The sequence below is a fragment of the Odocoileus virginianus genome, chromosome 24, assembly GCF_023699985.2.
Source record: "Odocoileus virginianus isolate 20LAN1187 ecotype Illinois chromosome 24, Ovbor_1.2, whole genome shotgun sequence".
Classification (NCBI taxonomy): Eukaryota; Metazoa; Chordata; class Mammalia; order Artiodactyla; family Cervidae; genus Odocoileus; species Odocoileus virginianus.
Window position 1 is genome coordinate 43,912,141 of NC_069697.1, and position 488,892 is coordinate 44,401,032.

Below are 488,892 nucleotides of genomic sequence, written 5' to 3' on the forward strand. Positions count from 1 at the left end.
AAAAGCTGAGCTTGTTGCGTCTCACCTACAAAGCTTCAAGTTTCTTTGAAGGTTGGCTTTATTTTATTTGCAAAAAGTATGTAAAAACATGTTCCTTTCTATCAAAAAAGGCTTTTACAAAAATAGTTTTGATGAGGGTTAGCTGCAGTCTGAAATATTTCAAACATTGACAAAAATGAATGCTGCAAGTAACAAGTTCATTCCTTTTGAAGTCTGGAGGTAGGTCTTTGCAAGTCAATTAGTCCATTTCCTTAAACAATTCATGTGAGGTACAAACTTGGAAGGTAATATTTAAACATTACAGTCAAATTTTGTGTGATGTGTAGTGTGATGGAGGAAAATTATCCTTAAGAACCTAGGAGCGACTTGGTTAAAAACAAAAATTCAAGTTAATGTAGAAAATCTAGCAGAGAAGCTGAAACAAGTATTTGTAAAATTTTAATAAAAAAAAAATTCCATAGAAAAATACATAGCCATGCTGAAACACAGTAAGGAGACTGCTTCTTTAACTGTAAATAAGTGGACAAAAAAGAACTGTAGATGATTTGTATCACCTACCCATTGCGTTTTCTTTTCTTGCATTGCTTGTGTATAGCAGCATGTAATAAGTACTAAACTGTAAATTAATTGTAACATTCAGAGGTAGTATTGAGCAGTGGGTTTGTATTGCATCTCTGGCTAAAAGTGCAGTTTGAATGAAGAGGTGGTGAGCTGAGGTCAAGCACCTCATTCAACCATCCTATGTCAAAACGTATTACTTGACGTAACACATAAGCTTCATTTGAGGTAAGTGGTATTTAGGTCTTTCACGGAAACTGATAAACAATGAAGAGAGAGAAAGAGAGAGAGGAGAGAGAGAGAGCCTGCTTTTTTTTTTTGCCCTTTAAATTGTATTATAAACTATAGCAAAAGAAATTTGGATTTCGCTCCTCTCCCTCATAATCCAGGTTAAATTCCTCATGCATTATTCTGTTGTACCTTTTCATTAAATTACAAAGAGGATAATTTTACTTGTCTAGGTTCCTTAAAAATGGCTTTGAGGCTGACAAGTGTGATTTATTGCTAAATGGCATTTGGCTCTGTAGGAAGTAGATTCTACCCGGATGAGGGTTCCTGAAAATAAAAAAAACAAGGGCTGTGAGTAAATTTATTACTCCTGCAGATATGCGGTGGCATCCATAAATAAAGGAGTTGGCAATCAGAGTTTGCGTACTTCCCTTTTTGAAAAGTGAACATCACCTTTTCTGGTTTGTTAAGCTGGATGAAAGGATACATCAGCATTTCGTCTCATTTAGAAATAAAAGTAAAAATTAAAAAAAAAATCATCAAGTAAGTGTCTACAAGGTTATATGAAAAAGAGAAATAGTAGCTAGTCCTATCTTTGGTGTTCTACACAGAAGCTTCACTACTGAGCGGGCTGGGTGGCGACTGAGGCGGCCAGTGTTTCCCACTGCGCCTGGCCTGGAGGAATGCCCAGTGTCACGTGGGTGACACATTTCTGGTTTGGATGCAGTGCAGTGATTGACTAAACCCGATTCAGAGGTTTTTTTCTCATCCACCCACTCCTGCTTATCAGATCCACAAACTATTAGTAGGTTAAGGAAAAAGAAAACAGTAATTAAAAGTTGCATTGTTAAAACTGTGTCCCCTGTGTTTACAGCAGTTTTTCACTAAACCTGGGACTGTGAAGGGATTACAAAGAAGGTGATTAATATAGTCCTTTTTAAGGTTACGTGACTTCTCCCACCCCCACCCCCGCCCCGCCCCGCCCCGCCCCCCCCACCCCCAACCCCAGATGAAAGTGGAAAGACCGTGGCGACAGAGAGTAAGTGGTCACTGCAGTGTCTTCTCCCTTCAAAAGATTCAACTGCTGCTGAGGTAGAAATTGAATGTTGGCGCCCCCTAATCCTCTTCCGCAGACTCTTGTGAGGATGTCTCTTCAGTCTCCTCCTGGAACACACAAAAGTCACAACCATTACATTGTGTGGCCTGCTCTGACAAACGGTTCAGAGGTGACCTGTTACTGCAGCACATTATGCTGGCTTCAAAAGAGGATGCGGATGACTGGCAAGCTCCTCGTTCCCAGGGCTTCTTAAACCATAATTGAGGAATCAAGGTGTTGTTTTTTCCCAGAGCCGTCATTAGCCACTGTTGACTTAAGGCTTGACATCATGGCGGCTGCTCAGCAGATTCAATTGTCTGCCATCCAGAGAATGTCAGGCCCGTGTGAGCTTACTCACCAGCGAGAGGCGGAAAAAAGACACGGATAAATTTTTTCCCGATGGCTCACCAGTCATCAGTTTTAAAACTAGCAAATCAAGTGAAGGGGATCCATTCCTCAGACACAAAGGAAACGTGTCCTGCGGATATTGGTAATCATAACTGATGCTCTTAGGGTGCTTACTCAATGCTTTTAGGGGACTGGCTGGTATTATTCCCATTTTACAGGTGAGAAAATCAAGGCGCAAGAACTCATACCCAAAGCTGCAGGGCCAGGACAGCCAGGCTTTGGGCAGAGTCAGATGGGTGTTGGCACCCATGTGTGACCAAGATGCCGCCACCACAGTGACGGAGGCAGCATGAAGGCAAGCCTGAGAAAGGGCTGCAAGAGCTGAGGACTGACTTCCTTTCCAAATGGATTTCCTCCTTGTATTTATTAAAGCACATTGTAAGACAATGACCACAGTCTGCCATTAACAGCTCAGTCTCAATCCTAAATCCACACCAACCAAACATTTAATGGTGGGCTGACCAAACAGAGAAAATCTAATATATATGTTTTTGAAGGGCCTTCTCTTCATAAATCTAATCCCCCCTTCTCTTTCCCTTTTTTGATTCCTTATGGCTCTGGAATTTGTTGGAGTTTCTGCAAGCCGGCTTGAGCTGTAAAGTTCTCTTTCCTTTTGCTTATTTAACAAATGTGCAGTACCTTTCAGGACATGGGTGGTAAAGCGGAGACAATAAACATTTCTGATAAAAGCGTCCTTAGTGACAGGATGATTTTTATCAAATGCTGTACACTGTCTCCTAAGACGGCATGTGAAAAAGATCTGGGAGAAGAGGTAAACATTTACTCCTGCAGCAAACTTTAAGAATGGCCAGCTTAAAACAGCTTATAACAGTCTTCATACTTTAATAGATTTGATTTTCCACATGGCTTCATTTTGTCTGGGTGGCTAACTGACACAATTTATACCTCTCTTCCTTTCCCAGGTCACTACAGTACACCATTCAGTAACACATGCCTTAAAGCTTGTCTGCATTATGTGACCAAACTTCCATTCATTAGTGTTTGAAACACTTCAGCTGTGAAAGAACTCCTAAATGCCACCATGTGTGACGTTTCTGCGTAAAAGCAGCAAAAGGGAGGGGGAGAAAAAGCCCACACGAACGGGCACTCACAGGCTCACATGAATGCACACGCACGCACACACTGTATCCTGAGCCTTAATAGGCCACTGCTTATTGCAAACGCTTTACAAAAGGTTTCAAACATTCTTCCCCCCACCCAAGACTGAGGGAGCTGTAAATCCTGGGAATAAACACACATACAAATGAATGGATTACAGCTTAAAAAATATAACCACTGCAGCATCGAGTCATGAGATTTCACACCGGTTTTGTTTAGTCTGCTTTGGGTTATGTAGGAAACGTGGAACGTTTGCAGCCACCTCCCCTCTGCCCCCAACGCCCAAACTGGGCTTCACATATTTAAGCAGCAGGTTTATACCTCTTGATAGGCTACAGGCCAGGATCCTGAGATTCTCCATGTATGGAGTCCCAGACACAAAGGAGGATGGAAGGGGATCAAAGTCACGGACGGACGCAAGACAGATAGGCCAATGTTCAGCCGCCCTTTGACCTTGTCTTTACACTTAATATTTAAATTCCAGAAAGTCACTTAAGTTGTTCGGCAGATATACTCTTCAATCATCCCCGCAGGATTCACTTCTCATTAGGACAGGAGGTATGGACTTAGGTGACTACCCTGAAACAGACTACGGCGTACAAGCTGGCAGACAGATTTGATTGCTTCTTCTTCTGGTTAACAAATTAATAGAAGGCTGTCAAGTTGGAAGGCCCTGGGGCCACAGATCAAGCTGTAATTATTCCACTCCTAACTGCTCAATTTTTCTAGACTATTTGGAAAAAGGTCTTCCAAATCCAGAAGGAAATCGAATTTTCAGGCCATGAACTTACAAAGATCTTGCGGTAGATGGGATGTGATCAGCTTTTCAAAACATTCCCAGAAACTGCTTGATTTGAGCTCTTGTAGCTCCTGATATGGAAGTGGTTTACTTAAATCCCTTAGACACAATTCAGCTGAAAATGATGGTCCCTCATCCTTATAGTGTTTCCTTTACTTAATGGTTCTTAACACAACATGGAGAGTTATTTTTTTTCCATGGACACTGAAATGCTTCTGTTAGTACCGGGTTTCTAACCAGGATGCCAGAGGGTGGGAGCCTCACTCGGTCAAACTTCGGGAAGTCATGTAGCTCTCACATGCTGAGGATGAAGGTTCTCACAAATGTTTGGTTTGTGGAGAGTTCTCTCTTCTTGGCATAGCCCTGACTAGCCAAGCTCTAAAGGATGACATGGCTGCTAAGTGGAGGTGAAGGTGAGAGGTGGCAGCTCTCACCTCTGCAAACCCCAGTTCTCACCCTCCAGTAACTTGGCCTTTTGCTGTGGCAGAAAGTATGTGTGTAATTAAGAGAAGAAAAAATCTTCTTTTTTTTTTTTTTTGGTTCTACAGTTCATTGCCTGAATTGGGGCAGGTAATTCAATAGCAGATTGCAAAGTAAGCCTGGGAGAGAAGAGTTCTTGTTTTCTCTTCTCAGGAACCATCTGGGTCGCGGATGCATGAAGATGGAGTCAGAAGACTTCCCTGGTGGCACAGTGGATAAGAATCCGCCTGCTAATACAGGGTACACGGGTTCAATTCCTGGTCCAGGGAGATTCCACATGCTTCGGAGCAACTAAACCACTGCTGAGCCCAAGCTCTAGCGTCACAGCTCCTGAGCCTGTGTGCCACAGCTACTGAAGCCTGTGTGTCTACAGCCTGCGTGCTGCCACAAGACAAGCCAGCACAATGAGAAGCCCTCGCAATGCAACCAGAGGAGCCCATGCTTGGCACAACTAGAGAAAGCCTGAGCTAAGCAACGGACACCCAGGATAGCAAGAAGAAGAAAAGAAAAGGATGGAGTCAGAAAATCCACGTTCAGCTGCTGACCAGACTCCACACAGGGCCTGTCTGTGGTGCAAGGAGTGGACAGACAGGAACCAGTGATGAAAGGAAGACACATCTGGTCCTGACATGCCCCAGGAATCTTATTTTTATGGCAGAGGAGCTGGTAGGGACCCCTGGGATTCAATCCTCCTAAGTAACTTAAAAGACACTGCCATTTGCTGTAGACAATAGATTGGAACTTGAGGTGTTTATTTAAATTGCTTCATGTTCGCTGCATATGGCCAAAGGATCTTTGAGCTTGGCTAGCCCCCCAACGGCAGCTCTGAGGCAATACGGAGGTTGAAAGACTGTCGCCAGGCACTCTCCACATCTCATTAGGGGCTGGTTGGCGAGGTGGGAAAGCCAGGCAGCCGCAGTCTGGTCAAGGAGGCTTACTGTTGGAATGGCGCTTCAGGAATGTAGGATAAAAGGACTTTTCAAAGTGAAAGCGCACAGTGACATTTTTATGAGCACCAGCCACTAAGGCCTCTAAACACTGAACAGCCTCCAGCCATCCACTCAGTTACCTTACAAAAACCACTGAGGCTGCCCCACACGGGGGTGAAACACATGGATTTTTTTGGCAGAAAACTGAAGAGAGGGAAAAGAAAGTAGGCAGAGTTGGAGAACTATATTTTTATTATGACTGCTGGAAAAACTGCACTCATTTTGCCTAAAGTTTTTCTTTTGTTCCCCCCAAAAGGAATTTAATAAGTGTAACTCTTTCATTGCTTTCATTACGCTTGGGGGAAAAAACCCCACTAAAACCTAGAAAGACAGTTCTCACCTCTCCCCATTCTTTTGATTTTGTTCAGCATGATGCATATGGCATATACCCTTGGATACACTTTTGCTCACTGATTCAAAAGGAGGAAGAAGACATCCCAATATACATCCTGATTCCCTCATGCTGGATGGGATTTTTCAATGTCTTAGGCGTTTAACCATAGATCTTACCACCACAGGCAAGGGTGAGGTTATGTGCTGGAGGAAAGGTTTAAGGCAAGAGCTGAAGCTCTGGGTTTAATTTTCAGATGCAGACTAAACAGAAGATCTGCAGTGCAAAGGAGGCCAGCAAATTTTCAGTGGAACCGAGAAATGGAAATACCCTCCCTGAAAATTGCAGGGGTGCTGTCACTATCATGCCCCTCTGTGTGTGTAGTAAGGAGGGCTAGTCACAGAAGTCCATGTCGCCTTTAATAAACCCTTATTTTTTTCCCCCCTTGGTTGCAAAGAATTCTGCGACTCTTACTAGAAAGTGCTGCAGGCTACAAATACATCTGTAATTTAAGCTATCTTGCTAGTAAACCAAACACCACCTAGTCTTCTAGAAAGAGTAGTTAGGGTTTAGTGACATTCTTTTTGTCATCTTAGTATGCTCAGTTCCTTAAGGAGTTGGAGTGACCCACTCAAGAGTTTTGCATGTTCGTGAATATCTCAAGCCAGTCCCGCTAGAACAAAGATTATGGGTTCCCCTCCCTCTGCAGCAGAGACCAGAAACCAAGTTTTCAAGTTCCATCCGCAGCTAAGTGACCCACGAGACCACAAATTGGACATTTTCTAGTTCTTGGTCAGATATTTTAATTTAAAATGGATTGGGGCTGTTTAACTTCATGGAAAGTGATTATTTCCTTCAACTAGGAAAACCTTATATCACATTAAAAAAAAGAACATGTTCAGTGGAACCTATATAAACCCTATGATCTGGCAACTGCAAGGCATTCTGGTGGAAATGTTTTTTCAAAAGGAGGCTTTAGAAGTTGGGATATTCATGGTGCCTTATCGTTTTGTTAATTTTAGTCTTATGTGTGTAAAAATATACAAGCACCTTCCTTGCATGTGTTACCATCAACTTAATAAAAGTCAGTTTTAAGATCTTATTGTGTGTTCAGGTGCTCGGTCGTGTCTGACTTGAGACAACCCTATGGACTGTAGCCCACCAGGCTCCTCTGTCCACGGGATTTCCCAGGCAAGAATACTGGAGTGGGTTGTCATTTCCTCCTCCAGGGAACTGAGGGATTGACCCATCTGCACTGCAGTCGGATTCTTTACCACTGAGCCACCGGGGGTGGGGGGGGGGGTGTGTGTGTCTTTAAAGGTCTTATTGGGGGATGTTTACGGTAAAGAAGGCTGATCCTAGATATCAATGACCATGGGCACCAGCCCTAGCATTAATGTGTGTATAATTTGTGCCTTGTTCTCACTGTGTTACACAATAATGATAATACCCATCGGCAGGGTGTGAGAAAAAAATGTGACAACGAAATGGGAAAACTTTGAGAAAAGAGTAAAAATTCTGTAAGACTACAGTGCGGAACTATGATGATTAATGATAGCTCCTCATTTTCTGTTTATTTATTTATCTGTGGTTCAATGATAGATAGCTGTGAAAGAAAGGGAAAAAAACCTGTTACTAAAGAACGCCTCCCAAAGAAAACAAAATATGACATCTTAGATTTGTAATACTCTCCTGTTTGTCTCATGCATGCCTCTGATCAGAGTTCCATCACTGAAAATACTGCAAAGAGAGGTAACATTCATCTCTGGGATACTACAAATTCTTTTCTGGGATGGAAGACTATTTAAAAATATCTTCAGAAGGGAATCACGTTTTTCAGATAGACAATTCATTTTATATATAAACTAAATGGAAATTTTGGGGGCTTCCCTTGTGGCTCAGCTGGTAAAGAACCTACCTGCAAGCAGGAGACCTGGGTTCTATCCCTGGGTCGGGAAGATCCCCTGGAGAAGGGAAAGGCTACCCACTCCAGTATTCTGGCCTAGAGAATTCCATGGACTGTATAGTCCATGGAATTGCAAGAGTCGGACACAACTGAGCGACTTTCACACTCATTAACTGCAGATTTCTGGATCCTGTAAGTCATGATTTCTGAGGATCACAAGCTTCATCAATTTTCCATGCCTGCATCCCAAGTTGCTTCAGTTGTGCCCGGCTCTTTGCGCCCCAGTGGACTATAGCCCTCCAGGCTCCTGCGTCTGGCAGTTTCTAATTCATATTGAAGGAATGTCATATTTAAAAAATAGTTAAAGATGCAGCAAAAAGATTTTTATATGAAGGAACCACTCAGGAAAAGGAAATTCATTTCAACATTTCCAAAACTACTGAGGAATGTTCTTCTTTTTACAAAGTGGTTTTAAAATGGATAGATTAAAGGCTGCTTTATGGTTTTATTCTGGATGTGTTTATTGATGGCTCAGGTTAGCAGAAGCATTTTGTCTTTGTTTTCTATGTATACAAAATTGTTCACAATTTGTATTTGTGCCAGGAAACAGAACATTTCTAAGTTTTAATCATTATTGCACCAAACATTGTTTATTATCCTGAGACAAGACTTTTGAAGATGATTATGAAAATATCAATAATAACAGTAAGTTAAATAATTCTTCAATAGAAACATTTCCGTGTCCAGCAAACATTCCCTCAAAGTTAAAAAAGTTTCTTAGACAAACCAACATATTTCTATTCAAACATTAAGGATTTTCTTAGAAAGACAGTATTTTAAAGCCAGTTGCTATTTATTCATATTAATTTGGGTTTGGATAATAGAAGAAATCTTACGTATTGAATAAATAATAGCTTTTTATACAACTCCCATCAAAATGCATAGGAAAAGCACTCTGCAATATGCAAAGGAAAGCAGACAGACATGGCCGTTTTATTTTTAGCCTAATCCAAAGGCTTTACCACCCAGTTAAAGGCAATCATATTAAAAAAACAAAAAACTCTTATAGGAAATCTGTCAAGTTCAGAAACACTATATTTTGCCTTTTGGAGTTTTATGTCATGCCCCAAACTGAGTAATGTTCTTTCACTTCTGTTAGACATTTATGTCATCTCTGTAAGACATCCCATGCCAAGAAACAGCTGACATCATCTTGCCAATATTCCTTTATTAAAACTAAGCTAATGACTTCATATGTTTACAGTTGATGATCATTTTGATATGCTTCCTCTGCCTTACCCATGTGCTATATCTCCTTGAGCTACTTTATTATAAGAGTTAAATGCTGCCTTCTACTTGGATCTCTTCTTTTTCCTTGACCTTTGCAATGTCAGAGGTCAGAGGTTAAATAAAAAATGTATTTCCTATACACAAAACAGTCTCACTCAAGGTGGACTTTGATATAATTCTTTATGTTTTGCCAGTTGGTACCAAACATTTACTGGCCCACAAACTGTTTTACCAGCTTGAAAGAGCATAAGTTGGAAAACAAATAAATCAGTACTCTTTATGACTTAAGCAGCATAAATCACTATTCTCTCTGAGTGAGTCGAGAGTGACTCTTTTTTGCAAGTCTGATTTATGATGAACTATTTATTGCACTGGCCAAGATACCACGTAAAAGATGAGTGTTAGAGAACTCTCCCTTTTTCCTCCTTCCTCCTTTGTATGTCTAGACTAAAAGCCCCCAGTAAAAATGCCTTCTTTGAGAACAAGATGCTGACTGCAATTCATCAACCTGCTTGTCCCAAACTGAAATCTCTCATTTTGCTCCAAACAATGTTTAGGTTGTCTGAAATATAAACATCCTTAAAACTGCCCTTGAAGTCTCTGTAAAAGCATTCAACTTCTTCTTTTTTTTTTTTTTTAAGGGGGGAAAATCCCATGATAACCAAGGCTTAGATTTCTTTGCCCCAACACACACCACCCACAAATGATGTTACTCGCCGGTAAAAGCTCTATTTCAAAACAGAAAGCTTTGTTTCCAGTCTCTTAGAAACTGAAAACTTTCCAGTTCTCTCACTGGGAAGCTGAAAAGGAGCAGGTTTCTACCTGTCTTAATTGCTAGAGGTGTAGCTTGCCAGGGCTCTACAACAATGAGGAAACTGGGTTGAAAGGAAGGAGAACTTAGGATTTTTTAAAGCTGTTTTTACCTTCTGAGTAGGGCTCACGTGAGATAAAAAAATATCTGAATTATATATAAGGACTCACTTCTAATTTCAGTTTAAAATCTTAAAAGGTGGAAATCAAGAAACAATAAGATAGCTAATAAATCAACAAAATCTTTTTAGAACTCTGAGATATAGTGAGATTTTTTTTTTCTTATGAAAAGTAACACTTGAGAAACAAAGGCCCCTCTATCAATAATAACAACCCTATAAGTTATAAGGTTCCTTTTATATGGAGAACAACAGCAGCAACAAAACCTACCAATTTCCTACTCAACTGAGAATGTAATCCATGTGGCTGAGAAATCAACTGCGTTTTTTTAGCAATCAATGGCTAAAAAACTAGGAAATTAGCTAATTTCTTACTTTATCACTTTAAATGAAAATACAGAATTCTCCAGGAAGCTTAGTTTTCACTGGTTTTGGAACTTATAAATTTAGTGTTAAATATTAGAGACCGTCCCCTTTAGATTTTTAAGATTATTAACTTTCCCATCAGGGTTTCGTGACACACACTTGAGGTTTGCAGTTGATGGCACCTGGTGGACTTCCCAAGCACAAACCTGCAGAACGGTTTTCCTTAAATTTTTTCCCCCTCTTTTGATGTATGTACTTATATATACATATGCACATCTAAATTCGGAGATTTAGCCTAATTCTGAATTTGGCTCCTTAGAATGAATTATGACTTTCTTTAATCCATTTTCAAGAATTTGCATCCCCAAAGTTCTGAGGAAATTTAAGAAGAAGCAACAGTTAGAATCAGACACGAACAACGGACTGGTTCAAAATTGGGAAGGAGTACGACAAGGCTGTATATTGTCAGCCTGTTTATTTAACTTGAAACACAGAGGACATCACGTGAAATGCCGGGCTGGATGAGTAACAAGCTGGAATCAAGATTGCCGGGAGAAATATCAACAACCTCAGATAGGCAGATACTATTGCTCTAATGGTAGAAAGCGAAGAGGAACTAAAAAGAGCCTCTGATGACAGTGAAAGAGGACAGTGAAAAAGCTTAAAACTCAACATGAAAAAAACTAATATCATGGCATCTGGTCCCATCACTTCATGGCAAATAGATAGGGAAAAAGTAGAAACAGTGACATTTGTTTCTTGGGCTCCAAACTCACTGTGCACGGTAACTGCAGCCAGGAAATTAAAAGATGTTTGCTCTTTGGAAGAAAAGCTATGACAAAGCTAGTCAGCATATTAAAAAACAGAGACATCACTTTTCCGCCAAAGGTCTGTCTCGTCAAAGCCATGGCTTTCCCAGTAGTCACGCATGTATGTGAGCGCTAGACTATAAGGAAGGCTGAGCACCGAAGAATTGATGCTTTTGAGCTGTGGCTGGAGAAGACTCTTGAGAGTCCCTTATACTGAAAGGAGATCCAACCAGTCAATCCTAAAAGGATTCAACCCTGAATATTCACTGGAAGGACTGATGCTGAAGCTGAAGCTCCAGTACTTTGGCTACCTAATGTGAAGGGCTGACTCATTGTAAAAGACCCTGATGTTGGGAAAAAGCGAGGGCAGAAGGAGAAGTGGGTGACAGAGGATGAGATGGCTGGATGGCATCACCAACTCAGTGGACTTGAGTTTGAGCAGACTCCAGGAGATAGTGAAGGACAGGGAAGCCTGGTGTACTGCAGTCCATGGGGTCGCAAAGACTCAGACATGACAGTGACTGAACAATGACAACAAGCATTTGATGGCATTAGGATACTTTAGAAGAGAGTCTTTGTAACTCCATACACATGGAATTACATACAAGCCAAGTGCTTCAGTCCTAATGATAGTATGTAGAAATCACCATAAAATTTTCCCTTCATTAAAAAAATCCTTTATTTTAAAAAGATGCAGTGAAAACACTTGAGGTTAAAAAAAAAAGATAGTAGTTTTGAACTAATTAGACCTTGGATATTTTTGAGAATACAAATCTCTAGAAATGAAAAGCCGAGCATCCCAAAATAAGTCAGAATGTAATAATATTCCCTGGAATTTATACAACTCTTAAAATGTTCCTTGGAGTACATGAAGATGCACTTATTTTCCCAGTTCATAGATAGATAAATAGGGAATAGAAAGGTTAATTCATCTATTGACAGGGCCAGAAAGCAAAACCTAGGTCGCCTTATACACTGCTGAGTTCTTTTCTTGGATGTAAAATATTTAATTGTGCTAAAATTTTTGCCACCTCAAAACAGAATCTGAATGTAACCCCGCGAAGTAGTGTTGATAGAAAGGATACAAGCCTGAGTTAATCCAGACTGCCACATGGAAAAGCAATCCGGGAGGGTATTTTGACAGAAACAGATGGAAAAGAAAGAGATTCTTTTGAATGTGGTGTAAAATTTACATTATCTTCCACAAACTTCCGTGTAGTCCCCATGTTTATATAATTCATCACTGTGTCCTTAGGCAATATAGATTAGGAAGCCCAATGAGCTCATGTTCTTTTTTCTGAGTCTAAACTCTCTTTTCAAGGGCAAATCTGGAGCATGGTCTGTAAGACAGCAAGATTGATGAGTGAGGACCAACCCAATCCATCTGTGATTTCTTTGATATTCCTGATTCTCTTGGGACAAAAATGTCTGATGTCACTTACATCATTTCTTGGTGTATTATTGCCCAATTTGTAATCAGTTTCAGCCAACTGGATAACCTCCACCAGTGATTTTCCTGTCTCTGCCTCTTTACTTTTGAATATTCCATTCATCTCATCTAAAACATCTTCTATTCTTTCTCTAAAGAATAATCTATGTCTTCATTTTCCCTTCTGCAACTAAACAAGAACAAGATCAAAACTCTTCTGAGGATCATCCCCTTAGGCGACATAGGGCATCCCACTCATTCATCTGTATCACGCTGTGCCTCATATAGACTCACATTGTGCACTCATTTGCTCAACAAATGTTCAAATGTCTTCTCAAGTGTGTTCACTGCGTATCTTCATCCATGGCTCTACGTGACTCACTTGCTGCTGCTAAGTCGCTTCAGTTGTGTCAGACTCTGTGCAACCCCATAGACGGCAGCCCAAAGGCTCCTCCATCCCCGGAATTCTCCAGGCAAGAACACGGGAGTGGGCTGCCATTTCCTTCTCCGTGACTCACTTGAGGAGTTCATAAAATACTAATGCGTGGGCTTCCAGACCAAATAATCAGTATCCCTGAAGGGTGGGGCCAGTGGTAGGCAGGTAAAAGTTCAACAACTTGCTCTCCAGGAAAATAAAAGTCCTGACTTGTAGTGTATATCAATTTCCATGGTGTAACTACTCCCACCAAAATGGATTTCAAGTCACCTACTTGACATCACTAAATACAGAATCTGGAAGAGATATAATTGCCTCACAAGGGCTGGCTCTAGCATACACCACTGGCTAGGGTTCAGGATGGACACACATTTATAGTTGCCTGTCCTTCAGTATCTGAGGAGGGCTGATTCCAGGATTTGCCTTAGATACTCAAGTCCTATAGTTGGTCCTCACTCCATACCCGTGATTTTGCACGGGTAAAATTAAACCGATTAAACCAATTATGGATCCTGTGGTGCTGTAGTAGTTAGTGAAAAAAAATCCCCATTTAAGTTGACCATCACAGTTCAAACCCAAGTTGTTCAAGGGTCAACTGTGTATATTAATATATACAGCTGGATATACATAACTATATTAATGGTATCTGTAGGTGATTCCAACATGCAGCCAAGGCTAAGAACCTCTGAACTACATTACACATTTCTCATATGCAGTGACTGTGTTTTGTTTGCCTTATCTTCCCTACAATCCCAAGAATAGAGACTGAATTAAAGCTTTAACAGACCACCTAAGATTATTAACCTGTCATTCACAGCCCATGATGTAACAGTGAACACAGGAATATACTTTGACTCCAATGCACAGAATTATAAATTCATTTTCTCTTGATTTCCCTACTAGTGAAGAATGAGAGGATAATATATTTGGGATCTCCTACTTTAAAATGTCAAGTTTTTGTTTATATTTTGCTCTGTTTAATATTGCTTAGAAACATCGTGTACTTATTTTTAGTGTTCCATACCATTCTTGGCTTTTAGGAAAAGGGAACAGCTATGATTACGATTTTTTGTTCACGGAAACTCTGTTTTTATTTTAAAGCACGTGTGTAATTATTCAGACACATTTTTCCTGTATGCTTATATTTGTTTAGAAGCTTCCATTCTTTTTCAAGCTGCATTTGCAAAGAACTGTAGATACAAGAGATTGTCTTTTCCATGCAAACCAACACTGTCCCAAGAGAACAGGGTGAAAGGTACAGTTTTAGAGAATTCTAGGGAAAGGATCCTACAGATAAATTACATGAAAGATCAACAAGGAACTTGGTAACCTGTGACACTGCTTAATAACTTACTTTGGTAGGTTCTACATGATACACCTAGGTCTCCTGTGCATCTCTTTCAACCCCAAAAGGGAGAACAGCAAGACATTTTTATATTTTAATTTATTACTCAAGACATACTTTCTTAATAAACATGATTCTTATGCTTCTAAGTACAGATTATAATTGGGACAAGGAACTCCAGGCATATGGAACAAGAGAAGTAAAGATGGTTCCTAATTTTGATGTTGCCAAAGACTTCAGAGACTCATTCAGCTAAGATTGGAGAGTTCATCAATAGCAAAATTAGTATAACAATTTCTCAATTTCCAAGCCTCTTTGGGGGGAATAAGTCAATGAACAGATATGTTTCCAGTCATGGATCATGATATACTTTGCAGCTAATAAGTCCTGTATTGAGTCAATGGGATGTGGATCGTTAGATGGAAAGGACAAAATTTGATGTTTAAGTATGGGTGAAACACCTCAGAAGATTAAGTATTTGTTTTATATGAGGCACTAAAAGGGTTTATTTTTAAAAGTATTTTTATTTGCTTTGTATACTTTAGGTCTTGGAGTCTTTCAGAATTTTTGAAAACCTCAGACTATATATTCTTGACTATGTCTGAAGGATACAATCAGTTTTCAAGAACACTACAATGCTGACATAATCAAAAGTAGAGAAAAACTAAATAAAGATTATTTGGGGACATATATTTTTTTGTCATCCTTTTTACATTAATTGGGAGAAAAAAATCACAATGACTGTCTCTTACCTGAGCAGGCTTCTTCTGAACAACTTGTTGTGGCTAAGAAAGAAAAAAAAAAGAACTGTTATAATTTAAAAGGAAACACACACAATGAGAATAATTAAGTATACATGTTTTAAATATTGACACTTGTTTGCGAAGAGGAAAGTTTCTTCAAAGTTCAAATGGTTTCTTTCAGGTTAAAGGATGTTTAAAACAATTCCCAACTAAGGTCTGTAATACATAGCAGTTACATCAAAATAAACTTGCTATTCTATTCACTTTGTTTTAGCTAGCATTATCACAAAACTTAGGAAGTGAAAGGGCTTAATTTGTTACAATTTTGTTAAAAAAACTCAGCTTTATTGAGATATAATTTATATATCACAAAAGTCACCCATATGAAGTGTATACATCTAAGCTTTTTAGTATAGTCTGAAGGTAGTACAAGCATCACCACTATCCAATTTTAGAAGATTTCACCTCTTCGGAAAGAAACCCATCCATTATCACTCACTCCCATTCCCTCTTCCCCCTCTAGCCAACCTCCAGTCCCCAGTCAATTACTAATCTACTTTCTGTCTCTACATGTGTGTGTTCAGTCATGTCTGACTCTTTGCAACCCTACAGACTGTAGCCCATCAGGCTCTTCTGTCCATGGAATTTCCCAGGCAAGAATACTGGAGTAGGTTGCCATTTCCTTCTCCAAGGCATCTTCCTGACCCAGGGAAGGAACCTGCATCTCTGCATTGGCAGGCAGATGCATTATCATTAGTACCACCTGTAACTTTGCCTATTCTGGACATGTCACGTAAACATACAGTCTTCTGTATCTTTTATAATCATATAATATATGGTCTTCTTTCACTTAAAATGTTTCCTAGGATTATTCAGGCTATAGTATGTATCAGTAATTCATTCCTTTTTAATAATTTTATTTATTTACCTATCTTTTGGTGGTGTAGCATGTGGGATCTTAGTTCCCTGACCAGGGAGTGAACCTGTGCCCCCTGCATTGGAAACATGGAGTCTTAACCACTGGTCCACCAGGGAAGCTCCAGTAATTCAATTCTTTTTATTGACAAATAATATTCCCTTGTATGGATATATTTTGTTTACACATCCATCAGTTCATGCACATCTGGGTTGTTTCCAACTTTTGGCTATCATGAATGATGCTACTATGAACATCCATGTATGAGTTTTCGTGTGTACAAGTTTTTATTTCACTTAGGTATACAGCTAGGAGTGGCATTTCTGGGTCATAGAGCTTAACTGTTAAACTTTTTAAAGAGCTGTCAGATAGTTTTCCAAAGCAGCCTCATCATTTTATAGTCTCATCAGCAATGTAGGAGGATTCCAATTGCTCCCCATACATGCCCACACTTGCTATTGTCTTTTTACATCCTGCTGGTGTGGTGGCGAATGTCATTGTGGTTCTGATTTGAATATTCCTAATGGCTGATAATGTTGACCATCTTTTCATGTGCGTTTTGGTCATTTGTTTATCTTCTTTAGAGAAGTGTCTATTCAAATCTTTAAAAACTGTATTTGTCTATTCATTATTGAGTTATAAGAGTTCTTTATATGTTCTGGATACAAGTTTCTTATCAGAATCTGATGTGCAATTTTTTTTTTCCCATTCTGTGGGTTCATTCGCTTTCTTGACGGTACCATTTGCAGAATATTTTGTCATATCTGTGTCTGCAAATCTCTATCATCTCTATTTAATTCTGGATGTAGTGCAAAGTCCCCCTTTTCGAGTGAACTATCTGAGCAAACTGTTTTCTGTCCAGCCTGTTAGCTATCCAATAGTTAGCATATTAGAAAAACATTTAAGTTATTCTTTGTTGCTGTAAAAGGTGGTTCTGAAGCCCATTTTTCTTGGCGGTGCACCTTGGGCATGCAGGATCTTAGTTCTCCGACCAGGGATTGAACCTGTGCCCCCTGCATTGAGAACATGGAGTCTTAACTACTGGAGCACCAGGGAAGTCCCATGAAGCTGCAAATTTTTAATGAATTACTTCCAGTACTCACTCTCATGTTTGAATATAAGCCTTATTTATTTATTCTATCTAGGCTTCCCAGGTGGTGCTAGTGGTAAAGAACCTGCCTGCCATTGTAGAAGACATAAGAGATGTGGGTTCCATCCCTGGGTCGGGAAGATCCCCTGGAGGAGGGCATGGCAACCCACTCCAGTATTCTTGCTTGGAGAATCCCATGGACAGAGGAGCCTGGCAGGCTTCAGTCCACAGGGTCTCAAAGAGTAGGTCGCTTCACGACTGAATTGACCTAGCATGCACACACACACACATCACTGAGATTTGCAAAAACAACTGAACCACCACTCCGATGTGGGCAATGACATGCTTTTGTGGTACAAATGAAAGAAAGAAACTTGCTACAGTTCTCCCAGATAACAGAAGTTAAGGTAAGTTCACTCTTATTGTGAAGGGGTAGAACGTCTATTCATTTTCCTTCCTTTTAGTGATGGTGTCATGTCTTACTGCTGCTGTAGTAGACATGTTTTATAAAAAAAAAAAAAAAGAAAATCAGAGCTTTTTTTTTTTTTTTGTAGATGAACAAGATAAACACAAAAGAAAGGCAAAATACTTTTGTTTACTGGAAAAAAAAACCAAACCAAAAGTTCTTCCCTCTGACTTTAAATCACAGTAGAGATGACATCATAAAAGCCCAGGTTCTGAGATGATGTGTTCTCCAGGTGGAATCCAACCGAGAATGATTAGGACTTCTTTGCCTCTTAGGATTCAAGAATACTCTCTGAGCGCTCAGAGAGTATTCATTTCAAAAGAGTCATTTGTGAGAACAGACCACTTTTCTTCCTCCCCCTTTTTTTCCCTGCCGATTACACCTGTACACTGTTTACTCCCAGATCATTTCAAATCCCCACACATTCTTGCAGGCTGACTGGTTCCTCCTGCTCAGAAGTCCCCCTCCCTTTTTGGCTGAGGAGCCCGCATTCATGTGCCTCCTGCACACTGCGGGGCTCAATGAAATCCTCTGAAAGGGCTGCCAGCTCGCCCAATTTTCCATGAATTAGGTCCTGACACTTCAATGAGGGGAAAGACAATGTCTGAAACCCTGCCAGCCCTGGCTCCCGGCCTAGTCCGTGTCACAGAACTTCTTCCAGCTGCCCTTCCACACAGCACTTCATACTTTTCAGACCACCAAACAAACAGACCCTTGAGGCCTTTCAATGGTGGTTGGGGCTATGGCTGCCGGGATGTCTGCCCAGCCTCTGGCACCCAATGGTTCCAGACTGCGCCGCCGCCGTTTTCCGTTGTTGTTATTTTGTTTTGTTTTTTATTTTTATGAATGGCTTTGGGAGAAAATGCAGACGGAAGCACAATACTACAGCCATTCATAAAAAGTGAGAGGAAACAAACTGCTGTCTGAAAACCTTCGGGGACACCAAACTGCAAATCTCTTATCTTCCTTGGGGCACCTACTAGCTTAAATACCTAGAAACCAGGTGCCCCTTAGGGCTCTGGTCATTGAAACCACGGTCGACCACTATATTTTAACAAAAACTGACTAATATCAACTGTGCAGATGGACTTGGAATGTGGTTGGCAGTATACTTCCCTGCACCTTAAGAAGTGAGTCATATCTTGCACGTGCATTTCCTGTATAGAAGCTAAAATCCTGTTTTAAACATCAGCATCATTGTGGCTGGAAGGACCCAGGACTTGTTATTTTCATTCACTCAGAGGGAAACTAAGGCAGAGGGAATTTAATTAACTCCCCTGAGATCATCTTCTAAAACTACAACAACCGGGGTTTCCTAATTCTCTTAATCCCCTATATAATGCTCTGAGGAAACCTGTTCTCAACCTTTTCTTTAAAAAAGCAAAAGTCAAATCTGATTCAGCCCCGGAGGAGAAGCTATTATTTCATGACTTTGGTTCCCACCTCCAGATTCACTCTGCTCTTCGGGATCTCTCGGGATTCCACACGCCACCACAGCCGGGAAGGCCCCGGGTTTTGTCAGCAGGGCCAGCTCTGACTCTCCTAGGCTACCGATGGGGAGTGAACCTTGGGGGAGGACTCAGTCCCACAAGGTCACCTGCTCCCCCTCCCCACTTGGAGATTCTTCTATCATTACCTACTGTGGGGGGTCCGAGCACATCTCTCTTACAGGGGGGTGCTACTGAACAGATAGCAAAGCCCTCCAAGTTGCTGATTTAGACGGTTCTGATGGTTCCACTTTAGTTAAGTCTGTCCATGTGGGGATGTCTGCACAGTGGAGTGCTCTGCAGACCTGGCATGTCAACCGTGCCTTGCACTGAGATTCTGAGTTCCTTATAAGACGGTTACACCTTGCAAATAGCTCGTAATCAAAGTCTCTCATTCCACAGTGGCATTTTAACTTCTGAAATACAATTGGTGGAAGACAGCTTCCTCCCAGAACAAAAGAATATCAGCAACAAAGGACTTTGAAGAAATGCTTTGAATTAAGTTAATGTTAAATAAAACTGTGAAGACAATTAAAAAACCCATCGGTTGAATGAATCACAAAAAGATTAAGAAGGGCCCTCTCTAATCACGGGGACGTCAATATGCAGCTTTCTGCAGGTTAAACCTTACATCGGACTAGCGCAGCCAAATTGAAAGTACAACCTTTAAGCAAATAAATACTATTGTTAAAGTCTGTAAATAGCTTAAGAGACAGCATGCTAAACTAGATTGTGCAAAGAATGTGAAAAAGGAAAGAACTTATTTTTGGATTTCTGAGATCATACAGCAAACCAGTATTTCTCCAAATGAAAGGGGAAAAAAGACTGAATTCTTAATGTCCACAGAGTATTTTGGCTTTTAAGATTTTGTAAGAAGACACTGGTATAGGAAATTTATTTCAGCATAATTAAGGGGCTCCCCGGTCCTCCTGAGAATCCAGCCTATGGTTCCAGGGAGTCTAGGTATTTTAAAACTGATGCCTAGGCTGCTAAGCCACCCCTTCTAGTAGGTATTGAAAGAAAATCCTTCATAATAAAGAACCTGAACATTAGTAGTTTACTTCAATACTAACCTAAACATTAAATGAAAAGAAGCTTGAATTGGGCTTGACATCCTGATGTTTTAAAAAATGAGGTACAGTGTTTAGCAAAGTAAGGGTGACTATTATGCAAAGGGTTTTAAGTTGACCTTTGGAAGAAAACAGTCCTTTACTGGATCTCCAAGCAATGGGTCTTTTGGTTTTATGTAAGTAGCAAATTTTTAATCTGATTATATTCTTTGTTTTATTGCCAGCTAGCAATAGATGGTTTTGCCCACTGGCTTTTAAAATCATAAGACCATTGTTCAGTTAAGAGGTACCTCTGTTCCCTAGCACATACTCTTTTTTTTCATGTTGACCCTTCTTTCATTCTCATAGTAGTACAGGGCAAGACAGATCCATCCCCTAGCTGTTTACTAGGGGATTTTTAAATTTTAAAAGAATTTAAAAATCTTTTAAAAGAATTTTATAATCCTCATTTCTTTTGTGAGATGTGAATGGCCCCTAAAATATTAACTCTCATTTCTAAATGAAAGTTACATTTTAGGGGCCATTCACATCTCACAAAATAACAGCTCACAGGATAAGCTCAGTTATTTAAAATTTTTAATTAAATACGGTATCCTGCTAAAAAAGATATTTGTTTTTAAACTTCCCAAAGAGTCCTTTATGGCTTAATTGAAATAGAGGCGCCTATGATTATGTTTGTAACCACACAAGGGCAATCAGATTCGTCTTCTGCCTGAGATGACTTCTTCTTCTTGTTCCGTCACTAAGAAGTCTGATTCTTTTGAGACCCTAAGGACTGTAACCTCCACCCCAACACCCCACCCCCTGCCCAGCTCCTCTCTCCATGGGATTTCTCAGGCAAAAGTATTGGAGTGAGTTGCCATTTCCTTCTCCAGGGGGTCTTCATGACCCAAGGATCAAACCCGCGTCTTCTGCGTTGGCAGGTGTGTTCTTTACCTATGAGCTGCCAGGGAAGCCCATGGTGGCTTCTAATTCAATTTAAAAATGAATGGTCAGGACCTCCCTGGTTAAGACTCTGCATTTTCATTGTAGGGGGCATGGGCTCAATCTCTGGTCGGGGAACTAATATTCTGCATGGCACGGCCAAAAATAAAGTAAATAAAAACAAATTAAAAAATGAATAGTCAACTCTCAGTGACATCACTATAGGGAAGTTGAGTTCAGAGTATTCTCTAGCACCAAGTGGTCAAAAAGTTATTTGATTTACCTAAGGAATCACCCGGGGCTTCCCTGGTGGCTCAGGCCATAAAGGATCTGCCTGCAATGTAGGAGACCTGGGTTCGATCCCTGGGTTGGGAAGATCCCCTGGAGGAGGACATGGCAACCCATTCCTGTATTCTTGCCTGGAGAATCCCCATGGACAGAGGAGCCTGGTGAGCTACAGCCCATGGGCTCGCAAAGAGTCAGACAGAGCAGAGAGACTAAGCACTCGAGGAATTTTTCTGTTAATTAGATAGGACGATGTGTCTGAAGTTTGAAGAATTTCAGATCAAATGTTGGTTCAACAATGTGAGGATGAAACTTAGCTGCAGTTATACAAATCCCTTGCCTAATGAATGTGTTAGTCGCTCAGTTGTGTCCAACCCTTTGCGACCCAATGGAACCTACCAGGTTCCTCTGTTCATGGAATTCTCCAGGCAAGAATACTGGAGTGGGTTGCCATTCCCTTCTCCAGGGGATCTTTCCGACCCAGGCAGGGATTGAACCTTGGCCTACCTGCAATGCAGGTAGATTCTTTACCATCTGAACCACCAGGGAAGTCCTGCCTATTGCATATACCACTCTTATTGGGTTGAGAGTCTTTCTGTATTGACAGCTTCTTCAAGCTGAGAAGGATCCTGCCTCCTAGTGGTGGGAGGCCTTCATAAAGGAGAATATATCCAGCATAATTAAGTGGTTAATGTCAATTTTTGTTCAGCTCAGAAAAAGCCGAGGTTGGATCACAACTTCTGTGTCTTGTCCCTCCTGTGTGCAGTCAGAGATGACGGTGCAATGTGTATACACATGTAGCCCCGAATGGTTACAATTTGACAGTAACATCTGGCCCTTAGAACGTAAAGGAGATTTTGTAGTTCTCTGTACAAAGTCTCCTAACAAGTGATAAATCTATGTGGAGTTTTGGCAAAATCTCTGGAATTTTTGCTTGGTATCGGGGGGGAAGGGGAGGTGTTCTTTATTTTCCACTCTACTTGGCTTTACTCTTGAACTTAATGCAAAAGACAAAAGTAAGCATCATTTCAAAAGTATTTATTGGATTATTATAGCAAAGTGCCCTCACTGCAGCTGGCCTTGTTTAATCTGTTCAAGGATGAGAACAGTCACAATCTGCTCTAGTTCGTGTTTATTAACATCAGCCTGTGTGTGTATGGCAGTGAGGCACTGCAGTTCTCATGAAAACAGATTTGGGAGCTAATACTCTGGAGTTTTTGTACCTTTCTGACTTCTGGTACCTTTCTGGTACCTGCAGAATGGAGGAGAAAGATCAATGAGGAATTCTTTAAAAACTTCAGTGTCCTGATTAGTTGTAAAAGCCAACCTTTTACAACTTGACCTGATAAAGTTACTCACTGGCTTATCAAACTTGAATTGATATATGATAAAGTATACATCAGATGGGGACTGGGTATACAAAATGAATAAGAAATGTTTCCTAGTCTCAAGAATCCTAGTGTCTAACTGGGAGACAAATGAGGAAATAGATACTAAAGAGTATAAAGTGCATTTAGATTAATTTCCTCCTATGTTCAATGCAATCAAACATAGAGAAGCATGTTCATCAAATTACAAAAAAGGATACTTATAAGAAAGAAGAGCTATTTCCCTTCTAATGGGGAACATGAGAAAGCAGAGGTAAGTTCACTGAAGAAAAGAAAACACAAGAAATTTGAAAACTTGATGTAGAGGTAAAATATCATTCATCTCTATCACAAAAAATACAGATAGAAGTAAAGTGTTTTCTTTGGTTTCAGTTTGGAAAGTTAAAGATTAGAACTAAGTTTAAAAAAATCAGAAAACAAAGCAAAATGCAGCAATGGTGGGAATGTTGTTAAAATTATGACTAATTTTTAAATGATATTTTGGTATGCTCCTGGGTTGCAGCATTTAACAAGCATTGCTATCTTAGAGAAGATGGCTGCACTTTGGGGATATAAAGCATTCTGAAGTAGACAGTTACACACAGGTGGGGTAAAGGAATACATCATCTCGAGAGTCGACTTTTCATTTCAATTTTTATAATTCTCTAAGATTTGGGGGGAAGAATCCATCCTTATGCAAAAAGGAGCTGAGTAAAAACTGCAAGGTTAGTGTTGCTTCATGGAAAAAGAATTACTCTTGTTTCAGACCTATTTCCTCATCACACAATATTTTTAGACAGATACACTATGTATTTTTTGAAGATGCAAATTATTTATTCTCTTTACATACTTCTTTTTTTCTCTCTATAACCATTCACAAAGCTAGTTCACTTTGCAAATGCACACATGGCAAACAGCACCAAAGGAAAATGAGTAAATATGTGAAACATTACGCTGTTGGGTTTTGACAAATCAAACCCATGTGCACAGATACTATGGACTAAATTCAAGCTTTAGTTAATGTCAACTTTAGCCTGACAGTTCAAGACTAATGTTCAATAATGGATAACGCAGACATCTATGAGATAATGGAACTTAAATTGTGTGCTATAGGATTGTGTCGTGTGTTTGTGTTAGTTGCTCAGTCATGTCTGACTCTTTGTGAGGAGGTGATCAATAATCAATACTCCATATCTGTTGGAGACATACCTGAAAGTCTACTTAAGACACAACATCTTCTTAACATCTGACAGATTATTCAGAGTGATTATATGAAATTGGATTTGGACTTGCTGAACTAGAGACACAATTTTTTATATCCCATGTAATACCTTTTCCTGTGTGTTTGTCCATGTGCATAGGATAGAGATCATGTGACTTTTAAGTAGTTCTAATTGCTTTTATTTTAATGAGAGAGATTTAGAATCAATACTCAGAAACCTTCTTTGATACTGAGAAGATCTGTTGGGGTTGTAGGATAAAACATTTTAAAATGGTTTATTTACCACTATTATATATAGAATAGGTTACTCACAAGGACCTACTGTGTAGCACAGGGAACCCTTGTCAATATTCTGTAATGACCTATATGGGAAAAGAAACTAAAAACCATTGGATATATGTCTATGCATAACTGATTCACTTTGCTCTATAGCAGAAACTGACATCACACTGTAAATCAACCATACTCCAATAAAATTTAAAAAAAAAAGGGTTTTACAAAATGATTTGAGGAGCCAGCATTTCCCAGCAGCTATACTAGTTACACATGGAAACCGAATTTAAAAAGCTGAATCATGATTTTAGGCATTTCCTTTCCTTAAGGAAAGAGTCAGTAAATTTATTTGTAATCTCTTATGCTCTCAAGGACTACAAAGGGATAGTTTATGGGTTGAGAGCTCTACGATACTTAACTGAGTCATCTCTCTCCTAGAACCCTAATTTAGCAGTATTTTCTTGGCATTAGCCTAGGGCTGACTTTAGCAGTTGAGTTGTTTTCCTTGGAGGAAGTTTAATATTCAATCCGAGAAATGTTAACTATTCCCGAACATTAGCTTAAATCCTTTAACGTTTTAAGCAGTTATAGAAGTGAGCTCTCTTTCTTTCACATTCTCACACTTCCAGAGTGTACCCAGCACACCCGTCTTTCCAGAGAATACCTGCTTCCTGGATGCTCCCTGGAGGTTTTCTCTGGATTAATGTCCCTTTCTTCAGAATCCGTAAATTAAAATGTCTCCCTTCCTTCTTCAGAAAAACCTCACATTTCATTGGGCTTGTCTCCAAAGTCTCTATTTGAAACTTAAGGGAGTCTCAGGCAACCAACCCCCTAACCTACCTAACTCAGCTCAACTGCTCTACAACGGATGACCCTAGCATCGATATATTGTCATCCTAAAAACTATGTATTTGTTTTGACCATTGCGGAAATGTCTCTCCGAACTTTGTTTCATGATCATACCCATTGAATCAAACTTTCTTTCATTACAATTCAGGGTAAGGTGATATGACGCTGCACTTTCTATTTCGATTGATCATAGAGGAACAATAACAAAAATAATACATTTTACAAAGAGATCTAATGTGTACTGTCTGATTTACTCCACAACAGCCATCTGCGGAAAAGTACCGCTGTTCAGATTTATACATGAGGAAGTAGAACCCTAAAGACACTCAGTGACTTACAAGGGCCAGTACATAATGAAGCCACAACTGTGACGCAGTCCACGTGGTTCCAGATCTTTTGCTCCTTCTATCATCCCACGCTGCTGCAGCAATCTGCTTATTCTGTGCTTCTTTTCTTATTAAAAATCAGTGCTATAAGCAACCATCATCCATAAAAAGAGCATACGTTTAAAAAGATCATAAAGACCTAGCTTTCTGGGGCTATGACTTCACTGAGAAGAAAAATGATCAAATAAGAGGAAAAAGTGAATTTTAATGTAACAATATTAAAAGATCTTAGTTCAACTGAATGCTTCTAATGTTCTTAAAGGAGAAGTCAGTATCAGAAAATCACTTTCAGTAGTTCTGAAAAGTTTCGTCAAAAGTCTCAAGATGTTTTAGAAATATAAATAGCAGCTTGTTTCTCACTAGATTTCTATAAAAGTTGAAATCCTTCCCTGCTATTCATATATATATATATGTGTATATAACTATATATACCTACACACACACACACACACACACACATATATACACTTTCCTTTATCCTTTTATTTCCTTTATTCTCTTTGAAAAGTTCATGGAAAAAAAATTCAGGCAGAATTGTGAAAGCTAAGATTACTGTGATAAATGCTAATAAATTACTTTTGCTTTCTTCCCCCCTGTTTATCACATGCTCTATTATGTGACGGTATTAAAAACATTAGCTATAAATTCCATGGTGTCTATGATATAGGAAATAATAGACACAGTTCCTATCCCTATAGTGTTAACAATTTCATGTATTATTGTCTGTAAGCAAAATGTGAGGAAGAATAAAGATGCCTGCTTCTCATCCAGCTGCTCATCTACATCATCAGACAGCTCTCCTCATTCCTTGTGGCTTTCTTTCTCTTTTTAATATTTACATTTATTTATTTTTAATTGCAGTATAATTGCTTTCAATATTGTGTTTCTGCCATACAGCAACATGAATCAGCCATAGCTATATGTATGTCCCTTCTCTCTTGAACCTCCTTCCTATGGCTTTCTGCTCAAGAAATCTCCCTTTAATCCCCTGTATGTATGGTCTCTGCATTCACTGGCGGGTACTTTTGTGCATCTGTTCATTTCTTTGGAATGTGACCACCCATGACACGTATTTTTTACCCATGATATATGTAAATACACATCGCCATACAGAAGAAGTCATTTAAAACACTCCATTTAAAGCCACATATAGATGTATAATATTTATATATATTTACATTAAGGCACAATTACTAGTCAAAGCTATGATGACCCGCCATGCTCCAACCTCAGAGACGTGTATCCGCAAACGCTAAGCAGATCACGCCACCAATGGAAAATTCCCAGGGAAATTGCCCACCCACCTGACTCAGCTCCTAGCATACTTCTTGTCTTCTGTATGGAGTAAACCTTCAAAAAAGGTTTTTGACTGATTTCTATGCCTTCTCATTGCCTGGAGAAGGTCCTCCTCCTCTTCTAACTTCTCTTCCTCAGGTGGTGGTGATAACCTTTCATAGATCTCATAAAAGAATGCTAGAGAAATGCAGATTCCTGACTCCACTCCTAGTTTCAGGACGGATTTAATAACCTGTTTCATAAATAAGCAACACGGTCTTCTGGCTGGTACTCTGAGAAATATCATCATAGGAAAACAATGGTTAAACTACAATGCTTCCCTCCAACAAGGCTCCTACAAGGTAGTTGACATGAGAGAGGTTTATTTTTACGGATCCAAGAAAAAAGAGGAGAGGGACATGGATATGTTTTTAGAAACATGAAAAGACACATTAAATAGGAGTTTATACCCCTGTAGATCAGTGTATGTGGGGAAGGGTAACAAAAGCTTAAACAGTCTATAAAAATGCAGATAATGAATTCTGATGAACCTCAAGTATCCTGGCAAAGAAGATTCTTCTTGTATGCTTTTGAATACAATAAAGCTGCTGAATTACTCAACTGTCTTTTTAAGGATTAAAAAGAATTTTTTTTTGAGGAGCACCAGTTTTAAAGTCTTTATTAAACTTGTTGAAATATTTTTTCTGCTTTTACATTTTGCTATTTTGGCTCTGAGACCTGGGGGATCATAGCTCCTCCACTAGGGATTGAACCCGTGTCCCCTGCATTGGAAGGTGAAGTCTTAACCACTGGACACCAGGGAAGTCCCAAGGATGTTATGATGATGAACAGAAAGCCTGGAGATGATGCCTCTTCAGAACTGGTTAATTTAGCAGGCTAAATTCAGTTGGTAAAATCCTTGGGTCATCAGGTTCTTTCTAACCTTCTGCTCTGCCACCTTATATTTGTTCTCAGTGTATCTCCCCCAGAGTTACAAGACCAGTGTGACTGTTCCTGGTGGCACTTTCAGAAAAGTCGATGACTCCAGGAGGAGAGTGTCCTATGGTCCCAAGCAGACTGCTCTTCTTTCCTCCTGCCAGAGGAATGGAATCGCCCACCAGCTCTGACAAATCAGACTTACCCCTGAGCAAGGAAAAGGGTCACTGTGAACAAAGGAAAAGAGGGAATGGATCTACAATAGCAATCAGTTGGCTTTGAGTATTTCACTCTTCCCTGTGCCTTTCTCTCTGTCTTCGAGCGCTGGCAAGAAGTGCCCTCTTGACTCTGAAGTCAGCTGCACAAGATTTTTCTTTGCCCTGTTTGTCCTACTCGAGTGCATAAAAAGCTTTTGTCTTTGTCAAGCCTTTTCACAGGAGATAGAAGAAGAACAGGCCTCTTTGTAGACTGTACACATTGCAGTTTTACGATTATTATAGAGACGGTCGTAGGTGGTTTTTGCTTTCCCAGCCTGTTTGGAATTTGCGTTTGGTGAATCCAGATCTGAGTTCATTTCATCATGGACCAAAGGGTGTAAGCTGTTCCTGATGGCCAATTAATGAGTGTGCCGCGCTGCCTAAAAACCAGCTGCAACTCATTGGTCATGTCCAAAAGGGATTCCAGAGATGGGGAGGAAATAACTCACAGGAGCTTCTGCCCATATTCTGGAAGCTGACTAAATGTCGATTGACTTTTAACGAGAGTCAACCGGAGTACTGCCCGGCTGACCTGAAGGGAAGCAGAACCTGGGCTGGGGGTCCTGTGGGCGTGCTGGGGGCCTTCGGCTGCCTGCTTATAACTACGTCTTCTTGTCCGCTGCTCCTCCACCTCCCTGTCACCGCAGCAGGGGAGTGTATCTACTCGGTGAACGAGTTCTCTCTATAAATGGGATGCTTGTCTCTCTGTAGGACAGTGGGATTCAGGTCTTGGCTCTAGATAATACATGTTTTGATATGTCTGGGCTTATTGCCAGATCTGTGTGTGTATCTCTGATCTTAGGAGGGACTGTTGGTGGTAGTAGTTTTTTTTTTTTTTAAATAAAGGAAGTATATTTGTAAGGGGCTATCTTTGATTGTAGTTGCTGTTTTCAGGATGTGGAAGCTGCTTCGGGATACTCCAGAGGCAGCTCTTTGGCCTTGAGCAGTTCTCCCCCAAGGAACTCTATTTACTTTGTCAAGCTTTGGAGTCACGTGTTGGTACCCTACAGAGTAGTCCCCCCCCCCACACGCGCGCACACACACACACACACACACACACACACACACATGCAAAGGAAGTTTAAGGCGGGGGTGGAGAAGAAACTTTAGCACCAGAAAGGCCTTTGAAATCAGGTCTAGACCAGTCATGCACAAGCCCGGTGACTTGGTAGCAACTTAAACCTCAATTTCCTAATTTGCCTAATGTCGATACCTCCACTGGGTTGTTGTGGTGATTAAAACTGATTAACGTCTCTCAAATGCATGGCGCAACTGCTGGCTGTAAAAACGTCATACACATTATTTAACAGCACTGGGCGGGTGGGAGCGGTGTAGCGGTGATAGTAACAGCAAAGGCAGCGGCGGCGGCCCTCCTGGCTTGTGATCCGAATTGTTCAACATCAAAGAGCTGGGTTTCGCTCTGGTGAATGATTACCGGATTCTCTGCAATATAAATTTAAAACGCCTCATCTCTGATTTGCCAATGTGTCACTTCTGCGGCCTTCAAGATTCCGGTTTCGGCAGCACAGGAGTATGCATGGCAACCAGAATAGGATTTTTTATGTGCTTTGTTCACCTAACTTGCACAGGACAATGGCAATTTCCTTTGTATTGTGCGATGCAGAGTTCATTGGCATACATTTTACAAAGATGTTATCTAGCTCAATTTCCTTTGTTCAGCTCTCTCCTGGCTATTTAAAGCACTTGATTTGTGGATAGAGATGTCTTCCCCTGACATTCTTATAAGGCCAAAAAAAAAAAAAAAAGAATGGAACAAAAGATTTAAGAGAGGAGCAAAGAACACATGTAGTCACAATATTAACAAGTAACCATTACTTATTGGTAAAACAGCTTAATAATAGTGGCCTGCAAGTTGCATCTGACCCCTACATCCCATTTGTTGAATGGATCCAGCTATATGGACATTAAAGCTACACGTGTTGGGCATGTATGAGAATTCCCTGTAGCTTTTTTTCCATAATATTACTGTAATATGATGCTGCATCAAGAATGCAGTGCCTAAAGCACTTAACTGCACCCTTGCAAAATGTCACAGCTTAAAGTACTTTCCTTGTTCTCCTGTCTTCAAAACACCCTGGGCTGCTGGGAAAGACAGCTAGGCCTTAAAAGTACTATTGTCAGGGATTTCTTTTGAGAGGAACCTATATTTTATTAAATTTAATTAATGACTACCAATGAAGCAGGGCAAAGTCTTAACAGAGTTTTGCCAAGAGAACGCGCTGGTCATAGCAAACACCCTCTTCCAAGAACACAAGAGAAGACTCTACACATGGACATCACCAGATGGCCAGCACCGAAATCAGATTGATTATATTCTTTGCGGCCAAAGACAGACAAGCTATAAACAGTTAGCAAAAACAAGACCGGGAGCTGACTGCGGCTTGGATCATGAACTCCTTATTGCCAAATTCAGACTTGAAGAAAGTGGGGAAAAACCACTAGACCATTCAGGTATGACCGATATCAAATCCCTTATAATTATACAGTGAAAGTGAGAAATAGATTTAAGGGACTAGATCTGATAGACAGAGTGCCTGATGAACTATGGACAGAGGTTCGTGACACTGTACAGGAAACAGCGCGCAAGACCATCCCCAAGAAAAAGAAATGCAAAAAAGCAAACTGGCTGTCTGAGGAGGCCTTACAAATAGCTGTGAAAAGAAGAGAAGTGAAAAGCAAAAGAGAAAAGGAAAGATATACCCATTTGAATGCAGAGTTCCAAAGAATAGCCAGGAGAGATAAGAAAGCCTTCCTCAGTGATCAATGCAAAGAAATAGAGGGAAATAATAGCATGGGAAAGACTAGAGATCTCTTCAAGAAAATTACAGATTCCAAGGGAACATTTCATGCAAAGATGGGCTCAATAAAGGACAGAAATGGTAGGGACCTAACAGAAGCAGAAGATACTAAGAAGAGGTGGCAAGAATACACAGAAGAACTGTACAAAAAAGATCTTCATGACCCAGATAATCACTCACCTAGAGACAGACATCCTGGAATGTGAAGTCAAGTGGGCCTTAGGAAGCATCACTACGAACAAGGCTAGTGGAGGTGATGGAATTCCAGCTGAACTATTTCAAATCCTAAAAGATGATGCTATGAAATTGCTGCATTCAATATGCCAGCAAATTTGGAAAACTCAGCAGTGGTCACGGGACTAGAAAAGGTCAGTTTTCATTCCAATCCCAAAGAAAGGCAATGCCAAAGAATGCTCAAACTACCACACAATTGCACTCATCTCACATGCTAGTAAAGTAATGCTCAAAATTCTGCAAGCCAGGCTTCAGCAATACATGAACCGTGAACTTCCAGATGTTCAGCTGGTTTTAGAAAAGGCAGAGGAACCAGAGATCAAATTGCCAACATCTGTTGGATCATCAAAAAAGCAAGAGAATTCTAGAAAAACATCTATTTCTGCTTTATTGACTATGCCAAAGCCTTTGACTATGTGGATCACAATAAACTGTGGAAAATTCTGAAAGAGATGGGAATACCAGAACACCTGACCTGCCTCCTGAGAAAACTGTATGCACATCAGGAAGCAACAGTTAGAACTGGACATGGAACAACAGACTGGTTCCAAATAGGAAAAGGAGTATGTCAGGATTGTATATTGTCACCCTGCTTATTTAACTTATATGCAGAGTACATCATGAGAAACGCTGGGCTGGATGAAGCACAGCTGGAATCAACATTGCTGGGAGAAATATCAATAACCTCAGATATGCAGATGACACCACCCTTATGGCAGAAACTGACGAAGAACTAAAGAGCCTCTTCATGAAAGTGAAGGAAGAGAGTGAAAAAGTTGGCTTAAAGCTCAACATTCATAAAACTAAGATCATGGCATCTGGTCCCATCACTTCATGGGAAATAGATGGGGAAACAGTGGCTGACTTTATTTTTGGGGGCTCCAAAATCACTGCAGATGGTGACTGCAGCCATGAAGTTAAAAAACGCTTACTCCTTGGAAGGAAAGTTATGACCAACCTAGATAGCATATTAAAAAGCAGAGACATTACTTTGCCAACAAAGGTCCATCTAGTCAAGGCTATGGTTTTCTAGTCATTATGTATGGATGTGAGAGTTGGACTATAAAGAAAGCTGAGTGCCAAAAAATTGATGCTTTTGAACTGTGGTGTTGGAGAAGACTCTTGAGAGTCCCTTGGACAGCAAGGAGATCCAACCAGTCCATCCTAAAGCATATCAGTCCTGGGTGTTCATTGGAGGGACTGATGTGGAAGCTGAAACTCCAATACTTTGGCCACCTGATGGGAAGAGCTGACTCATTTGAAAAGACCCTGATGCTGGGAAAGATTGAGGGCAGGAGAAGAAGGGGACGACAGAGGATGAGATGGTTGGATGACATCTCCAACTCAATGGACATGAGTTTGGGTAGACTCCAGGAGTTGGTGATGGATAGGGAGGCCGGGTGTGCTACAGTCCATGGGGCCGCAAAGAGTCGGACATGACTGAGTGACTGAACTGAACCAATTAGGCTGCAGGATTGAAAAAAAAAAAGTGTTTTCTTCAAAAATTACCTCCCTCCAATAATAACTTTCAGCAAGTTATGAAATTAGAATTTCAATAAAACCAAACTTAATTCTCCTTTTTCAAAGTTACGTGTTGCTTGCAACCTGCCTCTAGAATGCTTAGGCCGTTAAAGTCAGGAGATGCACTTCTCTTTAAGATACAACAGCATTTATTCACATTATGTCTGCATGAGTGTTGCAGTCAGAAAAAACCCCAAATCAATCAGATGCCCTAAGGCTATAATGATCATGTATATCACATTGCCGTTATGCAGTTATTTCTATCAAAGAGATTTCATTTATTCAAGAAAATTTCAAGTAGCTTACTTTGGGCTAAGCTATTCCTGGGTCAGGAAGATACCCTGGAGAAGGGACAGGCTACCCACTCCAGTATTCTTGGGCTTCCCTTGTGGCTCCGCTGGTAAAGAATCTGCCTATAATGTGGGAGACCTGGGTTCGATCCCTGGGTTGGGAAGATCCCCTGGAGAAGGGAAAGGCTACCCACTTCAGTATTCTGGCCTGGAGAATTCCATGAACTGTATAGTACACGAGGACGCAAAGAGTCAGACACGACTGAGGGACTTTCACTTTCTATTTTGTGCTACCACGACTACCAGGCTATTCTCAAACAACTTGTTAAGCAAGCATCCAAAAGATGACATTTGACTACATGTTGACTCCTCAGCAATGCTTTTAATGGTTCTAATAATTGATAATATTCCCTGTATAAATAAAATCTTAAAATCAAGATAAGTTTCCAACCCATGGTTTGACATCAACAGAATGCAGAGCTGATGTGAAAGTGTGGTTATGTGCACAATCTAATTTTCCTAACATTTTTCGCCTCAAAGACTCAACTACAGTGTCCTCAGGATGCTAAGCTGTGCGCACTCTTGAGAGGTCCCTGCTACTAGCCAGCAGTCAAACCTCCGCTTCTAGCTGTGGGGACAGGGGTAAATGAAAGCAGAATTCTACACTACTACTTATGCTTAAAGGACAAACATTACGGAAAGTTTAAAAAAGATGTCTAGCCTGGTGCTGTGTCTGGTCAGGTGTGTATCATCTTCTGATAAAGGTGACAATAATAAAGGAACAAGCTTCTGTGGAGCTCTGCAAAGGTCTTTCCTATATATGACTCTGTTTATGAGGGCTGACCAGTGGACCTGGGGTCCCCAAGGTAACCTACGCAGCTAATAATGGATGAAACACTCTGAAATCTATGCTATTCTATTCCAAAAGGCACACGTCGCCTCCAGGTTACATAGTATAGACGTGTAAAGATGACAAAGTACAAATAGAATTCATTTCCCAAAATATCCTGGTCCCGATTCTCAAAGTGGTGAGGAATGTTCCTCTGTCACAGCCGGAGAAGAGACAGCCCACAGGGGACAGAAGCCCAGGGAATAAACCCGCACGTTGGTGTCTGCGATGTGTCCTGAGGATGCCAAAACCGCAGAGGTTTCGAAGGGCAGTGGCAAAGAAAAGTTCATTGCTGACTGTAGCTGTTACAACAGCTGTTTCTTAAGAAGTGAGGAAACCGTTGGAGGAGATGGCTGCTTTAGGATTCTACAGACAGTAGTCTTGTCACAGTGCCCAGAGTCTGGTAGATGCACAGATTTCTTCCGATTTCATGAGAAAGTGGTTGCTTTCATGTTCGGAGTACTTTGCAGACATGGAACAAGGCACCATCAGTCTGGTGGGAACACCACCACTCCTACACACCACTCTTAGGTACAATCATATAACTACCCCAGTCTCAGCTAGCACTGTGCTTGGTCCTACACCCCAAACGATGTTTGCTGAACTGAATCGACCCTTCTACCTACCTACTGAGCTTGTTTATTCATCCCTTCTTTTTGTTCCTTCAATACACCTTCACTGAGGGCCTTCTAGGACCAGGGTGGCACACAGTTTGTTTCATAGTCAAGAAATGAGAAAGGAAGAAAGGATGACAGAACATGATCTTTGCCACTTAACAAGTCTAGTGATGCTTATGACAATAACTTAATGTCATCAAGAAACACCTGGAATTTCATCCAGTGCATTTATACATGTAGCCAGAGACACACACACCATGTCCAATAGCCAGATTTTCACATACGACATTATCAAAATTTCAAGTTAAAAATTTAAAGGTGTTAATATTCAACTATCTGGACAATCAACACTTTCTGAGAGTCCAAAGATTAGCTGAACTTTTATAGTCCCTGGTTTTGACTGAAGCTCTCGCTTCTTTCTTCTGGGAAAGAGTCGGGCAGTAATAACGAATGTGAACCTTCAGTGACATCTAAGTAAGTCTCTTGCTTCACACTTCTCAGGAAGAAAACAGAGATTTCTTGCAGTCAAAAACCTGGACCATGAAGCCAAACTGTGCCACAAACTGAAGACAGAGATAACTATTTAAACCAGCTAAATTTATTAGTTTAAGCTATTCAAACAACTCCAATTCTTGGACTTGATAAATATCCCAGTCCTCCATTGGTTGCAGTGATTTGGCCTCTAGTCACCAACAGGTCCACCCACTCAGAATTTTTACGAGGAAAAGAATACAAATGCCTGATCAGCAATGTATATGCTGAAACTATTGTGCATATTTGGACACACAAAGCTTTATATATGTATCAGTTTGCCTACACACGTGTGTTCACATACATACATGTATCTATAAACTTTGTTAGCTCCTGGATTTCATTCTCGTTGTGCTTGATAAGCAAAGAAGTTATAACCATATAAAGGATATTTATAGGAGCGAGAACCTCTTAAGTCTTTCAACATTGGATCGCTTAACGTGGTTGTAAGATGATGGTTTCAGGAGGGAGTAAAGAAGGAAATTCCAAAATGTGAATGGTATTTAAACCTCTTAAATTTTTTTCTTCAAAGGCAAAGAAAAAAAATAAAATTAAGTTTTCCTTATTCGACAAGATGGTACACAGAAGGGTTGCTGGGCAGCAAAATGACTAAAAGGAATATAAAGATCTAGTGACTTGAATCCCTTTCATGAAATATGTAAGTTAAAAAAATCCAATAACCATAAAACAACTTTGTCTTTGATGCTGAACAAAACACAAGCTTGAAATTTAGTGCTGCTGAGCAAATGAATGAAAAATACAGATGTCTTTACCTTCAGTTCAACTCAGATTCGCCATCTGAACAGTTCCACGCCTAACTCTTTGTACAACTGACTAAATGTATCACAGCGTTAGTTAACAGCAAAGGTTTAAAGCAAAACTTAAAAGTACATATTTTCCCTCCTTAAAAAAAAAAAAAATCTCAGTGAGTAAGTAAATTCAGCTCTGCCATAGCCCTTCTCTTGTCCTCCATGAATTCAAACCTTAAAATAACTCATAAAAGTGAAACACGTTACTTCTTTTGCTGGTGAAGTATTCCAGTCTGATGTTTTCAAATTAACTCAGATACTGTTTTATTTAAAATGGAGGACTTCGATGCTATTTTAATTTTCCAAAGTCAGCACATAATACCAATTTCCCTGAAGGTCAAAAACAATATATTAAGGAAATACCACCTGCTACTTAGAGCTTCCATAGGAAATTTGCATTTCCACTTTGTCATGTATTATTTAGGGGAGGAAATGACAACGTACTTCATGGTCTCCCATGGGCTTCATGGTCTCCCAAAGCACAGTGTCCCATCCCTACAAAGCAGCAGACAAAAAGAAAGAAGTCCAGTGTCCCTTTTCCCACTGACTCTTTATGGAACTGGAAATTCAGTAGGCGAAAGCAAAAAGCATGTGTTGAAAGATGTCAGGCCCACCCAAATCCTCTCTCTTGTTTCTATTAAAGCCAGGCTTGCTTTGCCAGCCCACTTGAATGGGGCTAGTTCTGTAGAGGGGGAAGGGATGGGCCCTGGGCACATTTTTCAGTTTTCTGTAAACAGTTCTTAAAGGAATAAGGTGGTGGTCATGGTTGTGCCCTTTAAATGGCCTCTGAGAGTGAGAGGGAGAACATGGAGAAGGTCTTTTCAAAGTGCAACAGACCTTTTCTACAGTGTTATTTACAAGCCAAACAAGGTTGAAGATAGATTACTTCCTACTGTCCAGCTCAGAGAGAAAAAGCATTTTGCTGAGGTATATGATATGCATTACAGAAGAAAGACACTGCAGAAAGTATCTCCTCTTATTTTATTGGTCACACTGTGAGGCATATGTGATCCTAGTTCCCTGACCAGGGATCGAAACTTCGTCCCCTATACTGGAAGCACAGAGTCACAACCACTGGACCACCAAGTCTCAAAAGCATCTCCACTTATAAGCATTCAAATATATTGAGGTGTCCAATATTTTACTCTGAAAGTACTTCATAACTTTTCAGCTTTTCTTGAGGTTATCATTTCTTTCCTCTTCCCTCTCATTCTTTTCTATCTTTTATGGCTTCCCTCCCTGTATGGTTCTTATTATCATTTACAAAATCCTGCTATTCCCTGTTGTATACTCCATACTTATGTGTATGGTAGCTAAAGAAACATATATCTTGATGCATTAGACAAATTTGTTAAATGCATCATCAGTGATTGGATCTGGGCAAGGGCAAACAACTGGTTTGATCAATTGTTTTTCCCCGCTGAGTTTACTATCCTCTTTAAAGTACAGAGTTATTTTCAGTCGAATTTAGTTAAAATTGAGTAAAGGGGTATTCTTTGAAGTTACTGATGTATGGTACTTGAAGAACCGACGTAAGGTTTAGTGGGTTGTCTATCTGTGAAAATTAAGTACTTAAATATGTACATGTTCAGAAAAGATCACGTTGATAAGTTTTTTTAAACTTTTAAAATAAAGGTGAGCTTATAGAGGTCTTTAAAATTAGCAAGAGCGTCCTTTGATCTTCAGAAATGAAATTATTTAAATTGTGTGGTCACAAGGCATACAGCTCAAAAAATCACATGTGTTAAAGATACAACACTGCACTATAAGAATGTTTTACCTTTGAGAGAAATGGTTCAACACACTGGCTGAAAGGATACATAGTCTTTATCTAAAGAGTGGTTTTGAGAGCAGAGAAAGGCAGAATTCACTTACATGAACATAGATACAATATCCAAACACCTATACATACAAAACCTTGGTCAATTTCTTGAATATTTTAGTTCAGAATCTGAGACTCTGTTGTGCACAGACCATAGTAAAATGGTGAAAAGGTTATATATAAAATGGAACTCTCAAAGGAAATGAAAAAATGAAAACTGGATTGTTTAGTTTGAAGGGGATGAGGATTCTGTCTTGGGGATGTGTACATAGCATAGGGACAAATAAGTCTGTCTCTTCCATGAGCTCAAACCAGGAAATGTTGGCTTCTAACTCATTTCTAGCTTTTAACTGCTTATGAGATCTTGGATCAGTCTCTTGAACGTCCTAGATTTCCAGTCTCCATCTTAAATGTCAAATGTCACAATTCTATAAAACAAAGAACTGTTCATGTCTTTGCTTTCTTTGAAGCTGAAATAATGACCACGTTGGTCTATAACCCCAGCACTTAAAAGTGAAGGGATGTCTTTTCCAGTGTGATTAATACATCTGGCAGCAAAAAGGAACCCCCAATAGAGGTAGAATGAGAAGTCAGAAAGCAGAGGTTTCTGGTGAAGGAGCAATCCATCTTTTCAGAAAGTTGTGATTCCTTCCTAGAGCCTGGCGTGATCGTGGATTGCAGCTCAGAGAATTACATTTCAGAAAATGCTCTTGGTGTTCCTACTATGAAGGGAAAACATTCAGTTCCTACAAGTAAAGCAATTAATAGGCACCTGTGACCATCCTGCTTGGAGAAAGAAAGGGGCCATTTTGTGCAAACCATGCAGGGCTGAAACTCAGGCTAGTTTGAAAATGGTGTTGAGTTGTGCTTTTAAAATGACTGATAAAACTCCCAGGTGTTGAAAGAAGGCCACAAAACACTACAACTCTTCCCTTTACCAAAAAAGAAGAAGGAGAAGGAAAATCTAGGCCTTTGCCTAGAAGGATGCCATAGCACACTCTCCTCTCAGACACTTCAGCAGCAAGAAGAACCCTGGGTATCTCACAGTTAACCATGATGCACAGAGCCAGGAAGAAGTTTAAATACAAGAACACTCTTTTGTTTTTCTTTTGTTGAATGAACACAGGGATGCTTCTAGAATTGGAGGTTGCATTTTTCTTGCCACACAGCTCCCTGGGGGCCGTGTGTATGTTGGGAAACAGCTGAAGGGGAGCCTCTTGCTGAATGTTTCATGGGACAAGGGGGGCATTTCGGAGCTTACTGCCGCTGCTGGTGATCCTGCTAACCTTGCCTTCATGATCTCAGCAGTTAACGAGACTGTAAACCGGCTTCTGAACTGATTGAATGCAGGTTTAAAGGGCAAAAGAAAACGGTAGTTGTCTAATGATTGAAAAAAAAAAAAAGGTGAAAGAACAAAGGATTTTAAAAGAAAATTGCTGAACATTCAAGTTGTTTTATTTTCACGTTTACATCAACATACATGTTGATGCACCTGGCGTTCAGGCTGAAACAGAACTTCACTGCACTGCTGTGCTCAGGGGGAAAATACTACTTTAAAAACTCAACTTTGTAAACCGGCCTTGAAATCCTCTGCTTAACCCTCCTCCTCCCAGGAATTAATTCCACAAAGTTAAACACATAATTTGTAAAACTATTGAGAAGTACACTTCTGGTTCCTCAGTAACCGAGAGTAGTTGCCAGATACAGATAAATCTTCACTGGGAGTAGAAGCCCCACAGTGTTCAGAAAACAATTCCTTGATTTTCTTGCTGTTGAAACTGATCGAAGGCTCAAACCACCACGGGTACCACTGTGCTTGTTCTCACACATGGCTCTTAGGGCTGGAGGTCACACTTTTTCAAAAATCAGTGGCATCCCTAATAAATACAGTGATATAGTGGAGATTTTGATGGTCTTGGGTCTGTGTTCCTGAGAGCAGATGCTTTCGTTCATTTTGCTATAAGCAGGTGTGTAATGAGAAGAGAGGCAGTGTTGATAAGAGAACCCTGGGAGTTGGGAATATATTATCCTCTGTAATTTCTTCCCAAAATAGACTTAATGGAAAGAGGATGCATAATATACCCCCTTCTCAAAGGAAGCGTTCCCCAATACAACAGAAGCACTCATTCTAAAAACAGCTTTATGGCTCTTCAGTCAATAGCTCTATTTTCTCCCCTTTCACAACTTCCTTCCTTCTGCTATGTAAGGATGCATGTGTGGACATAACACATTCTCATCCCTGAACACGCCACCGAAAATGCCCCCAAGATCCGCATCCTCCCACTCACTGAAAATTTAAATCATTATTTGAGGTGATTTAACCTGAGAACTTGCAAATGCTTTTGATTTAATTTCACTTTTTTGCTGCAAATCTGATGGTGAAGAACCATTTATCAGCTTCGGGTGAAATTCAGTTCAAGGAGCAATTACTAAGTGCTCAACTATGAAGCCTTGTGTGGGACTCAAAGACAAATAAGGGCTCATGAAATAAGAGGAGCTACAAGCCGTGCACTTCCATAAAGATAACGATGGCCCGAGGAACAGAACAGAACAGAACTCTGGCATCCAGAGAGCTGATTATCCATCCTAATCACACCCCTAATTACAAGTCGGATTGCTTTCCAAGGTCTCGGAAATGAAATTTCCTTGCTCTACCTGTGATGTTTTCCTTAGTTATACTTCATAAGCTAGAGGACTATTTCTTCCTGCTCATTTGAGCCAATCAAATCCTCATTAGAATAGAAGCAATCCAACAGCTGAGTTGCATGTCAAATTTTTTCATATTTGGAAGATGTTTCCCCTTCAGTGAAAAAAGGTATTAAGTGGTGGTAAGACTCTTAGGCTATTACTCGGGCAACAGAAGTCTACAATCTAACGTGTAGCACATTTGTAATAGAAACGATAGAAAGAAAGACTTTTGAGCTATTCATAATTAATTGAAAGAGTTAAGCAAAAGTTCCTAAGAAAGAATTCTGAAATTCGTCTTGGAACCTGACATTCGAGGAATACCAGATTTTAATAAAAGACTGTGGATGGAAACTTTTGAGGAGGGTCTGCATGGGAGCTTCTAGGCATTTTCAAGGGTTGGAGATTAATGGCATTCTTTCTTTATTCTATTAAATTTTACCTCAAAACATATGGCTGCTCTCTCTCTTCTTTGATACATGGATGGCCTGGGCCACTCTAGCAATATGACAAAATGGTAGAAGAGACATGGAAGAAAGTGGGAAGGCATGCTCTGAAAGAACTTGGAAGGGGTGGAAGGGAGAAGAAAAGGCAAAGTAAACCGACTACTTGTGTGCATGAAAATATATGTATGAGGACATTATCTTGAGATGTGAAGAACCTCTGAACCACACATTATTCTAGGGCACAGCAAAGTACTCTTCAGGAGACCTCACAGATATTGTTACTTGGAGTGACCTTCAAGGGAGGGGTGTGTGTGTGTTTTGGGAGACAGAGGACAACTGGAATCTGTAACCACGAGCCATTTACAAAATCTGAGTACCTGCCTGACATTCAATCTACAGGCCAGAAATTAACATGCTGGAGAAGTTGGAGAATATCTTCAGAGACAACAAAGAGAACAATGAGATCAGAATCAGGTTAGATGAAGAAGTGTGAAAATAACTTTATTTGATTTGGAGTGAAGGATCTAAAGCCTCACTTCAGTAACACGCAGAAGAGTAGGAAGTAGAGAAAGCTTTCCACGCCCCAAACCAACCATGACAAAAGGAACAGGAGAAATTTTAAGCAACAGCAGGACAAATTTTAGTTACTACCAAGTAGTATGTTCCCAGGCAGGCTGAGGTTGCCACTGGGGAAAGATTTCTCAGGGGTGTGAAAGTGTGGCATCTTTGATCAGACAGCCTCCAGAGCTACCGTTTGATGCCATAAAACGGTGCTTCTACTGGTGTCGGAACAAACTTATTCTCAGTTCTCCCTGGCTCCGGGAACCTACGGAGCTTAAGATATTCACCAGGCAAGTCACACAGTCTTCAGTATCATAACACATCTTGTTGGTCTCGTTCGGGGCTAGGAGCTGGCACTGGGAGTCCACCATGGCACCAGCTTATTCCTTGAAAGCAAGGAACTGAGGGTGACCTGTCTAGTCCAGGGACGCCCACTGTGGGTGACAAGCTTCCCTTCATCAAAGAACCCTTCCTCCCACACACAGTCTTGGAACATCAATCTGTATAAATGATAAGGACAGAGGTGCTCTGGTTGGGGAGAAAGCACCCAGGATCTTGTCCTCTTATTCCCCGAGGAGCTTTCCTAAATATGGCTGCAGGGAATTTTTCCTTCTCTCTTACTGAACCATAGCTATGGTCAGACCTTTCCCAAGCCCACGTGGTTAGCAAGAGGAGAATTGGATCTAAAATACACATTTTGCAAAATCTTTTACATTTTGCTTGTTTTCCCCTTTTCTCTTATCATTTCCTATTATATTTTAGTAGACCCTTGATGTTTTTGAGGATTTGGCAAACCCCCAAATTCAGTCTCTAAATTTGGGAATCCAGGAAATATTGTGTTCAGGTTTGGAGATTGCTCCTAAATCTGGATTCCTATTGAGAGGCAAGCCTTTCCTGTGGGAGAGGTGAACTCCCTTTCTAACTTTTACCCAGGAGCTATCCCTCACGTGATGGTTATTTTTTCAAAGAAACTGAAACAATTGCTTAGTCTCCTAAAGAGAATGACTAGGCTTTCTTTGTGGCTCAGACGGTAATGAATATGCCTACAATGCAGGAGACTTGGGTTTGATCCCTGAGTAATGAAGATCCCTGGGAGAAGGGAATGGCAACCCACTCCAGTATTTCTGGAGAATTCCATGGACAGAGAAGCCTGGAGGGCTATAGTCCATAGAGTCACAAAGAGCCGAACGTGTCTGAACAACGAACACCTTCACTTTAAAAGAGATGGGCTATGTAAAGTCCAATTAGGGTATAACCAGGTTGCGTTGCCACGGAGCTGTTCGCAATGTGTTGGCTCCCTTCATCCACAGACTGAGTGGTTTTCTCCCAAACACCAGCTTCCAGGAGCCAGAATTTAACTCTGTGCCTAAGAAAAATGGCAAACCACTCAGTATCATGGATCTCACAGACCACCTCTGATCACAGAAAACTTGGGTTGTCTGAGGTCTATCGTGTTCCTTTGACAGCTGATTGAAGTAAAACAAGATCATGTTAAATAAGGCCATAAATAAACAGATCAGGTCTGAACACCACCCGGTGAAATTTTTTGGTCCTATTTTGTCATTTATATACCTATTCTACCACTTATTTGATTTTACGGCATGTCTTTCACTGGTGTTGATGAAGTTTCAGACATTTTAATTCTCATCAATTTAATGGAAAAAAATAAAACATGTCACACCTTTCCACATTGGTCTCTGTCTTTCCAGGGTTGGGAAAACAGCTGATTCACATAAATGTGGAAGAATTATTGCATTAGCTTTTGATACCATGTTTAGTTTCTGTTTTGTACATTTTATTTCACTTGCAAAGTTCTGCACTCAAGATGCCTGCCCTTATCAATGAAAGCACCTCCAAGGCTGTCAACTTCCTCTTGCTTCTAAAGTTGGGAATTAACTGCCTATAGGCACCTGTCTCCTGCAGTCCAGCTCAAAACTCCTCCACCGTCTTAAGAAAGTCTGACAAAAGTCGAAGTAGAAAAGTGGATCAGCACATATTTGGCTTTCCAATATGTGGACCACTACCATCTCCTTATCTGATACTTAGTCTAATTTACCTGAACTTCCTTTGGGGCCAGGAGTCCGTGGGCTACTACTGTACTTTCATTAGTCATACTGTCTTATGTGTCACTTAACAAGCATACCACAACTTCGAGCGTTTACATCTTTGTGATGAACGAAGACTGGCTATTGTTCTTCTCAGGGAGCCAGTCTATATTTTTATAGTGCTGCCTGTCTTCCATGTTTGGGATTTAGCAAGTCTGAGCTGCATACTGTTCCCACAGAGATGTGGGCTGTAAAATTCATGAGGTCTGATAAACGTTCTTATCTGATATTCATCCATTTTCTGTGGGAACGTTCTATCAGATGAACCAAGACTGTCTAGACCTCCTTTTTCTTTCTGATCCTGAGAGATTTACCAGAGCAGTACCCCTGCTCTCCTACAGACACATTTTTTTTTTAAGTGAAAAACTCTTTAAATTCTGAGGTATTCACAATTTTCAAAAGTTTCACAGATGATTTAATAAACCCCATTATAACCCTTTTCAAAAGCCCCTACCCCTGCCTTGCATCTCTCCTCTCCCCTGTCTTCACTGGTAACCACCAGTTTCCTCTCCATATCTTTGAGTTTGACTCTTTTTTGTTTTATTCACTAGCTTGTTGTATTTTTTAGATTCCACATATAAGTGATACCATATGTCTTTCTCTGTCTGATTTATTTCACTTAGTATAATACCCTCCATGTCCATCTATGTTGCTTCAAATGACAAATTTTCATTCTTTTTAATGGTTGAATAGTACTCCCCTGTGTGTGTGTGTGTGTGTGTGTGTGTGTGTGTCTACATATACACATCACATCTTTATCCATTCTGCTGTTGATGGATGCTTCGATTGCTTCCATATTTTGGCTATTCTAAGTACTCCTATGAACACTGGGGTGCATGCATCTTTTCAAAGCAGTGTTTTAATTTTTTCCAGATATATACTCAGAAGTGGAATTGCTGGGTCATACAGTGAAAAAGCACACTTTTTTACATATAGAGGCACTTTGTTACAATTGACGCACTGGTATTTCTTGCTCCATAGTATTACTGACATCACCCAAAAAGCACAAATGACTACCAGGAAATAGGTGCCAACAACCCTTACAGATTTAATAAGAAATGTAACATCAGAGCATTTTCAACAGTCTCTTCTTTGCCCTTATTGGCACACTGGTGATAGAGGACTCTCAAGTTACATACAGATGCCATTCCCAAGACTATTTCTAGACTCTCCAGCCTTCTGATATTTGTCAACACTTCCATCTTGATCTCCACCAAAAGGCAAATTTTATTTCTTTTTTTTTTAAAGTTTGAGAAAAATATATGCAGATATTTTTGAATGATAAGAAAACTACATTTTTGATGCTTTCAAAGCCACTTGCTCATTCAGATCCTTGCTGCACACAAATTGGTAGAAAATTTAAAAGCTGATGTTTTCCAGGTGTTGGGATTCTTTAAAGGAGATCTTGTGGACTAACTATGGAGGCATTTCCCAGGTTCAAAATTAATTAACGACCTCCACCAAATTTTCTCACCAGCCCCTGCTTATGTTTCCCACGTGTACACTTCACCTCAAAATGCCTGAGCTCTCTTTGCAAGTCTTCCTATCACAGACTTACGTGGGCACTTCATTTTCATCCAGAACACCACAGTCTTTAAAATTTATCTGCAAATTCTTACAGGTATTCTTATGGAAATAGAACAAAAACTGGAGTGAGGGAGGAGAGAGACGCATATTTCAAATCCTTTAGGCAGGCGTGTCCTCATTTTGCTAAGATTAAGAAGGAAGCTTGTGTGGTGGGCTCAGAAGGTCATTTCACAAGCAATGTACATTCTTTTAGAGGAAGAAGTTGGGGTAAATGGTTTAGAAAATCCAAGCTAAAAAGTCAGCTGTGAATGGAGACGGGGTGTTTTAGTTTGATTTATCAGAACTGGAGGTTTCATATGTAAAATAGATACCTACTGTATAGTACAGAGAACTAGACTCAATATTTTATCATAACCTACAAGGGAAAAGGGGCTTCCCAGGTGGCATTAGTGGTAAAGAACCTGCCCACCAATGCAAGAGATATAAAAGATGCGAGTTTGATCCCTGGGTCAGGAAGATCCTATGAAGGAGGCATGGCAACGCACTCCAGTATTCTTGCCTGGAGAACCCCATGGACAGAAGAGCCTGACCAGCTATGGTTTATAGGGTCGCAAAGAGTCAGACATGACTGAAGTGACTTAGCACAAAGGAAAAGAATGTGAAAAAGAGAAAAATAAATATTACCTATCTATCCATCATCTATATACACATATATAAAACTAAATCACTTTGTTGTACACCTGAAACTAACACAACATTATAAATCAACTATACTTAAAAAAAAAAAAGTTTCCCTTGATTAAATTTCTCAATAATTACACACTTGTAGGAATGACTGAAAAAGTGTCTCTCTTTCTTTCAATCTGTCATTAAGTGTGGAATGAATATTATACTGTATGAGGTACCAAAGAGATAGACAAAAGAAGTTTCTATCTCTGCCAAGAGGCTTAGGTTTCCATCCGAGGGACGAGATGAATGTTTGGGAAACAGCCAGAGACACAGACTAAAGGCCAAATCCCGACATTTAAGTTGTTGACCTCTGTAACTTCACACTCCAGAGTCCCCTGGTCATCTTTGCTCACCACCCCTGTCTTCTCCTCTCCTCGTCGGTGACACCTCTCTTTCCTCAACACCTCTCCTCCCTTCTGCCTGTCTATGTGTTAGGCCTGTCGGTGACTTTATAGGCACTGCTGAGTACTATGCTATTATCCTCTTTTATGGGAAAAAACCCACGATTACCTGTATCTGTTTCTTTGACTGATTCATTTGCTCACTCACTCCCTTATTCACTCAAGATGATCAGACCCAGATTCTGCCCCAAGTTTGCCTCTTTCCAGCAATCTGAGCTTTTGTTCATCCCATTTATGAGCCATCAAACACCGAGGCACTTGACTGAGCTTCTTACCAGTGTCTCAGATCTAGGGGTCCAGTCAACTAGCCAACTTCCAGAGTAGGCTTCCCAACCACCTCGTGGAGTCATCAGCATGGGATCCAGGCCGTGGGTCTCTCAAGTATCTCCGCTTGCTTCTCCTTTCTTCTCTGACTCCCTCCTCCTCCCTCCGCCCAGCATCACCTAGGGCCCGCAGAGCTCAGCCCCAGGGTTCCTGGGCCTTCTTTCTTCTCTGCTCACTCCCTTGAGCCCCCACATGGCTGCAATCAGGACCTATACTCAGAGGAGCCCCAGATCTCCATCTCTGGCCCTCACCTTTCACTTTCTCTTTAGTCCCTTATTTCTCAATGAATACAAAATACACAGACTAGAGAGTTCATGGCTATCTAAAGCCAACATGTAAAAACCAGACTGCACGATCTCTTTTCCCAAAGCCTGGCTGCTGGCCACCTTCCCATCAGCAAGAAAAGCACTAGTGTCCCCTGCTCCTCAGACCTATCTTCCACCAGCCTACTTTGCATTCATGGTCTCCTCTGCCCAGCTCTCTCCCCTCCAGTCTTCTACTGAGCCCGACTAGCTCTTTTTCTGTAGTATTTCCTCAGATCCCATCTCTCACCACTATTTTCCCCACCAAAGAACTATTCCAGATCTTAACTATCTCAAAGTAAAAATAGGTATGTATTAACACACTCGGAGAAGTAATAAACAGGCAAACTTCTCAGGGTACCCTGCATAGCCCAAGACAGACCAGGAATGGTTTCCATTCCATGTTTTCTGGTGGTTTACAGAGCAGGAAAGAAAGGCTTCCAGCTGAAGTTATATGAATATCTATTAGATTTTTCTATTTACTTAACTCAATGGTTGTTTTATTGTTATGTTCCCAGGCAAGCACAGGCCAAACAGGCATGTTAGAAATAAATGAAGAAAAATGAAGGCAAGGCAAATTTAATAATGGCATTCCCAAGCATATCCATCACAGGATTTATCTGCAGTACAGTATATCAAGCTGTCAGGAAAGTGTGTCTCTGGTTTCTCATTTCTTAATTTGATCCCCCCCCTTTTTGCACTAAAGATTTCTTCTACCTACTTGACATGAATTTAAGAAGAACCAACAGTTACTGGATACGAGAACACGCTGGCTGAGACGTATAGCTTCACCAGAACTGGTTTGAGCAAGCTTTGGAAAATTTAATTTGTTCACTGCTCCTCCTTACTCTTCTATGCAGCACTTACACATAGTTGTAAACTTGACAGAAAAGGATCTTCTTTCCTGCTAAGGGAGAGAACAGAGGACTCCTCTCAGAACCTCTGAACTCCCATTTCCTGTGAAAATTACCAGTGTGTGGGTTATGAAGTCTCTTGGTGAGCCCTCCTCTTTGCCTTCCCATTAATTTGGTTTAGGGCATTTTAGATGCTCATTAGAGTCCTCTCCAGAAGAGGAATGGAGAAGAGGCAGAAACAACACTGAAAGGAATGAACTATACTGATTTCACCAATTTGCTTTTAAAAAGAATCTATGAATAGAGTGTTGAAAATGTTAGGAGCATCTATTTGGCTTAATCCCAAACTGCCTATAATTTAAACACAAAGAATAACTTCACACGAAGTAAAGGCCAGGCAGGTATTCAAAAGTGCATGTAAAGCAGCAGCTAGAACCAGTAGAAGTAACTGGGGCAAATCTGAAGCAGGGAATGAAATGTTATTATACACTGTATAAGAATAATAGCTATAGGAAAAGGAGAAGGCCAATGAAATGAGAAAGGAAGGTTAATGTTGGATGACATCAAAGAAATAACGCTAGTATGTGGTGAGCATCTGCCTTCTGACATTAAGCCACACCACAGCCAGCACTCTGGTACTAGTGGGTCCAAAGTCCATCCGCCCTCCACCCCTCAGGCCATCCTTCCAGGCATGGCATTGTTGCACCAGCTGAGAATGGATGCCTTTTTATAATTTGCACAATGGTGCCATATGGAGCAGTAGTGAAACTGCATCCTGGGATTCACCCAGACCTCAGGTGGAAACCCAGAAATGAGTAACTCAATTCTGAAACGATCTGAAGGACATCTGACAGGTCCTGTGTTGGAGAGAGCTGCCAAGAAGCCACATAGAGCTAACCTGGGAAACTCTTCAAGGTGAAATGAAGTCAAGAGCTATCCTAGACTCCTCCAACAGATTAAAGGCAGGAGGAGAAGGGGACGACAGAGGACAGGAAGGTTGGATGGCATCACCGACGCAATGGAGATAAGTTTGAGCAAGCTCTGGGAGATGGCGAAGGACAGGGAAGCCTGGCATGCTGCAGTCCATGAGGTTGCAAATAGTCACACATAACCAAGCAACTGAACAACAAAAATGCCAATTCAGTCACTTTTGAGGGTATTGTTTAATTGGGATGTTCTCTTTTCAGAGCTGATTCTTGGACATAATTGTCCATGTGGACACAGTATCAAAGGGCATATGGAAATGGCATGAATACCTCGGAGGAAATCTAGTGATGAAACACTATAATGGGGGGGGGGTGGTGGTGGAAATGACTGTCGTGGGGGATGAGTAAGTAGAATTATTTCAAATTCTATTTAATCCCAGGCTCCAAACTAGTAGGACATAAGTGTCTTGATGTAGAGGAGAGTCACAGGCAAAGGGAACTCATATTTATCAGAGCACTGATTATACACTAGAGACATTATTTGCATCATCAATTCTGACAGGCATTGTGACATAGGCCCGTTAACCCTCCTGATAAATGAAAAGACTGCAGTTGAGACAAGGCAGGTGCTCCAAGTCACAGGGCCCAGATTCAAACCCAGGTCTAACTACAAAGCCAATGTTCCTTCTCTTCTTTTTAAACATTTATTTGGCTGCACTGGGTCTTAGTTGTGGCACGTGGGCTTAGTTGCTCTGTGGCATGTAGGATCTGAGGTCCCTGACCAGGGACCGAGCCCACATCTCCTGCATTGGAAGACAAGACTCTCAACCTCTGGACCAAGAGGCAAGTCCCAAAGCCTATATTCTTTCAATCACACCACAATATTTACTAAAAGGTTGAACAATATATCTGATGAGAAAAAGTGAAAGGAAGTTCTAGAACTCATGCTTGACAAAATACACTGAAAAGTGAGATCACTTCACTGAAGTAATGCCTAGGAAGGGTGGATCTAAAGGATGGTAGTCAGCTCCTTTGAAACTTACTCTGAAGAAATAAGAATAGGAAATGGGCTTCCACTGCAACACGAAGGAAAGTTTCCGTCTCAGACGGTTGCATGTAATGGAGTTTAGTGGCTAAGGAATATTGTGGAATCTTCTTCCTGTGCAGCAAGTCAAGATTACTGACTCCGGGGAGAAGATGAAAAGTGAGGTTTACTTTAAATAAAGAAAACCGTTGAAGGAACTCACCGGGGAGAAGGAAAAGAAGAAAAGCTGCCACTGAATAGCATGCTATAAACAGCAGAAAATGGTAAAAGGAATGGAGGAAGAAATGTTGGATGTGGAACAAACAGAAAACAAAACAATCATGCTGACGAATAGTGAAAACACTTTTGTTTCAATAAGGTCTTTGTGGAACCAAGTCCTATAGCCTCCCCTTCTCTGAAAGTGCTTCAAGCAATATAGGTTTTAATCTGAATGGAAGAATTTAAGTGTGGTCCTGCCTCAGAGCAGAAATACATAAGTGCTAAATGACCACATTAGGGGCTTTGGCAATCCTCAAAGCAGCTTATTCTTTTTTTTTTTTTTTTACCTTATATTTATATGGATCTATTGCCAGGAGATCCAAGCAGTCCATCCTAAAGGAGATCAGTCCTGGGTGTTCATTGGAAGGACTGATGCTGAAGCTGAAACTCCAATACTTTGGCCACCTCATGCGAAGAATTGACTCATTGGAAAAGACCCTGTTGCTGGGAGGGATTGGGGGCAGGAGGAGAAGGGGACGACAGAGGATGAGATCGCTGGATGGCATCACCAACTCGATGGACATGGGTTTGAGTAAACTCCAGGAGTTGGTGATGGACAGGGAGGCCTGGCGTGCTGTGGTTCATGGGGTTGCAAAGAGTTGGACATGACTGAGCAACTGAACTGAACTGAGCTGAATGGTGGTGCTAGTGGTAGAGAACACCCCTGCCAGTGTAAGAGACGTTAAAGACAAGGGTTCGATTCCAGGGTCAGGAAGAAATGGCAACCCACTCTAGTATTCTTGCCTGGAGAATTCCATGGACAGAAGAGCCTGGAGAGCTACGGTCCAGAGTTGCACAGAGTTGGACACAACTGAAATGACTTAGCACACACGCAACAGTGATCTCATTTTAGAAAATAGAATGCTCCATTTATTTTTCAAATTCAAGTACATTAGGCTTCATTATTCTATGTCAATTTTTATTTTTAGAGTTGTGAAAACTGTGGCCCAGAGAGTTAAGGGACTTATCTAGTTAATAACCGACAGGGCTAAGACTGGACTCTGAATGAACCCCCAATCCAGGATTCTTTGCAGAATCTTAACCTGCATTTTCAACCACATTCTGAGGGCTGGCTGTCAACTATACCACCTCAGGTTGTTCCCTTAACTTTGATGTGAATCACTTGTAAACTCTAGAGATTGCTTGCAAGAGTGGCAGGAGAATTGCTGAAAAACACTGATCATTCAGATTAAGAGAACAATAAAAAGGACTCATGTGTCTTGGATATCCACGTCCTTCTACAGATGTGTTGAGGAAACCAAATTCCTCATGGTTCTAGAGAATGGGAAGCATTAAGGTTTGGTTATTCTCTTTTTTCCCTTTGAAAAGGAGAAAGAAATCCTACCATATACCATGTGGTATGTGGGATCTTAGTTCCACAACCAAGGATCCAACCTGCTCCCCTACACTGGAAGCTCGGAGTCTTATCTACCGAACTGCCAGGGTGGCCCCTAAGCTTTTGTTCTCTATGCTGTTGGAAGTCCAGTCTGGAGCCTGAGCCCAGAGAACATTCTTTCCATTTGTTTATTCTCCCATTTATTCAAAATTGAAACAGAGGAGGTCATCGTTTTTCTTTTATCGCAGCTCTGAAAAATTTTAAAGTAGTATGTCCTCTGGAGAGGTAAATGACATAATATAAAAAATACATCAAGTTCATTTTAACATTTAGAAACGTTTTCATTGTTTAGTTTACCAAAATAATATGCAGAATTTTAAAGAAATTTAAAAATATTTATTATTTGCTTTAAGAATCATTTGGGGAAATGTGCTTATAAGAATTGCAATTATTGATTATTCTGAGATTATAAAGAGAACATAAACAGGAAAGCTAATAGGAAGAAAATACAGTTATAGATAATGAATTTGAAGAGAGCTATGGCTTCTAAGTCAGGAAGCATGGTCTAAAGCCCTGATTTATAGTAGATACTTCATATAATATAGTATCTATTACTGGAAATACACCCAGATCCAGAGAGAGCAGAATTTGGCATAGAGATGCTACCATAATATAGCCTCATTTCCATTGGGACATGCTTGTAAAACAATTTCAAGCATGAAATCACTGATAAATAAAGAGCTCAATGTGATCCCACATCTTGGATATTTAGCAAGACAGAGCCTTCACTATGTACGGTGTTATTTCTATAAAGATGCTCTGGGTTTTAAGGAAGGTGGAGACGCTACAGTACGTCCACATATTGCAAGTATGACAGACAGAAAGGGTCTCAAATGAAACTGTCTGATATCAAGAAAATTCAAATGACCCAGTGCTCATTAGGAGGTTCAGCAGTAGGCATAAGCTGTGCTGGTGGAACTGACCATGCTACAGAGAAAGAGACAACTGAGAGCCTCTCACCCAGCCCTGCTTCCTGCATCCTAATCTCACTGTCATCGCACAGCTTTCCCTGGAGCTCTGCCAAGCAGGGTGCCAACAGGGAAGCTGCTCTGCAGAGCAGACGATGTGGACGGTAACGACTCAGTCACCTGCTTCCGGGAAAGGCTGCAAGCATATTAAGGATTTTAGAAGCCTGATCCTCCCAACAACCAGCCCCATTATTAAGCTATCCTTTCATCCAAAACTGACTTTAGAGTCAAGTGACAGTGTGTCTGCGATTCCAACCTTTGAATATCTGGTTTTCCAACAACAAAACCAGCTCTTCCCGGACCCAACATTTGAGCACAGAGGCATTTTCTAAACTTGCTCGTGCGTTAAGCTTGTTAATATAACTTATCAGAGTATTCCAAGTGATCTGGAGTCTTCCAAGATCATAGAGTCTTATGTTGAAATAAAGAGCTGAGTTTCTATTAGATATACACCAGCTTTTAGGACTAGACAATGTCTGTCATTGGTGTCATTCCCTGGCGGCTCAGATGGTGAAGAATCTGCCTGCAATGTGGGAGACCTGGGTTTGATCCCTGGGTTGAGACGACCCCTGGAGGAGGGCATGGCAACCCACTCCAGTATTCTTGCCTGAAGAGTCCCATGCACAGAGGAGCCTGGCGGGCTACAGTCCATGGCGTGGCAAAGAGTCAGACACAACTGAGTGACTAAGCACACAGTATCTGTCATACTTCTGAAGTCTTGTTTCTTGATGCTATTATTTATAAGGTTATTATTCATAAGGATCCATGGTTGCAGAGTCTGGCGGGGGGATCGTAAAGAATAAACTTCAGTGGGGTTTGGTATCTACGAAGGATGGAAAATCAGATCTCTTAACCACTGACGTTCAGTGACTACTAATTGCTAGTTTTTAAGTCTACACAGTTCAAAACTTGAGTTGATTTTGCCCTCTGAATTCAGTCAATGCATGGGACAAAGGGCACTTAGGTTTTTTTGTTAAGGAAGGGGGAAGCATGTAAGAAAACCAAAAGAAATGGGGTGTGCATTTCAGTTTAAGTTGGAAAGTGTTCTGAGAACTCATAAGGAACTACTATAAAAAGGAAAAAAGGAGGGAACTGTTAAAAAGTGTCCCAGGATCCAGCACCCCAAGTTCCTATCTGAAGACATCCATGGAAAGCCAGTCTGCAGAAGGGGGGCAGAGAGAGATACATATAGCTGCAAAGGAAAAACAACGGGCTTTATGTAGAATGATCAATACAAGTGTTCATATATCCATGCCTATCTTACTGAGTAATCAATAAAGTTGCAATGACAGTATCTATTTTACAGGAGTAAAAACTGAGTAAGATATCAAGATTGTTAAGTAAGATATAAAAGATTTAACACAGTACTTAAGTAAGGGGTAACTATTGTTCATAACTGTAATATCTGACATCTAGGAAGAATACGTGGATTACCGGACAAAAAAGAAAAAGATTGGAAGAAAGTAGCTCTTCCTAGTAATGGAGATCTGTTTAATGTGAACGGTAAGACAATGACTAAATTAAAAGATTACACAGAGCCACCTCCTCCCCCTGGGGGCAGAAAAGGAGCATTTTTTTTCAGCTGTGGTATCCCAGGGATAAGTGCTCAAGGCCAGAATGTGAGCTGAGTATGACTGAATGTAGGAACAATCTGGGCGCAAAGAAGGGAGGGGCTAGGAGCCAATCTTTAGAGCTTTGCTCTTTGCTTCTAATCTTCCCTTCTTCCTTCCTTCTCTGTTTCTCTCTCCTTTCTGCCTCTCTACATCTTCTCAGTATATCCTCTTTTGTACTATTAACTTTAACCCATCTCTTCTTTTTTTGTTCTAGTGAAAGTGCTTCTTCTACACATTCCACATCCAAGACAATATGCATGCAGCAATCTCACAGCCTGGGCTTCCCAGGTGCCGCTAGTGGTAAAGAACCCACCTGCCCATGCAGGGGGCATAAGAGACATCGGTTCGATCCCTGGGTCGGGAAGATCCCCGAAGGAGGAAAATGGCAGTCCACTCCGGTATTCTTGCCTGAAAAATCCCGTGGACAGAGAAATCTGGTAAGCTACAGTCCATGTAGTCGCAAAGATTAGGACAGGACTGAAGTGACTTAGCATGCATGTACACAATCTCACATATTAGGACGAAATGGTCCTAAAGGGCTGACCACAGGACACCAGAGAGGCCAGTCAGGGGGCCACTGAAGATGTGAATGCAACAGGAAGGCCAGAGCTCTCTATTGGCATATATGGGTGGGTGCGTGCTCCCGCCACGTGGTGGAGTCTAACACCTTGGTCCTGTAAGCAGAGTGTAAAATTATACACAATGGATTTATGAATACAGGGTTTATGTTTCCATAACCCTGCCCATGGATGTTCTACTCCTAAATTCATGTCTATGTAGGCAAAATAGAGACGTGACATCAGGCTTGAAGCATGGTGATTTGGTTAAGTTAGGTCTAGGGCTCCTAATTTCGTCATTATTCATTTTTTTGGTACAGGAGGGGCTGTTTCTAAATTGACTGATTCAGATAATGGTATCTCTTCCCTATATCACCAACTCAGCTACAGTTTCAGTGCCACTGCCTTTAGATAGTTTTCATTTTCAAGTTAACCTGAGAAAATAAAAGGATTTTTGAACTTGTTTTCCACATGGATGCAAAATTCAAGATATGCTTATAAAAAGATTAAACAGAAATTAGGGATGCTAAGTATCCCATATTACAGGAACAAACAAAAGTTTTTTTTTTTTTAAGGCAATCCATAGTTTAAATTTCCTGCCTGCTGGGCATGTTACACCTTACATCCTCTTAAATTCCACAGGTAATATAATTTATATTAAATGGGACAGGTCCCAGCAGAAATTTGTACAGGCGCCAGGCAAAACAATTACTTTGATGTGCTCTTTTGAAAGTACTGCAGCTCTTAGGTACAGGGTTTACATGCAAACAAATACTAGAAGACTTAGATGTACTCTCTGCTATTAAAATTATTAAACTGCTAACATGTAATTATTGACTATAATACACAAACAAAGCTAATCTATTCACATTAAAAAAATTAATCAACAGTTAAAAGTAAGAAAAATTAAAGTCAGACAGTCTAATAGTTTGCTAAGCTACAGTTTCCTAGAAAAGAAAAGCAAAACAAATCCTCTGCCAGCGGATGTGTTCAGAACTAAACCTTTTTAAGATGATGGCAGGATATATGTTGTAAAGGCAATTACAATGGAATTCAGGTGGGGCCAAAGTACATCAAGATTACAGTTCTGTAACAAAAAGCCTTTTGCTGTAGTTCGACCACGATGCAGGAAGTCCTCAACCTACACAACAGTTGAGTTCCAAAAGTCTGTTTGTAAATCGAATATCTGGAAAGCAGAATAAACTTCCTTACTGAAATTATGATGGGTGAAAACAGGAGCATTTGTTAAATTCCCATAAGATGCCAAGGGAATTGCTAAAGATGAAAGTTTCTTCAAGGCAGAGACAGATGCATAATCAATCAAACAGCTGCAATGCAGTGAGCCTGAGCCGTAGGAAATGCTTGGATAAGCCAAGAGAGGACCATCTAATGCCACTTCCCAGAAACAATGGAGATCAGAGTCACCTCACAGTGAGAACGCAAAGAGGGAAAGAGTAAAGAGGACAATGGATAGGAAAGGAGAAGAGATGTGGAGCACGGAAATATGCAGAAGCCAAGACAATGAGACTTTAACAAGATGCAGAGAAGCACAGAACATACGAGCAAGAAGCTACACAGAACAGAACAGACTTAAGAACAATACTACAATGGTGTGTGAGATAAACCAAGTTGAGAGGATGAGTTCACGGCTCAGGCCAACAGTTTTCTGGGCCTGTTCTTGAGCGGGGAGAGGAAGGCCAGGTCATATGTAGCTGTCATTGGTATGCAACAACTGTTTCAAAGTCAGGCATGGGCAAGTCAGAGTGCCTTTTATACTGGACCATAATTCATCATAAAAATCAGGTAAGATCTCACAAACATATTTATACCAAGTCTTAGGCAAATTCTTGGTCCACTTGACTGTCTAACTGACCTTTCTCCTCCACAAGGAGAGAATGTAGTTTCTTCTAAATGCTTTATTTTAAGACTACATAGTTATTGCTATGGTCTGAATGTGTGCCCCCAAATACATATACTGAAATCCTAACCCTCCGAGAAGTGGTTTCAGGAGGGAGGCCTTTGTGAGGTGGCTAGGTCATGAGCAGAACCCTCAGGAATGAGTGCTTAGAGGCCCCAGGGACTTGCTTGTGGTCCAGTGGTTAAGAATCCACCTTGTAATGCAGGGGATGTGGGTTCAATCTCCGGTTGGGGAACGAAGATCCGATAGACTATGAAGCAACGAAGCCTGAGCATCACAACTAGAGAACCTGGGAGCTGCGACTAGAGAGCTGGTGCGCTGCAACGAAGATTCCGCATGCTGCAGCTGAGATGGGACACAGTCAAATAAATTTAAAAAACAAATCGATAAAAAATAAAAGAGGCCCCAGATTTGGCTTGCCTCTTCCACCACGGGAATACACAGAGGGCTCTCACCCAACCACACTGGCACCCGGTTCTGAGACTTCCAACCTCCGGATCTGTGAGAAAGAAACGTCTGATGTTTATGATCGACCCAGTCTGTGGTACTGTGTCATATCAGTACAAACGGGATTAAGACAGACACAGTGTCCATTTAATTTACAGGAGTAAAAAGTGAGAAATGCAGTGTCAAGAGGCAGTCAAGCCACATTTGTGAAGACTGAGAAGCCGCGGTAGAAGCTGAAAGGGAATGCCAGAATGGAACTTAGGTCACAGCGGTGGTCCCACCACTCAGGCGCAGTAGGAGGGCTGGAAATGATGTCGGAAACCCAATGACATCATGGCTCTCCAGTGCAGCTGCCTAATCCCATGTCTACCACGTCCCAGAACCACTCAGCCACAACAGGATTGTTACCTAGAAACATCCCTACTGGAAAAATTAAGCGCTTGTCCAATAATTTCCCGTTAATGACCAATTTCCCTAAATGTTGGCTTGCGTATTTCCCCAGGGGCCACTCTATCTTTCAGCTCCCTATTCCCAAACTCCTGTCATTAACCAAGAACTCCCCAAAGGACAGGCCTTCCAGGTGCTTCCAAAGAGGGGCACAGACTCCTCTTTGAATCTCTCCATCATTTCCCCTCCTGCTCATTAATCGTCGAGTGATCTAACATTACACAAATGCTGAGAGGCCCAGAACACTCAGCACAAGACTCTGGACCTCACGGACGTGAACAGTTCACATGTTTGGTTTCCGTCTTCTTCAGCCTCAGGGACTGCCCATTCACCACTGGAACAAGTTGCTTACGTGGCATGGGTGTGGCATGTTGTAGATGAGCAGTAATTGTGAATGAAAACCAGCTTAAAAAGGTACTGATCTTTACTGTTTGTAGCAATTATACCACTATATTTAATGATGAGCCTCTAGAATGACTAGGGCTTCCCGGTGGCTCTCAGTGATAAAGAATTCGCCAGCGATGCAGGAGACCCATGTTCCACCCTTGGGTCGGGAAGATCCCCTGGAGAAGGAAATGGCAACCCTCTCCAGTATTCTTGCCTGGAAAATCCCATGGACTGAGGAGTCTGGTGGGCTACAGTCCACGGGGGCAAAAAGAGTTGGAGACGATTTAGCACAAGCCTGACTAGAATGATTACTAAGACACTCACAGCAGCTTCTAAGCATATAAAACCTTATAGGCATGCTATTCTGCCTTCAAAGAACTTACAATCTAAACAAAGAATAATAAAAGAAAACTCAAAATCCTTCCCCCGTTGGACTTAGTGTTCAACATCATTTATTCTTAACCTCTTTCATTGTGATCCTGCTCTTTAATGGCCACCCCTCTGATAGTACCACCAATTCTGATCAGCGCAAAAACAAAGATATCCCCCCCGCCCCCCAACATTCTGCAACAGTTTGAATTCTAAATGTTGAGGGTGGGGAAGACTCCAGAATCTCCTTTTTGCTCCAGCAGGGGAAGCAAAAACCACATACCACTCTGAGGCTTCTGCTTAGCTTTTCCCTCCTAAAGCCACAGAACCCACAGAGAAACACAAAGATGTACATAAACACTTATTCATGAATATTGCTGGGCTACTGGACCTACTGCTGTAGAAATCACCCTTCAAGGGCTCTCGTGTAAAATGGCAACACATCTGTAGGCCTACAAGATGCCGTCGCACAGGCACTGACCGCCCCCTCCCAGGGACCCCTCCCAGCTTCCCTCACCTCTCTCACGAGACTTCCAGAGAACCTCCCCCTCGGGCCACTGTTCCAGGTGACCTCACGGCAACTTCCCGACATGAGTTTAGCTGCAGGCTGATGTCTAAAAGTTCAGGGACTATAAAAACTGGTTTATTGGATGCAAAAGAGAATTAGGACTTCAAAGACTCCTATTCTGTCAAATTAAATTAACATATGGAACAGCAACTAAGCTATGATTGGTATTCATAGCATCAGCTCTTTAGTAAGGCTCTGGCTGGCTTTTAATGCAGCCTGTTCACTTGTTTTAAGTGAACTACTGCTGATCCACTCTGGTTACTCGGAAGAGTATTTAATGATGTGGGAAATGCTCACAGTATACTGTGAAGTGTAAAAAGTCGAATACAAATTATAGGTAAAGTATTATCCAAATTTTCTACGACTGTCTCCATATTACATTTAGTTTTTTAAAACAATTCTTTCAAAAAAAAAACCAATTCTTTCCTTTGTCTCTGAAAGAATTATACCAAAATATTAATGCTGATTCCCTCTGAAGAGTTAAGATTAATGGTAATTTTTACTTGATTTTTGTACTTTTATGAATTATCCAAAAATTTCTAAAAAAAAAAAAAGCTACTTTAAACAGAAAAAAGAATATATATGTTCAAAATACATTTTTAAAGAAAAATATTCCTTATGTAAGAAGAAACATGCAAAAAATAGTGACGTGCACAGAGACAAGCATTTACGTGCACACTATTGATTTTGTGTGGCTATTTTCAGAGCAAGTATAGTCGAGGACTCATCTGACTATGATAACAGCAGGATCCAGGCGCAGGACAAGTTATGACACGAAGTATTTTATTTACTTTTTTGTTAATTTTTCTTCTATTCCTCAACCTAAAAAAAAGTAATGATGAACAAGCAAAGTGATAGATGAGTGGTAAGATTTTTCTTTTTCTTTTCTGCTGAGAAAGGAATTGGTTTCAAAAGCTAGTGAAAGGACATGGAAGAAGCTTGATAAAAAGCCTGATAAAGAATCAGTGGGCTGAAGCTGAAGAAACAGAAAATATCCAACCATTTTTCTTATAAAAAGACCAGTTTCATCTGGTTTAACTGAAAATATCAACATCACTAATTCTACATAATAATAAATACTCTTTTAGTATTTATCCTTATTCCCCAGTCATAAAAACACATGTATGTATTTAAGAGATAAAGTCAATGTTAGAACCTCCCCAAATAATCAGAAAGCCAAACCTCTAAGAAAAAAACGAGGACATGTACTGCAGAATCTGATATAAATGATTTTCTGTTTAACTGCAAATTTCAATTCTTGTAAAAAATGCTGTCTCACTCCTCAGTTTGCCTAATCAAAAACTCACTAGGCTATAGAATTATACATACACTACATGCTTAAGAGTTTTAAAGTAAGTAGTCAAACTAGCAGGCAATGTAATCCCCCAAATATCCAAACAATTGTTTGAATTGATTAATAAACAATATCATTCAGAATCATCAGACCAACCAAAGATTCTTGGGCATATAGGAATCATTCTCTGTGCACCTTGCTTTATTCATTTACAAAATAGCAAAACTTTACCCGGAAGACTGCAACAAAAAACGCAGTTAAGGAACTACTGCTGAGAAACTGAGGGTCAGGAGTGGCTTGCACTGTCATCTTAATTTGGGATGCTTTCTACTTTGGAAAAATAGGATATGCCACAATTATTTGAAAGAGATTACCTGATAATTGTACCATGCTTGATATCAGAAGCAGTTTTAAAATGAATTGCTCTGCAGCTTACAACTGTTAGATAAATTTGTAATCTAGAAGCAGATACAGTGATTGCAAAGCTTTGATCACTCAGCCAAAGGACAGTAATGGGTGGAAGCAGTAAATCCAGATTCTAGTCCCAGACAGTGACCTTGGAAAAAAAACCTCCCCAACCTCCCCAGCCCAGAGTTCCCTATAACATGAAACTAAGGATTTATCTGTTGGATTAAGCGGTGCTTTGCAAATTACCTGACATGTTCAAGACACATTATAATTACTACTCATGATAATTACAATGGGATATGTTTGGTTTTGTTATTTACTCTTCCTGGCAGATCTAACAACACCTCCCTCAAATGAAACATGTTCCCTTTTCTTCTACCAGGAAATCAAGCTGCTCCAGGCAGTTATTGCGAATGTCAATTTGTCAGTGTGCGTTTTGTCTCCAGCCATAGAAATGAACGTTATCTGTTTGCTGCTAATTACGCACAGAAGTCCGCATTGCACCGATCTAGCAGCCAGAGGACATGGCAGAACTTTGGGTTCAGACATTCTGTGATTTAGTCCATAGTCATTTTCAAGGTGAAGAAGCACTGTGCTCGGAACACAAACAGCCTCTCTAGGCCCACCGATGCAGTGTTTGACAGGGCTGTCAGAAACATTTTGCTAACATTTGACCTATATAAATATTCACTGTGACACTTTGAGCGTGTTCTATTGGTTCCTTTTTACAGGGACTGCTCCGACCCCCCCACCCCCCTGATCCCATGTCTCATTCTGCTTCTGAGACCACAGTCTTTCCAACTTTCACCACCCACACAGATCACTTTTCTGTGTTCTTTAGTATTTCTCCAAAGTTTCCTAATAGACTGATTTATATCGCTTCCAACTGATGACTTAAACCAATTAATAATCATAATTTAAAAGACCAACAATCCTACATTCCTCTTCATTTCCTAGGGTTCACTATTTCTACATTCAACAGTTTTCCAGGCATTTCTTTAGTGAAGTGTCCCAAGTTTCAGCCTTTCTCATCAGCAAAGCCACGGTTCCAAATTGTGTGTTTTGTGGAAAAGATGTAAATAAAAAAATCCAGATCAATATACAGGGAGATATAAAGAAACTAAAGGGAGACAGTATTCCCAGTGACATCGCATTCCTGATGTTTATTCCTTTAAAAAATATGTATGTACACATGTATATCTTAGATAGGTATTTATAAATAACATATTCTCTCTTCTTTATCACACCTCAGCGTGATTTATTTTCTAACTACACAACCTGGTTTATCTGATCATTTTACTTTAAACAATTGAGATATAAAATATTGGGTTAATGCTTGGTAAGCAGCACACTGATGGAGAGTGAGGGAGGAGAGATTGCATTAGACCACACTGTGAGCGGAACAACTGTATCCGGTGGCATCAGTGGGTCAAAGACTTGGTTGTTATCAGAGATAAACAGCAAGATCAAAATATGGTTCCCCACTTTCCTCTCCACCAAAAAGATATCTCAAGACTCTGTCTTCCATTGTTCTCATTCCCGGGCAGCTGTTTTCTCATGCTGTGCTATCTAAGGCAGAAAATGAATCTGGTCATCAAGAAGTCACTTGGTTTTATCCTCTCACTTGTTGAAAAGCATTTCCTCAGGCTCTGTGGGTGTTCAGTAATGATGTTAGAAAGAATACATTTTGTATTTGTTTTGTGTTATTTCTTAGGGCTTTGGGGTAAAAACCTTTTCAGAAAAGATGGAGAAGTTTTGGACCAGGAAGACCCGAACTCAAATCCCATCTCCAACAAATTTTGCGTAAAATGTCTCATTTTGGTGTAAAATGGAGATAGTAGAACCTAGATCACAGAATTTATTAAAATATTAGTTTGGAGGAATGTGCCCGCTACAGAACACTGCACAAAACCGATGGTCAATACTGTTGACTTAGTATTGCCAGTCTATCGGAAACAAATGCAGGTGAATAACGGCCTTCACAAATTCACATCAATTCTTCTTAAGACACTGAGACTGGTTTTTAAATTTTCCTGTGTACTTGGAACGGCAGAAATATCTTTCAAGTAGGCTGATCCATCTTGTGAACACACATTTGAGCTTGACCTAGAAAACAAGGACCAAGTCTCTGTGGACAAAGTCTGGCACCTAATTGGTTCTCAAAAAAGAAACTTATATTTAAAAAAAGTTTATATACATCATCAATTTTTTTACTATTCTTGAAACACTATTCTATGGGCCTAACATAAGAAACTAGTTTTCTGAAATAGTTAAGTGCATTTCAGATGTAAGTACTGATTAGATTTTCAAAGATTAAATAGGTTCATGGTGATAGCTTTATTCCCCAAGGTGCAAGTGTGTGTGCGTGTATGTGTGTGTGCGCGTGTGTGACTTTTCATTCTGTTTGAAAGTTCCATAGGCATCCTCGAAATGGTAAGGACCTAAAAATAGGACTCAAGAGAACTTTGTGGAGGATTTATGGATTCGGTTCATAAAGTTTCTATTGTCTTCCATTATCTAGTAAATGGTTAACACCAGGCCCTCCGGGTGAAAAAACTGTGCACATTTACACTGACACAAGTTGATTGTAAATTCTGTGATATGAAAAATGTACTGCAAACAATCTCAAATAATAATAATGAGACATACACAAAATCAGGCTACAAAGGCATGCTTGATTCCTATTCAATTTAGCAAAGAAAGAGCCATGCTGTTAACAAATGCAGTTACAACACAAATATAGTCTGATATTTTCACTTATATTAACAAGGAAGACCAAAGTGAAACAATGAAGTCAGAACTTCACTCAATCATCAATAATGTGAGTAATTTCTTTGCTGAATTAGATAATAGTTTCTGAAGAGTTGAAGAACATTTCATTTTTTTTTTCTCTATTCACAATGAAGGCTACAGACACAACATGCTTAAATTTAACCTCAACTGTTAAAATGTTGTCAATAATGGTATCTGAAATCTGGACAATCATCAAAACAGTATGTCAAGCTCTATTTGTAGCATTTTTTAGTTTCTGTAACATAAATGTTCCCATTATGGTCAGTTTCAAGCTACCACAGTGTGTCATCACTGAATATAGGGCTGGAAGATAAGCATCCATTACATACTATTTTCTCCTGAAGAGAATACAATAAACATAAATGACCCCAAGCACATAAATAATAATAAAGTCCAGTAAAAACTTGGAAATGATGATCTTTGTGTATTAACTTTCTTTTTAATATATTTCATTCTATGTGTACATACCTTAACTTTTTAATAACTGTTGTGTGTAACCACCAGCTCACAAAATTCCTGAAAATTTAATAATCTGCTTCAACTGAGCACACCACAAAACCTCCCTTAATTGCTCTGGCTAGCGTGTGGATTTATCCAGCTTTATCTGTGAGCAGGTGGAATTTAGTGAGTCTCCAGAAATGACTGGAGCTTCTGATACAAAGATGGGATGGATTTTGAAAGCCACAAAATTGTGACCATGTTCTCTGTGACCTGCGCTGGGCACTCATTACAGTTCACAGAGTTGGTCCATCTCCTTCGACACTGGTGGTCCTTGATTGGCAGCTGATGTGATGTCACTGTGGTAACGTTAATGCCATGCGTCTGGTTCCTACCTGAACCGTGCACAAGATTCTTGTCTGATAAGCTCTGATCTCCACTGCTTGGCTATGCTCTGAACAAGGAACAGATTCTATCTAGTTTGATAACACCCTGCGAAGGAATCTTGAGGAGAAGAACCGGAGCCTATTCTGGGCACAGAAATGAATCCCTGAAATTGTGGTGTGAGAAATGCTAAGCCATTTCACAACCGAAGACCTAGCATTTTCACAGCAAAATCTCACTATATAAAATGTGGAATACAGTAAAGCTCTACTAAAGAATGCAGAGACTGACATTTACCATTCTTTCTATCATATTCCGAGGTAGCAATGACTGAAATAACCCAAAGGGAATTCAATTCAAATCATTTTCATTGTCAACAGAGCAAGTATGACCTAATTTGCTACTAGGAATTAGTAAAATAATCTAAATTGCATGTATAACAAAACCTACAATGGTGAAATAATTATTTTGTAAGTTGGAGTTTTGGAAAACTCGAAATAGCCAGATGACTGAGACAAAGGTTTTCCCCTTTCCTTGGATCGTAATACTATTTATTTATCATTTTATTGAGGTCCCCACATAGCTGCCTCAATGTTTGACTTTGTGAGAAGCTGAAAAACCCAAGTGTCAGGAAATGAGCTACTTTGATGGCAAAAATGTTGAAGGGAGATGTGATCATTCATGATGGAACTAGAAACGCCAGCTTTCCTAAGATTCAGTGGGGTGTTTATAAATTACAATGAAAACTATCCAGAGATTAAAAAGTCTCCAATTCTCATCATAAAAATAACACGATCTGGGAAATAATCACTTTCCTCCCCAGAATTACAGAATCCTAAAGGCTACAGACCGTGGTAAAATGTCTAGAATGTAGAGAATTTGCTATAGATAGTGAATTAGGCTTTTCCGCAATAAGCATTCAAAACTTGGCCAGAAGGCTTCCATTTAATTCCCCAGACCAGAATTCTTCTCATCCAGAGATAAAAGTTGATTCAAGCCCTCACCCCCCTCTACTTAAACCTTTTGCAATTCAGAAAATATCTTGCGATTATCACATCATAAGGCAGATTTTCCCAAGTGTGCGTGTCTTGTGATGATAAGGAAGAAAGCCAATGAAGTAATGGGGTGAATTCTGAAGCAGGGGAAAGAAGGATATGAGCCATTAGCAGGGGGAGGGGAACAGTTAACTGTAGGTACTATAGAGAATAAATAAACATTGAAAAGGACTTGCTCCCCAACGCGTCATAAACTAAAATCTATGAAATACAGATATTTGGAAACATTTGGATATTTGACCAAATCGTTAGGTTTTCATCTGTGTGGAAGCATGAGTTATAAATGAATGGACAAGAGGGCAGATGGGGGAGAACACACCACTGCAGCTTGCCCGAGGTAGTTGGAATCTGGCTCCGTCACCCTCTAACACTGTTGCCACGCTGAGCCTCAGGTTCCTCACCTGTAAAGTGGGACTCAGAGGATTAAGGATAATGTGAATCAAGTGCTTGACACAGTTGGTGCTCAAAATATAGCCACTATGCTGGGACCCTAGTAGATAAAAATGAAATTTATGCCCTTAAAGTACATTGAATATATTCAATAACCATACATGTAAAACCACAGAATATTAAATAAGATAAAAACTTATGAAGCTTCCTTTAAAAAAAAAAAAAAAAAAAACTTTTTGGCTATACCATATGGCATGCTAGATCTTAGTTCCTTGACCAGGGACTGAACCTGTGCCCCGTGCAGTGGAAGTGTGGAGTCTTAACCACTGGACTGCGAAAGAAGCCTCTCATGGAGGCTTTCCTTGGAAAAAAAATAAAAATTCCTAGTTAGCCTTTTGGGAACTGGTGTGATGAGGCTCAGCAGGCCACACCAGCCATTGTAGGTTTCTGTTGAGACTTGGAAGCTCCACTTTGGAACAGTTGCAAAAGTCACTGAAAACAGATTTGAACACTGGTTTATGATTTCAATAGATTACATTGAACAAATGCATGCACGTTCAGTTGTGTCCGACTCTTTGCGACCCCATGGACTGCAGCCCAACAGGCTCCTCTGTCCATGGGATTTTTCAGGCAAGAATACTGGAGTGGGCTGCCATTTCCTCCTGCAGGGGATCTTCCCGACCCAGGGATCAAACCTGTGTCTCCTGGCCTGCATTGGCAGGCACATACTTTACCACTACGCCACTTGAGAAGCCCAAATAGCAGTGATTAAAAAACAAAATGTGAAAGAAAATGAATAAAACACTGATCTACCGCAGATAATGATTCTCTATCCTGTTGTGTGGGCTGGCAAACTTTCCCCACTTGAACAACAGCACATGTATATTAAAACATTTACTAAGGGAGGGATCTTTGGGGGCTATGAAACAGCATGACCATATTTTAGTTAGAAAGCAGCGTAATATGTTTGTTACCTAGTAGGAACTGAGGTTCATAATGGAACACCCACAGTTAAGCAGGACACATCAGAATTAAAGAATTGACATAAATGGCTTGTGGAAACATGCAACCACTGTGCTGTCCTTTTCTATGGGTGAATCATTTAACTTTCTTATTTTTTTAGGAGAAGTGGTAAGCATCGTTCCTTACCTACCAACCCTGGTTCTAACGTCCCTTCTTAATTTTATTTTTTAATTTATTTTTAATTTTTTTGGCCTTATCACATGGCATGGAGAATCTTAGTTCCCTGACCAGGGATTGAACCCAGGCTCCCTACAAGGGTAGTGCAGAGTCATAACTAGTGGACTACATCTCTCCTTCTGAATTTTAAAACACTGTTCAATGCACTTCCTCACTCTGTGCTCTCCCTGACCATTCTTTTTTTGTCCTTTTTCCTGGGCCCCAGTATGAAGCCAGAATATAAGACAATGTGTTGAAAATAAACAGGATATCTCTATTAGGATGCCTAAAATTCTACTTATTCCCGAGTTACATCACAAAGATTCCCATTCAAAGTAAGACTTTTTTTTTTCCCCCTGAAAGCTTATAAAATGATGTAGATAACATCACCTCACGTTCTCCAGCTCATGATGTCAGTCTCTTTTCATCAAAAACCACTGTCGTGTCACCTAAAACAAATCTGATCCGCACTTTTTACTTCGGTACCATTGCAAGGATCAGGTTTCGACGAACCAGTTCTACATTCCTCTCAGAAGCAAACAGGAAACTGCCCTAAAAAGCATGACCCTGACAACAGGTTAGAGGTGTAACGTGTATCAGGCAGAGCAGCCACACGGAGTCCGATTCTCACTGTAAGTGTTGGTTCCCACAGCCTCATTCATCACAAATCCCAGGACTTAAATGCCAGCGTGTAAGAAAGACCTCTAAACCATATTCTTCATGCAGTGTTCCCCCAATGTTTAATCAATTAGGAAAACACAGACCTCCCCACAGGCTGCGGGGCTACGGCAGATCAGTTTATAGAACCATCTTACATCCAACAAAGACCTGTAGCTGGCCATTGACTGGTGAGCCACAGCGAAGGTCAGAAGATCTGCTTCTGGAAATGGCCCTGCTGCACACAGACAGAAATGTACATTCATAAAAAGAAAGGAAAGGAAAAGACTAAGAGGAAGGAGGAAAAAAAATAGAAAGAGAAAGAGGGAGAAAGCTGTACACCTCCGACAAGAGCGGCTTTGTGACCCCTCTGGTAATGTTATCCAGTTTTGTTTATCATGAAAAGATCCCATTAATGCCTCAGCCCCATCAAACAGCAGATCAAGTCCATGAATGGCACCTATCAGAGCCCAGGGTAAATCCAATGATTAGAGGGAATTCGCCAAAGGGCCTTTGTAGCTGAGAAAAATGCCTACTCCAGAGAGGAATGCAGAAAATTCCTGGGAGTACAGGCCTTCCTTTGTTGGCAGTCTGGCGGTATTCTGGAGCAAATAAAGGGACAAAAATGGGACCTTAGATGCAATGAACATTTGAAGAAAATGTTTTTCAAAGACCTCCTTGAAACATTCCTTTAAAAAAATAAAATAAAAAACACCCTCAAACTATCACTCTGATAAAGATGAACTACAGAACTTCTTCCCAAACCACCATTTTATAGGATTGCATAACCTTGGAGATTCTCAACAGGAATAGTGTTTTCCTTAGATCTCCTTTGTCCTGCTGAGTTTCCTGGTTAAACAGTAAGTCCAAGTTAAAACTTGACAGATAAGAAAACACACACATTCCCTCACTCCCCCTCAAATTGACTGACAGAATCCACTGAGATTTAGCATAACATAAAAGCATCGGGCAAGGAAAGAGGAGAACACAGAATACTGAATCAAGGGTGTTAACCAAACTCAGACCGCAGCAAAACATACAGGATAATGCTGAGTTATCACAATTATCAAAACATGCGGACAGCCAGCCAGAAAGAACATCCACCAGGAAGCCTAAATAGGATGAAGAAGGGACGCTAAGGCACAAGCACGCAGACATCAGTAATTCTCCTTTATTCCGTACACAGCAGCAAAATTGTACTGAAAACCCCCTAACGAACTAAAGGATGCAGAAATTACAGCCTTCCCTTGTTGCTGCTCTTCAATAGCCTGGATCTACCAGAGCGGACAGAAGGAATGCAAAGCCAAGAACACTTCTTTGAGCAAATTTTCCTGGAGAAAACAGAATCTTAGGGTTATGTTTGGTGCAAAGAAGCTGGCCTAATAGGAAATGGACCTGAACCTTAGGTACACTAGGGATAGGCATCAGGTAGGCATTTGGTGCAGCTGAATTTCTCATTTTTCTAAGAAAGTTTTTTCCCCGCTTCTTCAGGCCCAAACAATTTTAATGACTTTTCTGCACAGGGTGCCCCTAAGTGTAATACCTTTCCTCATAAATCTTGTTATAGACTTATTTTATGCTTCATTTTAACATTTTCTGGGTTGAGGGAGGAGCAAAGTAATAATCATGTAATTCTACTTGAAGGTTTTCCTCCCCTTTCTCCTGGGCTGAGATCTAATAAAATATTATTTATTTGCGTCTTTAGATAGCCATTCACTAACAGTTTTCAAAACTGTAGTAAAGTGGTTGCAAAGGTGGTATCTTTATGGCTTTGCAAGTGTTATTCATTTTATTATCTGTTTTAAATGCCATTTTACTGGTACCAGTGGATTTGCATTGTAAAGCTTGTATCAGGATGCTATTTGGGGTAGACACAACAAATCCGAGCCTTTGGATTGTGTTTTTCCATCCTCACTTCTGTTTGTCTATGTAACCATATAAAACACTTTCTCCAGACTTCCCTTCCAAATAATTGAGCGTACATAATTGTAGGGTTATTGTATCACTGTTTATGACCAACTCTGCGCTTTCTAAGAGTTACTCCAAAAAGTCTCTACCTTAGGGTGTACTCCCATAAAGTTTATACATCTGTGCACTAAAGCGGAGATGCACTAAAGTGCATCATTAAATATATAGTTTTGCAAGCACTAATGAATACAATAATTTTTTAATGTACATGATGGCTTGAAAAACAACTGGCATACTCTCCTGATGCATTTTGCAAATTTCCTCCTATGTCTGGTCTGAAAAAACTCTTATTATTAGAGTTCTTATGAATAAAATGCTTCATCTTGCCAATAAAGAAAAAAAAAAGATCCATTTGAAGAAATATCCAGAGCAGAAATAAATTTAAGCACAGAACCAGATAAACTCTCTCAATGACCCTGATTCAGGATTCCCTATAAATGGAGTGTACCTCTTCACCACTGTAGAGTTCTCTGAAATCTTGCCAAATGCATAAATCCTGGAAACATCTTCTAAAAGATAAGAATGAGCTTGGAAAACAGATCATCAAAGAAGTATGCAGTGCCTATAAAATAAACCACACACATACACACACAATTTTCATTTACCAGATCCTCTTTCACAAATCTAGCAGATGGTGGAGTTTTAAAACTCAGTTTTTCAAAAGGCAATCTGACTTTCTATTTAAACCATAATCTCCAGTATGTTAAAAAAAAAAAATGCAGTGGATATAATACAAACACCAGGAGCACGTAACTATGCTCATGTTAAGTTGGCCAAACATAAAGAAGCAAAAGGAATAAGAATTGGAAGTGCAAAAAATCACAATTGTTGGCTCTGTAACTTTATACTCTTCTATATCATTACTTTATGGTATTACAATTTTTTTTAAGAAAGTGAATTAAAGGACTTCCCTGGTGGCTCAGAGGTATAGAATCTGCCTGCCAGTGCAGGAGACACCAGTTCGATCCCTGATCCAGGAAGATCCCACACGCCAGGAGCAACTAAGCCTATTGTGAACTACAACTAGTGAGCCACACGCCCTAGAGGCCACGTTCCACAACAAGAAAAGCCACTGCTGCGAGAAACCCGAGCTCCGCAACTAGAGCCACGAAGACCCAGAACAGAAAAAAATAAATAAAATTTTTAAAAAGTAAAATAAAAATATCTGTAGCAACTTTCAACTTCAGCTAGTGGTGTATTTGAGTACTCTGGGCAGAAAGCAGGATAACACAATGCTGAGGAAGGACACTCTAGACTCTAAACGGAGTCAGAAAGGCAGACATCAGTCGGTCTTGCTTTTTAGACTTCTTGCTTAGAAGACCCAGACAGTTCTAACATCTTTCCCTATTGATCCCGGCCCCCGCCCCCAACCGAAATCCAAGCAATTAAACTGTCTGCCACTTAGTTGGTTAACACTTGAAATCATAGCTCTGATTCAGTTGTCAGCAGGGACTGTCGTTCAGCTGTAAACCATGAAGGTGCAGATAGAACAGAAGCAGGTTCTAACAAGCCGTCGCTATGAGATCTACAATGTTCAAAGGATGCTGAATATTGTACGGACAAAGAGCTCAAAGAAGGACGTAGTTGCAAAAACAAATTCTGTTCTGTATCTGTTTGTAAATGCGAATATACAGAACCTAAGTGGACTCAATCCTTCTCTTTTTTCTTTCACACTTAACACGTGCTCTCTGGAAGAAAACGACGGCACGTCAGAGATATTAAAAAATGATAACAGAAGAGGTTATTGCTTCCTTGCAAAGGTACGTCTGGTCAGTCCTCAGACAATGTGAGGTTCTGAAGTGCCCTGTCCTGGCAGATCTCGTCGTGAGAGTAAATGCCTGGGCTCTCAGGCTCAACCACACAGGGTGGGAAGAGACGGTGGATGGGGCTGTGAAGAGAATGTGGCCCTTAAAGGTCCTCCCGTACTAACAGCAATTAGAGGGGGAAGCTGTAATTTCAGCCCTCCTTCCTTCACATTGGACCTTGTCTCCCCGTCTCCAGGAAATGGGGGCCAAGTTAGTGGGGCATGACTATAATAGGGATCTGTGACTACAGCAGGGTAGCCATCAGCATAAATCTGTCATAGACACACTCGCAGAGGAAGACGGACTTCCATACACTGCAGCCTTTACACTTTTTGATGCAGATACAGATTTATGGCACACGGGAAGCAGAAAGCCTTTGAGCCAAAGGGGCCCTGTGAATCAAGGCCATTTTGTAGGTTTCCGCCGCCCGAAAAAGCTACACATTTATAATTGTGCTTGGAGTCAGCCCCCTTCCAGCCCCAGGAGGCAGCAGCATTTGGTTGAAATAAAACGGAGGACTTTTCCCAACAGCTGGCCAGCTCCAGTTTTAAGTTTTAACAACAGGATGAATGAATTGAGGACGGCTGAAGGGATCAAAAAGCATTATGCCAGACCTTTTTTTTTTTTAAAAGACCCTTCCCCAGCACCACCCCCCCTGGCCCAACTACGCAGTTCCCATGTATCAGATTCATTCAGAGACGATGAACTCTACTTTGAAGAGTTCCCTCCCATTGTTCAGCCGACACAGATGATTCTTTCACCAACATACTCAGAAATGATCCAGCGGAGACCTTGAGGAAATGTCTTTAAAAAAAAAAAGTTTCCGGCAAGAAAAAGAGAGGGGAAAAAAAAAAAAGAGTCAGCTAGAAGTAAATTAAAAACCAGCCCGGAGTTGGTGTTAATTAATTAAAAACACAATTTCAAAGCATCCTTAATAGAAGACTTCCTCCCTGCAGCCAGTATCTGATTCAGGGAGTGACTCAAGTAATAAAATCACAGTTGGGACGACTCTCGTGGTGCTGGCAGGCCAAGTTCAATATTTTCCCTATGAGGCATGCCTGTACTATAAAAAGAATGCGATGTTTGAAAATGAGTGTCTCTGCTCTCTGTACGCTGGCATTAAAAGCCTCTCCTAGCCCTCTTGCCACACTTCGCGAGTACAGTATGAATCACAATCATGTGGCGAGCACCTCCTTGCCAAATTCTTTCCTGCTGCTACCACGGTGCGTTCCCTCTCAGGCTCCTGCCAGCAGCCCCTGTCTCCCAGCCAAGAGCATCAGGGCGAGAGCCGGTGGAGAGCCAGGGCACTCTACTCCACCACCGGGACACAAGGAGGCACATTCTTGTAGAACTCGGGATTGCTGAATGGAACGAGCAGGCAGGAGGGTACCAAAGTCAGCAGAGGGACACAAAGCAAAGAGGCTGGAGAGAACGGATGCCTCAGGGGTACAGCCTCTGTGCCAGGTGCGGGGCTGGGCACTTTCAATTCACGCTCTCAAGGAATACTCCTGAGATAGGATTGCCCATTATCAGGGGTGAGGAAGCCAAGAGACCCACCGGGATCAGACAAGTGGCTTCCAGGGTTTCATAGCCAAGGAAGGCTATGCTTAGGCTGGAGCCCAGCCTAGCCGTCCTGCCTCCTGATTCTGCAGCCCAAACGTGGAGGAGCCAGAATCTACTCTTCTGCCGTCTTGGGCTTTTTAATGTTTAAGCCACTCTCTTAACTATACAGTCCCTGCTTTCTAGAGTGTTAGTCGCTCAGTTGTGTCAGACTCTTGGTGACCCCACAGACTGCAGTCTACCACTGTCCCCTAAAGGGACACAGTGCCACTTTCAACCACATGTTTATTAAAGTATGCATCAGCCAGAATAATATCCACTGAACCAACCTTCACAGCTATGGCCACAGAACCACCACCCCTCAAGCCCCAATAGTCATCTCCAAATTTTGCTCTAGGGTCATAGAGGAAACTGGGAGAGAGCATGGAGAAAAACATTATTATAGTTCAACATCATGAATCACTACTGATGGAACCACCTAAAGTTTATCCCCTACTTACATCTGCATTTTTTTGTGTTCATTCATTGTTGTGGCTAACTACAGATTAACTGCCTTGCCAGTTTTCTGGCTAAATCTCCCATGAACCTAGCAAGGCTTGGTCTCTAAGAAGCAGAAACAGATTGTGAAACCATGAAACTGCCTGGTGTAACAGTGCTTCTAAATGGGCTGTTAGGTATCAGGGTGAGCAGCTCAGGGCTCTGTGCTGACCTAGATGGGTGGGATTGGGGGGTGTGGGGGTTGAGTGGAAGGTCCAGGAGGGACGCTATATATGTATATATGTAGCTGACTGACTTCACTGTACAGCAGAAACTGACAACATTGAAAACTAACTATCCTAAACAAAACAAAACAGGGTTGGAAGAAGTTTCTATGCTTTGCATTAAAGACAACTTGTCCCCAGCGGCTGGGAAGAGGAAGACATGGAGGAGGCAGCAGCAGAAGGAAAGAAAGGCCCAATTCACAAGAGACTATGGGAGAAGCAGAAAGCGGTCCTTTCAATCTCATCCTAATCCAAGGACGACAGCCCTCCCTAGAGTTATGGTCTCCCTGAAAGCACCGCGGGAGCAGGCAATGTGGACGTTCGTAGCCCAACTAGCTAGCCAGCTTGAGTAGGTACTACAATAAGGCTGTTAAAGAAAGGTTTTCATCTTAAGAAATATAATATTTAGAATAACGCCAGGTGACAGTCTTATTCTTTGTGGCATTGGCCAAATTCCAAGAATCTATTAATGAAAGATTAAGTAGGAATTTAAAAGGACTCCAAACCAAGACCTATTAATCAGCCCATTTCTTATTTACTAATAATTAATTATGTAGATATTATGTCTCAGGCATTGTGTTAAGGCCTGGACATACAAAGATAAAACAAACATGCTCTCTGCCCTACTGGAGTTGAACAGAGGGAGATAATACAATGTTTTAAGTGCTATGCTTCAACAGCGGCCTGTACTTAGTAACTCCTAACTTCACAGCAGAATAATTTCCAAGATTTGGCCAACTCTCACCTTGCTTAGGGTTTTTGCTGATAAAATTAACCTAGAGGAATTTGTATGATTTTGTGCTGCTTAATTACTCTGTGAGTTGGTGATGTTGTTGTTTTATGGATCCACCTTCGTAGTAACTGTGGAAGAAATAAAATGAGTAAGAATTGGGGGGAGAGAGCCTGGATTTTCTCCAGTGGAGAAGACAGAAGAATTTTTCAGAGTGATAGAAGAAAATAGGTAGTCAAATAGGATAGCTCTGAAGCCATCCTGTTTTGCCTGGCTCTATGACTTATTCATCAATATTCAACTGTTGAATTCTCCAGTAGGTTACTTTACCAATCTGTGCCTTGATTTCTTCGTCAGCAGAAAGGGGATGATAATAGTAGCATTTCATTGAATTGTACTATTATCTGAATGGATGGTGGTTCACAGGGTAAAGTATCTGCTTGCAATGCAGGAGACACAGGTTTGATCCTAGGTCGGGAAGATCCCTTGGAGAAGGGAGTGGCTACCCACTCCAGTAGAATCCCACGAACAAAGGAGTCTGGCAGGCTATAGTCCATGGGGTTGCAAAGTCAGACATAACTGAGCGACTAAGCACATACACACAATCACCTACCTATCTACCTATTTAAAGTCCTACTCTGATTCACTCACCATTCTGCAACGCTAAAATATTCTGTCCTACACTTTTTTGGCTTCGTGTACTGGGTTTTCAGGTAGCGTTCTTGGAATGGAAACTCTTTAAAGCACTCATCTCTTTCTATCTGTGTGTATTGATAGTTATTTAGTATTCATGTTTTGGGTTGGCAAAAAGTTATAGCTTATGAAAAAACCCGAACAAACTCTGGCTAACCCAACAGGTATAGATCAGGTTGTCTGAACAATTCTAGTGCATCTAAGATTATTTTGCTGGGAAAGAGAAGGAATAAATGCCAGTTAACAAGGCAGCCTGTAGTGCACTGAGGATTGTTTGATCTATTGAAAGAAAAGCTCTTTTTCTTTCTTGGAACTTGAAGGGGGAAAGAAAAAAACCCATGGTGATACTGTATTAATTACAACAATAAATCTTACCAAAATCCAAATTAAAGAAGCCTTAAATATCTAACTGAGATACTGGAGTTTATGTAACAAGAATAATAAAAAAAAGTTCAGGAGATTAAAATGGGCACATTTAATATTTCTTTTAAGAAATGTTTAATACTTTGGCTATTTTGGTGTAGACTGGAGTAGGGTGCTAGTAGAATTCAGTAGGATAATAAAACAAGATATCAGGTGTGTAGTCCTTGCTAGTATGCATGTGGAGGGCAGTTCACCACTGTAGTGTGAACACAGACTCTGAAGTCAGATGAGCTGAGCTGAGTGCATCTCTAAAGGGATGTTGGTGAATGGTTCCTTGAGTCATCTTTGCTAAAAATTGTGTGAGATAATTTGATCAAAATGTCTAGTGCTCTGAGCACTCTATATATACTGGTGAAGGAATCAGTGAGTGAAAGACGGAAACAACATGTTATTCAGTGTCTTCTTTTTATGAAAATAATCTGTGCCTCCCTTACTCACGCATGACATTTTATGCCCCTAAACCACTATGGAAAAGGTTATTAATAACCTCAGAAAAAACAACTACTATTTCTAGTAGTCTTTGTGAAGGGGTGTGTGTATGTGTCTGTGTAAGTGGGAGAGATCAAGAAGCAGCCATCCAAAAGTCAAAAAATGCCTTGTGGGGGTCAAATGCAAGGAAGGCACAATTAAAATAATAAATAAAAAAAAATTTTTTAAAGCTTATCTGTGTCAGCTTGTACTGTGTACAGATATCTTACTATAGAGGTCCTAGGGAGTAAACTCCAGGAAATCTTCACTATTCAATTATTTTAATTATAAAAGCTAAGATCTGACTATGGTTCTTTAAAACCTTTAGAACTGCACAGAGTCCAAGTATAAAATATCTTTCTTAATATTCTTCCATAGGGTGATTCACTGGAACGCCACCTTTAAAAAGAAAAGTTAAGATTTTCATTGCTTTCGTCGAGCTGGCCTTAGAAGACGTCATCAAGCTTCCGTCTTTGGAACTCCCCACTAAAATCACACTGATTGCACAGGGACCATTTGTGTAATGAGCTCTTTATAGAAAAGGCATCACTTCAATCGCCAAATAAATAGCGTGAGGTAATTGGCCTTCTATAATTCTGGGCCATGAGAAACAGGCATTACTTTCTAAATGAGCTCAAAGTCATTAAAAATCACAAGAATTGCAAACCTAACCTATTGGTCAAGAGAGTCTTTGCTTACTTATTAAGGGGTACAGAAGGAAGGCAGTGCATGAAACAGGAAATGAGGAATTCAATGGACTGTGCCTTCAAAAAGTGAGAATGTGTTCCAGATAAGGCAGAGAGTGAAAGTGACCACTGCCAGTTGGCGCTTGGTTGGCGAATTGAGGAGCTCTGTCTGGAAATTTCACTAGAATTCAATGGTATGCCCTGGTTGGACATCTGCCTCCTTCCCCAAATACCTCTACGTTGTCTTCTGGCCAATGTACTTCTCAGTAATGCCCTGCAAGAATGATGACTCAAAAGAAACCCCCCATCAGGAGGAGGAAACAGGGACTGAGGATGCCAGAGAATCTTTAACCTTCAGTGAACTGTCAGCTTGAAAACAGTCTGAATTCCTTGCAGCATTGTAACTCATAAAAAACAGCACTCATTCTAGTCAATGAATCATTCTTAAGAATGGTAACAACGGAGTAACAAAGATATTTACATAAGACAAGTTTAAGTTGTCTGATCTTTTAACCTAGTAATTCGGTTTTTTTAAAAGACATTTTCATAGTATAGATATTTGATATCATCAGGTCAAATTTTAAGATAATTTTGAAAATGTGGCTCTCAATTTATACTCAGTAGTTATAATAAAAATCTTTACATATCATTGTTGTGATTATTATTATCTGAAGCAGGAAATATGAAGAGGCGGTGGCCTTGACATAATTTTTTAATAAGGAAATTGGGTTATTTAAAGTATACTGTGTGTGTGTGTGTGTGTGCGCACGCGTTCATGTTCAGTCGTGTCTGACTCTTTGTGACTCCATGGACTGTAGCCCACCAGGCTCCTCTGTCCATAGGATCTTTCCAGGCAAGAATACTGGAGTGGGTTGCCATTTCCTCCTCCAGGGGACCTTCCCGACTCAGGGGTTGAACCTGCGTCTCCTTGGTTGGCAGGAGGATTCTTTGCCACCGAGGCACCTGGGAAGCCCAGAGGGTAGTGTAAGGTGCATGAATGCTTCTGCTGCCTCAAAGAAAACTTTGTTCCAACATGTTATTTATTCCCAGGGACTGTACACACTCCAGATGACATCACCAGGGCCGCTAGTGCACAAGAAAATAAGCAAATGAGACACACGTTGGCTCATGTGGCAAATCACTGGGTTTGCCAAATGGAAAAGAACAAAAACGGGGAGGGAAAACATTTTGTTTTCAATCTACAGGATATTAATAAAACTCAAACCCAGCATTCTGTGGCTACATTTCCCAGGAAGAGGAGTCTTTTCTGGCCAAGAGAACACAACAACAAACTTTTGTATCTGAGAAATATGTATCTCATGATGTCATTTAAAAACCCACTATTTACCGTGACTAGGACCAAAAACATGTTTCTTTGAAACTTGGACACCAAGAAAAAAAATTGAGGGCAAATGCTACCTAAAATAATCTACAGTTCAGAGTAAATCAATTCAATGAGTGTAATTTGATGCATTATATGTCACAGTTTAAAGCCAAAAGCTGCTCTAGATAAAATTCGAAGGATAAAATAAACAGTAAGTCACCACTTACTAAAGAGAGGATGAAGTAAAAGAAATATGAAAGTTTCTTAAGAGCCTTTCTAAGTAAATGCAATTTATAGACAGCAGTGAGAAATGAAAAAAGCAAACTTTATAATGCTGAATACCAATTAAAAATAGAATAACCTGAAGGTTCATTATGATTAAAAACTTACTGGATACAATTATTAGCAGATTTGTTTGGAAATCATCAGTGATTAAAAATATTAGTTAACACTGTATGTCAGGAACAATCTGGAGCACTTTACAAAATTAACTCATTTAATGCTCTTAACAATCCATTATAATAATATGATGATCCTATTACAACTCCCATTTTGTGGCTGAAGTAACTAAGGCTCAGAGAGCTTAAGAAAATTGTCCAAGGTCACACAGGTAGTGATTACTAGGACATAGTAATCTCGATGAGGCTAACTAACAAAATTTCAAAGATACCAATAAATATTGAGAACTTAGAGGCGTAATTCCACTAGAACATAAAAATTTTTGATAGAGAAATTTCCCTTAGTAAAGTAATAATGCTGAGATATCCAGGTGGCTTACCTTGGGGATATAATTATAAATGCATAAACACAGTCTTCTTGAAATAAAGACCAGCACAAATAAAGTTTACCACTTGCTTCTGACAACAAAAGGAGATACACTCGTGCATTGATACTTATCAGGATTAAACAATTAAACTTATCAGGATCAATTGGGCAGGCGTTATTTCGTAAAAATGTTCCTTTTTCCTTAGAGTCACTGGGCTTGCACCTATATCAAAATACCACGTGACAGTTTTTCCCAGTTTTTAATCCCTTCCTGAATTCTGTAACTTGAATGACACATACATACCAAAAAAGAGAGGAAAAAAAAAAAGAAAGGCAATGGGTCCTTTGATTTTAATAGGGTAGAATTTATTTGGAAAGTAAGATTCCTTATTATAAATTGTACCTCTTTCTGGAGACATTTAGAATTTTGAAAGAAGTAGTCTTGGCGAGAATGTAGTACAGTCCTAAATTTACAGGGGAAAGAAAATGGCAGGCCATCGAGATTCAGGTCAGAAGTGAGGTTACCACTGAGAGGAAAGCAGGGCACGGCATAGTGGCTACGCTAAGAGCACGGGGCGTTTGCTCGCTGCATGATCTTGGGTGAGTTATTTAACTTCTTCAAGCCTCACTTTTCTCATCGCAAAACAGGGAAATAGTTCATGGGGCTGCTGTGGAAATGAAGTGGGATTGCAAGTATAGCGTGCTTTCGCACAGTACCCGGCAGTGCGATGAGGGCTCAGTTCACGGTCACTGTTCTTGCATTGTGATCGCTAACTGATTCCCAACCAGCTGGTGTCAGGACTTGATGTAAAGCGCTTCGGGAATTAAGTGTTGTTAGAAGTGAAGGGAAGTGAAGCTGGTTCCTAACTCCGTCCTTACACCTGGGCCTAAGGGGGCAAAATCATCTCTATCATTAGTCTTTTCTGCAAAATGCAGTATTATTCACCACTTCCTCCCTTCTTTTACCCCTAGAGCAATTCCTCAGCTTTTAGGAAGCATTTTTCAGTCAGAATGTAACTCCGAGGCCGACTATTCTAAACTCTCAGTCAGGAAGGTTCAGAATTGGCTTTCACAAAGGGGATAAACCCTGCATTCAGGAAGTCTGACCGGCAACAATTCCAGGGCTCTCACATTACCCGCTTCCTCCTCGTTATTACAGTTGGGCTCTTCCTGGAAGGGGGAGTCTGTTGCTTGATTAAACATTCCAATCACATCAACACTGAGCAAAATCACAAAATCAGCCTGGTCTTAATCACATGTGCTTACCTCTCTTTGGGAAAGGCCTTCAAATTATGAAACATTTCACAGATCAGATATGTAGGAACAACTCCCAATCTCTCCTTCCCGCTTCAGTGGCATCTCAAGTCCCCGATCACAGGAGACCAGCCAACGTGTACCGAGCACTTCCTAAAGGCCAGGCACGCCAAGTGCTTTTGTTTACACTTCCTCGTTTAATTTGCAGAGCGACTCGTAGGAGGAGGGAGGGTCTAGTCTCATCCCCATTTTACAGATGAGATGACTGAGGTCAGGGAGACTAAGTAAGTTGTCCAGGGCTACACTGTCAACCCCAGCACTACTAAAATCCAACAGCAGTGTGGGTAGGTCCTCAAGCAGGCCTGGTTCAGCCACTGCCCAGACACTGCTACTTTCTCTCTGGCCTCAGTTTCCCCCCTTGGAGACGATGTGGCCACTCTGAAAGTTCCTCCTCTAGCCTGACATTCCGCAGCCTGCTGCTGCTGCTGCTGGCCGGCTTCTTTGTTTCCACGCTCAGCTGCTCTGGCCGGGGCCTCCCCCGCTCTGCCCCGTTTTGTTTTTGCTGCTGGACCTACTACAGACGCACTCCTGGCAGAGCAGCCCGGAGCACAGCCGAGGAGGCTTCCTCTTTTGCTCAGTTCCTGGCCGCTTTAGTATGAACAGAAAAGGTGGGCAGGGGCCAACTGGCAGAGGCCACAGAAATAGCAGCACATGATTCTCCTACGAGCAGCAGAAAGGTCGGCACGCAGGACCCCGCCATCTGCTGAGCTCTCTCATTGACTAAGGTTGCTCTTGGCAGGCGGAGCCACCTGGGGTTTCCACGCTCGTTTCCCTCCGGTCAGAGTAGACAGCTTTGCTGATAGACAGCTTGGAGGGGGATGCTTCATGGTCCTGAGCTAGCAACTGGCCAGCGACAGGAGATGGACAGCTTTAACTGCAAAGCCACGCAGGAACACCGCCCCCCCCGCCCCCCGCCACACGCACACACATCTGAATCTCTCATTCTGCAGCCTGCAACCTCCTGGAGAGGTCCTCCCTGGGTCCAGGCCACCTCTGAGCACATAGGAAAAGGTGTGCCGTTCAAGGATGTGTAAGCGGCGGTGACTCAGTCATCCCAGCCCGGGTGGGAAAGGCGGGTTCCCCGCATCAGCAGGCTCCCTCCACCCGCACCGCGTCCTCATTAGCAACTGCCTGCAGGGATGGCTTGCTGGGGCTGTCTGCAGCAGTTCCTCCTCTCCCTGTCATCCTCCCCCACTCTCTCTCCCTCTCTCTCTCTCTCTTTCTAAGCCTAGGACAATACTCAGGCCAGGACAGTTCCAGTCATAACTGGATCTTTCCATGACTTAGCAGCACACACGAGGATTTGCTGGAGTGGTGTTTTGTTTTGTTTTGTTTCACTACTATTAAGCAAGATTGCTTCATAATCCTCTAAGTGTTTTGTAGCCAAGTTTTATTTACATATCCTGGCCAGCAAGCACGTGATTAACCCAAGGATGTCACGGAGGGAAGGCAAATGCTACATCTGAACAAAATCGGATGCCGTTTCGGTGAGGAGACAGACACAGCTGAGCTGTCCAAAGGACAACCGTCTCTCGGGCCAACACCACACAAAACTCTCCGAGCCTGGAAACCCTGAGGGACCAGAAGGAGCTGCTGAGGTAGGGGCTCAGATGCACGTGATTCTGATTCCAATTCCTCTCTCTCTCTTTCACTCTCTCCACTCTGGGGCACAGTGTTAGGACAGCCGGATGCCCAAAGCATCTCATACGTGTGCACGGTGGTGAGCTGTCTGTCCGTTTATCACAAGGATACTCTCATGATGTGGGGTCTTCCTACAATGTACACTTCACTCAGAAAACAAGCTGCACCGGCGTCGACAGGAAGGAATTCTTTCAATCAATGTTTATGGAGTGGCTTGATGTGAAAGAATCATGCTAGGAACTATCAAAGAGCTTTTCATATCGTTCACCCCATGATAAAGATAATGAGAGCTCGTTATGACCATTCTCATTTCTCAAAAATATATCTGGTGATCAATCTACCAGGTTAAGTGGATGCTGACTTATCAGTGAAATTTTTTAAAAAGTAAAAGAAACTTAAACCCTGGGACCTAGGTTCCTTGGTTTCTTCACTAATGAGAAATCCTTAAACATTAAAACAAGCATTTCCCAGGAGGTATTAATGAGGTCTTGACTCTATAGTCTCTGTGTGCGAGCATGCTCAGTCGCATTAGATTCTTTGTGACCTCCATGGACTGAAGCCCACCAGGCTCCACTGACCATGGGGTTTTCCAGGGAAGAATCCTGGAGAGGGTTACCATTTCCTACTCCAGAGGATCTTTCTGACCCAGGGATCAAATCCACATCTCCTGCGTCTCTTGCATTGGCAGGAGGATTCTTCACCACTGAGCCATCTCAGAAACAGCACCCTCCTGTTTCTAACTCTCATCCCTCTACACTGCCTAGCTGAAGCAACTATAAAACAAGTAATTTGTCTTCTCTGATTAAACATTTTATTATCTTTAATACAAAGGGACTGTGTTAAGGATTTTTAATTCCTTATCTACCTTAAAAATCATGTATTTGTCTAATGAAAGACTATGAACACTGTCAATGGCAGTTTTTATTTTAACCTTTAAATACAACGACTGCATAGCACAAAAAAAGATCATGCTGCCATAACCTTCTGGAGAAATATTTTTACAAAAATTTCCTTGCTCTTCTTGGAAGGAAAAAATATCAAGCCATCAGGCTCTGCGAATAAGATGCCAGTGATACAGGATAGAAGATAGTGGTTTTATTTGTTGGCTCTGAACAGGCAAGGCTCTGAAAGCGCTAGGATCTTCCCCCTGGAAAATGTGTTTGCCTCTAATATTATCTCTCGTGATCGGGAGTCAGTGTCAAAGGTTTGTGAATGGATTTCAGAATGTGCAAGTGGCACCTCCCATCGCTAGCTGTCTACATTTTTTTATAACCACTTGCATACTTTTGGTCAACCACTGTAAAATAAACAGTCCTTCCCAAATGTTTTTGTTTTCTTTGACAGCACAGCAATAATTCACTTGGAATGCTGTAGAATAGAAGAGCACTTTAATGCTGTTCTAAGGCTGGCTTTTTATGATTTCTATTCATCAAGTTGTTTTTAAGTTAAAAGATGCTAGACTGAAAAGAGCCTAAAAGAGCATAGTCCACTCTGGAGATGTACTAGGCTTCTCTCTTCTCTCCCTATCCCTTCAAAACATACATATGTACAATATATGCGATAATCACACATGCGCACATGCATAAATTGATGTGTATACACATACTCAAAATGGATATGAAAAACAATATTCATCGAAAGCATTGGCTGTTTTTGCTTTTGCGCTTGTACTTTTGTTTCATGCTTGAGAAGTATAACATCTCAGTGAAGGTATGGATTTGTGTTCATGAAAATGAAGGTGGAAATTAATATTTATTCCTACCTAGAAAATGTTTTAGGAAAAAAATGTCCCTAACACACTCTTGGTTTATTTGATTAAATTCTTCAATCTCTTTTCTCCAGACATGCACATACTAAAGAAAGAGTTTAGAAGAAATAAATAGCTTGGCCAAGAGAGCTTTCTTTTCTTTTTTGAGGGGCTGGGGGATGATCATCTCAGCCATACATAGCAGAGTAAGGTATATATCTGTGTGACAAAACAGAAGGATGGGAGTTAACTTGAGACTGGTACACAGTTTCTGTGTACCACAACATGGATTAGCTTTATATGAGACAACTTTGGAGGCAACAAATTGGAGATTGGGCAGCGATCTATTTTCGTCTTACCCATCTTCTTCTCTGAGAAACCCGTTACTAGTCTGCACATCACGGCTCTTCAACTGTGATCTATGACAAGCATGGGTAAGTCTTGTGTTAAGGTGAATTTCAGAGGCGGGAAGTTTATCAGCTGAGCCAGCTTACCTGCATTCCTTGCAAATGATTTGAGCCCTGGAAGCCAGGCCTAGCTTTGGGCTTCTCCAGCAGAGAGCAGTGAAACACTGTCAATAAACTTAATTCTGGAAGCCAGAGTAGCTTCTGAGCTAAGAGAAAAGGCAGAAGCAGAACTGGCAGGCTCATCAAAATTGTAAGGAATGGGAGGATCTGGGCTTGTAGATTTTCAAAGCTGGATGTGTGTTAGAGGTTTGATGCCGATATGGACAGCACTGCATATATTTAGACATTTAAATAATAGTCAAAAAATAGCACTTCAAAGCAAGACAGATGACCCACACACAAAGTGTATGCCTTCCAAAACTAGTCTCTCACTTTGATCATGCAATCACTGTATTATCATACATTTATTAGGTCACTTTCATTTGCATTCAGTTTTATCACAATGTCTACTCTTCAATCCTATTCTCTGACCACCTCCCTTGGCAGTTCTAGCATTCCTTGTTCACAGCACAGTAACTGCTTGGCAAATCAAGTGCCAGGAGTTTGTACACATGCATTCTACAGGAAACGTGGTTGCAAGAGCCGTTTTAAGAAGTTGTGGCTCCAGTTCAACATGAGGTTCCTAGTGGGGATGTGTGAATGATGCTTCCAGGTGAAGGGATTTACGACAGGACACATGAACTTGTTAACAGTACAACACAAAAATGCTAAACTCCCTGGACACCAGCCCTTGGCTGGGGTGCGAATTGGTTCTTCTCCTTCCAATCAACGAAAGCTGATGACAGAGAATATTAGTGAATGGGCTGTGTTTGTGCTAAGCTGCTCTCAAAGAAAATCTCTGTTTTCACACAGGAAGTATGAGCACTGAGGATCCCATGAGGTGGTTTATATGATCTGGCCTGTTACTTTTCTTGGATAAAAAGAAGTTTAATCTGTTCTATGTTTTCTGAAGCAAAGTTATCAGAGAGATTATTCTGCAAAGATCTTAAAAAAAATAAAAACAAAAACAGCAGGCAGACCATGCATTTGCTCTGTGGAAACAGGAGGTAATATCCTATGTATACATCAGTGGCTCTATGAGTTGCTATTCTGAAACGTTCTACTCTCTTCAAGTGCTGGCCTCAGATGGCAGCCTGTGTAGGCTGCCAAAATACTAAGTGAGGCATGGGGCACTACACATCAAAGGGGAGAGGTCAGCATGGCAGAATGCCCGAAAAGCACGCTCTACAAAGGATGAACTTCGAAGAGACCGGCTCACATCAAAAGTCACCGCGTGTTTTACATTCCCCAGTGCCCAGGGTCATTTTACCTTCCACTGGCAGCTCTTAGCCAGTCTAGCTCTCATTTCTGGAAGGAAAACTCCCTCCTCTTCTTTCCTCCCCCTGAAGCCCCTCTCCCGTCCCATCCCAGCAAAAAAGAGACACCTCACACCCAGGGCTGCACACGTCAGGGTGAGGCTTCCTGGGGCAGGAGAAGGTGGCCAGGCCGCTCTGCTTGGGAAAGCGCAGCCTCGCTGCTCCAAGTCAACGCTCCACCCCCTCGGCCTTTCCCAAGGTCTCAGTGAGAAAATTCTTTTTTTTTTCTTTTTCTTTTTTTTGGTTCTTATCAGTTCAAACAAGAACAATGAATTCCTCAAGCCCACAAGAATGTGACAAGGTGTCAACAAAGCCGACCAGGAAGGTGATGTATGGCCCGTGAGCTGCAGCTCCCATAAATCACATCACAAACCAGAGCTACAAAGAGCAAGCCTTGCAAGTGGAGTGCAAAGGGCTAGCTCCCTGCACCCTCCAACAGGCACCCCCACACCCCACCTCTCCCAGAGGCCTCGCTGGAGCACACCTGTCACCCCCACACCAACAAACTGGCCTACTCAAGGGTTAAGTTCTTTTCCTTCTGTGGCCAACACGGCTGGTACATGGGGATCACTGTATAATTTAATGTGCTTCAGAGACATGGGTTGATATGGCTTTGTTGAGGGCTGTCTGGAAAGTTCGACGTGAACCTCCAACTTCAAAGGTTTATAAATGACAAAAGTATTTGCTCTTCAGTCGAAATCTGATTTAGAAAGTTTGGACTTTGGTGGTGAAATGATTTTACGGTTTTCAAAAATCAAATGCCAGGAATGGTTTTGCTTGCTTTGTAAATGATACAAAGAGAAATTGAGAATTACCCAGATAGCATCCTTTTCTGAGTTCCTAGGATGTGGCTTTCTTGAAAGAAAAACTAGATGTATAATTGTATACAGATCAAAATTAGGAGAGGAATGGGACTATTTGGCATTGCCTTCTGCAAAGTAACTTATTGGCAAATAAAGAATTATCAAAGAAGATATTTTCCATTACTTTAAAAACATATCTGATTTATATTTGACACCATGATTTGGAAATGAGTGTACTAATGGGATTCCTTGGTGGCTCAGACTGTAAAGAATCTGCCTGTAATGCAGTAGGAGACCTGGGTTCAATCCCTGGGTTGGGATGATCCCCTGGAGAAGGGCACGGCGATCCACTCCAGTATTCTTGCCTGGAGAATCCCCATGTACAAAGGAGGCAGGTGGGCTACAGTCCATGGGTCAAAAAGAATTGGACATGGCTGAGCAACTAAGCCCAGCACGGCACATCTCCTGAAAATATTTAAATATAATATTTGATGAATTTTGAGGAAATTACAATTCATTCTATGAAAAACATATAGAATGTCTGTTTTATAGGGGAAAAAAAAGTGTTTTAAATACATACTTAATCAACAGACCAGCTCAGCTAAGGTGATTTATTTATAAACATGTATTAAAATAATCTGTAGTTGCTATATTCTTATATAGCAAGTAGTTTAGGGAAAAAAGAAAGAATTTCTAAAGAAACAGTGTTATTGAAAAACATGAAGCAACAATAAAAGAATAAACGGAGGCCAGGAGCAGCCTAGTTGAATCAGAGTTCTATCGCTTCCATCTAACCATTTTTAAAAAATCAAAGCGTTTAAAAATAGCTGGAGTGGCGATGAGCTCTTTCTCTACTGACTAACCTTGCTCATTTCTTAAGACAGTGAAGATAGTTCAAACGAAAAGCAAATTTAAAAAAGGAAAGTCACTACCATCACATTGGTAGTTCCACCTCAGAGAGAATGGACTTATGACTGAAATAAGCCTTGGTATTAAAAAAAAAACAACAACGTACAGTGATTTAAATAAGGAGTTCTCTGCAAGCCAGTGTGATGGTTGGAATAATAAACTGAGGTTGTTATAAATGACACGGTCTTTGAGATTATGTCAATAGGTCAACTTGGAATGATACTATTTACTCATTTAAGAACATACAGCTACTCAATTAAATAAGGTCCACCTGGTATTACTGTCAATAAGACAACCAAAGAAAGCATGGACTGAGCCACTGTCAATGTGTCTCCCAAGATGAGAATGGAGAAGTGAAAATTCAGTTTCGAGCTACTTTGGAATAATTACCTGCTGCATGAACCCTATTAAGATATAAATGTTCCTTTTTATTTTTTACACACGTATAGTTTTGAAAAGTTAAACTCACTTTGGCAATAGCATCAAGCTCCATGGTACTTCTACAAGATTATTACTGGGGAAAATCCTCTTTCTGGTTGAATAAAGAGGGAAGAGAAGACAGGAATACATGCAGACCTGTGAGATTCCAATTTGCTTGCACTGGGGAAACTTGCAGAAAGAGCTTCAAAACGTGGCTATTTCCCTACGATGGAGCTCCAAACTGGAAAAGGCGAAGAAGAGGGCCTTGGGAATTACCATTTGAAATCTCTAATATTTAAGCACACTTGTGAAAATATTAGGGGCTTCCCAGATGGTGCTAGTAGTAAAGAACCTGCCTGCCAGTGCAGGAGATGTAAGAGACTGGGGTTCAATCCCTGGGTAGGGACGATCCCCTATAGGAGGAAATAGCAATCCACTCCAGTTATTCTTGCCTGGAGAATCCCATGGGCAGAGGAGCCTGGTGGACTACAGCCTACAGGGTTGCAAAGAGTCAGAAACGACTGAAGGGACTTAGCATGCATGCACATAAAAATATTAACATTTCTATATAGATGCAGAAAAATAGATGAATTACAACATGATCATCCATTCTTTTTCTCTTTAAAGATACTTTGCTAAGCCATAAGGAGGTTCCATAGGTAAATCTGGGCAGCCTGGTAGCTATCACGAATTGGCAAAGATCGAGTGTACACAGATTACCTGTATTCCACTCCAATGAGGCTGGTGAGGCACCTGGAATCACCCTAAACCTCCTCCTGAAAAAGACTAAAACAACTTCTAGAAGGAGCTACATCTTTAGTTGGTTTCCTTCCTATTGGAAACCTGCACTTTGTTGTCTGAAACAATTTGCTCCCATTGAAAAGACAATGGTTAAAACTGCCTGAATATTTGCCTCCTGTCATTAAAGACTTTACAGTTTCACCCAATGTGTCTCAGCAAGACTGACAAAGCCTTCCCTGACGCAGCAGACTTTACAGAGCTTTAAATTATATACATTTTAATATATGTGTTACTTATAAGCTTTATATATACACTTACTATTTACATTATATATTTATTAAGTTTGATTTCCAACTTGTAAAATAAAAATAAGCTTTATCTGAGCTCTATGAAAAGTATTAAGGATAAATTCTTACTCTTATGCACAAATAGCCAGTGTCAAAAACAGGCCAAGACCTGACTCCAGGTAAACGCAAAAAGTGAAGAAAGGACAATTGAGAAATTATTACAAATTTGCTCTGTCCCATTGTCACTTCATTCACTGAGCAAATACTTATTAAACACCCACTGTGTGCACAGAACTGTAGTAAGGCGTTATTGGTGTTTAGTCACTAAGTCGTGTGTGGCTCTTTCGAGACCCCATAGCCCACCAGGCTCCTCTGTCCATGGAATTTCCCAGGCAAGAATACTGGAGTGGGTTGCCATTTCCTTCTCCAGGACACAAAATGGAATCTTGTTTATTATTTGCCATTTATTGGCTTACTTTAAACTGCCTCATATTATTACTTACCTTTTGATGTCTATGATTTTTGAGTTCTATAAGGCAGGGACCATTTGTTTAACCCCACAGGTTAACCCCATGAAGTCCCTTGTCTTTTTTTTTGTTGTTCCCGTTTTTGGCTGTCCTGCTCAGCATGTGGGCTCTTAGTCCCCTGACCAGGGATTGAACCCATACCCCCTACACTGAGAGCTCAGAATCTTAACCACTGGACCACTAGGGAAGCCCTTAAAGTCCCCTGTGTTTATTATTGGGCTTACAATGGTAATTTCCTGAGGATGACTATAATAAAATATAACTCTGTAATGTTATAATGCTGACATTTAAATATATATGTACATATACATATATTTCATATTACACATATACACATACTTTATATGACTAATTAGACACTTTCTACCAAGTTCTCTCTGTATTAGTATGAGAAATTAAACTTAAATGTATGTAACTCACTAATAATTACATTAGAATTCTCTTCTCTTTCACCCTGGTCTGTTAAAATAAATACCAATCTTCTCACACCTGACTTCTAGAGTGACTATATAGAGCCACATACACTCAGCTTAGATTCAACACAAATTAAATATTAAGGGAAGGAAATAAACCTTTTCTGCTGATAACTGGCCTACTTGGTTTTCATAGCACCATTCATTTCTAACATACCTGGTAACATAACAGCATCCAGAGGACATGGTGTAGGTCCAGACATACAGGTTGGACACATTCATTTCTTGGATGCTTTTTAGATGGATTGTGTGCTATGAACTGAAAATACAGTGAGAAAGGAGACAGTCTTCTGCGTGAAAAAGTGTAAAAACAATCACAGTGCACTGTGAACTGTGTTCTCCTCAGGGAGTATGCAAACTCCTATGATGGCAAAGAGGAGGGGGTAGTCATTTCGGGAGGGGGAGAACCATATTTGAACTGGGGTTTGGGAGGTGTGTGAGATTTGTCCAGATGGAGACATAACCAAGAGAGGTTTTAGAAAGACTAGTCTTTCCGTACTAATGGAGCGGAGATTACAACCAGAAGATGATAAGAGGCAAGAGGAGAAACTAAGCCTAATGCCAGAAGCAACATAAGAAACTTCAACTTTTGCCCTCGGGTGAATGGAAGCCACTGGAGGCATCTGGTCTCGGAGACTGCGCTTGCGGGCGTATTGAGGGTGGTTGGAGACAGGACCAGAGTCAGCGGGGGAAACTAGCAGGAGACCAGGGCAAAGAGTTCAAGGGAGGGATGATGGGGGCCTGGACAAAGGCAGCAGCAGTGAGAATGGAGGAAAAGAAAACTCAAAACACATGGTGCAGTAAATAAATGACAGGACTCTGTGAGTGCTGAAAATGCAGAAAGAAGGGAGGTCAGGGTGATCGGAGAGTGATGGCCCACTCACGATAGCTACGGATACAGTCCTTGAAATGGAGGTAATAACCGAAACATAGACGTCAGGAGTCTACTCAGAGCAGACACAGTAAAACACCATGGGTTTCACTTGCCTCCCTGGAGACGAGAGATGTGGGAAGGGCGGGTGGGAAGAGAAGCGCCTAGCAGCTCCGAGGAGCTTTTGGAAAAAAAGAGAGCACATGTCAGGACTAGATTTTGTTCTGGGATCCAAGGAGAGAGTGAAACGGAAGAATGGTCAAAGTCCAGATCCTTCAAAAGAGCAGGATAAGGACCGAGATGCGCCCCTAGGATTTGGCAGCCAGGACGTTCCTGACGACCTGAAGTGCTTTCCGTGGGATGAAGGGGACGGAAGCCAGATCACATTTGCCTCAGGGGTGAATGACAGACCTGACGAGGTGGGCATATTTTTCCCTTTGGGTCCTGTTGCCTCCTTGCTATTTCAGAATGGCTTCAGCCTTAGGCCCTGGAAGCCCAGAAAGTGATGATGCTGAGAAGTACAAACAAAACCGCAAAGCACAGATGGCATTAACAAGCCAAACAGGAAGGTGAAACATATTGTTCATAATCCAAGGTTATTCCACTATCCCTGAGCCTTTTTGAGGAAAACTACCCAGCTGAGACCACTGGAATAGGTTTTCAAGAGACCCTAAAAGGGCTTCCCCAGTGGTTCAGGGGTAAAGAATTTGCCTGCCCACGCAGGAGACATGGGTTTGATCCCTGATCTGGGAAGATCCCACATTATGCGGAGCAACTGCGCCCGGGCGTTGCAACTATTGAGCCTGCGCTCTAGAGCCCGCAAGCCGCAACTACTCAGCCCACGTGCCGTAACTACTGAAGCCCGTGCGCCCTCCAGCCTGTGCTCCACAACGAAAGAGGCCACCGCCATGCGAAGCCAGCACCCCGTTACTAGAGAGTAGCCCCTGCTTGCTGCCACTAGAGAAAAGCTCCTGCAGCAACAAAGACCCTATAGAGCCAAAAAAATCAAAATTAAAAAGAAAGAGATCCTACGAAGCTCAATTTGACATTGTTCTGTGGAACTGACAGCCTGAGTGTGAACTAAAAATGGGACATGATTAGAAAAGGAATGCAGCTCTCTAACCTAAAGAGAAAACCATACTTTCAGGATCCCCATAGAAAAGGGATTACTAATGGATAAAACATATTCTACCTCATTATTCTTTAGCTTTGCAAATCTAGATATATATAGAACATTCAAGATTCTCAAGAGAAGGAGGGGGAAAAAATTCTGAAGGCAAAGCTAAAGGTTTCTTGCTTCTAATGAACTTAAACTCATTTTCCATTTGCACAGAAAAGGAAGAAAGCCATATAAATGGATTTAGACAGCCAGAAAGACACAGTCCAGCCAGGGTGAGCACATTTTTTCGTGAAGGGCCAGAGAATAAATATTTTAGATTCTGCAGGCCAGGTGGTCTCTCTGATAACTGCTGAACTCTGCCACTAGAGTGAGAAAGCAGTCAGAGACAGGACATGGGATGTGAACAAGTAAGAGTAACTGTGTCCCAGTAAAACTTGGTTTCTGTACAATGAAACTTGTTTCTCTATCTGACTTGGTTTTCACGTTTCAACATATTACTATTATTCCTTTTTGCAATTATTTAAAAATATATAAACCATTCTTTAAAAAAAGTTAGTTTGACTGCACCGGGTCTTAGGGCTTCCCAGGTGGCACCTGGGGCATAGAATGTGCCTGTCAGTGCAGAAGACGCAAGAGACATGGGTTTGATCTCTGGGTTGGGAAGCTCCCCTGGAGATGGAAATGACGACCTGCTCCAGTAGCAGTGCCTGGGAAATGCCATGGATAGAGAAGCCTGGTGGGCCACACTCCACGGGGTTGCAAAGAGTCAGACACGACTGAAAGACTGACAAAATGGGTCTAAGTTGCTGTGTGTGGGGTCTGGTTCCTAGATTAGGAACTGAACCTGGGCTCCCTGCACTAGGAGCTTGGAGTCTTAGCAACTGGACCACCAGGAGAGTCCTAAACCAGTCTTAGACTGCAGGTCATGGAAGAACAGGCAATGGGCTGGATTTGGACCGTGATTCACTGTTCACTCCTATGCTAGAAAACCCTCATCCGGGTCAATCTCTTCCATCAGCCTAGATTTAGTGAAGACAAATTTATGTGTGTGGAACCCACTGATCTGTAGATACCATGGAATTTATCTATTTGACAATTTACAAAAGCCTGGTTTTCAGAAGTCCCAAAGTCTTTCTCACAGTGGCCCTGGGTTAAGCATTCACCTTGATGCTGAGTGCAAATTGCAGTGAAGCTAGGGGCTCTCCATTCAATTCTTCATCCATCCACCAAGTATTCATGAAGTAATAATGGTTTCTGCAGAGCTTGGGAGATATTAAAGAAAGCAAAACCACAGTCCAAATCCTCCAAAGTCTAGACTCATGTATCGAAATAGTGATACAATAAATTCTATCAAGTTCACAAGAGGTAAAGGGAGAGACCAGATGGCTAGAAGTGGGTAAATCCTTTCAACTTAGTCAAAGCATGTGATTACCAGTTCCTGGCAACAGAAAACTATAAAAATCATCTTACAAAAAGCTGTGTGTGTGCTGAGTCATTCAGTCGTGTCTGACTCTTTGCGACCCCATGGACTGTAGCCTGCCAGGCTCCTCTGTCCATGGGGATTCTCCAGGCAAGAATACTGGAGCGGGTTGCCATGCCCTCCTCCAGGGGATCTTCCCAACTCAGGGATCAAACCCAGGTCTCCCGCATTGCAGGTGGATTCTTTACCGTCTGATCCACCCGGGGAAGCCCTTATAAAGTGTTAATTACCTGTATTTTAAATACCTCTTTTTAAAAATTATGTTTTAAAGGAAATTATTGTAGCAAATAATTCTAATGCACTGGTCATGAGACAATCTATGGTTATTGATATAGGCTTCTGACTGACTTTTTTTCTGAATCAAATCAGATGCATCAGTCATTCTCTTATGCCCAAGTCTTTAATAGCTTCTCATTTCCTATGATGCCCGATCTCCGTGGACATGCAGGGCATGGTCTTCATGACCTATATTATCACTTTCTTCCCACACTATGGCCCTAATTTATACTATCCCATACAAACTATCTGTTCTCACTTGAACATGCCCTACACTTCCCTGCACTCATTGATTTGTTTCTTCTTTACACATAGCACGGAAGTCTCTCTCCAGGAACTTCATCTTCCAGCCATCCTATTAAAATCCCATATACTCTTTAGGGCTCAGCTTGAAATGCCATTTATCTTCTTGATAAAACTTTCCTTATTTTACCTAGTTGGAATACAGGCCTCATTGATCTTTGTTTATGATTTACATCTTGGCAAAAATATTTATAAAATACCTACTTTATAAGGCTCTTAGAAAGATATAATAGTAAAGCAAGATAATATTTGTAATGTACCTAGCATAGTTCCTGGTTCATAACTGGAGTTCCAAGTAGAAGTTTCAAGTGTATGAATATCTACCCTTAGATTTTAAGTTCTTAACACTAAGAACCATATTTTATTTACTTACAAACCTATTAAGTGCCCAATAAATGCTTATTAAATCTAATTGGAATATTGAGCACCACATTTTTGCAAAGCATAACCAATACTTTTAATCTGAAAGCCAAGTCCAAGAAAGACTGAAAATTATAAGATTTTCATATTTTTTTAATTGGGTTGGCCACATAGTGTTGAAAAATCATGGGTTTGTGAGTATGATAGATCTGGACTCTAGACTTATTTTGTTACTCCCTAACTTTTGCCAACATCCACTGGATCACAGAAAAAAAACAAGAGAATTTCAGAAAAATATCTACTTCTGCTTTATTAACTACTCCAAAGCCTTTAACTATGTGGATCACAACAAACTGTGGAAAATTCTTAAAGGAATGGGAATACCAAACCACCTTACCTGCCTCCTGAGAAACCTGTATGCCGGTCAAGGAGCAACACTCAGAACAGGACATGGAACAATGGACTGATTCCAAATCCGGGAAGGAGTACATCGAGGCTGTATATAGTCACCCTGCTTACGTAATCTATATGCAGACTGTAGTGCTAGTCACTCAGTCGTGTCCAACTCTTTGCGACCCAATGGACTGTAGCCTACCAGGCCCCTCTGTCCATGGAATTCTCCAGGCAAGAATACTGGAGTGGGTTGCCATTTCCTTCTGCATTATATGCAGAGTACATCATGCAAAATGTCAGGCTGGATGAAGCACAAGCTGGAATCAAGCAAGATTGCCGGGAGAAATATCAATAACCTCAGATATGCAGATGCCACCACCCTTGTGGCAGAAAGTGAAGAGGAAACAGAGAGACTCTTGATGAACGTGAAAGAGGAGAGTGAAAAAGCTGGCTTAAAAACTCAACATTCAAAAAACGAAGATCATGGCATCTGGTATCATCACTTCATGGCAAACAGATGGGGAAACGATAGAAACAGTGGCAGACTTTATTTTTGTGGGCTCCAAAATCACTGCAGATGGTGACTGCAGACATGAAATTCAAAGACACTAGCTCCTTAGAAGAAAAGCTATGACCAACCTAAAAAGTAAAGTAAAGTGAAGTCACTCAGTCGTGTCCAACTCTTTGCAACCCCATGGACTGTAGCCTACCAGGCTTCTCCGTTCATGGGATTTTCCAGGCAAGAGTACCAGAGTGGGTTGCCATTTCCTTCTCCAACCAGTATATTAAAAAGCAGAGACATTACTTTGCCAACAAAGGTCTGTCTAGTCAAAGATATGGTTTTTCTAGTAGTTACGTATGGATGTGACAGTTGGACCTTAAAGAAAGCTGAGAGCCGAAGAACTGATGCTTTTGAACTGTGATGTTGGAGAAGACTCTTGAGAGTCCCTTGGATTGCCAGGAGATCCAATCAGTCCATCCTTAAGGAAATTAGTCTGAATGTTCATTGGAAGGACTGATGTTGAAGCTGAAACTCTAATTCTTTGGCCACCTGACGTGAAAAGCTGACTGCTTAGAAAAGACGCTGATGCTGGGAAAGATTGAAGGCAGGAGGAGAAGGGGACAACAGAGGATGAGATGGTTGGATGGCATCACTGACTCAATAGACATGAGTTTTAGTGAGCTCCAGGAGTTGGTGAAGGCCAGGGAAGCCTAGTGTGCTGTAGTCCGTGGGGTCGCAAAGATTTGGACACAACTGGAAGACAGAACTGAACTGTGTATTTGTGCAAATTACTTCAGTTTTCCGAAACTCAGTTTCATTTACAAAATTATGTCAATAGGTACCCTTTGAAGGTTTATTCTGAGGCTTCTAGAATATAACCTGATATTTGGGAGTCATTTAATAAGTATTGATTATGAATATTAAGTGGGACTATGTTTAGATGCCCCATTTACATTACTTACATTGAGAAAAGATGCTCAAATAGTATATACCAGAATGAAATGTGAACTGTATAGTTGATTTATGAAGTTGTTGGTTTCTGGTGGACAGCAGAATATATATATATATATATATAAAATATATGATATACATGCATATAAAAAATAATGAATATATTTCATATATATTCATATATATGAAACTTCATTTCCATATTCTTTTCCCATATGGTGTATTACAGGATATTGAACATAGTTCCCTGTGCTATACAGTAGGGCCTTGTTGTTTATCTGTTTTATATATAATAGCTTGTATCTGCTAATCCCAAACACCTAATTTATCCCACTCTGACCCCTTTCCCCTTTGGTAACCATAAGTATGTTGTTATGTCTATGAGTCTGTTCCTATTTTGTAAACAAGTTCATTTGTATCATATTTTAGATTCCGCATATAAGTGATATCATATGGTATTTGTCTTTCCTTCTCTGACTTAACTTCACTTCATATGATAATCTCTAGTGAAAGTTGCTCAGTCGTGTCTGACTCCTTGTGACCCCCATGGACTTATAGCCTGCCAGGCTCCCTTGTCCATAGGATTATCCAGGCAAGAATACTGGCGTGGGTAGCCTTTCCCTTCTCCAGGGAATCTTCCCAAACCAGGGATCAAACCCAGGTCTACCACATTGTGGGCAGACTCTACCGTCTGAGCCACCACGGAAACCCATGATAATCTCTAGGTCCATCCATATTACTACAAATGGCATCATTTCATTTTTTTTAAATGGCTGAATGGCTGAGTAACATCTCACTGTATATACACACCACATCTTCTTTACCCATTTGTCTGTAAATGAACATTTAGGTTGCTCCCATGTCTTGGTTATTGTAAGCAGGGCTGCTATGAACATTGGGGGTGCATGTATCCTTTTGAAATAAGAGTTTGATCATTCTTTCTTAAATACAAAAATGGAACAGGAATCGCTAACCCATTTTATAGGGGGGAATGGTGTAATGAAAGGTAGTTTACTATGATTGCTGAGGAGTTACCCCATTGACAGAAGGTAACTTCAACTTCTCCCCAATTATGTCAGCCAAGGGCAAGAGAGTATTATGGACTACAGTGTTACGTTAGACTTGAGGATCAATCAACCTAACAGATGAAACTTCAAGAAATATGGTAACTACCATCTGGTGGGTAGGGTCCCTGAAATACAACCACTGTCTCCTTTTCTAGTCGCTGCTGTCATCTTTTCAGTTGCTCTGTGAATTACTATGGTCCTCCCCTGGTCTTGCTCTGATTTACGTATAGATACACGATGAGAATAGCAGCAGTACCCTATTTCAATTGATAAGTACATATATACAGCCAAACTAAACTGGCCTAGGGAACTCTACACAAAAATCAATCAAAGTCTACTTGGTAGTGAGTTGAGTTCAGCAGGAGTGTTAGAAAACAGTTAACAGTTTTCTAGACTCATTTTAGTGAGCCATTTCATCAGCTGAATGTTTTGTAAAGGTTTTTGCCTCTTTGATTAAGGAAGATGTAGCAGCTTACTGGGCTTCCCTGGTGGTAAAGAAGGTGGTAAAGAAGCTGCCTGCCAGTGCAGGAGATGAGGGTTCGATCCATGGGTCGGGAAAACCCCTTGGAGAAGGAAATGGCAACCCACTCCAGTATTCTTGCCTGGGAAATCCCATGGACAGAGGAGACTGGAGGACTACAGTCCACAGGGTCACAAAGAGTCGGACACGACTTAGCAACTAAACAACACAACAATAAAGCTGCTTACTAATGTCAATCTCTTAAAATATATGGTACAGGAAATCAATGGTAATCTACTAGACTAACTTGTACACAATGTGTTGGCGGTTTGGGACAGCACTGGTTCTTTAATACGACAGTATCTGTAATTTGAGTTTTGGCACAAATTCTTGATCTAATTTTTAATTTCCAAATGCTGCGATTCCATAATTTTATCAAGAATAACCAAAAAAGGGGGACTTCCCTGGCGGTCCAGTGGTTAAGACTCTGTGCTTCCAATGCAGGAGTGGGGAACTAAGATCCCACATGCCTCACGGTGCAGTCAAATTAAAAAAAAAAAAAAGAATAACCAATAAAACCCACTAATCACCTAGCTGATAGCATTAAGACTAATATAGATTAATTAAAGCTGATCTATGGGAATGATGCTAACATTCCCATAGATTCTAATGAGGATTCAGGGAAAAGAGCTAGGTGAGAACATGCAAGACCAGTACTATCTGGGTTTTTTTCCTGACGTATCACCATTCTATAAACTATCATTTAAGATGTACTGAATTAGATAAGAGCCATGGAGAAAACAGCAAAAAAAAAAAAAAAAAAAAAAAAAATTCTTGCTTCGATTTTTCTCCATATTCAAGATAAAGGGTGCTTTGGGCCCAACTGATGCAACATTGCCTCAGTTCTCCCTTTCCTGTTTCACATTCTGAACAGCTAAGACTGGGACGTAATCTGACACCTCCCTGATGCTAGTGGACTGCTTCCAGGATGATAATTTAGTTTTCATTCTTCATGTGCTCTGTAAAACCACCTACTGCGAGAGAGGCTCTTTGACATGTTCTTCACTCTAAGAACAAATGAAAATGGCATTTTGGAAAAAGAAAAAAAAATGAAGCCAGAACAAAGAAGTCAGAAACATGATACTGAGAGGTCAGGCACTTATCTGCACTGCAAGTGACTCAAAGAACTTAGCAATTTAACCACTAGTTTTCTCCTGAGACTTGACTGTCACAAGAGATCCCTACATTTCCAATGGCATTCAACAGGATTCTCTCCCCTTTCAGTGAGGCCAGTGGCAGAAGGTTACTAGATATTTGTTCTTTCTCAGACTCAGAGATTCCTTTGTGAGCAATGTTGGACGGAGAAAGAGCTCGAAAGGGAGTGGACATAGGAAGACAAAAGGGACAGGACCACAGGTGCCTGTGACATTTGTTTCCATTTTGTGCTGCGGCCGGTGGCCGAGTAGAAGGCCAGTCTTTCATGGATTTAGCAATATGGCGCCCAAGTCCCTCATTCCAACTCTTGGTAAACACGGCTATAGAGTAACAAGGGACCTCAGGGAACATATAAGAGAGAGATACCACATTCTCAACCTCCAGGTGGCTCCAGTCTTCTTCAGGTGACAAGTTTTACATATGTTCACTCCAATCTTTTCCTCACTTCCTCCAAAACTCCACCCAGGTTTCTCCTGCAGGCAGCCTTACTGACCAATTGCTCATGCCACAACTCTGCGTTCCCTACCAGACTCATATCCTCCCCTTTTACACAACTGGAACTTGGCAGAAGTGTCCTTTACTCAGTTCCTGTGTGCTCAGGCCAACTGATTTGTCAGTATCACGAGGATAGGGTTTTGCTCTTCTCTTTCCTTTCTGTCTGCTCACAGTAATTAGCCCTGTAGCTTAAGCACAATAAACACTCACTGACCAGCCCATTCCAACACCTCCTGCTCAGATACCATTCCAAGTGTTCTGAGTCCTGGCCCTCCGCAGTAGAGATTAAGTTCCTAGAGGTTCCTCTTCCTGAGAAGATCTCAAGGTTTTCAGGCTACCTTTGTTTCCCAAAGCATAGATGTTCTCAACAGAGGAACATGTTCTCAACCTACAAAATACACAACCAACGATGAAGTCCATATCATCACAGAAGATTTCTGAAGAAGAAGTTGGAAAAGAATTCAGTGCCTTGGGGGCTAGACCTCTGCTCATCATCAAAACAGGAGAAGTCACTTCTTCATAGTTTATGCCATCCACTGCCTCAGGAGCACCAGTGAAGAACAGCAGCAGGTCCTAATTCACAGGGTCCACATTTTGTTGTCATTGTTGTTATATGAGCTAGTAATTCAACCCCCAACTAAGGAATCTGCCGCACCTCATTCCACCTCTTTCTTCACATGTTCTCTTTCCTCCCCTACTACGTGCTTCTGCAGTGTGTAGGAACCAGAAAACCAGAACAGAGTCCTCCTTTCCCACCCCTACACAGACACTTTCTGTCTCTCTCATTTCTACAAGAAAAACAACAGCAGAAAGAACAATCTGACTCAGATGGGTTTAAGGGGCACAAGGCCAAGCAGTGCTGATACATGCGGTCTACATCTCAACTAAGCGCCAGTGATTTTATTTTCTGAGTTAGCACTGCTAAGAAGAAGAATGACTATTTTTAATAATGACTGCTCTGATTGCTTTTGTAAACCTGTGCTGAAAAATAAAAGGTGGGCTAAGGTGGGAGAGGTAATCTTTATTATATTTTTTAAAGCTTACAAACAGTCACATAGGGATCATAAGAATAGAGAGGGTGAATCCGGTCACCTTTTTCCTGCCTCTTACAATACCTCCAACAAATCCTTGGGTATTCTGACTATTGCATGCTTCATAATTCAAGGGATAAGAAAAATAAAGCTGAATGCTCATCAAGCCCCTTCTAACCCCCCACCCTCATCCCCATCTGCTGTTAATGCCAGCCAGGCCAGCAGATCTACTAGCTGAGAGGCTGGCTTCATCTCACTCGGGGCTCTACACGGGGCTCTAAGTTCACATAGCACCTCCTCCACAATGCCCACCCAGATTGCCCCATCTAAAGCAGCCTCCCTGACCCCTCTATTACATAAACATGGTTCACCTGTATTCACAACTCTCATCACTGCAAGAAATGAGCACCTTTATTCTTGAGTAACTAGGCCACTGTTCATAGTCTCTCTTTAGAATGTAATATCCATGAGAGCAGGGGCCTTAAAGTGCTCACCAGTGTATCCTCAATATCTGGCACGGTGCCCAGGATTAGCACTGATATGAGAAAGGTGGGCTGAATGAGCAAATAGCTCTCCTTAGGGATGATTCTTGGTTTCTATTTTCTTATACATTTCGGAACTTTTTCTCTCCAACACAGAGGTCTGCCCTCCTTGCAAACAAATCAATTATAAGTAAATCTGATGTGATTCCCTAGAATTCACACATTTGACGCTCCATCATTTTAGCCATAATGACAGTTTGAATATTAGTGAAAAATAGATGTGGACTCAGATGCTTAGTACAAGTGTCTTCCCATCTTGGCAATGGGGAAATGGAAAAATGTCACTCTGGTGCATTCCACATTGTATTTCCATTCCAACAGGAAAACTTTAGAAAGTCTGAGGGCTAACTTAGATTTAAATTTAATGTAACTATTTTAAAACAGCAGCTATAATATTTTCAGTGCATTCACACCTCATTTATATAGAGTGCTTTCATTTCTACTTATAAATGTTTAGCATAAAATAAATTGACATGTACACACTGCTATATTTAAAATAAAATGCCTTTCCATGAAAAAATAAAAGTTCACCATCAGAAAATAAAGCAAAAATACACTAATGTGCAAAAAAACTGAAGTGAATAAAATACATCCCACTATTTCTGATCCCAGTTAAATGAGCTAAGAAATAAAGGCCACTGACAGACAATTTTATGCTGGTGCTCAAATAGCCAGTGCACATGCAAACAAAAGCACATTTACTATGTGTGTTAAATGCAAACACCATAGAATCATTTGCAGGGTATCCTAGGGGAAAAAGGGATATACAAACATTATAATATTAATGTCACTATTTTAAAGTATTTTTCTAGTGTGTCAAATATCTCCCTATACTTAAAAAAAAAATGAACATTGCTATTAAGGTAACAAATCTAGCGATCTCTGCCAAGCACAGGGTGAACACAAGCTACCTACAAAATATACAACCAACGATGAAGTCCATAACATCGCAGAAGACTTCAGAGGTGCAAGAAAAAGCTATTATTTTCCTAATAATCATAATTCCGTTGCTAGCTATGGAATTTTTGACTTTGGAGTCAAATTTTTGACTTTGACTTTGGACTCCTCAATTAAATTAACCCGTGAGTCAAAAATTATCATCTTGGCTGCTATATGGTATTCTTCAAATCTCAAATCCCTTGCTTAAGTTTGCTTTTCTGAAAAGCACTTACCTACCTCTCTGGGGTGTTATAGGAATTAGGAATCCTGGAGCTCAGAGAGTCAAAGTATGGCCAGCTAACAGCACAATGGAAATGGCCTCGACTTAGTTACCATGGATACCTCAGACATAAAGGATTCCTATTGGAGGTATTCACCAGCAACTACTAGCACAAAATCCCACATGCTGCCTGGACCTAAATATGGTCATAAATGTTTACTGTGCATACATAAGACCCATGGAACTAAGACTGCAGATCAGTGGTGGGGGAAACTGCGTTTCTTTCCTTCAGTGGATTTGAGTATCCCATTTTCCATCTGGAGAAGTGAGTTTTGTTTTGCAATTAGCTCTACAGAATAGAGTCTTTCTGTTGCATTACTGAAACTGTTCAGCCAGTCTTAGATGCAAAGTCTACTACAGGTCAGAGAGACTGCAGTGGGCACGGATCCTGGCATCCTGACCCTTATGATCCTATTCATGTAAAAACCCTTCAGACCTTTTCTTGTGAATGAGTCCCAAATTACAACTCAGTTCCTCATCATCTGATCCATGCAAAGGATATCATCTTGGTGGGCCTTTTTTTTTTTTTTTTTCTTTGAAATCTAATGATCCTGAAAGCTAAGGCTGTCAGTTTAATCAACAACACCCCAGGGACATTTCTCTCTTCTTTACATTCACATCTACCTCAGAAAGGAAGGTGCAATCAACTGCTGGGGTCAGGACTTCCACTTGTGCCCATTTTGCTCAACAGTATCAGTAAACCAACAAAACCGCTCTATTCTGCAAAGCTAATTGTACAAGAGAACTTTAACTTTTCCAGATGGAAAAAGGGATGTCACAGATAGGAGTTAATGATCTGGCCTCCAAAAGAATTCTCCTTGGTCTCATTCCCTTGCTGTCTTTGAGTGCTGATGGCATCACCAGGATGCAGGGCTCACTGCTGTCTGTGGTGTGCTTATTCCAGTGAGCCTGTGGGGAACTTAAAGACCACGAACTGAGCTTGGGTGAGGAAGGGGCCAGGGAGTCATGCAGACGTCCTGTTCATGGTGCGACCACTGGGCCACAAACCATCCCTGGCAGCCTGCTTCACCTCCTTTGTGTGTAATGCTCCCATATTCCCTTTCTTCTCCACTTTCTGCACCATCTTTTTTTTCCCATCACTTTTCTTTTTCCACGTTTTCTAGTGATCTTTATCCACAGCCATGGCTTCACCTACTACCACAAATAGCCCTCGTATCTTTATCTGTGGCTCAGCTTCCTTTCTCAAACGTCACCCATACATAACAAGGATATGATTATTTCATCTCTACTTGGAACTTATCTAAACCCATTCTTCTCCTTCCTGGGTTTTTTTCTCTTAGCTATGGGCATATGGCCACCCTCCAAGAAGCACTAGACTCATGCTTCTAGTCCTTTACACTTACCACCTTCTAAATGTTTGAAGCACATGAGATTTCTAACAACCAGCTTCTGTTTTGTACAACCAGAAGATTAAGTATTTGAAAACAGTATTTTAATTGCACTTTCAGGAATAGTTTTTCTTCACTTCTCATGTAACATAAAAATGTGAAAGTACTTCAAATACTTAAGCTTATTGGTAGTCATGGTGGTGGTGGGCTCCCCGAGGTGGCTCAGTGGTAAAGAATTTGCCTGCCAATGCAAGAGACGCAAGTTCAATCCCTGGGTCAGGAAGATACCCTGGAGTAGGAAATGGCAACCTGCCCCAGTAATCTTGCCTGGAAAATTCCATGGACAGAGGAGCCTGGCAGGCTACAGGCCACGGAGTTGCAAAGAGTCAGACATGACTGACTTGGATACCACGTGGTGGTGATACTGATTGTGGGAAGCAGGGAGAGAAGTGGGTAGAGAAAAAGCCATTTTCTGTTGTTTGAAGTTGTATAGGGTGTGCATATGTGTTTGGTAAGTTTCTTGTAAGAGTCTGAGAACAAGTAAACATATTCAATGCTTATTCTTTCGTTCCCTCCCTTTAAAATCTAAAGTCTCATTGTGCAGTTAGGAACATGCCCACGCATAAATAGATTTTTTAAAAATGTCAATTAATTAAATTTTAAAGAATTATCTATTCAGAAAATAGTTGCAATATTTCTTTACTGAATTTACTCTTAAGATTTTATTATTTTGTTTACCATGGACATATAAGGTGCTTAAATCCAATATACAGGACATCTAGAAGACAGTCAAAAGGTACAAACTTCCAGTGATAAGTCATGAGCATGTACTTACAGCATAGCAATTATAGTTAATGACAGATGTAACTAGATTTATTATGGTGATCCTTTTGCAATCGTTATGCTTTACACATGTAACTAATATAATGTTATATATCAATTGTACCTTTTAAAATGACAATATAATTTTAAAAAGAAAACTGATTTATTTTCTAAATTCAATGTGCCATATGTCTACAGAAAAAGGATTAAAAGCAAAAAGTATATTCACATATAACTTCTGTCACATGCAACTTTCTTTTGTCCATCCCAATCAACAAGTGTTACTTCTTTAAATGATCTTTGCAAAAGTCACTCAGAAACACATTTTTTTGGTTTTTATTTGGAGGAAAATTCCCCCAAATAGACACAGCTCTTTCCAGAAGTGCAGAAGAGTATGCCACCATGTTATCAATCTTGTTTGGCAGTTTCATCTTAGACTGTGTCCTGAACTAAACTTAGCAAGATTTTCTACATTTTGTTATCTTCGCAGGTATTTTTCTGACATCTGCTTCTAAGTCTACTCTCTATTTTGTAATCTCACTGAACGCAGTGGTAGAGCTAAAGTCTTTTATATTTATGTCTCTTAAGCACTGGATCCAAGAGATTAATAGCAGCGGTAATTCCTGTGAGTACCATAATTAATGGCATAAACTGTGGAAATACTTGAAAGGAAAAAAAAAAAGCTTCCAATTACACAGTTTTAATAAATCATCTTTTGGGAATAACCTAAGTAGCCCAGCCATATGCATTTTAAATTTTATTCAACAAATATGTATAAGCAACTACTATATACCCCTGTCCTGGGTTTTAAAGAAAATGCAAAACATGTGGTACCTCTTCTCAAAGATTTTATAAAACTGCTAAACAAAGATGGGAACTATTCAAAAAGTCTCAGTACAAAGGAAAATGGATCATGTAAGCAAGGCACTAACAATGTATATTCATATTCAGGGGTGAGACAGCCCACTTCTGACCAGGAGAGTCAGGGGTTACTTCATAAAAGAGTGGTGTCTAGACTGGACGTGGAAGGCTGGAGAAGATTTTCAGCAGCTGGACATGGGAGAAAGAGATTCCAGTCAAAGTGAAGGTGAGAAAGTGTCTGCCTTGTTCGTGGAATAGGAAGCTTATTCACTTGGCTACATGTATGTGAGGAAAAAAACAGAGCTCAATAGTTCTATTTATGAGACTTGAAAAATTTATAATTGATTCAGGAGCTATTGGCAGTTTCCAAACAGAGGAATGACCTGATACAGAAGTGACATGAAGGAAAAATCTGGAAGTAACATAAGAGCACAAATGCAAAAGATTAGGAGAGGTACAAAGCGCATGTGTATGTGTGTATGTGTAAAATTTAGGCAGACTGTAGGCAGGGGGATTATAGGATTTACCCTCCCAAGCTGGACACCTTGGAGACTGGCAGGGGTGCTACTGGTAGTTACCCTGGAACAGGCAGCATAAACTGAAACTGTACTGAAAAAAAACATACAATCACCTTAATTCTGAGGCACTAGTGCGGTATTTTAAGAGGTAATGGTGTTCTACCTTCTAAACTACCTCATTTAAAACGTTTTTTGAAAGTTTCCAATCTTTTAATAAATAAAATCACACTCTTCTGTAATACCTCCCATCTCAAAGCCATAAAGTGCTTCAGGAAAACCCGCAAACGGCTTACTCAGGGTTAATGCTGGATCGTGAGCTGTCTGTTCCCTATAACACAGAAAACTCTGGTTCTTTCTGCTCTGTAAGCCCTTCGAGGAGATGAAATGGACTGTTTTCTTTTTTAAAAAAAATTTTGGCTGCACCACTAGGCATGTGGGATCTTAGTTCCTCAACCAGGGATTGAACCTGTACCCCTTGTAGGGGAAGTGTAGTGTCTCAACCACTGTACAATCAAGGAAATTCCTGGACTATGCTACCTCAGTCTCTAAATTTCCTCTAGGTCTATGCACAGAGGCTTCTCAATATTGTCATATCGAACTAGGCAAGAGATCAAAGGCAGAATATGGCAAAGTTGAAGTTGAAGGGCATTAAGGTCTCCTGCAGGGGAAAAAGGCGGAATAGAATTGATATGAAGAGTATATCATGAGAAACGCTGGACTGGATGAAGCACAAGCTGGAATCAAGATTGCTGGGAGAAATATCAGTAACCTCAGATATGCAGATGACACCACACTTATGGCAGAAAGCAAAGAAGAACTAAAGAGCCTCTTGATGAAACTGAAAGAGAAGAGTGAAAAAGTTGGCTTAAAACTCAACATTCAGAAAACAAAGATCATAGCACCTGATCCCATCACTTCATGGCAAATAGATGGGGAAACAGTAGAAACAGTGACAGATTTCATTTTGGGGGGCTCCAAAATCACTGTAGATGGTGACTGCAGCCATGAAATTAAAAGATGCTTCATCCTTGGAAGAAATGTTATGACCAACCTAGACAGCATATTAAAAAGTAGAGACATTACTTTGCCAACAAAGGTCTGCCTAGTCAAAGCTATGGTTCTTCCAGTAGTCACATATGGATGTGAGAGTTGGGCTATAAAGAAAGCTGAGTGCTGATGAATTGAACTGTGGTGTTGGAGAAGACTCTTGAGAGTCCCTTGGACTGCAAGGAGATCCAACTAGTCCATCCTAAAGGAAATCAATCTTGTATATTCATTGGAAGGACTGATGGTGAAGCTAAAGTTCCAATACTCTGGCCACCTGATGTGAAGAAGTGACTCATTGGAAAAGACCCTGATGCTAGGAAAGATTGGAGGCAGGAGGATAAGGGGATGACAGAGGATGAGATGGTTGGATGGCATCACCAACTCAATGGACATGAGTTTGAGTAAGCTCCGGGAGTTGGTAATGGACAGGGAAGCCTGGCATGCTGCAGTCCATGGAGTTGCAAAAAGTTGGACACGACTGAGCGACTGAACTAAACTGAACTGAAGGTAAAAATGACAGAAAAGGGAGGCAAGGCAAAGATATAATGGATCCAAGATGACTGCACTGACCAATACAGTAGTTACTAGCCATGTGAAGCTATCTAAACTTCAATTAGTTAAAATAAAATAAAACCAAATATTTAGTTCTTCAAATGCACCAGCTACATTTCAATTGTTCAAGCAGCCACATGTGGCTAGTGACTTCCATATTGGATGGCACAAATACAGAACATTAACATTTCCATCAATGCAGAATGTTCTATTGGGCATTGCTGCTCCAGAAGAACTGGGACAATCCTAGCACCTTCGACAAAAGTGAAAGAAAGCAAAGGAATAGTCGGAGAGGCAAAGCAGCATCTAAGCTTTCTGTAGACGGCAAAAGTTGAGGAGACGGAGAGAGAAGCAGAACGGGGAGACGTAAAGACCTTTGACAAGGTAGGCTCAAGAAAGTCTGATCACAAATGAGTCTACCAACATGAACAATGACTTGGAGGCTGCAAGCAAATTTGAAGAAGTGGGACAGGAAATTGAGGGTCAAATAGGACAGGACTTCTTAGCTTCATTCCTATTGCTTTTGGTGCACATCTGTGAACTGCAATATTTCAAATTCTCCACTGAGCCTGGCCTACATCGGAGGTTTGATAAACACAGAGAGTCACTAACAGGTGAGACAGGTAAAAATGGCCCACAGGCTCACGCCTGCATGATGCTGTCCACAATTCTCCATCAGGGCAAGGATGGCAATATTCCAGGACTGTTCAGGTTTTCCTTTTTATAACTTTTAAGAATGTTTCTAGGTTGGCTCTGCTAATAACTGAGATGAAAAACAATGCCAGATGATTAAGATCAGAAGGAAAAATACAAAAAATGCTACTTTTAAAAAAGAGAAAGGAGCGTGGTAAGCAGCATTTTGACACTTTGGCTTCATTTTTAAGAGTTTGTTTTTTTTTTTTTTTTTTTAGTGTTTTTTGTATTAAAGGGTTTCCCATTGCAATATTTAATATAGATTTTTTAAAAACCCTGCAGTGCTGAAAAACTAAGTTGTGCATTGTTGTCTCATAGACTCACTAAGGGAAAGTATAAATATAAGGCTGTCTCTTATACAAATGACAGCAAAAAAAAAAAAAAAAAAAAGCAGCACAACAAATTATTACAGGGCTTAAAATTTTTTCTTTCAGTGTTTCATTCTAAAAGAAAAAGCATTATCACAAAAATGGAAAATGAACTCTTATTTTTTTTCCTTTCGGCCCATGTGTGAAACCTGAATATTATTTGAAGTTGATAATAGAAACTGATGTTTTCAAATATGTCAGTGAAACACAACACTTTGAAGCCTTGAACCAATGTGGAAATTAAGGAGTCAATTTTTTTTTTGAGCAGGAAAGGTAGAGAACTGTATAACTCCAGTTATAAAACATATGGAATACTAAAGGATGATTCAAACAGTCTGACTTACTATTGTATGTATACACAGTCATTTTCTCGAATTAGTACATACCACTGGAAACTGCATCAACCCATAAAAGTAACTCATACGCCTATTATGTTTTTCCATTTTAAGCTTGTAATAGCAGTAACGACCTCAGCAAAAGACATTTCCTCGGAATTAATGGCTGGCTGGGAGGCAGAGCCAAGGGCCACTGGTTCCTCCCAGCTGGTCATTAATCTTCAGGAAATGCCTGCACCTCCATCATTATTGCTAAAGCACCATTACAGAAAATTCTCACAGTTCTAATATATGGAAATTTGAGGCTATTTTGCAAGCCCACCGTATTCATGTTAGTTAATAGGCCACCACTGAGCACAGAGGACATAATTATCAAAACAACAGAAGGGAAAATGTTGTTCTCCTAGGTCTGTAAGATTATAGGAAATGGGGACTAGCCTTATGGGAAGAAGTCAATTTGAAGCTAAAAGACATTAATTTAAAGAGAGATTTGGAATCACATATATAAAAGTTAATAAAAGACACGGCATACATTCCCATTATTTGCTTTAAAAACGACTCTTTAAAAAACGTGCAAATTAAGGTTATATCGACATTTCCTCCCACATCGATCAAATAATGCTAAAGAGAATGAGGTCAGAAAGAATGTTTATGAACACAAATGACTATACTGAACAAGGGAAGTTCAGGGGAAAGCACACAGTGGAGAGTGCTGACTGCAGGTAGGATATCTTTCTTTTTAATTTCTACTTAAAAATTGTACACATACCATGAACTACTTTGTAGCGCACATTCTGTTCTAGACTTTATTACCACAAAATAATTTTTCAAAAATTTGTTTTTTGTTTTTATTTTTTTTAAGTCTTAGCTAGAGGCTTTAGCACATGCAAACAAGCATCTAATAACTGAAGATAAGACTAAAAAACTACACAAATACAGTGCTAGTGTTCTGTGCCACAGTTTTCAATTCTTTACAAGAAACTTTTATTGGCTTCCAGGCTATACTGAAAATTAGGTGTTTTCAGGTCTATTCATTCCCTCCTTTAAATAAACAGGACCCAACAAATGGTTTCAAAGCGGGGAATTAATCCAATAATCACACCCAAAACAGTCTATAAATCTTTTCAATGTGTTATAGTAACAAACTACAAACATTGGATATGATGCTTTACACTTAATGAAACTCACTACAGTTCTCATGGTGTGTTATAAAGCCTGCTTGGTTCTACATATGGTTTGGAAGCTAAGTAGACCTATTATGGATTGAACTGTGATCCCCTTCAAAGATGCTGAAGTTCTAACCTTTTGTGCATCTATGAATGTGACCTTATTTGGAAACAGGGTCTTTGTATATGTGATCAAGTTAAGCTGGGGTCATTAGGGTGGGCCGTAATCAAAGATGGGGCTTCCCCAGTGGCGCTAGTGGTAAAGAAACCGCCTGCCAATGCAGGAGACCTAAGAGACTCGGGTTCGATCCCTGGGTTGGGAAGATTATCTGGAGGAGGGTACGGCAACCCACTTCAGTATTCTTGCCTGGAGAATCCCATGGACAGAGGAACCTGGTGGGCTACAGTCCATAGGGCTGCAAAGAGTCGGACATGGCTGAAGCAACTTAAACACAACACAATCAAAGATGACTGGTGTTCTTTTAAGAGAAGAGACATGGGAACGCACAGGAAGACAACAGAAGGAGAGACTGGAGCGATGCAGCCAGAAGTTCAAGAACATCAAGAGTTACCAGCAGCAGCAGAAGCCAAGGAAATGGCATGGAACACACTGTCTCCTAGAGTCTTCAGAAAGAGCATGGCTCTGCTGACACCTTGATTTTAATAAATTTGTGTTGCGTTAGGGCACTGAGGTTCATGCTACTTTTGTCATAGCGGCCCTGGGGAACAAACCCGGGGAATGAAGGAAGAGGTGGCGCCATAGGACTGTCAACACTACAAATGTAAAACCAAGACAAGACTGGTGGGGTGACAGGAAGCTACTCCCTGCAGTGAAAAAGCAATGGACCAGGAATCAGGAAACCTGGTTCTTGTCCCAGCTAACGAGGTTGTATGACCCTGAGCTGGACACTTAATTGTTCTCGGCTTTCATACTGTCACCTGCAGAACATGAGAGAATTCAATTATTTAATCTCTAAGTCTAGGGTTACTGACGGGCAGATAAAGCAGCAGACAGACCAACATTTTCATACTTACAAAAATCACTCTTCTGGCGTTGCTCTGACAAGGTCTCAGTGACAGACAACAGGCTCAGGAAGGAGAACCGCTGGCTCTCATTTGCCACTTCCATGGTCACACCAGCGGTTTCGACCACATTTATTTGGATCAAGTCAGGGCCAAAGAAGCTTGCTATGGGAGTAATAGTAGCCTGTCCTGATACTCTTTTATAACACTTTCTTTTTAATACATAGTTTTTCTGCCTTTCCAAGATTTTCAAAATGTCTCCATCTGATTCAAAAGTAAGCCTGTGTTTAGACAAGATGATTGTCACCACCCAAAATAAAGCATGTCACTTGCAAACCATGATTTTTTAATTTTACTTTGCCAATAGGAAAAGTACTCATCCAGAGAGGAAAATAAGCACTTTATATGCTGTGACTTAGTTGGGATTTAGGATCCAATAGGACAGTGGCAATAAATACAGTACATGTGTTCTCTAAATGGTTGCCATAGTAATCAGATTTACAGCTTTTTGCTCATTGGTTTTCATGTCCAAACATCATCACCATCACTATAAATTCTGGTCATCTAATCAAACACTCAGATTCCAGGAGTGACTAGTATAACATAACAGACCTTCATCATCCAGAAATTTTCATATTTACAGCTGGAGCTATTTGCAAATCCAGTTTTTCTCAGATTGGAGTATAGTATACTAAGCTGGTGAGGCAGCCTGTCCCTCTGCCTACTGTTTGCATCTCAGTTTAGCTTTGTTCTGTGTGTGTGTGTGTGTGTGTGTGTGTGTGTGTGTGTGACAGGTGCAATCTGTTTTAAAATTAGGGAATGCAATGCTATTGTGGGGCTTCCTAGGTGGGCACAGTGGTAAAGAATCTGCCTGCAATGCAAAAGACCCGGGTTGGATCCCTGGGTTGGGAAGATCCTCTGGAGAAGGAAATGGCTACCCATTCCAGTATTCTTGCTTGGAGAACCCCATGGACAGAGGAGCCTGGTGGGCTACAGTCCATGGGGTCACAAACAGTTGGACACGACTGAGCACGCATGTGCACACACACACACACCTTATTGTGGCATTCTCAAGTGTGTATATTCCTAAAGGTCTCACGCTAATGGGATTCTCCTATAGTTCATTCTAGAGACTGGGCCAGATAGGCAAAGTGCAATTAACAGGACATTTCCCCCAGTGAATACCTGTCCTCACGGACATCTAAAATCTGTGTGAAGCAAGGTTCTGGGGGTGGGTTGGGGGAAGCACTTATCCACAACCTCAGGTGTCTGGAGACATGTTTCAGTATGTCCCATTAGGGCAAACAGGTACTCACATCAGCCTGTTGTTTGTGGCCTGGGGAAAAGCAGGTGCGTTACACTCCTAGGCCAACTCTTTGCTTCCTGGCCTCTGAAATTGGCAGAACTCTTAATACAGTACAAAAGCCTAAGTTACTCCAGGCAAGTAGTTAGCTGTATGCCAAGCCCACCTATGATTCTGTCTGGGCCAGCCAGCCCTTTCTAATGAGGGAATGTGAAAGAGTAACTACACAGCCACGGACAGGAGCCACGGGCCAGATTTCCACTCTCCACCTCCCTACAGTCACACAAAGTTCCTGTGTGTTTAGAAGAGAAGACACATCTTCATGTCTGTCATCGCCGGATGTGCTGAAAACTCTAAAGCAACTGACCGTCTTCAGAAAGAATACCTCTGGTGGTGGAAGCGGGAATCCACACAGGTGGTAAAACTGTGCAGAGCTGAACGCACACATAACGTGTTCACACGGGGCTGCAGAAATCTGGGGCAATGTGCTCATGCAATATCCCAGCTGGGATACTGTACTCTAGTTTCACAAAATGCCACCATTGAGGGGGAAATGCGACAACCTGAGAAAGGAATTTTTCTGTATAATTTCTTGTAACTGCATGTGAATCTGAAATTAAATTAAAAAGAAAAATAAGAATATATTTTCTAAAATTTAAGGTCAAGGAGGAAAAAAGAAAAGGGGTCTAATTTTTCTACCCAGAGAAAGAGCAAGAAAGAAATTTTTTATTTTAAAAATATATGTAAATGTGTAAAGCTGTCAAAAGCTTCCTTTCGAGTTTGATATTTTCCCAATTTAGAAATTTGGAAACAATGTGGGGGGGCCTTCCTTCTGACCTTTTTTTGGGGGTGGGTGCAGAGTGAGGTCAGAAAAATGCGGAACACCAAGCGTCTCAAAACATGTACCCCCATCAGCTATTTTTCATTCTGAATGCTTTCAAATGTCACAATATTATACATAGTTTATCAATTTTGCATTAAACTAAAACTCATTAATCCCGTAAGAGGTCTTTTTATGATTCATGAGAAGCCGTGCCATAAACCAGTGCAGCCATCTTCTTGGACTTACATTCCCTCACGACTGCCTTAGCTTTCTCCACGGATTTTAACTGGGGAGTCAAATGCTATGGTGGTGTTCTCAAATTTGGATATTCCTATTTGAGATCCAGGGAGAGACAGGAAAAGTAGCTAAATTTATTGAGCGCTCACGATGTGCCAAGCACTGTGTATTGAGCTGCCGAGACCAGGAAGGGTGGGACCTGTGTGGTGAGGGTACAGGCTCATGCCCCAGACATGACATCACACCACCACTCTGCCTACTCAGAATCACTGACTCTGGAGGCCAGAAACGATTACATGATTCAATGGCTAAGGTCACAGACAGCCATGGGAGAAAGGACTCCAGGAAGGCAGCATGTACAAACCCGAAAAGGACAGCTGGATCACTGTGGCTAGTTTTCTTAGACTCTCAAGTCATTTAAGTAATCAACAGGGATATTTAACCAAATTCCTCTCTCTGCTACCCAAACTTAAGCACATTCAGTTCCATAATTAAAACTGACACCAAACTGAATTGAGGTAACAAAACAAAAAGATGAATCCAAATACAAATATGGGGAAAAGCTTTTGATTAACTATACACTCTAACTGTACATTCAATAGATTTAAAAAATGAAACCAACAAAACATGTAAATATTTACTTAAATGTGGCTATCTCCTCTCCTGCCCAGGTTCCCTCTAACCTCCAAGGTCACATAGATTCTGAGCAGTCCCAGAAGTCCTAAAGTTCTCTTCTTACTCAGATGTGTTTGACCACACCAGTCTTCTGTTCGGAACTTCACAGTGGCTATCTTAAGTCTCAGAATCCTCTCCATGACTGTCCATCGCTGCAGAGATTTCGGCTGCCCATGTCCCCCCTCCTGGGTCATGTCATCTCTTTATTACACCTGGCCCTGTCTTTACGCACCCAACTCTGCGTATTGATTCAGCCTCTCTGTACACAAACTCCAGCCCTGTAATGTTGGAACTGTTTTAATATGTGTCTGTCGTACATCCTTGAAAGTTGTCAGTTTTAGCCTTCTAACCATAAGAGCTGATGAAAGTGGAAACAGAAAGAGTAAATGCCCTGTAATTGCTGTGAAGGATAAGGGTGAGGCTGAGTTCAGAGACCTATGTTTTAAAAGTTACGTATGTAACAAGACCAATTTCTCTCACCCTATTGTAAAGTATTAAATTTTACTTGCTGATTATACTTACTGCTATCATTTTATGATAGTGTGGTGCTTGGTGAGTTATAAATGACTTTTTTTATCCTCACTCCAATCCAGTGAGGAAGGCACAGAAGATAGAATTATCATCTCCATCTTACATATGAGCAAACAGACTCGAGGATGTTAAGTGACTTGTCCAAGGTCATAAAGCTAGAAATTCAGTAAGTTGGAAAAGAAGTCAGAGAGGCTTTTCATTGCAAACCTAGCGTTCCACTACCACACCATCTGAAGTCTTGTTTAGAACCATGGTGTATGTGTCCACGCTTAGTCATGTCTGCTCCACGTCTGTCTCTTTGTGACTCCATGGTCTACAGCCTGCCAGGCTCCTCTGTCCATGGAGTTTTTCAGGCAAGAAATACTGGAGGGGGGTGCTATCACCTCCTCCAGAGCATCTTCCCAACCAGGGATCAAAGCCCCCACTCCTGTGTCTCTTGCATTGGCAGGCAGATTCTTTACCACCAAGCCACCTGGGAAACCCAGAACTATGATCAGCGGGCTGGAAAAAAGAACATTGTCAGAAAGACCTGGGAATGTTATTACGCAAAATGAAAAAGCTGACAATAAAATTTCACAGATTTTAACAATAACAATACAAGATACCACATTTTGAGGCTTTACCAGGAATGGGACGTGTTAGCTAAAACTGCAAGGGAAGGATGATCAGTCTCACTTTACACAAGAAGAAATTCAGGATCAGAGAGGTAACAACAGTCTAAGGTTAGTAAGAGATAAGGCCCAGCCTCCAACCCAAATCTGTTAGGACCCAACGTGTGCACACTTTCTGCTACTCCAAGTAGGAAGGTTTATTTTGAAAAAGGACATACCAGATGTTCTCTATCACCATTAGGAACAAGACAAGAGGAAATGAACTGAAAACCGTATAAGGAGAAATTTAGGTTGAACGTCTTAAGACCTTCCTGTCACAGCCGGAGTGATTAAACTTGCACGCCATTACCAAGGGTACTCAAGAAATCTCCTTTCTAGATGGCCTTTTCACATACGTAAGTTCTCCCAAAGAGACTTTCATGACTGTAAGGAAATCAGTCTAAACATTTTCTCAAAAAATCCATGAGAGGATAAAACCACAAAATAGGACACCTAAATTTTCATGCAGATTCAAAAAGCTGTGTTTGTCTCATGGATATAAAATGTCAGCTTCTCACATGGCGGTCTAAAATCTTATCAAAACATATTACTTAAAACAACAGAAAATAGTAGTGCTGAATACACACCGTATTTTAGTAATCTCAGGCAGAAAATTCTTTATTCATTAAATAAAATTGTCAGTCACAAGGGAATTCTTCATACCGTGACCACGTATGGCCAAGTTCTCTCACACTATACAATCTATATATTAATAGGGTGTATGCAATTAATAGGAAACCATGTGTTGCCAATGAGTATGATATGAATGAGTTCCCTGTGAATACTAAGGAATCCTTGAGAGGTTTTGACAATGTAAGTAAGGTAATAAGAGAAATTTTGTTCCTATAATTTCTAAAAAGGGTTCCAATTGATCTCCATTGAGATTAGGGATTTAACAGCAAAGCAGACTAGTTATGCATTAGACAAAGTTGCCATTTTTCTGCTTATAATATTATAGAGTTCAAACAATTCTGTGTAGCTCATCAGCTGCCTAAATACCATACAAACAACACACAAAATCCTAAGCCTGGCTGATTCATTGGTCAATTTTAATGCCTACAAAAGAAGTAGATTACCATTGAAGGAAGAGCATGACCAAATAAAAATACAGACTTAATAAACCATTGTTTTGGTTTGATAGCCTGGAAATGAGCACTCTAAATGGCAAATCCAAATGGAAAGTCAGTAAACTCTATACCACTTCTCTGAAAAGAATTATAGGGAAGTGAATTAGGGTTCGGAATGAGTTCATTTTCATCCAATCCATATGGGAAATACATGGTCCAAAGATAAGAAAGGAGATGGAAGGATGTAAAAATCAAACATAACCTACTCCTAGTAGAGAAATGGAAAATTGAGTAAGAGCGCAGGAGAACAAAATGTTATGGGATTTCATAAGTGGTATGAAAAGTCCAGTGGTATGAAAAGCACTACTCACCAAATGCCAGTCTCTCAAGAGAATGGGGGGGCCACAGAGATGGTCTTTTGTACTTGCAGTTCCACCCCAGATCTACCAACTGAGAATGAGCCAGGTCTACAAATGCTTCATCAAAATGCATTAGGGAATTTGTCTGTGCGTGCTCAGCCGTGTCTGATTCTTTGCAACCCTGTGGACGGTAGCCCGCCAGGCTCCTCTTTCCACGGGATTTCCTAGGCAAGACAGTGGAGTGGGTTAACCATTCCGACTCCAGGGGATCTTCCCAACCCAGGGATCGAACCTGAGTTTCTTCTGTCTCCTGCATTGGCAGGTGGATTCTTTACCACTATGCCACCTGGGAAGTCCATTAGGGAATTTAAAGACCATTAAAGTTGGGCCATCTGAGAGGACAATGGCAGGAAAGAAAATATATTTTCTTACTGAGATTCTGTAATAAAGAAATTAGAATATGGGATCAACTTCAGACTCACTGGGGGGTATACATCTTCTCTGATAGAATCATTTGAAACAGGGAATGATAAAAGACTGCAAAACAAATGGTATTTGATATAGAATAGTATCAGCTCTAATCTTCACGATTCCCTGCTCCTCCATACACCCCCCTGGGTGTTGGTGCTTCCTGCAATAGGGTGCTCACTCAAGACTGAAAATATTTGGATTGTCTAGAAACTTGGCCGACCTGCACTTCCTTTATTGGTAATGTTAATGCTTAAACTTCTAAGTTATGTGACATTGCTACCTATGTTATTCCGACTGTGAAGTCCTTATCCCTACAGTGATGTAAACCTAGGGCGTTACATTTCTCCCCAATGAATCCCTAGCTATAAACCCCACTGCTTTATGTGTCACTTTAAGTGTTTCAAAATAGCCTTGAAAGAAGTCAAAGAAATAAACAGTTATCAACTGATTCTCCTCATCTTTATTTGCAGGTTAGTACTAAAAATCAGGAGGGAAGGAAATGGGAGACAATGAAAATGAGTTCATGTAGAAAAAAAATCAGAAACTATCTTTGAAAATTATCTTGTGACGTTTTGCCAATAAAGTTCTTTTCTGTTTTTCTGATGATCCAAAGCTGTGACAAAAAATTCTTTTAAGGTACAGTGCCAGAGTCTATTTTGGAAAGCAGAATGCTATTTCCAGGGGTGAGCAAATGGAAACATTAATATAGAGCAAGGCGTTCAAAGTCTGCATTGGGCCTGGCTGATAGTAGCTCACAGCGTACTTCTTAAGTGGAAAGGCATAGGCTGGAATTCAAAATCATTATAAACACTGCTTTGATGCCTACAGGTTGTGCTTTTAACCCTTGTGAGGGTTCTTCAAAAATACAAATCCTCTGATTAAAGACGGAACTCAATTCAAATCCACATTTATTACTGGAACCAAAAACTGAAAGGCCATGCTTTATGCACACAATGAAATACTATCACTCTGTTCACCAGACATTTATTAAGTCTTGCTATGGACCTGAAACTATACTAACATCTATGCTTATGCTCTATTGAGTGCTTGTCTCTTGATGAATAAAAAATTTTGAAGGCTTCTCATTTAATTCTCATGAAACAATCCTAAGGGATGAGAAGTATTATTAACCTCTGTTTTGCACACAGGGAGACTGGGCTGGTGACAATGAGCAACTTGCCTTGATAAGCTGATAAGGGAACCAGGCAGTCTGAGCTCTTAATCACTTTGCTGAATTCCTTCCTATGTCCTAGGTGCTGAGGGTAAAAAGATAACTACAGCGCTCTCTTTACCCTCCCAGGCCTAATTTTTAAATACAAATGGGAGCACGATTCTGAAACATTAAAATATTATGATCAAGTTGTTTTGCCACCTAGTGATCTTTACATTATTTGATGAATATAAATTAAATTCTTTTTTGCAAGAACAAAGAGAGAAAGCAAGATGAATATATGCTAGAATGGCGGCTCAAAAGGATTACTCTGGTCTTTCTGCTTTCCTTTCTCCTTTTCTTTTTGGAGCCTGTATCTGACTATTTAATATCTGTCTTTTTATTGTTGTTGTTTAGTTGCTAAGTCATGTCCGACTTTTTTGCGACCCCATGGACTGAAGCCTGCCAGGCTCCTCTGTCCATGGGATTTCCCAGGCAAGAATACTGGAGTGGGTTGTCATTTCCTTTTCCAGGGAATCTTCCCAACCCACAGACTGAACCTGAGTCTCCTTGCAATAGCACGTGAATTCTTTACCACTGAGCCACGAAGGAAGCCCACCTATTGTTTTAAGTCTAACTTAACTAAATATAGGCTTCTCAGCTAACCCCACTCCAGTATTCTTTTCTGGAAAATCCCATGGACAGAGAGCCTGGCGACTACAGTCCAAGGGGTTGCAAAGAGTCAGATACGACTGAGCACACATGTAACTAAATATAATTGAACTATTTTAATAAATCATACATCTGATATTAGCCTGGATATTTGCCATGGTGATAATGAGAGAATATAACTCTAAGCCCACCAGTACAACTAATTCACAAATTTTATATCTAGTTAAGTTCAAAGCAACGTAATCACTTCTATGGAAGGTCTCTTTAATTCTAAAGAGCTCAAAATATTTGAAATCTGGGCTTTAATTTACCCGCGTGACATCTGAAGCACAGAGCAGTGATCTGACGAGCTGGCGTCAGGTTTCCTATTTGGTTGTGAACACCCAAAGGCAGCCTCCACCTATTTTGTTGGCCTCTACATTCCCAGGACCTAGCACATGCCTTGATCCATAATATCACCAGAAGACTTTGTTAGACAAACGGAAAGTCATGAATCAAAAGGTTCTCAGAACTGAAGCCCTAGGGTTTAAATGGTCGAGCCAAGAAAGACACAAGCAAACAAACACGTGAACCGAAATGCTTAAGTTTCTTCTCTGTCCACACTGTCTGTCTTACACGCTGAGCCTTCTGCACAATATTATGTTCAAAGAGATATGTGAAGTGCACTTTTTGGCTTAATACAGTGAAACCACAGGACAATGTGATGACATGGCTTCCCTTGGTCATAGAGATAGGGTGAGCTCTAGGATCTTTTAACACCCCAACAGGGTGCCTTTTGCTTCATAAGGCAATCTCCATTTGCCAGAATTTAAACAAGTGCCATTCCCCAACCTGCCTGTAATCCAAGAGTCCACTGCCCAGGTGGCCTGCCTGCCAGTGCAAGAGATGTAAGAGATGCAGGTTCAATTCCTGAGTCGGGAAGATCCCCTGGAGAAGGAAATGGCAACCCACTCCAGTATTCTTGCCTGAAAAACCCCATGGAGAGAGGAGCCTGGCGGGATACAGTCCATAAGGTCGCAAAGTGCAAGAGTAGACAGTGCAATTTCTCTGTCTTTGAACAGGGACAAAGCCTTACTAAACCAAGCCTGATCTGCAGCCACTCATCAATGCTAAGGAAAAACAAAAAAAGAGACTTCACTTCCAACAGCATTCTGAAAAAGATATTTTACTTCTAAAATTATAAGAATGAAAATTTATCATAAAGTTTTATAAATGTATTATAAGAATGAATAATGAATAAAAAATAAACTTCAATGTCACGGCTGCAGTGAATTTACCCCTGAGGACAGGGTTTGGGGGTAGCTTGGATGTATCAAATCGACAGGTAATCTGAAAACCGTATGTCTGTCATTACTCCCAGCCTCCTTCCCACCAAGCCTTTTACCAGAGTTGAGCCCCGTTCCCAGGCCTGCCCCCCATCTGGTGGAGGCGCTAATGAGCAGTGAAATGGCCAAAGGGCAGGCAGCAGAGAGGAGCAGGAAAAACACCAAAAAGGGAACAGGAGACTGAACCTTCTACAGAATCAACAATCAGTCTCCGGATAATAGTGCTGGTAGTAGCAATAAAGGTTTTGCAACTCAAAATGCTTGACAGTCATTAATTATGGATAAACCATTCCTACTTAAATGGGAGAAAAAGTGTTGAGTACATTGAGCAACCTGCCCAAAGGTACATAGCTCATCAAAACCATCTTTACCTATGTCCAGAAAAGAAACAGTAGGTTTGATTAAATCCCACTGGATTGAAATTTTGCCAAAAATAGTGAAATGTTTGTGTCAAATATGGACGAGTTTAGAATCAAGAACTTCTTGGTTAAAAAAAAAAACCTGAAAAACAGATTTCACTCTTTAAAAGAGAACAAAAACGTTCTCCTGACATATGGAGTAATTTTTACCTATCTTACCTTGTTGAAAAAATATATATGGCATATTAGTGTCATTTATACATGACAGGAGGGTTTCCAGTGTTTTAGAAATATTTACTGCCATCCATAAAAACTCAGATTTGGGGAAACATAAGTAAATAAGTGTATGGTAGTATGGATAAAGTCTTTAATACATTTACTGTCATATAAAATGGTCACTGAATTTCATAGCACCTGCTATTTAATTAGAGTGAAACTGAGATAACTACCCTGGCCTAGATTTTACTGATCTGATTATTTGGGTAGAGAAACGGGACATTTATTTTAACTGCCTCCTGTCTATAATCTGCCACTCAGCCATAAGTGGATAACACATTCTTCCTGGATCATAGTTTAATAAAACCACATGGCCACTGTGGTAGAATCATTTGAGCAGTGGACCCAAAGGTTAATGTCTGAATAATCCTGAATGGCCAGCATCTGGTAGAAGCTGGTCATGCCAAACTGAACTGGAGGACCAAATAGAGCTAGTTATCAATCTCTTTGTTAAAAATATCATTAAACTGAAAAATTAACAATAGGACTTCAATACTGAAACAAGCAAAAACGAGACTGGATCAGAATACGAATGATCAAATCCAATTCTTCAATTCTGAGCATGATTTATCTATTAGTGTTTTCATTATTTAATCTTGTAACTTAAAATAAGCATTTTAGGGAATTTTGCAATAAGTTATTTAAATGAAAGGTAACTTAAATCACTTTCCCCCACAGAGTTCTGTTATGGTTTGCCATCCCTCCCAAAAAACAACTCCATTTTTATTACAAAATACTGCAAAGAAGGTAGTTTCGGAAAATATAGTTTACCAGTACTGAACACATTATAAGCATCAGAAAATCTGTATTATAATTACTGAGCATATGTCAAAAACATGTGTTTTAGAGGAAGCATCTCTAGGTTTTTAAAGCATGTTGTTTTTACATGTTCAAATGAAAAATGGTTTTATCTTCATGTACTCCATTACTAGATGGTTTTTGATGTTTTGTCAAAGTCATTTCTTTCCCTCAGTAAAATGTTATAATTATCTGCAATATGCATTATTGGATATTTCTTTCTAACCATAGAAGAAATATTTTCAGTTTAGACAAGCAAGTATTAAATTACAAGTGGCTAAAACTTAAAAAAAAGTAAGAAACATCTGGAGGGAAAAAATAATGGAAATGAAAACCCAATGTTTTCAACAGTAGATTTCCAGGTTCTTCAATATATCAATGCTTGGAATATTTAGAAGAAACCCAAAGAGTTTCAATCAGTCTAGTTGTAATAGGTTTTATTCTGATTTAGTTCCTCCCACTTGATTTTAAAATCATAATTTTAAGTTTCTAGATTTCTACAAACTCAGAAAAACAAAAAGCTCTTGCTGCCTATCTAGAATGTTTGACTAACAAATGAAATTACATCACCTTCTCGTGATCACAAGTTCTTTTATAAAAGAAAGACAACTGTCCCTCAAAAGAGATGGAATGGAAATGCATATTTTTAAATCAACATACTGCACACACCCCACCAAAAGAAGGGAATCAGCAATTTGAGAAAACAGCTGGGGTTTGTTAGTAACTTTCTAGTGACCAACTGAAGTTAAGCTTCAGCATCTGGTACTTGGGTCAATTTCTAGGTCAATTTCAGTATCTCCAGAATGATTTTTTTTTCCTTTACAAACCATTAATTCATATTGGGGAGTATTTCCCTCCCGTTGTTAATTTCCTTTCTCATAAAGATACTCTGAAAACAAAACACCTAAAAACATCCCTGGTTCCCATTGATTTAGTCTTTATTATTTTGTCCTCGCTTCTTTTCCTCCAGAAGCACTAGCTGCTTCATAAAGCAACATCTGGATGGAGCATTTCATATACAAGGTTAACATCTTTATTACTGCCATGTATTCTTGAGCCTTAGCTCCACTCTCTAAAACTTTTGCCAAATATTTTCCATCACTAAATCAGTTGTGTGATGGGCTCCTTTCTAAGGCCAAAATGGAGAAATACAAATAAATATGAAATGCCTAGTTTCAACTGGCGAAAGGACTGACTAACAGATATCTAAACAGGTTCTAAGAAGCCAGAACAGCTCTGCATGTGCCTACTGAGGCAGAAAGCAGAAATTCTACTTTTCAAATTGATGAACAACATATGACATCAAACCTCTAGATTAGCAGGCTTATAAGCTGCAATTTAAATTATTTTCCTTAACTATAAATAGATTTAAAATGTAATTTAGTATTACTTATAAGCTATTCTTAAACTTGATGATATTCAGCAGATATATTAAAGACCTAATGACACCACCAAGGGTGCTTGGTGAGTTTGATATAGAATTGTCACCTCACTCCATGTGTAACTATAGGCAGCTATAAGTAATTAGGGTTTAGGCTGTCTGTAATATCTACATGAAAGTATAGAGAGGAATTAATAATAATGTTGAACATTTACTGAGTACTTACTATATGCCAGACCTTCTATTAAGCCCTTTGCATCAATACCCTATTTAATCCTCACACAACTCTATAAACAATGTACCATTCTTGCAATCTTTTTAAAGAGGAGGAACTGAAAACAGAACTACCACATGACCCAGAAATCCCACTTCTGGGTATTTATCAAAAATATAAAAAAATAAATGAAAACACTAATTCAAAAAGATACATGTACCCCAAAGTTCACAGCAGCATTATTTACAATAGTCAAGATATGGAAGCAACCTAAGTGCCCATCAGCAGACAAATGGATTAAGAAGATGTGATATACATAAAATGATGGAATATTACTCAGCCATAAAAAAGAAAGGAAATTTTGCAAGTTATTGTATTAAGTGGAATAGGAAAAGAGACAAAAGACAAACACTGTATGATATCAATTACATTTGGAATCTAAAAAATGAAACTAGTGAATATAACAAAAAAGAAATAGACTAGTACACATAGAGAATAGGGGCTCCTAGTGGGGAGAGGGTATGCGGGAGGGGCAAGAGAAGGGTAGGAGATTAAGAGGTACAAAATACTATGACTAAAACAACCTACAAAGATAGACAGTACAGCATAGGGAATACAGCCAATATTTTATGATAACTATAAGTGAAATATAATCTTTAAAACTTGTGAATCAGCATGTTATATACCTGAAACAATTAAAATAATTACCTAAAATTAAGTAATATTTTAAATTAGAAGATTAGTTAATTAAATATTTAAGATAATCTTTAAAGTGTTTTTTAAAAGGTCGTGTAATTTGCTTAAAATTCCAGTGAGTCAAGTGATGGACCAGAATCTGAACCCAAGCCACCCGAATGCCAAATCCTGAGCTCCTGACCCAAGAGACCAGTAGAAATTCAGGTCCCACTTCTCTCTCCTTCCTTCACCTCCCACTTCCTCCAGACCCAAAAGATGTGAAAGTCCAAAGCAGCTGATCAGAATAATGGATCTGAAATCTGATTCAAACTCAGAAAAGAAAAAGAAGGCAAAGGGAAATAAAGTAAACAGAATAAGTGAGCTTAAACAAAGTCTAGCTAGTTGTCACTGGATTAGTCAACACTCCATCCCCCGAAGAGGCAAGACTGGCACAAATTCTGCTTCTACAGCACACACTTTTGGCTAATCAACTTTGGAGTAACCTACCCAGTACTGATTCCGATCACATCGGTTAAGAGGGTTACACGGTAGATATCTTCTTCCAGGCCTGTTACAGGACACTACAAAATGTACAAGACTTCTTTTTAAAAGCAAAAGAACTTTTAAAACAAAACAAATGAGAAGAATAAAAGGGGAGCAATTTGGCTTTTAGATTCTGTACCTAGTAAATCCTGTCAGTTCAAAAACATAGCTCTAATACAGGGAAATCAGTGAATGACACTGTTGGAAAAAAATTGAGCTTACTATAAAGTACAAGGCTTATTTCCTATGGAAAATGCAATAATTTATTTCTTTAGTACAAGCTCTCCAGTAAAGAATGCCCTTGAACTGAATGCCTTGCTGTGACCGGCCGTGCACACTCTATCCAACAGAATATATATGAGCAAAGAGGAAACACGCTGTTGAGAAAAAAAAATACACAATTTCCTTCTATTTCCTCTTCTAAGTAGAACAACTCTTCTTTGGGGAACAAATCAGGGTCTTGTAACAATTCACTACACAATATTTTCCATTCTCACAGCCAGTAAAAATCAGGAACCAGGAAGGGTCGATGAGGATGGCCCAATTATTCCCAGAAAGCCAAGGGTTTTTGTGGTGGGCGCTTCACTTGGGCTCCTTATCCAGCCTGAATATCAGGTGCCTGGAATCCAGATCTCCCTCAAATAAGCAAGACTCCATTGAGAAAATAAAAACATTTAGGTCCTTTAATTATTACATATTTTATTCCAGCGTGGCTGAAACATTGGCTGTGAGAGAATGAGTAGTGGAAAAGAAAGGCATAAAGGGAGATGGGTATAAACTGTGGGGACTTCAAAGAGCTAGGGAAGGTCGTAATCAGTTCAGTGGCCAGCTGTGGATCCAGAGGGAGTTTCCATGAAGATCAGTGATGTGAGCATACCCTATGCAGGTTACCTGGAAAACACAGGTGAGCCGACGGTAGAAAAGGTGAAAGGTAGGAAGGCCAGTTAAGAGGCAAGATATGGAACTGAAGAGTCCATCGACACATGAGCGCCTGAGGAGATGCGGTAGACACAGGCGATGACCATTATTCAGCCAGAGAGAGAAAGAAGTCCTGCTTATCTGTATGGATGGACCTTGAAGACATTATGCTAAGTGAAGAAAGTCTAACATTGTTTGTGTGGAATCCAAAAATGCTGAATTTATAAAAGGCAGTAGAATAGTGGTTGCCAGAGGCGGGGAGAAGGTACAGAGGTAATGCGGAAATATTGGTCAAAGGGAGCAAACGTTCAGTAATAAGTTCTGGAGAGCTAGCACTGTGACTGGAGTTCACAGTGCAGTATTATGGGCTTCCCTGGTGGCTCAATGAGAAAGAACCCACCTGCTAATGCAGGAGATGCTGGTTTGATCCCTAGGTCGGGAAGATCCCCTGGAGAAGGAAATGGCAACCCACTCCAGTATTCTTGCCTGGAGAATCCCCATGGACAGAGGAGTCTGGAGGGCTACTGTCCATGAGGTCGAAAAGAGTCGGATAAGACTGAGCGACTAAACAACAATAACAACAATGACAATATAGTATTATATTCTTGAAAGTTGCTAAGAGAATAGATCTTAGATGTTCTTGTCACAAAAAAAGAAATGGTAATTATGTAAGATGATGGAGGTGTTAACTAATGCCACTGGGGTAATTATTTTGCAAAAGATAAATTAACATGTTGTATTCCTTAAACTTACGAAAGGTCAAATGTCAATTATTGTTCAGTTGCTCATCTTGTCTGACTCTTTGCAACCCCATAAGCTGCAGCACGCCAGGCTTGCTTCCCTGTCCTGTACTATCTCCTGGAGTCTGCTCAAACTCATGTCCATTGAGTCAGTGATGACTTCCAACATCTCATAATCCTCTGTGGTCCCCTTTTCCTCCTGCCTTCAATCTCTCCCAGCATCAGGGTCTTTTCTAATGAGTTAACTCTTCGCATCAGGTGGCCAAAGCATTGGAGTTTCAGTTTCAGCACCAGTCCTTCCAATAAATATTCAGGGTTGATTTCATTTAGGATTGACTGGTTTGATCTCCTTGCTGTCCAATGGATTCTCAAGAGTCTTTTCCAGCACCACAGTTCGAAAGCATCAATTATATCTAAATAAAGCTGGGTTGGGGCTTTACTTAGATAGAAGCTGTGTGCTGGCTAAACCTCATTGTATTTGCTTACAATGCATTTCATTTCATTTTAGCAACATTAATCTCATTATTTCAAATAACTTATCTATTTCCTATTTTGTTGCCTGTAAGAAAGCTTATACAGGTTTTCCTTATTGATGAGTTCAATCAGGTATATTCCACTGATGCCCTTTTAGTTCTGATGCTTAGAAAATGGCAAACCTATATTCTCCATGCTATAGCCAAGGCATCTTTTTGAAACACAATCTGATCATTTCACCTCCATGAGCAAAATCATTCAAGCAAATAAATAAATGTATATGATTTTCTAAACCCTTCCTTAACTTGGTGAGCGAAGTTTCCATCCTGCCTGTCCAGTCTCATCTCCCACCTGCACCCTTTGATCCCTCTGACCCAGTCACACTGGCTTTTCACCCCTATTCAGTGTATTCCATCCAGCCACAGGGCCTTTGCAAGTACTACTTCCTCTGTCTAAGGTATATTTCAGCTGGTTAATCACTACAGATCCCCAAAACCACAGCCAGGGATCACCTCAGAAACGTGTTTCCTGGTCTCCCTGACAGCGATCACATTATGACTGCATCCCCTGAGAGCACCCTTATTGCTCCTTCCCAGCACTGAGCACAGATGGCAAAGTTACAGTTGTTTGCATAACTCTTCAACTAATCACAGCTTCCTCCATCAGGGGCAGAGTCTGTTGTTCTTACCATTGCATCCCCTGGAAGAAAGTCAATGAATACTTATTGAATGAAAGAAAAAAGAAAAAATAAAGTGGCAGATCTATATTTGATATATGCCAACCCCAGCTTACTCAATAGTGTGCTTACTAGTGTAATGGAATAGCACTTTCTGACATCTAAGTAAAAAAAGGCCTTGGACTTCCTGGGTAGTCCAGTGGTTAAGACTTTGCCTTCCAATGCAGGGGGTGTGGGTTCGATCCCTGGTTGAGGAGCTAAGATCCCACATGCCTTGTGGCCAAAAAACCAAAACTTAAAACAGAAGCAATATTGCTACAAATTCAGTAAGACTCTAAAAATGGTCCACATTAAAAAAAAAAGTCTTAAAAGGTAAAAAACAGCCTTGCTTGCAGCTTTCTCCTCATTGGGAAGAATATGCTCTCTGGAAGGCCAGAGTGCATGTTAGAAGATTGACTACCTACCCTGAGACCACGAAGATGGAAAGGCTACGTGTATGGATGCTCCAGAGGACATTCTCAGATGCATCCAGACTTTAAGCCAATTCTGCAAAAGCATCAGCCCTGTGAGTGAAGATACTGTCAGATTCTACCCCAAGCATGAAAAGTACCCCCCCCCCACCCGCACACACACATCTGGAGTCTCTTGAGTCCTCCCAGCTGAAGCCCCAGACATCCTGAATCAGAAACAAGCCTTTCTGTTTCTGTTGTGCCCTATCCATGTTCCTGACACAAAGAATCCATGAGGTTTTTTTGTGTTTTTTTTTTTTCCTTTCTACATTATTAAGTTTTGGGGTGGTTGATGAAACAGTAATAGGTAACTAGAACCATATGTCTAACAAGAGAGGTAATAAACCCACTGGTTATGGAGCCCACACCTGGAATATGATACTAAGTTCTGGGTGACATATTACAAAAGACAAAGAAAACAAGCATACTCAGAGGAGAATAAGAAGAATGTTTCTTTATGGGGAAGAGCTAAAAGGCTTGGAGATATTCAAACCAGAAAAGAGAACAAACAGTATATATGTTAATTGCCCTCAACTATCTGAAGAGCTATCACAAGTAAAAGTAACAACAGTTACTCTGGATATTTCCCAGGAGGGAGGCCTAGGAACAGTGAATGGAAGTTACAGGGAGTCAGATGGAAGTATTTTCTACTGTCCAGAGCTTTCCAGGAAAGAAGAGGCAGCCTTAAGAGGACATGAGTTTCCTAACATGAAAAGTAATCGAGCAGAGTCTAGATGATCACCACCTGGTGGGTTGGTTTGGAGAGAATTCATTTCTGGACCAGAAGGTTTTGAATGAAATGCTCTTATTTAAGTTTACCCTGCAACACGGAGATGTTTTTAATCTAAAGATCATCCTCGTTTCTTTGTGCTAAGAAATCTAATCCTAATACATGTTGAGCAGAAGGGGAAAAATACAAGAAGATGAATAAACTGAATGAAAGGCAATACCAAAGTATAAATAGAAAGGGATGCAGAATTCTTGATGGGAGAGGAACGGCGAACTAACAGGAAAATGCAATCTAGCAGAGCAGCAAAGGAACTTTGGAAAAAGATGAGGCATGAAGATGGAACCACAGAAGAGAGAAAGGGAAGGCTATGATCATCCCATCATAGATGATCCTGGGTAGGGAAGATGCCGTCATCTTTCTTGAGAAATGGTTTTATTCGTTTTGAGACTTGTCTCCTCTGTAACTGGGGAAGACAGACCAGAAGAGCAAGGTAATGTAGCAGTATAAACAACAAGCTCCAAGTGGTAAAATCAGCAAAGCCATTCCATGTGGCTTAGCCAGTAAAGAATCTGCCTGCTAAAGCAGGAGACATGATTGCAATCCCTGGGTCAGGAAGAGAGTTGCCATTTAGATTACATCACTCCAAACAAGGGCTTCCCTGGCGGCTCAACAGTAAAGAATAGGCCTGTAACGCAGGAGACCTGGGTTCGATCTAAAATCCCATGAACAGAGAAGTCCGGCGAGTTACAGTCCATGGAGTCGCAAACAGCTGAACACAACTTAGCGATTGAGTATGCACTTGCAGCCATCAGTGATTTTCTGACCTCAAAAAGATACAGGATCCGTGTGCCTATGCAGTCAAGTAAGCTTGCATGGAAGCCATTGTCAGTAAGTAAAAACGACCACTAACGGAAGCAAGAAAAACTGGAGATTCAAACCTGGTTTCCTAACAAAGGCAATGTGAAAAGGAAAACACAAGCCACCTAGAAAATGAGATATGTCCAAAGCCAAGTCATCCAGGAAATAGTAACGACAAGAAATGAAAAGAAAGAGGTAAAAAGTTATCTCATACACACATTTCATCTGAATTTTATCACCATTTGTAATCAACTTCCAACATTTCATAATACCCTTTAACCTTAGTTACTCAACCCAGGGAACAAGTCATCTCATTGTTACCGCATTTGAAGGAAGAGTGGAGACTCTTTTCATGTTGATAAGAGGTAGAAAAAGGAGACACTCCCAGGAAAGAAAAGTGTTTTGAGTAAACTCCTAGAGCCTGAGGGTAAGGAATGGTGGTGATTTGTCCCTTGCCTTAACCCTTTCAAAGATTCATCAAACCAGAAGTTAGAAATTTACGTAATTGATAAAATGAAATTTACTGTACAATGCAGGGAGCTCAGATCTGGTGCTCTGTGATAACCTAGAGGGGTGGGATGGGGTGGGAGGTGGGAGGGAGCTTCAGGAAGGAAGGAACATATATATAGATAAGTTTGATTCATGTTATGGTAGAAATCAACACAATATTATAAGGCAATTATCCTCCAATTGAAAATAAATAAATTAACAACAACAACAACAAAAAGAACCCAGAAATTTTTCATTACAAAAAAAGAACACAAATTTTATCTTATTACTCACCCATTTCCTAGGCCTGCCTCTTGGCCGTTTTTCTCCAGTGGCTTCTGCTTTCTGCAAAATGAAACAGGAAGTCATATCGTTTCCTACCTGACATTTCTTATAAGTGCTACAGCAAGGACCCATTCCAAGCAGAATGTTCTGGTTTACACATGAGTTACTGACATTGTTTTAACAATCTCAGTCTTCTTGAAGGCTCATCTTCATTTTTCATTCCATGATGCAAAGAGAGATCTAGGCAACCCTCACCCTAGTAAGACTCTCCTGGGATGATCTCTGAAATGCATGAAAATGCTTTTAAAAAGCCATTTTGCAGTAGTTCCCTGGTGGTCTAGTGGTTGGGATTCCAGGCTTTCACTGCCTGGGCCCAGGGTTCAATCCCTGGTTAAGACAGAACAAGAGAACAAGAGCACAAGGGTTGAACAAGGTAGGGGTCTCATAAGCCACATGGTGCAGCCAAAAAAAAAGAAGCCATTTTATCCCTTTTTTCTGTCTGTAATAAAAAAAGGAATTCCCACATATCTATAGTTATATAAAGTAAGATTTAAAAAAAATGTTTTTTAAATGATTTTCTTTCTATAGCAAAACTAAAATTATGAAAAGTAGCACTATATATTACTGTACAATTTACAAAGTACTCCTACATTACAAAGTACATTGTTAATCAAAAGCAAATCTAAATGTGAGTGAAAATATACAGGCTTCCAAATCAAAGAATCTTTGCCTCAAACTGTCTATCAGTTCACCCAAAGCAGAGAAAACAAAATAAGCTGGCAGAAATCATCAATGTTTATCTCTGAGATAGAAACTAGGGATGCTAAAAATAATAATTAATAAAAAATGTATATTATTAACAATTTCACACTCAACACAGACCTGACATGAATATATTTCTAACTACCTTGAGAGTTTGTTTCATTGCTTTACTTCACAGAAGAGTTTTCTGGTATCACAGTTATTTCTTCCCTTTTGAATAAGATTTTAATATTATAAAGTAATTTCTCTGTTTATCACCCCTACTGTAATCCTGAAATTCTCCCACACACACCCATCATACACTCCTTCTATAAAAACATGTTTATAATTTTCATTTCCAGAGTAAAAAAAACTTAGTACATACTCTTCTCTGTATGAGAATCTTCTCAAGGCTCTATAAACACAAAAATAGAGGTAACCTGAGCCAGGATAACTTGTTTTACGTTTTACTTCTGTTACCTGAGTTAGCAGACAATAAGTATTTGGTACAACGATACTACAATTTCCTATTGTATCATATCTGTCTACACTGTCAGATGACTCTCTCTTCAATCTGCCTGGTAAAAACAGATGGAGGTAGATGACAGATACAAAGATACACAGGTACATAGGCAAAGTAAGACTTTTACATCATAAGATTTTTCACCAAATCTTCTTGGGCTGGCATCAATCTAACAGGTTCCGTGAATTAACGGAAAATTCATATGATTATAATGTTAGTGCATATTTATCAAGTATTTAAAGTAACCTAGGCACTGGGCCAAGTCATCCGCATGTGTTACTTTAATCTTTAGAGCAGCCGTATAGGCAGCTATTGCTATTTCTCTTCTTTTGCAATGAGCAAGTAAGTCTTAAATAGACAAGGTGAATAACCCAGTCTGCACATATAGCTGTTAAATGGCAGGCCTGGGATTTGAACCCAGTTCTGCTGGACTCTAAAGTCCAGACTCTTATTCTCCTAACAACGCTACCTTCCTTTAGTATTCATGTATTTGCTACTATAAAAAGACATTTTAGTTAAATGAAATTGTCACTGATTCAGCTCCAGCTAAGCACCAGATCTGGGCACTCTGCATCATTGCAGTAGGGGTTACTACTCTGAATGGTTCCACAAAGGAATCACTTCTTGTCAGGGATTGGTAGCCTTGTCTTACCTTCAGTCAGCAGGGCATGAGTTAAGTGAAAACTAGAAGTGCCCAGCAAATCACACCTTCTTTCTGAGTGTTGTCTCCAAGGGAGAGGGAGGAACACAGACTCCGCTCTGGAAAGCTAAGACTCAAATCTCTGCCCTGCCATGCTGGCTTTATGACTTTGGGCAGGTCCCTGAAAACCTTAATTTGGGTTCAGGTGTGAAATGGAGATAATGCCTCCAGTGAGAGGAGGTGCTCAATAAACGTTCTTTCACTCCTAATGTGATTGAACTCTTAAAGGGAAAGTTTCCCTTCAAGTTAGTCCAATCTCACAGAAGGTTCAGTCAATGCAAATATTCCATTACACCCATCTGTCACCTTAAGAATGAAGCTTTTAAGAAACCCTCTGGTTGGTACATTGTGAGTTATAGGAGTACAAAATTCCCTAATACAGAAGCAGTGTCTGATTTAATCTTTAGGAGCCACTGTAAGATTGCACAGTTTACTCAGTAGTAAATTATACAAACATGGAAGATAGAAATCCTTTTTAATGGGCCTGGGGATGGTAGGTGGGGTTGAGAGCAGGAGTCTGCTTGAGATCTTAAAGGCTAATGGTGCTTCTATGCTAGGCCTTTCTGTATGGTGGTTATGCTCCCAGATCCATGATGTGATCTGAGTGTATCTAAAATCTGTTGAAGAGGGTTGTTTTCTAAAAGGGTTTCACTACATTTCAGAGTTAGAGAAAGCAAATCTTTCACAGAGCGAGAAAGCCGAGCAGAGGAGAAGGCTTTAAACCGAGCTTCCCATTTACAAAAAGTCTCTTCAAAAATAAAATTTGCACCATTAACTGAAGGGCAAAGTATCCTGATTATCACTTGGACTTGTTAAAAGTGAAGTTGCTCCTTGGTCTTGGGGCCAGCATTACATGTAAGCTGAAACCCTCTTCTGAGACGACATCTAGAAGAAGCACATTAGCTGTGCTGTGTGGCGGCGATCTGGGAGGTTTCCATTGTTCCTTAAAACCCACATTATTTAATCATTCTGATCAAACTTCACAAAGCCTGTAAAACCAGTTAGGATTTTCATTTGTAAACCAGCATAGATCCAGGAATTTTACATATTGGAAAACACTGGCTTTAACTTTTTTTTCCGTGTTTAATGCTCTTCAGGATATTATTTTGCAATAGAAAACAAACAAAACATTTCGGAGGCCTGTTTTGTTTTTAATACATCAACATATGCAATACTGTGGAAGTGTATATTTGGTTTTCCTTTGCCAGACTGGAATTTGGTTCCACACTACAAACCCATGTATAATTCAGACAATAACTTACTCTAAATACTCAACTGCTTATCTCAGGGTGGGTGAGTAGGCAGAGTGGGTGGGGATCGTGCATTTGTAAGAACTGAATTTCAGACTATTATCAGCACCTTTACACTAGTATTTGCAACTGTCATATTTTAGAAACATTATTCCCTCCTGACTTGTCTTCATTCATATTTTTGCCTTTTCAAAGAAGTTCAGATTCAGAATTGTAGATGCATGAGGGTTGGGAAGAATGTTAAGTAGGAAATGTCATTATGTCTGCCCCTAAGAAATTCTGGTACTCCAGGCTCTTAAATGTATTAGCACTAAAAAATTAATTAAGAAAGGAAACTCACCTAGCAAATAGAACTCTGGAACTTGCAAAGAGTGCTTAGCATTAGTGCATAAGATGCGCTCACTACATATTTATTGCATGAAGGAAGGATGGAAAGTAACTCTGGTATTTCTATCACCTGTGTGTCTTCTTTCCCTCTTGCCATCAGAATTCCACAGCTTGGTAGGGCTTTAGAAGACATTTCATCAAGCCCCTTCATTTAACAAATAAAAAAACTTCTGGATGTGCCCTGATCTTCAAAGGTACAGCCTTCTGGTTTACTTGGGGGCCAGAAATTTGTGAGGATGGGCTTCAGTGGGCCCATACTTCCAATCCCTTTTATAAGCTTGTATAGAACTCCCGAGCAAAGGCTTCTCAAAACCTAACTTCCAACCTATGTTTCTGGTTACTGGAGAAAATATAATCTACCTTGTAGCAAATATTTTACAAGATATTTGACAGCACATAATATGGAATGATCATAAGTTTTAGAATTAGATTTGAACTCAAATCCAGATGCTCCCATTTACGACAGCTGAACATCAGACATACCACAGTTTACATCTCTGAATCAGTTTTCTCGTTTGTGAAATGAAGACCACAATGCCTACATCAGAAGATTAACAGAGCTGAGGTATAGGTAAGGTAAGGCTGGTAAAAGTTAAAGCACCAGGCAGAAAAGTACTAGTTGCTCAGTCGTGTCCAACTCTGCGACCCTGTGGACTGTAGCTGCCAGGCTCCTCTATCCATGGGATTCCCCAGGCAAGACTACTAGGGTGGGTGAACCAATGTAATTTCTTAATTCCCTCCATATTTTAAAATGTTACTCTTAAAAAGAACACCTCCCTGGGACTTCCCTGGGGCTCCAGTTTTAAGACTCCCTGCTGCAACTGCGGGGGCACAGGTTCGATTTTTGGTGAGGAACGAAGATCAAGACCTCACACACCCAAATGAAAGGCCAAAGAGTAGAAAACAACAACAAAAAGCCACCCTCCCAATTCTGTAAGTTTCCAAAGTAATGCGTGATTTTCTGAGCATTGTCTTACTTATGTAGGGCAGCTATTACTAACCCCCTAACTGGGCGATTGAGCAATCTATCCACGTGTTTATAAGTGGTGGAATTGAGACCCCGTCTGCTTTCAAGGCAATAAAAGGTCTGTTCTTCTGGGAGACAGTCCCATATAAAGCAGCCAAGGGGAAATGTAGGGCATTCCTGGTGGCTCAGATGGTAAAGAATCTGCAATGCAGGAGGACCCAGGTTTGATCCCTGGGGGAAATTAAAAAAAAAACCACCACCAAACTTCCAGGGTGGAAATCAAATGAGTAGTTAAGACTAAAATATTTCCGAGTTTCCTATAAAGACACAGGCAAAAGCTGAGACTGGGAACCAAGTGCATTATCTACTTCTGACTTCTGGGTCAAATTTAGATCGCTATTAATCTTTTTGTTATTCTAAATGCTCACAGCATACTGTGATAATGCATGGAAGTCAGAATGCCCCTATTCAGTCAGCGAGTCTATACACAAACACACAAAAGAGCTAGAAAAACTATCAGCTTGGTAGTAGCCTGCTTTGTTTTCATGTATTTTTACATATATATGTATATATGACTAAGACCGACAGACTTAAGAGCAAATGGAACCACCTAAAAAAGTATAGAAAGTCACATTTCTTTCTTTGAGTGGTTCTTTCAAAAATACAGTGTAAACAATGTGCAGTGGTAATCAAAATCCACTGGACTAACTGTCACGCTAAATGATAAGTAATTCTCACTTAACCTTTAAGCTAATCTCACTCGATGAGTTTCCAAACTGTACGTGCAACCATTTTTAGTCTTTAAAAAAAATTACAATCTTTCCATCAGTACATATTTTCGAAGAGGAAATAAAAGTGAATTCTATCATCCATTGTAGTACATGCTCATTTTCCCCAAGGAAGTCCTTGTTGTCAACTCCCATGTCATTATTTACACATGCCTGTCTTCACTCATACAAATACAAAACTAAAGCCAAGGCCAAAATGACAGGAAAAGCTATTTTCAAAGTTTAGGATTCTCCTCTTTAAACGGTTCTTTCTTCCTCTTTTGTAATCAGGGAAATCAATAGCAACTATAGGAGAGTTCACAAGGGTGACCTTCCAAGCAAACTGTTCCTTACGTTATCCTGGAGAAAAAAAAAATGGCTGTGACTGGTCCTTGCTGAATCAATTAGAAGATGCCATTCAGCAGTGTTCAGTAGATTAAAGCAATATAGAATAATAAAGCAGCAGCCTAAAGTGGAATCTGTTCTCCATTTACCTTTTTCTCCTGGTTGGCAGAACAAAAACTCATAGCTGAAAATTTCAGAATTAAGGATAGTAAAATTCATTGTTCTACCCTTATGCCAAGCTATATGGCTCCCAGGTGAGTTCTGGAAACTGCAGAAAGTCAGGTAACAAGATAAGATAGGTCTGAATGATTTAACTAACATAAAATGCTCTCCAGCACCCTTCTAGTCTTTAAAAAGAACTGAAAAGGAAACAGAATACCAATCTGGAGTGTTCTCTTGAGCAAAATGATCTGTTGAGACCTTGAGATAAAAATGAGCCAGAGTTGGAGGTCAGTCAAAGCAATGAGAGGCTTTCGATGAAAAAGTTCAAAATGATAACTGCCAAAGAAAGAGATTTCTGGGTCCCCTAAAGTAAAGTGACTTCAGAAAATAACTCAAATGCATTTGAATCTTCCATATTTGGATCATAATCTACGATGATTCAAAGGCATCATGAAAGAGAATTTACTGATACATTAAGGTTCCGTCCTCTCTGGCAAAGTGAAGTGAAAAAAAGGAGTCAACTGTTTAGGTAAAACAGCCTAAAATACCAACATAATGGAGACCACAACTGGGTTTTACATAATTCCACCTGACTGGACTCATCTGTATCCTTGAGCCCTGAGTCCTAGTGGAAACTGCTTGCCTATAAAAACACAGAGGAATTCAAACTAAATCATATCAGAAACATAGAAGCTATAGGCTGGAATTGTATGACAACTTCCAATACCATCTTTCCCTGACTTACCTATAATGATACTTTTGGTTCCTGTCTTCAGTTGGACCTACTACATCCTGCAAAAAAATCATGCCCTCACTCAGCATCTATGCTTGAATATTTGTCGCATAGATGAGGAAACCTCATTCTTTCCTCCTAAAATATCTGCGCATAGTGTTACTAATCATTTGTGAAAAATCAATCACTTTTCCAGGAAGGAACATAATTAGAAAAGGAACAATTTCTTTATTTCTTTACAGCATCCAATTCATATCAGGTTTTCTTTGTATAGGCAAATGGAAAATATAAATCAAGTGTTTGTCTGAATACATTATTTGAAGTACACTTTACGTAGACCCTATTTTCATTTTGTGCTTTTTCTCTTCACTACACCTAAGGAAGTTCAGGAATGTCTATGATATGAAGGAAGGCTATCTCACACCTGAGATCTATTTTATGTGCAGTTCTTTCAATTAAATTTAATTCAATCTCAGAAAATTTTTTTTTTCCTAAAAGTACCTGAAAGACAATTGGCTTGAGACTTACAGATGACTTTGACTTCTAAGAAACCCCTCCAGTGTTCTTTTATGATTAAAAAGTCACAACAAAAACCCTAAAGTCAAGGAGATCATATTGTTCTACTTTCCAAACATGAGAAATATGAAAATACAAAGTATTTTCATCCAGCACTAACAGAAGAGGAAAACAAAATAAAACAAAAAGGAAATTCAGAGGCAACTGGTCACAGCTATATCTCAAACACACACATAAATAAAAGGGTCGAGACACACACACATGCATACTCACACGAATAAATTATTTATTCAGGAAAACATTAACTTCTGATCTTTTATTAAGACAACAATATGACGCTGGTTCAGGGATGAATTTTGAGCACTCAAACTGGTACTCTTGGGAATAACTAGAATTTCTACATAATGGTTATCCATGAGAACTTGTCATAATGGACTAGAAGCAAAGTCAAGAATAGTTACATTCTCTTCCAAAAGTTCCAAGCATAACAAACTGTGTTTTCATGATTGTTTGTTTTTTGTATTACACAAATCAATTTTATATTGAATATGGCCCGAAATTAAAGTGATAGCTAATTTAGTAGTCCTCCACTTGGTCTTGCAACTTTCCGCATGCATTGTCAAGTTTCACATTGCTAATTTTCCAGCAAGCAGTTTTGTTTTCAAATGCCCCAAGGCCAGTTACTGAGTCCAAACACAAACTTTGTAAGTAAAGAAATTTCGAGCAGCAAGAAAATTTAAACATACAGCATCATCAGGATCCCAGGGTACACTGCATCTTCTCTAATTTTAGAGCTCTGTTCTCTTATATACTTACCAGTTTTTGCTATATATTTTCCATTATGATGAGCCTTGGTTTGCAGGAGAATTCCCAATTTATTAATCACAGAAGACTTCTCATCCCTACCCTGGTCAGTCTAGCAGGGTATGTTTATCTTACATGATATGAACAATGTAATTTTTTTTAAAAAAACTGTTTTTCAAAGTCCTAACAAAAATATGTTTTGTTGGAATACAATATATGTTTGACAAAAAATATGTTTGATAATCATGTCTATATAAGGTAAAAGCAAACTCAATAAATACTGATCTGAAACTGAAAATACCTTAAGTTTACTCATGCCATGAATAATTCATCAATGTCATTCATTATTTTGTGAAGTATTATCTTTTCCAAATGAAGCGTAATTTATAAAACTGAAGAACTATAACAGTCATGTTCTGAGTGAAAATATTTATTCAGTTTTATTAGAAAAGGAACTTTTATAACAGAAGTGTGTGAAATAATTTTGTCTGGAAGAATGAAAGATTTCAGAGAAAACTTTCCTTGGGAAAAAGAAAGCCTACTTCTGGTTTGGAAGTTGTAATGTTATATGCATACACATGAAGAATTATCAGAAAGATGAGTAGCCTAAGGGTCATTTATAAACACCTATCACCAAAGTAACTAAAAATAAGTTACACCTTACTTGGGAAGAGACCAACTTTCTGTTATTTTGCTTTAGGTGGTAAATTAGGCACAAGTCTCAGTTTTCCTGTTGTCAATATAAGATTTTGTTAGTCAGTGGCAAACTTTTCAAAATGAAGAAAAGGTGATGGAAGCATCTCTTTACTCATTCAGAAAATGTAATTCAGTAAAATCTGAGATAATTTTCCTTTTTTTGTATTAAATTTTAAATAATTTATTTATGATGAGATTTACAGGTTTTTTTCCTGGCAAATGTTATAATGATGCATTTTTCAGGGCAATTACATCATAGTTTAAATGTCTGTCAGCTAGCTACCAAGATAATCCTTTGCCATTCCATTAGAGTCAAATTAAGATAAAATTAACTTCTGAAACAACAACAAAAAAACTTCTTTGGTAAATTAGCCCCTTTTATTTAATTTAATAAAGCAGGTAAAAAAAACAAAGTATTCATGTTAGTAATACCAGATTACATACTGTCACTTTTAAATGACAAGATAATTTAGAACTACTTCAAAGTGTATTGATCAAATATGATTAAATCTTCACTCTGAGAAGCAATTATATATAAGTATATTAGAAATCTGTTCTTTCAACTCTGTTCAAGACTTAAAACAGACAAGAACTCACAGTTGCTCCCTAAATAACTTTATATGTATCCCTGGTTGCTATGGTAGTTTACAACACTGAAAACTATCAAATATAATATGGTTAGTGCTCACAGTCATAGAGAAAACCACACAAAACATTAATTTCCCAAAGATGAGCATATAGTTATTAACAAATAATGTACATGGTATACTCAAATCTACTGTAAAGACACATCAAAATTGACTTCTGAATTTTGAACCTTTGTTTTTAATGAGTATACAAACCTACAAATAAAATACAGAACTGTTTTTCTGATTTATTTGTAAAGCTTAAAAATTATGATTTTTGTCTTCACCTTCCCTTCCCTGTGTATGCACTGATCCTGAGATATTTCTTCTTTGCGAGTTCAAATACCACCAAACATGAAGTTTTTAAACTGCAATTTAAAATTTATAAAGAAAAACACTGGAAGTTACACTTGGTTGGGTTCTATTCTGCCCCAAAATGTGCAATAAATGAGTCAAACATTTGTTTTAAAAATTTCTCATTGTCCTATTCAGAACATTTCTGTATCACCTGAGATGGAAAGGCTTTTCAGAGACGATGATATATTATATTGCAGGTTGATGACAAACAAGCAAAATACTTTATCAGCACATTTAAAGCTGTAAAATTCGTGAATTTTCCCCCCAGAATCCTATAATTGAATTTACTTCTAATTATCATCTATTTGGCAAAGTCCTTAACTTTAAGAGTGGGATTTGGTTTTCCAGTAATCATGTAAATAAGCACAAAGTAAATTAATCTTTATCATTTTTTAAGGAAATTGCAAAAACTTCACCGCCAAACAAAATCTATACTTTTTTTTTTAACTATTTCACAACTGGTGCAAATCTTTTTTTTTTTTTTTTTTTTTTGGTGCAAAATCTTATTTGTTTGTTCTCCACTCCCCTACCTCCCCCTCCCATCTCCGTTTTAAGTTTCTTATTATTTGGTGATTGTTTAAAAACAACCCCAAGCAGCTTCATGAACTTTTTATGCTAAGTATATGCCTGGAAATCTCACCAATATAAATGTAGGAAATGAGTCTTGGGTTACCCACTTGGGAGAAATCCTTAGGTGTGGATCTAGAATGGGAAAATTACAGGGAGGTTCCTGTGGGCGCTGAGAAAGTTGGGAGGACTTAAGAAATCTCACCTTTTGAGCTGCTTTGGAGGGACTCTTGTTTTTGCTGCCTTTGGGTCTTCCCCTTGGTCTCTTAGGAGAGGGCTCACCGGTTGGCTCCTAGTTTCGAGGGAAAAAAAAAATGCTGTTGTGGCAAGAATGTCTGAAAGAAATTGACCCTGACTCTATAGATATATTTTCTGCCTGTGCTGCTCAACAGAACTGTTGGAACATTCAGTTCAAGCACAAATGGATGATGCTGGTACAAAGTTTACAGAAAGGGGAAATAACTATACTTTTAATCCAGGGATTAAAAGAGGAAATTCTATTTTGCATATGAAAACTCGATTCTATTTCAACCAGAGAAAGGTAACAAAGGCTGACAAGGTTGCATGTTCCAGAAAGAAAGTTATACATCCTTAAAGTGCAAAATATGCAAGGCTGTGTATTTGGCAACTCAGAGAAATAATAAGCATTTTACACAAATACTTCTCTCCACTGTACCACCATTTTAAACAACAGAAATATGAAGCTAACATCATAAATATTTCAACAATCTCCCATATTGAAAAGGTGGCTTTTGATCATTCTGTATATCTGCACTGTAAGTCAATTATGACTCAATCAACACATTGAGTGAAATATTGGAGCAATTATCCAACTTCTTCAACTTAAAATAACTCCATTCCTCCTAAAATTTCCAAATAATTAGGGTAACTCCGTTGTGGAAGGCTTTGCTAGAATTATCTAGATAATTGCTTCAATTCTTCACTTCCCTTTGGAGATGCAGGCATGGTCTCCAGTCTACATTTAAATATCTTTTGATAAAAATGAGCATTTTTTTCAAAAATTTCTTTTGGGAAAACCCTTATGGGGGTGGACCGAAGGAAACTAAAAGGGGTGGGGGTGGGGGGGTAGTGAGGAGGAATGCAAGTGTCTGGGAAGGAGAAATTGAAACTATCAATAGGTTTAGCAAAACTTTAAATGGCTTCTATGCCAAGTAGTAAATACTCAAGTGGTTAAGAGAATGCGATGATTAATATTCCAGATCCTAAATATTTATCCAGTGAATCATCAATTTACATTTCATTCAGATTCGGTGATTAAATGAGACTAATTAGCTTAAAATGCATTAAAGTCTTCAATGAAAATTCGCATCCTATTTAGACAATCTGGGAAAGGTTTCCTGCAAGCTTCTGTGGGACCACTAGCGCCAGTGGGCACATCCGGAGAAACATCGGAGACACATTTTTCTTTCTTTGTGAACTCTGCCTTAACTCAAAGGTAAAACCTTCAATCACCTCCAGCCCCCGCTGCAATTTTACTTGGATTATTTTTCGGAGGTGGGGGGCAATTAGAGTTTGAGAAAGCTGGGTGGCGGGTGGGAAACAAGGGCGGGGGGAAGGGCAGTGACTTCCTGGGAGGTGTAAAATAGGATCCTAACGCGGTGTAAAGTGTCGCTCGGGCAGAGCGGGAAAACTCTGGGGCCTCTAGATTGGCTTGTTTCCTTTGATGATTTCAAAAAGGTACAACAGCTTTTCTAAAAAGCACTGGCAAGCAAACATTGTTCGGTTTCCCCACCTTGCTCTAGGTAGCTTTGGGTCTCTAGGATTATTTTCTACCCGGCTCGTTTGCCCTGAAAGAAGCGCTTTAAAGCTAAAGAACGTAGAAGTAGTTTTAAAGCCCGCGGAAGCGGAGTTTAAATGTTCTCAATAGACAAGTCCCGCTCGAGCCCTACCCGCGAAAGCTTGGAAATTGCCGCGAACAAAACCCCTCCGCCCTGGGCGCTGCGCGCAACTCTGCAAGCGCCGGCTGCACGCTTAATTGGTTGCATCCGCAGACAAAACCCTCCACTCGGCGGGGTCCCGGGCGCCCCTCGATCGTCCCCTCCCAGCCCCCAGCCACTAGTTCTGCAGGGGTACATTTAATGCCTGCAGTGCTGAGGCGCGGGATCTGGAAGCAAAAGGGGGACTGGGCGCCTGGCGAGGAAGTGACCCTAGCTACCGTGCACCCTCTTGGACACTACTTTCCACTGCGCCCTTAGCCAAACAGTTAATCCTGTCCCGCGGGGACGCAGGATCTCCTGCAGCCCCTTTCCTGGGACACCTCAGCAGCGGCGGCCGCAGATCGGACGCCGCGCCGCATTTAAAGAGCCCTAACAGAACCGGGCGGGCCCACGAGTTCTTTGTCGGGAGGGCGCGAGTCTCAGGCCACCGAGAACTTGGGGAGGGCGCCAAGGGGGCGGCTGCGGCGCGCCAGTTCCCGGTCAGCGAGCGGTCCGGGTTGGCGGGAGAAAGAGCCTCCGGCCCCCAAGACTTCAGCCCCTCCAACCCTGACCCGCCAGAGGACCCCTGTCTCCTGGGCCACTGTAAAGCGACTAGGAAAGTGCTTGGCGAGTCCCGGTTTGTCGGACCCGGCCGTTTCCCGTCACCAGGAGACAACGCGCCACTCGGGCCCGGCACAATAGCGAAAGTCCGAGGACGCTTCGCCCGACCCCACCTCCTGCCCGCACCCGGCCGCCCGCCGCGGCTCCCACCTCCCGGCCCGGAGGGGAGCGGGGCTCAGCCGCGCACTCGCGCCGCGGACTCCGCAGCCCGCCCCCGCGGCGGCGTGCGGCAGCCGCGGCGCCTGGACTCCCGCGCTAGGGTGGCCGCGCGTCGCGGGGCCCGCGCGGAGGTAGCGGAGGTGGGCTGCTGCCCGCACCCCGCCCGCGTACTGACTTGCTGCTGCTTCCTGGGTCGGCCGCGTCCTCTCTTCTGAGGCGCCGGGGCGGCAGGTTGTCCCTGGGCTGAAGTGGACGGCTGCCCGGCGCCTTCACCGCGTGCGCTCATCCTGCCTCCCGCCGCCGCTACCGCTGCCGCCGCCGCTCCTACCGCCGCTGCAGCCGCTTCGCCTCTGCCGCCCCGAATCAGCCCGGCACCTTTCGGGAGATGGCGAGGTAGGGCTGGAGAGTGAGGCGGGGTGGGCGAGAGCTGGCGTGCGGCGAGGGTTGCTGCTGCTTAGGCTGCCGCCGCTGCCACCATCAACACCGGACGTCCAGCGGCTGCCAAAAAGAGAGAAGAGGGGAGGAGGAGGAGGAGGGAAGGAGGCGCTGCTGGTGGCGGCGGCAGCGGTGGGTGGGTGCCGGAGGTGGAGGTGGAGGTAGTGAGAGGAGGAGGAGAGCGGAGGAGAAGGAAGAGAGGAGTCGAAGTCGGGAGGCTCCCCTCTCCGTTTGGGATCAGAAGTTGCGGTCAGCGGGAGCACTTCGGAAGCGGCTTGGAAAGGGAAGAGACTTGGAGTGAATTGTGTCCCTTGAAATGTTAGGCGGGGAAAGAATTCCTCCTCCTCTTCCCCCCCGCTCCGCGCTCGCAGAGCAAGAAAGAGAAAGAGAGAGAAAACAAATAGCGCCTTGGGCAGTCGGAAAGCGAAGGGAGGATGGGGAGATTCTGCGGGGATCCGGTCGGGCACTGGGCGCAGGCAGGGCACGGAGCGGTGGGTGGCACCGTTCCTTCTCGGGTGGCGGGAGCGGGCGGCAGCGGCACCGGAGAGTCGGAGGGGGACGGGCTGATTGCTCCTGCGTCCTGCACCAAGCGCGCGCTGCCCAGGCTGGAAGTTTTCTGAGTTTCTACCCCAGGATTCGAGCGGGTTGAGTGTGTGTGTGCTTGGGGAGGGGGCGGCGAGATGGGGGGAGTGCCCACCTCTAACCGTGGGCGGATGAAGGGGAGGGGGCTGCGCTGGAGGAAAAGTATGAGGAGGAGGGAGGCCAGGCAGACCGCCGAGCCAAGGCGCCTGGCCGCGGGCCAGAGGCAGTGTTCGAAATACAACTGCCTCCGCGGCGGCGGCGCCCGGGTGCCACCCGGAGCCCCGCTCACGTGCTCCCGCCTCACGGCGGGGTTAAAGGGACAGGCCGGGAATCCCGGGCCGGCTCGCCGCGGGCCTAGCCCCGCCCGCCGCCCGAGGTCGTTCCTGGGCGGCTGTCCTAGAAAGGCGCGGGAATGTGGCTGCCCCGGAGCCGCGTTTAGGGGCTTGGCCTTTACCTGCACCTCCACGATGCGGAGCCAGCACTCGGCAGGAAGCGTCTGGCTGCACGCGCGCAGAGTTCTAGTTTCCTGGGAGTGGGGATCAAATGAAGGGGAGTAGGAACAGGCCCCCGCAGCCCTGCTCTGCGTCGGAATGCCCTCCTCGCAGACTGCACGACCCATCGAGAACGCGCGCGCGCGTACACACACACACACACACACACACACACACTTGCTCGCAGATCCACACACGTGCACTTAGATACACGTGCACACTCCCACAGACACATGCAGGCATAAATACATGTAAACAAACACGCGCGCACTTATGCACACATACACGCAGAAACATGCACTTTCGCACACATGCACACTTGCAAACAATGTGCACATAGGCACACTAGCGCACCAGCCTCCACCGAGCGTTTTTCTCCGGGAAGGGCTAAAGGCGAGTGAAACCTCCCTTCGACTGGCTCTATGCATCCGGCTTCCAGCGCTCTCAGGGTAGAGGAGTTGCCTAACGAGGGGACCTCATGCTTCCTAACTCCACAATTGCGCCAACTGTCCAACTCTCCCTTCAGTTTACCTCGATTTAACCTTCTCCCTAGGAACTCCCTTTCTGCCAAGTCCTAATTTTATAGCCTGGGCTGTTTCTGAGTTATGTGAACACCATAATGACCCCAGTCCGTTTTGAAAAAGGTGGAGTACATTTAAAAATGTACCTCTTTTCATCCTTGAATAACAAAAAACTCTGAAAAAATTAGGTTCAGATTTTCACACATCACACCCAAAATTATTTTGGGCCAATTCCAAAATAAAAACTTTTACTCGAGGAAGATTTTTTTTTCTTTCCCCCAAATACAGACCACCGTGGAATTAAAAAACGCCTACTTTACAGCCCTAAGTAGGGAGTTAGGTACCGCCAGGTTCCTCTGTGCCTGTGGAGGGGGCGCGTGTAAATGTCTGCTTCTGGCGCGGCGGCGCTGATTGGTCCGCGTTGCCATTTTAAATCCATTTCCAGCTGCCTTTTGCAGAGCTGGGACACTTAGCTGCATATTGAGTGCCCTGCAGAAACCCAGGGTTTCTCCTGAGTCTGGGAACGCTTAACTGTGATGGAGAAGGAGAGCCCCCATCCCTCCGGATGGAGCCCGGCAGCTGACTGGGGAGGGAGGGGTCTAACAGGAACCTAAGATTTTCTGCCAGGGCTTGGCTGAAAGATGGTATCTTCATCAAAGAGATTGAAACTTCACGTCCTAGCGATTGCAGTGACATTTCCTAACTGCCAAGTTTGCACGTATTTTAATGTGATCACATTCACACAGTGGTGTGCAGTTTACCTACACATACACAATGGGCTTCTGGGGTTTTTTTGCTTGGACTAGAGATAAAATTCTGAGGATGAATGTAGGAGAAATCACCGAAGATTTCAGCCAGCCAGTTATAAAGTTGGGTACATCATATCCTTGGATTTAAAAAAAAAAGAGCAGGCAAGGAAGGGATTCCAGAATTTTATTTTTGCATTAATCCTTGACTCTAAGAACAGCACTGAAAAAAAAAAAAATGGGGCTGAGAACCACTTATTTTTGGACCATTGTCACTTTGCTATCAGACTGCTTGACCCTTTTTGAATTTATAATCAGAAGGATAGGAAACAAATATTGTGTGTAGCAGTTTTATATATTTTCATTCCTGGAAGCTATACTTACCTTTTTTTTCCAGTTTCTATATGTTTTCTATCCCCATTTCTCAACTGAGAGGATTTTAGGATAAATCTGAGATTTTAGGATAAAATCTCTGAGGGTTCTTCCAACTCTAATAGACTTTTTAAATGCATCATATCTTGTTCTCTAATTGTGTCTTGTCTGTAAATTGGAAGTAAATTTCATGGGGAGAGGTAGTATTTCTAACACCCGTTTTTTGCACCACTTGTATATAGGTAGTATTTAGTTCATAATAGACTTTTGTTCATAATAGACATACTCATTTACTATTTTACAAATGTACCACAGGATAAGAAAAGCATTACATATATTAAAATATCTTCAAAATTATTCAGAATAATCAAAATTATTCTGATTAAAAGAAAATGCATCTGTGATGAAGGTATTGAAGTTCTCACATTGTACTTTATCAAATATTAACCTTTAACATATTCACAAGTTAAAGAATGATTAAAGGGTTTTCTCAGATTGTAACTGATTGAATTAATCTGGTATGTATTTTATACATAATAAACCAAAGATTTATTAAAACAAGATACTTTGGAAGTATATCTATATAGGGTCACAGACAAAATTGTAATTAATGTTTATTGAATATGATGTATAGCATATATTCATACACATGCATACATGAATATACATATATATATATATATATATATATATATACACATATGTTCAGTATATAGAAGATCAGTATAGCACAGGGCAAACGCATAGTTCTGAAAAAGACTTCCAGTGTTTTAACATGAACTTATTTGCACTGCTCAAACTCACAGTTTTAGTGATCGTGCCTTTTAAAAGATGTTTAGTGTTTAATGAAATGTAAGAATGTAAGAGTTTTCCTACAGTATCACCAAGAAAGAATATACACTACTAAGTTGGCATTTTGATGGGGGTAGGTGAGGTGGTAGTTTGGATAGGCTTTCAAGTCCTGTAGACAGAGGGTCACCAAACAAAATTAATTTGTTCCCTCGTTCACTTAACGAATATACGTTGAATTGGTTTGGCAGTAATCTCACCTCTTATTCTCTCAGGACCCAGGGATGTAATTCATTCAGAACTGGAGAGACGTTTTGAAAACAGCTAGGTGCTCATTTAAAATCTATTTACCTGCTGGTAAGTCTCTCATTTACTCTCATAAATACTTATTCTCTTCTGTCCAATACATAGGTCCTTCAACAAACATTTATTGAATACCTAAAAGCGTGAGGATTCTCAGAGCATTCTTTTTGTCAAAAGTCATAGAAGTGGAACAGAGGTGGCATAGCTTCATTTCCACAGCTCATCTGTTAACATTATAGCCCCAGGCTTGGTCTCGGTATACTATCTAGCAGCTCTTAAATCAGATATAGGAATGGTTACCACCCTGGGGTGGGCTTTCCCGGTGGCTCAGCCGTAAAGAATCTGTCTGCAATGCTGGGGGTGCAGGAGATACAGCTTCAGTCCCTGGGTCGGGAACATCCACCAGAAGAGGAAATGGCAACCCATTCCAGGATTCTTGTTGGGAAAATCACATGGATAGAGCATCCTGGTGGGTTACAGTCCATAGGGTCACAAAGAGTTGGACCCTGGTATATGTGCTGTGTATAATCGATGTATAATTTGATGGCTTTTGCTCCCAAGATTAGATTTTGTTAGATGGTACAGTTGACAAGTGGGAATTTGCTGTATGATGCAGGGAGTTCCAACCTGGTGTTCAGTGACAGCGTAGATAGAAGGGTGGGATACAGTGAAAGATGGGATGGAGGTCAAAGAGGGAGAGGATATATGTATTCCTATGGCTGATTCATGTTGAGAGATGACAGAAACTAACAATATTGTAAAGCAATTGTCCTGCAATTTTAAAAAAAAGATGAATTATCCTAATGAGCATGACCTTATCGTATGTGTACTTTTAAAGCAGAGCATGTTCTCTAGCTAATTTTAGGAAAGGAAGTTAGAGGTTTAGAGCTCAAGAATGATTTGACTGTCCACTACCTGCTCAGATATGGAGAGGGCACATCACAAGACAAGCAGGGAACAGCTCGGGTCTGACAGCTGACAGCCAGCCAGGAAACGGGGGCCTCTGTAAAAACCACTCGGAGCTGAATTCTGTGAGCAAGAATGAGCTTGGAAGTGAATCTTCTCCAGAGCCTTCAGTGAAAACTCAGGGCTTGCCCTGATTCCATCCTTGTGATACCCGTCCACCAGCAGATAACCCAACTCTACCTGCTTTCTGACCTACAAAACTATGAGCTAATAAGTGGGTATCTTAATGATCTGTAAAGTCATTAAGTTCGTGGTGAATTATTGTGCAGCAACAGAAAACCCATACAGGAGGGATCAGGTCGGGTAAACTTCCCTTTCCTTCCTCCATCCCATGGATTGCTTCAAAAAACACACAATTACTCATACAGTTGTCTGGAGACCACAACCCAAGTAGTTGCGCCACACCTACCAAGCCACCCAGCCAACTTCTGTACGTCTTTGGGCTTGTAGTGAAGCAATGGGCTAGCATGGAATCGCATGATCTGTGCTATTTTCCATCCTTTCTTCTTGCCCTCTCTCCGCCTCCCCTGCCCCCACCTCAGTCTCAGTACCTTGGAATTCCTGAAGCCACCATACTGGTGAGACTTGGGGAGAGGTCATACATTCATATAATTCCCAATCCCCTCAAGCCTGGGCCCTAAACCTCCCCTAACTAATGAGAGCAGATCAGAGAAGAGAGACCCCTGCTGAGAGCTGCCCCAGATGCACTTTTATAAGTAAAAGAAAAATGTTTTTATTCTTCAGCCACTAAATTTTGAGGTGGTTGGTTACATAACCATAGAAAGTAGCCCATCATATTTTCCTCTAAAGCTGATTTTTTAAATTAACCAATTAACAAGCTCAAATGAGTGATTTTCTTAGCTAGAAATCACTCTTTAGCTGGGAATCAGTCTAAACCCTCCCCTTCCCACATCAAGTGATCACCAAGTCTGTCCAGTTCTACCTTCCATTTTGAAAATCCTTTCTCTACAATGCTTCTAGAAGAATTTGTCCCTTTTTTGGATAGTTATATTTATGACACTAGAAAATGCATTGTAGAAAATGCCTGTGACAGAAAAGCAAAGAAAAAAATTTACCAGTTGTCCCATCGCTCACAGATAACCCTGTAACGTTTGAAGCCTTCTAGACCTTAAATGATCTACTATAGGTTCATGCTGCACATTGTTTCATAACCTATTTTTATGTAAATAATATATCATGAATATTTTTTTCATGTCAATAGGATGTCCTACATGGTCTTGTAGAACAACAGTATATATACTATAGTATACCATGGAAATACAGTGGAATTAGAACACTTGGAATTAAGCGAGTGTTTGATAAAAATTTTTATGACATCATTGTGAAAAGATGGAGAAACGTGGCTTGGATGTTGTGCATTTTTCTGTGCTGACATCAGCTTCAAAGGTGGTCTCTTCTAGGAGCATTCTGGCATAATACACACATTTTCAGATATGTTAAAGGTAGAAGGAATAGTTAATCCTGTTAATGCCCCAATTAAGATCGAAAAACAATGCAACAAGCCATACTATGATTTAAGACAATGAATATGAAGTATTCATATGGGGGAATTAATTTCAAAATGAGGAAAAAATCAACCATACCTGTATAGGGTAGAAAAAGTGATTTAAAGTACAGTTCCTTGGATTACGTATTAAACTAAGAAAGAGATTTTGCTGGTTTCCCACCTAATATTCATTCTGCCCTTCTAATTTGTAAAAGAACACCAACAGTGTTGAATATGGCAATATGCCCAACCATGAAACTACATTTCCCAGGCTCCCTTCTAGATTGAGGAGCTCAATTAACTATAGGCAGAAATCTTTGGAAATGCTTCTGGGAAAGCTCTTTAAAGGGGACTGACTCAAATGAGAAGTTTCTCCATTTGGATATCCAGTTGTTCCAACTTCATTTATTGAAAATGACTGTCTTTATCCATTGTACTTATTTTTTTAATTGAAATATATTTGATGTATGATATTATATTAGTTTCAGGTATTCTGCACAATAATTTGACACTTGCATACATTATGAAATGATCACTAATAATTTTAGTAACCATCTGTCCCCACACAAAGTTACTATAATATTACTGACCATATTCCTTATGCCACATGTTACATCCCCATGGTGCTTTTTTTTATAAGTGAGGGTTTGTACTTATTAATCCTCTTCAGCAATTTTGTATCCGCCACCTCCTCTCTTCTGGCAACCACCTGTTTGTTCTCTCTGTCTATAAACCTGTTTTTTGTTTTGTTTTTTTGGATCCATAGTATTTTCTTTGCTCTTCTGTCAAAGATCAGTTGACTGTATTTGTGTGGATCTATTTCTGTGCTCTCTGGTTCCACTGATCTATTTGTCTGTTCTTTTGTGAATACCACACTGTCTTGATTACTGTAACTTCATAGTGTATCTTGAAGTGGAATAGCATCAGCACTCTTTGACTCCTTGGTCAATCCTAAGCTGGCTCTGCTACATCCTTTCACTGTCCATAGAAACTTCAGAATCAACTTGTTGAAATCCACAAAATGACTTGCTGAGATTTTGATAGGGATTGTGTTGAATCCATAGATCAAGTTAAAAACCTAACATCTTGACTGTATTGGATCTTCCTATTCATGAACACGGAATGTTTCATTTATTTAGTTCTTTCATATCTTTTGTAAGAGTTTTGTAACTTTTTTCATGTAGATCTTATACATATTTTGTTAGATTTATACAAAAATATTTCATTTTGCGGGAGGCTTGCTAATATAAATGGTAAAATGGCTTTCATTTCAAATTCCTCTTGTTCACTGCTGGTATGTAAGAAAGAGATTGACTTTTGTATAACAACCTTGTTTCTACCACCTTGCTATAGTCACTTACTAGTTCCTGGAATTTTTTTTGTTGATTGTTTTGGATTTTCTTTATAATCACATCATCTGTGGAAAAAAAGCGATTTTTTTCCTTCCTAATCTGTATGCTTTTAATTTATTTTTTTGTTGTTGTTTTATTGCTTTAGCAATCCATCAACTACATTTTAGGTTTTCTTACCCCAGTACTAGTTCTCCAGAAGTTTCTGCTCTGGGAAGTTATTATTTTCTATATTCACCCATCTCTCCAATTTTTGAGGTGGTGATTTGCCATGTGATCTTATGCATCTAAGAATTTTTTTCTTTAGTTTGTTCAGCTTTTTACTGGTTAGAATGGAATAGTAACTTATAAGCTCCTTACATACCAGATCAGAAATTGGTAATTCCTAAAACTTGCTTTTAAATACTCAGAATAGAGAAAGTAATAATATCACTATGTTTTGCCCTTGTCAGTATACGTCAGGAAAATTGTATTTAGCTCTAGGCATTGTGTTTTAAGCGAGATTTTGACAGATAACTTGCGACCGGGTTTTCCAAATAAGTCATACAAAGACCATTTGAAGGAAATGAGGTTTTTAACGTAAAGAAAGACTTGTGGCCATATGATCACCATCATAAAGTACTGTCATTTTGAGGAAGTAACTTTAGATATATTCCTTACTGCTTCAAGTGGAAGAAAGATGGGTCATCAGATTTCAGCCAAATATAATATAGAACTTTCTGAACTTAGGAGTTGCTTGAAAACACATTGTATAATCTTATTGCATAGTCAGTGAATTTCCAGATATGGAGCTATTTAGGCAAGAGACTTAGCAACTAAGCAGAGACACTGTAAGGGTGTTTGGAGTAGGAGGTGAGATTAGAGAAATTGTTTTCACGCCTTCTGAAAATCAGAACCCTTCTTCAAGAGAAAGCCTACTGAGGGTTTTTCAGTATATCCCTATTCCTGGCAAGACTGGATAGCACTCCCCAGGACACAGCTTTAAAATACTGGCTTAGAGGATAACTGTCACTTCTATTCCAGCTCATAATGTTAAAAAACCTGTTACAAATGACTATTTGCCCATGCAGGATTTGTGTCTTTGATACCCAAGAAAGAGTATTGGGAGAAAACAAGACTAACCATCAGAAAACTTTTAAATAAAAACGAAGTCCCCTATTATATATGTATCGTAGATGAATTGCATATTGTCATATGCATTTATCATAGATGTATATTATCATAGATGAATTTGCATATTTTAAATGTAACAACTGTGTTATCACCAAAGGGAAGTTTTAGTCTATGCCATCACCTTCATAAAGTTTTATAAAGTGTACCATTATAATAAATTAGTAACTGATGTCTGTTATAATAGTAATCAGTAGTAATAAATGGTAACAAAAATGAGTGATAGAACACCCATTTGGCACCAAGCTTTGCTTCAGGTGCTTTGGAGAGGGAGATAGAGTTCAAGGAGGAATATTAAGGAGAGAGAGAAAAACAAAAACAAATCAGACGTAGGTGTACATTCAGACTGCAAAGAATTTACAAACTGGCCAGAGTTATATGTACGTAAGTCACTATAATTTAAAGCAGAATAAAGATAATAACTCTCAAGTATGTGCTGAGTGAGTTGCAGGGAAGAAGAGATTTCCATGGTGTGGGAATTAAGGGAGGCTACTTAGAAGCAGTGTTGTTTGAGAGGGCCTGAAAGGACAGCTAGACACAGAAGTGGGAGGAAAGGAATTTCAAGCAAAGGGAAGATTACGAGAAATGTAACTGAAATGCAGACCTGAAGCATGTATGCCAGGAGAGGTTTTACTGCCTTCGTCAGGGACCAGCTGGAAACAATTCATTGCAGATGGTTTTTTTTTGAAGACACTGGACTGCAGGGGCCACATATAGAGACTGGGCAGAGTTATAGAAGCAAACAAGGCAACATTGAGGCCTCGAGACACCAGCAATGTTCGGGAGCCGTTATCACCCGAGGAAGTGGCGTTGAGGACCCTGCGGAGAGCTGGAGCCCTGGGAGAGGGCTGTCCCATGGGAGCTGGGGTTGGGAGGCTTGTGACCACTGTCAGAGAAGAGGCAGCAAAGCAGAGAGGGCGGGAAGAAGCACCCTGACTTCTTTTTCCTTCTGCTCTGCTTATGCCAATGCCTCCGTGGCCAAACTCAACAAAACGTCAACAAGCAAGTGACCCTGGATCCACTGACATCAGCCTCCAGGTAGGTGGGACACAAACAGGGCTGAGAAGGACCAAGAATGGACACTGGGGGAGTAGGTGGTTGAGAGAGCAAAGAATAACTGTGAGATGAAAGATTAGAAGTTTATAGAGCATTTAGGAAATCTTAATTTTACCACATTGGCTCAGACGGTAAAAGCATCTGCCTACAATGCGGGAGACCCAGGTTCGATCCCTGGGTTGGGAAGATCCCCCTGGAGAAGAAAATGGCAACCCACTCCAGTATTCTTGCCTGGAAAGTCCCGTGGACAGAGGAGCCTGGTGGGCTGCAGTCCATGGGGTCACAAAGAGTCGGACACGACTGAGAGACTTCACTTTCAATTACCACATTAGAAAATTTCTAAATTATTTGGTAGTCCGTGTGAGGACACTGATGCCTGATTATCAGAGGGCGACATAATATTCCAGAAGCGGGCAGGCCCGTGGGGCTGAACATCGTGATGATGTATCTGTGTTCCATGTTCCTCCTTCCATTCTGTCCCGAGTCTGAGCAAGTAGCTTTCATCGACGGTCATCTCAGGGTTAAAATATAGCCGTTTCAGATCTAGTCTGACATCCACGACCTAGGTAACAGTAATGAGAAGGAAAAGGACAAAGAAACCAAAGTTTTCCAGAAATTCACAGTAGACTTTTATCCCAGGGTGAACCTCAGTCACAAAATGAGAGGGGCTGGGGAAAAAACACATTGCTACTCTGGATCAAATCAGTTTGTTGTTTCTTTTTCTAAGAAGAAATATTGGGTGGAAGCTAGCAGCATTTGATACAAAAGAGAAGAAAGCATGATGGGAGATGGGCGCTCTAATTCGGAATTACTTGAGCTTCTGGTAATTCCTATTTGGGTGGTGGTGTCTAGATGGAGAGGTTGGGAGGAGGAGTTATTTGGTTAACAAAAAGGGTTTCTGTGATTTGAGACATAGTAAAATTTAATGACAGCAACATGTTACACATAATAGCTAAGCCATGTTAGAAAACAAGAAAGAGGGTAGAACTGGAGATAGAGAATTGAGTGGTAGGGTAGACTGGGTTGTTGTTCCCAGCTTTTTACTTCTGTACTTAGTAAACTTATACACTTGTACCCTTTGCCATTGCAAGCCAAGTTTACTCACCAGCTCCACTAAAGTTGGGTTTGGAGATATGAATTTTTTTGATAATGGTTTGAGAGAAGTGACTTGTGGTATTTTAGGTCACAGGGTATTTCTGTTTGCTGCTTGAGATTCTGAGCTCCCTTATGAGAAGAGAACTCCCTGGTCCTAGAATAAGGACTCATGAAATGGAGCAGAACCAATGCCCAGCCAAGCCCAACAGAGCCACAGTCAACCCACACACGTTAAAGGGAGAAATATATGCTTGTAGTTAAAGCCACGGAAATTTGAGGTTGTTTTTATTATGTGATGCTGTTGTAGTAGAAGCCTATTTAATACATGTAGTCATTCTCAAATACACAAGAACATAATGGGAACTGCTGCTTCTTTCCTAAGACCAGGATCAAAACAGACAAAATATGTTTTGGCAAGGATATAGGCACTAATACATTGCTGGTGGGGATATAAATAGGTAGAACCTCGTTGGAAAAGTCTGGCAATTCCTCAAAATGTTAAAAAGTAGAATTATCATATGACCTAGTAATTCCACTCCTAGATATATTACCAAGAGAAATGAAAACGTAGGTACATACAAAAACTTATGTGCAAATGTGGAGAGCGACATTATTCACAAACCAAAAAGCAGAAATAGCACAAATGTCCATCAGCTGATGAATGGATAAATAAAATGTGGTATATCCATCTAAAGGAATATTACTTAGCAATAAAAATGAATGACATCCTGACACATGCAATGGTGTCCTTGAAAAAGTATGTTCACTGAAAAAAGCTAGAGCCAAAAGGTCACGTGTTGTATAAGTTCATTTATATTAAACTTCCAGAAAAGGTAAATCTATTGAGACAGAAAATAGATCTGTGGATTGTAGAGGAAGGGGAGGAGCATGAGGAATGACTGCTAATGGGTAAGGGCTGTCTTTTGGGAATGATAAAAATACTTAAATCAATTGTGGTGATGGTTTCGCAACTCTGTGAAGGTACTAAATAGCAGTGAATTGGGTACTGTTAATGGATGAATTATATGATATGGTTTAAAACAAAGAACAAGAGCAGAGCCACAAACCTACCAATAAGACACGTGCTGAGCTGAAAGCCACAAACCAGTGACCCTCTCTCACCTGATCTGACTGTAACAGTGGTATCTGTGGTTGAGAAGGCTGGTCTGGGATTAGTAGCTTCAATCTTTGCCAGATAGACAGAGATACTCCGTCTGTGGCACTAACTTGCTAATGTAGGCAAAAGGCAGATATTCATGGTTTCATTAGCACCATGATGATCTCACCCAGTTGGTTTCAAGCTCTGTAAAAAATATTTCCTATATTAATGTGCATAAGCTATAACTGGATAAAATCTGAATGTAGAACATTCAAACAGCTCAGGAAGATTTGGAAGAAAATGTGAAAGTGTGACAGTCCTTCTTTATCGGCCTACCAACCTTACATATTCTCCTCCTAGAGGTAATCCCTAGAAACAATTGATATACTATAACTTTCTAGTCCCTTGGTCTAAGCATTTATTAAATATATAGGTAACTATGTGCTTCCCTAGTTACTCAGTGGTAACAAATCTGCCTGCCAATTCAGGAGACACAGGTTTGATCCCTGGGTTGGAAGATCCCCTGGAAAAGGAAATGGCAGGCCATTCCAGTGTTCTTGCCTGGATAATCCCATGGACAGAGCAGCCTGGTGGGCTACAGTCCATGGGGTCACAAAGAGTCAGACTTGATTTAACGATTAAACACAAACAACAGTAGGCAAGTATATAGCCTTATTTTTGCATAAATTGGACCGTACTAAGAACACAATAAAGCATCCGCCTACAATGCGGGAGACCTGGGTTCGATCCCTGGGTTGGGAAGATCTCCTGGAGAAGGAAATGGCAACCCACTCCAGTACTCTTGCCTGGAAAATCCCACGGACGGGGGAGCCTGGTGGGCTACAGTCCACGAGGTCGTAAAGAGTCAGACACGACTGACTTCACTTTCACGCACATTTTACTGAAATTTTCTTTTAAAAAACTTAAATGTGTCCTGAAGATCTTTCCATGCATTTTGATCAGCTGTATAGTATTTTTCTATAGCATGACTATACCATAGCTTGATTATCTGTTCCCCTATTGGCAAGTGTTAGGTTGTTCCCAGTGTACTGCTATTGCAAAGGAATGATAACAGAGTTCTTCATCTATAAATCTTGATCATGAGTTTGATTTTTTTTTCTGCAGTGTAATCTTTTAAAGTTACATTTCTGAGTTGAAAAGAATGCACATTTTAAATTTCAAGTCACTTTGAAAAAAATTAACAGAAACTTTTTTTTTCCAAATAAGCCTTTACATGGAAGCCCAATATGTAGAAAGTTAGGAGAAAGAATGGGTTGATCTTGGGCAGGAAAGCAGCTCTCTGAAGCTTTCACCCCTCAGCCTCACTCTCTTTCTCTGCCCCAAGGCACCTTCATGGAACCCTAGGGTTCCACAGACAACAGATTGGAAACCGTTACTTTGGTCAACTGAGTTGACATATAATATTTCAGAATGTAACGGTGGATTTCAAATGTGATTCTTTTTATAACAAGTTAATTCCAAATGAAAAGATTGTTAGCTACCTATAAGAGTAGTGTATGATTTTATGTTAATCAACTGGACCATTGTCAACCAGGATGACTTTTAAAAGCAGTGAAGTTTCAGAGTTTCTAGAGAGGAGAGATTTGGGGGAGATATGCTGGTTGGTGAAAGTGGCTGGCTCCTGCTGCTGAATTCACATTGCAGGCTGCTTCCCTAAGGTGGCTTTGGGGAGCTGAGGGTGTTGTTCAGTCACTCAGTCGTGTCCAACTCTGCGACCCCTTGGACGGCAGCACACCAGGCTCCCCTGTCCTTCACTGTCTCCCAGAGCTTGCTCAAACCCATGTCCGTTGAGTGAGTTGATGCCACCCAACTATCCCATCCTCTGTGGTCCCCTTCTTTTCCTGCCTTCTATCTGTCCCAGCATCAGGGTCTTTTCTAATGAGTCTGCTCTTTGCATCAGGTGGCCAAAATATTGGAGCTTCAGCTTCAATATCAGTCCTTCTAATGAATATTCACGATTGATTTCCCTTAGGATTGACTGGTTTGATCTCCTTGAAGTCCAGTGGACTCTCAAGAGTCATCTCCAACACCGAAGTTCAAAAGCATCAATTCTTCAGAGTACAGTCTTCTTTATGGTCCAACTCCCACGTCCATACATGCCTACTAGAAAAACCATAGCTTTGACTAGATGGACCTTTGGGGAGTTGCGGGTGAGTGGTAGAATAAAGTAACTACCTTCAGGCTACCATTTGGCTTGACCATATCATTAAATGTTTCATAAATCAAAATGAGATGTCAGGAAGATGGGATGATCGAGACGCTAGATTTTATACATCTTTATTACCTATGGTTTTGTGTTAAATCCCAGGCTTAGAAATATGAGCTTTGAGAATGCTTATATTACCATCAGCTAAAGGAATACATCTGGATAGCAATAAGTCTTTTGCAGTCCGACACAAAACACGAGGTGATGTTACCTAATTCTAATGAAATCTTTAAAAAATGAAATTCAAGAGCATACAATACTTTCATAGCAACTTCCTTCCAAATACACCAGCATCATTTAGCTTGGAAATCATCAGGAAGATCTACAACTTACAGTCTTCAATTCCATTTTATGGGAAAGAAAAGGAGAGCTAGTTAAAGCTGCCTAGTTGGGGCACTTACTCCCTGAAGCTAAAGTCTTGCCGGTATTTGAGAAAGCAAAATAAAATAAAATCCACAAAATTCAAAAGCGTCTTATTCCCAATCCTTGTCACAACCTCGTTGAGAGTGGAGGCTGTGTCTTTTTGCATTGTGTGGCCCTTGCACAAGATTCAATGAAAAAAATGCTTGATCATCACCAAATCTGAAAGGAGAAAGTACATAATGTAACTAAGACATTCTGACCTCCTCAAAGCTGTTTTTAATAAAGGCACAGATCTTTTAAGAAGTAAACCAGTTCTTTAACATTAAAAACAAAAAACCCTTATAAAATTCTTAAATACTACAGACAGATATAAAATTCCACTCTCCAGAGTTAATGTCTGTCAATAGTGTCTGGATAATTCTTAAACGTTTTGTGTATTTGTGAGTATGTGTTGAGAACACCTCTCGCCCTTCTTGGCCACACAAGGTGAGCATCCTCTCCCAGTGCTTTGGGAATTCCCACTTAATACTTAATGACACACAGCTTGCCTCTCAATATAGAAGCTAAAAATGCCAGATATCCTTTTTTCCTGGCATCTCTTACAGCAGAGATATAAACACACTCTAACCTCCATCGCCTAGCCCCCTGTGGGCTGTGCTGAACTTAATCGCTGAGTCGTGTCCTTGAACCCCTGGACTGTACCCTGCCAGGCTTCTCTGTCCGTGGATTCCAGGGGATCTTCCCAACCCAGGGAGCAAACCCAGGTCTCCCGCATTGCAGGGGGATTCTTTGCCGTCTGAGTCACCAGGAAAGCCCAGTTTCTAGACTTTAGAAATTAGGGACTCAAAGAACAAGAACCGCAAGGAATCCCCGCTGATGAGGACAGTGGTGGTGGCCGCAGTCAGCAGTGGGAAGCAGCACTGGGTTCATGGCAGGACACCAGCCCCACCCAGGATTTCCCAGGGCAGCTGCCCAGTGTGATCACTGTGTTTAACTGGGCCCCGTAGTTCAAAGCTGGTTCTGCCACACGAGTGCATCGTGTTTGTGCCTCGCCCAGATCTCACCGGATCCCCTTTGACTGTTTCCTGTGCTTCGTTTTCCCAGCGTCTTAAGGTGCTTTCATTCTGAAAGCAACACCTACATCCCCCGCGACTCCTGGATTAGCTTTTGCCAGAAGGCACAGAAAGCTAAAAGTCCTCCGAAGTTGCCCTCCTGGGTAACAGCCCTTAGCCAGTGACTTGGAGGTGCAGGGTTGGGAAGGCCAGCCCCTAGACCTTGGGTTGGGGCCATACTGAGGCGTACCTTCTGCCTCAGTGTTTCTCTGTGAGATCAGGCTGTCGATACCCTGGGGACCATCACTGGAGACTGCACCTTTGCTGGGCTTTCTCCTCTTCCCTGTCCTGCTTCCCCCACTGCCTAACAGGCATCTCCCGGCATCATTTAATAAGTCACTAGTGTACAAATCTTTCAGGGTCCTCTTTTTAGCAGCCTGACAGAAGATGGCCAACTTCTTAAAGATTCCGAACCAGTCAAAACCTTTTAAAAATTTTTTTCCTTTCTGCCTAAGTCAGCCTGGGATGGCTTCTCCTGCTGCAATTCAGTATAGATAGATACAGGCACATGCATATATACATATGTTAAAATACATGTAAAGTGTTAGTCACTCAGTGACTAGCTGAGTGTACTGTAGCCCACCAGGCTCCTCTGTCCATGGGATTCTCCAGGCAAGAATACTGGAGTGGGTCGCCATGCCCTTCTCCAGGGGATCTTCCCAACCCAGGGATTGAACCCTGGGTCTCCTGCATTGCAGGCAGATTCTTTACCCTCTGAACCACCAGGGAAGTTTTAACAAAAATTGAATCATAAAAATATTTTGCGTTCTGAGTCTTTGCTTTTTGTAATAGCTACTTATTTATTTCTATGTCCATTTTTACCATCTCTGCAGTCTTCCTTTATAAAGATTTCATTCTTGCCCCTTTTCTAATGGTTCCTTGAATTTTTCATCAATCTAGTTTGGGTGGAATTGCAACCCCCCCCCCCCCCAAAGTTTCAGGGTTAATCTATACTTGGCTTAAAACAGTCAGCAAATTCCTCAGAACTGAGTTTGGTTCATGGGATAATCACAAGACAAAACCTGGCAAATCAGGACAACAAATTCTGGAACTTTTGTCTGGGACTTTTGTTCCAACTGTATTTCCCCCACCCTGAATTGAGCAAGAAATAAGTACCTCAACTCACAGCTATAGGCAGCTTTTTGAGGATTAGAAAGGGGCAGCCTGCTAGGACCTGAGGTCTCAATATAATGGCAACAGAGCAAAGAAATGGAGTAGAGGAACACATTTTTTGAGCCTTGGATAATGCTTTGCCTGAATGACTGTTCATTTGTACAACCCAATATACTTCCTATTTTGTTTGCGATGGTTTAGGTCAGGCTTTCTGTGCTTTTCACCCTGTAGGTCTGTCATGAGCTTAAATGATTTAATACAGTGGTCACTAACATTTTTGCCACCAGGGACTGATTTCATGGAAGACAGTTTTTCCACAGACAAGATGTGGGGTGGGGATGGTTTCAGGATGACTCAAGGGCGTAGTATTTATTATGCCACCGCAGATCTGACAGGAGGCAGATCTCAGGCAATAATGCAAGTGATGGGGAGTGGCTGTAAATACAGGTGAAACTTTGCTCACTCGCCCACCACTCACCTCCGGCTGTGCAGCCTGATTCCTAACAGGCCACAGACCAGTGCTGGCCCATGGCCTGCGGGCTGGGGACCCCTGATTTAGTATAGGTAAAATGCTTAGTATCATGCCTGTACATGGCACCCACTAGATTATGGTTGCAGAATTATTAGGCATAGTCCATCGTGCATGATTCAGAAATCTTCAGTTTATCTTGTTTGTCTCTGCTGCTCACTGCAGCTTTTATTCCATTCCCCATTTCTGTGTGACTCTAAATGCTCTTTAGTAGTCCCACTACTTCCTCACCTCCACTTTCTTCCCATTTTCCTGTCCTCCCCCTCATCATTTTGTCTTTCTCATCTCTCTCTTCCCAAAACATGAAGTGGTTTGGGGATGCAGAGTTTAGAATCAGAGAGAGAAACTCTGGAAGGTGATGAGAATGCTTTCTGTGCTTGTTTAAGCTGGATCTCTTTGTCTTATACTCAAGTTAATTTATCTCTCTTCCCTCTTGGTACCTAGAGTTGTGATACTCCAAAGCCTTTGTTTTTAATAAAGAAGCATCAAAAGTTAACTTCATGTTTTACCACACTATCTGGGAAAGCATGCAAAGTCTCCCATACTCCCTGAAAAGACATCTAGTATAAAGGCAGATCACTTTTCCTTTTGTTAAAAAAAAATTTTTTTTAACTTGAATTATTATTATTTCACTTTTTGGCCGTGCTGCATGGCATGTGGGATCTTAGTTCCTCGGCCAGGGACCAAACCCACACCCCCTGCAGTGAAAGCCCAGAGTCATAACCACTGGACCGCCAGGGAAGTCCTGTTCACTCGTTCTCTTAATCCAGTCATTTATCAAGGACTCTATTTTACACTATTTTACACTTTATTCCATATTTTCCTTTTCAGATCAATCTTCCCATCAAGTGTTTATAATGTGTAAGTCTTCCTTTTTGTTCAGATGAGCAGCCATGTAGTACAAGAGAAAAAAAATTCATTGAGGTGTTTGGATGGCTTCACAGTATAGACAACTGAATTTTTAGTGGCTTGGCATCAGAAGTTTAGGATAGAATTTCTTTTGTGGTGAAGTCTTAGCCTTAAAATGTACATTTCTCCAAGAAAGACCAAAAAAATGACATTAATACTGATATGGCAAAACATCCTTTTATGAATACAGTACAGTCATGATTATGAATTTGACTTCTCTTGGAACATGTAATGTACACAGACATTTTAAGTGGGAACATTCCAGTTTAAATTTTAATGCAGGATAAAGATATAGAATGATTCACAGGACAAGTATTTTTCTCATGAAGAACTAACTACTTATGATTCAAATTTATTTTTCCCTGTTTGTTTTTCCAGATCATCATTTCAATTATTTAATGTTTGGCTTCTGATTTTTAATCTCCTCATCATTTATCTGCTCGTCTATGCAGTCAAAAAATTAACTGTGGCGTGTCTGCTATGTGCAAAGCAGTGTGCTAGGGGCTGATCAGGGGCGAGAAGGGAACTAAGTGAGTAAGTCCCCTCCACTCAAGGGCTTACAGTTGATTAGGAGCAGATCCAACGTACAAATAACTCTAAAAAATAATAGAAAGAGACAAAACATGGGCAGGGAGAGAGAAGATGCACAGGCCAAATAAGGAATGGCTCATCAAAGAGGAACGTAGGGAAGCATGGTGCCTGTGTTTGATCTGCATCATTCATCTAGAAGGCTCTATGAAAAGGAGCGGTGCCAGGTGAGGGCAGAGACCTAGATGGGCCACACCTAAGCATTTAGTGGTTGACAGAAGCCTAAGGTTATGTACAGAGACTCGAAGGATCCAGTCTTGGAGGGGTTTTAATTTGGGGGGGGGGGTTTTCATCTTGCCGATCTGTTCAGAATGGAACACAAGTGCTTACAAATCAGAGGCACTGTGATTTGATGATGCTGTGTCAGATATTTCCTTTTCCTTAGCTAACCTACTGTTATCACCAATGTTGGTGCGCCGCTACCTGACATTTTTGCTTACATAAATATTGGGGCTGACAGATAATGAGGAGAGGGAGCCTGAAGCCCAAGTTAATAGCCACAAATTTAGACCCTCTGTGGAACCAGGGATTCTAAACATTTTTCTGAAAATGCTTCGGATGGCTTGCTCTACAAGGAACAGGGTTTTTACCGCTCCTGGGACATTGTGGATGGAGATGACAAATTGGATCCACCATTCTTTTAATCCTATCAAGTTGCACCATATGTTTATAAATAGTGTTTTTGTTATGACCCTAATTGAGGGAGATTTAGTGCTGTAACTGGCCTATTTCTGACTCACTATTGTCTAAGATCTTGCATTCTTTAAAAAGTTGAAACAGAAAACTAGAGTAAATTACACATATCTGCTGCCTAAAGGATTTATATTTTCCTTTTGTTTGTTCTTAAATACCACCACTGGACTCATCGGCTGACTGTTCAATTGCAGGACACAGTGGCATAAAGCCAGATAGACTGTCCTGTGGTTTCCCCTCCCCCACTCATGAGATTAAGAGGGAAGGGGGTGGCCTGGAGGGAAAGGAGGAAAAAGGCAGAGGAAGTTCTGTTTTACTAAAGACCTCATCCAAAAATAAAAGAAAAATATGTTAGTGTAAATACCACTACAAAGACAATTTCAGATTAGCCAGAAGCTTTCAGTGTAGTCTCTGGCACTAGTTCACTTCTATACAATGAGAAATATAGACTGCGTGAATTTCAGCAGCACATTGAAGCACTTTGTGATGGCACTAAATCTCAGCCTAATGTGCTGATGGAAGGGGCCCACCTGCCTTGCTACCCAGGACTGAGTCTGAGTTAAAGCCTGAGATGACTTGCTGCTGCTTTTGAGGCTGGGCTGCCGGCCTCCCTTGCCAATGCTGTCTTAGGGGCTTTTGTATCTTGCGTTGGCCAACTGTGCCAATTCATTCTGCAGTCAACCAAGAAGACAGCAGAGGTTTGGTTTAACAACATATTCAGAGCAATGTGATTTAAAAAAAAAAAAAATTTTTTTTTGTTTGCCCTGGGTCTTCGTATCTGCACCCAGGCTTTTCTCTAGTTGCCATGAGTGGAGGTTACCTTTCATTTCGTTACATGGGCTTCTCACTGCCGTGGCTTCTCTTGTCGTGGACTGAGCACAGATCAAGGCACACAGTCTTCAGTAGTTGCCGCTTGCAGGCTTAGTTGCTCTGTTGCACGTGGGATCTCAATTCACCAACCGGAATCAAACTCATGTCCCCTGCATTGGAAGGTGGATTCTTAACCATTCTACTGCCAGGGAAGTCCCTGGAGCATATCTTTTTGGGAACATTCAACCCGCTACACACTGGTGTGTGTGTGCTAGGTTGCTCCAGTCGTCTGGCTCTGTGCGACCCTGTGACTGTAGCCCACCAAACTCCTCTGTCCAAGGGATTCTTCAGGCAAGAATACTGGAGTGGGATGCCATGCCTTTCTCCAGGGTATCTTCTCAACCCAGGGATTGAACCAGTGTCTCCTGCACCTCCTGCATTACAGGCGGATTCTTTACCACGGAGCCACTGTGGAAGCCCCAGCTACACACTGGTTCAGTTCAGTTCAGTTCAGTCGCTCAGTCGTGTCCGACTCTTTGCGATCACATGGACTGCAGCACGCCAGGCCTCCCTGTCCGTCACCAACTCCCGGAGTTTACTCAAACTCTTCTCCATTGAGTCGGTGATGCCATCCAACCATCTCATCCTCTGTCGTCCCCTTCTCCCGCCTTCAATCTTTCCCAGCATCAGGGTCTTTTCCAATGAGTCAGTTCTTCGCATCAGGTGGCCAAAGTGTTAGAGTTTGGGTTTCAGTGTCATTCAAATGAATAGTTTGAAATGATTGTAAACTTGACTAGTAAGTACTAGTAAGTAAACTTGACTAGTTAAACTGGTAAACTTGAATAGTCGAATGAATGACTATTCATTCAAATGGAAATCAAGGAAATCATAAAAGACGGATTTCCTTTAGGATGGACTGGTTGTATCTCTTTGCTGTCCAAGGGACTCTCGAGAGTTTTCTCCAACACCACAGTTCAAAACCATCAATTCTTCTGCACTCAGCTTTCTTTATAGTCCAACTCTCACATCCATATGTGACTACTGGAAAAACCATAGCCATAACTAGATGGACCTTTGTTGGCAAAGTAATGTCTCTGCTTTTTAATATGCTGTCTAGGTTGGTCATAACTTTTCTTCCAAGGAGCAGGCGTCTTTTAATTTCATGGCTGCAGTCACCATCTGCAGCCATGCATTTCATCACCATGTCACTGCATTTCATCACTGTGCAGTGATTTTGGAGCCCCCCAAAATAAAGTCTGTCACTGTTTCCATTGCTTCCCCATTTATTTGCCATGAAGTGATGGAACCAGATGCCATGATGTTAGTTTTCTGAATGTTGAGTTTTAAGACAACTTTTTCACTCTGTTCTTTTACTTTCATCAAGAGTTTCTTTAGTTCTTCTTTGCTTTCTGCCATAAGGGTGGTGTCATCTGCATATCTGAGGTTATTGATATTTCTTCCGGCAATCTTGTGCTTCATGCAGCCCAGCATTTCTCATGATGTACTCTGCCTATAAGTTAAATAAGCAGGGTGACAATATACAGCCTTGATGTACTCCTTTCCTGATTTGGAATCAGTCCGCTGTTCCATGTCCAGTTCTAACTGTTGCTTCCTGACCTGCATACAGATTTCTCAGGAGGCAGGTCAGGTGGTCTGGTAGTCCCATCTCTTTAAGAACACACTGGTACCTTAAAACAAAAATATCAAAGATTAAAATCTATAAAGCCACCACAAACCAAATCAACATTTATGGCAGTAGAAAAAGGATCTTTGAGCTTCAGGATTAATCTGAGACTTGTTACTGAACAAAAGAGAAATTTTTTTGTCTAGGAAGATTTCCACTGAGTTTTGTAAAGGGTGTTCTCCCTAAACACTCATGTCAAGTTTATAATCATTTCAGAAACCAAATAAAAGAAAACAAGGTTGCTGTGTCGCTTCCAAAAGTTTTACTAAAAAAATAAAATTAAAAATGACGGCAAGGAGAGAAACCACGTGGGTGGTTTCTCTAAAGATCATCTTGGGGTTAAGAACTGTGTTCTCTTAGCTGAGGCTTCATCTCTCAGGAGACACCATTCAGAGAAAAGTCAAGAATATTACTGACTAAATCAGTTTAGCTGTTTCAATACACAAAAGTCAGATGGTCAGTTTGGAAAAAAAAGAAAAAAAAAAAAAAAAAACCCTGTCAACTTTGTTGTTTTAATCCTAAAATAAATTCACATGGTAGGTTTTATTCAATCCTTTGCTAGACCATAAGTTTTTCATGCTTCTAATATTATGATCATGCAGTCCCCCTGCCTTAGAGTAGGGAAAAAAAAAACCCAGTAGCGCTAATAGATTAAACATTTCTGTGGACAGACCAGCCAGCACCCTCTTCTGACTGTGGATAACTCTGTCTTTGCATCCTTCTCTATTGTGTTGACATTTCTATTCACTCACCCAGGGACACACATGTGCTGCTTTCAAGTGAAAACTCACGCCTACTTCCCAGTATTTTAGTTGACATCTCAACTATTGACTTTGCATGCAAAGAAGACCTTTGAAAAGCAAATACTTAAGGAATTTGATTGAGTGAACGCCTCAGCCTGAAACTTGGGGACTTCGGGCAACTAACTCAAGTTCCTGGGACAAGTAGTATTACTAGAACCTTCACTTGGAATTTAATTCTTAGAGTCCATATTCAACTGTGACAACAATAATGCTTGCTACTGGGGAAGTGGTTTTCCGACTCTCTGTCATTTGGGACAGCCCATGCCTCTGTGTCCCTCCCACAAAGTGGGTCATTAAGAGCTGATTTTACCTCTCTCTGCATTTAGTTCTAGGGGCATTTCTACCTGCAGTTATTAGCCAGAAAATGGTTAAATCGATGCTGTAATGTTAGTTCTTTTTTAAATTGTCATGCATTTGCTTTATAATGTTACATTAATTTCTGGTATACAGCAAAGTGATCCAGTTATATGTGTGTGTGTGTATACATTATACATATACATATATGTACACACATATACATACATATATGTACATGTGTGCACATACACATTACATATACATATGTATATACACATATACATATATGTACATATATTTATGTATATACATGTGTGTGCATATGTACATATATACATTACATGTACGTGTGTGTGTGTGTGTGTGTGTGTGTGTGTGTATACACATATATATGGGGCTTCCATGGCAGCTCAGATGGTAAATATCTGCCTGCAATGCAGCAGACCCGGGTTTGATCCCTGGGTCAGGAAGACCCCCTGTAGAAGGAAAGGGCAAACCATTCCAGTATTCTTGCCTGGACAATCCCATGGATAGAGGAGGCTTGCAGGTTACAGTCCATGGGATGCAGAGTCAGACACGACTAAGCGACCGAGCACACACAGAGACACACACATATGAACTCTTTCTTCATACTCTTTTCCGTTATAGGCTGTTGCAAGTTCCTGAATATCATTCCTTGTGCTTTACTGTAGGTCCTTGTTTATTCCTCCTCCACTTTCCCTTAGGTGACCATGTTTGCTTTCTAATCTGTAAGTCTGTTTCTGTTTTGTAAGCAAGTTCACTTGTATCACATTTGAGACTCCACATGCAAGTGACATCATATATTTGTCTTTCGGATTTGGTTCCCTTAGTGCGACCATCTCTTGGTCCATCTGTGTTGTTGCAAGTGGCAATATTTCATTCTTTTTACACGTGAGCAGCTTGCATTGTATGTACTTACCACACCTCCTGTATCCATTCCTCTGTTGAGGGACGTTTTGATTGTTTCCGTGTCTTGGCTACTGTAAATGGTGCTGCTGTGAATATTGGGGTGCATGTATCTTTCCAGATTATAGTCTTCTCTGGATATATGCCCAGGAATGGGATTTTTAATGTCAATTCTTATGTAAAGGTGACTTTTAAGTTGAGGCAGATTATTACATTTTTGGACTGGAGAACTTGGCAGCAGTTTGACAAGAACATATAGTAGTTTGGCATTATCCTGACATGACTTCAGCAAGAAATATTGTCCATTGTAACTACTGGCTATGTAGACATTTGGGGTTACATATACGCACCATCAGAAACAAAGAATGGGACCCTCTTTTACAGTTGTGTGATTCTTGAGTATATTTATGGTGGTAGGCATTAACACCTGTAAAAATATGTATGAAATATAAACCTTAATTGAAATATGCTCATCGTGCTTAATTGAAACATGTTCCCAGGAAAGCAGAGGAGGTTTTGCCTACGTAAAAATCTGCAGGATAGGAACCAAAGGTAACACGATATTCTTCTATTAGTAGAGGTTTTTATTTAATAAAACTGTAAGACAAATATCTCATGTGCTTGGCTCATTAGCAATACTTATTTTTTATCAGAATTAATATTCTTCCATATTTTCTTTGGAAAAAGCAATATTGATGTTTATATAAAATGCAAACAAATGATGCAATGTTTCACATTTTCCAGTTTTTCACTATGATATATTTATTCTCTAAAATTTTATGTTAGTACAACAAAAAAAAAAAGTGCTTCCACAGTTCATTTCAAGATAATATATTGCTCCATTATAGCAAATATGGTACAGCTTGGGCTTAGGAACTGGAAGCTAAAGCAATTTTGGTACATGTGTTTATTATATCTTGAACAAGGGTCTTTTGGTAGGTCTTGGACAACTGATAAGTTATTAAAAGACATAATTTCCATACAAGTGACAAAAACCTTTAAAATATGTGGATGTGAATTTCAGTGCCCTAACTACTAAAATATCTTTGAAGAGAACTTCCTTCTCAGCAAAGAGAAAATTACAAATAAATTTTAAAAAGCAATGTAATTCTAAAAAGTTCAATGACTGTTAGAAGAAAAAGGAATATTGATTTTGACTTTTTGTGTTTTAATGATTCTGGGAATGATAGAGCTCACTTCACATAATCACATATCTCTAACCTCTACCTGTTTACTTTGACACTAGAGTATGTGAATATATGCTTTTATATATAATTATCTATGTAATATTTCATAAATATTAAACAAATTTTAAAAGATAAGCCTAGTTGGGAAACTCTTAATAAATCAACTTCTTGGAAATTTTTGGAAGGAAAAATGGAGCCTGAGCATAAAATTGTAAGTAGCTGGATTGAAGCAGACAACACTAGTCTGTAATGTATCCTTAAATTTTATTGACTTCTTGGTGTATGCCAAGTATACATACATAAGCTCATTAATCCTCATTAAAATCCTTTGAAATAGTTATCTTCTAGATTTCAAACAAACAAGCCTGAGACTCCAAGAAGTTAGATTACCCAACATCACATCTTTAGTAAGTGGAAGAATCTGCAATCTTATTCATAGCCATCTAAAGATGATTCAAGTTATTCACTATGTATTTCCTAAGGAAATCACTTGCATTCTTAAATAATATGTACTCTATTTTTTATATTTCATTGAACAAAATGACTTTCTCTCCAGTTTGAATGGAAAGTGAGAATATTAATTTCTTAAAATATCTGAACAATGTACACTGAAGCCAGGTACTAAATAGCAAGGATGACATGACATACTTTCTTAGCAAAAAGATCTTTCTGAGAGATCATAAATATTTAAGCATAAACATACCATAGAGTGGCAACCAGGACAATTCTTGATTTAATATGGAATTTTCCAAACCTTGAGATTGCAAACTACGCAATCTGAATTTCTCATTAATTGACAAATATCCACTTTGCTTTGGAACGTGCAGATCTTTAAGTCAGATCTTAACTTTAAAGATAATTCGACCTCTAAGACCTTGAGAAAGTAAAGATAAAAGGAAATAGCCCGCAATCATAGATTTTTTTTGTGTGTTCTGACTTAATGCAATTTGAATATCTCAGTCTACCACTCCTTCTCATTTTTTGTAATCGCTATAACTCAGTGGACATAAATTTGAGCAAATTCTGGGAGAGTGGAGGACAGGGAAGCCTGGCATGCTGCAGTCCATGGGATCGCCAAGAGTCAGGCACAGCTTAGTGACTGGGCAACAGCAAAGTAACTTACTATTTTATTTTATCAACTAATCACAGTTTTACTTCAAATGCGCAGGCTTCCCTTCTTCTCAGAAAGAGAAGTCCTGAGTCTTAGCTGGACATGTATCTTTCTAGAATAAGAGCTACACTAAGAAGTGTAGCAAGATTCCCTTGCAATCAGGTGAGACTATGTGGATTCTAGCCTGAGTGTTTTAAGTGGGAGAAAGGAGACAGTGCATGCACCTTCCTCATTCTTTTTCCATAGACTGAAATGGAGATACGGTATCTGAAGCTTCAGCCACCATCCTTGAACATGAACTGATCTTGGAATGGAAGCTTCACATAACCAGGCAACCACCTGGAAGGAGGTTGTCCCTGTCACTGGGGAATGCCATTCCAACCAAGATCAGTTGTCTTGAAACTTTTTAACCACAGAGAAATATTTCTAGCTTGTTTAATCCACTTTTGGAGGGTTCAGTTCAGTTCAGTTCAGTTCAGTCGCTCAGTTGTGTCTGGCTCTTTGCGACCCCATGAACCGCAGCATGTCAGGCCTCCCTGTCCATCACCAGCTCCTGGAGTTTACCCAAACTCATGTCCATCGAATCAGTGATGCCATCCAACCATCTCATCCTCTCGTCCCCTTCTGCTCCTGCCCTCAATCTTTCCCAGCATCAGGGTCTTTTCAAATGAGTCAGCTCTTCGCATCAGGTAGCCAAAGTATTGGAGTTTCAGCTTCGACATCAGTCCTTCCAAAGAACACCCAGGACTGATCTCCTTTAGGATGAACTGGTTGGATCTCCTTGCAGTCCAAGGGACTCTCAAGAGTCTTCTCCAACACCACAGTTCAAAAGCATCAATTCTTCAGCACTCAGCTTTTTTTATAGTCCAACTCTCACATCCATACATGACTACTGGAAAAACCATAGCCTTGATTAGACGGACCCTTGTTGACAAAGTAGTGTCTCTGCTTTTTAATATGCTGTCTAGGTTGGTCATAACTTTCCTTCCAAGGAGTAAGTGTCTTTTAATTTCAGGGCTGCAATCACCATCTGCAGTGATTTTGGAACCCAGAAAAATAAAGTCAGCCACTGTTTCCACTGTTTCCCCATCTATTTCCCGTGAAGTGATGGGATTCAGATGCCATGATCTTCGTTTTCTGAATGTTGAGCTTTAAGCCAACTTTTTCACTCTCCTCTTTCACTTTCATCAAGAGGCTCTTTAGTTCTTCTTCACTTTCTGCCATAAGTGTGGTGTCATCTGCATATCTGAGTTATTGATATTTCTCCTGGCAGTCTTGATTCCAGCTTGTGCTTCTTCCAGCCCAGCGTTTCTCATGATGTAGTCTGCATATAAGTTAAATAAGCAGGGTGACAATATACAGCCTTGACGTACTCCTTTTCCTGTTTGGAGGGTAACTTGCTGCTAAACCAGTTTATCTAAAACAGCATGCCATTCACAGTCCCATTTGATATTTACTGCTTATAAAATGCCACAACGATGGCAGCTCAGCTGAGTTTTAGAGTTCTGATAGCAGGCACCAACAACCATCTCAGGTGATCAGGGCACTGCTGAGTTCTGATTATTTGCCAATTTGCTGGCTGATTAACACCTCATATTTTACATATTACGAAGCGAGTTATTTGGTTTTTTTAAACCTTGTTCTGAATAATAGCTGACAGTGTCCAGTTCAACAGAATTTGCAGGTGACATGCTTTTTGAAATAATTGCATGTGTGCGCTTATCTTACAAAGTTTTCTGAAACGCTATTTGGGAATTCATTCACATGTAGAGACCTAGTGTCCTGCACTCCCTGGTTAGGTAGGTGGGTTGGAGATGTTTCACTGGTGAAGCAGAAGACCCAAAGGAGACCTTGACATGTGAGTTCCTAGACAGCTGCTGAGCTCATCTTTAAAAAATTTCTCTCACTCAATCGAGGCAAATCACCAAAGGCAGAGGGAAATGTTACAGGAAAAAACTTTGCCAACTTTGTCACAGGCCTTAATGGTATTTGAACGGGACTTCCCTGCAGCTCAAACGGTGAAGAATCTGCCTGCGACGCAGGAGACCAGGGTTTGATCCCTGGGTCGGGAAGATCTAGAGAAGGGAATGGCAACCCATTCCAGTGTTCTTGCCTGGACAATCCCATGGACACTGGAGAACTCCATGGACAGAGAAGCCTGGCAGGCTACAGTCCATGGGGTCGCAAAGAGTCAGACATGACTTAGCAACTAACACACACACACAGGCTGTGATGCGTTATCTGGGCTCCATGACTTGTTATATAGATAAAACACTGTGAATGAAATTTCAGTCAAATGTTTAGTCAACTTCAATCCAACTGTAGCTCTTTAAAACCAGTCCTGCTTTTACTCTAGATTTGATATAGCAAATAACTTATCAAGCTTTATAAAATTCTCAATGAATCTTGTCCCTAATTTTTCATGTGTTATATTAATACCAAAAAGAATAATTGAGTGCTACCTAATTTTACAGAAAATCTTAAGTATTTAAAAGTTTGAGTTTTGAGGTATTTATACTTAAAGCCCTTTGAAAAAAGTGGTTGAATAACTATTTCCTTCTTGGATGGAGAAACAAATTTTCCTTTAACTTAAAAAAAAAAAAATCACATTTGGGAGGCAGCCACCAGGGACAGTTTCACTTGGAAAGAAACTTTTTGAGAAAGTTCCAAGTGAGTGAGAAAAGAGAATTATAATGGAATTTTCTCCACAACTTTTATTCTGACAGAGGGGCTATTCATCCTATGGAATTCTTTTAAAATCACTGACCTGAACAATATGCTTCTGAGAATGTTTTCCTGCTTAGCTTATAAAGATATTATTATGTATCTATGATATAATCACTAGAAAATGCTCCCTCTGGGACATTTGTTGTTTCTCTAGTTATCACAGTTGATTGTAGAACTGATATACCTGACATGCTTAAGGGTATATAACAGGAAAGCAGATACAATCTTTAATGCCAACTGCACCTTCTGTCTTTATATTGGAGTCTGTGATTATAGGTAACAATTGAATTAAAAGATATCCGATAAACAGAGTCTTTTTAAATTTAAGGGATGAAAATTATCGTAACAAAGTTAAAATAATAGTTCCTATAGTTATTTGCGATTTTGATGTCAAGATAAACCTATTTTTAACTATAAGCTGTGATGCAGTCTACTTCTCTGAGCCTATTTTTTCCTGTAAAACAGAACTAGAAATATCTCTCATTTCCTAGGACTGTACTGAGGATAAAGACATGATATATGTAAATGGCCTAACACAGTGCTTAACTCACTGCTATCTGTTTTTTAAAAATATTTATTTATTTGGCTGTGCCAGGTTTTAGCTGTGCCATATGGAGTTTTTTTTTGTTTGTTTGTTTGTTTTCCTTTTAGTTGAGGCATGTAGGATCTAGTTCCCTGATGAGGGATTGAACTCAGGCCCCCTGCATTGGGAACTTGAAGTCTTAGCCACTGGACAAACAGGGAAGTCCCTCATTGCTATTTATTACTAGCGTCATTCTGGGCTACACAGTAATGTTCTTATTTCTACCATATATAAAATATATGTATATATATATAGTAGTGTGTCTGTGCCAATCCCAGTCTCCCAGTTTATTTTTTTAATTGAAGTATTTGATTCTTCCATTGACTACACTATTATGCCATTTTTCCTTATTCCTCAATAATCATACTAATACGAACAGTAAGAGTCAAAACTTACAGACACGTGACTTGTGCAAGGACTGTTCTAAGTGCTTGATGTTTATTAATTCATTTGCTCTGTATATTAACAAATATAACTCTCACCATAATTCTGTAGGAGCGGCGCTGCTATTTTCCCCACTTTGCAGATGATAAAATCACGTGTATTATAACTTGCCTGACATCTCACAGGCTTACCAGGTAGCACAGTGGTAAAGAATCCTCCTTCTGCTGCAAGAGATGCAAGAGACGTGGATTCCATCCGTGGGTTGGGAAAATCCCTTGGAGTAGGAAATGGCAACCCATTCCAGTATTCTAGCCTGGAAAATTCCATAGCCTGGTGGGCTATAGTCCATGGGATCACAAAGAGTCAGATACAAGTAAGCAACTGAGCAAATAGTTGATTTACAGTGTTCTAGTGTTCACAGCAAAGTGATTCAGTCATGTAATTACTTTCTTTTTCGGATTCTTTTCCATTGTAGGTTGTTCCTGTTGTTGTTTAGTCACGAAGTCGTGTCCAACTCTGTGACCTCATGGACCTCAGCATGCCAGGCTTGCCTGTCCTTTTCTACCTTCCGGAGCCTGCTCAAATTCATGTCCATTGAGTCAGTGATGCTACAAGATATTACAGTTCCCTGTGCTATACAGTAGGTCTCTGTTGTTTATCTATCTTACATATGCGCATGTGTGCTAAGTTGCTTCAGTTGTATCCGACTCTTTGCGACCTTTTGGACATAGGCTGCCAGGCTCCTCTGCCATGGGGATTTTCCAGGCAAGAATACTGGAGTGGGTTGCCATGCCCTCCTCCAGAGGACCTTCCCGACCCAGGGATCGAACCTGCGTCTCTTATGTCTCCTGCATTGGCAGGCGGTTCTTTAACACTAGCGCCCTCTGAGAAGCCATTTTATATATAGTGTATATCTATTAATCCCCAATTCCCAGTTTATCTCTCCCCACTGAGAATCCATCCAATTCTAAAGCCCACGGCTGTATATAATAGAAATACATATTGTCATTAGTTTCTCTGTGGAACTGAAGAAGAGTAGCTCAATGTAGTTAACCAACTATGAAGAAACTGTATCATTTACATGCATGCTAAGTCACTTCACTTGTGTCCAACTCTTTGCAACTCTATGGGCCGTAGTCCGCCAGGCTCCTCTGTCCATGGTATTTTCCAGACAGGAATGCTGCAGTGGGTTGCCATTTCCTTCTCCAGGGAATCTTCCCAACCCAGGGACTGAACCCACGTCTCTTCTACCTCTTGCACTGGAGGAGGGTTCTTTTCCACCAGTGCCACCTTTGGGTCCTCTCAATTATTCAAACTATTTGGGAAGATCAGAGATTAAGTTAATATAAAACAGAAGATCAGAGATTAGGTAGTAAAACTAAAAATTCTTTACATTTAGCACTGGAATGTGTTCGGTTATTACATTTGAAAACGAATGCGTCTGGTGGTCTAGATAGTCACTTCAAAGAAAACGATGGCGATGAATTGAAGAGCTGTGATTCAGGCACAGAGGAAGGTGCTTGGTCTCCCTGCTCAGCCTCTCCATCCAGCTATTTCCTTACTGCAGTGGCAGAAAATGTCTGCTTTCCCTTAACAGATGACAATCTGTGCTCTTTCAAAACTTTTTTATAAAGTAGGAAGGTGGCTAAGTATTTGAGCTTCAAAGGGCTTCTCTTCATGCAAAGTAGGTAGAGGAAATTGAAATGTCTAAAAAGCTATAATTAAGCAAATGCCACACTGACTTCATTGAACTTGAAAGCAAGTCTGTTATGGACAACCTAAAACTTTGATAAACCACCCAAGGACAATACTGATTAACCTCAGGGTCCTTTGAATATTTTTAAGACATAGATCTTAATATACTGAAATGAAACCTGCACTGCTAATTTTATTATTTATTTAGAGTTATTACCTCTTTTTTATGTGAACATCTAAAAAGCTGATATAGTTACAACATTAAACTGGGAAGATTTTTGTTTGTTTTTGAGAAGGAATTGCTCCTAGGATGACTCAGTGGTAGAGAATCCGCCTGCCAATGCAGGAGACATGGGTTCAATCCCTGGGTCTGGAAGATCCCCTGGGGAAGGAAATGGCAAGCCGTTCCAGTATTCTTGCCTGGAGAATCCCATGGGTAGGAGCCTGGCAGGCTACACTTCATGGGGTCCAAAGAGTCGGACACGACTTCATGACTAAACAACAGCAGTAACACTTCTAGGAAGTGCTTGGATTCTTTTCTTTAGATAAAATAGTTAATCCTTAATTTGAATCTGATAGAAAATAATTTAAGTAAGGCACATTAAAATAATTTAACTAAGGCTCATTAAAACTTCAATACACACTTCAGTAATACAACTTGCAATGTATTTTTAAAGCCATAGATGAATTTATGGTTAATGAAAGTAGACTATTCTTATAAGTAAAAGGTGGCATGTTAGCAAAGCAAAGATGTTAAGACTGACCTTTAAAAAACCCAGAGAGAATAGCATGATAGTGTGAATTTTTTTAAGTTTATTTATTTATTTATTTTTGGCTGCGTTGGGTCTTTGTTGCTGCGCACGGGCTTTCTCTGGTTGTGGCGAGTGGGGACTACTCTCTAATTGTCGTGTGTGGGCTTCTTATCGTGTCGGTGCCTCCTGTTGCAGACCATGGACTCTAGGCTGCATGGCCTTCAGCCATTCTGGCGTGTGGCCTCTAGAGCTCAGCCTCAATAGTTGTGGTGCGCAGGCTTAGTTGCCCCGCAGCATGTGGCATCTTCTCAAACTAGAGGTCAAATCCTTGTCCTCTGCACTGCAGGTGGATTCCACTGGACAACCAGTGGATTTTTTTAAAGTTTTTAAAGTTTTTTCAAAGTTAATCCACTGACAGTGGATTTTTTTAAAGTTATCAATTGTAGGATAATTTAAAAAGGGAAAGAAAGTTTATTTCTAAAAGACCTAAAACCAGCTTCAGAGAAACTTGTTAGTATGTCATTGTAAAGCGATTTTTAACATTCTAATAAGAGTATGGGCTGCAGTGTTGATGAGTACTGCATGGAACAGGGTCCGGGGTCAAACACTGGATTGTATACAGTTAAACAAGCTTTATTATCCTTTAGTTATCTATTGCTACATAGCAAACTTCCCCCAAATTTAGCAGCTTTACTGGGTGGATCTGTCTCAGAGTATCTCACAGATTGTAGTCTAGATGCAGCCCAGGGCTGCAGTCATCTGAAGGCCTGACTGGGGCTGGAAAACCCACTTCAATAAGGCTCATTCATGTGGCTGGCTGTTGGAGGGAGGCCTTCCTTCCTTGCTGATGGGCTTTTCTTTGACACACAGCAACTGGTTTCTCCCAGAGTAACTGATCCAAGAGAGAAAACAAGGCGGAGATGGCAAAACCTTTCTGACCTCATCTTAGGCCTAGGTCACTTCTGCTATAATCTGTTCATTAGAATTTGGTCACTCGGTTCAACCTTCATGGAGCAGGAAGGGAACTAAACCCTAATTCTTAAAAGGAAAAGTATCAAGGAACTCGTGCCTATTAAACACCACATCTCCATAGAACTTTTCAGAGTCTGTAATACTCTGATGTAAATCCAATTGTGTGTGTACTATTTCCCAAGCTTATTTGGTCTGGGATTCATTTTTCGTGAATTATTTTGCAGGACTGGTGTTTCATTAAAGACACTTTGGGAAACACTGCTTTAACATTGCCATCGCAAGGGAGAATGTATATATTTCTTTAAGGTTGCAATGTATGGTATTGTTAGCTTTTCATAACAGCAATTCATTATCATCCTGGTGCTAGATACAGATTCCTAGGTGTTACAGTAATAGCTGTAGTCAGCAAGTGTTTTTTGCTATCTTCTGCATGTGCCAGGCACTAATGGTTGGCTGCTAAAGGGCAAATAAATGGTACTGAGCCCTGATGAGCCAATAATTGAAGCGCAATCTAGAATAGTTACAATGAGGTAATAGCAGAGACATAAAGAATAAATTATGTGCCTTGCAAAGTCCTATGTGCTTTGGGCATATACCTCGTTCAACTCCACAATAACCCCATCAGGTGCATGAGTATGCACTAAGTCACTTCGGTTGTGTCCAGCTCTTTGCGACCCCATGGGCTGTAGCCTGCCAGGCTTCTCTGTCCTTGAGATTCTCCAGGCAAGAATATTAGAGTGGGTTGCCATGCCCTCCTCCAGGGGATCTTCAAGACCCAGAGATTGAACCCGAGTCTCTCATGTCTCCTGCACTGGCAGCTAGGTTCTTTACCACTAGAACCATCTGGAAAGCCCAGCCCTATCAGGTGGAGCCCTCTGTTACAGATGAGAAAACTGAGACAGGGAGAGGTCAGATAACTCACTCAAGGATACACAGCCATTAAATGTCAGAGCTAGGATTTAGGTCAAGGGGAGTTTGGCTCTCAAGTTTAGCTCTTTGGATTGTGAATATGGCCTGCTGAGTACTATACTACTGCACACTTGTAGGTAAGAAAAGAAGATTGCAAATAGCTCTAGTGTAGGTACTAGAGGAAAGTGTCACCATGGAGGTAACGTTTGAACTAGGTCTTAAAGAGTAAACAGATGGAGAAAGAAGAAAGACAGTTCCAGCCTTAGTACCTAGTGTCCTCAAAGGCATAGAGTTCTGACCCTGAGTTGTGGGTTTAGAGAATGCTGGTGTGAATTGAGAGCATATGGATGATAGAAGATTCTGGTAGATGACGCTGTGAAGTGAACGGCAGTTACCTGGAAAGTAAAATTCAGAGCCACGGTGTTATTTGGCTCCTCTCTGCAGATGTTTCAAATGAATAGCCACCTTTGCAAAGAGCGAGCCATTGAGCCAGGAATATCTGTCTAAGTAGACTCAAATATGGGGTGTGGTGGACACTTGGATGCACCACGCAGAGCCCCTTTCAGGGATGAAGGACTTAACTCTCCCCGATACTGGGAGTTCCTCCAGCAGGGAGCCCTCCATGGTCAGCCCTCTGTGGGGATTGCATGGGCTGAAGACAGCTGCCTCACCCAAGGTCATGACCCTTTTTGGAGATGCCTGCATGCAATGACTGATCAGTGTTGGGTATAAAGGCTGGCCTTTTCCCCAACTCAAGACGACATAGGAAGGGCATCCTAGCCTTAGAGAGCCGTATAGAGTCGCTTGCAGACTTGGTTGAAATTGCAACACAGCTTGACTTATGTCTCTGCTCAGCCCTGCTTTCATCTCTTCTTTTCTGTGGGAAGTGATCCCATGAGGCTCCATAATACTATAAAACTCTCCAGCTCTAATCTCCACCTCAGAGTCTGCCTCCTGGGGAACCCCACTAGGAGTACCGGGAATGGTTGAGAAAGCAGATGCTGGGATGGAATTTTGGAATTCTTGGCTGGCAATTTGAATTCCATGACTGGGGTTGCCCAGGTAACGCTGGTACAAGGCAGCAGCGCAATTGTTAACACCTTCGACAGTGGTGAACTGGGCTGATATGCTGGTGACCCGTGGGACAAAAATCACTAATTGGTGTGGTGGTGTAGGAATTTGAGAAATGTGTGAGAAAGGGTTAACTATGAGGCTGGTGGAGTTGGTTGGCTATACCCAAACTCAATGGGCACTCTCAAAAATGCAATTAAGACCAAAAAAACCAAGCTTTTATATTTAAAAGCTAAGACTGAAAGCCAGAGACTGCCTCCTTGGCTGCATAAAGAGGCTCTCATCTTTTGGAGGGAGAGCAGAGAAAGCTGAGGACCAGAGGACTTAATCACGACAGGAGCAGAGCTCAAAAGGAGGTTACGCTCCCAAACAAGACAGATCTGTTATGCCAAGGTCAGAGTCCTGGATGGAGGAGGAAGGAGGGGAGTGACCTTGGCACATGGACAGGACATCTGGATTGATGTTCATGAGAATCATGAATTCCCAGATTCCCCCTGAACCCACTGAGCCTGCCTGCGCAAGGGCCCACCCTTCTTATTTAAAAGAGTAGGCCTTCCCCTGGCTTGCTAATGAGGTCAGTAGCTATAATTCAGTCCCAGTGTAACCCAGCCTTGGCTGGGACCTGATGAGGGAGAGAAGGAACTAGATCTCCCAGGGCAGGTGGATGGGCAGGGACCAAAGCAGGTGGGTGTGTCTGGATGCTGTGAGCACTTGATGAAGGGTAGTGGAAAGTTGAATAAGAGAGTGTTTATCCAGGATCTAGGATTCAGGCCCCCATACAAACACAGTACCAAGATCCCTCCTGGAAAAGGCAGTGCATCACAGTAAGTGAGGTAGTTGTGCCAGAATTGTTGTGATGGGAGGAGAAGCTCTTTCTCCTGCAGTGGGTGTGTGGTGTAAGACCAGGAAGCCACCAGAAGCCTTTGCTCTACAGGAACAAGGGAGGAGCATCATTTGCCAAGCAACAGGGATATGATGGTGAGAGGGGCCATTCAACAGCCCCGCTAAGAAGTTCAGTGGTGCTCATCCCCTGAACACTGGGCGGGATGGCAGGAGAAGCCATTTCTGGTAGCAGTGGGGGTGGTAGAACCCCTAAATAAACACAGTCACCGTAATGAGAGGCAAAGTCATAAAGCCACACAGAGTGGCCTATGCTCAGTGTATTGTGGACACTATTAGAATACAGTATCTCTAAGGACAATATAGATGGGCAGCCAAGGAAGATGCTACTCGGACTTCCCTGGTGGTCCAGTGGTTAAGAATCCACCTGCCAATGCAAGGGACACGAGTTAGATCCCTGGTCCAGGAAGATCCCACATGCCAAGGAGCAATTCAGCCTGTGAGCCCTCCAGTCTTAACTACTGAGCCCGTGTTCCACTCAAGAGAAGCCACTGCAATGAGAAGCCCGTGTACCGCAACTAGAGAGGAGACCCCGCTCGCTGCAACTAAGGAAAGCGCGCTCACAGCAATGAAGACCCAGAGCAGTCAAAAATAAATTAAAAAGTTAGTTACTTTAAGAAATTTTTTTAAAAAGGAGGGTACTACTCAATCCATAAAGTCAAAAGCACTCAAACAGGGATGATCAGGAAGCTAAGGGCAGTCATCCCATTAAAAGGCTTCTGAAGCTGAGCCAGTTTTTGAACCTGAAACCCAGTGGTTAAAGAGGCTGAGTCCCCAGGAAGAAGAACCCTACAATACTATAGGAAATGAACACAGTAATGATTTCCCCATTCTTCCCTAAAGAAATCTGTGACCGATTACTAGGGAAAAGGGACACTGATACCTGGAACCAAAGCATTACCTTAGCTTCCTGTTAGCATGTGGTCACAGAGGGGCCAGGTAATAGATGGAGTCCTGGCCACTCCGCGGTGAGCCCACCGGGACTGTGGACCCCTCCAGTGGTCACCTCCTGGTCCCCAAATATAGCTGAACTAGATAGCTTGATAGCTGACTGATTTCTGCGTTGGCTGGTGTGGTCAGAGCTGTCAAAGTCCAGGAAAGTAGAAGTCTTTGAAAGTGCCCCTCTCCCCAGTCAAAACAGTGAATCAAAAGCAATATTGCATCCTGGAGAAATGACAGAAATTAGGGAGGGCAAGAATGTTTGAATTCTCTGTATGTTTCCTACTGAGATCGGTAGGAATCACTTCAGGAATTGGATATCAAGTCTAATTCATCTCCAAAGCCTTGAAATTGAAAACAGTTATTTCTAGTGATGATTTCATTTTAGCCATTATAACCCAATTCCATTATGACTAAATGATTTGGAAAATCTACAAAAACTTTTAAAATGGAATCTTGCCTCTATGTGCTGTCTCTGTAGGTACCCTTAAAAAGCACATTCAGTTAAAGAGTTCTATAATTGTTTGCTGGGAAATAAAAGCTTTTTAAAAAAAATATTTATTTATTTGGCTGCACCAAGTCTTAATTGAGGCATGCGGGATTTTTGATCTTTGTTGTTGCATGTGGGTTCTTTAGTTGGGGCATGTGGGATCTAGTTCCCTGACCAAGGATCAAACCCAGGCCCCCTGCATTGGGAGCATAGAGTCTTAGCCACTGGACCACAAGGGAAGTCCCTAAAGCTTTTCATTAAAGAAAAAAAAACTATTTTCATTGTATCTTTATGTGTGTTTATTCATTTTTTGACCCATAATGACCTTGGTTCCTAAAATATGAAGCCTAAGGTTGACTTTCCAGAAAATGGTAAAATACGTATTTTTGATCTTTGTCCTTCTCTTTCTCCTCTTCACTTCTTCAGCCTTTTCCTTTTCTCAAAATAACTTGCCTTCACTAGCTTTATGTGAATGTTTTAAATATCTCAGAGAATTCAAAAAACTGAGACCATAGTATAATATTCAGCATTTGATATATCTCTTTCAAAGAAAATTTACTTTTTGTCTTTGTCATTATTTAAAAAGAGTTTTAAGTGGGCACAATTTAAGGAAAAGATGACATTCTGGGACATTTCAGTCACCACTGGATACAGATTTTTGATATTTCAGTGAAGTAGCCTCCAGAGATCTTTTCTACAAGAGTAAACTTGGTTCCTTAGAGTTTTTGCTTCAAATACCAAGATAGCAATACTTCATTTAAAAAGATTCTCAGAAATTACAGATTGTATCTTTCTTCTATCCTTACGTGCTTCCTACAACAAATACAGTGTTTGGTAGGAGGTGATGAAAGGCACACGGCTCTGACAGCTAATAAATAGGTCTGATTTCTGCAATATTTTCATAAATGTTCTCCAGTTCTCTAAATTCATCTTATCAGGGTAGACCATGCCCTGTTTGACCTACTCTTCATTCCATATGGTTAAGGATATAATTAGGAGCAATCAAGAGTAGTTATTTAGAATTATTTGTGTCAATTATTTTTGCATACAAAAAACAAAACCATGACATTTACATTTGACTCTTTTGTCACTCGTGTGGTGCTGTGTATTAATTTGAATGAAAAAGGTTAATGTGTGTGAAGCACAGTTCTAGGCACTCGTAAGCACTCTACTAGAATCTGAATAACACCAAATTATTATTTTCAAAAAAAATATTTTGATCACATACCATGGATCATAGAGCATCCCTTTTATATCTGGTCAACAGTGTTTTCAACTTTTAAAAAACTGGTTGGTGATATTGAAGAAATTCAGGGCACTGCAGTCAGGGGGCATTGAGTGTCTTGGCGTTGGGTCCACTGCCTCCTGAGGCTCAGTCACCACGTGTCCGCTGCCTTGGGTCCACTGCCTCCTGAGGCTCAGTCACCACGTGTCCGCTGCCTTGGGTCCACTGCCTCCTGAGGCTCAGTCACCATGTGTCCACTGCCTCCTGAGGCTCAGTCACCACGTGTCTGCTGCCTCCTGAGGCCCAGTCACCACGTGTCCGCTGTCTCCTGAGGCTCAGTCACCACGTGTCTGCTGCCTCCTGAGGCTCAGTCACCACGTGTCCACTGCCTTGGGTCCACTGTCTCCTGAGGCTCAGTCACCACGTGTCCGCTGCCTTGGGTCCACTGCCTCCTGAGGCTCAGTCACCACATGTCCGCTGCCTTGGGTCCACTGCCTCCTGAGGCTCAGTCACCATGTGTCCACTGCCTCCTGAGGCTCAGTCACCACGTGTCTGCTGCCTTGGGTCCACTGCCTCCTGAGGCTCAGTCACCACGTGTCCGCTGTCTCCTGAGGCTCAGTCACCACGTGTCTGCTGCCTCCTGAGGCTCAGTCACCACGTGTCCACTGCCTTGGGTCCACTGTCTCCTGAGGCTCAGTCACCACGTGTCCGCTGCCTTGGGTCCACTGCCTCCTGAGGATCAGTCGCCACGTGTCCGCTGCCTCCTGAGGCTCAGTCACCACGTGTCCGCTGCCTTGGGTCCACTGTCTCCTGAGGCTCAGTCACCACATGTCCGCTGTCTCCTGAGGCTCAGTCACCACGTGTCCACTGTCTCCTGAGGCTCAGTCACCACGTGTCCGCTGCCTTGGGTCCACTGCCTCCTGAGGCTCAGTCACCACGTGTCCGCTGCCTCCTGAGGCTCAGTCACCACGTGTCCGCTGCCTCCTGAGGCTCAGTCACCACGTGTCTGCTGCCTTGGGTCCACTGTCTCCTGAGGCTCAGTCGCCACGTGTCCGCTGCCTTGGGTCCACTACCTCCTGAGGCTCAGTCACCACGTGTCCGCTGCCTTGAGTCCACTGCCTCCTGAGGCTCAGTCACCACATGTCCACTACCTCCTGAGGCTCAGTCACCACGTGTCCGCTGCCTTGGGTCCACTGCCTCCTGAGGCTCAGTCACCACGTGTCCACTGCCTTGGGCCCACTACCTCCTGAGGCTCAGTCACCACGTGTCCACTGCCCCCTGAGGCTCAGTCACCACGTGTCCACTGCCTTGAGTCCACTGCCTCCTGAGGCTCAGTCACCACGTGTCCGCTGCCTTGAGTCCACTGCCTCCTGAGGCTCAGTCACCACGTGTCCACTGCCTTGGGTCCACTGCCTCCTGAGGCTCAGTCACCACGTGTCCACTGCCTTGGGTCCACTGCCTCCTGAGGCTCAGTCACCACGTGTCCGCTGCCTCCTGAGGCTCAGTCACCACGTGTCCACTGCCTTGGGTCCACTGTCTCCTGAGGCTCAGTCACCACGTGTCTGCTGCCTTGGGTCCACTGCCTCCTGAGGCTCAGTCACCATGTGTCCGCTGCCTTGGGTCCGCTGCCTCCTGAGGCTCAGTCACCACGTGTCCGCTGCCTTGGGTCCACTGCCTTCTGAGGCTCAATCACCAAGTGTCCACTGCCTTGGGTCCGCTGCCTCCTGAGGCTCAGTCACCACGTGTCCGCTGCCTTGGAGTCTCCAGTTCCCAACACTTCTCCCTGCTCCTTACTGCCCTTGCCCCTGAAGCGGAGTGTCAGTTGCCATTTTCTGCAGCGTTTGTCCTGCTGTCTTTTCTCAAGCTGCTTGCTTTTCTTTCTCTTACTGCTCCTAGTCCCCGTGTGGGCATTTCAGTTTGCGTGCCCATCAATTTGCAAATTGAAAGGGACCTTACAGTGTTGTCATCATCACTTTTTCTCCTTCCACTTTGGTCTTCTGTCACTATTCGATTGTTACTACCTATCTGCTTCCTTCTTTAGACAACAGGGTGAATGAAAACTTTCACCTGGGAACACACCTCTCCTGGGAAGATCATGTGTGTGGCCTCTGTGCCCAGTAACCTCACAGAAGTTTCTGGGTTTAGTCATTGTTGCAAATATAATCCCTGCTAGTGAGTGGAACAGACGTAAGACTGTTTCATGGAACCTGGGAACTTTTGTGTTTGCTCCCAGCCCATCCCCCCAAATAACTCTTTTATCCTAAAATGACATTTACATTTACGAGGTTGAGTAAATAAACGTTGAAATTCCTTTTAGCAAGAATTTTCTGGCTGTGTATTCTGTACATTCCCAAAGAAATTGTAATTTAGGCAATTCAGAAGGAATTAGTTATTTAGTGTTCTGTAATTGAAAATAATTTTTATTTTCACTTTTTAACTCTTTGTAATGTTTAGACAACTTATGGAAAATTATATGTACTCCAATTTTTATAATGTGATTTATATTTCCCTATTATGCTTTTGGGATTATGATTTACCAATTAGAATTGAGGATAACAAACACCCATTTTTGTGAAGTACTTCAGTATTTAATTTCAGAAGTTACCCAACTTTTTTTTGTCTTCTGTTCTCAAAAAGGCTCCATACCAACAAATGTGACTTAACTTGTCATTCTGTTAAGTAGCAATTGTTTATAGCATTGCATTAACATATTTTAAAAATCTTCAAGAAAATACAGTTGTAATTGGTTGACAGACTGATGTCACATCTATAGGTTATAAGGAGAAACTGAACTTCGAGCTTTATTCTTCCACTCCTCTTACCTATTTGGGGAGGACCCCTTCTAAGGCGACTTCCCTGGTGGCTCAGATGGTATAGTGTCTGCCTACAATGCAGGAGACCCTGGTTCAATCCCTGGGTCCGGCAGATCTCCTGGAGAAGGAAATGGCAACCCACTCCAGTATTCTTGCCTGGAAAATCCCATGTACGGAGGAGCCTGGTAGGCTGTGGTCTGTCCGTGGGGTCGCAAAGAGTCGGACACGACTGAGTGACTTCACTTTCACTTTCCTTCTAAGGCAGTGCCAGGTTGGCACCTTTTACATGATGCACATCTGAGCTCCAGGAAACACTATTTCCCAGCATCACTTGAAGTTTGTCCCATTGCAGCCCTCCTTATTCTGTCACCAGACACAGCAGTGTGTCCACCACCATAGCTTTACCTTTCTTCAGTTCAGTTCAGTTCATTCGCTCAGTTGTGTCCAGCTCTTTGCGACCCCATGAACCATGGCACGCCAGGCCTCCCTGTCCATCACCAACTCCAGGAGCTTACTCAAACTCATGTCCATCAAGTTGGTGATGCCATCCAACCATCACATCCTCTGTCGTCCCCTTCTCCTCCTGCCTTCACTCTTTCCCAGCATCAGGGTCTTTTCCAATAAGTCAGTTCTTCTCATGAGGTGGCCAGAGTACTGGAGCTTCAGCGTCAGCATCAGTCCTTCCAATGAACACCCAGGACTGATTTCCTTTAGGATGGACTGGTTGGATCTCTTTGCAGTCCAAGGGACTCTCAAGAGTCTTCTCCAACACCACAGTTCAAAAGCATCAATTCTTCGGCACTCAGCTTTCTTTACAGCCCAACTCTCACATCCATACATGACTACTGGAAAAACCATCGCTTTGGCTAGATGGACCTTTGTTTGCAAAGTAACGTCTCTGCTTTTTAATATGCTGTCTAGGTTGGTCATCGCTTGCCTGCTGCAGGGTCAGGGGCACTGAGTGTGGCAGTGTGTGCACAGGACCTTTTGAAGGAGGTTGCCATCATCTTCATTTCCTCCACCATAGTTTGCCCTCAGGTCAAACAACAGGGAGGGAGCACAGCCCCACCCATCAACAGAAAATTGGATTACAGATTTGCTGAGCATGGCCCTGCAGCATCAGAACAAGACCCAGTTTCCCCATCAAGTCAATCTGCCATCAGAAAGCTTCCATAAGCCTCTTATCCTTATCCATCAGAGGGCAGACAGAATGAAAACCACAGTCACAGAAAACCAATCACATGGATGACAACGTTGTCTAACTCAATGAAACTATGAGCCGTGCAGTGTAGGGATACCCAAGACCACAGGTCATAGTGGAGAGTTCTGACAAAACGTGGTCCACTGGAGAAGGGAATGGCCAACCACTTCAGTATTCTTGCCTTGAGAACTCTATGAACAGTATGAAAAGGCAAAAAGATAGGACACTGAAAGATGAACTCCCCAGGTCAGTAGGTGCCCAATATGCTACTGGAGATCAGTGGAGAAATAACTCCAGAAAGAATGCAGAGATGGAGCCAAAGCAAAAACAACACCCAGTTGTGGATGTGACTGGTGATGAAAGTAACATCCGATGCTGTAAAGAACAATATTGCATAGGAACCTGGAATGGTAGGTCCATGAATCAAGGTAAATTGAAGTGGTCAAACAGGAGATGACAAGAGTGAACATTGACATTTGAGGAGTTGGTGAACTAAAATAGACTGGAATGGGTGAATTTAACTCAGATGACCATTACCATTCTTAGTGGGGGTAGCTAGTAAGATAGCAGGTGCAGTCCTAGTTAAGGCAGCTCATTTCTATATGAAAGGACTACTTTTTAAGTGTTAACACTTCCTAGGATCAGTCGATTCAGCATGTTCAGACAAACTGTGTCTTTCTCGCCAGTGCTTTTAGCTCTTGGGAGATCAAATTGGTTCCTCTTCACAGGTATCCACCCTTAATACATTTTCAAGTAAAAGTCTGAGATTAGAGAAGGAAGCTCCTGCAGCTGCACATTCCTTGGCAGCCCACATCATAAATGCTTTTGCAAAAATGCCTCACCCAATTTTTTAAACTGTTCTGGGCTGCATTTAATAGATGATGAAAATAATGACTTTTAAATATGCCACTGCACAATTAGGCCACTAAAACAACTGAGATACTTTGGGAACCTTGAGCCTAGGAAAGAAGACAGAAATACCTGCAGGGAAAAAGGCAAAGTATCTACAGGGAAAAGGTAGAACTTGGAGGTCAAAATTTGCATCAACACAGTCAAATTGAATAAATGTGAATGACACTGTAAAGAAGCAGCCTCTCATTTCTCATTCAATAGTATACATCTGAGCATTAAATAATCTTTCCATTTTGTTCTGCTTGAGCAGACTCAGGGAAGAGCTAATGACACCACTGTTTCTCAGAAGTATGGACAGGATGAAGGATGCTCATTGTCTAATAGCGGAGTCTATTTTAGAAAGAATATGTTGACATGATAGTTGTTGAAAATATGAGAGACTTTAAAGAAAATAATGGGAAAGCCAAACTATAAGAAACCCAGAGCAGAGAGTTTCTGAATGGAGGTCTCTCCCTCTGTCTCTCTCTTTTTTTTTTTTGGCTGTGCCCCATGGCTTCCTTGTGGCTCACACGGTAAAGAATCTGCCCACAATTCAGGAGACCTGGGTTCAACCCCTGTGTCAGGAAGATCCCCTGGAGAAGGGAATGGCAACCCACTCCAGTATTCCTGCCTGGAGACTTCCATGGACAGAGGAGCCTAGTGGGCTACAATCTACAGGGTTACAAAAAGTTGGACACGAGCGATTTTGACTCATTCCTGTGGCTTGTGGGATCTTAGTTCCCCCACCAGGGATGGAACCTGTGCCCCCTGTAGTGAAAGTGCAGCGTCTTAACCACTGGACCACCAGGGAAGTCCTAGATCTCTCCTTTATGAGCTCAGATTCCCTCCTGGTGACCTTGTCTTGGGCTCCCACACATCAATATCTGAACCTGGAGATACCTTTCCCACCTGCCTTATGAAATATGTTTCCCAGAATGTACCAGTGTGAGCCTGTTGCTTCTGGCCAGCATTCTTTCTGACTGGTTATTAAACATTTCAAATATCACTAAAAATAGCCCTCTATATCCCACCAAGAACATTAAAGTCCACCTTTTTAGATAAGCTTCACAGCCACTCTATCAAGGAGAAAAGACAAGCTTGATTGGGCTCCTCTTTAAAAAATGAAATGACCTAGCTGTCTGGTGCTAAGTGCTAAGTTGCTTCAGTCATGTCCAACTCTTTGTGGCCCCATGGACTGTAACCCACCAAGTTCCTCTGTCCTTGGGATTTTCCAGGCAAGAATGCTGGAAATGGCAAGTAGGTTGCCATTTCCTTCTATAGGGGATTTTCCCAACCCAGGGATTCAATCTGCATCTCTCTCTCTTTTTTTTAATAAATGTACTTATTATTTATTATTAAATCATATATAAGTTCAGTTCAGTTGCTCAGTTGTGTCTGACTCTTTGTGACCCCATGAATCGCAGCACGCCAGGCCTCCCTGTCCATCACCAACTCCCGGAGTTTACTCACTCATGTCCATCGAGTCAGTGATGCCATCCAGCCATCTCATCCTCTGTCATCCCCTTCTCCTCCTGCTCCCAATCCCTCCCAGCATCAGGGTCTTTTCCAATGAGTCAACTCTTTGCATGAGGTGGCCAAAGTATTGGAGTTTCAGCTTCAGCATCAGTCCTTCCAATGAACACCCAGGACTGATCTCCTTTAGGATGGACTGGTTGGATCTCCTTGCAGTCCAAGGGACTCTCAAGAGTCTTCTCCAACACCACAGTTCAAAAGTATCAATTCTTCGGCACTCAGCTTGAATACAAATATAAATCACATAGAATTTGAGCCATGGGGCATTCTTACATGATAATGGGAAGGAAAGAGTAGATACATCAAAATAAAATGTGAGAGATACAGAAAAAAAAATTTGAGGGGGATTTTGAGGAAAGAGTTTTACTCTAAGACCTTCTGATTTGTAATGCAATGAACTTTTACCATATCAGGGTCAATAAACATTTTTTGGCATCTAGGATGTAGGAGGTGTCCCTTGGGCTGAGTTTTAAAAGGCTAAGAGAAGTGAAGCAGGGAAGCTGAGAGGCAGGGAGGAGACCCAGGCAGAAAGAAGAGTCTCTGCTACCAATCTGCATCTCATGTCTCCTTTGGCAGGTGGGTTCTTTACCACTAATGCCGTCTGGGACGTTCCTAGCTCTCTGGGCTGGTCGGCAAAGAAGGTGCAGGTAGAATCTAAAACTTCTATCTCCTGACTGTGGGTCCGGCCAAGCCTAGTAGAAAGAGCATGTATTCATTTTCTGTTGCTGTGTGACAAATTTCCACTAACTTGGGTTAACTCGGTTTCTGTAGGTCAGAAGGGCTGATGTGGAAGGTCTGGCTTCCCTGCTTTTGTCTCACAGGTGGGAGTCCAGGTGTTGACCGTGCTGCAGTTCTCTTCTGGATCCTCTTCCAAGCTTGTTCAGATTGTTTGCAAAACTCAGTAACGTAGGTTGTAGGACTAACATTCCTTTTCTTGGTAGATGTTGGCAGGGAGAAGGGAGCCAGCTAAAAATGCGCCCTAAGATTGCTGTCAGGTCTTAACCTACTGCCCCCTCCTGACGTGGCTGCCTACTTCTTCAGAGTCAGCAGGAGAATCTTCCTGACTTCTGCTAAGATGGGGTCTTAAAGGCTATAATGTAATCACAGCATCGACTCTCCCCTCTGACTCACAGTCCCACCCAGACTCTAGGGGAGGCGATTATATGAAATATGGACGACAGAGGAGTGAAATCTGGGGGCCTTCTTAGAAATCTGCCTAACACAAGGCATGAGTCTGTGAGACACAAGGAGGACGTTTACTGTCAACTCTGTACTAACCAACTTTGTGACTTAAGTGCCCAGAGTCTCTTGTTCCTCAAAATCAGGGCAATGCTAACTCATCGATTGGGCTTTCGTGGTGGCTCAGTGGTAAAGAATCTGTCTGCCAAGCAGGAGACGTGGAAGATCCCCTGGAGAAGGAAATGGCAGCCTGCTCCAGTATTCTTGCCTGGAGCATCCCATGGACAGAGGAGCCTGGCCGGCTATGGTCCACGGTGCCGCAAAAGTGTCGGACACGACTTAGCGACTCCATGACAGTGATGAGCCTCTTACAGTGTTGAGAGAGGTTAACATGCTGATGTCTAGACAGTGTTTGATGTGAAGCTCACTCAGTGAGAGCTGTCTGCTGCTCCTGCTGCCTCTGGCCAGCGCACGCACGGCACGTGCAGGCACCCCAAGTCAACTCTGTAGTTCTCGTGTTATAGCAGGTAAAAAGCAGTGCGTTGCAGACTACAGTGTTCAGCCTGACGATGGACTGCCAGTGGAACATGGAGAAGAAAAAAAAAGAGGACTAGCTCATCTTTTATTGTTTTAATTTAGAGGCTTCCTGTGTTATCTCGTTAGCCACAAGAAGCCTGCACAGTAGATATCACCATCCCCATTGGACAGGCAAGGACACTAAAGCCCAGAATGTTCTCCTGTTTGCCCCAGTGACACAGTGAATGAGCGGTAGAGTTCATGACTGGAGGTCTCAGCCTGTAACAGGGTATCCCACCAAAGGGCCACTGAGAAAGCACGCTCTGTGTGTGTGTGTGTGTGTGTGTGTGTGTGTGTGTGTGTGATTCATCAGGAAGGAATGCAAAGAATTTCCCCTCCCCTCAGGGAGAAGGCTGGGCCCCTTTACCCTCAACAGAGAGTACACAGATTTTCAAATGTTGCGAAGGGCCATCAATTCCTATTGTGAGAGGAAAGGAGTTGAAAGAATATTTTGTAAATAAGGACTCAAGAGAGAAGATCTGGAATTAGTGATTGCAGTGTTTTCCTACTGTTCGGTGCTATTTTTAAGGTTCAAAATAATCCATTTGTTTTTGTTGTTGTTGCAGTGTCATTATTTCTATTTCTCAAAAAACCCTCAAAATATGAAACAAGATCAATTACATAATTATTAACCCTCATTTAAAAAGAAACAACTTTCTACCCAGAGGATTATATACTGAACTAAAATTTCTAATTAAAAAAAAAAAAGATATACTCATTTAGATTATGCCAAAGTTCTCCAAAGGGAGCAGAAACTTGATCATTGACCAGGCAAAGTTTATGCTGCAAAAACAGTTCTTGCTTTAGTTTAAAGGTTTTCTGAAAAGGCGGGGTGGTGGGGTGGTAAGAACAGAGCAAGCAGTACTGAGGTGGGTGCTGGTAACACTTTAATAACTTAGTGATTTACACTTGGTAAAATGAAAGAAGGGGAAGATGAACTAAAAAGATTTTCTTTGAAATAATAATTACATCTCCCTAGCAATAAAAAGTTTCTGCAAAAGGAAAAAGCAAAATTGTTCAAAAAGATCTCAGAGTTCTGGAATAGAGATGGAAGTCTTTGAAGCTGAGGCATCAGAGAAAAATATTGGGAGATAGATTATTACCATCTCTTCATCATTTCACCAACTGGTAAAAAGTCAGAAAGAACATTTCAACAGCTGGCTCACTTAACTTTCTTTAACGATGATTTAGTTTTGAAGAATAATGAGTATATTGGATCTAAAAAGATTTTCATAGGCTGAAACGAGCACTTTTTAGTAAGATAAGGTTCAGGGTCCTCTGCTTGGGTCCAAATATCCAACTGTAGGTATGAGATACAGAACAGACACATAAGTTAGCAGTAACATGCAGAGACTGTGTTGCCTACCCATTTCTATTTTCTCCTCTTCCTTAATAATAAAACTTTAATTTTATCTGGAGCAGCACAGTACCTAGCTAAGACTTATTTTCCAGCCTGCCCCCTAAAAAAAGTTTTGTCCAACGAGATATAAATCGGAATCTTTGCAAGTGATTTTTAAGATAGCTATTTAAAGGTATTGATTCATGTAGGATGGATATCTTTTTTGCCTCTTGCTCTTCCCTTTCCTCCTGCCTAGAATATAGATATGATGGCTGGAGCTCTAGCAGCCACATTGTGTCATTGATGATGGACACAAGTAAGGGTTTCAGAGAAAAGCAACAAGGTAGCACTGGGTTCCTAATGGCATTTTGGAACCTTTATGTCTGCTCTGAAGTATATGACCTCTCAACTCCCTTTATGTGAAAGAATAAACCCTTAATTAGTTATCGTGCCACTTGGATATCTGTTACTAGCAGAGAATCTCAATTCCTGATACTGGTCAGTAGTTCAATGTGATTATGAAAATGGTCCCGATGATCTGAGACTGCATTAGTATTTTGTGCCTGGGTAAGACGTTCGTTGAAGAAGAACATGAACTTAGGCAAACTTAGGGAGGTGGTAAGGGACAGGGAGGCCTGGTGTGCTGCAGTCCACGGGATAGCAAAGAGTTAGACATGACTGGGTGACTGAAAAACGACAATAAGACTACAAAAGCAAGACAACAACAGAACATCAGCAACAAAAACTGATGCCTCAATTTCCTTCTACCACAAGCCCACCAAACAAGGCAAATATTATTTTCCTTAAGGCCCCTGGGAGGGGGGGATGATGCTGGCCTGATCCAGGAGTGAGGGAATCAAAGAATATGCTTGGATAATAAAGGCAGAAATGCTTGACTCTGCCAACTTTGTACTTCATGAGTAATAGGAAACAAAGGGATGGTATGCTAAATACAACTGGCTGTTCCCAATATGCATTACCCCTTTTCCTAAAGCAGGAGTACCTCCAAGGTTTAGCAGGGCGTGTGGCTCCCTAGAAAACATTGCATTTCCCAGCCTCTCTTCCTTAGATGGGCAGGCATGCAACTAAATTGGAATCAGCGAAATATAATCAGGATTGGCAATTTCTGGATGTCCTTGCTAAGGGACAGCACATAGGCGCACTCAGGTCTTTCTGCCCCCTCCTCTGTTCTGTTGCTTAGAGCTTGGATGCTAACACTCAGACCTTGAGAGGTAAGCCATATACAAAAAGAACAGGATGGAAGTCTGTGGTGTTATACAGGGCCATACTAGTCATAGCTCACCTCCCTGAAATTTTAGACAGAAAACCGTACATCTTGTCTAAACCATTATTGGTTAGGTTCTTAGTCACTTGTAACATAGCCTTATAGTACAAAGGCTTGGGGAATTCATAATCATGTCAGGGGGTTGAAAGAGCTGAGTCTACTTAGCCTAAAGGAGAGATCACTCAGAAGGAGAAGGTGGCTGTTTTTTAAAAAACCTGCAACTTCTTATAGAAGAGGCTTAAACCTTAATCGGTGTGGCTTTAACGAAGAAAACTCTAGGAAGACAAATATGGATAACATATAGGGCAGATTGAGGCTTCCCCAGTGGCTCAGTGGGTAAAGAATATGCCTGCTAATGCAGAAGGCATGAGTTCGATCCTTGGGTTGGGAAGATCCTCTGAAGGAGGAAATGGCAACCAACTCCAGTATTCTTGCCTGGAGAATCCCATGGACAAGGAGCCTGGTGGGTCTGGAGTCCAAAGACAGAGGAGTCCAAAGCCTCTGACCTGGATCCTGTCATGGGCTCTATTATCTGACTGGTTGATTTAATCAAACATACCTTAGACTCTAAGCTCAGTGAGGGCAGGGACAGCATCCCCCACCCCCACTCAGACTGACCACAGTGCCCCCTACCCCAGCCTCTTGCAGATGCTGGATAAAGGTTTGCTATGTGGGTCAGAAGACAAAGCAAACCTGGACGGTGGAGTGAGAGGCCTCTGCAAGACCAAAGGGGTGAGATTTGAGGACAGGCCCTCTTCCAGTAGCTAGCAGACTTACACTGCTTTTTAAATTCAATCCTTTTTCTTGTTTGGTAAAGTTAAAGCAAAATCTACTTTAAAAAGGGAATGCTGGCAAGAGTGGCCATTATCACATAACAGAAGAATGTATGGGACAGTAATGATTCTAGGGAAGAGACAGGGAAATTCTCCACTAGGTCTCTCCAACGTGTGTGTACGTATGTGGAAATATCTAAGGAGAAATACACCAGGAAATACGGTATAAGACCTTCGCCACTACCACTTTCAGATATGTAGACATTTACCATAGTTCTCTTATTCCCTTCAGCCACATTTCAAGCCATGCCATCTTGATCCCATTCAGAAAATTTAAACTTTGCAAGTAAAACTGTATCAGATGTTTTGCTTACAATTTTCTCTGTATTCCTTTTATCCCCAAAGCTAATTCAGGTGTGCCATGCTTTAAGAAATTCAAGTACAGTATATTGGAACCCCAGCTTGACAACATATAAATTAGGGGTTGAGAATTTGCATTACAAAAAGAGTCTAAATGTATCTTCTTAGGAGAATGACACATATATTAAAACTAAAGCCACATCATTATAATAAAACTAAATTCTCCCTGAGATTATAATGCAAATCAAAGGAAAAATGCTATTTTAAGGCCACAAATCCAATTGGCAAATCCTTGTGATTAGGGCATTCATTGTAATAGAATTGATTAGCTATCCTTGGAGTCCGGCAAAAAACAGAGGTCTATCACCCACAGAACTGTTGTACAAAGAGAGTTCTCCCTATGTTGTATTGGGGGGATTATTACTTAAAATCAAATGAACTTGCAGAAAATGATCACAATAATGACACTGTATTTTCCCTGATGCATTTTATATAGGAGCCCTTTGAGTCAAATGTTTGGTCCTGGATCATTCATTCATTGAATGTTGTTGTTTGTTGTTTAGTCGCTCAGTCACATCTGACTCTTTGCAACCCCATGAACTGTGCCAGGCCCCTCTGTTCATGAGATTCTCAAGGCAAGAATACTGGAGTGCATTGCCATTTCCTTCTCCACGGGATCTTCCCGACCTAGGGATTGAACCCATGTCTTCTACAAGTCTCCTGCCTTGCAGGCAGATTCTTTACCACTGAGCCATTACTTAAAGACCACTGCTCCCTGCCCTAGGCTAGCTGCTGTTCCTTTAAAGAATAAGTCATAGAGGTACCTGCAAGTTGTCCATTCACAGACAAGTACTCATAATGGTTTAGCTTTACAGAGAGATGTTGTGGCATAAGCTGCTGCTTCTTCTTTGAGAACAGAGTGAATTGATGTATGGTCCACTAGTTCCCACCAGGTTATGTCAAGGTCAGCAGATGGGGCTTGGAAGAACAATCATAGCCCCGAAGGACTTCCATTGTCTTTACACAGCCATATTGACTGTTGGCTTTGAGACAGTTTTGGTCTTTGGATTATGCGGGCTTCCCTTGTGGCTCAGCGGGTGAAGAATCCGCCCACAATGTGGGAGACCTGAGTTTGATCCCTGGGTTGGGAAGATCCCCTGGAGAAAGGAAATGGGAACCCACTCCAATATTCTTGCCTGGGAAATCCCATAGACTGGGATTGCAAAGAGTCAGACACGACTGAGCGACTTACACTCACTAGCTTCAGTAGTGCTCTGTGAAGGGAAAACAAGGAATAGCTTTTTTTTTTTTTTAACTTAGGATGTATGATTTCTTTAGAGAGAGGAAAGACTTATCCAAAAGCTAGATGGACCAAAAAACTACCGTAAAGCTCTCTGAGAGAAACTTCCCTTACATTAGATTAGAGATGGAAATGACAACCATTATTTCTCTTTTGTAGCTGAAGTATAGTTTTTTATATTGTAGTATAATATTTTATTAATTTCAGGTGTACAAAGAAACCATTACTTCTTGATTACCTCCTATGTGTTTGGTATATCGTCCAGAGAAAACTTACAAAAAGTATTCTGTAAGGCAGCTATGCTGGGGCTTCCAAGTGGTGCTGGTGGCAAAGAACCCACCTGCCAATGCAGGAAACGTAAGAGACAAGGGTTTGATCCCTGGGTCAGGAAGATCCCCTGGAGGAGGACATAGTAACACATTCTAGTATTCTTGCCTGGAGAATCCCACGGACAGAGGAGGCTGGCGTGCTATATAGTCCATGGAGTTGCAAAGAGTCAGACATGACTGAAGTGACTTAGCACAAATGCACACAAGATAGCTATGCTATGACTAACACTTCAACCTTACAGACAAAGAAACCAGATCTTAGGTTAAACTAAAGAGTTGAGGTCTCAGAGCAAGCAAATGACAGAACCAGATTGAGAACTCTGGTGTTTCCCTGAAGCTGAAAGTAAATGTCTGTTTCCAAAATGATAGAACAAGACCAATTTTTCCCTCTGTGATTCTGGAAGTCAGAGCTGGCTGGAGGGACTCCATATGTGTTTTCATATGTTCCTAATCCAGAGCGTATTTCTCCAGAGTCAGATCTTCAGATGGAGACCCAACTGATGCAAAGAGTATATAGATGAATGGATAAAGCTGGAAGAGATTAAACCTCTGTCCAAGGAAGAGTGGGAAGGAGAATTAGAGCATCTGACACCCTAACCAGACACCACTTTGGGGTGAGCTTCCTGTGGGGAGCAGGAGCTAGACATGTGGGGGTGATGTTGTCCATTGATGAGGCGGGGTAAGAAGGGGGCACGCTGACCTTGCCCTTGGTGGAGTGTGTGTGTGTGGGGGGGGGGCGGTGAGCCAAGCAAGCTCCTTGAACAGGAGAAAGAGGACCTTGGTCTCCTTGATGAGTTTGGAAAGAGAAGCTGAGCATGCCTTGGCCAGCCCTTCCTCTTCGTTTTATTTTTGGGAGCCACCTATCTAGGAGAATACAGCTTTACTTTTTCATGTTATAGTTTTACAAGAGCAGGGCCTCTCTTGAGGAAGGAGTTAGGGTTGCCAGATGCAAACTGCAAATTTGCAACTGGGTTGGCAAATCTGTCTCATTCTGGAAGCTAAGTTGCTGATAGAGGAAACGTTCAGCAACACCAGCTTTATCTGTAAAAGTACATTTTGTATTCTTTTCTGCCTTGCTCTTTTGACTTGTTTCTGACTTGGCCCAGGATTCAGGTGAGAGAAAGAAGGCAGGTATATTGTTCCTTAGACCCCTTCAAATTTCAGCCAGGTGAATATGAAGAGGAAGGGGGGCCCAGGAGATGTAATAGCTTAGGGACCACAAGCAGGAAGAATTTGGAGCCCCGCAACTGAGTTGTGATGCTAGCAAGAGAAATATCAGTAGGAGGAGCAGAGAGCTATGCAGACCATGCTATTGTCGGAAACTCTTCTGTTTTGGAGGGATGAATTCTGTCTGAGGACCTCCCTTACATCAGATAAGCCGCAGTGAGGCTCAGCGTTTTACTCAGGCGTAAGGGGGGCAGGCGGCTTTCAGAATGGCCCAGTTTGGGTCCAGGGCCCCCCTGAGATTGCCGCATTAACTGCTGACCAAATATTTGGAGCTGCCTCTGTGTGAGACATAAGATGACTTAAGGGAAGGTGCAGGAATTCAGGATCTGGTTCTCTCTTCGCTGGGTAAGTGGACCAGGGAAGAAAAAGGAGTTTCTGCTTTAGGTTTAGAGTAAATGTTTTCCCCATAGCCATTGTCAAGTATATACACACACACACAAACATACACATATTGCTTTTTTCTAATTATATAAATAGCATATGTTTATTGTAAAAAAAATGGTAAATTGAAAGAAGAGAGTAAAAAATCCTTAGAAATCAGACTTGTGGTTACGCAGTAGGTGGGAGAAGAATGCACTGGGAATTTGGGATTGGTAGATGCAAACTGTTACATATAGAAAGAGTGAACAACAAGGTCCTACTGTATAGCACAGGGAACTATATCCAATCTCCAATTTTCCATTATGGGATAAACCATAATGGAAAAGAATATTAAAAAAGAATGTATATATGTGTAAAATTGAGTCACTTTGTACAGCAGAGATTGGCACAACTTTGTAAATTAACTATGCTTCAATAAAAAAAAATGTAAAACTCCTAAAAACTCTAAATCACATTTGGCTGCAACAGTTAGAAGTCCAGAGAAAGCAGTTTTGAGATAGAACCACAGCTACCTGATCTGTTCAGGAATCAGACTCCGTCTGCCTTTCCGTTTCACCATGCTTATCGTAAACGTGTTTGCCTCGTATCTGGTGCCTCATGGCTACAAGATGGTTGCTGTGGCCCTAAGTCTCATATCCTTCTGAGGCAAAGAGAAGGGGAAGCAAGAAAGGTCACTACCTATATAAGAAAAGTAAAAGCTTCTATAGAAACTCTCACTTCAATTCTCATTGGCCAGGACATTTCAGGTAGTAGTCTCCTAACTGCAGGGAAATTCAAGGCAGTGAGTATTTTAGGCTGGTCCCATGGTTTCCCCAAATGACCTACCATATGACCCAGCCATCCAGCTACCAGGCATATACCCTGAGAAAATCATAATTCAAAAAGACACATGTACCGCAATGTTTATTGCAGCACTATTTATGATAGCCAGGACATGGAAGCAACCTAGATGTCCATTGACAGATGAATGGATAAATAAGTTGTAGTACATATCTATAATGGAATATTTCTCAGCCATAAAAAGGAATGAAATTGGGCCATTCGTAGTGATGTGGATTACCTAGAGTCTGTCGTATAGAGTGAAGTAAGCCAGAAAGAAAAAAACAAATACTGTATATTAACATGTACACATATGGATTCTAGAAGAATGGTACAGATTGTACCTATTTGTGGGGCAGGAATGGGGATGCAGACGTGGAGAATGGATTTGTGGACACAGGCGGGGAAGGAGAGGGTGGAGTGGATTGAGAGAGTAGCGTTGACATATGTACAACTACCATGTGATGCTCTGGGATGACCCAGAGGGGTTGGCCGAGGGAAGGGTGGGAGGGCGGCTGAGAGAGGGGATATATGTATCCTGATAGCTGATTCTGAGACACACGGACAGAATATTGTAAAGCAATTATACTCCAGTTAAAAAGTAACATATTAATTAATTTTAAAAATCAAGATTTTGTTGGTAGGGAAGAGGACGCTGTAACTGCTGCATGGGCAGGCCAGTGCTTTCTTCCTTTCTGGCTCACCCCACAGTCTGCCTCCTGTGCGTTTCCTGAATCATCCATCCATTCTCTTGATACCTCCTGGGCTGTTCTGTCACCTAGGTCGGAGCACCAAGCCTTCCTCGAATTTTACATCTGACTGGCATCTCTCCTAATTAGGCATTGAGTTGAGACTGTTACACCTTTTTAAAGCATGTGTATAAACTCCCCATACCATTTCATGACCATTTCTTTTCTCTTGATAATGTGTGTATTGTCAGTCGTCTGACAGTAGTCAAAGTAAGAACACAAGAAATTAGGTGGAGATAGATATTAAGGAGAAAAATATAGCTGAATGAAGGAGATAGGGAGTGTCAAGAAGGAAAGAGCCCTATGTTATACATATAATAGTCAGGTAAGGTTTCATTGATAAGCGGAGCTTGAAATAAGAGAGAGAGCGAGTTGTGGGCATTTCTTGGAATTTTCTAGGAAGAAGGAACAGCACATGCAAAGGCTCTGATGTGCAAGCATACGTGATAAGTTTGAGGAAAAGTATCAGGGCCTTGGTAAGTAGATCAGGGTTAGCAGGATAAGAGTATTCAGAGATGAGGCAAAGATAGCCCTGGAAATTCTGATATAGTCAGAAGAGCATTTTTTTTTATTTAATCATTTTGTTAGACATGTGAGTTCTTTCCAATTGTTCATATTTATAATTAACAAGATTTTTTTAGTAATATGTTACTAGATAATTATATTTTTTAATTTATTTGGCTGTGCTGGGTCCTAGCTGCAACTGTCAGTTGCTGCATGTGGGATCCAGCTCCCTGACCAGAGATGGAACCTGGGCTCTCTACATTGGGACTGTGCGGTCCCAGCCACTGGACCACCAAAGAAATCCCTACAATTAACTATTTTTTTTAAAAGGTTCTGGGCCACTGGAAAGAATTCATTGATGCCTACATTAAAATAATAATCACCTTGGTTTTTTTTGAGAGAGTTTTAAGTATAGCTCACCTTCTTCTAAAATAATGAACAAGGAGGAAAAACAGTACCAAAATCTGACTTCATTTACAAGCAAACAAACATAAAACTGTCTCTAATTGTCTTCATGTAGTGGGCTGTAAGAAAACAGTGAGGAACAGGGGGAGAAAAAAGGCAAGAGCAAAAAGGAAGAAACAGAGAAGGGGAAAAGAGTAAAGCTTCCTGAAGTAGAAAGGGGGAGCTGCTAGTTCTGTCTCTTGCTATGTCACAAAGCATCCTTAGCGGGTGATGTGAAATAACATCTCTTAACCCTTCTCTTAAGCTCATGGTTCTGTGGGTCAGGAGCTTGGGCTTCCGTATAACATGGCGGCCTTAGAGCAATTCAACTTGTCAAGGCTGTCAAGAAGCCAGGATGGAAACCTTCTTAAGGGCTGGGCTTGGAACTGGTATATATAGTGTTCTGCCAGACTGTTGGTCAGGGCAGTTATAGGCCAGCCAGACCCAAAAGGAGGGGAAATAAACCCCAACATCCAGTGAGAGGGATGTCAAAGAATTTGAAGTCACTTTTTAATTTACCACAGTATTCAAAGATGAGATAGCCAGGTCCCTACCTTTGGCCCGTCTGAGGTTCATGGCTGTGGTTACATAGCCACATGACCAATCTCATCAGCATCAGGGTCATTCTGGTTTCCAGTCCTGGTTAGGACCAGAGCTACATCTCATACATGATTTATCCTTTTCTAGATCTTGAAAAGCCACCCTTAGTAGATAATAAACTGCAGATTTCCTTTATAATCTTTAGAAGAATACCGTTCTTTTTGTTTTTCGCTCTTTCTTGGTGACATGCTCCTTTTTTTTCCTTTTAGTGATCAAGTAAGCTCCTATGTGTGGCCTTGTAAATGGTAACTTGTCCAAGGTAGCAATTTATGCCAGGGGAGTCTAAGACAATGTTGATGGTATTTATTTTAGTACCTGTGTACTTCCTGAGGGAGGGCAGTATGATGAAATATTACTGTGAAGCTGCTCTGTTTGGGGGTACTTATTTGCAAGGCTATATTAGCTAATTCCCTCCAGATTTCAGTATTCATGTCATCTGGACTCCCTGATTTGTGTACGTTCAGATTTTTCAAGTATTCCTTTACCTGCGTTGACAGAGCATATATTTGACAGAATAATATTAAAAAATATAAGATGGCAAGCAGATGGTCAGAGTCTTGACTGAAAAGAGATCTTACTGAAAATGGTTTGTGAATGCAGACCATGCTTTTGTTTACTCAAATGTCCTTTTAAATATTTGGTTTGATCACCAATGGAGGTCTTGAAAGAGCCAATGTCTGCAGAAATATGTTAGCTGATATCCTCTACCTGAAGTAATGGCTCCCTTAAAAAAAAAAAAAAAAGAAAGGATAGAGAAGTTTTCTGTAACTCCTTGCTGCCAGATGTCTGCATTGCTACCTAAATCATGGAGGTGAAAAAAACCTCTTCCTGATCCCCTATGCTCGATGCAGCTCCTTTTTCAGTGAAAAAAAGCATAAATTCCATCCAGTGAAAGCAAGAGGAGGCAAAAGAAGAAAGAAATGGAAAGACAAAGACTCATACCAAGAAGAATTTCCAGGGATCTCAAGTTTAGTTTCTTTGTATGGGAAGACAGGTTGGTGAGAAATCCAGATTGTGCACTAATACCTGAAATAAGAAAGCTAACACTTTTATATGTAAAGAATAGAGAGCTGTATTTAAAATCCTAGACACCTCACACATGATGCAGTGGGAAACTTGGTAATGTAATATTTGAGTTTTTTTCTGCAGACCTTTTTTCCCATGGATGCCAGTATCCAAATAACAGAGAAAAGAATGTAGATCAGTCTTCCAACAATGACACCTAGTACCTTTCATTATTCAAGCAGTCAATTCTGGTACCTTTTCACCATCAGTCTCTGGCTGTCACCACTGGAAACATCAGTGGAGTGGTTTGTCCAGTGATCGGAATCCATGTCCTGGTTTATAGTCCTTGGATCCCCATTTCAGCTGCTAAGGTATATGAACAACATGAAGTCCACAAAGCAAGCCTGGAAATTGCTTACATCAGTTACCAACTGTTTGTTGCTGAGTGTTTTAGGAAGGTTGACTATTTGGGGGAGGATGAATCTTCTATCTTTAATACATATAACCTTCTTTGGGCTCATACTAGGACTCATGCCTATGTATGTAAGCACCCTCCAGAGTCTAATGGCTGTGTACCATTTTGTTTCCTCAGGCATATTTCCTCTGTTCCTGAGAGCCTTAAGCACTGTTACTCTTTTTTCTACAAATAATCCTCTTCTCTATCCCTTCCTGTTATGTATATCCAACTTTTCCTCTCTTTCACTTCCTAGCCCATACCTCCACGGGAAGTTGTGACAAAGCCATTTTTATGATTAAAATGGAATCTTATTTCTAATGCTATCACATTGAAATGTTCAATAACTAAAAAGATTTTGCATATTCTCAGAAAGACACTTGATGAAAATTTTTCCTGTACCTGGAGTGCAGCGATTTATTTTTCTAAAGCTATATAGCTGGAAAATATGGCAGAAGCTTCCTCCACCTGCTTCTAGATGAGACTGTTTTTGGCAATCCACACAAGTGGGTCTCTCTTGGGAGAGAGAAGATGATTTTATAAGAAGTAGACCAGTGTGCAGAAAATCAATCAAATTGACTAGTCATTGACTAGTCATTGGTAGTCATTGACTGCCAATCCATCAAAGAACTAGTTTGCCAAAAGACCATTTTTTCGATGTTATTGACTCATCAAGAACTTGTTGCTTTAGAGTTATTGGCATAATTGCTTGAAAAAATTCCAAACTTAACCCTTGGGCATTTTCACACTGGTGTCTTCCCACTTGCCTTATATCAGTGCACACACCTGCTGTCACATACACCCAAGGATCCCTCCCCATCTATGTATAAAAACATTCCCAGTGAATTGCTTGTCATTCAACTCCTTCCTCTCCCAGCCAAGAAAGAAAATCTGTAAGTTATGATGAGTAAGAAAAGCAAGAGAATCGGTTGAAAATATATTGGAAGATTAAAAACTCACCATACAATTTTGAGGTATCACTGAGATTGCGGACAGCATCTTGCCTGATCCCAGAATTTTTAAAGAGATTGTCTCTTCCAAAAGTAAGCTGTATATTGAGCAGCCTGACTGACATACACACCCCTGTTACTTTATTACTTGTTAAAAAATTATGAATCATTAAGTGGACAGATTGATCACTGGACCAATTGATTTTTTGACAAATTGTTATTATGTGAAAGAAATGTTAATGATTCATGTAGAACATTATAGAAATTCTCTTTTAAACATTTCTAGAAGCTATAAATTTTCTCTCCAGAATTTTTTTGGCTTTTGAGCCTAAGTTTGTGCAGTTTTTTTTAATTCTCAGTAGATATGCCAATGAGCTGATTGAAATAGTGAAGACATTCATCAATAAATACTTTTTAAGTACCTAACATAGAATATTTTATTAGACACTTACAGCTGGAGAAAAGAGAGGAAATACTAAAGAAATAGGTGATGAAAATGCTGTTCCTTACCGACTCAGAAGACAGAAGATTCATATATTGGCTGACTTGAGAACAATTACAAAATATCCTATCAACGAGTTCGCAATGGCACTGTACAAGAGTAATGTGAAGACAGCTCTGACCTGCTGCTGGGTCATGCCCACAATCCCCAGTGTCCACACATGAAAAGAAATCGTCTTTCCTCTGCCAGGATATCTTTTTTTTCCACCCAAGATAGGACCTCTTTCCAATTTTCAAATCCTAAGATATTTTTTCCCCATGCAAATCATTCAAAACTCAACAGGTATTTTCACATTGTCTGCTGTTTTACTCACATAAATCTGTCTTGATTTTAAATTCAATGGAAAGAAATTGACTTCAGTCTTTATATTTCCTAGTATAGACTCTTGAAAATAGACCAAGATAATATTTTATTAAGATAGTTGTGCATAATGATTTGAAGCTACACATCAGGGATCAGATGTCTGTAAACATCTACTTTTGACATCCTTCTTATAGGCAGAGAAAGTCTGGCGCAGCTTAAAAGACCAGGTGACTAACTAGTGAGTCAAATGATGATCTACAGAGAATACAGGAGCTTTAAAAAAAATCTGTAATTTCAAAAGATTTGTTTTCTGATGAAAATGCACCCAAAGTTCCCAGGGATGCAAAAAGACATCTAGTCGGCATTAGGTCCCAAGGATTTGGGCCTCTGGCATTATACATGATTTTTCAGACATGCATCTTAATTAGTTGGCACTATCTTAAAAAATAACCAAAACATTATAACAGGTCCTAAGGCATGAGAAGAGAGTCTAAGGATTGAGCAGTGCTGTCTCCCAGGGCAGAGGCCACTGTTTCATGTAGCAGTATATATAAGGTTCCTGGTCAATAGATAAATTAATAAAACATCCCCATAATTACAAGCTTCCATGACTGGAGGGAGTTTTCATCAAAGATACAAATAACATTTTACAAATACCGACAAGCAAAATGGTACAATTATGTAGATGGCTTTCTCCCAGATACTTGATGTCAATGTAATCAGACATGGCTTACTTCGGCCTTAACTGTCTTTAGAGACTCTTCAAGCTTTAACTAACGTGCTGGACACATAGTTTGCTGGAGCATCAGCATGGAAGAATTAGCAAAACTGAAATGCCTGTTTTTAACATACTTATTGTCCTCCAAGTCTACATCTGCCTTCTTGGTCCTACTTTATATACTTTATGAGAAAATATTTTCTAGATACACATGTATATATGGCTGAATTTTTAAAGCCTCAAAGTGCAGGTTTGGAAGAGCCTTTAAAGATGCTCTAGTCCAGCCATCCAAGTCCAAATTCCTCCACATTCTAGTCTAGACACTGAGATTCCTTGCTGGACTGCAACATCCATACATTTTTGTACTGCCTAAAGCAGGGGTAGGCAAATTGTTTCTGAAAGGGCCAGAAAGTAAATATTTTCGGTTTTGTGGGCCACGCAGTTTCTGCTGCAACCACTTCCCTCTGCCTTTGTAGTGTAAAAACAGCCACAGACAATATGTAAGCGAGTGAGCGTGGCTGTATTCCATTAAAACTCTATTTACAGAAACAGGCAGTGGGTCAGGTTTGGTCAGGCCCTGGTCTAAATAATTTGCTGTGAAGCATGGAGCATGGTGATGGAAAAAAAATAAAAAGCCTAAATAACATGAATAAAATACTCATGATGAATACTAACTAAAGCTCTCCCTGAATTCTCAGTCCAGATGACTTAAGACTTTTAAAAGAAATTGGTCTTCTTACTAAATACTTCTGTTGGGCCCTCTTGAGTAAGGATCACCTCCTTCTACCCCTCCCATCTTGCCAGCTCAGAGTTGAGGTAGATGAGAGAAGCCAGCAGATGTTCATGCAGTCACCTTCATATAGCCTGGATATTCTTAGGAGTAACATTATTTAAAAACAAAATTAGATATACTCTGGCTATTAATCCAAGGATGTTATCACTTTGATGGGCTGCACCCACATGCAGATGAAAGGGTTGATTCAGGAACACTGGATCAGGAAGTGAGCACAGCTCAACTCCCAATGGAAGATTGTGCAGGGAAGCTTATTTAAAATGAAAGCCTGCATGGCCTGGAATAAAGCCTATAGGCTTTTGAGTCAGAACCATCTGGATTTGAATTGTTTCTGCACTTAGTAATTCTGGAGCTTAAGACATTACCACTGGACATACTTCTTAATTTTTAAGTCTCCAGTGGCTCCTCTATGGAGAAGGCAATGGCACCCCACTCCAGTCCTCTGGCCTGGAAAATCCCATGGACGGAGGAGCCTGGTAGGCTGCAGTCCATGGAGTCGCTAAGAGTCAGACACAACTGAGCAACTTCACTTTCACTTTTCACTTTAATGCATTGGAGAAGGAAATGGCAACCCACTCCAGTGTTCTTCCCTGGAGAATCCCAGGGACGGGGGAGCCTGGTGGGCTGCCGTCTATGGGGTTGCACAGAGTTGGACACGACTGAAGCGACTTAGCAGCAGCAGCAGCAGCTTCATCTATAAAATGGGGGTAATAGTGTTTATTTTTCAGTCTAGTCACAAGGGTTCCACCAGGTAAGGTCTGTGACATTCCTAGCACATTGCCTGACTCACAAGAAGAATTTATGTATTATACTGAGAGAATAAAGAATGAACTGTTATAAAATATTGCCAACTGATCATCATTTTGAAAATATCTACCTAGCACTGGCAGGACAAAAGCCTAAATTTTAAGGAAATGCTTTGCTTTCATACTTTTCAGGGGCAAATGCCAATTGCTCCCACCATATTAAGTGGCAATTACGATCAAGAACTGATAGAAAGGCATTAAACTTTGCTCAGAAGTTACTGGTTTCTCCCTTGTATTTTCCCCTGTCCCTCTTTGGGTATTCAGATGAGTTTGGGGCCAGATTTAATCACTGAGGTTTCTCCTTAGGTGTGAATGTAGGGACTCAAGAAATAGATTCCAGAATACAGTCTAGCTCTGTGCTAACCAGGTCCTCAAATGATTAGCAAGGAGAGAAAATCCAACTTGTTTCCCTTTGAAGGCGGCCCGAAGACCACCCAGGAGCCTGCAGTGCTCAAGAAAGTGGCAGCATGTTTACACAGGAATGTGAGCTGCATAGAACATGGAACACCTGTGCTCTGTGGTCATCACAGACCCAATTAGCTTCTGGAAAGAATTCAGGGTAGAAATCCTTAATGGGATGCCTCAGAAAGTGCCTCGATTCTGAGCACTGAAATAATTTCTTCAGCTCTGCTAGCTGCATGTATAACATATTCACTAATAACTGTTTAGTTACCCAAGTGAGTGCCATAAAAGAATCCTTGACATGCAGAGAAGAGACTCGACTTATTCATAATGAGAACTTATAGTGTGGGTACAGGAAACTGACTTGGGGCTTAATATGAGAAAAGTCTTTCAAAATCCAGAACCATTCATATAAGTAATGGGTTGTCCTGTGGGGTAGCAAATCTCTGTGGTTAGAAGTGATGATCTCTTAGAGGTGTTGTGGAAAGTATTCCTGTAATGAAAGGAAGGAAGATTTGACTGAATTGTTTTATTCTTACATCTTTATTTAACTAGCATTTTTGAACACCTAATATAAACTAGCAGTTTTTAAGTTCTGGTACACTGATGAAAACTAAGAATGCAAAGATAGATATGAGAACATTTTGCCATTGAAAGACTTAAAAGATGAGAGAGGCATGGGGAGAAAAGGGAATTCCCTGCTGGTCCAGTGGTTAGGACTTGGTGTTTTTACTGCCGTGGCCTGGGTTCAATCCCTAGTCAGGGAGCTAAGATCCTGCAAACCAGCAATGTGGCAAAAAAAAAAAAAAAGAGAGAGAGAGAGAGAGGGAGGGAAGATGGACAATTTGCCAATGATTGCAATAAGCAAGGTGCTCTAGTAGGGAAATGTGCAGAGGTGGCATACCTAACTTAGCAGTAATGATGCAGAGTCTCTAGAGTAGGGCATAGTGGGTCTTAAAGGGTTAATTACATAAGTTAGTCAGATGGAGGAAGGAAGAAGCGATTCCAGGCAGGAGGGGAGTATAAACAAAGGCATGCAGTCATAGAAACACAATAATGCTTCAACCATTCTAGGGGATTGTCCTTAGTGTGGGTCCCAGGTCTCTGTCATCAACCCTATTCCATTTACTATTGTAATAAATGCATATGAAGGACCCCTAATCATATTTGTGAATAATGTGAAGCTGAGATAATATACAATACACTCGAATAGCAAAATTAACACCCCCAAAACCACACAGTAGGGATATAATAAATAATTGTGAAACAGGAATTCTTGATGGCGTGGTTAGCTGCAGAGCTATAGTATGTGGGAGATCAAGATAAATACAACCGACATAGGGACTTTATTGGTGACCCCGTGGTTAAGACTTGGTACTCCCAATGCAGGGGGCCTGGGTTCGACCCTGGGTCAGGGAACTAGATCCCACATGCTGCAACTAAGAGTTTGTGTGCCACAACTAAAGATCTCGCACGCAGCAATAAAGATCAAAGATACAGCATGCTGCTCCTAAGACCTAGCACAGCCAAATACACAAATAAATAAATATTAAAATAAACACACAGAAAGAAAGAGGTAAATAAGGCAAGCTAACGTCTGTTGATCTTGGTGACGACTTTGTGGGTATCTTTTATTTTCTACATCTTTCAATATTTCATGATTTTAAAAAACACAGGACTCTGGTAACTATAATTCAACAATTGGACATAATTGCCAAAAACTCAAATGCAATTTTCAGCTAGAGTAACAGAAGTCCATATTGAGAACAGTGATGTGTGTCTGTCTCTTCTGTCCTGTGTTGACCTGATTACACATGGACAACCTGATTGATACTAGGGGCTTGTACTTAAAAGAACACATGTTCAGATCTGTTCAACGGAGAAACACAAAAGAATGAGGGGCTCAAAACCGTGTTCTATGAGAAACATTTAAAGGAAGACGATGTTTCATGTGGAGCAGTTTAAAGAGTTCTAATAACTGTCTTCAAGGCTTTCATTAAACAGATATTAGACTTGCTTTATGGGCTTCTCTTGTGGCTCAGCTGGTAAAGAATCCACCTGCAATATGGGAGAATTGGGTTTGATTCCTGGGTTGGGAAGATCCCCGGGAGAAGGGAAAGACTACCTACTCCAGTGGTCTGGCCTGGAGAATTCCACCGACTGTGTAGTCCATGGGGTCACAAAGAGTTGGAACCCACTGAGTGACTTTCACTTCCCTTCACTCCATGTAGCTTTAAAAGGCTACAGTAACATGTCATGTATGTGTCTCTGCTGCGCTTAGTCACTCAGTCGTGTCTCACTCTTTTTGACCCCATGGACCATAGCCCACCAGGCTCCTCTGTCCAGGATTCTCCAGGCAAGAATACTGGAGTGGGTTGCCATGCCCTCCTCCAGGGGATCTTCCCAACCCAGGGATCGAACCCAGGTTCCCCTTCACTGTAGGCGGATTCTTTACCATCTAAGCCACTAGGGAAGCCCCACGTATATGTGTTTAAAGGATGCAAATTCAATTATGTGGCTCTGCAAAAATAACCATATTTTAAAGGGAATGACACAGTCTAAAGAGTGTGGCAGGCTCCTCCAGCTATCCACTTAATGAGTAGATGTGTGCCCCAAATGTGCAGGAGACAAAAGTTGTGAATCCCCCATCTCAGGACCATTTTGCCTCTCAGAGCATGAACATCTCCCCAGAGTGTACCTCTAGCCTTGAAAGGTATTGATACATTTTTCAAAAATCCACGTATGTCCTATATGCAAATCAACTATATACTTTCCTTGGTTCTCAATGAAAGAAACGGTGATCAGGACTTCCCTGGTGGTTCAGTGGCTAAGACTCTATGCTCCTAATGCAGGGAGCCCAGGTTCAATCCTTGGTCAGGGAGCTAGATCCCACAAGCCTCAACTAAAAGATCCCAAGTGCCACAACTAAGACCCAGCATAGCAAATAAATATATAAAAAGAAAAAAACAGGGATCAGTCCCAACACTGGAGGAAACTGTGGCTGAGGACTCAGGCTGATGACTATTGGGGTACTTTCCAGAGGAACGTTCAGGACCAAGTTTAGCTCTATGCAATTGTTGCCATGTGTTGACTTTAAAACCAAACTTCCCGCAAAATATGCAACTTCACAATAGAACCAAAAGTTAAAATTTTCAGCGAGATGATTTTAGTTTAGCCAAAGGAAAAGGTCTCTAATAGCTGACTTTTTTAGGAAGTTAAGAGAGCTCTTCCTTTAATCAGAAACTAGATGATAACTTTTCAGTATGTTGCAGATTGGACTCAGAGATGTGACAAGAGTGGTGAATTAGACCAAGTCGAGTTAGCCTCCAGTAATCTTGAGATTTTGAAATTCTGTGATACAAGGATCAGATTCATCCCAAGTACATGCTTAACACATGTTGCCTTCTGCTAGCCTGTCCATCCTTTCTTCAGATTCCTCTTTTTCTGATCTTTTGAAACCAAAATGCTTCTTTCAAGAAGCATTTCTCAGTTCATCTCTGCTGTAGTACAATGGATGATGAATCCTAGGTGCCCAGGAATGGTCATCATTACTGCATTTTTAGTGATGACTGCATTGGCTCTTAAACTTCTTTTTCTTAAACCATGGCGACTCATCTTGCATAGAGCTTTCACTTTTTCCTGGGGTTAAATCTTAGGAACTTAAGATCCTGGCTTACATGACTTCGTTATATGTGGATGCTTTTATGTGTGATATTTATAGGACCAACAACAAACTCCCAGTAGGAGGGGAAAGTTCAGAGTTGGAGTTACCTATTGGTTCATAAGAAAAATGCCAAACTTAGTGGCTTAAAATAAGTCTTTTTTATTTGCTTGTGCTTAGTCACTTCAGTTGTGTCCAACTCTTTTTGACCCTATGGACTGTAGCCCTCCAGGTTCCTCTGCTCATGGGATTCTCCAGGCAGGAATACTGGAGTGGACTGCCATGCCCCCCTCCAGGGGATCTTCCTGACTCAGGGTTCGAACCCACATCTCTTAGGTCTCCTGCATTGGTAGGCAGGTTCTTCACCACTAGTGCCATCTGGGAAGCCCCTTTATCTGCTCACAGACCTGCAATTTGAGCAGGACTCTGCAAGGAGAGCTCCACGAAGCGTGAGCTGGGATGGCTTAAATCTGGGGATGGCTTATGCGGGCCAGAGTCATCTGAAGACTTGTTCACACACAGACCGATAACTGATGTCAGCTGACAGGTGGGACCCCAGCTGGGTTGTCAGCCAGAACACATATATGTGGCCTCTCTCTGGTGCTGCCTGGCTTCTTCGCAGCATTGTGGCAGGGTTCCAAGAGCAAGTGTATCAAGAGAACTAGATAGAAACTGGATCCACTTGTATGGCATAGCCTTCAGAAGTCACAGAGTGTCACCTCTGCCATAGTCACAGGCTTCTCCTATTTGAGAGGAGTGGACACAAACTCTACCCCTCTGTCCAAGAAGTGTCCAGCTCAGGTTGTAAGGAGCCCATGCGTAATGGGAGCTCTTATTGCCACCACCTTGGGAAGTACAGCCTGCCAAGAAGTCGATGAGTCATTTGGAAACAAGAAGACCTGAAACTTGCTCAGTTTGATTTTTTGCATCCTCCAGGAAAAACTGCATATGCTTCACCTTTGCTTCTTTACTTTGACATTACCTTTAAATGCAGGGTTTCAAAATTCTATAGGTTTTTTTTTTTTTTTTTAAGATGACATGGCTACTTTATTAAGCAGACGCAAAGAAAGTCAAAGTTAGGTGTCTGAATTTGAGTAAAGCTATGTTCAGCCATCAATTTGATGAACAGTTCAAGGTGACTACATGACTACATTAAATGACATCATCACTGTCAATAGTAGTCTTTTTCTTTCTTTGAAGAATAACTTTTTTTTTTGGCCGTGCTGGGTCTTCATTGCTGTACTTGGACTCTCTAGTTGGGGTGTGGACTTAGTTTCCCCGAGGCACGTGGGATCTTAGTTTCCTAACTAGGGATTGAAGCTGCTTTGGAAGGCGGGTTCTTAACCCGTGGACCACCAGGGAAGTCCTTGAACGCTAGTCTTGGAGAAGGCCTCTTCTCTCCCGTGTATGGAGATTGTTGGGCATAGGCTGGTGGTTTGTACTCATCCTTAGCAGAGAAAGTAGGCCACAATCTCTTGTGTCAGTTAGCACAGGGGATGCCAGAAAAGAAAATCCTGACTTTTTTTTTTCTATTTCTTCTGGTCCCCTAAACCTCCTTTCTACCATTAGGAGGAGAATTTCCAGTCATTGCTATGCTTTCAGTGCCACACCCTAAACTACCCAGCCAACAAAATATGAAAAGCAAACCAAACCAAGAACTTACCATCTAATTAAAGCATCTAAACACTGTTTTGAATGGCATCACAGCTTTGAACAACGCCTGGGCTCCTTGCGATGTGTGCATATGTGTATGTTCTCTCTGCTCTGCTCTGTTCAGTCCTGTCCGACCCTTTGTGACCCCATGGACTGTAGGGAGCCACCAGGCTCCTTTGTCCATGGGATTTTCCAGGCAAGAATGCTGGTGTGGGTTGCCATTTTCTCCTCCAGGGGATCTTCCTGATCCGGGGATTGAATCCACATCTCCTGCGTTTCCTGCATCTCAGGCAGGATTCTTTACTGCTGAGTCATCAGAGAAGCCCACATATGTATATGTATGAATATAAATGGACAGGAGTTACACAGCTTTGCAAGGATCTGTCAGGGACTAAATGCCTTTTTTTTTTATTTTACGTTTCGAGGCTTTTAGATAAATGATCATTTGTTGAGTGGGGTAAGGAAAGGAGAAAGCAAGGAGGGGAGAGCAAGGGGACGTGGGAGCGGGCTACTGCTCTAGGTTTTGACCCTGAACTCTCCCTATGTGGACATATTGCGGCTCTTCATTTCTGGTGTCTCTCTGAGTAAAAGTCACGAATGTGTGATTATCATGACATGAAAGCAATTCTGCAGCACAAAAGTCAACAAAACTAACATATATGTTCATTCAAATTTCTCTCTGAAAACTACACTGAATTCTTAAAAACTATAGTGACCGAGTAATTTTTCTTTTTGGTAAGCAAGAAGCACATAACTGCATTTTCAAAAACTGTGGAGAAATAAGCCAATAAAACTATGATAGTTGGAGCGGCAGCTCTAAAACGAAAGTTGTGCTAGTAGACTGTTCTAGAACTTTTTCTCTTTCTCCCCTCCATTCTTCAAGAGCACATAACACTTCCTGAAGTCCCTGAGTCCCTCTCTAGGCCCATCTTCCAGGCATCGATCCGGAAGGGCGTGCTCTTCCGAGTGCCTGGAAGGGCAGCTCCTAGGTGGTGAGTTCAGTGGGAATGACAGTGGAACGGAGGAGGTCAGCTCATCTCATCAGTACCTGAGTGCAGCAAACCCCCTGGTTAAATCACCCAAGTTGAGAGATACTGATTTAAAATTATACCATAATGTGTATCATTCCAAACTGCTAAGAGGGCCTGTCTTTCTTTCAGGGTTCAAAGGTTCAAGGGAGGTTTGTGTATGATAAGAGAGTGTTAAGTTTCCTCTCAGAAATGTTTGAGAAGTTAGGTTTTTTTTCCTCAGGCTGAGACTGAGAATCAGGAATATGCATACATTTGGTATGAAAAGGGAAGGAGTTTCCCCTCAGAGTCAGGTCGTGGCTTCAGAATCCCAGTGGTCAGCTGGAGTCAGACCAAACACACACCTTGGGAAATAGAGACATTAATCTGTCTGGCTTGCGGGTGTGAGATGATTCTTTGGAGGCCAAGGGACAATGAGGTAACCAGGAACGAGGAGGAATAAAGGAGGGTTTGTGAACAGAGGGAGAATCGATAAAACGAGTAAGAATTATGGGTTTCTGCCTATGGAGAATACACAAGGGGGTTCTGCTGAGATGGACTCAGGCACAGAAGAAGCTGAAAGATCAGGTGACATCTCGGGCTAGATAGGGAAGTCTGTCCTTACCTTTGGTATAGTGTAAAGATTTATTTTATAAGGTGCTAGGTCTGATACTGGGGAGTTGGTGGAATTCTCTACGAGACATTCCCATGTGGGCTGCATCTGTCTAGGGAGATTTGCTATCAGAACCAGCAAGTATCCCCCCAAATAAATATAACGCAGGGTGGTCTCTGGGCACCCACCCCCTACTCCCTCCTAAGAGTTGGGGGCTTCTGATAGCTGGCAGGCCTCCCAGCTAAGAGTCATGTGTCCCTGCCACCCTGGCAAATTTACAAGTGAGCTGTGGCAAATTTACAAATTTACAAGAGTTCTGCAGAGTCGGGAAAACACGGGCCTAGTGGGATGACTGAAATTTCTCCTGTTTCTTCACCACAGAGAGCATGTCCTTTCTCTTTAAGAGTGTTCACTTATTTTTCATTTCTGCTCAGCTGCTTCAAACAGCCCCTCTCTCCCCGACTCTGATTAAAACTGGCCAGTTTTAGCAAAAACTCATTTTTCAAAATAAAATTGTGGTACACATTCAGAAAATGAGACTTCTTCAACAGTTGTTTCTCATTAAAATTCTTACCTCTAGGATTCAAAACATGATTTCACAGCCTACCCCCCCCCACCACAACCCATTCCCCACCCCCAAAGATCCAGAGTCTCAAAATTCACTGGAGGCTTGGATGCCTGACATCATTTTACGTAAAGACAGATACCCTAAGTACCCTGTTTTCCATGAACACTGGAAGTGAGAATTGCGCCTTTGTAAGAGGGTGGAGATGAGGCTCCTCAATAAAGAAAAGGTTGTACGTGTAGTAGGAGAGAAGAAGGGCCCTTGCTTTGGTTCATCTCTGGGAATCTGACTATTAAGCAGAGTCAAGCAATTATCAATACAAAAAAGCACGAAGAATTCAGAAAGAAACAAAACTTTCCATATCTAGGTCACAGAGACTGTGACATTGCTCCCCCTCTCCAAAATAAGCAGTTTAGATGTCCAGGAACACGGAGTTTTGCAGCATAATAGAAGTTACATGTCTTCCAACTTTCAAAGGCACGCACAATATTGATGTCTCAGATGTTAGTTGGATGGACAGCTGGAGGTTGTTTTGTTTCTCAGTAACAGTGGCCCTAAATGTCCTTCTCACTGATGATGGGTTCTGTGGCCTTGGTGACTGCAAGAATCATAACAGAATACCTGGAATGGCACTGTTCTAAGAGGCTTCTGCATGGACACTATAGAGGATGTAACACTGCCAAGTCTCCTAAGTGCGAGAGAAAGTAGGGGAAGGAGGAGATTTGGGAAATGGTACAGTGCCAAGACTTGTTCTTCTCAGCGGTGCTCTCCAGAGGGTATGATCTCAAAGGCTTTGGGGACCAGCTGGTCCCAGAGGATGCCTCAGGAATAGAGGAGAACTCATGTTCGCCAAGACAGTAACAAACTTCAGTTTCAGAAAATTTCAGTTTACAATCCAAGACAAGAATATGTTCAGCTCTTTTTTAAAAGCTGAAGTATAGTTGATTCACAGTGTTTGAGGTGGACAGCAAAGTGATTCAGCTGGAAGGACTGATGCTGAAGCTGAAGCTCCAATATTTTGGCCACTTGATACAAAGAGCCGAGTCATTGGAAAAGACCCTGATGCTGGGAAAAATTGAAGGCAAAAGGAGAAGGAGGCGGCAGAGGATGAGATGATTAGATAGCATCACCGACTCAATGGACATGAATTTGAGCAAACTCTGGAAGATAGTGGAAGACAGAGGAGCTAGGTTTGCTGCCGTCCATGGGGTTGTGAAGAGTCGGACGCGACTTAGTGAGTAAATAACAACCACCACCATGTTTTCTAGACCTATGTAGCTATTTGTTTTGTAAATAAGTTCATTTCTGTCATCTTTTTGGACTAGTTTTTTTTTAATCTGCAAAATACACCTTGTCTATCTTCAAAGTCTTGTAGAAATTAATGGTTTGATTTTTGTATATTTATTCCTTTTGTCCCTAAACATTTCCACAAATAAGTTGAATTTATGATTCAGTATAAAACTGACCACTTACTTATTTGGGCCCTAAACATAAAATCAGTTCTCAAAGCCTTGGAATGACTTAGATGCTCATTCAGCTAACAGGATGAGAGTTAAACCTTTAGACCCATGGTTTTGTATTCACTCCAGACTCCATGGAGTCCCAGAACCTAACTTTTTTTTTTTTTCTTTTTAGAACCTCACACTTTAATTCACTTTTCATCTTAAGTCAATTGTGGTGCTTACAGAAATTACCACAAATTTTGATATCATCCAATGGGTAATTGCTATATGGAATGAAATATATTTGAAGAATAGATAAAGTCTCTTATGGCTAGATGGATATCAGTTGTCTAGACATATGGCAGCTCAAAGTACAAACTAATCCTTCTATATTGTGGTGGGAATCTGCAAAGTAAGCCCTCTCTCTTGGGCTTTGGATGGTGGATGTCATGAGTTAGGGCTCTTTGCTAAAAACACACAATAATAACTTTAAGGCAGCTTCTTTGGAAACAGTACTACCAACACCATGGAACTTGAAAACGAGTAGAGGTTTTCACTTGGACTCTCATGTGCAGTTTCAGGTTAGAAAGTATTCATTCAAGGGGGATATTTGTCATCTTCCACAAATGAGTATGAAGTGAAAATGGCCAGTTTTCTCTGTATTGGTCATACCTCTGTGGGGAACAAGCAACTTTTTATAGTAATTGGTCAATCTGACTATAGTAATTGGTCAGTTTTTGCTTTATAGTTTTTATTTGTGAAGGCCATAAGACTACTTTCTTGCATAGAGGTGACTTGGTAGGCAATAAATCTAGGTTTATATAGGTGTTCTTCAAGTGATGTTTAAAAATTATATGACTCGACTCAAGCCAAGTTTAAGGTCTCTTGTCTTTAAAGATTTTCTCTCCTGAAATCAAAGGCTTCTACTTCTCCTTCTCCATCTTCAATGAGATGTCATTGCTTTGCGGAGTGCCTCATTCACACCACCTGAAGCAGCTAGTGACTTACACATGACAAGGTCACTTTAGATGTAGCTTCCATTTTTGTGGTTGACTTCTTACATTGCTTATATCCCAGCTGACTTAAATATACTTTTGCTTCAGTTAATACCACCAATTCCTCTAACAGATATATATATATTGGGAACCCAATTTAATAAGAACAGTAAACATTACTGACCATTTACTATATTCCAGGCATTGCTCTAAGAGCTTTACATATATATATATATGTGTATGTATATATATATATATATATATATATATATATATATATATATATTTGCCTTCAATCCTTGTGACATCCCTATTGAACAGTTTTATTATCCATTTACAGGTGAAGAAATAGAAAAATCCAAGAGGTTAAGTAACTTGCTTTGGTAGCTGGTTTATTAGTGTCAAAGAAAGGATTTGAATCCAGGCAGTCTGACTTTAGAGCCTCAACATTTCATCCCTACCCTATACGACCTGTGGCTTCCCAGATGGCACAATGGTAAAGGATCCGTCTGCCAATGCAGGAGACCCAAGAGACATGGGTTCGATCCCTGGGTCCTAAAGATCCCCTAGAGTAGGAAATGGCGAAACCCACTCCAGTATTCTTGCCTGGAAAATCCCATGGACAGAAGAGCCTGGTGGGCTCCAGTCCATGGGGCCACAAAGAGTGGGACATGACTAAGTGTGCATATTCTACCGGTAGCCCTGTACAGACAATCAACAAAGATATGAAAAAATATAAAGCATGGTCATCCCTTCACTCCCTCCATCCACCTCCATCTAGGTCAGTTTCCTGAGGGCAGCTCGCCCAGTCCCCCACCGTACTCAAGTGCTGGTCCTGTATGCTGAGTTCCATCTTTATCCAAATCTGACTGCATTCTTCAAACACTGTTTAATCTCTCCTCCCGCCTGTCCCTTCCCAGCTTCCACAGCCACGCTAGATCACTTCTGTCTCTTCTTTGATCTTATTACAGCTTATCAAACACTGTCAGAGACACTGTTAGCTCCTTGAGGGTAGGTTTCATGCATGTTACTTCCTTAATGTTTTCTAGATTAGGTAATGCAGTCCAGCTGCTTCAACAAGACACCTTCAAGTCTGCTTCTAGCATCCAGCAGTTTCTTCTGCTTCACTGCTGCACTGTTATTCTTTTCTTCCTCTTCCTCATCGGTCTCCTCCTCTCCCCTCAATATTATAAAAGTAATATTCGTATACTCATTGTGTCTCTCCATTGTTTCTAGTGAGAGGTCAGCCTTCTTTTCTGTCATCATTCCTCTGAATATGATTTGTTTTCTTTATTTCTCTGGCTGTTTTTCCCTTTGTTTTTGGTTTTCAGCAGTTTGACTAAGATGTGCTGGAATTTGGTTTTCCTTGTATTTATCTTATTTGGGGTTTGCAGAGCTTCTTGGATTTGGAGGTCAATTTTTTGTTTGTTTATATGGCTTTTTAAAACCAAATTTGGGAAATACTTCCTCAAATATTTTTTGTCTGCTCCATTCTTTCTCTCCTTTTTCTGAGACTCAACACATACATTAGGCTGCTTGATATTTTGCTACCACTTAAAAGTGTTTTCCTCTTTGTTCTATGGACTAAATAATTTCTATTGATCTGTACTTAGGTTTACTGGCCTTTTTTCTGCAGATTCTAACGTGCTATTAAGCCCATTCAATGAGTACTTCATAATAGATATTGTATTAATACTTTTCAGTTCTAGAATTTCCATTTATTTCTTCTTTTTGTTATCAAGTCTCTACTAATAATTCTGATCTATTTGCTCTTTTAGACCTATCATTTCCTAAGTTCTTGGACATATTTATTGTCACTGCTTTAAAGTCCTTGTCACCTAATTCCATCGTCTGAGGAATCTCAGTATCTACTTCTATTGATTGCTTGTTTACTTTGACTATAAGTCACACTTTCCAACTTCTTTGCACACTTTGAATGCTCAGTAAATTTTCAGTATAAGCTGAACAGTTTAGATTATCAGAGGAGCTGGGGGGCAACAATCCATGGGATTGCAAAGAGTCAGACACGACTGAGCGTGCGTGTGCATGCACACACACACACACACACCACGCAACTAAAGTGAAGAGAAATCCAGGAAAGGGAGAACATTGCCATCATCCCAGAAAGTTCTATTCAACAATGATGGTTAAAAGTTTTACAAGTCTTTGATGAGGAATCAGGGAAATGTAAATTCAAATGACATTCCATATCATGTGTATGAGATTGGGGGGAAAATGGAAAGTTTGATAATACTAAGTGTTGTTAGGGATGTCAGAATGTGGGGGTCTGACACTGTTAACAAGCCAGCAGACGGTTATGAAAACTTTGAAGAACAAGTTGGCACTATCTAGTAAAGATGAAGCTATGAAACCCTACAACCCAGCAATTTAATTTTTAGGGATAGAAGTGAGAGATGCATTCTCATGAGCAAACAAGGAGACCACCCAGTATGAAGACATCACTGTAACATTCTTTCTAATAGCAAAAAAAAAAAAAAAAAACACACACACACACAAAAGGAAAAAAGGGATCCTAACTATCTATTTTGTGAGAATGAATAAGTAAATTCTAGAATATTCATTTAGTGGAAAACAATGCAATAGTTAAAGATCTATGTGTCTCAAAATGAATATATCTCAAAAACTTATTGTTGATTGAACAGTTTTGTCTATGTTGTAAACCATATAGAGGAGGGTATACAGTGTTTATTAACTCCCTGGCATACCCTGCACACTGCCTCTAGACAGCCACCATGTTTTCTAAAAAGCTATTAATAATCCTGTTATGTGAACCCTTGACTTTTCTTTAAATAACATAAAAGCTCTCTCACTGGAAAAAAAAATAGGTTGCCATTTTCCAGATCTGAACAATCTCTATCCAGCTAAGTCCTGTGTTCTCAACTCAGCATTTATGTAGGGCTTGAAGGTGAGTCAGCTTAAACTCGGGAGTTGGTGATGGACAGGGAGGCCTGGCGTGCTGTGATTCATGGGGTCTCGAAGAGTCAGACATGACTGAGCGACTGAACTGAACTGAAGGTGGGTCAGAGAAAATAACACAATGCAAAGTTGGAGAACGTTACATATTAAGGAAGGTTGGCACTGTTAGCCTGGAAAACAATATGAACTTGAGGTTTTAATGAGGTTTGAGCGCTTCTGTGATATCATTTAGATGTGCAGGATCTGTTTGGTTTAGCTCTGAAGATGCAAATCTAACCTGTTTGTTTCAATGGATCTGAAATTATTCTATGATTCCTCCCCTGCACCCGCCCTTTCGTTCTTGTCTTCTTTCTCTTCTTGGAAAGCTGTATATAACATTTGAAGTTTATCTGATAAAGTGTTAGGTGAGCCTCAGTTAAAAAGATGGTTCCTTCAACATGACTGAAGGCGCAGCTACTATTTATTTACTAGGCCCTGTACTAGGGTCTGAAGTGATCCAACTGAGTAACACACTTTACCCTAAAAAATCTCATGGTCTAGTTGAATACAGATCAAACTAGTCACTGTACCGCTGCAAAATCAATGTCAAAATAAGACGACTTCAGGGTCTTCTGTGCAAAACGGCCTTTATAGAGTCGAGGAGAAGAATGGCTCTAAAGGGAATCAGTCGGTCGCGGCGACCACCCAGGTGGTGCCAGAGTTGGAAGCAGCCCTTCTCCCCCCATCCCCTGCCATCAATGCGGCTCAGAACGAATCGGCTTTTCGCGAACGCAAGGAGCAAAGGAAAAAGGCGGCCAAATCTTCAGGCAGAAGCAGTTCAGATCAGAGGATTAGAGCCTATCAATGAGGGGTGACCGAACTGGAGAGAGGAAAGAAGGAAGGAAATAGGGCTTAAGCTCCGAGGGAGACTCTCTCAAGAGACAGGGTCAGGCAGCAAGCATCCGCCTTCGTCGGAAAGTTCCCACCCGCGGAGGAAGCAGGCTCCCGCCGCGGGGCTCTAGCGGCTGCGGCCTGGCTGAACCCCCGCGCCCGGGCCGCCCGCGATCTGCGTCGCTCGGAGAAGGACCTCCAGCGGCCAGGTCGCCTTTGAAGCCTCGGTGGCTGACGGGATGGGAGATGGATGACTTGGGGGGGGGGGGGGGGGGGACAGGCACGGGGGGAGGGCCTCTGCTCGATTCCCACGATCGATCGGCCAGTGTGAGGGGCAGATGCCGGGTGTGGGTTGGTTCCAGTTTGGGACGCGGAGTGAGTGCGCACACGTGTGCGGGCGGGACTTGCCGGGGGAAGAGAGCCGGCCGGGTGCACGTGAGAGAGGAGACCCGGGTGAGAGTGTGAGGAGTAGGAGGCCTGGTGAATGCGGGCCTGGGGCTCCGGGTCATCAACCAGGACCGTGGGCGGGGCCGAAGCCCGATGGGGAGGCAGCGGAGGACTGTGAGCAGAAGGCCCCTCGGCTGGGTGGCAGAAGCCTTCCCTGCCCCTGCCCTCGCCCCGGCGGCCAGGGGCAGGTCGGTGGAAGGAGACTCGGGCAGGAATGAGGTTCCGTTTAACCTAGGAGCGCTGGGAGAGCTATTAACTTGTCACTGGCATCCGCTCATTCTTAAAAGAAAAAACTCTGCGAGCCAAGGGACCCCTAGGAGGGAGCGCTGGGGGCGTGGCCGTCCCCCATTCTGCCCCGCCCCGCTCCACGCCAAGGAGTCGTTTCCGAGCGCTCCTGGCCCCGCCCTCGACCCCGCCCCTTCTGCCGGCCCCGCCCACCCAGACTGCTCGGCGTCGGCCCGCGAGCCAATGGGAAGCTCTCGACCTCCAGCCCCGGCTGCAAATCACCGCAGGAAGTGTTAGGCGCGCCGCAGCCCCAGACAAAATCGATTACTTTTCTCCGCTCCATGCTCCGGCTGGGGACCCGAGAAAAACCGGGTGGGTTTTTGTCGGTCTGCCTTCGGGCCAGGAGGAAACTAGGGCTGATGGCCCCGGGGGCCCGAGAGACTTGTTTCTTACCTCTTCCTCCTGCCTTGCCGACATGGATAATGACGCGCCCCGTTTGAGGCTGAAAAGAGGCTCATTAACTAGAGTACACAATAAAAGCTCTCCTAGAGAGGAAGGCAGTCTTCTCCCCCGACTTCAGATTATTTCCGATGAGGGTCATCGGATAAATCCAAAGGTCACATCTGTTCAAAGGGTCCTATTAAAATATTTGTTGAACTAGAGTGAGAGTTACATCAGAGAGGGTGTGTGTGTGTGTGCATATGTACTGTTGGAAGGGGCACCCCACCCACCCGCCAAAATGAACACAATGGGAGGATGTGAAGAGGTCTTAAATAACAACCAATTCAAATCCCCACTCTCCCCCATTCCTATGTTTGAATACTGTAGTCTCAACGTGCAAGGTAGAACTTTGGGTTGCGAGGGCATTTGGAATTCCTAAGATTTAGTGGTTCAGGAAAGCTTTTGAGATGGATATACTACACAGAAAAAAATATGTCCAGCAAAACCAAAAAGATGGAACGTGGGAACGAGAGAGGCAGGGAGAATACAAAATAGATAATAGAAGACACTTAAAAAAACAGCATCTGTATTCTTCAATCTCAATAGGTATTCCTAGAGATCTCTGCTTTTTATGGCCAATTAAGAGCTGAAACCTTTGGCCTTAGAAAGCTGCAGGTAAGGGTCTTTGTATTAATATATATATTAAATTATATATTTACATTATATATTTCCGTGCTTTTTTGTTTGTTTTTCCTGATAAAATATAAACTCCCCCAAAGGTGGGTGGTAATTTTGTTTGTTTGCCCAGTGTCTCTGTGTGTGGACGTAGTAGGCACTCAGTGAATGTTTTTCCAGTAACAATTCTAGCTTGTCTCTCTGACTTCTTTCTTTCATTCATCCTCTGAGCTGCCATCAGAGTGGTCTGCAAATCCAAATCTGCTTCTGTCCTTTCAGGGGCACCCTCCATCTACACCATGAGATCCAATCTCCTTAGCATGAATTGTATAACTGTCACACAAGGCCACCCAGCTGTCAAGTGGCAGAGCTGCGATTCAAATCGAGGACCTCCCTGCTGGTCCAGTGGTTAAGACTCTGGGCTCCCAATGCAGGGGAAACAAATTTCATCCCATGGGGAAGTAAGATCCCACATGCCATGGGTGGGGAAACAAAAACAACAGCGACAAATCAAATCTGGCTGTGACCGACTTCAAGCATCCAAACTCTTCAAAGCTATATTTTCCTGCTTCTTTATTCCAGAAACACAAGGGACTCTAGGCTTACAACACAATGGGCTATTTCACACCGCTGTGCTTTGGAATATGCTATTCCATCTACCAACAATGTTCTTTCATTTCTTCCTTATTCACCTTGTAAGCTCCTACTCATCTTTTAAGACCCAGGCCAAATGTCACTACCTCTGAAACTTCACTGATCCGTCAATCTGAATGAATCATTCCATTAGCTGTCCAACCAAAATACTTTACACTGTCTCTGTTTTTGCATTATGGCTCCATGTTGCAATTATTTATGTACTTGTTTTTCATCCACAGTAAGTATTCAATCAATGACTATTGAATATTTTAGATACCTAAGAGTCCAGTTTTGATTTACACTATACTTGAGATGGATGAATATCACATTAGAAATTGCAATTTCTTTAGCAGCCTAATCTTCAGCTTCGTTGCCCATAAGTCTCTTTAGAGCCATAACTTAATTGTTTAGTTAGAGAATTTAGAAAGTGTAGCATTTAGGAATTATCTTCAGCTGCTAATGTCAGAGACTAGAAATAGCATTAGCCAAATCATGACAGAATTTTTTTCTCTTGCTCAGGCAGTCAAAGGCTGGTGTGGTAGCTTCACAGCCATCAGTGATTCCTTTTACATTTTTGTTCCAATTTTGTTCCAATGTATTATAGATTCTTGATGCCTCTTGGGCTAAGTGCTTCACGCTCCTCCTGCCAAAGCTCAGCTGATTAATATTGATTATAATTGTGTTAGAACATTTTGCTATGTGTAGTGTTTATTTAAAAAGCTGCTACTCTTCTCATTGGGAAGTGAGGTGCATGCCTGCTTAATGCAAATCTGGGCGACCTTGTTTTGGCCGATAGAGTATGGCAGAAGTGATGCTCTGTAACTTCCAAAGCTAGACCATAGAAGGCCATGGAGTGTCCCTCTGGCTCTCACAGATTCGCTGTAGGTGAAGCCAGTTACTATGTAAGAAGTCTGAATATCTGAGACTGTTGAGCTGGAGAAGCCACATGTACTCACTTGATTGGTAGCCCCAGTCGAGCTTTTAGTCAGGAGCTAACATCATCTGCCCACCCATGTTGGATGTTCCAGCTGACATGTCAGTGCAAGAACAGGAGAAACCCCAGGGCCAACTGAGCCATCCCCAAATTCCTGATCCACAAAATTGTGAGCAAAATAAAATGGCAGTTTTAAGCTATTGTGTTTGGGGGTTATTTGCTCACAGTAATAACAGATAGCTGAAACAGGATCAGACTGTTCTGACTGATGTATGCTAGTCTTTACCAGATTATTTCGGACAATCCCTCTGGTAGAATCCTGTTTACACTTATAATGATCCATCAGCAACTCTCTGTATCTCACCAATTATAAATACAACTGCATTTTTGCATAATTCCCCCCAAACTTCTTCCAGTTTTCTATATTTCTAAAGCTCTCAGGCTGACAATTTACCTAAGGAGCCAGTAGGTTACAAAGAGAACTACTCTTCCTTAATATCCAATGATACACTGCCTAACTCTTTGGTGAGAAAGTTGCCTAGATTCTTAGAACAATGTAAGATGGTTTGCAGGCTTCACTGATTCTTCATTTTGCGGATAAGAACTGGTTATCAGTCAAAAGGCATGATTTCAACATAGATTATTCACAGTCTTTTTTAAAAGTTCTTAAAAACATTATATACTACATGACATAAATCAGTCACAGAAGTACAGATACTATATGAGTCCACTTATATGAGGACCTAGAACAGTCAAACTCAAAGAGTCAGAAAGTAAAATGGTGATTACCAGGGACTGGGGAAGAGAGGAATGGGAAGTCAGCGTTTAATGAAACAGAATCTCAGGTGGAGAAGATGGAAAACTTCTGACAATGGATAGTGGTAACGGCTGCACGACGCTGCACTGGAAACTTAAAAATGGTTAAATGATAAATTTGATATTATATATATTTTACCACAATTTAAAAAATTCAGAAAAACTCTCCATTTCTTTACCCCCTGTAAAACCTAAGACAAGAAGGAACAGTCTCCTGACAGATCAGAGAACAATCCTTTGAGGGTATGAAACAGGGTGATCTCCCTTGTTTAAAAGTTTCCCTGTCATAGTAAGTTGGAAAAGGAACATTTTCCTCTGGTCTGATGACATTGTTTTATTACCATGAACCAAAAATGGCCTCAAAAAAAAAAAAGTGGCTGTTGTATATAACACCCGTTGAAAATAATGGCCTAACCAACTATAATAAAATTAAAATCCTGGTTTGTGGGAGCTATTCTCAACTCATTCAATTTCATTTTGCAATGAACTCATACTGGAGTCCCATCAGAAAGCCTTGTCATTCACTCATAGGTACTGATGTTTTCCTCCAGTCACTGTGGGTGATTAGGAAACACCAGCTTTGACATTTTTTCCATGCCAAAACAGTATGGAGCTCCAGGGACTCAATTAAACATTTGTTCAAGTACTGGAGCACATTCAAGGCAACTTCCTAAGGAAAATGTTGGCTCACCCTTGAGATGCCCCTGCAGTCTCCCTCTGAGGAAACCTGGGGTGGTCTTCGTGTGAACACACTGATTTGCTTCTGTCGCTTTAGTAGAAGGATGACAAATGTTGCATTTGTTCAGTTGTTTTCCAAACCCTGTGAATCTGTACTCTATGATCCCGAAGTATTAATAATACCAACACTCTGGGCTCTGACCGAAGAGAAGAATCCTAATTTTAAGTTACGTGGCTCAGCTGAGAGAAGTGATCCATGGGGAAGGCTGCCCCGTGGATATATTATTTAGTGTTTTAAAGTGAACCCCCAATACTGAATTCTTAATATACTAGCTTAGTCTGCAAAGACTCCGCTTCATTCAAGTCTTGATTTTTGTGGAATTATTACAAGCATAAGGGCTTGTGATGGCCTCTTTTCTTTTCTATAAAAGTGCTGTTAGGCCACTGCCTGCTACATCCCTTGGTGCCTTTTATGATACTCTGCAGAGTAAATTTCTTTTAAAATTTAGTTTCATTTGAAAATAGGCATTCTTTGCACTTTTAAGCAAGATCACTATCCAGGTTTTTCTCTCTTTACCTTGGCTGCTAAGAAGCTCAACCAAATCTGAAACTTGATTACTAAAATCAAGGCAACCCTACGTTCACTCTGAGGGTTGCCTTATTTCAAGTTTCCAGTTTTTTCTTTTCTGGTTTTCTATTTTGATTTTACCAATTTATTTGAAACGTGGTGTTTTGAGTTGTAGACCACCCAGATTCTTTTTGGAAAGAAAGAATAAGTAAAACATACTTAGCTCATAAATTTCTAACCCCCTTGATTGTGTCACCTCAGCTCAGCCTAAATTTATAGGAATTGACCCTCAAAATGAATACTTAAGAAACACAGAAAAGGATGAAGGTGATGGCTTAAAGTGGACAGAAGGAAACACACTGAAGGTTCTGGAAGAGGCAATCCTGTATCCATTATCAGAGACATTCTTACAGGGAAATGACATTTAGTGAATGCCTTCATTTACTTGGAGCCCAAGACAGAGATGAAGTTTGGCCGGACTCAGTTTAATAAAAGACCATCTTTTAGCTGGGAGTAATCCTGCCTCCACTAAACTCCCTAGTACTTATTAGAGCCAGTCTTAGAGGTCTTTACACTTTCTACCCCTTGTTACCATCTAAACTTTCTTCCTGTCACTAGACTGAACGATCCATGAGGATAGGAGCCCACATTGATTCCTATTTTATACTTTTCCCAATTCTTTCGTAATTCTTCCTACCAGAAGAAGTTGGTCCAACTGTTCATTGAGTGAAATGATGTCCTTTCAAAGGTTGCTCTGCCTGTTATTCACTTCTGGCTGCAAAGGTTTGTCCCTTTCTCTGTAGTGTTGAACACTGGATCTTTGCCCAGACAGGATACCAAGATCTAAGAAGCATGTGACATTCCTGGCATTGCTTTGCTCTCCAGTGATGGTCAGTCATAAGGTTTCTGATAAGTAAGTGAAAGTGAGTCTCAGTAGGTCCTTTCTGTTCCTTCCCCAAATTATCCTGATCATTAATTTCATTTTCCAAAATTATTAGTCTTATTTGTCTCCTATAACATCAACTGATAGACTTTGGAATACTTTTCTAGAAGAAGATGCTGCTGAAAAACGAATTTGTATGAGTATGTATTTGTGAGTTTCCTACCAAAGATGATTTTAAAAAAAATACTAAATAGAAATCTGCTATAAAGAGATGTTAGCCAACTTCTAGTCCGAAGGTGGGTGTGGGGGGAGGATGGGGAAAGAAAAAGAAAATCTAAAGGCCGAATTCTTGCCAGGGAAGGAGGGCAGAGGGATGAATTAATAAAGGAAAATCTGACAAGCCAACTTGGGGAAAGCACATATGCATAACGTTATGTTTGTGGGTGGGTGGAGGCTGCGGTTCATTACTGTTCCTTAGGTGTCCTGAATGACCCATGGCTTGGCTTTTGTGCTTAAAATAGCTTTGGGGTGGCATTCCCGTCGCCCCCCACTCACCGCCCTCGCGCAGAGTCGCGGTTTGCAGCGGCTACCCGCCGCCCCCTCCTCAGCCCTCCGGGTAGCGGGCCAGGCTGCTGCGCTGCCGGGAAAGCCGAGCCCGCGCGCCCCGGGGCCACCCGGCCGCCCCGCGCGCGCTCGCTGCCGCCAGGGTTCGGGACGCGCCGCCCGCGCCACTGCCGGCCTCGGGGTGCCTGTGGCCCACAGACCCGCCGGCAACCCCGCTGCCTGGGGCGCGGAAGTTGCGCTGGGGCGCAATCGGGTTTCCAAACCGAGGGCGGCGCGGGAAACCCGCAGACACCTCCTCTGGCCGCAGGGGTACTAGGGTCGAGGACCGGGGCGGCTGCTCCCCAGAGATGCGCCCTGGGCGCCCACCTAGGTGTCTCTGCGGCGGCGGCGGCTCCCGGATCTGCGGCGAGCAAGTGCCCACGACCGAGGCGGAAAGAGGGGTTTTCCATTTCTGCCTCCTCGGTGGCGTCTGGTCCCCGTGTTCCGCTCAGCCACGTCCCGGTGCAGGGCGCTTTGACTTTCACCAATTAGGGACAAGTTTAGAGCAAGCACAGGGGTTTAAAATTACTGTTATTTTTTTAAATTTTTTAAAGCGTTTCCAAGAAGGAGGGGTTGGAGTGAAAGTGGAGGGTAGGAGGGGAGAAGTGTTAAAATCTCTACCAAACCACGAAAAATATAAATGGTTACGAGTTTGTGACAGTTTATTGGCTTTCTCCAAATACCCTCAGATTAGCCTGACAGCTCCTTCCCTAAAAATATTGAGTAAAAGCCCCCGAGTCGGGAGCTGTTAAACGGTGTCACTGAATCCAATCTCAGAGCGATTATGGAGTTAATTCACATAATAAGCAAATCATAGGGTTGACAGATTATTATATGAACACGGACAAATTGTTACATAAAATATTTTGATACTGATTGTTTTATTAGTAATGTTAAGCCTCTTCATGGCTGTTTCTGTTTCTCAGGACTGACATGTTAAACAATACTCCCTGCTAAATAAATAAACCAAATGGTGTGAACTAATTGTCTCTGTCATTTAACTGTACATTTTCATTAACATTATTAACACAATTATTGATAATTCTACTGGATACTTAAGCCGTATAAGATTTTTCAGTAGGAAATATTACCCATGGAGAAAAAAAAAATGCTCACTTGAAGGGGACTTGAATAACCTCCAGGTGTGAAAAGTGATCATTTTGATGTTTAAAGATACAGTAAGGCTTTTTGTATCCTTAGACTAATATGATTTTCAAGTGCACATGCTTTAGGTATTAAAGCAATTTCAGTTATTAATGACAACAACAAAAAAGTACAAGGGGAATAATCATAAGTCAAGACCTAGAAAAATATGTTTTGCCTAGCAGAGAAAAGGGAAGTATAATTTATATTTCATTTTATCAAAGAAAACTCTGTGCAGTTTACTTAGTGCTGTATAATCATGATTTCTAGTTTTAGTACAGCCGTGCATATAAAATCAAAATGATTGATAGGTATTTTGCTGATAAAAAGAAACATAGCAATTCAATCTTACATTTCAAGTAAAACTTCACTGACAAAGAACATTTTAGCCAATGAAAGGTCTTTAAGAACTTTAGTGGGGTGTTATATATCATAGAATTAAGTCAAAAGTCAAATTTTAAGTTCAGTTGGGGTTATCACTTTCTCTCAGAAACTGGAATCTTACCTGTAAAATGAAGTGAACCTAGGGGAGGGCTGAAAAATTACGAAAGAGGAAGAAGGAAACTAAAGAAATTTTAGTCTGTGAACAACATAAATACATCAGTAAATCATATACATCTTTTTCTTGTAATCAATGAATGAGTACCATAGGAAAACCTGTTAAAATCTCCTGCAACACAAAGAAAGTGTTCAAGCAACACCATCTATATAGGATTAGAAATTCAAGTTACATCAATTGGAAATGTTAAAGGAGTTAAGTTTATAACCCTGGTAAAGGAAGATTTAAGGTGACTAATAATCATATTCCATTATTTGTGTTATCCTAAGGGCCCTGAAGTAGGGACATACAAAAAGATTTAGCAAGAAGAAATGAGACTTCAGTGGTAACAGGAGAAATGGGCATTGATATTTGAATGCTTTCCTGACTGTATGTTATTGAATAGTGACAAGTCACTAAGCAATACATTCCTACAAGACTATGGCTCAACTACCTATTTAATGTACCTTAATGTTCAGAATCTTCTAGACTAGCTGGCAAGGAAAGCTGAACTCAAGAGGTCCTTCCGGTTGTTCATTGTGAAGTACTACATAGAAATAAAACACGTGCAAAACTATTCCATTAAGATAATAGTTTCGATGATAGGTTCCTTTGTTACTTTTTTCTCTCTGTATTTCTACAATTTATGTGAATTTTCATAAGAATGAAAATCACTCAGTCGTGTCCAACTCTTGGAGACCCCATGGACTATAGCCCTCCAGGCTTCTCTGTCCACGGAATTCTCCAGGAAAGAATACTGGAGTGGGTTGATTGCCATTCCCTTCTCCAGGGAATCTTCCTGACCCAGAGATCAAACCCTGGTCTCCTGCATTGCAGGCAGATTCTTTACCATCTGAGCCACCAGGGAAGCCCTTATGATAACATCAATAATTCTTTTCTCACAAGTTGTCTTGGTGATCAAATATAAAGATAAAGCAAAAATTTTTGTAAAATTCATGTGAATATTATTCAAAGAAATGCACGTTTATATTATGGGTGATGACTTTCTATATCTTTTTTTTAAAACTTTCTATTTTTTTCTTATTGCTGTATTTGTCTTTTCCCAAAGTGGTTAAAAGAGCAAGAACACAGTTACCTTTCATTGTTGGGTGTTTTAGCTCTGATTATAATTTTTCTTCTTCTTTTGAGACGTTAAATGAATACACTAGTGGAGACCTACCTTTATTTAGCATGACTTAAGGAACGAATTCAATATTATTGGTGAATATCAGAATTTCCCAGGCTTTCCTTGTGGCTCAGCAGTAAAGAATCTGCTTGCAATGCAGGAGACACCAGAGATGCAGGTTTGATCCCTGGGTCGGGAAGATCCCCTAAAGGACGAAATGGCAACCCACTCCAGTATACTTGCCTGGAAAATGCCATGGACAGAGATGTCTAGCGGGCTATAGTCTGTGGGGTTGCAAAGAGTTGGACACAACTGAGCATGCAAGCACATGTCAGAATTTCCTATGATTCTAGTTTAAGGCTGTCATCTTCACTCCCTAGCCTCCAGGGAGATTGCAGAGATCTGATGGTTTCTGTCACTTGTGAACTACTCCGGCTCACATTCCTTCAGATTCAAAAGAGCCGTTAATGGACTGGTGTCCTAGAGATCTCAGAGCCTAAATTTTAGGATGAGCTTGGGATTTACATCCATCTCTTTGATGGGTTCTTTTTTTTTTTTCTTTGATGGGCTCTTAATTCTTTTGGGATAACAGGTGTCAATTTTGTCTGCCCTGAGCAATTTGGTAGGATATGGTCATCCTACCAAACTTAGACCAGGCTGTCTGGAATCATCCTGGAAGCATCAGAAAGATCTCAGAAAGCCTCCCATAACCAAGGGGTATATCCAGACTCCTTGCCCCGCCCATCCTGACTCAAGCTGAAAAAGAGGCCTTACGATGCTTTGGGGGATCAAGAGTAGCCCTGGAATCCAGGTTGCTAGTCTTAAGAAGAGAAATATCTTCCCTGGGAACTCCCCTTTCATCAAATATCATGAAGGCTCATGCGCTTTAAGTCGGCGACTGGCCCCTGCCCACGACCCACTCCCAAGCACAGCTCCTACTGTCCCTGGTGGTGAAATGCAACTTCTCTCTCCATTTGTGATCACCTCCTCATTTCCCAGCCTTGTCTGAAAAGCACAAATGTTTTACAGGCATAAAATCATTAACCTTCTCAGATTCTTTCTCTTTTTCTAGGCCTTTGTAGTTGTGGAATTGCCTTAATCTTTTGTTTCCACTCTCTCCTATCTGTTGACATTTTCTTCTCTTGACTTTCCTCTTTCCGTATTATTCTTTCTATCTGGACGCCATGACAGGAAGCCTGACTAGAGGAAGGCCAAAATTAACATATGAGGACCAGACTGAATGACGAGGAGACAAGGAGATGGTTGAAAACCTTGATGGAGTTTAGAAGATTTTGTTAGGGATAGGTGTTCAAGATAAAAAAGCAAGAAGAGGAAGAAGGCTGGAATCTCAGTGTTACTTTTGGAAATGTAAGGATTTGGGGGGTGTGTATGTGTGTCCTCACAGACTTTATCTTTTCCTGAATTCTGAGAACAGCCAAGACACTGTAAAAAAGCAACATCATTCCCAGCTGTTTTTTTTTTTAAATAATGCTTATTTATTTGCCTGCATGGGTTCTTAGTTGTGGCATTCAGCTCTTCACTGTGTCTTGCGGGATCTTTCAGTCTCCAGAAGACACGTACTTCAATAGTTGTGGTACATGGACTCTCTCTAGGTGTGATGCCCTGCCTTCATTGCTCTGCTGCACATGGGATCTTAGTTCCCGACCAGGGATCAAACCTGTGTGCCCTGCATGGCATGGTGGGTTCTTAACCACTTGACCACCAGGAAAGTCCCCTGGCACTTGTTTTTGATCATTCAGTTTCAGCAGCAGAGGCAAGGATAAAATACAAAGTCTTTGGAGAACAGTGCTTTGTCATTTTATTTCAGGACCGGCTAACAAGAGGGAGAATGTTCAGTAGTCTCTCACATTTAGTCTTTATGAAGTTTGTTGCAAAAGTTGTTTTCTTACAACTATTTTAACCTTTCCGTGTGTGTGTATTTTCAATTTCCTGCTGCACTGCTTCACTATGTCTTATAAGGTAAGTGCATTATTGCTTCTTTCTTTGTAAACCATGAACTTCCTCTCCATTTCTGCAGATGAAAAAACTGAACTGTCTTTATTTGTAATCCATTTCTGAATTCTCACTAAAGAATGAACCCCTGGATATTATCACCATACCAATTCCTTGCAAATTACTTCTCCCCTTTTGGCTAAAAAAATAATGAAAGGAGTCTTAGAAAAATAAGGTTAGCTCTTCTAGAAGAATGGTTGGAACATTTCATGTAATACAATGAGAAGGCAGGAAAGGTCACACTGCTGTGGACATCACTCCATACACAAAACATTTGCCATTTTTCTCAAGCTTTTCTACAAGTTTGGCTTAGTTGGGGGCACACTCTTGCACTTTTCAAGGTGGAAGGGAACAATCAAGTTAAAACCATAAAAAATCCCATAGTTTCAGCTTTCATTTTTAAGAAGATTAGAGCTTGAAATAATGAATTCCAAAATCAAGGGTGCCAATTCTTAGAAAACCAAACTAAAAATAATGGAAACAAAGAAGTTTCATCAGACACCAGGAGTCACTTCTCCAGCTTTGCAATTTCATCCCCCGCCCCGGAACTTTAAGTGTTTTACATAGTTTTGTATCCATTAAAAGTAAAATCTTTCATCTGAGAAAGAATTGTATCATTTTAAGAAATGTACAATAAAACAGCTAACTATCTTACTGAACCAGTGTGAATGTTCAAAGTTTGATCTGGTCTCTTACAAAAAATCCTTTACGTTTTTAGAACTCTACATCTATGAAAGCTTTTCCAGGAGAGAAGTTTATATTGTAAAATATTTCATAAAAACATACAAAATACAATTCTGACCTTTGAAATTACCATGGAAAAGAAACCCAAAATATTGACATAAGCTGAGAAACATACCTGGGAATTTAAAAACATTTTCCTTCTTTGCTTATCAACTCCACTTAAATTAACAATGAATGAAATACACTCTGCCTTTTTCCTCAACTTTTCATTCATTCACATACACAGTGGACCTGGGCCCTGGAATTACATCTTTCGTTCTTAACTCTGCTTTACCAGTTAAAGTTTTCAGTTAATCAAAGAAACAAAGTGTTAAGTAGCTCCAAGGAACTGAAGCTAGTCTCTTAGGACAGAGATTATCTCTCATCACTTTCAGTCCTGCAAATGCTTGGTGCTCTCTAAGAAGTGAAGATTCCCAAATTTAATTTATCCTTAACTGACAGTTAAAAAATCCTGTAAAAAGTTAACTGGAGAGAAAGAGTGAGAGCACATCAAGAGCATCAGATTTGGAAGGAGTTAGTGAGCTCTTCAGGCTTCCCAGGTGGCGCTAGGGGTAAAGAACTTGCTCGTCAATGCAGGAGACATAAGAGATGTGGGTTCGATCCCTGGGTTGGGAAGATCCCCTGGAGGAGGACATGGCAACTCACTCCAGTATTCTTGCTTGGAGAATCCCATGGACAGAGGAGCCTGGTGGGCCACAGTCCATAGGGTTGCACAGAGTCAAACACGACTGAAACAACTTAGCATGCACACAGAGAGCGTTGCATCCCTATCTATTTCTTCTGTTTATAAGGAAGGAGCAGTTGTTAATGAAGATCAGACCAAGTTAGAAACCAAAATCTCTGTTTGAAGGGTCAAACAACTCATGGGCCTTTTAAATATTTAAAAAACAAAACAAGTTGCACAATCAATGTTATGCTTTAAATAAACTACTTAAATAATCTGAGTTGTTTCAGATTTCATTCCATGAAGTAAAATGAAATCCAGAGACAAATGCTTTCATCAAACAACTTGCTATGTTTGTAACATATATATACACTAAAAAACAATAAGCACATACACAGATGTCTGACTTTCTATGGTTTAAGATTATATGCACCTGAGTCATTAAATTAGAGGAAGTACTACAGGTCTGTTTTAATAGAACATGAAATAAAATCTTTATATACTTCAAGGGGTTGAGATTAATAATATAGAAATTGATAAATAAAAGCTTAAATCTCCTCAGATCAAACTATGTCATCATTCTAAAGGCTCTATGTGTTTTCCTTGGAGAGTTAGTAGAATGGACCATAAGCCTCTCCAGGAACTATGGGCGTCCCGGTATAATGAAGACAGAACATCCTGAGTGGGAACCATGCGTGTCTATTGTAACCACGCCATTTATCACAATAATGAAATTCTGTCAAAAGCAGTGGTCAGGATGACATATTACATGGCTGAATCATAAAGCGTGGTTACCACTAGTACCCAAAGATCTCAAGACTTTGGCCACCTTGCAGGTTGGCTTGACATCTGATCTCTGTGATAGATCCTCTGCACTCCATCAACTGTGTTTACAATATTGCAGTGCTCCTTGGTATAGATGTTGGGTCAGTATGCTTGCAATTTGAGGCAGTATTTTTTAACTCATGTAGTTGACATCTTGCTCAGTTTAAATTTGTGGGCTGGACCACAGGACCTTCTTCCAGATGACTGAGCAGCCAGCCTGTTGCTGACCAAAGATGGATTTCAATTTTGGATTTCAGATGCAGCCAGCAGAATAGAGAGGACATGAGCCCAGATGTGCATCCTTACTTATAGAGTACCAGATGTGCCTCCTTACTCCATAATCCCTGCTGCAGTCCTTCCCTTTTGTCCCTCAAAATTATTCTGCATCCAGGTCTAGCTTAGCTGTCTCAGAGCTGTGATTTTAAAGGATGCTATGGTGTCTTTTAAACTTCCTCCTTTACTTTGTGTTTATGGCTGCCATTTTTTCCCCAGGGACTGACGTGGGACAGCTTCCTAGACTGAAAGAAAGTTTAATGTGCAGATAGCTTTCGGTGAGTTAGCATTTGATTTTAATTCATACTATAGTGTGAATGACCTGCACAGAATCCTCTCAGAGCCTGAAAAAGAGAAACAACATAATATTTATACATAGTATCTGTGCAGGCATTTTAAGGAGAATTTCAAAAATCCTTCATTTTTAAGATCCCCATTAAGCTGTACCTATCCTCATGTTACAGTTGAAGATTGTGGAGTTCAGGGGAGATGAGTAAATTGCCTAAGTTTACCATAGGACAGAGCCAGGCTTCACCCACTTTCATCTGATACAGAAGTTTGTTGTAAGCATTCAACTCTGCTACCTGAGGGAAGTCAGCAGTTTGGCATAGACCTTTGTTCTCAGCTTCACTCCAGATTGACCCATAAGCTTAAAGCCATTCTGCTAATCCTTTATTTCATCAATATCTCTTTTGTGGTTTCCCTAAACACCACCACCTCCCTTCTCATCCTCTGTAAGAACCATCTATAAGCTCCATTTAAAGGAAATCAACTCTGAATATTCATTGGAAGGACTGATGCTGAAGCTGCAGCTCCAATACGTTGGCCACCTGATGCAAAGAGCCAACTCATTGGAAAAGATCCTGACAGTGGGAAAAATTGAGGGGAGGAGGAGAAGGGGGAGACAGAGGAGGAGAAGGGGGAGACAGAGGACGAGATGGTTCGATGGCATCACCAATCAGTGGACATGCGAAGAGCAAACTCTAGGAGATGGTGAAGGACAGGGAAGACTGATGTACTGCAGTCCATGGGGTCGCAAAGAGTCAGACACGACTTAGCAACTGAACAACCACAACCCTGGACTTTATTACAGGAGATTGATTTCTTCCCTTTAATTCAAAGTTCTTTTTTTAAATTGAAGTATAGTTGATTTTCAATGTCTTAGGTGTACAGAAAGTGATTCAGTTATACATATACATTTCTACATTCTTTTTCAGATTCTTTTCCATTATACATTGGGCTTCCCTGGTGGTTCAGAGGGTAAAGAATCCGCCTACACTGCGGGAGACCTGGGTTTGATCCCTGGCTTGGGAAGATTCCCCTGGAGAAAGGAACAAATACTGTAGTATTCTGGCTTGGACAGAGGAGCCCGGCAGGCTACAGTCCGTGGTGGGGTCACAAAGAGTCAGACATGACTGAGCAACCTTACATTTCATTTCATGTCCAATATACATTATTACAAGATGTTGAATATAGTTCCCTATGCTATATAGTAGGGCCTTGTTGGTTATCTATTTATATAGTGTGTATCTGTTAACCCTAAATTCCTAATATATCCCTCCTCTCCCCTTTCCCCTTCAGTAACCATAAGTTTGGTTTCTATATCTGTGAGTCTATTTTTGTTTTGTAAATAAGTTCATTCGTATCACTTTTTTTAGATTACACATATAAATGATATCATATGGTATTTGTCTTTGTCTGACCTACTGCACTTAGTATAATAATCTCTATCTCTGTTGCTGCATGTGCTATTATTTCATTCTTCTGATTTCTGTGTAATATTCTACTGTGTATGTATACCACATCTTCATTCATTCATCTGTCAGTGGACATTTAAGTTGTTTCCATGTCTTGGATATTGTAAATAGTGCTGCTTTGTAGTTCAGGCTTCTTAACCTAGGATCTAAGAGGGGGAAAAAAAAAACAAACTTCTGAGATGGGAGGGGCATTAGAATAGGCAAATGCCTTGAAATTGTAGATTTTCCTATATATAACCAGTGCACTTTTTTCAGGAAGAAGAGGTCTCTTGGTTTTCATCAATTTCTCAAGGAATCTGTGACCACGAAATATTAAAACTATGGCTTGATTCAATTTCCAGGGTTATAGAGTTGAGAGAGAATGAATTTGTCTAGAAAATGGAATTTGGGTGACATCAGAGTAGTGCAAGAACAATTTAATTTGAACTTCACAAACATGCCTGAGATTTTCTACATGCTCTTTTGTAAAAGTTTTACCCGATGTCCACTTTTTACCGAACTCAGGTCTAGCTGCTCACCACTCAAAAATCAGTCCTTGAGAGAAGTAAATTTTGGTAGAAACGAAAGCTGCTTTTAATCAGAATTCCAGCCATCTTGGGAGATGATGGACTCAGTGTTGCCCAAAGATCACCTCCAATGATTCTTGGCCATGAAAGTTTTTAAAGGGAAAAATGGAAGTAATCTCAGTTAGTCACTGAGATACAGGGTCAGAGTCATCACCATCCCCTACTGAGTATAGCCTTGTCGACTTCTTGTGATTTTCCTTTATTTTCATTTATGTATTTATTTTAAAATATTTATTTACTGGCTGACTTGGATGCAGTCTCATAAACAACAGAAAGATCTCTGTTCTTTTCCAAGGCAAACCATTCAATATCACGGTAATCCATGTCTATGCCCCGACCAGTAATGCTGAAGAAGCTGAAGTTGAATGGTTCTATGAAGACCTACAAGACCTTTTAGAACTAACATCCAAAAAAGATGTCCTTTTCATTATAGGGGACTGGAATGCAAAAGTAGGAAGTCAAGAAACACCTGGAGTAACAGGCAAATTTGACCTTGGAGTACAGAATGAAACAGGGCAAAGGCTAATAGAGTTCTGCCAAGAGAATGCACTGGTCATAGCAACACCCTCTTCCAACAACACAAGAGAAGACTCTACACATGGACATCACCAGATGGCCAACACTGAAATCAGATTGATTATATTCTTTGCAGCCAAAGATGGAGAAGCTCTATACAGTCAGCAAAAACAAGACCGGAAGCTGACTGTGGCTCAGATCATCAACTCCTTATTGCCAAATTCAGACTTAAATTGAAGAAAGTGGGGGAAACCACTATACCATTCAGGTATGACCTAAATCAAATCCCTTATGATTATACAGTGGAAGTAAAAAATAGATTTAAGGGACTAGATCTGATAGACAGAGTGCCTGATGAACTGTGGATGGAGGTTCATGACATTGTACAGGAGACAGGGATCAAGACCATCCTCAAGAAAAAGAAATGCACAAAAGCAAAATTGCTGTCTGAGGAGGCCTTACAAATATCTGTGAAAAGAAGAGAAGTGAAAAGCAAAGGAGAAAAGGAAAGATATACCCATTTGAATGTAGAGTTCCAAAGAATAGCCAGGAGAGAAGAAAGACTTCCTCAGTGATCAATGCAAAGAAATAGAGGAAAATAATAGAATGGGAAAGACTAGAGATCTCTTCAAGAAAATTAGAGATCCCAAGGGAACATTTCATGCAAAGATGGGTTCAACGAAGGACAGAAATGGTATGGACCTAACAGAAACAGAAGATATTAAGAAGAGACAGCAAGAATACACAGAGGAACTGTACAAAAAAGATCTTCACGACCCAGATAATCATGATGGTGAGATCACTCACTTAGAGCCAGACATCCTGGAATGTGAAGTCAAGTGGGCCTTAGGAAGCATCACTACGAACTAGTGGAGGTGATGGAATTCCAGTTGAGCTATTTCAAATCTTAAAAGATGATGCTGTGAAAGTGCTGCACTCAATATGTCAGCAAACTTGGAAAACTCAGCAGTGGCCACAGGACTGAAAAAGGTCCATTTTCATTTCAAAGGCAATGCCAAAGAATACTCAAACTACTGCACAATTGCACTCATCTCACATGCTAGTAAAGTAATGCTTGAAATTCTCCAAGAGAGGCTTCAACAATATGTGAACTGTGAGCTTCCAGATGTTCAAGCTGGTTTTAGAAAAGGCAGAGGAACCAGAGATCAAATTGCCAACATCTGTTGGATCATCGAAAAAGCAAGAGAGTTCCAGAAAAACTTCTATTTCTGCTTTATGGACTATACCAAAGCTTTTGACCGTGTGGGTCACAATAAACTGTGGAAAATTCTTCAAGAGATGGGAATACCAGACAACCTGACCTGCCTCTTGAGAAACCTGTATGCAGGTCAGGAAGCAACAGTTAGAACTGGACATGGAACAACAGACTGGTTCCAAATCGGGAAAGGAGTACGTCAAGGCTGTATATTGTCACCCTGCTTATTTAACTCACATGCAGAGTACATCATGAGAAACACTGGGCTGGAAGAAGCACAAGCTGGAATCAAGATTGCTGGGAGAAATATCAATAACCTCAGATATGCAGATGACACCACCCTTATGGCAGAAAGTGAAGAAGAACTAAAGAGCCTCTGGAGAGTGGAAAAGTTGGCTTAAAACTCAACATTCAGAAAACTAAGATCATGGCATCTGGTCCCATCACTTCATGGGAAATAGATGGGGAAACAGTGGACACAGTGGCTGATTTTATTTTGGGGGGCTCCAAAATCACTGCAGATGGTGATTGCAGTGATGAAATTAAAAGACACTTACTCCTTGGAAGGAAAGTTGTGACCAACGTAGACAGCATATTAAAAAGCAGAGACATTACTTTGTCGACCAAGTTCCATCTAGTCAAGGCTATGGTTTTTCCAGTGGTCATGTATGGATGTGAGAGTTGGACTATAAAGAAAGCTGAGTGTGGAAGAATTGATGCTTTTGAACTGTGGTGTTGGAGAAGACTCTTGAGAGTCCCTTGGACTGCAAGGAGATCCAACCAGTCCATCCTAAAGGAGATCAGTCCTGGGTGTTCATTGGAGGCACTGATGTTGAAGCTGAAACTCCAATACTTTGGCCACTGGATGCGAAGAGCTGACTCATTTGAAAAGACCCTGATGCTGGGAAAGATTGAGGGCAGGAGGAGAAGGGGATGACAGAGGGTGAGATGGTTGGATGGCATCACCGATTCAATGGAGATGAATTTGGGTGAACTCTGGGAGTTGGTGATGGACAGGGAGGCCTGGCGTGCTGTGGTTCATAGGGTCACAAATGGTCAGACACGACTGAGCTACTGAACTGAACTGAACTGATGAATGTTCATCCCTCTTAACACTTTACTTATAATCAAAAAGGAGTCATCTTATCAAACAGCAGTATGTAATTTCACGTTGCATGACCAAGTGAACCACACTATAAAATAAGAGAATACTGAACAATCTCCAGGAACCCGAGGAGGTTGTTTGTAATTACCAGACATGCTCTACCACTGTGGTCACCATCTTTCGCACTTTCCTCAACTTCTTCATGAGCATACCAAAGCTTAGGAGCAGAGTCGCTGCTCCCGCCTTCAATCTTTCCCAGCATCAGGGCCTTTTCAAATAAGTCAGTTCTTGGCATCAGGTGGCCAAAGTATTGGAGTTTCAGCTTCAACATTAGTCCTTCCAATGAATATTCAGGACTGATTTCCTTTAGGATGGACTGGTTGGATCTCATTGCAGTCCAAGGGACTCTCAAGAGTCTTCTCCAACACCTCAGTTCAAAAGCATCAGTTCTTTGGCACTCAGCTTTCTTTATAGTCCAACTCTCACATATGTACATGACTACTGGAAAAACCATAGCCTTGACTAGAAAGTGAGATTTAATGCAATTTTTTAAAAGATATTCAGTGGTGAGTTAATGACTAGAGGGCTTCCCAGGTAGCCCTGGTAGTAAAGAACCCACCTGCCAGGGCAGGAGACATAAGAGACTCAAGTTCGATCCCTGGGTTGGGAAGGTTCCCTGGAGAAGGGCGTGACAACCCACTCCAGTATTCTTGCCTGGAGAATCCCATGGACAGAGGAGCCTAGCAGGCTACAGTCCATAGGGTCGCAAAGAGCTGGACACAACTGAAGCCACTTAGCACGCACACAGCCATGGATGAATTAAAAAATATATCAAGGGGAAAGCATACTTTTCAAAAGAGAAAATACTCAAATGGAAGGAAAAGAAGGCTAATGACCAATGATGAAAACCCTGGTTCTGAATACTATTTAGGTATTAATACTTAGGAAACGTTATAATCATCCAATGACTGTATTTTGTCACCAGTGGACTTTAAAAAAAATAACTTCCTTCTGAAAAATCATGATTGTTGAGCTGGAGTGGCAGGGAGATGGAGGGAAGAAAGTCAGAAGCGGTAGCATTGTTCTTTCTCCTGACAGTAAAAGAACAGGCCCACGGTGGTTTCACACATGTAACTCAAGCCTCTGGGAGCTCCACAGAAGATGTCAAGCAGCACTTATCTTACTGGGGTGTCTGTGGGAGGCAACTGGACTGGATCCAGGCAGACAGTCCCAAGGAGATGAAGGAGAGTCAAACTGGGAGGGACTGGGATGTGCCATTAAAAGTCCTTTTAAAAAAAAAGTCCTAAAAGGTAAAGTAAAAAAGGACACCAGGAGACCATGTGTAGGGCATCTTTTCTGCCTCCACTGGGCACAGGCATTACAGAGAAGGAAATTAGACTCAGAGGTGGATACACAACCTGAAACGAATCTTCAGGATTAAGTTAAAGGAAGACATTTAGCACATGGGAGAGACTAAATGGTTCTTTTAGTCACCCTGGCTAAGGTGACAGGGCAACACGGAACTGTAATATTAGTCCTTAGTTGTATATGGTTTGTGTTACCAAGTTCTCTGGACACACAAAAGTCAGACAAACTCATTGTAAAATGCATTTTCCAGTGTGTAAAAAACTATACAGAATTACTATGTAAACTCTGGATATAAACTATAACATAAAATTCTACATAATTCTTTCCTGATTCCATTACTTTTCCCAGACGCAACCAGTGTTAATAGTTCTATATGCACCGAACAAACATACTTTTTTTTATATATATAGTGTGTGAGTTCTGTGATTTTTTTTTTAAAGAAATTTTTAAAATGTATTTATTTGTTTCATTTTTGGGCTCCGCTGGGTCTTTGGTGCTGCAACACAGGCTTTCTTTAGTTGTTGAGGGGGTGGAGGTTACTCTCTGTTTTGCTGAGTACGGCTCTAGGGCACGCAGGCTCAGTAGTTGTGACACATGAGCTTAATTGCTCCACAGCCTTTGGAATCATCCCTGGACCAGGGATCAAACCTGTGTCCCACATTAGCAGGCAGATTCTTAACTGCTGGACCACCAGGAAAGTCTCGTGTTCTGTGATTTATAAACAGTTTATCACAGTCTTCTCATCATTTCAACTATATAATTTTGTCTCATCCTATTAATGGTTGCAGATTATTTTGAAATATCAAACACTGTAATTTCTTTAGCTGTAACTCCTCTCCAGTCCCATCTTTAGCAGAAATGTCTCAGATGTCATTCATTTGTTGGATTCTGAACATCCACCATCAGTATGGCCTCATGTCAAACACGCAGTTAGTACGGAGATGTAAAATCCATGCTTTTTATACTCAAAGCTTAAAATCAAGTGGAAAAGATAAGAACCTAGTTGTATTAATCTAGTTGTAAAATACAGGACAGTTTAAAGACACATTAAATCCTTTCTGCTCTAAGCAAAGTGTTAGTAGGAAGGGAGTCATGTCAACAAATAAATAACCCATTTGCAGCCCTGGATTAATGCTGCACGGGGAGTATAAACAAAGAGGCCCGGGAGTTCAGAGGAGCGCGAGATGGTTTCCAGCAGGGCTTTCCTGCTTCCGTCCCCTCCACGCAGCCCCACCAGATCAATCTTCCTGCAGCAACGCTTTGATCATGCCACTGCTGTTCTCAGAAACCTCCTGTGACCCTCCATTACCTGGCCTCTTTCCCCATCTGCTGCAGAAATTACTGTGGAGGTCATTGTGATAGGGTTGAAAGCACCCCGGAGTTGTTCCAAGACCTGGGTGTGAAACCTACTTCTGTCACTTCTCAGCTAGGTGACCTTGAGTAACCCACACAACTTCCCCAGATTCAGCTTCTTGGTTAGTCAGCTGTTGATACTGCCCATCTAATGGGTTTGATATAAGAATTAAATGAGATAATACGGGTGAAAGTTCTTTGTTGACTATTAAGTGTTTTGTGAGTCCAAGGTATATACGTCTGTGTGATATACAGATTTACGAAAGCTCTGGATAATCATGTATGTATAAATATAGCTCGGACTTCTGTGTGCTATAGGGCTTCCCTGGTGGCTCAGATGGTAAAGAATCTGCCTGCAATGCAGGAGACCTGGGCTCATTCCCTGGATTGGAAAAGTCCCCTGGAGAAGGGAAGGGCTACCCACGCCAGTATTCTTGCCTGGAGAATTCCATGGACACAGGAGCCTGGCAGTCTGCAATCTATACATAGGGTTGCAAAGAGTTGGACATGACTGAGTGACTAACACTCTATGCTATCTATGCCTGTAAGGAAACTTTGATGTTTGTTTATGACTCCGAAGGGTTGATGGCATTTTGAGAGGAAAGTGGAGGAACAGTATGAAAGTACATAAAGAGGTTGGAAGGCACATAGTGTGTTTGGGGAACAGAAAATCACCTGACTGGCTCAACTGTGAGGTTTCCCCAATGGGGAACGGGAGCTCACATTGGAAAGAGCTGGGATCAGTTCTTGTGGAGGCTTCCAGTGGCTGGGCCATGGGAGGTTGTTGAGCAGAGGAGTGCTGTGGTCAGATGTCGTTAAGTGCCCAATGCTCTGGGGAATGGGTTAACAGGAGGGTGGTTAAAAGGAAAGAGAATTCTTCAAAGGCTCTGGTTAGGCCAGGTAGCAAAAGATAAGCAACTGAGCCGAGATTCTGGCAGAGGGAACAGAGAACAGAAGTACGTTAGTAAAATTGTTGAATCATTGGCTGGATCCCTTCTCTGTCATAGATTGTACTCTGGGAGGGGAGGAAGAAAAACAGATGAAGGAAGTTTTAAGCCGGATGGTGATCTGGGGTTGGAAAATGGGTTCACTGAACATCAGAGAAAATGGGGATGGAGGGGAAGTAGATTTGCTTGCCTGGGATACGGTGGCAATGGAAGAGGAAAAAATGTAGCCAGAAGTGATGAGTGAATTCACCAGGGAGGCAGCTGCCTAGAGGCTGGGGGATGCTTCCCAGTTTCTCCCAAACCTCACTGGTGCAGAAGCCAGATTGAAGCATACGTTTCCATTCGCTGTGAACACAAAGTGTACCCAGAAAATTAATAGTAAAAACTAGACTTGGGGAGACTCTTAAATCTTAAAGGAACAAATAGTTTTCTAGAACCCACTTATTAGAAACAATTGACTTGCTGGTTGTAATTTATTCTCAACTGTCTCTTCTATTCATGAAAGAATTTCCTTCAAAGGATTTGACTTAGAAACTTTATTAGTGATGTTTCAATGACCATATATCCTTAAGAGGAATCCAGATGCATTTCTTTACAAATAGTCTTCAATTCAGACATTTTACTAGTTTCAGACCCACCTGATTTCTAATATGTTTGCATAAATAAGGCTATGCTGCAAAGCTAATCTGTTTCCTGAGGATTTGAGAAATAACCTGAAAATCAATTGTAAACCACTGTTTTCTGGGAAAACCCAATGTTCTGTAGCCAGATTCTCCTAAAGCACTATAAGTGAGAAAAATTCTTCATTTGCATTATTCACCAAAAGAAATAAGAATTTCTCCCCATTGTCAAAACTAATAGAAATTTCTCTGTTTTATTTGGTTTTACTTCATTTCATTTTATGATCTACTGTTATCTGTGCTGAAAGCAGCAACAAAGTATGGTTCACCATAAAAATAAGAATCATTGAAGTATATATAAGAACTTGTCATGCAAATAGATTTTCACATTGGGACAATAAGCAGCACAAGGAAAATCAATGGTATAGATGCCAGACTTTTAAAAATATACAACTTCGTACTGTCTCATTTGTTACAAAGGTCTGCACTTTATTTTAAAGGACTGACTAGAATTTTTTGGTGACCTTTATACTTGTAGTTATATAATGGACCTTCTTGAAAAGCTACCCCTGGGGAATTCCTTGGTGATCCAGTGGTTAGGACTCTGCATTTTCACTCCAAGGGCTCATGTTCTATCCCTGGTTGGGAAACGGAGATCCCACAAATTTCACAGAGTGCCTCCCTCAAAAGTTATCAACATTAATTAGAAATACTAGTTTTAGATCTTAAAACATTATGTAGTTGGAGGTGATTATTTAATTCAGAAGGAGCAAACATGTCTGCTGGGGGAAATAAAGGCAAAGCCTTTAGAAACAGTCCTTCAGTATATGTAATGGAGTGTCAAGAAATTGACAAGCTTTTTGACCAGTTCATTTTTAGCAGTCACTGAGACTAATATGTAGGTCTTTTTTTATTTTTTTTAAAGAAAAAGTATTCACAGAAGTCTAGTGACGGTGGCTGAGGATACAGATGTATTGGAATAAATGTGTGGCCAGTAATAATAGCCACAGAAGTCTCTGTCTTTGCTCCATACGGTCTGAAGTGAGTCTGATGGGATTTCAGATCCTGGCCCGAGATAGCCCAGGATTGTGCAGGGCTGCTGAATGAAAACTCCAAACTGAATCAAAACCTCAGATTCAGGTCAAGTTGGCTGAGAGGTTTGCTGAGGCTTGTGAAACGTCGAGTGAACCTGCGTGCAGTCCTACACTACATAGGGGCACATTTCAAGTGAACCTGAGATGAATTGTGGTTTCAGGTGGAAATCAAGCGAAACTCAGTTTCAGCTGTGTTTCAGTGTAAACTTAATTTAGGGTGAGAATCCATATAAGCTAAAATATGTGCTCTTTCCTAACGTCTTGTGAACCTCACACAATGGAAAACATGAAACCTCCTACTGCTCAAGTTAATGACATTTTTGTAACAGGCATGCTTTTGTCTTGTACGAAAGTGTAAACCCATAGCCATGTTACTTCCAATGGGTTTGGAGGCTTTGAGATTCCTGAAACAAAGGATGAAAGTATTAATGTCCTGGACAAACTTCAGATGGATATCTGGCAGAGTACCTCAACTCATCCTGAAATAATACTGTATACTGGCTTTTTGAACAAACAAAAAGTATGCTGGATAGGCAGTCTTCATAATCCTCTGGCTGGCAGGATACATACTCTCCCATTTCATGGATAGAGAAATGAAGAGAGCCAAAATTCCACCGAATTTAAGTCCCAGGTCATTTGAACACAAACAATGAAGAAACGCTATTTTATTCCTGGTCCCTTTCCATTCCTGTCCTGTCCACACTACCTCTTTACTTTTCTGTGCACCTGCTGTCTTCTGCTAGCGGTCAGAAGTTGTTTCGTGAAGTTTGCTCAATGTTCAATTGCTCTTTCGCTGAATTTGTAGGGGAGAAAGTGGTCTCCCCGTCCTAGTCCTCCGCCATCTTGGCTCCTCCCCCACACTACCTCTTTAAAAGATGAAGATAGTATGATTTTGTAACCTCTAATATGTTTTCCCTATGAGCTAAGTCAGGAGAAGGCAATGGCAACCCACTCCAGTACTCTTGCCTGGAAAATCCCATGGATGGAGGAGCCTGGTAGGCTGCAGTCCATGGGGTCGCTAAGAGTCAGACAGACTGAGCGACTTCACTGTCACTTTTCACTTTCATGCAGTGAAACCCACTCCAGTGTTCTTGCCTGGAGAATCCCAGGGACGGGGGAGCCTGGTGGGCTGCCGTCTATGGGGTCTCACAGAGTCAGACACAACCGAAGTGACTTAGCAGCATGAGCTAAGTCACTTCAGTTGTGTCTGACTCTTTGTGATGCTAGGGGCTGTAGCCTGCCAGGCTTTTCTGTCCATGGGATTCTTCAGGCAAGAATACTGGGGTGGAGTGCCATTACATCCTCCAGGGAATTTTCCCAAACCAGGGATTGAACCTGCGTCTCTTATGTCTCCAGCATTGGCAGGTGGGTACTTTACCACTAGCACCATAACATTTTGAGTCTCTTCCAAATAAGGAGGGACTGAATTGGGAGAGGTAACTGGGGAGCTGGCTGTTGGAAACAGAATTTCCCCCGAGGAGGCTAGAGAAGTCTGCCCTGGCACAGAAGGAAAGGCAGGCAGAGAAGGGAACAGCACCCCGGGGCAGGGAACTTCATTATTGTGAAGTTCAAATGCTTCATTAATAGCTCCCTGTGTGTAAGCTCAGAATGGCTTACTGAACATCAGCTACTGTATGTGTCCGCGTGTGTGCATGCATGCGTGTGTGCATAGGAAAGTTAAAGAGAGGAGAGCAAGCACATTTGCTGTGACAGAGATTGGGAGAGAATACACTACAGCAGTTACAGTAATTGGAGCCTCAGGATAATTCAGGAGTCACCTGAGATGTTGGTGTGGATGAAGAGCAGGTGACAAGAAGATGGCATTCTGATAAAGATAGAAGTGCTGGTCCTTCCGATCAACCAGAGCTCTCTCAGTTCAGTTCAGTCGCTCAGTCGTATCCGACTCTTTGCGACCCCATGGACTGCAGCACGCCAAGCCTCCCTGTCCATCACCAACTCCTGGAGGTTACTCAAACTCATGTCCATTGAGTCAGTGATGCCATCCAACCATCTCATCCTCTGTCGTCCCCTTCTCCTCCCGCCCTCAATCTTTCCCAGCATCAGGGTCTTTTCCAGTGAGTCAGTTCTTTGCATCAGGTGACCAAAGTATTGAGTTTCAGCTTCAGTATCAGTCCTTCTAATGAATATTCAGGACTGATTTCCCTTAGGATGGACTGGTTGGATCTCCTTGCAGCCCAAGGGACTCTCAAAAGTCTTCTCCAACACCATAGTTAAAAAAAAAGCTAAAGAGCTCTTTAGTTTGTTGCTACTATGGTTCCTGTCCTTTGCTTTTTTACCCTCCCTGAGCTAAGTGGCCTGACTAATGTGTATGCATGTGTGTTTCCGCTTAGTCGTGTCAGACTCTTTTTGACCCCATGGACTGTAGCCTACTAGGATCCTCTGTTCATGGGATTTTCCAAGCAAGAATATTGGAGTGAGTTGTCATTTCCTCTCCAGAGGATCTTCCCGAACCAGGCATTGAACCCACATCTGTATTTGTAGACAGATTCTTTACCACTGAGCCACTAGGCCAGCCCCATGCCTGGCCAACACCATAGCACAATTACAGTATGTGCCCACCCCCCACCCCATCCCGCTAGTGTGTCCTTCGTTAAAACAGGCTTTGTGAGAATATGAACAGGGGCAGAGCTGGAAATTAGCTTGTAGCATTTAAGAATTAGCATATAGGGACTTCCCTGCTAGTCCAGGGGCTAGACTTTGAGCTCCCAATATAGGCAGCCTGGGTTTGATCCCTGGTCACGGAACTAAATCCCAGGTGCCACAACTAGAAGATCTCACACACTGCAATGAAGATCCTGCTTTCCACAACTAGGACCTGGCACAGCCAAATGAAGAAATAAATGTTTTATTAAAAATAATGTGTCTTTTTTAAAAAAGAGATAGTGTCTATTAAGACTATGGGAAAAATATATAAATGTGAGGGGGGTTTTAAGTATTCCAGAGATACAAAGAGCTGACAGTTCTATTAAATTCTTTCCTATCTGTTTGTAATCGTCTGAAGTGTCTTTTTTTATGATTAATCAGAAAATGGAAAGCTGGGCTGAAAATTACCATCAGCAATAATATAATATGAAAGGATTATGAAAAAGCTAATATGAGATATGAAAATATCATTTGAAGTTTCAAGCAGATAAGTTCTTTGAACCAAAGGACAGGATGGAGAAAATGTCTTCTACTTGTTTTTCTAGATGACCAAAAACATCTTTAGAGGTTCTAAACTTGAAATTTTGTGAAATGCAAAGTTGTAAATATTTTGGTTGCAATTTTAAATTTTCAATTCTAATTGAAGAGATCTATGCAGAGTCTTTTTTAAAAAGTATTTATTTATTTGGCTGCACCAGGTCTTAGTGGTGCCATACAGCATCCTCATTGTATCACATGAGATCTTTCATTGCTGCACATGGACTTTCTAGTTGTGGCATGTGAGCTTAGTCATCGTGGCATGAAAACTTAGTTGCCTTGTGGCATGTGGGATCTTAGTGCGCCGATCAGGAATCGAACATTGCATTGCATTGCAGAGTGAATTCTTAACCAGCGGACCACCAGAGAAATCCCTATGCAAAGTCTTAATACAAAGTGAAGTGGAGGAAAACAATTAACCCGTGGCTATAGTTAATACCAGCTGCACTGCCTGCCAATGCAGGAGACACAGGAGATGTGGATTTGATCCCTGGGTAGGGAAGATCCTCTGGAGAAGGAAATGGTAACCCACTCCAGTATTCTTGCCTGGAAAATCCCATAGACAGAGGGTTTTTAGGAGGAGGAGGAGCCTGACAGGCTATAGGCCATGGGGCCACACAGTCAGGCACGACTGAGCACATGCATGCAACCTCACTCTACACTATAGTTAATACCCTTTTGGACATCTGTTTCAACTACTTTTGTGCATTTTCCATATTTTTTTTTAGCCAAAAACTTAATGAATTCACACAAAAAAATTATCTACATTTACACAAAATCATAAAGATGTGCTCTACACATAAGTAGGCCAACACTGTTGTTTTTGTTCCTGACATGGGGCATATTAAGTTTGTATTTCTGCTTGTTTGTATTTTGTATTATCAGCTTTGGTCAGATTCTCATTCTTAAACTTGGAAATTTTACATAATAAAATTAAACAACAGTTGACCAAAATAGTATGTCACATACTTTTGAACCAATACTTATTTTGATCTATGGAGTAGATCAGGTTAATATACTTTCAACATGCTGTAGTTTATTCCTAAAAGAACTAAGAGTCTTTTTTTGAATGGGCTTCCCTGGTGGCTCAGATGGTAAAGAATCTGCCTGCAATATGGGAGATCCAAGTTCAATCCCTGGGTCAGGAAGATCCTCTGGAGAAGGGAATGGCTCTCCACTCCAGTATTCTTGCCTGGAGAATTCCATGGACAGAGGAGCCTGGCAAGCTACAGTCCATGGATTGCAGAGTCAGACAAGACTGAAGCGACTGACCACACACAGGCATGCACACAAGTCTATCCAATTGAAGGAGTATCTTTTTTAAACCACAAAACACTTTTCCTACTACCATCTATTGACTTTTTGTTTTAATTCCACACTTCTGTATGAATAATCAGCTAAACAATGCCTCCAGTCTAACCTCAATGAAATCAACATACAAATTGGCCTCATTTCAACTTAAAGGTGAAAGTTGTTCCCCACATATCTATTTTCAGTTAAGTGGCTCAGATTCCCTTCTAGTCTTTGTATGTGAGAGGGGGGAGACAAACAAAGAAACTTGATTCTTATTAAGGTGGATCTGTTTCTATAAATTAATTATTAGAAATGTTGGAAATAAAATGAAACCTACATGCTGATTTAAACAAACCTAGGCTCTTTGTACATGCTTCTGAAAGACCTTTAAACAGTTCCCTTAAAAACAGTGGTATCAGCCTATAGTCACTGAGTCCTCTATGGGACACCAAAACTCAGACCTTGAATAAATAATGATCAGAAAAGAGCTCTCCAACCCTAACCTCCAGCCCTATACCCCTTTCGCCACTATCCCCTCTATGCGGTGGAAATTGAATACAAACTTGAATCACCAACTTAAGATGAACGCCTCCCCTTCTCATTTTACTTACTTACGTACATTTTAACATTTCTGACATCTTACAATCAATGGTCTCTTATAATCAGTGTTGGCCAGGTAGAAGTCCTGACATAATTGTCTTTGCTTTTGTACCCATAACTTTGAATTTGGTTGATGTTTTGGAAGGATAACTGGATAACTGCAACTCTTCAATATTTGAGTCAACAAACTGCTAAAAGATAATCTGAGGAAGAAATAAGAATTCTGGCTGTTGTCTGAAAGCCTTCTTTCGATCTGGTGAGATCAAGCAATAACCAGCATTTGTAGAAATGGGCGTCTATGACTTGATGGAAAATCCCAGAGAGAATAGTGGAGCGTGCTTATGCAGCAAACATAACATTTTGATAGTACACACAGCAAAACTGTGGGTGGAGAAAATTTCTAAATCAAAAAATCATGAAAAGAGTTAATACTGTATGAAGTGGCATTAAGAATACCATACTCGAGTCATTTTGCTCATTTTTTTCTTTGTATATGTGCATGAGTACAACATACATGAAAGAAAACTCTGTCTAAATAAGCTTAAATTAACCCCTGCAATAAAAATAAAATACAAATTTTAAGTTACAACTCCCCCCAACTTCCTGCCATTTTAATTGGCAGTACTTTTCTTTCTTAATTATACCTGCAAAGTCAGTTAGTCTCATAATCAATATCTTGATTTTGATGAAATGCATAGTTCTATTCTTTGTGGGGGGAAAAGAAAAGAGGGAGAGAGTGAATAAAGAGGGCAAGCTCAGAAGAGGAGATATTTCTCTGTGAATCAGCTGATTTTTCCATCTCTTCCTGCTATGTTAAAGCCTGAAGCTGAAATTAGCCAATGGTTCAGTCTGAAGATAGCAGATTAGAACTTTACGTGGGATTACAACAAGTGTACCAAACATCTTCAAAATAAGAAAATATAAGCAAGAGGCAAACCGATGTTACTTGTTTTATGACCTTTCAGTTAACCATCAACACTTGATGTTCCTGCAACTTTTTTATTGGCAATTTGCAATTATACTCTGATGGACCTTTGATCATGTGAGGCTGTTAGTTTGTTTTTACATCCACTTCCCATTTTTACAAAAATTGAAGCCAACCAGTGCCTCCTGTAAGAACTGAGTCAAGCTACTGACTGTTGAGAAATAACTGTAGTCCTCTGCTTCTGCCACTAGACAGTGTACTCTCTCTATATTCAAGGCACTGACAATGCTGTGTTTCCTTAACTCTGAGAAACTGGCTATCTAGTAGAAGAGGTATCCCTATAAATAACTAACCACTAAATGTAGATGGACTAGCCAATATTTACTACAGATCCTGTCTGGGATGTACTCAGTGTTGTAAGTGTTTGTCTCCTCTGGATTTATTCCAAGAGTAAGAGAGAGAAGACTCCCAGGAGGAATATTACATTTTTATGGCTCACTATTTTTTCTTGGGAAACAAATGATCTAAATTGCAGATGAATTCATTGACTCTCCAAAGCATAGGCACTAGCTCCTCTGCTCAAGCACAGGAATCCAAAAACAGAACTCTTTCTTGTTTTCTGGAAGGTTGAAACAATAGAAAGAGATATGGAGTTCCTTAAAGTTATTATTACTATTATTTGGTTGCACCACGTGGCATGCAAGACCTTAGTTCCCCTACCAGGGATCGAACAAGTATGCCCTGCATTGGAAGTGCAGAATCTTAATCTTCCCTCACCAGGGAAGTCCATCTTTATAGCTATTTCTGATGCAAATAATTGACACATATTCATAATAGAAGTACTGAGGTATGATAGAAAGAACAAGGCTTTGATGTCAGATCTGGGTTAGCACCAAAATTGTGTAATCTTGGACTGATTACCAAACTCCCCTGAGCCCAGAATTTATAATCTGCTGCATGGGAAGGTTATAGGAGATAAATTAATCACCGACTTTTAGTAGAAGCTTAATAAATGCTCATTTCTGTGAAAGAGAGTGACTACTGTTATCCTTACTTCATAAGTCACCTCTTAGTATGTGTGTTGTAAATAATGCTGCAGTGGACATTTTGGGGCACAGATCTTTGTCAAATTCTTCAATTTTTTCCTTAAAATATGTTCCTATCAGTGAAATCATGAAATCAAGGGTATAAACATTTTTAAAAGAAATTTTAACACCCACGAAAGCATTTTCATAAAAGTTATATCTTTTACTGAGTAAGAGAATACCTCATGGGCATTACATTTAATTTTTCTTATTTAGTGGTATCTTTTATTTTATCTTTGCATTGATTAGCCTTTCTTGATTACTTATGCAATCGAACTTTATTATTTATTTATTATTTGTATCAATCACACTTTTTTATGAACTACTGATTTGTGATGAATCGTTTTTCACTTGTTTTCATGCATACTAGAGTCTGATTCTGAATCAACAATGTCTTTCATAGCTATAGCTTTCCAGTCTTGGGTCAGTGTCACATTGTTTTAATTAGCATAGCTTTACTCCAAGTTTGAATATGTTTTGAAAAGCCTTAAGACCACTGAGCTCAAAAAAAGGCATCATGGGGTGCTGGGGGAAAAGCAAAAAAAGAAAAAAGAATTACTGAGACCTAGACAGAGATAAATGTTGGAAAACCTCAACAAACTTCCCAAAGGCTTGCATAAGCTTTGCAATAAGATTTGAGAAGCCCCTTAAAATCAATATAGAGATTAAAAAGATGTATAGGGAGGTAGTTTTATCTCTGCACCCTGATCAACCTCAATGACCAGGTGATAGGTGATGAGTGGACCCCATTGCCTATGCATTCAGTTTTCCAAAGCGATTTTTTGTTTTTGTTGTTATCGCTCAGTCGTGACCGACTCTTTGGAACCCCGTGGACTGCAGCACGCCAGGCTTCCCTGTCCTTCACCATCTCTCGGAGCTTGCTCAAACTTATATCCATTGAGGCAGTGATGCCATCCAACCATTTTGTCCTCTGTCATCTCCTCTGCCTTCAAACTTTCCCAGCATCAGGGTCTTTTCTAATGAGTCAACTCTTTGCATCAGGTGGCCAAAGTATTGGAGCTTCAGCTTCAGCATCAGTCCTTCTAATGAATATTCAGGATTGATTTCCTTTAGAATTGGCTGGTTTGATGTCCTTACAGTCCAAGGGACTCTCAAGAGTCTTCTCCAACGCCACAGTTCAAAAGCATCAATTCTTTGGCATTCAGCCTTCTTTATGGTCCAGCTCTCACATCCATACATGACTACCCAGAAAAACCATACCTTTGATTATATGGAACTTTGTCAGCAAAGTAAAAAGTGATGTTTTATTCACCTGCAAATCATATCACATCACTTTTTTGATTGGAAATTACCAATCACCTTCCATCATGTAAGAGTGAAGACTATGCGCTGCTTACAAGGCACTGAATGACCTATCTATCCAGCCCTATCTCCCTTGAAGACCTCCTCATTCTAATGACAGAAGATCTGAATTATTTGGGTAACCATCCCCCTTCCTCCTGTTCTCCTGATTTTTTTCCTCTGACAAATCCCCATAGTCATTTACATTTCAGTGCAAATAGAATCTCCTTAATCAAGTCCTCCTGGCCTCTTTCAGCTGCTCTTTTTTAAGCTTTCTTCATCCTTCCATCACAGCTACAACTTTATTTTAAGGATATGCGTTCCTTGGGGGCGATAACCATGTTGCTTCATCTTTGAATCCTTGGTATCTAGCTTGGTTCCTGGCAAAGAATGAGTGACTTAATAAAAAGTTCTCAAATAAATAATGAGACAAAATTGGATCTTGGAAAGCCATGGAAGAGACACAGACACTTTTTTCCCCCCTCCTGGGAAGTACTCCAGAGTTAGAAACAAAATGCGCCTCAGCAAAAAATTTTTTTCAATATTAGTCTTTTGAGTTTTTTAATTTGTTTATCTGATATTGCCAGAAGGGTATACTCGAAGATTTTTCTCCATCCGCCTTAGTGAGGGATGTGTAATGATTGTAAAGTTCTCTTTGTAGCAAGGAAGCACGTGGCTAGAGTAAATGTGGCTAATCCAGAGAAGAGGAGCGAACATCTCTGGAAAAGCCCAGCAATCATCCAAAGAGGAGAACTCTCACAAATCCACCCACTCATCAAACACACAAGTAGGACAAAAGCTATCAGCACCTTCTAACCACAAAACTAAATTATAAACTTCCGGCTGCCAAGCCTCCCTTCAGATCTTGCTCTTATTTCCGGCTTTTCCAGAATTTTCTGGCTTTTCCACACGTGTCAATTTTGGTGCTAAACAATGAGGCACAGCTTAAGGCAGGAGCTGGACAAAAACCCCCACTGGCCTCAAAATCCAGTGCTTCTGGGGACAGTCCTTGGGAAGTGGGCTAGACAGGAAGCAGAGCTACCCCTCTCTTTCACAAGTTGTAATAGCCTTGCAGATCGTGTCTGTGGTCAATGACTGGCCAGAACTGGCCAGCCTCCAGCCAGCTTGTTTAGACTACTTGATGAGTTGACACAAGCAACGACTCTTTCCAGTGCTATTAGTGTCTGAACATTAACAAGCAGCAGTGTTCAGTGAGACTATTAAAGAGAAAAGGCATTTTAATCTTTGTTTTGGAAGTGAGCCCTCCAAACAAACCCGTGGTGAGGAAACCCTTGTGAGCCCATGGCTGGATGGCAGTGGCGGTTGACAGCGGACGGGCTGAGTCATTGCCGCCCAAGGATTCTCTGCTCAGGGACCGGGAAGAAGGGACGGGACAGCCCCAGCCCACCACCCGGAGAGAAAGAAAATCCTAAATACACCACAGAATGAAGTTTCAGCACTCTGTCAGCAATACTATACATTTACATTCCAAGCCAATGTCTCACAAAGGAGTCCCTTACCTTTTCTAACTGCAAAATAAACAAACCTCCAGGAGAGAGAGTTTCTCACCTTACAAAGGAACCCTGGCGATTTAGAGACTGCTAGGACGGTATTTGGAATTGTGGTTCTGGAAACTGCTGTGGTTCCCAGGTGTGTCACTCTGTCAATGACCATCTCAACTAAAGGTGTAGAGAGGGTGGCAAGAATGGGACACATGAGGCGGTATCTCTAAGAATGGGCATTCCGAGCCAAAACAAAGACAGATGGTTCATGCACAAAGGAGAAATGTGTGCTCATCTTTGCTTTTTTTTTCTTGTCCTTTTGTCAGCAAACCTAAAAACCGAATCATAAAACTTAGAGTTTGAAGGGAACTTAGAGGCCTTCTGATCTAAGATCAGTCTGCTTTGCATATTATTAAGCTGGAGAGTTCAGCTAATGAGGGCTCTAACCATGGTTTTCATCATAGAGTAATAACCATTTAATTTCCTCCCTGGAGACTTACAAAACTAAAAAGAGAAAAGTGGAATCTTTCTGCATCCATGAGTATAAATCAAGAATGATTGGTAGGATCTATGAAATCTCTACTGAGTTTATAGAGTGTGCATCAGTGTTTATTTTTAATCATTCTTATGCAGAATTTTCCAAACAGCAAGAAATTATTGACTGTTCCACAAAATCTGTTTTCTTCCGACCATTTGGCTAACTGAGTCCATTGATTTCGTTTATATAACGGGGGCTGAAATGAAAAACCAAGAGTTTTAACCTCAGACTCTCTTTCACATTTAATCAAAGTGTTTGAAAATGAGAGCGAGTGAGAAATATATAAAACCATCATATGATATTCAAGCTGAAGAAGACAAAAAAATTGGACCTATCCATTCTTTCATCCAGGATTTCCCAGATGGTGCTAGTGGTAACGAATCCACTTGCCAACGCAGGAGACATAAGAGACATGAGTTTATTCCCTGGGTCAGGAAGATCCCCTGAAGAAGGAAATGACAGCCCACTCCAGTATTCTTACCTGGGAAATCTCATGGACAGATGATTCTGGCAGGCTGCAGTCCATGGGGACACAACAAAGTGTGTGTACTCACACACACACTCTTTCATCCTTCTCCTCCATCACTGAGGAAAGTATAAACACTGGATTGTGAGAGCCCACTCAAATAGTAATCTTGGAGAACAGAAAAAGGAAAGAATGGTTACAGGCGCAGTTACATTAGTGCCCCTGCAAGCCTGTTGCAATTATTTCTCTGACAATGTTAGAAATGATGAAATAAATGTCTGGTGCCCATGTTCATTATGAGCCGTAGATGCTGATGATGACCTAAGGTTGTCAGAGAAATAATTTCAACTGCCTTTTCCCTCATTTATCTGTTTCTTTCATGCATACTATGTACTTTAGAAAAATAAAATTTGTCTTATTGCAAATTTGGAAGTGGAACTTTTAACCACCAGCCTCCTATTCAATTATATGTTTTTCACTGTGATCAGCTGGATAATGTTATAGTTGTTCACTTGCTTAATCGTATCTGACTCTCTACAACTCCATGGGCTGCAACATGCCAGGCTTCCCCATCCTTCACCATCTCCTGGAGTTTACTCAGATTCATGTCCATTGTGGTGTCATGAATGATGATGATGATGAGATGATGATGATGAGAGCTAACCATCCAGGTCCCAATTCCTAGAAATTATGAGAGGTAGTTTGTATGATTAAAGCGACTTTGCAGATCTAAGTTCAGGTTCTTGAGATGGGGTGCTTATCCTGGATCATCTTGGTGGGTTCTAAATGCAATCACAGGTATACTTCTAAAGTGGAGACTTGGTGATATACATAGAGGCAGGAGGAAGAGATAATGTGACCACTGACACCAAAGTCTACACTGTTGAATTTGAAGAGGAGGAATGGATCATGAGTCAAGGAAAGCAAAGGGTGCAATTCTAGAAACTGGAAAAAGCAAGCAAACAGCAGTCCTGCTGACACAGTTTCTACTCAGTAAAGCCATGTTGGACTTCTCAGCCTCCAGAACTGAAAGAGAATAAATTTCTCTTGTTGTAGGTCACTGAGTTTGTTGCAATTTGTTACAGCAGCCACAGGGAACTAATACAATCAACTTTTCTTTAAAGGGTTTTGTAAATCACTCACAAAATCAACATTTTTCTCCCTTAGAATTATAGCTGATATATATGGGAAACCTGGCTGTCTAAGAAGTTACATCATGCATGCACCACATTAAATTGAAACACTGCTCCTTTTAAATCAGTCATCTTTGGAATGACACTTTAGCTCAACTTTTTTGGCTTGCAATGTATAGCTTGTATAACTTAAATATTACGTATTTCTAAAATTAGTATATTTTGACATAATTTTTATTTAACCCTTCATTTTTAGTACTCAATAGTTAAATATTCCAACTTGGGCTTTTTGTTCTTTTTAAAACAAATTGTCCTTTCCAAAATAGGTTATTTTTCCCGCTTCTGAGACAGTAAATGAAGTAATAATGGCTGTCTATGTTGAAGTGTTTGTCCTTTAAGTGATTTTTAAAAATCTCTGAGATGGGCACATTTGAAACATCTGAAACGGCATAGGACCATTAAAGGTGTGACTAGTAAGGGAGTGACTCTGGAGGAAAGAATTGTAGAGAGTTGACACCAATGATCTACATATTGGATTGGCCAAAACAAATGTTCATTTGGATTTTTCTGTAAGATGTTATGGAAAAATCTGAATGACCTTCTAGGCCAACCCGATGCTTCATTACCAAGCCTGTTTTTACATAGGAATCCTCTCCCTCCCGGCACACTAGTATTTAGCTACAACACCTTTGTGAAAATACTTTCACTACTTGTCAGACTTTTATTTTATGTGATCTCAATTTATCCAGTACATGTTAATTAGTACCTGGCAATATGCTAGATGGGACTTCCCCGGTGGCTCAGTGGTAAAGAATCTGCCTGCCAATGCAGGAGATGCAGGTTCTGTCCCTGGGTTGAGAAGATCCCCTGAAGAAGAAAATGGCAACCCACTCCAGTATTCTTGCTTGGGAGAGTCCATGGACCCATGGACAGAGGAACCTGGCAAGCTACAGTCCATGGCATCACAAAAGAGTTGGATATGACTTAGTCATGTCCAGCAACAACAATTACAAATGTGGTGGATAACAGGGAGATAGTGTTAAAAGAAGACTGAAGTCTTTGCCCTCGTGGAGCTTATATTCTCATCTGGAATCAAACTTAAAGTCTTGATCACCAATCTTTAGCCAATATTCAATGTTATGAATTTCTCTTTTCTTTCTACCCAACGACATACCAGCTTCTAAATAAATCAGTAAAAGAAGTCATGCTGTCTACCCACAAAGGGTTACAGAATTTACGAAGCTTGGAATCTCATGTAGAGAGCATACTCTTTTCATTCCTTATTGGATTTACCATTATTCTCTTAGCTTCTCTACCCCATAGTCACCCAGCTACCAATAGATGTTTACAATTATCGACCAAATAATCCTTCAGCCGAGTGCACTTTGCAACCCAAAGAGGAGTCAGAAAAAAAAAAAGAAAAGAGGGGGAAAAAAGAAAGACAACACTTGGGGAAAAAAACACAAAAACCCAAGGAGTCAGCTCTTGGGGATGTGAGTGAATGTGCTGGCCAGGAGTTCATGAGGACAAGCCTAAGAGATTTAAAGGCAAAGAAGACCAGAAATGAGAGATCTTCTCTCCTATGGTTTGCTACAGAATGTTGTCATCAGTGAGTGGTAACAAAGACATTAACCAGATACCCGCTTTGCAGGAGGCACTGTGCTCTGCTCTGGAATTGAGACGAAGATCTCCCATGTTCAGGGAGCTCACAGACCATGAATTTAATCAGTACCTGCATGATAGTATTGTTTCTCTTAATTACCATAACTCACGAGGATAATAAATGAGAGGATCACACAAATGTGTCTTTATGCTTGGTGGATTGCAGGAAGGCCCAAATTAGTCAGGTCCAAATGTCAGCTGGTTATTAATCCTAGTTTTATACGATTTGTTGTTTTTTGTCTTGGTGAAAAGTACTGCTCAGCACCAACCACCGTCTTTGCTTCTCTGCAGTGTTCGTTGTGTGGTTTTTATAGGGGAACGTGAAATGGTGATGGTGGACAGAGAAGCATGGGTTTTAGGAGTCAAAGTGTCTTTGTTACAATCCCAGCCCTGTTACTTTCTAACTGTGTGATTTCATATGGATTTCTTAATTTCTCACTATCTTCATCTGTAAACCTGGAGAAAATATCCATTCATAATGGCTTTTAAAAAAGAATCAAATGAGATAACATGTAAGCAATATATCAAACAAAAGCCAGGCACCATTGCCCTAGGTGGAGAGATAGGACATAATAGTGCCATGTTGGAATTGGGTCACCACCGTGAACAGGGATTTTTTAGAGAGCACTGACATTCAGCTGATGGGCACTGGCTCTGCTAGAGTTGTTGTTTATACCTGAGTGCGTTTTGATTGGTGGTGTTTGCGTTAGCCTGAGGAGATCAGTCTGGGGGTTCATTGGAAGGATTGATGTTGAAGCTGAAACTCCAATACTTTGGCCACCTGATGTGAAGAGCTGACTCATTGGAAAAGACCCTGATGCTGGGAAGAATTGAGGATGGGAGGAGAAGGGGATGACAGAGGATGAGATGGTTGGATGGCATCACCGACTCAGTGGACATGAGTCTGGGTAAACTCTGGGAGTTGGTGATGGACAGGGAGGCCTGGTGTGCTGTGGTTCATGGGGTCGCAAAGAGTCAGACCCGACTGATCGACTGAATTGAACTGACTATAAAATATTCTAACATTCACTCTTGCCTTGCAGGAAGCTCTTTCTAGGATAAAACTACTTGTTGGTCTGCTGGCTCTAGAGCAGTTGAAACCACCTTATAGAAGTCAATGCTCCCCTCTTATAAAAATGCCCTTTATTATTTTAAGTAAAATTTGTAAACAATACAACCTACCTACAATGCAACATGTGTTATATAAAGGAGAGCTAAGACAAAGTAATTGATGAGAAAAATCATATGTATCTCAATATGTAAATTCACGGTCATTGATACACTAAAAAATATAATAAAGTGGCTATATACTTGCACTTCTTTATAGTGAATAAGGCTGGCATTAAGAAGTCATTCTGGGGGTATTCCTTGGCAGTCCAGTGGTTAGAACTTGGTATTTTCACTGCTGGGGATTGGGTTCAATCCCTAGTTAGGGAACTAGGATTCACAAACTGTGTGGTGTGGTTAAAAAAAAAAAAAAAGTCATTCTGCACAGGAACTATAGAAAATTTAAGGAGTAAAAGTACAAATGGATACTTGAATAAAAACTAGTATTAGGGTAAATAATAACTGTATATATATTTGCAAATAATAATAAAAAGAAAATTAATCTTAAGTAAGGGGAAGTGTCAAGAAATACAGGGTCAAAGTCCAGAAAATGAAGTCCAATACTTTTTCAAAATGAGCTGGGTTTTGTTTGTAAGTATATCTAAATGATTTCAAATTTATGACATGGATTAGGATAAAAACAAAATTAAAAAAAAATTCTATCTCCTATCTTACCAGACATGTATTTAGACTCTAGGATTTTGAAAGTCCTTTGAGGTTGTAATTTTTGACGGGTAATGAGGAAAAGATTTGGGAAAGGGAACTAGTAGTTCAAGAGGTTGTTGAGAAGTTGTGTGGTGGTACACGCTTGGAGACAAGTCAAGTCAGACTGAAAAACAGCACCACCCCAAAATTAGCAAGTAAATACTTTCAAAACATATTTTTCACAGTAGATTTCTTATCTTGCCTTCAAATTTTTGAATATGAAATATTACAATCCAGCCTTTTTTTTTTAATGAGCCTCAATCTGATCTCTGTGTTTTGTGCGTCTCTGTTCATATAATATTTGAATGTTAAATTCATTAAGATACATCTCAGGTATCTTTTATCATGATTTTTGGTGACATCTATAGATGTAGACTGAAACATTTATTGTGCAGACTGTTGAAGACCTTGAACTGCCTGGCAGCTGGTGACATACCTCTTAAAATGGCGAATAGCTCTTAATAACCTTTTAAACCAAAGAAAAGAACATTCTTCCTATGATTTACATGATCTGTTACTCTCCTGGAAAATCAGTGTCTATTAAAGCTGTTCAAAAACTCTGCATGTAAAGTAGCATTAAGTTTCAGTCTCAGATAATTGTAAAGGAATTTCTCATTGATGTGACTATTTGCTGGGATATTTAAAAGTTGGACAAGGCTCAGTGTCTTAATTGAACAGATTGTCTCCTGCCCTGGGAGACCTCTAGCATGCCTGCTCCATCAATTGCTAGAAGTATACCCCAATCATCCTGAAAACAAAAAACACCCCCACAGATTTCCAAAATGCCCTCTAGGGGGTGGTACCACCTCTGTTGAGAATCAATAATCCAGATCTGTGAACTTGCAACTATTAGGATGGCCATTCTCATCTAGCCTGGGGATACGTCCTTTCTCCTTTGTTTCGTGTTGCATGATACAGGCAATTCTATGTGAGATTTCCAGTTTTAATGAGAAAAGAATGATAGGATAATTAAAATATTTCTGAAGGTAACGCCTGACTATAAGTCTAATTTGGTTGGACCCTGATTTTAGTCTATTTGCTTAACACGCAAGATGTGATCTAGTGAGGGAGATGCTTCATAAGTTATAGATCTGAACATGGGCCTTATTAGAGATGGCTGAGAGCTTAGATTTCTTGAGCCCAGGATTTGCCTTTTTTGTCTCTTCATCAACTAGGACAGTGCCTGGCCCGTAGCAGCTGCCTCTGTTGGTTTCTGTTGGGACAGTGTTGAACATAGTATGCGGCACACCTGTTACAATACAAGGACGAGGAAGGAGGGACCGTGTCAGAGTGTGGCATCGTACTCATCCATTAGGGAGGATGGTCTTTTGTGGAACTGGTACCTGAGGGGCACACCACGCAAGTCTTAATCCTGGAGCTTGTGAGCCCAGGGGGTGTATAAGCTGGGTGGGAAGGGAGAGGAGCTATATGGGGTTCTAAAGGCTGGGGTAAAGGGCAGAGTGACCAAGTGTCTTGGGACAACACCTCGGCCCCAGGAGCCAGGTCGTGCACCACTGGTTCACAACCCGTGGCTGGGCTGAACTCCTGGGGTGAGGCTCCTGGTCTTCCTGAGAGGACCATCAGGCACATAGTACAGCAGAGACGTGAGGACTGTGTCCCAGGCCTCAGGGAGATCAGAGTGGGTAAGCCAGGCAGCAGGCTGGACATTTCGGATCAAAGGGAGAGTCCCATGCGATGGCCTGAAAGGGGAGCGTGCAGGCTCGGGATGGGGTGAGATGTGCTGGGGGGCACTTGGACGACCAGGGGCCGTGGTCTCAAGTCTCGGGTATGGCTGACAGTGAACGGGAGCTTGGGAGCCATGTGGTGGGACGGAGTCTGCCATGGGGCCCTGTGGGTGGGAGCGTGGCATGTTGAGATACTTCCCAGTGAAAGAGAACCTGAGTGTTTTCCGGAAAGTAGGGACAGGCTGGTCTCGGCTTTGAAGGACTGGATGAGGCAGAAGGAAGGGAAACTAGCTGAGTGGGTGGTAGAAGTGAGCTGAGGTAGGCAGCATCATTTTTCAAGTATAAATTTGAATTAGGTGATGTATTTTGACCTATAATATACTGTGAGGTTCTTGAATTATGGTTAGTTTTAACTGTATAAGTAAATCACGGGGACTTACTAAGAAAGGCTTAATTCTTAGTTGCCCCAACCAGAGGGCAAGCAGACCAAAATTTCCAGGTTAATTTTCAGTAACTAAAATGCTGGGGAAAGGTCTAAAGTCTTCCAGATGAAATGTAACTTGAAGTGGGAAGCAGGAAGGAGGGAGAAGTGGGTGCCATTTCTCACCTTGACTTTACATCTGTTATTACTTTCTTATTTCCCTGAAATACTAGGCTTGTCTCCACAAAAAACAATCCCTTCTTCATACACACTAGCTCCTCCCGCCTCCCCTCCCATAACAAAAAGAAGGCAGTAATATAAATGTGAGGCTTTTTTGTTTCTCAACCTATCAATAGGATTGATTTTATTTGAGCATCAGTTAACTTATATTTCAATATTATCTTATCCTCAATCAAGTAGTGACTGCTTATGTAGAAACAAAGATCACACCACTGTTTAATGAAAGGGGTGTGATGACACCGTATTTTACTATAAAGAGGAATCTCGACATTAACAATTTTCATGTTATTGAAATCTCAAAATTTTTTAGCCACATGGCCTCATATTATGGATTCTTGGTCCTCATTCCTCCCAGGTTGGATCCACTGGGAATGACAAGTAGTTATTTGAACCTAACATTTTGTATAGATGAAAATATAGAATCAAAGAGAATTGTTTAAAACAATAGAGACCAAATTAAGTAGAAGAAATTTAAGCCATTATATTGGCCTCAAGATCCAGTAAGTGGTATTGATTCAAGAAGAATATCTTATCACTTTTGTGGGTCCATTCATGCATTAGATTTAGAAACAGAGAATATAAATTCTGGGATGTTTACAAAGCAAAGAGGAGGTTTCTCACAGTCATCCTTCACAGTCATCAAGTAGCTGAGGACAGAGATCTATGAAAAGATGCTGTGAACCTAATAAAATAGCTGCTAAAGGCCAGATCCTTCACCTGGATGATAACTAGTGAAACATTGTTGCCACACTGTCAGTATCAGTTCTTGCTGTTGCCCAAGACCCTTTTTTCACATCAGTTTAAAGTTAGGTTAACCTACAGGAGCAAGTAAGCCTTCCGCACTTAATAAGAACCATGGTTGGAAATACACTGAAAAGATCCTAACCATGTTGGATAAATTAAGCCTATCATTGCTATTTTGCAAATAGACTGCATTCTCTTCTCCTTACCTAGAATACCCTCTCCACAGCCTCCAATGATCTAAACACCATTCCTCGAGGCCTAGTGAAAGTCATTCATCATCCTGGACCCTGACCTTCAGTGAAGCCCCCTACAGTCCTGAGAGTCTCAACTGTATATTTCAAGCTGCCTTTCTCTGGGTTTTTTGTTTTTTCTTTCTTCTTATTTCTTCTTCTTTTTTTAATGCATGCTATTGCTTTCAGTGTTAATCTTGCCTCCTCCACCAGAGCGCTTCACTTATCCCCTTAAGGCAAGTTTCACCTAGTAAGCATCTTTTGCCTTCTGGTACAGAAATGAGTTACTATTTTTGGCAAAATGAGTTTAAGATTTACAAAGCACTTTCCTGTATATTTTCCTTTAATCCTCATGATAGTTCAGTGAGATGATACTATCATTATCCTTATTTTATACATGAGGAAACAGACTTACACAGGTCAAATTATTTACGGCGATCACACCCTCAGGGAATGGTGGGGCTAGAGTTGAGCTCAGTATTCTGCATTCTAGATCTTTGGCAATTTCCACTCTGTAGTTGACCTCTACTCTTATATGATAATTCTGTTATATAAGGGCGAGGGCATGTTTATGATTGTTGTGGTTTACAAAATGGAATTTAGTTTGAGAAAATTCAAATATTTTAAAGGTTCATGCTTATAAAAATTTCAAATGCATCAATATTGTGGTAAAAGATTGATGTGAATTTCATTTCCATAATTTCCTGGAACCATGTAATTTTATACTTATATGTAGGTACATACTGTATATGTTTAGTTGTTTTTCCTTTTTTTATTAAGTAAATAATTTAATTTTGAAATTAACAATTTCATACAGTTGATCACCTTCACTCATTTAACCCATTTCCAAATCTCCTTCTACCTAGTAATCTCCAATCTGTTCTCTGTATCTATTAGTTTGTTTTATTTTTTGTTTGTTTTGTTTTTTAGATTCCACATATCAGTGAGATCATTTCAGTTCAGTTCAGTTGCTCAGTCTGACCCCATGAACTGCAGCACTGGTATTATTTCTCTTTCTCCGCTTGACTCAGTGAAAACAGTGACAGACTTTATGTTTTAGGCTCCAAAATCACTGCAGATGGTGATTGCAGCCGTGAAATTAAAAGACGCTTGCTCCTTGGAAGAAAAACTATGACCAACCTAGACAGCATATTAAAAAGCAGAGACATTGCTTTGCCAACAAAGGTCCATCTAGTCAAAGCTATGGTTTTTCCAGTGGTCACGTATGGATGTGAAAGTTGGACGGTGAAGAAACCTGAGCACCGAAGAATTGATGCTTTCGAACTGTGGTGTTGTAGAGTCTTTTGAGAGTCCCTTGAACTGCAAGGAGATCCAACCAGTCCATCCTAAGGATCAGTACTGGATGTTCATTGAAGGACTGATGTTGAAGCTGAAACTCCAATACTTTGGCCACCTCATGCGAAGAGCTGACTCATTTGAAAAGACCCTGATGCTGGGAAAGATTGAAGGTGGGAGGAGAAGGGAACAACAGAGGATGAGATGGCTGGATGGCATCACCAACTCAAGGGACATGAGTCTGAGTAACTTCTGGGAGTTGGTGATGGACAGGGAGGCCTGGTGTGCTAGTCCACGGGGTCAAAGAGTCAGAACATGACTGAGCGACTGAACTGAACTGAACTGAACCACTTGACTCAGTTGACTTAACGTAATACCTTCAAGGTTCATCCACATTGTCACAAATGGCAGGACTTCGTTCTTCTTCATGACTGAGTAGCATTCCATTGGATATCTTTATCCACTCCTCCATTGACAAGACGCCCGTTGTTTCTGTATCTTGGCGAGTATAAACAAGCCACAGTGAACATAGAGGTGCATGTGTCTTTTCAGATGAGTTGCTTTTGTATTCTTCAGATGTGCTGGTGCTCAGTCAAGTTCAGCTCTTTGTGACCCCATGGACTGTAGCCTGCCATGGCCCTCTATCCATGAAATTGTCCAGGCAAGACTACTGGTGTGCATTGTCATTTTCTTCTCCAGGGTTTCTTCCCAATCCAGGGCCTGAACCCGAGTGTTTTGTGTCTCATGTGTTGGCCGGCAAATTCTTTACCACTAGAAGTCTAATACCTGTGTCATATGGTACTTATATTCTTAACTTTTTTGAGCAGTCATTATACTGTACTTCCATAGTGACTGAACCAATTTATAGTCCCACCAACTGTGTACAAGGGTTCTTTTTTCCCTCCACATTCTTGCCAATATTTATTATTCCTTGTTTTTTCGATAATAGCCATCCTAACAAGTATAAGGGGATATCTCTTTTGATTTGCATTTTCATAATAATTAGTGATGCTGACCATCTTTTCATGTGCCCATTGGCTATACCTATGTCTTCTTTGGAAAAATATTGGTTTAGATCCTCTGTCCATTTAAAAAAAGTTTTTTTTTAAATAAACTTTAAAAAAATGTGTATTTGTTCTTTGGCTGGTCTGGGTCCTCATGGCTGTGGGTGGGTTTTCTGTAGTTGTAGCAGGAGGGAGCTACTCTGCATTTGCCGGGCACAGGTTTCTGATTGGGGCGGCTTCTCTGGTTGCTGAACATGAACGCTAGGGGCCGTGGACTTCAGTAGTTGCCGCACATGGGCTCAGTAGTTGTAGCTCCTGGGCTCAATGCTTAAGACACACAGGCTTAGTTGCTCCATGGCATGTGGGATCTTCCTGCACCAGGTATTCAACCCGTGTCTCCTGCATTGGCAGATGGATTCTTTATCACTGAGCCACCAGGGAAGCCTCATATTTAGTTCTTTATTCAACCTTAAAGTTCTTTTCTAAGTATGGTGTGAGGAAGGGATTCAATTTATTTTTCCATTTGGAAGACTAGCTGTCCCACACTATTTGATGAGTAATCCATCATTTTCATTGACCTTCGGTACCATTTCTACATTCATTAAGTTTCCATGTAGGTTTTTGATTCTGGACTTCTTATTTGAATCCATTAGTTTATCTATCCTTGTGCATTAGCACAAGTTATTAAACTTTATAGCTCCTTAATATTTTAGGGAAAATTCCTTACTCTTCAAAACCATTGTGATTCTTCTTGGTTCTTTGTTCTTCCTGGCTCTTAACCAGTTTGATAAGTTTCACAAAAACTCCTTTTGGATGTTGATTATAATTGCATTGAATTTATATGCATCCTATACCCATGTTAGAGAAACTCAAAAACAGAAACAAAATCTCACAATACTATAACCCTAATACCATCACTCATGGATACATACATATTCATACATGTGCTTATTGTGTATTTCCCACTAGAAAGTTTCCTCCCTGAGAACGGGAAGGATGTGTAGCTTGTATCACTACAATACTGGTACCTGGAAAAGTGCCCACCACATAGCGGATACTCGGTATTTAAAAAAACAAATAAGTCAACATAGGTACATTTTCTTATCATCTTTTTTCATCACTGCATTTTTAAGTAGTTTTAAAACCTTTAACAGAGGGGCTGGATTTTTTTTTCCATGTAGATTTGTGAAGAGTAACACATTATTCTATGAAGACATTTCCCATATGTGTTGCACAGATATTAGACTCGCAGGATGCTGTGAGAAAAGAGAGCTCAGTGGGCAAACATGTTTGAGAAATGTTCCATGCGATACTTGTCTCTTAGAGTCACCATGTATATTACAATATTAATTGTTCTAAGAAGTTTTATAGTCATAGAGCTAGCTTAGCTTTTTTTCAGAAATGATATGCTCCCCTGACCCCTTTTAAAAACACCAAACCCCTTGTGATACCAAACACAGATGCCATTCTGAGAAACAAATCTACTATATCTGGGAACATGTAGAATTGTAGAATTGGAAAATATTAGAAAATGTAAAATGATTTAAATATCTTCTCCTGTATAATTGAACACTTACTGTAGTAATGTTACACGCCATAGAAAAGATTAGTTAATGGGACTGACACATCCCTTGAGAAATCTTCAACTTTAATAACTTCCCCTGCTAGTATTTGAAAGTGGAAATGATGAGTTTCTGTAAACTTCCAAATTTTTGCTAGTTCATAGAAGTAAAATGTATTCGGAGAAATACATTTACAAATAGCAGTTCCATTAATTTTGCTGCTGAAAGAGAATAAACTTGCAAAAGCTGTCTTGTGTTTGCATGTCTGTGCTGTTATACTCATGCTGGCGTGGCAGTCAAGCAACCTCTCTGCTATAGTCCTTTTTTGTTGCTCTGATTCTTTGGTTCCCAGAGGAGGAAAGTTATTTGAGTAATTGAATATTATATACTGTGACCACCTTAATTTCCAGAGTTTAGTGACAGGTGGTATTTCCTATCCTGGACCAAACACTAAATTTATAAAATTTCTTCTAATTTTAATAATCATTCTGCAATCGATTTTACATTGAATAACTATAGTTTGCCAGGACTTCCTTGAGAGTCAATGTGAGCATTGTTCTTACATCAAGATAGTAGACATAAACTAGGACTGTCCCCAGCAAGTCAGGCACAGAGTTATGCTAATTACTTAAGACTCATTTCAAATGACTCCTTTGGTGCATGACAACTGATTGTAACTATCCTATTTTTGAGGGCTTTAAAACATATGTATTTTATTATAATTGATGGAGTCATTTAAAAAATTACCCATAACTTTATGACTCCATCACAAAATCAAGAATGTGAGGGAGTTGTAAGTGATAAATATCAGTCGTACCAGGCATTGGAAAATGTAGGATCTCTTTTTATAAAGCATCATAACAGGGAACTCTAAGACCCAGAATAAAGACAAAGCCAGTGTGTTTCTTTTTGTTTGCAGGTCTTTTAAAATAAAATTTATATATCATAGCTTTGAAAAATGCCCGGATATGTTAGCTACCCTGGAGGTGACTGCATTGGAATTGGTAACCCATCTTCGACTTCTGGTTTGGGGAGGAGGGGGTGGCCCTTTCCAAGGGGAGACCTTAAAGATAAAGCAGTGGTAGCATTTTCACATTTTTTCAAATGATAAAGTAAGATTCCTTATGCTATTTAGAATTATTAATTTATCTTTTGAGGCCCTCTTTTCAACATCACCTTAGAAGATAGAAACAAAAATAATTCCCCCAATTGTGTTTTATGAGTAGAATCATCTTTTTGCTGTAGATGATAGATCCAGTTTATCTGTAATGATAGCCTAGGAGTGCTTAAATTGAAGTCTTATGTATACATAATACAATTATAAGCATAGCCAGGTCCAGATATAGATACACATGTTATAGATACACAGATATCCATCCTACTTCTGAGGAGTTTCCCAGGAGGACAGTTTGCTTCTTTCAAAAGTACGTTAATCAGGTGTGAGGCCTTAGTACTAACATAACCATGTCATATGTCTAGCAGCATATTGATAAATGATAGATAGGCAGGTAGATAGATAGATAGATGTAGGTATGGGTCTAAGCAGAGTATATAGCATATTTCAAATGTAAATATAGATGTCAGTGATACAAATATATGTGCAATTAGAGAAGTGTCATTGAGAGTGTTAGCTGCTTAGTCGTGTCTGACTCTTTGTGACCCCATGGACTGTAGCGTGCCAAGCTCCTCTGTCCATGGGATTCTCCAGACAAGAATACTTGGAGTGGGTCGCCATTCCCTTCAGGGGATCTTCCCGACCCGGGAATCAAATCCCAGTCTCCTGCATTGCAGGCAGATTCTTTACCATCTGAGCCACCAGGGAAGCCCAAGACAGAAACACAAATATTAATTGTGTTGCTATTTCTTCCCTATTTTAATGAATGCACCTTAATAGCAGCAAACTCTTACTTTCATTTTGGTTTATTTTTCCCAAATGTATTTTGAATGTTATATAAATGAAACCCAAGGAATGGCCAAGATTCACATTAAGATTATAGACTTCCTCCCTCACATGCTAATCGAGTTCTAAGTATAGAGAATAACTGATTTAGAAGACTATTCAAGCCTTGTTCTGTGCTGGCTCCTCAGCCTGAAGTGTTCTTTCCAGAGATTGCCAATGCACAGTGTTGATTTCGTTTGCTCAGGGAGCCCTTCCTGAGCACTCTGACCAAGAGAGTGACCCACCCCCCAACTCTCTCTAATACCCTGCCTGGTTTTATTCTCTTACATTTGTCATTCCTGACTCCTTCCTTCCTTTTTTCCTTGCTTTCTTCCGTCCCTCTTTCTCCTTTTTCAATGGTCTCCGTCTCTAAGGGCTGGAACTTCATTTATATCATTGTGTTTTCAATGACTGGAATATCGCCTGTCACAAAGTAGATGTTCAGAATATCTTTGTTACATGGGTAAATGGATGCATGAATTAAAATGGACCCAGTTTGACTCATCAGAAAATGAGAATTTTGTGATCCTCCGTAAAGAAGACAACATCGTATTTCTTTTAAACTTTTAACTATATTGCAGGCACTGTGCTAGAAATTGCTAGGAAATATTCAACAAAATTACATGGTGTGAAATGAAGCTGTTCTCATGTTTCTTTGAAAGTGGAAGTGTTGATCGCTCCGTGGTGTGTGATTCTTTGTGGCCCCAGGGACTGTAGCCTGCCAGGCTCCTCTGTCTATGGGAATCTCCAGGCAAGAATGCTGGAGTGGGTAGCCATTCCCTTCTCAAGGGAATCTTTCCGACCCCAGCACAGTTCTCCTGCCTTGCAGGCGGATTCTTTAGCGTCTGAGCTGTGTGGTGCCCAGACAATGATTTAAAGAAAAGAGAGGGAAAAGAAAGGCTAGCTACTATACGGTAAAACACAGACAAAACGTTTGTTTGGACTTTTTTCCTTATCAAAAAGGTTTGCCATCTTCTGTACAAATCCCATGAATGAATGCTGGTCAAAGGTGACTTTCTCACTTTTCAGGGCTGAGATCACTGACTGCAGTGGTGGTCACTGGCTCTGTGTCCTCAGCCTTTAGTCTAACGAGCTTGGCACAGTTGAAAAATGGTTACTATTTCATCCTTAGAGTTTTGCCACGACCTGTTGTCATGGTCAGTTGCTCACTTTCTTTCTGCCCGTCCCCCAAAGAGAAAGCTTTCCTAGAGGCCTTACACAGAACAGCTGCTTGGAACATGCATGGGCCAGTTTACATTAGGCTGTTTTTTCTTGAGAAAGTCATAGTTTAAACAAATGGTTGTGTCTATTTTAATCATTTTTGCCCTCTTTTGAAGTGTTTTTTCAAACATAAGGTTTTTTTTTTTTAGAATAGAGTTTTGCATTATAAATTAGTCTGCTCTGTCATGTCCCTTTTAAACACAGCTGTTGCTGCAATGTAAACAGAGTTTTAAAAATGTAGATAAACAGTTACAAGAGGAAGAGTTTCAAGTGTTTTTAACACATGGTCAGTTTTTGCTTACTCAAATTCTGTGGTTTGAAAGTTGAATTCAAAATACACTTTTGATTTCACAGATGTCAGGCTATTCAATACAGCTGTTCCTGGATGCCCGAAAAGACATCTTAATTTCACAGTCATTGCAGTTTCGACAGTATCATATTTTTGAAGTCGTATTGGTAGTAAACCTAAGATGAATATGGAAATGTTATAATGGTACACTGCATAATGCCCTTTTGAGGCATAAAAGTGGAATGGAGAAGATATCTAAAATGTGAAATCACTGTGTATGGCCAAACCAACACTGTGAACTGCATAGTAAATTTTGGTGTCTCGGAAGGACCCCCGAAGTTTCGTGTTAATTTTGGTAGTCTTAATAGGAGAGTTCTAATTCTCCAGTGGGCTTCCCTGGTGGCTCAGGGGTAAAGACTCCGCCTGCCAGTGCAGGAGACATGGGTTTGATCCCTGGGTCCGGAAGATCCCCTGGAGAAGGAAATGGCAACCCATTCCAGTATTCTTGCCTAGGAAATCCCACGGACAGAGAAGCCTGGCAGGTTACAATCCATGGGTTCGCAAAGGAGTTGGAAATGACTTAACTACTAAACAACAACAATAATTCTTCAGTAGAGTGATCTGATACATGTAGTCTAAGACTTGTGCCTTAACCTATACCTTGGAATGTGAAAAATTAGGCACTATTTGAACATAAAGCTGATCTAAGTTTATTGTTTAGCAAATATTAAAAAAAATGGACCTGGATACACCATGAATCTCATATTTCCTGAACACCAAACCAAGTCTTCCAGGTACACAAGAAACACAGCATTTGAAACTGAGAGAATATTAGAACTAGAACATTTCAATAATTTTTGGTGGTACGATGACAATATATTTGAAATCAAATGCTTCCATGAAATATCTGGAAATCTATTATCAAAATACTCTAATGGACGTTTAAGGATATCACTGTATAATTTAGTGTCCAATTCATTGTTAATAATGAATGATTCATTATTGTTAATAACAATGACTCATTGTTTATCTGTAATAACATGACTTACATAACTTGAGTGATAAACTTTGGAACCACAAAATTTTAGATGATTATTGGAAAGTGAAAACATGAAAAATTGGAAAATGTTCTCCCAAGCAATGTCACATAAAGTAAAAATGAAAGTAAAATTATGTCCTAGCTAAAAAGTAGTCTAGTTAGAAAATGACATTGATTTGAATGTCCAAGAAAAACATACACAATTTCTACCCCTATTGTTCCCAAACCACCATGTCTGAGTTATGGATCTTAGGGAGGAAGCCATGTTACTAAACCTAATTACTCTGTGTTTGGCTTGGAAAAACAGTTAACTGATTATTTAGCTATATCACACAACCCAATATGACCTCATCTTCAGTAAAAACATCTGATTTGATCCAAAGCCTTCTGCAGTACTCCATAATTAGACACCTTATCCATCAAGCTGCAAGGAAACCTTGGTAAAGAGTAAAACAAGAATTTTCATGTGTTAAGTTATACAGTAGAGGGAGTCCCGTGAATATAATACAAACATACTGATATTGCCAAAGAAAAGTCAATTAAAAATTATATGCACTCTTAAGAGTTACAAAGCTCAAAACGTGCTGTGTAATTCAGGTCAAATAGCCCTTGAGTAAAGGTATTCATGAAAATTAGACTTCATTTATTAGAGTTTTCATCTCTAAGAGCTTCTAAGACTTTTCCTAAGTGAATTTTGGAACTGATCTAAAAAGTATAAACAACATTTTTTCTTCATCAGAATGTTCAGAATACATTTGTGTGTATGAACATGCATATTGTGTATTTATAAGTAGTGCCATGTTTGGAATCTTATATTTTCCCCTAAAATTTGATCACATACCTGATCCTTTAATGTTTTTACCTCCAAAGTACATAAATCTTGTTTCAAGGTAAATTGAATTGACTTCCTTAAATAAGAGAGAATCTGGATCTCTTCCAAAAAGTCACCTCTTATTTTTATTCACTGTGATGGCTGTCCCTTATACCTCTCTAAGTCATGTAAGTGAAAGCTAAGACCAAGATGTTTTGCCAAATTTTTTCCCTTTACTTCTCTTTTTTGTTCAGCCTCACACTGTACAATTGACATGGAGAATCTTGCCAAATGCAAGTAACAGTAACTCTATAGACTACAGTGACTATGGCCCCCAAAGAGCTTTGAATAGTGCTTGGAAATTTAAGGTCAAGGGAAACTGTTAAGATCTTCACGGGCTCTTCATTTACTTATTTATATTTTTAAAAAAAAACACATTTCTCTGGAGGTTATTTTGCCTATTACTATAGACCACTGATATAATTAGTATAAAATGTAGTCAACTGCTATTTTTTAAACTTAATACAAAAGGACCCACTCCAACATATAAGCCATTTCTTTACTAGTTAAGAAGAAAGAATTAGTGAGATGTTGAAAGATTTAGGCAAGGTGTTAAATTGCTGCTGAAAATGTAGACTCTCCTGGGTGGACAGTTACTGTTTTACTGGAGAAGCTATCTTATTGGTAGACTTTCCTGTTTCTTTTAAATATTCTTAATATGACTTGGAAGGAACTGTCTTGAGGTTAGACATTGAGATGTAAAGTGATGAAGAGATGACTGAGTTGACTATTATGAAACTTTCACTTTTCATTATTTTAGCATAACTCAGTCTTACGCCAGTTTAGTCATTTCTATGAGATATGAAGGGCATGTATGGAATGATGAAAAGAAAATGGTTTCATTTACTGTTTTAATTATAGTTTCTTTTTTGACTTCTTTTTTGTTAATTGCCTTTATTCCAACAACAAAAAAAAAAAGGTGTGTACAAATAGGAGTGATTTATAAGTACTGTGCTAGTCATTGCCATTTTTGTAAAGAAAGCCCAGCTAACTTGAAGGAACGTAATTCGGTAAATATTTATGCCTTATCGCCTCCCTGCATTTCTGACGTTTCCTCTTGCCCTGGTCCCTTTTCTAAATGCCCCGTGGTCTCCCTTTCCATGTTTTCCAGTAGCTTTGTCCAGGATTACCTAGTGACCTTCCTAGCCTTCCTCTTTGTTGCTCAATCAGTGCATTTCCTGGAGATTGATCAGATAGTCCTTTCTCCTTGAGGGAGAATGTTAGGTTCCCACTGGAGGCTTTGTGGCACTGAATAAATTCCATGACAGTGGTGGTGTCCTGGTCAAAGGATGAAATAATTCACACTCTCAACAAATAAAACACAAATGTCCCTTTTGGTACAACCTCAGCTCAGTAAGTTTTCCCACCCCATACACCACAGCATTTCCACTGAGCAACCAAGTATTTAAAATTATAAATATGTTTTATTAAAGTTTTTTAACCATTAGTTATGGTTTTATTTTGGAGAAAGAAATGGCAACCCACTCCAGTATTCTTGCCTGGGAAATCCCATGGACAGAGGAACCTGGCAGGCTACAGTCCACGCGGTCATGAAGAATTGGACACAATTTAGCAAATAAAAACAATAACAAATGTTTTTTTTTTTTAACAAATGGTTTTATTTTTTATTTATTTAAAATTTTTTGATGGTTTTCTTTTGATGTGGACCATTTTAAAAGTTTTTATTGAATTTGTTACAATGTTACTTTTAAAAAATGTTTTGCTTTTTTGGCCTTGAAGCATGTGGGATCTTAGCTTCCAGACGGGTGATCTAATCTGCATCCCCTGCCTTGGAAGGTGAAGTCTTAACCACTGGAACACCAGGGAAGTCCCAGTTATGATTTTAAATGACAGAGAAAAATCAAATTCAATCTTGCATAAGCAATAAGAGAAATGTATTGGTTTATTGGTTCAGGTAACTGAAAAGCTTGGGAGTAGATCTGGCTTCAAGTGTGGTCTGATTTAGTGACTGAAAGGATGTCATTGGGATCTTTGAGTCTTGGTTTTGCCTTTTCTCTGTTAGCTTTGGGCTCCAGAGACACATATTCACTGATACCAGTTGAGAGGAAAACTCAGTTCTTCCTGGTGGGTCCCACTGAAATCCCCAAATTCATTTTTATTAGATCAATTTGCAGCAAATGCACATTTGTAAACCCACAGCTGTAGTTAGGGAGAAGCAGTTTCCATTGATTAAACAATGCCTGAGTCACAAGTTCCAATCCTGGGGTTGGGAATAGAGATCATCTAATCACATCATCTCAAAGTAGAAGAGTGCTGGTTTGGAAACAGTATGGTACTGTTTCCAAGAAGGGGAGGTGAACACTGGGCAATGTTATCTTCTCAACTCTAGGCAAAGACACAAAATGTCCTGTTTTCAAGGTGGGCTTTCATGTGGCTCCAGAAAAATGAGGCCATGTTCAAGGAAACTAAAAAAACAGGTGTCAACATCCTATTGGGCACTATAATGTCCAATACGATAGTAGGTGTATTTTAAATAAAGCAAAAGTTGTGTTCCAAATCAGTTCCTTCTCTTTAATTCTCCATTTTTGTAAGCAAAACTACCCTTCTGCTAATGCTCCAGGCCCAAATAGTTTAGGGCTGGGTCCATGGTAGACGAGGAGAGTGAAGGGAGGTACTTTCCCTAGATGCAAAATTTAAAACTCAGTGTGGTAGACTGAAAACTAGCCTCTCCCCTGCCCCCAACATGGAAAAATGGAACAACAGGCTAGTTTCAAATTGGGAAAGGTGTACGTCAAGGCTGTATATTGTCACCCTGCTTATATAACTTATATGCAGAGTACATCATGAGAAACACTGGGCTGGATGAAGCACAAGCTGAAATCAAGATTGCTGGGAGAAATATCAATAACCTCAGATACACAGATGACACCACCCTTATGGCAGAAAGTGAAGAAGAGCTAAAGGGCCTCCTGATGAAAGTGAAAGAGGAGAGTGAAAAAGTTGGCTTAAAACTCAACATTCAGAAAACTAAGATCATGGCATCTGGTCCCATCACTTCATGGAAAATAGATGGAGATACAGTGGAAACAGTGGCAGACTTTATTTTTGGGGCTCCAAAATCACTGCAGATGGTGACTGCAGTCATGAAATTAAAAGATGCTTGCTCCTTGGAAGAAAAACTATGACCAACCTAGACAGCATGTTAAAAAGCAGAGACATACTTTGCCAACAAAGGTCCATCTAGTCAAAGCTATGGTTTTTCCAGTAGTCATGTATGGATGTGAGAGTTGGACTATAAAGAAAGCTGAGCACCAAAGAATGCTTTTGAACTGTGGTGTTGGAGAAGACTCTTGAGAGTTCCTTGGACTGTAAGGAGATCCAACCAGTCCATTCTAAAGAAAATCAGTCCTGAATATTCATTGGAAGGACTGATGTTGAAGCTGAAACTCCAATACTTTGGCCACCTGATGTGAAGAACTGATTCATTTGAAAAGACCCTGATGCTGGGAAAGGTTGAAGGCCGGAGGAGAAAGGGATGAGAGAGGATGAGATGGTTGGATGGCATCACCAACTCGATGGATATGAGTTTGGGCAAGCTCCGGGAGTTGGTCATGAACAGGGAGGCCAGGCATGCTGCAGTCCATGGGGTTGCAAAGAGTAGGACCTGATTGAGTGACTGAACTGACCCGCCCCCATCCAAATCTTATTCTCTGGAACCTGTGACTGACAACTTTGCAGATATTAAGTTAAGATTCATGAGATGGCGATATTATCCGGGGTTATCTGAGTGAGCCCTAAATGCAGTCACAGCTGTCCTTGCAAGAGAGAGGCAGAGGCAGATTTTATACAGAAAGAAGAAGAAAAGGTAGTGGAACTGCAAAGTAGAGGTGGAAGTATCCGACTGCAGCCCGCCAGGCTCCTCTGTCCTTGGAATACTCCAGGCAAGATACTGGAGTAGGTTGCCACTTCCTTCTCCAGGGGATCTTCGCAATCCAGGGGTTGGACTTTGGTCTCCTGCATTGCAGGCAGATTCTTTACTGTCTGAGAGATCAGGAAAGCCCAGGGATGGAAGTGATGCAGCTGCACACCAAGGAAAGCTGGCAGCTATCAAAAGCTAGAAGAGGCAAGGAGTGAACTCTCCCATAGAGCCTTTAGAGGGAGTGGGGTTCTGCCGACATTTCAGTTTCAGACTTCTGGCCTCCAGAACTGTGAGAGAATACGTTTTTGTTGTTTTAAGCCGCTAAGTTTATAGTAATTTCTTACAGCAGCCACAGGAAATTAATGTACTCTGTAATCAAGATCAATATTCTAATGCAATATTTATTTTTAAACATCAAAATTAATGCAAACCATCCATGGTAAACAAAATATCAAAACTTTAAACAAAGATGGGCTGTCTTGGAGTAGCTTTTACTTCTTTTGCTCTCTTACTTCCTACAGCCGATCATTTGATTGCCCCTGCGGTCTGTGCCACTATAATTTCTCTTGACTTGCTCTTTTACTCATCATTCCATGGGGGCCAGTTTTCAAATGCCCATGATTTCTCACTATTGTGGTTTCAATAAGCAGTTATCTACTTTGCCTGTCTCTGCTTTCTTCTCCTTTCTAATCCATCCTCATTACAGACAGATTTTTCCTAAAACATATTGGGTCATGTTCTTCTACTTTTCAGAAATCTTTAATGGGTCCTCAAAGGCCTTGGAAACCAGCTTTCCAGTCTCATTTAACACTTTTCTGTTCCACGTAGCCTTAAGTGATTCAAATATACCCACTCTTTCCTAGTCAGCTATCTTTCTCATGCACTTTCCTTTTATTTCTCATTTATTTATGTTTCATAGAGAGACCATGGTGTAACCCTTAAAATTAAGCCCCTATATTATGTGCTGTCTTGACATTTGAACAAATTGGAAGGACTTCAGATGGTCCAACTACAAATTCCCCTTTCCACCCTGCTTCTGCAGATAAGGTCTCCAAGGCAAACAACCCTTCCTATTAAGGGGGTCACAGACAGCTCCTGACTCTCCCTGAGTAGCAGTTTTCGGATCCTTAAAAGCCTGCAGGATTATTCAAACAAGCCAGTCATATTCTCCTGTGGAATAAGGAGGTACATCACCCTATTGATGGGGCTTCCCCGGTGGCTCACTCAGTAAGGAATCTGCCTGCAATGCAGGAGACCCAGGTTTGATCCCTGGGTCGGAAGATCCTCTGGAGGAAGGCATGGCAACCCACTCCAGTATCTTTGCCTGGAGAATCCCCATGGACAGAGGAGCCTGGTGGGCTACAGTCCATGGGGTCGCAAAGAGTCGGACATGACTGAGTGGCTAACACTTCACCCTATTGATACTACAGAGCCTGCTTCTCACAGGTTCTGCTTTTCTCCATTTCTAAATGTAACCTTGGCCTGCAATGTCCCCGTCCCCCAGGTGGTGTGTGGCTGTGACTAATGAGCTGCTGTCCGTGTCATCTGTCCGGTGTTGGGTATGGTGTATTCAGCCATCCCTATAACCCTAGCATAGGAATCCCTCCCTCACCAGTCAGTTCAGCTCCATCCCTCCATGGTGTCTGAGTGTTTGTGACCCCATGGACTATAGCACCAGTGGAGTGAATTGGAGATTAAAACCGAGATTCCTATACAGACTCCCGTATATCACTTGCTGTATTTGTAACTTAAGGAAAATAAGGACAGGAGCATCATTTTAAAATTTAACAAATTAGGAGCATTATCATCTCATTTGAAAGTTAAAAGAAAAAGGCTGCCAAGGAGCAGCTTCAAGGTTCAAAGTACTGGACTCTATGGGGGTGCCATTCAGTAACAGTCAGATGTTCATGATCTGGAGTCAGTTTTCCTGGATGAAAATTGTGCCTCCATCACTTACTAGCTGTGTAATCCTGGTCAGGTTTCTTAGTCTTCCTAAGCTCTAGATTCCTCAAGAATCCAGATGGTGATAATATCTACTTGTAGCGCTGTTGCATTGACCACAGAAAGGAGATAATCTGTGGAAAAGCCCTTCTAGCACAGAAGTGCTTAGTAAATATTCGTTTTTATTATTATTCATATTATAGCATGAGCCAGGGCAAATAGACCTACATTTGGCTCTGCTACTGAGATTATATTTGATTTCAAACAATGAAGGCTCAAGAGGCTCCTGAAGTCCTTAATCCTATAGTTTCATGTCTGCCATTTCATACATATTGTCTTTATTGTAACAAAAATGATACTTCTAAGAATTCTATCATAGAGACTGCAGGGTTCAGGTTGCTCTGGGTGGAATGCCACTCTGTTGGTTAAGCCCTCGCCTTTCACACTTTTTGATTCTGTTGGAAGTGACAATCCTCAGGTTAATCCTCCGGATTACCCAGGTGATCATTCTAGCCCCTTTCTTGAGGCTTCCTGCTTGACACCTTGCAACTGTATTCAGATGAGTGATGTGCGGGGATGAGGGGTGGGGGAGTTTACATTCACACAGCAGCATCTGTCTTTCTACCATGCAGTTTTCTCCCATAGCAGGAGCAGAATAGAAACATCTTTACATACTAGTCACATTTTTGTGTGTTGTATTTTGCCAAGTGCCAGACACTCTAGGTAAATGAGATTATACTCCATGTTTTGCAAAGTCGTTTCGAATTAAACAACTGTGATTCTGAGTTTTCAGACTGCATCCCAGAACACTGTCTGGTTAAACATGTTTTTGTTTCCTTTTAGTCTCTGAGTGTCGTTCCATAAATATTGATTTTTTTAAACTAATCTTTCTACGGGATTCCATTACTGTCCCCAGTTGCACTAGGGTTTACAGCAGCCTCGGAGTTCATCTCACCTTATAGCAGGGTAAATAAAACTTCTCGAAAGACAAGTAGAAAGATGGTTGATAACGTCCATTCATCACAGAGGAGGAATCATTTCCTGAGAGCTTCCATCTCCCAGATTTAGTTTCAGATCCTAGTGTGGTTAGGGACCTCTTTAGTTTTAGATGTTTTGAACTTTTAATTTCCACTTTGGCAAACTCTCTATGGCACTTCTTCTGCCTTCCTCTCTTTTTCTTTCCTCCATTAAAAAAAAAAAAATCATAAAGAAACAGACTTTGTATGGTGGGTGACCCAAGCATTATGTAGATGGTTGAGTTGTGGAGAGGCTAGGAAGGGGCAAAAAGGGAAGAAAAGTGGTATTAGGAATAAGAAAAATATAATGGGGGCAAATTCTCTTCAGTATAGCCTTTTTAATTGTAATATTTTTAATTTTTTTTAATTAAAAACTTTTAAAATTAAGTTTCAAAGCACAGTTGCTGCTGCTGCTGAGTCGTGTCCGACTCTGTGCGACCCCATAGACGGCAGCCCACCAGTCTCCGCCGTCCCTGCGATTCTCCAGGCAAGAATCCTGGAGTGGGTTGCCATTTCCTTCTCCAATGCATGAAAGTGAAAAGTGAAAGTGAAGTTGCTCAGTCGTGTCTGACTCAGCGACCCCATGGACTGCAGCCCACCAGGCTCCTCCACCTATGGGATTTTCCAGGCAAGAGGACTGGAGTGGGTTGCCATTGCCTTCTCCGTCAAAGTATAAAGTATAGTTAAATATATGTAAATCAAAGTATAGTTGATCTACAATGTTGTGTTAGTTTTTAGTGTACAATAAAGAGAGTCAGTTATATACACGTATATACACTTTTTCATATTTTTCCATTATGGTTTATTACAGTATATTGAATGTTGTTTCCTGTGCTATACAGTAGGACCTTGTTTATCTATTTCACATGTAGTTGTTTGTGTCTGCTAATCCCAAACTCTTAATTTATCCTTGCCCACCCCCTTTTTCCTTTGGTATTACTATATCTGTGAGTTTGTTTCTGTTTTGGAAGTAAATTCATTTATAGCATATTTTAGATTTTTACCTATTAGTGATATCATGTGGTGTTTGTCTTTCTCTATCTGATGACTTCACTTAGTATTACAATCTTTAGGTCCATCCTTGTTGCTGCAAATGACCTTATTTCATTCTTTTTATGGCTGAGTATATTCCATTATATATATAGGAGTTTCATGATGTCATGTCTTACATTTAAGTCTTTAAGCCATTTTTAGTTTATTTTGTGTATGATGTGAAAGTGTTCTGACTTCACTGATTTACATGATGCTGTCCAACTTTCCTAACACAACTTGCTGAAGAGACTGTCTTTTCTCCATTGTATATTCTTGCCTCCTTTGTTAAAGATTGACTGTAGGCATGTGGATTTATTTCTGGGCTCTCTATTTTGTTCCATTGATCCATATGCCTATTTTTGTGCTCATACCATGCTGTGTTGATTATTGTAGCTTTGTAGTAGTGTCTGAAGCCTGGAAGGGTTATGCCTCCAGCTTTGTTCTTTTTCTTCAGGATTGCTTTGGCAGTTCTGGGTCTTTTATGGTTCCACATAAATTTTAGGACTGTTTGTTCCAGTTCTGTGAAAAATGTCATGGATAATTAGATAGGGATCACATTAAATCTGTAGACTGCTTTGAATATGTGACCATTTAAACAATATTAATTCTTCCAATCCAAGAACATGGCATATATTTCCATTTCTCTGAATCATCTTCAGTTTCCTTTATCAAACTTTTATAGTTCTCAATGTAAATCTTTCACCTCCTTTGCTAGACTTATTCCTAAATATTATTTCATTTTTGGGGAGGTGATTTTAAGAGTTTTTTTTTTTAACTCTTCAGTGTAATCTTAATCTCTGGCTGAGTATCAATATATATATTTGGTAAATTAATTCTTGTATTTATTGCAGTCTCTTTAATGTAGCTGTGGGGCATTGTTAACAAGCAAAAAAAAAATGTGGAAAATGTACATATCTTCTTCTCAACAGCTGAGAATATGTATGAGAAGATATATGAGAGTTTATTTCTCAAGCCTATTTCATTTGTAGGAAGAGAAAACACAGAATTCTACACTCTTAGCAACCTGACCCCTGGGCAAACAGGAACAGACTCAAGATGATGTGTAATGAGTGAAGGTTACATCTCCGGCTGGCGTTGTTCACACAACGTAAGGCCCTACTATCTGCCTTCTGGGGTTTTGTGAGAAAATTCTCACGCGGGGAAATTTGTACAACCCACTAGCAAGACAGCCATCACCAAATAGCTTCAAGAAACATAGAATATCAACCTGAAGACTGTTCTTGTCATGAGGCCAATGTTTTGGTGTCAACAGCTCCTACCAGCTGTGCACGGTGATGGACTGTGGACAGCTGTTGTTTTTGCCTGCCCGGCATCTAGCTGCTTTTTTTCCGGTATAAGCACCTCCATTTCCACTTGGGAAATGACCCAGTGACCGTCATATGCAGGATTGGCAGGACCCGTACTTGATTTGCCAAGGAATGGGAACAAGAGCCAAACTACGATGCTCCTATTTTTTCCTCCTGGGAATGTGATTATTGAATGGAGTGACACAACAAAGAGAAAGGATCAGAGTGCATTTATCCAGGGAAGCAAGAAGTACAGTGTATATCCAGCAGTGGGAGATTCATTTTGCTCATATTAAGAGTTTGACATCCCTATTAGATACCTGGTGGAGCTGTCACGCAGGAAGTTGACTATAAGTATCTGGAGCTCAAGGGAGGTTGGAGATAAATATTTGAAAATCAGCCACATAAAGATGACATTCAAAGCTACATTTCCTTTGAGAGGAAGCATAAACAGAGAAGAAGGCTGAAGACCAAAACTTGAGACACTTCAACATTAGAGGTAAAGTAATAAATGATGGCGCTAGTGGTAAAGAACCCACCGGTCAACGTGGGTGACGCAAGAGATGGGGGTTCAATCCCTGGGTTGGGAAGAACCCCTGAAGTAGGAAATGGCAACCCACTCCAGTATTCTTGCCTGGAAAATTCCATGGACAGAGACGCCTGGCAGTCTTCAGTCCATGGGGCTGCAAAGAGCCAGACATGACTGAACCCAAGCATGACAGATGAGATTCTAGCTAAGGAGCATGAAAAGAAGTAACCAGTTGGGAGTGGCAGGGAGGAAATTCCAGAGAGTGTGGTCTGATAGAAGCTGGAAGTGGAGATTATTTCATGAGGGCAAGAGAATTGTCGACTCTGTTCAGTGCTTCTGAATGTCTTAGGAGCGTGGACTTAGCAATATGGAAGCCATTGGTGATGACAACCAGGGCAGTTTTAGTAGAGTGGTGAAAATGGAAGCTAGATTGGAATGCATTGAAGACTGAATGAATGGGAAGTGATTCGCACTAAGAGTATGTTTAGAGATCTTTTGAGAAAGTCTGCCCTGAAAGGAGACAGAAAAAAGGGGCAACAGTTGAATAGTTGAATGAAAGGTTGTCAAAGGATGATGCTAACATGGCCCTATAAAGATGATTCAGTAAAGAGAAAGAGATTGCTAATACACAAAAGCTGGAATAGCTGGTCAAGAAATGTCTCTAGGAAAGGGAGAGGAGATGGTGGTGGTGGTTTAGTTGCCAAGTTATGTCCAGAGTCTTTCAACCCCATGGACTGTAGCCAGCCAGGCTTCCCTGCCATGGGATTTCCCAGGCAAGGGTAGTAGAGTGGGTTCCCATTTCCTTCTCCAGAGGAGATGTATTAGAGTACAAATGAAAGGACTTCTTACCTTTTTTTAGGTGTAAAGATGATTTTTCTATAAAAGCAGGGGAAAATGCTTAAAGGAGTGAATAAATGTATAAATACCTAGTTGACCAATCAGAATGCTAGGGAGCTGTTTTAAGGCAACAGGAGAAAAGTATGAAGTGTTAATTGGGAGACTTCCCTGGTAGTCCAATGGTTAAGACTCCCATGCTCCTAACACAGGGAGCACAAGTTCCATCCCTATTGGGGGAACTAAGATCCCACATGCTGCATGGTCAAAAGAAATGTTTACTCAAAGAGCAAGAAAGGAAGTTACAGAGCAGATAATTTAGAACTATTGGGCAGTGATTTGGGGATTTGGGGTGTGGGGTCATGATTTCTTAATAAATTCTGTTGGCCAGATCTCATCTGGCAATGTTGTTCGTTCACAGAGGTAGAAGAGAATTAGGTTTGAGATTAGGATAAGTAAGGTTGTATTGAGGTTTTTTGGTTTGTTTGTTTGTTTTTCTGTGTTTTCTTTTGCTTTGCTTAATTTTAACCAGAAGAGTAGGACGAAGAAAAGAGAATGAAAGGAGTTGAGGGTGTTTACAGTGATACACAGTGAAATCTAAATTGAATTTTAAAAAGGAGGTGAAGATACGAAGGATCATGAATAGTGTGACAGTCGCAGGATAAAAGAACAGTAAAAAGAAGGTGGGGTCACCAAAGCAGAAAATTGTTGCAATGGAAGGCACCAGAGTCAGTGAGTGGGAAGTAGGGATTCCGTGTTTAAAATCAAGATTTTGGAAGAGGCATGATGGATTTGTAATGGAGTTGGGGGTGGAGTGCACACGCAGTAAGAAAAAGTGCTGCAGGGAGAAAAGGAGGCAGACCCTAACTTTTGTTCCTGTAGACCTTTTGCTGATTGATTTTTTGTTGTTGTTGTTGTCAAATTCACCTGGTGAGATTTAGGCCTGCTTTTTAAAACCTACAGTGATCACTCCAAGTTCCAATGTATCACGATTTTGAGTGTCAGATTAAGCTGAGGCTGGATATGTTCTGATGGAGATGTATTTTGCTGCCAATAATAAAAGATTCACCAACACTGGCTTAAACAATTAGATGATTATTTTTCTAATACCGTAAGGAGTTTGGAGAGATGTGACTACTGGCCTTGGAATGTGCCTCTAGAATGTGATGGCCAACGTTTGTGATCTTTGGGCCTTTTCCTCTTGGTTACAAGGTGGCTGCTGCATCTTCATATATAACAACTTCCAGGCCAGTTCTCTATGGAGACCAGGTGAAACCATTCCAGATTCCAGGAAGAGGATGGAAGAAAAGAGTCAAACTAGACCGTTACTAGGGTATATAAATTATTATTGTTGTTGTTGTTATTAGGAACTGTTACATGTGTGCAAATGAGCTTAAAACTGAAAATATTTTCAACCTCTCATCAGATGTGTCCCTTCCCCTACTCCTACCCATCTCTCCAAAAAGTGTGTTTATAGACATGCACACTAGATTTATCAGAAATCTATAATTTGGTTATCTTTGGGCAAAGAAACCGCTCTACACATATTGTTGAGATTCTAGATACAAATGGAAAACTGCAGACAGTCAAAGAAATATGGGTTTCACCTACAAGGCTTTTCCGGCCATTTCTGCAACCCCACTTTAGGCAACCTCCTCCCACCACCCATAAATCCTAAGGAATATCAAGTTTCTTATTGGAAGCAGATGGGATGTCTTCAGGAGTTGCCATCTCTATGTCAGTGACTTAAACTTTAAGTGTTGGGGCATCTGATTTCTGAACTATATGAATGGAAATGGCTAGTGAATGGAAAGTAATTAAAATTCTGTCTTTAAAAATAGTCACCACCCAACTTGAGAGGGGTTATTTAGCCATTTTCAGTTCTGCTAATCATGCTTATCTAAATAAAAATCATAGCTAGATATTCTATATTTTGTTTGATCTTTGGCTTTTATTGTTTTAGACATATTTGATTTGATTAAGTTATTTAGAAATATTTGATTTCTTAATTATTTCCTGCTTTATAACTTCATGAAAGTCCATTATGAGAATTTCTTACTGTTGAATTTAACCTACAGATTGGTAAATTTGTGCCTTCAGTTGAAAGGACGGCATCCATGGACCTACATACCTTCTGTTAGTAATTGCTACATATGAAATCTACTCTGTGCAGAATTTTAAAAGAAAAGCATAGATGACCCTGAAAATCAAATCCCTAGGAAAGGTCACAATAGCAAGAGTCCCTACCAGCACGGAGTTTTAAAGCACTGTTAATTTCCAGTTTCACTGAAGTGAATTTCTGTGCTTTACCCTGTTGTGTTTGAAGCTTTTCTGATCTGGCCATCTTGTTATTGTTACTCTAAAAAGTGCTCTTAATGTCAGCTGCCTTCTTAACTTTATCCCCACTTTCTATTTTAGAAAGAGAGCCATAAAAACAATGGACACGTTAAATATACACTTACTTTTGACCTTAATGTTGACCAGTGAGGATTCTATTGGTAATAATTTTCTTGTATCTAAAGGGGAAGGGACGCCTCTCTGATTTATAGTTCACTTAACTTAGTAACACTGCTATTACAAAATACTGCAGGTCGGCTCGCCATCAGTATGGCCATTGTCATAAATAATGACAAAAGCTTCTGAAATTGCTGAAATATATGCCCATAATTTCACTTTGATCTCTTTTTCCTTAAGACATGAATGACAACATCTACTTTAGGCACTGTCACTCAAAAGGAATATAAAAGACTTTGAGGAGTTTATAACGGAATGACCCACCCTGTGGGCAGGATTTATAAACTACGCTAATATGGAAATTCTCCGTGAGTATCCAGACTCACATTCCCATTCACTTGGTGTGTGTCCTGTCTTATGATGTTCGAACCTCCCATCCCAAGGTGCAGTGGACAGTTTCCACACTGGTTGTGATGCTGTTGACTTTGCCCTTTCTCATAGTAACCTTTATTTTTAACTATGAAGACTGTTTGTGGGGCTCAGGCCTTTGATGAGAGAGGGGGAGGATTGAGCTTTTGGGGTATAACAGAGATATGGGTGATAGTTCAGAAATCAAGAAACTGGATGTTAATATACAACTGAGTAAAACTTATTGAGCACCTAGTTTAAGCTAGGCGCTATTCTAAACATCACACAAGGTAAGCTCTTCCTGCATTCTTATGGCTCATCATCTCTAGTAGACTTTCCCAAGGCTTCAAAGAATAAGAAGGTGCAGGAAGGAAGAGAAAAGATTAGTACCTAATGAAAGAAAGGATTTTTGATGTTGCCTTTCTTATCCTTTGACTAAAGGAATTGCGAAGGTGACCACACGAATAGATCAACGGTAAAACCACACTTTTAAACTACTAATTGCTCTACACAGGATGCAGGTGTTTCTAACAAAGTCTTTAGACTACTAGAAACAGTTATCACCCTAGAAGACTAATAGGTCCAGCTTTGTTGACAAACCGTTAGAACTATTACCAGGTGTTTAGTGCTGTCTTTGCGTTGAGCAGCTCAGACCCTAGCAGACTCAGGAAAGTGTTAATAGCTCCCTTCCCACGCTTGGTTGGCATGCCAGATTGGGAGGTGAAAGACTCTGAGCCTTTCCATTCATATTAATTCAATTCAGTAATGTTCAATTCATTTAAAATGAATTAAGACATGACTCTGCCTTATGTGTTTGGAAACTACTTCATACCCAGTCTACCCACTAAATCCAGGTCTAGTTGGCTTCCTACTGGGTTTTTCCACATGACTATCTCCCAGGCACATAAAACTCAACATTTTCAAAGTTTGTTCTCCCAGTGTACTCCTTGTTCTGTGTTCCCTGGCTCAGGGAGTGGAGCATTGTCATCTCAAATCACAGACCTGGAAGATGGGCATCTCCCCTTCCTTCAGCCTCTCATCCAGTCAATACCTTCACTCACTCTCAACATGTTCAAAGAGGTAGTGTTCCAGCCACTGGAACCCAGCAGTGTGGAAAACGGGTAAAATTCTCCGCCCTCAAGGAGCTTAAATTCTAGTGGGTAGGGCGGAGGTGGGAGGGGAAATTCCCTGGTGGTCCAGTGGCTGAGATTCCATGCTTCCAATGTAGGGGGCCTCTGGGCAGGGAACTGGAGGAAGCTAGATCCCACCTACCACAGCTAAGACCTGGCAGAGCCAAGTAAATAAATAAATATAAAATAAATTGGGGGCAGACTAAATAAAGTAAATCTAAGAAGGTAGTAAGATTGGCAGAGAAAGTCAGGTCAACGGGGACTATTAAAGTCAGGAGAATGGGGAGTGTTGACTTTAAATTTTAAAAAAATGTGATCCGATGACTTTGAGAAAAGATGTGAGGAACAAAACCAAGTGAATGTCTGGAATAGGGGCATTACAAAGAGAGGAAACGGTGGGGCCAAAGACCTCGAGGCAGAAGCATCCTTGTTGGAGGAATCGTCAGGAGGCCAGATGACTGGGTCTGTGGGCAGAGGGAGATGAGGCCACAGAACTGGGAACTCCGTCATGCAGGGCCTTGTAGGTCACGGCGAGGACTTTCTCTTTTACTCTTGAGTGATGCGAGAAGTCACCAGTGTGGTTTGAATCGAGTAGAAGAGTAGACCCTGATCTGATACATATTTTTAATGACGTCATGGTAGCCAATTATAATACATTGAATGAAAAAGAATCTATGAGTCTACGTGCAAGTCAAACGAAAAGGGAGGAGAAGTATAAGGAGGAGGGCCAGAAGGAGAAAGAGGAGGAAGGGACGATAAGAAGGGGAGTCGGGGATGAAGAAAAAGGGAAAATAGGGAAAGAAGTTTTTTACTAAAATGTCTGCTAAAGAAGGGAGTGGGAGTATTTTGAAATCACTGCTTTCCAACTTCAAGTGTAATAAATAATGTAGGAACCGTTATTAATAGATCCTGAAACCAGTGGGTAAAATACTGTTGTGGATAAGATATTTGGAAGGTGCCAAAATATTGCCCTACAATTTTTTACTAATTACCTTCACCATGGAAAATTCTGGCAGGTCACCACATTAACTAGGTGATCAAGCAGCATCACTAAATAATATTTGGACAACCTGACATTATCCACCTCTTGATATGATGCAATATGAAATATATGAGATCATCTGTGAGGAAACCCACAAATTTAGAATGTGTGAGACCCCATATGGAAAAGTGAATGTCGTTTTATTTTTTTTTTTCCTTTTTAAAAAACTTTAATTAATTTATTTATTTTACTTTACAACATTGCATTGGATTTGCCTTACATTGACTTGAATCCGCCAAGGGTGTACATGTGTTCCCCATCCTGAACCCCACTCCTACCTCCCTCCCCATCCCATCCCTCTGGGTTATCCCAGTGCACCAGCCCCAAGCATCCTGTATCATGCATCGAACCCGAACTGGCGATTCGTTTCACATATGATAATTTACATATTTCAATGCCATTCTCCCATATCATCCCGCCCTCGCCCTCTCCCACAGAGGCCAAAAGACTGTTCTATACATCTGTATCTCTCTTGCTGTCTCACATACAGGATTATCGTTACCATCTTTCTAAATACTATATATATGCATTAGTATACTGTATTGGTGTTTATCTTTCTGACTTACTTCACTCTGTATAATGGGCTCCAGTTTCATCCACCTCATTAGAACTGATTCAAATGCATTCTTTTTAATGGCTGAGTAATATTCCATTGTGTATATGTACCACAGCTTTCTTATCCATTCGTCTGCTGATGGACATCTAGGTTGCTTCCATGTCCTGGCTATTATAAACAGTGCTGCGATGAACACTGGAGTACACGTGTCTCTTTCAATTCTGGTTTCCTTGGTGTATATGCCCAGGAGTGGGATTGCTGGGTCATATAGCAGTTCTATTTCCAGTTTTTTAAGGAATCTCCACACTGTTCTCCCTACTGGCTGTACCAGTTTGCATTCCCACCAACAGTGTAAGAGGGTTCCCTTTTCTCCACACCCTCTTCAGCATTTATTGCTTGTAGACTTTTGGATAGCAGCCATTCTGACTGGTGTGTAATGGTACCTCATTGTGGTTTTGATTTACATTTCTCTGATAATGAGTGATGTTGAGCATCTTTTCATGTGTTTGTCAGCCATCTGTATGTCTTCTTTGGAGAAATGTCTATTTAGTTCTTTGGCCCACTTTTTGATTGGGTCTTTTATTTTTCTGGAATTGAGCTGCAGGAGTTGCTTGTATATTTTTTAGATTAATTCTTTGTCCGTTGCTTCATTTGCTATTATTTTCTCCCATTCTGAAGGCTGTATTTTCACCTTGCTTATAGTTTCCTTTGTTGTGCAGAAGCTTTTAATTTTAATTAGGCTCCATTTGTTTATTTTTGCTTTCATTTCCAATATTCTGGGAGGTGTGTCATACAGGATCCTGCTGTGGTTTACGTCGGAGAGTGTTTTGCCTATGTTTTCCTCTAGGAGTTTTATAGTTTCTAGTCTTACATTTAGATCTTTAATCCATTTTGAGTTTATTTTTGTGTATGGTTAGAAAGTGTTCTAGTTTCATTCTTTTACAAGTGGTTGACTGGTTTCCCCAGCACCACTTGTTAAAGAGATTGTCTTTTCTCCATTGTATATTCTTGCCTTTGTCAAAGATAAGGTGTCCATAGGTGCGTGGATTTATCTCTGGGCTTTCTATTTTGTTCCATTGATCTATATTTCTGTCTTTGTGCCAGTACCACACTGTCTTGATGACTGTGGCTTTGTAGGAGAGCCTGAAGTCAGGCAGGTTGATTCCTCCAGTGAATGTCATTTTAAAAAGCAAGGGGATGGATCTATAGTAAGAGACAATAAAAAGATATAACAAATGAATTCATGAATATGATGGGATCCTGGATAAGAAAAAAAAAAAGCTATAAAAGACATTTTATACTTGATTGTTTAAAGTTTTTTTCTGTATCCTTGACAAGTTTCAAATAAAAAGTTTGCAGGATAGTTTTATTCTTATGGCGCAGAGTGCAGGGGGCAGGGGAAGAAGCAGGGACACAGGTTAGGAAGTTATTTTAAGATCCAGGAAGAAAATGGTGATGCCTTAGATCAGGATGGTAGCAGTGGAGGTGCTCAGAAGTGGTCAGATTCTTCATAAATTTTGAAGTTAAAGCCACATGGATGTGCCGATGGACTAAATGTGAAGTAAATACAAATAGCCAAGAATTAGTAACATCAAAGTTTTGGATCCATGAAACCAATCATGAAATTGCTGTTCCCCAGAATGGAGAAGACTGCAGGTAAAGGAGGTCTCAAGGGAGGGCTCCCATTCAGCTTGGAGCTCATTAAGTTTGCTATCCGCACTTAACATCCAAGTGAAGACATTCATTGAATATTCAGGTCTAGAGTTCAGAGAAGTGTGAGTTGACATTATGAATTTGGGTATCATCGCTGGTTGCTTGAGACTGACGTGGGTGTGGATGTATCTAGACAAAAAAGAAAAGGACCAAGGATTGTGCCCTTGGGGTGGGGCAGGGGATTGGGCTCCAACAACAAGAGTCTGATCGTCAGGACCCTAAGCCACAGCCCAGAGCCCATCCTTGGGCCCTATCTCTTCTATGTCTTTTTTAAAAAAGATTTTATTTATTTGTTTGTTTGGCTGCTTCAGGTCTTCCTTGCATCATGTGAGATCTTTTGTTGGGGGCACTTCAGTAGTTGCAGGACACGGGCTTTGTAGTCCACTGCATGTAGTGTCTTAGTTCCCTGACTAGGGATCGAAACTGCATCTCCTACAAGGTGAATTCTTAACCACTAGACTTCCCACCAGGGAAGTCCATCTTCTAGTTCCTTTCCTTACTCTCTGTTCCCACTGAGCTTACTTTCATTCCGGCTCAATGCCCTTTTCCCTTTGGATTATCGAGATAAGGCTCCTAACTGCTTACCTACAACCTTCCTTTGCCCTCATCTAATCTCTCCTCAGCACTTCTGCACATGGCCTCCTGTCACCCGTCTGCTGAAACCTTTCAGGGCTCCTCCTGGGTACCATAGAAACTCACCATGGAGCTCTTTATAAGATCCAGCCCCTGGCTTCTCTCCCTGACTCCATACCTTACGCGTTCCCTAGTGCTGCTCACAATTTGCATTTTTCTCAAGCTCAACTGACCTCTTCATAGCCATCTTCTACCCTGACGTCTTGCCTCTAGACATGCCTTTTTGTAGGTCTGTCATTTACCCATTTGGTATACTCTGTGACCTTGCCTGTCATGGCACATGCCATATTTAATTGTATGTTTCCCCCCCTCATCTCTAAGCTTCTTGAGGTCAGGGGCCTCACCTTAATTCCTCTCTCTCTGTCTCAATAAGTGGGACGCACTTATTTATCCAATAAATATTCATTGAATGAATGAATAAATAAAGATTTGCCTTTAGGAATACTGAAGTTGAGGATGGTGGCATAACCTTGGAGGAAAAAACCCTCAGATGTTATTGTATCCTGACTGCTATAGTCTGAATATTTGTGTCCTCCAAATTTATATGTTGAAATCTAATCCCAGTGATTGGATGGTATTTGAAGGTGGGGCTCTTGGGAGGTGATTAGGTCATGAGTGTGGAGCCCTCACAAATAGTATGAGTGTCCTTATAAAAGAGCCCCAAGAGAGCTCTCTCACCCTGCCACGTGGTGTTATAGGAAGAAGGTGGCTATTTATCAACCAAAAAGCAGATTCTCACCAGACATTGAATCTGCTGGTGCCTTTATCTTGGACCTGCCAGCCTCCAGAACTCTGAGAAATGAATTTCTGTTTATAAGCTACCCAGTCTATGGTATTTTGTTATAGCAACCTCAATGGACTAAGACATCCACTTTACTTAGACAAAAAAGTGGGCGTTGTAGGTCTTTTAAAAATAAGAATCACAAATGAGTCTAGACCAGTTTAATTGTAATCCTGCCAAAGGCTGGAAAGAAGTGATCTCAGTTAAGTCCATTTCAAAGCACTGATTGCATATTTCCACTGTTTCTCCTTCCATATTAAAACTCTGAGCATCTGGGTGCCACATTACTGAATTTGAAAAGCTACACTATGGTGATCCATAGCAAAAGATTCTATGAGTCAGGTGATGATCCATCCATCAGTCATAGGAAACATGAGGCACTGAAAATTTAGTATGAAACCCCAAACCCACAAAAACTAGCCACAGTTTCCTATCACAGGGGATGTGACTCATATCTCAGCAGGGGTACACATACCTTATTACAGTCACAAAAGAAAATGTTTCTCAAACAAACTTTTTTCCCCCCAACATCATTTGCACAGAGCAGTAATTTGGTGAAAATCTTTTGAAACTTACAAAGTAATTTATTTCTTTGTGGTTGGTGCATATTGCTATGCTTGGTTCTTACCACAATGACTTCTAATTTAGGGAACAAGATGATGGGCAATTAATCCTTTAACCATATTCAGCTGAACCCAGAGTCAAATTGAGGATGGATGGAAAGAAAAAGCCCTTGGCTGACCTAACCTCTGGACCTCCCAGAAAGAGCTCCCACACTCTAGGGATGCTCCCAACGACACCCATGGCCAGGAGTTCCGAAACTGGCCATCTCAGTCCTGAGTTCCCTCCTATAAATACACTGCTTTTCTCGGTTGTGGATAAGGAAGAGCTGCAAAGGAGGGAGGCGTTGCTGAGAGAGAGATCACAAAATTAGATGTTTAGTATTGATCTGAATTTATATCAAAGAGCTCTTTCTTAATACATCTTTAAAGTTGCAGTACAGAGTTGATGATTTTGTTTCAAAATAAAAAATGAGAGGAATGAATGTGCGGGTAGCATGGAGACCTCACTCATTCGTTCAGCATTAATTCATTACACGTCTATTATATGTCAGAGATTTAATAACAAAAGGCCGAAAACATGAGCCATACCCTAGACAGAGCCAGAATCCAGTGCATGAAATAGCAGTGTAAACAAGGAGTTACAGGAAGATCATAGAATATTCATAAAAGGTCCCTACGGGAGGGTAAGAGGTAAAATATCTAATTCTGCCTGGAGGTCAGGGAGCACTAATCTGAAGGCGATGTTTGTAAGCTGAGTCTTACAGGAGAAGTCTTGAGTCCTAGAATATGAAACAGAGAAAGGAATTCCAGGTATAGGGAACGCTGCATGCAGAAGCTGACAGTAAAACAGCATCATTCGACTTCCAGATGACTAACTGAGGGGTCACAGCATGTTCCGTTCTCACTGCTTTGACTCTGAGGATGTTTTGAGGCTAAAATTATTTTTTAAAAAATAAGCCTTTAAATGAAAATGGTAACATTAATGCATTTTTGTCAAAAAGGCATTTTCTGCAGTAATTTTCCTTAATTAGTTAAACCATTTCCAGTTACTTTTTTCCATTTAAAATTTTATTTAAATTTTTATGGAGATTAATTCTTTCTTCTTTGGACCAATATTTACAAAATGTAATTTATCAATCAACTCTTTGATCATAGGAATTCTATGGATTCCAGTTTTTGCTGTGGAGGGGGTGGGAATTACTTCAATAAATACAACATCCCTGGGACAAATTTTGTAACTCTAGATTTTACCAAGTATCTTTCTAGTTGTTGATTTTAATTTGTGTTAATTATTTCTATTAATAGTATAATTTAAAAATGGAATAAAATACATATCCAGACATATCTGGTTAGTCAACCAGAAAAGTGGAGAGAAATTCCTTTGAATAGTCTGAAATCACTATGCAACCTCCTGAGCACTCCTGGTGGATGCCGTATTGATTATTAGCACCAATTAAGTGAAAGTGTTAGCTGCTCAGTCATATCTGACTCTTTGCTCCTCTGACTCCAGGCTCCTCTGTCCATGGGATTCTCCAGGCAAGAATACTGGAGTGGGTAGACATTCCCTTCTCCAGGGGATCTTCCCAACCCAGGGATCGAACCCAGGTCACCTGTATTGTAGGCAGATTCTTCACCATCTGAGCCACCAGGGAAGTCCCTGCTCCACCATGTTGGTCTTCTAATTTTTTATAAACCTATCTTCATTAGCATTTCATTAAAGGTTCAAACAACGAGTGATAAATGTTGGAGACAAATGTCCTGCTTCAGGTAGAGCCCATCCATGGCAAGTCACATCCCATATTAACCCATGGTCCAACTAAAATGCCATATTGCCATTTGGGAATGTTGCCATCCTCTAGAATGGTGGTGGTGGTTTAGTCACTAAGTCATGTCCGACTTTTGTGATCCCATGGGCTGTAGCCTGTGAGTCTCCTCTGTCCATGGGATTCTCCAGGCAAGAATACTGGAGTGGGTTGCCACTTCTTTCTTCAGGGGATCTTACCGACCGAGGGATCAAACCCGGGTCTCCTGCATTGCAGACAGATTCTTTACTGACTAAGCTATGAGGGAGACCTGCCTCTGGAATACAACCATCCAATTAAACAGTAGACTGCTAGCAAAATGATCCTTTAAGACCAATCAGTCACCATTCAATCTTAAACAAGGCCCTCCATTCTTCCTCACATCTCTGGATTTGATTCGTAAACTCCAGGTGCAATTTTAATCAGCACTCTCTTGGGTTAAACCTTTCTGTGTCAAATGTAACCCTTCTTCCTTATCATCTGCTCTGTTCAAGCTGTTTCAGCTCATTTACTTCCCAGGGAACCTTTAAGCTGTACTATTTTTAAAATAGAATGGATACCCTTCAGAAGTTACGTAGAATTAGTGGTCTTTAAAAACTGAGATAGGTCTTTTTTGCTTTCATTGTTTCAAGGATGACCACCTTCATATACAATTAAATTTTCATGGACAGGATCTCTTAACATTTAGCACTCTGATGAGTTATTGGTCATCATGCTGCTGTTCAGTCACTAAGCCATGCCCGACTCTTTGTGACCCCATGGACTGCAGCATGCCAGGCTCCTCTGTGGGTCACTCTCTCCCAGAGTTTGCTCAAATTCACGTCCATTGAGTCGGTGATGCTATCTAACCATCTCAACGTCGTTGGTCATTAAGAAAGGCTTTCAATGAGGTGAAGCATCCTTTCATGTGAATCTGTACCCCATAGAGTGGTGGTTTTATATGTCAAGATTTTACAGTATGGTAGGATAATGTATGTACATTAGCTTTTGCTAGATAATCAGGTATAAATTTAGAAGTCCAATTAGTTATATTTTCACTTAGAATTCTTGACATCAGGACATTCTCATACCTCCGAGTTGGTGTCATAAGAAGAGAAAAACACCTTCAGAATTCATATAGATTTTTTGTCCTAATTGCATTTAAAGACACATTTCGGGCATCTCTTGCTCTCTCAGACCTCGCACACCCCATACCAGGTGTCTTAAGACTGATGGGTCCTGATGCAGAAAGGGCTCTGCACTTAGAGTTAATTAGTCTAACACATATACTTCATATAGCTTCCTTTTCTTAATAGTCTCCATTTAAACAAAAAAATCAAACTTGCATCTTCAAAGTGTTGTTAGACTTTATTTAAATGGTCTTGAAACCCTTAGGAAGAAAAAGAGAGAAAAGAAACGAGTTGATAATTTTCCAAATCAAGCAGCATGGCTATATCTGCATTTTAAAGGCATTTCCTAACTAAAGAGCGAGAGGATATGTTGGTATCTGTATGTTAATTAAAAAGTTGGACATTGACATCTTTCAAAATATCCTATCTTAACAGGTTGTGTTGGCACGAGAAATTTCAATGTTGTATGTTCCCTTTCTACTACAGAGGGACGTTTTCACTGATCATTCTCCTGGGAGCAAAGATGGAAGAGTTTCTGCAAAAGTGACCTTGGCATTATATAGACATTTACATTCACACATACACACAGTTTTGGGTGTGTGTAGGGGGAGTAGTGAGAAATGGAGGATGGTTCTTATTTCTTCTCCTTTTGTGTTGTGCTGGCACATCCAGTAACCCGACTGTCTATAAGTCATCTTTTTATCTGCATGGCTCTGAAAAGGCCACAAGAGTATTTACAGTTTATGCACATAGGAGTTGGAAACGAGCAGCACACAGTTGACACAGCATTAGAAGTTGTAGCACTTTATCAGCTATTGCAGCGTAGGGTATGAGATAGCATTCTGATAAGAGCTCAATCTCATTGACTGCAGCAAAGGTTGAGTGAGTAAATGGCTCTAGAAAAACAGGAAATACATCAGCCTAAAATCAGGTTAGTCAAGTTGTCCGCATGCACACAGGCTCTCCAGAGTTAATAGCAGGGGCTTCTGAACAAGAATACCTTTCAAGAGAGAGAAGGAGCGAGCTCTCACTTATTTTAGGCTCAAAGGTCAGTTTTTAAAAAATAAATGAACTTCTAATTTTAGAATAATTTTAGATTTACAGAAAAAAATTTGAAGGTAGTTTAGAGACTTCCCTTGTTCTTCATGCCTGGTTTCTCCTATTCTTAACATTTTTACTTTAGTAATGATACTTTTGTCCTGATCATTTAACCAGTATTTATGCATTATGTTGTTTGCTTAACAAGCTTTCAGAAGAAGTATCACACTTCTTCTAATTCATATGATGGGAAAGGAGGGCAGCTCCCTCCCCCACCAGGGAAGGGATGCCTGATGAAGTTGGTCAGTTGAGCTGTTTTATTCCCCTGGCCAAGAAGATGGTCCTTGGGAGGAGACACTCCAGGGACCCTCACAAGGAAGGTAGGGACTTGAAATGAAGTGATCGATCAATTATTTGAAAAGATACTGGCAGTAATAAAAATACCAATTCACCTCCCTGTTGATAAACAATATAAATCAATCCACTAGAAAATACTTGTGAGATAAACTTTGATATTTCTGCTTTCATCATTTTGAAATTTATCAGAATAGTTTTCCATTCAGTTGGGTTTGTTTTTTTTTTTTTCCTACCTGAGAGATCAAGTCACAGCAAATGACTCTAATGACTTTGAATAGTTCCAGAGATGGTTCAAAAGCAGGGGTTCTCAAACTTAAGCCTGGATCAGAATTGCTGAGAGAGTTTGTTAAGACACAGATTGCTGGGCCCCTCCTCCAGCATTTCCAAGTCAGTAGGTCTGGGGTGAAGTCTGAGCATCTTCATTTTTAATAAGTTCCCAGGGACCCCACTTTGAGCACCACTGCCCTAGAATATTCACAGGACTTTTTACATGTAAATTATTTAGACTCGCACATCATTATGACAGAAAGTGAAAGTGTTAATTGCTTAGTCATGTCCAACTCTTTGTGACCCCATGGACTGTAGCTCTCCTGGCTCCTCTGTCCATGGGCAAGAATACTGGAGTGGGGAGCCGTTCCCTTTTCCAGGGGATCTTCCCAACTCAGGGATCAAACCTGGGTCTCCTACACTGCAGCAGATTCTTTACCGTCTGAGCCGCCAGGGAAGCCCTGTAACAGAAGAAGAATCTTATTATATTCATCGCTACAAAGAAATAATCTTATTTCTTTTTATAGCATAGTATAAAAGTTAATCATTTTGGAACTGGGATTTTTGAGAGAGATTTTCAATTTGAACTTATCAAAGCACATACCTGCAGATCCCTCCATGGGCACAGAAATCACCCAAGGACCTTGCTAAAACAGAAATGCTCCATCTGGATTTCTGGGACAGGGCCTGAGAATTTGCGTTTCTGGCAGGCTGCCTGTAACAAAGCCAGCCCACAAAAACAAGGCAAGCCCATATAAATTCTTGGGAAACAAAAAGTTTTCTGCATCTCTGGTCCCTGCCTGTTGGTGAAAAGATGACTTCCACAGGGTGAATTAATGGATGATTTGGAAGTGGCCCGTTGCGTTCTTGCACTCTCCTCTCCTTGAGAGCTGGTCTCAGCCTTTCTTTTTGGCAATTTAGTTCAGGTTCCTCAACTTTTAGCTTAGGTAGACTCTTACTGTGACAATTATAATTTAGGTTTAAATTCTAACTTTCCAAACACTTTGTGATTAAAGAAACTGGAGGCTGGGGATAATGCATTCCAAGTTCTCTGGTGACTGTTTGCCTTTTACACATTCTCAAATGGCCTTATTTTTTAATTAGGTTACTTTAAGTTGTACATAAAGCCATCTCTGCCCTCCTAGAGGCCATGCCCCCTACAGCTCTGGCAGCTGCTTCTTTCTCTCCTATTTCCACTCTGTTCTTTTCATTTTACCCTTGTATTTCAAGAACTTCTGGTTTTGGTTACTGTCTCCAATGGGTAAAGTAGCTAGATTTCTTTAAGCAATTGTGTTTATACAGTGGGAGTAGATTTGACTTTTCAATCAAATCCTTACTTCCTCACTCAGTGACATACTGTGGTCCCTGTGTGCTGTGAGCTCAGCTGCTTCAGTCGTGTCTGACTCTTTGCAATCCCATGGACTGTAGCCCACCAGGCTCCTCTGTCCATGGGATTCTCCAGGCAAGAATACTGGAGCGGGTTGCCATGCCCTCCTCCAGGGGATCTTCCCCACCCAGGGATCGAACCCCCGTCTCTTAGGTCTCCTGCATTGGCAGGTGGGTTCTTTACCACTGGCACCACCTGGGAAGCCCGTAATAGCTCCCTAGGGCTGCCATATCGAATCTGTACTCCTCTGCCTGCGTTTAAAAGCAGTAATTTCTGGTGTGGTCTTCCCTGGTGGCTCAGCAGAGAATCCACCTACCAAATGCAGGAGACAAGGGTTCGATCCCTGGGTCAGGAAGATCCCCTGTAGGAGGAAATGGCCATCAACTCCAGTATTCTTGCCTGGGGAATCCCATGGACAGAGGAGACTGGTGGGCTGCAGTCCATGGGGTCGCAAAAGAGTTGTCAGACATTCCTTAGCGGCTAAACAACAGTTTCTAATGACCTGACATCTAGCAGGCTGTGGATTTTTACAAGCATCTTTTCTTTCTTTTTTAAAGATTTTTTTGATGTGGACCATTTTTAAAGTCTTTATTGAATTTGTTACAATATTGCTTGTTTTATGTTTTGGTTTTTTGGTCCAGAGGCATGTGAGATCTTAGCTCCCCAACCAAGGATTGAACCCACATCCCCTGCACTGGATGGGTGAGGTCTCAACCAGTGGACTGCCAGGGAAGTCCCCAAGCATCTTTTCTAATTGAGACCAGCACCTATAGTATCAAGCTAGTAATAATGCAGCCAGTGTCCAGCCTAGGTCAGTGTTCTTCTTGAGCCGAAAGCTGAATGATTTAAGAGAAGAGCTCAATGGGAGTTCTGTATCACAGAGCCATAGCTGGCCATCCTTTCTTGAAATTTTTTTGATTATTTTATATGAATAAGAAACAGGCCAAATTCTTCAATCAGTTTCCTTGAGTGAGTGAAAATGTTCCAGTTCAACATAACAAGGCTGCATCTCTTATAATAAATGAGTGGGAGTTACATAAAAGCAAATGAAACTCTAGTACATCCGATCTTGTAATTGTTAACATCTATGGATATTCAGTTCAGTGTTGAATTCAATTTGATGTTGAATCACTTCAGGAAATCCAAAGCATTCTCATTACACATGGGTGAGTGTGTTTCCTTAAGAAGGTACAGTACTTGGCATCTCCGAGATGAGTGTGAATCACCACTCCGTCTGGCTGCTATACAAGTACGCATTGTTTTATTGAATAAGAGGGTAAAAAGTCACATAAAACACTGCATGCTACAAATGACTGGGGAATAATTTGACCTGCCTTGGTGCAACTTAATTTACACTTTAGACTTCTGGAAAGAAAAAAAGAAAGAAAAAAAGATCAACTCTTCCATAAATACAGCTTAGTCTGGGCACGTAAACCATGAATGGCTTTGATTATTATTTTTTAGTTAAATTCCTCTTGCCCCCCTTTTTTTGGATTATAATATTTTAAAGATATAACTACTTGAAGGCAGGGAGAAAATGAAACAGAATGAAAATAGGGTACGATGGACTTGCAGGAGGCAAAAAAGAAGACGAATAGAAATTTTTCTCAGATTTCTGAAACAAAATTGCGTATTCCCAACTCTACCAAATATAGCATACTTCCTTCTTGCAGGGCTGAAATTTTTTCCCCCCACACTTCTGATTTTTAGCCATATTTAAGGCTTGGCATTTTGTCTCCAGAAAGAAACTATATAGTGAACTTGCATTTCAAGCTCAGACAACACCCGAGGGATATTGCTTTAAATAGAATGTTCTTGCTGATTTTGTAAATTATGTTTTTTCTCTAGTCTGTCACCATCTCTGGAATTTTGTGTACAGGAGGATGTTTGGATAAATATCATATGCAGAGATCCTGATTTGAGCTTTTGTATTAGTAAAGGGAAAAATTAGACTATAGCTAGAACACTGGTGGTGGTGATGGTTGAGTTGGTAAGCTGTGCCCAACATTTGTGACCCCATGGATTGTAACCCACCAAGTTCTGCTGTCCATGGAATTATCCAGGCAAGTGTACTGGAGTGGGTTGCCATTTCCTTCTCCAGGGGATCTTCTCGACCCAGGGATAGAACCCCAGTCTCCTTCAGTACAGGCAGATTCTTTACCTACTGAACCTACTGGGAAAGCCCAGTAGCTAGAATATTATCTTGACATTTCCAAACATCGCATACCTTTGTCCTGAAATATCCTGCTAAGTGATGCTCCAATGTCTTCTGAGGGGAGGTCTGAGTTACTTGGAACATTTACAAGTGAATAACGGGTATGGATATACATAGATCTGGTTTGAATTGGTTTCTACTCTCAGAATCAGAATTAAGGAAAAGGGAGAGACAGGCACAAAATTATGTTCTGGAGCTGTTCTTCATTCCTCACCCCCTGGGGCTATAGAAAGCCTTGCTGTCACCCAGGGGTCACTATCTAGCAGAGATGAAGGTATGAATTTCAGTCCTCTTTTTGTGTTCAGTAGTTCAGTGCATATTTTTTATTTCTGCACATCAGTTCATTGTAACCTCTTAGCTGTCTTTCTGGAAGGTAATTTAATAGCAGACTGGGGCTTTGCTATGGTTTCAGGTAGTGCTAATTTTTCTGAGATATCCTTTGGGTTGTAGATTATTGCAGCTCACATGGCCCCATCAGGTGGGGCTGCTTGGGCCACACTGAGGGGAGAGCAGCCTTTGGTCTTGAATCCAGGACTGTGTCAGCTCACAGCTACTTCCCATCATCTCCTCCCATGACCTCCAGGTGGTAAAAATCCGTCTTCCTCCCCTCCCCCCAACTCTAAAATGTCTTGCTAGTCTAGCTGAAACCTCTCCCTCGTCAAACTCTCTCCTCTTACATGGCTTGAGGCTTAGAAATAAAACCTGAGAAGTCCTGTTTTGGATCTTTCATAGGCAAGGAAGCCCAGTTCAGAGTCTTCTACTAACTTGAATGCAAGAAGAGAAAATGAATAATATTTCAAAATTAAATGGCCACACATGGTGTCTTGTTTCTGGACTCTTCAGTTCCTGGATCTGGACCATAACATCCGATTTTCACAACACAACTTGGATATGAAAAGCTCCTGGGAGGCCAAGTTTCCACCATTTGGTTGAGAAAGATGGACACCACATACATGGACTTGGAGCCAAAGATAAGAGTTTGGATCCTGCCTCTTACTGTCCCTCAACTGTCATGGCAGATAACCTTCTTAACACTTGCGCTCCTCATTCCTCTTCCCTCATCAGACCTCCATGTCTTTCACCTGGACCACCGTAGAAATCTCCTAACTAATCCCTTGTCTCCCATATTACCCTCTTCAGTCTATCATCTCTCTTAATCTCATACACAAGTATGGCCATCTCAGGGACAGAGGAGCCTGGTGGGCTGCCGTCTATGGGGTCGCACAGAGTCGGACACGACTGAAGCGACTCAGCAGCAGCAGGTCCTTGATCAAAAGCTCTCTAGTGACTCCCTGTTGACCAAAGGGTGAAGCTCAGAATTCATAGCAATTTGTGATTGGTTTCTTCATGCTACTCAGTGACAGGTACTCCCAGTTGTCTTCCAAATTCCGTTCTCTCTTCTTCCTTATGTTAACATTGTCACAAATTTATAACTAAACACACTGGCCAGAAAAGAATCTATTCGTCTTTAGTGGTAGATGTGGCCGTGTGACTAGTTCTCATGAATGAATTATGAGCAGAAGTGTCCCTTGGCAGCTTCTAAGAATCTCCCTTAAAAGAAAGTTAGCTTATGCTTTTGCTCCTTTTGTTACTTTTCCTTCTTTCTGCTGCTCAGAATGCGGATGGGATGGGTCTATCAGGAGTAGCCATTTTGGACCACGTGGAGATCGTGTGTGGTGAAAAAAGATCAAATGAATCTGATTTCCTGAAGACTTCTTTTCACCCACCCATCATACCCCCAGAACCTTCTTGCTCCTCACTGGTCACATGTTCCTGAGGAAAACACCCTCAGTCTCATTTTCCTCCCTTCTGTACTCACAACCATGCTCAACTGTTTGCAGTTCTTGCATTCATCTTATAGCTGCTTGCTTTTGTACCTTGCCACTTGCTGCTTCTGTGCCCTATGCTTTATCATTTCTGGTGGATTTCTTCTTACTTACTAACACCCACTTCGAGAATCTTCTCCTTTGAAAAGATTGTTCATTCACAGCTGGACAAGTTTGGTAATTCATTTTTTGCCATCTTTGTATTTACATAACATAGTACTTATCACTTCCCACTGTCAATGTTTTATTTGCCTACTTGTTTTACATAATAGACAGTGAGCTTCATAAAGTGTTTTCATATTTCTATTTCCAGTGCCTAGTACACATTTGGGTCCAAAATTAAAATTACTGAATGGGTGAATGAAATTTGCTGAACTCAATCATCTGTAAAATGACAATACTATTAATTCCCATCCTATAGAATTTTTTTTTTGAAAAGTACATGAGGTGAGAAATGAGAAGTTTCTTCACAAATGATAACTGTTATTCAAAAAAGTAAAATAAAGATATTGTGTGTTTATGTAAATTTCAACTATGTGTTCAGTCATCTTGCACAAATATAATGAGTTTAGAATCCAGGACTATTGACCTACATTAAACCTACAGGAAATGGAAGCAAAAGATGAATCAGAAAGAGAGCATACTTCTGATATTAGCAATGTAAAAATTAGTAGTTTCTTTCTGGATAAAAATTTCTTTTTCCAAAAGGGGAAGGGTAATATTTTAAGAAACTCTCTTGATTGAGTTAATGTGTATAAGTCATTAGAAATTTTAAAAAAGACTTGGATAATTCTACACCATACATGAGTGATAACTAGAGATAAATCATACTTGTATAACAGTCCTCAGGTGGGAATAGTAGTACTTAAAACAACTTTCTTGAGTTCAATTTTAAAGCTTTTGATTCATAAATTCCAAGCTAAGTACTAGAGCTGTCAGGCCCTCCAAATCAGTCATGCATAACCAAGGGTTCTTATGATCAATTTAATACCTATAGCTTGATAGTTAAGGTTATTTAAGCCCACCTGTTCTACAAATGCTTGGCTGTAAGTAAACTCTTTAGCCACAGCTCCACGCAAAATAGTTCCACTTAAAAAAAGTAAGACATATCAAGTAGCTTCCACCTCCTGAGATCACCCCTGGAACATAGACTAGGCCTATAAGCCAAGGGCTCAGCTGATCTAAGAGAACATGGGACAGTCAGAGTTGGAGCCCGAGATAAGATCCACCCTTGTTTCTGCCTTATTAATGGAAGCAGCCAGGAAACTCCAGACATCTTTGAAAGAAAATGGATCCTATGGGGTAATAGACCTGCACAGTTCATGCTCACTTCTCTCTTGGGACTTGTATTCTAAGCTCAGCAGCTTCACGAAGTCATTAACCAGAGCCACTCCGTGATGTGGGTTCTGCTCTGGTTCTTCAACTGTCTGCTGTCCCTGGATCCTTGCTTTGGTCCCTAAGACTTCCCAGCACCAAGATCTCATGTCTGGGATTCTAAAAGCCTCTTTTTTACAGCCCTCAATTTGCTCTCACGACTTCAATGGAATCCAGTCTTGTTTTTGCCTGTAGGTTCCTGTCTGTGGGGGTGGGGGCTATGGAGGGGGGCATAGATTTAATGTCACCTCTTATATTATGAATCAGTGACATAGGCTTTTAAAGCCAAAAGTATTTGTAAGATCTTTTTAAAATACAGAAGATTTAACTACCTTCACTTTCCTATTTAAACTGATTTCAGAAGGAAACATAGGGTTCAAAGCAAGGTTCAGGCTCTTCTCCGCTGTATGTTTGCAAATGCACAAAGCTGGGTCTGTTATGTCCTGTCTGAAAGGCTATCTATTTGTACAGCTTTATGCATCTCTTCAAAGAACACCCATGAAGTTACAGCTCATATTTCTGCTTTAAATATTCGATCTTTTGGCTTTAAACACCCATAAGGGTTATTTGTCAAAACGGATCTTAAACCTCGCCCCACAGCTCTGCAACAGATCTTTAAAGTAATGCTGTAGGGGTGGGAAGGAAAGGGTGGGGGAGACGGGAAAAGTCAGCCATTCAGCAAGCATTTATTGAGTGCCAAGTACGTGCAGAGCATATGGTATCTAGTAATAGGTGCTGTGAGGGGGATAAAAAAGAAATGGGATACGCGCTCTTGCCCTCAAGATGAAGGACACGGAATCATAAGCACTGTCAGTTTAGCCCTAGATCTAGACATTTTAACCTTGTTTTCCAAAGATGTTTGAATGAAGAGCAGTGACCAGCAACCTCGGACATGTAAGAACCCTGTAGCTGCAGAAGTGTGTATGTGCATGTGTGTGTGCGCATGGGTAATAGGCGTGACTGGGGAAGGGAAAGAGAGAAAGAGGAAGGTGGGAAAGGGTGTACAGGTACAGTGATGGGACTGAGGGTGAAGAAAGAGTCATGCCTTGTATGGAAGGTCCTTTCCTGTGTTTGCTCAATCAACTTCTGATGCAAGAAGGCTTCTGTTAGTTTTCTGAGACCCCAGCAACAAGCTCCCATGTTCACTTTTAACAGTCATGCATATGTTCCCACCATCTCCCTGATCCTTGGGATCCAGCCTTTCTGTTTTTCTGGATTTGTTTTGGTTGTATCTCAAGATCAACTTGCCTTGCTCCTCCTGTCCATTCACTTCTACCATCAACCTCTGTGGTTCTAAACTGTTGGAGACCAGACTCCTGGAAGAACACCTGTGTGACCCAGGAGGCCTGTCTCCAGGTGCTCAACCACAGATGGACTCCTCCTGCCCACAGGAGACCCTGCCGCTCTGGTCCTCCTCCTGGGAGTGGAGACATGAAGACCACTGAGGATACTGCTGAGCCCTTCGAAGTGTGCAGAGTAGTGAAGAGTCAGGTGGGGCTTGAACTGGAATCCTGCTTGCACTATTAACTACCTTAGAAAACCATATTGAGCTTCAGTTTCTCTCATGTTATTATGAATTAATGCATATACAGTGCTTACTTAGCATATAGTAAGCACTCAATGAAAATTTTGGCTAGTATGATAACATTAACATAGTTTTCATTATATTTAGCATTTGCCTTGAGGGTTTGAGGCCTTAGAAAACATTTTTTTTATCCTACAGAGTATATGACTAATAGGAAAACAGGAAATGTGACTTACTCTACCCATTAAACAAGGATTTTTTTTAAAGTGCTGGCTTCATTGCCAGGTACTATATCAGATCCCTCCCTTCTTTCATTCTTCTACATTTACTGTGTGTCTTTGAGGTGCTAGGCATTGCATTAGATTCTAGGAAAATGAGACGGACAGATAGGTTTCCTTCCATCAGAGAACTTATGATTCATGGAGGAAAAACATATATTACACAGTACACCAAGGTGTGGAACGAGGTGTAAGCTCTAGGCTCTAGCATAGTGCTCATGGGATATGGGGGATCTGATATGATCTGCAAGATCAACAAGACCATCATAAATTTCCATTTTTGAGACCAGTTCTCAAAGAGTTGCAGAGTTGGACACGACAGAGCGACTGAACAAAAACAACTCAAAAGAGTAAGTGACTTGACTGCCAATAGATTAGTGGTATTTTCATTATGTTTCCCTAAACAAGCTAGGCATTTTCTAATGAGATATCAATCAAATCCAAGAATTTCCAACTTCATATTTTAAGTGACATAAACTCTCTTCATTGGAATATTTGAACATAATGGCTATTGAAAAAGGAACATATAAGAATCAAGGGGCTTCCCTGGTGGCTCAGAGGTAAAGAATCCACGTAGCTGAGTCAGTAAAGAATCTCTCTGTGCAAAAACCACTGCAATGATGTAAAATAATTAAAGAAAAAACAAAACAAAACAAAAAAAATCTCTCTGTGATGCAGAAGACCCGGGTTCAATTCCTGGGTCAGGAAGATCCCCTGGAGAAGGAAATGGCAACCCAATCCAGTGTTCTTGCCTGGAGAATCCCACGGACAGAGGAGCCTGGCAGGCTATAGTCCATGGACTTCTAAGAGTCAGACATGACTTAGTGACTAAACCACCACCACCAGTTCAGGAGACATGGGTTCAATCCCTGGGTCAGGAAGATCCCCTGGAGAAGAAAATAACTCATTCAGTATTCTTGCTTGGGAGAACCCGTGGACAGGGAAGACTGGTAGGCTACAGTCCATGGGGTTGAGAAAGAGTTGGACACAACTGAGTGACTAAACAAACAGAAAACCAAAGAATCAAGATTTAAAATAAGGACTTCATAAGTACAACCTGGTGTGTGCTTTACTAATAATGTGATGTGTTTTTTCTTAATAGTTTTATTCTGAACTTAATCCCCCAGTCCAGACTTAACTAGAATATTTCTTTGTGCGTCATCTTCCATTGATTAAGGCAAAAGTCAGATTATGAATATGGTTCTAAAACTTCTCAAATCATATCTGTAACTTTCTTCTGCAGCTGATACTTCCATGCCATTATAGTGAGGCCTTAGAAAACATTTGTTTTCTAAGAAATGGAGACCTTATGTCTACTGATGACCCATTGTGTGAATGTCAAATGTAATCTCATGTGATTCTCACAGGAACCTTGTAAAAGAGGTCTTATTTCCATCTCTTTTTACATGTTAGGAAATTGAGGCTCAGAAAGGTTAGGAAATTTGTCCAAATTTGCACACAGAGCTTTGTTCAAAGCCAAGACTACTGGATTCCCAGGGATGCTCTCAATTCAGCCATGTGTCAGCTGACCATTCACAGAAAATCACACAATAGAACTTATTTCCACTGTACATAGTATGTTTAAATTTATATAACCACTGTAAGCCTGAACAAGCACTTAATAATCATAGTTTAATTTATAAAAATCCAGTTGTGGTTTTTGCATCACAAATTGTATACAGTTTATTCTGGGCTCTAGGAACTCTCTTCACTTTTTTTGCCCTAAATCTGTATTTCTTTGAAATTCTTTTCATACATTATAGTTTAAATTTACAGGATGCTTAAGCCCTTTCAAGATGCTACAAATAGGAAAAAGGTCCTACATGTATCATTCTTTCTGAGATTATAATTTGAATTTTCCATAATCATGAAAAGGTCTCTTTTCAGCATAGCAAACTTAGAATTTTCTCCTCTTTTGGTGTGCCTAAAATGAAACCAAACGTCTTCCGTCAGGACTGGATTAATCTTCCCTGTTCCCTATTTTTTTTCCTGGAGCCGTTTACTTTGGCAGGCACCTGGGGTCAAGTCTTTGGAGTCATCTCCAGCTCCTCGCACCTCCTCATTCTCACACATCGAGATACTATTTGTAATAAGAACAACTTCCAAGGACTACCCTGTCGTTCAGCAATTAAGACTTCATGCTCCCAATGCCAGGGGGCCTGGGTTCCATCCCTAGGGGCTCAGGTTTCATCCCAGGTTCCACCCCTGCCCCAGGTCCCACCCCTAGACCTGGCATGCCTCTACTAAGAACCTGCACGTGGCAACAAAGATCCCACGTGTCACAACAAAGACCCGGAGCAGCCAAATAAATTAAAAAAAAAAAAAAAGAGGCACTTAAAAAAAAAAAAGCAGCTTCCACATCAAATGGCAATATCCATTCACTCTCTCCTTTGACTCAGTCTTCATAGCAGCAACAAATACCACAGCATTTTGTTATCAACTATAGTTACCAATTCCATTTGACCGATAAGGAACCTAAGCTTCAGAGGAGTCAGAAGCTGATAATGAGAGAAGATTTGAACTCAGGTCTTTATGGATCAAAAATACCATCTGTTCTTCCTTTGTCATTGATCTTGTACTCAGCTATTTCCTTTCATTTCCCTTGAATGCACCCAAGTCAGACCTGCATTTCTTTATGTTCAAATTAATACTACAGTTTCCTAATCATTCAGTTCAGTTCAGTTCAGTTCGGTTGCTCAGTCGTGTCTGACTCTTTGCGACCCCATGAACTGCAGCATGCCAGGCCTCCCTGTCTATAACCAACTCCCAGAGTCCACCCAAACCCATGTCCACCGACTCCGTGATGCCATCCAACCATTTCATCCTCTGTCGTCCCCTTCTCCTCCTGCCCTCAATCTTTCCCAGCATCAGGGTCTTTTCCAATGAGTCAGCTCTTCGCATCAAGTGGCCAAAGTATTGGAGTTTCAGCTTCAACATCAGTCCTTCCAATGAACACCCTGGACTGATCTCCTTTAGGATGGACTGGTTGGATCTCCTTGCAGTCCAAGGGACTCTCAAGAGTCTTCTCCAACACCTCAGTTCAAAAGCATCAATTCTTTGGCGCTCAACCTTCTTTATGGTCCAACTCTCACATCCATACATGACCATTGGAAAAACCATAGCCTTGACTAGACAGACCTTTGTGGGCAAAGTAATGTCTCTGCTTTTTAATATGCTGTCTAGGTTGGTCATAACTTTCCTTCTAAGAAGCAAGCGTCTTTTAACTTCATGGCTGCAATCACCATCTACAGTGATTTTGGAGCCCAAAAAAGTAAAGTCAGCCACTGTGTCCACTGTTTCTCCATCTATTTGCCATGAAGTGATGGGACCAGATGTCATGATCTTAGTTTTCTGAATGTTGAGTTTTAAGCCAACTTTTTCACTTTCCTCTTTCACTTTCATCAAGAGGCTCTTTAGTTCTTCTTCACTTTCTGCCATAAGGGTGGTGTCATCTGCATATCTGAGGTTATTGATATTTCTCTCAGCAATCTTGATTCCACCTTGTGCTTCTTCCAGCCCAGCGTTTCTCATGATGTACTCTGCATATGAGTTAAATAAGCAGCGTGACCATATACAGCCTTGATGTACTCCTTTTCCTATTTGGAACCAGTCTGTTGTTGCATGTCCAGTTCTTTTTTTTTTTTTTCTCCCATGTCCAGTTCTAACTGTTGCTTCCTGACCTGCATACAGGTTTCTCAAGAGGCTGGTCAGGTGGTCTGGTATTCCCATCTCCTGAAGACTTTTCCACAGTTTATCATTATCCATGCAATCAAAGGCTTGGGCATAGTCAATAAAGCAGAAATAGATGTTTTTCTGGAACTCTCTTGCTTTTTTGATGATCCAGCGGATGTTGGCAATTTGATCTTTGGTTCCTCTGCCCTTTCTAAAACCAGCTTGAACATCTGGAAGTTCACGGTTCACTTATTGGAAGACTGGCTTGGAGAATTTTGAGCATTACTTTACTAGCGTGTGAGATGAGTGCAATTGTACGGTAGTTTGAGCATTCTTTAGCATTGCCTTTCCTTGGGATTGGAATGAAAACTGACCTTTTCCAGTTCTGTGGCCACTGCCGAGTTTTCCAAATTTGCTGGCATATTGAGTGCAGCACTTTCAGAGCATCATATTTTAGGATTTGAAATAGCTCAACTGGAATTCCATCACCTCCACTAGCTTTGTTCGTAGTGATGCTTTCCTTAGTTTCAGTCTGAATTCTATGCCCCAAACCAGATATATCTCTTCAACCACTTACTTTTTCCATCGTCTAATGCAGTAGTTCTGAAGCTACTAAAATTCAAATAATAATGGTGTTTGACTCATTTATTGAAAAGGAAATTTTTATTTCTTAAATAAGTATCTAAAATTTAATATTTTAAATATCTCTCTCTGAAGTTTTTTTCTTAAACCTTTTTTTTTTTTTTTTTTTGGTCACACCACACAGCATTTGAGATTTTAGTTCCCCAACCAGGAATCAAACCCACCGCCCTTGCAGACTCTTAACCACTGGACCACCAGGAGAGACCCCTCTTTTTTTAAAAACTTTTGTCCTGATCAATGGCTAATACATAGTTATTTCATGCATGTGCTAAGACCATGTCCTTAGCCCATGTGCTAAGTCAAGTCCAACTCTTCGTGACCCTGTGGACTGTAGCCCACCAGGCTCCTCTCTCCATGGAATTCTCCAGGCAAGAACACTGGAGTGGGTTGTCATGGCCTCCTTCAGGGCATCTTCCCGATCCAGGGATCAAATCCGCATCTCTTACATCTCCTGCATTGGCAGGCAGGTTCTTTACCACTAGCACCACCTGGGAAGCCAGTTAGTTCATATTGCCTAAAAATACCATGGTGTCTAGTTGTGGTTGTTGTTTAGCTGTGTTGGTGGTTTCTAGGGACCCTGTCATTTGTCAATTTGAGATCCACAGCTTTACATAGTAAGTGCCAAATTGATGGTTAAGACTCTCTAAACTCTGTCCCCAGGTCACGTTTCCTCTACTCTTTAATCCAGCATTCTTCCTTTCTATGTAGAGGTTTGAGCCTGTTCAGTCAGGGTCCCAGCCCATTGCTCAGAAAATGGGTTCTGCTGCGGGGCATTCCTGTGTTTGCTTCTGCAGGGGCCCTTGCTCCCAATGTCTTCCTTCCCTCTCCTTTTTAATCATGATTTAAAAGATAACAGTTCATATCTCATGGATGCTCCTGATGCTCCAGACCCTACCCAAGGACATTACATATATTAACTCATTTAAGTGGCTCAGTAACCTGTATGGTGGGAATGGCAAGATCTCTTTCTGGGCTCAAGTTTCTGAATTTGTAAAAGAAAGATTAAAATAATACTTCCTCAGGATTTTTGTGACGGTTCAGTGAGTTAACACATGAATTGCATAAGATGTGGTAAGCACTTAGTAAATATTAGCCATTATTCTCTTATGCACCTTCCAGTTGTGGAAATTAAAGCTTATGTTGAGTAACAACTTGCTAGTTACCAGTAAAGCCAAAATTTAGACAGTCTAAATTTTGTCCATGTCTAATTTGGCCGTGTCTCTGGAGTCTGAACTCTGCAACACTGGGTTTCCCTATCTCCCTTGCTCTTTTTCCTACTTACTCAAATATCCACAACCCCCTCCCCACCTCCTCTGGAAGTCGTGGTCACTTTTTTATGTTCCTGATATCTCCTTTGAAGACATCAGAATATGGAGCATAGTGCTCACTCACATAGGACCTGTATAAAATTCTTCCCACCTGGGTTTCCATTGTATTAACAGAGATAGACCTGTGCAAATGACATGATTTTCCATTTCTTACTTGTGCTGCAGCTCTCAAGACCTCTCTCAGGCTCAGTGACTCTAGGAAAACTCAGGGGACTCAGCTTCAAAGTCATAGCCATAACTAAGATTTATATAGCAAAACAGTACAAAGCCAAATCAGCAAAGGGAAAATGTATACAGAACAAACTCTGGAGGAAATCAGGCACAAACTTCGGAGAGTCTGCACCCAGGGGAGTCACACGGGACGTGCTGCATGCCTCTGGCAATGAGTTTTGTTTTTGTTTTGCTATATAGTCAGTTCTCTTTAGCTATCTATTTTATACGTGGTAGTGTATATATGTCAATTCCAATCTCCCCATTCATCCCCCCTTGGTAGCCATAAGTTTATTCTCTACATCTGTGACTCTATTTCTGCTTTGCAAATAAGTTCACCTGTACCAATTTTCTAGACTCCACATATAAGTGACATTATACGACACTTGCTTTTCTCTTTCTGACTTGCTTCATTCTGTATGACAATCTCCAGGTCCATCCATGACTCTGCAAACGGCACTATTTCCTTCCTTTTTTTGGCTGAGTAATATTCTGTTGTATGTATGTAGCACATCTTCTCTATATGTTCCTCTGTTGATGGACATTTAGATTGCTTCCAGGTCCTGGCTCTGGTAAATAGTCCTGCAATGGACATCAGTGTGCATGCACCCTTTTGAATTCTGGTTTTCTCCTAATATATGCCTATGAGTGGTATCACTGAGTCATATCGTAGCTCTATTTTTAGTTTTTTAAAAGAACTTCTATACTGTTCTTCATAGTAGCTTATATTAGTTTATATTCCCAGCAATAGTATAGGAGGATTCCCTTTTCTGCACACCCTCTCCAGCATTTATTGTTTATAGATTTTTTTGATGATGGCCGTTCTGATTGGTATGAGTTGATACTTCACTATAGTTTTGATTTGCATTTCTCTAATTATTAGCAATGTTGAGCATCTCTTCATGTGTTTCTTGGCCATCTGTGTGTCTTCTCTGGAGAAATGTCTCTTTAGATCTTCCCTGTCTCTGAGTTTTGACAACCCATGAGACTTGTTGTCTATCAGGGTTGCTCTTTAGAGACTCAGTGCCCAGGGCTTTTACTGGTGGCTGATCACATTCTCTGCAAAGCACATAATAAAATATCAGACTGTGAGTACCTTTCCTTATTCATGGGAATAATGAAAGCAGATGTTCAGCATGAACTGCATTGCTCACAGTTTAGATACAGAGGGTCACTCTTATCAGTTCTGGAACCCTCCTATGATAATTGACTTGATGTCAAATTGGAGGGTGCTTTAGAATTAGGTTAACATTTTAATGTGTACATTCTGAGTGAGCAGGTTTTCGTCCATAATATGGGTGGGCCTCATCCAATCAGTTGAAGGCCTACATAAGACAGAAAATTGGTCTCCCCAGCAGAAGGGAATCTTCAACCAGACTGCCTCTGGATTTCAGATCATCTCTCCTGGATCACCAGCCTGCTGTCACACATTGCAGACTGTAGACTTGCCAGTCTCCATGAGCCCCTGTCTGTATAATAAATCTCTTTCTCTCTATTATACACACATATTTTTCTTGGTTGTGTTTCTCTGCAGAAACCTGACTAATCCAAGTTCCCAGATGCCAGCCAGTGGTCATCGTTGCAAGCAGGACTCCTCCGGACAGCAGTCTCAGGGTAGCTCTGTTCTTCACATTACTAGCATTTGTAGCAGCAGAAGCCACAAATGGTAATATCATGGAGCAGCAGAGCTTATGAAAAACAAGAAGCTATAAGGTAGAAAGAAGAGCGTGGAGAGAAGTTGGCTGGTGGTGGCAGAGAAGTGGAAGCAGCAGACAGAGTGCTGGCGTGGAGGCGTCATGTAACAGTGGAACATTCAAATAGGAAACAGGAGGTGTCTGTAGCTGGGGGAGCCGAAGGAGCAGGTAAAAGATACTTCTTTATCCCACAAGACCTGACTACATAATTGTGGTTTGTGGTGGGTTAAAGACAGCTTTCTTTGACACTCCTTATGTGAAGATGAAGAATCTGTTTCTTCTCTTCTTAAGTCTGGGTTGGAATGTGATATGCTTTAACCAGTGGAACACCGCAGAGTTGGCACTGTGACTATTCTAGGCATGAGCCTTAAGAAGGTCTGGAAGCTTCTGCTTTTGTGCTTTGGGGGGCCGTGGGTCACCATACCATGAAATTAATCTATTCTGCTTGGAAAAACTTGGGGGGAGAGAGAGAGAGAGAGAGAAATGCCCAGCCAGCTCCCAGCTGTTCCAGCTATCCCAGCTGAGGTTCGTGCATGTAAATGATGTCATTCTGGATGTTCCAGCTCAGTTTGAGACTCCAGATGATAGCACCTGCATACATGACCCCAGGTCAGACCAGCAGAAGAGTCACCCTGCTGAGCCCCACTCAAATGACAGAATCATGAGCAAATAATAAAGTGTTGTGACCCTAAACCACAAACTGTTAGGATGCCTTATTTCATAGCAATAGATAAGTGACGTGGTGAAGCAGCTGAGACGGTCTAAGCACAGTGGCTTCATTGTAAGGCTAGGCACCAGAGGAGAAAGCAGGAGATGTCTGTGGCTGGGCAAAAGGGTGGCTCCGTGAGGCTTGTCACAGGCACTCTTTTCCAGTTTCCACTGTTTCACAACACGGACATGTGTCATTTCGCAAAGGAAACAGTCTGTACTCTTCTGAATTAAGCTTTACCCGAGAATCTTTTCCAGACCTTCCCAACCCTCAAACCGAAGTTTGTGAACAGTTGATTGAGATCCCATGCACCGTGAGTCATGTTTGTCTTCAGAATGCCTATTGCCTTAGTGGAGATCTTAGATCATCAAAAGTCCCATGCCCTGGGGCTCATTTCTTCATTCCGGAAGCCCACATACAATGTATAACTTCATCTCCAGCAAAGATTCTCAACATGTGCCTGAGCCTATATACGCAGGATGCCAAATCAGTGAATCCAAAAATGTAACAGTGACCCCCTCAAAAAAAGACCAGTCTGACTGATTTTATTGACAGATTTAATGGGTCATTTACTTGTGGCAGAAACTGGGCCTATGACCAATTGTTGCAAATATTTTCATCTCTCTTTTATGGATGAGGATACCAAGAGGGAGAGACACAGAGCGATCCCATGAATTACCAGGGCCACTCAACAAATCAGAATTGAAGGCAAGGACATTATCCAGGGCTCCCAGATCTCTCTTAGGGTTTTCTCCACTATTGGCAGTGTTAGTTTTCATTGATGTGTTTGTATATTTCTCTGCTCGAGAGGGCATAGGTGCAGCCCAGCATTTTTTTTTTTTATTACCTTAAGCAAAACATATTTCCTTTTTGTGATATCGCTGTTTCACCCTGGACACTTGATTACTTTCTTATGGGCAATCTCAGCTATCTTTTGGAGAAAAAAAAAAAGATTCAGTAAGAAATAACCTCCCCAAGGTCCCTGTGCTGAGAAAGAATGCATAAGCCTAGCCAACAGGGTGAGTGTGGAGAGGCTCTCCCTGCTGATAATCTTGGGAGAAAGTATCGCCTGACTTAGAAATATGACATTTTTCTCGGCCACCTCATTTCATCTGATAAAAAATGATCACTTTCCAATATGTTCTTATTAAAGAAAATGAATTAAAACATGGCCAGGAGGTGACCTAGAATGGTAAATCAGAGTGAGTAAAATCTACATGTCCACATCCAGTCAGTAGATACTCTGTTTTACTTATATCATATGGAGAATTCATTCACTCGTCCATCCATCCATCCATTCAGCAAATGTTGATTGAACACCTACCACAGCAAAGCCCTGTGGAGATATATTGGGTACAGACCATACCTCCTGATCCTGCATTTTACAGCCTCATAAAGGAGATAAGAGAAGACGTGAACACAAAGAACTATGATCAAGGTGATAAATGAGTAAGTACCATAGGAGAGAAAAATAAGGTGAGATGAAAGTTCAGAAAAAGGAGACATCACTTCTGGCCAAAGGAAACATAGAGTAGAATGATTTCTTAAAAGAATAATCTATCACCCTCCAACTCCTGGTTTAAAGGCCTCACACAGTTATTAGCTATATGACCTTGGGCAAATCATAAATTTTCTGTGTCTTAGTTTGCTTATCTTTTAAAAGGAAGGGTTGGACTAAATGATCTTGAGGGTCCTTTCCGCTCTAAAGTCCTAGGATACATAATTTTTCATGAGAAGGCCCAGCTTAATATGTGACAATCTATTCTTTATACAACCAGAGTCACTCTTTAAACCTCAATAAGATCATGTTACCCATGGCTTAAAACCCTTCCATGGCTGCATTTCAAAGAAAACCCAAACTCCTTTTGTTGGTGTGCAAGGTCCCACAGCATCTGGCCCTGCTCTTTTCCTAACCCCATCTACCAGACCACCTCCTGTAGCCCACCAGGCTCCTCTGTCCATGGGATTTCCCAGGCAAGAATACTGGAGTGGGTTGTCATTTTCTTCTCCAGGGGATCCTCCCAACCCAGGGGTTAAATCCATGTCTACTGCATTGGCAGGTAGATTCTTTACCACTAAGCACCAGGGAAGCCCTAGGAATGCCTTTCCTCCCCTGTTAAAAAAAAAAAAAATGTATATGTGCGTGTGTCTACAATTTTTATGAAGAAAAGAAATATATAAATTTAAAATAGTCAAATGATATTGTAAGGTTAAAACCCAAACCCAGAGAGTTAGGAGGCTGGGAAGGGTAGAAATGACGTTCTAATATGTAGATTTGTGCTTAAAACCTTGTTTCCACGTATCTTCACCCTACTTCCTCTGGGCCTGGCATCCTGGGTATGAAGCCACTCAGATTTTCTATAGAATAAAAATCCTCTGGCATCCTCCAGGATGAGGGAAGGACAATTGCCCTGGATAAGTGGAATAGAAGGGAGAATCTGGGAGTCTGTGTGTGCTTTATTCTGAGTTTCAAACCATTCTTCTGATTTCTCACCAATACTTTCACCCCTTTATGCTTCATATCATGTGCCTCCAATTCCCGAGACTTTTCTGGGGAGTTCATTTCTGTGACTAGGCTCTTTTAATAACAGCGCCCCCTCTGTAAGAACCTGGTATTTTGCGTTCTTAGTTTTGCTAACCTTCCCTTTGACTTTTCATCTTCTGAAACTGTGGTCATTCTTTGCAACCACAATGATATCTCTCTTCACCCATTCTCCTTGTCTTTCTGTGTTTCTATCTCATTAATTCTTTTAATACTCAATTTGAATAGGAATTGTGGAAGGGGTCCATATGAAAGAATGTTTTATACCTTTCATGTTTAACTAGAGTGCTTCTTCCGTTATCTCAGCTTTAGAATTTATATCGTCTAGATATCAGGTTCAAAGTCAGAATGAACTTCCCTGACCACATGTCTAAGGAGTTCCTCTTGGGTTTGTATAATAGAGCACCGTGTTTGCCTCTTTTCTATCACTGAGCACAAATTATAGCTGAATCCTTGCTTATTGGCTTACATATGTTTATGGCTTTTTTTAAGGTATGTTGCTTTCACTAGAGTGCAACTCAGGGAAGACAGGAACCATGGCTATTTTCTTAAATCAATTTATGCTGAGTGCTCAGCACAGTGCCTCACCATAGCTGATGCTCAAGAATTCTTATCCGTGACGGGACTTCCCAGTAGTCCAGTGGCTAAGACTACACTCCTAACACAGGGCACCAGGGTTAGATCCTTGGGCAGGGAGCTAGATCTCGAATTCCACAACTGAGAGTTTATATGCCACATCTCTAGAGCTACAAATAAAGATCCTGAGTGCTTCAGCTAAGACCTGGAACAGCCAAATAAAGAAATATTTTTTTTAAAAAAAGAATTCTTATTGGTGCATGTTGACAGACACCAAGACCAAATCTTAGACTCCACTGACAACACCACCATCCCAAGGACAATCTGAAAAATAAGAAGGACGAAGATGTAGCACATTGCTCAAGAGGATTGCTTGAGCACATTGCTCAAAGTCTGGAGCCAGACTTTCTGTGTTCCCATCCCAGAATGACAACTCACTTAGCTGGGCAGATCAACTGTGTTAGAAAGGAGATAATAATAGCACACTTATTTCATGAAATGCTTACAAAGATGAAAGTGATTCAGCATCGTTAGAACTCTTAGAACAATGGCCAGCACATAGTCAGTGCTTTATCAGTGTTGATTGTTATATATCAGAGTATTTGGCCTGGGAAGACCTTGGCTGGGTGAGGATCACACTCTGAAGTTTTACTTCAAAAATGTAAGTCTAAACTTCCATTGAGTATAAACACATTGACCTTGTAGGTCCAGAATGTTTAGAATCCAGTTTTGGATTCTGGGTTCCACCTCTTGGGTTTTCAAGATGTGCCATTTATTCCAGTAGTTTATAAAGCAGGTCCCCTTGGGGTAGCCCTGAACAAAAGATTCCTCCTTGGGGATAACTTATGGTGGGGAGGATGGGGTGATGGATTAAAGGAAGGAGGTAATTGGATAAGCTTAAATGAATAGAAGGCCCAAAAGAATGGGGTATGAGGATGGAGAAAAGTGTTTGGGCACTAGGAAGGCTTTGGCTGAAATGCCAGCTCTATTTTACCAGCTGTGTGACCTTGAACAACTTGCTAGACCTTTTGGTGCTTCAGTTTCCTTGGTATCACAAATATGAGATGCTCCTGCTCATGCTGAGTCACTCAGTCATGTCCAACTCTTTGCGACCTCCTCTGTCCATGGAATTTTCCAAGCAAGAACACTGGAGTGGGTAGCCATTCCCTTCTCCAGGGGATCTTCCCAACCCAGGGATCAAACCCGGGTCTTCTGCACTGCAGGCAGATTCTTTATCATCTGAGCCACCAGGGATGCCCCAGTACATATAAAACTTAGATGAATACCTGATAGAAAAATACTCCAGTATTTAAACTATTTTCACTATGATTAGAATTAGTCAGCAGACCTGGGTTTTAATCACATCTCTGAATCTGACTGGCCTTGTGGTCTTCAGTTCCGTTCAGTTCAGTCGCTTACTCATGTCTGACTCTTTGTGACCCCAAGGACTGCAGCACATCAGGCCTCTCTGTCCGTCACCAACTCCCGGAGGTTACTCAAACTCATGTCCATTGAGTCAGTGATGCCATGCAACTATCTCATCTTCTGTCATCCCCTTCTCCCACCTTCAATATTTCCCAGCATTAGGGTCTTTTCCAGTGAGTCAGTTCTTTACATCAGGTGGCTGAAGTATTGGAGTTTCAGTTTCACCATCAGTGAATATTCAGGACTGATTTCCTTTAGGATGGACTGGTTGGATCTCCTTGCAGTCCAAGGGTTTCTCAAGAGTCTTCTCCAACACCACAGTTCAAAAGCATCAATTCTTCGGTGCTCAGCTTTCTTTATAGTCCAACTCTCACATCCATACATGACTATTGGAAAAACTACAGCTTTGACTAGATGGACCTTTGTTGGCAAAGTAATGTCTCTGCTTTTTAATATGCTATCTAGGTTGGTCATAATTTTTCTTTCAAGGAGCAAGCATCTTTTAATTTCATGCCTGCAGTCACTGTCTGCAGTGATTTTGGAGCCCCCCAAAATGAAGTCTGTCACTATTTCCATGGTTTCCCCATCTATTTGCCATGAAGTGATGGGACCAGATGCCATGATCTTCGTTTTCTGAATTTTCAGTTTTAAGTCAAGTTTTTCACTCTCCTCTTTCACTTTCATCAAGAGGCTCTTCAGTCCTTCTCCACTTTCTGCTGTAAGTGTGGTGTCATCTGCGTATCTGAGGTTATTGATACTTCTCCCGGCAATCTTGATTCCAGTTTGTGCTTGTGGCATTAGGGGATTCATTTTCTTTTTCTGTGTCTAAGGGGCTCATCTCTGAAACCAAGTCATCCTATTTCTTTGCAGTTTATGAGTCTGAATGCTGCCAGTGGCTACTTCTGAAGACTCCTTCCACCACTCCCTACCCATACACACACATGCATACACATGCTCACAAATTCCTGGGATCCTGGGCCTTTTCTAGCTCTTGCCAGGACAGTATTTACCAATCTGGTCTGCAGCTGCACAAAATTAACCTACATTAGAGCATTAAGAGTCAAGGGAAGCCAGGCTCCAAGAGGGTTCTCTCGAGCCCCATTTCCTAGTATTCACACCCTGTGCAATCCCTTCCCACAGTGAAGAGAACTGACCAATGTAACCAGTAAGGTTTTTGTTTTTTTTTTATTTCATTTTTTAAAAATTGGGGTATAGTTGCTTTTTAGTGTTATGTTAGTTTCTGCAGTACAATGAAGTGAATCAGCTATATGTATACATACGTCCCCTCCCTCTTAGACCTCCCTCCCACCCCCAATTCCTTCCATCTAGGTCACCAGAGAGCATCCAGCTGAGTTCCCTATGCTATATAACAGTTTGTCACTAGCTATCTGTTACAGATGAATGGATAAAGAAGATGTGATACATGTGTACAATGGAATATTATTCAGCCACGAAGAGGATCGAAATTGGGTCATTTGCAGAGACATGGATGGGCCTAGAGTCTGTCATACATAGTGAAGTAAGTCAGAAAGAGAACAAATATTGTATATTAACACATGTATGTGGAATCTAGGGGAAAATGGTACAGATGAACCTATTTGCAGGGCAGGAATAGAGATGCAGATGTAGAGAACAGATGTGTAGACTCGGATGAGTTGGGAGATTGAGATTGGTGTATGTGCACTGCCAATAAGATTTTTAGAAATGTCAGAGAGTGACACCAAGACTAGTTCATGAAAGATATTGAGGCTTTCCCGCTTGTTCTTGGCTCTCTCATGCTGGAGGAAGCCGGCTGCCATGTCTGAAGGACATTCAGGAAGCCCTGTGGAGAGATGCATGTGGTCAGAACTGCTGCCTCGTCTCAACAACCAGCACTAAATTGCCAGGCATGATCCTCCAGCCTCAATGAAACCTGCGTGTGACCCGTCCCAGGCAACGTCGTGACTACAACTTCATGGGAGCCGCCGAGTCAGAACCTCTCGGCTAAACACTCCCCAGACCCAAACCTCAGAAACTGTGTGTGGTTACTCATGCTTCTTTTGTCTCAAGTCTCTACGTTTTGGATAATTTGTTATGCAGTGTAGATAACCAATACAGGGCTCCCTAGAAACATGTTATGGTTATGTACCATCGAGTTAGCTTACAAGTGCCGACCCTCCATCTAATCTTCACACGGCCTAAAACCCTGTGAACCTTTCTAAAACATCACTTATTTCTCTTCCTCTCTAGGTAGCAGACTTGTTTCGTAGGTCTTAACACTTTGGATTGTAGTTCCTTTTTTTCTAAGTTTTCTTGTTCTTTCTTTGTTTTGCATATGGGGGCTTTGTTCAGAGGTTTCTTGAATACCCACACCAGTGTCTGGCAAATTTCAAGGTCCTTCATTTGCAGTTCTATTTTCAGGGCCCTGAGAGGGCCCTGTGCAATGTAGTCACACAGTCATATGGGTGATAAAATTTGTGAAGGACAATAGTTGGTGACAGTCTGTGAGCCCATTCTGTTTCTGTTTCCCCTGCTCCCTCATGCCTCTCCTTGGGTTCTGTGACGTTCAAGTGGCCATGGGCATTTTGGGCATTCAGCTGAGGGAAAGTTGAGTTTAATTTGGATGTGGTGGGGTATGTTTTGTGGTTTACAGGCACTTCTGCATGAAGTTAAGCAATTTCTGGCGTTCTCAGTGTTGGAATAGCTTCCAGCAATATTCCTGGAAATACTGCTATGCTAACACAAAGGGGCATGACCAGAAGCCCTATCACAGTGATATGCCCTGCACCACGTCCTGTGAGTTGAAGAGGAGAAATAAGGCTGGAAATATACAGAGCCAGAAGTTAGCCTGTGAAAACTTCTTCCCATCTTCAGTTGTTTAAAATAGTAAGCCAGAGATTGACTAGGTCAATGTCTAATCAAAAATACCAAAATTTAAACAATTAATCATTTGACAGACTAACGACTGAATAATTTTTCTATTCACTGTGTAAAGAATTATGCTACAAAGTCATTTTCATAGGAAGAAATGAATAACCTAAAAGAAAATATAGCTAAAAAGTAATAATTAAGAAAACCCATATAGATGTGTATCCAAGAGTACAATTCTTAGATTTTTCTGGGTTTCACAAAGTCTGAAGTATTTGCTTTTAAAAATGTGTAATGCATTATGGAAAAAGGCATGGCAACCCACTCCAGTATTCTTGCCTGGAGAATCCATGGGCAGAGGAGCCTGGCAGGCTACAGTCCCAAGGGTCGCAAAGAGTCGGACAAAATAGAGGGACTGACATAATGCATTATGATTTCTCTTTCTGAATAAGTATGCACTTTCAAACCTAAGTTGCTATTTACAATTTTATGTTCTTCTAAGGAGACTCCTGGAAATTGAATGTTGCTTCAGGCTCCGCAAAACCTGGCCCTCATCCTGATCCTTCCCACCTAGCTCCAGATTCTCGTAGAAAGAGCTCCTTGGTTTCTGCAGCCCTGTCGCCCACTCGGCTCTGAGTTGAGTTGCTCTCCACTCTGCTTACCTGTTCTCAGTAGCTCTCAAGAGGATCTTCTTCCTTTCAGTTCAGATTCCTTCATTTTCTGAGTGCCTTCTTGTATCTCTGCTGGCAAATCTTGATTTCTCTCTCCTTAAAACCCAGTTTCCTCTAGAAGCCCCTGTGTACTTTTTCTTTGACAGGAGTTCATGGCAGCCTCAACTACCCCACTGACAGAGAACACTCTCCCGGGTCTCTGCTATTTCCACCTGCCTCTTGGCCACCATTACCCTCACCATTAGCTCCATGAGGTCAGGTAACACGCTGGAATCATTCAATGTGTGATGAATGCAAAAACAGGCACCATAAAGGTTTGTAGAAGAGACCAACAGGCACATAAATTATAACTCTATCAGCATAAACATGAATATTCATTTAGGTAATCAGTCTTCAAAAATTTTTTTAGTGCCAAGGAGGCAAATTACCCTAAATCAATTAGCTTGTGGCAAAAGAGTATGTTTTTGCCACGGGGATATGCTCTTTGTTTTCCATTGTTGAGCCTTTATTCCTGAGTTTTCTTTTCCTTCCTCTTTTCTACCCTTTTCCCCTCACCTGTTACTTTCATCTAACATGTGTATCCATGCACACCCACCCACCACACACACACACACAAACACAAATACTTATATATACTGGAGGAATTGATTGTGAATTACCTAAGGCTTCTGGTTAGAGTTATTTTATTTAACACTTAAATTTGTTGCCCAATTTGCTGCGAAATCTGGAGAGGGCGAGAATAGGGGAAATCCTATGGTCAGGGATCAGCCATGCCCTGTTCCAGCTGACAGTTTGCAGAAGATGAGGGACATGGATCTTAAAATGGGCCTCAGGAGAGAAAACACAGGTATAGGACTAAATCTCCTTTAGCTTCTCAGAGTTGACAGGAAGGATGCCTTATTTTCCCAGCAATAATAGATTTCCTTCATTGAGATAAGTGACCTGTAGCTTTATTTCCTTGCAAAGTAGATTATAACCCTCTAAAATGAAACACCTCACCCTATGATATTTTCATGGAATGGAGTGGACAGCTGTTGCATTAGCTTGTCCAGCATCCATTACCTGTGATTCTGATAACAGTCCACTGGGTGTAGGATGGTGGGGGTTCACTCCATGCCAGGATCCAGGAATAAGACTGTATCAGACATTCTTATCCCAGAAATTAAAATTTGAATAAACTGTCAGAAAATGAAAATTGTAGCCATTCTTTTATCTCAGACTCAGAGGCCTGAAGAAAGTGTCCTTGTATTCCTGGCCCCAGATCCTCGAAGCCGTTCCAGTAACACCTAGTTCTTTTTTAAAAAATTGAAGTATAGTTGATTTACAATGTTTCAGGCATACAGCAAAGTGATTCAGTTATATACTTACATACTTATATACTTTTTCTGATTCTTTTCCGATTTAGGTTATTAGAAGATATATAGTAGGTCCTTGTTTTTTAAAAATCTATTTTATATATAATAGTGTGTATCTATTAATCCCAGACTCCTAATTTGTCCCTTCCCCACTTTCCCCTTTGGTAACCATGTTTGTTTTCTACGTCTGTAGGTCTGTCTCTGTTTTGTGTATAAGACCTAGTTCTTTTATTTTCAGGACTTCCCTGGTGGCTCAGATGGCAAAAAAAAAAAAAAAAAAAAAAAAATCTGCCTGCAATGCAGGAGACCCAGGTTCGATCCCTGGGTGGGGAAGACCCCATGGAGAAGGGAATGGTTACCCACTCCAGTATCCTTGTCTGAAGAATTCCATGGAGTGAGGACCCTGGGGGCCACAGTCCATGGGGTTGCAAAAAGTCAGACACGACTGAGTGACTAACACTTCTTTTATTTTCACTTCTGGGCTCATTCTCTAACCTTTCAATTCTTTTCCTTCTTTTTTTCTTAAGTGTTCCAGTGTGGGTTTCAGTAGCCTGCAGTTGAACCTAGCAGATACAGATAACTGAAGTGGACCTAAGATGTCAAGAAGAACGAAATCTGGGGCCAGACCATGGTAACTGCGCAGTTGGAAAACACTTATTTTTCTGACCCCCATTTCTTTTCCATTTTCACTTCGATGTGAAGCCACAGATTTCCCTCCCCACACCATCACCTCCACAATGCTCAGTGCCATGATGCCTCTTCCAGTTTCTCCCTAAAAGCACCTCGTCTCCGAAAAGGCACTGACCCCAGCCGTCGTTTACTTGGTCAACACAGAGCATCTACTATATGTCAGACACTTTTCCAGGTGCTTGTGATAACAACAGCAAATTCTCTGTTGCAATGAGAAAGCAGACATCAGGTAAACGGATAAATTAACAATATAACTGAACAGAGTGATAAATACTACAAAGGGTGATGAGAGAGAAGGCTGGGTGGTCTGGGAGTGAGCGCTTGAGTGCTTAGTCGCTCAGTCGTCTCTCTCTGTGACCCCATGGATTGTAGCCCACCAGGCTCCTCTGTCCATAGGATTTTCCTGGCAAGAATACTGGTGTGGGTTGCCCTGCCCTCCTCCAGAGGATCTTTCTGACCCAGGGATCGAAACCTGTGTCTCCTGCGTCTCCTGCATTGCAGGTAGATTTTTTACTACTGATCTCCCAGGGAAGCCTTTCCCCCAAGAGCAGTCCTTAGAGCAGAGCTGGGAGTCGTTTGTGGGAACTAGACACTTAAAAATGTGGATGCAGGGAGCACAGTTATAAGGGCAGATGTACAGTCAGTACAGGGACAAATCTGGCGTACTTTGGTGGTATGTGTGAGAGAGAGAAGTATAAGAAGTCAAGGATGTATGCTGGGGCCAGATCATCTTGGGTTTTGTAAACTCTGGTAAGAAGTTTTTATTTTATTCTCATTGCAATGTAAACATTAGAGAGACATGGCATGATTTTTTAAAGATTTAAAAAAATTTTTAAACATGATTTTTAAAAATTTCTGATTTTTAAAAGATAACTGTGTTATGGATAATCAATCACAGAGCAGAGAATCCAGCTGGGAGGCCATCACAGTAATCAATGCAAGAAATAATAAGGCTTGGGCAAGAGTGGATACGGAGAGATGGGAGAGGATATTTCGGAAGTGGAGGGGCAGGTGCTGGAAGAAGCTGCCATTTGCTGAGATGACAACAGGAGGTAGCAGTGTGATGGAGAAGTGAACTCAGGAGCTGTTTCAGCTGTGTTCAATGTTAGTTTGCCCATCAGACAGCCAATGGGACTGTCTGGGGTCCAGTGGAAGAGTCCGGGGTGATATAAAGCTGGGAGTTGTTAGGATAGGAGTGGTACTGAAGGCTGTGAGACTAGGTGAAATATCTAAGGGGAACATCACGAGAGAAGAGAAGAAGGTCATGGACCAAACCTTGGAGTGTTGACTACTGCAACATTGAGCCATCATTACTCATTTAATTAATAATCTTAATCAATATCTTCAATCTTTCCCAGCGTCAGGGTCTTTTCAAATGAGTCAGTTCTTCACATCAGGTGGCCAAATACTGGAGCTTCAGCTTCAGCATCAGTCCTTCCAATGACTATTCAGGACTGATTTCCTTTAGGATGAACTGGTTGGATCTCCTTGCAGTCCAAGGAACTCTCAAGAGTCTTCTCCAACACCACAGTTCAAAAGCATCAATTCTTTGGTGCTCAGCTTTCTTTATAGTCCAAATCTCACATCCACACATGACTACTGGAAAAACCATAGCTTTGACTAGATGGAACTTTGTTGGCAAAGTAATGTCTCTGCTTTTTAATATGCTGTCTAGGTTGGTCATAACTTTTCTTTCAAGGAGCAAGCGTCTTTTAATTTCATGGCTGCATTCACCATCTGCAATGATTTTGGAGCCCAAAAAACAGTTTTATTCAACTGTACAACAGTCTGTCACTGTTTCCATGGTTTCCCCATCTATTTGCCATGAAGTGATGGGACGAGATATCATGATCTTAGTTTTCTGAATGTTGAGTTTTAAGCCAACTTTTTCACTCTCCTCTTTCACTTTCATCAAGAGGGTCTTTAGTTCTTCTTCACTTTCTGCCATAAGGGTGGTGTCATCTGCATATCTGAGGTTATTGAAATTTCTCCTGGCAATCTTGATTCCAGCTTGTGCTTTATCCAGCCCAGTGTTTCTCATGATGTATTCTGCATATAAGTTAAATAAGCAGGGTGACAATACACAGCCTTGACGTACTCCTTTCCTGATTTGGAACCAGTCTGTTGTTCCATGTCCAGTTCTAACTGTTGCTTCCTGACCTGCATACAGATTTCTCAGGAGGCAGGTCAAGTGGTCTGGTATTTCCATCTCTTTCAGAATTTTCCACAGTTTGTTGCGATCCACACATTCAAAGCTTTTGGCATAGTCAATAAAGCAGAAATAGATATTTTTCTGAAACTCTCTTGCTTTTCCGATGATCAAGCACATGTTGGCAATTTGATCTCTGGTTCCTCTGCCTTTTCTAAATCCAGCTTGAACATCTGCAAGTTCATGGTTCACATACTGTTGAACCCTGGCTTGGAGAATTTGGAAAGACTGAAGGCAAGAGGAAAAGGGGACGACAGACGATGAGATGGTTGGATGGCATCACCAACTCAATGGACGTGAGTTTGAGTAAACTCTGGGAGTTGGTGGTGGACAGGGAGGTCTGGCATGCTCCAGTCCATGGGGTCTCAAAGAGTCATACACGACTGAGTGACTGAACTGAACTGAACTGAATCAGTATCTTAATCCGCATCTTTGACCTTGATGAGTTTACAGTCAAGGATAGTATTTTTAAAGCATTTTTTTAAATGGCAGGATATTCCTCAAAAGAAATCGTGTAGCTCAATCTAAATCTAAAATTGGAAGTGCTCTGGTTGTTGCTGGTTGGGGGTGGGGACTAGCCCAAAAACCCTACACTCTAGATTCCCTTAGACACCCTTTTGCAACCCCGCACTCACACTCAAAATGATCTCTGAGGACTCACTGTGGAACTCGATGGATACATGGAGAACAAAGCAAAAAATCTCTGATCTTCACGTCTCTGATCAAAGGTCACCTCTTTGATAAGAGAATATAGAAAAATTACAGATTGTCTGCATGCCTACCCTTAGTCCTCCTCTGATACTTTTAGCCTATTCTTTACTTTTATCATTTTATTATTTTTAAATATTTTTAAATATGGAACATTTTTAAGGTCTTTATTGAATTGGCTACAATATTGCTTCTATTTTGCTTATGTTTTGGTTTTTTGGCTGTGAGGCATGTAGAATCTTATCTCCTTCATCAGCCACTGAACCTGCATCCTCTACATTAGAAGGGGAAGTCCTAACCACTGGACACCCAGGGAAGTCCCCGACTCTTTTTATAACTCACATATAAAATAGTAACTGGGGATTTCCCTGGCGGTCCAGTAGTTAAGACTCTTGAGTTCTCAACGCAGGGAGCACAGGTTCGATCCCTAGTCAGGGAACTAAGATCCCACATGCTGTATGGCACAGCCAAAAAAAGAAAATTCTAACTATATGCTTTACTTATTTTCATCGTATTTTGAATTGTCATTCTTTGCTAGAAAATAAGCTCCACAAAGCAGTCACTTTTTTCCCCTGTATATTGATGTTTCCTACACACTTATAAGTAGTGACTGACACATCATAGCACTCAGTCAATGATCCTGGAATGGTTGAATGAATGAATGAATGAACTAATGTTACAAAAGACACAATTCCTTAGTGAACAAAGTATTTTTTTAATCTTTCAAATATTTAATGAATATCCAGATAATCTACTCTGTGCCCAATAATACAGGAAAAGGAAAGGCATTTAGAAAATTAAATTTCAAATAAGGATTTGTCTTATTCTAGGTATCTTGGAGAACTCGGTGGCGAAACTCCTGACTCTAGACAAAAGTAATATTTCCTTCCTATTTTAAATGGTAGGTTGGAATGCTGGCCTCAATTTTCCACTCTTACCCTAGAAAAGCAGAAACATTACTTTGCCAACAAAGGTCTGTCTCGTCAAAGCTATGGTTTTTCCAGTAGTCATGTATGGATGTGAGAGTTGGATGGTGAAGAAAGCTGAGCACAGAAGAATTGATGCTTTTGAATTGTGGTATTGGAGAAGACTCTTGAGAGTCCCTTGGACTGCAAGGAGATACAACCAGTCCATCCTAAATGAGGTCAGTCCTGGGTGTTCATTGGAAGGACTGATGTTGAAGCTGAAACTCCAATACTTTGGCCACCTGATGGGAAGAGTTGCCTCGTTGGAAAAGACCCTGATGCTGGGAGGGATTGGGGGCAGGAGAAGGGGATGATAGAGGATGAGATGGCTGGATGGCATCACAGACTCAATGGACTTGGGTTTGGGTGGACTCTGGGAGTTGGTGATGGACAGGGAGGCCTGGTGTGCTGCGATTCATGGGGTCACAAAGAGTCGGACACGGCTAGCGACTGAACTGACTGACTGACCCTAGAAAAGCATTCTGATTCCGTATCACTTGCATATAACTTTGCAGTGCCTCCTTGTAGAGCAGGTAGGACATTCATCTCTGACTTGGGCTTTGCCATGTTGTTTGCTTTGGCTGATGGAAAGTGACCAGATTTGTTTTGGGAGGAGGCCTTCATGGTGCTTTCATGATAGGGCTTGTCCTGGGCTTTTGCCATCTGCTAGGAAATTAGCAAGGCCCAGTCAGCCACTGATCCCAGAATGAGAGACCAGGAGAGAAAACCTGAATCCAACCCAAAGTCTGACACTGAGCCACCTGCCAATCCACAGACCCATGAGCAAAAATTTAATATTTGTTGCTCTTATAAACCACTGAGAGTTGGGGGTTGTTTATTCCCCAGAATTAGCACTTAGAAATCTGACTAATATAGTCACAGGGAAATATAATGAACTTTATAACACTGGCTCTCCTTGATGGAATTTAAAATGGAAGAAAAAAATCCACCTTCCATTAAAACTGGAATTAGAACGCATTTCCTGGATTTTCTTAAAACACTAATAAAGCAAAATTGAGGCCTATTTCCCAAGGGAAATGTGATTTAAGGTGTGATTCTAATGAAGGTAGAATGATTTGGCAAGAAAAAAGCAGAAAGTTGAGTCCTAGCAGATTATGCCCTTCCCCTGCGTGAGACACAAGAAGTCTAGTAATTCCTGAAGGGTTCTGCATCTAGAAAATGAGGGCAGCCAAGTAGATGGTTGCTAAGGTAACGTTCTCTCTAACATCAGATTCCCCATCCTTATGGAGAAGCAGAAGAATTGTTATTATGTGGTAATAGAAGTAAAGTACTCTATTGATGGATGGAAGCAATTAAGAATTTAAAAAAAATTCTGTGCAATTGATTTATTTTATTGGGTTGGCCAAAAAGTCATTTGAGTTTTTTGATTTGTCTTATAGAAAAACACAAATGAACTTTAGGGCCAACCCAATACTATTGTAAATAGAGCTTTAAAAGCAAATGGAAAGAAGAAAGTGAAAGTGAAGTCACTCAGTCGTGTCCAACTCTTTGCAACCCCATGGACACAGTCCATGGCATTCTCCAGGCCAGAATACTGGAGTGGGTAGCCTTTCCCTTCTCCAGGGGATCTTCCCGACCCAGGGATCGAACCCAAGTCTCCTACATGGCAGGCAGATTCTTTACCGGCTGAGCCACAAGGGGAGCCCAAGAATACTGGAGTGGATAGCCCATCCCTTCTCCAAGGGATCGTCCCGACCCAGGAATTGAACCAGGGTCTCCTACATTGCAGGCGGATTCTTTACAGCTGAGCTATCAGGGAAGAGGACAACCTCAAATCGAATCACACTGAAGGGATACAACTCCAGTCAGTAAGAAAGGCTGTTCTACAGAAAGGCTCGTGGATGTTTTTCTTTGATAAGAAAATAAGTAGAAACGCACATTCAGTTTTCTCACAATTTTTTTGTCGAACTGATGTACTAGCTTGGCAGAACCTCACTCCAGGTTGTTGTCCAATGTCTGGAGCAGAGGCAGAGCGGTCAAAATGTTATTCTCAGAAAGGCAAACTTTATGGGAGGAATTCCTTTTTAGCTGTCTCCCTGTCCCTCCTCGACTCTTCTTTAAGAAAGATTATCTGTCTCAGTAAAAAGTCTTGCCTTTTCCTGATCACTTTTTGCAGTCTGCCTGCACCCAGCAATCTGCTACGGCAATCTGCTTTGTTCCATCAGGAGCTCTGTCATCTCTCAAGGCAGAGAGAATCATCAATGGCATCTCACTTCAACAAATTAGCCACAGTGTTTACACTGCAAGTCCTGGGGTTTGAGCTTTCTTGAGTCTCAAGAAATTCCCAGGATTCTAATGTTTTTCCAAGGGGGAGGGTTTGGAGCCAATGCATTTTACCTCTTTTGCTTAGCTATTATTCCGTTATTCTTTGTGATCCTACTGAAGGCTTTAGGCTGAGATCTTGGGACTATTCCCACACACACGCACACTCATTAAGTGATGCAAATAAAGAAGCCAGTACGGGGCAAGGGAAAGAAACTGATGTGAGAAATAGGAAGCCCAGAGTCTTACATTCTAGTTCTCACTCAGGTTAAATCCTCCTTGTGTGACTTTAGAATCGTTTCTCCCTCATACTGTCTTTCTTCTACTGTCAAGTGGAGACTGATCGGGTTGGGCTAGATTATTCCAGCTCTAACATTCTATAACTTTAGACTTCTACCTGGTAGCTTGATAGGGATGACCTTTCTTAAGGCCAGATCATAGGAAACCATCATGAATCAGTTCAATGGTCATCTTTCATCTCAAGCAGGAGGTGTTCTCATGATAGGGATATACTGAAAAGACAGCCCCAAGGGACCACACATCCTTGCCTCAATGCCTATATAGAGTTACTAACACAGCTACAAGCAGAGGTGTATGTAACAAAGCTGTTGTGGTCGATGCCACCCCTCTATTTTATGGTACTGGTCTTCTGAACCCAGAGTTTTCAGCCTTGGAAGAGCTCATGTTTATAGGGCCAAGGCTAAGGGAACAACATAGAAAAACATCCCAGTCAAAGGTGACCTAACTAACTTCCAGAGGTTCCTTTTAAGGCCCAGGGTCAGTGTATTGAAGAATGGGCTTATTAATCAAAAATGCTGATCTGCTCAGTGTCTAATTATACCTGTCACTTGTGTAGCCCATATCCCAGCCTGACGTGGTTTCCTTCTCTGAAGTCACATAGCTGTGTTTGCAGACCGGTTTTTAGTTGCCCTGTATATTTTCTGTGTGACATGTCTCTTCTACGTGACAGTTCAAAATTGTCCAGAGAAACCAAAGCCTCCCTATAGAGCAACCCAGCAACCCGGACCACACAAACCCTCTCTCTCCTCCTCTGACTCCCCAGCCCCCAGCCTGCCGTTGAATTCCCAGCCATCTCTCAAGGCCAAGCTCAAATCCTTCCTCCTCCAAGAAGTCTTTCTTGATCCCTTCCCCACCAGACTTAATCCCTCCCTTCCTTCTACCCTCAAGCACTTTGTGCTCTTATTATTCTAGCACTTACTTACCTGAGTCTGTCTTATATTAACGTCGTTTTATGCATATGTCTTTTCCATGTCACTTTGAGCTTCTAGAGTGCAGAAATAAGTTTTTTTTGTTTTCTTTCCATTATTTGCAGTATATAGTAAAATGCTTTGCACACAGTGGGCACTTAAAATTGTTCCATGGAGTGTGAGGGTAGAAAATGAGTGAAGTACAAGGCATGTCTTACCCATTATTTTATTTTCAACAGCAAAATGCTTTCTATGTAGTGAACTCTTAAAATTGTTGGGTCACTTATAAATGCATTAAGCTACACAAAAATGCTAAGGTAGAAAACCAATTAGCTTCGTAATTTGTTCATATTGCATATTAAAATAAATTCAGTCTGTGTAATCGATGTCAAGAATGAAATTTGCCAGTAATATTCATTTAGAAGTAAATGCTCCTTTCATTCACCCAATGAATTTATTTATAACGAGTCTCTACACACTTTAATTTGGAAGGAATGCATACGTTTAATGAAACACTCAGAGTATTTAATTAATCATTTACAACAAGCCATAAAAGACATAAAAAACCATCTTTCCATTTAAATGACTGTTTCCTAGTATAACAAACTTTTCCACTCCTACTCAAGGCAAGTACAGTCATTTCTGTTACAGCACTTTACATTTGTCAACTTTGCCATCTCCTCGTTCTTTTTGTCCTTTTTTTCTTTTTTGCGCTCAATCAATTAAACTAAATCAAAGGCTATTAAAGTGATCTTGGTCTATCTCAGCCTCTTTCTGCCCCTCCCTCCACTTCACCTAATGTCATAACATCTTTCACATACACTTCTTAAAATTCTCAAAAGTATTCTCTGAAGTTTGAGCTTTATAGACTTGTAACGAAAATGCAGTATCTTGCCTGATTGCCATTTTTTCCACACCTCTTTTCCATACAGGGTTCTGTGCAGTTCACTAAAATCCAACTGTCTTTGGATAACTTGTGTTCCTTGGGCAAAGTTAAGCAAGCCATGTGCTCATTGTCTGCGACAACTGTGCTTTGAGTCTCCCCACAATAATGCTATTATTAAATGGTGAAGTTTGACGTAACCCAATGCCGAATCTGCTAGTATAGAACAGTTCCATTGGAGGGGCTTCCATTTTCTTTTATACAAAAGACAGAGAAATAGACTTCAAATTTTTCACAATGACCATTCATTCAAACATTTATTCCCTGGTTAGTGAGCATCTGTTATGAGATAGGTGCTGTTCTAAAAGGGTTTTAGTCTTGTCAGGGAGATGGATTAGCATTAGACTTTTCAATACAGTGCAGCCGTGCTACAGTCAAGTACATGCTACAGTCTCCCACAGGGAAACAGACAAAAGTTAAGACAATCGATAGAATGTGACCAAGGAACTATGCTGGGGTTTTATGGAAAATCAATACAAAGATAAATTGGACCTTGAAAAGTGTAGACATGCTATATTTAAAATAGATAACCAACGAGGACCTACGGTATAGCACAGGGAACTCTGCTCAATGTTATGTGGCAGCCTGGATGGGAGGGGAGTTTGGGGGAGGATGGATACATGTATATGTTTGACTGGGTTTCTTTGCTGTGCACTCGAAACTATCACGGCATTGTTTATCAACTATCAGCTCAGTACAGTTCACTCGCTCAGTCGTGTCCGACTCTTTGCGACCCCATGAACTGCAGCATGCCAGGCCTCCCTGTCCATCACCAACTCCTGGAGTTCACCCAAACCCACGTCCATCGAGTCGGTGATGCCATCCAACCATCTCATCCTCTGTCGTCCCCTTCTCCTCCTGCGCCCAACGCCTCCCAGCATCAGGGCTTTTTCCAATGAGTCAACTCTTACTCCAATATAAAACAAAAAGTTAAAAAAAAATGTATAGAATACAATATGAGAGTTAGGGCTTGTGCTTACATAGCAATGACGTGGTAGGGAACCTATTGGTATTAGAGGAAAGATATAGTCATGCTTTGTTAGGTTCTTCCCTGGTGGTTCAGAGGGTAAAGAATCGCCTGCAATGCAGGAGACCCAATGTGGCCCCAGTCCCTGGTTTCTCCCCTCTGACCTTCTCATCTGCTACAAATTGTGACAAAACTTTCATCAGAGATCACTTTATTGTAATCCTCCGTAAGAGCCAGGGGATAAACGGGGAATGGCACCCCCTAAGTGATTTGCTCATTTTCTTCCATAAACATACATCTCACATTGTTCATCATAATTAAACAGCAAATGCACCAGGCAGGAACTCTGTTTCACAAAAGAATCTCTATGTTCTTGGCTTTCACACTTTAAAAAAAGAAAAGAGAATTTTAGCACAACAGTACAGAGTCTGGACTTCAGCTGCTGTGCTGATGATAGTGGCCACTAGCCACATGTGGCTATTTAAATGTCAACAAGGTTAAGATGAAATACAATTAAAAATTCAGTTTCTTAATCACCCTAGCCACATTTAAAGTGTTCAGTTGCCACGTGGAGCCAGGGACTATCCATCTGGACAGTGCCAATATACAATACTTTTGGCATCACAGAAAGTTCTACTGGATGGTATTGCTTCAGAACGTTATGACTCAGGGACCTTGGCCAAAGTCCTCTATGCCTGAGTTTTCTCATCGGTGAATGGGATAATAAATAGTGCCTATTTCACAAAGATTAAATGAATTAATATTTGTAAAGAGCTTAGAACAGTTCACGGCACATGTCAAGCCCTGTCTAAGTGTATGTTAAACCAATAAAAAAAACACACTTCATTTACACATCTGAAATATGGCGGCCACGTCCAAATAATATCCGATGTGAATAAAAGCTGGTGGGTGAGGAATCGATTCCTATTGTTTCCCACCAGCTGAGGTTCTCTTCCCACCTCTTCCCTTGGCCTCTACTCATGTTTGTTTTGTTCAGCTGGGAAGACCACCAAGCAGGAGTTCTTTTCTATTGCACAGTGAGTGCTTCATAAATATTTATACTAGAAATAATAATGATGTATATGGAAAAGAATCGTTCCATCATCTTGGAATCATAGCCACTGCCAAAAAGTAGATGGCTTCAAGCCCCCTCAGCTGTGCTCCATAGCAGATTAGGAGAGGAAGTGAAAAACTCAACTTGTTTGGGGATTTATGATGAGAAATAGTTCTGTTAACCAAAGTCTCTTGGATCCAACCCAGGCTGGTAATCCCACTTGGATATATATTTGGGTGTTTTATCATAAATACAAAAAAAGTGCCTGAGACACTCAAAGTGTGTGTTGTTGAATGAAATTCTTCCTCACTCCCCACTTCACGGGGATGATGGACAGATTGCGAAGAGAGAAACTGATGTCATCAGGGTATGTACCCAAACTGCAGACATCCATTTCTCCTGGCCTGGGAAATTTTTGTTCCTGTGCTTAACATGGTATATGACAATGACTTGCATGGGCCTCATTATCAAAAATTTGCCTTTTCTCCTGCCATCTTTGTACCAGCTTTGCCCTCTGTCTCCCCTCTTCCTATCCAAACTCTCTTCATCTTCTAGGTCCCTGTAAAATATCCTCCCTCTAGGTGGCCTTCTCTGATCACCCCAGCTGGGCATGCTCACGTCCTCTTCTGAAACCTTTGTGTCATTAACAAATTGCTGCCATATGTGACATCTATGTGCTTACATGTTTATTTCCCCTGTTGATCTAATGTCTTTGCATCCTCTGCATTGAGCACTGTATTTTCAACATAGCAACTGTTGCTTAGTGTCTCAGACTGCTAGCTGCCTTCTCCAACATCCTGTTCCCCCTTTTATGTAGAGAAAGAGCCCTGATTTTTAGCCAGGCTTCTCTCTATTTTTTTTTTTTTTAATTCAATATAAATGAAAGAGCTAAAAATTTGCTGAACTCCCTGATGGATTAGTGTAGCCATTTGTCTAAGTGCCTGACCAATGAGATTGAAACAGAAGGATAATATAAAACGTCCATAAGTCTCCTTGAAAGGGAGGAAGCATGTCTTCTACTCTGCTTTCTCATTCTCTGCTTCTTGGAAGGCAGATGTAATGGCCGGAGCTTTGGCAACCATGTCAGGCCATGGGATAGTAGTTAACTGCTGGTGTGGGAGCCTCAGCAAAGCCAGAAGCCTTTGTCTACAAAGTCTTTATGGTGTCACCACTCCAGCCCAGGACTGCCAATGTCTATTCTTGTTTTACACGAGAGAGAAATATTATTTTATCTTTTCTAAGATTTTGTGGTTGTTTTCTGTCAGGTATAATCCTAAAACTTGCAGTCATTGTTGATTGCATGCTTTGTTCATTTATAAATGGCTATTATATAATTATACCCACTTCCTACTGTATAACGATTTTGGTTTTTTAATTTATTTTCAATTTTAGATTTTATTTTTTAAAAACTATGTTGGTGCACAGCAAAACTGAGCAGCAGGTACAGGGTTCCCACAACCCCTACCCCATACTCAAGCTCCCTGACCATTGACATACTACACTCTGTTTTGTTACAGTCTTTGAAACAACACTGACACATCATTAGCAACAAAAATTTGCAGTTTATTATGCATGACTCTTTAGTTATGCATCAGTTACATTGTATCGCTTTTGACAAATGTATAATGATGTATATTCATCCTTACAGTATCATACAAAATAGTTTCACTACCTTAAAAATCCCCTGTGCTCCACCTATTAATCTCTCCTTCCCTCCTCTGAAGCCCCTGGCAGTCACTGATCTTTTTACTCCCTCCATAGTACCACCTTTTCCAGAATGTCATATAGTCGGAATCACACAATACACAGCCTTTTCAGATTAGCTTCTTTCACTCAATATTATGCTCTTAAGGTTACTCCATGTCTTCTCATGGCCTGATAGCTCATTTCTTTTTAGCATTGAATAATATCCCATTGTATGTGTAGTGAGAGAAGGAAATGGCAACCCAGTCCAGTATTCTTGCCTGGAAAATTTCATGGACAGAGGAGCCTGGGGGGGCTACAGTCCATGGGGTCTCGAAGAATCAGACACAACTAAGTGAATGAGCACATATGGGTAATACCACAGTTTATCCATTCACCTACTGAGGGACATCTTGATTGGTTACAAGTTTTGATAATTATGGATAAAGCTGCTATGAACATCCATGAACAGGTTTTTGTGTGCATATAAATTTTCAACTCCTTTAAATAAATCCCAGGGAGCAGAATGCCTGGATGATATGGTAAGGACATGTTTAATTTTGTAAGAAACCATCAAACTGTCTTCCAAAGTGTTGGTACCATTTTGTATTTCCACCAGAAGTGAATGGGAGTTCCTGGTATTTTGTTGTTTTAATTTGCCATTCTCTAATAACAACTGGTATTGAGCATATTTTTATAATTATTTTAAATAATGATTTCTTCCTACAACATTGTGAGGAAAGGTTACATTGATACCACCTGTACTTAGTAGCAGAGGAGATAGACCCAGAAAACTTCCTGATTGTCAGTGTAATCTTTATAGGTAGGGAATGAGAATCATGGTGAGAGTCCTGAGCAGTCCAGCTAATTGAGGCTTCATCGTTGAATCCCTGAGTGTTTTTCCCTCTGTTTAATGGGAGCCACGAAGATTTCTCCACACTTTGAGCAGTGGCTATGTTTGGCCATGCCTGCGTAATACAGAAGAAAGGAGATGCTTGGCAAATGAGCACCTGAAAAGAAAGAGCAGTCGTTGACTGGCACACACTTGACTGCCAAGAGCATGTCATGCCAGGCAAAACCATGCTTGCTGCTTTTCAGGCAAACCCCTCTTTCTTTCTTCTGAGAAACAAAAGCATAAAAAAAGGGCCTTCAGACAAAACATAACAAAAGCAACCAACAGAACCAAAAACGCATAACATAAATCATATCAAGTCCCTCACACATGAAGCACCTTTTATAGGACCCAACAGACTCACAGCATTTGCAAACAAAACTTTGCTGGAAGGCTTTGATTTGCTCTTCCACATTTCATGTGGAATGCTAAATTTCTGAATCCCACAAAAACTGAATTTCCTATGCATTACTTTCATACTGAAATTTGAATGCCTTGGTTACTAATCAGCTCTGTCTGATCTTTGAGCTCAGGATGGTGTTAGTATTAATCAAGAATCCAATAGATGCAATAGAGAAAAGTGTTTATCTTCAAGTTAATTAAATTGCAGAATATAGCATAATTCCCTGCTCATTTATAATGAAAAATCAAACTCCTCAAGACTAGAAATAAGGACAGGAACTTCTGAAACACAAATTTTTGGATGGATATGTTCCCTAGAGCAGAATCCAAGGCATTGGGTTATACTGTTTTGTAATAATAGTTTAGATTTTTAATTTACAGTATGCAGAGTAGAAGATATTCCAGTCTGGCAAGTTACTTAGTTACTAGGAGCAGAGGATATAAAAGTTGGGCAGCGATGGTGGTGAGGAGCAGGGAGACTGGGACTCCATTGGAGATTAACTAAATTTCTGCTTATTCAATAGAGCATGTCCTAGCATTCCATATATACATTTTTGGCACCGTTCTGAGTCAATCAGCCAGCTTTCTTTTTATTGCTTTACCATATTGAAGAAGTAAGTAACTTCAGAATTGACAAAATAAAAATGTAGAAGTTCTCTGAAGTCAAAGTGAAAAACAAAGGAAGGGTAAGGTTAAGAAAAATGAGAGAAGAGATAAAGAAACATTGTGTGAAATAGGGAGTAAATCCTCCTTTCCTTTCTCATTGAATTGTAACATCAGTAATTCTTGTTTCCTCGGTAATAATCAGAGTGTTCATGGCCTTAGGCTCTGCCAAGATTAGCCAGTAAACTCTCAGATCAGAGTCAAGCAAGCTCTGGTCTTCTACTTTTTCCAGGAGGAATTTGCCAAACTACATCTATGAATACCAGAGATTCAAGATGACCAGAAGCTACAGACCACATTTTTTTTTTTTCAGGGTTCTGTGCTCTTTTGGAACATAAGGTCACCTTTTCATTGGATGTATTTAATTAGAAGACTTTGGATTTTAATAGAATATCCGTCTGAAAATGACTTCCACACAAAATCAAGAGGTACCTGACAAAGGATTGTGACACTGACTCAGTGATCCAATCACATCAAGATGTTTCTGCCCTTTCATCTGGTCCATCCCACTGAGCTAACTTTGATCCTCAGGCTTGTCATGTCAGGATCACAAAACAGCAACATCGTATTCTTTCACAATTATATCAAAGAGAAAAAGAAGGCAGGGGGAAAAAAAGTAAAAAAAACAAGCAAACAAAACTCTCCTCCCATTTCTCTCTCCTTTTATCAAAAAGGAAAAACATTTCCTAGAATCCTCCAAGCCAGAAAAGGCCAGAACTGAGTCATGCAGCCAGCCTTAGAAGTACATGATATAGCTAGAGCATTTTATGCCCATCTGGAACTTGATGTTTTTATCATGGGAAATAGGCTCTGCTAAGGAAGAAGGCATGAGCGGAGTTATATAGACCAGGGGTTCCCAACCACCACCCCACCCCGCCTTGGCCTATTAGGAACTGGGTTACACAGCAGGAGGTGAGCATCAGGCGAGGGAGTGAAGCTTCATCTGTATTTACAGCCACTCCCCATCACTAGAATTACCCCTTGAGCTCAGGAAAACAAGCTCAGGGCCCCCACTGACTCTGCATTGTGGTGAGCTATAAAATTATTTCATTATATATCGTAGTTTAACAATAATAGAAATAAAGTACACAATAAATGTGGTTCTCTTGAATCACGCCCAAACCATCCCCTCCCTCCTCAGTCCATGGAAGTATTGTCTTCTATGAAAACAGTCTTTGGTGCCAGAAAGGTTGGAGACTGCTGGTACAGACAACAGGGTCTGCCACTGCCATAAGTTTAGAAAGACTGCTGGGTATCCGGAGGAAAAGACACAAAAGATAGACACAAAAGATAGAGTTCTCCTGACACAAAAGATAGAGTTCTTACCAGGATACAGGACTGTCACACAACCACATAATTCAGACTTGGGGGGAAATTCAACACGGTCCTGCAGTGAAAATCTACCCCCCCTCATCTGATTGATTCTGTATTGTAGCTTTAATCAAGAAAACCATAACACTGAGGAATTGACTGATTATAAGCTGAAAGACTAACTTTTGTACCATGTGACTGGTATGCTGTTCCTCTCTTTCTTAATTCTTCTGGTCCCAGATGGGATTTACTCTATAAAAGTTAGCTTTCACTGATTCCCTGGGGCCCAAATGTTTTTCACTGGACATTGGAGTTGAATATTTTCATGAAATTTCCCATAGAGAGATGATGGGTGAAAACCCGCCCAGCCCAATAAAATCTGCCATCTCCTCCTCCAGGACCAAGCTCCAAATATTGCAGCTCAAAAATACATTTTATTTTCCTGCTTAAGATGAAAGGTCTATTTTGAAATAGCCAGTACTTCAAGATTCGGTTCATCCTGCTCAAGAGTCTCAGCTAATTAAGATGATCTCAACTTGCCTTTCAGAAACTCTGCTATCCTTTTTATTTGCTTGAACAATGTGTTGGTTGGGGATTTTTAATTCTCCACATGCTAGGAGTGCAAATATTCTTAGCTCTCATAAAATAATCTTCTTTTAATAAAAGAACAGAGAGATCACCCACAAAACAAAATACTTAGTCTGGGTTCAACTTGAAGAATCGAAAATATTTATGTTATCTTGACTTTCAATAGGAGTTGCCCTGTGGAATCAGATCGCTGTTTGTCAGGGCTAACATCCCCACCTCCTGTTTAGCCAGAATCAGATGTACTAGAGAAAAGGAAAAGGAAAATAAAGAGGGAAAGTCAAGATTATTGCACCTGGCCCATTGCGTAATATTCCCACCCTGGACTGTGAGGTGGGAATTCCTTCTTGCCCCTCCCTCCACATGTGATCAATTTACATCCTGGAACAGGAGACTTCATTTCCTTGTATCTTTTTTGTTCTCGCTCACAGACTTTTAAATGCAAGTCACCCTCATAAAATTATCTAATCCTTCCTCAAATCCTACTCCCCACTCCCTCAGCAGCCCCTGGAGGTAGTGACTGTCATGGGTTGACTGTGCTGGTGGGGTTGCGAAGTGGGTTGATTTGCATCTCTTTCTACTGTTTATTTGTATTTTTCTTTTTAAAATTTTCCTTTTATTTATTTTCGTTTTATTTATTTTTACTCCATCTGTTAGTTAAAGTGGTGCTTCATTGCGGCGTGGGCTTCCCTCTAGTTGTGGCAAGTGGGGGCTCCTCTGGAGCCGTGGTGCTCAGCTTTCTCCTTGGGGGGGGCTTCCCTTGCAGCACCCGGGCTGTCGGGCACTCTAGCTTCAGTCGAGGCTCCAGGGCCCTAGAGCACAATAATTGCAGTGCATGGGCTTAGCTGCTCTGCGCCATGTGGGATCTTCCCAGATCAGGGATCGAACCCAGGTCTCCTGCACTGGCAAGCAGACTCTACCGCTGAGCTGCCAGGGAAGCCCTATTTGTATTTTCTATCTTCCAGTTTCAATGAAGGTGCCCTGTTCTTATTTGAAATAAACTAAAAAAAAAAAAAAAAAGCCTTTGAAAAATCCCCTCGGAGTTCCCTTTGATCTTGGTTAAATGGGCTTATTCAAGAATTTTGTTGTCCCCAACACTAAGAAACAAACTCTGAGAGAAGGTGAACAGATAAAAGTGGAAGCAGGTGGAGAAATGGGGGATGTTTGGGCGGTCTCTGCTCCTGGTGACTTCTGCACCGTGAGAGTTCCGTAACCATACATAAGCGGATACATGGCATACAACTTCCATATGAGCTTCTGAATCACAAGTTAAAGACTCTGAGAGCTTGTCAGCATATAGAACACTCTTGGTCACATTTATTTAACCCAGTGTTTCCCAAACTCATTTGTCCTAGAAGCTCTTGTTTTTGGGGACATGTATTAATTTCTTGTAGAACCAAAGTTTGAGAAATACTGCCTAAACAATTTAAGCAAAGTATCTTCTTTTGTATAAGTAATTAAATCATTAGTCACTGCTATGAACTCTAGCCACGTTTATGCACAGAGGCAAAGAGCCATATGCAGTAGAGGAAAGGGCACAATATTTGAAGTCAGAAAAATCTTGGGTTTTGCTTATGTCAAAGGATGAAGTTCAACTTCTTAAATCATGATACAATGGTAATTATATTACCACTCCCCAAGATTTCTAAGAGAACTGAAGAAAGGGTCTTGTGGAAAAGGAAAGCTTTAGGCAAATTTTTTTTAAAAAAATAGCCTTCTGTTTGACACCTAGAATATATTATCTTGAATTACTTACTATTTATAAACGATTTTCTATTGTAAGTTGGGCTAGGGTTATTGCAGAAACAAATGATCTTCAAATCTCATTGCTGTTATATAATTAAGAATCTTATCTTTCTCCCCAGCACTGTTCATTTCAGGTGTTTCTGTTCAGGTAGTTCTCTTGGGTGGTTTGCCTCTAAGCAGAAACTCAGGGACCCAGGTCCTTTCCATCTTGTGGCTCCATCATATTGTAGTGGAGGCCTGGTCTATCCAGCCTTCAAGGTCACCCTGGCACTATCCAGCCAGCAGACAGCAAGGGAAGTAGGATTTCATGAAGAAATACACAAAATTATTTAGGGCCTGCAAGTAAGTATACTACCACTTCTCTTCTCCTTCTATTGGTCAGAACTAGTCATGTCACCCCCTCCTCAATGCAGTGGGCATTGGGAACATTATATTTCTGTGCTTTGGGAGGAAATGAGGTCCTTGCATAAATATATAACGTTGTCTCCAGACATAGGCCTGATTTACAACTGGTCTATAAGCCCCTCCATTCCTCACACTTGGACCCCAGCTCCCAATAAATGTTAGTGCTAATAATGAAGCAATTTAAACATTTGTTTTTCTCCCTGAATTAGTTACAGTGACCTCAATTAGTTGGCATTTGGGACAAAGAGCTTCCAAATCACTATGCACAATTACAGGGAAGATACTCTGGTGAAAATGCAGTCTGATGAGGGAGAGAGAACCCACATAAATATATCCAAGCACCAAGCACAGACTCTGCCAAATATTTAAAACCAAATGCAGCTGTGCAGAGGACACATACATCTGTGGAGAGTGAGAAGGGCAGTCAAGGAAGGGGATGAGCTGGATGTCTGAAAGAATTAGAACCAGGAGGAGATCACTGGAGAGGGCTAAAACGTATACAGTGTTTTTCAATAGCATATAATTTTTCTAATGAAAAAGGTACAAAATTTAGAAAATACAGAAAAGTACAAAATGTTAAAAAAAATCCCCCATAATCCCAGTACCCACCCACACTTCATATACATTATCTCTGCGGAGGTGATCATAGTTTACTTTTCCATAGTCTTCCGTTCTTTTTTCTAAGTATATCCAATCTTTTTTCTAAGGATACATTCCCCTCCAATACCATATTCCACAGGTTTTAAGGTTAATTTTTTTTTAAACTCACCATTATAGTCTGAGTAGATTCCAGTATTCAGAACATGACTCTGACGATTTGTATATTCAGCTAGTGCCAGTGTTAAGCCGCTTGAGTCGTGTCTGACTCTTTGGGACACTATAGACTGTAGCCAGCTAGGCTCTTCTGTCCATGGGATTCTCCAGGCAAGAATACTGGCGTGGATTGCCATGCCCTCCTCCAGAGGATCTTCCCGACCCAGGGACTGACCCCGCATCTTCCATCTCCTGCATTGGCAGGTGGGTTCTTCACCTCTAGCACCACATATTCAACTACGGCTGGGCAAAAACTGTTTTTAATTTTTTACTCTTGTAAAAATGCTGGGCTGAATGTCTCTTTGTATCCATCTTCGTATACATCTCCAATTATTTTGCCCTCCAAAAGAACTGTCATAAATGGGAGTTAGCATTCATTCAATTTTATGATGTTTACCCAGAATTAAGTTCTTTATAGGTAATATCTCATTTAGCTCTCAGAACGACGGTTATGCCAGTACAAGAAGTATCTTATTCATTTTACAGGTGAGAAAACAGTGAATTAGAAAGGCTCAGTCACCTGCTGCGGGCTTCCCGGGGGGCTCAGTGGTAAAGAATCTGCCTGCCAATGCAGGTTGGGAAGATCCTCTGGAGGAGGAAATGGCAGCTGACTCCAGTATTCTCGCCTAGGAAATCCAACGGACAGAGGAGGCTGGCGGGCTATAGTCCGTGGGGTTGCAGAAAGTCACACAACTTAGCAACTAAACCACCAGCACCGCAATCGCTTGCCCACGTGGCACAGTTCGTACACAGCAGAACTGGGATTTGAACCTGCACTGGCTGATTCCGAGCCCAGGCTCCATCCACTCTGCGCATACTCTGCCCCAAGAGTCCACTTAAATTCTCATTAGTAGATTAACCTCCATGGAAATTTGACAGTGTAATGAATATGGCTTGAGAAGAGGCATGTATAATCAGGGGGAATGGTTTATGTGATGGCTTAGAGAAAAGAGAGAGGGTAAAGTTTTATGAGGGATAATAACTTTTGCCAGGTTGAAGTAAAAAAAAAAAAAATGAGCTAGTATGTCTAGGGAGGTAAATTCATTCAAAGGAAGGTCTCCAAGGCAAAGTTCAGAAGTGTTGAAAAATTATTTAAAGAGACAATGGGAGTGTCTGTCTGGTATATACAAAGGGGAGTGATGTCAAAGCAATACTTGATAAAGATGTCCTTGGTTTTATTCTTTGATTTAGGAAACTGAATTTTGACTTGTGGAATGAGATAAAACCCAAGATTCAGAAGTCCTTTTGGAGACCTTTTGTCATAATTTTTTTTTCCGAGTATGACATGTTCTCTGTGGGAATGCAACTTTCTTCACAGTAGCTATAGAATTTTAACGGAGCCTAAAAGCCTGACCTTGAATGCCTCTTCCATCTCCAGCCTTTACACACAGCCACTTTTCTGAGTCATTCTAAAATCTAGATGGAATCAGGGCAGGAGCAAATACCACAAAGAGATGAAAACATTGACCAGAGGGGCAGAGGGTAGCATGGTGGTCATGAGTGTAAGCTCCATATTCTGACGACCTGGATTCAAACACCAGCCACCAACCATTTCAGTTCAGTTCAGTTCAGTTCAGTTCAGTCACTCAGTTGTGTCCGACTCTTCGCGACCCCACGAATTGCAGCACGCCAGGCCTCCCTGTCCATTACCAACTCCCAGAGCCTACTCAAACTCATGCCCATTGAGTCGGTGATGCCATTCAGCCATCTCATCCTCTGTCGTCCCCTTCTCCTCCTGCCCCCAATCCCTCCCAGCATCAGGGTCTTTTCTAATAAGTCAACTCTTCGCATGAGGTGGCCAAAGTATTGGAGTTTCAGCTTCAGCATCAGTCCTTCCAATAACTAACCATTTGACCACGGGCTATTTACTTATCTTCTCTATTTCTGTTTCTTTAACTGTAAAATGGGGTGATAATAACGCCTACTCTTTAGGATCATTGTGAAGATTACATGAGTAAAATCAAATCATAAATGTTAGCTATGAGTAGCTCCGGAAGGTAAAGGGTATAATAATTTCTGCAGTTGGTTCTCGGTCCCCAGTTCTTGGAACACTCAGATCTTCAGTAGATGTGGACAGACTCAAACTGGGAGGCCACTTCTTCCTAAGTTAGATAATTCTTGCCCCTGAAGAATGAACATCTATTTGCCAAATATCCTCAGCACCAGGGTGTACAATCACAGACTACCCCTAACATGGTCCTTTTCCCTCTGAACTTTCTGGACAGTTGCACAGAGGCCCCGGGCCAGCACTACCATCTTAAGAACAACACAGAAAGCTCTTAGACCAATATTCCCTTCCTTCCCCTCTGCCGTGTGGACCTTACTTCCCTGACAGGACGTCTCTCATCGCTGCTCGTTCGCTGCGTAGGTACGCACCCTCTGTGCACAGCATCTTAGCCTCTCTTCTCCTTTCCTCCTTTCCCATTTCTTGTCGTGTTACTTTTGTGATGGTGGAAGTTGAATGGGGGTCAGAGACCTCTCTGTTCCCCTCTCCCTTCCCCCCCGCCAAAAGTTTACTTTAATTTTCATCTTATATCTCTATTTTTAAACTTGTATTTACTTTTTTGGCCGCAGCCTGCAGCAGGTAAGACCTTAGTTATCCTGACCAGGGATTGAACCTGTGCCTCCTGCATTGGAAGGTGGAGTCTTAACCACTGGGCCACCAGGGAAGTCCCTTCCCCTTTTGTCGTACATGATCAGCTGGCATTAGGCAAGTAGAGGTCTAGCATCATCTGTCTTTAGAGTTTTGAAGATATCCCAAAGGCTTCTACAAGAATGTCTCAAAAGTCTCCATCTATTATCTCAAAAATCTAGAACTGAAACGAATCTTCCTAGATGTCAGCATTTAAACTAAGGTGTAAATCAGTCAATTACCTTCGTGCCGATTAGTTGAGAATATTCAATTTTAAATGATCATTTAAAAACCTCCAACAGTCTGCTACACTATGAGTTAAAAAACATTCAGAGGGTAGTCTGGGAACTAACTCCTCTGGGTGACATTGTTTCTATGGGAAAATGCACTCTGAATTCCAGACAACCCATTTACCCACTAAGTTTTGGGATATGACCCTTGAGTAAGTTGGAGACTGATTAAAAATACCAAATATTTTTATGTATTTTTTATCAATGCATTAAAAACACATTCTTTGGCTTTATCTTAATAGATTGAAGTGTATTCTACACTCTTCCACAAGAGTTGCTTTCTTGACCTCTAAAGCACAATGAAGAAGGCTCGTGGATTTTCTGCAAAGAGCCTGGCTATTTTAATTAGCCTCATGTCTGTAAGATCAATTATTTTGAGACAGTAGACAAACAAAATCATTCATATCGTTGGCAGATTTGCACAAATGATTTCACAAGGGTAAATCACTTTCAGGTTACAAAGGACAGATTCATTCAGTCTACGTGAGAATGTTTGGAAAATATTTTTCAATTCCTTTTTTTCAAAAGCACATGCTATGTGTGGAATTAACTGGAATCTGTTTCTTTATTTCTTTAGGACTCACACAATCATGATGGTTCCTACTCGCAGGGTAATGTGACATTTCTATGCTATCAAGTTTCCTGTCTTTTTGAGCATTTTCTAAAGGAGACACCATTTTTCCTTTGCCTTTGGAGGTTGGGTTCCCTGTGAGGTTTCACATGGTAGAATGAGTTGAGGAAATACATGTATGGTGGATGGTCTGTTTCAAATTCGTTGTAACTGAAACAAAACCCACAGCCCATGGAGCAGACAGGGCCCAGAGCTATCAGAAGACCTGAGATGTGGCCCTGACTCCCGAGTTGAGCGGCTCTGAGCAAGTCCCTCACCTCAGAGCCTTTGAATCTTGACCTGCACAGTGAGGGGTTTACATCTAGGACGTGAGGTTCTTCTCTAGCCCTGTGTTCTGTTTCCACGGTGGGTAATGATGTAAGGATGCAGGGCACAAATTCTTCCAGAAGCTTGTCTCTCCACTCACATCCACTTCAGTGGGGGAACAGAGAGGATACACTGATATTACAATAATGTTTTTCAGTTTACATTAACTGTATTTTTTTTTAATTCATATATTTGACTGTGCTGGGTCTTAGTTTTGACATGTGGGATTGAACCAGGGACCCCTGCATTGGGAGCTCAGAGTCTTAGCTACTGGACCACCAGGGAAGTCCCCATTTACAGTGACTTTAAAATATATTTTAACAAATAGCAAGTTAAGTGTCTGTGAATAACAATCAATTGTCTCCAAAATTTTACTTCTTTCTTTCCTTTTTCTGCCCTTCCCTTCCACCCACTCCCTCCCTCCCGCCTCCGCTTTCTTTTTCTTCCTCTCTCTCCCTCCCTTGCTTTCTTTCTCTTTGCCTTTAAGAGGCAGACACAACAGCCTTGGCTTGGAAACGCAGCTCTGCAGGTCAGGCTCTAACAAAGGGAAATCCCCATGTGCTGGAACCTTGCAACTCCAGAAACGGGCCGTTTATGAAAGTGAAGTGCCGCTGGGGTGAGCCAAGAAGCCACTTACGATTCCAGCCAGTTGTCCCCAGTCCAGACCATTCAGAGGGAAGGGCTGTGCGGATCTCCTGCCAGCAGCTGTCCCAGCCCAGGAGGAGTGGCCTCTGCTCGGGAAAGCCACTGCGCCAGGGGAGACGACTGCTGGGCCGGGCACACTTTCTCTTCTATGTGGACAAGGCTGCCTTTTCCTTAACTTGAAATATTCTTTCCCTGGATCCTGAAGGTCGGACTATTTGAAGATGGCTTTCATATATTTAGTTTAATGCTTGCTAACTTTTGACATTCATGATGAATGGGAAGGGGGGAGGGTGGAGGATTGGGCGGGGTGGAAATGGGGGGTGGGGCGTGGGGGGGAATAGAAGATAAGGGCAGGCTGATGTGGGAAGGAAAAGGGTGGAGATAAAGGAATGGATAAATAAAAAACCTAATGAAAGAACAAGCAAAAACCAGCAGACACATATGCAAACAAAAGAAGATATAGTGCCCACAATCTGCCAGGTGTTGAGTTGGGTACCAGGGTACTAGCAATGAACAATGTAGTCAGGTCTCCTCCACCCACCCCACCCCCCAGACACCACCACCATTAAAGGCAATTTATCGTCCAAAGAGGGAAGATATTAAACACATAATTAATACTTTAATAGTTACAGTTTAATAGTTACAGTTGTAAAGAAGATAAAGGACCCCTCTCTAATCCAGGAGGTAAGAGGGGTGGTGTCGAACAAATTTGGATATTTTCATCCCATCTTCCACAAATAGAAATCTGGAAGTAAATTATATTACAAGATGGCATATGTTTTTTTCTAAACGAAACTCAAGCACATGTCCTGCCCTGCCCTACTCTACACCCCTGGATATTATGGGGTTCTTACTCCAATCTGCCAGCTCCTTCCTTCCCCTCCCAGGCTTACTGTGGGGCGCCACCTAGAGTTTGAATGAGGTATTCCTATAGCTCTAGAGTACTTAATTCAGTTGCTAAGTCATGTCGGACTCTGCGATGCCATGATCTATAGCTAGCCAGGCTTCTCTGAGCTCCACTATCTCCTGGAGTTTGCGTACACTGATGTCCACTGAGTCAGTGATATTATCTAACCATCTCATCCTCTGCCACCCCTTTCTCCTTTTGCCTCCAGTCTTTCCCAGTATCAGAGTAAAGAGATGTTTAAAAACCTAGGATGTTTGCTGGTTTCTTTGAAAACTTAGAATGAATAAACAATCAATTAAAAAATTAAAGAATGAGCAAAGCAGCAGGAAAATACCCAAACAAGACAAAAACTTTCATTCACTGTCTTTGGCATCCAGACTGAATTAAAAGGGCTTCCAAGTTTTCTAGGAAGAATGGCTTTCTCTAGGCGCTTTCCAAGATTTGTTTTGCAAAGCTGCCAGGGGGAATTATAGACAATGAATTGTAAGTAACAAGTCTCATGGTGACATCCAAAGTGTTTTAAATCCAAACCTCAGAGTTAAAGGGCTCCAAGAAGATGCCTACAGTTTAATCCACTTTGTTCTTATTAATAGCTACCTGATAATGTACCGAACAGTCTGTATTATCGAAATACCTGTGGCATTAAGGCAGAACCAACGGTTGAGATTTATGGAGTGGGTTAATATTATAGCCATTAAGAAAAAGAAAAAACTGCTGGAGGTTTGTCATTTTTAAATCACCTTAAGGCAAGATATCCAGTTCTGTGACCTCATTCCAGTTAGTCTGAAAGGAGCAACCAAACATATATTGAAAAAATGTTATCTCATATATAAAGATAAAAATGGAACTTATCTTTCTCCCTTGAACTAGGCATATACTTTCTCTCTTAAAAACTTGACCCAAATGAAAAACAAAGACAAATCCAGATAAGGAAAATTCACTTTCATGCATTCATTCAGTCATTTTATTTAAACATTTATTGAGTACCTATAGTGGTGATACAGAGATGGAGGAAGACTCTGTCCCAGAGTACTTACGATCCATGGTAAGTCCCCTACATACGAACTAGTTCTGTTCCAAGAGCTCGTTCGTAAGTCCAATTTGTTCATAAACCCAACCAAGTTAGCCTAGGTACCCAACTAACACAATCGCTTATAGGGTACGTACTGTAGTAGAGTTATAATATTTTTCACACAAATACTATGAAACAAACACAAAAAATAAAGAAAACATTTTTAATCTTACAGTAGAGTAACTTGAGAAGGAGAAGAACAGTACAGTAGCTGACGTTTAGGGGTATGTTTCCATCTTTGAAAGTTCACAACTTAAAAGTTTGTAGGTAACTTCAGGGTACTGCAGTTGGAGTAGGTTGACAGCAGATGCCAAGAAGGTAGCTTTGACAAGAGTGAGCTATATCCGGATAGAAATAAGAAGAAGCACACGGTACTGAGTGCACGGCTAAGGGGCTCCTACCAGCTTGGAGAGTGCTATGTCTTTAAATATCAACTTCTTGGAAGGCTAAATTAAACACAAACTTGTTTCTGAATTCAGAAAGGTGCAAGTGTCATATTTACTGAAAACATTTCCATATGAAGAGCTTCCCTGATAGCTCAGTTGGTAAAGAATCCGCCTGCAATGCAGGAGACTCCAGTTTGATGCCTGGGTCAGGAAGATCTGCTGGTGAAGGGATAGGCTACCCACTCCAGTATTCTTGGGCTTCCCTTGTGGCTCAGCTGGTAAAGAATCTGCCTGCAATGCAGGAGACCTGGGTTTGATACCTGGGCTGGAAAGATCCCCTGGAGAAGGGAAAGGCTACCTACTCTGGGCTGGAGAAGTCCATGGGGTCACAAAGAGTTGAACACTACTAAGCAACTTTTACTTTTCCATATGAGAGTTATTGGGTCAAAAGAGAAAAACATAATGAAAGTGAATATTAATAAAAAACCAAAGGACAATTTTGAAATTCATTTTGACCTTGTCCACTCCTAATAGATCTATCACTTTCCAAAATGTCTAGCATATAGTAGGCATTCGATAAACTTTGTTGAAAGCTGGATCAACGTTTAACAGAATCCCTGTTACAGAGGCAAAAAACATTGATAAGTGTATATTTCAGTCACCCACAGTTTAAGGCAAGCTGGTTTATTGGCATGCTTTCTTAAAAGCCTTCATTGGCTGTCTCTTCTCTGCTTCACTGAATTTCAAGGTGTCTACCTATTTTTGTTTTCTACTTCATGCAATTTCAGTGCTTCTACCTATTTTAATTTGCCTGTCTCAACCCAATTCCTCCTGATTCTTCAAATTTGTTTCCTCCTGCTGCTCTTTAATGGGGCTTCCCTGGTGGCTCAGAGGTTAAAGCGTCTGCCTGCAATGTGGGAGACCTGGGTTCAATCCCTGGGTCGGGAAGATCCCCTGGAGAAGGAAATGGCAATCCACTCCAGTATTCTTGCCTGGAAAATCCCATGGACAGGGGAGCCTGGTGGGCTACAGTCTACGAGGTCGCAAAGAGTCGGACACAACTGAGTGACTTAACTTAAACTTAACTTTCCTGCTCTTTAACATGAACTGCCCTTGCCAGTCAGGTTGGTTTACTTACAGTTCCAGCACCAACTGCATTCCCACAAGCAAAAATTCTCACTATTCTTCAAGAACAATTTTGAAATCACTTTTCCTGACCAATCCAGTTCCTATCTCTCTCTCTCTCCCTCCTTCCCTCTTTCAACTTCAAGTTCATATAAACTCTACAGTCTATATCACACCAGTGACTCTTATATAACCCCCTGACATCTTTCACTTCTATGGATGTTAGTCTTACCTTCTCAACTAGACTCTAGATTAATGGTTGTGTTTCATGCTTCATTATTTATCTATATAAAATACCCGCTTGGCTGGGACAGAGATTCTGAAAAATACAGGGGTGGAAAATAACAATGTAAGGAAAACTGGGCCCAAATCATGGCAAACCTTGAAAGCCATGTTAAAAGATTGACTTTAGCCTTTAGGCAGAGGTCAGAGCATGTTCCACCATGTCCATCAGAGGAAAGGCAAGCATCCTCTTCTCCATAAATCACCATTACTAGCCAAGTGCTTACCAATCTTTCGTTACAAAGTAAAGCCCTGGAGAAGGAAAAACTTAAGGGATACTGTCTCTGATTCTTAACATCTTGATTTTCATTTTCCACAGTTTTCTAAAAGCTATTATGTGTGTTAGGTGAGAAGTTAATTAAATATCCTGCACTTGATTCTGCCTCTCTCTTTTTTTGGAATAGATTGAATCTGGTAGTCTCCATGAGGTTTCTAAGCAGCTGTATTCCACCCAGTTGAAATAGGTGATGATATTATTCTTAACTAAATTGGAAAAGCAGTCTCCAGAAGCATTTGAAAGAAACTCAGAAAAGAATTTAAAAAATCAAGTATTACACTTGAAGAATCTTTTGTTTAATGAGCTCTTCTCCTGATAGGCAAAATTTTTAAGAAGTTAGTTAAGATTAAATTTAGAAACTCTGAAAATAAATAATCTTTGTAAAACTCCTCTTCTATATGAAACAATGCTATAAACCAAAAGTTGTACCTTTGGACTCAGAGAACTTAAATGAGCAAAAGCTAAAGGATTGTAGTTAGTCATACTTTGGGTTTGTTTTTTTTTTTAGTCAAACATTTAGGCTGAAAGAACAATGTTTCATTTTTCTGCTGAAATGTTGTATTTCTTTGCCTGGACTAGCTTAATAGCTATGTCAGGAGGGAGTCAATCTACACTATTCATAGATTTTGTAATTACAGATTTGCCAACTTGCTACAATTTATTTGTAACCCTAAAATCAATATTCAGAGTGTTCGGCAGTCATTCACCATCGTAGACAGAATGGCAAAAAGTTTGATTTGTTCAATACACATCCTTCCAGCTGAGGTTAAACAGGATGATACCCTGAGCGTTGTTTGGGCTCGGTACTGTGGGAGTATGCCACAGTATGTCACCGCATGTGTGATATGGTCATGCCTTTTGTTGGAAACTTTGCTTTTTAAAATGCCCCTCCCCCAAATGTAATGCTATCTGTTGTTCCTAAATGCTGGAAAGCCATGAAGTGTCTTATGGAGAAAACATGTATGTTAGATCAGTTTCACTCAGGAATAAGTTATAGTGCTTTTGGCCAGGAGTTCAATGTTAATGGATCGGTAGCATATACTAAATAAGGTATCTTTAACAGAAGCACATAGAAACAAGATTATGTATAGATCGGTTGACAAAAATGGTGCGATCAGAGACTCACAAAAACCTGACCTTTAATTTCCTCTGGAAGCAGTGATTCAGGATTTGCTAATTTGGTGTTTGTGGTGACTTTATAGCATATGCATACGTAGTGCGTGTAAAGTTGCTCAGTGGTGTCCGGCTCTTTGTGAGGCTATGGACTGTAGTCTGCCAGGTTCCTCTGTCCATGGAATTTTTCAGGCAAGAATATTGGAGGGAGTTGCCATGCCCTCCTCCAAGGGATCTTCCTGACCTAGGGATCAAACTCATGTCATTTTATGTCTCCTGTGCTGACAGGTGGGTTCTTTATTACTAGCGCCACCTGGGAAGCCCTGATAGCATGTAACTGTAGTGAATAATTGTAGGCTTAACAGCACATGGATTAAGAAGCTCCATAAATCTTGAATCCCCAAAATCAGGACTAAGATATTGACAAACTGTTAGTCCACACAAAAGATAATATAACATCTGCTTTGATGTCAGATGGATTTAGGGTTGAGACTCTGTCTACCCGTTAACTGAGTGACTTGATGCAAATCACTTTGTCTTTTGAAGGCTACATTTCAAGGTTGTTAAGAGAATCCAGTGGGGTGATGTACACAGAGCCCAGAACAGTTAGCGCAGGGTAAGGCCCTCATACATTGTTACTATCAATTGTTCCAGTTTTTCTCTCAGTAATTCAATCACCATCTTAATGGCTCACGAAATGAAAAGGATGAAAATGACTTTCTGTGGACAGTATTCTTCACTCTGCAGAGGAGCTCATAAAATTCTACTTCCGTCGACTTGCGTGTTAAGAGCCAGATGAGTGCATTAGTCTCTCAGTTGTGCCCGACCCTGCGACCCCATGGACTGTAGCTCACCAGGGTCCTCTGTCCATGGGATTCTCCAGGCAAGAATACTGGAGCAGATTGCCATTGCCTTCTCTGAGGGATCTGGCTGACCCAGGGATCGAACATGGGTCTCCTGCATTGCAGGCAGATTCTTTACCATTTGATCTATAGGGAAGGCCCTAGATAACTCCTGAGAACCTATTATATGCTCTGTGGTGATCTAAGGGAAGGAAATCCAAAAAAGAGGGGATATATGTATGTGTGTAGCATATTCACTTTGCTCTATAGCAGAAACTAACAGAACATTATGAAGCAAGTATACACCAATAAAAATTAATAAAGAAGACTAATAGGGAATAAAAGTACATTGCTTAGAAATAATAGATCTAACGTGAACAGAAGTCTCTACAACAAAATATATATACATATTTCTTTTTGCGGGGGCAGAAAGGCTTGAAATAGATCGGAAAACATTTTCACATTAATTGTTCTTTTCATATACTTCAGATTTGTACTTAATGCCTTTTTCCTCCTGGACATCAGAAGGAATACATGGATATTCTGGGAGAAGTTTATATTTTTCCAAATCAATTTCTGGACAAAATGTATCACTTTTAAATTCTTGCATGATCCTTGTCACAAATAGTCTAAGATGGCCTGGCTTGTTTATGGATTCCTTGCAAACAGAACTGCCTCCCACTATCCAAACCATGTCTACTTTATTATAGGAGACTGGAAAACTAACTTCCAAATGATCTGCTTATGGTTTTGACCTATTCCCAGGGAATCTTCTGTCCAAAATGTGGCCTTATAGTTTTACCATGCGCCAGGCACTGTCCTCAACCCTACATCCATTCAGCTCATTTAAGCATGTTGATTTTTGTCGCTAAGTTGTGTCTGACTCTTTTGTGACCTCATGCACCGTAGCCTGCCTGGCTCCTCTGACAAACAGCAGAAAAGCTGTCCCACAATCAACATCCAGTCTGCAAGCCGAGAATCCTGAAAACTGTTCAGTCTGTCGTTTGGTTCAAATTTAAACATTCTGTCTCAAATACATCCAGGGTTCACAGCATTGGAGACTCAGGAGGGACTCCTCGGGGTTATTCAGCTTGGCCCTTTGCTTTCTCCTTAAGTGGAGAATATTAGTCTTGGCCTCCAGGGAAACAGCACCCGGCTGTGCCTTTGAGTGTTAGAAAGGGCTCCTGAGACCCGGTCTCTCAGATGCTTGCTCGTATGACCATGGATAGTCATACCCAAATAGCTCCAAATTCACTTCTGGCTGGAGAGGTAGAAATGGACTTTAGGTTTTGCTGAAGAACAGGAGGAGGGGGCACAAATCCTTTCTGACACCTTTTTCACTGAGAAAATGAGCTTCCAGTTAGCATTTCTCCTTTAGCTCCACATTCTAAAAGGATAGATGGGTCCCTCTCAGCTTTGAGTTACATTTCCAAAGTGCCTCCTCTCTCATCTTACCTTCAGAGGGGGGTTGCCAGGAAAGGGAAGGAAAACCTATTCCACCTTACTTGCTTTTCAGAAAGTTGCCATGTCTTTATTTTTTAAAATCTTGCATTCTTCTAGCTCCCCTGGTACAATGAAGTCTCGCCTCTTATTTGAAGGGAAAAAAAGAAAAGTTGAGCAGATCCTGAAAATAAGGAGAAATTGCACTTACAATCCCAGAATCTCTACTGGTTGGACACTGCTGGGGATGTAAATTATGAGGGCTTATTTTCCAAAAACATCAGAGCACATCTAGAAATTAAATAAGAATAATAGGAGGTTTTAAATCAATTGACATTTTCCAAAGAATTCTTCAAGACAATAAGATGCTGCCCATGAGGCATACATAAACTTTGATTCTTCTCTACCTAAACAAGGCTTTAAAAATGGTATCAAAATTCACCTCAAATAGTTTGGTTTTCATTAACTGCTCTCTCTTGAGGGGCTTCACATGTAGAACTGAGATCTGCCTTCTTTGTTTCATTTGATTTGTTTGTGTCCAAACTGAATGAATGAGTAGCTATTTCTAAGTGGTCTTTTTGACCCTGCATAATTTCGACAGCACGAGTTACTCTGAGCCCTAAGGACAGAGACTGTTTGCTGTTGGAGGTGAGGATCAGATGGACACATCTCTCCTGAGAAATACTCTGATTAGGTGACTCTCATCAAAGAGCCAAGGTCAAAATTAACTTTGAATTAGCCTCCCCCACGACAAAAAGGAAGCATTCATTTGGAGATGATCTTCTTTGTTAGCAAGATGGTTGTTAGATGGTGCAAAGAAAGAGAAAGGAAGTGACTTCAACCTTCTGCTTATCTGTGAAACGCAGTGATTACTCCCTGTGGTTTGGTGCAGCCAGCTTGTCAGGAATCATGGAGCTGGGCCAGTTGGAGGCAAGTGTGGGGAAAGAGCCAAGTCTGGTCTTTGCAACCCCTTCCCCTCCCCTCCTCTTCCTAGCTGTGGCTCCATCCTCCTTCCCCTTCAGGTACCCTGCAACCTCTCACAAATCGCCAAATTCTCTGGGTCTCCCAACTCACTTTGAATAATCTAACTTGAGTGTTATGAGTTGAATGTTGTTTACTTGCTAAGTCGTGTCCGATTCTTTGCGACCCCATGAACTGTAGCCCACCAGGCTCCTCTGTCCATGGGATTTTCCAGGCAAGAATACTGGAGTGGGTTGCCATTTGCTACTCCAGGGGATCTTCCCGACCCAGGTGTCAAACCACGTCTCCTGCCTTGGTAGGTGGATTCTCTACTACTGAACCACTCGGGAAGCCCTGAGTTGAATTCATATGATGAAATCCTAACACCTAGTACCTCAGAATGTGGCCTTATTTTGGAGATAGGGTCTTTAGCTTGAGCCCAAATCCAATATGACTAGTGTCCTTATAAAAAGGGGACATTTGAAGACAGATCTGTATAGAGTGAGAATACCATGTAAATAAGAAGACAGTTGGCAACAAGCCAGGCAGATCTCTGCTTCACAGGGCTCAGAAGGAATCAACCCTGCTGACACCTTGATTCAGGCTGAAGCCTCTGGAACTGTAAGACAGTACATCTCTGTGGTTTAAGCCACTCGATTTGTGGTGCTTTGTTACGGCAGCCTTGGCAATCGAAGATCTTGGATCACACTGTTGCTCTTGCTATATATTTGGTTCCCAAAATGTGAGCCTCCAACCTGAATGAGCCTTGCAGTTCTTGCTAGAGACCGTAAGATTTATACAGTCATTTTTTTTTTCCTCTTAATTTAAAGCCAAGTAAAGACACTGTATGAATAACACATGTAGATTGCCCGGTGACCGTCCTTTGCATTCCTTTCTGGATTTAACTCTCATCGCTTTCTCTCTCTCCTCACTCTATTCTAGCTGCACTGATCTACTCATTTCCTGCAGGGAAACCTGTTCTCTCACCTCAGAACCTTTGCACATGCTGTTCTTTTTTCCTTAAAATACCCCCACATTTGCAAACATCTGGACATATGCCGCTAACACAGTCTCGGCTGAGTTGCCACATCTTTGGGGAAGTCTCCCAAACTTGGGTTAGATGCCTTCCTGTGTGACCCCCACAGCACTTGTGCTCATGTCTCTTCTATCAGTAAACCGGGTCTTTGGTCATCACCTCTTGACTTGGTCACCTAGCCCACGAGACGATGGGAGAGGCTGCTTCACACTCAATTTCATATGCACAGCAGCAAATGCGGCAGGGATCACAAAACTCAGTTTTACATACTCTAATAATACGTCAAAATGTTTTGTGAATCTTCTTAATCAGTAGAAGAGAAGATTCTACATTGCGAGACTTCACTTTTTTCTACATTGCAAAGTAGTCCTCATCTTCAAAAGTTTGGAAACTTTTGCTCTAATCCAGAGATCCCACAATAGTGGCCCCAGGGCCTAATCCAGACAGCAGATGGGATGGTTTGGCCAGCCCAGTGTTCCAAATGTGGACACCCTTCCTTGGGGCTGGGCTCTCCGCAGTCACCCCAAGCAACCTGTTTCCACTGTCTGGCATTCACCGCTCATTACATTGCCCTAAGGACCTTCAAGTGGAGAGCTTTCAAAGATGGAATATGCTTTCCATCAACATCAGGCATTGAGTGACATTGCAGCTTCCCCCATCTCCTATTGCTGATGATCCTTCAGCTCTGTCATCTCCCACCTCCTCTCCGTCCTGTGGTCAGTAACTCTTCTTGCCTGTTCCCTCAATGCCAGTCCCTGAATGTCAGCTGTTGTACTGTCCTACTGTACTTTTCAAGGTGCTGTACTATAAGATTAAAAATGCTTTCTTTATTTTTTGTGTTTGTTTTGCATGTATTATTTGTGTGAAAAGTGCTATAAACCTATAACAATACAGTACTGTGTAGCCAATTTCATTAGTTGGCTACCTAGGCTAACTTCATTGGACTTAGGGACAAATTAGACTTAATGAAAGCGCTATCGGAACAGAACTCCTTCATATGTCGGGACTTACAGTATTGTCAGGCTTCCCAGGTGGCCCAGTGGTAAAGAATCCACTCACCAATGCAGGAGACGCAGGAGATGCCGGTTTGATCCATGGGTTGGGAAGATCCCCTGGAGGAGGAAATGACAACCCACTCCAGTGTTCTTGCCAGGAAAATCCCAAGACCAGAGGAGCCGGGTGGGCTGTAGTCCATGGGGTCACAAAGAGTCGGATACAACTGAGCATATACGCACACACCATACTGTTACTTCTCATCCTCCTGAGTCCCTGGTTCCTAGAAAACATTCCCCCCAGATTCTTCATCAGAATTTACCTTTCTGATATCCCCCTGCCTCCAATGTATTAATGTAAGTAAAAACAGAGATCTAATAGGTTGTCTTCCTCTGGGAAAACCTGTTTATCCGGAAATGGTGAAGGGGATTATTGGGGGCATACATGTGTATGGAGGTGGTTTTTTTTTTTTTTTTTCTGTAATCCTGCAAAGCAAAACACTCAAAGGAAAGTTGACAACTTTTCCCCTACAGTTTCACCTTGTCTTGTAGAAACTATACAGGGCCTGGAAACAAATTAATTTTGATCAACCTTGGTCTTGCTTTCTAGACCCTGCCAAAGACACTAACAAGCAGAAAAACAGCCAAATCAGGGGAAAGTTTGGAGGTGGATGGAGTGGAAAGGGCCTTATAATCTCAATCAGAATTGTGGCTCTCTAGGCAATGGAATATTAAATCACTGAAAGTGTAGTATAAAATGTTGTTTTATGAATTCTCTTATGTCATTAAACAACTTCAGAAAGGGGAAAAGGTAGTTTCCTCTTAGAATATATCTCGATTGCTCTAGGCTCCTGCTACGGTAAGTTTTAAATCAAGGAGAACTGCTTAGTGTATTTGTCTTGGAGTCTCAAAAAAAAAGAAGAAAGAAAGAAAGAAGTGTGCTACGTAGCTCAGACTGACAATCAGAACATGATAATACAGAGCCCTTCCAAGTGGAGGTAAAATCCCCAGAAAAAAGACTTTTTCTGCTTGTGACCCAGTTCTTTCTGGAGTTCCCACCCCCTACCCCACCCTAACTCCTTTTTATATAAACATCTAGAGGGACATCTTTGGCATCCTGGGAAAGCCCTGTCCATCTGCCAAATACAGCTTCTCTTCTGATCTTTCTTATGATACTGTTTTCAAGGCTGACACATTTCTCTTCATAGTTACCCTTTCTTTCCTCCCCTTTTGCCAGTTTTTAGTCCAATATGCCAATTGTCCTACACTTCCATGACTTCAGACCTTAAACATTTTCACCAACAGTGGAGAATTCTGTAGAGCATTTTCTGAAAAACTCGGTCTCTAACCTCCTCCCTGCCCCCAGCCAGCTCACAGGGGCAGTGATTTTCTCAAAGAATTTCAACAAATTAGTTCTCCACTACTTCCCTTCCTGAAATGATGTTAGTTAGCTGTCTTTAATCAAGCTTGCTATTCCAACTGTTCTTGATTTGATACCTTCAAGTCGTTACAGAGTCCTTCTCTCGAACTGAAGCTAAACTGACTGGCTTATCTTCTGATTTCCAGCATAGCCACAAACACTGATAATATTTCAGAGAGGGGGTGTGGGTGATGAAGAGGAAAAGGATTCATTACATCTTTTAACTTATCCTACTCTTTTCATAGACACTTTTTTTCCCCCAGTAAGTCCAAAAATAAGTGTTTAAAATCAGAATCCCGGAGAGAGGCATCTCAAAATCAGTCTTGGTGCTTTAAAAATGTTAGTACTCCTTTTACACGTTTGAACACGTGTTTAAAGTAAGGCCACCTTCATTATCTGGTGCCAATGGCATGAATTTCCTACACTAATCATGGCTGGTATTTACTTGGTGTTTGTAGTGCCAAATCTCAACTTCTGAAGTCAAGAGGTTAAGTTATAAATACCTGCTATTAGATAGCTGTAAAATATTTGCCTGAAGGCTTTGATAGTTTAAAGCTTTCCATTATACGTATATACAGATATGGATATTCTTGTAGCTATGTATATTTTAAGATACTTATGTATCTCCACAACACCTCATGTGTGGTCACGATATCCATCACATAAACTTCTGCATTTTCCAAACCCTGGGATACAGTTTCAAACCATATATAAACTGATTTTATACTACCCATATGCACTGCATTGGGCCCTACCACACAGATGGCATCATTATTTCCACACAGTCTGATTCACAGTCCAAACCCAGGAGAGGGTCTCAAGGAAAAGACGTTTTAGGACCAGGTTTCCAACTTGAAACTCTCCATGGGAATTTCCAGAATAACTCTGATACATCAAGGAGGGAGAAAAAAGTGAAGAAGGACTGAAAACCAGAACCAAAACCAAACAAAAGGAGAAGCATTAAAAAGTTATGTGATGAAGTGGGATGCTATAAAGTTTTTATTATGACTTGTTTGGAAAGAGCTTGCTTAACAAATGCAGTCATCCTCTATTCAAATGCAAAGCAATAAAACATTTTATAGTCCACTATCACATGCCATAATGTGTATGGAATAGTTAAGCCCAATCAGATCTTAGAAAAGAACGCTGTGTTTGCTCTTCTAGGAAAGCTTACCCTTTAAAAGAGAGAGGGGGGAAAAGTGAGGGAAGAAAGGGTTACGGGGATGGAGAATTGTCTGGAAATTATATCAACTGAGGAATGGGTGCAGAAAGAGAAGCTATCTTTTTACCCAGAAGAGAGAAAACTAGTGGGGGAAGTGGGAGCTGTCTACACATATTGTAAGGGCAATTTTGTAGATGTGTTATTAATTTTAGAGTTATGATGTTAAGTTATAAAGGACAGAACTAGATCCAATTGATAAACATTGGGGTGAAGGGAGGGGAATAGATTTGACTCAATAAATAATCTTCTGACATGATAGCTTTTCACAAAGGGATGATCTGCCTTGGGAATTATTGAGTTCCCCATGTGTAGAAGATTAAGCAGAGGCTCAGTTAGCATCCAATAGGGATGTTATACAGGTTTCTATAGCAGATGGACTCTGGATGAGTTCACCTATATGGTACCTCCCCAATGTAGATGTTTGTGATTCTAAGATTTGCATAGAATTCCAAATTGGTGGTTGGAGATATTTCATGTGCTTGCATGTTCCGCCATAGATCTGAGTATGCATTGGAATAGAATTTTCATGAGAAACATTTTTAAAGTATAAATTTGTTCTCATTGGTTAGTGTTGCCTATGAAAAAAGGGGTTTCTTTTTTAAAGTGAGAAATGTCAGCAATAAAGTCTTTTCTGATCTTAGATTTGGAGCATGGAGTTTTTCTATTGTTCATTCATAGCCCTTTTGTCAAGTGTTTTCAAGCTGGGAAGCATGATATGTTGAAAGGCTGTGGGGAAATTCCAAAAGGTTTAAAGAAATCAGAGCTGTCAAATTCTGAACAGAAATTTGATGTAAAGTATATTAGTTTATTCTTTTCCTTCCACATTATCACCCTTATTCCTGTCTTTTTTTTTTTCCCCCAAATCACACATCTGCCAAAAGCCCCCTTTCCTTTGGACTCACCCTCCTTCATTTTCACCTCCAGTGTCCTCTTAAATTCTGTTCTTGCCTCTCGTAGCATATTTTCTTTCTGAGGTAAAACAAAGGAAACCTATTCCTTTAGCTCTCTCCTTAATAGGAGAGACCAAATGGGCTCTCAGAAGGGGTAGGGAATGAGAAAGTCGGAGAATTGCTGAGCTAGTCTCATTGTCTCACTCCTTGTTTATCCTCAAACTTGCCAAAAATTGCCCAGGAACAGACTTCCTGCTCCATCATTTAAAATGACTCTCTCTCTCTCTTCTACTTTCTTGCCAAACTTACTTCATGATACAAGAGACTGAGATGGAAGAGGGCAAGGTAATAAGCTCAGGATGAATTTTATCCTTATTAAGTACCTTTCATTCCTCAGAATCCCCGAAGGCCTGACAATCTATATTTCATGCCCTTCAACCTCACCGCAGAAAGTTGGACTCTGCTGCGAAGGGCATGCACAATAAAAGCCGAGGTAAACCCTCTTCAAGCCCGATCATCACTTCCATTATGCATTAGCATTTCTGTGACACCCTGTATTGGTCAATGTTATATTACTCAGTCTAGACAGGAGGGAAAGGGGTCTTCCTGTAAATGGTATTTCCACACATTTTCCTTCTCTTTACTTGCCTTCCTTCTCAGGTTCCCTCTTTGGGTGCTATATTTTCCCTCTCACAGAGAAGTCTTCTATTTAAATCCTTCAGAATTCATCTCAGGAAGTTTATGAGGGAAGCATTTACCTCACAAAGCAAGAGGCACAGAGTGAACATTTTCTTTTTAAGTTTTTCATTAAATAGAAATGTGTTATGAAATAAAATATTAAATGTGAATAGAACGTGACCCTACCTTAAAGGAAAAGATAGCTCATTCACCAAGCAGAGCAAAGACGGTCTTAACCACGAGAGTCTACCATTAGTTGTGAAAACATTAAAATAGCTGATCCATAAAGTGTGTGCTTAGTAGGTATCACCTGTTTTACATTTACTATCTCATTTATTTCCCACAACAACCTTATGAGGTGACACTGTATAATTTTCGTCATGAAAGAGAAAAATGAAGCTTGGAGAAATTAATCAAGACGTGTGCAAGGTCACGCCAATTCTTTAAGGAATGTGGATCCATGGATTTCTGACTCCAAAATCTCTCCACCAAACCGCTATTTTCCATCCTGCCTCAGGCATTACTTCCAGAAGGAACAGGAAGATAGCAGCCATTTTCATTTTGACTGGATCTTCCTGGCTGCCTCCATCTTGACTTAGGGTCAATGCAGTCTTTCTTTCATTGTGACTTTGGGGTGAACCCTAAGCGCTGGGAGTTCTCCATTAGTGGGGAACTCCTGGTGGGTGGAATCTTCATTCAGATTTTCTTCCATTTTCTCTGTTCTTTTCCCATACATTCCTCTCTCAAGAGTCTATGCTTGAACTTAGGGGGTGGGGGTGGGTTGGGCAGAGTGCAGGGCAAGCCTTTGCTTCTCACTGAAAGGGCAGCTGTCCACGGAGCTCACACAGTAACTTGAGTAGGTGTGTTACTTAATACGCCACGAGAAAATGCCCACCCCGAGAGTCTAAAATTGTGGATTTAATAGGCCTCCTGCTGCTGCTCGGCTGCCTTCCAAAGGCCCGCTGAATTGCTTCCTCTGCAAGCAAGACCTTCTGCCAGAGACGCTGGGGGAACCGCGGTTGTTGATCTGTGGCGAGAGGTGACAGGTGGTCGCTCTGCAATTGTGGGATGTTAAAACTGATATTAAAATTTTTTTCCAAAGGTTGAATGGAGACTGGGTAAAGAAAGAAAGGCTGTTTGATACTGCGCCCCCTTGTTTCTCTGCCTCTGGAGAAGGTGTGCTGGCTCCCAACCAGCTTTCCACACTCTGAGACTTAAATCCTCTAAAGACTCCTTCTGGGAAGGCCTTGGCACGAGGACACGGTGGGTACGCCCGAGCTTGGCCTTCACAGAGGTTCGTTTCACCAAGACCCCTCACCCAACCATACTTCCTCACCAGTGTCGAGGAGGGGGCTCCGGGTGGTTGGAGCATAACTACTACTTTCATAGAAGCTGTTGTCCGCCCTGCTCCCCCACTTTTTTCCTTAAGAGTAGTGAGCAACTACTACAGATGGTCTAAGACAGCAGTCCCCAACCTTTTTGGCACCAGGGACCAGTTTTGTGGAGGACAGTTTTTCCATGGGGAAAGGTTTCAGGAGGATTCAAGTGCATTAGATTTATTGTATTTATGCATTACATTTATTATTGCAAAATAAAAATAAAGTTAGAATAGAAAGAAATATTGCTATGTTGTGACAATCTCAGGATATTCCAACCTTGACTTTAGGGTTAGACTTCATGCTCCTATGAGAATCTAATGCCATCACTGATCTGACAGAAGGCAAAGCTCAGGCAGTAATACCAGTGATGGGGAGCAGCTGTAAATACAGATGAAGCTTCACTAGTTCACCAACTGGCCACTCACCTCCTGCTGTGTGGCCCAGTTCCTAACAGGCCATGAACTGATAGCATCCGTGACCCTGGGAGTTAGGGACCCCCGGTCTAAGACATGACGATTCCAGAGGTGATAGGCCTTCTTCTCTTGACCTATGGAATAGCCAACTAGACGGAAGGACTAGGAGCTTTTTACAGCTCACCAAAGGAGTGTCACCCTCTTAGAACAGTGGAAGGCGGGAAGTTCCTCAGCCCATCAGAAGTGCTCAGTTCATGAACTTGAGGAAACCAAATGACCTTTGGATAAAAATCACCTCCTCCTGGAGACAGTAGATGGGTCATTTCTGAAATATTGTGGTTTTTTTGGGAAAAAAAAAAGCAAGAGATGTTTTGATGGTTCAAATAAAATGTATCACATGCTTTATATCAATGGTTCTCCTTTATTTGGGTTTCTATGTTTAAACTGTCATGGAAATAGCTATACCATATTGCTTTCTCCTTTTCTTTTTTGAAACTCTGAATATAGCTTTATTTAATGTTCAAAGAATTTTTTCTTTGACAGGGAGACCTGATGTGCTGCAGTCCATAGGGTCACAAAGAGTCAGACATAATCTATCGAATGAACAACAACAGCAGTGTTCAAAGAAACAACTTCAGTTTCTGAATTAAATATGTCATTTGCAATCATTTTTAAGGCAGTAAGAATTTAAATATACAGCACAAACATTTATGTATAACTGTGCATGCTAAGTTGCTTCAGTTGGGTCCAACTCTGTGCGACCCAATGGATTGCAGCCCCCTAGGCGCCCCTGTCCATGGGGACTCTCCAGGCAAGGATACTGGAGTGGGCAGCCATGCCCTCCTCCAGGGGATCTTTCTGACTCAGGGGTCGAGCCTCTGTCTCTTATGTCTTCTGCCTTAGCAGGTGGGTTCTTTACCTGCCTGGGAAGGCCAATTTATAAGTGTACTTATTATCATTTCTAAATCATTAGAGGCGTTGTTGTTCAGCCACTGTTTTGACTAACTCTTTGCAACCCCATGGACTGCAGCACACCAGGCTTCCCTGTCCTTCACCATCTCCTGGAGTTTATAAATTCTAATAAGCAGCTAAATCTAGAAGATTCTAAAGTTTGAATGGTCTTCATGTGTGATGAATACTTTTTTTTTTTTTACTGAAACAGCAAATTTTAGAGTTGAAATTCTAAGGCATTTATCTATGTCTGTACTCTCAAAGATCAGAAGTCAGACCCCTTACTCAAGTGTATTCCTGACTTACTGTTGTTATGTTTCAGGATGTTCCTGAGAGATTGCAACTCTTCCCGAGACCAAGAACTCATTTTGATGATTCTTTCTCTCAAAGGGTTTCTTAGGGAAGGAAGCCAGGCTCAACCTTCTGAATTTGGAGTTGGCAGCTGTTAGCACTGCTCTGTCACCATGGACATTTGTCATTCTTTTTGGTTGCCCAGCAAGTATTTAAACTCCTTACCCATCCTGGCAAACTTCCCCCTTTTAAGATTCTTGGTGGGAGGCCATGTTATGAAGCAGCAAAGAAACTGAGAATGTTGTCTAGTCATTGCTCCTCAAATTTCTCTACAGTGAGGGCCCAAACGTGTGGCCCGGGCTTCTGTGATCAGACACATCCGTCACAGATGGAGAATCTGGAATTCATGAGGCAAGGAGCTTGGATGGTGAGGAAGACTCTGGCAGCGGCAGTAGCTGCAGGGGAACCCAGGCGCTGGGCCGGCGGGGGGTGGGAAGGCCAGAGGCAGCATCCAGTTCTCAGCTGCAGAGTCTGGGGGTCGCACATCACTGAGCCATCCTGCCTGGAGCAGTCCCACGGTTTGATTCTGGGCACTGTTTCTGGCTGTGGAGTTGAGAATCATGTACTCGAAGTTACCTGGCAAAGCCAGGAGCCAGTCTAAAGCCTTTGAATAAATTCTTCTCTGGGAATGGCTTTCTGTTGGCTGCTTACAACTAAAACTCCTGTCTTAATAGAAGTGAATTTGACTAGGTAAAAGTTTTGATTTCTTAAAATAACAGAAAGATCACCTTAAAGTATCAAGCTATACACTGGTATAGTTCAGAGCCTACCGAACTCTATAAGGTGTGCGTTATGAATGTATTTACACATATTTACCTATTCATGCAAAGATATCTATATGGAGACATAAGCACATGTGTGTATGTGTATGCATGCGTGTGTGCATGCGTATGTATGTGTGTGTATCCAAGTCACACAATTCAGTATGTCACATGTAGATGTGGAAGCCAATGGCATCCAATGCCAGCCTTTAAATTCCCTTCTGCAGTCTAAGACCACCCTCCTGCTCCCAAGTCAATCACTTTCTGTTCATTCCCTCTCTTTATTGAAAGAATGTATTTTATTTTTATCAAGCAGAACAGCCTTCTCCCCCTTTTCCAACCAATTTCAGCTGCGTTAATCACTGATGCAAAATGAACTAAGACTAGCATGGGATATTCAGCCAACACCAGTCTCAGGGTGGCATTCATTTTGAGGCAGAAACACTGAGCATTAAAGTGAAATGTGAAGTTGTTAAAAGGGGAGTATGTTCCATATACCCTCGGGAATGTGTGCTTGTTAAGGAAGTCTAGGGCTCCGAAATCCTGGTTCACATAGCACTAACATTTTTTCTTTTTGCAACAAGAAATCAAATAATGCAGAAGAAACTGAAGCAAACTTCCCTGGAATCTCCACTAAACTAGCATTTTCCAAAGCTCCTAGCTAAAACATAGCAATGTTTTCAAAGCTTGTTCCCCTCTGTAGGTTTTTATCACTGAATCGTTGCCACAACTGTGGGGACTAAACCAAGGTGAGTATATCTCTGTCTTACAGACAAGAAACCAAAGGCCAGGTCACCCAGATTGCTAATGGCTGAGCCCAGTACTAAATCATGATCTTCTGGCTCCTAGTTCATAGGTCTCTACCAAGACATTTCTTAATATCTCAGGGTTGGCTTTCTGGTTCCCTACTTTTTGATGGAGATACACACATATGCACACACATACACATGCATGCATATGTATACATATATATATTCATATATGTATATACATGTATTTATGGTATGCATTTTTACATATTCATTAACATATTAAAATTTCCAAAATATATAAAATACTGTATAACAAAATGACTTCCAGTCAAAGGAATATATCAGGAAATTGCTTATATGTTCCTCATCCAAAAATAGTAAGAGACTAGCCTTCAGATGAGCCAACCATGAGCTGGTGGTCTCATCTTTGACATCTCTTTTCCTTTGTAATGACTGCTGTTGCTCCTCTTCCCCAAGATAACGCCTATCCACCCTCCATTGTCCAGCGTAAAGATCCCTTCTTCTGGGATGCCCCCTCTGATCCCCTCAATTAGGTCAAGATCCTTTTATTATATATGCTCCTTGTTTTGCATTCCTTTTTCTCACTGTCATGCATTACATATGAATTAGTGTGTCTGTTTCTTTGCTACCTGTTTTTGTGTACCATTCTATCCCCAGAACCTAGCCTACTGCCTGGCACAGTGTGAACACTCAATCATCTTTCCAGAAGGATGACATGAGCACACAGGGAAAAGTGTGAATCAACAGTGGGTGGGTTTCCTCATTGTGGACAGCGTGGTAGATAAGATGGGGGCTGCGGTCATCATACTTTAGCTTGAAGCCTGGCTCTGCGACCTCCCAGCTGTGTGACTGAGCAAGTTGCTTGGACTCTGCCCTTGAGTAGCTTCATCAACATTTTGTTGATCATACAGTTGCCTGTCTCATGCAGCTGCTTGAGCATTAATTGAGTTTATACTAGGAAAGTACTCAAGACACTTCCTGGTACGTCATAAATGCTTAATAAATATTGGTAGTGCTTTTTTTTTAAATTTATTTTTTGTCTGCTTCGTGGCTGAGCCAGGGCTTCTCTAGGTGCAGTGCATGGGCTTCTCATTGTGCCGGTTGCTCTTGTTACGCTTCCTGGGTTCTAGGGCCTGGACTCGGTGGTCGTGGCACATGGGCGTAGCTGCAGCATGTGGAGTCTTCCCGGATCAGGGGTCCAACCGGTGTCGCCTGCGTTGACAGGCAGACGTTTATCCATTAGACCACCAGGGAAGTTCAGCAGTGCTTATTTTTTCTAAGGTGGAAAGAATGAGTGTGAATAAAAACAGGTTTCTACTTATATACATCACCGTATGTAAAAGAGATAGCCAATGGGAATTTGCTGTGTGATTCAGGCGACTCAAACCAGGGTTCTGTGACAACCTAGAGGAGTGGGATGGGGAGGCAGGTGGGACGGAGGGTCAAGAAAGAGGGCACGCAGGTATACCTAGGGCTGATTCATACTGGTGTTTGGCAGAAACCAGCACAGCATTGTACAGCAATTATCCTCCAACTAAAAATAAATACATTTTAAAAAATAATAAATAAATAAATTTAATTATTAGAGAGAGAGGGAAAAATTAGGTTTCTAGGTTCAATGATGGGAAATTAAAGAAGATCCACTACGAAGACTTCTAATTTCTGGGCAAGTGAGAAGAGGAGAGGTGGTATGAGTGCCAGAGATCAGAGGAAAGTGCCACAAACAAATCTGCTGCCCGGAAATCCTGCCTGCATACGTTCTGGCACGGGGACTACCTTTCCCCTCTCTCCCAGGGATTCCATGTGGACAGGCAAAGCCAGCTTGCCTCCCCCCGGGGCAAGCAATGAGACTCATTTTACTAATTCTGCTTCGGCAATGGAAAGGCCTGACACATCAAGGACCTCTGAGCAGCCACCCGGTCAGTAATACCAAAGCCAGAGAGTTGCATGTGAATGTGGAATGCACCAGTTATACAATTAGGAAATAGTCTTTGCGTCCTGCAAGAATCTGGCCTCTTTGCAGTTAGTCCTTAGTTTCTCGAAGCTCTGAGATTTTATTGTGTCCTCAGGGTGATCAGTTCTGTTTCCCTAATGTGTGCAGTTGCAGACATCCGTTTGTCCGGGCAGACGAGCTGACCTGTCACTGGGTGATGGATGTTTTCCTATCGCTCTGCTGAAGAGCATTAAGTTAAGCCTTCACTCCAACTCCACAGATAGCTGAGACAACAGATGGCCTTTTTTTCTTTTGCAATTCTAAAGAACTGCTACCATAGGAGGTTCAGAAGAGCAGCTTCTATATGTTGATGGCTTAAAAATTCACTAGGTAAATAAAGAACTATTGTTGTTATACATGCCAAAGAATATAGTGGCCGATGAAGGTGGGGTTGGAAGAAAGGAGGGAAAACTTGGTCCGGTTGTCTTCCTGACCTTGCAGGATGCAGTAAATTTAGGCTATGGGGAAGATGGAGGGAATCAGAGGAGTTTTGAAGAAATCAAGTTCTATCTATAATACTTGCAGATGTTAAATATCTTTTCTGAGGACGCAAATGTCCTCTTATAGACAACATAAATCCAATGTCCAGAATGATTGGTATGCTTCAGTGAATATTTTAATATTCCATTCATTGAAAATACTTTCAATCAAACCCTGGAACTTGTGCATTTTTTAAATGACAGTTTGGAGACATATGAACAAGCTTGTTATCATTTATCCTGGTTTCTGAGATTTCTGTGACCAGGGGAGGACTTTAAATTATCATGAAACAAAAGTTGCTTCCCCTTCAATATATGTCTACTGCTTTTCTGATCATTTCTGGGATTCCAACATTTATTGCAGTAAGAAGTGTTCAGCTTCACATAAGACTAGATTCTTTGATGAATTCAGGAGATTATTCTGGCTTACCTGGTGGCTCAGATGGTAAAGAATCTGCCTGCAATGCAGGAGACCCAGGTTCGATCCCTGGATAGGCAAGATCCCCTGGAGGATGGAATGGCAACGCACTTCAGTATCCTTGCTTGGCGAATCCCCATGGACAAAGGAGCCTGGCCTGCTACTTTCTTTGATGAACTCATGGGATTATCAGCAGTGAATCTACTACCTGAAAATCATCTTTGTTCAGAGCTATCAACCCCACAAAAGAAAATCAAAAGTCTGATTGGAAGGATGCAATTTATATTGCATGTTAAAAGCTTACTGCCATCTGAACACTGCAGCTTAGGGGATTCTTGGATGGAATGTCACAGGAATATCTCATTTGGCCTGAAGCCACATGCACCCATTAATTGAATGGGATTTGATATTTGTAATGGTCTCACAAAAAACAGTGAGAGTACATGGTCGCATGTATTAGACATTCAAGAGTCCGCTTCTCACAGAAACGCTCTCTATCACATGCAGTAGAGCATCTGCTAATTCTAAGGGCAAGAAATGCAAACGCTCTAATATCTGCAGATCGTCCATGCACACCCCCCCACTCAGGTGGCAGAGGATTATTCCACAGTCTGCTCACAGATCAAGGATGCAAAGTGTAAATGCTTTCAGCAGATGCTTGGAATCTTTAAGGCATATGTTGTTCATGCTTCTTTAAAAGAAATTGCCAAAACTGCTGTATTAGTTCAAATCGTCTGGCATTTGGGAACCTCAGTTACTTTTTTCATGTGAAAGTAAAACCAAGAGTTCGGTCATAAAAAGACAGTCCAGGGCAGTGTGGTTGGCAGTTTATGCAACAGAACTTTAATTTCCTTAACATGAACGCAAGGTGAGGATAATGATTTGTGGGTGATACAGAGGAACAAAAGCTCAACTGCAAACTAACACATCATAGTATTTTTCAGCGAAGAATTTAGCCTTCAGAGTGCAACACCCTCACGGCAGCAATGCTGCTGGAAAGATAAAGTGAATGCGTTCTTTGACTTTATGCCTAGAATGTGCTAGGCACTGTGATTGGCACTGGGGATACATAAAACCTCATAGAGCCAGAACCCCCTGCCCCAGGCCCCACCAAATTACTCCCATTATTATAGCCTGGATGTAGTAAATTGCAATACATACCCCTAATGTAATCCCCAAAGAATTTGAGTCTCATAAGAGGAAACCATGATCATTTCATCTAGATTTTGTTATTATATTCATTCAACTGAAATCTAGAGATAGACCTTTTGCTCTAACTAGAGAAACAGAAAGATTTGAATATCTGATTTAATGAGACATATCAGTTCAAGTTTTTTGGTTGTAATGAACAGAACGAGATTCTGAGTAGAGAAGTGAATTTAATGGAAAGGTTTGGGGATGCTCAGTGGACTAAAAAAACTTGTAAACCAGGACTCAAAAAGGACATGAACCAGGGCAGTTTCAGCAGGAAGAAATGCCCCTCCTGGGTAGGACACTTTCCTGGATGGATTTTTTTGTCCAACACTCTTAATACATACTGGTATAGAACAGACTTGTGGACTCTGGGAGAAGGCGAGGGTGGGATGTTTCAAGAGAACAGCATCGAAACATGTATATTATCTAGGGTGAAACAGATCACCAGCCCAGGTTGGGTGCATGAGACAAGTGCTCGGGCCTGGTGCACTGGGAAGACCCAGAGGGATCGGGTGGAGAGGGAGGTGGGAGGGGGGACCGGGATGGGGAATACATGTAAATCCATGGCTAATTCATTTCAATGTATGACAAAAACTACTGTAATGATGTAAAGTAATTAGCCTCCAACTAATAAAAATAAATGGAAAAAAAAAAAAAACTAAAATCCAAAAAAAAAAAAGAACCTGAATTGGAAAAAAAAAAAAAAAAATATCCTGTGATAAACCATAATGGAGAAGAATGTGAAAAAGGATGAATATATGTGTATGACTAAATTACTTAGCTATACAGTAGAAATTAACACAATATTAATACATCAATAAAATAAAAAAGTTTAAATCTCATATTAAATAAAGTAGATTCACTGAGGAAAAAAGGGAAAGAAGGGAGGTTGAGAAAAAGGGAGGAAAAATAATCTAGTGAATAGGAGCCTTATTTGAACTGTTTCCCCATACCTCCTGACTTCAGAACATTTTCCCCAATTTTGATTTTTAATATTTTTGAAAAAAAAAAGGAAAAAAAAAACATACTGGTAAAGCTGAGTATGGAGCACATTTTTAACATTGAAATTTTTCATGATTCATCACTACCATTTTTTTTCCTTTATAGGTTATGTATGTGATGTTGCATCTACCTAAAATATATTTGCCTATGTTTTATACTTTTATAGTTTTAGGTTTACATTTAAATCTATGATCTTTAAGTAAATTAATTTGAGAATTATGTTTTCATATGGTTCTAGGCATGGTTTTCATATGGTTCTAGGTATGGATCCAAGTTTTTATTTCCAGCATCATTTGCTGAAAAGACGTTTTCCTTCACTGAATTGCCTTCACACCTATATTGGATATTACTTGTCCACATGTGTTTTGTCCATATATCCATCAGTTGTTATATATTTGGATCTATTTCTGCATTCTCTGATCTGTTTCATTGACCTATTTGTCTATATGTACAAAAATGTGAGTGTCTTCATTACTGTACAATAAGTCTATATAAAGTCTTTACAGTAAGTCTTTATAATAAGGTAATATAAACCCTCTGACATTCTTTTTCAAAGATGTTTTGAGCTTTCAATGTTTTTTGCAATCCTGTATGAATTTTAGCATTGGTTTTCTAGTTTCTATCAATAGGAAAAAAGCTTGCTAAGATTTTTATTGGTATTGCATTGAATCCACAGATAAATTTAGGGAGAATCATCATCTTAATAATATTGAACCTTTAACACCTATGAATATGTTATATCTCTCCAATTGTTTAGGTCAAAGTTTATTTCCCTAAGAAATACTTTGTAGGTTTTAGTGTACAAGCCTTGACAATTTTTTGTCAGATTTATCCCTAAGAATTTTACATATTTAGTGCTATTCCACATAATATTTTTAAATTTCTATTTCCAGTTGTTAATAGAGAAATATAGAAATACAACTGATTTTGATATTGGTCTTTTATCCTTCAAACTTACTAAATTTGAAGCTCCGAGTGTTTTTGCATATTTTATCAGATTTTCTACATAGACGATCATGCATTCTAAAATAGAAATAATTTTACTTTTCCTTTCCAAAATAGATGATTTTTTTGTTGCCTTAATGCTCTGTCTAAACCTCTAGTACAGTTTTGAATAGGAGTGTGAGAAGGCACATCTTTTTACTCTTCTGAACTTAGGGAGAAAGCATTTAGTCTTTCATAATTCAGTATTATATACAGGCTGTAGGTTTTTCTTAGATGCTGTTTATCAGAGTGAGCAGAAGTTCTCTCTAGTCCTAGTTTGCTGAAAGTTTTCATCGGGAATGGATGCTGGATTTTGTCAAATGTTATCTCTGCATATATTCAGATGATGTGGGTTTTTTTTTTCTTTCAGTGTGTTAATATGATGAGTTATACCAATTGATTTTTAATAGTAAGCCAGACTTGCATTCTTGGAATGAGCCTCACTTGATCATAATGTACCATGCCTTTCATGTATGCTTGGATTTGATTTTCTAAAATTTGGTTTCAAATTTTTGTATGTATGTTCATATGGAATCCTGACCTATAGTTTTCTTATTTCATTAATGTCTTTGTTTGGTTTGGGTATTAAGGTAATAGTGGGCTCACAGAATAAGATGGGAAGCTATTTCCATCTCTTCAATTTTCAGGAAGAGTTTGTGTAGAATTAGTATCATTTATTCCCTAAATATTTGGTGGAGTTAATTAGTGATGCCATTTAAATCTGGAATGTTCTTTACAAGAAGATTTTTAGCTACAAATTCAACTTTTTAAATATATATAATGCTAAGCAAGCTGTGTATTTCTTCCTTTGTGAACTTTGATAATTTGTTTCATTCAAGGGATTTATCCATTTCATCTATGTTGTTGATGTTATTGACACAGAGTTGTTGGAAAGATTCCCATATCATCCACATTTGTACTATGCTTCCATTTCTGCCTTTGTGGCCTTTATGATATTGTTTTTATCCATTTTACTTATACGTATGCCATAAACCCCACAGCACATTACTGTAATTTTTGTTTAAATAATTAAATATTTTTAAGGAATTTAATAATAAAAAATAAATCATATATTTTCTCAGAGTTTCCATGTATGATTCTCTTCATTCTTTTTAGTAAATCCAAATTTTCATCTGGTATCATTTTCCTTCTGCTTGAAGACCTTCCTTTAACATTTCTTATACTGAGGAGCTGCTGGTGATAAATTCCTTCAGCTTTTGTGTGATTGAAAGAGTCTTTTTCTCCCCTCCCCCATCATCCGTCCCTCTTGGCAGTCACAAGTCTGTCCTCTGTATTAGTGAGTCTGTTTTTGTTTCATAGATACGTTCATTTGTGTCGTGTTTTAGACTCCACATGTAAGTGATATCATATGGTATTTGTCTTTCTCTTTCTGACTTACTTTGCTTAGTATCATAATCTCTAGGTCCACTCATGTTGCTGGAAATAGCATTATTTCACTCTTTGTAAAGGCTGAATAGTATATTGTGTATATATTATACCACACTGTCTTTATCCATTCATCTGTTGATGGACATTTAGGTTGTTCCCTGTCTTGGCCTTTGTAAATAGTGCTGCTATGAACATAGAGGTGCGTGTATCTTTTCAAATATATTTTTTTTATCTGGATATATGTCAAGGAGTGGGATTCCTAGGTCATATGGCAACTTGATCTTTTGTTTTTTGAGAAACCTCTATGCTGTTTTCCATAGTGGTTGCACCAATATACATTCTCACCAATAGTGTAAGACGGTTCCCTTTAAAAAAGGCTTTGTTTCACTGGGTATAGACTTCTAGGATGATAGTTATTTCTCCTTCAGTATTTTGAAGATGTTTCTCTATTGTTATCTTGCTTGTAATGTGTTAGATAATTTGCTATCTTTCTTATTTTCGTTCTTCTGTGTGTAACATGTAGTTTTTCTGGAGCTGTTTTTAAGATTTTTCTACTTATCATTGCTTTTGAGAAATTTGATTACCATATGTCTTGGTATAGTTTTCTTTTTAAATTTATTTTTAATTGGAGGATAATTGCTTTACAATATTGGTACCAATACAACTGGTAACAAATTACAACAGTACAATACAATACAACAACAAATTACAACACAAAACAATCACAATATTGGTTTCTGCCATACATCAACATGCATCAGCCATAGGTATACATACGTCGCCTCCCTCTAGTACCTGCCTCCTACCTCCCACCCCATCCCACCCCCTACGTTGTCACAGAGCACCAGATCTGAGCTCCCTGCATCAATACAGCAATTTCCCACTGGCTGTCTATTTTCCATATGGTAATGTATATGTTTCAATGCCACTTTCTCGATTCATCTCACCCTTTCCTTTCCCCGGGAAATGGTGAAGGCCAGGGAAGCCTGGCCTGCTGCCGTGCATGGAGTCGTGAAGAGTCGGATGCCACTGAGCGACTGAACAACAACGACGCCTTCCCCCGTTGTGTGTTTTCTTTATGTTTCTTGTTCTTGAAGTTCATTGGCATTCTCAGATATGTAATTTTCAGACGTCATCAAATTTGGAATTTTCCAGTCATTTCTTCAAGTATATTTTTTTCTCTCACCAACCTCTCACTTGGGGACTCAGGTTACAGTCCCCAACTGACAACTTTTAGGATGTTAAAAGTTGTCTCAAAGCTACTGATGCTCATCATTTTCATTTTGCTTTTCATCTCATATTGCTTCTATTGCTATGTTTACAAATTTACTAGTGTTTTCATCTGTTATGTCTAATCTACTATTAATTCCATCCAGTGAATTTTTTTTAATCTTAGACATTGTTGCTTTTCACTTGAGTTATTTGATTTTTTGTATTTGTTTTTCATATGTTCTATATCTCTATTTGGGGGCTTTCAGAATATAGCTAAAATAATTCTTTTCATGTCTGTTTCTGCTGATTCTAATATCTGTTTCAGTTCTATGTAGGTTTTCACTGATTGATTATTCTCCTTATTATAGATCACATTTTTCTGCTTCTCAGGATAGTCTGTTATTCTTTTATTGGATGCCAGACTTTGTGAATTTTACCTTGCTGGCTCCTGACTATTTCTGTATACCTATAAATATTCTTAAGCTTTGTTCTGATATGCAGTTGAGTTTCTTGGAAAAATTTTGATCCTATTGGGCCTTTCTTTTTAAGACTTGTTAGCCTAGACTAGCACTGCATTTAATCTTGGTAATGTGTCCCTTAGTACTGAGGCAAGACTCTTCTAAATACTCTATACCCAACACCTCATGAATTGCGACACTTTACGATCTGGCTGGTGGGACAGATGCTATTGCTGGTCCTTTGTGAGTGCTGAATGCTGCACTTGGTTGCTCAATCATGTCAGACTCTTTGTGACCCCATCAACTGTAGCCTGCCAGGCCCTATCCATGGGATTCTCCTGGCAGGAATACTGGAGTGGGTTGCCAGGCCCTCCTCCAGGGGATCTTCCCAACCCAAGAATCAAACCCGTCTCCCACATTGCAGATGGATTCTTTACTGTCTGAACCACCAAGGAAGCCCAAGAATACTGGAGTGGGTAGCCTATCCCTTCTTCAGGGGATCTTCCCGACCCAGGAATCAAACCAGAGTCTCCTGCATTGCAGGCTGATTCTTTATTGGCTGAGCTACCCGGGGAGCCCGAGTGTTGAATACTTGTTTGTTGATGTTTTCTCCAATCTTGGACAGCTTTCTCATATATGTAAGCCGATCAGTCTCTGCTAAATGGTCAAAAGGAACCCTCTGTACATCTTCAGAGTTCTTCTGTATGCATTGTTCTCCTCTGACCCAGGTACTTTGTCCTACAAATTCAAGCTGCCTTGGCAGTTGTTTAAGGCAAGAAGGTAAATTTGATCCGTGTTATTCCATCTTGGTCACAAATAAAGTCAATGGTATTTATTTTTAAATTACTTCAAACATACTTCAAGACATGTATAGAGAACTCGCACATTCTCTTTACTCAACATTCCAAATTATTAATATTTTGTCACCTTTATTCTACCTCTCTCTTTACATATATATATACATATATATATATATATATATAAAATTTTATCATTATTCTTTTTTAAACCATTTAAGCAGTAACTGCAGAGCTGAGGATTCATCACTCTCACTTCCCCCAGTTTCTATCTTTCCAAAAACACAGTTTTCTACACAACCAAAGTACAACCAAGCTCAAAAAGTAATATCAATACAATACAATACTATCAACACAAAACAATCAATACAACCATCCAGTTCATAGAACACTCTTAAGGTTTTCCAACTGTACCAGTAACGTCTCTTTTTTTATGGTCTAGTAGCCATACCAAGATCATTTAATTGTCATAGACTTCCAATATCACTCAGTCTGGAAGAGTTTTGTTTTTTTAAGTCTTTCCATCTTTTCAGTCTGTATGTATTTCTCTACCTAAGTTTGTCCCACATTCAGAATCAGATCATGTTTTCTTTGCAGGAAAATGATATGATATTATGTTTTCTTGAGACTTCTCAGTTCAGTTCAGTCACTCAGTCATGTCCAACTCTTTGCCACCCCATGGACTGCAACACACCAGGCTACCCTGTCCATCACCAACTCCCAGAGCTTGCTCAAACTCATGTCCATTGAGTTGGTGATGCCATCCAACCATCTCATCCTCTGCCATCCCCTTCTCCTGCCTTTAATCTTCCCCAGCATCTTCTCAGGAAACATAAAATTCACCATTTTCCCACTTATAAATGATCAGCATTTTGTGGGAAAATATTTTGAGACTGCACCAATATTTAATTCTTAATTGAAATTTCACCCACCAGACTTGACCCCTATGGATGACTCAGGCTGAATCCATAGAACCTGTTCTTAACAGGTAACTCATTTGGTTTTCCAAAGGCATCAGCTACCCCGATAGAAGATCAGATATTCTAGCAGTAACAGTTCTAATCTCTGTTGAAAACCAATATCAAAAGAGAAACCACACCTACCTTCCAGAAGCAGTTCTGTTCATTGAACAATCTATCCATCCAACTACCAATCAATATATCACCCATTCATTGTATTGAATGGGTATCGATAGTACTTTGACATGGTGCCAGGCTGTGGATATAAACAACAACAAAAAGCCCAAAACCATAAGACACAGTGCTTATATCTAATAAGCTCCTGGTTTTCATAGGAAAATAATGTCAACAAATAATTACAATTCAATGTGATTATAATAGAAAATAATACTTAGTATTATTCCCTTGTGGCTCAATGATAAAGAATCTGTCTGCAAATGCAGGAGATGTGGGTTCTGTCTCTGGGCTGGGAAGATCCCCTGGAGGAGGAAATGACAGCCCACTCCAGTATTCTTGCCAGAAATGGACAAGAGGATCCTGGTGGGTTACAGTCCCTGGTGTCGCAAAAGAGTCAGCGATGACCGAACAACTGAGTATGCACGCAGGTATAAAATACGTGGAATACCAAAGGAACATAAACTGTATTCGCATATAAGAGAAGGTTTCCTAGAGAGGTAATATTGGTCCTTTAAGGTGAATAGGAGCTTGGGAAATATTTGACAAGAACGGGAGTAAGTAGAACGTTTCAGTTGTAAGAAACAACATGTGATAATGTAGGGTATAAAAGCATGAAGTACAAAGGGCATAGAAGTGGTTCACTGTCTAGGGGAGGGGAGGGTCTACGAGGGAAGGGGGATTGGTGGCGGGGCAGGAAAAATTGAGGTGGGGCCAGCTTGGTACAGAGCCACATACTTTTGGTCGTGCTAAGGATCCTGGATTTTATTCACTAGGGGTTCCCACTATGAGTGCAGATTCCTGGACTCCATCCTCAAGTTATTTAAATTAGAATCTCTGAGGAAAATCTGGGGATCTGTATTTTAACAAGCACCTTAAATTTGAAGATAACTTCTACAAGTCAGAGGAAGCTACTGAATGCTTTAAAATAGAGTGAAATAAACAGATTTGTGTTCAGAAAGATCACTCTGGGACTCATGGATGATGTTTTGGAAAGGGGTGCAGGCTGAAAGGGTAATCCAGACACTAAGATGCTCCAAAGTGAATCGGTAGATTATAGTAGCCAACAAGGCTTGTCAAAGTGTCTCATTCTTGAACACATGTATCACTCCATGTTCGGTTTCAGGAGTTGTGGGGGATATGATCGCTTGGCACTTGACATCTATTCCATTCCCCTTTCAGTGTAGTGGCTTTTGAACTTTTTTTTTACTCAACCCCTAGTGAGAAAATATTTTACTTTGCAATCCATACATATGCGTGTGAGGCACAAAACAGAAATTACCCTAGGTTGATGCCCTCTGAAAATGTTATTCTGCTCTATTTTATTTTTTTCAGTGCTTTGATGATTCACTGACGATGAGTCCTGATCCCCAAAGTGAAATCCATTGCTGTATAACAGTGCTGGAAAGCGAAAGACTATATTTTCCCACCCACTTCAGCTGAAGTTCCAGGTATTTTCGGCTCTGCAGATCCACTGTCCTCATGTTGCGTTTGCTATTTCCGCTGCCAAGCATGCCGTGGAAGTGTTTGGTCTTTCTTGGCAATGCCGACAGAGGTTCAGTCACTAGCACGGGTGCCGTTCATAGGTGTTATGAAGGAAAAAAAAAAAAGGCTTATCAATTTTTGCTGGTGAAGTTTGTACCAGGCATAGAATGGTTCTGGAATCTGCCGCATTCATGACTTGATAAGCATAAATAAGTAACTAAGTGTCAGTCATTCAGTCGTGTCAGACTCTGAGCGACCCCACAGACTGTAGCCCGCCAGTCTGCTCTGTCCATGGGATTCTGCAGACAAGAATACTGGAGTGGGTAGTCCTTCCCTTCTCCAGGGATCAAACTTGAGTCTCCTACTTGCAGGCAGATTCTTAACCATCTGAGCCACGAGGGAAACCCTCTATAAGCATGGAACCTTCTTAATCAGGGCAATTTCTGATTGCAGTGGCTTCAAGGTCAAGGCAGTGATGACTTAAGGCTGGAGGCTGAGAAGTTTTGAGTGGTAGGAGCTGCTTGGGTGCCCAGTTCTGTGGTGTGGCTGGGGAGAGGGGAGGGAGGTTTCTGAAAGGTCCCCCTAGAGACTGTTTTGTCTGCCCGTCAAGTGATCTACATGCCGCATAAAATCTGCAGTAAATCTCTACCTACATAGGATTCTCTTCTCTGCAACAGAACTCTGGGCACAGTGTCACTGAGGTACTAGTGAAGTTCTAAGTCATGGAGACTTAGGACTTGCCTAAACCTTCACCTGTCAAACTTAATCTGGGTCCAGCCACAAAAATGAATGAAGGACAACTACATCTAGCAGCATGGGCCAATCAGAAACATAAAATTGGATAAAAATAGCAAAACACATAAGCCTATAGCTCTGTTTATACAAATTTAGAAAATACGCAACTTAAACCACAATGCTTAGAGATCTGTATTTAAGGAATAGATCTATAGAAAAAGAGGTGTTTACCATAAAAATCAGATTGTTAGGTAATCAGTGAGGGTCATGGAGAGACTTCTGAGGTGCTGGCTATGTCCTAGTTTTTACCTAAATGGTGATTTTGCATGTGTTTGACTTATGTACCTTTTGGTGTGTAAATTATATTTGACATTATCTCACACACATAAAAATTGCAACAGTAGCAAAGATTTTAATTGTAATTCATGCAACTTATGGTCATCCAGTCCATTCATACAATTTATGATGATCATCCAGTCCATCTACTCATCTGATGCTTGAACGTCCCCACAGCCTTTTCTATCCTCTGATTGACCCCTTGTGAAGAACTGGAGTCACACAGTTGTCACTCATGAGAGAGGTCACACACTCAAGCAAATAACAGGTGAGCCGCTTAGCTTTATTGTCATGTTCCTATGTCTACTATCGTACCTCAATTCCCAACTGCCAACTCATTGAAGACCACATTTAAAGACTGCAAGAGGATCCTCAAAACTAACATTGAATCTTACCACCCTCAGGATGTAACTTCCCTCTCTCTGACCCTTGGGTAACGTAGCTTGTTTTATTGTAAGAACCAAGACAGCAATGATCAATACCATAGCAGAAAAAGAGATACATTACATATGGGTTACCTTGAAGTATGAGTTGCTTTCTTTCTCAAATGGGCTGTTAAGTTTTGGGAAGGATTGGGAGAGCAGAAATGACAGGTGAGACTGGAAAGAAAACTCCCCTATCGCTTTATTTTATATTTTCTGGCTTTACAAGATGAACTAGTGAGTTAAGTAGGTACAAGACAAGTGTCTTGGACTGAAATGACCATCCAGTGAAGGAAAAGTCACAATATGAAGGTTTCTACTTCTCCAGTCTTCAAAGAGAGATACAGTATATCTGCGATAGGGAGTGGGAGACTAATGTTGTCAGGATTAAATGTTAATACCTGACATCTTTTTCATCAAAAGATGCCGTGTTGACTTCAAAGAATACACATGGCTTACAAGTGAACTTTCTGTTTTTAAATAAACAGCCTCTGCAGAAAACTTTTCCAAAAGTTTTTCACATTTTCCTGATGCTTCATAACACTTTACAGATTTTTCAGCTAATATGAGATTTCCAAACAAATGGGCATGATACAAAGAATAATATGTCTTTTTGTTTGTCCAGTAAATATTTGTTGAATTGGTCACAGTGAACAAATTAAAAGAAATTATAAAAGAATAAATCACTATTACAAATTAGGTAGCTCTTTTTGATACAAATTTACCCATTTTCATGAGGATGACTTCTGAGAATTACAGGTAATGATTCTATTATGACAAAAATGTAGAGCTGCCTTTCTACTCCGTGCAGGCAAAGGAAAGTTGAAAAGTAAAGCCATTATCTGGATAATTCAGACAAAAAACTAACTATTGAGGGAAAGGAGGCCCTTTTTTTCCTGGCCCAAATTCATTTGAGCCATCCAATAACATGACCCACTAGAGTGGAATTTGGCATTCAAGAGGCTTGTCTTGGCTCATGTCCAGTGGGGTTTAGTTACTGAATTCTTTAAAGGACATTGTTCAAACATGGTCTCCCGTGTAACTGGGTTCTAAGGCATGAGCTGCAAGAACCTTGACCCTATCACATGACTCCAGAGTATTCATCCATTGGATCAAATTATGCAGAAAATCACTCTCATTCCAGTTCACCTTTCCAGGTTAGACAGAAGCAAAGTGGATTGCCCAAGATTTGCTCCACAATAGTTACACGTGAATACTTGAAAGCTCTGCCTGAAAAGTGTGTTGATAAATATGATCCTCGTTTTTGGATGGCATCAATAGAAGCAAATAGGCCAAACGTGGCAGCTACTTGGCAATTCCCTACTCCCTACCCCTGCCTGCCACATTCTCAGTTCTTCGGAACGCACCTTTGATTACTGAAAGAATTGTGTTGATTTCATGAATGGTAGAAATCACAACACTTGAGCTGCCTGCCCTTCCAACCTCCTTTCATGACTCTAATGTGCTCCTTAAACATTTAGTTAACAACTGGAAAAAAAGAAAATATGAGGGTGTCTCGCAGAGAGTAACTATGTTGCAGAAACAGCAACTGTGACCTTTTGCTTGCTTTCCTTTGTTGGCCATGCCTGAGCAAGGCTTTTTTGTAAGATGACCTGGGGTTGGGCATTCTGCCCATGCGCACACCTGGCAGCTCGAATCCCCCTATCCTTGGGAACTTGGATACATGCTGAGTTCCCATTTTCTTTGACTGCAAAACAGACAAGGACCAGCTGGTTGATGCTGACACGACTCACATGACTGGCGGGAACACTACTTAAGTGTTCAGTGTTAGCTTGCTATTTATTAATGGGGAGATATTTCTCTGAGAAAAGCATATCCTTTGTCTTCTGATGGAAAGTTTGTCCTTCCAGTGGGGAATGATCTAGAAAGCAAACAAATTGACCATTCATTTTCCATGTGTGAGTCCCATGTGTAAGTTTTCATTTTAAAGGTTCGAATCCAAATATAAGAAATGAATTGTGGTCCTAGAAATACCAGATACTTAACTTCTTTCCCATAGCAATATGATTTTTAATAGCTGAATATGCCATCTCTCCTTGAGCAGGTTGCTTTTATCACCAGTTTAAATTATAGATTATTGTTATAAATACTATTAATTATTTGAAGATAATATTACCCTGGAAATAATTTTTAACATCCTCAGTCTCAAGGTATCAAATAATGCAATGCTGGGTTTAGTATGTTCTTGTAGGCAAAGTGCTTTCCTATGTGGCTACATGGACCTAGCTTGAGCCTGCAGACTCTGGGAGACAGAAAAGTGGAAAATCAGACACTAATAAAGTATAGAGAAGGGTCTTCCGATTTTCTAACATTATGTGGGATAACATGAAAAATATAATAATGGAATTTTTTTATACCTCTACCTAAAATTAAAAACTCTCAAGCTCTCCTTCTTCTCCTTCTCTTCTTTTTCTTCTTCTCTGCCTCTTTCTCTTCTCTTTTCTTATTCTTTTTGGTTTTGTTAGATTGAATGTCAGGAGCTCTTTGAATTATTCATGTTACTCTGGTTAATGCTGGATTCATATTCATCCAGAGAAGCTTATTTTTGCTTAAGTTTTCCGACCATGAAACTAATAGAGCATAATGGAAATGTAACTGATACTTAGCTATTGTCCTGGAAATAGATCCCATTATAATTATATGTAAGAGATATTTAAAAATAACTGTAAAACAGGAGGAATATTTATGCTCTTCTGAAGATGAATAGACTTATTTATAGGTGGAGAGACATTCCATAAGATAAGCTAAAATTAATCATATTGCTGAAGTTTTCAAAGAGGTCAGAGTCCAAATTAAATATAGAAGGGCAAACCGGTTTCTTCCTCTTGCGTATTTTAATGAAGACTAGAGAGGCTGGAGAAATATTTATATTCTTTTATTCATATTTTCAGGATTGCCTCATGTCTCGATTTTTTTTTTCCAGATCTTTCATTTAAGTGACGGCACTTCAAAGTGAATATGGGTATTCTCAACTCCTCATATCTTAAAAAAGAAAAAAAAAAGGAAGAATTAATGGGACTGGAAATTTTAAAACAACAGATGTACTAAAAGTGTGATTAGTGCCTGAGTTAGACATACGGGGGAGTGTCACCACTTTATGTAGCTTTGGCTGAGCACTGATTGTATCGGAGAGGAACTGGAGCCCCAGAGTCAGGCTGAGACCATCTCTAGGAAATGACTGCTGATTTCCCTTGGAGTGCAAGAGATAAGGCGCTGTTTATCTCTAAACATAGCTCTCTGACTGCTCTGTGGTTAACTAGATGCCCTGCTAAGAACTGTGGGTAATTCATTGAAGGATGAATATTGAAACGTGCTGTGCGGTGAGGGAGGAAATCTTGCTCCCAAACCCTGGCTGCTTTACTTCGAAGGAATAGAGAAGTGGAGAGGGACCAGCTCTCTACATCCTCCACTAAAGGGCCAACACACATGAGCTGAACTCCAGAATTCAAGATCAGAAAGAGACTCCCAATAGTACCACTTGGGCTAAAGTGACATTTCTTCCATCTGGCCCCAGTTTTTTTTTTTTTTTCCCCTCCACAGAGCTACATACTTCAGTCATGACGCCTTAAGCAAGAAAACAACTTCTTCAGACAGTGGCTGAGATAAGAAAGACAAGGCAAAGCTTAGTCCTGAGTACAATGGTGTGCATGTTGATATCACTGAGTTATGAACTATTTCCTTTTAATCCAGTTTCAAAAGATAACTTCCTCCATATGCAATTAATTCCACATATAACTACAAGGAACTGCATATTTTCGAACAGTTGTGTCATCATTATGAATGTTTAAACAATCTCTGTAGTCTCTTTCCCACAAACTGATTTAACATGTATATAAAGAGGCTTTCGGAATGAGCACTTTACATTTGCTTCTCAAACTTCAGCGTCTGTTTTTAGTAAATATTGAAGATGAAACTTCCCCCATTCATGCCTGGAGCACTGGCCAATTGCAACTCAGGAATGCAGTTCTTGGGCTTTTCATGAATAAAATTCTCTGGTTGTGAACCTAGTCTTTCTCAGGCCTTGTCAACAGGACCAAAACTGAATGGATGTAGGATAAAGCACTCATGGCAGGTGGCTGAGCTGGCCACAGATTATCCTAATTAATACCAAGACCGCATGAGCCACACAGACCTGTTCAAGTCCTGACTCTGCTACAGATGGGGGACTGTGTATCCCACTGTGTCCATAGCGCTCCAGTGTAACTATAAATAGTGGCCCTTTCAAAAATGTCCCAGTTCGGGACATTCCTAGTGGTCCCGTGGTTGGGAATCCATCTGCCAGTGCAGGGAAGATGGGTTTGATCCCTGGTCTGGGAAGATTCCAAATGCTGCAGGGCAACTAAGCCCTGCATGGGCCACAACTACAGAAGTCTGAACACCCTAGAGCCTGTGCTCCGAGAGAGAAGCCACCGCAATGAGAAGCCTGCACATCGCAACTAGAGGGTAACCCCTTCTCATCACAACTAGAGGAAGTCTGCATGCAGCGACAAAGACATAAAAAAATGTCCAAATTTAAGCTAGAATGTATATGATCACCCTACTACTGGCAACACCCACTTTAGGTCCCTGCGTTCTTGCTTTTCATGAGTGCAGCAATACGTGTTGGGGTTTCCCAGGCGCTGGTGGTAAAGAATCTCCCTGCCAATGAGGCGATACAAGCGACGTGGACTCTATCCCTGGGTCAGGAAGATCCCCCTGAGTCAGAAATGGCAACCCCCTCCCGTATTCTTGCTTGGGAAATTCCATAAGCAGAGGAACCTGGTGGTCTGCAGTCCATGAGGCCACAAGGAGTCGGACACAACTGAGTGACTAAGCACAATATGTGTTGGGTCCTAGAGGCCCATTTTATTGGCCAAAATCACCAAAACTGACCATGAAAATTACTTAGAGTTAATTAAAACACAACTATACATGTAACAATAATTTATTGATAGATTAAGGTGTCATTTTTCTCCCCACATATTTGTTTTGTCTTTTCTCATCTCAAGTAAGAACCAGTCCCTCTTGTGCTCCCTTGCCTCAGGGATTTTTGCAGGATGGAAGACAGAAGCCCCTGAAAAGTCTGCAGTTCCTCCTGTTTTTTAGTAAGTGCCTACGGCCATTGAGAAAATAGCACGCCCTCCAGACTCTAAGGAAGAGGAATGAAGCACTGGATTGGCAGAGAGTCAGAGACAGAAGTTCTTCTTAAGGTGGTAGAGGGAAACAGGATGGCAGGCTGTGCTGAGAAAGTGAGCAGAGGAGCTGGTGGCTTAAACCCACAGCAGGATCACCTATGTAATTTGGGGGATCCAGTGCAAAATGAAACATGGCAGTCCTTGCCCAAATTTCAAGATGGAAACCACAGGGCATTAAAACAAATTCAGGGCTCTCCTGAGTTCAGGGCCCTGTGAAATGACACAGTCACATGGCCACCACGCAGCCAGCCCTGCCCAGAGGAGATGACTTCTTGATGTGCCTAGAGGGAGGTGCCCACTGCAAAGCCCCTCCTCACAAATGGCACCACCAAAACCCAGGGCCCCAGTGTAAGCATCACAGATTGATGCCAGTGATACCTTAAAAGACTGGAGATCAGAGGCTCTTCCTCAACTGTCTTCACTGCAAGTAAATCCTCTGGTTTCTGGTGTGACTCTTGGAAGGAGATGGAGTTCCTGACAAGGATGAGATAGATAATCTTGCTGTCTTAGAGGAAGCATGGCAGTTGAGAGTCAGAAAACTAACCCAATTTAAAGAAATAACGAAATTGATATGTTTTGCACACTTCAGTTTGTGTACTAAAATTTATTTTACATATGCTTTTACAAATATTTAAGTTTATAAAGCCAAATGTTTAATATAAGATCCACATTGTAAATATTCCTTTGAAAGTTTTTTCTGCATGGACTAGAATGACTGGGCTTCTTAAAATATAAGTCCATAAAGTGGAGGAAGATGCCTACTTTCTCGGTGAACCTCCCTGAAATACCCACAGGCTTCTTTCACCACAGCAAGGACCTTTGATCTGCATTTAAAATTCAGATTGTTTGTCTCAAACATTTTCCTTATCCATTTCATGTGCAAAAATGCTCTGAGTGTCACTTAAGGGTAGTTTCTATGGAATGAGAAGTTCATGGTTTGGGTTCACTGATCGTATGTGTGCACATCTTATTTATGGCAGTAAATTTTTTTTCTAAAAGTTGTGATTCTCTGTAATACTGTTTGATATTTGAGCAAGTTATTTAATCTGCTGTCTTTATCTGTAAACTGAAAATCATACTCACCTCTTGGGATGCTGTCAAGGACTCTCAAGTCAGATGACAGAGCCAGCACCCAGCACATATGAAATGCTAAACGGTTGCTGAATCTTGGACATGACTTTACCATGTTAATCACACAATAGTGACCCAGTTTCTAGTTTATGGGTTACCTCAAGCTTTTTGTTGTGTTTTTTTTTTTTTTTCCTGGTTGTAAATGACAGAACTTCTATCCACCATGAAGTTCTGGGAATTTTTGTGTTTTAACATTAAGATAATTGTCTTCTCCCCCAAAATACAAGTTAGCACCAATCTCCTTGGATGCCTGTGGACCACAGAATAGATTATTTTATGCCTCTGCCAGCTCCTTCTGGCCTTGAGCAGATATTGAATCATCGAGAATTAGAATAAAAAAGGACTAGAGATCATAGCCTTCAGTAGTGATTTACAAACTCCTGGGGGCGCCCAAGGGGCTCTCAAGTACACGTGGTCCCCGACACCTCCTCCCTACTTGCCAGAGGAAACTCCAAATGTATCTGTTTTATATATTGTCCATCTAAGTAAGAGTTTATTTAACAAAAGGGCACAGCTTAAAAAAAAAATAAAAAGACCCTTTGAAAATAGCAGATCTGGTCCAACCCCTACAGCTTCGAGCTGATGGAGTTTAGAACTAGAAGATTGTTGTAACCAATATCACCCAGGCAGTTTGTGGAAGAGCCAGGAGCACACCAAGGCCAGCTCCCAGGTCCATGCAGCTTTCATTCGAGCCAGCTGCCTCGAGGAAAGATGGAGCCGACACCACAGATGTTGGAGGGTCAAGATTTACATCTTACAAATCAGATGTACCAAAACAGTAGCTTATTTGTTTTCTATAACTGATTTAATCTTACTCCAAAGCTCTCAGTCCTACAGACAGCAGAAATAAACTTGCTGAACAGCCTCTTCCAGGGTGAAAAAAAAGAAGCGGTGCTGAATTCACGCAGTTCAGCCATTGAAATTCCCTATCAGAGCCAATTCTCTACCTTCTAAGCTTCTCCCTCCTTAGTTCTCAAGATGGCATCTGGATGAAGGAGAAGTGTATGCGCCCTCATGCAGCCGAAGCAGGGATGTGTAACTCACAGGTTGTCTTTCTCTGTAGCCTCCTGATGTTCTACAGCTGAGGGATGAGTCCTCTCAGTCTCGGGGCATCAGCCTCTTTGGGCATGTAACCTTCCTACATGTGCTGTGTAAGTGTTTGCAGCTGGTGTAATTTGCGGTCTGCTCTCTCCGCATGGGCAATCTATGGTGATAGCTCCCAGGGAGCTAGGCCATCTCTCCCGGGGAAATTCTAACCAGGGTACCAGTGCCATGGGAAGGCCATCTTCCGAGAGGAACTGACTGCTGTTCACGGAAGCTCTTCTTTCTCAGACACCTAAACAACTGAAAATTAACTAGAGTTCTGAATACCTCCTTCTCTTAACTTTTTTGTTGAAGTAAAAAAATTTAAAGCAGACACAAAATTACTTTTAAACCTTGGTCTTCTTGTTAAAGACAGCAGGGTAAAAACACATTACCCATTCCTCTTCCTTAAAATCCAATGAAAACAATAAATGGAACAAAAATAGAAGGGAAAAAATCTTCCTATCATGAATGAAGCAAGGAAACAGCTACAATCCCAAACCACAAACTATGAAGAACACCTGCCAAATATTATGGGCATGGATGGAACTGAAGGAGGCCCTTAATGCTGACAAATGCCTCCTTGGATCTCAGACAGGATCTATATTTCTCTAAAATTAAGTGAGGCAGCCCCAAAAAGTCAAACCAATGATCCTTTGCTTAGAGAGAGGAAGTTAAAGATATGAATGAGAGGAGAAATGGGGATTGTCCTGAAGAGATACTGAGTTTTCGAGGCTACAAATTTTTTGGTTTTTTGCACTCTTCTGAATTTTGGGGAAAATTTTTATAAGTAGTTCTGACCAAAACAATAACCATTCTAACAGTAAGTAAAAGCTAAAAAGAAAACAACAAAAAACCAATGCAACTGGTTATTGACTTTGTGTGAAAGGGCTCATGATTAATTAACAGCTACCTCAGAATTCTTCTTCAGGTATAGTCTTTATTATACTATTTTAATAGGTTATTGAGTGTAAAAAGATAAATCAGATCCAGAGTCTGGAAGAAGAGGGGAAAATAGAGTAAGGCCAAATTGTTCTGCATTCAAATATGGGCACAATGAGTAGGGTCTGTTTGTCAATTACTCCTGAGAAGCAGGAAGAGAAGGAGTGAGGGACCCAAGAAGCAATGGGGGGGAGGAGGGAACTTAGTATTAGAACCTGAATTAGCCGAAACGGCCAAGTCTCTCTAACCTTGAGAATGCTGAGGTTTTTAAGTTATTTACATTACTTTGAAAAAGACTTGGCTTCCCTCTGCTACACCCACAAAGGCCTTGGTTTTTATTTACTTATTAGATTGAGTCGGTTGATTGGTTGGGTAGATATTAAGGGAACCAAAGGAATGAGACAGCTCTTCCATGTTGGAGATGATCAGCAGAAGCAGAAGCTGTCAATCAGAGCTCATCAGGGAAACCACAAGCCCCTCCTACCTCCACCCCCAGCACATCCACTGCCCAGTTCAATTCCTTCCCCACAGCTTCAAAGGGGATTGAGCCACTTTCATATGTACCTCGACTGTCCTCTGAGTTAACTATGCCGTAAGATTTGGGTTAGAAAGGAAAGGGATGGGGCCAATTTGATAGAGTCCAGGTAGCAGGGCATAATAAGAAAGCAGCAGAGAGGTGCAAACAGAACAGAGAGATCAACATGGTTTCTGTTCACAGGTGACTATTCCACATCTTGAACGGCCACTTGTATCCCATCTACATGTGTGCATGCTCAGGCGCTTCAGTTGTGTCTGACTCTTTGAGACCTTGTGGACTACAGCTCGCCAGGCTCCTCTGTCCATGGGATCCTCCAGACAAGAAGACTGGAGTGGGTTGCCATGTCCTCCTCCAGAGGATCTTTCCAACCTGGGGACTGAACCCACATCTCCTGCATTGGCAGGCAATTCTTTTACCCACTGAGCCACCTGGGAATCCTCATCTTATCTACAACCCACCCTGCTTCTCTCTAGACCACTTCTCTTCTCATCAACCACATGTTAAGCAAATCCAACAGATAGGAAAGAGGATAACACAATGATTCTTCCCATTAATATATCTGGAGCCCCTTCAAAAACTCAGTCCTTGTTAAGATAACTGAACAATATTTTAAGTCCAGAACACATTCCTTCTCAGTCTAGGGTCTTTCTTCCTCTGATGAATCTTCTATTTAAAACAGTAAGGGCTTCTAATAATGCTTTTATTAAAAAAACTGTTATTTACTGAAAGCTGAAGTCTCAAAGACAAGTCATTTCCCAACACACTTGTTTTACAATGGTGGAGAAGGGACAGGATAACCAAGACTTATGAAACTTTCAGTTTAAAAAATAGAAGAATAATTACTCAGTGGTCATTGCGTGCATGCTCACTCGCTTCAGTCGTGTCTGACTCTTTGCAACCCTATCAACTGTAGCCTGCCAGGTCCTCTGTCTATGGGATTACCCAAGCAAGAATACTGGAGTGGGCTGCCATGCCTTTCCAGGGGATCTTGCTGACCTAGGGATCCAAGCCACATCTCCATCATCCTCGGCATCACAGGTGGATTCTCTGCCACTGAGCCACCAGGGGAGACCTCAGTGGTCATTAGCAATAGCGAACGCCAGACCCTGCTGAATAGAGAGAGCAATGGCTCCCAGTCCAGGCACTTACTTGGCTGGTGATTCCAGAAGCTGCCCTCTAGGGTAATCTTTTTTCCAAATTATCCTACATGAATTCATCCTGGGTAAATAATAAACGGCTTCCCTGGTGGATCAATGGCAAAGAATCCATCTGCCAAAGCAGGAGACACAGCTTCGAAACCTGGGTTGGGAAGATCCCCCGAAGAAGGAAATGGCAATGCACTCCAGTATTCTTGCCTGAGAAATCCCATGGACAGAGGAACCTGGCAGGCTACAGTCCGTGGGGTTGCAAAGAGTCAGACACGACTCATCAACTGAACAGCAACAACAACATTAAAGAACATAGCTTTCATGGCGGATGTATAGGTTTCATAGACTTCTTCCTGTTGGTGTGGACCCAGAGGCCTGGGATTTGTTTTCAAGATAAAATCATAGGTGTCTGCCAGGCAGTCTTGAAGCATCTTTGACAATGTGGTTTCCTAAATATCTCAGTTGGCGTTTTTTCTCCTTTTTCTGGTCAGTGGCAAGTACATGCAGACAATGGCCAAAGATCCTGTGTGAACAGTCTTTAAACTCAAAGATTTCTTCCTTTTCCTTCTGACATTAGTCATCTGTCCTTTCCTAGTCCTTCTTCAATGCCCACTTCTTCAAAATCATAGCTTCCTATGGTGAGACGTCCCCTGAACTGGAAGTTTTCCAATGAGTCTGAACAAGTTGTCTTACAGAAAAACTTAATTAATGGGAGAAAAGGCATGGGATCTTACTAAGGTGACTACTTTGGAGTCATGGTTTCTAATTGCTTCTTTGGGGCATGAAGAAGTAGTTCTCTTTGTCACCTTTGAAAGCTCCACATCACAAGGCTCTATCTAGGTTGTGGTCACAGTCAGAGGGCCCCTGCAGTATCAGCTAATCTTAGTCCTTGATGCATAACAAAGACACCTCGCTTCCTCTGCCCAATTGCACTCCCCCCCACACCTAAGCCCAATTCCACACTTTAGAGTCTGATAGATCCTGCATTCGTGGACCAATTTTTTAAAATTAGCTTCCTTCTTTCTTTTCTCTTCCTTTGTTCTTTCTTTTTTTTTAAGTTGCAAACTATAGAATCCATTCACACTGACTTAAGCAGCAATTATTAAGAGTTATTAGTAGCTCGGTGACTCTTTGGAAGGTCTGGAGGAAAAGAAGCGCAAGGCTAGGCTCCTCGGAACACAGAAGTGACCTGTGGGGATGCCCTTGCCCCCACTGCTCTTTGCTGCCACTTTTACCTGCAACATGGATGTGCAGTGCTCAGAATCGACTGTTTCCCTCAGTGGCTGACATCCAAACCAGAGTTTAATGTGGGTGCTCTTGACTGGTGCATCTCAGGTTGCATGCTTTCTCCCTAGCTGTGAGAGATGCTGGGAATTTCTTTCCTGGGAAAGTAAGACAAAGAGTGAGGGAAACTGTGAACACCATGGAGCAAGGGTTTAACAGAATGACAGGTACCTACAAAAGTAGACTTTCCTTTTCTTCCTTTTTTTTTTTTTTAATGGCTGTGCTGGGTCTTCCTTGCTGCACTCTGGCTTTCTCTAGTTGCAGCGAGTGGTTGCTCCTCTAGTTGCAGCGCACGGGCTTCTCGTGGTGGCCTCTCGTGGTGCTCAGGCCCGAGGGCACTCAGGCTTCAGCAGTCGTGGCGCACGGGCTTAGTTGCCCTGGGGTATGTGGGATCTTCCCAGAACAGGCATCCCACCACTGTCCCATACACTGGCCCACAGATTCTTAACCAGTGGACCACCAGAGAAGCCCCAAGAAGACTCTTTCCTAATGAGCAATTTGCTCCTGACAGTCCCTGAAAGAGTCAAGCTTTAGAGACACCACATACTACAGAATGTGATGGTGGAGCCGGAGGCTGCAACGGGGTTTGGTTGACGACCTGTGGAGGGTAGACCTCTGAGTTTCCTCATCCATGCCTATGCAGCCAGGCATTTATACTTCCATCTGTCCCTCCTTCCACTCTGCTTAGAGGACTAGAAATTTCTTCTCTGTTGAAGCTTCAGATTCAGTATTCTAGGCCTCAGGGAGGGTGGGGACAAGGTGCTGGCCTAAAAAAAGAAATTAAATTCTGCTTGCCTTCTAAGTGTGGAAATAACCTGCTTTCAAAACCCCAAGTGATGCTTTCAATGATCTCTAACTATACCCTCGCAGCAGGCATTCTAGGAAACGTCACTCAGTCCCAGGTATCTTTTTTGGGCTGGGAAAGGAGAATGGGTTGTGCTGATCATCTACTTCCGTGCTCAGAACATGTTGGGAAGGTGGTCTCATCTTCTTCTCTTCTCCCCAGAATCTTTTTTTTGTTGTTGTTGGTCCTGCTATTTCGTTCCTCAGCATCCTATGAGGCTCCCAAGAATGTCCTGGACAAGTTGAGGAACAGGGTGAGTCCTAATCATCTCTAGTTTAAGAAATAAGAGAGATGGTGTCTGAGTTATATTTGGTTTTGTTTCCACCACAGGTGACCTGGACATCATAGAAAGACACAGCTAGATGATCAAGCACAATATCTAATAGCTAAAACAAGCATACTTTTATTCCTAACTAACATTTTGACTTTTATGGTAGAGAAAAGATGGCTTTCCCAAGTTCAAGTGCCTGGGAGGCTGACGCCACATGCCATCTGCTGGTGTTAGGCTGCATCGCTCCACGGTGACGCCGGAGGCCAAGAAAGAACAAAGGGAACCCTCGTCTCCTCTAGAGAGAGGGGCTCCCGTGGGTCCCCCGCTGCAGGCTTTAGACATGAACAAGTCCAGACCACGACCTTGAGAAGAACGAGGAAATTAAAGACTATTCTACTTTGGCACGTACCTCAAAATTATCATCATTCGTGTAAAGTTCATAACCACAAAGACATTCCTACTTATTTTCCCAGGTGTTGCGAAGCTTTGACATGGGATGAAAATATCACTTCTGGAGGCATAAGCTAGACTGATTCAGAGTGCCCTGATTTTCTCAAGAACCCTCCTCTCAAAGATCATGGCATCTTCTTAAGGAATCGAGCCTCAGTCCCTGCACCAGTCCCAAGTGTGGCAGGATTTAGTCCCACTCGACGATCTTCCCTGGGCTCCAATCTCTGTTCATTGCCAGGGCTGGGGCGAAGCAGGATCAACAGCTGCCAGACAGCAGATAACACAACTCACACCTTTTCCCATAGAAAATATCACTAAATAGTCTTAACGAACGGATGCCAATTTTACTTTTTCCCTTGTTCCTTGTATTAATCAAAGTTAGATTATTTGCGCAACACAGGTCTGGCTGTCTTCATGAGTGCATGGTATGGAGGCCCCCAGAAATGACCTTGAGTGGTGACAGAAGATTTACTTTCAGGGTTTACTCCTCACCTTTTATAAACCAAAACACACACGAACAAGTTTCCCTCACGGGAAACGCATTCATATTTTAGGCAACAATTCAATCAAATGAGTAGCAGGCAAATAACATGGTTATCCTTACATATTAAAATTATACTTAAGTGCAACCACTGTTTGCAAGTTGTAGCACCAAATAGTATTTTCATAGAGCCTATGATTCCAGAAGCCAGGTCCATCAGTCTAGAAATGGAGGAAGTTTCTGAGTCTTACTCATCCAGGGCACTTTGACAGCACATGTGCACTGGCTGGTATAAAACTGAAATATCCAATGGATCCTATCCCTGACGTTTTGCACAATGAATACAGTGAGCTACTGACTAATGACACAGTTGACTTGGCACAGGCCTTGGCTGTTCCCTGAAAGGATAGGCAAGTCTAGATAACACCACCAGAAGGCTCGGGAGTTGGTGGAGAGGGTGGTGGAACATGCAGGTGGTAGAATATGAGTTGTTTCCAATCCTCCACAAGTCACTGATGGAACTTTCCCCTGGCCAGCACATTTTTTCCACCCTGAATATATGGCCACCCTAATGGCCAAGAAGCAGATTCCAGATTCTTAGGTCAGGTTTTACATTTACATTTCAGCCTCCAGGTACAGGAAAAAATTGATAGAAGTCTTGGAATGAGTCCGGATATCCTGAAAGCTTGAGTTCCAGACCCAGGGTTGCCAACAATTAGCTGAGAACTTTGAAAGTTGATTTACCTTCCCAAGCTTCCATTTTCTCATCTTCCATCCCTACTCTTACTTTCTTCTCATTTCTCCCTGCCCACCCCTTACCTCTTTATGAACTGGGTAAGGGAATGGAGAGCAGCAGCAGTTTTGTGAACTCCCTCCTTGAGGGAGGGAGCCCTTAGCTCATGTTCTGTGGTGCAACTTTGAAATACACATGCCTGGCCCCCCCCCCATCCCTGAGTTCTGACCAGCCCATTATTTGTCCCCTCCTTTCTCACAGTTTTCCTTTCTGCCTCCCTTGTTTTCTTTCCTGCCCTCTCTGTCTATATCAGCAACCTCCTTTTCCGAGTATCTAACCAATCTTCCAATTCCGTTTCACTTCATTGGCCTAAGAGGCTATGCTCCCCTGGCAATGTGTTATTTCTTTGAAAAAATATTGTGTGTATGGGTAGCTGGACTTACTGCAGAAATTTTACAAGGTGCAGAAAAGCACATAATCATAATGATGATAGCTAAGTTCATGAGCACTTGCTCTTCGCCAGGCAAAACTGTGTATTCATTCATTCATTTAACACTTCATGAACCCTACAAGGTAGGTAATATTATTATCTCCATTTTGCAGAAAAAGAAACAGTGGCACAGAGAAGTTAAGTGACATAAAAGAGAAAGCTAAGGGACTTCTCCTGTGGCCCAGTGATTAAGAATCTTCCCGGCAGTGCAGGGGACAAGGGTTCGATCCTTGGTCTGGGAACTAAGATCCCACATGCCGTGGAGCAAGTAAGTGCACTGCAACTAGCCCACGCACCACAAAGGAAGTTCCCACAACCAAATAAATAAATGTTTTAAAAAGAGAGAGGGAGAAAGCTAAAAATTACCCATAAGGTCATGCTGAGAATAGCTATGTATAACCAACATGGGATCCTTATTTCTGAATGAATGGAAGGCCACTTGTTTCATGCATGCATTTATTCTTTTTAAACACCATTTTGCCACAACTGCTCTGGGGCCAGTGGTGGATTGAAGGATTTCTTTCTGGCAACTGCTTTTGAGGTATGGCCTTTTGTCAAGGAATGCAGGGGGAACTTCCGGCCAGTGGAAGAAGTAGGCTGAAATCCACCACCCATCCTACATCCTTATTCCCAGATCCAGCCATACCAGAGACAAAAATCCAAACAAGAACCTAAGGTTTTGTCAAGAGACAGCTTTGGAAGTGAGAATATTAAAAATAAAACCCCCAAAGCAGCCGCTACTTCTGCTTGGAAGTAGTCATTTCAATGATTGACATATGTTCTAGAGGAACAAGTGTCATCTTACTAATGGGCTCTCATTAGTAGTGGCAGCAACGATAAAACACATACACCCCATGCACGTTTAATGACATGGGAAAGTGCTCATGATGTATTAGAGGAGAAAAGAAAACCACAAAACAGAACGTGTGTGTGGTGTGATGGCAAACATTGTTCCAAAAAAAAAAAAAGAGGGCCCATATGCATTGAAAAAGTACAGGAAATTTTTTTGGAAAACAAACAACTTAGTAATCCTGCCTAAAGAAAGTTTATAGGAGATTTTCTTTTCTTTCAGTTCCCCAAATTTCCACAAAGAGCATGTATAGAAAAGAAAGTCAATAATACATTTTTAAAGCTATACGAGTTGATTAACAGCTGAAAGTCAACAAATTATATTCAGGTACAACTCAGAGTTTAAAAAGAACTCTTTAAACTCTGAATTGTATTTTAAAAGGGAAGAAAAATAATATTTACCTGCTAAACATTTTGTCCTACATTGCTTGGTGCAAGCTTCATAAGGCTTTGTAAAATCAGCAGTCTGTTGTTTTGGGAACGCTAAATAAAGTGACCAAGGTCACATGACTTTTATGGGGTAGACTGTCTAACTTCAGCTTATTCCCAAACTTGCACTGTTCTCTAGGACAATGGAGTTCCACCATCTCATTTTCTAACATAAGCACAATAACATACATTCATCTGTAGCTCTTTGAACCAATGGTGGAGAGTCAGAATAGGAAGGGAGGCAGGAGGTACATCTCAGAATATGTTAAAAGCTCGCAGGTGATTGGGATCTGTTCTTACTCCACCCTCTGTACTCCAAGAGTGCAGTATTATGGGGTGGTGGGGGGGCACTGAGTCAGCAGCTTGATTACAGGATAGTGAGAAGGCCCATCACAGCAGCAGAATACCTCTTCAGAGACATCCTTTGGCTTAAGATTCTTTGTGCCTTTAACTAAAATGCAAATGTCTCTGGGTACAAAATCACCTTACTTCGTATCAATCCTGAGGATAAGTGGTTGTCCACTTCACTCCCAAGTGGACAAGAAGATGATTCTGAACACCCAGAGAAAGATACACAGAAGGCAGGAAGGGCATAGAAAAACCACTAGAATCTCCATGCCCTTCTTCATGGCCCTGCCTGCCAATGGCTGGCCTTGATTATAATATTTAGGTTTCTGTGTTTATAGCCTGTCAAGGGAAAGCGGAATATCACATTCTATCAAGTCACTTGAAAAGAACCCCTGATTTATAACTCCAAGGCACTAACAGAGTGTTTGATTTAAAGGAGTGTATCTATGTAACTGTAATAAACACACCACACTCCAGAAAGTCTGCAGATAGCTTTTCTCTGAGTAAATGGCAAAGAAGAACCAGAACTTGTTTATATTTCTTCCCTTTCCTATGGGTTATCAGGGCCTTTTTCATCACCTTAGAGGAAAAACAAATGATCAAAAGATGGATGACCCCTCATCCCTTCCCTATCTCCTTCTTGGTATGTCAAAAAGCTTTCTAGCAAGTCACTGGCAAGCTAATTATTTTCCTCTAATCAATCAGCTATTTTAATGATGTGTGACACTCCTGATCTATCAGTACCATTAAGATAACGTCTGCTGTGTTGGTCTGCAGCTAGGTTACAGACACTTCACTAGCCGGTGTGGACCCTCCAAAAATCCAAACTCATGATGTTCTGGGTATACACTCCAGGGCCTCAAGGAGGAAGAAAATCAGACCAGGACTCAAATGTCTACATGGAACTGATTTGAAGAATTACTGAAATGCAAGGCTGCCCCCAAAGCCTACCACAGAACTTGAAATTTCCACTGGTTCCTCTTGAGTTTTTTCTTGGTTTTCAGAAGTCATTGTTAAAATTTTAAAAACAAACTTCCTTGACCACAGCTAGGTGTTACCAACAGAAATCTTTTGTCAGGACAACTCTCTTTGTTAGAGAGCAAAGATGCAAACAGAAAGCTCTGGAATAGAGTCTAGTGTCACACCTCCACAGCTGAAAGGAGATAAGCACAGACTGGGCGGACAGGAGGGTCCTTTGGAAGGTGGGTGGGAGAGAGCGCATTAGAGGAGGCCATGAAACTTGAGTACAGGAGATCAAACTGAGTTTGGCTGCTCAGGAGGCCTCCAGCCGGCCCTCCAGCCCGCCAGGTACTAAGCAGGGGCGGCCCCTCATTCCCCAGGACCCGAGTCACAGCTGTGGGCCGAGCACCGGTCCCCCCGTGGCCGGCAGGGAAAGCGGGCCGGGGAAGGAGGAGGCTGGCTGCGGCCTTCCCCACAGCCTCGCCCTCTCCTGCTTCTCCTCACTTTCTCTGCGGCTTCCGAGGCACCTCCGGCAATCTCGAGGAATCCGATGGGGCAGTCGCTGGCCGCGGTCTCGCAGCTGACGGTGGCCCCAGCCAGATGGCGCCCCGGAAGCCTTCACGCCCCTCTCCCATCAGGCAGTCATGGCGTCCGGGCTGCAGGGGGAGGGGCGCCGGGCAGCCGGGCCCCAGCTGGCAAGCAGCTTTTGTTCTGGATGACTTCAGCTTGAAAATCTGCCTTAAGAATGTCCTCCTCTCAAAGGAAGGGGAAACCCTAGCGCGGCATGGACACAGGCTGCTTTCACCTCTGAATGGGGCCGGCTGGGGGGTGGAGTGGGGGAGGGGCATCCCATCCTCTCTGTTCATAGACAGCTCTTTGTTCAGCAGGAGAAACGCACTTCGGACCCCGCCACCGGCGCTGCTGCTTGGCAGGAGCCTCCAGGACTGGCCGGCTTTCCCCGCACCCCTTCTCTTTCTATGGAGTGTATAAAAATCTGTAGGTTCCTCACAAGTGTGTATCATGTGACTATGGCATTCCAGATGCTGGTGCTGGAGATGCAAAGAGGAATAAACCCTGCTTCCTGTCCTCAGAGAGTTCACTCCTGGGGAGAGGGGTCCAGAAATACAAACCTGCAATCACAGTGTGGTGTCATAAACACAAATAGAGATCTATATGGGTAGTGAGGAGACACAAGAGAGAGGAGAGATAGCATCACAGAAGAAGAAAGGGTGGTGTTGGGTCTTGAAGCAGAATAAGTAGGAGCTTAGAGATCAGGTGAGGGTGAAAGGCTGTCCTGACAGAAGGACCTGAATGTGCAAAGGCCCTGGGGCCCAGGGAAGTTGTGGCCTATATCATTGCCTGTGTGCTCAGTAAGAATTAAGAGGAAAAGAAATTTAAACACTAATTTATCCCTTTGATAGATAGTTGTTAGTTGCCATCATATGTTTCCATGTTCCCCAGGTGGCTCAGTGGTGGGCTCAGTGCCCACCAAAGCAGGAGAGGCCAGAGAAGCAGGTTTGATCCCTGGGTGGGGAAGATGCCCTGGAGAAGGAAATGGCAACCTGTTTCAGTATTCTTGCCTGGAAAATTCTATGGACAGAGGAGCCTGGTGGACTGCAGTCCGTGGGGTCATGACTTACAGACCGAGCACACACACAGAGTATGTTTCAAGCACTAGCATATGGTGAGTAAACATAAGTGGATTTGGTTCTCCTGGAGTGTAAGGTTTAGTCATGCAAATAGACAACAAGCAAATAAGCAAGCACATAAATTACGAACAAGAGCAGCAGCTTTGAAGAAAGTAGCTAGAGTTCTACAGGAGAGAAGAAGAAAGCAGGAGTAGGTTTGCTTTGAGTGCGATGCCAGGGAGGACTCTTGGAGTTATGGGGGAGAATCATCCAGAGAAGAAAGAGCCTATGCAAAGGTCCTGTGGCAGAAAGAAGCTTGAGAATATGGGAAAGTCAACAAGGCCAGTGTGAATGAAAGGCAGGGACAGAAGGAAAGAGTACGAGACAACTTTGACGAGATCTGAGGGCCCAGATCTTGAAGGGTCTTTTGGGTCAAAGCAGAGGGTTTGGGGTTTCTTCCAAGTGCAAGGAGAAGGCACAGAATAATGTTAAACAGGAGAGAGACTTAATCTGAATTTATCTGGGAAAAAAAACAACAAAGCAAAATCAAGAATGAAATTAGGAGGTCAATAAGAAAGTCTTTGCCCATGGTCCAGTAAGTGTCTGGGAGAGATGGATGAACTTATGATATTAATTTGTCATTTTGGTTATCTTTCCTTTCTAACAATACTTCCTCTCTTTTGAATGGCAGAATTTAAGCACCTCTGAGAATAGTCTTATATTCTATTTGCCTTTATTGTTCCATGTAACAAGTGTTTGACACATGTCCTTGATCTAGCAAAGAAAGAAGACTCTGGTCCAGTGGCCTTTCATCCTAGGAGACTCTGGGAGCTTCTCTGGCCTCCTCTGTCCGTTTTCCATGTCCAGTCCTGTCCAGAATACCTACCTCGGGCTGGGTAGGCATTTAGAGAACTGGCCTGGAGAAGAGAAGCTGAGGCCAGTGTCCCTCCTCCCAGACACAAAGTCTTCACTAAATCCTGTTCTTCCATAGTGTTTTCTTGCTTCCTGGGGTCTGGGGAGAAGATGCTTTCATGGCCATCCTGTAGCAGGTATTTCTGCAGGTGAAACCCTTGGCATCTTTCTGGCCTATGTTACATTCCTTTGTCTCCATATGTGACTTTGAGGTCTGTCAGATTATCCCACTACTGCGGCTCCAGGAGTGGAAGAGCATGTGCACAAAAGATAAAAATGCTCAGGTTAGCTTATAGTTTAGAAGCTGCCTCATTCCAAAAATTCTTGAGAGGAGCCTAAGTCATACTCAGGATCCTTATTTAGTTTTTAAAAAGTCTCCACGCAGCCTCCCCTTTTTAGAAATATGAAGGTTTATGTCATAGTCTCTTTTACCAAACTTCATCAGGCCTTCACTATGCTTTGCAGTAACTGGAAGACAATTGGGCCATGTGTGGGGGGGTGTGTGTGCGCAATCTCCAGTATGAAGCAATAGAATTTATAATGCACTTCCCCATGTATTTCTCAGTTAGTACTTACTGCAATCCCATTATACAGGTGAAAAACTGAGTCTCAGAGAGGTCAAGCTATTTGGTGAAGGGCACTCAACTTATAAATTCCAAGAAAGTAGAATCTGTGTCTGCACTGTTCTTTAAATCTCCAGAACCTAGCACAGTGCCTGACACAGGGTAGATTTTTAATAAGTATTTGTTGAATTAATGATACCCTGACAAAGTTGAGATTAAAATTTGAAATTCCAGTGTCTCTATTCACTATGAATTGATTTCCTCTGATAACATATTGGGTTGATCTACAGAAATCTAAACAAACAAAAGCACTTACTCAACTCTGTCTTGCTGCTTAGAAACATTTTTGCATAACATACACCAAAGTCCTGCCACATATGAGTGAGTCTACCCATTTGGTGTATTGTGGGCTGAATGAGGCCATGCAGCAAGAACTTCTCAGATTAGGATTCCTCACTGTGTATTGACTCTATGACCCTTCAAGACTATTTGGTGGACTTTCTATACCAAAATGGAGGTTTAATGTATAGTAAGTGTCTCTGATTGGGCTTCCATGTGATGCTAGTAGTAAAGAATCTGCCTGCCAATGCAGGAAATATAAGAGACGTGGGTTTGATGCCTCGGTTGGGAAGACCCCCTGGAGGAGGGAATGGCAACCCTCTCCAGTATTCTTGCCTGGAGAATCCCATGGATAGAGGAGCCTGGTGGTCTATAGTCCATAGGGTCGCAAAGAGTCAGACACAACTGAAAGTGACTGAGCGCACACACACACACACACACACACACACACACACACACAGTGTCTCTGATAAGCTCTATGCCCCCTAGAGTCTACATGGCTTCCAAGCAAGAAAGGAAAGACAGAAGGTCACAAGAAGTTGTGCTCCTCACTGCAGGGGAACAGCAAGAGCTCACTAGAATTTCTAACTGGCTTGGAATTTTAACAGGAAAAGTTGGTCAAATAATTCTTTCAGATCCTTCTACTCAAGAAATCTCTGAGCAGCCTGCTGGTTAGTTGACTAGTTTTTCATTTATTTCTGAGGGATGAGAGAAGGTTGATTGTACAACTTTGCTGATGTGTGGCTGGGAGCTGTCAGACACATTGCATCCAAGTCTTGGCCATCAGCATAAATATGACCTACTTCATGATTGAGTTGTCCTCAGAGAATTCTGAGTCCCAAGCCATCTTTTTACCCCCTTTCCCCCACTAATATTCTTGGTAAATACAAATAGAGTGGTTTTATAAACACTCTTTTAATAAACCAGAGAAATGGAGCCAAGACTAGCATCCACAATCCTGCTTTCGGGAACAGGCCCCCTTCCCTCAGATCATTATTCCTTGTGAAAATACCACAATCAGTTCAACAGACTTGCTGGTGTGGTCAAATAAAATAGTGAAATACAAAATAAAAAACCTTTTGTATGGAGGAATGAATGAAGTAAAATAATTCTTCTGCCAGCTCAAATACAACTAAACATCTCTAGAGTTCCATGACCTTCAAAATAAAGATGAATTTGTAAAGATCAGCAGTGACAGCCTTGGGAAGTAAAGAAGGATAGCAGAGCCCAGCCAAGCTTTTAATGAAGAAAAAAGAATTCAACCATTGAGAATTCAGGGGCCCCAAATCTTGCATATAGCAATTGAATATAATGTAAGTTTCCCATATCCTCTGGCTACCACTGTGCCCTCACTTTAGAAAGGCCAAATTTATTCACATGAATGAAAATCATATGCTAACTATGTAAATTATGAAATGATATATAAAATTAATTAAAATTATGAAATATATATAAAACAAATATATACCCATGTAACAAAAAAGATATGTAGCAAGATATATACAATAAAAATGTTAATGTATACATATAATATACACATACATATATGTATAATAGTTAAGCAAGAACTATTTTTTGAAAGCAAGAAATAATGATGGTAAATATACGTTTAACCCTTACCATGTTCCAGGCACTCCTCTCAGGATTTCACATATATTAACTCATTTGATGTTCACAAAAACTCTGTGAGGATACAATTATAATCCGCATTTTACAGCTGGGGAAACTGAGGCACAAAGAATTAAGTAGTTTGCCCTGAAGCTATTAAGTGGCAGAGCTATTTTAATTTCAAGTTGTCAGGATCTAGACTACTCAAAAAAAAGAGCTCCAAGTAGAAGTTGAAGACAGAATTTCCCATGAGCATCAGTTCAGTTCAGTCGCTCAGTTGTGTCCAACTCTTTGCAACCCCATGGACTAGAGCACACCAGTCTTCCCTGTCCATCAACAACTCTCAGCGCCTACTCAAACTCACGTCCATTGCGCTGGTGATGCCATCCAACCATTTCATCCTCTGTCATCCCCTTCTCCTCCCGTCTTCGATCTTTCCCAGCATCAGGGTCTTTTCCAATGAGTCAGTTCTTCCCATCAAGTGGCCAAAGTATTGGAGTTTCAGCTTCAGCATCAGTCCTTCCAATGAATATTCAGGACTGATTTCCTTTAGGATGGACTGGTTGGATCTCCTTGTAGTCCAAGAGACACTTAAGAGACTTCTCCAACACCACAGTTCAAAAGTATCACTTCTTCGGTGCTCAGCTTTCTTTATAGTCCAACTCTCACATCCATACATGACTACTAGAAAAACCATAGCTTTGACTAGACGCACCTTTGTTGGTAAAGTAATGCACATGTTGAGGCTGAAATATGCCAGGGCTTGGGGTAGTATTGGTTCTACAGGACAAGTGTTGAAATCACCCACCCCTCCCTTTGTCCTATAAAACTGAATCCAAAATCATGCCTAGAGTTAGACACTGAGACATTTTGTCTTGATGTAACACTATGAAAACTCTGCCCACTGGTTAGAGATATGGCACTGAAAAGGGGAGGGGCTTCCCGGGTGGTGCTAGAGGTTAAGACCCACCTGCCAATGCAGGAGACATGAGAGACTTGGGTTCGATGTCTGGGTTGGGAAGATCCCCTAGAGGAGGGTATGGCAACCCACGCCAGTATTCTTGCCTGGAGAATCCCCAAGGATAAAGGAACCTGGTGTGCTACAGTCCATAGGGTTGCAGACAGTCAGACACATCTGAAATGACTTAGCATGCACGCACACACTAAAGAGGGGAAAAGTCACTTGAAAGAAGCAGACCCAGGACCACTCTGTCCAGGAGAGGGTTCTGAATTCACACTACTTGCATAAAATGGGAATGAGAAATTAGCATAAAAACTGGTCTGCAAGCAAACTTTGGGCCTCCCCAAAGAGATGCCTCACACAAGAGACAACTCTCCCTAAACATAAGCTTAGAAACACATGGGAAACAAACTCTCATGAAAGACAGTGAGCAGATCTATAATAAAAGTGACAATTGAGCAAAATCTGAAAGAGGTTCTCAACTGGAATTTTTTCAGAATATTCAAGAGAACAGGAAAGAACCATGCAAAAAGAAATATTTTGGATAAAATAATGGGAGAATTTCTAAAAAGAGGCCAATTTGTATTTTAGTCATGAAACACAAAGCCCTTTAAAAGCCTTAATACATGAGTTAAACAGCAAAGTAGGGCTGAGAAGAAAATTAATAAGTTACAGATAGATGTGAGGAAATCACTCAGGACATAGTTCAAAGAGATAAAGAGATGGAGCTCATAAAAGAAAAGATAAAAGATATGGAGATACAGTGAGAAGCCCCACATGTGCAAGAGAGGTATCAGAGGAAAAGATGGCAAAATGTTTTTGCACATAAAGAAAATTATGAATCCTTACATTGAAAAAGAATATGGAGTCCAATTACAATAATTAAATAAAAATTCATACTTAAATGCATATTACTGAAATAACTTTACATAAAAATAAAGTCTCCTTAGAGAAAAGGCATATTATCTTAAAAGAAATGATAATCAGTTTAACAGCAGATTTATCATCATCAATAATGGATTCCAGAAGACAATGGATTAATATCTTCTGTGCACTGATGGGACACAGTTGTTAATTTAGCTTTTTACAACCTGTTAAGATACCACTCTTTAATGATAGAAAAATAAACATCTTTTCAGAATTCCAAAAACTAAAAGAGTTTACTGATAACACTTCACTGAAAGAATTGCCAAAGGATATACTTCAGTAGGAAAAGAAAATTTGAGTAAGATGTAAGAAGATTGGTAAATGAAGAAATAAGCAAAACAGATCACGAAATTTAAGTATTTTCAGTGAGAATACATTGCTCTGGATCACTTTGGAATTAGGGAGTTCTGAGGTCTAATTCAGGAGAAAAGTCAACATTGACAAACTCTACACTTTGAAAATTGTGTCATAAATGTAACTGTATAAAGTATGCTCATTGAACAAGATGATATTTTGTAGTCAGTTTAGTAATTATTAAATCCCTTGAGATGTTTTTTTAAAAGTACAGATTCTCAAGCTCCATTCACAATTCTAGCAGTGTTTCTGGAGGGGAACATTTGCTTCTGTACTTTTTCAAATATCCCCAGCTAATTTTGCTGGGAAATCATAGCTGTTACTAACTAGCTCAGTGGGACACATCCTCTAGGTTCTTGCTCCTTAGATCTCCAAGATGGAGAGACAAGTTATGAGCCAGAACTCATTGGAAAAACCAAAGTAGCATGAGAAGAAACCCCTGAAAAGTGTCCTGGGATTATAATGGGAAAGTCTCTTTATTCTCGCTGGCATGTAATGTTTTTCCAGGTGATTGGTTTAAGGAGGTAATTTAGTAGATCCTGGTAATTGGAAACAAATTATTTTGAAGTGATGATTTAAATTGTACATTGGCAGGAATTGACTATTTAGGCATAATGAGTTTAATTGAGTGTCAGGAAGTGTTTTTTACAATGATGTAATAACTGTCCGCATTCTGTTTGCAAAGCAGGGAGCTTTAAAATTTAGTTTGAGGTGATTGAACAGTGCCACTTGTGAGAAAGTGCCTTTTAAAAGTGTGTAAACATTATTAGCACCTTCTTTAGCCTGGTAAATTCTGACTGTGACTGAAATAGGATCTCACCAAAATCCTTGATTTGAGATCTCATGATCTGTTTCTGGGTGCTTCCCAGATGATGCAGTGGTAAAGAATTTGCCTGCCAATGCAGGAGACGCAGGAGACGTGGGTTCGATCGCAGGGTCAGGAAGATATGCTAGAGGAGAAAATGACAACCAAGTCCAGAATTCTTTCCTGGAAAACTCTATGGACAGAGGAGCCTGGCGGGTCGCAAAGAGTTGGACACAACTGAGCACACACTACAGACACAGAATCTGTTTCTGAAGAATATTCATCAGTGGGGCTCAGTTCCACAGACTCAGCAATATGTGTAAAAAGCGAGAGTCTAGGGAAATAAAAATGCACTTCTTTTTCTAGCACTTGCTATACTGAATTTGGGGGGTTAAAAAAAGGTGTGTTGTGTGTTATATCAAAGCCCTCCCCCTTTGTTTGAAGTCTTCAGGGTATGAGAACAGTTGGAATTTGGAAATCATGAGCTTTACCGATGGAGTTTAGCACACCTGAGATTGAGTAGACTTCTCCCTCAGTTTCCCCCATTGACAGCAGCCCTAAGAAGCACGATTCTGCATCTCAGTTATGTGGACTGCTGTCACTGCTCTGGGCCTCTTTCCCCTGTTAGCCTGTGAATGCCTCAAGAGCAAGGTCTGGTTAATCAGGCAATCTCCAGGTCTAGCCATGTGCCTGGCACAAATAGGTACCCAGTATATTTTTGTTTTTGATAGACTGCATGAGTGAAAAAAGGAAGTCCCTGAGGTCAGGGCACTTATCATCATCTCAGAAAAACATTTCTTCCCCTTTTCAGGGGCCCTCCGCCCCAGGTAACCTGGGTTAGCTGAGGACTTGGTTCACATAGGTCTGTACTTTCCAATATGGTAGCCACATGTGGCTATTTACATTTACATTGATTCAGATTAAATTAGATTGCAGTTCCTCAGTCACACTAGCCACAGATTAAGTGCTCAAAAACTTTATATGGCTAAAGCATACCATCTTGGACAGCACAGCGATAGTGCTATCTGTCACTGGAGAAAGTTGAGTTGGACAGAGTTAGTATAGATAGACCTTTAGCTGGGGCCTCTGGAGCTTTATACTCTCATATTTAACCAGTTAACAGTGTGAACTGGGCAAACCACTCAGGTTCACATGAGCGCCCTACTTTCTTTGCTTGAAGCCAATTCTTCCCTTCTGGGGTAGTCGAGTTAATTACTTCTCATTTTCCAGGTCTAATAGACCCAGCTAGGTCAAGGCCTCTCATGGTACTTGTGCAATTTCTCATCAAGGTTAACATTATATTGCATATATATATATGTGTGTGTATATATATATATATATATACACTAGTGAAAAAGTGGAGAAGGCAATGGCACCCCACTCCAGTACTCTTGCCTGGAAAATCCCATGGACGGAGGAGCCTCATAGGCTGCAGTCCACGGGGTCGCTACAAGTTGGACATGACTGAGTGTCTTCACTTTCACTTTTCACTTCCATGCATTGGAGAAGGAAATGGCAACCCACTCCATTGTTCTTGCCTGGAGAATCCCAGGGACGGCGGAGCCTGGTGGGCTGCTGTCTATGGGGTCATACAGAGTTGGACACGACTGAAGCGACTTAGCAGCAGCAGTGAAAAAGTAGTGAAAGTGTTAGTCACTCAGTCATGTCTAACTCTTTTGACCTCATGGACTGTGGCCCACCAGGCTCCTCTGTCCATGGATTTTTCCAGGCCAGAATACTGGAATAGGTGGCCGTTCTGTTTTCCAGGGGATCTTCCTGGCCCAAGGATCAAACCCAAGTCTCCCACATTACAGGCAGCTTCTTTACTGTCTGAACCATCAGAGAAGACTTGTGCGTGCGTGTGTGTGGGTGTTGTGTGTGTGTGTGTGTATTTAATTCTTCTTATCACTTTAAAAACTGAAAACACTTTTACATTTTTGTGATTTCCCACATTAATTAATCAATACCTCTCACAACAAACTGTCAGCTCTAGGAGGACAGGAGCAAGTCTGAATTTGTTCAGCGTCGTACCCTCAGTGCCTGGCAAAGTGAGTGACACATGGTAAGCATGTGATGTTCTTTGAACAAATCCATGAATGAACCATCAGTTTCACCACTCCAAGTGGTGAAATCAATGAATGAACCATCAGTTTCACCAGTGCAAGTGGTCGGTGCTCTGTCGGCCTGATACTCAGGTAAGAAGCACAGATATGGCCATGTCTGTTTCTCACAGCCATCATCCCTTTGATGGTAAAGGATATCCATTCTGGCTCATTGTTGGCTGGGCTGAATATTTTGATCATTACCTCTGGCATTTCGCCAGCACAATTTAGACTTTTGAGGTGAATATACTGTGCCAATTGAATATCCACGAGCATCTCATTGAGGATTTGAGGCAGGCACTATCAACCTTTCTATAGAAAAGCCACTCATCCAGTTTACCCACCAAGTAAAAAAAACCTGACATTGCACCCCTGCACTGTTTTCTGGACAGTAACTCTTCTCTAGGAAAACGGTCACCTCCAGGGTTTAATATCCAGACCAACTCTTAGGATCATAGATAGGAAGTTAGAAAACACACAGGTCAATGCTCCAAACTTTTAGCCACATTTTCCCTAAGTGCTTCAAAGGTTTGCAACCGTCTGGGCAATCCTGAGCACCACCCCAGAACTCTTCCACCCACTGAACTGTTTCAGTGAAAACTTGAGGAAGTGGGGGCAGTTCCAGCTGAGTCTCCCCTGAAGTGGTTCAGGTCGGCACAGACCGCAGACCGAGCACAGGCAGACCAAAACAGCAACAAAAAGAGCCGCCCACTCGGGCTCCTGTGAGCCTTCACGTCTGAGTTCATGCGGCTTTCACTCAGAAACGGAAGTGGAAAACCAAATAAAGTCAACTCCATGGAGGTCCTGGGGACTTAACACTGAGCAGTCACAGAAATACCAGAGTGATGCATCATGATTCATGTTCCTACAATAAACGCCTAAGAAAGTCATAAGGATTTGGCACTTACTATAAAGCACTGGCAAGACAGCTCAACGTTTTCTGCCTGTTGTAAAGTGTAGCCTGGGACGTTTTCTCCCATTGAGCAATATGCATTAGCAATGTTATCTCTAGTAGCATAGGAGTTACTCATAAAGCTTTATTAAGTGATGTCAAGACTTTTTTTGTTCATGTTCTTTTCTGTTCTGGGAGAGCCTTTATAAAAGACACTAAGTTGTTGTTTTTCCCACTGAGTCCATACCAGCCCAATATTTGAAGATGAAACACATACCTAGAGGATTAACAATCAGGAATCATTGACTTAATACTGTTTATACTTATAGAATAGACTGCAGAAGAAACAAGTTAAAGCAAAGAGCATTCCTATAGAGTAAATTCCTATATTGCCATTTAGGAAATCATGAAAAGAAGAAAGAAAAAAGATCAGGTGGTTCTCTAGGCCTTCACAAGTCTGGGAAGGGGTGTGATACTTCACCAGGAAAGGGGCTTTTCCATTCAGAAAGACAAAATCAACAGCGCTGCGTCTCCATGGTGGCTCAGGCAGCTAGTGGCCCAGCCAACACATCCACTTGGGTCAGCAATAAGGTGGGCACATCACTGCTGCATATCAAGTGTGTGATGATCTGTGTGTCTCATTAAGGCAGCTGAAATAGATAGGCAAGGTGCAGGCCGTTTGTCTAGTACACCGAATGGTTACCTCACTGGCGTGACGGCGGACAGAAGAATAGGAAGGGACCTTGGGAAGAAGTAGTCTCATCTGCCCTCCTGTTTGATATGAGAGGAAGCCAGACAACGTCTCCAGTGATTTTCTATACCAACAGTCTCAAGCAGCGTGAGTCGGAGAGATCCAGGGGACATGGGCCACACTGGCAGGGCAACAGCTGCCCCCGGCTGTGGAAGGCCTTCCAGCGTCTCTCCTTAGCCCCTCTGCTTCCTTGTGGTCTGTCTTGCCTCTAGGTCCTTGTGCGAGTGGTCCCTTTTGCTTGGGACCCTCTCCCTCCCCAGCTCTCATCAACCTGCCTAACTCCTCCTTATCCTTTCAAGCGCTTCCATTTGCCAAGAAGCCCTCCCTGACTTGGCAAGTTTAGGTTAGCCGCTCCTCCTCTGGCCTGTCCCGCTAGGGCGACTGACCGCCACTGTCTTCCTGGGATGTGCGGCTTTTAGTGCCGAAGTCGAGACATTCACCCTGTCTCCCATGCTCCCTGCCCTTCCCTTCCCCACAGTGGGGGTATTCTACCATAACTGTTTGCTTGCTTGTAGCGCTCGATGCTGTTAGTTCCCTGCAAGCAGGCGTAGGGCCATTCATCTCTGTGATCCTGCAGCATACCCAGCACAGGTCTGGCACGTGGCAAATATTAGAAACCATCGTTGGGACAGGTGTGTGCATGTGTGCTAAGTCACTTCAGTCGTGTCCAACTCTTTGCAGTCTCATGGACTCCAGGCTCCTCTGTCCACGGGATTCTCCAAGAAGACTGGAGTCAGTTGCCCTTCCCTTCTCCAGGGCATCTTCCCAACCCAGGGATGGAAACCGCGTCTCTTTCTCCTGCCTTGCAGGTGGGTTGTTTAGCACTGAGCCACTGGGGAAGCCCAAATGGAATAGGGACGTAGCGCTGAATGAATGAATGGAAAATCGACGTTCTGTTTCATCTGTTTCCTGCAGCCTTCTCAGCCCTTCCTTGATCCCACGTGTGGGTCCTGAGATTTGCCCTGCTGCCTCCGCTGCCAGCACCCAGGGCAGCTCACGTATGTCCGGCGGAGGCTCCTGCATACAGACCAGGACACCCTTCCTTCCCGCTCCGGTCACCATTTACCTTTACTTACTGTCATAAGGGGCTTCAGGTGGCTCAGTGATAAAGAGTCTGCTTATCAGTGCAAGAGACCCAAGAGACTTGGGTTCAATCCCTAAATCCAGAAGATCCCCTGCAGTAGGAAATGGCAACACACTCCAGTGTTCTTGTCTGGAAATTCTCATGGACAGAGGAGCCCGGCGGGCTCCCCAGTCCATGGGGTCACAAAGGGTCAGACATGACTGAGCGACTGCACAGGCACTGACATAAAGAGCCTAAGGCCTAGGAAATATATTTTTGTTTTTGTTCATTTCACTGAGAGTTTACGTGTCAAGCACTGTGCTTTGCTCTTTCATTCATTTTCAGAATTAATATTCAAAATAGCCCTCAAGGTTTAGCCCTACAAGCCCTACAATTGCCACTATTTCCCAAATGAGGGCCTTGAAGCTCAGAGGAGTTAAGGAACTTGCCTCAAATGCCACAGTTGGTTACAGGTGACTTGAGGCTAGAACCCAAGTCAGGAGTTTTTGTTTTTAACCACTGCCTTCTAGTGCCAGAAGCTGTCTGCGGTATTGGAGGGAGGCAAGCTGGGGGACATTGCCATCAAGTTCACAGCACAGCAAACTCCAGCCAGGGACACATGGGGCTTTGGTCCCTTACCCACAAGCCATCCTGAGCCTGGACCCTTCTGGGAGACAGGAAGCGTATGTCACTGAATTTCAGGGAAGACTGACCCAGTGGTTTTATTAAACAGCTGAAAATAGCTGATAAAAAAAGATGGCTTGCAAACCCTCTGTGTGATAAATGAAAAGCCAGGTTCAAGAGGGGCAGAACTATTGTTCGAGGTAACACAGCCAGACAGTGGCAACACCAGACCCGAAACCTTAATCTCTGACTTCCTGTCCGTGTCGGCTCCCCACTTTCTTCCCCCATTCCATGACTGTTAAAACACACAAGTCTCTCTTCACCACATTCCTTGGATTTTAAAGCCACTGCTCCTGCTGTCGTCCCTGCCCAATCCTAATACTTTTTTCTTTCTTTTTTAACATTTGAGGAAGAAAGTGTTATGGTTAACAGCATTTGAATTCCACAATGTCACTGTAACATGTAATAAATACTTTTTATTATTTATTACCAAAATGCTTCAGGGCCATGGAAGACTGAAAGCTCTTCTATTCCTTCTGACGCAGCTCCAACAAGTTTGCTCCAGTCACTGGCTGGGGTGGGGGTGACACGGCTAGACTTGGTGATTTAATCTTCTCAATGCCACAGGCTGTATCTGTACAATTATGCTAGAACTTAGGTGACTGGAAGATTTATTTTAGCTCAATCTTTGCAGCCCTGAGAATGGCGGGTTCTTAGAAACAGCTATGCAGCCACCCAGGACCACCTGAATGAACTAATGGGGAAACTATTCCAAGAGGCTGGGTCACCCCGGAGTCCGCAGGAATCAGAGTTCTGTCCCAGGGAAAGGGCAGCAGAAAACACTGTATATTCAGAGCCAGTCAGGCAAACTAACTTTGGGGATATTTTAGGTACTTTAAAAAAACAGTCGCAGAGTTTTTTAAAAAAAAGACCAGAGACTGTAAGCCCTTCACACACCACCCCCACCGTCTTCCATACCTGCAACCCAGGAATTTTGCTTGCACTAAAAAGACATCTTCCAAGAGGACCTATGAACTTAAAACAAATGCTGTTTAATTTGCTCTTCATTAGGGGTGTATCTGGATTGATTTATTGTGCCCTTCTGACCCTACGTCTTTGGAACAGCATTCCTTCACGATTAAACAGGGAAAGGATTCAGGCAGGACTTTCAGGGATCAGCGTAGAAGGCTACAAGGATACTTCAAATAGCTCCGTATCAGGTAACCCAAAGGAAACACTCTCGATGCAAGTCAGCATTGAATGCACGTGAGCCGGACAAGAGTTTGCAAGTTTTTTGACCCAGGTTTCCCAAGCCTTTCCTAAGGGATGTGGCCAGCACAGACCACTATTATCCAGATTATGGGCTTTTGAGTACTTCCACATTCAGGATATTCTGAGATTGCCTAACCACATACAATTGATCACAGAAATTGCAATCCCTTTTGATCCCAAGGAAGTCAGCTCTTCCTGGTAACTACTCAGCATCAGAAAAAAAAAAAAGGAAAGAAGAAAGATAAAAAAGAGAGAGAGAAGGAAAAAGAAAAAGTAAAGGGGAGGGGATGAAGGAGACGGGGTGTCATGCACCAGGAGAATGAATTTCTCCTGGCAGCTCAATAGGCCAGTGGTAATCAGAAAATGAGAAAAACCTTGTAAAGTGCTAAGAAGAGTAAGGCGACAGCAATTGCCCTTTAGAAATGAGATCAACAGCCTCTCTTGTGGGTGGCACAAGTGTAATTACAGCAATTAAGAGGAAAGACTACAGTCCTTTTTTGCTCTTAATGTGTAAACAAACGGTTTGGGAACTTGTAAGCCAGAGAGAATTGGTACATAGCTTAATTTTATCTACGACTGTGGCTCTTCTGTCTTTAATTGGCTTCCAGGAAAATTTCAAGGGCTGAGGCCTTTGTGGTTGTGGTTTCACTTAAATGCGCACATTTACCTGGAGCTGGGGTGGAGGAAGGGGGAGAGGAGGGCTTTCACTGGCTATGCAACTCCCTACCGACCCGTGAACCCCCAGGTTACCCATCCAGAGTGTCCAGGATGTGTGAAGCGCTGGAGGGAAAGAGATCCAGGCTGAGGGCATCCTGTGTTCTGGACTTCTTGGGAGGCCCTGAATACTGTGTGCTCCCCTCTGGAGCAGCCGCAATGGCATCTGTTGGCATCTTAATTCTGTTTTGTGTTCCTGTTGAAGCCCAAGGGCCATAGAAGAAATAAAGAGTCTGGAGAAGTGGGTTGGGCTGGGAAGTGGCTCATTTTCGGTGGTTTGGGAGTGACCAGGAAGCCTCAGAACCAGCCTCTTCAAGAAGGGGCTGACCTCCTACCATTTTGTGAGTAGCTGGCTTCCCTAAGGATTGCTTAGGATGGATTAATGCAGCTAAATAAATGAATCTCTTGCTATTGACCATGGAACTCAGCTACAAGGAATCACTGCTGTGAAAAGCAACTTGATTACACATCAAGTCCTGACAATTCTCTGGAGGATGACTGCCTACCTCTCCCTAAAGAATTTGGTCCATGCTCCACAGTCTAACTGTAAGCCAGACCATCATAAACATTGCCTCCAAATATAGTGACAATCTAGCCAGCTGTTTTCTCATGATGCAATAATGGGCCAGCAGGCAGAAAATTAATTTTATTGATAGAGATTTATTGCTTCAATTTAAGAACTACTCTTTTGAAATAGAAATGGTTTTTCTCCAAAATTTGGTGTACATGCAAAATGAGAGGATCTTTTCTCAAGTCTGATACAGGAAATGTATTGGGAGAGTGGAGCCCTCCTGCAAGCTCCTGCAGGCTATTTGGCTCAGGAACCAGGAAGCTGCCTGTCTCTCACCATCTCATACATGTGGGTCCGAGCTCTCTTGTTGTTCTGGGCTGCCTTCCACGATAGGCAACAGGAAGCTCTCACCCCTCCTTCATAACCTCACAAAGCCCACTGGAAGTTCCTCTTGATGATTTGAAAGGAACTAGAGTCAACCAGCGGAGAAGGCAATGGCACCCCACTCCAGTCCTCTTGCCTGGAGAATCCCATGGATGGAGGAGCCTGGTAGGCTGCAGTCCATGGGGTCGCTAAGAGTCGGACACGAATGAGCGACTTCACTTTCACTTTTCACTTTCATGCATTGGAGAAGGCAATGGCAACCCACTCCAGTGTTCTTGCCTGGAGAATCCCAGGGATGGGGGAGCCTGGTGGGTTGCCGTCTATGGGGTTGCACAGGGCCAGACACGACTGAAGCGACTTAGCAGCAGCAGAGTCAACCAGGCACTTCCCTGGTGACTCAGCAGTAAAGAATCTGCCTGCCGTGCAGGAGACCCGGGTTCATTCCCTGGGTCCGGAAGATCCCCTGGAGGAGGGTATGGCAACCCACTCCGGTACTCTTGCCTAGAGAACCCCATGGACAGGGGAGTCTGGTGGGCTGCAGTCCACAGACTTGCCCAGAGTTGAACGTGACCAAAGGAACTCAGCAGCAGCAGAGTCAGTCAGGACAGCCGGTGGAAGCTGGCAGACAGCTTTCTGGACTCAGTTTAAGGTCAAGTCAGCAGAGCCCACCAGAAGGTTCGGCAGAGTGGGTGTGACCGCTTTGTCTCCACCATGGGGCCATGTTTTACCGAAAGCCTAGGCCCAGGCTGAGGACAAGCAGCTCAGAGGAAAAAGAAACCAGAGGCCCTGTAGGAACTAGGAGCCACCCGTAACAAGAGAGCTATGTCTATGTGGTGGTGTTTCCCGCCATCGCATTCAGGAATGCTCGGTTGTTTCTCTGACTGTTCAGCTCATTATCGTAGTTGTGACCCTCTGCCTGCAGTGACTCTGTGTGGTGGTGGATGTGGTGGGAGGTGTTGGAGGATACGGGCTTGGCATGCTCCTAACTGCCCCGTCCTAAGCCCCCATCACTGTTCCTTCTTTCTTTCCTGGCTGGTGTTACCCTCAGACCCTTGTCATTTAAGCCTTCGTGGCTTCATATTCTTTGTCGCATTTGTTCAGCATCATTCAGCTGAGAAGTCTTAATGTCTTTGAATGCTCCGTGTCCTTCCTCCATTGAAGTTTCCTAATTCTATGACCATGGGAATGTCCTTAATATCTCTCCACCTTTGTAAATGGTTCTAATTTACACCATGAGGATGCTAACAACCCTCGCTGGGTTATTGAGAGTTAAACTGAGGGTGTTAAACGTGTATATAAAACACAAGTCAATACAAGTTTAGCACAAGTAAACATTCACTGAATGATGGCTAGTAGAATTCATATTCATTCATACTCTATTTTCTGTTTCTCCTGAAAACAATACATTTGTGGGAAGATTCTGGAATTATGATTGTGCTAAAAAGAGACCATCCTTTTCCTTAAAAGTTACGGAGCTGATCTGCCTTGATTTTTGTCAGGCACTTCCTCCAAGAGTCCTTTATGTTTCTAACTGATTGAAGGCATTCACCTTACACAAACTGTAACAAAGAAACAGGGCAGGCAGTGGGGAGGATATCTGTGAAAGGTCTCTACCAACTGTTAGAAAGAAAAAGAGGTGGAAATAATAGATGAAAGTGGGGTCACTCAGTCGTGTTCAACTCTTTGCGACCCCATGGACTGTTGTCTACCAGGCTCCTCCATCCATGGGATTTTCCAGGCAAGAGTACTGGAGTGGGTTGCCATTTCCTTTCTACAGGGTATCTTCCCTACCCAGGGATCAAACCGGATCTCCCACATTGTAGGCAGATGCTTTACGGTCTGAGCCTCCAGTGAAGTGACAATAGAAGAAAAGCAGAAGAAAATTGCAGATGTGGCTTAGAAGACATGTGGAGCCAAAGGGACTTTGAGTGGAGAGCCTATATAGGGGTTGGGGATCTCAGAAACCATCTACAGAACTTTTCTGTAGGATTGACCAGGGTCCATGCCCAAGGTGTGCTCCCTGCCCAGGAGTGGAAAGCCCAGTGGCAAGACTCTTGTCTTCAAAATTTACTCTGAAGTCTGGTGCCGAGCCGAGTTCCATGACCTCTGGAGCACACGATAAGCTTTTGGCTTTAGGTTGACCTGCACTTCATCCAGCAGAGGAGTACTTAATACAAAGTGATGGGACAAAGCTATTTAGTGTCAGGCTTTTGCCAGATCTTTCCATTTTGAAGCATGGGTTTGAGCCAGGGCCAGAGGAAAAAATAGTTGTTGGGTGGGGATCATGCGATGAGGGAGTGGGAACTGGGGCTACAATACTTAGTTCCACCACCAAATCTTTGTGGGAGAGTGAAACCCTCAGAGTCTCTCTTTCTGATGGCAAAACTAGAGAGAAAAAATCTTTAGTAGCCATTAAATCCTGACCATTCCAAATGGTTTATGATGATTTTTCTGGGAAAATAATGTACAATAGAAATGCCATGAGAGAATCAATGGGAAAATGCATAAGTACACAAGATTTCTACATCCCCAACACTGTATAATGTCACATCACATCACAGAGAAGAAAATAGAAAGAATAATGTGTCTCTGGAGAGTTTAACCACATCTCAAGCCTTTTTGTCCCATGAATACAAATGTTTATATTGTATAGTCAAAGTGCCATATTAGGAGATTGCTTTTCTGCAAGGTTTTCTCAACTGGGTAATTGGCAAATTGGTCCAAAATGATAAGAAAAAAGTAATTTCCATGGTTCTCTGAAGTTTCCTTATGCCTCTGGGTTCCCAGCTCCTTAATGTTCAGGCTGGATGGGGTATCTGAATAATGTGCGCCCTTTATGGGAACACAGTGGCGGGAGTAGCCTTGGGACTGGCAATATCTGTGGCGGGTCTGGGCATCACAGCTTCCAACCCATCTGGTGGAATGATCACGCCACATGGTTGGGGGACACACAGGGAAAAGAGGCCTCTTGCCACTGGCTTAAACAAGCCATCCATCCATGAGTTGGCCAATGGCAGGTCTCACTCACAGCTCTGCACAACATGCAGAATTTTCCAGTGAACATCTCAATGACCAGAGATTAAAGAGGTTGTTCAGAGTCAATTAAGGAAAACCCTCCTCTGGGTTTGAACCATCTCCACTGTACATCAGCTGCATCATCTCTGACAAGTTACTAGGCCTCAGTTTCCCTGTATGTAAAATAGAGACTATGGTACCTATCTCATCAAGTTACTTTAAAGATCAAATGAGTTAATAAAGGTTAATATAATGCAATCCCACTACTGGGCATATACCCTCAGGAAACCATAATGGAAAAAGACACATGTACTCCATTGTTCACTGAAGCACTATTTTCAATTGCTAGGGCATGAAAGCAATCTACTAAAAGACCCATTGACAGATAAATGGATAAAGAAGTTGTGGTACATATATATAATGGAATATTGCTCAGCCATAAAAAGGCATGCATTTGAGTCAGTTCTAATGAGGTAGATGAACCTAGAGCCTATTATACAGAGTGAAGTAAGTCAGAAAGAAAAAGACAAATATCATGTATGAATGCATATACATGGAATCTAGAAAGATGGTACTGATGAGCCTATTTTCAGGGCAGCAAAGGAAACACAGACATAAAGAACAGACTTTTGGTCACAGTGGGAGAAGGGGAGAGGGAAAAGACTAGACAGGGTAGTATTAAAACATATACATTACCATATATAAAATAGATAGCCAGTGAGAATTTGCTGTACGATGCAGGGACCCCAAAGCTGGTGTTCTGTGATAATATAGAGATGTGGGATGGGGAGGGAAATGGGAGGGAAGTTTAAGAAGGAGGGGACATGTGTATGCCTATGACTAATTCATGTTGGTGTATAGCAGAAAAGTAATTATCTTCCTATTAAAAATAAAATAAGTAATTTTGTATGGTGAGTGATGGTTACTGGACTTGTGGTGGTGACCATTTCATATGTATTTGATTATTGAATCACTATATTGTACAACTGAACCTAATGTAATATTAGACATCAGCTATACTTCAATGAAGTACTTCATTTAAGAAAGGAAAAAATATTTACATAAAGCACTGATAACAGTGACTATCCCTTATAATAGTGACTTGCCCATAATAAGCACTCCATAAATGTTAGGTATTGTTACTATTACTATTTTTGCAATTAATATTAGTATTATTCTTACAAGAGAATACTGACTTGTTTTCTAAAATGTCTAAAGGTATATGTTTAATAACCTTAAATTGGGTAGTCTATTGCAAAACTGTGAAATAGGTGAAGGGGTCTCTGGGTCCCCTTCCCGGGGGCCAAGTTCTGTTAACCATCAGAGACCCTTGACAAGACTCTCAAATATCTTTAAGCCTCTCATGGCCCAGAGTGCTCCCTTCACCCCAATTTCACACTCTTCCACCACCAACTGCCACACACAAACACACACATGCACTTATTGACATAACCCCGAAGGCCTTGGGTCTTCACCTGACCTGACCAACTTTGGGATTCAAAGAATTAGGGCATTGTTCTTCATGGGACAGCACGCATTCCTAATGCAACGCATTCCTGTTGCATGTACAAACATCTCCCACCTTTCCGACCTCAAGGGGACACAAGGGATGGACTGGCCTCCAGACTGTCTCACGGCTTAGGCTACAGCTGCTTTTCCTGGGACCCGCCACATTTTCCTCTACTAACAGAGAACACACATCAGGGTCAGGGCCATAGTCCTCAGCATCACAGAATCCCTGCTTCGTCTTTCTGGTTCATTCCCCAGGAGTCCACCCTATGGACATGGTTTGCTCCTTCATACTTATGAGACTTTGCACACAGTGCTTCTTACACCCAGAACTGTTCTTCTCAGACTCCTCTTCCTGCCAAACTCCACTCAAAAGTCACCTCATTTGCTGTACTTCCCTAGACTTCCTTGGATAGAGACAGACACTTGCTTCCATTGCGTCTGCCTCTTTGCACCCCCATGGACTATAGCCCACCAGGTTCCTCTGTTCGGGGGATTTTCCAGGCAAGAATACTGGAGTGGGTTGCCTTGCCCTTCTCCAGGGGATCTCCCGACCCAGGGATGGAACGCACGTCTCTTACATCTCCTGTGTTGACAGGCAAGTCCTTTACCACTAGCACCATCTGGGAAGTCCTTTGCTCCTATAGCACTTGTTATTCATTCCTGTGTTTGTTTTCCCAACAAGACCACTTCTGCATGCTGTTTTCAAAACCCCACATACCTACCAAAAACATAGTAGATGCTTTCCAGGGGTTAATCCCTTTTTTGTTTTCTTTTGAAACAGTTGTTTGAAATTCAGAATTCAGGTCTTCATTTTTGGCAGGATTATAATGTCTTCTAACCAGTCTCTCAGCTTCTAGTCCATTCCTGCCACCCAATTGTGTTATTTCAGTGTTTAAAAACCATCAGGGGCCCCACTTTGTCTACAGACTGAAGTCAGAAGTCTGAACTCCACAGTTTTGGTGTTCAGAGCTTCACCCTATCTTTCTATCCTCCCTCCCACACTCCCCACGGGACATCCTAAGCTTAAGCCATCTGGAATACTCGGCAGTTCTTTCCCCTCTGTGGATTTGCTTGTGCCTACTGACTACAATTCCCTGGTCTCTTTCCTCTACTGGGCCAGCTCCTATGCAGCCTTCAAAGCCCTAGTAAAATTTAATCTCCTATAAGAAATTTTCTCTTGCCCTCTCTCAGCAGCACCAGCTGCTTCCTTCTCTCTTTTTTTATGACCCTTTCTGCACACCTCAATGATAAGGAGTTGTGTCTGCTATTTATGTACCCCCAGCTTCTTCAGGCTGGAGACCTTGAGGTTTCATTTTAATCCCTTTTCTTTGGGTTTTCAATTCTTGAGGAGCTCCTAGTCTCTATAAATGGTGCCTGCTGGAGCTGTGTGGTACCCAGCTGTGTGATCATTTGCAGAAGCTCCTGGTAACAGGGGCCTTCCTGGCACCTCCACAAGCATCACACAGGATGCAGCTCTGCTTTGCGTAAGAGAGCTCATCTGTGCAGACTACAAGAACATAACGACATTCTGACATTCTAACTCTCATTTTCAAGTGACATGACATTTTAGTGACTACAGGCTGGAAATTAACTCAGCCAAATTAAACTTCTACTCTCCCTTATTACATGTTTCATTTAAAAAGTCTTTTACTCACTCACCATCTTACCCACCTCCAAATGACTTTGTCCTGCATTTTTGGTGGAGTCAGGGAAGAATTTTTCCTTAATAAAAACGTATGTGCACTGGTGACACGTTCATGGGCTAATGAGTTCTGTCAGATCAGGTGAATCTATTGCTCTTTTGAGTTTATTCATTCCTAAAACCCAAATTCATCTGGTCAGCCACTATGCTGGGGGCTGGAGCCAGAGATGCAGACATCTTCCATTTCCTTGAAGATCCTCACTGCTGAGGGTTTCCTTCTGGCTGCTGTAGATCCTCCCATCCCTTTAGGACAACTGTGATGTTTAATGTATAGTAAGTGTCTCTGATAAGGGCTTCCCAGGTGGGGCTACTGGTAAAGAACCCGCTTGCCAGTGTTGGAAATCTAAGAGATATGGGTTTGATCCCTGGTCAGGAAGACCCCCTGGAGAAGGGCATGACAACCCACTCCAGTATCCTTGCCTGGGAAATCCCATGGACAGAGGAGGCTGGCAGGCTACAGTCCATAGGGTCGCAAACAGTCAGACACTATTGAGCTGACTTAGCATGCATGCATGCATAGAGCTCTCTGACACTGGAGAATACGTCTGTGAACCTGGACCAGATGATCTTTAAGATGTTGTCCATTTCTCTGCATAAGTCTGTATTTTTGTGGGGTGATTCACAGAGCTAACTCCTCTACTGAGTCATAAACTCCTAGAAAGAAGGGGTGTGTCTCAGACCTCTTTGACACTTTCAAGGCATTTTGTATATAGGATGTACTCAGTAATTTTTGATTGACTGGAAATATAAATAGGCAATGACAGAGGAAACAATAAATAGGAAAATAAATTCACATTTAAATTTCATCTTTTTGCCAAGCTAGTGAAAAGACTGATGCTGAAGCTGAAGCTCCAATACTTTGGCCACCTGATGCGAAGATCCGACTCATTGGAAAAGACCCTGATACTGGGAGAGATTGAGGGCAAGAGGAGAAGCGGGATGACAGAGGATGAGATGGTTGGATGGCATCATCGACTCAATGGACGTGAGTTTGAGCAAACTCTAGGAGTTAGGGAAGGACAGGGAAGCTTGGTGTGCGGCAGTACATGGGGTCGCAAAGAGTCGGACATGACTTGGTGACTGAACAACAAGTGCTATACTATTGACTGTCCTACTCCACTTTTACAGTGGAGGATGCCAGCAGCCTTGGCAAGGACAGGCTGACTCCTAATTGGCTATTGCAGGATCTAATTAGCTGAATGCCTAAGAGAGCCTTTACTTCCAATCAAGCTGACAGTGGTAGGAAGTGGTTTAAACAAAACTGACTTAAGAGTGGATTCAAAACACAAAAAATCCTGCTCTTGGCCATCAGGTCCTGCAAAATGTGGGCTGTCCCTGGCTCTTAAGCCCCATCTGAGTCACTTTCTCTCAGCTTTGCTGTTCCCCCTGTCTGGAACTCTGCTCCCCCATCTCTGCTTAGACATCTCTCTCTCTATCCTCCAGCAGGCTGTTTCAGTGTCTCTTCCATGGAACTTACTTGAGCCCCTCATTCTAAGTCTAGCTCCCATTACTCCCCCTCTTATATAGCATTTATTTATTTTAGTTTTTGAGATTGTTTGAGCTTCCCTAGTGGATCAGTGGTAAAGAACTCACCTGCTAATGCAGGAGACTCAAGAGATGCAGGTTTGATCCCTGGGTCAGGAAGATCCCAGTAGGGCATGAGAACCCACTCCAGTATTCTTGCCTGAAAAATCCATGGTCAACGGGGTCACAGACAGTCAGACATGACTGAAGCTATTGAGCACGGCTCAGCAATCTCTTTCTTTTCCACTAGACTATAATCTTCTTGAGGGCAGGAACCATACCTATTTTGTCCAGGGTTATCTCTCTAGAACCTGGTACAATACCTGGCATAAGGCAGACGCCTAAATGAATATTTGGTGAACACGTACACGAAACAAGTAAACAGCGATGGTTTTTGTTTTTTTTTTTGAAGTATTTCACGTGTGTCCAGCATTGTGTTAGCCACAAGCAATTGGTAAGTTTCTCAGGTCACTGAAGCGGAAAAAAAAAAAAATCTTTCCCTGAAATGAATTTCTCTTTTAAAACCAGCAGCCGAGCCCCTGCTGCCTGTCAAACATGGCTGCATAAGCCAGATTGACTAAAACCAGATGTCCTGCAGGGCCCTGCTTCACACCGTTTCCAATAGGATATGAATCAGACAAGATACCATCAACCAAGCATTCAGTCAGGAAACAGGACCCTGGTAAACTTTGCAGGGTGACCCGCCTTACACTGCCAGGTTCCAGCCCTCCTGACAGCATCTATTATAACGCCGAGGAAAGGAACACACCAAAGCCCACAGAATGTGCGCCGGAGCCAGGCGGCAGGCAGCCACAGGAAGTGCGCTAAGTGTGGAAATTCCCTTCAAGCTTTTCAAGCAGCTCGAAACCATGAGCTAAGAAGGGACTTCAAAACGCCAAAGAAAAATTCCACTTTCCTTTTACTCGGCTCTGGGTCTTTCCATTCCAAACACAGCCCCACTGGTTGGAGCCACTTCATGAATGTGGGATTGTTAGGGTCGGTCCAGAGCCTCGCCACTATTTTTCTTAGGTTAAAACACACACACACAATTTGGCATACATGTTCTCTTTCATTTGCCCTGAAGAAATCAATATCCCAGTCTGGGGTTACCAGCTGTGGTTCACATACACCCTTAGGCAGAGCTGCTTTATTTTATAGTTGCTGACATTCTTCTTTGGAGCCCGAAACCTTCTCTCTGGTCCAAGTTTGAAGATGGGCTTATTATATCCGATGCTTTGATGAGGTCCTTCTTTATCTACAGGGCTTCCTCAGTGACTCAGATGGTAAAGAATCCACCAGCCATGCAGGAGACCCAGGTTCAATCCCTAGGTCAGAAAGATTCCCTGGAAAAGGGAATGGCAACCAGTCCAGTATTCCTGCCTGGAGAATTCTGTGGACAGGGGAGCTTGGTGGGCTACAGCCCATGGGGTCACAAAGAGTCGGACACAGCTGAACAACTAACACATACTTTCTTTATCTGCAGTTAATAAGAACTTATCATAGGAACCAAGCTTCCACCTCCACTCACTTTTTCCTGTCTCTCTTGAAACAAGTTCTAAATACGCAGAATGCTATCTGTAGGCAGAATTGAATGCTATTCAATTCAAGGAAATTGAATTTTTATTTGTTACTGGCTCCATGGTTAGCTATTAGCTCAAGGGAAAGTTACTTCTCAAAGCCTCAATTTCTTTATCTGGGAAATGGAAACAATATTTCTATGTACTTCATAGAACTGTCATAAGATTAAAAAACCAAAAAGAGTGGGTATATGTATACATATAGCTGATTCACTTAGGTGTACAGCAGAAACTAACACAACATTTATAGCAACTATCTCTGATAAAAATTAATTTAAAAAAAGAAGCTGCAAATAAGGTGTTAGCTCACTGCCTACATGTAGTATGATCGATTAAAAATGGCTTCAGTTTTTTTTTGTTTTTTTTTTTTTCTATTCTTTCCATTGAGAGGTGGAATATAATTCCTCTCTTTTTGGATATGGGCTGGTGTTAGGAACTTGCTTGATGTGGTGGAATTGATATTCTAAAACTTGCAAGGTTGAATCATAAGAAACCTTCCGACTTCTGTCTAGCCTCTTGGAAAACTCATTCTGGGGGAAACCAGCTCTCATGGAAGAGATCCAACTACCCTAAGACCACCATGCTATAAGGAAACCGAAGCTAGCCTCATGAAGTGGCTATGGAGAGAGTAAGATGCCTAGCCAGTCCCAGCTCTTTTCACTAGTCTGGCCTTAGCACCTGTCATGTGAGTGAAAAATATGTCAGGTGCAGAAGATATAACTTGGAGAAAAACCAAGGAACTCAGGCAACTTTCAGAACAAATTTCCATATGCATGGCCCTAGGCAAGCCAACCATTCTCTAGCCACTTGAGCCACCCCGCTGAGGCCCCAGTCAACATGGAACAGAAACAAAAGCTGTGGAGCTGCCTTCATAGAGCCCTGTCCAAATTCCTGATTTGTAAAATTGTGGGGTTTCATAGCACCAAGTTTTGGGATGATTTATTATGCAACAATAGAAAATCAAGAATTGTCCCCAAATTACTCCATTAAGTTCTGAATTTTGTAGGACACATGCTTCTTGAAGGTATATGGTGCTAGGATTACAAAATAACAGGAGAGGATACACCCTAGAGAGACATAGACAGTCCCAAATGCCCTGCAAGTACTTGGCATTTCACAAGTACTCAATCAATATTCCCTTCCTGAATGAATGACAGACATCATATGTATATTTAGAATGTCTACTTCACCCCTAGATTATTTCTTCTAACAGATTTTGTTATGGAACAGAGTACAAAAGTCTTTAAATCAGTAAGATAATACAGGAGACTTTCCTCCCAAATTAAACATTGGGTTGACTGTTCAAATACTGAAACCATTTCCTGTAGTTAAAAACTCCCTCTCCTTTGCCATTCAGTTCAGTTCAGTTCAGTCGCTCAGTCGTGTCCGATTCTTTGCGACTCCAAAAACCGCAGCATGCCAGGCCTCCCAGTCCATCACCAACTCCTGGAGTTCACCCAAACTCATGTCCATCGAGTCAGTGATGCCATCCAACCATCTCATCCTCTGTCATCCCCTTCTCCTCCTGCCCTCAATCTCTCCCAGCATCAGGGTCTTTTCCAATGTGTCAGCTCTTCACATCAAGTGGCCAAAGTATTGGAGTTTCAGCTTCAACATCAGTCCTTCCAATGAACACACAGGGCTGATCTCCTTTAGGATGGACTGGTTGGATCTCCTTGCAGTCCAAGGGACTCTCAAGAGTCTTCTCCAACACCACAGTTCAAGAGCATCAATTCTTTGGTGCTCAGCTTTCTTTATAGTCCAACTCTCACATCCATACATGACCACTGGAAAAACCATAGCCTTGACTAGATGAACCTTTGTTGACAAAGTAATGTCGCTGCTTTTTAATATGCTGTCTAGGTTGGTCATAACTTTCATTCCAAGAAGTAAGTGTCTTTTAATTTCATGGCTGCAGTCACCATCTGCAGTGATTTTGGAGCCCCCCAAAATAAAGTCAGCCACTGTTTCCCCATCTATTTGCCATGAAATAATGGGACCAGATGCCATGATCTTAGTTTTCTGAATGTTGAGCTTTAAGCCAACTTATTCACTCTCCTCTTTCACTTTGCCATTGGGAGTAGCTAATTAAGTTAGTTAATGAATGAAAGTGAAAGTGCTAGTCACACAGTCCTGTCCGACTCCTTGCGAGCCCATGGTCTATAGCCCACCAGGCTCCTCTGTCCATGGAGTTCTCCAGGTAAGAATACAGGAGTGGGTAGCCATTTGCTTCTCCAGGGGATCTTCCTGACCCAAGGACTGAACCTGGGTCTCCTGCAGTGCAGGCAGTTTCCTTACCATCTGAGCCAGCAGGGAAGCTCAGTTTTTACTTTGTACCAGGCATGACTGTAGATGCTGGAGATACAGAAGTGAACAAACAAAAATTACTACCTGTCTCTTGGAGCTAACCTTCTAGTTGGAAAAAACAATGAATGAAATATTTACGTGTGTGCTACTGAGAGTGAGAGAGAAAAACAGTTCAAGCAAGGAGAATAAGTGCTAAGAAGAGCTAACTGCTCTTGTTAAAAGGATGGAGAGTGAAACCCTCACAGAAGGAAGGTGACATTTCAGCAGAGACTAAAGGCAGTGAGGGTGTGAATCATGTGGCTACTTGAAGGGAGGGTGCCAGGCAGAGGGAACAGCACATGCAAAGGCTTCCTTAAAAAATGATCAGATGAGCTGTGAGCCCAAAGTGCTGACCATCTCAGGGAGAGGGCTGGAGATGAAGTCAGAGGGGTGACTGAGAATTGCCACAGGCCCTGAAACACTTTATGGATCATTTTAAAGACTTGGGTTTTTATTCTGAAATACGGGGAACCATTAGAAGGTACTAGGCAGAGAAACAATGGTTTTTGAATTTTCATTTTAAGGGAATCCCAATGACTGCTGGATGGAGAACAAGCTAGTGGGAAGTGGGCAAGAACAGAAGCAAAAAGTTCAGTTGGGAAACCTCTTGCTGTGATCTTGGTAAGAGTTGATGGTGACTTGGTGGTGAGAAAGTTGAGGAGCAGAGGTCTGGACCATAAGAGCCCCAACTCTGACTCAGGTGAACTGGAACCAAGGGGAGCATCTCTGCCTCTGAAACACTTACCTCCTTGGAGTCTTAAAGATGGAGAAGAAGCAACACTGCAGACACCTCCGCTTCCTTGGAGAACTGTGCAAAACTATGTAACACTCTCACGCATCTCCCATCTTTGAAGCAGATACTGGTGTGATTGAGTTTTTCTTTAACAACCCCTCAAGAACTTTTCACATGCCAGTAAGAACAATCCTATTCAAAGTCATCCTAGGAGGCTTCACGATTTCCAGTTACGTGTCTATCACTAAAAACATGTTGGACATGCATACTATTTTCAAATCCCCTTCTGGACTGATATAAGAACCTCAGAAGAAGTCAGCCTCATTACTATATAAATGATACTTTTTTAAAACTTAAAATAGAATTCCAAAGTTTCATCACTCCTCTCCCTTTTGAGACTTAGCTCCATTTTCTTTTTTTTTTTTTTTGGTTTCCATCGTTGCAAAAGCTTGCTTACTCTGCTCTTTTCCACCACTTCAACACATCCGTGGTGTTTTTTTTTTAAGTTTTGAAAAATTGAGCTAATTGTCTCCCTATAACCTAGTGTAGTACCTGGTATAAAACCAGCATCTACATGAATACTTGGTGAATGTATAAATGAGATAGCAAATGGATTTTTTTTTTTTTTAGCATTTAATGTGTGTGCAACAGTGTGCTAGTTTTTAAAAATTAAGTTGGATCACATGGACAAATTCTGGGGAAAGTGGCTGGCTAGAAGGTGAGGAGAGAAGAAAGTGGAAAGTGGGGTACTAATGGGTGAAAAAGTGGGGACTTGAATTTTCTGTCCTCTTAGGTCTGGGGTGTGAAGCAAAGGAATTACCACCTAGACGGCCAAGGTTCTGGCAAAATATAGCCCCATCTTATAGTAAAAACAAATTCTACTTCCTCCCACTGGTTGGGTTTTAGCTATAGAACAAGAATAAAGAAAGAATAGGAAAATGGTCATTTCTGGCAGGTAGTACAGATGGACAAGCTATGCAAGGGCCTCAGCTTCACCGCTTGATGGAGGTTACTTGCCAAACGGGCTAAATGTGGGCGGGCGGCCTGAAGGAATGTCCGTATCAGTGACGGGGCAGTGAGTCAAGACTGCTGGCCCAGGGCTGGCGTAATAGGGACATGGGACAGTCTGCTTCCCTACTGCTGCATGACAAACCATCCCAAAATGCGTGGGTTTAAAGCAATAATACCTGTTTCTCATGGTTTTGTGAGGCTGCTAGCTGCAGTTGGGTGGTTCTCACTTGGAGTATGTCATGCTGGATGAGAACTTCTTTAAAGTCTCAGTGGACTGGACATCCGAGAAAGTCCATTCACATGGCTGGAATTGATGCAGGCCATTGGCTGGAAGCTCAGTAGGGGACTGTCCACTGGAGTACTTGACCTCCACGTGGCTTATACTTCTCATCAAGTGGTGGCTGAGTTCCTAGAAGAGACATCCTAAGGGGAGGTAATCTAAGACGCAGAAGGTAGAAGCTGCCAGTTCTCTCAAAGGCTAGGTATAGAATTAGTTCAATGTCACCTTTGTTGTGTTCTATTTGTCCAAGCACCCCAAATCAGCCCAGATTTTAGCAGATGGAGGACAGACATTGCTCCTTGTTAAAAATGGCTTTAATTAAGTGATTTATTTCGGCTGCCCTGAGTCTTCGGTGCTGCACACAGGCTGTCTCTAGTTGTGGCGAGTGGAGGCTACTCTCTAGTTAGAGCGTGCGCTTCTCGTGGAGGCTTCTCTTGCAGAGCACAGGCTCTAGGCACACGAGCTTCAGTAGTTGGCAGCACGCGGCCTCAGTAGCTGCGGCGCACAGGCTTAGTTGCCACACGGCATGTAGCCTCTTTCTAGGCCAGGGATTGAATCTGTATTTCCTGCACTGGCAGGCAGATCTTAACCACTGGGCCACCAGGGAAGTCCGTAACTTCACTTCTTAATGGCGGAGTTGAAACAGCATGAAAGGAGATAAGGAAATGATGGCATAGGTCTTGAATAAGCTACACATGGAGCATCTCCAGAGAGTATCTTCTAGACTCAGTGAGACTCATTGGGCTACTGTTGAGTGGATTAGAATTGGTTGCCAGACAACTCAAGAGTTATGGAGAAAAAGATGGAAGAATAGTTAAAATGAGCCTATTTGTAAAAACTCATCTCTACTCTCCCGCCTCTCCACTCCAATGCTTCTCTTCACTTGCTAAATGTACACCTGGAGGCAGAATGCGGTGGTTCGGAATTCTAGCAAACTGGCTGGTGGAGCTGAGCAATGGAGTAATGGGCTTATGTCATTGTCTTATCATTAAACTATTCCCCCAGGCTGGTATGGCCTGGAAAATAACCTGTTACACATAAGTAAAAATTCAGACTCAAACGACCAGGGTTTACCCATCATCAGGGCAATTCAAAAGAACATGCTGTAGGTTTGAAGACAATTTCCAGAGAGACGTGCATTCTCAGAATGCTTTCAGTAATGGCAAAATCACTTGAATAAGCGGCTGACCTCCTCCCCGGGGGACCATGCTCATTAAGATGTATGCGTCCAGGACTGTTAAAATTCCAACTCATTACCTAATAGTTGCACCTTATGCACTTGGATACCTCTGAAAATGCTTCCAGCCCTTCCACTTCAGTCATAATAACCAACTGACAGTCTCTTATACCTTTGAGAAGCTTTAAGAGAATCCTGCTGCGGCAAAGTTTAAAATGAAAAGGAGAAAATTCAACAAGGAAGAAATCTGGATAATCCTCTCTATTCATTTTCTTTGAATTAATCTAAGATGCATGATGAATGAATTCTTTCCAGCTTTGAGGTCAGTGCTCATGTCTTCATTATTCTTTTCTCTCATTGATTTCTATATTCACCAGGGAAAACAATAATCCAACCTCAGGAACAGTTCCAGAGCCCAAGCCAACAGTGCCTTGGAGGCAGCATCAACCAACATCCATTGATCGCTAATGCTATCCCTTCAGGATCAAACTCAAGCATCCTTTTCACTGAGTCAGTGAAAGTCACTCAGTCGTGTCCGACCCTTTGCAACCCATGGACTGTAGCCTGCCAGGCTCCTCTGTCCATGGAATTCTCTAGGTTACAATACTGGAGTGGGTAACCACTTCCTTCTCCAGGAGATCTTCCCAACCCAGGAATTGAACCCAGGTTTCCTGCCTTTCAGGTGGATTCTTTAACATCTGAAGCACCAGGGCAGCCCCCTTTTCACTGAAATCTTCCTCTAACCCTCCTTTTCCTCCGGTGGAGTCAAACCTTCTGCACCAGCATGCTCCCTTTACTCTTCTATTAGAGCCTTTGACACTTTCTTTTCCCTAAATTCAACTCTTTGCCTTTTCTTCTTCTCTCTTACTCAATCTTGAGCATCTTGATATCAGGGACAACACTGCATTCATTTCCAACTAGGAGAAGGAGTACGTCAAGGCTGTATATTGTCACCCTGCTTATTTAACTTATATGCAGAGTACATCATGAGAAACGCCAGGCTGGCTGAAGCACAAGCTGGAATCAAGATTGCTGGGAGAAATATCAATAACCTCAGATTTGCAGATGACACCACCCTTATGGCAGAAAGTGAAGAAGAACTAAAGAGCCTCTTGATGAAAGTGAGAGAGGAGAGTGAAAAAGTTGGCCTAAAGCTCAACATTCAGAAAACTAAGACCATGGCATCTGATCCCATCACTTTATGACAAATAGATGGGAAAACAGCAGAAACAGTGGCAGATTTTATTTCGGGGGACTCCAAAATCACTGCACATGGTGACTGCAGCCATGAAATTAAAAGATGCTTACTCCTTGGAAGGAAAGTTATGACCAACCTAGACAGCATATTAAAAAACAGAGACATTACTTTGCCAACAAAGGTCCATCTAGTCAGGGTTATGGTTTTCCCAGTAGTCATGGATGGATGTGAGAGTTGGACTATAAAGAAAGCTGAGCACCAAAGAATTGATGGTTTTGAACTGTGGTGTTGGAGAAGGCTCTTGAGAATCTTGGACTGCAAGAAGATCCAACCAGTCCATCCTAAAGGAGATCAGTCCTGGGTGTTCATTGGAAGGACTGATGTTGAAGCTGAAACTCCAATACTTTGGCCACGTGATGCGAAGAGCTGACTCATTTGAAAAGACCCTGATGCTGGGAAAGATTGAAGGCGGGAGGAGAAGGGGATGACAGAGGATGAAATGGTTGGATGGCATCACCGACTCAATGGACATGAGTTTGGATAAACTCTGGGAGTTGGTGATAGACAGGGAGGACTGGCGTGCTGCAGTCCATGGGGTTGCAAAGAGTCAGACACGACTGAGGGACTGAACTGAACTGAACTGCATTCATCTTTGGGTACCCAGAAGCTAGCACAGTGCCTGACATCTGGGGAAGCACTCAGTCAACGTTTGCTGAGTAAATAAATGTGGTGGGTTAGTTCTACAGTAAATTTGCCAACAAGGTGCATAGAGAAGCACCTTAAATGGAAAGATGAGTTTAATTATAACTGGACTAAAACAGACCTGACTTTGAGGAGGTTGCGCTCAAGAAGATAAGATTTGTATGCAAATTATTATCATCCTAAGTAGGGCAAGATATGGTATAGAGAAAGCATGCTGGCTTGTGAGATTTGAATTCCAGGGCCAGCTCAGGGTCTGAGAAACAGGTAATACCTTCTGTTTTCCATCCAACTATTTATTGGTCTCCTTCTATAAACATATATACCCATCCCTTCCCTCACTAAAGACCTTGAATTTGTTTATGAAAACACTTCCACTAAATGAAAATTTTAAATGCCAAAATAGTCCTGTTAATATTAAAAGGAAGGACACCCCAGTGATCTAGTGGCTAAGATTCCTCATTCCCAAGGCAGAGGGCTCAGGTTCCATTCCTGATCAGGGAACTAGATCCCACAGGCTGCAATAAGGATAGAAGATCCCACATATGGCAACTAAGACCTGGCATAGCCAAATAAATACATAAATAGAAATAATTTTTAAAAATATATTAAAGGGAAAAGTTATTATGTCTTTCACTTCTATCAGATATACCAAAAATTTTGCCCAGATATAAACACTTGCAATTGAGGAATGGAAAGACGTGTTTGTAAGTAATATAAGAAATAAAGGACTTTTAATTTGAGGTGCTTGTAAGTTATCCAACTGGAGAAGTCAAGTAAAATGTTGGATAGGTTTATACGGAGCACAGAGGGCATAATATAGAAACCTGGGCGGCATCTTCATGTACTCAAGGTAAGATACGTTTTGGCTGTGTGGTTTGAAAAGAGGAAGAGCCTATAACTCACTGGGCATATTATGGAGACTTCATGGAGGAAACAGGGGTGTTGGGGCTACCATCTCAAAGGGAATTCCACCAGGGGTATACTGGAGATACTGGAGGCAGCTCAGAGTTACAGTTTGAAGAATATCTTGGGAGTCCACAGCATTGATATATTGAAGGATGAGGATGGGGGGACAGTGATACTGACAGCTGAACCTGGGAGGACAGTGCATCTACTGCACATCTTACACAGGGAGCTGAAAATAGCACGGTAAACGGGACTGGGAGGAAGCCAGAGGAGTCAAAGGAAATTGAAGCTTTGATCCCACAAGTGAAAAAGGGTGTGGGCTTCATGGTTTGTGGAGGGGAGGGCAGAAGAGATGGGGAAAGGCGGTGAGTATACAGGGGCTTTCCCAGTGCCTCAGAGGTCAAGAATTCGCCTGCAATGCAGGAGACACAGGAGACACGGGTTCGATCCCTGGGTTGGGAAGATCCCCTAGAGGAGGAAATGGCAACCCACTCCAATATTCTGGCCTGGAGACTGCCAAGGACAGAGAAGCCTGGCGGGCTACAGTCGTCGGGTGGCAAAGAGTCGGGCATGACTGAAACCACTGAACACACAGGCACACACGTAAGCATGGGGAGTATAGACTGCCCACGAGATACCGGAGAGAAACGCCCGTCTCTGCTCCTCTAGAAAGCAAACTGGAAATTCAGATTAGGGCTTTTGTTACGTAAGGGTACTCCTAATGGGAATTGGAAAAGACGTGGTTAGCAGAAGAGAGAGAAGAAAAAGCAGAGGACTTCCCCAGGCTAGTGCTGAGGGGCAGGCAGTCACTGGGGTCCACGGAGCCCAATGCACACCGCATGGTGGATCCCTGTGGCTCCCCATCTTCAGGACCTCGTTCTCCACGTGCCTGTAAGGCACTTGGCAAGCTAAAGAATTCCCCTGAAAGGTGGCCGCTGTCACCCAGAGGCCTCTCTCCTTAGCTGTGGCTACTGCTGTCGTCCCCCTGAAGACCCCAGGGTCGCCCTCTGCCCTTTCAGCATCACTGCTTCTCACAGTGGGTGTAGATGCTCTCTGAGCTGCTTCCCTCAGCATGGATGAGGGTGGGGACACTTGTTCTGTCATTTAGACCCCAATTCTCTCCCGTCTTTCATCGTGGGTATTTGTACCACTCCTGCAAGTACTGGCCATATAGGAGTGGGATAGAGGAGGCCCCATAAATTATGTTGGAAGAGAGAGAGGCGTAAGGTCATATGAGGTGCACTGGCGACATTGGTCTCACCTCAGGGACGCTGAAAAGAGGCATGTACAGTAAGTGTGTATGTTGTGGGGAAAGATTTATGCTTAGTAACCTCACACATTTATTTTAAAACACAAGTTTTATTTAGTTATATATTTAAAAATTTTTTGGCTGCATGTGGCATGTGGGATCTTTGTTCCCCAACCAGGGATTGAACTTACACCGCCTTGCATTGGAAGGCAGAGTCTTCACCACTGGACCACTGGGGAAGTCCACCCCACACATTTCTGTTGTTTAAGTTAAAATGAAAAAGAAAATGTTTTAGCAGGAAATGTGCCTGTTCAGTATGTCAAAAAACACCAGAGTGAATAAACCAATTCCAAGAAATGTTTCACTTAAGGGAGATGGTTTGGGCAGTAAGACATCGCGGGTCCTGCCTTGGGCATTGGTTCACTCCCAGCAGACATGGTTTGCTATAATGTAGTATCTGTCATGGTCTGACTGGATTTGTCCCCAGGAAAGTGACTGCATCGTCACATCACACCTTGCAAGTTAAAATTACTCATGCTTCTTACTTCTGACCCAGGGCCAGTGAAGCCTTCCTTTCCAGCAATGTCAAGATGTGAGTTTGAGGTATCGCTCAGGCTTTTCTCACAAATTCCCATTTCAGGTTTCTCAAGGGGTAAAACAAAGGTTTCACCTAAGTTGCTGTTTAGGTCGTAGTCCTTAAACACATCCCCCTTCTTGCCTCATTTTTCTTCCCTTTTGGACTGCAGTGAGACTGGTGACCCTAATCCTTATCAGATGGCCTATCTTCATTCTCAGTTCCTGAGAGATAACTTGCCTCCAAAAGCATTTATGCCTTAAAATCAAAGGTGCAAAAGTGTGTCTTTCCCAACCTTTGCCTGAGGCTCCTGGGACTTAAGTCCTTTGGAGAATTCTTCCTCATCTTATACGACCATCTCGCGCTGTGGTAAGCCCAGCTTTCTGCTTTTCCTCAGGTCTCACCTCACCTGCTTTCTCTCCCACGGTCAGAGGTTGATCCCCAGTTCTCTGGGAAAGAAAAACACCAGCATTCCCTGCTCACCACCCGGTGCTAAGGCTGAGAGCAGAGGGGGCCTTGATCCTTCCCCCAAGGAAGGAGGGAAGGAGTCGCGATGTTGTGCTCAGGCTGCCGTATGGAGTACCACAGGTTGGCAGCCTTCACCAAGAGCAAGTCATTGTCTCACAGGTCTTGAGGCTAGACATCCTAGATCAAGGCATGGGCAGGGCTTTTTCCTTGTGAGGGTCTCGATGGAAGGCTCTGCTCCAGACCTCTCTCCTTAGTGCAGAGATGGTCATCTTCCTCCAGGACTCTTCACGTTGTCTTTTCTCTTCCCATGTCTTTATATCTAATTTCCTCTTTTCATAAGGACATCAGTCATGCTAGATTCGGTCCCACCCAGATGACCTCCCTTTTTCTTGAGTTCCCCTGTAAAGACCCTTACTCCAGATAAAGTCACATTTTGAGGTACTAAGGTTTAGGACTTTCATGTATGAAGTTGGGGTGTTGGGGGAGCACCATTCTGTCCATAGCAGATCCCCATTTGACCATGGAGGCTGGATCTGGGATCCGGCTGAGCCCGAGTAAGAATCGACACCACCTCCAGGGTGAGCAACTCGAGTGTGGGTTGCTGCTTCCTGGCGGTCTCTCAGACTCGGCTCAAACTAGGCTCACCGGTCTGACAGTTGCCTTCCAGGATGGACAAGCTCAGGTCATAGTGTCTCTTTCAACTTGGCAAGGTGGAATATTTCTCAGCTCTGTGGAGAATTACGGCTACTTTACAGCCACTGTAAGAGGCAGTGAGAGAGGAGGGAGAAAGCTCATCACGTCCTTACGTGATGCTCTGCCTCTTATGGGCTCCTGTTCTTCCTTCTCAGTTACTCCTCGGGTCACACCACAGGTAAGGGTGAGAGCAGGGAGTGTGTCTTTCGCCTGAGTTTAAAGATCCTTTAATGAAGACTTCCTCATCGATCCCCATGCACTCCCACAACCTTGGCAGAATAAAATACTTCCTCTCATGGATATCTGCATTTCTTTATTTGAATATTCACCATATGACTATGATTATTTGTGTATGTGTCTTTTAGCACACACTGTCAGCCCATTCAGGACTCTATTACAAAAATTCCATAGACTGGATGGCTACAGAGATTTATTTCTCACAGTTCTAGAAAATTGGCAAATTCAAGATCAAGGTGCCAAGAGAGTCCGTGTCTGGTGAGGACCCACTTCCTGGTTTGGAGATGGCCTTCTTGTCACTGCGTCCTCACTTGCAAAAGAAGCAAGGAGCTCCTTGGGATCTCTCTCTTTAAAAAAAAAAAAAAATGTTTCTTTTTTTTTTTACTTTTTTCTTTGGCTTTTTTGGGTCTTGGTTGCAGCACATGGGTATCTTCGTTGTGTCACGTGGGTTATTTCAATGCCGCCCCTGCAGGCTCAGTAGTTGTGGCTCCCAGACCCAGTTGCCCCGAGGCATGTGGGATCTTAGTTCCCCTGCCAGGGATAGAACCTTTGTCCCCTGCACCGCAAGGCAGATCCTTAGCCACTGGACCACCAAGCAAGTCATCCCATGAGGTGGAGCCCTTATGACCTAATCACCACGTGCAAACACCGTCACACTGGAGATTAGGTCTCAACACAGGAACGGAGGGAGATACAAACATTCAGTTTACAGCACTCTTTGCTTATTTATTCAATGCTTTTAAGGTTAAGTGACAAAGTGAAAGAGCAAATAAATGTCCTTAATCAGAGAAGTTGGCTTACTAGCAACTTCAGTACTAGTACTGTGATGTAGAGCTTTAGACATGTAATACATTGCTGCAGTTACTGGAGGAAGTGTCTGTGGGAGAAAACAGGTTCAAGGGCGAGCAGAAAAGGCAGAGAGAACCTTCAGACCGAATGCAGGTCTGGCCCCTGTGAGGGAGGCCAGATAGGAACATCTCAGGGAGCGACCCCGTCCCCAGGAAGACTGAGCCAGACTCAACTTCTGGGGCATCCTTGAGATGAAGTTGCTTTTCAAGGTGTCCCAGGCCTCCAAGAGGAGGCTGTACCAGCATCTCTGCTAGGCTCCAACACCACCTTGGAGGACCCGGGGGAAGTGTAGCCTTGGGGCCAGCCTGGAACCACCAAGGATATAGGGCCCTGTAGCTGAGACTGTCCACTGTGTATACTTTTAACTTTCTGCATATGATATTTGAACATATTGAAAAACCTTTTCTGACTGGAGAGACTGCTCCTCCAAGGGCTAGGCAAGCCTAAGAGAGAGAAAAGAACTAGGCCCTGAGCTAGACAGTTCTTTCCATCCTGTTCTTGGCTGCTTGACCAGAAACCAGCTGTTCCCTGGGACACTTCGTGGCCTGCAATAACTCCCTCTCTAGGACCTGCTTTGTTCTCTTGTGCCTCTTCTGAGTCCTGCTGGGAGATGCCCCTGACTCCCCATCCCACGAGAGAACACAGGACAGTCCATTGCTGTTGCAGGAGGTCTGAGAGGCCCTGCTTCATGGCGGCCACAATACAGGATATTCATAATTAGCATGTATCGGCATGTGCTGTGTGCTCAGTCAAGTCCAACTCTTTGCGACCCCGTGGGATTCTCCTGGCCAGAATACTGATGCAGGTTGCCATGTCCTTCTCCAGTTGATCTTCCCGACCCAGGAATCAAGCCCAGGTCTGTTGCGTCTCCTGCAGCGGCAGACAGGTTCTTTACCACGGCATCACCATGTCTCGGTATTGTGCTGTGTTTTCTGGGCTCTATCCCATTACTGCTGACAACAAGACTGTGAGGGAACCTCAGTGCACAGAGGAGGAGGTAGGCCTTAGACTTTACATCTTCCCTCCACGCTTACTCCACCGAGCTGGCCAGGACCCAGTTGGTATCCAAGAGTCACTCAACTCCGATGCCAGGAACAAATACCTTGCATCGAGTTTCAGCATCCCCCACAGCAGCAGCCCCGGCTCTGGACACACAGGATCCTTCAGCCGCTCAGCCTAGACCTGAGGGTGAGCACACATACCCTTCCATGTCTGTGCACATTTGCTCTTTCCTCGCAACCAGCCTTCTGAAGTCTACCGACAGAGTGTGCGCCGCTGCCTGGGCTAACAGGATTTAGCTTTATGTGACAGGAAGACTAATATCGGCCCCGAGCCATGTGCTGCTGGCAACTGAGTGTGGATGCTCTTTGTTAAGCTCCCGGGGTCTGGAAGGAAGCAGCTATGCTCTTGTTTAATTCCATATGAGCAGCTTTTTTGAGCAGCTTTTTTATTTTTACAAATAGTCCTCTTGCTGTTAGGGAGTGAGTGAGCGACATAAATCATCATCATGTCTCTGGCAGCCAGGATTTCTTGGGCATGGTCCTCATTAAAGTCTTTAGTTGCAGGGTTCCTGGAAACCTTCCTTTGATACCTAAAAACATCAAACTGAAAAAGCCCTGGTGAGGAGGAGGAGGAAAGGGGGGTGGGGGGAGGACAGGGTGAAGCTCACGAGGACCCCAGAATTGCAGTTGGGAAATGGCACAGACAAACTAAAGTGATTCTTATTCACGGCTACAAAAAAAAAAAAAAAAAAAGAGGCAGGAACACGAGCAGCAAAAGCAATAAAACCTCCCTGCTGAACAGAATCCAACATGCCCACACAAAGAAGGGAGATAGCTACACAGGCGGGAAGGGTGGCTTCTCTGAGGCGACTCGTGAAAAAAAAAAAGGAAAGTTCTCTGAGCCCTTTCCTCCCCAGACCTCAGCCCAGCGGGCTGTGGCAATCAATGAACTAGCCTTTTCCTAAGGCCTTGTCTCCCTGCTGGGCGGGAATCCAATCCCCGGGCAAAGGTCACTGGGAATACCATCATGCTTTGGCAGTGGCTGTTCATTCACAAAATGAGCTCCTTTGTGATAAAAGGAGGGAGAGCAGACCGGGGTTTGTGTGCATTCCAAGCTGGTGGAGGAGAGCTGCCAACACGCTAGGTCAGTGGGAACCCGGCAGCACACGCATCTCAGTTTACACGATTGATGTGGCCCTGCAGAACCATGCACATGGAATTCCTATAAATCAAGTCGCATTTTAAATGCACTCGGGGAGCTGGCCGTTTAAAGGGACCCTGCAGTGCATCTCTGGGAAAAGTGAAAAATCACTGCTGAATGGATCGATCTTGCCATGAGATAACAAATATTTATTGACTGCTTATCGTGTGCCAGGCCTAGCTCTCGGAGCCATGAGCATTTCTTTCAATGGTGGTGGGTGGGGGTGGCAGTTGGGGGTCCCTGAGCTTAAGAAAAACCTTTGGGAGGGTGGTTGCTGCTTTTGGTTAAACCAGCTTGAGCTGAGTACAGAAGGAGGAGGAGAGGTTGCAGCTGGCGCCACATCCTGTCCTTGCCAGAAGGCATCCACCAGGCAATCTCCCTTTGAGCGACTGGGCAATATTTCTCATTCATGAAGACAAGCTGAGCTCATTGTCTGTTTAAGGCTCAAAGCAAGAGGCTATGTGCAGAGGCTCAATGAAAAGATCAGGGCTTCCTATTAGAAAAATATAAGCAGAAAATAAAACAGAATGAAGTTTCCAAATCAATATCTACCCATGTTAGAGGCAGTCATCTGTCTCTATGGTTCTTTAAAGGAAACTCAATGTCAAGCTTATTCATCCCAAGATCTTGTATATACCGAGTTTGGTGTTACATATATTTATATACAGCATGAGTCAAATCATATCTCCAAGACAAACAAGTAAGTTCTAGACTCTAACATTTGGGAAATATAATGTCCTTGCAAACAGAACCTAAAATAATTGAAGCTGGGGCGGGGAGCCGGGGAACATTTGCAGGAATGCAGATTCCACCTGGAGGTTAAAAGAGCATAAATTCAGGTGTTAGACAGCCTGCACTAGAATCCCAGTTCTATCACGTTGTTATATGACCTTGGGAAAGTAATTTATCCACTCTATGTTTTGGTTTGCTTCTCTGTGAAATGAGGATAAGAAGTAGAGTCTACCTCGTGGGATATCTGTGAGGATGAAAGGAAAAGTGACTTTACCGACTTCTCTGGCGGCACAGTTGATAAGGATGTACCTGCCACTGAAGAAGACATGGGTTCAATCCCTGGTCCGGGAAGATCCCACAGGCCACAGACCAACTAAGCCCATGTGCCACAACTGCCTAGCCTGTGTGCTGCAAATACTGAAGCCCACACACCCAGAACCTGTGCTCCGCAATAAGAGACGCCACCACAATGAGAAAACTAAGCATCGTAACGAAGAGTAGCCCCAACTCACCACAACTAGAGAAAGCCTGCCCAAAGCAACGAAGGCCCAAAGTAGTCAAAAATAAATAAATTAAATAGATAAATAAAAGTGATATGCAAAAGAGAGAAACATTTAAAGAAAAGGGACATGTACAGGCTTAGAAGAATACCTAATATATAGTACACGCTCAATAAAGTTAGTTACTGTGATGTTGGAGTTCACTTAAAAAACAAACTGGACATATATTGCATGGTTTAAGAGATCCAACTTCTTGGCAGTAGCTGATTTTCAGTGGCTGTGGCATCGTTAAGAAGGGACAATGCATGCTCTTAAGTCTTACCACTATTAGAAGCACATTGTTTGCCTCCAAAGGGGAGGGAACTGAGCAAGCCATGAATGACCTTTGCAGACATTATTCTGAGAAGCATCCTTGGCATTTGGAATGGAAAGGGATCTTTGGGTCTAATCTCTTAATCTCTAAAGAGAAAAAGCAAAAAAAAATTCAGATGCAGCAAGAGGATATACATCTTCTTGGTTAAAAAAAACAGAAAAGACAAAAATTTGACTCTCTGACCTTCCCATCTAGGATACATGCTTCCCAGTGGCAGTTTGAAACTTCTTAGAGAGCTTCCCAGGTGTAATCTATCGGCCCCTAGACTCACAGAGGGCAGATAGAGGCCAAAGAAAGAGGCGACCACTCCAGGTTTATATGTGACAGGTTTAAAAAGAAAAGGAACTTGTCTCACATGGCTGCAAAATGAATAGATCTCTGCATCTGCCCACCAGAATCTTAAAGGTTTATATAGAGGCCTTAACTGGGCTCAGTCACGTAGACCATCCAGATGGTCTCAAAACCACATTTCTATGTCAAGGCTGTGTCCTTGGGGCAGCTTCTGGGAATAGGGAAGGTAAGAAGTACACATATTCCAAGGACAGAGGAGGGATTGGGGAACAACCAATTACCCACCTCCAGCTTGTGGGTCAACCAGTGGTCATGTCTTCCCAATGACCTCCACCAAAGCCCCATAAGAAAGGAATATTATCACCTTTCTAGTGGTAAGTAGCATGGGGAAGGTAGGAGGAGAATCATAGTGTACTTCGTCCAAATAGAAAGAAAGGCAGATAAGTAACAATGAGGTTTAGTGAGAGGGTTCTTGTTTTTATGGGTAAAAGTTTGTTCCAAAGTTCTAAGGAGGGACAATGCGTGCTCTAAAGTCTTACCACTATTAGAAGCATATTATTTGCTTCTAAGGAGACAGCCAGCGGTAAACATGTCCTCATCTGACAAAAGCCATGAAGAATACAGTCAGAAGTGTGGGTGCAGCTCACATGGTGCTGACCTTTCCCGCACCTGGAGGAAACTTGTCACTGGACAGACCTAGCTAACACTCGTGGTGGTTATACTATACCGGGGGATGGTAATTAGCATGGATGAGAGATCCACTGCGGGACATGCTTGCAATGGCATGCCAGCTCTGCTCTTGTGGAGCATTACAGAGGTGGGATTGTTAGAACTCAACTTCAGTCTCTTACCATGAGCAGGGAAGATTTAGGGGCAATAAATCCACACTGGCCAAGCAGTTGTGGATTTACCACGAGCAGAAAGAATTCTTTTTACCTATAGCAACTCTGTAGGCTGCACATGCTCCCCAGATGCCACCTCCTTAAATGTTCTTTATTAAAATGGAATGTACTGAGATAATGTCTCTTGGAACCTCTCAGTCAGAGCACAGATCCCAGGGAATTCCCAGAGACCTCCCCTTCCATCTGGGCAGGATCCACGCTGCCTCAAGGAATCTCCCTCTCAGGTCTTCTAAAACATGTCTTCCCCAGCTCTGAAGCAGAGACTTGACCTCATTCATAACTAATGGCAAAGTCATCTCTGTCCCAGGGCTCCCCCAGCATTTCTTCCAGTCACGCCCCCTCTTAATGTTTTCCCCCTCCAATGGCCTAGGAGCCACTGGTAAAGTACCCCAGCTACACGTAGCCACGTTTGAAAGTTAAAGGCACAGCATTCAAGGTACAATAAGCAAAAAAGCCATCTCAGGTGAAAATCGAAAAAAATAAATAAATAAGGCTTGGGCTACCTGATTCCAGAGTAAGATCAAATCAAAGTCCAGATGACAACATCAAGAATTGGATAGACAAAAGCACAGTACAATTCAAAACTACAAGGGATAAAACTTCAAGGGCAGTTGAAAGCACCACAGAAGGTGAGCAGGAAAGCAGGGAGCCTCCCCTTATGGGGACCACCAGGAGGTGGCCAGCATAATAGTGAAGACAGAGAGAGGGTGAACTGTGTTGATTTCCCTCCCCCTGCAGAATGATCCATGTGGGGAAGCTTGGATGGTGGGGAAGCACAGCCACACATCTGAAAGATGTACTGGGTCAGGGAGGTAGTTTGGCAGTGAAATGTGGCTTTGAGATTTTGGGGGTTGATATTCAAAGAACGAAAGTCAAAGGCCAACCTGCAGGGGCCGGGGGTGGGGGGTGTCTGTCCTGACCTTCTTGTTAGTCAGAAGCAGGAGGGCAAAACTTCCCAAGGTGCCAAGAGGGACCCTAGCATTCTGCAGAAGCATGAACATCCATAGATTGAATTCAAGGCTCCAAATTTCCAGAAAACCAGTCCGAGTCTTGCACTAGAAGCCACATGGTCGTTCTCTGGATTCTTGTCTTTATTTTCACTCTGCCTTCAGGAAAAGCAATGTGCCCACTGGCCTGGTGACAGGGACTCAGTATTTCTTTTCTCTTTGTGGAGAAGAATTTTTTTTTTTTAAACCTATATTTTATTTTTTTTTCCCACTTATTTTTATTAGTTGGAGGCTAATTACTTTACATCATTGCAGTGGTTTTTGTCATACATTGAAATGAATTAGCCATGGATTTACATGTATTCCCCATCCCGTTACCCCCTCCCACCTCCCTCTCCACCCGATCCCACTGGGTCTTCCCAGTGCACCAGGCCCCGAGCACTTGTCTCATGCACCCAACCTGGACTGGTGATCTGTTTCACCCTAGATAATATACATGTTTCGATGCTGTTCTCTTGAAACATCCCACCCTCGCCTTCTCCCAGAGTCCACAAGTCTGTTCTATACATCTGAGTCTCTTTTTCTGTTTTGCATATAGGGTTATCATTACCATCTTTCTAAATTCCATATATATGTGTTAGTATACTGTAATGGTCTTTATCTTTCTGGCTTACTTCGCTCTGTATAATGGGCTCCAGTTTTATCCATCTCATTAGAACTGATTCAAATGAATTCTTTTTAATGGCTGAGTAATATTCCATGGTGTATATGTCCCACAGCTTCCTCATCCATTCGTCTGCTGATGGGCATCTAGGTTGCTTCCATGTCCTGGCTATTATAAATAGTGCTGCGATGAACATTGGGGTGCACGTGTCTCTTTCAGATCTGGTTTCCTCGGTGTGTATGCCCAGAAGTGGGATTGCTGGGTCATATGGCAGTTCTATTGCCAGCTTTTTAAGAAATCTCCACACTGTTTTCCATAGTGGCTGTACTAATTTGCATTCCCACCAACAGTGTAAGAGGGTTCCCTTTTCTCCACACCCTCTCCAGCATCTATTGCTTGTAGACTTTTGGATAGCAGCCATCCTGACTGGCGTGTAATGGTACCTCATTGTGGTTTTGATTTGCATTTCTCTGATAATGAGTGATGTTGAGCATCTTTTCATGTGTTTTTGTGCCATCTGTATGTCTTCCTTGGAGAAATGTCTGTTTAGAAGAAATTCTAAGACGGAGTTTGGATATCAAATGGGGTGGACTCGACCCAGAGAAGAAATACAAATGAGGTCTGGAAATACCACTGGACTGCAAACTTTTGAAAAATAAGGGTGATGTCATTCCTATTTTTTATGCCCTTGCTGGGCTTGGCTTAGAGCTCGTATTCTATGGGGAGCTATTGAACTGAATGGGTCTTAGAGACAGTCCCTCTAAGGTTGGAATCTATTTTTGCACTTATTCGTGGTTTAGGCAAGCTTGCTCATCTCTCTGAGCTTCAACTTTCTCATCTTCAAAGTAACAACAATGATCACTGCACAGAGTTGCAATGAGCTACAGAAAGAGTTTTCTCTGTAGTTTGGCATACAGAAAACTCAGCAAAAGGTAGCCTTCATTATTGTCATCTTCTCCTAGCTCTCAGCTCAAGTCTGTCATGGATATATTTGCAGGTTGTGACTGACATTTCTGTCCACCTGTCCCGTATGTAATAACAGCAGTGACCATCAAGCCCCACCCCATCTCCCCAGCTGAGTTCTAGAAAGGATTTCCTCCTCTCCCAGGCTGCTAGTGTCTGAAAGTCCACGCCTTCTCCCCGTTCGTGTCTTGCCTTCTGTCTGCACTGTGGACTGCAGGGCTGCCTGGCAGTCCTGCTCCTTCAGCCCACACCCACTAGGGGGCAGGACTGGCTGCAAAGGGGAAGGGAGAAATGAAAAGTGCTGGGAACCGTTAATCCCAGCCCAAGTCCCTCTTCCACACCTTCCGTGTCGAAGGGCTTCCAGAGTCTCCCAGGCCTGCGTGCTGGGTTCTCTCCCCTTCATGCCCACATGCCCATCTACTCCTATGAGGAAAAGCCCAGAAGTCAAGCCCGTCTGGGTTTTCCCCTCCCCAGCCCCGCACACAACTGCATGCCTTCACACCTCTAGAACCCACTGTGATTCCCCAGGTAGTTTCCTCCTTCCTGAGGGAATCTGGGTGAAAAAGAGAAGGGAGTGGGCTTGAGGAAGAAGGCTTCTTAAGCCTTGGCTGCTTCCTGCTTTTGTTACAAAGGGTACAGGCTTAGTCGCTTCAGTTGTATCTGACTCTTTGCGACCCCATGGACTGTAGCCCACCAGGCTCCTCTGACCGTGGGATTCTCCAGGCAAGAATCCTGGCGTGGGTAACCGTTCTCTTCTCCAGAGGATCTTCCTGACTCGGGGATAGAACTCGCGTCTCTTACAAACCCTCACAGGATCTCATCAGTGAGTAGAGTTGGCCTTGTCAGGGAGGAGAGGGAGAGAGAAAGGAAGACAGCAGCTTCTGTTTATCTTCGAGACAGAGTTGGTTGAGCGACACCAAGGATATCCTGTCAGAGCAGCAGCTGGGGACAAAACAAAGAGGAGCAGGGGGCTCGTTCCTTGTGATCTTGTTGCTGTTGTTGCTGAGCCACTGAGTCATGACCAATTCTTTGTGACCCCGTGGACTGCAGCACGTCAGCTTCCCTGTCCCTCGCCATCACAGTCTGCTCAAACTCACGTCCACTGAGTCGATGGTGCCATCCAGCCACCTCACCCTCTGTCACAATATTGAGGAGAAGGGAAAGCAGAAGACAAGCACTGAACAGGACATTCACTTGGGCAGAATCTCCTCACCTCTCCCCACCCACCGCCGTCTTTGCCCCATTGGAGTTCCACCAACCGAAGCCCTTAGATTCACCACTTGTGGCCTCTGAGCTGACGGTCCCCAGTCTCACCATCCAGTGAGATGCATCAAGAAAGGCTGCCCATCTCATTGCCTGGCCAAGCTTGGGAGGCTGTAAGGGTAAAACATACGTTTCTCTCACCCAAGTTGAACTCAGGAACATATTTTCCAAGGAGTTAATGGGAGTCACAGTAATTGAGCTCGATGATTAGGATCCCAAGAGCCTAGAAACCTGAGCATGCTTGAAACAGCATGTACTGTTAAGAACAAAGAAAGCCCAGAAATCTGTGCAATATCATATTTCCTGTTATTATAGTAACAATCACATGGAAAAGAAGACCAATCTACCAAACTTGGGGTAAGACTAGAATGAGCAATGTCTTTCATAAGAACAGGCACAAAAATAAGCTCAAAATGGATTAAAGACCTAAATGTGAGACTGGACACTTTCATTCCCTCATGTATGCAAAGTTATAACCAATCTTTCATTTACTCTGCACCAAGTACTCTGAGTTCTTTGTAAAACACTCTTGTGCTGAAAGGACTGAGCAATGTAACCTGGGCCATCATCTGCTTCTGGATAAGACTTTTCTCAAGTCATTCCAGCAATAGATTTATTTAAATCTTGCTTTAAATAGAAACATTCGATTGTGCTCAAGACTGGTGAAGCCACAGTGAAGTATTTTAGGCTAGGGAAGTGGATTCAAATCTGAGCTTTGCCATGTACCAGCTCTGTGATTCTGGGCAACTTGGTCACCCACTCTGAGCCTCAGTTTCCTCAGCAGTAAAATAAGGCTCTGGTGAGGATTGAGTTATTGTACATCAAGTTCTTAGAATAGTGTCTGGCTCAGTGATGATTAATACTACTATTTTACACCGTGTGTGTGTGTTAGTCACTTAGTCGTGTCTGACTCTTTGCGACCCCATGGACTGTAGCCCGCCAGGCTCCTCTGTCCTTGGCATTCCCCAGGCATAAATACTGGAGTGGGTTGCTATTCTCTTTTCCAGGGGCTATTTTACTCTACCCCGAAGGAAATGTAGTAGTCTCAATATTTCCAGAAAGCAGGATGGCAATGTTTATCAAGAACCTTAAAGCTTACCATTTGTTACAATGATTCTAATTTTTAGAAATCCACCCTTAAAAAAAATAATTTTAGATGCAGGCACACACATAGATACAAGGATAGCCCCTGCAGTGTGAATTACCATACTTAGCCAGATACCAGGAGTTGCTGTATACCAAGGCCAACACCAGGGAACCTGTTAAATAGACAGAAGTAAATCAGTTGGATAGGTTATTTGCATAGTTACTAAATCTCATGTTTTCAAAGAATACTTATTTAATGTCATGGGAAATAATGATGATTAGAAAAAGGAAAGAGCAAAATGAAAGATAGTTTTATTACATAACCTACAATGACAGACCTTGGTTATAGTTACCAGGCCTGGGCTAATGGTCATATGTTTGTCTTTTTGGACAGAGCTGAACTAATGATCAGTTGAGAATTCTTCACAATATGTACATTCAGTCTAACAGAGTAGACAGAGGACTGGCAGATGACTACAAGGATCAAACTAACATGCTCATGAGTCCTTAGCTAAGTCCATGTTCTTAGGCAACAAGTAAAAGGTGTAGAGAGATCATATGATCAAAGTAACTCTGAGACTCTCCTGGCTCCTGGGAAAACATGCTATGATCAACTAGTGAAGTCTGTCATTGACTCAGGAGGGTGTGCTGGCAGTGTGTGCAATACATATAGTATTTGCCATCCCTGATACTGGTGATAAGGTGGCCAAGGAATCAAAGAATGATAATATTATCCAAGAAAATGTCAAAGACATTTCCAGATTCTTAATGAAATTAGCCTAGAATCTTTAACTTGAAAATATGTAACATGTCACACCAAAACATGGGCAACAACCAGAAAGGCTTGCTTGAAAGAAAAACTGAAGAGCCAATCAGGTTAAACTGGAGACAGGAAGTGGAGGACTAGACCACATAATTCACTCCATTTGTTGGGAGGTTGTGAAAAGCCAGGGCCTGCAGTGATGTTGGTCAGGGCTCAGGAGGGTGCTGATACCAGGAGTCAAAGCAAGGATTATCAAGCATTCTTCAGCACTGGAAGCATTTAATCTTCCCAACTCCCTTATATGGTAGAAACTGTGCTTCCTATTTTACCAATGAGGAAAGTGAGGCTCAAAGATTTTTAAGGTCACCCAGTTAGAAATTGCAGAGCTCTCTTTAGTCACAGGTCTGTCAGATGCCAAGAACTAGGAGGTTTATCCAAGCCCCTACCCCAGCTCTCTCTGACAGGAGGGCGAAACCTGCTACCTTGTGGATTATGGGAGGATCTTTCCATGGGATAAAAACCAAGGAAAAAGATCAAAGACCCGAAGATTCCCGGCTTGACTATTTCTCCAATTTGCTCTCACTCTGCATTTCTTTTCTTTTTTTTTTTGGCTGTGCTGGGTCTTTGTGATGACCAGGGCCTACTCTGCTGCGGTGCACGGGCTTCCTTGTTGCGGAGCATGAGCTCTAAGTATGCAGGCTTCGGTGATTGAGGCTCTATAGCACGGGCCCAGTAGTCATGGCACACAGTCATAGTTGCCTCACAGCATGTGGTATCTTCCCAGACCAGGGATTGAATGCTTGTCCCCTGCCCTGGCAGGTGGAGTCTTAACCACTGGACCACTGGGGAAGTCCCTCACACTGTATTTCATTATCAATTATCTAATTTGGCTGAATCAATTACATAATAAATTTCAAATAGCCACACACTGATCTAAACAATATTTAATCTTCAAAACCACCTGAGTAAGTATTACCATCCTGTCAATTTTGCAAATGAGGAAAACACATACAATAGTCTTTTGCAAAAGGCATTGGGGTGCAATGACAGTGAAGAAAGTCCTGGAAGGATTTATCCTGTAGGGTGGGAGGTGAAGTGTGTACTGAGAACGTCAGAGAGGGGGGTGGGGGGAGCCTTATGTGCTTGCAGGTGCTAAACAAGCCGAGGATAGACCCGAGACCTGACCCAGCCCAAGGCTCTTCTCACCATGGACTCAGCAGCAGGGTCGCCAAAGGCCAAATTCAATTCAGTAAACACAGACTTCTGGTAAGCAAGTGTGCTTGCCTTCCTTCAGTGTCAGCTGGAGGTTGCATTTGCCTTGAGTACTAAAACGTTCTGCAGAGAGGCCAAGTGCAGAAATCTGTGTCTGAGATTTTCTACTTCTACAAGAAGAATGACCATGTGGGGCGCTCAGCCAAGGTCAACCTAGAATTGGAAGGCTGAGCCCAGGCTCAGCAGAGCCGGAGCCAAGGTGGAAAGCTGCAGGCGCTGGGAGGGCAGGGACGGGGCGGCTGCAGTAAAGGGCCAAGTGTGGGAATGTTTATTGAAAAGAACGTGCTGGGGAGGACCCAGCCCTCACACCTCCGGGACTGGGGAGCTGGCCGTCTGGAGCGGAGAGCCCTGCCAGATAAGTTCAGCCATTTCCACTTCATAAAGTTCGTGGTACAAAAATGAATGGCAAACCCAGCCACAAACAGGATTTCTGAAAGGAGATTATTGAAAAGATAGTTTCACTTTTTCAGATTTCTCTTCTGGTGGTCAGGAGCAGGGAAGTAGGGAGTACATTTCCAGGACACTTGCAGACATCCCCGTCCCATTCCAGAAACCACGATGTCCTCACTGCAGGACAAGGGGGCACCACACCTTCCGAGGTTTCTCAAGAGAAGGAGAGGGCTAAAACCTGAGCCAAAATGAACTCACGAGTCTGGATCTGGTTGCCAGGAGACAGTGGGAAAATGGCAAGGGTGATCCTGAAATTATATAACCCCAGTTTGCCCTCCGGGTGATGGAACTTCAAGGCTTACATTAGACAGGCAGCTCAAGGAAGAGATACACTGATTACATATCTAATTTGCTGTCACGATCCTCATGACATCACATATGTCACTGTGGCTTTCTCAGATTACTCTCGACTCTGAATACCCAAATCTATTTTCCCTGATGAGTTGGTTTGAATTTTTTTTCTTGGCACTGGTTTCATTTTCTTACTTCCTGTCAGCCTCACTTCTTAGATCTTTGCTGGTGTTTTTGGTGTCTCCGAAGCTTCCAAATGTACAGGAACTTTTTCTAGACTGCAGTCTTCTGGTCTTTCTCTCTCCTGATCACTCAGATGATATATCAAATCGTCTGGCATTGCTGCTTCTGGATATATATAGCTCAGCTTTTCCCCCCCTTGATCTTTTTCACTGTGTTCAGGGCTAGGGTAAAGTGAAGTCATCACAATTGCTCTTTCAAGCTTAAGGAATTTGATAAATGAAGTCGTGTGGGGTCCTGGCAGGCAATGTGCTTAAGCAAAGTACAGTGACCATCTGTGGACCAGTCTCCTTATCCCTTTATTATGGCACATACTCAAGTTCAAATTGCTTTGTTAAACTTCTTTGTGTGTCTTTCTCTTTTTGTATTTCAGCTTTATACAATTATTCCCAAATCTTGCAAACTGACAGTGAGGGAGAGTAATTTGAAAGGACTGCTCAATTTCAGTCTTTTGAAGATTTGCACCATAGCTGCATTTTTCTAATTTCCTGGCATCTACTCTATTCTCTTGGACTTTTCAAAAACAATTGTAAGAGAATGAATAAAGATAATAACGGTTTCCACCAATACTCTTGAACCTTCCTTTGGATTTTCTATTTTTGGACATTTTAGATTTTAAAAATTCATACAACATCTAGCAGTGTTTCCAAAAGAAAGACACAGAAAGACCTAATGAAGAGCAAGGAACAGGTATAGATGTCTATATTGTTTCTAAATATAGAGGCTAATGATTGGAGGAAAAAAGTTAGTACATTACTTAATTATCCTTATGCTTATAATTACAGAATTGATTTTGGCCACTACATCAGATTGGGGAACAAAATGAAGTCAAATATTAAAAATTTTGTTTCAAAGAAAATGTCCTGTCTTGTTATCTAGAGAGTACCCCTTTTTCCCCCATCCATGAAGCCCTTTCCCCTTTTGTGATAAATATAAAAACTGAGGATCAGTTCTGATCTTAATTGCTCCAGAGAAGTCTGTTTCGATCAGCAGGGGAGATATAGGTTCTAGAGCTGCAGAAGGTATCCTACTGCCTCACGGCATAACTGGTCACCAGCCAAGCTTGCTGCAGTGAGTGACTAAGACGTACATTGTCATCTCTGTGGACCTGTAGCTGAGATGTGTGCCTTTGAAGTGGCAGTTCTGCTACTACCCACAAAAGCTTTGTGGGCTCAAGTGCTGTTCTTATAAACTGAAACATTTTTCCCTTTGCCAGGGAAAGTCAGAACTGCTTTTTGTTTTCTGGAATTTCTCTGAGTCAACAAGTTAATTTGGGTAGAATTAACATCTTTTCAATATTGGATCTTCCCATGGAAGAATATGATATTATCTCAATTTATTTAAGGTTTCTAGTATATTCTTTAGTAAAGTATTATAATTTTCTTTACATAGGTCTTATGCATTTATTGTTAGATTTGCTCCTATGTAGTTTGTTTTTGCTTTTGTGAATATGGTCTTTCTTTCCTTTATATTCTCTAAGTGAACATCACTATACATCAGATCTTTTATATCTGACTACCTTGCTGAGCTATTTTTTTTTTTAGTTCTAGTGGTTTTTCACTTGAACTTCTCAGATATTCTATATAGATAGTGTTCTCTTTATTTCCATCTTTCTACATTTTTTTTTCTTATCTTATTGCAATAGCTGGGACCTTCACCACTATGTGGCATCTTGCAGTGATGGCTGGCATCATTGCCTTATTTCTGCATCTAGGGGTCTACTTTAGTATTTCACCAGCAACCATATTATTTGCTGTACTTTTATGGTAGAAATTTTCTATGGGGTTTTTAAAAGAGAAAGATTTTCCATCCCAAGTTTGTTAGGATTTCTTACCAGGAAATATGTTGAGATTTATTAAATGCAAACTCTCATGAAATACAGGGTTTTCATAACAATTGTTGATAATTCAGAATAAAGCTTATCTTACTATAATTTTTTTATGTTTTTATAGCCTTTCCAAATTGATCAGTAATTGTAGCAAAATATCTATAAATTAATGTCCTTCTTGGGGAAAGTAGACCTTTTTAATCTTATTTTAGAGTTGTTAGCAGGGCATAATGAATAATATGACTCACTGTCTTATATGACGTCCATGATAACAGAGTCATATTTTTTTTTTACAACATTCCTTTATTTATTATATAGATGCAAAACCTGCTTTATGTACAATACTTGTACGTTATTTGGTCCTACCAAATAATCTTACCGAGGCATTCTACTGGTAATCTTCCCCCAAAAGATTCAGGTAAAATTAAATATTGTGCACTTCACGGCTGCCCAAACCTGAGACTTGGCTATTGATCTCAGCTTTGAGGTCATACACACAAATCGAACTAGACACACGCAAGGTTAAGGCGATGAACGTGAGCTGCAGGAAACCACAGGGTTCAGAACTAGACTGTGTATTTGCTTGAGTTAGACTCGCAACGTGAGCAGCAAAGGCTGTGCGGATCTCAGAGCGGTTTTATTGTAGTGCGAGGGCTTCTGCACACCCACGTGACCGCGTGGCTGCGCCGCTGGCAGCCTGTGGGGCCTGAGGCCCCCTCACCCGGGGCTCACTTTTCGGCCTCTCCTGTTTTGGGTTCTTGCTTCAGTTTGTAATCAGCCAGGGCGGCCTTGATGGCGTCTTCAGCTAGCATGGAGCAGTGCAGCTTCACGGGCGGCAGGCACAGCTCCTTGGCGATGTCTGTGTTTTTGATGGTCAAGGCTTCCTCCACCGTCTTCCCCTTCACCCATTCGGTGGCTAACGAGCTGAAGGCAATGGCAGAACCACAGCCAAATGTTTTAAACCTGGCGTCCACGATCTTCCCCTTTTCATCCACTTGAATCTGTAATTTCATGACGTCACCGCACGCTGGAGCCCCCACCAATCCAGTCCCAACATTTTTAGATGTCTTGTCAAGGGACCCCACGTTCCGGGGGTTTTCATAATGATCAACCACCTTCTTGTGATAGAGCCGAGCGGGAGCTGACAGCTCCCGGGCGGGCAGGCGCGGGGCCCCAGAGTCATATTTTTAAGATAGTTTAAATTGTGAATACTAAAATCCAAATTATAGGTGTCATTTCATGTTCTGATGAAAACAATCTCAAATCCTATGTTTAAAAATCTAATCAGTTTCTTCATTCTGAGTCTTAAAATTCTTTCTCCTTTCAGAATATGTCTTGTCTCCCTCAAAGTCTTAACTCCCCAATTCCAAAAAAGGACGAGCTAGAAAGAAAATTTCAGTTCTCCTTTATACCTAAAAATCATACTTCACTTAAAACAAACAATTGGTAAAAATCCAGACCCAATGGGGATGGAACACTCAACAGCTTTGCCTTTCATGTGGAGAAGAGGGAAATAGGCTGTTACAGAATGGGGACCAATATTAGCCAATGTCTGGAAATGTCAAAACGATTAACATGAAATACTAAACTCATGTGAAATCAGTGCTCTAATGGTGTAACTCCTGAATGCTCTCTGTACCATATTGCACACCAGGATTAAGAAAACAGTCCTCGAGTGTTTCACAATAGTGCCCTCTTCACAGCTGACCCCGTGTGCTTTCCAAAGTCCTTAATTCTGCCACTTTCAGCATCCCTGTCTCTGAGGATTTATGATGTGTTGCCAATATTATTACTTTCCCTGCTTCCACCCCTTCCACCCCAAATATTTCAGGCATTGTAAGTAACACATTTCCACATAAGGGCGCTGAAAAGTCAAGAAGCAGGCTTTCTCAGCAAGAAGAGCTGTAGGTAAAGGGGCTCCCCTTTTGCATTCTAAGCTGGCATACGGGAGGCTCTGTACACTATTGAGAAAGATGGAAGAGGGAACAAGGATATCCCAAGGAAAGATAAGGATGCTTAAGAGAAGAAACTGGCCTTCATTTCCCAATATGGTGAACACCAGACCAGCTCTGGGAACAACAGACCTCCCCTAGCTTTGCAGGGCCTACTTGATTCCCTTAGCAAGGACTGAATGTCTGTACCTCTAGGCCTGTGGGATACTCAGCAGCATGAAAGCTTTATTCACAGACAGCATCACTGTGAAGACTCGTACACTGGAGAACCAGCCAGTTCTTCTACTCTCCCATCACTTTTGTAAGAAGTGAATGATTGACATTAAGACATGGCTTTTCATGACAAATTTCCTCTGACTCTCCTAGAATCGAATTACTATGATCATATTATCACTTATTTTCTCTCTGAATACATATGCGCACACACACACACACACACACACACACACACACACACACCCCTCAGGCTCTTTTGTATCCTCTCCATATTAAACAAATGCCTGTTCGCTGACTGACTTGTGACTCCCTTGTTGACAATGCAAAGCAAAAGTAGATCAAATAATGGTTGCTGGGTGACACTGTACTCTCACCTGTTAGATAATTTCAGCCAGGAACCATTCTAGTCCCTGCATCAAACTGTGGCCTTTGTGTTGGATTCTCTGTTGCCATACCCAACCACTGTTGTTCAGTTAAAAAGTCATGTCCGACTCTTTGCGACCCCATAAACTGCAGCACACCAAGCTTCCCTGTTCTTCACCATCTCCCAGAGCTTGCTCAAACTCATGTCCATTGAGTCAGTGATGCCATCCAACCATCTCATCCTCTGTCACCTCCTTCTCCTCCTGCCCTTAATCTTTTCCAGCATCAGGGTCTTTTCCAACAAGTCGGCTCTTTGCATCAGGTGGCCAAAGTATTGGAGCTTCAGCATCAGCCTTTCCAGTGAATATTCAGGGCTGATTTCATTTAGTTGGTTGGGTGTGATCTCCTTGCTGTCCAAGAGACTCTCAGACTATCAGACTATCATCTATCCCCTTTAGGACCAAGCCTCTCAACCTCTCTGCTGCCACTCACGGCTGAGTGTCTCTCCAGGACCTGCATCCAGCTAAAGGGAGCTGCCTCACTCAAGGTTACAATGCCTCTTTGAGGCCAGCACGTACGTATCCAATGCCTGGCCAATGGGGTGGATGCAAAGGTCTGGCTCCCTCGCCTCTGTGGGAACAAGTCTGGGGGGCCAGCCCAGCTCCAGGCCTCCCATGAGGCCTCCTGGGGTCTCTGCTGCAAGATGCATTGCAACTCAGCTTTTCCCTTCACCTCATTCTCTTTCTCTTACTTCCTCCCAGATATTTGTCCTACAAATAAATCTCCCCACTGTTCACCTGCACATAAATCTCCATTTCAGAATCTGTGTTCCAAGAAACTAAGCCCCTTCCTCCATCTGTTGTTTGATTTCTAATTTTCTATCAGCCTTTTGCTTCTTTCTATAAGTAGATATGTCTATGATACGTGTATATATTGTGTGTTTGCATTGTAAGGGCACATAGATCCTTTTAACATTTAGTATGTATCTAGTTGAATCAGGGGGTTTCCCAGGTGGTGCCAGTAGTAAAGAACCTGCCTGCCAATGCAAGAGACATAAGAGAGGCAGGTTCAATCCCTGGGTCAGGAGGATCGGTTGGAGGAGGGCATGGCAACCCACTCCAGTATTCTTGCCTGGAGAATCCCGTGAACAGAGAAGCCTGGCGGACTACAGTCCATAGGGTTGCAAAGAGTTGGGCATGACTGAAGTGAGTTAGCAGAAGCAGTCAAATCAGGACCCAATTCCAATGACAAAAATCTGATCTGAGATGGCTTAAGCAAAAGAGGTATTTTTGGCTTACTGAATGGCAAAGCTCCAGAAGTCACCTGGATCTAGGAACAGCTTGATCAGGGGTTTCAACTGATGTTACCAGGACTCACTGTATTTTTCTCACTGTGTCTTTTAGCCCTGTCACTACCATTTTGGTCTCTCTCTGGAAGTCACTATTGGTTAACTATTATCACAAGGATGCTTCTGCACAGGCAACTACAAAATATCAGAGGCAGTCAGCAACGAGCGCTTCCTTCTCACACATCCGCAGGTCAGCTGACGTCACCTGGGCTTAGTCACCCCCTTCACATGTCAGTGGAGTTAGATTCTAGAGGCTCTGCTTCACATGGAGTCCAGTTAAGCTTGGGTCCTCCATGCAGGCTGGGGATGTGCATTGAGGCTGGGTTGAGGGGGCAGCAGCTACCTGGAAGATTCTTCTTGTGGCCACAGTAGACGCACCAAAAGCCAGAACAGCCTCACAAGCCCATTTCAAGCCTGTGCTTGTGCTCCCTCTGCTAACATCTCATTGGCCAAAGCAAGTCACAGGGCTGAACCCAAACTCAAGGGCAGTCTACCCACCATGAGGCGAGTCACCTGGCCAACCCGGACATTACTGCTCTGAAGGATACTCCCCTCATCCAAGTGGGAGGGGGGAGCATTAGTACATGTCTATGGGCTCAGTGCGCAGTGAGGCCAAGAAAATCAGAGTGTCAGTGTCTGGAGCAGGAAAGGGTTTATTACAGGGCCATGCCAGGAGACGGGGGGCTCATGCCCTAAAAAACCCAGAGCTTTCGGAAGGGCTTTGGCAAAGCATTTTTAAATGCCAGGTGAGGGAGGCGGGGTCCCAGTGTACGTAATCAGTTCCTGCACAATTGTCTGGCTACAGGTGAGGGAGCAGGATGTTGTCAAAAGGGGTTAACATTCTCAGTCCTTAGGCTCCAGTGAATGTGGGAGCTGTGCTTACGGTCATCAAGTAGTTAACATCTTTCCATTTGGTGGGGGTTTTTCACATCTGTAAAAGCACTCAGGAAATGTGCATCGGATGCTGTTATCTAGGTACTTCAGAGAGGATATGGGGAAAGGCCTGTCCTGGGAAGGCCCGATAGGATTCTGCTTGGTTATAGGAGGAGTGTAAATGCTGGAATAATTATCAAGCAGAGTCTCCTTCCGCCATCACAGTCCAACATAAATGCAGTCTCTTCAGTATCATTCTTAAGTTCAGGTCCAAGGAGAAGAATGCTTTCCTCAAGTCCAACAAAAGTCTCCCTTTCTCATTGGCCCAGCTGCACTCTCACCCATCCCAGTTACTGTGACAAACACAGTAAATCCTGACAAACAGGATTACTTGCCTTGACTCGAGTTGGGAAGTGAATCACCTTGTTCAACTTGCACGGGGTAAATTCTACAGCAAGAAACAAAGACACTGTTATAAGGATCCTGGTCTGTAAGAAACTACCTGTCCACTCCGGGGACCCTACTCCTCCCACCCCTCCTCACCCCCCAATTCTTTCTTCTGCTCTTACTCTCAGCGCCAGGCTTTTTTCTCATGAGCTTGCATCCAGGACACTTCCTGTTTCCCGGGTTGGCTTTGGCCTCTGGAGTCCTGGACTCAGTCTCCATCAAGCTTGCCTTCCCGGCTGCCCTCTAGAAACACGTTCAAAATTGCCCTTCCTCCTAGGCTTTCTCCCCCAGAGGATCACTCTCAAAACACTTACTTCTCTACGGGTCCGCTCTTGCTGCCGCCCCTCCCCCACCCCAGGATCAAAGACCTCATTGGCATCACCCTCCTCTCCCCGGGTCATGTTGACACCCCCTACCCTCCCGCCTCAGCCAGGGGATGCAACCTGCCAAGCCACAAGCTGGCCACCCTGACAGCCAAGTCACTGGACCTGATGGATCTCATGTGGCTGGCCTGGGGCCTCTCAGGTCTGTTCTACACGGAAGAGATTTATTTCCCTGAAGTTTCAGGGCAGGAAAAGACTCACTTCCTGGAGGCATGCCAAGAAGGAGGCAATCCACCCAGGAAACAAACAAGACCCTTTTCTCTATAGTCTTTCCTTCTTCCCCGAGTCAAAACCTCCCAGCTCCCCCTGAGTGAAAGGAGAGCTGTCAGGATCAAAGCCCCCCGTCTTTGTGATGAACTGCTGCTGGCAGGACCCCGGCACAGGAAGGACTGTCAGCACTTTTAACTCCTTCTTACCCACTGTGCGCTGGCTGCATTCACAAGACTTCTGGAGTCACGTTTCAGTCAATGAAACATCTTTTATGAGCAGAGAGCCATGCCAACTGGAAAGTTTGAAAGAATAATTAAAGATTCAAAAGGCAACAAAAATCTGCCTTGGAGTATTTCTTGATCTCTTCAATTGCTTTATAACAGATGATCTAACGTATTTGCCCCAGGAGAGTATAAAGATTAAGAACATGGGTTTTGGAGGCAGGCTGGTTGTTTTCTTTCTCTCTTCCATCTCTCTAGCTGGAAGACCTTGAATAAGCTACTGAGCCTTTCTGTACCTCAGTTTCCTTGTCTGTAAAATAGAGATAAGAATTACACAGATCTCATGATGTGGTTGGAAGGAATAAATAAGATGATGCCTGTGATTCACTTACCCTAGTGTCTAACATATAGTAAAGGCATCAGGTGGCACGGTGGTGAAGCTCTGCCTACCAGTGCAGGAGACGCAAGAGACATGGGTTCGATTCCTAGGTCAGATGGATCCCCTGGAGTAGGAAATGGCAACCCACTCCAGTATTCCTGCCTGGAAAATTCCATGGACAGAGGAGCCTGGCAGGCTATGGTCCATAGCGTTGCAAAGAGTCGGACACGACTAAGTATGCACACACGCACAGGCATCATTAACTCTCACTGTGGTTATCACTATTACTATTTTTATTATTCCAAAAGCAGAAAAGAGGCCATAGTCACAGTTGCTGAGAGTCAAGTGTCTTAAGTTACAAGACATGCTCTGCATAATTAAAAATCACACAGCCCCAGAGGCTCTGGATTTTCAGGTTCTATTAAATAAGCATGTCACAGAATTTTTGCCACACCTTCTAAGACAACAAAATGTGATCTTTTTCAAAAGGAAAAGAAGCCACAGAGTACAACTATTGAGCAATCTTATGGGCAGAATTGGGAGCAAGATTACATCATGGGGACTTCCCTAGTGGTCCAGTTGCTGAGACATCACCTTCCAAAGCAAGGGGGTGCAGGTTCAATTCCTGATCAGGGAGCTAATATCCCACATAGTTTGAAGCCAGAAAACCAAAACATAAAACAGGAACAACATTGTAACAAATTCAATAAAGACTTTAAAAAACAGTCCACATCATAGATCAGCCCCAGACCTTTTATTTTCTAAATACCTTCTAACACAGCAGTGAACAATAGAGATTTGCAAACCCATGACGGAAACCTTATCTATATGTCTAACTCTATGTCTGTGGTAAGTGCTCAAAAATGTAACTAAAACACCCTGGAGAATTTTGCAACTCAGTGCTTGCTAGACTGGGCTTTCCTGGTGGCTCAGCCATAAAGAATCCTGCATGGACAGAGGAGCTTGGCAGTCTACAGTCCATAGAGTCGCAAAGAGTTAGACAGGACTGACTCAATTTAGTACGCACGTACTTGCTAGACTCCATACTTCCTTATGGACACTTGAAAGACTTCATTATGGAACCTGTCTTAGGTTACTTCTAATGCATGGTGGAGTTAAGTTTTGTTGAGAAAGCATCCAGTGCTTTTGAGATTCTAGATGATCCCAATGAATTATAAATAAGAATGGGTCTGACAGATCTCATGCAGCTGCCCTGGGGACTTTGGTAGTTTGGTCCTGGTGATTTCCAAGATATTTCATTTCTGGTCAAATAAATTTTTATTGTACTCAACTGGGGTTCTATCCATGAAAACTTCCTGATACCTACCACCATCACCCAACCTGAATCTGGAGCCACTGTAAATCCTAACACCCCAACCAAGATTGGCCACAGTGCCTAAGAAACCCACAATGAAGTCTGTGTCACTTGTGGTTTATTTGCCTAGAGACATACTAAGGAGAAACAGGATGACTTCAAGAAATAAACTGTTAAATGTATAGAGTGAAAAAAGAAAAGCTTAGTTTTAATTATAGTCTAGACTGCCTATCTTGGCAACCATCTTGCCCAATACAGAGTAATTTGTGAAAAGTGGGGTCAGGAAGATGGCAGCAAATGAGAAGTAGCCTGTCTTACTGCTGTATAGGAAACCCACTTCCTCTCAACTTTCTGAGTAAAGCCAGGTAGACAGAAAATTTAAATACTGAGATAAGACTCTTATCCAAAAATCCAGTAGAAAGGGCAATAATAGTACTTCCATATTCTTTGTCCCTATGATATTTCTACGAAAGAGAGAACTTTCATCATTACTGGACTTAAAATGCTATCAACTGGAATAATAATCTTTGTTGATTGTGAGGAAACACCAGATAACTATACTCTAAGACCTTCCAATTCTCTCTGATGCAAATGAGTTTTAAAATGGTAGAGAATAAAAACAGTTGGCCTATTTAAAGAATTTTGGCGGAAAGTCAGGTTCAAAAAAAAATTTGTGATCTTTTAGGTTTGAGCCAAATCGGCATTGAGAAGAGAAACGTGAGGAAAGCGAATGAATGGTTACCAAGAAAAGTCTTTTCTCACTAAAATGAAGGAAGAAGATGGGGCGGGGGGGAGAGAGGGAAATGGAGTACAAGAAGAAAAAGAGAAGAGAGAGGGGGCAGAGGAGGAGATAAGTAGCTTTCTCTCTGTCTGACTTCTCTCTGGGCATAACTTCCTAAGGAACATTCATGTTACCACGTGACTTTCTTCTTTCTTGTGGCTGAGTTATGTATCTATATCTATTGATCTATCCCTATCTCCTTCTATATATCAGAGAACTTCCAAGAGATCGAAGTGCAAAGTCATTTGTGACTTGTGAGGCATTTTCTAAATCCCAAAGCAGGACCATCTCACCTGTGTATAAGAAAGGTTAAGTTAAAAAATATACATGGACCCCAATGTTCATGTCAGCACTCTTCACAATAGCCAGGACATGGAAGCAATCTAAATGTCCATTGACAGATGAATGGATAAAATATATATATATATATATTTTATGGCTGAGTAATATTTTATTATATATGTAATGGATATATATATATATCAGATCAGATTAGATCAGTCACTCAGTCATGTCCAACTCTTTGCGACCCCATGGACTACAGCATGCCAGGCTTCCCTGTCCAATATATATATAGAAAATGGAATATTACTTTATAAAATATTACATATATTACTCCATTATATATGTAATGGGATAGATATATAATGGAATATATGTATAATGAACTATTACTATAATTATATATATAATGGAATATTACTCAGTCATAAAAAATGAAATAATGCCATTTTCAGCAACATGGATGCACCTAGAGTTTATCACATTAAGTGAAGTAAACTAGAGACAGATGTCATATCATTTACATATGGAACCTAAAAAAATGATACAAATGAACTTTAATACAAAATAGAAACAGACCCAAATAGAAAACAAACCTATGGTTACTTAAATGGAAAGAGGGAGAGGGATACATTAGGAATTTAGGATTGACATATATGAACTACTATTTATAAAATAGATAACCAACCAGGACCTACTTGTATAGCACAGAGAACTATACTCAATATATAGTAATAATCTGTAACAGAAAAGAATCTGAAAAAGCATCACTTAGCTGAACACCTGACACTGACACAATTGTAAATCAACTACATTTCAATAAAAGTTAAAGTTTTAAAAAAGGCTTAGCTGTGGTTCATCCTCAAGAAACAACAGAAGAAATTTGGGTGAGATTATAAAACTGTAAAGAATAGTACCAAAGCAACATCCTATGTCTGTTCTTCTGCAGTTTTTTAACCTTTGTTCTTACTTGTGTATTTTCTTTTTCCTTCATGTTTCTTAAGGTGAATGCGCATGGGTACTGAGTCACTTCGGCTGTATTTGACTCTTTGAGACACTATGGACTGTAGCCCACCAGTCTCCTCCATCCGTGGGGATTCTCCTGGCAGAATACTGGAGTAGGTTGCCATTTCCTCCTCCAGGGGATCTTCCTGGCCTGCAGATAGAACTCGCATCTGTTATGTCTCCTGCATAGGCAGGTGGGCTCATCACTACCAGCACCACCTGGGAAGCCCCTCCACCAGTGAATAGCTAATATATGATACAGTGGCTACCAGCATGAAACCTCGGGCCAGTCGTTGCCCCTCTTTGTCATGTATAAACAGAGGCAAATGGGTACGTCTCCCTTAACATAATGTACTTCTCCAGTTACTATCTTCTTGCTTAAGGAGAAGGAAGTTCAGTGTAGGGGAAAGAGCAAAGACTCTGGAATCAGTGACACCTGGTTAGCTCTGGGACTTGGGGCAAGGCACATAGTCTCTCTGGGCCTCAGTTTCTTCACCTGTGAAATGAAGACAGTTATGTTGGCCTTATAGGATAGTGTTCAGGGTAAAATGAATGAATGCATATTAAGTTCCCAGCAGAATGCCTTATGTACCAGAAACATATATTGCATAGAGCTAAACTCACATTTAATGAATGTAAAAGGGAACATGTATGTGTGTGTCCATGCACACATGTGCAAATGTATGTGCCTGCATGTGCACACTTACTGGAAAAATCTAGGGTCTATAGCATGGGGCCTGGGGTGGGAAAGATGAGGAGTGGGTTGGAACACAGGCAGCCAGAAAAGAAATTGCTGATTTTTGAACTGCATTTGGTAATTGGAGAAAATTAATTTCTCTAGATTTTAAAAAATAAAGGGAAGTCATCTATTTTTGAAGCTATAATTTTTACGGAAGTGTAACACACACATAGAAAAGCTAATGATTCATGCCTACGTGCATGCTCAGTCACTCAGTTGTGTCCAACTTTCTGGGATCCCATGGACTGTAGCCCACCAGGTTTCTCTGCTCATGGGATTTTCCTGGCAATAATACTGGAATGGGTTGCTGGTATTTTCTTCTCCAGGGGGTCTTCCTGACCCAGGGATCAAACTCATGTCTCCTGCATTGCAGGCGAATTCTTTACCACTGAACCACTGGGAAAATGATTCATAAGTCCTTGGTTCAAAGAATTTTCACAGACTGGGCATAACTATTTATGCAGCAAGCAACCACGAAACAGCATTACGGCACCGACACAGCTCCTTGTGGTGGTTTAGTCATTAAGCCATGTCCAACTTTTTGTGACCCCTGGGATTGTTGCCTGCCAGGCTCCTCTCTCCGTAGGATTTTCCAGGCAAGAATGCTGGAGTGGGCTGCCATTTCCTTCTCCAGGGGATCTTCCCAACCCAGGGATGGAACCTGGGTCTCATGCACTGTAGGCAGATTCTTTACCAACTGAGTCCAAGCTCCCTTGTGACCCCCTCCTCTCTGCTCACTAACCATCACCACACCCCTCACCAATGGGAACCTCTTGTGTGATTCCTAGCACAAAGATTCCTTGGCCTGATTTTGAACTTTATATAAATGAAATTGTGTAGTATGAACTCTTTTGTGTCTGGCTTGTTTCTCTGAATACTGTGTTTGGAAGGTTCATCTCTGTTGCTGTGTGCAGTTATGATTTGTTCATTCTCAGTACTGTCTGATATTTCAGTGTATGGATATTCTTCAATTTCTGTACTCATTCCACTCTTGCTGCTAGGAATGTGCCAGTCCTTTGATGAACACCTCTGCCAGGGGTCATATGGTGTGCATCTGCCAAGCTCTTGTGTGTGCAGGCTCAGTCCCTCAGCCATGTCTGACTCCTTGCCACCCCATGGACTGTAGCCCACCAGGCTCCTCTGTCCATGGAATTTTCCAGGCAAGAATACTGGAGTCAGTTGCCATATCCTCCTCTAGAGGATCTTCTTGACCCAGGGAGCAAACCTGCATCTCTTATGTCTCCTGCACTGGCAAGGTGAATTCTTTACTACTGAGCCGCCTGGAAAGCCCTCGGGTCTTGTAGATACTGCCTGTTTCCTAAGGTGGCTGTACCAATTCACTCTTCCACTCGCAGCATAGGAAAGCTCCAGCACCTAATTTTAAGATACCAAAACTGAAAATAACCCATACCTTGGCTTCTTGTGGTGTTGGATTTGGTGAGGAATTACAAACAACTTCTCTTCCCGTTTTCCACTTTGCTCGCTGTGCAATGTGACAATGCACAAAAACCTTCGCCACAGACCTTCCCACACCCTCTGGCGTATTCTCTGCCTTTGAGTGTTTCTGATGTGTCCCCCTCTGCTTTCCTAAAACTGAAAGCCCTTTTTGGCAACCGATGCAAGCTGATGATCCACACTGACGATCAGGTTTAAAACACCTTATACATACACAGGGGATTCCCTCATAGCTCAGTAGGTAAAGAATCTGAGACCAAGCAGAAGACCCGGGTTTGATCCCTGGGTTGGGAAGATCCCCTGGAGAAGGAAATGGCAGCCCACTCCAGTATTCTTGCCTGGAAAATCCCATGCACCGAGGAGCCTGTTTGGGCTACAGTCCATGAGGTCACAAAATTTGGACATGACTGAGTGACCAAACCACCACCACCATACATACACAGGGTGGAAATGACCTTGCACAAAGGAATGAGTTAATAAATATTTGTGGAATAAAGGCATTTAAAGAACAATTTCACACCAAGTACAATGTACTTTACCAATGGAGAGTGAATTTTTGGTTCAAAGTCTCCCCTCCCTCAGCCACAATTTCTGTTTATATAGAGAATCATGGGCTTTACTATTCCTGTAGTCTCCGTGGAGCTCAGCATGACCCCAAATCTACTCCTTGTTGGCTGTGTAGGAAGTGCTGAAACAACCGTCCATCCCTCCCCCATCAGATTCTGGCTCCTGGAGAAATAGTGATGCCAAGGCGTGAAGCTGACACTGTCTAATTGTCTCCAAGCAGGGAAGTCTGAATGGGCCCATTTGAATCTCTCACTTTCAATTGGCAATGGGAAAAGCAGGCCATTTGCGCATGACGGATAGAGTGCAAGACTCACTGTAAATGTTGTTTATATTGCCTGGGGCAGATCAAATGACTTGAAGGATTAACATATCACAATAAAAAGACTCAGATGCATGAGGAAAAGCCAGAAAACCCCACTCCCCTCAACACTGAGTCATTTTTCGACAGATTCAACTTGGCCAAAAAAAAAAAAAAATTATGTTGGTATATAGTCCCTGCTCTGTTATAGGAGATTTTGTTTGGAAGCAAAATGTAAAAAGGCAACTGTGGCACAAAACCATTAAAGCCCAGCTCTGATTCTCTCCCTCCGTCTTCTCTTTCAGAGATCTCCAAGCCAGAGAGACTTTGCAGACAGAGTTGTGCCCAGAACTAGGTCTTCTCCCAGCCTGTTTCTTTTCTTCTTATGTTCTCAAGGAGGTAGGCACCCAGAGCTAGTCCTTCTAATTATTAGCATCACATGCAGTGATGAATTCGTTACTGAGTAACTTATACATTCCTGCCATTTATAAATCCTTAGATAATTACTGGGAGGATGCAAGGATCACCAAGGTGGATCATTTCTGGAAAACCGGCTTTATTTAAACACTCCACTTGCCTGCCGTACCCAAGCAGTGGGTCCCAAGTCTAGTATTTATGTCCTCTTTCACATCTCCGTGTCATATTACAAGTAGCACTAAATTCCTATTGCTGCCTTTCGGGGTGGGAGTTATAGTATTTTTCCAGCTCTGTTTATTTTAAATTTCAAGTTATTATTGTTATTTCTTCTTGGTGGTTAAAAGTCCAGTTGGAAAGATTTTCCACGAGCCTGAGAATTCCTGAGAAACCCTGACAATATTCAGCATTCATGATTACCTAGACGGACATATTTTATGAAAATTGCATTGCCTTTGAATGCCTTCCTGTGAATGAGCTCAAATGTTGGGATTTTGTTAGATTGGATTTCAGAACATATTTAACATATTTCCATCTGGTAACCTTGGGATGTCTCTCAATAAAAGTGATTATGGAAGGATTGTTATTTGGTATAAAAACATTTGCTCAGGATGGACTAGGCTTCCTGAAAATGTGGTACATCTTGATGGCTGACCAATTCTTGTTGTTCTGAATTAGGTGGTTTTTTTTTCACCACCACTCTGAAATATTTCACTGTAAAACTCTTCCTATCCTACCTCAAATAAAGCTGGCAATTTTCCCTCAGAATTTTAAGAACTCAAATTAAGTCACATCTACAAAAATATTTTTATTAGTGGGAAGCCCAAGTTTCCCATACTCATATTAATATAGTGATGCTTGTATAGTTTCTTATTTCTTAGGCTGGTGATCCAAGGAGCCAAAACTGGGAATACTCCTTAAAATTTAATTTTTTAATGATTGACTTCATCTTAAAAGGATATTAAGCTTTTTTTCTTTCAAGTGCCTGCGAAATTTCTTAAATAATTTTTGACAGTTACAGCAAAAAAGCACTTAAGAATAGGCAAAGAAAACAACACTAAGGATTCAATCTTTTGTACAAGGGGAGAAGCATTAATATGAAGAAGTAAAGTCAAATTCAAGGGCGAGACAAGGATAAATGGCACAAAATCCTGGAGAGATAAGAACTTATAGAAGGCATCAATATTCATTCAAGGCAAATGTGAAAGTCTTTACCCACACATATCTCTTTAGAGATTAAAAAAAAAAAAGTCATGAAGACAGTAATTGTAGAATAATTCCATGAAGGACTGATGTTTGTTCTGGCCTCCTTTCTGAAGCTATGTCTCCATGGGTCATTTAGAGGTGTCTAGTGTTGACTGCTGATCCAAAAGTCTAAAATCTAATCTTTGAAATCCAAAGCATCTACTCTTATTTGACCAGCTACCTACCTCTCACTGGAAAGGATCCAAAGCTGAAGAAACTCTTTCAAAATATGAACTGTGTGGAAGTTATAATAATTCTTTTAAGCTATGTGAGCAGTCAGTTTTAAGGGGCTTTTAAGTTAAAGCAGAGTTTTGAAAATGGCAGAGTAATGCACATTCCACCTCTTCTTTGTCTTAAAAATTGCTCTAAAAGGAAAAGAAAAACAAAACACAGGAAAACAGAGACCCCATCTTTGATTAAGCTAGAAGACATATGCAACCATATAATATATGAAGACTGAAAGTAGATGGAGAAAAGTTAAATGACATAGTGAGTGGAAGAAAGTCCAACTTAAGGATCCTCAGAAAGAGATACTGATTAAAGCTGTCCGAAAAGAAAAGACACAGGAATTCAAAGTTCCAGGTACACCAGATGGGATTATTCTTACTCACAGAAGAGATTGGAGTAACAGGGAAATTGGTGAAGAGACTAAGCAGGAAGAGATTTCTGCTTCCAGTAGTATGGCAGAGTTGATTATACAATACAGTCCCCTCCTGCCAAAATGCAATTAGAGCCTGGATAAACTACAACAAAGATCATTTTAACGCATTTTGGGATTACTAAAAAGTAAGACAAATCTCCAGCTTCCTTCCCTGTCCCGTCCTCTGAGGGAGAAATATAAAGGCTAGCTGAAATATGAGTACAGGACCACAAAAGTAAACTTCAATAAGTTTATTCCTGAGTTGTCTGCCTGGGATCATGGGAGCAAAAGTGTCAACACCTGAGTTGGGGTTGAGAGACTCATCATGGCCCCGTGTGAAGATGGGAGAGATGAACACAAGGTCTCTCAATTGATCCAGGACTGGGAAAGTACACACATGGCTCCAAGTTAGTTTGTGTAAATTCTCTCTGGAAGAAAGCATCCTGTAACTCCCAAAGAATAAATTCTGTAAAAGGCATGGGTGCACAATCCAAAATTAACCAAACAAAAATGGAAAGAAGCCACTTAAAAGAGATGACTACAGGACTTCCCTAGCGGTCCAGTGATACAGAGTCCGCCTGGCAATGAAGGGGACACAGTTACAAGCCCTAGTTCAGGAAACCCCTAGTTCCTCAAGCTGAGGGGCAAGTAAGCCCACGCACTGCAACTGTTGAAGCCCCCATGCCGTAGAGCAGTGCCGCACACGAGAAGCTGCTGCAAGAAGCCCACTCCCCGAAACTAAAGGAAGACCAAGCGCAGCCAAATAAACACATAAATAATTTTTTAAAAAGAGATGGCTGGTGCAAACTCAGATTTAGACCCTAAGAATCTCAGATTTTGAAATCATCAGTTATAGAATATGAAATAACCAAATAGACAAAATGTGACAGATTTTGAAATTTTTTTTCTCACTTTTTGGAAAAAAGCCAAGCATAAGAGACTACCAAATATTGCTAACCATGTTTGAAGAGTGAGCAAAAGAATTCTTGGAATTGAAATATAGAATCATTGATATTTTAAACTAAGTGAATGAGGTTACCAACAAATGAGACTCAACTAAGCAAAGAATTAGAGAATGGAAAAATAAAGCTGAATCTATTACCCATAATGCAGCACAGAGGCAAGGAATTAGAAAATATAAAAAAATAATTAAGAAATATGGAGAGTCAGAAAGACTTATATATGTATAATTGTAAACCAAGTTTAAAAAGGAATAGGGAAAATGGAAGAGAGGGAACATCCAAACAGACAAAGGATGAGAATGTTCCAGAACTGATGGAAGAGACCAATCCACAAATGTAAGAAAAATAGTTTATAAGTAGGATTTGAAAAAAAATGTAGTGGGGAAGAATTCTGAGGAAAAAAGAGACAATATTATAAGCACCCATAGGACTTAGAGATTATCACATTAAGTGAAGTCAGAAAGGGAAAGATGAATACCATTGGATACCGCTTATTTGTAGAATCTGAAATATGACACAAATAAACATAACTATAAAATAAAAATAGACTTGCAGACATAAGAACAGACTAGTGTTTGCCAAGGAGAAGGTTGGGTGGTGGAGGGATGGATTGGGAGTTTGGGGTTAGCTGATCCCAACTATTATATATAGAACAGATAAACAACAAGGTCCTACTATATTATCACACAAGGAACCATAGTCAATATCCTGTGATAAACCAAAAGAATATTAAAAATGATACATATATACATGAATAACGGAATCACTTTGCTCTACAACACAAACTAACACAGCATTGTAAATCAACTACAGTTTTAAAAAAAGTTGGGGGGCGGAGCACACTCATAGAGAAGAGAGAGGCCATCTACAAAAGATTAAGAATTAGGACAGCTAGTGACTCTTACCCTTAAAGCCCCGCACAGCGGTATAGATTCAATTGTCCTGCTTCTTTTTAATCTCACTGTGTCACGTGAATTCAATTAAGTGAGGCTTAGTAGGAAAGCTGATCATGGTTAAGGTCCAGGTTGTATTCTCTACTATATACTTACTGGAAATAAAGCTGACCATTTGATAGTCCAAAAATAACAATAATAATAATTAGGACAGCTATAAAAGGGAAAATAAGATGTCCAAAGTGCTGAGAGAAAATAACGTCTAAATTAAAATTGCGTACCAGACTTCCTGGTGGTACAGTGGATAAGAATCCCCTTACCAGTGCAGGGGACATGGGTTCGACCCCTGGTTGGGAAAGATCCCACATGCTCAGGAGCAGCTAAGTCTATGCACCACCATGCTCTAGAGCCCATGCACCTCAGCTCCTGAAGCCTGCGCACCCTAGAGCCCACGCTCCACAACAAGAGGAGCATTGCAGTGAGAAGCCTGCTCCAGTGCAGCAACGAAGACCCAGCACAGCCAAAAATAAATAAATAAGCAAATAAAATAATTTTTAAAAAAACTATGTATCAAGAGAAACAACTTTAAAGCAAAAGAGAAACAACTTTGGAGAATGAGAATAGTAGGGTTTGGGGTTTTTGGTTTTTTTTTTTTTTTTTTTTTCAGATAAACAACAACAAAAAAGAGACAGGATTTGTCTTCAAAAGATACTGACCAGAGAATCTTTTAAAGGATGAGCTTCAGGAATAAGAAAAAATTAGCTTGGAAGAAGGGTTGAGGAAATAAGAGAGAATTGTGAGCAAAGAAATTCGTAAACATGTAGGCAAGTCATCATTACCTCTAGGTACAATCAGTAAGTCAGCATAAATAATAATACTGTGAGATGAACAAAGTGACAAAACTAAAATTATGTATCAACGGTATCTAAATTGGGAAGTGAACAATTAATGTCAAAGTAGACTAAAGTTGTTGACTTATTCAGATACTAAAAACTTAGATGCTGTTAAGTTAACCATGCATGGTAAATTTCAATGGTAACATTTTACAAACTTTATGACTTCCAAACTAATAGAAAAATCAAGTGAAAAAAACAAACAAAAATCAATTTAAAGAGGAAAATAAAATCATAGAATAAGCAGGGAAAATAGCAAGCATAAAATGACATAAACAAATCCAAACATAGCAATAATTTCAATCTTTGTGTGTACGTATATATATATATGATGTATATATATATATATATATATATAATATATATATATGCATGTAAACTCACCAGTTAAAAGAGATTATAAGGTGGTATTTTAAAAAAGAAAATTCTACTATATATTGTTTAAAAGGGAGCCACTAAAACATAAAGTAACAAGACGAATGCAAAAATGCAAATTCAAAATATATATGCTAAACAACAAAAGTTGCTATATTTTTTTACCAAGCAAAATATATACTCATCAAAACCATTATTTGGGATAAAGAAGATCACTACATACTGATAATATTTAATTCACCTAACAGAAATCATTATTTCAAACTTGCATCACCTAAAATTACCAAAATATACAAAATTCAAAAAGATTGAAGTACAGGGATATTGTAAAATCTGCAATTGCATTGGAGATTTCAAAGTATCTTTGTCCATTATTGTAGGTCAAGCAGACAAAAAACGTAGTGAAAATATAGAGGAACTGAATGATGTAATTAATAACTCTCACACAACAGAATTAGCAGTTAGAAAGTACATGCTTTTCTCAGGCACGGGAAACATTTATAAAAATTGGTCACATTCAAGGCTATAAAACACACCTCAGCAAAATTTAAAGAATAGTTATCATACAGGCTTTGTTTTCTGACCACAATAAAATTAAAATTAAAATATAAATGAGAAATAAATAATTCATATATCAAAGAGGCAAACATAGTAGAAATTTTTTGAATAGAAGTGAATGATAATAAACTTATTACACACAAAAAATTGTAGGATTCAGGGAAAATATTATTTTTGGGGGAAAATTATAATAGAAAAGAAGAAAGAAAATTAGTAATTTAAACAACCAATTTAAGAAGTTAGGAAAAAGCACCCATATAAAGCAGAATGAAAGAGATAATACAAAATAAGCAGGAATGTCATAAACAGAAAAAAAAGATACAATACAGAAGATCGACAAAACCAAAACTTGATTGTTTCAAAACATAAAATCTTTGGTATTTTAGTCAAGAAAAAAAGAGGCCACAATTTAAATACAATAGGAGTGAAAAGGAATACATAAATACAGACAAGGCAGACACTAAAAAGAATTAGCAAACATTATGAACAACTTGATATCTATAAATTTAAACACATAGTTACAATGAACAGATTCTCAGAAAAATTAAGCTTAATAAAAATGAAATCAGGAAGTAGAAAGTCTGAAGGGTTCTATAACTACTGAAGAAATAAAATCATTAGTTAAAACAATTCCACAAAGAAAACATTAGGCCCAAATGTTATTACAGGTGAACTCTACCAAACTATCACAGAACAAATCATTCCAATCTGTTAAAAACTCTTATGGAAAAATTGAAAAGAATGGGAAATACCCTGACTAACTGTGTAAGATCTGTATTCTGTAATGCCCAAAGCAGCTAAGGACAGAATAAACAGGAAAAACTACAGGATACTTTCACTCATAAACCCAGAGGTCAAAAACCTTACCCAAAATACTGAGGAACCAATTCTGCCAAAATAAGTTTATCTTAGAGACAAAAGAATGGTTTAACATTGGAAATGCTGTACATGTAAATTGCCAAAAGAGTATATTTAAAACTAAAAATGATACTATAATTTTAATAGATGCAGAAAAAGGACTGAATAAATTTCAGCACCAATTCATGATAAAAACTGGTACCAAAGAGAATAGAAGAGAATATGCTTGATAATTACCAAAACCTACAACAGCAGCACTCTTAGAGATGAAAAGTAGGAATCATTTACTTTTAAATCAGAATCAAGATGAAAATTTCTCTAACACTATGAAGTTCAGTTATGTACTTGGCATTCTTACCAATACAGTAAAGTAAGAAAAGAAAAAAAAAGTGGTGACATGGAAGAGAGATGGGCTAAGACCATGCTCACACCTGAACAACGTCTCCTTTCAGCTTCAGAATACAATAGCACGCAAAGAAACTATAAGGAACTGAAAGTAACTACCTGCATGTGCAGTTGGGGCAAATTATGAATAACAAGATACAAAAAAGCCAAAACCCCACCGCCACTTCTCAGGAGCCAGGAGCAGGATACTGGGCATGATCCCTGCACACAGCTCTATGGGGGAGGAGGGGGCGGGTTGCAAACCACCTAAGCTACCCCTCCTCTGGCCCAACCCACCAGGTGCCCCCACCCTCACCCCATTTAAGGGAGCAACTTGCTCCCCTCACAGAGCAAGCAAGTGAGCTGTTACTTGTTTTTGATCCCTCGTGCCTTGCCTGAATTTCTCATCTGGCCTCTTATCAATTTCTACTAATTGAAGAGTCCAAGAACCAGGGTCTGTAACAGAAGAAAGGATTGATAAATCTGACTACATTAAAATTAATAATAACTGTCCACAAGAGAAAAATTATAAAATTCACCATGAAGAAGGTGGAAAGATCAGCAACAAACTGGGAGGAAGACTCCCACATGTATAAGAAAGAAATTAATATTCAAAATGCAGAAAAATACAAGTAAATTTTTTTTTAAATAGCCAAGGGAAAAATGACCAAGCCTCATGGCTAAGTTTTTCTCCTGGCAGAGGAATCCAAGGCCATCACGTAAGAAACGAGGCTCTGCATCATCATTAATGAGGAAGCTTCAAATTTAACTTGTGATGATTTACACACACTAGATTGGCAAAAAGGAAGAAGTTCAATCACACAAAGCATTGACAAGAGAACAGGGCTTTCTATATGTTGCTGGTGGAAGTATACATTGGTATAACTATTTTGGTAAATTATTTTGCCATCTTCTTATAAAATTGCAAATGCACATACACTATGACTCAGAAATTTCACTCCTAGGGATATGCCCTAGAGAAATTTTTGCACGTTGTTGTAGACAAAATAATGGTCCCTCCCCAAAGATGTTCACCTCCTAATTTCCAGGACCTGTGAATATACTATCTTACATGGCAAACAGGACTTGGCAGATGTGATTAGAGTTAAGGATCTTGAGATGGAGAGATTATCTTGGATTATCTGGATGAGCCCAGTGTAATGACACTGGGTTCCTTAGGAGCTGAGAGCCTTTCCCAGAAACTGTGGTCAAAGAAATGGCAGTGTAAGAAATACATACAGAGTGGAGAAGTAAAAGTATTTTGAAATTAGCATTGATTTTTCTAGAAAAATGAGAAGAAATTGCTTCTTTTAAAATGACAAGAGAGAAAAAAATAAATAAATAAAACAACAAGAAAAGGATGCTATTTTTTAAAAAAAAGCAACCAGAGAATAAGAGCTCTTGGAGATGAAATATATGAAAGATAAAAATTTCAGTAAAGTGGTTGTAAAGAAATGTAAGAAAATTTCCTAAAAAGAACAAAGGTGCTGGAAAAGAGAAGAAAAATATATCAATCTAGAAAGTTCAACCTTTAAGAGAAGTTAGAAAAAGGAAAGAAAAAAAAATGAACACACAGACACAAGAAAGGATGCAAGCAAAGGAATGATGAGAAAATCTCTCAGAGTGCAAGGGCACACAGTTCTAGACTGAAAAGACCCCCTCAAGTTCCCAGAAGGACGAATGGGAGAAGACTCTCTGGGGCATAGCATCTTTTTCAAACTCTAGAGGCAAAGCTCATATCCAAAAGATTAGAATCTCCATGGGCTATCTCAACAGAAACCTTGGAATACCGAAGTCAATAGAGCAACGTCTCCAAATACAAAGAGAAAGTGACTTTCACCCTGAAAGTCTAGACTCTGCCAAAAAGACAAATAAAATGTGAGAGCAGAAGAGAGCTGTTTTCAAACCATACTGTGTCTCAAAAGTTGAATGTTTCCCTAGGAATATGGAGAAGATCTTCTCTGTTGAAACAACGACACAAATGAAGGGATTCAACGACAGAGGGTGCGGCACAAGGAAAGGGTGGTGGGAATCCTCAGGATGATGACAAAGTAAGGATCTAGGGCATCAGCAGAGCTGAAGATCGACGGAGCAAGCAGTCCAAACCGGTACAAGGAATTCTAGAGGCACAAGTGCTTGCACTCTGTGTGTGGGTGCTTGTGTGTGCGGTGGACTCCAGTGTTGATATTTCTAGGAGTAAAATGGAATATATATTATCTGACATTCTTGGGAAAGAGAAACATGATTTTGAAAGTTATTTTACAGAGCAGTTGGGAGATATAGGAAGGCTTAAACTAGAGTCTTAAGTGAAAAAAGGAAATAAATGAACATGTGAACACATGAGACAATGGTTAACTCCAAGGAAAACCAAGTCATACAGAAAAAGAAATACGATAATAATATACTACTTGGCTCAATACTAAATAATTCTTTTCATTGTTATAATAAAGAAGGCCCTAAATGGGCTATCACCAAAAATCATGATAAACTATGTTGGATGGATGAGGAGAGAGAAAAGAGGGAAGTAAGAGAGTTAATAAATCAATAGATGATGCCTAGAATTAATTAATCAACTAATGGCAGCATGGAATATTCCCGGAGGAGGGCATAACAACCCCTCCAGTATTCTCCCCTGGAGAATCCCATGGACAGTGGAGCCTGATACGGTCCATGAAGTCGCAAAGAGTTGGATACGACTGAGGAGACTTAGCATACGCACACGCACAACATGGAATATTATTTCAAAACAGGGATACAATGTCAGGAGAAACAGCATGCAGAATTAAAATTGACTGTGTCTGAGGAATAGGATCCAATGGGAGGAAGGGTCATGAGCTCTTTTTGGTATATCTTTGGCACTGTTTCACTTTTTAAATTTGTGCATATATTTCTTTAATTTGAAAAATATTTTAAAAAATACATTATATAGAAGCTAAGTCACAAAACAGTACAGACATACCTTGGAGATATTGTGCATTTGGTTCTAGACTAACACAATAAAATGAATATGACAATAAAGAGAAGCTCAAGAATTTTTGGTTTCCTGGTTCATATAAAACCTGTGTTTATACTATACTGTAGTCTACTAAGTGTGCAATAGCATTATGTCTAGAAAAAGTAAATACCTTAAAAAGGGTGTTTAAAAATAGCTTATCGCTTAAAAAATGCTAACAAGCATCTGAGCCTTCAGTGAGTTACAGTCTTTCTTCTGGGAGAGGGCTTGAAATACTGTGAGAATTTCCAAAATGTGCCATAGACACACAAAGTGAACAAATACTGCAGAAAAATGGCGCTGGTGGATTTTCTGTACACACAATTGCCATAAACCTTCAATCTGTGGGGGGGAAAAATGCAGTATCTGCTAAGTGTGATAAAGCAAAACCAGATAAAATGAGGTATGCCTGCAATTAAGGTTCAGGGGTATTAAGCAACTTTCTTAAGATGATGGCCAGAAAACAGGACGGCCAGAGCATACTGTGTCTTCTATTGGTCCTGACTGGCTCTATTAGTAATTTTTCTTGTTTTCTTACATGCATTTCTTTTGATGAGGCCTGCTCACACTGGTTCTAGCTGTGGTCATGTAAATTGTGTTCGCCAAAGGAATAGTAACAAATGACACAAGCAGAAGTTTGAAAAAGCACTTGCACATTTCTGCTTTTTCTCTTAAACCTCCTGTCACCACCAGGAGAACATGCCAAGGCCAACCAATTAGAGGGACATGAGAGACGCATGCAGGAGAGCCAAGCTGTCCCGGGAAGGGCCGTGTTAGAGCAGCCAATCCTCAGCCAGCCCTCTGGTTGACCATGAATATGCGGCGTAAGACTCAGAAAAGATGCTGAGTCTTAAGTTAAACAACGAGAAGGCAAGTGCTAACCAAATCACTCCAGCCACTGAAAGTGAAACTTTCAGTGCTAGTGGTAACGGTGCTAGCTCTCCTGCTAAGGCAGGAGATACAGAGACGTGGGTTCGAAACCTGGGTCGGGAAGATCCCCTGGAGGAGGGCATGGCAACCCACTCCAGTATCCTTGCCTGGGGAATCCCACGGACAGAGGAACCTGGTCGGCTACAGTCCATAGGGTTGCAAAGAGATGGACACGACTAAAGCGACTTAGCAGGCACACGCATGCGTACTCAATAAATATCTGTTTTACTTTTTTTCGGTGATTTTTTGTTCGGTGGTTTCTGTGGCCTCACATTATCTCCGAAAGTAAGGACAGCCTGTCTGATGGAGGGACTGATGCTGGTACCCTCACGAGGTTCACAGGATCAATGATCACGTGCCACACACAGTGTCAGGGGAAAGTGGGGGGGTCTTCACCTCCAGAGTTCCTAGAGGCACACTCTGGCGCTACTAGGAAATTTGTGGATAATCCATACGTAAAGAAATGAACCCTTGGAGTACTGACAAGTGTCTTCAGATAACTTCCACAACTAAAGGGCAGACTGAAGATAATAAAAATGTAACGCCAAACACGCCACAAGTAAATGACAGAGACGCCAATTCTGATTGGAGCTCTGTGTCAGCCACATTCTGAGGTATAAGCAAAGATGCGATCTATCAAGAAGTCAGCAAAAAATGAGAGGTGATGAGGCTGAGTATACAAAATATCAGTTTACACCCACTGTGGTTAACAGTGAACTTGCTTTAGGTAGATATGGGGTCTTGAGTTACTAGCAGCTGATAGTAGGAGACCATCACAGTGAGCTCAACATTAAGTCATCAAATGCTCAGAACAGGAAAGCAAACTGTACGATTTTTTTTCAGTGATGTTTAGCAGCACATAATACTCAATACACTATCAACCTTCCATAAATGTAATGATTAATGTTAGTAAACTATGAAAGGCCACACACCAATTGTTCTTCCTGCCTTGATGAAAGTACCCAAAGTAATATAAAAATAAGATGGTAACCAACTAAAATATATTTACAGAAAGAAAAATGCCAGTGGAAGATGCAGAGAGAATATGATGAAGATGTGAAGAAACAAAAGTCATTAGATGAACTACGTAGTTTTTGTAGTTTACTTTGTAGTAAAAATAGAGGACTTTTACTGTAATAAAAGTCTCTCATGTCTCAGCTTATGGTGTTTGTTAGATTTTGTTTCAATAATGAAGAACTACTGTCTTGGGAGTCCATAAAGGAAAGATGGCAATAACTGATTTAATAAACATAATGTTATGGTAGACTCTGTGAGTGTGACCATCACTGCCATGCCTGCTTTGAGTAGAGTATGGAGTACTAGGGGAAAGAATGGATTCCACTAGGGACTCCTCTGGTTGTCCAGGGGTTAAGACTCTGTGTGCCCCTAACGCTGGTGGGGGGCCAGATTTGATCCCTGGTCAGGGAACTAGAACTCACATGTTGCAACTAAAGATCCTGCCCTCAGCAACAAAGCCCTGGTGCAGCCAAACAAGTTAATTTAAAAAAAAAAAAGAATGAATTCCACGAGAAAATTCCAGAAAGAGTACTGCATCTGAAAGTCTTCCCCTTCACTATTTATGTACCAATAAACCTTCTCACAAGGGATTGAAGCCAAAAGTGCTACAGTATGTCACTGGTGTGGTTAATTTTATAAAAATAAATCCTGAAAGTATGGGCAATCTTTAAAATGTCTTGCAGTGAGATAGGTAATAGCTCTGAAAATATTTTATACTTGCTGGCCATTCCATGGAAGGCCTATCCATCTTAAAGATGAGTTGTGTTTTTTTAAGTTCCAAATTTTCCAACATTTTTTGTAAAGACAAGTGCCTGTTAGTTGTATGCTATCCAACAATGATCTTTGAAAAATGTACTCAATCCATTCCTTTCAGGTAAAAATGACATCTCAACAATGAATAACTGCTTTTTAAAAGAAATTCAGGTTCTGGAGGGAGCATTATAAAAATGGGTATTTGGAACTATCTCCATTTCTGGGTGATTTTTACTGCCAAAAAGGATGTATGTGTCTTATCTTAAGAATCTTTTACATCTGAATGCTTTTAAAACTTAGGATCAGAATTTTAAAACCTGCTTTTAACCTTGTACAATGGATTTTCACATTTGCTAAATATTTTTTTAAATACATGAATAATTTGCAAGAACACCTTATTGACATCTGGGAATGTGCAGATCCACTAACCAAAAGTCCACAGACATCTTTGTAAACTAGTGGTTAGGATTTAGAAAATAAGTGTCATGACCCATAAGTGAGCCCACAATGTAAATTTCTTTTGGGATGCCATGGAATGTAGTTTTCAGCTATATCAACCACTTAAGCAAATATTAAAATAAATTGAATTTATATCCAGACCCTCAAACATTGTTTCAAAAACTGCTAAATCCATATTTTAAAAAAACAGTGATGGATTCAAATCATGCTGCTTTCCCTAAAAATTTTACCTAAAATCTTAATATTTTAGTAAAGGCAAAAATATTTTTGGTATCCTCAAAATAGCATTTAGATTACTTTTAAACTTGAGTTTAAATTTTTTAAACTCATCTGTTAAGATTTTCTATCTCTGTATGTATTTTAGAATGTGTGCACTGTATTACTATAGTGATGGATGTATATAATTTAAAAGTATGTGTAGGGACTTTCCTGGTGGTCTAGTGGTTAAGACTCTGTGCTCCCCATGCAGGGGGCCCGGGTTTGATCCCTGATCAGGGAACTAGATCCCACTCGGTACAGCTAGGAGTTTGCATGCCACAACTAAGACCCATTGCAGCCAAATCAATAAATAATTCTTTTTAAATAAATGTATAAACTAGGTGTGAAAGCTCAAGGATTTCATTTGTAGAACCACAGGATCAAAAAGTCTCCATTTAAGAGGATGAATTTTGCAGTCAAACTGGGCTTCCCAGGTGGCCATAGTGGTAGAGAACCTGCTTGCCAGTGCAGGAGATGTAAGAGACTTGGGTTCGATCTCTGGGTCGGGAAGAGCCTCTGGAGGAGTGCGTGGCAGCCCACTCCAGTATTCTTGCCTGGAAAACCCCATGGCAGAGGAGCCTGGTGGCCTACAGTCCATGGGGCAAAAAGGGTCAGACAGGACTGAAGTGACTTAGCACCCACCACTGCCTTGCCTTTGCCCTGATGCCCTGATGCTTCCTAGATATATAGTCATGGTGAAGTTATTTAACCTCCATTGCCTCGGTTTCCTCGTTTGTAAAATAAAGATAAAAATATTACCTACTTCAAGGCTCATAAATCAGACACCTACAGGAAATAGGCACTGTGCTATGCTGAGTCACTCAGTCATGTCTGATTCTTTGCAACCCCAAGACTCTAGCCCACCAGCCTCCTCTGTCTGTGGGATTTTCCAGGCAAGAATGCTGGAGTGGGTTGCCACTCCCTTCTCCAGACAGGAACTAGGTAAGTGAAAACAAAATGTCATGTTGCTTGCATAGTCTGTATTTTATTTTTCTATTTTGAAGGAGACAAGGGTTCAAAACACATTTGTCTGTTATAAGAAACAATAAAACAGCATACACAGGACAATAAATGGGAGCTTGCAGGAAGTGGCAAGGTTTGCGGCAAACTTGAAATGTCATCCTTACTTCAAGTACTCAGCTGAGACTCAGCACTATCTGACAACTACCCAGAATTGCCATTTTGTCCCTCTATTCAAAAGCACAGTAAATGCTGGGTTTTTATGTGAGATCTCCTGAGTTTTAAATATTGGTAAAGATACATTTTTGTTTTTTTTTAAAGGTGTCAGCAAAGAAAACACACCTTCTGCCTCTCATCTGTGACTTCTCTATTTCTCAGAAGATGAGATGAGATAGTGAATTTTAACACAAAGCCAGCCTCTAATAAATTCTGAGGCAGCAGGGGGTAGGCAGTAACTGTTATCTGTCAGATTTAGCTCCTAGAAGGATCATGATGAAAGAGATTTGGTTTGGGGACATGAGTATTGCCTAGAAGACAGACCTAGGTGGAGTGTTAAAAGACAGGGAAAGGCAAAGAAATAGAAGAGAAGAATAGAAAAGGAACTTAGCCATCTGTTTCACTTACAGTGAGTCTAACTATCTTTTGTTCCAGGCATCAGAACTACCAAAATGATTTATCCAAAGCATCTGTCCTCAAGTGGAGCTCCAAATCTGGTGAGGGGACAATTATTCAATGTGATGAACTCGAGAATCAAGACACAGACAAATGATAATGGGAATCCATTTGTGCTAATGGAGGAGAGGAAATTGGGAATGTACTTCATAAAAGAGATGCTATGCCTGGATTTGAAGGATGACTCAAGTCTACCACTCAGAAAAGGCAGGAAGGATATTGCAGGCAGAAATTGAGTGCCATGGAAAAGTGGCAAGAAGTCGACAGTAGCTGTGGGGAGGGAGTGAGGGAGGGGAGGGGAGAGAGGAGATGGCAGGGGCAGCTTGTAGCCAGATTGTGAAGGGCTTTTTTAGGCATTCCTACAGTGTGTTTGCACTGCATTCTAGAGTGGATGCAGCCAGATGACCAGATTTATACTTTCAAAAGATCACTGGCTGCATTGTGGCATCTGCAAGGAAGGGAAGGAGCCTGGAGACAGGAAGTCATTTTGACAGCTGCTGCAGTGATCAGATGAGCTCACGATGGTCTGCCCTCAAGCCCAGGGAGTAGAACATCGGTGGAAGCAGACACAAAGACTTCGCAGAGGCGGCTTCCTCTTTACACGCTCTGGGCATGAAAACAGTATAAATGACAACCGAGACCTCTTCTAAGAACTCCTCCGTTTTTAAAAATATATTATTTTTATTTATTTATGTATGTGGCTATGCTGGGTCTTAGTTGCAGCATGTGGGATCTTTAGTGGCAGCATATGAACTCTTAATTATCAATTAAGAGTTAATTATTAATTATTAATGATCTAGTTCACTGATCAGGGATGGAACCATGGCCCCCTATGTTGGAAGCTCAGAGTATTAGCCACTGGACTGTTCTCTTCCTCCTCTTCTTCCTTATGGTTTTCTCTCTCCATATATAAATATATATGTATACATTTGATACATGAGATATATATATATATATATATATATATATATACACACACACACATTTCAAATTTGGATGATTTCACCAGCTCAAAGGACATGAGTCTGAGCAAGCTCCAGGAGATGGTGAAGGACAGGGAAGCCTGGCATATTGCAGTCCATGGGGTCACAAAGAGTCGGACATGGCTAAGTGACTGGACAACAACAATACGTATACATAACAAATATATCATAGATGTCGTATATCACATACCATGTATCATATGTGTTATATACCATATATGAGCATTTGGATATATGAATTTTTACTGATGACAAATGTTTTTAAAAGAAGAGGAGCGGTAAATGAAAAAGAATCATATCATGAAATGATCTTGGAAAACCAGTACTTATCAATGGAAACAGAAGCTTGTATGAAAAAGTCAGAGCTCCTTTAAGTCCCTTACTGATTGTCTCGTGTCCTCTTGTTTCCCTGGTTGACCTTGTTTTCTTCTCATCTACGTGAAATGCCACATATTTTTCAAAACTCAGCTTACGTTTCATGTCTAAATGAAGTTTTCCTTGACTGCCACCCACTCTGTTACATCCCTTTCAATGGCACAATTCACTCTTCTTCCAGCGGAGTTCTCACAATGTTTAACTCACACTTTCACATAACCTTCTGCAACATTCCAGTATGATGTGTAATTAGCTGCATGTCTGTTTTTCCAACTGACTGCAAGCATCCCATCTTACTCAGTTTTAGGTTTCCTGCGCCTGGCACAGGGCTTGGTACCCCAGCAAGTGCTCAATCAAAATGTGTTGAGTGGATGAATCCTGTACAAGGGGGACAAGCAGGAAACAGTAAAACAGTAAAGTTTTTTGTGATGATATTACTTGGTAAGAGAGTTTGTGAAAGTACCTAGTGGAGAAAAGATATTTGCAAAATTCTGACATGACCGGCAATACATATTAGGATTCTGAGATTTGATACTAAGAAAAAAAGTCAGTGGGAGACTTGAAGAAATCTTTAAATTTTTTCCTTAAAAATCTCCTTGCCTTTTCCCTCAGGGCATAAATAGAAAGTTTGGGTATAGAGAACCAGGAACCCAACTGGCCATGTGTGGGGAAAAGGCCCCTCCTATGTAATTGGATGTTAAAAAGAGGAAAATTTCTTTTCGACAGGCACAGGATTTTGGCTGAAGTTCAGCCACATACCTATTCTAAGTTGAATTTGGGTATAGCCCTAATAATTATAGTTACTCTTTAGAAAAAGAGCCCAAGAGGTTTACCTGGAGATTTTTTCCAGATGTAAGCAGGTATGTGAGAAGCGCAATAATGAAGATGTAAACCGGATGAGGCCATTTTGTGCCCCACAGTCTTCTCTTCAATCGCGCGAATGCTGAGAGATGTTCCCCAGCAATCACCAGGATGATGCAACGCAGCCATCTAACAAACCCCAGATGCCTGACTCGCCTTGCAAGCTGTAGTGTTAAAGCAAAGGTGGGGGTGGCGAAACACCGAGTTTGAATGCCTTTGCAGTTATCAATCTGTCATGAACTGTAATCAAACAGAAACAAACCTCTTGTTTCCGTCAGTTCTTGGGACAGGTCCATCATATGCCCTGCAGACCTGCTCTGGGTGTGGTTAGAGACCTCAGGAATCTGTCCCCCTCCTTCAGTCTCCAACTGCAGACTCTCACTTAGCAACATCGGTGAGGATGTCCTATCTCCACTCCCCCATCCTGCGCTCCACATCTTTCTAGACGAGGAAAGATAAACTGGATCAGTGATGCCAGAAATCAAATATTTTGATCAAATGCATCTTTAAAATCACCTGCATTCTTCCTTTTTTTTCCCATATGGATCCGAAGAGTGGTTTATTTTATTGTTTTTTCTGGAGTAGTAAAAGATACGATTTGGACTATTCAGGGGAAAAAAAGAAATTCTCCATCACTGAAGTGTAAAAAAAATTAAGATGTACAATGTTATTTAGCTCTCTCTGAGATAAGGCAGTCACACAGTGGAATATATTTTGGAAGGGCAAATTTTACAATTAGTTTAAAATAAACAAAAAATGATATAACCATACTTTTACCCTTGTGTAATAGCTGCCTTGTTGAACTGAACACTGTCCAGGTGGCCAGGGTCTACAGTGGAGGCAGTTCAGTGCAGAGTAGGGAGCACAGCCTTGGAAACTTTTGAACAAGCCTGAACTTCCATTTGAGCCTGGTTGTGTAAATTACGGGCTTCCCAGGTGGTGCTAGTGGTAAAGAACCCACTTGCCAATGCAGGAGACTCAAGAGACGTCAGTTAGATCCCTGGGTTGAGAAGATCTCCTGGAGGAGAGCATGGCAACCTGCTCCAGTATTTTTGCATGGAGAATTCCATGACCAGGGGAGCCTGGCAGTCTACAGTCCATAGGGTCACAAAGAGTGTTGGAGAACACTCTTGAGAGTCCCTTAGACTGCAAGGAGATCCAAACAGTCAATTCTAAAGGAAATCAGTCCTGAACATTCACTGGAAGGACTGATGCTGAAGTTGAAACTCCAGTACTCTGACCACCTGATGTGAAGAAACGACTCACTGGAAAAGACCCTGATGCTGGGAAAGATTGAAGGTGGGAGGAGAAGGGGACAACAGAGGATGAGATGGTTGGATGGCATCACTGACTCGATGGGCATGAGTTTGAGTAAACTCCGGGAGTTGGTGATGGACAGGGAGGCCTGGTGTGCTGCAGTCCCTGGAGTCGCAAAGTCAGATATGACTGAGCAACTGAACTGAATTGAACTTATAGAGATTGCTTAATATCTTTAATGTGGAAGGAAGTCCCATGGTGAGATCAAAGGCCTTGGGAATAAAGCTTCAGGCAAGCTCATGTTAACTCTTAGGACTGCCTTCTACCTCTCTGTAGTGTAAACCCTGACAGTAGCTTTTCTTTTTCGAATGCAAGTGCTGACAGAAGCGTCAATCACCGAGGCATCCGGTGTACTTGAAGGAAGGCTCTCTCGAACAAAGACATGGCAGCCACACGAGGCGCCAGGACACGTGCACCTCCCAATCTCCGTCAGGAAGCACCTTCGTTTTAGACATCTCGGTGGAGTTAGACAACTGGCCGCTTGGGTCACTCTTTCCTTTTCTCTTTTTCCACGCTTTAAAGTCCAGCTGTTATGTTTTAAACTTGCAAATAAAGAGTGAGCCCATCAAACATTTAGGTTCCATCCTCAACCCAGAAACAGAATCCCAGGCCATTCTCTCTCTCTCTTTTTCTCTCTCTACCTTCAACCCCAATGTGCGTAAGTGTCCTCCATGCCTCAAGATCAAGGAGAGCTAAGGAGGGTGGCTGGATAACAAGGCTGTGGTCACTGCCCAAAAGGAAGTTCTGGACTGAAGGCATGAGGAAAGGATCTCAGGAAGTAAGGAGGGCAGAAGACCTCTTCCTGCAACTGCTGAGTCAGTGGGTTGTTTCCAGATTGCCCTAACCTAGAAGACTGGAACAGTCTTGCAACTGGAAACCAACGGCGCCACCAGACGGAAAAATACCTCAGAGGCCTGTGGTCTATGTGCCCCTGCTTTACTCGCTGCTGTAACTTTTTTGTCCCCTGACCCAATGGGATATCATGGTCCCTGATACCATGTTGCTAAAAAATTAAATGAACAAACACAAGTGTTGTGAACATCTAGTGCCAGCGCCTCCTAAGATCCCTGAGGCAGTACACCAGCTCCCTGAAAAATGCAAAAAACCCATGGAAGCCTTGTGAGCGTTGCTCAGTCCTGGGGCACACCAACATGCCCAGACTCTGGTATTACACTCCAGAGGCCTAGAAGACTCTGTATGTTGTACTAGTGGATACAGATTCAATCCTCAAGCCGTGCATCGGGACACCCTGATGAAGAGCGGCCACCTGCAAAGAGGTGGATTCCTGTGAAGGTGAAAATCTCTCAGTTGTGTCCAACTCTTTGCAACTCCATGGACTACACAATTCATGGAATTCTCCAGGTCAGAATACTGGAGTGGGTAGCCATTCCATTCTCCAGGGGATCTTCCCAACCCAGGTTTCAAACCCAGGTCTCCCACATTACAGGCAGATTCTTTACCAGCTGAGCAACCAGGTTTCCTGTACCAACACGTAAGATTAAGGTGATGGGAGAAAACCAAGGAGTGGAAGCTGGAGTCAGAAACTCTACCTCAAATGAGATGCAAACTTTTATTCAGACAGCAGGAAGGAGAGAGGGGAACTAATTGGCTACCGTGGGTTTTCTTCTTCGTTTGTGACGGGCTCTGAATTGTTACTCATGGCTGCTGACATGCCGCATAGTCAAAGCTACGGTTTTTCCAGTAGTCATGTACAGATGTGAGAGTTGGGCCATAAAGAAGGCTAAGCGCTGAAGAATTGATGCTTTGGAACTATGGTGCTGGAGAAGACTCTTGAGAGTCCCTTGGACAGCAAGGAGATCAATCCTAAAGGAAATCTCCTGCATATTCATTGGAAGGACTGATGCTGAAGCTAAAGCTCCAATCCTTTGGCCACTTGATGTAAAGAGCCAACTCATTAGAAAAGACCCTAATGCTGGGAAAGATTGAAGACAGGAGGAGAAGGGGATGACAGAGGATGAAATGTTGGATGGCATCATCGACTCAATAGACAAGAGTTTGAGAAAACTCTGGGAGATGGTGAAAGACAAGGAAGGCTGGCATGCTGCAGTCCATAGGGTTGCAAAGAGTCGGACACGACTGAGCGACTGAAAAACTGAACAACAAAAAGGCCTTGGTGCCCCCTCTACCCACCTGCTTCTAGACAAGCACATGCACCCTAATACCCCACAGCCTCACTCACAACAACTGCCTGCCAAGCATCCTGCTCCTGGCTGTGGCCACCGTCAATGTCACCCCGAAAAGCAGGCTGTGGGCTCATCTTCATCTTCCAACATGGCCCAGTTCCCACAAGCGTGAGCAGACACTCTTCAGTGCCGCACTTTTAAGGACCAGAAAGGCACCCTGTGGCTTGCCTGGCATCCAGTGGTTAAGTCTTCACCTTCCAATGCAGGGGGGTAAGGGTTCCATTCCTGGTTGGGGAGCTAAGATCCCACATGCCCAGTGGCCAAAAAACCAAAACATAAAACAGAAGCAATATTGCAACAAATTCAATAAAAGACTTTAAAAAGATCCACACATACAAAAACAATCTTTAAAAAAAGGAAGTGGGGGGGCACCCAAAGTGCAGAAAGGGACTCTTCAGCTCTGAGCTGGAGCAGCTGAGGCCTCAGTGGCTCTGCCCTCTCCTCTGAAACATTCTGGAAAGTTGCTGGGGAGGCAAGGAGGCCACACTCTGGCTCTTTAGAGGGCGTGGTCACCACACTGCACACGCGGCCTCACCAAGAAACCAAGGATGCCCGCTGCTGCCTCATCGCCTGTGACTTTTCTAAGGAGCCTCACTAGTGGCACCTGCTCGCTGCACGTTTTCAGATCAAAATACCTGAACAAGCTGTCCAGCTGGTTCCAGAGCTCCCAGTCAAGCTAACGCTCACAAAGGAGTTTGCAAAGTTCTCTGCGAGCTTTCCCCAGCTCTTCCCTGGTCTCCACTCCTTCCCTGGGCGCCTCATGAGACGCGGGGATGAGGTTGAACTAGAAGCCAGGGCTCACGAGGTGTCCCTGTGCCCGCGGAGAAGCTGACAGGACTATCGAAGCCTCTAGTGAGGAGGAAGAGGGAAATGACAAGGCCAAGGCCCTAGAGCCATGATATCTGTGTCAGGGTCTTTCCTCTCCTCACTGGCATATTTACTGCCTGGGGCCGGGGCCATCCTCGCATCAGTGATCGTTGTTAAAGATCACGGGTAATGGAAAACATTAAGACTTAGTGCAAAGTGGGCATGAGCCGTTGGGTTCACCAGGCTTCCTCCGTGGCTCAGTGTAAAGGATCCACCTGTAATGCACGAGACACTGGCTTCATCTCTGGGTAGGGAAGCTCTCCTAGGGGAAGGCACTGGGAACCCACTCCAGTGTTCTTGCCTGGAGAATCCCATGGACAGAGGAGCCTGGCGGGCTACAATCTATGGGGTTGCAAAGAGTCGGACAAGACTGAAGCGACAGCACCCACTCACCATGTGTTCATCATTTTCTTGGCCATATTCACCCAAATGATCCCCTCTTCATTTCCGGCCTTGCAGGGGTCGCCCTTGACCTTGAGTCCAGAGAATTACTATTACAGAGGAATCTCTCATTACAGGGCACCAGTTGCTACATTTTATTGGGATTGCCATAACCATCCAAAAGGCACTAACACTTCTAGGAGAAAATTTACGATCTTTGTCCCCTGAAGACATATAGCTTACTGTGTCTTTGAAATGTAAACACCTCAGGAGGCAACTGAACTCTGCACACGATCACCTGAGACTGAAGCAGAGTGGACCAGATTTGGTGCAAGGAGTAATCAGCCTTTTTAATGCAAAATGCTGTAAAAGCTCTTTGTCCCAAACCTAGTCCACAGCCTCAAGATTACTTGTCAAGGACAAATATAAATCTTAAAAATCTTTTCCACAAATATTAGTAAAAACTTCAGCCATTGAAGCAGGTAACCTTAAATTGTTCTGCCAATTTGGATTCAACTATTATTTATGAACTCGCGAGTTTTATGTTGCTGTACCTGATTCATGGCTGAAATCTTGGGACAGAAGTTACAGGGTCTCTGTATCTGTCTGTGTGTTTATGTATGTCTACAGATGTATGTTATGTTTATACGATTTTTTCTCTTTCTACCTGCAGATGACATTGCCAAAATTAATTTATAAAAGTGTGTGTATGTGTGCGTGTGTGCTCAGTCATGTCCAGCTCTTTGAGACTCTTTGGACTCAGCCCACCAGACTCCTCTGTCCATGGGATTCTGCAGGCAGGAATACTCGAGTGGGTTGCCATTTCCTCCTCCGGGGATCTACCCCACCAAGGGATGAAACCCACACATGTCTCCTGTGTCTCTTGCACTGACAGGCGGTTTCTTTACCACTGTGCCACCTGGGAAGCCCATAATGTGTAAAACAGCTCCACTTAATTGGCTTAAAAATAGGCACTTATGAATTGAGTATTCCTAAAACTCAGTAATGCAGAAACTAACCAAAATGTTTTTCAAATTCACATAATCTGGAATAATCTTTGATAAATAATTCTAGTTTAAATTTGCTCTAATTAAAATAGGTATATCTTTAGAATTATCAGAATTAAATATAATTTGAATAAATAAATTTTGTCCTACCAGGGTTTACCATTCAAGCAAATTTATGTCAATGCTTACAAAATTCGTCAGCAAGAAATGTAGCTGGGTATAATGGCCATCTGTCTAATGAAAGTTCCTCAATAGTCTAAACATCATTGTTGGGAGAAAATAATTTAGATGTATGTAATTGAAATAAAAATGTAGGTCAACTTTTTGGCAATAATCATGTCTTATGGAATTTCTACTTAAAAATAACTTCCCGAATCTCTTTGGTAACTTGAAACTTCAGAGTTTTGCTAAGTTAAACTAAGTGATGGGAATTCATTGAATGTCTTGATCATTTCCAAATAAGAGAAAATACTGAAACAATGTTAATCACTAACCAAGTCTAAGGTTTACCTACTTTTAACTTCTTACTACAGTGGAACCAAAGATATTTGAGTCTTTTAGTAAACTTGGCTTTCACCACATTGAAAAATTGTTCTATGAGATAATATATGCTTTTAGAGGGGCTTCCCTGGTGGCTCACGTGGTAAAGAATTTGCCTGCAATGCAGGAGATCTGGGTTCGATCCTTAGGTTGAAAAGATCCCCTGGAGAAGGGAATGGCTACCCACTACAGTATTCTTACCTGGAAGATTCTATGGACAGAGGAGCCTGACCTATTCTCAGGACTCAGAGAACTGGTTCAATGAGATATGGAGCGACCTACCAACTCAGGGCTTCCCTCATAGCTCAATTGGTAAAGAATCCACCTACAATGCAGGAGGAGACCCCAGTTCAATTCCTGGGTCGGGAAGATCCGCTGGAGAAGGGCTAGGCTACCCAATCCAGTATTCTGGCCTGGAGAATTCCAGGGACTATAGTCCAGAGGATTGTAAAGAGTCAGACGTGTTTGAGCGACTTTCACTTTCACCAACTCAGGGCAGGCTCAAACTTTTTTACACCAGATGGCCCAAGATGTTAAATATTCCACAATCTTACCAAATCTTTGAACAGATTTCCAGGGCTCCTGAGATCCCTGATCTATTTTTCAGGACTGGACTTTTCAAGTTTAGGGCAACAGGTGCCTACAGGATTTCACACTACTGCCTGTATAATTATTATAGTATTTGCTACTATAATCCAATTTACTGTGCAATTTCTATTTACAACATGCCCTACACCTGACTTTCAGCATATCAGCTACCTAGGCCTTTAATGTCCTTGCCATTGACTAGAATGCCTGGAGTCACCGGGTAGATTGTAATATAAGCCCTGACAGTTGGCTTTTCTTTTGCAACGTAAATGTCTGATTTAATCTTCCACTGCCAAGGCATCCACTTCAAAGAGGGCTGGGTTGAATAAACATTTTGCCAGGCATATGACTGAAGAGCCAGGACAGGGGAACTCTCGCTCCCCACCCCTTCCACCATCCCCCTCCCCTTGCCCAAACCCAGGCTCCTTTGCTCTAGAGATCCTGATTGATTCAGAAAACTGGCCACTTGGGCCACTTTTTTTCTTTTTTTCCCATGCTTTAAATTCTAGCTCTTACATTTTAAGCTCATCAGTAAAGAGTGAGCCCATGAAGACCCAGGGTTCCACCCTCAATCCAATATAAAAGCTGTGTCACTCATTCTTTCTCTACCTACCACTCCACTGTGTGTCCCAGGCACGCCTGGTATTCTCCAGGGCTCATAAATAATACACTTTTTGCTTCAAAGTTTCCTGGCGGTTATTGCTGAGGATGTCTTGTAACCATAATAAGAACCACAAGGTTCTGGCCAGGTTTGGAAAAGGGAGATGTCTGTGGGAAACTTACTAGGGCCCAGGTGAGTGACTCTAGGCTTTTCCAGCCGATAGGATTATCATTGATAGGCTTGCCTTTGCAACATTCTCTTACTTTGCTTTCTAGTTATTTTGACACCTTTCTACTCCCTTACCTTGTTGGAACAGTGCTGAGGTAAGTACTTAAAAATTACTGACTTGTCCTGCTATTCACTCCTGAAAATCTGTCTGGTTCCTAACAAGCCTGGATGATTAGGGTGAATGTGTGTTTGCTGGGAATGGTGGTGGTGGTGACCCTGGAGGGAGGGGAATTGCAAACCTTGAAATAAAAGTGAGGTTCTCTAGCATCCAGAATTTGACAAGGGTGTGATTCCATAACCAATCTAAAAATTAGGGTAAGTCTCAGGTAGGCCTGAGGATCTGATTTGGTTCCTAAATCTCCAATCTCCTTATCCTATCATGGTTCCATAAAAGCCCCTTACTTGCATGATGAATTATAGAGTAGGTTGGTTTAGAACCTATAATTACCTTTGGCCAATCCCTTTCCAGGTTGGTCCA

General features: G+C 41.4%; 1 protein-coding gene, 1 long non-coding RNA gene, 1 other non-coding gene and 1 pseudogene across 3 annotated transcripts; 2 read left to right on the plus strand and 2 right to left on the minus strand.

Annotated features, from left to right (window-relative positions):
* Positions 1-1,807: 1,807 nt before the first annotated feature.
* Positions 1,808-142,245, minus strand: HMGA2 (high mobility group AT-hook 2). Its single transcript, XM_020883302.2, has 5 exons — positions 142,135-142,245; positions 139,448-139,534; positions 129,111-129,161; positions 15,271-15,303; positions 1,808-1,950 (listed from the first exon to the last, which is right to left on the minus strand). Exons 1-5 carry the CDS (start codon positions 142,243-142,245, stop codon positions 1,903-1,905), a joined length of 330 nt encoding a protein of 109 aa, XP_020738961.1. The 3' UTR covers positions 1,808-1,902.
* Positions 142,246-142,265: 20 nt separating this feature from the next.
* On the plus strand, positions 142,266-386,457 carry LOC110132210 (uncharacterized). Its single transcript, XR_011483306.1, has 5 exons — positions 142,266-142,352; positions 172,963-173,127; positions 378,617-378,732; positions 380,015-380,105; positions 383,204-386,457. It is a non-coding gene; the product is annotated as an uncharacterized lncRNA (long non-coding RNA).
* Positions 206,372-206,443, plus strand: TRNAK-UUU (transfer RNA lysine (anticodon UUU)). The gene has a single exon. It is a non-coding gene; the product is annotated as a tRNA-Lys (tRNA).
* A 64,196-nt stretch (positions 386,458-450,653) lies between the features above and the next one.
* On the minus strand, positions 450,654-455,965 carry LOC110132216 (iron-sulfur cluster assembly enzyme ISCU pseudogene; annotated as a pseudogene).
* Positions 455,966-488,892: the final 32,927 nt, after the last annotated feature.

Coding starts and splice junctions, on each gene's coding strand:
- HMGA2 (XM_020883302.2), bottom strand. CDS start 142,245: ATGAGCGCACGCGGTGAAGGCGCCGGGCAGCCGTCCACTTCAGCCCAG. Junction 139,535..142,134: donor GACCCAGGAAGCAGCAGCAA/GTCAGTACGCGG, acceptor CCTCGAAACTAG/GAGCCAACCGGTGAGCCCTC. Junction 129,162..139,447: donor CCTCCAAAGCAGCTCAAAAG/GTGAGATTTCTT, acceptor TTCATTTTGCAG/AAAGCAGAAGCCACTGGAGA.